Below are 490,159 nucleotides of genomic sequence, written 5' to 3'. Positions count from 1 at the left end.
ATAGTATGTCATCCAAAATTGTCCAAAAACGTCAAAGTATAGTATGTCGTCCAAATTGGGTCAAAAAAGTCATAGTATAGTATGTCGTCCAAAATCACCTAAAAACGTCATAGTATAGTATGTTGTCCAAAATCACCTAAAAACGTCATAGTATAGTATGTCGTCCAAAATCACCTAAAAACGTCATAGTATAGTATGTCGTCCAAAATCTGTCAAAAACGTCATAGTATAGTATGTCGTCCAAAATCTGTCAAAAAAGTCATAGTATAGTATGTCGTCCAAAATCACCTAAAAACATCATAGTATAGTATGTCATCCAAAATTGTCCAAAAACGTCAAAGTATAGTATGTCGTCCAAATTGGGTCAAAAAAGTCATAGTATATTATGTCGTCCAAAATCACCTAAAAATGTCATAGTAAAGTATGTCGTCCAAAATCTGTCAAAAACGTCATAGTATAGTATGTCGTCCAAATTGGGTCAAAAAAGTCATAGTATAGTATGTCGTCCAAAATCACCTAAAAACGTCATAGTATAGTATGTTGTCCAAAATCACCTAAAAACGTCATAGTATAGTATGTCGTCCAAAATCACCTAAAAACGTCATAGTATAGTATGTCGTCCAAAATCTGTCAAAAACGTCATAGTATAGTATGTCGTCCAAAATCTGTCAAAAAAGTCATAGTATAGTATGTCGTCCAAAATCACCTAAAAACATCATAGTATAGTATGTCATCCAAAATTGTCCAAAAACGTCAAAGTATAGTATGTCTTCCAAATTGGGTCAAAAAAGTCATAGTATATTATGTCGTCCAAAATCACCTAAAAATGTCATAGTAAAGTATGTCGTCCAAAATCTGTCAAAAACGTCATAGTATAGTATGTCGTCCAAAATCTGTCAAAAACGTCATAGTATAGTATGTCGTCCAAAATCACCTAAAAACATCATAGTATAGTATGTAATCCAAAATTGTCCAAAAAAGTCAAAGTATAGTATGTCGTACAAATTGGGTCAAAAAAGTCATAGTATAGTATGTCGTCCAAAATGACCTAAAAACATCATAGTATAGTATGTCGTCCAAAATCACCTAAAAACGTCATAGTATAGTATGTCGTCCAAAATCGGTCAAAAAAGTCATAGGATAGTATGTCGTCCAAAATCATTCAAAAAAGTCATAGTATAGTATGTCGTCCAAAATCACCTAAAAACGTCATAGTATAGTTTGTCGTCCAAAATCACCTAAAAACGTCATAGTATAGTATGTCGACCAAAATCACCTAAAAAAGTCATAGTATAGTATGTTGTCCAAAGTTGCTCCCGACACATGGATGTTGCTGTTGAGAGTGGGATTTGAACCCTTGCCCTGTGGGAAAGGTTGGCACTTCAGAAAGGTGAAATCATAGACTGCTAGGCCAAACTGTAGATATGTTCACATCACACTTTTAGATACACAACCACCAATATTGAACTCTAAAAAAAAACTTGTAATAAACAGCCCAGTGAAGTATTTTGTTCAAATTCAGCAAAAAACGTTATAGTATAGTATGTCGTCCAAAATCTGTCAAAAAAGTCATAGTATAGTATGTCGTCCTAAATCACCTAAAAACGTCATAGTATAGTACGTCGTCCAAAATCACCTAAAAACGTCATAGTATAGTATGTCGTCCAAAATCGGTCAAAAAAGTCATAGGATAGTATGTCGTCCAAAATCAGTCAAAAAAGTCATAGGATAGTATGTCGTCCAAAATCTGTCAAAAAAGTCATAGTATAGTATGTCGTCCAAAATCACCTAAAAATGTCATAGTATAGTACGTCGTCCAAAATCTGTCAAAAAAGTCATAGTATAGTATGTCGTCCAAAATCACCTAAAAACATCATAGTATAGTATGTCATCCAAAATTGTCCAAAAACGTCAAAGTATAGTATGTCGTCCAAATTGGGTCAAAACAGTCATAGTATAGTATGTCGTCCAAAATCTGTCAAAAAAGTCATAGTATAGTATGTCGTCCAAAATCACCTAAAAACATCATAGTATAGTATGTCATCCAAAATCACCTAAAAACGTCATAGTATAGTATGTCGTCCAAAATCTGTCAAATATGTCATAGTATAGTATGTCATCCAAAATCACCTAAAAAAGTCATAGAACAGTATGTCGTCCAAAATGGGTCAAAAAAGTCATAGTATAGTATGTTGTCCAAAGTTGCTCCCGACACATGGATGTTGCTGTTGAGAGTGGGATTTGAACCCTTGCCCTGTGGGAAAGGCTGGCACCTCAGAAAGGTGAAATCATAGACCGCTAGGCCAAACTGTAGAGATGTTCACATCACACTTTTAGATACACAACCACCAATATTGAACTCTAAAAAAAAACTTGTAATAAACAGCCCAGTGAAGTATTTTGTTCAAATTCAGCAAAAAACGTAATTGTATAGTATGTCGTCCAAAATCTGTCAAAAAAGTCATGGTATAGTATGTCGTCCAAAATCAGTCAAAAAAGTCATAGTATAGTATGTCGTCCAAAATCGGTCAAAAAAAACATAGTATAGTATGTCGTCCAAAATCACCTAAAAACATTATAGTATAGTATGTCATCCAAAATTGTCCAAAAACGTCAAAGTATAGTATGTCGTCCAAAATGGGTCAAAAAAGTCATAGTATAGTATGTCGTCCAAAATCACCTAAAAACGTCATAGTATAGTATGTCGTCCAAAATTGTCCAAAAACGTCAAAGTATAGTATGTCATCCAAATTGGGTCAAAAAAGTCATAGTATAGTATGTCGTCCAATATCACCTAAAAACGTCATAGTATAGTATGTCGTCCAAAATCTGTCAAAAAAGTCATAGTATAGTATGTCGTCCAAAATCACCTAAAAATGTCATAGTATAGTATGTCGTCCAAAATCACCTAAAAACGTCATAGTATAGTATGTCGTCCAAAATCTGTCAAAAAAGTCATAGTATAGTATGTTGTCCAAAATCACCTAAAAAAGTCATAGAATATTATGTCGTCCAAAATGGGTCAAAAAAGTCATAGTATAGTATGTCGTCCAAAATCACCTAAAAAAGTCATAGAATAGTATGTCGTCCAAATTGGGTCAAAAAAGTCATAGTATAGTATGTCGTCCAAAATCACCTAAAAACGTCATAGTATAGTATGTCGTCCAAAATCTGTCAAAATGTCATAGTATAGTATGTCGTCCAAAATCGGTCAAAAAAGTCATAGTATAGTATGTCGTCCAAAATCACCTAAAAACGTCATAGTATAGTATGTCGTGCAAAATGGGTCAAAAAAGTCATAGGATAGTATGTCGTCCAAAATGGGTCAAAAAAGTCATACTATAGTATGTCGTCCAAAATCGGTCAAAAAAGGCATAGTATAGTATGTCGTCCAAAATCACCTAAAAACATCATAGTATAGCATGTCGTCCAAAATCACCTAAAAACGTCATAGTATAGTATGTCATCCAAAATTTTCCAAAAACGTCAAAGTATAGTATGTCATCCAAATTGGGTCAAAAAAGTCATAGTATAGTATGTCGTCCAAAATTGGTCAAAAAAGTCATTGGATAGTATGTCGTCCAAAATCGGTCAAAAAAGTCATAGTATAGTATGTCGTCCAAAATCACCTAAAAACGTCATAGTATAGTATGTCATGCAAAATGGGTCAAAAGAGTCATAGGATAGTATGTCGTCCAAAATGGGTCAAAAAAGTCGTAGTACAGTATATCGTCCAAAATCTTCTAAAAACGTCATAGAATAGTATGACGTCCAAAATCGGTCAAAAGTCATAGGATAGTATGTCGTCCAAAATCACCTAAAAAAGTCATAGAATAGTATGTCGTCCAAAATGGGTCAAAAAAGTCATAGTATAGTATGTCATTCAAAATGGGTCAAAAAATTTATAGGATAGTATGTCGTCCACAATCACCTAAAAACGTCATAGTATAGTATGTCGTCCAAAATCTGTCAAAAAAGTCATAGTGTAGTATGTCATCCAAAATCAGTCAAAAAAGTCATACTATAGTATGTCGTCCAAAATCGGTCAAAAAAGTTATAGGATAGTATGTCGTCCAAAATCACCTAAAAAAGTCATAGTATAGTATGTCGTCCAAAATCTGTCAAAAAAGTCATAGTATAGTATGTCGTCCAAAATCAGTCAAAAAAAAGTCATAGTATAGTATGTCGTCCAAAATCGGTCAAAAAAGTCATAAAATCAGTCAAAAAAAGTCATAGTATAGTATGTCGTCCAAAATCAGTCAAAAAAGTCATAGTATAGTATGTCGTCCAAAATCGGTCAAAAAAGTCATAGTATAGTATGTCGTCCAAAATCAACTAAAAACGTTATAGTGTAGTATGTCATCCAAAATTGTCCTAAAAAGTCATAGTATAGTATGTCGTCCAAAATCACCCAAAAAAGTGATAGTATAGTATGTCGTGCAAAATCGGTCAAAAAAGTCATACTATAGTATGTCGTCCAAAATCAGTCAAAAAAGTCATAGTATAGTATGTCGTCCAAAATCCGTCAAAAAAAGTCATAGTATAGTATGTCGTCCAAAATCAGTCAAAAAAATCATAGTATAGTATGTCGTCCAAAATCGGTCAAAAAAGTCATACTATAGTATGTCGTCCAAAATCAGTCAAAAAAAGTCATAGTATAGTATGTCGTCCAAAATCAGTCAAAAAAGTAATAGTATAGTATGTCATCCAAAATCAGTCAAAAAAGTCATAGTATAGTATGTCGTCCAAAATCGGTCAAAAAAGTCATAGTATAGTATGTCGTCCAAAATCACCTAAAAACGTCATAGTATAGTATGTCGTGCAAAATGGGTCAAAAGAGTCATGGGATAGTATGTCGTCCAAAATGGGTCAAAAAAGTCGTAGTACAGTATATCGTCCAAAATCTTCTAAAAACGTCATAGAATAGTATGACGTCCAAAATCAGTCAAAAAAGTAATAGTATAGTATGTCGTCCAAAATCACCTAAAAAAGTCATAGTATAGTATGTCGTCCAAAATCCGTCAAAAAAAGTCATAGTATAGTATGTCGTCCAAAATCAGTCAAAAAAATCATAGTATAGTATGTCGTCCAAAATCGGTCAAAAAAGTCATACTATAGTATGTCGTCCAAAATCAGTCAAAAAAAGTCATAGTATAGTATGTCGTCCAAAATCAGTCAAAAAAGTAATAGTATAGTATGTCATCCAAAATCAGTCAAAAAAGTCATAGTATAGTATGTCGTCCAAAATCGGTCAAAAAAGTCATAGTATAGTATGTCGTCCAAAATCACCTAAAAACGTCATAGTATAGTATGTCGTGCAAAATGGGTCAAAAGAGTCATGGGATAGTATGTCGTCCAAAATGGGTCAAAAAAGTCGTAGTACAGTATATCGTCCAAAATCTTCTAAAAACGTCATAGAATAGTATGACGTCCAAAATCAGTCAAAAAAGTAATAGTATAGTATGTCGTCCAAAATCACCTAAAAAAGTCATAGAATAGTATGTCGTCCAAAATGGGTCAAAAAAGTCATAGTATAGTATGTCATTCAAAATGGGTCAAAAAATTCATAGGATAGTATGTCGTCCACAATCACCTAAAAACGTCATAGCATAGTATGTCGTCCAAAATCGGTCAAAAAAGTCATAGTATAGTATGTCGTCCAAAATCAACTAAAAACGTTATAGTGTAGTATGTCATCCAAAATTGTCCTAAAAAGTCATAGTATAGTATGTCGTCCAAAATCACCCAAAAAAGTGATAGTATAGTATGTCGTGCAAAATCGGTCAAAAAAGTCATACTATAGTATGTCGTCCAAAATCAGTCAAAAAAGTCATAGTATACTATGTCGTCCAAAATCAGTCAAAAAAAGTCATAATATAGTATGTCGTCCAAAATCAGTCAAAAAAGTCATAGTATAGTATGTCGTCCAAAATCGGTCAAAAAAGTCATACTATAGTATGTCGTCCAAAATCAGTCAAAAAAAGTCATAGTATAGTATGTCGTCCAAAATCAGTCAAAAAAGTAATAGTATAGTATGTCATCCAAAATCAGTCAAAAAAGTCATAGTATAGTATGTCGTCCAAAATCAGTCAAAAAAAGTCATAGTATAGTATGTCGTCCAAAATCACCCAAAAAAGTGTTTGTATAGTATGTCGTGCAAAATCGGTCAAAAAAGTCATAGGATAGTATGTCGTCCAAAATCAGTCAAAAAAAGTCATAGTATAGTATGTCGTCCAAAATCGGTCAAAAAAGTCATAGTATAGTATGTCGTCCTAAATCAGTCAAAAAAGTAATAGTATAGTATGTCGTCCAAAATCAGTCAAAAAAGTCATAGTATAGTATGTCGTCCAAAATCAGTCAAAAAAGTCATACTATAGTATGTCGTCCAAAATCAGTCAAAAAAAGTCATAGTATAGTATGTCGTCCAAAATCAGTCAAAAAAAGTCATAGTATAGTATGTCGTCCAAAATCAGTCAAAAAAGTCATAGTATAGTATGTCGTCCAAAATCGGTCAAAAAAGTCATAGTATAGTATGTCGTCCTAAATCAGTCAAAAAAGTAATAGTATAGTATGTCGTCCAAAATCAGTCAAAAAAGTCATAGTATAGTATGATGTCCAAAATCAGTCAAAAAAAGTCATAGTATAGTATGATGTCCAAAATCACCCAAAAAAGTGATAGTATAGTATGTCGTCCAAAATCACCCAAAAAAGTGATAGTATAGTATGTCGTGCAAAATCGGTCAAAAAAGTCATAGGATAGTATGTCGTCCAAAATCAGTCAAAAAAGTCATAGTATAGTATGTCGTCCAAAATCAACTAAAAACGTTATAGTGTAGTATGTCATCCAAAATTGTCCTAAAAAGTCATAGTATAGTATGTCGTCCAAAATCAGTCAAAAAAGTCATAGTATAGTATGTCGTCCAAAATCAGTCAAAAAAGTCATACTATAGTATGTCGTCCAAAATCAGTCAAAAAAAGTCATAGTATAGTATGTCGTCCAAAATCAGTCAAAAAAGTCATAGTATAGTTTGTCCTCCAAAATCGGTCAAAAAAGTCATAGTATAGTATGTCGTCCAAAATCAGTCAAAAAAGTAATAGTATAGTATGTCGTCCAAAATCAGTCAAAAAAGTCATAGTATAGTATGATGTCCAAAATCAGTCAAAAAAAGTCATAGTATAGTATGTCGTCCAAAATCAGTCAAAAAAAGTCATAGTATAGTATGTCGTCCAAAATCAGTCAAAAAAGTCATATTATAGTATGTCGTCCAAAATCAGTCAAAAAAGTCATACTATAGTATGTCGTCCAAAATCGGTCAAAAAAGTGATAGTATAGTATGTCGTGCAAAATCGGTCAAAAAAGTCATACTATAGTATGTCGTCCAAAATCAGTCAAAAAAAGTCATAGTATAGTATGTCGTCCAAAATCAGTCAAAAAAGTCATAGTATAGTATGTCGTCCAAAATCAGTCAAAAAGTCATAGTATAGTATGTCGTCCAAAATCAGTCAAAAAAAGTCATAGTATAGTATGTCGTCCAAAATCAGTCAAAAAAGTCATATTATAGTATGTCGTCCAAAATCAGTCAAAAAAGTCATACTATAGTATGTCGTCCAAAATCAGTCAAAAAAGTCATAGTATAGTATGTCGTCCAAAATCAGTCAAAAAAAGTCATAGTATAGTATGTCGTCCAAAATCAGTCAAAAAAGTCATAGTATAGTATGTCGTGCACAATCGGTCAAAAAAGTCATAGGATAGTATGTCGTCCAAAATCAGTCAAAAAAGTCATAGTATAGTATGTCGTCCAAAATCAACTAAAAACGTTATAGTGTAGTATGTCATCCAAAATTGTCCTAAAAAGTCATAGTATAGTATGTCGTCCAAAATCACCCAAAAAAGTGATAGTATAGTATGTCGTGCAAAATCGGTCAAAAAAGTCATACTATAGTATGTCGTCCAAAATCAGTCAAAAAAAGTCATAGTATAGTATGTCGTCCAAAATCAGTCAAAAAAGTCATAGTATAGTATGTCGTCCAAAATCAGTCAAAAAAAGTCATAGTATAGTATGTCGTCCAAAATCAGTCAAAAAAGTCATATTATAGTATGTCGTCCAAAATCGGTCAAAAAACATACACTATATACATTATTGTGTTTGAACAATTTTACAAGAATAGAATACAACCTAACCCACGTGTCAAATACATCCATAAATCAACATGATAGATTTAGGTTGTATTTTAACTATGGCCTAATGTTCTCATGCAGCCGTGAATGTATGATTTTTACTATAAAAGAAATGATGATAATGATAATGACTTGAGGTTTATTGCTTGATAAATGGATGTTGACATGCAGCCACCTGCTCACCATTTTGATTAATTTAGCAAAATAAATCATTCTCATAATTCCCACAACTCTCCTCCTCAGAGAGGATGATTAAATGCATGTGCGCAATGTCCTTTTGTACTGAATTGGAATATTTACTGAAATTAAATGTATACTAATCTCTCTGAGTGTTAATGTTTTCTCAGGAATTCACATACAACCTCTATTATTTTATGCATTAAAGTATTACAAAGTACTAACACATTAGTCATTAGAATATGATGAAGACAACACTGTAAAATACTGTATCAGAATACAGGAGGCTATTGATGACAGTGTCCATTAACAGTGAACTGATCTCAGTATATACACAGGATCAGTGTCACCACCATGAGGGAGAGAAAATAAAGAATGTTTGAAAAGTTATTTGATGAGCAGCAGAAATCAGATTCATTGATTATTTTTATAGCTCCTCCAGAGATTCACCACTTTGCAGCCGGTTTGTTTTCTGAGCAGTTTCACACAGCAGTAGCCGCAGGTCATAGATGGTACAGATGGAGGAAACAGCAAACTGGGCCAGGAAAGTGGACACGTGATCTCCCCCGTCTGCCTTGCTTAGGAATCACATCCCTCTGCCAGAGACCTATCAATTTCCATAGAATCCAAAAACGTCTATATCACATGTTTCTCTCAAGAAAGCTGCATGGACGTCTCCCAAGATTACCTCCCTCACCCTGTTTGTATTGTAATAAGTTCACTCTGAGACGTGTTTTCACGCACCATCGGATGTATTTTGGGAGCTTTCCCTGCAAACGTGAAGCCTTCAGTGAGAGCTGAGGGTTTTTATTTGAGGCCTGTCAGGATGAATGTTCTTGATTTAGTGTGGATCTCTCTGTGCAACCGGCGGTGAGGCTGTGGGAGGCTCTTTGTCCTTTGAGGCAGAGTTGGATGATGACGATGATGATGATGGATCGGGCAGATCTGACCTGAGCCGGCATGAGACTGGTGGGGTGTGTGAAAAGCGGTGGACAAATCTGTACTGCTGCTGCTCAACAAGACAATGCAATAAAATGCACACAATTTCTGCTCTGTTAGTTTGACTGATAGACATTGGCAGGGTGTTGGTGAGTGTGTGTCTGTGTGTATACTTATGTTTGTTACTTCTGGCATAAACACTGACCTTGTCAGGATCAGTAGTCATTTCTGAGGAACTGTTTAGGGATAAGATTTGAATGGTGGTTAAGTTAAGGCTAGTGTTAAGCATTTCTTGGTAATAGTTAAGGTTTGGCTGCCCAAATGATTCAGTGTGTCCTAAGAAGAATCTGCCACAAACCACAATCCTTGTCTGTGTGTGCGTGTACTTCAGGACCTTTTCTGGCATAAACATCAACTTTTTCAGGACCAGTTGTCCTAAAAGCCTAATTTCTGAGGTTAAAATGAGGATTAAGATGTGAATTCTGCTTAGTTTAAGGTTAGGTTGAGGCATTTATTGGTTTCAGTTAAGGTCAGGGATAAGACTTTCTTTTTTTTAGGCTGTCCTAATGAATGAAAGTCAATGCAGAGGCCTCACAAGAATAGCTGTGCCAGCCTGTGCGTGTTTGTGTGTAGCACTGTTAACGAGAAGAATCCATCTCAGACAAATTGCACGTCAGACTTTCCATACATTCACTTTCCTCCCTGTGTTCAGACAGCCTGTCACAGGCATGAACGGTGCTCCACTCTGAGAGCTGGCTGTCATTTGTAGATTTGCGGAAAACCTTTAGGCAAGAATATTTTGTTGCCCCATCACTTTTGAAATGGTGAGGTACGATGTTACGTCTGCCAGGAGTCAAGGTCAGGTTATGTGTGTGTGGTGGGAGGGAAAAAAATGATTATATGTACATATCCATGTATATATATATATATATATATATATACATACATATATATATATATATATATATATATACATATATATACACATGTATAAATATACATATATATAGGCAGGTATAATAAGATAGCGAGGATTTGAAATTTATTTCTAAAAACATATCTTAGAGACTCTAACATCTCACTAATGGTGAAAACCTTGCTCAACTAAAATCGAAGTTAAAGTAAATATTCCATAAGGTGTCATGAGCTTTAGATTCATGCATTCACTCGTCTTCTACCACTTTATCCTCCAGTTGAAATAGGCCTAATCTGCCCAAATCTGCATTTTTTTAGCCTATGGGAGGAAACCTGGGAGAATCCGGCGTGGACTACAAGTTCCTATATTTAATATGGTCATTTAAATTCCACCTTAAATGACAGTGGAGGACAGAAAAATATTTGAAGACAGAAGGATCAAAGGTGATGCAGCATGCAACTCTAAATTTAAACATAAATGGCTCCTCCTAATCATCAGAAATCAGCATGCATGATTTTGTGGGTTGAATAATCCTAGTCCCAGGTCAACTAGATGTCAGATGATATCAAATTTATATAAGTAATATAAATAAATACACTTGACCAACCATTTTGTAACAAAGCCTGACAGGTTTTATTTTTTTCTTCTCTCATAAATAACACTGAACAAGCATTGTACAGTGATAAATATCAATATTTATACACTGTAAAAGTCTCTCTATTACAAAATACAGTATATGTGTAATGCACTTGATACAGGAGGGGAAGTGTTGCATTTCATAGCACCGAACATGACCCTCCACGCCCGCCTTTTAAGTTTCTGATCTCACATTGTAAGAGGTCAGGTGTGCAGTTACATCCCAGATACAGGTCGCGTGTGGGTGTCTATGAAATATACTTCCCTTAGGAATCAGTTGTTGCATAACTAAATCTAAGTTAAATAGAGTCCACCAACAAAGAACCAAAAACCTTTGCTGTAAAACTTCCAGTTTGTTTTTGTTTTTCCTCAATATTCTGTCCATTTCAAAAACACCAGTTGAGAAGTTAAAATACAATATTATGAAGTGTGTGCACGGTGGCTCGTCAAGTTTCACAGAGCTCATTTTTGCATTAAACATGGCAAAATGTTCATTTCTTTCCCACATCTGAGCAGAACAGCTGCACGAGTCACACGCGAGACTTTAGTCCTCTGGTTTACCAATAACACATTTATGTCCACGCCTTTCAAAGTGAGACAAAGGGATGTCGTAAAACACGCTCTCCGCTCTTTTTTTAGGTTTTAACTTACAGTTCAGGTAAGTCGGTGGACAGACGCTCAATCGAGAAGATTTTCGTTTCACAGAGGAGTGAGAGAGCTGGTTTAAGAAAGTGCTGTTCTGATCAGAGATGTCGGGGTTTCTCTTCCACATCTTGGGCAACATAGAAATGTCCATCAGAGGCAGAAGGAGGCAAAAGGCAGGTTGAACACTGGAACATTAATATAGAAATGTTGATGATGGATCGACGAACACCTCAAATGTTTTCAAATCGCTCTTAAAATAGATATCAACTACCAAACACTTGGCTTAATTTTATCTTTTTTTGCTTTTGACTTTCAAGCATTATTGCTAAATTAGGACAGTAGGGGCCCTTTTGACTTTTAAACATTTAGTATTAACTCTAAAGTTTTTCAGATGAACTTCCAATACAATACTTTACAATATTAAAATGGAAATAAAAAGTTGTACAGGCTTTTTGAGGAAACGCGGGGACAACAAGGTGGAGAGCCCTTATTATTCCTCAGTCAGATTTCGAACGAGGAGCAGCATCACAATACTTCATGTAAAAATAAATAGTGTCACATTCATCACTCAAGTGTCCATGTTGTGTTTGATTGTCAGCTTCTGACACACATCTGTTCCATCTCCTGACCAAACAAACCCCCTCCTTTTTACAACAAATTTGTATGAAAATAATGTGAACTGTGCATACAGACCTACACAATGACAGCCGTGTTGATTAATTATCCTCAAAAGGTCATTTTTGACCATTATTGACAACATTAAGTGCTAAAATTTTAAGTCATGTCACACTTAACCTCAGATTTATCAAATTATGGCACATAAAGAATAACGGCCTCTTTTTTTCATCTAGCTTAACCGTCTATGTAAGTAAAATAAAATAAAAAAAAAACAGACTTCACTTGTGTTATTTTATAGAGCATTTCTGATAGTTTGGTTTCAGCACTCAAATACATGACATTCATGACACCTCATCACCCATGTATTGCACACCATTGTCAAAACGATAACCGTATGGAATAACAGTATGATATTAAATTAAAACAAATGGAAACCCAAATGAATCACAAACAAAAAAGGCAAAAGGAAAGCTCAACTCGTACTGAACGCAGTTTTCGTTCAGTACCGGTTCTTAGCTGCTCACGCTGCACTTCACTTCTCCTGAACTGAGTTCAGTGAAATCTGCTCTCCTCTCCAGCTGCTCCTCTCTAAACTGCAGAAGTGCTAAACGATCTGCAGGCAGACGAAGCCAAAATCCAGCTGATGTGGTCATAAGCAAGCAGAAATCACACGGTCAGAGCGACCGGTCAGTGTCGGCGCTTCTCCCTTCACTTAACAGGTCAAAAAAATAAGACACTTCAAAAAATATACTACACTGAAAAACGAAATCTTAAAAAATTATTAAATGCCCTTATTATTTGTCATAAATTAGCATTGGATCTTGACAAAAATCCTGAAATGATACAAAAACAGATGAAGTATGAGATAAAGGTGCATAGGTTGGCATTCTTTTGACACTGAAAACAGTCCCTTGGTTCTCTAGAAAGCTCCAGATTGCACATTCATAGTGTTCGCAGGCAGTTAACGCCGTGCTCATTTAGCTTTTTTTTTTTAATCACTCACTCATTCAGCAAATGCTGATATGACTAAACATAATTTTTTTTATTGACATCTCCTGTAACAGAGTTAATACCTTGACGAAAATAATAATCATACAAAAAAGAAAAAATCCCACACTGATAAACCTCAAACCTATTTTTCATCAGCACCTTTTCTTCAAAAAGGTGCATGGTCCCGCAAACAAAAAAAATGTACCGACTAGAGACGTTCACCGTCAGAGTTTCTCTGACCCAGGTGATGACATTAACCACACCGCCATCGGTGCACTTCTGTCACCGTCTAAACTCCAATAGTTTCCTATAGTTATACCAGTCTTGACAGCTCATCTACAGCAGAGGATGTGAAGTCAAACCACATTGATGCAGTTCGCGTTGCCAGCTGCTGCCCTCTTGCTGCAGTAGGTGAAGCTGCTGTGATTGGTGGACGACCCGTTCATGTGCGACGACTTCAGCTCCATCTGGCATGCTGCGATGGCGGCGTTGAGCTCAACCTGAGCCCGGTGCACGACGTAGAACATCAGGCCGATGCTGATGACAATCTGCACGACACAGAGGGATTCATGTCGTTTTGTTCAGTTAGTTATACAAGTGTTATTTATACAAGAACACACAATGACTGTATAGATCAGGGGTCTGCAACCTGTGGCTCTAGAGCAGAGGTGTCAAACGTACGGCCCACAGGCCAGAATGGCCCGCGAGAGGGTCCAATTCGGCCCAGCTGATCAATTTGTGGACTTTCTGGAACTGAAATACCTTTTTGAGCCATGATCTGTAAGTTGTATTGCACATGTGTAAATGGTCAAACTTGCATAATATTGTTGAAATTACATGAGAGCTATAGCTTTGTAGTTGTGTTTTTTTTTTCTGCCCTTCTTTCAAAGTGAACAAAGTGAATCAGGGCGATGCGTCACATCCAATGTCTGAAAACCAACCCAAACAAAAGTCGTTTGGATTCCTGTCCATATTTGGATCCACGTACTTACTCTAGGCAGTTTTTCTCAACTATGAACTACCGCTTTATTTATTTCAAAGTGGGTTACTTTTAATTTCATTCATTTTCCACAAACAATTGAAGGACTAGGTCTGCATAATTCAGTGTTTCATTTTTTTCTCTCTCCATTTTATAAAAGGCAAATGAAATGTCAACATATATATCTGTAATAAAAATGTTTTTATAAGTGATATTATCTTAATTTTATGTGTCAATGGGTTTTGCACAAGAAAGAAAGAGGACAGAAGAAGCAGCTTGCCACCAGGGGGCGACTCTATTGCTTGCCAAAAAGGATCTCCTTTAGAATAGAAGTCTTTAAGATAATGAGCCTCCTTTTCACTTGATTTATAATGTTATTAAACATTTTCCAAAAGAGTTAATGGTCTCCATCTCTAGTTTCAGCTCCTCTTCAATGGAACATGATGTCATTTATGTAAATTATGTTCCTATTTAGAGGAAAATAAATGATAAAGGGGGAGTGTTGCACTCAGAAGACTATGTCCACTTTTTATGCACAGTCTTTCATTACACATAAGCTGAGCAGCATATGTACAGCTCAGTGATTAAGATATAATGTTCTGCTGAAGCCGCACAAAAATGTAAAAAAAAAAACTACAATTTGCCATTATAGAGGAGTTATATGTCAGTGTACTAAGCTGGGATAGTTGGCAGGCAGACTCCAGGAAGATAGAGTTTCCTCAAGGTTAATTTTCCAAGAATGTGCAACAATTTCTTTACAGCAAGGCAAGACCGGAATAACTGGTGGTAAAAACTGGGTCTGTTTAGTTTTTAAAACCCTTTGACTTTACCAGTCAATATCAGCCCTATTTGTAATAGCTGCAAAATAAAACTAAAACAAAACTAAAACTAGTCATAAAGTCATTAGTTAGTCAGTCAGTTTTTAAGTAAATAAATAATCGACGTTTTCCTATTAGCAGCCAGTAAGCAAGGACGAGATGTGGCTGAAAACTGAGCAATTGACTCATAAAATAACACGTCAAGAAGATCAATGTCAAGAGAAATGGACTTTGTTTACATGTCAATGACCGGAGAACGACTGAATCACAGAGACAAATAATGTCTTACAGACAAAAGATAATCCAGATTTGTTGTTGTTCTATGTGTTTGTACATATAATGCAATAAATAAAGTACAAAAACACCCCAATATTCATTAATATTATTGGTATGTTTATCAGCTCCTCCGCCTCCTGCTGCACGAAACACTGATACACACTGGATGTTAAAGTGAACCTTGAGCTCTGTGAACTTTACACGGAAGCTTCATGAATACTTGTGTGTGTGTAAATGACACTGAGCAGGTGTTGGGGATGTTGTGGCAATCTAAAATGACCTTTGGAGCAAAACAGAATTCTGGGTATACTTTGCATATCTCTTTTACTTGACAGGTGTTTCTTTTCCACAGGGGACCCTTGGCTCATGAGGCTACAGCTTCACAACAGATTAGGAAAACGTAGAACCTTAATTACCAGTTCTTTTGGTATCTTTCTTTATTTTGTTACGTCTTGTTTTGCTGTGTACTTTTTTTTTTTTTATCCCTGTGTATTAGTAAAGGACTGTATCTCTGTAAATATAAAAGCTTTTATAAATGACTGTTTTAAATCAACATCAGTCCTTTTCATACATATAAAATATTCTTGAATTTTTCAATATACTTCATGCAAAATGGTTTGATTATTGCAGCCTGTATGTAAAGGATATCTTTTTTTGTAATGTCATATTTCCTAAAATACTCACGTTAACACACCTAGAGCACCAAAATGTCATAAAAATTAAGCTATAACATTTTTTTTATTTGTTTTTTTTTTTTAACACCAGTTCTCATCATACATATCAAACATCAATGAAGTATTTAACCCTTAAATTGCCAAGTTTTTGTAACGATGCATCAAAATGATGATTTTCAATGAGCACATTTTTGTGCATAAGGTGTGTTAGTGTGAGTGTTTTAGTTAACGTTGTTTACAATAGACTAAAAAATGTTAACAATATGCATGGAAATTTGTTTAAGATATTCTAGAAATGAAAAGCCAAAAACACAAAAATGTGCCTAGGTGTGTTTAAGGGTTGAGGAACAAGCAGACACTTTGTTCCTTTTGCACTCCATCACAGTTAAAGAGGCTTGACAGATGAGGAATTTACACCAGCAAACATCTCATCTCATTTTGAGGGTGTGACAGTGCAGCAGTGTCTGCTGTTAAACAAATACTGTGGCTGGACAAACGGGAACAGGTGTGTCACCAACTGTCCATGCAACACTAGTATTATTACTATACCAGTGTGTGGAAACCTATAGGTGCCGTATGCAAGAAAGTTATTATATTAAGTTATAAAACAATCATTATATGCAATCAGAGTTTAAGGAGACATAACATGTCAGGGGATACTTGAAGTCACTGTTACTCCATATTTTACATAATGGCAGCTTTAATGTACTGTCAACTCACCTGCAAGCTAAACACAAAGTAGCCGCTGATGCGCTGCTCAGCGATGACGTCCTCCATTGTGCGAAGTGTGGTGCCCAGGTAGGAATTGAGAAGCTGGGTGGGTAACAGACCCACAGAGGAGGCCACCAGGTAGTTTGGCAAGGACACATCTGTGATCTGGAAATGGAAGCAGGGATAAGAAACAGACTTTAAACTTAAATAAAGTTACTGAACTTGATTTAAGTGCTCTGATTTCTGGGATTTTTTTTTTAAGTACACAAACTAAATCTTCTATTCTATACATTTATATTTAGTATTAGAGTTAAAGTTCAGTATCTTATGTGTAATGTTATGTATACAGCAATGAATTTATTGTTTCCACAAAACTTGATTTAAGATTTTCATTCATGTACCACACATTACCTTTAAATAATAATAATAATAATTCAATATACGTACCTATTGAAACTATAGGTATGGAAGGTTTTTATATCAGGACGTTGATCACAAATAATTTAGCATTTAAATTGATTAAATTCCAAATCAAGCAAAACCACTGCTATAGACGTAAGTGATGTCACAGCAGCTTTTATTCCTCAGATACGTTGTGAATATATCCTGTGTGACAATATCAACTGTTTTCAAACATTTTTAACAACTCACAAACACAAGAAACAGCCATTTTAAGCCAAAAATAACAACAATCTGCAAAATCCTGCTTTGGCTGGTGAGGGGATTCTGAGCACCATCTGGACTGATTGCCTTGAATAACATCACACTTCCAGCTCAGTGTCTCAATTCATGTCTTGATGCTGCCGCCTAAATATAAAGTGCTAGCATCACTGTCACCCTTCAGCTGATGTGCATCTGTGCCGACCGTGTGACAATGTGACCTTGACACTGTGAAGTTACTGTGGCTGATCGCAGCGTGCCATGGACTGTGCTACGTTGCTGCAGGACACTGCCTCTGCCAAAATATCGTCAGGGCTATAAGACATTGTGTAAGATAGGGTCTCTTCACAGTGATAAGATCTAAACCCAGCCTATTGTTATACTTGACGAACGTTATTTCCTTTTTTATGTAGTTGCCCTTTCTCCTTGAAAGACTAGTCCTGATGTGTGAACAGCATGTGACAACACTGTCACAATGCCTTCAGCTAAATCTGTTGGCATGACATGCAGAAGAACAAGGAATGTATTCTCTTTCTGTCAACGTCATCCCCGAGTTGTGAAGCACATGTCCTCTGAAGTCTCGTCCCCTCCCTGGCATCTGGCATCTGACTCACACAAGAAGAGCTAGTTGCTGTTGGTATTTTTATAGCCACGTGGATGACTCCCTCTGAACATACTTACTTGTTTCTAAAAGCCTGTGTAAATATCAATTTATCAAAGATACATTTCTTGCATGTTTGTGTGGCAAAGAACTAGACAGATGAACATTTTGCAGCACTTCCTTTGTTCACTATATGTCACTGTCGCTATATAACAATATTGACATTAAGGTGTCTTAAAGTGAGGACTCTTATCAAAGCAAATGCATCACATTTGAAGCAGATCAGACTTCCCGTCGCTAGTGGGGGTGCTGTATTTTCATAACAACATAGAAGTCCCACTGAACATCCAACATGTTTGTAAAAGCATACGTAATAAAAAGATAATCTGTAAATTCAAGTGACAAAAACATCCCATTGCAGGTCCAATACTGTAGGCTTGTAGGACCAAGACTCTTGGAGTATTGTGCCTGCACAGTAGAAGCAACGCTGTACCAAACTTCACTGAGACACGCACAGGGTTGGTTCACCCTTTGCAATGACAGGTTATCTGTGTACACCTTCACAAACATTAAGTCCCCAACTGCTTTAGTTCATTATGATGGCAGAGTGATGGACTCAGTCCAGCAGTGATAACATTTCCACAGCTGTAATAAAATCCATGAAGATCTGAATATATTTGCTGCAACCTCAAAGGATTCACTAACAATTTTCCTGAGCTGTCCCATTGTTTTACCAACTGCTGCAGTCTCTGTGGCGCTTTAGGTTACCCGCTATAATGTAGCAACATCCACTTCAGCAGGAAAGGAGACGGGGGACACGGTGAAATGTAGCCTCACCCACAGAAAGTGCTTACCAAGGACAAAGCAGACAACACATAACTCCAGTGTGAGGCAGTACGGGTTTAGAATTACTCACCCATAGTTAGTTCTATTTTTTTATTGTTGGAAATGAGACCATAAAGATACAATATCACAGTATCAGCTAGGGGTGGAGTGGCTCAGTGGTTAAGACCGGTACCCTGTGTGCAAAAGACATCATGGTCGCAAGTTCGACTCCACCCCTGGCTGACTGTACTAAATTCCATTGTAAGTCGCTTTGGATAAAAGCGTCTGCTAAATGACATGTACCGGTAATAATATTCAAGGCAAGAAATTGAAGCACAAAAATGGAGATGTGTGTTAGGTCCTATCATTCTATTTGTCCCAGACAAAGACGTTTATTTATGTAAAACATCCTGCATGTGATATAACCTGAATCCAAATCAAACATTTAAGGCAGTGGTCGCAAACTCAAATGACCTGGGGGTCACTGACCGTCAAGTTTGGTCAGTAGGGGGCCAGTCAAGTGAAAAAATAAAAATGTAAGTATTAAAAGTATACTTAATAAAAGTATGGAACAATGAATAGTTCACAATATAAATGTATTCATGATGCAAAATGAGTCCATTAATAAAAAAATAAATCATGAATCAAACTTGATATAACTTGATATTAAGTCATATGAAATCGATTGGGGGTGAACAACATGTGGCCTGCGGGCCGCGAGATTGAGACCTCGTATTCAAGAGAACCTTAATTTCATTTTTTAACTCTTAATATTCGCACGATCCTAAAACACGATCCACGATCCTAAAACAAATATTGTTTAGTTTACTTTTAACTAACTTTCATTTTGTGCCAGGATTATATAATTGAAAATAAATTGCATATTTAATCAAAGGAAAGGTCTATCCTTTTAGTCCTATCCTTTTAGAATTTAGTTCTCATGTAATATTTTAATAAGTAGTAGTTAGTGGTGACTAGTGCATGTTCATGGGTCACAATATGAAGCTATTGACAGGCAAGGCATGTTTGGGGTTGAAAAGCACCTTTGTCATTGTGAGTGGAAACAAAACTTAGGCTAAGCTGACAAACAACAGCCTTTAATAGACTGGTTTTTCAAGCCAGTTGTGTCACCATGACCAGTTTCAGAGAACATTTTTAAAATACCGTCTCTGTTTGGTCATCTTACCTTAGGCATTACCACATAGTCCAGAGCTTCACATTTTGTTTCCTCCTTTCTGTTTCTTTACATGTTAACCATTTAATTAAAAATGATAAATATAGCAGAAGAATGTGCTGAAAAAATGTATTCTGTAATTTGCATTCATGGTTATCCTACTGTAATTATTGCTAAAAAAAGATACCTCGCTAGCATAACATGCGATTATTGCTATATTTTTCAATTAGAAACAAAAACTAACAGCTTTAAGAAGCCTGTGTATTCAATCCAGCTTTTATAACCTGTATTGCTTGATTTATTTATTTACAAGATTGACGAGGACTTCAATAACATTGCCTGACACACAGCAAACTCAACAGACCCAATAACCAGAAGTTACATCGTGCTGAGATGATGCGGTCCTGCTCGGGCATTGACAGGGGTGCCATTCACCCTGTTGTGAGTTGATAATTATCAAAATAAACTTGGTGACATTATTTGAAGGGTGAAATCCTACATTGTGTAAAATCTTGCTTCTTCGTGCACAGGCACAAGGATAATGAAATAAAAACTATTTACTGCCAGTAACTGTCAAAATTCCACAGCTCTAAAATGTCTTAGTAAATCAATCACCTCAGACAACTGGTCTGCAGCATGCAAATACTGTGCTTGTGAAGCATGAACTACTTTCAACTTCATTACTTAAGCCTTCTGGACATTTTCCTTCAAGACTAATTAAATATCTTCTCCTACATTACTTTTTATGAATGGAAAAGGGGTATAAAAAAGTGTCGCTATGGTTAAAAGGAGAGTCATTGTAATGCTTCATAAGATAATGGCTTCGCCTGCATTTTATTCAGTTGCTTTCTAGCATGTCAGGTTTGTTTAGAATTTGGTTGCTGCAAAATCAGATGTTTAATTAGGCTTGATTCCAACTAAGCTAGAATAAACCGAACTTTGTCCAGGTGTTAAATTCATCCTTGGGCACATTTCCATGATGGTTACATTGTAGTGATTTTTAGGTTTTGTAAGAAAGTTAAGGCCAGCCTCATGTGCAATTACTTTAAAGGGTGACATTTAAGTTATATTATTTTACAAGTGTACAATCACCTGATTGTTTGAATTGTTGTATTTCTCAAAGAATTAACCTTTTATATTTATATCAGGAGCCGGGTCAGCTCTACAAAAGCCGTCACTTTGGACCATCATGCATATATATACATGCATTTTCTCCATTCACGCTGTCCTTTCATTTCAATTTAGTGTAACTACTTTAAGGACACAGGCTAATATAAGACAATATGGACATATGACATATGGATAATTTAATCTGATTGTGACATTATGGTGGCAATTCAAGCTCTACGATGGTGATACTGTATAACACATGACTTTTCCAATTTTGAGTTATCAGTGAGTTGACAGTGAAGGGTAACTAATCAGCCATTATAAATTATTCATCCCACAAATGAAGGTCAAGGGCCTCAGGTTAAGTGTAGGAGTGCAGCTGAAAGCAAAAATACAGACACTGCTTTGCTTTAAACCAATCAGCCGCAGTATTAAAACTGGTTCTCAGTGTTTGAATGACATACATTTCAGAATGAAGTTTTTTTCAATAATATAACCAGCTACTTAAATTCACCAATGGTCTCAGATTTATTTATTTATTTATTTATTTATTTATTTATTTATTTATTTATTTATTTAACAAAAATGTTCACAATGAAGTCTTTCATTATTGATTCTAGTCTAGATTATGTTCACATCAAACGAAGATTTTTAGTTAAAAATAAATAAGAAGAAAATCAAGCAGGAAAATTGTGATCTTATAGTTCAAACTGATGTATAGTAATAATTGATGTCCTTCAGCAACATTATTTTCATAGCAGCATCTCAAAAGATTAATTAATTTCCTATCCCTGGGGACAAGCGGAGCAGGGATGATACAGGAAGTAATGACTGCAGACAAAGTTAGAGCTAACTTCCTCCATTTCGCACCAACATTGAGAAAACTATTTTCTTCAAAATAGTCAAATAGATCACAGGCTTTAGTCTACTGTCTATAGGTAATTTGTTGAACTATCCTGCTGTAGGTTTATGAGCTCTGTACTTGGCTGGTTCACTGGTGTGTGTGGATGAGTTTATGGCCGACCAAGGTCCACCTTCAGTGCAAATGAAAAACGTACAACTATGTTCTCATACTCACCGAGAAAACTGCATTTTGAAGCCCAAAGGGTATGGGGGTGAGTCTCGCTAAGGCCACAACTTTAAGTCCGCTTCCTCCTTCCACCACTCGTATGACAGCGCTGAGCTGTTCACTGTTCCCGACCTTATTCAGGACCCAGTTAGTCAAGAAGCGTTTGCACACCAGATGTGCCACAAAGGTCCCTATCAAAACTCCCACCATGACTATTCCCATGCCCAGCACAAAGCCATAGAGGTAGCCAGCTGCCACATTAAGAACAATATATCCCCATCCACAAGGGAATGACACAATAATCAAACCAACGATGAAGAGAAAGGCTCCAACGAGGCTGTCTAAGCTCTCCACCCAGAGCAGGAGGTCCTTGAGGTATTGGCGCACAAGGGCAACGGAGGAGAAGCACAAGGCAGTCAGGATGCAGGCCAGCAGGGCGCTTTTGAAGCAAAAGGTGGTGATGCAGCATGGATGCCTGAACTCTCCACTGGTGAAACCCGTCCCGACTGAGTCAATAATAACCTCAGGGTCGCCATCCGACTTTACTGTACCAGCCCCTCTCTCCTCAAAGGCGCTGCATATCAGTATGTCAATCTTGTCACAATCTTCTGTGGCACTTCTATGCAGCCAGCGGTTCAGCTGAATCTGTGCCTTGCCCACGGCATGCTTGACGAGCTTGGTGAACAGCTGCACAGTCGTGCCCCCTGACCCTGACATGTTGACCCACAAACAAGGTCTGGGGAGTGTCCGACCTGGAGACAGATGTGATGTCAGAGGTTTCAGACAGTCTTTACAGCCAGTGTATGTCCATGGTTCAGTTACTGGGTTTCAACAAACATAGGTCCTTAAAAACTTCAAAGAAGATGGCTTCTGAAATATCACCTCATTACCATGCAACTTCAGGAGCAACTATGTAGTGAGACATGAAGATGAAATCTGCCACTTTCCTTGGCCATTACATGAGCTGTCCAATTTATAAGTATTTATCTTGGGTACTCTAGCTGGGCAAAGTGCCAGTCCATTGTCTTGAAAGTGCCACATTTATAGTCTCCGTTTGGAAATCTTGCCATGGTGAAAGTTGTCCCCCCTCAGCTCAAGGATGGTGCAGAGTCAGTGGATGGAGGGAGCTGTCAGGACAACAGACAGACAAACTGTGAGACATCACCAATCAATCCAACATTAGGGCTGCAATATGTTTGAGAAATGGGAAATTTACCTCACAAAAGCTAGTTTATATACATACTACAAAGGCTACGTGAACTGTGATGTAATGTGTAGAAATGCATACTATGCCTTCTTCTAGTTGTGCTTGGCCAAGAATTTGTAATAGTTTCTTAATTTTCTTCAATTATAGCAGCCTAGCACTACTTAGAATGGAATATATATTGCAATTTGATTTAAATTATTATGTGTTATGTGTATTATTTAAATTTTTCAGATTTGTATGTCTACATTTCAACATTCCTCAAGGTGGTAGAAATATAGATATTTGAAACAATGTTATTACAATGGAAATAATGCATTTTATTTTATTATCAGTGTCCTCACATACTCACTGTCTGGGTGCAGAAAAACATCAACACAGTCTACTTAAGTAGTTGTTTGTTCATCGAAAGTAATTTAACCGCTGCTATATTAAACAACGTTAATCGCATGTTATCAATATATCGCATTGACTCAGCCCTAATCAAAGTTCTTTGGACTGTGACGTGATGCAGAAACGTCCACATTTATGACAGCATTAGTTTCCCTTCAGGCTAAAGGTAACCCACTAGCATAAATAATAGCAAGGCTAACTTACTCTGGCGGTTAGCTAACTAGCTCGCTCTGTGGATAAAGTCCTCTGCTGCACTTCAGAGTCCTAAAGCTCCAGCCTTATCAGCTCCTCTTCACCCAAACAACACAGCGACACACGGAGAAATGAGACGTGGACACGCAGTGTGGCGTTCCTCCGCTGACTGCTGGGTGATGCTGCTGATGCTGTGGTTTCTCTGCGTTGACGACTGCCTGTCTTCTGCTGCTGTCGGAGCTCGAGCTCTTTCATACCCACCACTGTTTGTGTCCCAGAATGCCAAGTAACCCCGGGCCACGTGACAGACCGTGGTGCCTCCTCCACCAATGAGAGCGCTCCCGGCAGTCACCGCGAGATTTTCACCACCACGGATTGTGTTTGTTTTGGATCAATTCTCTTGACACACGGTTCTGGGGTCTGACTGACACCTCGCTGCCACATAAGCAACTGTTACACAGCCATTAATCTTTTAGGTCTCATAAATGAATCAGGGACTTGATAATAAGTTTATGTAAAATGCTAAATGAATAGTGAGTAGAAGTGATGGGAGCTGACTATGCTGAAGTCAGCATTTTTGAGAAGGAAATATTTTACATCCTTGGGCTAAAAGTGGACAAACTACACTGAGTGTTGTGTTTTTTCTCAGAGACCCAGTCTTTTTTGTTTGTTTGTTTGTTTAGAAAAGTGTTGTACTTGTTGTATCTTTTATGTAACTAGTGTTGTAATGTAACAAAGTACAAATACTTTGTTACTGTACTTAAAATCACATATCTGTACTTGACTTTATTTGTATTTCTGGCAACTTTTACTCCACTACATTTCCTAAATAAATTGTGTACTTTTATTCCACTACATTTCCCCTAACTTTGCGTTAGTACCAAATGAAAACAGTAGAAGAAGCATTGGTAATAGTCTGTATTTATATAGAGCTTTTCTAGGCTTGATGAGCTGGTTTACACTACAATTTCCACCCATTCACACAGCTTTTATCACCCATTCACGCTGCAACATGGGGTTAAGTGTCTTGCTCATACTAATAATAATTAAATAAAACAATGACAATAGCATTAGAATTTACTGCCATTTACTGTAAGTCAGGAGCCAGATCTTTTCACCATGTAACTAAAATGTGTTAGTAAATCACTCACCCCAGACAATTGGTTCTGCAGTGTGCAAATACTGTGCTTGTGAAGCATGAACTACTTTCAACTTCATTACTTAAGCCTTCTGGACATTTTCCTTCAAGACTAATTTAATATCTTCTACTATATTACTTTTCATGAATGGAAAAATGGGTATAAAAAGTGTTGATATGGATAAAAGGAGAGTCATTGTAATGCTATATACTGTATATTTAATTTAATTTGGCAGAAATTGACAATAGAATTATTATACTTAATTAATACCAAGTAACCCTGGGCCACGTGATAGACCGTGGTGCCTCCTCCACCAATGAGAGCGTGTGCACAAGTGAAAAAACATTAAGTAGAAAAAACATATTGTTGGGTTGCTTACTGCATATTGTGTGGGCTCACCATTTGTTATCTGCAAAGTAAACACTATATAAAATATATACATGTATAAAATCCCATAAAAGTTAGTTGAGCTGGAGTATAAGTATAATCTTATTTCAATACTTAAGTACAACAATCTCAATATTGTAGGTTACAAAATAACAATACTTATGTTGTAAAAATGTAGTATAAATCCACAATGATGATGTTCTCACAGGACTCCACTAGATGGAGCTGTTACACAGGGCTCACAAGGAACCCTGGTAGATTGCTTATCTTTAAAGAACATAATTGAATTGAAATGAGAATTGAAAGTGTTCATTCTGGACAGTTGAAGTGCAGCAACAGGAGCTACAATGCTGATCATGTTTTACATTTAAAAAGCATTTCAATAACCAAAATAGAAATTCTTCAAGCTGAAAAAGATATAATGAATCACGATAAATAACAATAACGACTGAAGCTGCAAGCAGCATTGTGCAAGCTCTTGTAGCTGTTGCCCTGCCAGCAGGTGGCACTATGCCCATGAATCAGTTTTCATGTGCTGTTGTTTTCTGGCCGGGTCTCTTATCTCGCATTTGAAGTTTTGTGCAGATTGATAAATGTACAGCAAAGTTACAGGCCACGTCCTGTTATGTGGCAAATCAGCAGCTAAGTTAAAAATGGTTGACTTCCTGTTACGGTTTCATGTCAAATGGTCAAAATTCCAATGGTGGCCACGTCCTTTTGAACCTGCAAGACATTTGATAACTTTTCTGTCTAGAAAAAATGTTCAAATTCAACATGGTCGACTTCCTGTTGAGTTGACACCATGGCCCCAATGGACTTTTGTGTCCGTCTTGAGCTGTTACAGGTTTCCCACAAGTTTTGTGAAATTTGATTCAACTTAGTTTCGGCTTTGTCTTACCGGGTTTCACCTTTGGGGGTGCTACTGAGCCATGTTGCACCTCTTTTACATATTCCCCTTATTTTATTCCATTTTCGTCCCAGGTTTCTTCCATTTTCACCAAAGCTGAGTATCATAAATGTGATTCTTTGGGGAGAACTAGTTCCAGAAATTAATAGGTTACAGTCGAAAACCCTGATCTTTCATACATAATCTGCTTTAAAAATGTCCAATGATTTCGATCACATTCTTACACCTGTGGGTAAATGATATAGAAAGGACATTATGAATGACTTCTTTCTTTCAAGCTGAAATGATCTTTTATCAGCTCTTTCAAACTGTTCTGTTGTTTTGTGTGTGTTTGAGTTTTGTACATTATTAATTAAAGTGCTATACAAATAAAATATGTACAATTAGAGCTGCAACTAACGATTATTTTCATAATCGATTAATCTGTCGAATATTTTCTCGATTAATCATTTGGTCCTTAAAATATAAGAAAACCGTAAATGATGTTCTCAAATGTCTTGTTTTGTCCACAAACCAAACTGATTCACTTTTAATGATTTCTTTGTTATCCAGAGCAAAGAAATGAAGAAAATGGTCACATTTAAAAAGCTTAAACAATTGGAAATCTTGTTTTAATCATGAAAAAAGCTTTGAAGCGATTAATCGATTATCAAAATAGTTGTCGATTAATTTTGTAATCGATTAATCGATTGATTGTTTCAGCTCTACAAATAATAATTATTATTGTGTGTCATTTGTGTTGCTCATTTAACTGTCTTTTAAACTTGGACTCTAAGCAGTCAAGCGCTTGCATAACAGGAAGTGTAGTCATCTATTTGTCAAAATAAAAGCACGTAGATATGAAACGCGGCTGTATAAGTGAACCTTTGACTCCGAATTATGCGCAAAACATTGACGTCAAGTTTTAGTACTTGCAGGTCAAGCGTTGTATCTCTATCTATCTTTTATTGTCGTACCGAAGCGTTAATGGCGACATTGCGGAAGTGGCATGTTTTTTTATTGCGGGTGGTTTGACAGTAGCTCGGAGTCGCCGCGTCTGACCAGAGTCTGTGTTCACGTCTTCATAAGAGCGCACACATTCCGCCGCAGTTTGCTACTGGAGACACATTGTGGACGATGGATTGTTCAGAAGAGGTTCAGTGTGTGTGTGAGGAGCCCAGCACTCCACTGGAGATAAAGAAGGGGATGTCGATTTTCATTGATGTAAGTAAAACTATGCAAGAACAACATGAATGTAAATAGTCAACAGTAATGATGATGAACAGTGTCTCTTCTCATATTTGTTTCTGTAATACTTAGATGGAATATAGAATATAGATGGAATACCATCTATAACTGCAGAAACAATTCACACTGAAAAAAGATCTATGTTTATTATATTATTTTTTTATATGTAATGTGAGGTCTTTTTTTTGGATCAGGCAGAGAACACAGGGCTTCGTGTTTGATGGAATGAATGAATTTGACAAGCCTGACCTTTAATTTAGCTCCACAGTTTCAGAAGCTGCCCATCCATTTATATGTCAAACACCAAAACCCAATTCTCATGTTAATGAAAAACCAAAGGTTACTTTTTTTTTGATTAAAGTCGATGAGTATGATTCTTGTTGACCGTATAAACCAAATATGTTGTGCAAATTATACTGAGATGTGAATCTGCAAAGATAGAAGTTTGTAGTTAATTGAATGTGTTTTCTTTCTTTTACATGAGTACATCAGTATCAGCTCATTATATTCCCCTCAGCTCAACACTTCCCTCTGAAGAGCTTCTCCCTCCTCTGTGCTTTGTGCCTCTGCATCTGACACCTAATTGTATTCCCCACATTCCTGCACTCTTTCATGACATTCTCCTTTCCACGGTAAACCTGCTCGCTGCCTTTGGTTTGTCTAAGAGACACAGGAGTAGGATGCACACACACGGGAGGTGAGATTTATCCAAAGTGGGAAGTCGTATTATCCATCACATCATCGCTGATGTTCAACAGAAGCTTAACATCTTCAGACTGACAGGGAACGAAACAGTCTTCTTCAGAGGAGAGAGCTGCTTCACTCATGCTTGATTCAGTTATTTTATGACATCTGCTCTATATGAGTTACTGCCTCACTCTGCTGTGTCTTTATAACACACAGAAACACACAGACTTTCAACAGTCACTACTGGCACAGGCTTGTGTATGTGTTTTCTTAATCCTTTCAATGCTGCTGTGCCAGATTTGAGGAAAATTTACGTTGGTTTAATTAATTAATTTAACTATAAGTATTTTATTAATTGTGGATTATTGTTTTCTTGATTTAAATGTGGATCCTGAGAAGAGCAGCCATTGATTACTGTAATGGCTAAAGCAGGCGTCTGCAACCTCTAGAACAGGGATCTTAAACTAAAATTACCCGAGGGCCACATATATCGCAGTTACGATATTTGTCACAATATTTCATAGAATTTCAAAATAAAAGTGTTTGTTTTGGTATGGAATGAGAAAATAGTTTTAAGAAAATTATATTTATGATGCAAAATGACTCTGTAAATGTAAACATTATATAAAATAACGGACAGAGTTTGAAAACCTGTTATTCTGGAGCTGCAAAATCTATTTGACCTATTTATAAACATACATACATACATACATAAAACAGTGTTTAGATTTTATGTAGTTCATGCTTGAGAAAAGCCGTGTGTGTGTAGTGTGTGGACGCAAAGATGGACAGGACTCCAAATGTGCATTTCCTTCCGAAATTGGCGTAGACACAAGGATGTGACACATATTTTTAGAAGCCCAAAACACTTTTATTTCTCATCTTGAGAAATAGCTAAGAGGTGTCCACTTTGAAAGAAAACATTTAATACAATTTCAAAAGCTACAAAAGCTACAGGGAGCCACATGCTGCTCTAGAGCCACAGGTTGCAGATCCATGATTTATGTTAAATGTGGACCCTGAGAAAAGTAGCCATTAATTACTGTAATTAAACTAAGCTAAACTAAACAGAAACCGTGTTATCAGTGTGATGTGATATCTGATAAAGAATGTCACACACATACTGTAAGTTAAGACTAAGAGGAAGAATCACATTGTTAATTAATTTGCAAATTTAATGAATCCACTTATTTGATTATTTAAAACATAAAGAATAAAGAAAAAAAAGAAAAAATACTCCATATATTATCTCCAAGCCTCAGGATATCTCTTGAATTGTCTTAACCAAGAAATGTAGGTACCAAGTCAAGGAAATTTTAAATCACATTTGATTGATTTCCAAAGTATAGTTCCAATTGTAGATGAAACTAAACTGGGCATTTTTCATTTGGGATGATTGTTTTCACATCGCAATCACACTATTTTTCTGTTTCACGTCCCTTAATTCCTGTTTTGCATAGTGGCCTGATACCGATAAACAAATTTGTCTCTCGTATGGTAATTCACGGTGGATGAACGATGAGTGACAGGTAGAACAGTGATGGACAGAAAGCAGGTGTCTGTGGATGCTGGACAGCAGAAGGTGTGAACACAACTGATTAGCAGGAAATCTTGAAGGACTTATATAAGTCAGAGCGCAAACTGACAAGAACAAGAAGAATGTGGGTGTATTTTTTATTAATTTGCACCTACAGCACAGAGCCAAAACAATCCTGGCAGGCAAAATCCAGAGATTTTCTCTGGATTTCAAATTTAAATGTGCATCTTGCAGATAAAGGATTATACAGTCAGATTAAGCTTGTAAGTGTTTGTGCATAAATCATTATAACAATATGGGGAAATGAGCCTCATTTTTATACTTGATTTATAATGTCAGTAAAGATTGTTTTCTATGTTCTCAATCTCTATTGTCTTTCACTTTATTAACAAACATCTCTGTGCCACAGTGACAAGAACATTTAGTGCACACACAGCCTGTATATTGAACGTACACCGTCTGGTTTGAAAACTTAAGCCAAGGATATAGGATGGAAGTCTATGGGAAAATGATCCTACTTCTTACTTCTCACTTCTCACCAAAATCTATAGTTTCAGGGGTTTTTTCAAGAGCACAATTTTGTAAATCATGTTTCCATTTAGAGGGCAATAGAAAATAAAGTATGGCACATATGAGTGGACAGCAGGGATTGTCTGGTACGAGCCTGGTTGCAGGTGACGTCTGTGAACTTTCATTAACCCTTAGAACACAGAGCATTTAGGCTGCTTTTTTTTTTTGATTCATTACGTTTTAATACGTATATACAGAGGCTATAAGAATGTGCAGTATAGAGTGTTTTATATAATTTTTTTGGCTCTATTTTGTGACTTGTGCACAATTATTGCTACCTCATTTTTTTATTTTTATTTTTTTAAATAAGCAATTTAAAAGACGGAAAAATTCATTTTGTGAAACTTGAAGATGTGACATATAAACACACTCCCCAGGATGTCCATATAAAGAGTTGTGTATTAATGCCACAACACTATGGGTAGTTTACTATGGGTGCACCTGCTAATCTGTGCTGCGGGAGCACTAACCCTTAGTGCATGGGTGTTTACGTGGTAGTGTTTATAGGTCACATATTCAGGCTTTAAAAAATGTGGGGGGGGTTTATTATTATTTTTATTATCATTATTATTATTATTGAGTCAAAGTTATGATTCATTTTTTGTCACATTTTTAGTAGTGATATAAAGTAGCAATAATTGTGCAGAAGTCACAAAATTAGACCGTTTTTCTTTTCTTTTTGTTCATAAAAAACGAGCCAAGTGAACTTTGAACTGTGACGTATTTGCAAATTATACAAATTCAATCCAATTTTAAACATTTTGAGTACTTTTTGCTTAGGTGTGTTTAGTTATATATAGTTGGTGAACATGAAATTTTTCCATCAGATTGCCTATAGGTTGTGCTGGAAAAAAAGGATATAAGACACTCTGTATTGCACATTCTTATAGCCTCTGTATATACTGTACATTTTAACATGGAAAAAAGCAGCCGAAAGGCTCTGTGTTCTAAGAGTTAACACAGCACTGGCCAAATCATGTATCTTGAGGCTTTAAAATTCACTTTTTTATTGACCGGTTGCCTCTGGTTGTAAATACACTTTAAAATTCCCTACCTTGCTCAGTTCAAACGCGACACAAGGACAAAATGGTATTTTGAGTTTGCTGGCTGGAACCTTTCACAGCTCATGTGGTCACCGGCACTCAGCCTTTCATCTCCTCTGGACTGTGGGACAGCACTATCAATAATTTAACAACGCACTGTTTTTGAGAGTGTGATCAATGATCCCCACATGCACACACACACACACACACACACTTTGATGATGTGAGATCTTTGTTGACACACCTCTTTTTCCGCTTCTTGTCACAGATTTTACGCAGAGCCGATAAGAATGGTAAGTCTCAGACCTCCCAGCTCTGTCTGTCTGTCTGTCTTTGATATTACTTCAATCCCCACTTTGTTCATGTGTGTGTGTGAAATCAGATGTACTTTCTCAATGAAATTCTGACCATGAGTAGCTGCTGATACTCTTTCAGTTGCCATGGAAACAGGAAACTGACCATGCCACTGAGGCCGAGTATCAGAGCACTAATGAAGACAGATAGCAAGGATTTTTTTCATCAGTTAGACAGTTAGACACGTTTAACATGACAGTCCACACTTAATAAGTCAGAGGCGTGAAGCTGCAGTTTTAAGCACAGATTCTGCTCTCTTGTGTCAACGTCAAAGTTTATTTTGTAGAGAAGTAGAGACGGAGTGTCGTGTGAATTCAGGTTTCTGGCCACTTATCCCACTTCCCTCAACCAAATGAGTCTCTAATATAGCACAAATAAATACAATCTGAAATGAGAATAAATGATGTGGATGACACACAGGCCTTGCATTTAAATTTTCTGAGTCAGATTATAATCAAAATTCTTGTGATGAAAGTTCTGATGAATCACAAATATCACGCACCGTAGGGTTCTGTTTGTTCTAAAATCACTTTCCTTTGCCGACATATTTAATATTGCACAGACAGGGGGAGAGCGTATTAGCTCCAGGTTCAAGCCCACAGGATTCTTACTGTGAGGCGACAGCGATATCCACCGCACTTATCCACATTATCATCATTTAATATAAATGATTTAAAAATAGCCGCTCAGAATTCATTGTTCATCAGGTGTCTCATGCTGTGAGTGATTTGAGGTCCTGTCGTACAAAGACGTGCCGCATGTTTGCTCTTAGTGTTGTGCAAACATCAACACATACAAGGCAAATCTGTTCCAGGATTATTTCTGAGCTCATCGACTATGAGTCACCGTACGGCCGTTTTACGCTTGTGTGTGTGTGTGTGTGTGTTTGTGTGTGTTCGCCTTTTTACAGCCTTCAAAAGAGCCTCCATAGCTCACATCATCAGTGACATGCTGTCTGGGGATGTTTGCCTTCAGACACTGAATTGTTGACATGTTTTCCTGACTAACCCCTTGCATTTGAGTTTTATATGAGGAATGAAGTCAGTACAGGATCAACACTCATGTCCACATTTCTATAATAAACCTGTGCTTTTGATCTGGGCTGTTTCAGAAATTGCTCACTTGGCCTCAAAGTATGACACAGTCCGGACTGAGCTGCCCTGACAATCTATTGACATGTTGCATTTGTCCCCAGATGACGGGAAGCTTTCCTTTGACGAATTCAAAGCCTACTTCTCTGACGGAGTCTTGACAGCTGAGGAACTGAAGGAGCTCTTCCACACAATTGATACCCATAACACAGAGTAAGTCAATGACATGCTGTATCTATACGCCACCCTAACCCTAACCCGCCTTTCACCCGATATGTCAGCAGGGATAGGCTCCAGTAAGTGGTTCTTATGTACTAAATATGCTGATGGATATTTAAGAACCACGTAGGTATGGTGGTTCTTAAAGGATAATCGTAAATATGGTTCAAACACATTAATTGTTTAGAAACCTTGTGTTTTGCAAATTTGTGTACCTGTATATCCTTAAAGGAATACATCATCGATTTTCATTTAGCTTTGTATTACACTACATATTAGTAATACAAAGCTTAATGCAAATTGGTGAAGTATTCCTTTAACACAGTCCATAACATGTATGTATTTGAAGCTGTAGTGTGTAACGTTTGGTCATTTTTGTTATTTGGTTTTGTGAACAAAAACACTCACTCACTCATTTTCTACCGCTTAATCCTCCAATCCCAGCTGACATAGGGCAGAAGGCGGGGTACACCCTGCCTGGACAGGTCACCAGTCCTTCACAGGGACACATAGAGACAAACAACCATCCACTCTCACACCTACGGTCAATTTAGATGGTCCAATTTTACCTAATCCCCAAATTGGCATGTTTTTGGACTGTGGGACATGCAAACGCCATGCAGTGTCCATCATCTGAAAATAGGCTCTGTCAAGCAAAACTATCAGACCTGACTAAAGTGTGTGTATACAGCAGCAGTGCAGTAGAGGACGGCAGCAATGAGTGTTCTTCTCCTGTCAAACTGCTGAATGATGTTTTTTTGCAGTAAATTCAACTTCTAAAACTTTTTCGTTGACCTTTCTTTGTGTTTTCAGTCACACTTCCATCCTAATTGCGTCAGTCTGGCTTCACGATAATGTTGCTTTTGCCCATCGTCTGTTTGACAGAAAACAAATGACTTCCTGTGTGCAGTGTGTAAGCGTCGCCAGGCAACACAGCTCGTAGGCTTAATCAGCGTTGTGTGAACTCATTTGACAGTGCCTTCCGTGAATGTGACATACATTTATTTACATTTGACACTGCAGTTTGCAGTTTGTTTTTTTAAGAATCCTTTTGTTTGCGTGTTGCGCAGTGCACAGAATGTAATACGGAGCATCCTGAAGAAAGTGACATCTATAAATAAAATTATCATATATAAAATATTTAGAGGAAATGGAGTATTGTCCTAGTGATGACAGATGAGTGTATGAAGAGAAGCTCTCCAGGCTGGGTGGGTGTGTGATGTCCCTCTGCAGGACACTGGAGACTCCGTTTCAGTTCATGAGGCCAATATTACAACTCTGCACTACAGTAGTATTGCTCAAATGTGACTGCTCTCGTACACTTTTATTAAAATGACAATTTTTATTCAAATGTTTGGCTTAAATTACATTAAATCTGTTTGTTATTGTTTTATTATTATTACGAATTTAATTATCATCCATAATAATACTATTTGAGCCATGTTCATTCAACTATTCAGTATTATACCAGTTAATACATCATTTTATTCTATTAGCAATATTAGCAAAAGGGTTTTCCTCCATTCCATCCATTTTATCAATCAGCATCTAAATATGCCATGGGGCGATGGTAGCTCAGAGGGAGAGCGAGTTGTCTCTACTGGAAGGTTGTGGGTCTGATTCCCAGCTCTGCTAGTGTAGCAGCTTTAATTAAGATGGTCACTCTATGAATTAAACACACTAGGCTTTTCAGGAACCAGGATCTGGACTTGAATTGTCCTACAGGGGACAGTGAGTCTCACACACACTGTAGCAGGTCTCTCTGCATCCAGCACAACAGCTTTTCCAAGTTCTGCCCCTGAATGTAGAACGATGTCATTTGTGTGTCATCATGTGCTTCTTTAATTCAGTCCCCCCTGGCACAACAGGTGAAACGGAACTATCAAGATATTCTATTCTTTTATTTTTGTAACAACATATAGAAATTTTATACAAAATGTAAAATGGGTTTTTGGAATGTTCATGATATAATAATAATAATAAAAAAAATTGTACTAGTTGCACTAGTCTACAAGCCAATGTGTCCCTGGGCAAGACACTTAACTGCAAGTTGCTCTTGATGACAGTGTGTGAATGGGTATGAATGATGTGTGATAGAAAAATAGCAAAACTGATTGCAGACAGATTTCCAAATCCCTCCTCTCCCGATCCAAAGGCTCAGAATGTAGATGCACACACACACACACACAAATCAATGCTTTGTATTTAATGTGACTTAAATGCAAAGTCTTCCTTGGTCCGCTAACAATGTGCAGGTATAGATTTGTCCTCTTGTGCAGCAGCCTTGATCTGCGTGCAGCCTTTTAGACTCTCATCGATAGTTGATCCGGTGAAGTGCCGCACATGAAGGAGGCAGAGAGATAACTGTCGTGTCAGGAGAATAAACACTCACTGGCCAGACATACGGCAGGAAAATGGACAAGGAATTAAAGATGGATTTGATTAAATGGGTTTCATGGAAATAGTAATAAGTTGAAGTCGTGCATGGGCCTCAGGCTGAGTAATAAGTTAGAGGAGAATTTCTCTGTGGGAAAGTTTGAGCTTTTCTTGAACTTGTCTTCTCCACTTATGTAGTCTGTAACACTTTTGGCTATTAATATGTTCAAAATAAATAAATCAATAAAATCAAATTACTTTTCTTTATCTGAATCTCTCTCTGCGTCTTTTTCTTTTCCAGCAACCTGGACACGGATGAACTCTGTGGTGAGTTGAGTCTTCATCTTAATAAATTCCTCTTTTAATAAGTAGTAGTAACTAAATCCATGTTCTGCCGTTTGCTTGTTTTGTCTTTCTGCTGTAAAGAGTATTTCTCCCAGCACCTTGGTCAATATGAGAACGTCCTCGCTGCCTTAGAAGACCTGAATAAGTCCATACTGACAGCGATGGACAAAACAAAGAAGGTAAGATAAGACAAACAACCATTCACTCTCACAATCACAGCTACAGTCAATCTAGAGTGTCCAATTTGCCGAATCGATCATTATATCCAGCTTCTTTAAATGGTCATGATAATTTAACCTCACTGGATATTAAAAGGTTAAATTACATAAGATAAAAATGAACACACAGTAATAAGTAGTACTCTAAACTTTGGTTGCTGTGTGTGTGTGTTTGTTTATGTTGTCTTTTGTCCTTGTTTGTTGTGTTTTTATTACTTCACCCCACAGAGTGAGAGTGAAGTGTTGTTTTTAGTGGCTCTGTGTGTCTGTCTGTTTGTTTGTGCTTCTTGCACTTGCCAACATGACCGCCAGAGGCTTGTTACGTGAATGGGGTGAAGTCCGCCATCTCTGATTGCATTGTTTTTATAGTTTTTGACTTCCAAGTTTCTGTTGAAGGACAATAAAGCGTAAAAAAAAAAAAAAAATTAAAAGATTAAAACACAAACATGACCAAATATAATGTATTTATGTCAAATCTGGAGATTCAGAATGATAAAAGTTGACTTAAATCAAGCTACTGACTGTCAAACAATATATTCTCTGTCTGGAACTTTCACAATCCTGGTGCTCTAACTTTAAAGCTCTGTCCTATTGGACCACTTAGTCATCAGCTGCATGTGTATGTGTGCTTTGACTCAGGCAACACCCACTTTACTCTGTTTTCATTTAAAAATGCATCAATTCTGCTCCAGATATTCCTGCTCTCCACATTAGCCTGATGTTTAAAGACTCAGAAAGGTTTGAAGATGCATTTTGAATATTGTAGTCTGCAGTGTGCGAACTATACCGCGGCTTTCGGGGGGGCTCACGTATATTGAGGGGGTTGCAGGTCGGACACTTGCGCTTGTCAGAGTAGGGACTTGCGGCATAGATCCACCGGCTCTACTCACCTCAGCATGGCATGACACGGTTTAGGTTGCATCTCCACTACAAAAAAAGAACCTACTCAACTCAACACATCCATTATTACAAGCCTGTATGTCTACTTGCCTTAAGTCAGCACATATCACCACATATCCAACCTCCACACACACATCAAATCAGAATCAAATCAATCAAAAAACAATATTTTGCCAATATTTTAGAGACCCACCCAAAATCTCACAAATCATGTTTCCAGGGGAGCTCATGTCTCATTAAGGGGGGCTGAGACCCCCCCGTAGTTCGCACCATGGTAGTCTGACACATTTACCCCCATTCACATCCTGATTGATTTTAATCAGTATTATACTATTATTGGCTTTATTATTAGTCTGTTACAAGCCTGAAAACAAGTGGTGTGATGTTAAACCTGTCAACATGAAGGTGCTTGTGTTTCTGTCCATTTTGTATTACAGTATCGGTTTCCATCCCTGTGATCATCCTGTACATCGAACACACACAGCTCCACACAGCAAACACCACACTGGCATCTCATGTCGGGCCCATAATTATTATCATAAGCGATGTTTGATTTACTCACAGTGTGTGTGTGCTTACAACTCTCTCTCCCAGCATGCTCTTGTGCTGCCCAGCTGGCTTCCTCAGATCTCCTTTTAGTCACATTTCCATTACAGAGTGTACAGGGAGTGAGCCGATGCTTATTTATGCTACTAATGAACCGGCAATGCAAAAAATGGTATGTTCCTTTTGGGGGTTGTAGCCAACAGAGCAGATTGTGGCAGCATTGTGTGTAAAACAAAAAAAAAAAAAAAAAAAACCATGATGATGAGGAAAGGAGGTAAACAGACCGAGATGGAGGTAAATGATCAGAGGTGACAGAGGGGAGAAAAAAAAAAGGACTGAAGGCATAAATAATAAATAGAAAAGGAAAAAAGGCATAAGTGACACACGTCATGGCGCTGAAATCACCTGTAAGATCTGCACCGAAGCACAGACGTCGCATTGTGTCTCTTTTAGAAACAGAGTGGGAGTCAAACCTCTCATCTGTCAGTGGTTGGTTTTTATTAGCACAGAAACATTTTACGTTTGCCAACACACCTGAAAACTGCGGTGAGGAAGGGACGTGGCAACACAAATCCACGGAGAAAAACCAAAATCTAATTGTACCTCAGATCATTTACTTTTCTCAAAGATATATGAGAGCAGGAAGTGAGACGGCTCTCACAGCAAAAACAAAACAAGACAAATTCTTTTCTTTTTTTCTCTCTTTAACACTTTAACTCATTTGACAATAGTTTGACTTTATTTTCAAAACTTTTTTTGCCCACAGAATTATTTGGATGTGTTAACTCAGACATAATTTTGAGCTCAGCCTCCATAGTGGTTGTATACAGTCAAAATTGAACCACTACACACTGGTTTTAAGTTTTCCATTTAGTTTTAGAATGGACTGATGCACAAAACTGTATTTGAATCTGATCCTATCAAACAACCAAAACTGTACTCACAACTAGGCCGATTGTCTGCAGCGTACAGATACTGTACATATACGTATGTATACATCTACCTGGCTTTTCATTTTGTCCTCGTCTCCCATCCATTGTTGCTGTGCGGTGCATGTTTAAATATATACGTACGTGTGCATGCACAGCACTTTGCTGGTGTACCTGTCACCTGAGTGGTTGATTGTTTTCCTGTTTCAGTGATTTGTGGTACATATATTCTATGTTTTATACATAATAACTGCACTTTAAAACATGCACTTTATACAATATTTATTGTGACTGTTCAGCACTTGTCCCCATCTTAGATTGTATTGGTTGAATACAATTGATTCTTTTAAAAAGCTGCTAAAGACTCTTTATAAAGACTTTTATTCAAGCAGGCTTTTAATTAGACGAGGGTTTTTATGGCTTTGAGTTTCTGTTTTTGTGTCTATGTTTTTATCTAATAATTTAATTTATCTTTATTAATTCCCTTAGGGAAATTATTCTCTGCATTTGACCCATCCTAGAATTAGGAGCAGTCATTATGACAGAATTATGTCATTGTATTGTCTCTTTTAATATTTATTGTATTTATTTTGTTGTAAAGCACTTTTTTTATATCTGTGAAAGGTGCTATATAAATAAACTTTATTTACTTCCGAATAAACCTTAAATTCCAAATTGATACAGTGTATCAAGATGTAAATATTTGTGATGGAATACGATAACAGGAGTCACTGAAAAAAGCAACAACTTTTAAATCACATATACGACTCTGGACTGTGATTTTCACACTGTTGTCTCCCAGGAGTCTTTTTTCAAAGTGTTTACTCCCTGAAGCCTCAAATATAGTTTCCTCTTCTACAAAGCGAGTGTGAAAGCTTTCTGTGAGCCTGAATCATAGCACGGTGAAACAGAGCGAGAGAGAGAGAGAGAGAAGGGATGTATAACAATCATGTGCTTTTTTTCCTCTGATCACTAACAGATGCTGCTTTAGGCTCAGACTAAAGCGCAGTCGTCTCTGCTGAACCGAATTTATATTTGAGTGGGTGTTGTTTGGCTGTGGATGTGTGTGTGTGTGGGGGGGGGGGGAGACTATATGTGTCTTACGTGTCTGCTTTTTGAGGTGTTACTTTTTTTGGGAATGGTGGTTTATTACATGAAGAGCTGTGTGCCTCTAAATCACAGCCAGGCGTGTTTGTGTATTCGTGTTTGGTTGCGCTTATAGAAAGCTATTTACAGATTTCCGCTGTAAAACCTCCCTTCGATTTAATTCCACGTTTTTCCTGCTGCTGCAGGTCTCAGGTGTTTCTCAGCGGTCGGTCGTGTACTCCAAAACCTCAGTGGCTGCTGAATTAGGGCTCAGTATGTTTCTTTACAAATTACATGGTAACATTAAGACGGTCAGATTTAATTTTAATGAATGGAGATTTTAATGTGGATTAGCTGTGACCAAACAGATGCAACTGAACCACATCTGACAACAATAATAATAACAAAAATGTCAGAAAAAAAAACACCTTTCATTTTCTATTTTTTCATCTTTAAAAATTAATTGTTTAGTTCATAGGGAATTTTGATCAACATTGTTTAGGGTGGAGCTGACTTTTCCTTTAATTTTAACATGACTAGTATAAGCTGATTTTTCATTCACTCTGAACTGTATAGAATTACAATAAAATATTTATTTATCCATGTCTTACATTTTCTTTGTGCTCCTAAGTGAGTTTCTGTAAATAAAACATGATTTAAGCAGTAAAACTAAACCAAATTATCTGGAAAAAAAATAAGCATATTTTACAATGTTTACCGTTACTTGTGAAATATTAATTATAGCCACTTTAGTGTAATTTTCAGTGCCACAATCTGATTTGATACATTTGAATCTAGCCTTAAGCCACTTGCAGGTGGATTTAAGAAAGCATCTTTTGCAATATTGATGTTGGATTAAGGAATACTAAGGCATACTGTAATCTTCTAGCAAAGGTTGGGTATAGTTCTGAACAAAAGGCTTTTTAAGTGTGTGATGTGGGCAACAGTGTGAGGTCGGAGGCTGGTGCAGGAAAACTACAAGTCACTGTCTCTAACAAAAAATTGTTTGACCTTTTGTGCAACTGAAAATGAGAGATGAAAGGGGAAAAAACAGAAAAGAATCAGACAGAATTTAAACTGTTTTGGTGAGGTGGACACACACACACACACACACACACACACACACACAGGTGCACATCACAGGAGGTAATCCATGCTCAGAAGGTAGAGAGGAGACGACCTTTACCAGTTCTGTTGTGACTCACTCAGTTAATGTGCATGTGTGCGCGCGTGTGTGTGTGTGTGTGCGCTGTCACAACGTCAGAAGATCAAACAATCCTCAATAACAATTGGTCACAAAAAACAACAGAGGTTTCTAAGGCACTGCACACTGTTCGTTTTCAGTTAGTTTTGTCTCACATCTTGAAACAAGCTGTTCAGTCTCAGGTCAGCTGATGTTGAGACGACCAATGGGACAAACCGGGAACTAATTATCTGCTCTGTATTCTGCAGGAGTTCATCTCTCTAATGTGACGACATTTGCTCAATATTGTAATTAGCGTGTGTGTGTGTGTGTGCGTTTACGCTCCTATTCCTGCATTAGTCATTTTCTAATTTAACATGTAGCAGCGTTTCCATTTAAACGTCTTGCTTCTTGAGCACACAAACACATATATTGCTGAAAAAACTGTGGGAGCAGGTGCAATAGAAACTCTGTTGTTGCCGAGCATCACTCACGCCTCTTTGATTTGGATCTGAAACAACACACAGGCTTCCTGCACAGTCCAGTGTTATTCAAGTCTGATTTCAATCAGCTTTCCAAAAGAAAACAACAATAATTGTATTCTTCCCTCACAGCATGACAAAATAGGGCCTGGTTTGACAGAAACTGCCTCTTAGATTTAATATGCTGGTGAGTGTTTGCATTGCATTTTTTTTTTTAAATACTCTTCTAAAATGTAAAGTCAGAAATAAAAACTACACAAAATATTAATTAAAGCTGCACCATTCAATATTTCTGTTGTTACAATGGGTTAAAGGTCATGTGACTGTGGAGGATGATTGTTGTGGTGTTGAACCTGCAGTGTGTGATTTTTTTCATAACATTAACTCCTGCTACTCTGTGACCTGGATATACTATAATGAAATTAACATTATGCTGAACAATGCCAAACTGTAGCGCAAAAATACATAATACACCTGTACCCGCACAAGTGACTGAATTCTGCTGGATGCAAAGCGATATTCTGTATTATTAATCTGTGTCATGCCAAATGGCTTAGAACCACTCCACCTTGGGTCAGATAAAAGGATTCTCGTCTACTCGTCACATTTACTCCTGTGACGTTGGAGTCACAGATGCAACAGTCGGCACAACTCAACGACAGCAATAAAAACACATAGTTTGTTTTCTTCTTTCGCAGCAGAAAGGGAAGAACACCACAGTTGAAGCAGTGAAGTGGTGTCGAGAATTAATTGCCCACAAACAAAGAATGATTTGACACTTATTTGACCAAAAATCATTTAAAAATGTAATCTTGCCTTGTCTTGTCTTTCTTCACTTAGTTATACACAATGGGTTTGACAGCCCTGTCTTCATCTTGCTTCAGTCTTATGTAACCTTTTCTGAATGAATGTCGGCATCTTTAATTAACAATGGAAGGTCTGGACACTGAGTGACTCCTGACTGGCATGTGAAACATGTCACAGCTGTTCTTGTTCTCCCTCATTATTCCTCTTTCTCTAATTCCTCCTCCTCCTCCTCCTCCTCCCCGTGTTGATTGACAGGATTATCAGGAGTCCACCCACCTGGAGCAGTTTGTGACCCGCTTCCTGCTGAAGGAGACGACGAACCAGCTTCACTCACTGCAGAGCTCGCTCGAGTGTGCGATGGAGACCACAGCTGAGCAGACGCGCCAGGAGAAGTAAGAGCAAAGGCCTCTCACGTTGCTCACACACACACACACACACTTAAAACTAGGTTTTGAAACACAGATTAAACGTGTTGTACAGCGGCAGCCATAATTACAGCTCTCACAGCTGAAGTCTAATAATGTTGTCCAAACCTTGCACTCTAATTTACATCTCACATTTTAGACTTCAATGACGCTTCATTAAAGGTGCCATGCAACAGTTTCCTCCTGACCACCTGCTCCTCCTTTGTAGCCGGGCAAATATCTTACTTCATCTCTGCAGAGCTCCGTCCTCTGGGGAAATACGAGGAAGCAAATTAAAAAGGGATTTTTTTTATATGATGTTATTAAATAGCAGCACACTTGATGGTGGTTGAGTTAAGGATAAGTGACTGATATACAGTATGAGACTGTTGTGTGTCAACAGCACGGTATAGGATGGTATCTGTTGATGTCTTGTGATAATCCTGAATTGAAAAGAAACTTCAGCGAGGTGGAAGAAGCGCACTGCAAATACACCTAGGGACACACTAGAAGATTTTTTTTTGCCAGATTTAATCCACGATTCACAGTTGGGCAGAGTCTGCAGCAGTCAGCAGTAGTTGGGAACAGTCGGCATGGCTAGTTGGCACAGAAATAGGCAATTGTGTGAGGGAAACAATCAAACATGTTTGAATTTTTTTGAGCCGGCTCTGGACACAATCAGGTAGTGTGTACTGATTACAGAACCAACTGCAAACACATGTTGCCAACAGCCAACGAAAAAGAGTAGGTGGGACACAGGATATAGTGTCAGAAGACGACAGGAAGTAGCGGAAATATCAAAACAACGATGGTGTACAGCGAAGGAGGGAGAGGGCAACCCTTTAAACTGTCGCTCTCGTAGACATGGTGACTCTCGTGGGAGTTTGCGTGAGAGTGTGATGCATCATTAAATGTGTGATTCTCAGTCTTTCAGTCGTCATAAAAAATCTGCTGAAACCAGTCGGTTACTTTGTTCACTTTGTAGTCTTTTCAAAATCGGTAATGACTGTGAAAGTTGTGTAGTGCGTCCCCAGCTTCATGCAGCAGCACTTCTGCTGAAAATGCGTAGAAATGCTTGTGAAAAAAGAAGAAGATTCTACATCTTAAAATAAGCCTAAACATTCACACATTCACTGTGTCAATCACAGCTGCTGCTGTTTCCTTCACTGCACAGCTCCAATTAAATTCTTGGATTTAGTCCAGACAAGTAACATTACTCTCAAAGACAAATATAAACAGAAACAACATCCCAAATACATGTGAACTAAATGGAGTATGTGATTTTGAGACAAAGCACATATTTAGATTATAAATTACAGACTCAGACAACTAGCATTTGCGTCAGTGACCTTCACATACAGTACTCTTCCTGTCTTCCACCTCCCCGTGTTCCCTTCCTCTTCTCACCTCCCCTAAATGTCTATTTCTCTCCATTTCTCTCTCATGGCTTTTCAAAGTGCTACTGTCCCTCGCTCCCAGAGCAGCTCCATCTCCTCCAGCATCAAACTCTGACCCGCCACACTTGAGAAAGTCCCCGTGCTCCTGAATGCAATCACTCCATTCTGCCAAACATCTTGAGGCAGCATCTCCAGTGGCTTTAAATAGGTTTCTCTGGTCGAGATGTTGTATGTGAAGAGGCTGTTGCTCACAGAGCATGTACTAATACTTCAGCATCACACAGATACAAACAAATATTAATGTGCGGCGCTTTTTTATTTTTGTTTATCTGTTTTTATGTCTTAATGACTGTTTTTCCAGAAGGAAAGGACGTCTTTGCTTAATATAATAATGTCAGATGTTTTTGATACGTACATGACTCACTGGCAGACTGAGAGAAACCTGCCGCTGGTTCCTCCTCTTCCTCAACACTTAATGGTTTAATTAGACTGCATCATGTCTCAGATGTGGGAACAACTCTTATTTAAGATGTAAAGTGACCTTGAGTGTTTGAAAGGCACTTACAGATCAAATGTATTATTATTATTATTATTATTATTATTATTATTATTATTACTATTACAACAACTATATAAAATAGGTATTATATGACACATGAACAAACGGAAGTGTTGAATGTGGCAGAATGGGTAGATTAAAGGAATTTTGTTGAATATTCTGCAGTGAATTGCCTTTAACATAAGGTGAATGAATGAATGAACATTGCATATATTTTATATTCTATAGTTTGAACCGAAGGTTGCAAAACATGTATAAAGCATAAAGATGTAGGGACATGAGCAAAACATTTGCGGCTGTGTACAATTCTCAAGGTCTTTGAACGAGAGAGAGCGAGAGAGAGAGAGAGAGAGAGAGAGAGAGTGTGAAAGAGAGAGAGCAAATGTGCACAGAAGAGGAAACATGTCCCGGAGAGACCTGAGAAGGAGAACTCAAACAAACAGATATCAATAGATAAATAGATCATAAAAGTTACTTTAGTAGCCAAGTCATTATGCAAGTCAATGCAATAAAGCCTTTCTTAATGTAATGTTAATGTAAATAAATAAATCAATAATATTACCATACATATTATAACTCAGAAACAAATAAATAAATACCCAAATAAATTGCCCCAGGCAACTCAACTCAACTTTGATATACCAGCCTGTGATGATCTATCAACATATACGTGAAAATATAGTCCGAATAATTTATTTATATTTGAACTCAAAAAACAAGGTAAAAGATCATGTAAATGAGGTCCTATTGAGCTTAAATTCCAAAAGGAAAATGGTGTTAATGTGTTTGAATGAAGTTGGCATTAAAGGTGTAACACAGAATTGAGTAAAGTCAAACAACAGTCAAACCGGACGGGGTCCATTTTGACCCCAGGTGTGATTATGTGCTGCCATTAAAAAAATTCAAATGATTCAAAAACAACATCCTCGCTATGCTTCGACATATACTACTCTGTGATAAGTCAAATAGTCAAATAGCTTTAACATATTTTAACTCAAAAACAGGGTACACTTTTATGTAAACAAGGTCTATTGGCCCTTAATTGCTAAAGGAAGGGACACATTTGTGGTAAAGGAAGTGAGACTAAATGTGTAACAAAATTAATTGACAATTTATACTCTTTATCTATGCTTTAAATAATAATCAAACCAGGCGGGCATCATTTTTGCCCCCAGAGGACAAATGGGGTATGGCAATAGGGAGGACATTACGAGGGTTACTGTAAAAGTAATGTTTTTATCAAACGCACACACGTACAATACATGTGGACATTTGCCTGCACACACACACGCATCTCTGAGGGTTTTTTGTCAAATATGAGGCTGAAGAACTTGACAGGTGGAAGATAAACCTCAGGTGACGTCCTCCTGCGGCTGCAAAAATGTCCCTCACATCAGCGTCACTCTCGGACCCTCAGGGCATACACATGTAATGAAAGCAAAGGCAAACTTAGACTTGCTAAATTTATTCTCAGTCGCGAAAACATGTATTATTAAAAGCCAGCAGACAGCAGAGCCCAAATTCTGCCAAATATCTGTTGAATGAATGATGTGCACGTCACACAAACTGCAGGACACAAGGTCATTTAATGTCAGTTTTAGAGTCACACAGAACAAAAGTCAAATATTGTCGTGTCAGAATAATAAGTGTCCTGCTCTGACTGCAGACAGGGTCCACTGAAACCAGAGGTCCTGACCATCCAGTGGTCAGGCCGTCGCTCCAATCGGAGGCTTCAGAGGAACAGCAGTCTGTCTCCCAACAACCCGCTCCTTAGTCTCATCAACGCAGGTGAGTTTATACGTTATTTTAACATTTTTACTTTTTGTTCATGCTTTCACTCTTTAAATAAAAATGTTTCTGAGCTGCTTTTACACTGAATGATAACGTGGTGTTTTTACTACGTTTTAATTGAGTTTTACGGCCTCCACAGTCAGTGAGTCTCTGCAGGCCTGGGATCAGAGTGTGTAGGTTTTAAAGAGGGCATGAGTAGAGATATTAAAGTGTGTCTGGTGGTGATTTATTTCTGAAATAAATGTGGTTGAAAGCAACGTACACATTCACGCTGATCCCAGACGTCTGAAGCCAGAGTGTGACAGCTTTGTTGGAGATTCTTGAATTTCAGATTTTGGGTGAATAGTGTGCAAACTCAGTCATTGTGAGAATTGGTTATTCAAATATTATGGTTATTTTTTTCAAAATCAGTTGATCCACAAACTAAACAGTCTTTAACCCTTAGAACACAGAGCATTTTAGCTGCTTTTTTACATTACGTACAGTATATACATAGGCCATATAAATGTGTTATATATTGTCTTATATCCTTTTTTTCCAGCACAACCTATACATAAAAGTGTTTTGTTTTGACCAACTATATAAACACACCTGAGCAAAAAGTTCTCAAAATGAAAAAAAAGAAAAAAAAATGTGACTTATATCTTATATCACTAATAGAAATTTTATATAAAATGAATCATAACTTTGACTCAACAACACATAAGAAGACGAACAAAACACATTTCGTAAAGCCTGAATATGTGACCTATATACACACACCCCTAGGATGTCCATATAAGGTGTTGTGTATTACTCCCACGGCAATACACCAAGGGTGCGCCTGCGGCACAGATATGTGTCGCGTGAACACTAAGGGTTAAGCAAAGGTGGAAAAAATAAAGCAAAGGCAGGAAGGGAGGGTGACGGCAAAAACAGAACAAGTATCTTGAACACTTGTCTATCGTCACATTTCTTCCACTCACATCATCTTTGTTCTCCATCTTTCCCTCCTTATGAATCACCTCTCATCCCACTGACAATCCTCTGGAGAAATAAAGAAAAAAACAAAACAAGTACAGAGGGATTTGCTGCTCCTGCTCACACAGTCAATCCTCTAGCGCACCTACGTTGTGGCACCAGCGGCGGTTGCTAGGAGATGTGTGAAACAACAGCACAGCCTAGTCTAAAAACTTCGATTAGCGTCCTCAAAGCTTTTCCATTGATTTGCATGGCCATGGGCTGTATAAGATAAAAGGGAACCTTGAAACGCCTGCTGGAGGATTTGATTCAATATAGGTTTAAATGCAGTGGAAGTATGCGGCGTCTTTCATCCTGTCACCTTTGTTGTTCTCTCTTTTGGTCTCTTTCTCTCCCTGCCAGGTGTTTATGACGAGGACAACCAGTGGACAGTCCAGGTCAACAGATTGCAGAAGCTCATCGACCGTCTAGAACAGAAGGTGATGTCCTTCCCTCTGCGTTTACCTTAAACTGTAACCACTTTTTTTCTTTAGGTGAAAACCAATAAATATGGATATCTGTTCATGTTATTAATGTTATGTCAGATTTAACTACCAGACCACGGCTCCTCACTGCGCTGCACCCTCGCTCGCTCCCTCCCTCCTCTTCCTCCTCTCCTCCACTCAGCCCACGTCTTTGACATTTTTCAAAATCAGGAATGGGGCAGAGTTAGCTGCAGAAGAGGGGGTTTACTTGCACTTTCATCTTTCCCAGCTCCTCTCATCCATCCATCCATCCATCTTCTACCACTTTGCCCTCCACATGAGAGTCGCGGAGGTCGCTGGTGCCAATCCCAGCTGACATAGGGCAAAAGGTGGGGGTTATCACAGGTCTAAACAGTGTCAGCTGATTCAACACCTTCCCCCGTACATACAATACTCGTACAATAGTTATGGAGTAAAGTCAATAATAAAGTCTGGAAAGTCTGTTGCACAAACCCTGTAGTCGATGCCATATCTTCTGCTCATCAGAAGCTGCCAGCCTCATTCCCAGCTAACAAATTCTGGTTTACCAGAACGTTCTGGGAACGTTACCTTTTGGTTCCCTGAAGGTTCCCCCCCTAAGATCTCCTGTGGTTGATATGGAAAGTTCCTAACGTTAGGAGAACATCCCACATACAGCAGACTGAAAATAGGATTATAAACTGCTACAGTTCCAAATAAACAAAATATACATCATATATATTTGTGGTATCAAAAAAAATAAAAACATTGAAGGGACATTGTTTAACTGTTGTGATTCCTCATGTTCTACAGGAGATTCGTCTGGAGCCTGCAGAGGAGGAGGTCCTGGAGAGCAAATCCGTGAGTCCATTGACTTTCAGTACACTTTTCCACTGTTTTTGCATCAGTGACCACTTTTTGTCACCGTGTTCTTAAACGATGGAGCAGGACTGAAAAGGAGACCACGGTGATAATAAGCGCTCGCCTGTTGTCATAGCAACAGCTGTGCTGAAACTTGTTGGAAGAAACCCCCCCCCCTTTGCTTTCCTTGTCTTTAATCTTTCCGTTGTAATGCACTGTATTTATTTATATTTATAGTTAGACATTGAAATGATGCTCACAGTGAGCAGGCAGAGAAAAGTGAGGGGCGTGTGAGGTCGAGAGAGAGATTACTATTACTTTATTACCAGCGTCATCATTTCTGGATGATCCACAGCATCGTTGCTGTGTAACCACAGTAATAACAGGACAGCGCGTGGCGTCGTTCCACCTCAGTGTCCGCGGGCCGAAGCAAAGACGCACAGTTATGTCACTCATTGCTCGGCTGAGAAAGTGTCTGTAGCCGCTGTCGACGAGATCAGTGACACAGTCACTCACACGAGCATTTCTCCTCAGCTCCAGTGTCACACACAGACGCATGAGCAGGATGAGGAGCGTGTATTACTCACAGTGTTACCAGTATTATCACTGCATTAGAGACAGACGCTAAGACAGACCTTTTATGATCAATGCAACATGTGAAGTTTTCATTTGATTGATTGATAGATAGATATGTCGAAGCTCAGGTCATTTTGTGGCATAGTGGAGACATTTTATATGCAGTGACAGAGCTTTTCAAACAGTATCACATGGAGCGTCACATTCAAATTCAATCAGAGAATAACCAGACTCGTGTTTGTTGAGGACTACTGCTTGATTGTTGCTGCTTTAATAGGCCGTCGTGTTCCCATATAAATGACATTTTTCATTTAAATGGGAACTAGTTAGTTATCACTACTTATCAGTGAATATGGCTGAACTTGTGTGTATGAATATTAAATGCCGTCGCTCTCGTTTCATCAGTACTTCTACAGACAGCTCAGTGAGTGTGGGAATTAATCACTATGCAATCGCTTGCACTGTGTACAAATGAGTGAGAATGAATGAGCTGCTAAGAGAAAACCAGAGATGACCCAGTTTGTCTCTGTGTATGTGTGTGTGTATCGTTAGGCGTTATAGGATGTGACGACATTTTGGGAATGTTGGCTGGCCCTCACATTCTATCACACCCGTTTAGTTAAGACCTGGTTTTAAGTTTTATCTATAGCCCTGTTTCCACTAAGCGATCCAGTTCAGTTCTGCACAGCATGGTACACAATTGCGTGCGTTTCCACTGTCAAATGTTGAAAAGGCTCCAAATATAACCCTGCGTTTGGTTACCAAGCTCAGTCTGGAGCGAGACACAGTGCAGTCCCTTACTTTGTCGACAGAGAATCATCACTTATGTGCGACACGAAGGAAAAACAGTTTTCCAGTGACCTCATGTGATGTCTGTCGCCCATTGTGTTGCGATTCTACTGTTGCTCATCGAACTTTTAATGTTGTATGTATGTTTTATACTTGCTGTGTTTTATCTATGTGTTTTTTAGATATTCTATTTCAATGTGTTGTCTGCATTCTTGTCCTTTTCTCTTCCTCGGTCAATTATTCCTTGTTTCGCTTGTTTTAGGGTTTCAGGGTTTTACAACATCTGGCCAGAGACTACAGACGAAAATGTGCCCTTTGGCTAACTCTGGCATGTTTACACAAATGTTTTATTAATATGCACCGTCCTTGTAAAATAAATCAATAATAAACAGCCTAAGAAACAACACAGAATGCTGGATGTCCAACATCAATACTCTTTGTTTACCACGTCACCTCCTTCTTTATTTATTTATTTAATTTATTGGGCTGCACTATGTTTGACATTACACTATTTACATAGGACACAAACATAAGTACCCTGGGCCACACACCTCGCAGTGGAAACGCAAGTCAGATCAGGGTGAACCGTTCCAAACCGCACCATAGTGAACTGAACTGAAATGCATGGTGTCCTCACTGAGAGCTGTGCAAGAATGTGTGTTGTTCTTTACTTAGCCACTGAGACACGGAGGCCTGAGGCGTTTTATCAGTCACAGCACACACACATGCATCATCACCACACGCACACACACACACACACGCTGTGAACCTCAGGCCAAACTATTCACTTCCTGTACCCATCATACTCTCTGCCTCGGCAACAAACTCCCATCAGCCACGGGTAGATAAACATCGTCCTTCTCTGCCGTCAGGATTTTTACAGGTTGTCTCGTTCGTTGCCATCCACACCTTTAAACCCTTGCAGAAGCTGCTAACGCACAACAAATGGCCGCCTGGACATTCAGGGATGGAGATTATAAATGTTAGGAGATAGTGTTGTTGAGTTCTGCATTAGTTACCAGCTTTCTGGTAACGTGTTGAGCCAAACATTGAAACCCTGCAGAAAAAAAGAAGCTTTGTCAGACTCTCACTCCACCAGAAGCAAAATCTGACCCTGTGACTGGTGTGTGTGTGTGCGTGCGTGCATGCGTGCGTGTGTGTGTCCTTGCAGCACATCCTGATCGTCCAGAGGCAGCTCTCGGTGCTGGAGGAGGAGCTGGAGGAGTTTCGTTTGGCCCTCAGACAGTACATGGAGTGCGCCTGTGCCCAGACTGGATGTCTACAGTCAGTTCATATTTTCTACTCTGTCTCTGTTTTTATAGTATAGTTTATAGTAAGTCTTTACATTTACAGTGGCAGTGATTGCATGGTAATAGTGCGATATCATGGACAACATACTTTGGTAACACCGTCTTATTTTCAATGTAATATTTAGTTAAAAGCTTGGTAATAACAATGTAATACTGAGGTAACTCTAAACAGATCTCTTTTTTACCCCAATTTGTCATTATTACAGTAACAGTAATGCATTGAAAATAATGATTGTGGGACATACTGTACAGCAGGGATCAGCAAGAAAATGTGGCCGAGGGCCAATTCTTTTGTAATTGAATATTTGAGCCAAAACTTTGTATCTTCATCAGGCAAAGTGCCTCAAAACGTCTTCAGTCAGAAACAAAATGCTGCCTTAAGCTAACAATAATGTGGACGCTGTCTTTAATCAGTAGCTTGTACTGGTACTGTTAATATTTATAAAGAATTACTGCTTCTTCTTTGAGCCTAACATATGCAAGTGCATATGCAATGGACATTTACTCCCCAAAGCTGACTGTCTCCATGACAACAGCAGTGTTTTTGTTTCTATTTTTCAAACCAAACATTTGGTTCAAGTTAAATGTCAATTCTAGAAACAGAATCTATTTGAATCAGTTCAAATTTTTTCACAATAAAAGCTCTGAAGCTCTTTTTTGTGAAGATAAGGCAAATCATTTAAGATCAGATTAGTTAAATCATCTGCGGAGCCACATACTGATGCTGGTGGGCCACTTTTGGCCCACGGGCCACCAAATGCTGACCACTGCTGTACAGTAATGGAAGACGGATGTCCGCTTTACATTTTAAATTATATATAATAAAAATTAAACTTCAGAGAGTCATTGTAGATGTAGACCTTTGTCTAATGTATGTTAGAATGTTTGTTTTACTTTTATGGTATTTCAGACAAAAACAGTAGCTATTAAGTCTTTTTTAAACCCTACACGAGTCATTAGTGTCACATTAGCGTCAAAATAAAGGAAACTCACAGTTTTGCCCACAGCTCTCTCTAGATTTATTTGTTTCATTCCTGGCTGTCGTGCCTCACAGCAGTTCTGTGCTGTGCTCTTCTTTTTAAATATGAATTACTCTCTTCATCACACCCGCAGGGTCACTAAGTGGTTAATTTGTATCATAACCTCATTTAGAAAAATCCAGGACATAATTAAGAAAATTAAATTAAACATGACGAAACTTTAAAAATAGAATCAGAGCCCACGGTGTATAATGTCTTTGGAGTTTTGGGCCCCTTGTGTGAACACTATAATGGCCGTGTTCAGACTGTGGTACTGAGGTATCTGAGAACAACATGTCATGGCAGTCAATGAAAGAACTTCTGCACTTAAATCCTCTCCAACCTAAGAAGAAAGAATTGTCAGACGAATCACTGTGCAGCTGCCGTTTGCCGGCATTTTCTTGCTTTTTATGGTCATTTTTCCAACTGCTCGCTCATGTTAACTCACGTTCACAATTGAAATGAAACTAAAATCTGTGACAATATAATGTGATCATAATTTGAGGGTGAAGCCCTCGGGAAAATATTATTTTGCCACAGTGCCTGCACTCTGCGGGGTGTGGAGTGTGGAGAAGAGGCTGTGTTGGGGGGGACATGATGTTGCTGCTCACTAATTACCGGATGCATGACTTGTGTTCTCTCCCATTTTTTATTTATTTTTTTTGCATTTGACAGCGTCGCAGTTCAGCGGCTGGCGAATGAATCACGCTTCATTCTCTATGAATTCTGGGAGCACAACAACGTGTGGAAAAAGTAAGTATCTGCCATCACTATCGTATGCATCATGACTAACGCACCGAGACCCTCATTCACATAAACACCCAGAACACAAAGAAAGAGAGGGTCGACATCACGTTGTTTTTAGTTGCACTGCATCTGTTTCACTGATAGAATTGTAAATAGAGTTGTCTATCAATGTAACCTTTACACAGAAACTTAAGCTATAATACTGAAGAAAATGTTAAAACTATTGTATTTTGTGGCTGTAGTTGTGAAGTGGCATGTCTACTTTATTTCTTATACACTTAAAATGAATTAAATGTCTGTTGCTACGCATTGTCCTATTCATTTGATTTGACATTTGTGCATTTCTCTTAAAAATGAAAACTGCTGCTACGTTAAAACGTTTGTTGTACATAAACATGTCAATTTAAACCCATCATTTGAAATGTTTTAGTTCATTTTGTGACATTTAAACTTTCTTTGTACATAATACATCTAATAGGACATACAAACAGCAGTATAGGGCTATAGGGCATTCAAGTTTACTCAAGTCTTAAGTAATTAGTACTGAATATGCGAAACACCCATAAAAAAAGAGGTTAAAGAGTAAATCATATAAACTTATATACACATATTATTATAAATGAAATAGTTTTGACTGGGTTAAGTTTTGTAAACTCAAAGCGCAAGGTTCATTAAACTTAAATAAAGCAAAATTGTGATAACTTAAATCTAATGCAGTTCATCTAGTGCAGGAATAACATTTTGCTTTTCATCTGATCATTTCTCCCACTCAGTCACCTGCAGACCAACTACAGTAAAACCTTTCAGAGGGGCAACGTGGACTTTCTGGAAACTCCTGAGACCATAACTACCATGCTGGTTCCTGGTGAGAATGTTCATCATTGTTTTCAGTTTTCTGATCCTGAGATCTTTTGTCGCCAACAGTAAATAATTTCATCCAATACTTTGACACAAAATACAAAAGAGTCGGTGAGGAAAGAAAAACAATAAATTAAGGCTACCGTCAGATTATCTGACTGAAATGATTTTTTGATTTCAGCTATCAGATTTGTCAAATTTCGATTCAGATTTGTGTCACAGTTTTGTGTCACATCCAATATGTTGATGTGACATTAGTGAGAATGGTCGTATCATACAGATGAGCCGAGTTATTAAGCCTGTCCCACACTAGAGGATAATTGGCCAGATTTCAGTCCCGATCTGATGAATGTGAAGACCGTCTCCTGAGCCCAGTGGACGTAGAGAAAGAGGACAAACATGTGGATCTATGGCAACAGTATAATTGCTTGTTTAACTCACGCGAGTTTCTGTGAAAACTCAAATGTGTGGTCTTGACTGGATCGTCTAGTAGGGATTAAAAGAAATTATTATTGGTTACAAAGTTTGTTGTGTCTGTAGTCTGCCACTTTTTTAAAATCAAGTCAGATTTGAAGTCCTCCAGTGCCATGACTGTGAACTGGCCGATCTAAGCTGTGAAGAATCTGAATTGAATCAGAGGTTAACAATGTGGCTTCATTAGAAGAGTTATGTGGTTATTTTCTCGTGTGTCTCATCCACAGCCTCGTGGTGGGTCCTCAACAACAACTGAGAGGTCACGGGTCGTCACTGAAGAAGAGCAAACAGTCACCTCTTACCACGCCAGAGTCCTCAGTGACACACAAACACACACACACACGCACACACACACACACATTCAACACAACTCGTGAAGTCATGGTGATTAGTTTAGATTTTATGACCTCCAATGTTCCTTCGTAGTTCGGTGGTAGCCGTGTTTATTTACACTTTGACTCGACGAAGTTTAAAGCAATGACCTGATCGCTGACATCATCGCTGTGTTTGATGTGACATCATCGGAAAACTAGTGTGTGTGTGTGTGTGTGTGTGTGTGTGTGCGTCATAGGCAACCCTTAGGGACAAAAGTTTAGACTAAGGACCAGTTAATAGAGGTTTTGTCATCCTGGGGACAAAAGCTGTCTCCTCACTGAGATAAAAAAAAAAAAAAGATTTCTGTTTCTTTGGACAAGTCTTTCGGGAAATGACTGCAGGTCTGCGTAAAGTTCTCAAGGTGACCTGTGACATCATGTTAGCCTGTGTCTCCCCATAGCGTGTTTTAAATTTAGGGTTAGATGAGTAGTAGTTACAGTTGAGGTCAGAGCAAGTCTCTAAGAAATGAATGTAAGTCAAGTGTGTGTATGTGTGTGTGTGTGCGTGTGTGAGAGAGAGAATAAAGAGGAATAAAGGGATATAATTGTATCAGTTGTAGCTGCTCATTAAACCAATATTCTGTGTCAAATTGAGATAAAAATATGTTGGTCATAAATAAAGATAATATATTGTTGTGTATCCGTGTGTTTGACAGTGAATATAATCGCTCTGAATTTTGTAAAGATGTTTATTTATGTGGTTTCTCTGTGTCAGATTTGCAAATTCAAGATGACACATTCATTTAAATGTATAATGATAACAACAATGTAGGATTTCAACATTCAAATAATGTCTCCAAGACTATTTTGTTGGTACATTAATTTACAACAGGATGAACGGCATCACCTGCATAGACACTGTGGAATTTCTGGTTTTGAAAGAATGACAACATTCTACTTTACCTGGTCCTGTTACTGTTGGACTGGTAAGTGTCAATCGTTTGCTTGTCATCTATACTTGGATAGTTTGTTTTGCTGTGTGTCAGGTCGTGTTATTAAAGTGATCTCATTTGTAAAGAAAAGTGATTCAAATAACGTGCATACAATGAGCAACAGGTGATATAAACTGGGTTGAAAACACGAGCTACACAAACTAAAGTTTTGTTTCTCTCTTGTTGTTTTTCAGGGTTAGTTTTTATGACCAATATCTTGAAAAATAAAACAATGTTATCACATGTGTATAACATGGAGTAACATAGGCGACTGTACCAGGTCTGAAGACATGTTTAAATGTATGTTAGAAGTTGTGCTTCAAAGTTTGCCAGAATCATCGGCTTGTCAACAAATGAACGTTGCCACAACATGAATGGCTCCATTTACACTTCACAAGTTAGTAGATAGATAGTCATAGAAGTTGGACACCAGACAAGAGAATTCTTGTCTAAATATTCAGACATTTGAGAGGTTATTCCTATGCTACAAAAAATTACAACATAACATAAAGTGATACAACAACTAGAGGCAGTTAGTTTTGCATATTTGCAAACAATCACTGAAATCAACCAGCAAACTCAAAACATTCAACATTCAACAAACAAACATGAATCATCAAAATCATCAATCAACATTTAGAGAGAAACTACCAAAAAAGATCAAAAACATACCTGGTTAGATAATTGCCACTTGAAGGTCAGAGGTCAGTAGAGTTTCAGAGAAATTTGACTTATCTCCTATGTGCGTGTCATCCATCGTAGAGAGCTCACTGAATCCAAACAGGTCATAGTAGTAGAACCAGTTTCAGATTTGCTCCATGGATCATCTTATTTCTCCAGAGCCTTGTTTCCACACAGAACAAGTTGATCAGTTTACTTCACAATTTACTTTTTAGTTGATCAAAAAAACGTTCCTCATTTTCTTTCCTTACATCTCATATGCATTTCATTCCTCCTTCAAACCTCCTTTGTTAGTTTCCCCTCCTTTCAGCTCACAGGTGTGATGGATTTATTAGCTTCCTTCCCCAATCACTTCCTGCCCAGGTGGAAAAAAAAAACTGTTTCCTCATTTTCCTCTTTTTTAGCATATAGCACCATCTAGTGAACAAAGAACAGAAGTGAAAATGTACAAATATATAACAATGACTTTGAATTGGACAGGGAAAAAGCATGAGCAATAATATCACTTCCTCAATGAATGTATTCAGTTATTAATTATATTATTAACTAAAATAAAAACTGTGTGAATGTGGTTGAAACAGATTTGACTGACAGTGTTTCTGTAGTTTCCCCACGATGGGCTCAAACAGTGACCTTTGTCATATACTTTTGCTTCTTATCAGCTGTTAATTAAAGGCATAAAATGGCCCCAAAAATAACAGATCACAAACAAATCACTTTCCAAATGAGCTTCTCAAAAAGAGAAGTACGTACAAACACAGACATTTGTCTTGTAAAAATGTTGTTTGCTCTAAATGTGCTTTCTCATTAAAGATTATTGAGAAAAATTAAAGAATGAATGTAGAAATACTGATGACAGTTGGAGGTTCATATAATTCAAATTTGACATGTTGATTACAGGAAAAATAGGGAGTTAATATTCAGTGGACTAGTGTGACATTTTAACATAAGAAGAATCAAAATAATAGTCTTAAATAATTATTCCAACATTATTACAAAACAAATGTTCTTGATGAATTAAATAACATAATTATTTCATATGTACATAAAAAAACTTGAAAAAATAGTAAAGCACATTATTATTTCTTGATTACGATGTCAAATTATAGTTATTTAGAGGAAAAAAAAGTAGTTTTAGTGGTTGAATGTTTGATTCATTTCTGACTTCTCAGAAGAAGCCCAGTGAACCGGCTCAAATGTGGGTACAAAACGGTGAATTCAACTGATAACAGGCAACAAATAGACAGACACGGATACAGGCAGGTTTTTACATTTTATTGATAAATTATCATTTTTAAAAAGAACCATTCGTCATCGTATCCTTCCATCTCACACTACAAGTCCTCAAGTTTAACTTTGTACAAAGAGTTTTTTTGTTTTCTATTATTTTTCGTCATCATCATCATCATCATCATCATCATCATCATCAACATCATCACATTCAAAACAAGGTTAGAAGTTTGAACTGACTGTGCCCACCGGTAAAGGTCAAGAGACAGGATGCTAAGTTTAATGTATAGCAATGCTAGCTAGCACAAAGTTCACCAGAGGTCAAAAGGGCAGTGAGACAGGTCAGAGGAGAAGGACGATGAGGAGGAGGAAGAGGAGGGTTCACATTCTAATGCACAGGCAGAGAGAGCTAAGACATCATATTTCATCATATGCATCAACTACCTCACTGAACTGAAAAAAAACCCAAACAAACCACAACATGCAAACTTGAATCTCACTTTTTTCCACCAGTGAGACGGCAACACAACCACAGTGATGGAAGCAGAGGGATCCAGTCAGGAGGAGGATTCAGAAAAAGGAGAGTGTTGAGTGCTTTATGGAGTTAAAAGCTGCATTTCATAAACAAATAAACAAGCTCCTGTTGATCCGATGCTCTTTTTGACTAATACTGGGCAGCAACGTTGGCACACACAGGTATTTAAGGGCAATTTCTTTAAAAAAAAAAAAACAATAATAAAGAAGAAAAAAAAAATACTGATCGATTTAAGAGTTAAAAAATCATACAGCAATACTACGTCAGTGTACACAGGCGGTGTAAGTGGTTACATTACAGTATGAATACGTAGCTTTCAGTGGCTGGAGTTTCAACTAGCAGCAAAACGACGCATACAATTGCATATAAACCGTAAGTGCAATGGGCAAACTGTTCTTAGGAGGTTTTCTTATTTTGGTCTGCTCAGAAACAAAGGAAATCGAGTGAGTACCTTTAGGTCAGAGATCCGGAAAAACCAAATCCAGATCAGTTTGCTTCACGATCAAGTTACAATCAGCGTAGGAGAAGTTCTTGTTTCTGTATTTGGGAAGATTTCTGCAAAGCCAGGAAAATGGTTTGTGTCTCTGCGGACCGGTCGGAGGGTTGATCGACATCCAGCAGGTTTTGTTCAGCGAGTTCAAAAACATTCAAGAGACAAATACAACAGGATACATCTGTGATACATCCTCACACACACACACACACACATCTTCAACAGACGCTGCGTTTGTTTTACTCTGCTGAACATGACCGGTGTTTAATCTGAACAAGATGAAAAAACTAAAAGCTGAGGTTTGTTCTTCCAGCCGTGCCGAGCCATGCCGATCCGTGCCGAACCCTAGGCGAAGCTGTTCTCCGGGTAGCTCACTTTGATTGCTCCCCAGTAGCAGGCTCGTATCAGACAGATGAGGCCCAGCAAGTAGGCGAACGCCCAGGACACGTAAGTGGCGTTGTAACGACTGGCAAAGCTCCGAGTACCAACCTGTTAACACAGAAAAGACTATTGATTTCTTTTAAAATGATTGTATTCACATTCTTTGTCATGCAGAGTAAGGTGAACAGAAATGTCAAGTGTGCAATTTCAAAGGGATTTATTGGCAGACATCAAATATACTTCTTACATGTATATTTGCATAAGAGTATAATTCTTGTCGTCTTGTGCCATCATCTTTATACAGATAGCTAAGACCGTGTTTCTCTTATTCAAGTGGAAACTTACGACACAAACAAGGAAGCAAAGCATCCTTTCTGGTATGTAAAGGCCACCGTAGTTCCCTGAAGTGCTTAGGAAACAGAGGGGGGCGGGACAATCTACAATCTTTCGCTAATTCTTACACACTGGACCTTTAATACTTAAGTCTGTGCATATTTATTTTTTATTTAACCTTTATTTAACCAGGGAAAAAAAACATTGAGATTAAAAATAAAAGTGTGTCCTGGCAATCAACAACTGTTGTTTTCAAATGTTCCTTCTAATAATTAAATTATACAAAAAAAAGAAATCCCTCACTTAATGTTTGTCGTCATCAGAAATAACACGCTCAGTAAAACCTCTGTAAAATATGAATCAGTGTAATCCCATGAGATTATGGGGTGATTAGCTTCTAATATGATTAGAAGTTGTGAAAGTTTGAAAAACTGAACAATACTTGGTTTTTCGTACAAAAAGCAGTTATTGTTTACTGAACAGTTAAGAGGATTAATAGGCCAATGAAAATGTACTGTACTATTTTAACAATAAATGTATTCAATTAACACTTTTTTAATCTCTCTGCAACTGTGACTGTTTTGTCAATTGTTGTGCACATTACTATCATACATTTAAATACGATACAGCTAATTACTTCCAATTCATATTTGCAGATGTTTGGCAGCACGCAGACACACTTACTGTTAAGCCCACTCCGATGAAGATGCAGATCATTCCTATAGTTATATAAGCACAGCACCGTCTCCTGGGGAGCGCACTACCAACAGACGATCTGCAAGAAAACAACAAACAAATAACAACAAAAACAGTCAGTATATGAAGAGAGTTTTGGGACAAAACAGGCAAATGTAGTTTTAAATACCACAAGTCTGAGAGGAATGCTATTTAATATTATGTTTATATGGATGTGATTAGAGGGACTTAAAGATACAGTGAGTAAAATTTAGCAACATTTATTGGTGATTTTATTATATTTTATATTTCTGCTAAGTCTAAAGCTAAATTTTACACACTGAACTTGAACATGAATACAAAGGTATAGTGTTATTTATTCGATCCATAGTACACTTAATTCTGAGCCAGCACAGCGTTTTCAGTCCCACATGAACGAGTCACATGTGACACACACACACACACACACACACACACACACACACACACACACACACACACACACACACACACACACAGACACACACTTTTCTGCATCACTGTTACTTTTCTTTCCTCCCCCTCTCGGCTCCCGCATGCCTCTCATGTGATGGTACTCATTCTTCTGGAATGGCTGGTATTCAGATGGCTTAGAGGAGCCTGATCACCTGACCATCTTACCCACTCCTGCTTTTGTTCTCCTCAATGTTTACATGTGTTACACCTGATCACCTGACCAGAACTGTTTATCGGAGAGTTTCCTTTAGAAAAGGAGCAGCTGCACATTAAGGTTAAATATCATCACATGACAGAGATAGGATCTCAAACCTCCACTGTTAATGCTGAAGACAAGATTTTGAGTGTAATGTTCACCATCTATATTTTGTGGGTTTTTTAGCTTTTTTTTAACTTTCCTGCATGAGCTGCAGTTTGTTCTTCTGAGGCTGCTTCACCTGCTCAGATACTGTTCATAGCATCACTTTCAGACACACACTGTGCCCACCACTCGTGAAAACCAGTGACCCACCTGCCACATCACTATTACATGAAATGGGGCCAGGCTTTTATTCCTATGACACATCTAGATATTAGGGGCCCATTTTGTCTACAGACCAGCTCCTGACTTCACAGAATGTATCCATAACATAAGCAGACAAAAACCACAGAGCTGAGAGTTTAAATATTCACAACTATGACAAACTGTTTTCACAACATGTGAAAATGAAACTCAGCAATTACAAGTCCTTATGACTTACACCAAAGACAACAAGCCTGAAACAAATACACTTTTAAAATCAGGGATTAAAAGACCACATGTTTATGCTCATTTCACGCAATTTCACAACAATTATCACAACATCAACTTTCACATGGAAATAAATGGAAATCATCATGCATTTTGGTTTTGGTGATTTCATGCTTCAAACTGTAGATAGAAAAAAAGCCTACGGCAACAGAAAACAAGATTAAATAAACTTTTCCTGTCAGTGGTTAAGTGTAAGTAAGAGTAAAGTGTGTCCCTGTGTTAAATGACAATGAATGCACTCACATTTTTTTGCAGTGGGGACACTTGGCTAACGTGTTAAACCGAAGCTCCATCCACTGTGAGGAAACAGGAAAGAGAAGCCCCGTTAATGCACAGTATTTAAGACATACAGTGAGCACACATGAGCACAGAAATGCAGCCACACACTACAGACCCACCGTGCTACAAAAACAATCGACAGAGCACTTGTTGGTTTTACATAATCAGTTATGATTGTTGGCAAAACTATGTGGAAATCACTCCTCTAATGTTAGTCGTGGTTGTCATTGGACATTTATTTCATCAGGGTTCAATCCTTTACACGTCACAAAAATCAGCTCCATTCAAAGGTTCCACTGACACAAGTTATCATGCGACTTTTGACATCTGGCTTCAGTGAAGGAAAGGTAATTTAAAAATGACTTGTTTGTCCAAACATAGACTGCATATAAATGTATGTAAATCAAGTGAGAAGTAGACATTTTTCCATAGACTTCCATTCAAACTGAAATTTTATTTTGCACCCAGCAGAGTCGCCCCACTGTGGCCAACTGCTACTTCTATTCTACTTCCTGAACTTCACTTTTCAAACTGGAAGACAATGTCCAATTTTATACACAGTCTATGTTTTCCAAAGCATCAACAGCTGAACTAATTTTGCTTTAATTTAACCCAGTTTGACTGTAGTTCTCTTCAGAGCCAGATGTGTACAAAGTCATATTAGCACCAGTGTGATTAAATTAAATTAAAGATTAAATTGTTAGGCTGTCGTTAACGATGCCGCCAGTATGACCAGCTTTCTCGACCTGCTGTTCTGGTTCTGGTTGGGAGCCGTCGCTGGAGAGGCCAGTCATTGGCTGGGATGAGCTGGCGTCCTCAATGCCCTACAGACGTCGCAAGCAACAACGTGCACAGGGTAAGAGGTCAGTACCACATGTGAGTCGGTGTCACATACTCAGTATCTCAGGTTCTGTGTTTCCCTTTTTTTATTAAAAAGGTACAGTGTGTAAGATTAAGAAGCCATAATTTTAATTCAATGAAAACTGACAGCGGTTGTATTTTAATTTCTTTAAGGTGGGACTTCATGATATCTTATTATTATTATATACCGTGTCAGAAAGGAGGACAGGCAGCAAAATCATGCCAGCAACATGATGGAGGATTTCATTGAAACCGATCTTAGAACATGACACTGGCATATACTTGTTGTTGGGACTGACTTAAATGAGCTTTTCTTTGATACCAGCTCAGTGGATAGTGAAGCAAACTAATGGCGCTTTTCCACTTTACAGTTCTAGCATGACTCAGCATCAGGCACCTCGTTTTCCATTACTTAAGTACCTCCTCAACATGGACAGGGTCGTCATAGCACGGCTGCATGAAACTGCCGTCACTGCAGATTTTTATATGCATTTTATATGCAACACAAAGTGACTAGTGACTTGTAAAAGCAGTTGTTTTCGATACTGAATCATTAGAATCAGTTCATTAAAAAGATTAGTTCGAGATGAACGCCTGTTTTCAGGATTTTTCAGTCTTTTTAACTGATCTACAGTTCGGGATTGTTCAGTTTGATTCTTTTGTCGGACGTGGCGCTCATGACTCTTCCAGTGACGACACTCTCTGACCAATCAGTGGACGGCTGTCTGCTAACGTCACATTTAGCTCAGCTCAGCTCGCTTGGAACCTCGCCAGAGCAGGTACTATCAGTAATGGAAAAACAAGAAAAATTAGTGGAGCCAAGCCAAGTGTGCTGGAACTGGATAGTGGAAAGCATCATAAGACACATAACATCTCTGTACAAGTTAAAACACTCCAACAAATCCAAAAGTTTTCTATCACAACGCATCAACATGTGATATGACTTTCAAGATGATTTACATGCACATACCAACAGTAGCACAGTAACAATAATTTAGCCAGAAAAAAGCCTGTGCGAGAGGTTAAGGTGGACGTGTTGGTGGTTTTACACATACTAGGAAGGTGTTGCCACAGTGACCGCAGACCACCCTCATGCCCTGAGGTTGGATGGGCAGAGCGGGCTGAGCAGGTTGCTCCTCAGGGATCACCATCACCGGGCTCAGGTTAATGATGCGTCTGCTGTCAGATTCAACACAAAGCCAGGACATCTGGTTATAACTGTTTCTGATGACATCAAAATTATAGACAGACTGATTTGCCTCATAGAAGTTAACCAACATTTAGTCAGAGCTTAAACTTATATCATATGACTAGAACATATAACTAACTAACTAACTAAAGATATGCTTGCATTATGCAAATATGTTCATTATTAGTTTATTGTATGTCTTGTCTGTCACCTGCCAAAGTACTATGAACTTAAATAAGCAGCTTCTGCGAAATCCAGCATATTTACATGTGCAATGTACACTGATGTTCATTATTATGCTCATAAAAATCATAAATTAGTTGAGAGAGTAGACAGTAAGAGTAAAGTAAGAGGGTAAAACAGTCAGAACATTCTCTGCCTGTTGCCTACCAGTTTGGTCGAGGACATCCTATCCTCCGTGACGTGTCTTTACAGATTAGCAGGCAGTTACAGGGACACCTCACATACTTCTTCCCTGTTGGTGGATTCTTGATGGGCTGTAAGATTTGACACAGAATAAAAGTCAGCTCACAGGAAACTATCAGACCGAGACCTAACAGGGACGACTGAAGATGACGAGGACGTGCTTTACTTTCACCTTTCATCTTTAAAACTGCCATATTATGTCACAATGTCAGCTGTTCAGAGTAGGACACTGGAATAAAGTGTTTCCTTTAAAAATAATTGCCTGGAAGTAACATTTTAGTGCACTAACGTCAATGCAGGTTGCATTTTGTTCCAGTATAATCTGAGCTGCCTGGTAACAGCTGTCATCTGTGCAGTAATAGAATATTAAACGGCTACAGTGATGCATTAGCATCACAAATATCCATGAAGGTGACACTGGCATTTGATTCCACCTGTTCTCCTCCCTCCTCTGACAGCTCTTCAGATACTGAGGCTAAGACATTTGAAGTCATTTATCAGCTGACTAACAGTGACATGTGACTAATGTATACATGCATATGTGGATGGGCTTTAATTTAACACTGGGGAAATTTAATTTACTGACAAACCCTGTTGTGACATGAAATGGTGCAGCACAATGAAACAGAATTACACCCTCAGGCTACAGCTGCATGTGTTTTGAGATTGTCAGACAGATGAAGAGTAGGTTTAGTGCGACAGACAGAAGAGAGTTGACAGGTTGTTCAAATAATTCAAGACAGTACGTTTACATGCACAGTTTAAACTAAGACAGGCAGTCGGACAACGTGACAAATCCAAGTATACATGCGGAGGAGAAAAAACGATTTATTGGCCGTCTATGTCTGAGAGGATCAGTTTCCTGTTGACCTTTATGTCACAGAAAAAAAAACAGTGCATTTTTGGTGCATGCACAGAACGCCAAGTCTGACTCCAGTCCGACAGCGTACACAGAAGTAATCGGACTATAAATCGTATTATCCAGGTTTGTTAGTCCGACTAAGACTAGCTCGATTTTAGTCGGACTAAGGTGTTTACATGACATTAAGAAAACCAAATTATTGTCTTAGTTTGACTTAAAGGCGACATAGAATGCTTGTATCACACATATATGTTAGTTATGGAGGTCTACTTACATATATTAACTTGTTTTCATGATTAAAATCCTCCTAATCGCTGCAAACGAGCCGATCAAAATATCTCCTCACTGACGCTCTCGTCAGCCGCGCTGTTTCAGACCAAACAGTTGCTGTGATTGGCCAGCCAACGAGAGCTTTCCTACTGTCCTGTGATTGGCCAGGTACCTGGAAGTGACGTAATAGATAGGCCAGCTCTCAGATACACAGCTCCCCCTCTGGCACGGTGGATGCTCTGCATCTCAGCAGCTACAACGAGACTAGTTCTTCTTCTTCTTCTGCGGTTGAATGTACGCAACCGGATGTGCCCGGACTAGTGCCCGCACCGGGAGGCGCTACGGTGGTGAGGATTTCTGATGACGACATCAAATTAAGGAAGTGTCGATCCGCTTCGCAGAGCCCAGGAAAACAATACAACACTATTTTCTCAGCAGTGGCTGAACTGTTTGTTCTGAAACTTTAGGGTTTCATAAACGAGGTAATGACGCAGATACACACACAAACGCAGCGTTAATTGGAGCTTCCGGTCTATGTCACCTTCAAATCTGACTTTTTAACATTCACGTGAACACACCAGCATCTTCACTCAACTATGATGTCAACACCATCACTCATTCACCAGCTTCACTCACTGAAGCTTCATTGCAGACTGTGCACTTGACCACGTGCTGATGCAGCTTTCCTTCCAGGTTGATGAGCGACTCACAGACGCGGCAGTTGATGACAGGCACGCCGCCGGTGTCGGGGCTGGCGATCGCTGTGTAAGGAGGAGGTAGTTCAGCTGTGAGAAGGGAGGGAAAACAGATGAGACACAACAGTTAGCTGTCAGTACATGAACAAAAAGTCTCTGTTATGACTCATCCTATGATGTGTGGCCACTTCTGAAGATGTCTGACAACAACATGTAACCGAACCTTTAAATTAAAATAATAGAAATGAAATGTGCTCACAGAGCTAGAACATAATAAATCAGTGTCTGAACGGTTAACAGGATAGTTAATAAGTCTAATGATGCCAAGACAACTCATTAACTGTGTCATTACAGCCATGGGATTATATGAACACACAGCATGTACAGAATATGTTCAGAACTGCTTCATGTTATGGACGGACCTCATATTTTATAGACACTTAATAATATTATAAAGATAGTATTGATTTAAGTATCGTTGGGCAATAATTGAATGACAGTGTACAATATATCTATATAGCATACATTTGTCCAGTCATAATTTAACAGATCAATATAATGTTCATGTATTGTACAAACACACTTTGAATGAAATATATTATTATTATTATATGTATTTGTTGTTTTCTGCCTGTAAAAAATCCATAAATGAAATCAGCAGACTTTGTCTTGATAACCATCAATATCAACGTATTATTTTCATTCTTAAGTTGGCTTTCCTACATCTAATATTTCTTAAACTATCCAACAGTTACAGACCATTCAATGTCTGCTTTATTGACTCTAACTTATTCAATGTTCATTCCTTATCTAGAAACTCGGGAAATAACTTAAATTAACCTAGGTGCATTTACACTCCACAGGAATGTCAGTGCTCGGTCTCTAAAGATGGATTTCGGGCGTAACTCCTGATTATTATCCATGAGAACCCATGACAGCCTGCGCACGGCTCTGATTGGTCCACATGTGACTCTGTTTCTTCCGGAGCCTGAGCTCCAGTCTGCATGTTTAACAAACAAACAATGGTCCCTTTGAGACACAGCCACACAAAACTGTAACAAGAAGCTAAAAGAGCAGTAACTGCATTTGGAGTCCTCATCATCAACATATGTTAACAACTGGGATTTATTTTAGGTCATATAGACATAAATTGACACCATGGTATAAAGACAAAGTGATGAAATACTGCTCTCAGGTTCAGTATGTAGTGTTTGTCCACCATGAGGTGAGACGTGATCATTTGTCTCGCTGGAGGACATAAATCAAAGCATCTCTGCTAATGAGCAAATACCTGAGATTCTACTCAACTGGAATCAACAAAGACCCCTTACATTTAAGTCGTTCATTTAAGACTGGAACGACTTACATATATCTTAAAAAATAAAGGAGAATATGGGAGCCGCTTATGGACCTCTGACACCCATCTAACGTGGTTGGACATGCTTGAATTCATCTACAAAAGACATATGATTTGTAACCATGGCCAGATTTGATGTGATTTGATATTAAAAACAACATGTGTAATCAACTTCACACGACCTTTAGAGACTTTAGATTTTCTCTTAGTGTGTGAAAGAAGTACTGTGAAGTGAGTACAGCGGCTGCTCAAATGAACTCTGTACCGTTTAATCCCACATTAACCTGCTGTATTAGTCTACATTCCACATGATTCTCAGGGTTTTACTTCACAATAAATCCACAGGCTTCTCTACCACCACTACTACTACTACTACTACTGTATTCAAGCATACTTCAGATTATAAAACGGTTGTTGCAAGAAACTGGGTCGAGTTGCACAAATTGTCGCAGGAGATTTATCTTCAGCTGCCAAATGAATTTATGAATTTTGTCTCGCCTTTTACTTAAGATTTGTGATATAAAATGAATTAAGCTGCGATGCCAGAGCACACAGGGTGGCATCTTTAAGTATTCTGCTCCACCAACTGTTCAAACTTCCATAAGTATTTATCCATTATTTATAATGTTGTGTTTTTTTAATACTAAACTGATACAGAGTTTGTTTTAATGCTTTAATGATTTATCAGAGCTGCTAAATATTTTTTTCGTTGTTTTTTTCTTAAAGTTATACTTCACTGATTTGCATTTAGCTTTGTATTACTAGAATAGGGGTAGTATTTTTGAAAAATTGTGCTTCCCAACCTCAAGACAAACATGACTAGAGCTGCAACTAATTAATAATCAGTTAATCGAATAATCATTGCAGCCCTAAACATAGGGAAAAAAAAGGGGAAAAAAAAGGAAACTCTTTCTCTTACAAGTAAAAAGCTGGTTAATAATTTTATAAACAAAACCTCAAGAAATGTGTGAAACTAGAAATGTTACTTAAATCATTTTTCAAATCATCCTATGGCCCTTTTCCACTATGGTCCCAGCTCGCCTCGACACAGTGTGGCACGGTTTAGGTTTGTTTTCCACTACAAAAATAGTACCTACTCAACATGGGCGGAGTCATCACTGCACGGCTGCATGAAACTGCAGTGACTTTGTTTTACACGCTGTACACTGTTTTCCGATGCTTTATACTTAAAACCTGGTGTCACAGTGTGAACCATTCACCTTACAATGGCAAACATCTCCATTGTACTACTCTCAATCAGATTAACGGGACGAGCCACAACAGCTAAACTTGGCTCTGAGGTTCTGATACCAGTGACTCATCTGCTAGTGTGTTATTGTTATTGTCCTCTTTTACCTTCAATTCTTACACAAGAGGCAAAGATAAAAAGGAATTAAACAAAAGTGCTGCTCAGGGCTGAATAATTTATTTGTTTTCAAATGTTGACTGCAATTTCAAATTATGCACTTAGTAAAATGCAAGGGCTGGAAATGTAATCTTCCTATTTTTGATTGTTACAGCTGCAACAACTGATAACATTATTCACTTGGTAACATGCTACTTCATTACTTAAATAATTAACTGATTGACACCTAAAGTGGTTGAAGTGCTTTTTTTTCTATATAAATGAAATATGCATTTTATAAATGCTTATGCTCTATTAAGCTTTTTAATATTGAATAATTTGATGGGGTCACTGCAATCCTCTAAATGTCTCTCTATGATCAGAAACCACCTGTTTCTGCTGACTTCTCTCTCAGCTGTGTGCTCTACAGTCATCCTAACGTCGGAAACAGAATACAGCGGCTATAGGTTTCCACTCGCTGCCCTTGGAGGCAGAGGTAAGACGAGGAAACACTTTACTACAACCACCAGGCTGCACCACAACTCGCAGTAATACAGCCTGCCAAGCTGGTGCCATCACTGACTGAATGGATCTCACTTGTGGTGAAGAAGTGGAGAAGAGAGCAGAAGCAGCAGCAGACAACATGTAGTTCATTTTACTGCTGTGACAGTAACAGTAATATCAAAAACAGCATTGTAACTTACAGCCATCTCTGAAAAACTGAATAAAATGTGTATTTTTGAGGCATTTATTAATCACTGCCACACACAAGCTTCTGTTGCAGTCAGTGTACTCTGCCTTTCAAACACAAAGAATATCAAAACAAGTAGAAGTGGGGGGGGAATCCAAGAATGCTTTGATGCAGCCAAGGACACTGGTCTCTGCTTCCCACCAACAACACACTGCTGCACAGTGTAAGAAAACACAGCAAAACAGTGAATCAGAATCAAAATTCAGATACTTTAAGTATCAAGGAAACCAAAGAAGTCACTTCACAAACAGCAGCTTGAACTCAGATGCAAAATATTTAAATGTATGACACTATCTCTGCTTTGGCTCAAAATAAATAATAACAACTGTTATTATAGTTACAAGAACTGTTGTTGGTGTGAGCCCATAATAAAGAATAAATAATAAATGACAAAAACAGGCCCTCGGTGTATGAAGCTCAGTGTCAATGTTAACTCTAAATGCGAGTTGCTAAGAACAAGACATTAAACTAAAATCTGAATCTGATCTGGGTGTTTCTGGACTTTCCAGAAAAAAAAAAAAACAAGTTTCAAAGGTTAGTCTGGCAGTTTCATGAGCCAGTGTTTGTGGGATTTATAATCCTGTAATTTCCTGTGTCATTCAGCCCTGTGTGCACCACAGTACTCTAACCCACATTTTGCTCTTCACTGTGAAAACTCTGGCCATCTATCACCGTGTGCCTTCTCTTACAGTAGGCAGGGGATGATGGATGACTTCAGTTGTTGCAGTCATTGAAAAAAAAAAATCCATTTTACAATCTCGAAATTCACTTTCCATTACATTTTGGTCAAATACATTTCTGTAGAATCATAAAGAAGAAGAGCAGAACAGCATAAGGACTCTGATTTGATTTCTTTTGTACCCATAAGCTTATGGAAATATAGACATTTGACGACTTAATGTTACAAAAGTCACAAAAACAGTGTTTTGGGGCGGCGCTTAGCCAGAAGGTCAATGAGGGGGAGTGGAACTGTCTGTGGCATTTTGTGAAGATATAGCTGCTGTTCACGTCACTGGTGTGACAGTAACTCAGTGGTAGAGCAAGTTGTCTTTCAACTTGAAGGTTGTGGGTTCAATTCCAGGCTCCAATAGTCTACATGCCGATGTGTCCTTGGGTAAGACACTTAACCCCACTTTGCTGCTGTCGGCAGTGTGTGTGTGAATGAGTGAATTGCAAAACTGTAGTGTAGCAGCTTTGAGTGGTCATCGAGACCAGAAAAGTGCTATGTAAATACAGACCATTTAATCCACAATATTACTGCGATATATGAAAAAGATCTGCTTAAATTTATTACTATGGCTCAATAAGTAGCAGAAATCACTTTAACTTGCATTTTGGAAGTAAACAGGACATTTTAAAGAACTATCTGCAATGCAGTGAACATTTTAAAGAGCCTATAATGCTCCCCCTTGTGGCACTACATAATAAATCACTAGGGCTGTGTGTTGGTCAGTTTATCATCACTCTCCTTGTGAAATATTAACAATTTTCCCCATTCATATCTATCATGATTATGGAAATTAGCCATCACAGACTTAGTGTGAGTGTGTTTAATTGAGATTAAATCATATTTTGTGTCAGTTTACAGTCTCATAATCATGCAAATGAGCAAACTGACAGCAGCCATCAAACACGCAGGACATTATGTCAATCAAACCCTTTGATCCGGGCTTATCAATGAAGGGCAAATGTGGACATTTTTGATGATTTGCAGCTGGGACAAAAGACAGCCCAGGCCTGCATCTGCAGTGGGTCATTCCTCAACAACAGAAACACAGACACCACCACATCTCCATCATCTTCATCATCATTACCCAGTGAGGCCCTACTGAGGCTGAGCCACATCACGACTGTGGTGAACAGACCCAGAGAACACGAGGCTCCGCTGAGTCGTGATGTTTGATTTGTGCAGTAAAAAGCAGAGGCTGCTGTTGTTGTAGGCCCCTCGTCTCTAACCCACTGCTCCACTTCTCACAGAGTGGAGGCTCCACCTTCCTCCCTCTCTCTCTCTGCTGCTCTGCTTCACTTCTCACCGATGCCCTTGTTGCTTTTACTGCGCTTTTATTTACGCACTTGCACGAACCTGATACGCCCCAAAAATGATTCAGCATGCAGGCGGCGGGGCTCTTACTCTGACTCCGGCTCATGTCGTATGTGTGTGTGTTTACCTCGGGGACTTGAATCTTGCAGATACGGGGGAGCAGTGGGGGTCACATTCCCGGAGTTGGGGCCCGACAGCAGCGGGGACCGCTCGTCCATGCCGTCCGAGGCCATGTCGTCAGCCGTGAGCCGAGGGAGGTGACGGGCGGAGGCGGCGAGGAGGCTCCGGGCTGCGCCGACTGTTCTGCACTCAGCACCGGGCAGCGACCAGCGACTGTTTGTTGGTGCTGAGCTGCTCCGGTCCGGCAGCCTAGTGACGTCATAACATAGGGGGCGGGGCACCGCGTGGACCCCGCCCTTCTCTGACAGAGCCCGAGGCATAGGCGGTGCTTGTGTTTACAGATAAGGAGTTAAAAACTATGATGGTGATTTTTAATATCTGCTGCACTTTATTATCTTTTATGCAAATGTATTTACTGACAAACCGTTTTGTTTTTGTTTGTTTTGTAGTTGTTTTTGAATTCAACATACTAGGTGTATCTTGGTATATGTTATTATGTTAACTGGAGGAGGAATTTAATAACACTTATCCACTAATGTAATGTACTTACATGTATATAATTAATACATTTTGCAATATATTTTTCTTTAAGATAAGCGATAAGACATGATTTTTCACAATATTGTTATTCACATATTAAAGGTGTCTAAAATCTAATTTAAAAAAAGTCATGTCACTGGCTCACATGACATGGAAGATATTGATAGAAATTTGTATTTTTTTATCATTTTTATCAGTATTCATATAGAGAACAAAAAGTTAGTATTGCTATTATTATTATTATTATTATTATTATTATTATTATTATTATTATTAAAAGCAATGTGCCCTACTTTCATTCAGCATTTGTAAAAATCAGTGTGTCACATGAGATGGAAGCTATTGAAAACAATGCATTCATTGCCAATGCTACCTGCAATGAATTGCCGGTCGCTAAAATCCAAGCAGATCAAAGTTCACTCACTCACCTTCTACCACTTTGTCCTATGTCAGCTGAGATTGGCCCCTGTGTCACCCTCATGTGGAGCTCAAAGTTCAGTGAGACTCAAAAAGCTGCCATTTCCAGTCTTTGCCACTAGATGTCTGTGTAGGAATAATGTCATCCAGAACTGAGGGCTGTAAACATTTGGAAAGTTAGTACATGCCTGCTTCCCTGGGTTTGCACTGCAGCACACATTAATAGGATTATCTATCAAGAGCATGTTTCTAGTATTTTAAATAAATCTCTCCCACTGTGGTGCATGTAACTTATATTTTAACATAACACAAGACTAAAATGTTCATGTAATGAATTAAAACTAAATCTGAATCACTTTTAGAGGGCGATAAATAATCATCCTATACTCAAACTGCTTTTACTGTTGAATATTTTCATTAGCTCACACCAGTTTATAGAGGATGAGATGATTTATATACCAGTATACTCTGGATTATTTACTGTGTCAGAGTAACTTTTAAGTCTTTGTTTTAAGTCCTCATTAACGTCATCAAATGGGAATGAATCCGAGTTGTTTTTTTCCACAGTGAATGACATCTTCTGTGTAGTCCTGCCTTCTGTTTCAGTTTCTTTTCCGGACAAGTGTAAACCAGACTTCACAGCTAATATGCCTATTTTTCTGGCTCTTACGTCAGATATATTTCACAGCTGAGCCCAAACAATGACTCAGGCGTCTTCATCTAAATAGAACCGTTTACCCTTTGTTCCCTAAGAGCTTTGAATGTCATTATCTTTTAAAAATCAAGTTTTTTCCACTCACTATGTGATGTTTTTATGCTTTATGTACATGGGCCAGACATGACCGTGGAACAGGCCTGTTGGGTCTGGCACCGAGTAGTTCCTGGTCCACTGAAATTACAACACATTCACTTGTTTGTGCCAAAATATGTCTCCCATTCTTTGTTGCTTAGGTCAGGGAAAAGCCGCGGGTCATGCAAATCCATTCCTCGGTCAGACAAAAGACTTCTATAAGATAAACAGTTTTATTCTCTCCTAAAGCTTTAAGATTCATGCTGTTGTTCATTGACATAACATGTTTTTTATGAGTAGATCTGTAAACTGTTTCCATGCATGGGTTTGATTTTATAAGATTTTAAGGTTTAAAACTGTGCCAAATGCAGACCTGGTATTGGTTCTGTTAAGGACATTGTAAAATGGCTCATAAATTCCAGCAGAAAGACACCTCCTACTCCCCAAACCCCTGCATTCATTTAGGAACTGACTAGACCAATGGCTGCAAAATATCAACCTAACAAAAAAAAAAAGTATAGGAAATCCTGATCATAAGACTTTAATCCAAATTATAAGCAGACACATGTTGCAGTCACCATCCCTTACCAGCCATTAAATTCAATTTCCCTAATTTCCTCTGTAGACTCTGAGGGAAAATGCTCTCACTCTGCTGCAGTTAAATAGAGCTTCAGATTGCATGTAACAGGCTGCAGTGCACGACTCACTTTTTCCGACGACTTCATTCAGGCAGCACCAGCGTGTTGGAGGACTCCGTTTTCTTCGTCGCTGGGGTTTCTTTGAAAGGTAAAATAATCCCTGTACACCAGACAAATGAAGGATGATTTTACAGTGAGATTATTAAAGTAGTGTTTTCAATTAGATTTGAGTTGTTGCAGTTTAGAAATTGTGGATTACATGGTTTTGTTCAGTTATTTTCCAAGTGCTCTGTGCTGGCAGACTGTTGTGAGGACTCCCCGCAATCATAGAAAACAAATTAACAATGTAACTTTACTGCAAAATGAATGTCCTTAATGGAGAAATATGTTCTGTATTTACTATCTTAGTTGTTTTTAAAGACTGAGATATAATCTACACTTTTGCCCGTCATGTTTCAGGGTACATGTGTAAAGTCTTAGTGTTTTTCTTAATGTATAAACTACTTCAAATGTCCTCACCTTCCATCATCAATATTCTGCTAAGGGTCTTAAAACTGCATGTAATTATACATTTATTTAAAATGACTGGACACATTTCACTTTTTCTTCAAGACGTCGGATATAAATGCAGTGATTTCTGTTTTGTTTTGAAGACAGTTGTTACAGGAAAAACACCACAGTGGAAACTATGTGTGGGCATGTTCTGCACAGATTTCATGAATGTACTTGATGTCTCATTCAGGTTAGAGATGCTTCAGGGGGCAGACAGCAGGACTGTGCTCTGTCTGTCCTGCTACCTCCTCTTAGGGTTGTGCTTCCCAGCAGAGGGAGCAGGACCAACAGGTCCCACGCCTACTCTTCCTCCTGAAGAAGAGTCTGGAGAACCCGACTTTGAGGACTGGGAGTTGGGCTCTGGATCATCTCTTCTGCACCTGCTCCACAGTTTTCCTGCTGACAGCCCCTTCATAAAGGAGACCCAGGGAAAACCAGTTAACTGCACCCAGCGCTTCCGGCTTCCGACATCCTCTCCGGTCTGCTGGGAAAACATGGCCGATCCGGAGGAGTTTGCCAAGTGTCGTCTGCTTGTTCTGCAGAACAGGGCCGCGCTGCAAGCCGTGTCCTCCTCCAGTGGGGTGGAGGAAGGCGGGACCTCCTATGATCACCAAGCCAGAGAGGAAGTCCAGGGAGTCCGCTCAGATCACCAGAGTATGGAAGAAACTGTGCAGATCATGGAGGACGTGTTTGTCTCGCTGGAAGAGAAGAGGAAAGACGGCAAGGAGCAGGGAATGCTAACAAGGTAAGTTGTAGAAACCATGCAGTACTGACCTTTCAGGAAGGGGACAGGGTTTACATTTCATTGAAACAACTTAGCCTCATCAGAAGAACCTGCAATAGTATCAGTTGTTACAGCCAAAAATAGGCAAATGCACAGTAATACTTTCCCCACACCAATATTTTCAACAAAGTATACACATAATGTGCATGATAATGTTTAGCCTGTACTTGTTGGACATTTCCTGCAGATATAAGTGGTCTAAAATAGCATGTACAGTGGCTGTAGTACTTTTTTGCTGCATATTATACATTTCATTGACATTTTAAATCCATGTTTCAGAGAACATTACAGCAAACAGCTGTGAGCTCCACTGTACACAATGATAATGCCAGCTGTGTGTCTTGTCCTAAATTATTATTGGTGAGGTAATCAACTGGATCACTTGTTACTTGTTGGAACCACACATAAAAATGAATGACTGCCAGTGTGAAAACACTGTCCAGACCAACAGCTGAGTCATTTCCAATGTTTCCCAACAATCATGTTTTAGGACATCTGGCTGAGACAAGGCTCTGGCACTAACACAGTATTGTCATTTCTCTCTCCCTCTCTGTCTTTTTCTATTTATTTTTCCCTTTCAGCATGAAGGAGTATCTTTCCAACACAAGAAACACCATCAATTTCAGAGAGCATATGGCAAACCACCTGGAGAAGCAGTTTTCCACTTTAGAGAAGAATCTGCTAAATATGCAGCTCCGACTCAATAAACTCATCCAACAGTGACAACTTCATGGACCTGCTGCTTCTTTTCCTTCCTTTTTGAACTGTATTTCAATGCTAAATACATGCATGCATTCGCAGGATTATATACATCTGACATAGGATGATAAAACACACTCAGTATACACAACCCATGTCTTCACTACCATGCCAACAATAGTAAAAAGTGTAATCTGGAATTTGCAGAGATTAATAAACATCATATCACCAGGGAGTTTTGAGTTTTTGTTTTCATATTCACAAACATATGGTCATTTCATTGACAATGATAGGTTCTAAAGAAATATCAAAGGACAGAAGAGTAAAAAATTCTTTAACTTGTTTTATTTTGATATCAAATCTAAACACATTTTTGAACACATGAGGATTGACTCAAAAGGTAGTTTAGGTTGAATGTACATTTTAACATGAAAAGCTACAGTGTAGTTTAAACAACGTTCAAGTATTTATGATAATGGACTCAAAACCCAAACATGTAACTATTACTTTAAAACATGACCAGTATCATGCATGCCATTTAAATCATTAAAATCAGTGTTTGACAGCATTTCTGAAATAAGTGGTAAAACAAGGAAATCACTACTGAGACCTTTTTGCTCAATGACTTGTGTGGCATTAATTCTGGGTCATAAAGAATGAGGTGAAGGGAGTTCCAATTAGTTGGCAAAAAAATAAATAACCCTTTTTTTCCTCATACTTGATCATATATTAAAAAAAAAAATTGAGACACGGTCCCTGTAAAATATTCAAAGATAAAGAGGATTACATTGGATTTTTTTGATTAATCTAAGCCTGCTTCGTTTGGGCCCTTAGTACAAATTCAGCTTGCTGGTATCAGTCATTGATGGTAACGTTTCCAAGTTTCCTGCTACTGTCTGCATGACTTTTTTTAGTCCTGTGTGGTTGGACATCCTGTTCTTCATCCACTACAGCAGCTGAGTTCAGAGTGTCTCTTCTGCCAGTCACTTCATTGTCAGTGAATGGCAGAACTATACATTTGATTTGTCCAGATGTGAAAAGCATCCAGTGACTATTCTAAAAGTCGCCATCCTCTTCCTGCATTTGCTCCAGAGACCTGAGGTAATCTTGAGCCAAGATCTTCTTAGGCAGGATATCTACAAACAGAATATTAAAGATTTGTTGAGAGAGATGTAGTTAATGGCATCATGGAACTACCCCGAGTATTTCCAATATTTACTCTGCACACTGATATGAATCAAGTGGTCAACCCAAGCATTTGTGTGTTTCTACAGGACAGCATTATATTTCAATATGGTACTCTTGCAGTAACTTGTTGGGGAGGCCTACTGAACATGTATATTGAGATAAATAAAATTGCATATGAGTAAAATATTTGCCAGTATAATGTTATTGTTTTCAATAACTAATTGTGAGGGGTGTCTTTTATTCAGATGAGCACCTGTCCTCTGAAATATATGTGTACACCACTGGTCAAACACGTTTGTAAAATGCACTGTGGAGCTTGTCAAACCGTGTTTTACCAGTGTACAAATAATTTGTTACTGTACTTAAGTAAAAAATTCACGTATTTGTACTTTACTTTGTTATTTATATTTCTAGCAACTTTTACTTCACTATATTTCCTTTAAAAAGTGTATGTTTACTCAATTATATTTCCTCTAACTATCTTTAGTTAGTCAATACTACCAAATAAAATCAGAAAAAGTAAGAGTTGGTAATGGTCTGTATTTATATCAAGCTTCTCCTCTTAATGAGCTGCTTTACACTACAGATTTGCCATTCAACCATTCAACATGGGGTTATGTGTCTTGCTCAAGGACACATATAGACTAGCAAAGCCAGGAATTGAACCCACAACCTTGCTACCATGGCTCAATCCTAACTCCTTACTTTTCTAATACTTTTACTTCTAAAACTTAAGTACATTTTATATCAGAAATTACTTTTGATACTTAAGTACAGTAAATGTCATACACTGTATGTAAGACTTGTATTTAAGAAATATTATTAAAAAACTGACTTCAACTTCTACCAAAGTCATTTTCTGGTGGGATACTTGTACGTTTACACAAGTATCCCTTTAAGGTACTTTATACAAGACCTGTGACTTACCGGTTAGAAAGTGTAAAGTCTCGGTGTCCTCAACTGTGTCAGCTAGGTCGCTGTAGGACAAGGTTTTGGTTTCTTTCCCAGATCCGTTGTTGAATGAAGAAAGAGCCAAGTGCTGGACAAATAACTCCTTCAACAACAACAACAATAACAACAAAAGTCAGTGAAGGATAGAGTCAACTTTACTCAAAAACAAACGGGAGCCGCTGCTTGTGCTAACCACTGTTAGCAGCGGCAGCAGCAGGTGAGTGAAGTGGATAAGATAGCACACGACTTCATTTAGCATCTGACTGTTGTCGCTTACTGTCGCCTTGGTGGTGAGGAACAGCGCGTCCTGGTTGATACTGGAAACATCCGGAGAGCTCTTCATGATCAGCCTCACTCTGGAGACGGGCAGAGAGATCGTCTTTTTCAGGTCGTCTTTATTCTGAGACATTTTTAAGAGAACACGGCGCCACACTGTCCCGCAATTTCAAGTATTGTTTTGAACGCTGACGCTTTTTTTCTTCTCCTACTAGTTTCACAGTAATTACACGCTGTAAATAGGGTTTACTCCCACCTGCTGGAGCGGAGGCGAAAACAAATGGTTTTAGTCGGGTTGGATATTACTGATTTTTGTGTTTTATTTTGTAACTGTCTGCAGAAAGGCTTTACGTGTATATAATTCTATGTTTGTCACAATGTTAGTCAGATTAATAAAGCGTTAAGTGTACAGTTTTACTTTTCCAAAGCTATTACAGAACATTCAAAGGCATCAAAGTATGAAACAACATTTCTCAGCCCGTATTATTGATTTTTAATCCAGTAAAACAATCGAATGACATTGACTTTATGTGGTTTCTTTGACATTTTAATATGTCATATCAAGCATTTTCCCTTTACTATGACTTTTGTTTTCCCTGATAATAAATCACAGAATAAACATGTTTTATCTAAGGTCTCCTTTGGTCTTTCACCCATTGTTGTAAAATACATCGTTATAAATTAACTTATTACATTACATTACATGTAAGTGCTTCAAGTATGCCAAACTATAAAGGGCTACTCATAAGTGCAATGTAAAAATCACTCTTATGGACTAAAGCAGGGGTCTCCAGTCAGGGTCACAGAAGCTTCAAACTATTCCACAATATTCCATCATAATATCATATTATTTGTGACAGTATTTCACAATTAATTTAAAAGGTGCTTGTTTTGATATAAAACAATATATAATTTTCCATTAAAAACAGTCATGGTGCAAAATGAATCTATAAATGACAAAAACAGTTGACAAAAACAACTCTTTGTACCTTGATATTAAGTCACGGGCCACACGAAATCGATTTGGGTGCCAAATGTGGCCCACAGGCCCCCTTCCCTAAAGGTTGGCACTGTCATCCAGACCAGTGGTGGCGCTAGACTGAATGCACAAATCCTGACCAAAACAGAAGAGCATAACAAAGGAGTGTAATAGACTAGTGTAAAAGAAGCTGTAAGAATGCAGTTAAATAACAAACTGCAACCTAAATCAGATCACCCTATAGGCTTGAAAAAATGTGAATGACTAGGGGAACTCCATCTTAAAATATACCCAAACTTTCATACAAATCGTGACATTTATTAAAAGCTATAACAACTATACACTTCACCACTTGGTGGCGATAGTGCTCCGAATGGTGGCAATTCGCCATTAAACATGAAGAAGAAGCGGTGGCGCTCAGCAATGGCGGTGATCGAGTGACACATACAAACAATCCGCTGTAAAATTGAACGTTGGCGCGATTATCATGAATATCCTTATGTTATAGCAGCTGTCCTAAGTCTGTGTGTGGTATTAAGGACACTCGTGTCTCTGTGCTGGAGTCTGACACTGATGACGGACAAACGGTGAGCAGACTGAGCAGCTTCTTCTTCTCATTGTTGGAACACTGAAGTCGTTTCTTCGTAAAAAAGAAAGAAAAAGAAAAGAAAACCGGTGACGTTTTCTCAATAGCGACGATGCCGCTGGGTTTGAAACCGTGCTGCGCGGTTTGCAAGACGAACTCCTCGTCCATGTGGAAGAAAGGAAACCAGGGAGAGATTCTGTGTAATAACTGCACAGGGAAGAGCTGCAGCAGCGGCGGCGGTGTTGGTGTTGGCGGCGGCTGTGGTGCAGCTACAGCCGCTGCAGGACCCTCCATGTCCTCCAGCACTCAACCCAGCAATGGCGGAGCCAAACAGGTCAGTGTCTGTGCAGATGTGTCTGCAGCAGGAGCTGGTGGTGCTCAATTTAATTGCATTCAGACTTAATTATTGACTCATAGTCTGGCAAAAGTAAATATACTACACAATTAGTAGTGGGAATCATGGACTACATGACGATACGATACCAATAATATCACAATACACCGATTGTGTGATAATAAATATATTGCCAGACAATAATAAAGTGATAAATCAGGTCTAACTGTGAAAAGTTAAAAGTGTTGGATTTCTTAATTTATTAACAACAATATCAATAGTTGCCCTGGCTTAACGATTACACAGGGCTTTGGAATATAATGATGGAAAATGCAGTATTTTTCTGGAAAAGAAAATGATGAAATCACACGTAACTTGAACTTAATGCCTGACCTGTGTTGTTTTGTGTCTTTAGAGCAAGCAGGAGATCCACAGAAGGTCAGCACGCCTGAGAAGTACCAAGTACAAAGCTCCTGCATCTGAGAAGAAAGTGTCCACAAAAGGAAAAGGAAGACGACACATATTTAAACTCAAAAATGTAAGCTGGCTGTGGATTTGCGAAACAGAGTTCAGTATTTATGTTATTCTGTACTGTGAGTTTATGCATTTGATCATGATGTGTGTGTGTGTGTGTGGTTTTCAGCCAATCAAAGCACCAGAATCTGTGGCAACAATCATCACATCAGAATCTGTATTTCACAAGGTATGGTCTCAATTCTTACCAAACAAAAATTACCTTTTCATTAAAGTCATATTAATCCTTCAATCCTATGAGATGTATGAAAGAAAAGAGTCAGACCTGTAGTGTTTTGATTTTTTTCTTCTTCTACCAACAGGGTGTTTATTACCAGACAGGAGATGTCATCAAAGTAACGGATGAAGAGGATGGGAAGTCGTACTATGCTCAGATTCGAGGCTTTGTTCAGGACCAGTACTGTGAAAAGAGTGCAGCACTGACCTGGTTAATTCCCACCCAGGCCAGCCCAAAGGACCAGTTTGATCCTGGGACATACATTGTTGGTGAGCAACATGAACTAAAATCTGTGTTATATATTTTTTATGCCATTTTATTTGACTTTGTTAAGTACTGTGTGTTTGGTTCCAGGCCCAGAAGAGGACTTACCCAGAAAGATGGAGTACCTAGAGTTTGTGTGCCACGCCCCCTCTGAATATTTCAAGTCACGGAGCTCTCCGTTCCCCACCATCCCAGTCCGACCTGAAAAAGGCTACATCTGGACCCACATAGGACCAACGCCAGCCCTCACTGTCAAAGAGTCGACGGGTGGAAGCAGTTAGCAGAACTCTGAAACGGACTAACTCTGTTGCTCTCAAACAGACTTTTGTACATTTATGTAACATAAAAACAAAAATGGCTGTCGACCACAGCCATTTCCTCAGATTAAAGATGAGCTGCAGTTTGACACTGAAGAAACCCACGTTTCAGAAAAGTTGTTAACACAGCTGCAGTGTTGGATTATAAGTTTTGTATTTGTTAATAAACAAAAAACATCTTGTTTTGATGTTTTTTTTCTGTGATTGTATAAATATGATTTATTATTGAGTTATTATATAGGTGAGCCATAAATCTACACAATCTTCTGTTTCTCTTTTGTAGATTAAGCTCAAAATAGCTCAATTATGGTGACAATAAAATAATGTCACCAACGCAACAAAGAAGGAAACTGCTCATGCTGAATCACTCAAACTGTTAAAAAGCCTCTAGAAATACCTTCCCGTCCTGAGCAGTGCAGCACCCATGCCACACTGTGATGGAGCTGGTGATGACACTCTCCACTGCACACCTGTAGAAGTTGCTGAGAATTTTGGTTGACATGCTAAAAGTACAGTTTCTGCTGTGCCTTCTTCAGGAGTGTTGTCTGACCAGGTGAGATCTTCATTGATGTGGTTTCAGTCTGAGGAAAAACATGAGCAAAATTTAAAAAAAAAGACTAAAGGTTTGATTCATTTAGACAAATCAAACAAATTGAAATATTTTATTATGAATGAAAATAGAACTTTGCAAAATTGCCGGCAGAGAAAAAATTAATACACTCCATATGAACCCAAAAACGCTTATTATGTATATGAAATTTACAAAACTAAGCACATTTCCGCCACAATTTTGGATCGATTTAGTTAGTTTTATAAACACACAATTTTTGTAGTTGTTTTTTTTAACTCTAGTTCTTGTTTTTATTTCATTTAACGATATATGTTTTTTCAATTTTAGTTATTAGTTAGTTTTCATTAACTATAATAACCTTGGTGGGTTCCAGTGTCTCACTGATTTATATTAAGGTGTGGTGCTCCTTCATCCTCTTCCTAGGATCAATAATCATCTCCATGTTTGTCTCTGTATTTAAGGAGAGATTAATCTCCACTACCTCTCTTCTGTAAGATGTTTCCTCTCCAACTGTGACCAGTCCAATGACCTCCTTGACCCTTAAGTGAGTCTGATAGACTGAGCCTATGACCGGATAGATTTCAACGCCGACTTCAAGCTTCAAATCTTAGTTGTGACACTTCTTCCATTAGAGTACTTTAACAGTACACGCTAAACAAAACTGTTACTAAATTAAACAAAAATTGAGCTTTAAAAAAAAATCAACACAAAAAGTAATTCCAACAAAATATCACCCAACAGCAATAATAATATTTCGGCTCCTCACACTGTGTGAGCTCAGAAAGTAATAGTAAGTCTATACATGTTCAACAGGAAATAAAGCAAAAGAGGAAGTGTGCAGAGAGGAAGCCTCTTTCTCTCTCGCTCTCTGCCTATACACTCTTGGATAAACGCTGCCTCTGAGAAATTCCCTGTGTGCACAAATGAAGTTGTGATGTTCAGTGTTAGTGTTAGGTGTGGATGGACGTTGTGGATTGTTCATTGACAGAACAGAAACGATGGGAAAGTTACAGTCCAAACTTGGTGAGATTTCACATGAAATGAAATGCCTGAATTACTCTGATTTATCATCATATACAGTGCATACATCATACTTTACATGAACTTTTATTTTATTTTGTGCAGCTTTGAAGCGCAGACAAAGTCCTGAAGGTAAGACTTTCACAGACTCTGCATGCTTGTCTTACTTCCGACACGTGTTTCAACATTTGTGTTGTCTGTCATGTTGTGCAGGTGGGAGTCTGGCTTCCAGTGTGTTGACTGGTCAGAGGGAACTGGAGCACAGTCACAAAAGCAAAGTGACAGAGGTAAGAGAGTTTACTGTGATGAGATTTTTACAGGTTTGATGTCTGATTTATAATTCACTCTGCTCCAGTGACATAACCTCAACGTGTTTGTTTGTTTTTTTAATCTGGATCAATCCATATGTGCTAATGAAATGATGTTAAATAGATTACTATTAACTTAATAGTTGGAGGAGAGCATTCTGAAGAACAACAAGCAAAAACACAAAAGTTAGTGGCCTTTTGGTTTATTACAACAGCTTCATGTTTGCCCACATCACAGCCAAGACATGAAAGGTGTTTGGATGGAGTCGTGTATTTATTCTTCCGCCCTTCCTGCGCCGTCTCTATAAAGACAGTTCCAAGTCTGTGAAGTGCAGCTCAGCCACCCACTCCAAACAGCGAGGTCTTTATACAGGACTGCAGTGGGGAAAAAAGGAAAAACTCTCCACATCTGGTTCTGCTTTCCTCCTGCAGACAGACAGACAGAATGTCAGGGTGTGTGTGTGGGGTCAGTGGAGGGGAGGGCTGTGGAGTGTGGTGAAGGTCGGGCGTTAGATTGCGTAAATGGCATCACATGTTAGAGACCGTTCGAGTTAATGAAGTGCTCACATTTTAGAGCCTGGATTCTGAGGAACTGATGTAATCTGTGCGACCATATTGTGTGTGTAAAATAAAATTGACAGCTGTTTGTGTTTCCAAAGATCACAGTGTTTCTTCCTGGACTGGTAGTAAATTCACTTTTAGTGAAACATAATCAAACTGACAACATATTACTGTCGTCTTTGTCCGACTTGTTTGTCCGGTTGTGTTTATGACACGTTACAAGCAGAGAATACAGTGGAAAAAAAGATAGAATCTCATGCAAAGTTGTGGTGGAGTTGCTGTGCTTCTTAATTGTACTGTGTTTCCTGTGATTAGATTTTCCAGGCCGTGGTTGTTTGACTCTCCATGACGCTGCTGCCCGTAAATTCTGAAACGCACAGATGTTTACTCTCTGTTTCCATCCTTAGATCCAAGGCTTGCCCTTGAATTGATATTTAAGTTTCTCTCCAAACAGGGTTTTCCGTAAAAAAGCTGAAGCAGTAAAAATAGGAACAGTAAATGAAGTAAATAAATGTAAAAATGTATATACTAATGCAGTGATGTAGCCGTGACAGGGAGGATGACTTTTACTGTAAGAACATGGATGAAGTATAGTCGCTGTCAAGAGCAGGGTTTAAATCTCCACACGTCGGCTTCATATTGTCTCACATAATTATCCAGGAGGAGTGGTTGGTTTGTTGAATCCAACATTCAGTCCCAGTGAAGTCTTAACAGTGTAGCATGTCTACTGCTGATTGTTTATATTTAGTTCTTTGTTTGTTTTTGATGGTTTAAATCATGTTTATATGTTTGGATTTAGTTCTTCGTTTGTTATTGATGGTTTAAATCAATCCTACACATCAAGAATGGAGCGAGAAAACACGTTTTCCAGTTCCATCCTTTATCTGCAACTTTCTTGTTAGTGTATGCAGTTAGTGTAATACAAACAGTTGAATAGTTCTTTAAAATTGTGCTTTTCTGCTCCTCAAATGGCTCTCAAACACAATTTTCCATCTCAAATAATAAATCAGCGTACATGTATTGGAAGTTAATAATCTTTCACCAGTGATTGTTTAATAAGATTTCACGAATCACATCAAATCCTAACGACTTGATCCTTTTCTTTGTGAAATAAAGAACACTCATTAACGTTTTTGATTTTGACAATTCAGTGTCATTAGTGATGTGTTCTCTTTTCCCTCTTCTTTCTAATGTTTTTTCGTCTCTCCCCTTTCCTCTCAGAAATTAGGTGCAGGACTGAGGGGAATCAGTTCTGACTATATCTGCAACCTGCAGGGTGAGTCGAGTTATGTGCATCATACTGAAACTATATGAAGAATCCAGCTAATTGGGGTCTTAAAGGCAAACCGTCCATATTTGTCACGCAGCCCTAGCCATCTTTAAACTGTGGATGTCATTGTGTTATTCAGTGGTTTTGACGCCAAAGAAGACACCTGACAGGGACAAAAGCGTCCACCTCCAGGTCAATAAAGAGACAAAGAAGAAGAAAAGCAATGTGGGTGTGAGTTTTTGTCTTTGTGCCTCAATGTGATGTCATTTCCGTGGCAGAGCGCGTGTGTTTCTGACACTATATGTATGTACAGGACACACAGACGGACATGGTGCTGGAGGAGGACTCTCAGCAGGAGTGGACTTTCACACTCTACAATGTTGACAACCGCACCAAGGCCACAAAGAAGGTTGCTTTCTTTCTCATTTGTTGTGTTAAAGATTCATACTGTTCGTAGGGTCTCTGTGTGAATATGCAGCATGTGTGTGTGTGTGTGTTCTGCAGGACATGTCCAGTATGATGTATTCCATGTGTGAGGCCTTAGAGGCATCAGTGAAGCAGCCCTGCTTTGAACACACGCCCCTGAAGATCAAGTTAGCCGTATCTCCATCAACTTGCCCGAACAAGATTTCACAAACAGGTACAATGACATTTGTATTATAAACAAACCAAGACTGTTGAGGCAAAGTTATGATTTGATGCTTTTGTCGCTCTCCCGTTTAACAGCAGTCACAGAACAGAAGCAAGGTGGGTCTCAGGAGACAGGATGCCCAGTGAGGAAACTCTACTGTGTAGATGAAAACATAGAGCGCAGAAACCACTACCTGGATCTCGCTGGCATTGAGAACTACACCTCTAAATTTGACAACACAGGTATAGAAACTGAGAATTTGTTGTTATATTAAAGCGATAACAGCCCCCGTCTTATGGCAGAAAAGATGTTTCTGCCTCGAAATTTGCCTTTTTAATGAAAATTAAATTACTCTCAGTCACTTTGTCAGTTGAAAACTGCATTTTTTTTTTTTTACTGGTGCAACCAGTCAAATTAAGTATTTCACTTGACCCAAAATAATAATAAATAAATAAACTGACTCAGATTTCCCTAATGGTCTAGTGGTCAGGATTCGGCGCTCTCACTGCCGCGGCCTGGGTTCGATTCCCGGTCAGGGAACTTACTACAACCTATGGCCAAGTGGGAAATTTGGCTTGAGCTAGTTTGAGTCCCCACCAGGTCATAAAAGGGCTAGGGTACTGCTGAGCAATCTACCCAACCCCCATTGTTGCCTGGGTAATCTGCTGCTTCCTAATTCTAGTAAGGAGAAGGAATTTCCCCTGTGGGACTGATTTAATTTAGGACTAACTCTGTTTATTGCTCACGCAGTCTTTTGTACCTGTTGAAATGCAGTTTTCACTTGCAGAAAATTGATTTAACGTAAATGACATCATTTCACTAATGAGGGCTGTATTTGACAGATTATAGCTGTGTAGTGCTAGAAATGCGCCATTAATGGCCTTCCTCTATTTTTCCAGAGACACCTTGTCAGGAACCACAAGACCACATTTACTCTGCTCTTCAGCACCACACAATGGTAGGAAAGGAGCACTGCACCTTCTCTGAGTCTCCTGTAAATCCCCCTATCCTTCACCCCTCGAAAAATAAGCCCAGTTCAATGGGGAAAGACGGGAGCAAAGGAGAAGGGAAGTCCTGCAGGTGGCATAGCCAACATCATGCTTCATGGTGCCACCCTACCCAGTGTAACCCCCCAGCGCACAGTGTCCCCCACCGTACCCACAGCAAGAGGAATCGCTGCAGGCTACAAGATGCTCACACACCCCTCAGGCATCCTGGTTCCCAGAATCAACCCTGGGAGGATAGGAACATATTAAATAAAAATCCTGTGTCCTGTGGGGGCTCTCTGGCACAGCGACATGAGCATCATCATCACCATGAGCACCACCACCATCATCACCACCACCACCACCCTTCATAAATGCATTTCACTCACACACTGGACCCAGGTTCAGGTAAGAAACATCAAATGTGACTCAGTGATTTTCACTGCATAATAAAATCAGGCTTTTCACTTTTATCTTAAGCAAATCATTTTCTGTAGAGTCACATACACTACGTCCTGGAATGCCAATTCAGTGGAAAACATGTGTTCACTTTGTAGTTCATAACTGTAGCTCATGCAACCCCCTGTGTGTGGTGTCTCACAAAGAAGTGTTTTGAATAGTGACCCTCTACCAGCAGCTCTTCCTGTTTATCTCTATGGCAAGAGTTGCAAATAGACACCGTGCCCCACCAGAGGACGTGAGGCAGCTGTTTCTAAAAATAAACCCAACACACTTACCTACCACGAGACCCTCATGCCCTGCTCCTGCCTCAGCACAGTAATCCCTGTCACAGACAAATTCTCGACAGCCACACAGACTGCAACAAAGGACATCAACAAAGACAGAGCTGTGTGACAGCAGCTCCCACCGAGAGTCTTTGATCCATTTGGACGAACAAGCAAGGCGAAGAACCTGGAAACATGAAGTCGCTGCGATTCCTTGCAGCCGAGGGTTTCGTCCAGGGTGGTCCAGCTGCTCTGGAGAACCTCAACTGTTTGTCTTTTAATCTCTACCCACTCATCTTTAAGGCTTGCTGCCTGCACGAGCAGGCTGATCTGCTGCGTGCTCTGGTCCAAACATGGCCTCTCACTGAGCTCAACCTTCAGAGGCTCCTGGGAAAGACTGTGGACTGTCAGATGGACCTCACCTCACGCACTTGCCGTCTTTGTCTAGAGGCACTTCTGACCGCCTTAAAGGTAATTCTTGAGCTGGACATGAGTACATTTGCTCATGTATACATCAAACTCACATGTATCCGTGCATTTCTTCTTCCACTATGTATGGTAATGTTCTTTATCAGCTGGCTCAAACAAACCAGCATTACATTACATTTTCTGGCTTGGAGTAAATATAAATTGTGATACATTGATTTTTAAAAGATTTTACCATTTTCTCCTGTTTTCATAAGGATTATATCCTGTCACCACCAAGAACGTATGCCAAGTGCCTCCGTATGGTGGACCTCACTGGCCTTAAAGACATCAAGCACCAGGACTGCCCATGCCAGTCCACCCTGGGTCGATGGGCAAGAACACATCTCCTGTCCAAAATGTGTTATGAGACCATGGTGGCCATCCAAGACAGTGACGTCCCTCAATCTGCCTTTGAAATATCAATTGATGTCCTCATGAATGGGTTTGTCACAGGTCGCAACTATGACCTTGTGGTTCAGGCCTTCCTCCTCCGCCGCTACTGTCCACTGAAGCTTCATTTTGTCAGCTTCAGAGCCGATTCCCTCACTCTCAAGCAGCTTTTTTATGTCTTACGCCTAGCAGAACCTGAGTCCATCACAAAGCTAGAGGTGGTCCACAATGTTCCCCTGGAGGCCGTACACCTGGAGGTGCTGCTTTCCAGGGTGGAATTCACTAAACTGCAGTCTCTGACTCTGCCAGCTGGGTCGCTGGATGTCCGGAGGTTGGCTGCTGATGATGATGTCTTGGGCACCATCGGCAAACTGCTGGCACAGCTGAGCAGCCTGACAGAGCTCTACGTGGGATTCTCCACACTCACTGGACACCTGCGCAGACTGCTGAGGTGAGAAAATAGACAAATAGAGATAAACAAAGGAAATAACGTGTCCTTGTTTGTCTGTTTATTTACGTGAGTAAGAGACGACAGATGGCTCTGGTTTTAATCTTGGTATCAAAAGCTTTAATGTTGCTCATAATAATATTTAACCAGCATTAGAGCACAGCCCAGCTTTAAAGGATCTTGTATAAGAATGGGAGTTGATAACTGATGTGATGCCAGTGTGTGGCTACAGCTGAAGGTTAGACTTGTTTAAACTATAAAATCAAAATAATAGCGCAGTAGGTCCCAAAACAAAGACTGATTTTTGCCATTTATAATTGTCAACATTGGCCAGTTTTTTTTTTGTTTTGTTTTTAATAATCAGTCCAGTATCATTTAAGTTTATACATTTTGTTCTCATAAACTTGATAAGTTGGTGAAAACATAATTTTCATCCAAAATTTTGCTTGGAAAAGTCCAAGTCTTTATTTTTATTTAAAATATGTATGGGCACTGCAGGGTGTCATTTTGTTTTTTATTATTTGACTATTATATTTTATCCAATGGGTGGGGGGAAAAAATTAAATTGGCATCACATACTGGACATCAGCTGCCTGAATTCTAATGTTAAGTATCCTGGCTGACTAATACAAACTATGATACAGTACATTTGCCTGCTATTCACTAAATAAAAATGATTGTAGCCGAACATTATTTTCATCCCAAACTAATTAAATTTTTTTTTTTTAGTCATCTTAATACTCCCTTGCAGCGCTTAGAGTTGGCCAACTGCTGCCTGAACCGCTTGGATATGACCTACCTGGCCAACAGCCTACACAGTGAGTTCTTGATCCACCTGGACATCAGTGGACATGACATCTTCAGCTCGTTCTCCACTTATTTCCACAAACTGCTCAGACGTTGCTCGGGCTCATTGGCCAGCCTGACGATCGAGGAATGCAACATTGAGGATGAGCACATGGACGCCCTCACTGACGCCTTGTCTTGCTGTCAGGTGCTGGAAGAGCTCAAACTGCTGGGAAACCCTCTGACTGCTGCAGCGCTGCGAAGACTATGCTCCATGTTATCTGCTGCTTTTCCTAAGTTAATGTACATAGAGGTGCCGGTTCCTCGTGAGTGTTACCCGGAGGACGTTACGTATCCTCTGGATGAATCAGTCTTACTGCATTACAACAAGGAGTTGTTTCAGGAAGTCAGGGGCCAGTTGATGGGCATCCTGGAAAGAGGCGGTAGGGGGGACATAAAGGTCTGTACCCCACTCACAGGGGCTTTTGATCCAGACATAAATGAAACCAGCAATGAGCTGGGTATACTCATAGTTAAGTCTTTTAACAGTATCGTTGGAAACTTTATAGATACCATAAGTGAAGTGGACGACAGGAGATCACAGGCTCAGAAAGATAATTAAAAAGCTTTGCGTGCAATGATTGAGTGAATGGACAGAAAAGTGACATATTTATGCAGTCATACTGCCAGTACATCAGTCACGAGTGAATTAACTTAGTGAACTGAATGTTTGATGATAGATTAACACCATGCTGTGCTCATTACATGCATTTATCAACAGATACGCTTGTCAGTACTTCAGTGAAACTGACAAAAAGTAATTGGCCTCCATGTTTAACAGACTTCAGTTTGGATATTTGATTCAACTATGTATTTGAAATAATAAAACAAATGAAAATAGCATGGACGAAATTATGGTACTCTTAATATCGTATAGCACAACTATTAGCATCAATCACTGACAAGTGATATCTGTAACTCCCAGTGAGACGTCTGCATCTGCCAACAGATATGCATCTCTTCCTGAGCATAAGATCAGGCCTCATAGAGGATAATTTGAGAATAGTGTGATGTTTTTGACATTCTTGATTAGTTTCAGCTGCATGTTGTGGCTCATTATCATTATCCCATTGAAGGACCCTTGAATTACGACTGATCTTTCCACATCTGGGCAACATTTTTTGCTCCAGGATGCCTACATAGTCTCAAGATTTCATTTTTGCCCTGCACAGATTTGTGGCAGAGATAACAAAACAAAGAATTAAACTTTTTTATAAGCTGCAAGGGTATCAACAAATTTTTCCACATGTATACAAAGCTGAAACTGGTGACTATGGTAGATACAAGTTTCCAATATAAATATTTTATAACCTGTATCTATTGGATATGTTCTTTTGTCTATATTCTGAATTAAGTCTTGTATGACTGGATTTGTTAAGCTTTACATCACAAATTTACAATAGACAGATTTTTTTTTTTACACGTGATGGGTTATTTTGTCATGCCAATAAATTCTTTTAAAAACCACATTTAAAATTATTTGAAAATTAATATTTCTTTAATGAGTATAGTATATAGGTCACATTTCATTTTAAATACACCAGGGGACAACCATGCACTGACTGAAGAATTGGATTAACAGTGTTTATGAGGAACCATCTATTTCTTCATCCATTCTTCTTTTTCTTTCCGCTCATGAATCACTTCATTCAGATATGGTGTCAGGTAGGGGTGATCCTATGTGGAAAATGATTTGGGTCAGTTTGGAGTTTGGGACAACATGGTTAAAGTAAATACTCAATATCCTCCAATCTTTCTAGCTTCTACATTAGTATAAACGTTGACTGTGGTAAATTATTTCAAATGAATTACCTCTTCATATTTTGTCCACTGGTCTTTCGGGAGAATCTGTTGCTTCATGGTCAGATCCATTGCCCTCTTGATTCTGAACATCCTGTCATTATAAGCATTCTCTGGAAGCCTCCTCAGGGCCTCTAGCACATCTGAATCCTCCATTATTGTGTCATCACGCATTAAACCTGACACAGAAACACATGCAATGATCAGGATACAGGGTGCAAAGTAACAAATGTTTGTCCAGGACTAATACGTTGACATTAGAAGTCGTTAAAAGCAGTGACCTCTTAACGAGTAGCATTGGATGAATGGAGTATTTGTGCCCAACACATTGTTCTTTGTCCTTACCAATCTTGTTGAAGCCAGACAGGTTGTAGAACCATTTCCTGAATCCAACCATTAGCCGGCCTGTCGCCACTATGACCATAAAGAGAGACGAACAGACAGAGAAGATCAATAATAAGGGACAACAGCTATTTAACAATGATTCACATTTTCTGGTTTCCACTAATATTTGTGGTGAAAACTATGTAAATGTAATAATTTCTCAGGGTGCATTTAGTTAACATTCACCCGTTCTCAGGAGACTCGTGTTAGTTTCTCATGTCTGGAGTTTTTATTTTTCATTGTTAAACAAGAACAATATCTTTCAGGCAGATGCTCTGCTGTGAAGACCCCTAAAGGGAGAAGCCGAAAGAAGGAGAACAATATCTTTTCAATTATGTTTAGTTACATTCATTGACTTCTTGCCACACTCATGTCATAGAGGACAGCACCATAACAGCATATCAAATAAAATGGACTGTGTGCTTGAAGTTTAAATAATTGTTGAAAATGTTAAAGATACACTAAATACACAAGTTGGCTAAGTGTGAAACATTGCTCCAGTTTTTAGTTATTTTAATGTTAGTTATTCAGAAGTTGTAAACATTACTGACATCTTATGGTATCTTTTATTGACTGATTTTTATAATTTAGTGTTTACTGATTTAGTAATACTGACAGACAAAGTATTGTATGTATGTCAGTATTTTTTTGTACAAAATAAAAACAATCTCCCTGATTTCAGCCTCCTAAATGATTGTGTTCTAGTTTCTTTGACTCTCTGTGACACAGCTTAACAGAATGATTCAGTACAATTTAAGGACAAAAACCTCACAACATACAAATATTTAAATCATTTTAAGGACGACATATCGAATATATTGGTTGATTTAAAAAACAATGCTGAATGTTATATGTAGTTGTAGCTCTCTACCTGCAAAGTGAGATTAAGGTTACATGATAGCACAATGAAACAATGACTCTCAGCTTATGTTATCTGACCTAACACCGGTTACTGCACGGTAAACAGTAAATAACATGTCCATCGAGTAAATGTATGTTTAACTTCACCTCATAGCGAGGAGCTAACGATAGCAGACAATGAAGTATAGTTGTTATGACACGACCTTAGCACAACAAAAGCCGAATGCGACATATATTTAGTTAGCTTTTAAGGCATCTGATGTCGTGCTGTGTTTAAAACTAAATAATGTTTATATTACAGCGATGAACATTAGCTTTCGATCCCAGGCTAAAGTTAGCCGATAGACACCCTTAGCTTAGCATAGTACGGGGACACCAGAGGACACAGAGAAGTTACACGCGTCTAAAAGGAAATTCAGCCGGATTAAAGGAACACAAACACAGGATTTGATGCAGTACAAGACATTTTACACCGCCTCGCTATAAGACTATATATTTCATTTTGAGATGGAAATATCGGTAAAGGGCTATATTATTTTACCTGGTGCCCTCGACGCCATCTTTGATATTAAGGACAACTGCTGTGCATCATGGGTAAGACGTACGTACGAGGTCGTTGCGCAATTTGACGTTACATTTCCATCATAATTTTAACACGTTTTTGTTGATGATAGCACAGACAACAATGCCTCTCAAGCGCATGTTATCTAACCAGCACATCGATTACTGCAAGATAAATAGTAAATAACATGTCCATTTGAAATCGAGTAAATGTATCTTTAACTGCGTAATCAAGACAACTTCATCTCATAGCGAGGAGCTAATAATAGCAGACAATGAAGTATAGTTGCTATGACACGACCTTAGCCCAACAAGACATGGTGTCATGCGGTGTTTAAAATGGTATAATGTTTATTTCACAGCAATGGACATTAGCTATCGACCCTAGGGTCTACAGGGGAATTCAGCCGGAGTAAATGAACACAAACATAGTATTTGATGCAGTACAACTCGTTTCACACAGCATCGCTATAACACGCGCATTGAAGGTTTCATTTTTAGCTGGAAATATCAGTAAAGAGCGATATTATTTTACCTGGTGCCCTCGACGCCATCTTTAATATTAAGGACGGCCGCTGTGCATCATGGGTAAGGCGTACGAGGTCGTTGTGCACGTTACATTTCCTTCATCATTTAAACACGTTTTTGTTAATTATATACATTATACAACGTATGGACATGACAATGCCAAGAAATATATCCCTCAAGCACACGTGTTAAGCCTTTATAACGATTAATCGCCACGTTTGACGATCTGACATTACAAATATCTGTGACGTCATTCTTACTTGTCAAAATGACGTCACATTGAGATTTCAGTTTTTACTAGTCAGAATGAGGCCACTTTTGCCATCTAGGTGTATGAGGTTTGTCATTATAGATGTCTAAAAAGTCATTCTATCTGAAATTTAATTCAAGTTATCAGTAGTAGACAATATCCTATCTACGGATTAAATGTTAAAACCACTTGCCAAAAGCACAGCATAATCATCACAATAAATATGTAGACACCTTGCCAAAGACATTGTGTGTGTGTTTACATCAGACCCAAAATAAATGATAAACAGTATCTGGGTGCAATGCCACTGAATGTGCAGGTACAAGGTCTTTATAAAAACAATGTAATTGATCACATCAGAAAAATAATACAGCTAGTTTACAACTCCAAATATTATTTTCAATGAGAACTGAGCAATCACAAGGAGTATGTTGAAGGCACACAGGTTGTAGTACCATTTGCTGAATCCAACCATGAGCCTAGAAGGTATTTTTATACTATTTAGTCTAATTACACCTTTGTACTGTCAGGAGCACCTGTGACATAAACAATTTCTCCCTGGGGATTAATAAAGAATTTCTAATAAATGTATTAAACATCACAATTCTGTCTTTTGTTTTCACAAAAATTACAATTAAGATTTATCTATTTACAAAGAAAACTTTTTTATTTCAAAGTCAATCAATACTCTTTATTACATGTTGAATTACATTTATATCTGCATGTATCTAATATGGTATTTTGTTCTGTGTGCTGGTCCATTTTTATGTCTTCTCATGAGGAATCAAATTGTCTTTTGGAACAAATAAAAATCTTCCAGTGAGGCTGAAGCCAAGTCAGTGCAAAAAGTCTCATCTGGCAAGGAAACAAGACGGTCCAGAGAGATGTAGCTGGGAAGTGCTGGGTCATACTGAGCTTTTCCAAGGTACTCCAGGAACAGGTGGCGTTCTCTGATACGCAAGAACTTAGTATTGAAGACCTAGGAGAGGAAAAACGATCAGGGCATAGTTCTGAATGAACTAACACATACACAGTATACAAATATATATATATATATATATACACAACCAGCATTTTAACATACCTGTGGGAATTTGGTGATCAGATGGTGTGGCACCTTCATGGTGTTGTGGAGAAGGTCAAATATTTGTGTGAGCTTTCTTTTATTGGCAGTCAGCACTTTTGGCACGGCAATTACTATGTGCTGGATTTCATTTTCCTTGAAGCCAAGTTCTATTTTGCATACCTTGGTGAATCACGATAGACAGATATACACAAAAATTAAAATTTAAAAACAGCAAGTCAATCAAAAATGGATAACAATAATGATGTTTTTGTCATTTCAGTACCTTCAGATTTTCTTTAACAGGTTCCAAACTGCCGCACAGGAGTCTGGGTAGACGGGCTACAATGTTCCGGGTCTAGAAAGAGAAACAAAACAAGCTCAGATTTGCTGCTCTACTTTCTATCAACACATTATTATTACAACACACTGAGGTAATACTTGTAGAAAGACACTTACATTAGAAGCACTGAGTTGGAGTTGCTGCTGATAAAATCCCAGTCTGTTGTCCAGTCTCTTCACACTGAAGTTTAGTAGATATGGAGCTCTGGATACCATGGATGCAACAGTCTCAGAATTGAAGTTCTTTGACTTGAGATAGTTCACTCTTTACAAACAAAAACAGACCATTATGAACATAGTGTTGTAAAAGGACCAATGTCAGCAACAAAAATATATAAATATTTTGTGTGATTAGTATCAACAGGGCAAATTCAACCTGTCCCTTTCATGTCACCTGGCATGCAGGCTTTCCAAACTCTCAGTAAGAATGTAGGGGTTGTGTGTGATGATAAAGCCTAAGCGAGAGTCCTCCACCCCAATGTCTTTGAGAAACAGCAGCCTCGGGGCCACATCTGTCTTGTAGTCGAGCCTCAGCAGCATAGATCCCACGTTGGGCCTTTGTTCAAGTTTCCAAAGATTCACACCTGAAATTGTATGAAAATGGTGAATAATCAGAAAAATGCAGATGAACTGATAATTAATGACAACTGCTCTAGATAGGCTCCCAAACTGCTTAAATAAGCACAATACAAATGGTATTATTTACAAGTTGATTACCTAGTTGAACCAGATTGCTGAGTGTTTCAGACTTGTCAATGTAGTCTCTAAGAGATGTGGAGGCTGGGGGCATGGCTGCAGGTAGGGTTATACTGATAGCCTCTTCATCACTGATCTCCTCCAATGCAGGAAGTTCGTCTGTAGCATCCAAATCTGGTGAATGAAGGAAATAAAAATGGAAAAAATTCAACACACACAAGAAAAACTTGCACCGACACAGCTGCTCTGTGCTCCAAGAAGAATCAGTTTCTAGTCTACTATGATAAAATAAGGCATTCATCACATCCTTTACTCTGTTAATATACTTGTATGGTAATCAACAACAAACCAATATGTACCTAATGGCACCTGCCTTTCATTCACAGACACAGTATCTATGATAGGCAGGATTGGGCTCTCATATACAACAACATCAGTTCTTGATAACTCCTCTGTCAACTTGACTTCCTTGGTCTCTGTTGCCAAATGTTTGGCAAAGTCACTGAAACAGAACATGTGCTGCTTCCACTTCTGCATTGTTCTGTGAGTCCCTCTAAAAAATAACAATCCATTCTGGATTTTGGGGGCTGCATTTGTAATCGTCGCGTAGTGGCGAACTTGAGTGGAATACAGCAACGTAGCAGCCACCGTCTTGGAGCTAAGCTGACTCCTGCAGCTCAGACACAGCAGTGCATGGGATGAACTCATGGTGACCCTGCAGAGAAAAAGATGTCACATATAAAACATATGCATAAGGACATAATAAATATAAAGGGGAGACTAAAACAAAACACATTATTCTGTATAGTAAACACTGCAACAAAGACGTTTTAAGAGTTGGACAACATTATTTACAAATGTGTCAGATTTGTATTGTGAATTATGAATATGAGCTGCAGCAGGTGGTTCACGGTAAATAAGAGTGGTTTAAATGACAACTTCATAGTTTACTGGAACTGTATTGTGTATTATTTAGTGAGAGAAAATCTACTTCATGCTGTGGCACAGTGCACATAATGGCTAGTACAGTGAACTGATGTAGAACTGTAGTATTAAAATATGTTGGATAGTTTAGCAGTCCTCGTGTTAGATACCCGTTTGTTTTGTAAACCAGCAGAATATATGGTTGCATTTCAAGGAGACAGGCAGCTATGTACTATTTACTACTAGATGTTAGCAAGCTAGCATGGCAATCCGCTCTGTAAACCGTATAAAACATACACTGGAACAAATACAACAAATCGGACTGGATTGAGTTAATTTACAATTCCTTTTCACTCACAATTTGTGAACTGGAATGTGGTGACCCTTAACCAGATCCCATTACTAGCGGAGATGTTGCACAATGTCAACTGGTTTCACGTGTTCAGCAGGGGAAAGAATCTGCGGAAATGACATCTCATTTGGGATGTACCACTGTACTGTACTGTGAGAGGGGAGGTTCAACAAACACCCGAAGTGCAAGCACAGCGGGCGAAACATTTGAAAGCATCTTTTTTATCACAACAAATCATTTATATGAAGATGATTTTAAATACATTTCCAAACTTTACGATCTTCGTTTCGGTGAAAAGACGCAGGACGCGTAATTCACTGCTATCAACCCCCCCCCCCCCTCCAGCTCTGTGGTTCAGTCCATCGTCAATATTCTTTCGTATTGATCTCATAATTTGTGACTCTTTACAACATTTAAAACGTTTAGCTATTGCAGTAACAGCTATAAAAAAACAACGAGATGGCATCCATCGCTACTACACGAACACCGCGGAAGGAAAATACCAACTATAATTTACACTTCCGAATGATAAACGAGCAACAAGTGGAGGATATATGTCTTGATTTCTTCTATAAACCACACACTATCACTCTGCTGACAGTGACACTGCTCAGCTTGATGTACTTTGCTTTTACCAGGTAAACAACAATGTGAATATTGTTCTTATTTACTAAGTATTGTTTAGTATTAGTGTGGAAAACTCACTACCTGCCCGAAGTAACACAGGGTTCAGTGTTACACACAGTTTCCTTTATTAACATGTAATACGGTTTTCATTGACAGGGATGATGAGCACTCAGACAACAACCTCAGAGTTGGACTTTTAGTGGGAATCTCCTTCTTCTTAGTCATCAGTGTCCTGGCCTTTCCCAATGGTAAGATCCAGTCGTCTGAAACTATAAACTCACTGTAGCTCCACCATAAGTTGTGACTAGTTTAGTCTAGGGATGGGAAGATACCACCTTTTTTTTGTGTGTGTATCAACTGAAATTGATATTAGTCAGATACAGTCTTTTAGATCATCTATGAACTATGAAGCTGTATAAGACCTCCTGCATCTATTACAATTTAGCAAAGATAATCTGGTGGGAAAAACAGTGAGCTACAAGTGAAAGCTCGAGCAAGTCATAAGAGATGCAGGAGCTACTTTATTGCCATGAAATCTTTGTGTAACCACTGGCACATGGAGTAGTTGATTTCACGTCAGCATGTGTATGTTCATGTGTTGAGGAATGACAATGAAAATAGCAAGTATGTGGACTGAATACATCTTAGGAATTCTTATGATGTTACTTTCCTTATCAGGCCCTTTTACCAGGCCACATCCTGCAATATGGCGAATGGTGTTTGGTAAGTGTTTTTTTTGTACTATGGTTCTAATTCTAATATTTCTAATAAGACCCAGTTTTCATATGTACTCTTTCTTTCATTCTTTCTCTCGTCATGTTCAGGTCTCAGTGTGCTCTACTTCCTCTTCCTGGTTTTCATCATCTTCCTGAACTGGGACCAAGTGAAGACTCTCATGTACTGGCTGGACCCAGATCTGCGCTACGCTACACGGGAAGCAGATATCATGGTAAAGATTGTTTCAAACATAAAGCGAGTCCACTTTTTGACTTGTCTTCAAATACTGAAACAGCTTATTCCACATTCCACACTAAATCCATTTACTACATGAGAATGCAGGCTGTTAATTAGGGGTGGGTATCACAGAGCACCTCATGATGATCATGATACATACAGTATACATTTCAGTTTTAGGAAATAGTTTAAAAAGGAGACTCCTTTATTTGTTTTGGTGGCCATAGTGATTTAAAGATGTTTACTTTTCTTCTCTATTGTACAGGAGTATGCTGTAAATTGTACAGTGATAACATGGGAGCGCGTCCTGAGCCACTTTGACATCTTTGCATTCGGCCACTTTGCAGGCTGGACCATGAAGGCTCTGCTCATCCGTAGCTACGGCCTCTGTTGGACCATCAGTATCACCTGGGAACTAACGGAGGTAACGTCGGCCTTTAATCCACACACAGAGCCACTTAAACACATCCTCTCTGTAATCTGCAAGGGGATGCAAAACAAAGTAGGTAGGCATCGTGATCCAGCTCATACAACAGAATAACTCTGCTGTAGCTCAGTCTATGCAGGTTTGTTTTGTTTGGAGGAAATCCAACAACACGGTAGTATCAGCAGCAAGATAACAAGAGATGCTGCCTCGGTGGCTGACTGTGAGCTGTTGACTGGAGAAATCAGAACACAGTATTTAGCCTCACACCAGTGCTCAAAAACAAGGTGCAACCACCATTTAAATAACACACATGGTAAATTAACATTTTGTAGTTTTATTTTTTTTCCAGGAGCTTCTGACCAAATACAGTATGGATGGTATTTTTCATTGAAACTTCCCTCTTCACTGTGTCACAGCTGTTTTTTATGCACCTTCTGCCAAACTTTGCGGAGTGCTGGTGGGATCAGGTGATACTCGACATACTGTTGTGTAACGGGGGAGGAATCTGGCTGGGTATGACCATCTGCCGCTTTTTGGAGATGAGGACCTACTGTTGGGCCAGCATCAAGTCAGTGAAACCTTTTCTTTCTGTGTGCCTGTCTCTAATATGACGTGCATCAAATCCTTGAGAGATGTCTGTTTCATAAATGAGAAAATCCGGTGGCATAGGTGTGTTCAAACATTTCCAAACCTTTTATTCCTCCAAAACACAAAAGCTGTTGTTTTTAATCACATAGTAACAACAACATTGAGGAAAATTGATAGCAAAAGCAGGCAATTTAAAAAAGACTCTACCATGTACCGTTTAATTTAAGCTCTTTTACCTCAGGTTTAACTGATGTATCACTAGATTAAAAAAAAAAAAAAACTTGCTAAAGTGAGACTGCGTGTGTGCAGTATTTCTTCTGTATCCTTAAAGGTGCATATACGGTTTGTGTTCAGGGAAATCTACTCCACCACAGGGAAAATAAAGCGAGCCGTGCTCCAGTTCACCCCGGCGAGTTGGACCTATGTGCGTTGGTTCGACCCAAAGTCGTCCTTCCAGAGGCTGGCGGGCATCTATCTCTTCATGATCTTGTGGCAGGTAATGCTCTGACCTTGAGCCAAAGGTATTTTATCACAGTATCAGAGCATTCAGACATTTACCGGTGTGTCCGGTGTTTATCTTCACAGCTGACCGAGCTGAACACCTTCTTCCTCAAGCACATCTTCGTCTTCCAGGCCTCGCACCCTCTCAGCTGGTGTCGTATCCTTCTTTTTGGAGTCATCACTGCGCCTACTGTTCGGTAACTATTATCTCTTCAACATGTCGTCTTTACACACCAAGTATGAGCAACTTAAAAGGTGTCAAACATTCAGATTAACTATTTTCTTTAACATGTTTCAGGCAATACTATGCCTACCTGACAGACACTCAGTGTAAACGAGTGGGCACACAATGCTGGGTGTTTGGGTAAGTAGCTCCGTCACCTCTTTAGTGGCAACACTGTTTTTTTTTTGGGAGGAATCCTCTTTTTCTTTCAGCTTAAATCCACCTGTTTAATCCCAACACATTCTTTTTTATTATGTGCATTATTAAGCAACATCGACCCTTCACTGTACATCAGAGTGAAGATGATGATGATGATGATGATGATCATAGTCAAGAGAATATTATAGATTCCAATATGAACCAAATAAATGGACAGTGACTGAAGATGGACATTCTACCTTCATGACCTTCAGGAGGTTTTAATAAGACATTTACACACAACCTTTATTTATTCCCCATGAATCATTGATCTGTGACCCTTATTTAGAATGATACTGAGGGGAAAACAAGCAGTAACCACATAGGCTAAGAAAGACGTTAAAGGGCAAAAACCAAAAGATTATTATTTAGATTCTTGCTGTGTTGTTTATGTAATTTAAATTCATAACATTATGTGGGTACTGACCTCATCTCAAACGCAAAGCTGCTGATGCCCTCAGTCTGCTCTAGTTTCCATAGCAACAGGAAGGGCTCTGATTGAAATGCACAGACCGTCTCGTTGTGCGTCGTCTGCCCCTGCGGTGAAACCTGTCCCTCACTGAAGTCAAGCCTTTAATACAGAACACTTGCAGTGTCTGTGAGCTGTGATGAACATCTGTACGCAGGCTCTTTTGGGACTGAAATGATATTACCTAAAGTGGGAGGCGTAAATAAAGACACCAGTCTATATCCAACTATATCCATGTGTCTGTGGTGATGTGTTTCCCCCTCAGAGCCATTGCTTTCCTGGAGGCTCTTGTTTGTGTGAAATTTGGACACGACTTGTTCTCCAAGACGCAAATTCTCTATGTTTTCCTTTGGCTACTCTGTCTGGTAAGAACCTGTGTTTGTTTGTTCTTGTATGTGTATCTCTGTAAGGCCCAAAAACCATGTCGACCATAGGAAGTGAGGATATTTTGGGTGGTCCTCACAACTTCAAAGGGCTTTTGGGGGTTGAGGCCTTGTTTTAGGGTTGGGGTTAGAATTGGGTTAGGTTTATGGTTTGGCATTTAATTGTGACTACTGGTCCTGACCTTGTCTGGAGACCACAACCTGGTCTGAACCTCATTTCTGAGGAACTGGTTAGGTTGAGGGTTAAGATTGCGGTTATGGTTAAGGTAAGGGATAATGGATTGTTTCAGTTGTCCAAATGAATTGAGCTCAATGCAGTGTCCTATGAAGAATAGCTGCACAGAACCGTGTGTGTGTATATACTCGTATTTTTTATCTCCTAAGGACTTTTTCTGGCATATCTATGTAATCTATCTATTTATCTATCATTGTGATTATAGATATGTTTCACATAACTATAATTCTACCCACGTTATAAAGAAATTATCTCATTAGGAAAGACTTGGGGTTTGCAGCAAATCCAAGTGAGAAAACTCCAACATATGACACTTGTTTTTATTCTGCAAGTATTCATTTCTTTGCTTACCAGATATATTTCCTCACGCAGACCGCTGTGCTTCCTTTTCTTGTCTTGTTCAGGCACTCATCACACTTCTGTGTTTGTATGGCATGGTGTGGTATGAACAGAATAAAATGACGGTAAGACATTGCCTTGGTCCTTGAATGAATTTTGAATTCCTCAGAAACGACAAGACTGACTCTGAGCTTCCTTCTCTTCACAGAGCATTTCTGTGCAAAATGAGGACAGCGATGAATGCTGCGATTTTGACTCGTGTGGATTCATCACTGACAGTGTTGGAGGTCAGTCTTTGATCTAATCATGCAGATACGGTGACCACTTCACTAAACTCGAGTATGAATGTCTTACAAAATGTCTTCTTCATACTGTAGGTCAGAGGGAGACCCTGGGATGTTCACAACCTGCAAAACAGAAGAGAGCGTCTGGGAGGAACAGATTTGTGGATGGCCAAGAAAGAAAGAAAAGACTCTAAACAACTCTTAACACTTAAAGGATCCTCAAAGAAAGAGATGGACGTACTCTAGAAAGAAGCCAACCAAAGGAAAACTTTTATAAACTTATGATTAGGTGAGGGAAGAGTTGCAGACAAAATCATCTTGATGCACTTTTAAAGAACAAATCAATTAAATTTAGCAGCTTTCAGGCTTGAACTGAAAGTCTGGACAGTCTGTTTAGATACTTCAGAGGGAACACATGAGAAAGACTGCAGCGGTTTCTGCTGTGATTCTCCTGCCAGCTTTTTTAGCAATATCTCTGGTTAATGTCTGAGGGATGAGAAATTCTGGGCGAGTGTACTGCCTCCTGCATGCTCAAGCCAGCTGCCACCACCTCATCTGGATCCTCAGGAGATTCTCCAGCTGCTGTGGACACGTCAGCTCTGAGACACTGTTATGTGTGAACGGCCAAGACTAGAGATTGTCCAATTCACTGTATATTATACTATGACGTCCATGTCTGACAACAGCTTTAGATATTTATTAGGAATATGCACTGAACTTTGAAAGAATATGTTGCCTTACACTGACTTCTTGAGCATCACATTCCTCATATACAGTATATACAGTATATGTACTGTATGCTGCAGACACTTTGCACCTAATCAATTTTCTTGAACATCACTTTGAAATGCATTGAATAGCTTTAAAAGAAAAACTAAAAATCACAATAATTGTTCCATTTATTTATTTGGTGTTTGTTATTTGTCAATGTTGTTGCTTTGTTGTTGTTTGGCTTTTTTATAGGATTGCCAAAAGTGACCTAATTTTTACTGGCATATATATTGTATTTCCACTATCAAAACAGCATCTTTCTCTACTTTAAAATTAAACCAAGTCTCAGTTTACGCTTTTAATCGTATACATTTTTTTCATTGTAGTTGTTGGAACTGTTGAGTCAGTTATTTTTACATTTGTTCGAGATCAGGGAGAAAATCATTATATGCCAATTTGCTAGTGACAGAAAACTGTGACATTCAACAGCAAAGGACAATCACAGAGCCTGAGCAGGTCTGCATCGCCTGCATTGGCACTAGGGAAGTTTTCAGGTCCCTGTCACGATTACGTCACCGCCCATCCCGTCCCATCCTATTTTGAGTTGTTCCAGTGAGGAAACAGTTCCAAGTGACGTGCAGAAATAAAAGTCAAGAACTTTTTTTTAATAGTTTTATTGATGGTAATGACCAACGGTTTTTAATTATAATCACTCATCCAGTAATAATCATGGCTTTAAAATTAAACTGAGTTCCTCATCATCCAAAGTCACCCTCGTCCATTTAAACACGCAATAGAAAAATATATACTTAATACTTTGTACAATACTGGTTTTGGTCCAAACAAAAGTGGATCAGAAAAGCCAATATACCTTTAGTCATGAAAGGCTCTCCAATTTGCATTTAAGCTTCTTTTTAAATGGATTCGGGCAACTTTGAATATAGGAATTTACATAATAAATTCTAAAGACAAAAATGCTGAATGCAGAGTTGGAAACACAAAAAAAAATTCAACTTCACGGATTAAAAAAAAAAAAAATCACTATTTACAGGTTTTTATAATATTCAAAGGCCAATTAAGAGAGAAAGAGAGAGAGAGGTAAAGGGAGAGTAGAAGGACTCAGGAGGAGGGCGTGAACAAGAGTGAGAAAGAGAGACAAAAGGGCACAAAAAGCGGAGTAGGTGAGTGAAGCAGACAGTTTTAAGATTCAAACATGTAACAGAGTTTTGAAAGTATGCATTTACAAAATTGTTAAGGAGTTGAACAAGGGCATGAGCCTCCGGCCCGGTCCAGCCTCCGCAGTGCATGGATACGTTTTCCCCTCTCCTGAACCCAGTCCTCCCTTGTTTTTGTTTTTAAACATTCATTTGCTTGCTCGCCCGCGGCGAACTCAGACGTTCACGTTTCACACGCACGCCGACTCGCAAACTCAGCACGTACAAAGAGACCAAACACACCTCAAGTCTGTACATAAGGAGAAAGAAAAAAACCACAAGCACGCTGCATTCACCACAAAGATAACACGCTCATCCCTGTACATACAGCACATTGTGGCCACACCTCCAACCGCACCATTTTTTGTAAAGGAGCAGTCTTCTTAGTTTGAAGGATTGCCACTACAGGTTTACCACACAGCTCTCACTACCTCTCTGTATATCACAGCTCATAACCTCAACACCCATACTAATTAACAAGATTTTGTGTATATTCGCAACGTTTTAGATTTGCAGCTTTTGCCTTTGTAATTTTATTACAAAAAGTCATGCCTTTAAGTCTAGCAGACATTTGCCGGTGTTAAAAATAGGATAGGACCGTCTTGCTAGTTTTTCATGTCGAGCAGAGGAGTCCTCGCTTGATTGTTGTTTTTGAAGTCAGAGTCGTCGCCCGGTCAACAGTTTTTTTTCTCATGGCAAGTCCAATGGGATGGTCTCACATATAAACAGTTCTGGTCAACATGTGAAAGCTTCTGAATAATCAGCACTGCCTACAGCCTCGCCCATCCAACATGAGCACAAAATGGCCACAAGCCTCAGCCCTTTCTTCACATGCTTGGTAATTTCAGTGTTTCTCTAGATGAGACCTTCCAGGACTTGTTTCAGCCTTCAGTGGGTATGGATACAAGTCAAGTCAAAGTCGAGTCTGCTTTCTAGTTGAGCTTTACTTCCTGCGACGCACCGCTGTCTTGATCTTCCGCCCCGCAATTGGTTGCTGTCCAGCAGGAGACGCTGTGAAGGATTTAGCCGACCTGGAAAAGCAAAGGACTTGCCATTATTATCACAATCCACAGTCATCATACGCCGTCAAATATATCACATATTTCATACAAGTGGTATTTAAAAAGCCTGGACTGTGTCTTTGCTATGACTGGGACAGAATATGCATGCTATTCACAATAAACTCAAGGAGAGTAAAGGGTTGCAACATACCCAATATTAAATGCTGGGGCTTGTGAGAAGTTGAATCCAGGTGGTCCTGACTGTGGTGTCATAGAGGGGTTGGCGGTTGAAGGAGCAGGAGAAGCTGCTGAACCAACTCCAAAGGTGAAAACACCTGAGGTGTTGTTTGCAGCTCCAAATCCACCAGCTCCACCAAATTGAAAGCCTCCACCTTATTTAAAAAAACAACAATATAATTTGACCTACATGTGACACATACAAGTTCAGTGTCACTGACAAACTGTATTACAATAAATACAAAAAATGATTTGGGTAACCCACCTGGTGCAGAATTAGTAGCTGCACCAAACACAGGTGTGGAGTTGACCTGCTGTCCAAAGACAGGAGCAGCTTCAGGTTTGGCCCCAAAGGCAGGAGCCTGGGAGGGCGTGGCTGTGAAAGAGGAACCAAAGGCTGAGCCAAATGAGGGAGTCTGGTTGGCCCCAAAGCCACTGGCTGGAGTTGAGCCGAATCCAAAGGGAGAGGGAGCTGCAGAGGGAGCTGTTGGTTATAAAAAAAATATACATGATTGTATTTACTGAGAACATTTATCAAATAAATGATCACATTATAAAGTCCACATTTGAAATACAAACCTGAAGTTGGTGCAGCAGATGGTGCTGCTGCTCCGAAACTGAAGGATGAAGCAGCAGCAGCAGCAGCAGGAGGAGCAGCAGCAGTGGCAGAAGCACCAAAGATAAAGGGTTGAGCTGGAGCTGGAGCAGAATTCAGAGGAGCTGCAGATGGAGCAGATGGCTGGCTATCCTGGCTCTGCCCAAAGACAAAGGCGTTAGCTGGAGGAGCATCACCAGAGGTTGCAGCGGCAGGCTGACCAAACATGAAAGTGCTGGGAGCTGCAGAGGGAGCTGGAGCCTGGGTGGTACTGCTGCCAAACAGACTGGGAGCCGGGGTCGAGGATGTGGAGGTGGAGTTGGTGGTGTTGGCAGGGTTATTAGCCATGAAGGAAAAGGGTTGTTTTGGAGCAGGAGCACCAGCATCTGCTGTGAAGAACAAATACACCAAAGATTAAAATAAGTCATCAAAGGCAACTATGCATCATTTATGCAACATTTACAAAAAGCATATTATTCACAAATGAGATACCTGTAGCACTTTGTCCAAAGGAGAAGGGGGGCTTTGGAGCCTCAGCAGCAGGTGTTTCACTCTTATCTGCTGCCTTACCAAAGGGATAGGGAGGTGGAGGTTGTTGTGGTGGAGCACTGGGCTTGCTAAAGGAGAAGCCACCCGTAGTGGCTGGTGCTGGTGTAGCATCTGCATCCTTGTTAGCGACACCAAAAAGGAAGGCAGGTGGAGCTGAGGAGGCAGCACCTTCCTTATTTTCCTCTGACTTGCCAAAGGAAAATGTGGGAGCTGCTGGGTCTTTGTCTGTCTTTAAGGAACCAAATTTAAAGCCCCCTTGTGGCGCAGTGGTTGCCAAACTCGACTCACCCAGTCTCCCAAAAACAGACCCAGTGGTGGTGGTTGTGGCTGCAGTGGTACATGCTGATGTGGTGTCGTTTGATGATGCAGCATTGTCGCCCTTTCCAAGAGAGGACACAGGAGTAGTGAAACTAACCGAGGATGAGGTGGTGGTGTCTGATGTTTTCTCTTCAGGTTTAGACAGTCCAAAGGTGAAGCCACCCTTAGAGGCATTGCTTTCTGTGCTAGATGATCCACTTCCAAACACTGTACCATCACCAACTCCAAACTTAAACCCAGAGCCTGTGCCAGGTTGGTCTGACTTCTTGTCATCACTAGAGGTAGCCCCAAATTTAAAGCCCTCAGATGAGCTGTCAAATTTGAAACCTGATGAAGTAGTGTCTTTAGAAGTGGTTTCTGATGAGATTCCAAATTTGAATCCACCTGATGTTGAAAAGGATGATGATTCTGAAACGGAGCTTCCAAATTTGAAACCTCCAGATCCAGATTCTGAGGTACTGTCAGATATTCCAAACTTAAAACCTCCGGATCCAGATCCCGAGGTACTATCAGATGTGCCAAACTTAAACCCTCCAGAATTAGAGGTAGAAGAGCCAAATGTAGTGGAGCCTGAAGTCCCACCAGCTACAGAAAAAGAGAAAAGATTATGTTTGTTAAGTTCAGGTTACACTGAGTCCCTGATTATATTTTGCTAAAAGCAAATGCATCACATTAATGTTTCAATAACGCATAGAAATCAGAGTGTATTCAAATATTATGTATGATCAAACATTTGGAATTCAAAGAAGATTATGTAGTTGAAAATGTAAGTAATCCAATTTATGAAATTATTTCCTAATAACTTAGAAAAAACAAATAAGTATTTTATTTTTTTTACCTTTGGCCTCCACAGTAGCTCCAGGTTTGAGTGTCTGACAAGCAAGACACTGTACATCAGCAGCCTTATTTTGTACAAGACAGACATCACACTCCCAGGAACCCTCTGGTTTCTTGAACTTATCTCCAAATCCCAGCAGTGAAGCAGAGCCGAGTAAAGACGTGGATCCTAGTGAAGCTCCTGCAGAATCTCCCACACCCATTGAAGGTCCTGCTGATGCCCCTGCTCCCAGTGAAACTCCTGCTGAATCTCCTGCTCCCACTGAAGATCCTGCTGATGCTCCTGTGGTGTTAATGAGGAAAATGTTGTTAAACTAACAATTGCCTTTGAAAAGTAACTTTTACTTAAGGACAAAAAGGAAGGCTTTTTGTGAAAGACAATTCAAATTGTATAATCTCAATGATACCACAGTCATGCTTTTATTACCTGGTTTAGCAGTCATGCAGGCCACACACTTTGTATCCTCGGACTTGTTCATTATCATACACGTATCACATTCCCATGATCCCTCAGGTTTTTTGAACTTGTCTCCAAATCCAATGAACCCTGTAGACACAGGGGCTGTGGGAGTGGGTGTGGTCTTAACAGGTGAAAAGGCAGAAGGAAGAGTCAGTGAGGGTTTAAGTCCAGTCCCTGGTTTGGCCGTTTCACAGGCCACACACTTTACTGTATCAGGCTTGTTTTGAACAAGACATGTATCACAGTCCCAGGTTCCAGCAGATTTGGTTGTAGTGGTGATGGTGGTGGTGCTGCTGCTCTCTGGCCCAAGCCAGGTTGTAGTTGAAGGCTTACTGTTTATAGATTTTGATGAGGAGGAATTGGGCTGAGGAGCCATACAGCACACACACTTTGCATCTGATGGCTTGTTTTGTACTAAGCAGACACTACAGCTCCAGTTTAGTGGGGCTTTGAACATACTGCCAAACCCTGCTGAAGAAGAGAAGGTGGGGGTGGTTGTGGAGGTGGAGGCAGTGGACTGGGTAGGGGTCTGCTGAGGAGAGTTCTGTGGGCTTGGGGAAGGCTGAGCAACAGGGGAAGCAAAGCCTAGAGACAAAAAGAAAACAATAGTTAAGTCAAAGATTCAGCATGTAAAAAATAACAACAATTTCTTTAAGTCTTAGGCCACCACTAGCTTTACTTTTGGCAAGGTGACTGACTGAGAATTGGTCTCTGAGGGCTGTGGAAACATTTCAGGCTATATTCTATAAAGATGCTTTCTCAAATAAATATTTTAATTGTTTCTTCTTTTTTTTTTTTTTAATCAATTTAAGTCAAATCATTGTTTGGTGGGACCACTCTTTGCCTTCAAAACAGCAGCCATTTTCGGCATGCCAAGTAGGATCAACACAGGTGTTACAAGTTACATAAACTAAGAGATTAAAAGAGCCATAGTCTTGGCATGTAGAAGCTTTTTTGAAAGAAGTTTATTCAGACAAGGCAGTAAAATACAGGAAATATGTATTGAAATCAATCTAATAATGCCTTTTGCACAGCACTGAATGACCACACAAAAATGGTTGTGATACTAACCAGGTGCTTTGAGAAGATCCAGCACGCTGCCCTGCTTCAGGGCCTTAGCTGGTTTAAAGGGTCCTTCAAAATCATCTGTGCTTATGTTTGCTGCAGGTTTTACTGTAAAAAAAAATTGAAAACACAAAAATCAACATTTTTTACATTGAGAAATAAATTAGTATTAGAACAACTGTAATAAAACTTACCAGTTCCTGCTATAGGAGTGGCCAACTTTCCATTTGACATCAAGGAACCTAACTTTGCTACAGGTGCACTGAAAGTAAATCCTGCCTATAATGAAGAAAATATTACACTTTTAATCATTTCAATTAATTAACACAAACGAACCAATGATGTAAATATACAGAAATAATCATTTTACTTACTGAAGGGGAAAAGGAAGGTGGGCTAGCAGCAGTTGCTTTGACAATAGGGGAGGAAAACGTGAAAGGTACACATGGAGGTGTTGAAGCTATTGGGGGCTCCTGGGAAACAACAAAAAACAAAAATGAGCAAAATATTGTTTACCATTACAATTTGTAAGAATATAGTAAAAAAAGAATCAGTCTGAGAACAGACCTTATTTGTGAATGTTTTCTTAGCAGGACTAACGGTGGTGGCGTTGGAGGCAGTGGAGGTGGTGGCAGGGGGAAGAGGTGAGGAGAAGCTGAAGGTGGGCAAAGTGGAGGGGCTGATGGGAAGTGAAATGGCTGGAAGGTCAGGTACCTCAACCACCTAAGATCAGAGGACACAAAACATTTTGCTGTGAACAATACACGCCATTAAATCATTTTGCTCATTAGAGTATGCAAAAGCTTCAGTCTAAAAGTTAGAAAAGTAACTAAAAGTAGAAACTAACATTATTTCATCTATAGTTTTAGTTTCTCTTTGGGGTGGTTAGTTTTTTTTAGAAATATATAATCAGCCTTGTGGTTTTGGATTCAAACCCATACCTCATCCTCTTCAGGTCGTTTGCTTGAGGGTCGTGTACTGGTCCTCTCTCTCTTCATCTTGCCTCCTCCAGAGTAGACACTGCTGGCTGCAGGCGTGCTGGACATAGGATAGGCCAGGACACTAGTACCCATTGTGCTAGAAGGGGAATAAAAATATGAAAATATATCTCAATAAAGCCACTGTAAAATCAAACCAAGAAATGCAAGAAATGTTCCCTCATAACACTGTTGAACTGCACATAATAAGACAAGCACTAGAATTGTGTAAATTACACCTGATGTTCGAAAAATTGCATCTTACTGACACCAGGTCAGTCAACACTCTTCAAACATTACCTTTGAAATGCAGCTGGAGTTGTTTTAGGTAGTTGAGGTGATTGTCTTGTCAGCTGTGGGAATAATACAAAAGAATGTATGGTTAATAATGTATTAGATGTAACTTGGCTGTGTTTAATGGAGAGGAACAATGTCATGGTGTCCAGTAACTGCACTGTGTTGCTGACCATCTCTCTTGGGGTCCTGTCCAGACTTCTGCTCACTCCTCCTGGAGTCAAAGTAGGCCTGAAGGACACAGAGCGGTTTCCAGACACTGAGGCTGCAGAAGGAACCACCAGCTTCTGCACAGGTGGGAGGGTCGAATCCATCTGTATTATATTGAAGGGGGGGGGCAAAGAGCAAAGATGCTTTTTTTTAAAGTCACATTGTTGTTTTTTTTCCTAATATCAGGGTGCTTGTTAAAATTATCAATTATTTTATTATCTGACAACCTGTTCATGAATGAGAATGAAATAACAATGGCATTACACTTTAATTTTGGACAGGAGATACATAGTTTTATTAGTGATGCTGATCTTGATGTAAAGAAATTTAAGTTTGTTCACTATGGTTGGAATTGTTTTTTTTTATCTGTAAAACAACCTGCTGGAAAATCAGCTATTTTACAAACTCAAAGACACATCTACAGTGGGCACTCTCATTTTGGATGTGCAAGGTCAACACACCATTGTTGGCTTTTACAAACCAGCTGTCCCAGATGGGAATGCCTGACAGTTATTACTGAGGAAGTCCAGTCTGAATTTGGCACAATGCAATGGACCACATGACACACACAAACCTTACTAACTACTACAGTGTAGTTCAATATTCCTCACAAGGACTTGCATGTGCATACAAATACAAAAGGAAACGACACAAACACAGCAATGAGCAGCTGTGTCCCAGCTGTGGAGAATCCTGTTAACTACCGTACAGAAAACCAACAGGCAGTGTGACAGGAAGACAAATGACAACAAGTGCTGCCGAGTTTGTACAATGAAAGCCCTATTTCATTGACTTTACTGAGCCTCAGGACAAGCACCCCTACCACAGAATGCGTATGTGCATACAAGCTTAAAATCATAACTGGAACATATGGTATAAAGTTACTGTAAAAACAGTACAAAGTTTTTTAACAAACCAGTGTGAAGGAACAATTTTGTACTTACCCGTTTCCTTTTGGACTGGAAATGTGGTGTATCTAAATGTGTACCATCCATCAACTACAAAGAAAAGAAAAAAATACACGTAAAATAACAGGCCTTCTTAACAGAAAGCTTTTCTTTGATTTTGGAGTGTTACTTATTACATGTACCGTAAATTTCAGCCTATTGAGCGCACCTGACTATAAGCCGCACCAGCTAAATTTTAAAAGAAAATAAATTGTGTACATATATAGGCCGCACTTGAATATAAGCCGCAGGTTTTCATGTTGTAACCAGTAGCGGCGCTAGGACTCAATTTCTTATAAAAGGACTTTGTTAATGAATGCATTAACCTTATGAATGACGAGTGAGTGAGCGTGACTAGCACTGAATGATGCGTCCGGGAAAAGGGTAGCGGCTTATAGGCCACAATTTACGGTAGTGTTATGCTTACAACATATGAAGGATTATTAAAAAGACTTACTGGTGACATGGGAGATGAGGTTGTTGCTGGGATTCTCTTAGCATCCTATTAGATGAGAAAAAAAATAATTTGAGAAATATAAACATCAAGGAAAAGCTATTATATGAGATTAACAACTTTTCAGGTGTCAAAGCACTGATTTTTTTGTGCATGCGTGTACAAACTTACAGCCAGAGGGCTTGACATGCGCTCCAGAGACTGCAGGATGCGTCTGGCTGTGGCACTAGTCACTCCACAGGCCTGAGCTCCAGCAGGCTTTGCCTTGATCTGTCTCCTCACTGGGGCCTAGAGAGGAGATGAGTCGATTTAGTCTCCAATTTAAGTAATTATATTCAGTCACAATTGCCTTATTAAATCAGAAATTATGCATCATAAATTATAAGCTCGCCTATGATAAGATCAACGCCCAGAGCATTGAATGTACATTTAGACTTAATGCCTCTTGGTACAAATATATGTTTCCGACTAGCTCACCTGATATGGTGTTCCAGGGCGGGAGCGAGAGCTCCTGACTGCAGCTGCCCCACCATATGTGGTCTTCCCAGGGTAGAAGGGTGAATCTCCAAGATGGCTGGAGTTTAGCGCTGTGCTGTTTAATGTCGACTGCAAGAGAAAGCATTCAATTATATCAAGTGTAAGTGGAATCACTTACACTTGATATTAATCATGGCAAATTAATGGCATTTTTCAACCATAAAGTCATCTATAATATATTATAACAAATACACAGAGGGGGCTGTGTCAGAGTGCACAGCAGAGCAGTAATGTAGATGTTTAACAAGAAATTCCCAGATTATGCATATCACACAAAAAATATGTTTTAAGTTTAAAACATTTTGGCTTTTGTCAGTACAAAATGAGTACTAGATTGTGGGATTGACCTGACAGTTTGGTGATTTTATACTGATGGGAGTATCTGACCTCTCTGAATCAAACTATATATAATAAAAAGCCTTGTGGCACTGACCAGTGCTTTCAGCCAGGTCAAGTCAATTTTACTGATATAGCCCAACATTACAAACAGAACCTGCCTTGAAGGGCTTTACAGTCTGCAAAGCAAGTGACACCCTCTATCCTTAGACCCTCACATCATATTTTGTTTATTTTCTATTACACAGTAGCATACACATACTGACAAAAAGGCACCCAGATACTCACATTAGAAGATGTTCCAAAAACTGATAGGTTAAAAGCAGGCCTTTTCAGACTTGACTGGGAAGGCTGGGGCCCAGAGTTTGTCCTGTCCATCTCTGGGGACCAAAGCTGAGGAAGTGATGCCGTTTTAGAAGTGGGGACATCTGAAAAAGAGAAGATTAATCTCAGACCATTTTGCAGATTGATGGTGCTAGCCAACCCTTTAGAGAAATCAAGTCACTGCCACAAATCTCTTCCAACAGCACACAGCACATAATTGGTAAGATTAATAACATATTGCATAATGCTAAAATCAGCAGCTTGTCCGGGCTCTATAGTTGAATTTGTTATCAATGGGCTGCTATTAAATCTCAAACAATGCAAGAAAATTCTGTTCAAACAGATCATCCCTCAAGACATAATTTCATGCCATTCTGCAAAAAGGCAGCAATCCATGTGCTAAAGAAGATCATTTACAGACCCTAAACAGGTGAATTCACATCTACAATAAGCTGTACTAATCAGTGGGCGGAGTGATCTTTCATGAAAATGCTCTCCCCTCTATTCTGTCACTCTACCTTTATCAGAGGCACGGGAGGAGAAACCACTCGTGGTGGAGATGTTATCATCTTCATGCTGCGAGAGGTTGTCCTTGATTTCTTTGACCAAGGAGAAACCCGTAGAAAAAGGTCCAGGGGCTGAGGAGGTGGAGGGCTGAGAGAGGAGGCTACTGGAAGCCCCCAGATTTGGAGAAGAGGAATCCAGAGGGGGTAAATGAAGGTGGAATCGACTCAAAGGGGGCCTTGAAAGCACATACTCCTGAAAGTTCAGGGATGCACGGCTAGTTGAGGGTTCTGTTTAAGAGAGGGAAATTGAAAATGAGCATGGCAGTACAGAGGACAACATAAAACTGCTATTCTCATGTGATAGACCATTCAGGATAACTTTAGACCAAAATGAATAATATACCAGTGTTACTGGTGCTTGGTTCCGGGGATTCACGACCATCAAGGAGAGGAGGTCCCTCTTCACTACCATTAGCAGGGGAAAGAGGAGGTGGCGGTGGCAGCTGACAGTTCTGGTCTGCTTGTTGTGCAGCCCCCTCTCCTTCAGTAGCTTCTTCATTTTTGAAGTATTTCTGCAGCCAGGAGGGGACGATGCTCTTTACTGTGTCTGTCACCCGACTGATGATGCCTGTCTGCTGCTTATAAACACATGAAAAGGGGAAAGGAGGTAATGAAAATGACATGAGTAAGACTGAGGAAAAAGTCACAGATCAAGAACCATTAATGTAAGTCTTTTTGGACATGCATTTTTCTAGACCAGTGTTTCTCAATCCATGTTTTAGATGCTGCCCTGCACTAAGACACCTCATTCAATGGTCCATTAATCATGAAGCTGTTAATAACTGATTAATTTGAATCACTTTCACTTGAAAAAGCTGTTGTGTGCATGTATTTTTCATTATAGCAGGGACATTTAAATTTGTGTGTAGCATTTAATGGTGACAACATGATGTGATGTCCATTAGTAATGAAAGATGTGTACAAGGCTATTTAGTTGGGCAGTATATTCTTTTCAAAAGTTAATCAAATAGCGCTTTTCCACTATACGGTTCCAGCATACACAGTTTGGGTTCCTGGCATGTCGTTTTCCATTACTTCATAGTACCCGTTTAATGTGGATTGCACAGAAACTGCAGTGATGTCAATTTAACGCATCACAAACAAACTAGTGATGAGCAAAGTAGTTATTTTGGTGTGTAAAAGTACTGTGAAATACAATTTTGGTGAAATGGCCCAGCACTACCAGAATCTAAAGCTATAGCATGAATTACTTGATTAATTAAGTAAACACTGAATTTGAAAGCACTGAACAAGGCTGTGCAACTTCTGTTATTATACCTGTAATGTGTACACGTATACTCTGTATATGGATGTCTACAGATAAGGTACTGTTGCCCCATGTTTTTGTGGGAAGACACCATATGGAAAAGGAAAAATCATGTCCCCATTGCTTTCAACTACTGATAAGAGCCACACGTGTGGCTGGCTTTTTGTTTATCTTGAAGAGACACCTGTGGGCCCCCCTGCACTTTAATCTATGTGTAAGTACACAAACGAGTCAAGAATGTAGTAAAACCACTGGTTTACTTAACTTAAATGCTGCACTTGTATTCTGAACAGGGTCAAGTGACCATGTATTTTTATTTTTAATATTTTAATACTTAATAAGACTCAATAATTTTTGTTACAGGTGGAGACAAAGTAAGAGCTGGCAAAATACTCCCACTGTTAAGACATACAATTACTTTTGAGCGTGGGATCAAGAGACTCAGTGCAAAGACTACATGTCTTATCATGCTATGTCTGCTTTTAATCTAGGAGTTCTCTAAACCCATGCTATTGCAGAAAAGCTTGCGCAAATTTCAAGGACAACTGAACATAACAAAGACATTGTTGTTGTTTTATGAAACAGACTTCAATCGAAGTGATCAATTAAGTGAACCCATGAATGGATTTCAAAACCCTGTTTGCAGCAATAATGCTCGTCACAACCTTAGGATGTCTGGTGTTCATGCTTTTGTTGGGACTCCCAACAGGCGGATTGTCTATGTCTGAAGTAAATTCAAATTACTTAAATGTTCATTTTAATGTTTACAATTAACTCCTTAATTGTAGTTCTGGGCTACATTGCCCAGAACTACAAGTGGTAAAAAGCAGTCCTGATAGAATGCTGTAATAAATTGATTATTAAGTTTCCCCTTAGCCACCAGCCTCAAATGCATCAACAATGAATCCCGATATCATGATTCTTCCTCTGATAGTCGTGACAGTGTGTTTACATGCATGCTAAAAGCGAGATTTTAGTCCGACTAAGACAATAATTCAGTTTTCTTATTGTCACGTAAATATGTTAGCTCGAGCTAGTCTCAGTCAGACTGACCATAAGAACACAGCAACCACAAGAGCTATCCTTGATCAATTAACACAATTGTAGCACTATAGAGAGAGAGAGACAGCTTTGGATAAAAGTGTCTGCTAAATGACATGTAATGTAACAGCGCCACCTATGGAGGCAGTGTGTGGTGTACACAATAAATTGATCTTCTCCTTTGAATGTTTACACTCTGCAACTTGTCCAATTGTATGTCTTAGTCAGACTACGAACTTAGCTTGATTCAACTATGCATGTAAACATACCAAGTGTTGGCTTTGGTAATGCTGCTGTTCGTAAATATTTGAGGAAATCTTTAAATCCAATTTAAGCACTCAGTGCCTTCAAATTTGTCAAATCTGATTTGAATTACATTTCAAACCACCACAAAACGCAGTTTGAAACAGATGTAAAAAAAAAATTAGGTTTTTAAGTTTTATATTATTTTACCTAAAAGATCCAACTTCTAACATTTAGATATGCAGAAAAGGCTATTTTCCTCTCTAGCTGTCTGAGCAGGACGTGGTCTATTACAACATATCAGTATTTAATGCAATTTATATTATCCACAATGATGCCGAGAATCTGCACATTTTATAACACATTTGTCACACATCTGTCTGTGTAGTCACATAAACATTGGCAGGTTAGCCTTCATAAATAAACAATCTTGTTCATATAATCGGTTTTGTATGACATAAAGTCCGCTGTTATATCATGTGTGAATCGGTTTAATATGTGTATTAGTTTATGTCCAATCTACATTTAACTCAACTCATGCAACCATGTGGGTCCTCATCCAGCCAATGCTTCCTGCGCAATACCAACTGGCTGAGATTTGGCTAACGTTAGCGAACCTGACAAAACGTTACACAACACGTTATTCTAACGGACTCAAAATTTGATTGAATGCAAGTTAGTTAAATGCAGCTGTGGACAGCTAAGACCTGGACCCAAATGTTCATGTCACGACTTCTAGCGACGATGTGAAGCCCCCAAACTTTAACAGCGAAGACAACAATGCGTTGCTCGCAGGTGCTAGCCTGCTAGCTGGCATTAGCCTCGCTAGCTAACATGAATTCCACTTCCTAGCTTACTGCTAACTTCGCTAGCGACGCATTAATAGAACAATGACTTGTTTTACTTGCGTGTCATATCTCAAACCATATTCACACATTGATCTGATCAACGAATCTAAACGACTAACTATGTCATCATTTTAACTGTCAAGTTCGTCTGATTTTGCTAAACTATGAGCCTACTAGCTAGTTTACTAGCATTTCCCGGTTATGCTAGCAGCGCGTGGAGGCCACGAGCGCTAACGGCAGGCCTTCAAATGTCTCCAACAAAACAATATTACCAGCCGGAGAATTGTGCTACTGCAGTCACCGTACCGTTCTCGACACGGGCCTCTGGTGCGAACACTTTCACACAAATTACCTGTTTGCTCTTGGAGTAAGGTTTAGAAGCGATGTGATATCTCCTGCTTCTAATTTTCCCTCCACCCGTGGCCGCCATGGCTCTCTCGTTTAAGCGTCTATCGGTGTTTCGGCGCCGGATAGCTGTCATCCAACACAGGGGCCACGTACTGAAGCATCATGGGTAATGTAGTAACAGTAAGTGACAAAGAGCTTCGATCCGTTGCGTTTGTTTGTGCCTGTTAGAACGACAGGGCAAAGCAAAGCATGTCAGTTAGAATTTTAAAAAAAACGATTTTTTTGTTCATACACAAGTTTGCTGTCTACCGCCGAGTGTAGTTCTGTCAGGAGAGAGATCTTAAATTATTCAGCGTAAATAAAAATAAATGTTGTGAAATAATAGCCATTAAAATGGAATAAAAAAAATACAGACTTTTAATTATATCCCATTTAGCTAAGACATTTTCTTATTCGTCTTTATTGGAAGCACATATTTACTATTCATTTCAACATATATTAGTCATATCAGTATTTCTGCCGTTAAAAAGATGAGCCTATGTACTGTATGATCAGGGATCTGGTGCATTTTTTAAATTAAATGTTAGTTTAACTTCTAAAATTCTGATGCTTTTGACTGACTGACTGGTCTAAAGTGTGGGTGGGTGTGTGTGCAGTAGATTGAGACGACTCGTTTTGTAGTGGGTTGTTTCCTGGTTGTCATCTCTTTAACCGGGTCACATTTATTGTAGCAACGGCCCTTAGCAACCCACCAGTCTCATGGAGAATGTCCGCGCCCGTGTGTGAAGGAATGCCAGGCGTCAGAGAGAAACACGCCGAGAACAGGACACAGTGAAGTGTGATCAAAGCTGACATCGTCACATCGATGACTTTAATTTAATCCCGTTGCTTTGTGGTGAATATGGGATGCTGCAGTTCCACTGTGACAGCGGTCCGACCGCTGGTGGATGAAGATCAGGTAAGTCCACCTAACTACACCTAACTATAGTTAACTACAGTTTAAAATCTGGCATGTGACACTGTAAAGAGGTAAAAGTAATTGCTATAAATTATATATATATGATGCAGGTTCACCCCAAACATGGAACTGAATAATTTATAGGCTACCAATGAACTATGGGGATGAGACTGTCCAAAAATACATAAAACATTTAAAATGCAACAAAAAAAATTCAGATTCATATCGGTAACTGAAAAGGGATAAAATGAAAGTACAAGTAAAAGGAAAGCGTAAATTGAATTCATTTTGAATGTCATATTGTTAATTATTATATTGCAGAGTAGTTACCAGAAAATGTAGATGTTCAAGGCTGAGCTAATTTGATGAATAATTTAAATTTATATGGTGTTATTTTACTGCACGTAATCATATACTGAGGAATAAGACTGTTATATTTGTATAAAGCACAATAATGAATCATATTATAATGTATATCAGGTTATATATAAGGTTTAATACAATATATATTAGGTTTCAGAACCATAGATGGGGTGATTTGCAGTTACCTACCAGCAACATTATTGTACTTGACCTATTGTGTTCATGACAATGGGTCAACACACAAAATGTCATCATCACAACATGGTGTCCGTGATACCATGAACAGAACAAGTTTGTCACAAGTGTTTGTCTTAATTTTCTCTGCATTCATATTGTCTGTGTCTGCTCAGGATGAGACAGGAAGTAAACTGGGTAGTCGTGGAGACTCTGCCGTGTCAAAAGGCACCACGGACAGTGGGGTGGGGATGGAGAACAAGGAAATGCCCGTGTTACCTGGAGTGGTGCCCAGAATTCTCCCTCCTCTAACATTGGGTTGTGGTGGAGCAAGTGTGGCAGACAGAATTGCCCAAGATGGTGGTAAGTGATGTGTTTTAAACCAACATTTGAGAGGAAGAAGAAAAAAAAATCCTGTGCTGTGTTCATATTTTCATGTTTCATATGCACAGTGCATGAGCGTCAAAAGTCCAGTGAGATCCTGGAGGAACTCCTGAACCAAGGTATCATCTCAGAGGGAAAGAGCAGAGAAAGGAGCAACATGGCTGGAGAGGCCTACAACATCATGGTAGGTTACTTTGTACACACTGGTTAATATGGAACCAGACTGACAGGGGATCATCCTTTTATAACTGGAATTTCGTATAGAGGACTCACTCATCTTCTACCACATTATCCTCCACATGAGGGTCGCTGGGTTCCAATCTCAGCTGACATAGGGCAAAAGGCAGGGTACACCCTAGACAGGTTGCCAATCAATCACACGGTCACATAGAGACATACAACCATTCACTCTCACATTCACACCTATGGTCAATTTAGAGTGTTCAATCAATTTGGACTGTGGGAGGAAACCGGAGAACCTGGAGAAAACCAACACACACACAGGGAGAACACGCAAACTCCATGCAGAAAAGCCTTTGTTCCGACCGGGTCGTAAACCCGGGTCTTCTTCCTGCAAAGGCAAGGGTGTAAAGGAGACTATAATGTTATAATATTAATTGATGTCCTCTTGTTCTTTGTTGTAACAATGTATTATATTTCTCTGAAAGACATATATAAACAAGATCTATTTGTATTCACTGTTCATCATGTCATCATTTATTATTAATGTTTGAATTAACCATCATCCAAGCTACTTTTCAGGCTCTTTGATGACTGAGGGACTACACAATTACTAAAATAATGGCCACTTATGAATGCCTTAATAACACCCTACACAAGAATTTCTTTAATCTAAGAATACATTGAAATTAAGAAAAGAAACCTTGCTGCCAAGGCCTTTGTTTACACTGGTAAATTAGCTGTTGTTTACACTGCCTGCTGAGATTTACTTACATAACAATAATGACAATGGTAAGTAGTGGCCTTTGGTTGCCATGGTCACCTGAAAACTATAGCCTGGCTTCCTTATAGGTTCCTTTTCCAAACCAAAGACAGGACACATAATCTTTAAATCAGATTCAGATAGATAGGTAGGTAGGTAGGTAGGTAGATCGATGGATCAGAGTGGATGGTTTTAGTTTAAGCGCATTCATCTGTAATATGGAGATTGTTTGTCTTATGTCTCCCTCTGCTGTTTGGATGTGTGTGTGTGTGTGTGTGTGTGTGTGCGTGCGTGCGTGTGCGTGTCAGCTGGATGACAAGGATTTGGTCAGGCGAAGGCCTCCCTCCAGACTGGAGTCTCTGAAGGCAAAGAAGATGCAGAGTGTCCCCAGCAGAGAAGAGATTGATGAGAAGATAAGACTTGCTGAAGAGAGACGCAAGGTAGTGTGTGCATATGTGTGTGTGTCTGTTCTCTCTATGTTCCTCTAACAGTTAATCTACATTTTCTTATTTTGTCTTTGTCTTCTGTTTTTCTCCTGCTCCATCTAACTCTCTGTCAGTCAAGGGAAGACGAGCTCAAGACGCGTTTAAGGACTAAGTCGGCACGTGTCCGTGTCCGTGTCCCCGTCTCCAGTGCGACCAAGGACGAAGACACATCCGGCACTCCTGTGGAGGCATTTCAGTCACCCGTCACCTCTGACCCACCTCCACAGTTTCATAACCAGGGCGCATGCAGTTTGGCAGAGGGGAAAGAGTGTGTAAACGAGGCTAGACATGACAGCAGTGAGTGTGGAAAAGAAACGGGTAGAAAAGAGAATGGAAAAGGGGGAGAGAAGGAAGGAGAGAGTCGAGACAGCAGAGAGGAAGGTGCAGAGAGCCTGAGTGCTGGTGGGGAAGAGGAGGAGCTGAAGCAGGTGACAGAACTCCAGGAGATGAAGCTCCTCACTGTCTCAGGGGAGCTGGAGAGTGATTCTAGCTTTCAGCATGCAGAGGAGAAAATGGAGACATTTTAAATCATCACACAAATAAGCCATTAATCACAGAGCGAGGGAAAATAACAGGAAGCCAAAAATTATTACTTTTCTACTGAGAGGCCTGTTGTAACATAGATTCATATGTTGTTTATAGAGTTACTGACAAAGGTAATTAAGCTGTGACTGGTCACTTTAAATGAGGTAAATGTTAAGGAGAATTGTTATTGAATCATTTCCACTGCAGGGAAGCACACTGGCCTCAACTGTAGCCCAACAATAAGCACATGAGTGCTTTAAATGAGTGACTGAATTCATAAGATTTAATGCTCTTGCCAACACACCAAAAGGACTTGTTTTACACTGTATTTGTGGAGAAATTCTGTTGTTCGTTGTTCAGTCTAATTCAGCATGTAAAAGCTGAACCTTTATTATTTCTGTAAAACACAAGATGGCGCTGTTTCAGAGGGTAGAAGTTGTGCAGTCAGTGGCATGAGCGCCTGATCTTAAGGGACAGCTGATGTTAACATGGTTGGAAAGTGCCTTTACTTTAGGAAAATATGTGTAAAGTGATGTTGTTAACAATCAATAAAGTTCCATATTTTCCCCGTAAACGGTTTTCACTCAGGAATTCATCATGTAAAATTGTAAAAATTTTTACTTTTGTTGTTGTTTTTTCTAGAGATGGTGCTGTGGGGTTTTCAGCTGTTCCAACAACCTTAGACATTTAGCTTATGTCTGTCTGATAGGTGTGTGTGCTGCTAACAAGTCCAGAGCTAAAGTACAACACTCAAGCAAGTATGTTCAAGTAAACATGCAAACCATGCATAAAATTTAGTTTTAGTTAAAATAATGACACTTAACTCTTTAAGAGTACAATCCACTGATTATAACAGACATAGTTTTTCATTAGACCCCAGAATGACCTTTTTATATTTATATCAGGAGGATATTTTGTCTTTTACGATTGACCACATTGGACAAACTAAACATCTTTGGAGTAAATCAAGGTTGAGTAAATTTAAGGCTCTTACATATGCCATTTTTACATGTTTCTAAAGGTTAATGCATGGATAGAAAAGTCTAATTAAAGTTTTAAATGTGCCACTGACAGGATTTCAGACTCGTCAACAGGCTGCTCATGAGCAGGGACTACAGGGGGAATGCAACCTGACCAGGTCCCCATTGTAGAGCCTGGGAAACTCGATACTGACCCCCTTTCATGACTCGAGTCAGACTTTTACAGGCGTGTGCCCACATTAATAAAATAGTAAGTGAATAGAGACTCTGCAGAAAGACACTGTATCAGGTTGCATTTCATTGTAATCTGGATTTCTGCAATTTACTTTCAGGTTATATTTGGAGCCTTTTCATTAAGGAGTCTGGTTGCAGTATTTTTTTATTCGTAACCTTCAAAGATCATACGTGTGTGGGCATGAACAGGACAGGCATGATTGGTGCGGTTCGTCATATGACTCATAATCATGTTCCAACTGCAACTGTGTCAACTCATGCTACTTGCAGTGACAGGATAAATGTAGGACAGAGAGTGCACAGAAGCGGAGCCACCATGAATGATTAACAGCAGGTTTCTCTCTCACATTACCAGAGGTGAATTACTTATCCTGGCTGCTCAAAAGGAGATCCAGAGATCCAGTAATTTAGCTCAATGCACAGGAGGCCAAGCATCACTATAGTTCTCATACATGATCAGCAACTGGTTGAAATGACAAATGGCTGTTTTACTCTAAGGGTTACTTTTCTGAGTACTCTTTAAAATCTAATTATACTTTAATAAAGTATGTTTATTTGAAGTATTGTACTTACTATATTGAATGTACTATATTTTAAATCACACACTTTTACTGAGTAAAAACGAATTAATAAATGCAAGAGAAAAAAAACCTGCATATCCCAACTAGCAATAATCTATAAAGATGTTTATTTGATTGTTGTTGTTGTTGTTGGTGGTGGTGTTGTATAGTTTTACAGTACTCATTCTTTTTTTTCCTGAAGTCACTTGTTACAAAGCTTTTTGTTTAGTTTCTGATCAGCTGTTTCACTTTTAACAGTTTTTCTATAGACTAAAATCACCAGTAATGTGCTGTTAATACTCCACAGTACAATAAGATGTCTTTTATTTAATGTCCACCCAGTGTGAAGATGTTGTATTATTATTATTTTATCCCAGATTGCATTTTAAAGGGCCTAAACATGCACGTTTAGTGGTTCAATTAATGGGCGTGGCATAATATCATTGCTTGCCCCACCCACCTGAAACAACTTTTAGATTTGCTAATTTTTACTCTAAAGTTCAACAACTTTGATCTGGTCTGAGCAAATCTTCAGAGAGACAAGAGATTATTTTTTTTCAACGTGCAACTCCTAAAGGTCTCTGCTCCTCTTCAGTGGAGTCACATCCTGAGCCCTGACAGTGAATTAAACGTGATTGTAGTGGATACCTTTTTTTTTATTATTCTAACTCCTCCTCGTTGTGAGGGTAGCTCCAGTGTTTCACACTGTGCAGGCTTCCCAGCTGCTGGTGCGCGCACTGGTGGGCGGGCAGAGATGGACTGAAAACTTGGGTGGAGTTAGTCAGCAGCAGCGCTTTTAGGAATGGGTCCCTAAGCTATTTAGTTAGACAGTAGAGTTAAGCAAGAAGAGCTGGAAACACCTGATGATCTCTGTGGGACAAGCCGCTCCATAACTCTGCTCCTCACTGTCGGAAGTTATATCTACCTCCAGGCTTCAGTTTTGTTCAGTTTTTTGTTCGTTGATTTCTCTCCTGAAAACCAGAGCCAGCTGATCTCTTCTTCTCCTCTTCTTCATCCAAAGATTTATTGACAAGGAGTCCTTGCACTACTCTTTTTTTGTTTTGTTTTTAAATTTTATTGTCCATATTAATTGTATTTTTCTTGCACTAACGATGCACACCACACAAAAGGACACGACTTACACCAAGATTTTTGTTGGGGGTCTTCCCTACCACACCACGGACTCAAGTCTCAGGAAATATTTTGAGGTGTTTGGTGAGATTGAAGAGGCTGTGGTCATCACCGACAGACAGACGGGCAAGTCTCGGGGTTATGGATTCGTAAGTATCCCCTAATAACGCGTGAATTACGTGTGACTCTCAACCACATTCGCACACATTATGGAGAAACCATGGCACCACATGCGCCTGTCAGTGCTGCCGTGTTTCACAGCATCATGACCTGAACATATTTTCAGTCACGCGGTGTTTATGTTTTGATAAGAACACTGTGTTTAAATTTGTCATCGGCTTCTGTCGCAATATCGCGCCCGCCAACTTGTTGCGCACTGGTATGCGCCCTGCGCCCTGTGACTGCTGCCGCTGCTGCCCCTGACACCTTCCCCTGCAGAGTGACACATCTGCTGTGCACAGAAAAACCCTCACCACGATGTGTGCGCGAGTATATATACATATCAGAAATGTTTACAACGATGTGGAAATGATCTTTTCATACTCCGTCTCGTCATGAAAACCTGTCACCGGGCAAGAACTGTTTCAGACGCAGCTGTGGAGGCATGAAATCAGCAGCTTAGTTACCACTCTGTATCTATGTCCCTGTAAATGTGAGCTTTTTAACAGTTTACACTTAAATCAACAATTTACTGCTTTATAACTATCTTATCACGTGTCCACGTTGTGGCTATTTTTCATTAAACTTAAAAACGAATCACATGGACACTGTGGTAACATGGGAAAATAATCTTACATGAGAAGAAAGAAACATCAATGTCCAAATAAATCCAAAGTCCAATAGAACTGATTTTTGTTTTGTAGTTCATTGTACCAATCAATACAAACATTTCAGTCACAGTTGTCCTGGTAAAAAGAAAAGAAAAGTGTAAGGGCTTCTTTCCCCCATCCCTTCACTTTTCTTTTCACTGACATCAGGATACCTGTCACCTGTGCCCCTCACCACTCTGCCCCCAAACAGATGCAAAACAAACCAGCCATAATAATTCCATAACAAAAAAATAAAAACTCATTCAATGAAGAAATGTTTATTCAATATTCCAAAACAAAAGAATAGCTCCAACAGTCCATTATCTCTCCCCAGGGGCCAACAATACAGTAAACGAAGCCAGCAATTGCCAGGAGCCCTGAGTTGAGCAGGGGCACCCAAGGACAAATGATTACATCATGACATATTTCTGAAAACCCCCTTAAACCATTGTTACTTATAATAACAACATGGTTAGACACTCAACTATAGGCCCAGAGCCACTGGCTTGATACAGATTGAGTCAGACTTCCAGGTCCCTAAAGTTACTTAAAACTTGCATTGTTCCTCCTCCCCTAAAAAAAGAAAGAAAAACATTTGTCCTGTTGTTTCAGTGATTTCAGTTGCAGAAATGTGTGAAGCAGACACTGAACACTGAGATAAAGTTTGGTTGGAGTAACCGGAGCGATAAAGGAGCCATGTTTCATTCCGTCCGTCACCTCAGCCAGGGCTCCCTTTCACTGCTGATAGTTTCAACACATCCAAATGAGGGTGATAGATGTGTGTGTGTATGTGTGCTGCCAGCACTCATTGAAAACACATACACACAAAAACACAAACATTATTAAACATTATATTATGCTATTTTCATTGCTGCCATGGCAACCACTTGTTTCTTAGGTGTCTGTAAAATCACCCCTTCATACAGTATGTGCTTCTCTTTCTGTCAGGTAACAATGGCAGATCGCTCAGCTGCAGACCGGGCCTGCAAAGACCCCAACCCAATCATCGACGGCAGGAAGGCCAACGTCAACCTGGCTTACCTGGGGGCCAAGCCTCGGGTGATGCAGCAAGGTAAAGAAAGTCAAGAGATTAGAAATTATGTTTTCAGTCATAATTAAATTAGACAATTAGACAAAGGCAGATTCAAGATCAGATGGTTGTAATGGTACACGTACCACAGTTTGAGAACCATGGTTATATATATATATATAGTTAAGTGAAGTATACAGATTTGATTTTAATAGCTTTAATTTCCTATGTCTTGCAGGTTTTACATACGGTGTTCCCCAAATTCATCCTGCATTCATCCAAAGGCCTTATGGGTAAGAAGCGTTCAAATGTACAGGAGAGTGTGGAGCAGAAAGTGATCAACTCAAACATGCTCTAATTTATTAATTAATTGATTTATTTATTTATTAATTAATTCATGTATTTATTTATTGTGGTAACTGATACTTACATGTCATAATCTTTTGTCTTTACTTCTGTTTTTTTCTTCAAATGTCAATAACTGCTGATAATTAGAGGTGGACTGAAGTGAAAAAAAAAGAAAGAAAAAAAAGCCAGTCAAACTGCGCTTTCTAGGTTTGCCTGCTTGTGCGTGTGTGTGTGCGTACGTGTGTGCGTGTGTGCGTGTGTGAGTGGACAGTGATGGAAACTTCCAGCCTGACTCAATGTTATCTATCTTTCTCTGGTCCGACAGGCTCACTCTTGGTTAAGCTAACTGCGCTGGTTTGTGGAATAGTTCTGCAAACATAATCAGGATTTACCTGTAGACTCAAACACACACAAACAAGCTCTGAAAAATGGTGATTATAGATGCATGTACGTGGATTTCATTTGACTTTTTTTTTTTTTTTTTAATAGAACCTAGAGCTTTGTGTGCAGTTATGAAGTGGTGTTGTCAGCCAAACAGTGTGCTTTCTTACTTAAATGACAAAAAAAAAAAAAAAAATTGGATTGACTGGATTTTTGTGGGGTGTTCTTTTCTCCTGATTTGGTGCAGGTGTGATAACTTTGCCGCGACCGAGCAAAGTTCTTATTTATAGCAATGCTTTTAGCTTGTGGTTGACTTGTTTTGTTTAATGGGATGTGCTGTTTCATGTGTTTTATTGTTTTATCACTGTCTTGTTGGAGTGGGTGGTGCATTTCTTGTGTGGAATTAGTTTTTTGTTTGTTTGTTTGTTTGTTTGTTTGTTTGTTTCTTTCTTTCTTTCTTTCTTTCTTTCTTTCTTCACTCTCTTCACTCACCTCCTCATGCCTCACTGTAACAAAGCCCATCACTGCTTGTGTGCTTGCAGCATCTTTCTGGCAGTTTATTACATTAACACAACTTAGCAGAGACAAAATCACAATGTCTCGCTCTGTCAACTCAACACAACTCTCTCTCTCTCTTTGCTGTACCCCAAATATCAGATTATGAGATTATATAGACTCATCACATCTCATTAGTTATGTGTGCTTCATGGTGTGTTCTTGTATACGTATTAGGTCTGTTTCTGGCTTGACCTCTGACCTTGTCAGGACTAGTAGTCCTCAATGAGACCAAAACCTGGTCCCAATGAGGCAGAATTGAATTTCTAAGGAACTGGTTAAGTTTAGGGTTTAGATGTGAATTGTGGTTAGGGTTAAGGTTAGGGTTAGACATGAAGTGGTTTCGTGTGTGTGTATACATATGAATTTGCCCCTGTTGTGTTTGTGAGTTTGTGTTTGTGGCTTTGTCTGTCCACAGGCTCACTAATTTTCAGCTCAGCTCAGCGCACCAAAGTCTCCACTGTGACACAAACAAATGTCTGGATCTCTCTCTCTCTCTCTCTCTCTCTCTCTCTCTCTCTCTCTCCCTCTCTTTTTTTTCTCTCTCTTTCTCTCTCTCTTTCTCTCTTAGCAAGGTTTTCGTCACATGGGCTTGTGGTGTTAAGGAAAACAAGCGCACCCATTGTGCCACACAAAGCCCTGAATGCTGATGCTGCAGTCGCATGGAGCTGTTTGTGTGTGTATGTGTGTGGGGAGGGGTGTGTGTGTATACAGTATGTGTGTGTGTGTGTGTGTGTGTGTGTGTGTTGGAGGGTCCAGTGCAGAGCTTCCTGTAACTGTCATGTAAAAACAGAGAAGAAGCTGTTTAATCTGGGTCAGAGTCAGTGTTTCAGGGGCCAAATAAATGCCCATCATTTTCATGCTTATACATCAGACCGTCTTATGTAAAGCAGATATAAACCGGTCCTTTTATCTTCAGGAAATGGTGAAAATTATGCATTCAATTATACAGTATGGAGGTTATCCACTGACAAAAGAAATGACCAAGTACGATACACCTTTGAGGTGTGATTAGGTGACATGTCCAGATTTAAGTGTGAGAGGGGTGAAAAAAAATATATAGTTTGATTGACACAATGTGAAGTTAGTATCTTAGCAGAAAATTACTTTGGTAGAAGTTGAAGTCACTTTTTTATATTATTACTTAAGTAAAAGTCTTAAAGTGTATGACATTTACTGTACTGAAGTATCACAAGTCATTTTCTGATATAAAATGTACTTAGGTGTTAGAAGTAAAAGTATTAAAAAAAGTGAGGAGTTGCAGCGTGTGAACAGGTGAATGGCAAAGCTATAGTGTAAAGCAGCTCATCAAGACTAGAAAAGCTCTATATAAATACAGACCAACTCTTCTTCTTCTGATTTTGTTTGGTAGTAACGAGTAACAAAGATAGTTAGAGGATATGTAGTGGAGTAAAAGAAGACAGTTGCTAGAAATACAAATAACAAAGTTCAGATATACAAATTTTGTACTTATGTACAGTAACAACGTATTTGTACTTACATTACAACACTGCTTTTACATTACAGTAACAGTACAGTTGTTGTTGTCATAGATAAGCTTTCATATCTAATTATTTAGAAGGAGCCACACAAACTTTCTTTATCTTCTGTGTGGATGGTTACTCAGGTTCTGCAGCACTTTTAAACACTCATTTAACTTATTTAAACATTCATTTGTGACTGCGCCATGTTAATGAAAATCACAGGAATAACACTATCAAAGCAGGTATGTGCCGTCACACTTCACGCCACGTCACCCACATTAGATCCTGTCAGGGCCAGTGTGTGCACTTGTGTTCTCACCCTCAGTGGATGGCATGGGCCATGGAAGAGAGCCTTTTTTTAGCCGTGACCTTTAATGACCACTGGGTTACGTGCCATGAACATGACATTCCTGCAAAGACACACACCACAGATATCAACGTGGCTTCAGTTAATGACTCACATTTGTTGTTATATTTTTGATTTACTTTTTTTTAAGGAGAAGATGTTTTTTATATAGTGGACCACGTTGGATTGGTTGGTGTTAACTCTGTTTCCCATAGTCAAGCCCTCTTCCTATATGCTGTTTGTGTGTGTGTGTGCTTGAATGTGTATGTTGGCCTATATTACATTAGTGGTGGGAAATCGGAGGCAGGGAGAGGTTCAGGCAGGAGCTTGATTCCATGCTCACATACCACTGGAAGTCTTTTAAAAGATGTGATACAGTCAAAAGATAGTCAGTATCGGAGTGTTGCAGCCTCTACTGTCAATAATATACTGTACTATATAGCTGCTGAGGAAAAGTGCGTGTCTAAATGTTCAGAGGAGTGTTGATCAGTGGGATTCTGATCCAATGATCCAAGAAAAGTATAGAATTTAGGAGGGTTTATTGGCAGACATTGAATACACATACTCATATGCTTGTAAATGTGATAAAAATAGTTTGGTTTCCATATCCTTCCACTCGATGCATGTGCGACACTTTACAGCTAGCGCTGATGGGCTGCATCTCACGTACTGTACATCTGTTGTTCACACAGGGATTGTGTGTGTTTTACATGGATTTTGCTTTTGAAAATCATAAAAAATGTAAAATAATATTTTACATTTTGAAGCAGCTTTCTATGCAAACTAAGAAGAACAGGAGCTTAGGGTTTCCCAGAGAATATTCCCAAAAGAAGAGAAAATATCCAATGAGCAGCAGGTTTTTGGGCAAAATGCCTTGTAGAGGGCAGAGGGCAGAGAATGACCAGACTGGCTCAAGATGAAAGAAACTAAAGCAACTGTAACTAGCAAAACTACCTAAAATAACCACTTGTTACAACCAAGAAATGTAGAAGACCATCTCTGAACACACATCAGACCCTGAAGCAGAGAGTGTAGTTTTTCACCTCTTCAGAAGTGAATATGCAAATGATTTTTTGAAGAGGAAACAGACAGTAGTTATGTGTGGGAGTTGCTTCTTCTTCTTCAGTCAGTGTTAGAGATTGTATCCAGTCCTGGAAACCTGCCTCAACCTGCTGAGTTTCATTAGTGCGGCATTGAGTAGATTTTCAGTGTCACAAGATGATAAAGAAAAAAGTTGTTTTTGAGGATTTATAATTGTACTATTTGTACAAATGTACGTCTGTGTTTGTGTATGTTAGCCACACTAAATCTCGACACACCCTCTTTCTCATTTGACTTTATACTGTCCCTTTTCATCGTTGTGTCTCTTCAGTTGAATGATTGCAGTGTTGCTGTTGCTGTTGTTTTTGTAGTCAGTTTAGTCACAGTTATTTTATATTTCCTTTTACATATTTCTCTCTCTCTCTCTCTGATGTCTTGCTGTTGTTTCCTGTCTTTCTTTGATCCTACTGTTTTTGGTTGAGATGTGGATTGGATTGGATTGGATAGTGGAGTGCTGACAATAGGGTTGCCACGATAGATCCTGCCTTTCACTCTCACTTACATTATCTGCACCTTCCTCTATTTTCCCCCGACCCAAACTCCAAAAAGTGACCACCTGATGCTCATTTATGCAGAGTCATGCAGATTTAGATTGCTTTCTCTTCACATATTTTTTGAGACTGAGGGTCCAGGTATACTCAATCTCACATTCGATTTTTCACTAGGAGACCACCGTCGTTTGTATTTCCTTGTACTCCACGAGTGGTGAATGTTACATGATTGAGTACTGGTGGACCTCTGCACATAACCTCTAGCACGTTTCAAACTGGAGGGGTGCTTACATTTGTCCAGACAGGGTCTATGGAAAGGGGTGGATGACTAATTTTACATCATGTGGACCCCAGGGGCAACAAATATCAAATTGTTTCCCTTGACGCTTCTCACTCCCTATTTGATTTGACCTACAGTGAGACTGCGTTTGACATGACTTTGGGGGAGGGCCGTTTGTTTCAGGACATCAAAGACTTAAATTAACACCTGAAGCTTCTATGTTTTTCTTGAGAAGAGATTTGAGAGGATACATGACGCTTTTAATCAGTCATGTACACTTCAAAAGATCTCCTAATGCTCGCTGTCCAACTGTGTTTCCAGACCATGTCCCGTCAGAATAAGGCTATGTCATGGAGGGTAGAATGTGCTCATTGTTCATAATTGTTTATTTAATTGAAACATCCCTCTGGGTGAGGAGCCTAGTCCCGGCTCCACCCACTGCCTGCCCGGCTCTTTGTCCTAGTACTGAGGGGGGAAATGGCCAGCAGCGACCCCTTTTTGAAAACTGTCCAGCTGTCAAAGTGGCAGTGACATTTTCACAACGCTTCCCTCAGCTTATCCCCTCTCTCTCCGGCACCCACCCATCCCTCCCTCCCTCCCCCCCCTGCTTGCCCTCCAGCGCTATGGCACTGCAGCCAAATCCACATGGGACCCAATGACGAGCTGCAGGTTACAGATGCCAAACATTTTCTTTTCATCTCGCCCTCTCTCTGTACCTCAGACTCCACAACACAAAGTAGAGAACATTCACACTGCACTTTTCCTGTATGTGATCATACACATCAGCAGGGCAGCCATTTTGACAGGTCAAAGTAGGAAAATCACAGATGGTTTAAAAACCAAAATAATGATGGCCGAGTTCCTTTTAGCTTCCTCAGTTTCAGGGTGCATGCTGTATCATTGTCGCACCACCTCAATTTACTGAACAGAGACATTGTTAATGTTATCAGTAACATCTGTGCTTTTCCTGCCAAAACATGTCAAAATGGCCACCATGCTAACAGCTCATTAGCAGCCTGTGGATGTTAAACTTTCCTCACCTTCCAGTTCTCTATCTCCACAGAGAGATTTCTATTTTGGCAACCCTATATTGTTCTAATCCCTACTAGCAGGCATTTCTTGGTGTTTTTGACTGGTGGATTGGTCTGGGGCTGGGTGGTGGGAGGGCGCTTGGCCGCAGTGTGATGGAGTTGGGTTTTAGGGTGTTTTTTTTTGGCAGGGTGGGGTTCTTCTTCTTAGGTTTGGTGAATGATGGTGATAAAACAAATTAAACCCTGACATATGTGTTTGTCCCACAGCATCCCGGCTCACTACATGTACCCTCAGGCCTTTGTGCAGCCGAGTATGGTCATCCCTCACGTGCAGCCCACAGCCACTGCACCTGCCGCTGCCTCCTCCCCGTACATCGACTACACCGGTGCTGCTTACGCGCAATATTCGGCCGTGGCAGCCAGTGCTGCAGCTGCCGCTGCTGCCTATGAACAGTATCCCTATGCTGCATCCCCTGCAGCCGCAGGCTATGTGGCCACAGCAGGAGGATACGGCTATGCAGTCCAGCAGCCTTTAGCCACCGCCACACCGGGCTCTGCCGCCGCAGCAGCCGCAGCCTTCGGTCAGTACCAGCCTCAGCAGCTGCAAGCCGACCGTATGCAATAGCAGCCACTGCAACCACTGGACATGCAGCGAGAGGAGGCCCCACTGCAGCCACTGCCGGTGGCTCAGGAGAGGGAGCGCCGGAAGAGGAAGAGGGAGTAGCTTTAAGGGCGGATGTGCCAGCGACTCAGAGGCAGAGTTGCTTTAATAAAAGTGATGATGATGATGATGATGGTGATGATGGTGACGATAATGGAGGTAGTGATGATGATGGTGATAATGGTGAGGTGGGAACTTTTTACGATAATGTTCCAACTTGCTGTGCTTCAACCAAAAAAAATGAGAAAATGAAAAAAGTCTGCAGAACAAATAATGGAAAGTCATTTCCTATTATTTTTGTTGTTACAACTGTGGTTATTATTATTACTTTTATTATCATTGCAATTATCATTGTAGTAGAGTACTTATTTCTAGAGACGGAATGCAGGAACTAATCCCTGTGGTTGGTTATAGGTGTTAAACTAAGCCGTTTAAGTCCTATTGCTGTCTTTAACGTTAGTGTAGGAAACTGTTCTCTTTTTGGTTATTTGATGCCCTCTTAACATTTATATTTATTATTGTTATTAGTACACACTGAGGGCTCTTCCTGTTCTTTTTGTCTTTGCTTTTTTTTGGGAGTTAATATTTTCTGATAATCAGGGAAATGGAACTGTTTCCAACGTGTTATTATGTGACCTCTGTCAGGAAGTCCAAGAGTCGTAGCTTGTCGTATCACACATTTGAAGAACTATCTTTTTATCTTCCTGATGCTGAATGTCCCTTTTTTTTAACTCTGTGTCTTGACCTCTTGACCTATGCAAAGCAAACAAATCACCAGGAGACAAAAAAAACAAAAAAAGTGGACTTGGACTAATGGGGGACTTGGCAAACAAAACAAAGGCACTGACATGAGAGCGGAGGTTTGACAACGGCTTCAGACAATGAGAAACACCAAATCAGTTGCTTTTCCACATGTTTCACTCACACATGCATCCAGAGTTGCAAACATAGCAGTCAAAGACAAAGGCGACACAGTCGTGTTTCTCTCTGGCTCCGGGGATGGAGAGAAAGAAAAAGAGAGAGAAAGGAAGGGGGGGAGAGAGCAGCTGCTGGTGGGGGTGGACAGAGCCGCTCCAGCGCCACACAGACGGATCATTCTGGAAAGAACGCATCACTTGTGCTCGTTTGTTGAGCTGTCACATTTTAATCCCTGGCCAGGCCCATTTGGGAACCAACTTTACCCCCCCTCCACCCAACACTGAGCCCCGCAGCCATTCAGCCACGCAGCCGTGCCGCTGTCAGCACTTCCACCTCTGTGCTGCTGTAGCCCAGTGTCAGGTACACACTCACAAACACAAACACACACACACACACACACACACACACACACGTCTTCACTAAAAGCCACCCCAACAACTGGTCTGCCTCATGTGTGTCGAGAACACCAGGTGGGGTGGAGAGTGTTTACTCTTTGACATTACGTTGGTCTGTGTGCCTTTTACGTTTTTTCTGCTGTTTCAGAGGAAAAACTGAAAGAGATGAATCTACTATTTAAGATATTTATTTTTGAGGGTTGATGATGTTAACGCTCTGAGAGTAGAGACATAGTGGCGGTACTGTATTATTAATATTATTATGTACTCATCTCAAGGCATATATAAGTTATTGATTAGTTGTAGTAATGCCATCATTATTATTATTATTATTATAATTATTATAATTATTAACATACTCAACCAAAAAATGTTGATGTAGAACTTATTTAAAATACTGTTATGTGCACTGTACTTCTATTTTTTATCCTTTTTGATTCTTTAGAACATGACATTAAATATTAGCTTAATGCCTTTTGTATGGAAGAGCCTTATTTAAATGCAGGCCTGCATGCAGATCGACTCTGCCTCCTCTGTGTCTAGATAAAAAAGAAAAAAATAATAATAATCTTTGACAAAAACAAAGCGAAGATGCTGCTTTCTCCACTAGAATGTATAGTTATTGTCAAGGTTTGGGTAGCTGTGCTTCATTTGCTTAGTATTTATCAGATGGGCTATTTTACAAATGTGGGAATTTTTAATACTTGAACTATTTCTTACAAGGGAAATATGAAGATAAATGACAGATACACTTTTTAAGGAAGCTTTTCATTGTCACTGGATGAAGGCATGTAAAAGTGTTACTATTTAAATGCCAAGGTCTTGTTAATATTAAAACCTTTAATTCAGAATTTCAACACAATTTAGTCAAAATTGGAATAAAATGTTGGACATTGAAAGCAAACTGGGTGTCTTTTGTTTTGCACACATCTTTTCACTGTTGATCTTTATAAATATGATAACACTACATGTCTATATTCATGAGGTTTACGGAGTCATGTCGTTACAACCTTACAGGTGGCAAACACATCACACATGCCAGATGCTACAACGCTCCTCCTCCTCCTCTTTGTGAAGACATCTTTACACATCTTCTCACTTTACAGTCACACCCACTGAGAGTCTGTTAAGACAAAGTCTCTCAAGACTCGGAGCATCAATCATTCATCGTGTCTCTAATCAATAAGTCATGTCAAAATAAAAATAAAGCATTTGCTGCCTCTGGTCCGGCCTTCTTTTGCTCCCGGGATTATCTTTGGTCTATGCCGAAACATGAAACTGATGTGTGACCATGACACAGCATGCATGGATACAGCAAGTCATTCTGGGTAAATTCAGCAGCTGTCTGAACCTGTGACATGAGAAAACTAAATCTGACACTGTGACTATAAATATAACATTAAATGTTGTTTAATTCAACAGATTGATTTAAAAATAACAGTTTAAATCATTTAACTGAATACCTGGTGGATTCAGATAAGTAGATAAATGATTTATTAAAGGGACATGCCCCCAAGTTTCCACATCAAGATCCATGAAAGCGGTGATGTGACGCCTTCACAAAGGAATCAGGATGACCACAGCTTGTTTTGAGGACCACAAATGTATAAAATAAAGAGTAAAGGTGTGTGCTTTAATGCTCTGTCCAAGTGAGTCAGCGTTTGATTTCAAAGTACGCAGCAACAACATGTCTTTCTTTTTAAAGACATGGCTAACATGGCTTTGTTTCTTTAATCTTTTATTTCAATGGCTTTATTTCAATATTTTATTTATATCTAATTATTTCTTTCAATGTATTTGCCATGCATTAGCAACTGGCCAAATACTTTGATCCCAAAGTGGTTTTGACCCTTGACAAATAAATAACCCATCCTATCCTCAACCAATTTACCAAATGTATAGAAATTAAATTAACACCATGTGTTAATTTAATTTCTATACATTTGCAGATGTTTATAGCTAATTATGACATTTGCAGATGTTTATAGCTAATTATGACATTTGCAGATGTTTATAGCTAATTATGGGGGAATCTTTGTCCCATCGGTTACATTACATTAGCTAATTCAAAGTCAACCTTGTTGTTCTTCCTTTTGTTTATCACGACCCCAGGAGCTCACAGAGCAAATGATCACAGACACTGTAACAGTAATGTATTGAGTGCATTTTAATAACAATCTAGTGTTGACAAGGTCATCAAAGGCAGCAAGCATCTGGATAAAGGATCTGGCACAATCACTCAGGATTACGGAAGGAGGACACAAATGCAGCTTAACAAACAACAAAAGGGAAAATGTAAGTTTTTTTTTTTTTATCAATTTATAGAAATGTGTTCATCTTAAATCTCTTTATAAAAATTAGATGTTATTGAGTTGTTCATTTGCAGCTATACACAGTCTTGTATAAAGTACCTTAAAGGGATACTTGAGTAAAAGTAGAAATATCTCACCAGAAAATGACTTTAGAAGTAGAAGTTGAAGTCATCTTTTTATAATATTACTTAAGTAAAAGTCTTAAAGTAAATGAGTAATTTTCTGATATAAAATATACTTTTTTTTTTTAATTGGGTGAATGGGTGAAAACTGTAGTTTAAAGCATTTCATCAAGACTAGAAAAACTCTATACAGACCATTACCAACTCTTCTTCTTCTGATTTTATTTGGTAGTAACGAGTAACAAAGATAGTTAGAGGAAATGTAGTGGAGCAAAAGTAAAAGTTGCCCGAAATATAAATAACAAAGTAAAGTACAGATACGTGAATTTTGTACTTAGGAAAAGTAACAAAGTATTTGTACTTTGTTACATTACAACACTGAATAGGGTGACTCTTTAAACCACTTTTGGAAACATGGTCTCAGACACAGGACTGGACTGGACCCTGCACTGTAAATAGAGCAACAGTTCTCATGTTTAGGGCTAATTTGTAGTGGGGGAATTCCAGGTTGGTGGGCAAACTGTGGCCTGGTTTCTGTCCCGGGTCATCTTCCAAAAACTCAACAAATCCCACCTGTTCACAAATGCTTTTAATAACCAGATTCATTATGTCAAGTATTTCCATAGCTTGTTCTCTCCATTGTTTATTATTAGGGTCTGAGCGCGCGTGCACACACACACACACACACACACACACACCACTGTTATTGATTATGATGATGAGAATGCCATACTAATATGTTTATTTATTCTAGTATTGGACTAGTTATGTATATGTGGTCCATTGTATAAGAATTGGTGACATCTGATGGTGAGATGCTCATCCCTAATTTTATTGATGGCCAATAAAGCCAGCTACTTGTTACACACTGGACCTTTAAGTCCTCATTAGCTCTTTAATGTCACATTTAAATGATCTTTATGTTTTAGTGTGTATCATGTTTGTATTGTTAGAGGGTGCCTCAGTCTTAAAAGTGCAGGGGTAATATTATCTACTAACAGGTACAAATAAAGTGACTTGGTGATGATGATGATGATGGTGATGGTTTCTCCCCTGAGAGTGCAAGTCTGTTTACCTCAGAAGAGACTTCGCCACCATCAGTGCTCTTCTATTTTTAGCTGCGATTTCTGAGGCTGCCATGTTGGCTTCGAGGTAAATGTCCGTCCGCCTCTGAGCAGATACTGCGGCACTGAGTCACGTCACGGTCCTGATCTCTGCACGCCGTCCGGATCTCAGGTTTTCCGTGTTGCTTAATTAGGACATGTAGGAGGAAGAGTCCCGGTGCTGCAGCACAGGAGATCGGCCGGAGAGGAGCGCACAGCGGCGTCAGCTCACAGCCACAAATAACGTCTTTGGACATTGACAAACACAACAAAACATCCGCATTTACTGTGGACCAGGGGAGGGAGGTAAGTTATCTCTGCATTGATTACTTTAAAGTGAATGTCAGGTTTTGCTGAGTTGCTGGGAGGGGCCGTTTCTGCGCCAGAAATGTCCAAACAAAGTCATATTCTCATGCGTCCTGTCTTTGCGTCATGCCTTTTACTATTTGGCACATGATTGGCACAATGTGGGTGCGCGCTGTATTCATGTTAGATGTCCATTTTTTGTCATCACTTTTCGCCTGGAGTCATTATGTGCTTGGTTGCTCAGCATGAAGCATCAGATTTGTTCGGCGGTGAATTTCTGTCAGTGAGCCAGAGACATGTCTTGGAGTGTGATCATCTTCTGTCAGTGAGAGTCTGTGTGATGAGGAGACTCCTGCACTAAGACAATATGACATTCAAAGTGTATGTTCATGTTATAGATTAGAGATTATGGGCATTTGTTGAGTTTTGACATTGACAAAACATATTGTTTACCATATTTTCCACTGTGGTTATTGCTTTTAATGCCTTGTTTTTTTTTTACAGCTTGAGGTTTTAATGTATTCATTACTTTTTGTGGGGTTTATGGCAGGTGCAATTGTAGCAATAATAATTCTGTTATTTATGTGTCCTTCATATAGGTTGTGTGTTGTCTCTGTCATGCTGGGTATTGTTCTGCAGCTGTCACAACATCTCTTTTGCTAAACCTTTTAAGCCAACATGGACTGACATCAAAGAACCATGATGGATGTGGGTTTATTTGAATCAGAATAAAAAAAAAAAATCAACAACAGTTGACTCAATAAACTTTCCTTACATTATCTTATATTATAGTTCCTGAGTACAGCGCAGGACACCGTGAGGTCTGTATTTGACGTTCCACTTGGCCCATCACAGCAAACTCCAGTCTGTGGACTAATATAGCCCCAAAAGATCAGATACCAGGCCACAGAGTTCAGGAGACATAAGAACAACAGGGTAAAGTCCGGAAGGAGCGGCTGTTGGTCTGGGGGTCTTCATGCAGCAGATGCTGTGTCCCCACCTGTCTGAAAGAAAAGAAGCAGGAATGTGTTCGTATAGTGGAGTTTACATTAACAACTAACAGCGAAAAACAGCTGGATAACTATTGAAAGTTGAATAATACACACAGTGTATATCTGCTTTGCTTTATTGCTCCTGAACGTTTCTTTAGCGTGATGCAGGAAATCTATATGAATATAGTGATCTCCTTGGCAACATCTCAGCATTGGCGTGGATCTTGGCTACAATGTAGAAGCCAGCTGTTTCTGCCTCGTGGGTTTGTGGTTGAGCAAGACTGTGATTAAGTGTTTAGGAGCAAATACACTGGCAGATATGTGGCCTCAGTTTAATAGAAGGGATTTATAGCAGTAACAACAAGGCTGTAACAAATGATTCTGTTCATTATTTAATTAAAATGGCAATGATTCCCTCCAATCTCTCAGTTCGTCATTTTGCCAGAAAAAGTGTGAGCCTGATTAACGACAGGTTTTCAGTTCTGATCAAATTAAGTTTAAAATGTCTTTTAATAATATAAACTTGTCTGAGCCCATAGCCCAGAACAACCCCTCTCTATACTGAGAAGCGTTTTAGTATAGAGAGTTTATAAACTGTCAAGGACTATACATTTATAAAGTCCTTTAATCAACGTAAAGATGAAACTACTCAGTTAATGCACATGTGATAGGTAAATGTTTGTAAATTAGCAAGTCTAAAGATGTAAATGTTAATAATTGCTACATCTAGATGTCCCGCACTCTTTTAAACTTTAAAACAAGTGTCATTGTTGAGGTGAACAAACACCATCATTCATGACCTGTGACAATAGTGATACCAAGTCAACAAACACAACCCAAACAGAAATAGGCCTAAATCTCTTGCCTCGTAATCCACACAGATTTCCTGGAGTGAATGTGATCTTGTTGGTTTACATGTTGACTTGTTGCTCACATGTGGTCAGCAAACATCCAGCTCCCCAGTTTTTCGGTCTTTGCCGTACCAGCTGCTGTGACCCAGAAAGTGGAAATAGCAGCTGAGTTCTGCAACAGGCATCTGGCACTAGTGGGAGAACTCTCCGCAGATATGAGTCGATGACACCCTACTGGACATGGTTGCTGCTCATAGCACATAATTACAGAACATCATTTTCAAAGATTACAGACGGAGGACACAATCCTGTCTGCGCAGCGGGCTGCCTAGTCGAGACAGAACGTTCTAGTTTGTTGTTTTCCCTATGTCATTTTGTCAAGTAAATACAACAGTTTACAAGCCACATCATTGCTTCTGTGTGTTGGACACACAGATAGCAGGTGTCGGCTCAGGAAGTGCTTGTTACCTAGCAGTAGTTTGCGTAAACACGCACGTTGAATGGTTGATTGAATTCCACTCTGACTAATAAATATTGGAAGCAGGCCCGCGTTGTCTCATGATGATGCACATGGCTTGTCCGTGTTAAAGGCGGAGCTGTGAGTGTGGTTTTCTCTGTGCCGCTATCGGGAATTTATTTCTGTGGCATCAGGTTACAGGCCGGAGATTTGTTTCACATATCAAGTAAGCGAGGCTTGTTTGTACTCTGTGACGTCCACGTCAGCTTTATTACACGGATGTCATCAAACCGATGTTGGAGTCGGTGGTAGTGGCGAGCATTGTTGCCTTACAGCATGTGTCTTTTTTCCTCCCACAGTCCAAAAACAGGCAGGGGTTTAATGGACCCTCTAAACTGACCATAGGTGTGAGTGTTGTGGTTGTTTGCCCTGTGATGGACGGGCCACACTGTCCTGCATGTTTCAGATGTTGCCCTGCTCCAACACACCTGATGCAGATGAACAGCTCGTTACCAGGCTTCTGCAGAGCTTGTTGACCTGTTCATCTGAATCAGGTGTGTTGGAGCAGGGCAACATCTGAAACATGCAGGGCAGTGTTCCCTGAGGACCAGGGTTGGGAAACACTGCAGTAGACAATGTAATAAAAGATTACTTTACTGAGTAATGAGTGGGGTAAGAGATTACAATTTACAAAACTGTAACAATATTTCAATTTCTAAGCAAGGCAATGCTAATGCTAGATCACCATTTTTCTTCTTCTTTATGATCCATATGATCCATATGATCACATGATCACGGCAGGTGACATTGGAAAGAATATGCAAAAGAGATTGTGACATTTGGAATAGACTGGCATTAAAGTTGTAGCAGTTTGACAGCTAATATTTGTTTCAATGAGTTCCAAAAGAAAATTGTTTATTAAAAAGTAGCAATATTGTTATATAAAAAGTAACAGAATTTATTATTTTCCATAGTAAGTAACATTTAAAGTCAAATGAGCAATAGGTAACCTATTACAATCCCTGAGTAACATATACAGTATAATATATATTTCTAGTGTATACAGTACACTACTTAATGTGTAAAATCTGGTTTCATAGCATTTAAGTAAATGTAAGGAAACCATTCTCACCAGGTGTATGCTTGTAGAAAACTGCTTCCTCTTGTTTATGTCTCATCTACCGAGTCCGTAACATAAGTCAGTAAGTACTGTTTTTAATAAATTTGGGATTTGCACTCCAAGGGTGGATCTACCGGGGGTCAAACATTGAGACCAGTGCTCCTGTGACTCTAAGCCTGGTCAACCGTCTGGACCTCCTCTGAAACTGAAAATGACTGTTTTCAGGAAAGTGTGATGTTCAATACCCTAGAACGTTACACACTAAAACCCTGTTTGTTGTTTCTTAACATTGGAGTCTAGTTGGACCCCTCAGATTGCTAAGCCCTTACATAGGTCTGCTTTTTGTACTGCCTAAAATATAATATAATAATCGTAAAATGTCAAGAATGGATGCTGTTGTAATAGTGTTGAAGAATTTTGGGGGAAATATCTAATTGCAATTTATCTGATGCATGATGTGGTTTGAGTTGCAATTTTATTACAATAATAATAACTCAATAATAAGTCAAGCTTCAAATGAATATTCACTGTAGATTTAAAACAGATGAAGGTACATTACCTCACAACTCTATTAAAAACATTAACTGTACTATATTTTCATACCAGAAAGAAAAAGTAAAGATATCATCATGTATGAGTTACATAACAATTGAAAATAGAGAAATTAAATTGCAACCATTGCACCTGACATGGTCCAGTGATCAGAAAGTTGGATATTCTTTTGCTCCAGACACAGTCTTCTATCTTTTAGATTGATGGTGGTATGAGTAAGATCACAATGCTGTCTAAGACACAACTCTCTCATTTATTTTCTAGGTTTGTCACCATGGAAGGTTTAATCCAGCGTCTGGAGCGAGCCGTGACTCGCCTGGAGCAGATGTCCGTCACGAAGCAGCCATCCGGTGGCATGGCCAATGGGGACTGTGTCAACGGCATTGATGGAGGCAAGTCATAGCTTGAACTACATTGAGTTAAAAAGGCATTTAGACATGTAGCCAAGTTGTAATTTCCCTCTGTGCTCAAAGGCATGTCTCAGTGTGTGGAGGCGTTCGACAGACTCCTGAAGGGTCCGGTGTCAGACTACCTGAGCCACAGCCGAGCCGTAGGAAGAGAGGTGGAGAAACATGTGAGTCGTCCGTGTGTGTGCTACATACTCAGTGTGTGTAAAAGCTCTTATTCCGCAGAAAAATGATGAATCACTTGAAGACGCACACTTGTCCAGGCACAGATATACGAGCGTTAACAGCAGCTGCTGGAGACAGATGTCACCACAGCTGCTGTCGTAGTGAACTGCAGTTACAGTGCAGCAAGTCAGTCACTCTGCAGTCTCAACACCAACTGTTTCATCTTTAAATGAGGCACACGTTACACCAATTGTTATGCTTAGTCCCTCAATTTAAAGAAATATCAATATCTGCTTTATTAAAGTCTATCAATATCACTTTAATTCAAGGTTTTTCAAGTGTAGTTGTAAGAGGTAAAGACATATAGTGAGTGAGTGCTGACAGTGCCGTGGGAACCGTCATGGCTGCTTTTAGCCATTTAATGAAAGGGTCACCTAATAAAATGTATTCCTTTTAAAGTCAATCATTTTTTTAGAATGTGCTGTTTTATCTTGCTATATTAAAACAAAAAATGCTCACTTTACAGCTTTTGTGTGTGTGTGTGTGCCTGAAAAGATTCCTTGTCCTAAGCCAAGGATGGGAGTACGACTGAACTTTGACTTTACATTCATTTATCAAACTGCTTGTCGAGCACCTTTTCCTATTTGGTAATGACCCATATACTCCCCAAGGGACTGTGCTTTGTGGTAATAAAAGCGATGTTATGTCGTTGAAATAAATCCAAAACTGGAGAGAAAGTACAGAAAGTACTGTTCAAATGAAATTATCCTGCAACACAAAAAATGTTTTTAAATGATCCTGTATTTCCTGTATCTTCTCCACCTTGAGAGAAGATTTCTATGTCTGTGTCTCATCAGAGCCAGAGGTAGTTTCTCTAAGTTTGTAGAGCTCCTTTTATGGACAAAGCCTCCCTGGTGGTTCCCTCGGCCCACAACTGGAGGTCTCTCTCTCTCACACACACACCAATACACACAGACACACACGACACAGCTGGCGGGGACTAACCCTAACTTTCTGTGTGTGTGTGTTATGTATATTGGCTTTTTATATGTGCAGCACCGACAGATTTACTGGCTGAAGGCATGAGACTAAAAGAAACGAGAAGAAAACCATGCAGATCTTTTCTTCTCTATTCGTCACACTGCAACCTCACTATTATGCACAATATAAAATTCAAAAAATGTGTTCTTTTACATCTTCTACATCTAATCTATGTGACCTGTGTGACTCTTTGTGATCGAAAGGCAGAGATGGTGAACAACGCCCTGCAGACTCTAAGAAGTTTCCTGGAACTTACTGCGACACACCAACAACCTGCAAAGGTACAAAAGCAGAAAGTTACAAATAAACCTGTTATCTGTTTACTTTTTCATTTCCTGCAACTCATCAGCACCCATGTGCAGGGTTTTCTTCTTTTACGCCAGACTATTTGTCATGGGTCATGAAACTTCCTAAATGTGGCCCTGATTGTTGACTTTGACGACCAGATCTGTCACAGCTAAGCACCTGTGCTGAAATAACTACTTATAATGTAATTTGATTGGCTGACGCTCGAGCTAAGGCTTAGAAAATTGTACATTTCCCAAATTTTTGCTGCTTGCGAAGCGAGCGAAACAAAGCAACAGACCCACAATGCAGCTCGACGACACTTAATGCTGCTCCACTCAGAGTAAACGAGGAGTCCAGTGTGACACACCATAAGAGGATAAAACAATCGATGTTTGCGGCTCAAGGGTCCTAAAAGCCCACATCCGTGAGACTTGGCTATAATAGTGCTTAACCTGTAATTCCTAAACATCTCAAATGAGCTCAAAGCATGACGTAAAGATATCGAATTTAGGATAAAAACAATCTTGAAACCACTACTCTGGTCTAATGTTATTCCTCACAGCCTCTTGATTTGTTTCAGGTCCTCTTCAATAGAGCATGGTGTCAATTTTGTCAACGATATTCTCATTTAGAGGAAAATAGACAATAAAGCATAATACATATTGTATGTGTAGTCACCAGTGTGATTGACAGCTGGAATCATCCAGACAACAGTTTGAGTTATTCAGCAGAAATCAGGTTTGCCAGTCAGCGTCATTAACAATAGCACATCATCTGTTACTATTGGTTTCTTTAGTACACAACTGGGACTGATTGTATCATGTGACTTGACACCATCACTATGACTGGCTGCTGCTCGTGTTTCTGCTGACTAAGAAACAACTAAGCAAACAAAGCTTCGGCAGTTAGTAGTCATGGGTGAACTACAGAGCAATCTGATACATGTGACATACAAATACCACATGTGCCAAATGTTTCACACTTTAAACAGCAGCCCAACAATGAAATGAACACTGTCAGAGTGTCAGAGTGCGTCCTCACCTCCTGTGTTTCCCAGCGGGCCGAGCTGTTCACAGAGGGATTACTCTGCTCTTTGACTAAGAAAATGCTAATACAACACATTCCCAACATGACATGTTCATGTATAGAGAGCGAGGAAGAGAAAGAGAGGGGGAGAGAGAGAGAGAGAGAGAGAGAGCTGTGGTGTGTGCGTATGCTGTTGTATAACATTTTTAGGACCTTTCTCCTATAATCACTGACCTTGTCAGGACCAGTACACACACACACATACACTTCGGACACTGCATTTACAGCCTGTAACCAAAGCTTTATCCATAAACAGAACCAATGCTTAATCCTAACCTTAACCTAACCACACTTCAAATCTAAGCCATAAACCTAAGCAGTTCCTTTAGAAATGATGTTCTGCTTCATTAGGACCAGGTTTTGGTCTCCATGAGGACTGCTGGTCCTGACAAGGTCAGTATTTACACTAACACAGAGCTCACAAACGTCTGGCCTTTCTCTCCAGTGCAGCTCTGTTGTGCTCCCTGACTTTTTATGGGCATGTTCTATATTTAAGCCTGTTGTAATCCTGTGTGTGTGCGTGTGTGCGCGTGCATGTGTGTGGGTGTGTATTCAAAGGTTTGTGGATCTTTTTGAGTGTGTCCTGAGACCTGATGTCCACTACAATTTGAGTAAACATTATATTTTATTTTTACAATCTCTGAAATGTAATTCTAGTTTTTTATTCATATGTATAGATTAAATAATTTCCCTTCGCTGTCGTACATTGCACATGGCACGAGGAGTGTTTTGATTATTGATTGATTATTCAATTATTTTGAAATTGATAGATAGATAGATAGATAGATAGATAGATAGATAGATAGATAGATAGATAGATAGATAGATAGATAGATGTTTATTGGCTTCAAGTTGAATCAAGTTTTGTTTAGAGTTGAGTGTGTGAGTCAATTTTGTTTTGTTTTTGATTTTCCCAGTTATGGTAATCTTCATCTTTACCTCCCCCCTTTTCTGTGTGTGTGTGTGTGTGTGTCTGCACACTCTGACTCTGACATTGTTTACCATATTAGAAACCCTCCTGCAGCTGACATATTGTTGCCCTCCACGCTTTTACCTTTGATCCAGTGCTTGTACAGGAAGTCAAGGCCACGGAGACTCTGCTATTGTAACCCACTGAGCTCATTCACCGTCTATCAAACAACTGGAGCTGTCACTTTTGATCTTTTTTTATCGACTTGCTCTCTTTTTTTTATCTGTGTTCAACACGTCCACATCTCGTCCACATCTCTGGACACGTTTCAGAAATGGTCAAAGTTCCTCACTAACTTGGAAAACTGACTCTGAATTGAGGCCAACTCGGAATAATGCCAGGACGTCTCGGTTACTGACCATGTGGGAATATGTTTTCCTTTTTTTCCACTCAGCATCCTCGTCTTTCTTTGTCTTATCTGTCTGTTTCCTCTCTGTGCAGCTCAACTGAGTGAGGGGAAGTCTGACCGTGGCACTGACCCACAGAATATCAGTCATACTTTAAAATGGGAGCCATGAGGATATTGTTGTTCTACAAAGACAAAACTGTTTTGTTTGGGGAGAAGTGTTTACGTACACAGGTACAGGTATTTAGGATGGAGAATGCTGATGTAAATATCATGTGTTATGGCTTTCGCTACCGCAAATGCCTGCTACATTCTCACCCAGCACAGACAGTCTTTCACTTCTTGTCATATACACATACATAGACACAAACACACACACACACACACATATACTGCTTCAGAGACAGACATGAGCTGGATTAAGTTAGAATGAAAGCAGCTGGAGGAGCAAAGAAAGAGCCGTCTATCTCAGCTGATGGAGATCATGTGCGTCTGATTTGGGGAAGAATTTGTTGGGAAACAAGGAGAAAGATTATTTCTCTTCCTGTCGCTTCCTGCATACATTTGCAGAAACAAATATACATTTGGTTTTTCAATACAGTGTCACTCAAAAATCTACAGCTATGTCTATTATGCATAAAATACATACGAATGAAAACAGATGAGTGTATACAGTATACAGTATAGACTGACTGTAGCAAAACATTTAGATATGAACAAATGTGCATTAAAACAACCACCAAATGAGTTCACACAGTCCTCATTAAGCAGCTCCACACAGCTCTCTCTGTGTTTCTCAGTATAGTGGCGTTTAGATCTTATGTCACCCGGCGACATAACTGTGCTGCACACAGGAAGTGATTTGTTTGCAGCGGAAGGACACGGCATACAAAGAATGTCACATAGTCTCTGTTCACGAAGACCAAACAGAGGCAGAATATAACATTAACAACAGCAATTATTACCAAGAGTTACACACTGCAGCTTCAATTTAGCCGTTTTCATGTAAAATATATCAACAAGCTACAATAGCTACAATAGTACTGGAGCACTGTGGGCTCAAACCATCCATTTTAATAAAGAAACTATTTTGTCACAGCTCATTGCTCATAAATGTTTCACAAAGCGTGCTCTGCACTGCAGATCAAAACAGTAACGCTGTGGCAACACTTCTCCAATGAAACTGTGTTCCCAGATTTATGTGTGTGCAGGCTTATGTGTGAAAGGTAAACCGTAAACACTGAAAGAGCCGTATGCCTTACAAGGCCACAGGGATCTCCCCACGAGCGGAGGAATGTTTGAAGGGACGGTGTGATGGGAAAGGAGCTCCACTGAGGCTGAGATCTGGAAGTTGCAGTGGAAAAAGGCTCCAGCTAATAAAATTAGTTACTGTCCTGCAGACTAGTTTAGGATTTACTGGCTGGCACTGAGAGCAAGAAAGGTATGAGTGAGCAGAGGAAACCACACAAGGATTATATAATCACAAGTATCTGAAAGTACCATAATAATGATTCAGCATGTAAAAGAGGTTGTCTCGCAAGGATGGTTACAGCTCTCACACACACTTCATCTTTCACATCATCTCACTCTTGCATCCCTGTGTTTTGTCTCCTGCAGACAGAACTTCATGACCTGCTGAAGCCGATTTCAGATCACATCCAGGAGATTCAGAACTTCAGAGAAAGAAACCGCGGCTGCAGCCTCTTCAACCACCTGTCAGCCATCAGTGAGAGCATCCCCGCACTGGGCTGGGTCGCTGTGGTGAGGAATCTTACAGTGTTCATTTTTAAATGTTGTTTTGTATTTGTTTTCCCCATTCTTTTACTCTAATTATTTGTTATGCACGACAAGCCCAAAGCAAATTCCTTGTATGTAAATTGGAAGCAATTACATGGACATAAAACTAGCTCTGATTCTTATTCTGATAGATTCAGAATTAAACCATAACCTGTCAATAACCCACACAGGTTTTATCAAACACATCCATATTCAACCTTGATCTCCACTGTTAGCTTTTCATGACACATCTGCTGATAAACAGAAAAGTTGTGTGTGAGACACTTTTGATAAATAATAAACTCTTTCCTCTCTCAGTGTCAGAAGCCGGGCCCTTATGTGAAGGAAATGAACGATGCCGCCACCTTCTACACCAACAGAGTGCTGAAAGACTACAAGGAAATGTAAATACATCTGCATAGCTCTTCCCAATCCTTATCGAGCCTCACCACTCTGTATACACCTCTACAAACATTCTTGTGGGTAATATGTCATTTGTCATGTAATCACCTAAAGGTTCCACACTGGACCTTTAAGGGGAAAAAGTGCTTTGTGGACGTTGTTAACTGAAGAACGAGAGAGTCATGTATCTGTTATTCATGATCATACAGTCATTCATTCATACGGTCACATTAACATAGCTCACTTTATTGACATTGTTGATGCTTAACAAAACCTACTACCGCCTACTTTTTTTTTTTACTGCAGCCTTAATCTCTCTTCTTCCTGTTTTTATCTTAACATCATTTTGTTTTTTTTCCTCTCTTCCCGCCACCGCGAAATGCTCACCCAGTGACAGGCGCCATGTGGACTGGGTGCAGTCCTACTTGTCAATCTGGACTGAGATGCAGTCTTTCATCAAAGAGCACCACACCACTGGACTGGAGTGGTGCAAGACTGTAAGTTTGTAACATTTTTTTTTTTAAAAACTTATAATACTTTTGTTTTACAACTCAATGTACATCAGTAATCTACCACCCCATAACCACTCGTTTATTATTTTAACTGTCTTGTTATTTGGTTTCCAGTCACAGGCCTTGATATTTTTATATCAGAGCTCAAATGGACTCATTTTGTGTGGACTTCCATTTTTAGTTATGAAGCGACCGCTTACAAAAACCATTGCATAGAGCATGAATGAATGAATGAGTTTCTCCTCAGTGGCTGCACTCAGTGGTTCTCCACAGAGCTCACAAAACCTCTGTCACTCCCACACTCACTTCTGTTCATGGATGTTTCTACTCTCACACTCACCAGATCCCACAGATTAAGATGGCTCCAAAGAAAATCCCTCAAAGCACTTTTGACTTTCTTCTCTTGTCAGTAACGAGGGATTCTCGTCATCTTTATCTGCTTGAGGAAGTTTGGCTTTGTTGTGTCAAAACCCCCACGTGAAGCCAGAAGAGGACAGTTTGAGAAATTTGTTCTGCAGTCTTTGCATTTAAGGAGTAGTTCTTTGTTCACATCTGTGCAGGGCTGGTCCTACAGGGGGGCCTTTTAGTCTGAGCCCCAAAATATGGGGAGTCAGCTGAATAGTTGGTTAAAGTGTGTTCAGTGTGTGACATTTAAGATGTTCGGTTCAGTATGGTACATAAGTCTTTTTGCATTTCTATTAGGAATAGTACCAAAATAACTGTCCCTACCACAATGGAAACAAAACTTTAAGAGGGTTTATAGGCAGAAATGATATACAGTACCCATAGGTTTGTTAGTATAAGTATATAATCAACTGGAAAAGTCAATGACGTCGGGTGCAGGACTTCAGCTGGTAATGGAGTATCAGGTTAGTAACATTTGGGTGGATTGAACCTTTAAAACTTGTGACCCATTTAAAGTTTCAACCACGTCTTTACGTTAAAGTGTGACGACACTGTGAGGCTCCAAACTGGGCTGGGTTGAAATAATTTTTGCGATTTTTGTCGCCATGGTTACTCAAAACATCATACCATTCCCAATCAAAGTCTTGATACAGGATGTGTGGGGTTTGGAGTACTCCATTGACTTGCATTTCTAAGCAGGCACTCTAAATAAAAATGGTTTGTTTTTGTAGCCTTGTTTTACAGAGGCTGTCATCTTGCACCGCCATGTTATTACAGTCATACTCGAACCAGTTTGCAGACATCTTACCATCTGAGTGCTGTTAAAAGAATCACTTCCTTTGTGGAATGAGGGACTGTTGCCAGGATCTAAACACCAATTTATTGAGAAATCTGGTGGGAGTTGTGCAGAGCTGATCTGACAATGGTTTAAATGTAACAGACATTTGTTTATATGCTATAAGATGAGCTAACTGTCTCCTCTCTGTGCCTTAATTATTGCCAGTCGTAACAGTTGTACCAGCAACCTTTCCCAAAAAAATGTCAAACCGTTGAAACTTAACTGCAAATAATGTCGAACAACTGTGCTCACATGTGTGTTTTCTGCAAGCAGAAACTTGAGAGGCTGTGTGTGTGTCAGCTGTTGCCCCTGCTGTCAGATGACTGAGCTGAAGTGTGTGCAAGGACGGGAGTGTGTGGTGCTAACAGGTGGTCCTCAGGATTTACTTGAATGGAGGTTTTCTTCATAGTGGAACCCCGACAAAGGGCCTGTGTACACACGTAACCTAAACTGCAGGGCTGGTCACACTGCTACACAGCAGCCGTCATCTGCTGCTCACATAGGGGTTTAGTGACACCCTCACACTCACACTTAATTCATTATTTACATGAATTCTTCAGACAAGACCCTGCAGAAGACGTTAAATATTTCATGAAACGTTATCGACGTTACAAACTAAGGGGAGCTGGTTTAATGTCACATTTGATTACACAATTGATGTAGTTGAATGTAAAGGACCAGGTTTTAGTCTCCATGAGGACTACTGGTCCTGACAAGGTCAGTGTTTATGCCAGAAAAGGTCATACGAGGTGGCAAATACACGTCCATGCACACACACACCTGATTCAAATGATCAGCTCGTCATCTAGCTCTGCAAAAGTCTGCTAATTACCCTTTCATTTGAATCAGGTTTGTTGGAGCGGGCAACAACTAATACATGCAGGACAGTGGTGTCTGAGGACCAGGATGGGGAAACATTGCCCGAAACTTAACCATCACAACTCAATGCCTAACCTTAACCCTCAGAAATCCCTTAGTCTGTGACAGAACGTGAGAACCAGCCAAAATGTCCTCACTCTTTTAGGTTAATATGTTTTTTGGTCCACACAAAATGTGTGTGTGTGTGTGAGTGAGTGCAGCAGTCACAGCTGCAATCAATGACTGTTAATTTGTACTGTCCACATCTCATCAATTAAGAGAAAGTTGATGTTTTTGATTGTGTTCAGTGTGGACTATAGATATCTAAGTAGAGGATATGATGAACTTCATTAAAATGTACACTGTTCAGCAAAAACCTTCCAAACGTAGACATCAACAGGTACAATTAATCATCAAGTCAAGTTAAAACAAATATTAAGTAAAGCAGCAGTGGACTGTGGACAATTCTTACTTAGCCTAGGTTCAAATCCAGTGTGGTTATTATGTTAAAACGTGTATGTATGCAAAACGATTTCTGCAAATTCATTTGTTGAAGTGGTGCAGTCATGTGATATGTGTTATGTATTTACATTAAAAAAATAGTATTACAGTATTAATATGTGGTTCAGATATAAAGATGTTTTTTTTGTATGATCCTTGGTTATGTATTTGTGGACAATCACCCACCATGGTCTGTTCAAGGAGAATGCATAAATAGTGCAATACTCCCCCTGCTGGAACGAGTCATTACTACTTCTGCCACTCTTAAACCACCTGTAACATCAAATGTGTTTTTTTCATCCCCAGGGCCCCATCGCTCCTCCTTCTCTCTTTAATTCCTCCAAGACCCCCAGTGCTCCCCCTCCCCCTCCTCCTCCTCCTCCTCCTCCCCCCGGTCCACCTCCAGTCTTCACAGACGATGACTCCCAGCCTGAGGCGGCTCCACACTCTGCACTGTTTGCTCAGCTCAACCAGGGAATGGACATCACCAAAGGTGGGTTCACTCAAATGCCTGAAGAAGACCATGACGAAGAAATGTAGTAAATGTGCTTATGAAATCAATCAGTGCGCACTCACCTCCTCTCTATCTTCAGGTTTGAAGCATGTATCAGATGAGCAGAAGACCCATAAGAACGCAAACCTGCGCTCTCAAGCTGCACCGACCAAAACCCAAACCTCAGCGACTGCAAACTCCTCATCGAGAGCGGCTGCTCAGAAAAGACCTCCTCTACTGGAGCTGGAGGGGAAGAAATGGAGGGTGGTACGTGAAATGTTTGCACCGTCTTGCAGGGATTATTTCCAAATATCACTGGAATCAGCCGAATCACATTTAATGTATCATGGCGCAGATTATTGATGAAAACTGTTCCCGTGTTGTTGCAGGAAAACTTTGAGCAGAAACACGACCTGCTGATCGAGGAGACGGAACTAAAACAAGTGGTCTACGCCTTCAATTGTAATAACTCCACTTTGCAGATTAAGGGCAAAATTAACTCCATCATCATAGGTGAGCTGTCCACAAACAAGCAGACAAACAAACAAATGCTGTAGGGACGACATCACTGAATCGTTTTCACGTCTTCATTCTCTTTAGACAACTGTAAGAAGGTGGGTCTGGTTTTTGAGAATGTGGTTGGGATTGTGGAGGTCATCAACTCAAAGAGCGTACAGTTACAGGTGAGTAAAGCAGTAAAAACACAGAATGTAAGAGATGCAGTTTGAGGTTCAGGTGTAATGACCTACAACAAAGCCAAGTACTCGCTTAACTGTGATTGTGTGGTTCACTGTATTTATGTTTTTCTTATCTCACGTCCTTTATGTGACATTATAAATGGAAAATGTCGAATTTGTCCAGCAATAAAAGAAATCATGTCATATTTCACGTTTCTGCAATGATGCTAAAAAGCAAAGTATTCGCATATTGAATGAAAATGCAGATCCAAAAATTCCAGATGAATGTAAAAAAAAGTGCATTTAAAATTGAAAATGTTTCAAAACAGTTTCAAAATGTTAAAATGTTAAACGATGCACATCAAAGCTTTAAGCAACAGGGCCTCTAATTATTATAGTCAAGTAGGTCTTGATTTATGATTTTATTTTAATTGTTCTGTTTTATTTTTCCTGATTTTTATTTAAATAAATGCAATACATAAATTGTTTAGAAACTATTTATATATCTCCTTGCATTAGAGTATAGTCATTCATATTTTTGATCGTATTTCATGAGGTTATACTCCCATCTAGTTGTTCTAGTTTTAAATAAATATATCCATCTAGTTTTATATAACAGTAGATTGATTTATAAGGTAATATCACATGTCGATTTGGGAAAATCTGATATTTAACCACATCATTCAGCCCTACCATGTACTCTATGTGTCTTAGTCTGTGCAAAAACATTAGTGTCACCTTTGTTTCAGTGTCGATTGCACCACAGATACGTGTCACTGTTTGTGACTGATTTCTGTGTTGCAGGTGTTGGGAACAGTCCCCACGATCTCCATCAACAAGACAGAGGGCTGCCAGGTTTACCTGAGCAAAGACTCTCTGAGCTGTGACATCGTCAGTGCCAAGAGTTCTGAGATGAACATCATGATTCCAACAGACGATGGCGATTATGTAAGTGTCTGAGATTAGAAAGGAGGAAAGGGACTGTGCTTTTTCACATGTGCTTTTTTGTTCCTTCATCTTCTTGGTTGTTTTACAGAGGGAGTTTCCAGTACCAGAGCAGTTCAAGACCATTTGGGCCGGCTCCAAACTAGTGACAGAACCCACTGAGATTGCAGGCTGATTCAATGCTTCATCTTCACCAACATCACACTATTGATTATCACAAAAAACAAATTATAATATATCCATATATCTTTCCATCCATTCTATCTATTGAATAATACAGGTATAAAAGGGATTTTTGGTCTGGTTACTGTTATTATCATTTTTAAAGCTGATCCTTGACTCATCTGCCATTTTATTAGGTACAGCTGTTCAAATTCTTAATGCAAATATCTAGTCAGCCAATCCTATGGCAGTAACTCAGTGCATTGACCTTCAAACCAGGCATCAAGATTTGGCAAAAGGATGGTGTTAGTGACTTTGAAAGGGGTATGGTTGTTGATGCCAGACATTCTGGCTCTCTCATGCTCAACCATCTCTATGATTTACAGAATTAACCAAATATAAAGAGCACATTGCAGCCGTTCTCCGGGGCAAAAATGTGTTAATGCGACAATGACCACACTGGTTCCAGAGTATAATAAAAGCATTTATGTAAGAATGTATAACTGCTGAAATAAGAGCAATCTTCTTGTCAAAATATCATTGTCTTTCAACTTCTCTAAATACTCTTTATTACCATTATTATCACCGCACGTCAAACAGTTTAACCACAGCAGCAATACCATTATTCATCAAGAAAAAAAACATGCACATACATCTTTCAGTGGCCAAGCAGACAAGAAAAACTCAAGTTAATTATGGGACTATTCAATACTTTTCCATCTAATGATTTGTTTAGTTTTGTTAGGTGCATGGTCGTCATGTAAAATGGTTTCACTTTGTGAGCGAAATCTCTGCACCAGTGTTTAGTGTATTTTGCATTAATAACAAATGCTGTATGTCTTGTCAGCGCATGCCACATCCAACAATGAATGCAATGTTCTGCAGGAAGAAGAAGAAATCTACTGATCAAAATAATTAAGCAGGTACTTGGTGACTAATTTCCATTAGTTATTCATTATTGTCGCGTACCTTACAATACTGACAGTACTAGATAGACCTGCGCACCTCACTCTCGTTATTTCTTCGTACATTATTCTATTTTGTACTAGGATGTACTATGAAGCACCAGCATAGAAAAGCACTGTCCACCACCAATGATTTTCAAAGTGTTAAATTTACATGTACACAATTTAATGTAATCGTGTATCGTTTTTCAAATAAAATCAAAACTCTCACATTTGGTTTGCTTGTGTCGGTGAAACGAGTACTGCAATTTCTTCAACATCGCTCATATTATTTAAAAAATTTAATAAAATAAACACCTTCTAGATACTACTGGCCATAACTCAGGATTATGTTAAAATAGACTTCAGACCTTTTATAGCAGTCATTCTAGTCACTACATATGCAAGTACGAACAGGATGTAAACTGCAACTTGAGTGGTTTGCAGAGGCAAAAACTCTAGTCTAGTTTTTCAACTTTTCATAGCACAACTGCATCTTTATACAAATTTGATCCAGTAAATTGGCATTGGCCTAGAGCTAGGCGGAAGCCAGCATTCCCATCACAGTGTCTAAATGTTCTAGTTGCACAAACGAGGAGCACCTCCGACACAACATATTAATAAAGGATATAGTATCACAGAAAAACATTAACACTGGAAAAGAGGCAGGAGGACAAAGAGTTTGAGTATTTATGAAGCACAAAGTGGCTTATTGAAATCGATGCAGAAACAACAAAAGATTCCTGTTTTAACAGATTTTAAAAGGATAAAGTATTTTATGTAAAGTCTATTACAAAAAGTAGTGGTTAACTAGCCATGTTCAGCAAAACCCTTGGAGTTTAAAATGCTCCAATCAGTGTTTGATCACCACATTGCCCTGTGAATCTTGAGTAAAGAGCATTTCATCTTCCTCCTCCTCCTCCTCTTCCACCAAAGACTTATAAGCACCAGTTCTCACAGCCCCAGTGCTGTTGTTACTTTCTTTGAGTGGACTCCTGACTTGCAGACCTCTGTGTGCGATCACCCTGAATCCTTCAGAGTCCTGGGTGAACAGCATGTTCAGACTGTCCTCATCCATGCCTTTACTTTGCTGCTTCTGTGCTTGTTTTTTGAGAGGAGAGCGACTTGGTTTTGTCTTCTTAAAGTGTGACATGTCTCGCTCTTCTTTATCAGCTGTACACAGTTGGTCTTTGGTGTGTTTTCGAGGCGGTGTTTTTGGTTGTGTCCATTCATGATGTGAAAGAGGTTCATTAGTTGAGAATGATGAGAGCTTCTTTGGGGACTTAGAAAAGAAATATCCATTGTTTTCTTTGTCATTCTCAAATTGAGAAGAAGGAATATTTTTTGATGATTTTTGTGTGGAGGTTCTCCTGTTTATCTCCAACTCAAATCCAATGGACTCCTCGTTTTGTAGACTGCCCAGGAAAGCTGACTCATTAAATCCCTGATAAGTCTGGTATGGTTCACTGTCACAATATTGGCTGTAGGTGAACAGTGGATCCTGACTCCATGCTTGAGGAGGAGGCTGACTGTCATCTGCTAAAGAGGAAGTGTCTGCGAACCTTCTCTTACTCTGAGGTGGATATAACTCATCAGACTGCTCTTCATCAAAGTGGCAGAACATGTTTTGAGAGGGCATAACATTCTCTTCACCTGGCTCCTGTGAGACTGCCGACTCTGTTAGACTTTCACTTTTCCACTCCTGATCCACACCAGACTGAGAGTCAGGCTTTTCATGACATATTCCTCGTCTTCGTTTTATCCCTGATACAACAGGTGCAGTTGAGGGAGAAGGTGGGGAAGTCTGCCCTGGATCCATGTTAGGTACTTCAGAAGTGGACTTCTTACTGGGAACTTTTGGTAGAAGAAATAAGCATTTAGATGACAAAGAAAAAGAACAGCCTTCTGCAGCTTTACCGGTTTACCTGCTGATTGTTTTAGATTACAATAATAATCCTAAAACTCTATCATCACATCTTAATTGCAGCAGTTTTAGCTACTTACCTCTGGGTTGACGTGTGAAAAAGGCTGATATAGAGCTCTGTTTGGTTTTTGGCATTTCCATTTTGGTCTGGGTGAAATTGAGAGCCACAGCCAAGCTGTATCCACTACCTCCAGCAAACGGGTTCAGCATCTTAGAAATGGGACGAATGGGACGAGTGGGGCGTTTCTGAAAGACGTAGCAAATGAAATATGGCAGCATGAGAGGCTTTTACTGTAGCAGATGGAAGTATTATGAACATCAACCATGTGCAAGTTAATTAACTGCTATATTCAGGAGAAATGAAAAAGGCATTCAGCCAGAATTTAACGACATCTTCCACAATTACCTGTTTAGCTTTTCCTTTGAGCTGCACTGTATCCAGCCAAACACCACACTCCTCTTGCGCTTTAGTCTGCAGTGCGGGTCTAGACGTCTTCATTGTGGAGAGTGACGAGAAGATCTACAGTACATTAAGTGAAAGTTATACTTGTGAATATAATGAACTGGATAATCATCTGGAAACAACCATTTCAGGAGTCCTGAGGAGTAATATTCCTATTACTGAAATCCCATGAGCTGCCTGCCTTTTTGTTCTTCTGTTACACTGTCCTTACCACCATCACACCTCAGTGAAGTTCAATTTAGGTTAAATATTCAAAAGACATTCAGATTTTAGTAGTTAAATCATGGGGTTGGGTTTAGCTTACAGGCTGATGTCAGATATCTCTTGAGGAGGGGCATGTTGATATGCAGGTACTGTTTTCAAATGCTCTCACTGCAGAAACAGGTGACAGCAGATTCAAGTACAGATTTATTTCACTGTGACTCATGCATAGCAACATCAACCCACAAATGAACATGAATCTATGTGTGCTATCACTGTTTTTCCATTATTTCCCTCTCTCAGACACTCATAGTATTCATATCAATAACTGCAGGGAAACTTTGACACACATATGCAGTCTCTCTCTCTTTCTCAACAGTGTCAATGTCATGACACATACAGACACAAAATCAATGCCAAATCACACTATACTCCATATATTAATGACACATTTGGCATTAGATTGTAGCATATAGTCACATGACATGCAAGCTATTAACAATGATGTTTTCTTCTACTATTCAAACATTAAGTATTTCAAGACGTCTGTATAAAATCCATCCTAAAAATAAATTCAGTGAGGTCACTATAACATATAGCACACATAACACATAGCTCCCATGACAAGATTTGTGCTAGCTCTAGATTAGCCAACTTCACAAAAGCTTGGCTAATCTAACTCTATAATCACTCCAATATTTAGGTTTGCCATATAACACAGACTATCAATTGTATTTTGTTTAACTCACCTCAACCCCTTGCTGCTTTCAGCTCCCTCTGCGTTTACTTAAACGAATTTATTATTACGTATGTATCTTTTTGCTGTGGGATTCTTCCTCTTTCTCATTTGTTTGAGTCTGGCGCCCTCGATGACGGGCTGCCTTTGTTGTTTGACTGTGTGAGATGACGACGTGGGCAAACTTCAAAACACCAGCTGTATTGCAGCAGCTCAGTGAAAATGCAAAATTAAAATAGGCACAGTAAATAAACCCATTCTTTTTTATATCATAGTAACATTTTTTTAAAGTATTTAATTTTATTCAGGCATCATTGACACCTAATATTTTGACGTCGGCTGGTCCTGGCGTGAGGGTGTGTTTACATCGCGTCAGTTTGTCGAGAGGGTGAGTTTCTAAATTTCGCCTATTTAACCAAAGATTGGAATATTATACAAATGTTCGATCGAGAAGAGCGATGCTTTTATGACAGTAACGGTCATTAATACAAAGTCTATTGTTTAATACATTTGACACCCAGTGTTCGCTGATTATGGTCAGTCTAATAGGAAACGCTTAGCTCGGAGCTAGCTCGGTCAGCTAACTTCAGGCTAGCTTTGTTGTCCAAAATAGACCGATGTAAAGGGAAAGATGTATCTGTAATTCTCGACAGATCAAATCGTCATCGGATCTGTTGTATTTTTTACTTTTTATTGTGTGTTTCTAAATGGTCATTGCTTAGTTTCTGTTGATAGTTTGACGTCAATGAAAAGCCTCTTTTTGTCTGCGCTACTGTTGTGTACAACAACAACATAACAACACATACAATATTATTACAGATAGCCAACCGCGTTTACACTGACATCACCTGTACCACCTCTAATGTGAACAAACCAAAATGAGAACGAAATTGCAATCGATGATCAGTTTCACTATCCATTCTACCGACTCATGTCTGGTATATGATTTGTCAGAAAATAGCCACACTTTTTTTTAACTTCGACTTTGACTGTGTTTGATTTGATATAATAAAAATATAGTACAACATGTCGAGGATAAACACACGAAAGTTATAAAATAACTTTCCAGTGTGGTCTCCAAAAGGAAGACAGGATGACACGATACAGATGCTCATGCCTAAAGTTGTTGAGGAAGAAATTGTTTTAATGAGCACAATATACAAGATGTTAGTGGAGGGGTTACATCTCACCAGAGAGAAAAAAAGAATAACCTATGCTGAAAAGTAGTTGGAAACCATTGTTGGCTTTGCTATAAGTTATATTGACACTAATCACTTCTAATATGCTAAGATTACTATTGTAGAAACTGTATTTACTTTTAAAAACCCTATTTCTCTGTTGTCACTTTCATGTCTGAACTGTGCTAAGAAATCAGAATAGTCCAAGTGAAGGAAAAAAGTGTTTGATTGTACATTAACAGAATCAGCTGTGAAAAAAATCAAGTTTTTCAGTTAAGTGTTGCTTGGAGTCTTATGTCACAACATTTCATCATTTATTCAACTAATTGCAATATAAATGTCTCTGCAGATAAATTCTGATAAATCTGCATCATGTTCCATGGGATACCAGTTTCAGGGGGTGTAGGGGGAGGTAAGACATTCAACACAATCTAACATCTACAGTTTAGGTATTCAGACTGTCATCCATTCAATAGTAAATGTTTTTAAATGTAAATATTTCTTCCCTCAGCCCCGGCCAATAAACCTGAGTTGTATGAGGTAAATCATTTTTTAATACTTGTATCAAAGTTTGTTAGTTGAAATGCATAAACTGATTTAAATCAACATTCTGAATGTAAGCCAGAATAAGTCTTTAAACACAAATCATATCTTTTCAGGAGGTGAAGTTGTACAAAAATGCAAGAGAACGAGAAAAGTGAGTGCCAAATACATTTATACTGCCCAGTCTAATCTGAACACACTGCCTTTTTTTTTGCAACATGTCATTATTAACCTTCTTACCCGTAGGTATGATAACATGGCAGAGTTGTTTGCTGTTGTAAAGACCCTTCAGGCCCTGGAAAAGGCTTACATTAAAGACTGTGTCACACCTAATGAGTAAGCTATAGATAACTTTATCTGTTGTTGTTTTTCTAAAGACAGAATAGCTTCTCTGACTTTGATCAAATGTTTTTAATTAAGTGGAGGGTTTGTCTGTTTCAGATACACTGCTTCTTGTTCCAGACTTTTGGTTCAGTATAAAGCTGCTTTTAAACAGGTGCAGGCCTCTGACGTTGGCTCCATCGATGACTTCTGCAGGAAGTACAGAGTAAGTTCTGTGTAGGAGTGCACATTGATTTTGCTCCATGTCCCCAATATTATGAAATTGACTTTATTACTAATGATATTGTTATTTTGCTCTAGCTTGACTGTCCACTCGCCATGGAAAGGATCAAAGAGGATCGGCCAATCACCATCAAGGATGACAAGGGCAATCTGAACCGCTGCATTGCAGATATTGTTTCTGTACGTCGTCTGTTGCCTCTATCTAATTAATGAGACAGTTCAAGTTGGAGGTTTATATTGGACACGTGCCAGAATAAGAACTGCTGCAGTTGTATTTTTGCTTAAATATTGTAATGTGTTCAGTTTGCACAAGTGGTTTTGCCACATTTGGCTCATCATCTATTCAGTCATTGACAAATGTGAGTGTGTGTTGCCAGCTGTGTCCATTGCCAATTATAATCAGACAAAACTGATAAAACCAGTAGACAGGGAAAGTATAATACTAGCAAACACTGTGCAAAAAAAAAAAATGTTTGGGTTTTTTCTCATTGTGTTTCACATTCTCTTATGTTCTCTAATCCTTAGCTCTTCATCACTGTGATGGACAAACTGAGACTGGAAATCAGGGCCATGGATGAGGTAAAGGGAAAAAAAAATCAGTAGACACAGCATAGCAGTTACTTCAGCAGTTTTCTTGACACGTCCTATTCGTTGTCCAGATCCAGCCAGACCTGAGGGAGCTTATGGAGACCATGAACAGAATGAGCAACATGCCTCCAGATTCAGAGGCTAAGGACAAAGTCAGCCTCTGGTTAGTAACACTGTCAACCAGTGTTTATGTAGTAGTTATTCTTTGTTGATGATTACATATTACTGAACAGTTACCTTGTGTTTTCCGGAAGAGTTTTTTGTCATTGTCGTTTTTCGCTTTTCATATTTTCTCTTTAGGTTGACCACCCTCAGCAGCATGTCTGCCTCAGATGAACTGGATGATAATCAGGTGCGCCAGATGCTGTTTGACCTGGAGTCAGCCTACAATGCCTTCAACCGCTTCCTGCACTCCTCTTAAAACATCTCTCTGTCTCTGTGTCTGAAAGTCTGACTGTAATACCCACTAAGTTTAAAACAAACACTCTACTCTCTCCATATGATTTGTGGAAGGGAGAGTAATAATTTCAGGGGACAGACTTTCTCTCTACTGCTTCTCCAATCTTTTTTTTCTTTTTCTATCAACATTTGTTCCCTTTGTCCTTATTTATGTTATATAACCCTTATAAACTCCACCACCTCTAGAGTGTACTCCATTATCATTCTGCTTGCAGCCTGGCTCTGTCAGGGCTTTGAGAATCTCCATCAGCCTGTTTTCAAGACCAGATTAAACCACTGGCGGTTTATATGTGACTTTCACAAAACAGTTTACTCCCGGGTTTGTACTGTAATTTCAAAAGAGGTGTAATTTTACACTTGGGTTTTTTCAGAGCACCAATACAGAGGCAAGAATCAGTTATATATGACAAATTCTGCACAAAAAAAGGTTGCAACAGCCAAAAATATTTGTATTATCGGAAATAATATCTATTATTTTTTGGTACCCAAAATGTATCCACTATTTGACACCTGGGGACATTTTTTGTTCTGTGTATGATAATTGTTTTCTATGACACAAGTTTCTACTATGGAACAGTATATCTGAAAGTTCACTGACAAAAAGGAGCTGAATTATTTTTTGGGGACTCTTAAGATTATTAGACTACATTTCACATTAATCAGTATATTGAATAAATAGGTGGAAGGAAATGGTTTTGCTTATTTGTCTACACTTTGTCTCCTGTTAACATGCTAAATCTATATTTCACGTAGAAGTGAGGGTTTGGCCACATTAAATGGGCAAACTATAGGTCGATACATGCCCCCCTCATTTTGCGCACTAAATATGTTTCGGCCCTCAAAACTGTGAGGGAAACATTTATTAAGATTTATCATTGTAAATAATAGTTTTGATTTTTAAATACAAGCATGTAACATCTTTTTAGAAATAAATGTGAAAAGTCTACCTCTAAGTTTGTCTGTTCATTGTGTGAACAAGATCATATTTTGCCACTACAAAATCAAGGGGCACATGTACCTGGAATGTCTCCTCTAGCCTAAATGCTTTTCTGCTCATCTCTGACAAGGGGCCACCTGGGAAATCTCAGGTAGATCACATGCCTTAAGATCTGTAGTAGTGGGTGGAGCAGATACGCATCAGAGACTCATTGCATTTGCATTTAGATTTCTCTGACCAACTCCTGAAGTGGTTTTGCTGATCGGGTAACAGTGTCCTCAGTATATGTATTTATGTGTACTTATGCTTGTACTTACAAAAGAGGGTCCGTTGAGGAATGAATATTTAATAATTGAATCCATATGCAGCAAATGCGTCAGCGTGATACGTAGAGTGACGTACAACAACAACAACAAACAACGGCATCGAACGCAACAACGTAGCAGCTCGTTTTTTCACAGTTGGGGCCAGTTATATGGTACTATTCCTAATGGAAACCAAAAAACAATACAAAGGGAACTAAATCGTTCCACTCTGGGAAACACGCCACAAGGGGAGTTTGCCCTGGGCACCAAACAAGCTAGAACCGTCTCTGGAGCTGACAACGTGTCAGAAGTGGTGCCTCTGCCTCAAACAGCTACTTCAGAAAACCCGAGCTCTCACTATAATGTTTTTTTATGTACAGTCTATAGTCAAGCCACGTGATTTTGTACATAACATCCAGTGAGTTCGCTACTTTTCACATAACTTCCGCTTGTGTTTGTGCGGCGGCTTCTTTAAGAAGCAGGCCGCTGTGAAGTCGTTACCAAGACGACCAAAAAATGACAAAACTCCTCGGCTGGTGTGCGCGCAGCAGCAGCAGCAGCAGTGACCAAGAATCCAAACTTGCAGCGGAAAGTGACAGTGACCGCTTCATAAAAACACTACACATTCTCAAGAGTACGAGTTCAACGAGTTTAAATTCCAAAAACGAAACGGAGGGAGGAACAAAAGTCACCTGCTGCTTCTCAACTGACACTGACTCTAAACAACAACGCGACACGGCGAGCAAAACTGGACATTATCGTTGCAGTGGTGATTGTCATCACTCAGGAATAATCTTCACAGTATGTTACTGGTTGTTTCTGCATGAGAAGGCGAGGGAGCTGCTGAAAGATGAGTAAAAAATATGAATCGACAAACGTGTCTGAGATGGAGGAACATATTTCACAAAAGTATGAAATCAAGAGGAGACTTGGAAAGGGGGTGAGTGACTTTCTTTATTCTTCAAGTGTCATTATTTACAATACACACTGAAACACAAATTATAAGTTTAACTTTCATTTCAGTTTTTAAGTTTAGTTTCATTATGGTGAAACTAAACTTGCACAATCGCGTTTGCCACATTTTTAAGTCCCTGTGTACAGTCTGTAAAGACATTCCAGAAATGCTCCAGGCTTAAAATCCTAAGTGAAAACCCGTTTTGTAATGAAGGGCTTTACTTGCTTTGGCAGGACAGACTATTTTTCCTCCCTTTGCAGACCAGCTGATGTGTGATGATACTTGTTCCCTCTGGAGTCCAACCCCCTTTGTTTTTCTCAACACTGACAGTGCAGCTACTCCACAGGACTAAAAACAGCCTGGTGTCTTTCCACACAGTGTCCACAGAGACACTGAGGCTGCTCTGCCTTAAACGTCCAGGTGGTGACTGTCACATAGACCGTTCACATTGGTTAAGCAGACCTACTGTACCTGAGGGCAGTTGTGACTCAGGTTACACAGCTGTTTAACCTGTTTACTGTTGACTAATGGGGTGGTGGTGTCCTGATCTGTGACGCTTCAGACAACACCACACACACGAAACTGCAATAAAAAGTCATTTCTCTTGACTCTGATGCTCTGTTTAAAGGCTGCTTTAACTATGACTCAATAGCCTATTATGAGCTCCATTTCCTCATTGTAGTCAGAGCGGGAGACGTCATGTCCTTTCCTTTTCCTTTAACAGAATGTCAGTAGAGCTGCAACTAATGATTATTGTCATAATCAGTTAATCTGTTGATTATTTTCTAGATTAATCGAGTAATCGCTTGGTCCATAAAATATCAGAAAATGTTAAAAAATGTTGATCAGTGTTTGTCACACCTGGAAATTCTGATGTTCTCAAATGTCATGTATTGTACACAAACCAAAATGATTTGTTATATGGAGCAAAGAAACCAGAAAATATTCACATTCAAGAAGCTGAAACAATCAGAAATCTTGTTTTAATCATGAAAAAAAGCCTCAAACCAATTCATCCATTGTCCAATTAGTTGATCATTAATTTAGTAATCGATTAATAATCGATTCATCGAGTAATTGTTTCAGCTCTAATCAACAGTGACTTTTTAAAAGGAAAATACCAAAATGTTTTTTGGCACACTGCCTTTACAATATTCCTCTATGAGTATAGAATAATCAAATCAAATCAGTTTTGTTTGTATTGCACCAAGTCACAATAAACATTATCTAAAGGCATTGTACATACACCTTATAATGTCAGAAAGAAACCCAACAGTTCACACAATGCATTATGTGTCAGGAGGAAATCTGTAGTCTAGACCATCAGAAAAAGAAACCCAACAGCCTGCAGTTTTTAGGTTTATTTACAATTACTTTGGTATGTAGGAGCTGCTCAGATGCCGCTTTTAAAACAATGTCATCACGAAAGCAAGTCCCTAACTTTTATTTCCTTATCTGTCTCAGGCCTACGGCATTGTGTGGAAAGCAGTTGACCGACAGACCGGGGAGATTGTGGCTGTAAAAAAGATCTTTGACGCCTTCAGAAACAGAACAGATGCTCAGGTGTGTATTGGCTGACTGACAAAATAAAGTTACACTGTGACCTTTTCATCTTTGATCATGTTTGCGGTCTAAAAAAAAAACCAAAAAAATACACAAGTTCACCTTTCTCAATAGACAGACTTGAGTTAATGATTAAATGTGAAGTTCATATTCTCTCACTTTCTGTTTGTTTTGCAGCGGACGTTCAGGGAGATCATGTTCCTTCAGGTAACAGTGACAGCCGTGTTTCACTCCGATGCATGTTAGTCCCATCATTTCTGTCTTTCTCGAGCGTTTCAGTATCTACTAACTGTGTGTCTGAGAATGCTGCTTCTTACTCCTCTGTCACTGAGGGAACAACAGCAATTTGCCGTGAACCATGACCTTGAATGGTGCTACTGCTCCAATCAGCTGTTTTCAACCCTCAGTGAAACTCTAGTGCAGTGGTCATAGGCTGACTCTGTGCTTTACACAACCTTGTCATAATAAGTTCTTATGAAGGTCAGCCACAGTGTGCGTTCTGTCCCTAATGGTCTTTTTCTCCCTTATGCAGGAGTTTGGAGATCACCCCAACATTGTCAAACTTCTGAATGTCATCCGAGCACAGAATGATAAAGACATTTACCTCATTTTTGAATATATGGGTGAGTGCTGCTCGATTTGCCGAACTTTCACACACTGCTGGAACAAATGATCCGCGTCCATGGTGCAGGCTGCAGTGGTTCAGTTCCACTCAATACTATGTTACTGAAAAAGGTCAAGGAGTGCATGCATACTTGAGTACTTGAGGGATACTTGTGTAAAAGTACAAGTTTCTTACCAGAAAATGACTTTGGTAGAAGTTGAATTCACCGTTTATAATATTACTTAAGTAAAAGTCTTAAAGTATATGACATTTACTGTATTTAAGTATCAGAGTTAGGATTGAGCCATGGTGGCTCAGTGCCTGGGCGAGTTGTCTTTCAACTGGACAGTTGTGGGTTCAATTCCTGGCTCTGCTAGTCTATATGTGTTCTTGAGCAAGACACTGTTGCAGCGTGTGAATGGGTATGAAAGATGTGTGAATGGGTGAATGGCAAAACTGTAGTGTAAAGCAGCTCATCAAGACTTAAAGCTCTATATAAATACAGTCCATTACGAACTCTTCTTCTTCGGATTTGATTTGGTAGTAACGAGTAACAAGGATAGTTAGAAATGTAGTGGAGTAAAAGTAAAAGTTGCTTGAAATACAAATAACAAAGTAAAGTACAGATACGTGAATTTTGTACTAAAGTACAGTAACAAAGTATTTGTAGTGTGTGTGTACAACTGTGGTCAGAGAGGCTTCTGCTTCTCTTGGCTCTGTGCTCTGTTTTACTGCTGAGTCCACACACTGGCCTCCTCCTTTCTGCAGTCTAATCCATGGGTGTACAGCACCAGCATCACAGCACAGACCACCACTGTGACCCTCTAACACTGTGTTTTCTTACTGGAGATGAATTACAGTCCAGTCATTGTTTGACATGAATGTGGCAATAAAACCGGATCTCTGCTTTGATCCAGACTCAGACCTGCATGGAGTGATAAAAAAAGGCACCCTACTGAAGGACGTCCATAAACGATATGTGATGTACCAGCTCTTCAAAGCCATCAAATACATGCACTCAGGAAACGTTATCCACAGGGACCAAAAGGTTTGTCAGCGCCTTTTGTCAGACGAAGAGTAGTGATTAACAGATTTGGCATACAGTGTATATATATAAAAAGAATATTGTAAATATGATAGTTTTATCTTTTATTTCACTAGGAAGTAACACTGAGATTAAAATCTCTTTTACAAGTGAGACCCCAGCCAAGACAAGGTCAGTTAGTAGCATCATACATGCAACAAATTGCAATAGTACAGATGAAGACTATAGTGCAGGGCAGCGATTATAAGGCATTCTTTTACAATTAATTAAAGCAACTGCAACTACAGATAACCACTTGATTTATTCTACATATGCATATGTCATATATACAGCTAGAAGTAAGGCTATTAAATTCAAAATCCTGTGTTTACACTGTATAATTACATTAGATACAGTGCACTACTACCTACTTACAATGACCTTGGATAGATCAGTGGAAATCAAACCATTAACGTGCTCATGAAGAATGTCTCTCTTGTCTGTGTTTCCCACAGCCATCCAACGTGCTGCTGGACACCGACTGTGTCGCCAAGCTGTGCGATTTCGGCTTGGCCAGATCACTCAACCAGATCCAAGAGGACAGCGGGAATCCTGCGCTCACAGAGTATGTGGCGACGCGGTGGTACCGGGCTCCTGAGATCCTGCTGGGCTCCACAAGGTATTAACTGTGATTAAAGAAAAAACACGATGGTTTAAAGTTGCATTTTTTTCATCCAAACAACAGAATATGTATGTCAAATTTGTGTCACTCGACTGTAAAGGCAGTTCATCTTGTCCAAAGGTACACCAAAGGAGTAGACATGTGGAGCCTCGGCTGTATCCTCGGAGAGATGCTGCTTGGTAAAGCCTTGTTCCCCGGCACATCCACCATCAACCAGATAGAGAAGATCATGAGCGCCATACCACACCCCAGCCCAGAAGGTGACAAAAAAAACAACTCAAATTTAAAATATTTTATAGCTTAGCACTGTGCCTTTACTTTGGATTAATGACATGCTTTTCAATGTTCAGATATTCTTGCAATCAAGTCTGAATATGGATCCTCTGTCATCCAGAGAATGCTGCTGAAGTAAGGAAGGACTTTTATGTTGTGGCTAATCCTAATCCTAATAAAGCATATGTTGTTGTTTTTTTTGTTTAAATCGAAGTAACCAATAATAGCCATACGTCGTTGATTACGTGATACTGTATATATATGTGTGTAAATACATGACCTCAGTCTGACCTTGTCACTCCTGGTGCAAAAATGAGTTGAGCCAGTGACAAAAACAAATCTGTTCCCCTCCACTGGGATCGACTATTTTCAGAGACTGCAGGTAGAGGTAGAGCTCATTACTCGCTAACAATGCAGGAGCAGTGGTTATCATGCAGATGCAATTACACAGCAGTGACAAAGCAAAATCACGCACAAAGCAATGGCTTCTCAAACACATCACGTTGTGGTAAAGACTCAAGTTAATTTTTGTTGTAAAAGCGATATTTGAGTAAGTAGGGGGGAGTCAAATCATCTACTTGGACTTGCTTCCCGATTATGTATATACAGAAAGTGTATAAACTGCTAAATATGTATCTGTACTATCAAAGGAACCACATTATTTCTCATAACACTATGCTTCATACTAACTTTCAAACCTCACTTTTACTTCATGTTTCTTTTCCCATTATGTAATTGAAATCTCTCCTTTCCTCTCTTTGACAGACCTCAGGTGCCTCTCGAGGATCTTCTCCAGCCATCTGTGCCTCCTGACGCACTGGACCTACTGAAGGGTTTGCTAGTCTTCAACCCAGACAAGCGACTTACTGCTGAGCAAGCACTCCAACACCCATATGTAGCCAGGTATTGTGGAGCATACATTCAAACTGATTCATAGACAAGTTGCTATGGTCATGTTTTCTAGGATTTAGATGTCCCTTTGCACATTATAATAGTTAGAATCAATTTTCCTGCCAGTGATGGATCAAGATCAGAGATATCATCACATTTGTATTGTTGAGTTCCTTTTATTTGACTGTATTGTGCTTTTATTTATTTCTCTTTTCTGCCCTTGGAGGTTCCATAATCCAGCCAAGGAGCCATATCTTCACTATGATGTAGTGCTGCCAGTGGATGATGATGTGCAATTATCTGTGGTTCAGTACCGCAACAAACTTTATGAGGTACAGAATGTGTCACAAATGTTCAGAGAGGGAACCATTAACCTAATTTTTACACAATAGATCATTATGGCATATGGTTTCATCAGGGAGACACTGATTAAACATGGTACACTTTTCTCTCTTTTACTTGCAGATGATCCTGGAGAGGAGAACGAATCAGGGAAAGCTTAGACTGATCCCAGAGAAGGACAAAGACTGCATCAGCAGCAGGGAGAAGCCCAGTGTGAAGGATAAAGGAGAGACGGGCCCAATGACAGAGAATGACAATGGTGACAATGAGGGGAAACCACAGCATGGAAAGACTGAGGAGAAAAACCATGTGCCATTACAGACGAGTGTCACAAAACCTGAGCCTGTGAATGTGTCCACCCCGTCTGCTGTGGAGAAGACGAGTCCAGTAGTTAGCCCTGCTTTGAGAAAAACTACATATAATCCCATCACACATGCCCCAAGTATGTTTGAATGTATTTGTTCAGTTGCTTACAAATACAAAAGGCTTGATTTCATTAACCTGCCATAGATTCACACCATCACAGTCCAATATGAACAATGCAGCTATCTATGTCATTGTCATATGACATTTAACATAAATGTGTAATTTCCTCACATAGAAAACACAAACCTGTCTTCTTCTTTTTTCTTCAGACGAATTTGTGAGGAGTCCAGTTGTATCTCATTCCTATTGCCAGTCCACTGCAGCCAGCAGGAAACCTTCAGGACAGACGAGTAATGGAAATGCAACAACATCACCAACAGAGGGCGCCAATGCCAATACAGTAAGCACCAGACCACACTGGATGGATGGTTGGATGGATGGATGGATAGATAGATAGATAGATAGATAGATAGATAGATTATTAATATTGTTGATGATGTCTACTCTTGACCACTCTCTTCTTTCATCAGTCCATGGACCAGATTCTTCAGCGTGGTCGCTCAGCACCCACGGCTCATAACCGTTCTTTCTCCCTGACCCTAAGCCAGACGCAAAACAACCCGCTTGTACGCAAGGATGAGCCACCTCTTTCCTCTGGACTACATGTTACATCTGCCCGCCTGGTCAGTTTGCTGCATCTCAGGCCGCACGGAATACGAATCAGTGTCTAGATGCAATTTCAGGATATTTACACACATGATGAATACTGAATACTGAATGCATGAAAGTACTGTATACTGATGTATATAAAGAGTGCTGGCATTGAATGGCTGTCTAATTTTCTTTTTATGTGCATGCAGAACCAGCGGGCCAACCCTCAGGTTCGTGAGGCTCGTCCCCCACAGCGGTTCAGCAAGAAAGTATTTCAGAGTAACTGTAACGTGGCGGCTGCGGGTGATCCTCGAGCCAAACTTGGTAGTTATTCCCAGGCCTATGGTACAATCAATAAGACTGAACTGGACAATCTCTTGCGAAGTCGTCCTTGCAACCAGTAGCTGCTGTGATGTCAGTGGTTACACAGGACCCTGGTGGTTACTCATCTAAACACAACAATGTTTGTCTTGTGTTAGAAAGATAACTGAAAATAAGAAATATTGGAAAAATAAGAAAATACTAGGGCTATTAGGTCAAATAGGTCTGTGTACTGTGAAGAATATACCCATGGAAACATGGATGTCCATTCTCTGTCTGTGACAGTGAATAAATATTTGTACAATGCACTGTGACTTTCTGTTACGTTTATATACCTGCACTAGCACTTCATTGTAAATTACTTTTCTAGCTTTTATGATTATCGGTGCATCTAAGATCTACATCCGTAAAATAATGCAAGTAAATATCCATCTGTAGGGTTGGGTGTGTAATTCAGGACTTTTAACTGTACCAACTGAACTATAGTGGTAACCGGACGTTAGATCAGTCAGTGCCAAATTTGGTATCTGAAGGTGCCTTTAAGCAACAAGAGGATTTAGGACTTTGAGTGAGTCATGTTTGGGGATAGCTGGTTGGAAAGTTTTGGAAACTGATGTTTTGAAGTTTTTGTTATTAAATGTACTGAAAAAGAACTGATTTCAAAGTACACATATTTTATAATGTCAGCAGTACATATACTACATAGTTGTATGGTAGTTGTATGTGTTTTATCTTCTGCAGATGCAACATAGCGTAAAGATAAGCGCTGGGCAATATGATCAAAAACATTAAAATTATAAAGTAGTTGATAGTGTCGACACTGATAAGTATCGCAATGAAATTTAAGATAGGTAATGATTTATTTTTGCTCCTGAAAAATAAATCTTTATATATCTAATTTGTGAGGACTTGGAATAGTGGAATATCAGTGTAGGGCTAGCAGAAAGCTAGCTTCAAAGCGCAAACACAATCTATTCATTCTGATTTCAAATGAATCCAGTTTTTGATCCCAGTACCCCAGATGGATGTGTTAAATGTGCAACAAAGGGCATTCATTCATTGCCTATGGAAATGCGGGCAAATCCAAACCCTCTCATTTCATAAGTATGAAGTTATAATTGTGCCCTAAACTGTGTATTCTGGGGATTTTAACAGAGGACTGTAAACTCAACAAGGAAAATGACAAGTACTGCTTATTACAAGCAAAATACAACATAGACAGTTCCTGGTAATCTGTTAGTAGACGGTTTACAAGCCTGGCTATTCACATTGTCAAATACACAGATGCCTATTCTGGACTCTCTGATTACACCTGGATGTATTGCTCTGTCATGGTGGTTTGTATGAATGCCCTGCTATGGAGTCCTTCCCTGGCACCATAAATGTGTTTTTCGTTGTTTTCTTTTGTTACATGTGTATGTATATGTATAATTTGTCTTTCTTTTTGTGAGGTATAATATTTGAGAACTTAATAAATACATTTTGCAAGAAAATTATAATACTGAAAGTAATATTTTGCAATGTATTATTGCATTGAGGGGTTGGGTGATGATTGATGCAGTAGTGGCAGTTGTTTTTTTAGGCATCATTGGTTTTTATAAACTATAAACTTTTATTAAACAGAACGAGAAATCTAAGAGATAAAAGTACTCGGAAGTTTTTTTTATAGACTGCGCTGAAACATCTGACGCTGATTTTTTTTTCTGTAAAATGCCTGTGAGCATGCTGATTTGTAAGCACATTAACATCCGGTTTTCAAAATAAAGCTCGTATGAGCGCACCGTATCTCTGAATGCACGTTTAAAAGCACATTTTGAATGGGGAATACAACCGATTACATCCTGGTCAGACATTTTTGTTTTTTATTACATCCCAAGTTTGTTTGTTTTTTTGTTTTTGTTTTTGTTTTTGTGCGAGTACGGGACATTTTACTCGAAATTTCTCTTACACTGTACTGTCAAAAAAAGTTTGATATCCTGTACAATAGTAGATATCAATGTGCTGAACACAACTTTTTCATTCTTATTCAAAACTTTTAGAGAACTCTGAAACATTACTGCGAGTATTGTCATTATGTGTCCCATTCAAAAAGTGCTTTCAAACGTGCACTCTGGAGCTCGGTGGTTTATTTTGAAAACCAAATGTCGATGTCCTTACAAGTCAGCTTGACGTATTAGATCGCAGGCTTTTTTAGCATAAAAGCCTTTGTAAGGAGGGTGTTAAAATCAGTGTCAGATAGTTTGAACACGGAGAAACGAGTGTCGGATAGTTTTACCGCAGTCTTAATAGGATTAGATTAAATGCACTTTACACCCACGGATAAAAGACTATAGTCTCGTGGTCTTTCTGGATCTTTCTTTTCCACAAGAATTAATTTGCAGCGCCACTAAAAACAACTCTAAATAACCCTATTTAGTGGCCGTTATATATATTTTTTACTGCGTCACTATTTAAGTAAATTCTGTCATGTAACAGGAAATTCCCACACATCACATGACCGCGTCGTGCTGTGACGTCATCGGCCCATCATCTCCGTGTCAATTCACTTGTTCAGTTCTGATCCACCGGAGGAGGAGGAGGGATAACGCGTGCTGGCAGCTACCGTCTAATACGCTCATTAAAGGTAAGGCCGTGAGAGGAATGTGTATTATTTGACATGCGTTTTCTTCGTATCTGTTGTTATTATTGTCAGAATTTAATGTATTACGCTGCTGCTGCAGCTAACCAGCACCGCTTGCTAACGAGGACGTAAAGTCACAGCTGCTGGCGACAAAGCAGCTCTCGCTTTACGTTGGTAAATGATCAAAAACATGGTGCATTTGCAGGATTGAGCAAATCCACACACGTTAAGTTAAAAAATAAAAATGTTTGTCTGAAAAGCGCTGACAGCACTGTAAACGTGGGGGCGCGGCGTGTGGTCAGCGACATAAAAAAACGAAAAGGAAAAAAAACAAAAACAGCCCCCCTGTGTGGATCCATCATGGCGATGGATCTGTGTAGCTGTTCTGATTATCTTTCGCACAATTTACGTCATTTGATCAGTTTTTTGTCTGGCGTTGGTTGTTTTGACGGTCACATAATATGCGAGTCTCATATAATCGCAGTGTCGCATTTTTCTGCGCTGTACAGGCCCACACGGAGCTGCGCCACCTGCAGGTACACAGTGGAACTGAAACTTAAGTTTATTCTGTTTTTGTTTACTGTCATACGTTAATCACTAAAAATAAACACCACGTCAGTGTTTCCTATCTATAATTTGCTAATAAGTAATGCTAAATACACATATAATATACACTGCTTCCCAAATGAATTAGTACTTAAAAAAATATATATATATTCTAGAAATCTTTCAAAAACTTGTTTCGAATTTTTTTTATTATTTATTTGGCAAATAACAAACTGAATTCACATTTTTTTTTATATCCAAATTTGAGTTGGCTCACTGGGCTTCTCTGAGAAGTCAGAAACCATAACGTTCAAACACTAAAACAAACCTTTCTGTTCAGGAATGCAAGTAAATAACTGTAATTTGACATCTTAATCATCTTAATTCTTCTGGGGGTTTTTTGTAAAACAGTAAATTTGAATTGAACAATAATAATTATATTTTAGCATTACAAATATAATTTCGGGTAAAGAGCTTCTACATGCTGGTGTATTAACCATTACAGAAATATAAAAAAAAAATGATTTTGATAATTACTAATGCTGTTAATTTAGGGCAGCTGTAGCTTTTGATGGTGGTCTAATACATTTGTTAAGCACTGTATATTCTCTACTTGATTGTAATTATTATTTACATTTGTAGCATTTGTATTGGTCTATTACTGGTCAAAAATAACTAGATATCATAAAAAGAATAAAGTAGTATAATGTCCGATCAGACGGTACATTCTAGATGTCCTGTAAATACTTCACTACACATAGGTAAGGTGACATGCTGCAAAGAGAGACTTTTTCTAATTGCTTATTATCGCTTGGTGGCATTTGACTCACATCTGTATCAGTAGATAGTTTGTGATTTAGGTATCAAATGTGGAAAAACTAGCATTAAGCCATCCTTAGACTGAGAGTCTGGGTTGGTTTTATCATCATATTATCATAAACAAATATAACTGTTTGGTTTTGACCAGAAACCATCAGACAGCCTCTAAACCCAGATATGAAAATATACTTGTGTTTTTATCACAGTTTTGCCCATGCCCCATTTTTGAACTAGTACATATTGTGGTTGTCTCAGTGTAAGGCCATTACCTTGAATAATGCAAACATATTGAAATATACAGTCTTCAGCTACAAACTGTCCTTTGCTGTTTATAATCTAGATTCCCTTTTGCCCTTAATATTTATCAGTAGTACATGGTGTTATTGGTTGAAGGTCTGTATTTGCAGTGTAGTTACCTCGTGTTGAGTGAAGCTAAAGGAATTTATCCAAGCATGACTTATATTATCTCAGACAACAGCCTCTGTGTTGCTCCATTACAGATGCTAGTCAGAGAAGAATAGTTTGCTCTCCTTACAGTGCTGTTGTAAAATAAGTAACCACATATTTTTCTTTTTTATCAAGAAACAATAAGTGCAACTATCTGTCATGAGGTGAGGAGTCCACAGATTAGGAAGAGCCAAAACTGCTGCTGACAAGACCTGGCCTAATGACAGTATCTTGCCCTATTGCTGCATTGTCTGGTAGAAAGGCTGACAGTCTCACAGTGGGGTTTTATCTACCTTGTGGTCCACTTTCATAATAAGGCTCAAACCTAAATGTATCAGTTGTAATTTATATACTATTCATGCTAAGTTATAATTCAGGTATTTTGGTTGTTTCAGTGTGTGTGTGTGTGTGTGTGTGTGTGTGTGTAAGAAAACTTCTCACAAGATTAAAATTTGTGTTGTTGTTTTTTTTTTTTACTCATGTGACTGTGAAACTGCATTTTATTCATTAGTTTTTTATCGAATATTTCTTTAGAATTAGTTTATTTCATCCCACATCACAGACCACAACCTTTTTGTTTTGGCACCACATACTTTAACATGCTGCCCTCTGTGTAGGCCCCCTGCTGCTTTGTGTGACTGTGACTGTGTTATGTTAACTTGGTTGGCTGGTCCATTCAATCCCTCCCTTTAATCTAATTCTACCAGCAGTAGTTAGCAGAGTGGAGGGATACTAGCATTAGGTCTGGGTATAGAATGTCAATATTTCTTTGGTATCTTATACCTTAGGACTTCATCAGCAACAGTGAGCCAATAAGCATGCAGCATGCTCATTCCTCTAAGGAGATCTGTGTGAGTGTGTCTGTGTTGTGTTTTAAGAAGATGGTGCTCGTTTCATTGATGAAGGGGTATTGAGAAGATTTAGAGTAATATTACAAATTAATACAACAGCTGTACAGAATGTTGTTTAGTCTTTGACCACAGCTAATTTTACCACATTGTGTGATTTACTTTTTAGTTAAAACAAATGTCATTATTTTGTTATTGATAAAATATTGTTCAGAAAATTGGGATCGAAGTCCAGATATCAATACTGTAATGAAAATGTTTAATTTGGCACATCATTGGGCGTCTCTACTAAGAGGATTTGAAATCTTTCGCTTAATGCTTGTAATGCTGTACAGTTTCACCACTTCTCAGACTTCTCAGTTGTGTAGCTGAAACTATTGTGGTTGCTGAAAATTTCCCTGTGCATTTGAGATATTAATGTTTTGGGGTTTTTTTTGGGAGAAGACATTAACTTTTAATGCTCCTTAATGACAAATTTGCGTCTCTTTCTCCCAATTTTCTTTCTGAATTTTTTTTTTTCTCATTAGTTTCTGATTTTATGAAATCAAGTTCTCGCAGCTGCATATAACAGTTTATGTAAGACACAACAACACAATCTACCATCTGTACTTACCTTACTGTTGTGACTTCATGCACATTTCAAACATTAGCATCCCATGTTCTTGACTGTGTGGTGAGTTACTCTGGATTGTGTTGATAATCCATTAAATTTAGATAAAAAAAAAAAAAAAAGATCAGACGGACCAGTACAAATGCATTTAGGACTCATAAACACAGTCAGCATGAAGTCACTCATGTTACAGTCACAGTCCTGATTAATATGAGTTAGGAGTGAAACGTAATTCAGTAAGCATATTAAGTCTTTATTAAAATTATATTACCACTATCGTCCTACATAGTATACTGTATATTAACAAAAATGGCTTTGGAAATGTTTCTTTTACACTAAATATAATATAATAGAGCTGAAATGAGTTATCAGAATTGTGTAATCATCTATTATCATCGCATTCACTTGTTGTAACAACTTACAAAACCTTTTCTCAGACATTGTATGGACCAAATAATGAATAATTTCATGTTAAAAAAAACAATAGGCACATCAAGTGATAATAAAAGTAGATGTGGACCTCAAGTAATTGATTTACTTTGAGATTGCCACCGAAATGTCCTGCCCCTAACATGGATGACAAATCCATTGAAGTCCCAAGTTACTATCTTAAATGCTTCACATGGACAGGTTGTGGATCACATGCTCTGACTGCATGCATCATCATTACTTAAGGACATTGGAATTACTAAGTTGCATCTTAGAATTTTCCGCTTTCTATCACATGGTACCGGCATGGCACGACTGGGCCAAGGTTTTCTTGCTTTACCATTAGGTATAGTACCTGGTACCTGCTCTGGCGAGGTTCTAAGCGAGCTGAACCGATACTGTGCGTGACGTCAACAGACTGCCGTCCACTGATTGGTCAGAGTGTCGTCACTGGAAGAGTCATGAGCAAGATGTCCGACACAAGAATCAAAGCAAACAATGCCGAACTGTAGATCTATTAAAAAGACTTAAAAATTCTGAAAACTTGCGTTAATCTCCAACATTTAGCATGGAATTTTTAAAATCTCAATATTTAGGAGGAGTCTGGTGTATTTAGGGACAGCACTGCTGAAAGGCTGCGATCGTGAGCATCGAGCAGCATCATAGCCCCCGCCACTGTAATTTAGTTCAATGACTGTGTCAGATGGAGTCTGTGTTCCGGTCATGCTGGAAGCACTGAACTAATCTTTTTAATTAGCTGATTCTAATGATTCAGTACATTAAAAATAACTGCCTCACACAACCATTGCTGCAAGTGGCCGGGAGAGATTTGGCTCCTCGAATGATTAGTGGAACCTGTTACAATCTTCATAGTGACCTGTACTTGACTTTTTTGTCTGCTCTCTCTCGCTACCCTATTCTGGTGATGGACAGTCCGGGACCATGAGGACACGTGTCAGGATCAGGATGTCTGTTGTGTAATGCCCATTGTTTATTTTTTTGTGGGTGTGTGGGTGAAGAGGCATAGAGTGTGGCAATATCTGTGAGTTTGCACATGTCTGTGTGTGAGAGAGAGAGAGAGAGAGAGGGAAACATTATGAGGAGTGAGAGTGTTTGCACATTAGCTGTTTTAATAGCACACGTCTATGCACCACCATAAGGCCAGTCTGATTACCCAGCCCAGCTCTACTCTACCTTTCTGCTGGAGGATTTTATGATTTTACATGATGCCAGCACAGCATTATTACATTTTGTTTTGTGTAATACACACAACTGCCCGTTTGTTGAATTTAATAACTATTTTGATAGATACTAAAAACCAGTTTGGGTACACAATATACAGCCTAGAAGTGCGTCAGACTGAAATAATTACTAAGGTGTCGAGCAGTGGGCACTGTGAGTGCAGCTCAGCCTGCGTGCCCTATCTTCTCATGAGTGGAAGACAACAGTGATGATTGCTGTGACAGTGGAGGGCACAAACGTCTCCTCCTCAAGCCTGCCACACACAAAGGGATTTTCAAATCTGACTTGATTTTAAAAACATGGTGTGTTTTAATCCTGAGAAAGCACAGACCAAACAATCCAATCAAGACACGGGACCAAACACTTGGCTTTTAATCCAACAATTTCAGGGAGGAGGTTCCAGGGATTTGCAATCTCACAGAAACTTGTGTGATTTAACGTGACTTCAAAATTTCTGGTTCTACATCATACCTGGTTATGTAACAAACAACATGGTAGCTTGGCATCCATAGAAATAATAATATTATTTTAATAAAGAATTTATATGATAGCAGACAATTATCAACAATTCATCTGCAACTCATTTTCTCATTGTTTTTTGTTGACCACGTAAACTAATCTTTGCACCCCTACATTATAGATTGTAACAGAGATGGTATGGAAACCTGTTGACCAGGGTTGTTGTCCTGGTGGGGGGAGGGACACTGCAGTGATGGCCAGTGTGTCAGGTCTCCTACTGAACCTAAGCAGATTAATAATACATTTGGTTACCAAGGCACCACCTGCATCCATGGTAACACCGTCCACTGGATAGTGTTTCCTTCCCTTCTTTTATGTCACTCCATCCATCACAGCTTCATGTTTTCTGTTTACTTAATGCATGTGTGGGTCTGAGAGGTGGGTCTGACAGGTTCATGCTGATGTGAATGTTTAGGTTGGTCTTTACTAACAGCAGGTTCAATTTACTACAACCTTACTGCAGTGTAGGGATGGGCATTCGATTAAATTTTCTTAATCGATCGTTTGGGAGAATTAACAATCGATTTTCAATTAATCATTAATATTTTTATATTAAAAATCTCTATTTATACCTATATATAAAATGCAATGAAAACCTGCACCCGCCCGCCACCCGATCATCATTCATTGTAGTCGCAGTCTACCTACGTATTATTTATTTATTTGTTTATTTATTTCAACTGCAACCCACCAGCAATTCATCCAAATATTTTATTTCATGCGATCCACCCGCCCTGTGGATTATCCGTGGTGTCTGCGGTCACTCGGTGCGACTACACCGAGTGATGATTGGGTGGTGGGCGGATGCGGGTATCAATTGTTGAAAAAAACATTGCTTTGGGTGAATAGCAGGTGGATTATTGATATTTAGCAGCGGATGCCATTACAGCTCATCCGTGCATCTCTACTCAGGGGTCAGGGAGCTGTGTCTTAGCAGAGACCTGGGACTGGGATTCTGTGACTCCAGTGTTTGCGCTCCCCTCGTCCGTGTCAGACAATGCATGCTCCTCGTCTCCCCCAGCCTCTGGAATAGCCGCCCTACAGATCTCCACTGACTATGCAACATAACCTGCATTAGTTCATGTTGCATCGATTAAAAAACTAGCGTCATCGACGAAATTCTTAATGATCAATTAATCGATGGTCGATTTAATTATGTCCATCCCTACTGCAGTGTGACAAAATGACTGGAGGAGTCGTTTAAAACCTCAACCCAGGGGTTAATCAATGTTGATACAAAAGTATCTGTTCTTTGTGGGAACTGTATTTGCTGCCAGTGACACATTTAACTCGCTTCGTCAGTCAGTTGGGTTTTATTGTGGTTTTCAGAAGGGGCATGGACGGGCTGACGCAGCTGCGTAAATAGCTACACAACTGCAAATCATATCAAGTTGTAAATCAAATGAGGCTTATTTGTTTGTCATTGACTTTGCTCATAAGATTAATTGTAGTGCTTGTCTTTTCTCAGATTGTTCTTACAACAGGGTGAACCTTCTCCCGCACCATGTCCCAGGACAAGAGTGGATACCCTGGTATGGCTGAGACCAACCCACTTCATAACAATGTCTATGGACCACCTCAGCCAGCTTTTGGTATGCCCCCACCTAACTACAGCCAGGCTACAGGGGAAGCTTATCCGCCAGCAGCTGGCTACGGACAGCCAGGCTTCACCCAGGCAGGCCCAGGTTTTGTCCCTGGTCCTTACCCCCAGATGCCTTATCCTCAGATGCCCTACCCACAGGGACCCTACCCCCAAGGGCCTTATCAGGAAGGACACACACAGCCAGGCTTTCCTGGAGACCCCTCTGGTGAGCAGTTATTTCTTTGCCTTTCCTTTTTAGGTACCAGTTTGAGTGGGACTTTCACTGTAGTTAGTTTCATACATTAAAGGCTTGTTAAGGTGAAAGATTTTTAAGCACAATTTTATCTGGGTCAGCAAGAATACACTTTAGATTACATTTGACACAGCTGAATGGGCAATCAATGAGATGATCAATACCACACATAAAATGTGCTGACACCATAGCCTCCATTTGTTTAGTCAGGTTTTTTAACCTGTAATTGTCCTTTTATTTTTGTTCACCAGGACCTGCTGGCAGCCCTGGCTATCATGGCGATGGGCCTCCATCTTACTATGACAATGAGGAGTTCACCAACTCAGGCTTTGAAGATAAGACTATCCGACAAGCCTTCATTAGAAAAGTAGGTCTTTCACTAGTTATGTTTATTTACATGGACACAAGTGATCGGAATAAAAGCCTGATCAGAATAAAAATAGATTGAATAGATGAAACTGGTCTGATATAAAAGTAAATATGGTCTGTAATATGAAATCTGTTTCCCACTAGGTCTTCATGGTTCTCACGGTGCAGCTGCTGGTCACATTTTCTTTCGTTGCTGTCTTCACCTTTGTCGAGGATGCCAAGACCTTTGTGCGACACAACCCGTGGACATACTATGTGTCCTACGCAGTCTTCTTTGTGTCATTAATCGTCCTCAGTTGCTGTGGAGACTTCCGTCGCAAGCACCCCTGGAACTTGGTCGCACTGGTAAGACCTTGACTTAAGGGTACATTGTTGTAAAAAGTATTGTTTTCAGTAATAAACTGACCATGATGCAGTATGGCATCAGAGATGAAGTAAACGTCTGAAATCAAAATACTGGCTTCACTGATAACAATGGTACAGCCAGGGTATAAATATGTTTCAGTGTTTATAACAATATAAATGGGGGCATAGTTAGGTATGTGTATGAGTGTACCTTCTTATTTCCATCTTTTGGAAATGACTTGACAACTCCTGAAAGCCTTGAATCTGTGGAGGGGAGGTGAGGTCTCCCCTTTATTAACTTTTTTTTTAAATGCTAATGAGGCAGTTTTACCTATTGTATATACAGTGTCCTACAAACCCAAATAACAAACAAGTAGATTATCCATTTTAAAAGAAAGAAAAGAAAAACTGCATTGGAAAATGTTGTAAGGACCATGATTGAATCTACCCTAGCACATAAATACAACGTTTCCTGTGTGTTACAGTCCATCCTGACCCTGAGCCTCTCCTACATGGTGGGTATGATCGCCAGCTTCTACGACACAGAGACTGTCATCATGGCCGTGGGCATCACTGCAGTAGTCTGCTTCACTGTGGTCCTGTTTTCACTACAGGTCTGTGCACACAAACACACACACACACACACACACACATTCTCTGTTTTTTGTTATTTGATTTACAGGAGACGCTCAGCCCAGTCAAACACACACACACTTTAAGACCCTCTTTTATATCTGATCGTCATGACAAGTGGTTTGTGTGCTTTCCTCAGCCTTTTCTTAGTCTCCTCTTCTTCTTCTTTTGTTTCCCTAACAGAGCAAGTATGACTTCACTTCCTGCCGGGGTGTGCTGTTCGTGTGCCTGATTGTGCTGTTGCTCTTCTCCTTCCTTTGCATCTTCATTCGCCACAGGATTCTGCACATCGTCTATGCCTCACTGGGGGCTCTGCTCTTCACCTGCGTAAGTTTCTCACTCATAGTGTGACACTGAAAAGAAAGATTGCAAGTTAGTTATTTTTGGCACAGTAGACACTTATTTTTGGTAAGGAATTAAATCTACAGATTCTTAGGAAAGTAAAACTATAAAGTAAAACCAACTATAAATATGTCATGTCTTGATACACAAACTGCATTTTTAAATTCTAAATGACTAATTTCTCTCCTCAAATGATCTTAAAACTGCGTTCCACGACACAGAAAGAGTTTTATTTCAAGTTCTGAGCCAGCAGATCATTTCAATAGGACAGGCCAAGCACTGCTTTGTGCTGGGCTTAAATTACATTTCTATATTAAACCTATTTTTGTAAAAGGGAAATTCTCTACTCCAAGAAAATTAACAACAAAACCCAGCATGTGAAAGCTAGTGAGAGAAATGCAGGGTTCACAGCATGTTAAGGTAAGAAAGTAAATAGAGAAAATAATGGTTAAGTGCCGCCCCTAACACATTGGCTGAACTGCTTGTGCCACCAGGAGCATTTTGAGGTTAAGGGATATATCGGCATGTAAACCATCGGTATAGGTATGTATTTAATAATGCAGTAATGGTGGTTATAAAAAGGTTCAATCAATTAATATGACTCCATGGGTTTCTTGAATGCATCTTGAAGCCACTTCTCTAAGCTCATTACAACAGCTCAATTGTGATGAAATTGACCAGGGTCTTTGAATGCATCATGCTAGCTGTTCCTCTTACCTTAACATGCTGTGAACCCTGCATTTCTCTCACTAGCTCTCATGTGCTGGGGTTTGTTGTTATGAATTTCCCCATTACAAAATTAGGTAGAATGTAGAAATGTAATTTAAAGTCTGTTGCGTAGGCTGAAGCACTAATGTGTTTTTTTTACTCCCTCATAAAGACCACAGTGAAGTTAGTTTGAAGAAAGCAAACCGCTGCTTGATATGAAAGACTCAATGTGTGGATCAGCTAACTTGAATCTTCACATTCACTTGATAACTTCATGTTTGCTTGAAATGCCCAGTTTGACTTTCCAGTTGACAAGCCACTCTACCCCTGAGTTACAGTTGCCAAGCCACTCTACCCCTGAGTTGCCTCAATGTTCAATGTGCATTATGGTTTTCGCTTAACAGTATTTGTATATTTTTTTTAGATTTAAATGTAAAAATCCTTATTGAAATGACTCATTCATCCATCTTTGTTCTTTGTAGTTTTTGGCTGTTGACACTCAGCTTCTCCTTGGCAACAAGAAGCTGGCCCTGAGTCCAGAGGAGTACATCTTTGCTGCCCTCAACCTCTACACTGACATCATCAACATCTTCCTCTACATCCTTGCTATTGTAGGACGCTCCCGTGAATAACGTAGCACCTTTTAAATTCAACCGTGTAGAGTCCCGTTATTGTGAATTGTTACTAACGTGCCCTTTTATCTCTGACTCTTTTATTTTCCTCATTCACATTGGCCTTTTTTCAAAGACATGTTGAGCCTGTGGAGGAGATGCAGCTAAGAAAAACACTATTTATGAAGTTCAAGTCATAGCATTAATGACAGAGTGCAATGATCTGTCTTTTCTGCAAGTGTGACCACTCTGCTTGATCTAACTATCCTCTAACTCTTACTAACACAGATGATGTCTACATTAGTCCCACCCCCCCATCACTCAGTTTGGCATGGCACATATGGTATAATACATTATTGTACATTAATTATCCTATGAGTGCTTGGTATTCGGTGTGGCTGCAGAAATTAAACAGTAAAAGGGCAGGGAAAGCATCCATAACGCTTAATACTGATGCAAAACAGTCCTGTCTGAAGAATGGAAATGACATGGTAGAAATACCTCCTCCTTCAATATGTCTGTTTTCCCAAATGTATCTCTCGTTTTGACCCTTCTGGTGTAAAGTAACTGCATGACAACAATGGAACCACAACGTGAGGAATATCTCTAGCTTGCGTGTCACGACTGTAAATAGTAAGTGTAATAGATTGTGTGATGCCACACTGTGCTGCTTTTTTGGGAAACATGCTCTGATATTCTGAACCATGCTGATCCAGTAGAATAACTCAACAATTTCTTGAAACAGCATAAGAACGGTCTTCAACGTATATGACAGATGTGAACATAAATTAACACTATTAGATTAAATATTCTTATTAACTGTCTTTCCAAATATGACATTTTTGAGTTCTGAAAGCTAAGGTGTTCCCTTAACCTCTTTAGTTTTTTTGTTTGTGTGTGTGTTTGAAAACGCTTCACACCAATTTATCCTGTCTGGTTCATGTAAAGAGACATTTCAGTGTTTTGTTTTTTTTTCCTTTCAAATAATGTGAAGAATTTGAAGTAACTGAGGAATGTCTAAGTGATTCAGAACCTCTGAATTGTAAAACTGCTAATATGAAGTAGACTGACAAACTTAATGAAGTGATACTTTCTCTTTTTCTTTTTTTTGGCATAATACAACAGTCGGCATTTGTGAAGTTGCATTACCGCCTCCCTCAGGATTTAATCATACACTACCCTGAGCTTTCTGTGCTGCTCTTATGGCTGTGTTCTCGTCGCACTCCCGATTACCTCACTCCCTTGAGGAACTGATGAAGGAATGGTACTTTATATTTATTTTGACATAGATGGCAGGGTTGCTTTGAAGTTGCTATATAAGCTAATGTCAAGGAAAATAGAAACTTACAGACTTTTCCTTAAGTTTGTCGTGAAACACGCTGGTTGCATGATATACAAAGTGCAAAAGGAAAAAAGGAATCAATATGCACTGACAGCCAATCTGACAGACTCCGATTAAATTATATGGTTAATAAATGTAGAATTCTGTCATTTGTTTTGATTTTCCACCTCTTGCATGATCGTTCCTCCTTTTGCATGTGCTAATGATGCACATTGTACAGGTGTTCCAGACACTGTCGTTTGACTTTTTTTTTTAACTCTTTTTAACTCTCTGTTCTAACGTATGTGGATGTGTATATAAAACTCCTTAGTGATTTGATGTGTATAGATGACGTACATTTTGGGCGTTGTAGGACTGTTTGCATTGTATATTTGCATTAAATCAAAAGTGGAACCTTATTCCTCGGCACAGCTGCTTTTCATTAAAAGTGATACAATGTAAAGGTGTTGACTTTGTGTGATTGTACTTAAGTCATGTGGTCAACAGAAAAACAAGTTTTTAAATCCTGATCGTTTGTAATGCTTATTTTTGCTGAGGAAAAAAAACACTTTTGTTTTGAATTACTGGAGCCTGACAAACATCAAACACAGTAATCAGTGTGTGTATATATATATATATATATATATATATATATATATATAATTTTATACCCCAACATTTATTTGTAACTACTATTTTCTTGCTGTGGATTCGTCTCGCGCACACGTTCTTTTTGCCTTTACTCGGAGGAGGACGCGTCTCTGGCTCGACTCGTGGGAAAATGAGCAAACTGACAGGTTAGATACCATAATTTTTAGGTGAATGATGTGTCAATATTTGGCTATTCCAAAAATATTTAATTTAAACATAAGCTGTTGATAGCTACTTAAATGGTAGCATTTATATCATCTCTGTAGCATTAGCAGCTAATGCACATGAACAAAAATGAAGATTAAAAAAAAGACATAAAACGTGGTGAATATTTATAACACCGTTGTTAATTGCGTGGCAGGAAAGTATAACGACACTTCAAAAGTGTGATCAATAGTAAGCTAGCGTTAGCTGCATTTCAGCTCAGTTTGGCTAATGTTGACGAGAGGTGAATTTTAGAGCTTTAGAAACGACCGTTAACTCGCCCGTCTTCTGTCTGCGCCTTCAGCTGATATGGTTACCTCGTCAGTCACGTAGTAAAACTTTTACTAGTTTGCTTTTTACTAAAAGGCTAGGCATCTATAACACACCTGCCATTTCTCTTTTTTCTTCAACAACAGGACTCAACTTGGAGGACATGCTTAATGTTACTCCACTGGAAGGAGGTAAATTAACTGCTCAGGAAACTGACTTTTAGACGTTTCCAGTGAAACCAATGTATCTTTTTCATGTTTTTCTCAGTTGGACAAACACAGGAGCCTAACGTTGACCAGCTGCTTACTAAGCTAAGGAGGTTTCAGCAAGGTAAAGTCTGACTAATTTGGACTAATTTAATTGATTGTAAAGCAAATTAGGGATAGTTGTGCTTCAGAGTAAAGTCTATAATTTACTTTTCTTCTCATTAATTATAGATATAATTTTGTTGTGTAGTGTTTTAAAAAGCATATGCAGGTATGCGGTTAAAGCATGTACATATATAACAGCGCTATTTGTGGCCCTGTTACTGTATACGTTATCGTCGGTCTGATTGATACCCAAAGAGTAGAGGGGAAATCAGATAATTGTTGTGCCGTACTTCCGCTTTCGTGTTGCACTCGCGACGCTCCTTTGCGATACTTTGATTAATCGACGGTCAGGTTTTATATGTAATGGTTAGTTTATTATTGAACTATGGCGTTAAGGGACGAGTTTTCTAATGACTACGAATCATATAAATATATGTTATGTTCGAGATGCGTTGAATGTAACATGTTAATTGAGCCGGATCGGAATGTGAGAGTCACATCTTGACTTTGTCATCTTTGTGGAGCGTTACTTTCACTTCCGCTGTCGCGTGGACTGTTTTTTTCTCTCGGAAGTTCCGTCTAAAACACATTACAAACACTTTTGTGAGCGCGTGTCGGATGTCATAAGTCAATTAACGGTTTTTATTACAGCTACACATTAAAAATACTAAAGCAGGAAGAAATAAGTTTGATTTTAACATTTGCCAGCGTGCACCAATGACAAGGCAGTACGTGATGACGTTATGTTAATGAGCACACACTTTTTGTAAAGTTTATCAAAAAATAGCAGCGTACAGAACATACATCTTTATAAATGTACTCATCTAGGGACTAGATGTTAAGCAGGAACGCATTAAATTAAAGTTCAGCACCACACGAGGAAGTAAAACCGTGAGAGAGATAGCACTGTCTCTAGATTATAACCGATCTCTGGCCGTTTGAACGGCATCTTCAGTGAGGTACATCCTTACCTGTTACTCCTTCAGGGGAGTATCAGAAAATGATGAATGGGGAGAAATGAGATATGATTATTATCTCCGCTCTGTAGAGAACCGCAACACTCTATGGAGACCCTTCTGATAAGACATGTTTAAAAAATAAAACTAACTCTGTAAGTAATATTTATGTGATGCTATTTAAATCATATTTAAATTTGCAATAAAGTATCTGTGTTACTAGCAATAATCTCAACCATGTTCTCAATGTAAGTGTTCTGTTTTGACTAGATAAATGTTGCATTTGTTACTTCAATACTTAGTCTTTTAGTACAGAACATACATCTTTATAAATGTACTCATCTAGGGACTAGATGTTAAGCAGGAACGCATTAAATTAAAGTTCAGCACCACACGAGGAAGTAAAACCGTGAGAGAGATAGCACTGTCTCTAGATTATAACCGATCTCTGGCCGTTTAAACGGCATCTTCAGTGAGGTACATCCTTACCTGTTACTCCTTCAGGGGGGTATCAGAAAATGATGAATGGGGAGAAATGAGATATGATTATTATCTCCGCTCTGTAGAGAACCGCAACACTCTACAGAGACCCTTCTGATAAGACATGTTAAAAAAAACTAACTCTGTAAGTAATATTTATGTGATGCTATTTAAATCATATTTAAATTTGCAATGAAGTATCTGTGTTACTAGCAATAATCTCAACCATGTTCTCAATGTAAGTGTTCTGTTTTGACTAGATAAATGTTGCATTTGTTGCTTCAATACTTAGTCTTTTAGTGAGTCATATTTGAATTCCATTTTTGTTCTTAAAGATAAAAGAATACTGGAAGAGGAACTTGAGGAGGTCAAATCATTCAGTGACTCTCTGCGAAAAGAGTTGGCAAATTGTAAGATACAAACTCACTCAAACATTTTTGATGATTTCAGTCCATGTATTGTTTTTTACTGAGTTGTTTTGATGTTTTTACAGTACAAACTGAGGCTTACCAACTTGAGGGCATCCACATGGAAAGAGAAGGTAGTTGCTGATGAACAAATTGTACATGTTAAATAAACTGCTTACAGTCCACTACGTATTATGATTGTGTTTGTTTTGATGACCATGGGCAGTTAGTTTTAGTCACTTGTCCCTGTATCAGCTTTTGCAAACAAAAACATGAGTAAATATGAATAACCCAGTGACCACATGAATTCCTAATGTTTTATTCAGAGCTTTGCAGTAAGCTGCAGTTCCAGTTTGAAGATTTGGAGCAGGATTCTGCCAGGTGAGCTCCTCCACAGCAGCCACATCAGTGTGGCTCTGACCAACATGGTTCATCTCCACTTTCCTATGCAACCATGCGTTTATGATGTCTGACACTAGATGGCACTAAGTGTCAGATAAATAGATAGATGGATTTAAAATGGTGAAAGACCGTAATCACTGTGTGTGCCTTTTATAGGCAATTAAACCAGAGCAAGAAAAGTCAGGAAATGATGGAACAGTACAGATGTGAAATCCAGGAATTCAAGCTTAAACACCGGAAACAGAGGTGTCTTAATGGACAGTGCAATCATTTTGTTATCCTTAAAAATGTCACATTTATACTAAAGCCTTTATCCCCTGCAGAATGAAGTTTGAACAGCAACTTCATCAGCTGATAGAGCAGCATAAGAATCTGCACTCCATCTTTGTAAGTGTGTTTCATTTAATATAAAATAAACTGCTGCTTTTGCTTGTCATACATTTTCCCACTACTGAAAATGGTACCGTGACAATGTGACATGATGTTAATTTACTAATTCTTTTGATTACGTAGACTCCGGAAAGGCTCCCAATTGAAATCGAGACCGCTGAGAACAGAAAGCTTCAGCTGGTGTCCGCTGGTAAGTACCCACTCAATTACAACAACTTATCACACATTCTACTGTACGTACATGTGCGATCAAATAATTCCCATTTATGCATTTTTTCAATCATATATTGTTTTCCGTGTCTGGCCCTATTGATGTGGGCTTGTTCTGTGATTCTTGTAGAACAGCTGAAGTTGGCTCAGCTGTACGAGCTCAAGGAGGAGCTTGAAGACGTCGGGAAACAGAAGCAGTCAGGTACAGCAGCTGCAGATACTCCTCAGCAGTAAATCTACATATGCAGTACTTGTTTTGGACCATCAGGGGTTCAAGTCCCATGCTTTCCTCTCAGCTAGAAGCACTATGAACACTTTGAACCACCTTATTTTGTCAGGAGAAAGTCTTAAATCCTAGTTTTTGAATTCAGTAAAATAAGAACATGAATTAAAAGTAACCAAAATTTTACTCAGAACTTGCTGATGTATACCGTGGACATCAAACTTCAATGTTCTTTCTTGACCTCTCCAAATAAGCCACCTATTTCTGAGTGCTTGGCTGGTTTGATCCACTTGTTAGTTTGTTCATATTAACAGTTCTGTAAGGCATGCACTTTTTAAATGATCCAGTAGACTGTATTTATGAAACGTGAAATACTTAAATGCTTTTCTTTTTTTTTTCAAAATAAGTAAATATAGTCGTAGAATCCTGTTAATTTTCACATTATATTTTTACTGATATGATATAAATGTGTTCATATATTTAAAAATAGAGTTTATGTGTTTTGTAAATAGGGTCTTAGTTCATGGATCTTTAAGAACATACAAATACAGTGATCTAGTACAATATCCATAGCTACTTCATACATTTGACAGCCACAGTTGAGTTTTAAAGAGATTTAATAAAACACTTTTTGCAGTATTACATATACAATGTAATACTCTGAGGTTTTCTTTAAAAAAAAACAACAACAAAAGACAGCATGTTTACCCTGTACAACTGATTTCCCCCTAATTAATGGCAGTTACTTTTTACAGCCAAGACCACATGCTTGCGTTAATTAAAATAAAAAATAAAAAATTAGCATAAGGCACGTTGATAGTACAAGAAGAGTGGTCATAATCAAGTTAATTAAGAATATCAACAAGCTCTTATTTTACATAAATACTGTATGTACAATATCGTCTTGCATAGAAAAGAGTTAAACCCCTTAAGTGTTCTCCAAATTTTTTTTTGATTTACTTAAAAGCATAAAAAAATGGTCTGATGTCCTGTCTCACTGTCAGCGCAGGAACGGTACCATAAAACTAAATCTTTGGTGTAAAAGTGAAGACCAACAAAAGAGTTTGAAGTCCTTTACAGGGCGTAGTTCTCAGAAGTTGAAAGTCTTATGTAAGATGACATGGCCCTGTTCCAGTATGCAAATGTACCTGTATTGTCATTCCTCCTTTCCCTTAAGAGGTGATGACTAATTTAAAGGACCAGCAAGTAATAAAAAAGTGAGGCATGTTATTGAATGTTTCTTAAAAGTGCATTTTTACACTTTTTCAGGTCAGCTATAAATCATGAGTATTTACACTGGATAAGTGAAGGATCAGTGCTTTCCTTTTTACCCCTTACTACTTTGAGGCTTCCTCTCTGAAGGGTTACTTGACACTTTCAACCCTGAGAAGTGGGTCCACACCTTAATAGAAAGGTACATAATGCTCTCTTGAGAGGATAAAGTTCACCAGAGGCTCAACTTTCAATCAAAACTACTAACTGCTGCTGCTTCTGCATTAGATTCACACATTAGTAAACACATGCTCTCACTTTCGGATTAAGTATCATCATATTCACATATTTGCTTTCCACTCTGCATTATTAGTTGCCCTTTTCAGTTTTTGGCACACTGGGAATCCACTTCAGTCCAAATTTTACTTACACCAAAAAGACATATTCAACACTGCTACTATACTATACATGTGCAGCGAATTACTTTATTTTTTAAATTTGTTTGGTTTTTGTGTGAGTGCCGTGTCTGCTTTTCCATGGACCGTCTTTCCCTCTAATCACGTTCGTACAAGCTAATTTGTTGAAAAGCTGCCCTACCTTCTTTGGGTAGGTGAAACACCAGCCCATGTAGCCAGTGTGCAAGTGGGGACTCTCTTCTTTCTCACCATATACGGTAAAAGTTGTTTCCAGGTCTTGGCAAATGGGCACATTCCAAACTCAGTGACTTTTCTTTTATTTTCAATATGTTATACAGTCTTTTTTTTTTTTTTATACAGTCTTTTCAAGTTTTATTACTTGTTGTGAAAATCCAGGAGAGGCTGCAGTGTTGAGCCACAGAGGTACTTTGACAGTGTCGCTGGCATAAATGGACAATGAGTCTTTTGATCATCTTGCATAAATAGTTTCCATTTAAAAGGCCGCTCCTCCATCTTCCATTAACCCAGGCTATTCCCCATCTGTTAACAGAACAACAGGGATGACAGTGAATGAAACAGAGTATCAACAGGGAACAGGTTTAAGGACTGCTTTGCTTAGTGAAACTAACCAATATATGAGCAAACGTAAAGAAAAACTCAGGTTGGTTGTACTGACTCATGATAAAAAGGATTTTCGCCACTAAGCAAAAGGCTTGTCAAATAAAATCTATGCCTGCTTATGTCCATGATATCTAAAGCCTATATTAGCCATGTTATCTTGCTGCGAGACAGCATTTTTCCTGGCTGGAAAGTGACATCTGTAAACCACACACTCTCCCACACCAAAGTTCATATACAAAATCAGTGTTTTTTTCCTGTGTTTAACAGCTGCTGGTCTTTTGCTGCCTTCTATAGTAAATTAGTGTCACTGAGGTAAGTCTGAACAAAGGACTTCTAACACTGAGGTCACAAAATAAACGTAATCTCCAGTTCTTCATGGACTTATAGAAGCAACACAAAAGGCTGTCTAACAGTGAGAGAAAGTGGCAAACGTATTCTTAAGATATCATAGACTTAAAATTGTGTGGATCTAATATGGTGAGCCTTTTGTTAAGAGGCTAAAATCAGTTTTATTCTTGTGTCCTCGCTGGTAGCCATGATTTCAGGGAGGGCAAGTATCAGGTTTTATCCACACGGAAACAGAACTTTTCCCTGAAACTTACAATCTTTTTGTTCCTTAAACATTTTCTGTAAACACAGCATTGTTTCAAGAAATGTCATCATCCCTTACGAAACCCCCAAAAATGACTCTTAATGCTGTACTACATATACCAGGCCTGTATTTGATGCTGTAATGCTGCCACAGAAATACACCAATAATTGAGAAGACGTGGAGCATGTGCATAAATCTTCGAATAAGTTTGCATTAAAATGACAGCAACAGACTTATATAGTCTCTCGTTCTCAGGTGTACCGGCCATCAGCCTGCTTACCAATAACTACAGCACACTGATGGCCTGCCCAGTGACATCAGCACTGATTATGTGTCAGTACCTCAATAAAACCACACTTCAAAAAACCTGAAATATCCCTTTAAGCTCCATTTAAAGTGGTACAAGAATATCTGACAAAGATATGCTGTATGTAGATATAAAACATTGAACATTAGCTGGTCCACCAAAATTTATTTTCACAGCTTAAAAGCTGCCACTATGTCAAACATTCATTTGCTGTTTTTTGAGAATAAAAACTACTTTGAATTAAACAAAAATGTCTATAATTACATATAAAAACTAATTATAATAACTGAAATAATTACTCTTGATTCTAAACAAATCTGGCTCAGAACATGGCAAAAACATTTGTTCTCACATCTTAAATGTAATGTATACTCGACAAGTGTCCATGACTGTAATTGACTAGAATTTGGTCTATATTTTAAAAATCTGCCTTTACTATCTCTCGTCTACACAGCAAACATCATCCTTGAAGTGATAAACTACCTCAAAGCGGCTGTAGACCTTCTTCTCCTTCCTCAGACTCTCTATCCTCTTCAGGAGTCCCTCCCGCTCCTGGATGTTTCCTGTTGGTCGCAGAAATCGATTCTTCTTTATGGAGTTGTTTCTGTCCAGCCCCCTTTCCCCAGCGTCAACATCTCTGTCTGCTCCCGTTTCTTCCCGCTCTATTCGGTTTTTCTGGCTGTTGGCTGAGATCTGCTCCAGAATGACTTTGGTGTCATCTCGTAGGTTGCTATTGAACAAAACAGAGCTGCTCGGTGCCTGGTATCTGGATGACCCTGTCAATGTCTTGTGATTGGCTGTGGTCTGATCGGTATTAGTAGATCCTGTATCTTTAGCTGATGAACTCTGCTTTATGCTAGGCTCTTCTGCAATCTCTTTGACCACATTCATGCCCCTATCATCTCCTGAGTTTTTCTTCTCTTTATCCTTTGGCCCAAGGAATCCCTTTAGCCTCTGAGTCTGCTTCTTCAAGAAGTCGATTGTCTTACCCTCACCCTTGCTTTCTCCCAGTGTGTTGATGGATGTGCTTGATCCCATAACTTTTTGATGTCCTTCCCTAGAATCATCATGTAGGAGAGTTGAGGAGCTATAAGAGCGGCTCTTTTTCATTTCACTCTTCTCTGCGTCTGTAGCGTCTGTGGTCAGAATCTCCTCATCACAAGAGATGCGACGGGGATTCAGTCCTTTGAACTTCAGCTGATCCTTCTTGAAGAGCTTAGGTGAAGGAAGAGGCTTTAGAGACTTGAATATATCTTTCTTTTGGCCCTCTGTGGCATGCTCTTCTTTTTGAGGTTGAGATGTCTCTGAAGACTTCAGGAAGCTGATGGATGGCTTGGAGTGGAGAATTGGTGGTTTAGAGGAACCAACTGAGGGTCTGCGAGTTAGCTCTGCCAGTTTGGAGGAGATGTCTGTCTTCTTTAGTTCAGGTTCTGTTGACGTGACAGTGACAGTTGGGACTTTAGCAGTCATACTGATGAGAGGGGGTTTATCAGAAAGGTCTGGCTTTTTTTCAGCAGGTTCTGGGCCTTTTAGTGTTGACTCTGTCTCAATTTTAGAGGCTTTTCTCTTGGCCGCCAATTCTTTGAAATACTGCAGTCGATTAGCTGGGTCATTCATATTCAAAGATGTAGATGATGTTGTGACTTCAGATTTTTCAACACTTGTTGTTAATGTTGTTGTCTTTACTTCTTCGTTTGTTTTCTGCGGCCCCTCCTTTCTTTTAATTTCATCTCTCAATCTAATCTCCCTTTCCTCCTCAAGGCGCATTTTCTTTTGTTTTTCTTCTTTCTCTTTTTCTTCTTTCTCTTTCTCCTCCCTTTCTTTCTCTTTCTCTTTTTCCTCAGCTTTCCTCCTCCACTCAAAAGGCTCACGAGACAATGACCTCCTCTTTTCTAAGATCTGGGCAACGATTGAGGAAGTGCGCCCTGTATCTAACTCCTCATCTTCCTCTGTGGCAGTTCTCAAACCTAGGCTTCCACTGTGCATCTCTGCCTTGGAAGATGAGAATATAAGTGAAGAGCGGAGACGAGAGCTACGTTGAAGGAGTGGGTTTATACGTGAACGGAATGATTCATGTTTAGTCAAGAAGCGTTCTGGAGCCTCTGTCGTCTCCACATCTACACCCACCTCCTTTGTTGCACCTCTCTCTGAATCTCTCTCTCTTTCTTTTTCCCATTCCATTTCCCTCTCTTTTTTATCCAGCTTCAAGTCACTGACTGAGGGAAGCAGATCCTTGTTTGGGGCAGAGTCTTTGTTGCTGCTCTCCGGTAATTTGGGCTTTCCAAACCGGGGTCTCAAGATATCTGGTCTGGGCTTTGCAGGAACATTAGGCGGGTCTTTTGTTCCAAAGCGAGGACCTGAATTTTCAGCAGCTGTAGGCTGTTGAGCTGGTGCAGGATCTTCAAATGCATCAGGCCCTAAAGGCTGAGTCAGACCTTCCTCTCCACTGTCGTCATATGTGCTAAGATATGAGTGGATTCTCCAACTCCTTAGGCCTTGCCTGACACTTGCATCTTGTTCATGCTGTTGGTCAGATTGTTTGAGCAACTCTTTCTTCTCTGGTGGGTGCGGCTGGGTAGGTGAGCAGGCATAAGACTGACCTAATGTTGGCCTTTTATTGGAGGAACCTCCTCCATATCTCCCAGCTATTGGAGCTACTTGGTGTCCTTCAGGTCTACTCAAGTCTTCAGATGAGAAGTCTTGGCCGTAGATTCCAGGAGGAGGCTCCAGATCCGACCGATAACTGGAATCTGAATACTGGTCAATGGGGAGGTGTGGAGGACGACCTCGAAGTCTGTCGTAGTGTCCGTGGCCAGAACCTGGCCCGGGACCATCACTGTAGAAATGACTAGCTTGGGTCTGCTCCCTAGAAAGAAAAAAAACATGATCAGTAATTAAAATAGTTTTGGTAATTCAAATAGTTAAAGCATTAACAGGTTAACTACCTGTAAAAATCTGTCTCATCCAGATTATTCATGACTCTCTGCTTCATGTATTGCCTTGACGATGTGTAGTTTTCCTGGGTTCCCTCTGCATAGCTGTGTCTCTGGAAGCCACTAGTACTCATGTCCATCTGCCGGGACACTATGGATCGCCCCTGCTCCAGGAAGGACTGCTGCAGACGAAACTGTTGCTGGGAATACTTCCCAATAGTAATTCCTGCCCCAGGTTCAACTGTGTGACGATATGGGTCGTTCCTCCGGAAAGGAAGTGCAAGGTTGCGATCAGTTTCTCCGTAGGGGAAGGCAGAGGGAATCTCAGGCTGCCTTCGGTAACCTATGGGGTTACGCAAAGACTGGGTCCTCTTCAAACCAAACTGACCACCTAAATAAGAACTGGTGCTACTGGTATCAGAGAGAGCAAGTGTTGCATCTGACGGATCAATGACTAGAGGCTCTGACTGAGCATAGAGGATGCGGAACTCTTCATCGAAGGTGGTGACCAGCTCACCAAGGAAGAGGTGGGCAATGCAGCGGTGGATCTTCTCATAGGACCACATGAAACTAGAGAAATATGTTTTGTTAATGGGATGAATGACATAGTAATCATGGAAATTAAAGACACTTATAATTAGCACTGTTAAATGACTCACCTATAATTCCCACTGAGGACAGCCCTGCAGTCAGCCAATAGGAAACGATCTTTCAACTGTCCCTTGAATGATTTCCCATTCCGGCAGCTATAGGTTATTCCTGCCACAGTCCTGACACGCATCGTCTGTAAAAATGTAAATGTATCCATTTCATGGACACGTAAAAGCCTTTGTGAAAATGAAGTGTTCTAGAGGAAGTAAGTACATTAACAATAAATGTAGACTGATACCGGAGTTCTTGCCCACACATTTGGGTGAAGGTGCAAATGTAATGTAAAGGAAAACTCACGTGAATTAAGTCCAGGTTGACTTTAAAGTTCATGACCATCGACACAAAGTGATGGGCGTCCTGTTCGTCCAGTAGAATGTAAACAGGAACGTGTCGTCCTGCCGCTTCCAAGAGGTCAGCAAAAATGTCAACATCTGTGAACATGTCCATCACCACAGCAATAACCTGGAACAAAACAGAAAAGACCAATTTAGTATAACATGATCATCATTTCGTGGCCATGCCCTAGTGTCTGTTGGCTAACAGAATTGGAATTTGAAGGAACCTTTGTGGTGGCAGCTGTGTATTGACTTTATCAGCAAAACACCATTATGCTTTTAAAAAGCACGCTACAGTGCATGTTGATGATACATAATGGATGCAGGGTTCTTCTGAAAGAGTCTAAATTAAGTAGTATATTTATTTTAATAAATGTTATATTAAAAAAAACCTGACTCCTCCTAGAGTTACCTTCAGACAAGTTATAAAACTGAGTCAGTCAACAAACTGCATTTTTGTTCAAAGTAACTTCCGCCCTTGTAACTGATGAACAAAACCTATCCACAAAACATCAAACATCAAAGATTCACAACAGCCCAGTGTTTTTGTTCAAATTTCAGCAGCAAAAAAAACAACAGGCCTTTTTAAGGACTGTGAAACTGGTTATCTTACAGCTCATCTTTGCAGCAACACCCTACAGGTGCCCCAATACAGCATGGTGAGAAAAAAAGACAAACAACAAAATAAACTGGTTGGTTAGGGTTCATCCTACAGCAAACAAAACATTAAAGGAACACATTTTCAGACTTTAACCTAATTTGTGTTGGTTTGGGATTAACTGGACAGAAAGTGAAAACAAAAAAAAATCCAGTCATTCCTCTTGTAGTAAGGACACCACAACTGTGAGCAGCTGCTGAATGGGACAAAGGTTAGATTTGATTTAAGACTAAAACGACTCTTCTTTTTAAATGTAATATTGAATTTTTTCTGTTTTAAGCAATATAATGTAGATAAATCGCTATTGAATTCATGGTATAGTAAGATTAACGACTTGTATCTCTCAGAATCAGTCTGTCCTCCATAGACATGTTGTAACATTGAGACAGATATTATCTTCTAATTGAACAGATAGAAATAAAGTACAGGCCCACAGAACTAACAGGTTTGACTGCCTTTAAAGTTATACGTTTAAGTATTTTATTAATTTAGCAAAAAAGTCAGCCAAACGGCGGAGTAGTGGATAGCGCTGTTGCCTTTCTACAAAAAGACCCAAATTCATGACCTGGTAGGAACAAGGGTCTTTGTGCATGGAGTTTCCATGTTCTCCCTGTGTGTGTGCGACTGTAGGTGTGAATGTGAGAGTGAATGCTTGTTCGTCTCTGTGTATTTGCCCTGTGATTAACTCCGCCTTTCTGTGTTAGCTGGGATTGGTTCCAGTGACCTGTGACCCTCATGTTGAGGATAATGCGGTAGACAATAGATGGATAGATGGAAAGCAAAAACTCAGTCTGTGAAAGGGAGCAGTGGCAGAGCTGGCAGACGCAGATAAAAAGTCAGATTAAACTAACACTGAGATAGCATTTCCCACAAATGGACTAGGGAGCGTTTATCTCAACTTGTTGGTCTTTTTTCTTTCTGTTGTATGTATTTTTTTTATAGAAGAGATAACACTTGGTTTGTTACAGTACACACTGATGGGGTTACTCATGAGTAAGAAATGGAAATTTACAACATTGCGTTGCGTTTCCCACCTATCCATTTGAGTACACACGAGAAAGTACACATGCCTATTCACAGCATTCTACAGCATTAAGTAGGGCTCAGTGATTTGGGTAAACTATCTAACTGCAAGACAAGATGGATCATTACCAAAGGACTATATATATAAATGTGTATGTATGTATATATATATATATATCTATATATATGTATCTATATATATGTATATATATATATATATAAATATATATATATATATATATATATATATATATATATACATACATATGTATGTATGTATGTATGTGTGTATATATATATATATACATAAATATATGTATGGTGGTATATATACAACATATATATATATATACACAAATACATAGATATATATACACACAAATACATAGATATATATGTATATATATATATATACTCTAATGCAAGGATGAGAAGTTATAGATATGAATTATTTCTAACAAACATTCATAACACTAATAATTGGAATAGAACGATCAACTGAATAGCAGACGTTTCAAATTCCTAATCGCATTGTTTCAAACTGCAACTGTGATTTGACAGAGTACAAAACATATTGTATTTGTACATTTACAAACATGACTTGCGTTGATCTCATCTTCTGCCGCCATGTTTTTTTTATCAGGACTACCTTTTGAAAGCAAACAGGAAATGCAAGTCTAACACATCTCCCTCCCTTTTACTCACATGACGTGCATTCTTGATGAGTCTCCTGGCCTGCTCCTTGATGGACGGCATGTCTGGGTCAGAGGGGTTGACCAGAGTGGTGACTTCTGTCGGCCCAACGAAGCTGTGCTGTGGCAACGGCCAGCCCAGGTCCAGACCGGGGGCAGCCAGGTCGGACTGCATCGGCCAGTAGGTGTCAGATGAGCCATCAACCTCATGACCTCCCTCAAGATATGTCAACTCTGGAAGACCGGAGGCCTGACTGGGCACCTGGATTGTGGACTTGATGTGTTCAATTTCTGTCTGCGACAGGAAGCTGACCACATCTGCAGTCTGGAGGAACTCAAAGTAGCCCTGGTGTTTATGGGAGACACATTCACATTAATTACATCTTGAATTCAAATCAGAATACTTCACCACAGAAAACCGCAGTCTTACCTGAATGTCATTTTCTATGAGCGCATCAATAGCCAGACGGTACTCCTCACGGTAGTGCGGAGGCAGGTAGTTGGGATCAAGGGGGTTATCGCCAATGGACGAGCTCTGAGATCGGTGCGCCATGTTCAGCTGTGAGGGAGGAGGAGGAATTTGATTCTGTATAGAAAACACCAAAAAAGAAAGGTTTAATGCTTTTGTAGCTGCACTATACTGTATACTGCATACTGGACAATGCTAGGAACTGGCTGGTTTACCCATCCAAAATGTTATAGACACATTTTCTTTTGTCACAAGTCATATTTTTATATCTTTAAAAAGTGGTTTCCCACCCATATAAAAAGCTGCTGTAGACAACCCCCCTATCCTCCACTCATGATATACAATAGTCATCCATCCATTTTCTACTGCTTTATCCTCCATAGGAAGCCTGTGTCATAAATTTAACAAGCACACATTTTAAATGAACACGCCTCTACCAGCATCTGCTTACCCTCCAGCCAGGATTAATTTTTAACTTTTTCATTGTCATTAATATCATCCAAATATAAAGTAAGAAAATGATCACTTAAGTAAAAATAACTTACAATAGTGATACAATATATGGATGGTAATTGGACAGTATTAAAGAATACAATTTTCAATCTAATAAGTCGGATTTTTGTTGCTTATTGTGCATCTTCTATTTTATTTCTCCCGTTGCTTTCTGGTGTCACAGTGTGTATTAGACTGTAACGTAAAGTTAACTTCAGCTCTTATTTACGGCATCACACAATGAACTATCCTGTTTGTTGTAGAGACTAACTGAGAAATCTGTTGACAAAAGTAAGAACAAATAAAAACAACAGGATATGGAACATGCAGAGAGAGAGAGAGAAGAGAATGAAGAGAGCCAAGTGAAAGAAAAGGCATGTGTGAGTGAGAGGTGGGAACGGCACAAGGAGGTGTAACGACAGGTTCTTTCATATCTTAGATTGGGTAACTCCTCATTCTGGTGCGTCATGCTTCAAGTTGCTACTCAGGCCACATCACGAGCAAATCTGTGTGTGTGTGTGTTATAGCCAGCAAATGGATTTAGGAGAGTTCGATGAGTAAGCGGTTAGTTATGTCATGACATGAAAAGACTTAAACTTAAATCAAATCAGTGAAAGGACCATTGTTACACAACAGTTTGAAAATGTTTGATTACTCAGGTGAAAAGACGACGGCGAGAAGAGTTTGGATCAGATGTGGTACGACTTCTGTATACACATAATAATCTCACAACGCCATCTCTACTCAAGAGTCAAAGTCCCAGTCAGAGGAAGCAAAGACAACCATCTTTTACAAGCAGAAAATCACAAGAGGATTTTGACAGCTAGTTCATATAATTCTTATGATTAATTGATGAATATCAATTCATCTTTTGAGAACTGTGATATAAATATGAACAATTTTCCTCAGAAAAGCAGCAAATATTTTCTAAAGGAGATCTGTTCTTTTCAGTCGAATTTGTACTTAATGTTGATTCATCTTGAATAATAACAATGGCTGGTTCTGTGTACATGTTTGCCTTTCATTACTTGACATTTGTTAATTGTTGTGTGGCTAACCTGATACCAAGAGAGAAAGTAGATCTTGATGACATTTGAAATTTGGTTTGTTCATTCAGTGGTTCAGTTTCAACACCCGACACGTGTTATGTCTTATCAGAAATGTTACGACAGAGAACCACAGGACATATGTTCCTCACCTTCTCATAAGAGCCAATCATGTACTAAGCATTGTTGAACCGAAACAACTGCACATTTGGTGCTAGTCATTTTGCCTTTACAGTCGCAGCCTGTACCAAAGAAGACTTTTTGGAACATGAGCAACATTTTCCTGAGGAGTTTATGGTCTCAGCTGTTAGTTTCAATCTTGTAAATTATGCTCCATTTAGAGGAAAACAGATGATACAGCACAGCACACATGGGTGGACACCAGTGTGATTGACAGTATCATCCAATAGGAGTCCGAAGTCTGTGAATTTCCGTTTGCAAAAAACTGTCATGGCACCAGTCTCCAGGCTTCAAAACAAGTGTTCATTGTGCAACCAGGAGACTACATCCATATTTTTAATGTGCCATTGACCATTAAAAAACCTAGTTGTGGCTTTCGACCCATTCCCCCAACTTAATTAGTGTGATGAGATGCACATATAAGGTCTTTGGTGTTATGAGCCAACAAGGACAAGCTCTCATTGATATTTAATGTGGTCATGACAGCTGCATACTGTACTGTATGTTGGTCATCTGTTAGGTTAACAAGAGCTGGAACACGACCAAACGAACACACTCAACTTTTTACGCTGTACATCGCAGCATTTAGTGAAAACAGGAACGTGCCTCTGACCATGTAAATACATCACGATGAAAATCCTAGGAGCAGTGTTTGACTGACAGTCCGACTGCATAATCAAAGGGAGTGTAGCCCGGGGGCTCAGGGTAGGGTGAGTAGGGTGAGTACCTGTTTTAAAAATGCGTGTGACATATTTCCTGTACACTTTGGTAACAATTAGTGGTCTCACATGTGCCTAAGTCCTGACCTGCAATCATTGGGAGAACCTGGTTTACTTACAAGTGAGTCACAGCGCTGCCTCGCCTGCAGGGACACTGTTCTGTGGTGACTCATCTGCAGCATGGCAAAATGGCTGACATCCTGTTTCCCTACTCATTTCTAGCCTTTGCGGTGTGCTGTTCCTCTTCCAAAGTTCCGTGGTGGTCAGGGAGACGCACTGTGCTTGCGCCAAGTTTCTAAAAATCACAAATTCTTTGATACTTTTAGTTTTTGTTCCTTTAAAGAAATAGTCCTATGGAATTTACTAAAGTAGCCAAAGTGCACACAATGTCTGATCGTATAAGGGGAGGTTAAATTATTTTTATACAGTTTTATTGAGCTGTTCAGTATGCCGCAGGTTTTAACAGTTTCCAAAGTTGCCCTCTCTGACTGACAGACTCAATTTGTTCATATGTTTGGTTTTTCAAATTGAATATGAATGATGATTGTATTGCCTGTCTTTTATTTTATCCAACCTGTGGATACTTGGTGATGATTGTCTAGCATGTGTTGCTTTGTAAGTATTGTGTTATAATGTAGTAAATCTTTAGTTAAATATAAATAGTGGGTTGGTCGGCTCACGGTGGTGTGTTTTGCTTACATTCCTCTTTTTTCTTTCTTTTGTTGTAGGAAATGTGTGTCAGTCCTATATGCGTTTCCCTTTACCTCTACGTGAACACTGTAGACTGACAGGAAGAAGACTCAGGTACAAATGGACTAATTAACCCCAAGGTGAATATGAGCAACTGTAAGTGGGTGAATCAAGAGCACAGCAGCACTAAACAGAGCCCAGCGGCATCTGATTCACCCTCCTCACCCGTGGGCCTGAGCAGAATGAAGCAACAGAAGAATAGCTCGACGTTAGAGGCATGACAGACTTTCTCCTCCTCACCTGGCAGACTGGAAGGATATTCAAACAAACACCACTGCTTTGTTTGTTGTTATAGAAACCACAGCAAGAATCAAACTGTAGAAAATGACACATGATGATGGAGATTCACCACCCCCCCCCCCGTTCCTCCTTTCGTTATTAAACTGTTCCGTTGCCTACACACAGGGATCAGCCTGCCCTGAATGCACCGTAAACAAAGCCAGTTTGAAACACTAAACCACCACAGGCAGGCAGCTATTACAGGCAGATAAATTCAATATTGAGATGTGCTCGAATGTTTGCTCACTCAGCGTGTAAACGAGTTCATTCTCCGCATTCCTGCATGAAGACATGAAGACTTGACACGAGAAGAGCTGAGAGTGGGAGACAGTTCTGTCTCGACATGTGAATCAAGAGAAATTGACCCGAGGAGCAGCCAATTATTAAAGTCAAACTCCCAAAAAGAACAGTTTTCTCCACTCTGTCTCTGGCTTCTGCTCTGTCACGTGCATGTATGCAAGTATCCAAACACACCTCACTAAACAAACACTTAGATCAATGTGGCATACCTCCTCGCTCGATTCATTTTGTGTGATAATTCAGCGAGTGAGAAAAATACCTGAAAACAGGTTTGGAGGGAAGAGCCAGTAAGCCGCTGAAGCTCCTGTCAGGACCTTTCAGTGGTATTTTGTGTCAGATGAGCACACACACACACAACCATAGATAGATAAGAGCAAACACAGAGAAATGCTTGTGTCTCTGTTTATCATCACACCTCAGTGCGGACGTTGAATGCCACACAAAAGACAACTCAAGGTCAGCTGGATGTATACCACACTGTGACAACACACAGCAAGCGTGTGTCCTCCCTTTTTTTTATGAACTGTGCTTTTACACAGCAGCACTGCAAGAAAAACAGGTCCACTGAGGTCCTCTAAGTTTTTCCAAATGCCTTAATGTCTGCTGTGGTCATCTAGAGCGGAAAACCAGACAGTGTTCCTACATTATTAAAAGAAACAGTGCTCATATGTGAAATACAACACCTTCGACCCCTTGTAACATATACAACGCAAACAAACCTATGAATGGGATGCAGCCTTGGCTATAAGGCGAGTGTGAATAGAAGCCCACATGCAATGATGCACCATAAAAAAAAAGCTGGCACTGAAAACTTTCCCCCTCAAATTATAACCACATGCTTGGATTTTTCTGTGCAGTGACGCGTTGGAACAAATTTGGGCAAAGACTGTAAAAGTTAATTTTAAATCGGCTTGTTTCTTGCTTCCACTGACAGCGCACAATAAATGTTTATCAGAGCCTATAGGAGACCAATGTCCACAAGAGGATAGGATGAGTGGAGGTGGACTGGCTCAGCAAACACAGCTGTATGATTACAAGGTGAGAGACGTATATTATTGTACATTACCTCACCAAATATCTTTAAATTAGAGGGATCTCAAGTTGTGTCATACAAAGCATCCTGCAACCAGGCCTGTAAAAATGTCTGTGCCTTTTCAAGTGCAATTTAGCACCCAAGGCCCCTTCTTCAGTACAACCCAGACAAAGCCCTTCACTGTCTGCAGCCATGCCATTCTCCAAATGCTTGTTTTTCTCTCCCGTCAATGTCTTCAAAGGACTGGAAAGAGAGTGGCCCAGTTTGTCGCAGCCAGCCAACATGGAGCCTTCTGTGTGTTCAGGGCAGTTTCAACAACACTCATCGAGTTCTGCAATATAAAACTTTACCCTCTATTTAAAAGAAAGCTGCTGCTAAGAGAGAAACAAACCTGCATTTCATGAAATGGAGCAATACACAGGAAAGGCCAGCACATGATTAGAAGACAGTCACACAATCAAATAGACAGTAAAACAGATAAGTGCTTCTTCAGACAGATCTCAACAGAATAGCCTACATAGACAGAATGAAAAGGATTGGAATAGAATAGAATAGTGTTAGTGTAATGTTTGTATAGGTCAAGACAGAATAGCCTTTATGGATAACATTAAATGAAATAGAATAGACAAAGATATAGCTACAATAGAATGAAACAGACTAGCATAGAACTGGCTAGTGTAGAGTGTAGCAGAAGTTGTTAACAGGTCTTTGTCCCAGGTTGCATGTGGGCTGTCTTAATTTCCACTCCGTACCTCCTAACTTTGCTGCAGAACGTGTCTCGTCTCTTCTCTTCTCTTCTCTTTGTTGTTGTAGTTGTTTTTTAAATAAACCGTATCGAGAGAACCTCAGTGTCGCCTTCTGTGGTGAAACTGCCGCTGTGCGTCTCCTACATTCCTCTGACTGGATTTAAAAACTCCACTTCATAATAAAAAAAAAGTAAAAAGAACACTGTTGTGTGCAGCCTCCACTGCCGACAGCTGCAGCGGCACCAGCTCCTACTCCAGGCCCGGGCTGAGCGCTTCACACGGCGGTGAGGGAACCTCCGGAGCCGCCGCCTCTTCGGCACAGGGCAGCGCTGGTGAATGAGGAAGAGGAGCCTCTCTCTCGGTTAGGCAGGGCTTTCCCATCGGTGAGACTCCTCCCAAACCCAAGACCATTGGAAGTTCACTCCCAGTGGCATATTTCAAATGTGCTGGCCTGTAAGTCATGGCTGATAATTGGTGTTTTAGACTAAAACAGAAGAGTTAGAACTGATTCTTACTTCTTTTTGGCAGTTTTGGCCACTAAGACTTTAAAGGTGTGTCTTTCCACCAGTGAGCCTTTTGCATTTGTTTGGCTTTAAGATTAAAAGCATTTTTTTGCAGTGTTCTAATGTAACAAAATAAAACACTCACATATATGTACTTTGTTGTTTATATATCTAGCAACATTTACTTGTACTCCACTACATTTCCTAAATAAATTGTGTACTTTTACCCCACTACCAAATAAAATCAGGTGTCAACAACAGGTGTTGGTCGCAAACGAAAGACAGTTTTTGAGAACTTCCAAGAAAAGGCTGATGCAGAGCGACCCAAGACCAGAGTGAACATCGCTGCTGTGTTTGAACGGGGGAAACAACTGAAAGTCCAGAAAGGGCTGCAAAGTGATGACATGGTGGCGACAACTGTTTCCACTGGACAGGTAGGTTAACTTTATGTCTTTGTGATCTTTTGGTATCATCGCGTTGTCATTTGAAAAACGTAGCGTTACCAAAAAGTACTGAATTTTACCAATGCTGTGTGTTCACATTATCCAAAGGTTTCTAGCACTTAAAAATACGTAGAAATGTCTATTTATATTCAAGGTAATGAATGGATTGTTTCATTTTAGTTGCCTTTTAATGTCTTTACCCACCTCTGCCATACTTTACGGGCAAACCCCCTTGGAAATGTCAGGACAAAGAAGGAAATCTTGTTTTTTTTCTTTTGTTTTTTTTCAATTTTAATGTATGTATTTAGCACTAATGAATCATAAATACTCTTTGCTGTTTGCTGTGCACTCTACAGTCAAAGCTCTCCCCATAAACTGTAAATGCACAGGGGAACAATTCCCATGAAACTATGCTGCTGCTTAACCATCAAACTTTTAAGAGACACGTAGCAGCAAAGTTACATACTGTGCGTTTAAAGGTTAAAGCAGCACATTGCAGATTCCAGAGGCAATGGGGATTGGGGGCTCTACATAAAACCACAACATACTGTTGCCCATGCTGTTATCCAAAATCAACCCATTAAAAGTCTGAAAAATCGAATTTTCCGGGAGTTTTCCATCCAAATACGATATGTTTGTGTAAGACATGTTCACAATTGCAGGAGAATGACAGAAATCCAGAAAAGTGACTAAGGTGTTGCCCGGAGAGGTTAGACAAAACTTTGCATTCTCAGCTTAAGGTCTTAGGAAATTACCTGCTTTTCTTTACCTGTTGCAATGCTCCTGTCAACTTCTGTTCCCTCAAAGCTAAAATAGACACCTTTTTCTGTCATAAACTTGTCATTATATTGTTAAAGGTCCATAATAATGTGTTGTAATTTGGATGGTTTATTGTCAGGAATTTAACATACTTAAGGATATATGTATACTGCATGTTTGTATAAGTGCATAATTGCTTGAACATAAAAAAAAAAACATGTAGTTAATTTGGTTCTTTCATACTGATATACTTCAGGCAAAAACTAAGAAAAATAATCTTTTCTGATATGTGAAGGCCCTGTAGTTCCCTGATGCTCTTGGGAAAGGGAACAGTTACAGTTTACAGCCTCGCCATTAAATATCCCTCATGAGCTGTTCTTTTACTATGTCATTCTAATTGGCCATAAAAGATGGGATATTCACATTAAATGATGACTTAATTGAGGCACAAAAGAACTGCGTTAGGTCTATATTCCAAACAAAGAGAATAGCATTCGCCCTGTATTTATTGTGTTTTTCACATACGGGTGCTTATTATGACACAACAACACCAGCTCTGAAGAAAAGTCTCTGTGTCCTTTCTGGCATCTTTCCACTGCTGCATCTTTATGACACTGACCAAACAGGAACTGCAAGGGACAAGGTACAGAGGTGTTGTCTGTTGCTTCTTAGAAAACAGCTTGAAAATCAGTTGTATGGGTCATTAACCTGTACCTGAACCTCTGTCCTCGCACTATTTGGTGAGTGGGTAGAAAGACTGTGAGAAGTGCCTAACTTAATTATAGTGAGTGACTCAAACAGCCAGAATCAGGCCCAGCGAGTTCAAGAGTAATTCTGATGTGAAGGTCTCTTCACTCTTGTTCCCTGGAGGATCATCAGTTTAAAGCTCTCCTACACGATTGATAAACAACACAGTCACTTTTTAGTAGTGTGTACAAATTGTATATTTTATGCACTATTTCCCATGGTTCTCAAACTGTGGTACGTTTACCACCAGTGGTACACAAGCTTCCTCTGGTGGTCCTTGGAGGAAAATCAGAAATACTGTTCCACTGGTATGGAATTAGATTTGTGTCAATATTTTCAAACAACACTTTTAAAGAAACCAAACAACTCTTTATGAATTGAGAATACAAAAATGAACCACAATGAACTGGGAAGTAGTCACGGGCTGACTGACAAAATAATTGTTAGCAGCTGACGTTTAGATACTTACAATTATTTTGCCGGATAAATGTGTCTTTACCTCACACTTGGCTCTCTTTATTTATGTCATTAAATTGCATCATGGCTGCAGTGAGAAAAAGCTTAATGTAAAGGTTGTTACAGAGTCTGACATTACCCAATATGTTTATTTGTTTCCATTAATCAATACTTTTGTCTGCAGTGGCTCCTTTAAAACAAAACATTGTTTCTGTGCAGGTCGTGGCTCTGTCTGACACAATCAGTTACCCATTGTTTTTCCTTCACGACGGAACATTTTGTGCTGAATCAGCAGTCTCCACCAGTTTCTTATTCCGCTCAATGTCAATCCTCTGTAAAGCCTGCCTCTTTGCTCCAGGCTGCCCGGCTCAGTTCCTTCTCCTTTAATAAAGGCTGGATTTGGGAAGCCAATTGCTCCATGCAGATATGGTGCAGATAAGGGTCACCATTTTTTTTTCTGTATGTCTCCATGCATGTATTTAAACTGTTATTTATAAAGATTTACTCCCAAAAGATTATGGATAACTTGACTGAAATATGATTTTTAAAAAAAGGCTTCTTTCTACTCTATCTTTTTACTTTAGTTAATCTCAATCGGCATTCACTTGCGAACCAGCAAATCATAACACGGCTCAAGGTGTAGTACAGGGAAAAGTGTGTGTATTTGTGTGTTTGCACTTTATTTGGGTTGTCCTTTGTCCCAGAACGTTTCTATCAGACAGAACACACCTTGTTATATGGCCCTCTGATAACACACACACACACACGAGAATGACTGTGTTCAGTCCTGCTCCTCTGGGTGTGCCTCCTGTTTGAAGTCTGTGCTCAGTCTGCTCGAGCACCCATTTCATACTAAGTTGTTAGATAAATGCACGTACACACACACTTTAGGAGCCATATTTCTAAGGCCTCTCCGTGCTTGTTTACTCATCTTCTATTTATGCAAATGTGCAAACTCTCAGCGTGACACAGAGATATGAAACTGAGTGTTTGCATACAGGTGTGTGTGCGAGTCACAAGCAAAACAGCGGCGGCGTGGTGAAACTGAAATGACTTCTAGTGAAGTTTGAGTGCCAACCGGGAAAGTTTGCTGACATGAACATGCGTTGATAAATACTAGCATGTATACAGACGGTGAAACGCAGGGTGCGGCTGCTCCATGGAATGTGCTCAAGGCCTCTTACCACACCCAAACTCATTCTCCTTTCCTCTCCCCATTTCTTCACTCCCTCCTTCTTTCTCTCTCTCTCTCTCTCTGTCTTCCTGACTCAGCCTCTCTCTCCATGTCCTGGTACCTGGCAGCCATTGAACAGGTTTACAGGTCTGGGCAGAGAGTTCAGGCAGCAGCGAAATCCCGGCCTGCACTTCAGCATTCCCGTTTCAATGGACTCTGCTGCCCAAAGTGGATGTGTTTGAATTCAAACAAGCTTTAACAGCATGACTGTTAGTGTGTTGACAGTGCAGGTGCAGGTGAGCAGCTGCAGAGATATGTATGAACAGAGAGAGTGCACCAACGGCCTCCAGCCAAGCAGGATTCACCAAGTCTCTGCAACTGTGCTACAGGAATATAATGTTAGCACAGTTGTGCGAGGAGATATATTTGCTAAGGTTGTGTTTTGAAGGTGGTGTTGCACTTAACAAAACTGTTGTTCAGAAGCTCCCAACAATTAGTCATCTAACCCCTTACCCTACAAAGTCCATAGTCAAACCATTTGGTGACTCTTTCTTATATGCAACGTTACAAGAAACATTAATATATATATATATTTAATATAATATATACTTTGTTCCATTTATCTTTTTTTTTTTTTTTTTTGCTTTATTACTTTTATTGTTTTCAGTGATATTTATTGCACTTTTTGGACATTTCTCATAAACTTGAAATGTGATTGGGATTGTTTTAAGTTAAGTTTGTTTGTGTTTGTGTCCTAGTTTTAGGCTAATATGAATAGGCTAAAATGACTTACTTTTTTATCATCATGAAGACTTTGATGTTCCCAAAGGTTCCTTTATTTTTAGCTTTTGTTTACCTAATTTTAACAGAATAGTGTGAGGCAATATTTGAATTTTAAATTCTGCCTCCAAAATATAATTTGAACAAACATGACCACTGATTTACATATCATATATTTATGCTTTGTCATGTTGTTATAAATATGAAAAATAAATGAAAATTTAATTTTGTGTAGTTTAGTTTTTAAAGATGAGTAACACACAAATGAGATTGCAGCACTTTAATTCTGCAACAAAATCAATTTAAAAAAAGGCTGAGGAGTTTTCCTCAGTTGTATGTCAGTGAAAGCTTTTCATTTGCATCTTAACACTTTATGGATATTTAATCCACTTGAGCACACTTGATGCATATTTATTACCGATGTGTTTTTTGTTCCTAAGTAGATATAATCGTGCTTTTCTTTGAACCATAGAAATTAGTTTCAACACTGAAGAAAGGCAGCACAAAGAAACTACTCTTGACTGATCTCTTTTTTTCTGTCTTTCTTTCTTTCTTCTCTCTCTCTCTCTCTCTGTCTGGATCCTGCATTGCTGCGGCCCTGTGAGTTTTCCCAGCATGCTTTTCTCACAGTGTAATGTCACACCTGAGTATAAGGTGACTCTTTGCAGCTTTGGGTTTTGAGGTCATCTTTACACCTCTCTGCTGCAAGGACAGACAGAGAGAGAGACAGAGAGACAGAGAGCGCTAATTTAAGACTGTACAGTAGTGGGATGGCTTTTAAATGTGATACTGTGTGTTTTTGTGGAGTATGTGTGTACACAGGGCCTAATATTTCATCTTACGTTTCTGCAGCCTGCATTGTGCACAGTGGCGAGTGTGTGTGTGTGTGTGAGAGAGAGATTACACAATGTTATAATGATTAACAGTTTAATCAGGAACTTTCAAGTATTTCCAAATTAGATTTATCTTATGAGCATATCTCTGTCTGTCTGTCTTCCTGTGTGTATGTGTGTGTGTGTACTGTATATAAGAGAGAGCAATTTCATAATTGTTATTATGTTGGTAAGAGAGTAACACTTAATCAATCACTGTCAAGTGTTTTGTTAGTGTGTGGTTGCGTGTGTGTCCTGGACCAGTAGTCCTTTTTGAGACCAAAACCTGACCCTAACGACACAGGACCACATCTCTGAGGAACTGGCTAAAGTTTGGACTAAGATGTGAATTGTGGTTAAGTTAAGGCTAGGGTCAAGCATGAAGAGGTTATGGATAATAATGTCCAAATGTAGAGCAAATGCAGGGTCCTATTTCAAAGAGAAACCACTGTAACCTTTGATACCATGTGTGGTGTTCGACTCGGAGCATTGCAGTAAGTTTTAATAAAGGGTGGAGCCTTTTTATGAGCCATGAACAGCTCCCGAAGAAGGAAAGTCCCCATAGTGAGTGAAAGGTTTGTGATTTGCAGCGTCACTGCATACCTGTGACAGGTGTAGCCATCCTACATCTATTATTACCACTCGTGAAATGACAGTAATGATTATACATGAATCTGAGTAAGCAAGGGTCTGATTCTGAAAACCAACATGACTACATGTTGCTGCTGGCATGTGTTATCGTTTCTGTTCCTCTAATTGATTTTGAAACTATTTTATGATAACATGAAAGCTTTGGCTTTGACTTGAACATGGCTTTATATTTAGAACTTTTTTTCCCTCTCAATGTTCCTTACAAGATGTTCAGCTTAAAAATGACAGTCATTGTGAAGGCTTGGTCTTCACCTGTGGACTTTGTTGTAAACCAAACAGAACGGATGTGAACAAGAGTCCTGCCTCTTTTAAGATGTTTCAATGTCAGTGACGTGTTTGAGGTTGAAGGATCCTCCAGATTAAAACAGGTTTAGGGGTAAAAAGCACTTAAGAAAACATAAAGAACAGATGGAAGATAGTGTCACTCCCCCTTCAAAGTGGAAAGATGACCCGGATTAGTGTTTGCACCAACAACTCTTGCTATTTTGTTTGTTTGTCTGAGAATGACAGGTACAGATGAGGAGAGCACACAGCAATGCACTGATGGATATCTGTCACCAAACAGGTTAAAAGAAAAAGACAATAGTATGATAGCCATCACATCTTTGTAAAAAAATAGTGTAATTTAACCCAACATCCCTGCAGTGAATCCCAATTGTCACTTATGTTCAGATTTATTGCTCTGGAGAGGCTTTGATTCAACAAAACATCCCACCATGTTGTTGTATGTAAAGCTAATGAACATGTGTCTTGATTATTGTTCTCTTTATGTTATAATCACAGGGACTCTATTAATGAACCATAACATTTATTATGTGATAAGAATTTTATTATTATTGCATGAAAACTTGATTAGTGGAAGAGAGAGAGTTTTGAATTTTGTACTCATCAACAGACTGCTTCACTGTTAGGTCTGTGGCAAGCAGCTGTCTAATGCTGCCCCCTACTGGTGTACAGTGTAATCAGCTGCACTTGCATCATACTTTAATGAATGAAAACAAAAAATGTATGGTTCTTATTGAAAATGAAAGAAAGAAATTATGCATTAAATGGACACGTGTTATTACTGTGAAAGCTGGGGGAAACTGGGGAAGAAATTAAGAAAAGCTGTTTGGAGAAAGAATAAAGTAATTTGACATAGTCCATCAGCGCAAATTAGAAAAACAAACACACACAAAGATTAGAAAATAAATGGTTTCACATTTGCAGAGGTTGAAATGATCTAGGTTTATATAAAGACATAGATATAAATATATCATTTTGTGGCAGACTTTTTTGTAATCTACATTTTTGGATGTAATTCCAAAATTCCCTGCAGCCAAGAACAATAATAATAAAAAAAAGACTTGTTTGTGACCGAACACGAGCTTCAGGTTACATTTGTTTTCAGTGATGTTTTGTCAGCTGACGTACAGCTGGACTTGATTAGATGGAAAACGAAACTGGGAATCAGCAGGAATTTAAGTTTCGTTTTCCCCGAACAGAAACAAAACAGAGGATATAAACAGAGACGCAACGCGACGAGAGTACACAAACATTAGCGTCTCTGATCATCAACACCTGACCATCGACCATGGACAAATCCACAGGTAACACATTATTAATAATACATTATTGCTTTATAGTTAGCAAAAACGCCTTTATCTTTGAATTAATTACACATTTTGGTTTGTGTGTTATTATCATCAATATTATTATTATTATTATTATTACAGTCTGTTATTTTTTTGACTTGTGCAGAGTGGGCTCCTTCTTTATGGCTGGACATATTTGATGAGTTGGTGTATGATGACAATGAGCTGGACAATGAAGACCAGTGGACTCTCACCTTCAACTACAGCCAGACAGACAAACTCACTGCAAAGGAACGGAGGGATGGTTGGAAAATCACCTGTCAACATGTCAATGGAAGGTATGCATCTTCTTTTTTTTATACTCTTTCTCAAGGTAACTGACTATGACATTTATTAGATATTATTAGTAATAATGGTTTAGTACAAATGAGAGTTGAAAAATGTATTATAAAATGGAGCTAACGTTTTATTTGTTTTTAAACTGTGGTGTGTTGTGCTTGCCCACACTCATTAATGTTGCGATGTAGTGTAACATAGCAGGTTATTTATTTATTAAACCAGGGGGAAAAAACACATTAAGATTATTAAAATCTTAATGTGGCCAAGACAGACAGCAGCACAGTTACAAAGTAAAAGGTGACAGACAGTCAGCAGCCATACATACTATAAAAACATAAAGTAATCAAAATTTCCAGAATCATAATCAAATAAAAATACACATACATCAGAGAGAACATATACTGTGGAGTTATCCATTATCCAGACTTTACACAGTGTGCAGCATTTTAGTGGCATCTAGTGGTGATGTTGTAGATTACAACCAGTTCACAAAGTTACAGTAGGTCATCCACAACTGGAATGCTGGTTTATAATTTCACACGTTTCATTTGAAAACCATTGCTTGGTAGACGGGGAGACTGACTATGAACCGTATTCTTATTTCCCTCCAGATTCCAGTGCAGCTCCTGCTCCAGGACCTGGTCCTCAGCAAGGGTGGTGGTGGTGTTCCGCTACCGGTTGCGAGGTGGCCGAGGGACAGTGATCATGCGGCCTTTCCGTCAAATGTGTCGCCAGTGCGACAGCGATCGCTTTAATCTCCCTGGTTTCTCAGACAATGCTGTTGAAGAGAGTTTGTTAAGGCTGTTTTCCAAAATCTTGAAAAATTGCTACGGGGTTGAAGAAGATAGTGATGATAATTCAGAAAAAAACTCTAACAAATACACATCCAAACCACATGAGGTATCACTGTGTGAAGCCTGCAGTCAGGGCATCTGCAAGCAGGTCGAGGAGTGTGTTTGAGAGAGTTTTTCTTTATTGTCTGTTATTTTCTTTCTTGTTTCTTTCTTATTTCTTTCATTTTCTTTCATTTTCTTTCATTTTAATGTAGTCATATATGATCTGAAAACATATTTTGTCAGCAGTTCAAAGTTCTTTATCCTATATGTTATTTTGTTGTTTTGAATCTTTCTAATTATGTTCATTAATAAAATGTGTTTTGTTAAAAGAGTGGCTGTTAATAGTGTTATTAACCAAGTGGTCTCCATACTATCAATTTAATGATTACATTATCAAATCCATGTACTCATATTTTAGTCCTTGCTTATGTGGGAGACAGATTTATCTGTTTGAATAATTTACATTAATAGAATGATCTACACCATGGCCAGCTGCAAGAGTAAAATATTGGTTATGTTTTATAATTTTCGTAAACTACTAATATAGGTTTCTGTCAAGACTTTAACTGGTTAATAAACTTTATTTAAATAGCACTTTTCTGAGCAATGTTACAACACAGTTGAAGTAGATTAAAACTACACAGCCACACTCAAAATAAGAGATAATTCAAAAAATACAAACCAGTCGGTTTTTATTTGCCTGTGAATTCTTAGTTGACAGAAACACTGATATAATATGACAGACAAGATGATGGCAGTAATGCAACATCATGGATGCAAGCTGCCAGTTCTTCTATCAAAGACTTCTAGCAGGCTGTACACTTAAGAGGTGCAATGCTGCCCTCCACTGTTGGAAGTTCCCAATCACATTGCAACATTCAATTGCCATTAAATCCAATAGAAGAAGAAAATACAAAGGATTTCACAGCACTTTGAATCCCCTCATCAAATGAGAGTTTTCACAGATATCTCCTACATTTCTTGCTGCCTGTGTGAGATTTCCAGACAGAGGTGCATTAACAGAGGTAACTGTATTTGGGGCACTATGTTAAATGACCTTAGACTTTTCATCAATGAATTTAAGAAAGTTCTGAGACATTCAGTTTGCTAGGACAGAGCTGTAGAAGGTGTGTTGCCCATAGTATTTGGAAAGGTTCTGTTAGTGAGGTACAAATGAAGAGTGTCTAGTGTTGAGCCTTTGATTCCTACCCAAGATTCAAGGCAGAGGATGCAGTGGCCAATCATGTCAAATGCAGAACTTAGATTTAAGAGACTTAGAATTGAGGGGTTACTTCTCTGTAAGGAGCAGGTAGAAGCTTGTTAGTGACTCTGACAACTGCTGCGTCAGTGCCATGATGAGCTCTAAAACTACACTGGAATGTTTTAAAAGCATTGTAATAATAATGAATTGAGCACATAACATTTTTGATAAAAAGGGTAATTTGGAGATTGGCCTGGAATTATTCAGGGGGAATTTTAGGGGTCGTTCCAGTTGCAGGTTCTTAAGTAAACTTTCTGGGAAATTGCCTCTCTCTAGAGCTATATTTAAAACATGATGAATTACAGGGCAGATGGTGGGAAACACTTTTTTGAGGAGTTTAGAAGAGATGATATCAAGAGCACAGGGGGAGGGGTTTATGAGGCAGACTGCCTTCTCAAGCTCATAAGGAAACTGGGTCAAAGAGACCAAGTGAAGAATACAATGTGGATGTGGTTGGATACAAATAACAAAATAACAAAGGAATTTTTCAGGAGCCTCAGCTTCAGGAAAGAAAGGAGAGAGACCACACAGCAGAAATCATTTCAAACTGAATTTTTGGATTGATTATGACTGTTTTTTTTATATATAATTTCTGATAATTAAGTGGATCAAGCATCTTTGATTGCATTCTGATGAGAGTGACTAGTGAGCATATACTTTTTGAGAACTGTATTTGATATTTCAGATTTATTGGCCACCCACTGCCTTTCATGCTTACATGTTAAGTATTTTCTCTTAATGTTACTTTCACACAGTTAACATGATCCAAATAACCTTCACTTACTTACTCATATTCATATTCTAATAATCCACAATGTCATGTGACCCACTGTCTCCAAACCAATGACAAATAGTATTTACTACCTCAGACCACTGTGGAGTACTAAAGAATAATGAAGAATAAGCCTTTTATATGTACTTTAGGCAAGGGCCTTGCTGTGCCAATCTCAGCTGACATAGGGCAAAAGGTGGGGCAAACCCTGGACAGGTCACCACAGGGACACATAGAGACAACCATTCTCACACTCACACCTATCGTCAATTTTAATTCCCACATTGCATGCCCACACTATTAAGAAATATGATTTTTGTTTTGTCCATATTGCCCAGCCCTGGATTGTATATAACAAGTTGATGGAGACTTCTGGATGAGACCAACCCAACCGTGAAAATATATTGAATAGCCACCAGGGGGCGACTCAGCTGGTTGAACTCTGTTTTAATGGAAGTCTATGGGAAAATTAGCTTACTTAGCCAATCTAGTGCAAGCGACATTAGTGACATGGAATATATTAACATTCAAATCCCCGTGTAAAAATAAAGTTGATTTATATGGTATATTGTTCAACTGAATTTATTTATTCTCGACCTTTTTGGGTTTTCTAGATGTCCCTGAGTGAACGCAGACAACCGACCAATCAGGTGACAGCCCTCCGTGTGACAGTTGGTGGTACGCATGCGTAGAACTCTTTTCTTTTTGGCAGCAACAACAACACTCAGAGAACAGGAGAGAAGTCTCGCCCCTCCACTCTCAGCAGCAGCGGCAGTAGCAGCGATAGCAGCGGCAGCAGCAGCAGCAGCATCACCGGCTCCGGGTGGCAGAAAGGAGGATGGTCCAGCAGAAAAGCAATCTAGGGTGCGAATGACAGTGATACGCTAATGGCGTATGATTTCCGTTGGTTAACGAACGTGCAACTGGCAACCAAGTATATCGACCGTGTAAGTAAAACGGTGTTGTCGTCCTGCTGTAGGTAGTTGATGCTAACAGAAAGCGCTAACATAAACCTCAGAGGGACAGTCCGCTAGCTCCGGTAACCACAGACAGAAGGCTGGCTCTCTTTGGGTGTGTGTTACCGTTTTCACCTCACCGCCGTTACGGCCGTACAGAAGCTTGTTCTTGGACAATGAACACCAAACAGTCGCTTTCTGGTCGGTGTCAGTGATTCACGTAGACTGACAGCTTGTTGAACAAAGGAGCTTTAACCGTGGGGCCGCGTGGACAGAACCACGCAGAGAGAGAAGTGGGCTGCTGTTTGTGTTTGTGCTTTATTTCATGCTGCTGACACATTTCTTCTCCCAGGGATAACCACACGAGGTCTGACCTGAATTTTGCTGTTACACGGTCACTCAGCTCATTATCGTAAATGCCGGAGTGGTTTTGAAGTTGCACCGTGTTTCATTCTGAAGCTCTTGACTTTTACTCTTTCATAGAAAGTTCTAATGTTTCTTCTGATAACCTCTCCCGGGCCTCGACTCGAGCAGAAGCAGCAGCAGCAATGAGATCCACCCATGATTTGGTTAAGCTGTTTTGAGTTAATGTGTATCAGCTGACATCAAGTTTGGATGACAGCAGTGTCAGTAAGCTGCTAATGTTTGTTTAAAGACATTTTGCAGTGTGAGTAGCAAAGTGGTGACGGTCTATTTGACTTTTAAGCTTTTGGCAGTGAGGGATAAATGCTGTTATCTTGTTTCGTGTTTAGGGTTTGGCTGAATATAGCTAGATTGTAAACATCTTATCAGATAGACCGTCTTTCTGTCAGACAGACAGACATGCTTTATTGAGCCCAAAACTGGGGAATTCAAACTGAGAAAATTGGGTCAATTGAATTGACTGAGGTTGCATTATAACTTGCTCTTTGTAGCTTTTTGTAATAATTTGCCTTGCTTTCCAGAGGCAGCTGTCTTGTTCTGCCATGATCCTACTGCAGCCCAAACAGTCAAACCAGCATGAGCATGTGTTTACTTAATTTCAGGAACGTACATTTCACCATAGTTCCCTGAAGCACATGGGGAAGAGAGGGGTGAACACAGGAGTCCACTGTTGTTGTAATTGGCTCTTGCACCATTAGAGATCACTAATTCTTGCACACTGGACCTTTAAGCATTTTACATCTTCTTCTCCTTCTAATAATAATAATGATCATTTCTGATAGGCTGCGCACTTACAGAGAGAGCTGAAGTGCTATGTTGTTTAGGTTTCTTTCCGTAAAGTCTGCCATCAATAAAAACTACTCTCTTGTGTTAAAGCAGCACAGTATCATATGACTATTTTTTCATATCAGAAATTTTTTCTTGTGTCTGGCATTTATCAGGTAAATAATCAACTGTACAAAATATAAAATATGAGACAAAATTCATTAAATGTAAAAAGGAGTAAAATATAAGACACCTTCCCAAAGGACAACAGATGTCTGACGATGGGTTATTGGCCTTATAGTAGTCAAGTTGAGTACACCAGTTCAATCTAGTGACTTTGTATCTAAGTGAAGTATTTAAAAAGTTTTAAAACTGGCTCAACCCTAGTCCAGACTTACTGTTATTCAGTATGAGAAACAGTGACTGGCAGAGATACACAGAGGAGTGAAGTGAACTGGAAGTAAACCAGTGGGCACAAAACAGAGCCAAGCAGACAGACTGACCTATTAACTATCATAAATCCACATCATCACCAACCACTCATCCGGATACACACACTTTCTCTCACTATGGCGTACATCACAGGAGCAGAACCTACAGCATATTGGCATTATGTGTCAGATGTGGCAGCTTCTGTGTGACCCGTATGTCTCCCTCTGTCAGTGTGTGTTTTCCCTGTCTGTCACTGCATGGAAATGGGAGGTAGATGAGAGGAGCCAGCCAGCCGCGCTATTCAAATGTTCCAGAGCTCAGCCAGCCTCTGGCCAACTGTAGCTGGGCTAAAAGGGGCTCTTTGTGAGGGCCAGACAGATGGCCATAGAATGAAGACTGTAATGATACTCTCAGCGGCCCAATACACACACACAGTCACATGCACAGACTCCACTCATTATAGGTTGTAATGGTGTCTGCTTGTGTGTGTTTAAAGACAGGGCAAACTACACGTGTTTGTGTATGTGAAAGAGAAGGACAGAAGGAAATGTGGCGGAACACATTGTTAAAGATGGAGATTATTAACAAAATGTGGCAGAAGAGAAGGTGACGGTTTAGTTTGTGTCACAAATATTTCTTTTTGCTGCACAGATTATGTTGCTTTATGCATTATGTTCCATGACATAATGGAGTTTATAATTCAGAGGCAGATGGGGAAGGTAATGAAAAGATCATAATAATAACTTATGATTCTGCCGCCAGTTTATAAGCTGTTGCCACGTGGGTTCACTTGGCTACATCAGTCACAACTGTGTTTCTTTGGTTTAGCACATAAGAAGCAATGGAAAACTGGTTTTGACCCAGTGTGTCAGTGCTGCTTGGTTTCACACTCCAAAACTCATATGTACAGTGTTATGTAGAGGAACATATTAACACTTTGATACCGTATGTCTAAACTCTTCACAAATGAAATCTAACTGAACTCGCAATGTCCACTGAGGTAATATAGACTGTGTCTTTCATCAACTGACTGATAAATCGATGGCTTGGATATCATCAGGTTTCCTCTGTGGTCTCTGTGCTCTTTATAATTATCGCTCTATCTTTCTCTCTTCTTTCTTCTGTCGCTCTGTTTTCCCTTCCATTTCTGGTAAGATAACGTACTTGCTGCAGCACATCAACTGATCGATGGATGGACTGATTGATTGAGCCGCTCTCTCCCTGTCTCACTCCTACCATCTCGTATACCCCTTTAGCTCCCATCCTCTCTCCAATCTCTCCTTTTTCATACTCAAATACGCCTTACCCCCGCACACATAATTATTTTCTCTTATGTCCCTCCTTTCTATCATTTTCCTCCAATAAATCTTGCTCTGTCTCCCTCTTCTTGCAGGGAAGGATAACACTGAACCATGTTGCTCTAAGTTGTGACCTGTGGTGAACGGGGGAGGAGGAAGAGGAGGAGGGAGGTGTAGGCAGGCAGGCAGGCAGAGGGGCATCTGCCACAGCTCCCTTGAGGTGGCATATTGCAAGCTTGGGCGATGGGCAACACAGCCACCAAGTTCCGCAAGGCCCTGGTGAGCGGCGACGAGGCCCTTGCCTGGCAGCTCTACGAGGGCAACCCTCAGTTCAGGGAGGGCCTCGACCCAAATGCATCGTACGGGGAGCAGTACCAGCACAACACAGCTCTGCACTACGTCTGCCGCCATGCCATGACGCGTCTACTAAGGTAAAACTCATGTTTTCTCTTATGCTTAATTTTGTTTGTTAATTTAATGTCATTAATTTCGAGGTTAGGCTTCATAGTAATAGCAGTTATCTAACATAGTTACGTAAGCAGTGAGTCAAAACAAAATTGAATAATACTTACTCAGCTGCAATTGTTCTGTAAATGTCACAACTTTCGTAAATGTGTTTTACCTCAATTTACCTTTTACACTGGCGTACATAATGTATAGTCACTGATGTCACTTAAACTGATGTTAAAGTGCATTAGCAACGAGGTGTAACTACACCATCACTGTAGACTGATTTTTATATTTCTAATCAGGGTTACCTTGAACTAGGCTTTAGAATTCAAACTTGTGATGTTGAGAAAGATCTGGGCATCAATGTATTCTTTGAACCAGAGGGTCTGATGTTAGACTGTTGCCTTGCACTCTGGGATTCATATTCACACACACACCACCAGCATGTTCATCTTTCAATGTCATAAAATAATCTATAAATGACGCTGAGTCGAACAAGACGTATAACAAAGGGGTCAATCTAAAAAGCATATGCAGAGCAACACATCAGTGTGTCATTTCACCCCCTGCAGGGATAATTAAGCTGCTGGCCATGACGAAGACAGCTGATTCAGTGACTCAATTCAATAGCCGTCCTCGCCTCCTCCTCCTTCTCCTTATCTTCGCTCTTGCCCTTTCTTTCCATGATTACAGAAGGGGGTGGGTCAGAGGAAGCTGTTTGAAAAGGCCAGTCAATTATCTGTACATCTGCATGTGTGCACACATGCGTGTGTTCTGAGCGGGAAACTGTGACTCCACATGTGCTTAATTTGTCCAAGTCTCAGAACATAACAGTGAATCAATCGCTGTGCTATTTGTGTCCCTTCCCACTAACCTATAATGGGCCAGAGACGTGCTGAACGCAGCTTTCAGCTCCTGACAAGTATCATAGGAAATGTTTCTTTGTTCCAACTGCTCAGCTGGACACAGGCAAGCAGAGAGACGACAAAGAAATCTCAGACAAAATAAAGAGTCATGCAGGACGAGCGTGGGCTGGTGGATGCAGTCTGTTTTTCAGATTATTTTTAACATGTATCCGCTGCATGTTTACATTCTCTACTAGATGCTTCTTCGTTTGAATTGGCTTGTATTCCCATGAGATGTGCAAAGTGGGAAATGACAAGTGGACCTATTATTGGAAAAAGGGGTGTAGTTGAGGAAGTGTAGCCTTTCCCCTATAACATCTGATTACTTGGTATTGCAGATGTGTAAATAACAACTCTGGACTAAACAATGATTTTTTTTTCTGTTTTAAGAGGCAAAGATATGCAAATGTATTTATCGACATACCACAACTTCCCCTTTTTGTTATGCATAGGTCCTGTGTGTTTCTCCTCTGACTTTTCCTGCCATTGTAATGTCATTGTACTGACTGAACGATGCCTGACTGTTGCAGCAATATGACAGCCCCCCACCTGTTGATTCTTGTAGACTGATATTAGGGCCATTCATACTGAACATGGGGCTTTCTGTGTGTTGATTTGTTCTCAAGTGATTATTGCTGTGTGAGTGAATTAGCAGTGGCTTGTGGCTGGCCGGATAAGAAGGTCATAAGTGTAAGAGCAGGAGCAGCAGTATAAGAAAAGGCTGAGGGGCTGCTCGATCAGGAGACAGACGGACACTGTTTGTGTCACTAGTGGCTGCTTCTGCTTTGTCTTAATTGCAGAGAGCTGGGAGGGTGAAGTTTTACAACATTTCTTATGGATTCAACCAAAGAAAATTCAATGAAAGCTGTTCATTTTAAAATGTTTTTCATGATAAATTTTTCTGTGACGGTCTTTGTTTATTTCATTTGCAAAAAGAAATAACTTTTTCTCTGCATGTGTGCAAAGGCAAGAAGATGGAAAAGTGAGCTTTTAGGATGAAAATTAGAGAAAGAGAAAGGGACGTTTCTAACATGAAGAAAAAACTCAAAGATACAGGAGTGGGTGGAACTAAATAAAAGTGGAAACCTAATTAGTAAATTGAGGTTTTGACAGACAAAGAGCAGAAAGAGGAAAAAGAAAAACAATTTACTGAACAGATCTGCAACCACAGCTGTGCTCCCAGTGCAACTGGCACATCCATCACCATCTGTGTGTGTTTGTGTTCACATCCGCCAGTCGGTATGTCCATTATCTCAGAGATGTTAAACAGAAATAGTCAATATCTCCTCACTCTGTCTTTCCTCCTACCCACAAACACTCTTCTTATTACCATACTCCATCTATCTCTGTTAAAGTGAGCTTTACTTTTCTCCTGCTTCCCTTTCATCATTCAATTCAAAGTTTATTTCTATCTCACTTGTAAACCTTTTTGGTTATTTTGTTTTATATATATATATATATATATATATATACTGTATATATATATACCTTTTTTTTTTGTTTGTTTATTTTTGCCTGTATGTGTAGGTCCTTCCTGTTCAGCAAAGAGGGGAACCCCAACAAGCGTAATGTGCACAATGAGACGTGCCTCCATGTGTTGTGCCAAGGCCCGCAGATCCTACTGCTGCCAGAGGGAGCGCTGTTTCCGCGACTGGCCCGACCTCAGAGAGATGAGCAGCGCCGTGCAGACTGTCTCCAGGTAGCGTCAGCAAAGACAAACCCACATACTTGCATGTTTGCGAAGAATAACACAGGTTTTTTTTCTAAATTGGCTTACAGGGGCGCTGCACTTTCTTTTTTTTATGTGTGCCCTCTTACCAAAATGCAGATTGAGGGTTGGATTCTATTCATTGCTGCTTTACACTTCGGGATGGGTACCAAAACACACACACACACATTCGCCGTCACATATTCGATGACCCTACATATACCTTGTCGGCTGCCAACGGCCTCACAACCAATTCAGCACGTTGAATCGGTGCTGTCATTTGTCGAAGAGAGAAAGAGATCACTGTCATTTAGCTCCTGCCAACCAAATCACCAGAAGGGGGCACACACCCAGAGCCTCATGTATGATCCCTCTTATCATAAGTTGTAGCATATAGATGTGAATACAACTTGACATGGTCATCTGGAGCGCACATGTAATGACCCAGGGACAAAATAAACAAGCACTGCAGTCTATATTTGCTGCCATCAAATAGGTCTTCTGGTTTCCTTTTTCAGTGACAAATGCAGACTATTGCTGCCTGCAGCTATCCACACAGAAACAGAACAAAACATAAACTATGTTTTCCTTTTGTTTTATAAAAAGTTTCATTTCAGGAAATGTCTTCATCCACAGGAAACCCCCCCCCCCCAAAATGACTCAAACACTGTACTACATATGCCGGGCCTGTAAGTGGCACTGTAACGCTGGTACACTAAAAATGGAGAAGAAAAGAAAGAAAAATTATAAAGCAAACAGACCAAACAACAGTGTTGGCAACTTGGTGACTTTTGTCGTTATATTTAGCGACATTTCAGACCCCCATTGAATTTTCTTCAAAAAAGCGACTAGCGACAAATCCAGGGACTTTCTGGCATCACCATAATTACTTTCCGAGAAGAGAATCGCCAGTTCTGCCACATGAGTGAGCTTCATCAAGCTCTATTTACTGGGGGCAGAGAGTCAGTCTAACTGTAGACGGAGAGAGAGAGAGAGAGACAACCACTGTGACCACACAGACAAGAACGAGCTGTGGATGTGCAGTACAGCTGACCGTGTGTGCAGAACAATCACTAATCTGTGTTGTTCATTCAAGTGTGTGTTTTCTCCTCCCCTCATTTTACGATTCAGTTTCACTGTTTATCTTCAACACTTAATTTTTTCTTCACTCCTGTGCCTGAACTTGCCGAGGACAGGACGTGGTCTAGCAATATCTGAGCCCTTTTCAGTCTGGCCCCAGTTACTTTTCATCGAAAGTCAAGGGCCAAGATAGGGACAGTGAATTCCAGCGCAAGAGAGGGAGAGGTGGGACTATGACATTATATTTTCCCAAAGTAGCTTATTCGTTGTCTACACGGAAACGCAAGGGCAGTGTTTTGAGTTTTTCCCAAAACACTGTCCCAAAATACTGTTTCCATGTAGATGAAATGCCAATACGATAAAAAACCTATACGGATTTACCTACATTCGTCTCTTGGTGGACAGGCCCCAAGTTCCCCAACACCAGTCTGAGGCAGCATCACGATTGAAGGTCTTTCTTTGCTGTCAGCCAACCATCAGGCGGTGAATCCCAGGCCTTAGCTTATTAAGCGTATTTGTGGGTTTCCTTCTGCCAGATGATCTTAAGCTGGACTGGGGCCAGGCTGGAGAGAGGCCAGTATGAGAAGGCCAACGTCAATGCCACCGACAACCACAACAGCACCTGTCTGCACTACGCTGCTGCTGCAGGCATGAAGAGCTGTGTGGAGGTGAGAGGAAGTGCTCTAAAATTTAAACTGGCATTACATTTTGCTAACAATTTGTGTGCAGCAGATTTGACTGTGTTCATTAAGATTTGATTTGGCAAAGATCATTGAAATAAGTAGGCTGTGTCAGTTTTTGATTGGGAAGAAAATACACTTCTTGAATTAAAATGCACTTTTCTTGAAATCCATCTTTTCATCACTGCCCATTTCCCTTTCTCCAATGTTTTTGTTTTCCATTGTAATATCTTAATATTTTCTTTTTTCTTGGCCTTTCTCACCATTTTTCCTGTCTCATGTCTTTTGTTCTCTCCTTACCCCTTCCTCCTCCTTCCCTCTAGCTGCTAATCCAGAGTGAGGCGGACCTTTTTGTGGAGGATGAGGATAAGCTGACGCCATGTGACCATGCCGAGCGGCATCACCACACTGAGCTGGCCCTCAGCCTGGAGTCGCAGATGGTTTTTTCCTCCTCTTCGTCTCAGCAGTCAAACTCAGACTCACATGGTGAAACCAACCTTCTGCAATACAAGGAGGTGAGACCATAGTCTGGGGTTTTCCTGCTGGCCTAACTTTTATAGATAATGTGTTATTTTTCTGTTTTGTAGAATCCAAGTTAAAGTTTGTACAATGCAAGATTGTACTATAATAAATTATTTGAAGTTTCCAATTTCAAATAAAATTAAAAAAAATCAATTCAATTTCAATTCAGGGCAAATAGAGGACTTGTCAGTAAACACAATACAAGTCTCCTATATTCTGGGGCTTTAGTGAAAGTAATGACATGATTCTGCAAAATCAACTATAAAGCAAATTAGAAAAAAACTGGCTCTACTGCTAACACTCGTTCTGCATTATCTTACTCATTCAGCTTTTGCTGAGTTCAGCCAAGTGATGCCAAGCAATAAATTAACACAAGTCACTGCTGCTTGAGTCATGTTTGAGCTCTACGGGTCTGTTAATTCTTTGCATTTACCATCTAACACTCACTCTCAGATGTTACCAAATTGTCAAAGTCTTGTTTCGACAGTCGTTCGTCTTCAAAAGTCAACACTTAGGTCATACGGAAACAGGTTTAGGTGAATAATACGCACACTTTTTTTGTAGGAGAGGCTTTCTGTCCACACGGAGACGGCGTTTTAGGACCTGAAATAGTATTTTTTGAAAACGCCTAACAGAGTGGGAAAATCTCAAAATGCCAGCCTCACTTTTCAGTGTATACGTCAAATACGCTACGATGACATCATATCCTGCAGCTCTCTCTTGCGCTGTCATTCATTGTCTTGGGTTTGGAGATTGTTTTACCAACTACTGTCAATTTAAAGTAACTAAAGTCAGCCTGAAAAGACGCTAGATATGATTAGAACACGTCCTGTCTTTAGAGATTTCACACACAGGGGTTGAATCGTAAAATGATGAGAGGAGAAAACAAAACCTATTTTTATGCGAATAAACAAAACGGATCAGTGATTACGTGCGTGTGTGTCTGACTCCACCCGCAGTAAATACAGTTAGTTGGATCTCAATAGTGCGGCAGAATTGTATTAAACCTAAAAGTATTTAGGTTTATGAGAGAAAGTGGGTAGATTTGTCACTAGTCCTTACACAGGATCTATTTGAGTGCACACACCTTGGGTCACACCTTTTTCTCATGATGTTAGTTGAGCAAAGTCAAACAGTGGCTGCTGCCAAATGATACTGGCCTAATCTTTCATCCTGCAGACAAATTTATGCTAATACTTAATCTCTTGTTGACACTACAAACCTTCTCCCCACACTCACTGACTGTAATCCCAGTCCTTTTCATCTCTCACATGACCACTTACACTACCTAAACACCAAGCAGATCACAATTTCATATTTTGTCTTCTGGTTGTGGTATACCTTATTTTTGTCTCATTAAGTTCCCTCTGACATAGTTCTTCTCTTCTGTCCTTCCAGCCATATGAAGGACTAAAGCTTCAGGACCTGCGCAGACTGAAGGACATGCTGATTGTGGAGACGGCAGATATGCTGCAAGCCCCGCTTTTCACTGCTGAGGCACTGCTCCGAGCACATGGTGTGTTTTGTGTTGTGTGTGACATTCACACCACTGCAATGTGATTGCAACATTTATGAAAATACAGAAGTAAAACACATTTTTTTTCCTGTCTCTAAACTTGTGTGTAACCTGGTCTGTCTGTCTGTTTGTCTGTCAGACTGGGACAGAGAAAAGCTTCTGGAGGCCTGGATGTCAGACGCCGAGAATTGCTGTCAGCGCTCAGGTGTGGCCATGCCCACCCCACCACCCAGCGGCTACAATGCCTGGGACACCCTACCCTCACCCCGCACTCCTAGGACCCCGCGTTCACCTCTGACACTCACTCTCACCTCTCCCACCGACAGCTGTCTCACTCCTGGAGAAGACAGCCTCGCTACGGTGAGACACAGGAACTTTAAATAGAACAAAATGTTTTGTCGCTAGAGATTGTGGGACAGGTGGTGGTGAAACTAGTACACGAAAGCATACAAGTTGTATCTCTTTCTAAATGTGATGTGGGAGACGTGTTAATATGAGTGAATGGACAGACTTCTAGCATCTTTGATTGTAGTTAAACATTTGACAGAATGTAGAGTGTCTAACTTGTTTATCTACAGTAAGTTAATGTCTAATCTAACTCGGGCAAAGGTGGTCATTTATCCTGCTGTCTGTTTCTGCTGTTTAGGCAGGTCATTTGGTTCTTCTCATTTGTCTGGCTTCTAATTGTGTGTCATCCTCTGGTTCCTTCAACCAGAGGATTTTTGGTGCATTTTAGTTGTTCTTCACAAATGAAGAACAACTTTCCTTTTTGGTATGGGAAGATCACTGTAGTTCCTTGATGTGTTTGGGAAAGGGAGGATTAAGTGGACTAGTCTTCAGTTTGTTTGGAAACATGTATTCCAGCAATATACACAATGACATAGTGTCCTCCCCCTGAATATAATGAATGTGATGACGGGGCACAAAGAATTGAATCTTAATTAAATGGAATGTATAACAATTGTATAGGTGCTGTTATGCAGGGTAAATGGAGTAAATGATGTCATTGTTCTCTCTTGTCTCCTTGCAGTGTGGTATTTGTCTCTGCTCCATCTCTGTCTTTGAGGACCCAGTGGACATGTCCTGTGGCCATGAGTTCTGCAGAGCCTGCTGGGAGGGGTAGGGGCTTGTACCTTTTTATGTCTTAAAATGTGTCTGCTACCCCTTTAGTTGTGTATAATTTTGTCACACGTGTGTCTTTTTCTAAGGTTCCTCAATGTCAAGATTCAGGAGGGTGAAGCACACAATATTTTCTGCCCTGCATACGAGTGTTATCAGTTGGTTCCTGTGCATGTGATAGAGAGTGTGGTTTCCAGAGAGATGGACCAGCGCTACCTGCAATTTGACATTAAGGTAGAAAGTCAGCACTCATACAAGAGCTTGTCTGTTACTTTTTTCCCAGTGGAGTTTTTGTTTCTGCATCTTTGCCTGTTTTCTACCCCCTTGCTTCATATTATTATTACATTGTGTTTGTTTCTTCCTTTTTTAAAATTTGATTTGCCCAATCACTTCTGCTCTTTATGCTCCCTGTGATCCAGCCTTTTGTCCCCTTTCTCTTCTTTTGTCAGTCATTTGTGTCCTCACTTGCTCTCCCATCGCTCTTTTGTTCCAGGCTTTTGTGGAGAACAATCCTGCCATCCGCTGGTGTCCCGCAGCACGCTGTGAGCGGGCAGTGCGGCTTACCCGGCCAGGCCCTGGAGACAGTGACCCACACGGCTTCCCCCTGCTGCCATCCCCAGCCGTCGATTGTGGCAAGGGCCACCTCTTCTGCTGGTATGCTTCATAGTTTAATGCCTGTACAAACATGTTTGCATAAAAACAATAACAGTGATATAAAAAAACTAGTCGTAATTCTTTCTTTTTAAAGCATAAGTCATTGCAAGTCACACACTTAGTCCTTTGTTTGCTTTTATAATGGACTCAACACTCCTGAAACAAGAGGCCACTGTGCTCAACATGACAATTGCCGTTTGTAATCTTTATAGGTATCTTGAAAGGAAAGTTGTGGTACTCAGTCTTCATGTTATTTATTTTACAACACTCCGCTCTCTGTTTATAACACTTGTGGTTTACAGGGAGTGCCTTGGTGAGGCCCATGAGCCATGTGACTGTCATATGTGGAGGAACTGGCTCCAGAAAGTCACAGAGATGAAGCCGGAGGAGTGTAAGTCTGTCCCTTTTTTTTTTATTGTTTTTGTTTCCAGGAATTTTCACTGTTACTCTGGATGTGCATCTCAGCAAACCAGCACAACAATGAGGCAGTTAACAGCAGCTGTCAGGACAGTCTTCCAGGATGTGTCTGATTTATTTTTAAACAAAGTGACAGGTGTTCAGGTTGATGACATTTGCCAAATGAGAGCATGTGTTTGCCAGAGGGTGTATCTGCAAGGCAGGTGTTGGCCAACTGATATGTAGTTTCACTGTGTGTGTGTGTGTGTGTGTGTGTGTTTTATCTACAGTGGCAGGTGTGAGCGAGGCCTATGAGGATGCTGCTAACTGTCTGTGGCTGTTGACCAACTCCAAACCATGTGCCAACTGCAAGTCTCCCATTCAGAAGAATGAGGGCTGCAATCATATGCAGTGTGCCAAGGTGTGTATATATATATATATGTTCACAAAGCTTTTTACTGAAGGTCCAATGTGTAAGATGTCGTGTCATCTACTGGTGAGACTGTAGGTTTAGAGAATCGGAGAACTGTGTTGTTAAATGTGTTGAATTTTAGTTGCAAATACTAAAATCCTATCCCCTCCCTCTCTCTCCCTCTCTCTGTAGTGCAAATATGACTTCTGTTGGATTTGTCTGGAGGAGTGGAAGAAGCACAGCTCATCAACTGGAGGCTACTATCGCTGTACTCGCTATGAAGTCATCCAACAGCTGGAGGAGCAGTCCAAGGAGATGACTGTAGAGGTACAACACCCACACTTAGTTGATACTGTGAAGCTCTTTTTTATGTTAATATTTTGTGTAATATATGTTTCCTCTTTATGTTTCAATAGTTTATATGCCTAAGATTATTCAATATACTTACACACACACTGATGTATTATGTGACTTTTGTTACAGGCAGAAAAGAAGCACAAAAGTTTTCAGGAGCTAAATCGTTTCATGCACTATTACTCTCGCTTCAAGAACCATGAGCATAGTTATAAGGTAATGTCGCCTCAATAAACAAGTTCATAACATATTAGAGCTGACTTTAATTTCTTAAATACTTGTGAATTCATACCTTTTCTCTCGTCTTTTGTCATTAGTTGGAGCAGAAGCTGCTGAAAACGGCTAAAGAGAAGATGGAGCAGCTGAGCAAAGCTTTCATCAGCCGTACGTTGCTCTTACACCGACTTCCTGTCGTTGGCAGGAGCCGTGTCAGAAAAGTCTTCAAATGTTTGTCAATATTGTGTATACATGAAAATGATTGATATGTTTTATCATAAAAAGCAATCATCACGCTGTCCATGTTAATTGCTACAAAGAAGTGGGGGATTATTTTATTTCTGTTCATAAATGTTATTTATACATTCTTCTCATCCTCTGAAATAAACCCAATCTTTATGCTGCATCTGTGTTTTTCCACTGCAGGTGAAGGGACTCCTCCAGACACACGGTTTATTGAGGACGGTGTGTGTGAGCTGCTGAAGACGCGGCGCGTGCTGAAGTGCTCTTACCCATATGGTTTCTTCCTACAGCAAGGCAGCACCCAGAAAGAGATATTTGAGCTCATGCAGGTAATCTGATAATGACAGTGTCTGGCGTTTACACATCCAGTACAAGAACAAGATGGACAACATTAAACCCCCTCCAGCGATTATGAAAGACTTCTGTTAACTGGACTTTGCTGATATTACAGTGATGTATCATAGTTTTATGGAAAATGTGTAAAATGTCTATGTTTTTAAATATAAACAAATGTCAATTGAGCTCACACAACTCTGTTTATACTGTCAGTTACATAGGACTCTCTTAATGTATTCCTCAGTGTAGCACTGTTTAAAACATGAGTCGCCTGGTGACATTGTGCTAGTATAAACACAACATGTCCATGAAAGGTTTAAGAAATTAATTCTACTGCTAAAAAAAACAGAAACACAGTACCGCCCACCAGTGTATAAACAAAAAAGCTCCCTCAGTCAAGTCTGATAGTTGTGCTTGACACAGCAGAGCCCAGAGCAGAATAATAACTACATTTCAGCATTGAACGGGCCCTCACACATCCAATTTGGAACGTCAGAGTATAGCAAATGTTCATGTAAATTAAACGATGTTTGTTACTCAAGGCGTGCTTCCTGTCGCCAGTAGGTGGTGAAACGATTTGCCCTGAAAACAAAAGATGAAAAACAGAATGGGCAGAAGCCTGCTGCCATTCCTGCAAACATGCTTTGCTTAAATGAGTATTCTTCAGACGTTTTTCAACATAGCCATTTCTGATGTCTTAACATTGCTGCGTGGAAGTTGAAAGTCAAGCCCTTTGCTCTTTGTTTTTATTCTGTGTTTTCTATTCTCAGACCAAACAACTATCACTTGCAAAATTGCAATGATAAATTTTTAATTTTCTAATTAACAACTGTGTTTGTTTTTTCAATTTTCAATCTTTTTGAACGTCATACATTTTTTTTCTGATCAACAGTTATAATTAATAGTGTTTTTTTTTTTTTATCTCCTTCAGACTGATCTGGAGATGGTGGTGGAAGATCTGGCGCAGAAGGTGAACCGGCCATATCTGAGGACGCCGTGCCACAAGATAATCAGCGCAGCCCGGCTAGTGCAACAGAAGAGGCAGGAGTTCCTGGCGTCCGTGGCTCGTGGCGTGGCCCCCAACGATTCTCCTGAGCTTCCCCGCAGAAAGTACGAATAAACACATTCACCATTAACTTAGCAAAGAAAAAAACAACACATTTTGAGGAATTGGCTGCCTTGAAAAAACACTGACGGACATTCAGGAGATGGTACTGGAAAATCTTTTGTTTTATCTTTCAGCTACCCTGGAGGATCATGGGACTGGGAGTACCTTGGTTTTGCAACTCCTGAGGTAAGTGAATGTCATACTCTCACATCTAACACCAGCAATCTAGCTTTTTTTGTTCTGCTGACGTTTCTTGCCAAGATAATGCCACTTTCTAAAAATTGTGCTGGTACAGTCAGTGGCCTACTTCTGAATGAGGTCATTACTGCACGGCTGCGGCTGTAGCTGATTTAGTGCACCTGTGTTTTTTTTTGTTTTAAGATGGGGAGTCGTCACTCTGTACTGGGACCTGATCAAAGAGAGAGACCGTCACAGGTAATGCACCATCGCCACCTGACACGTTATGCAATAGATTTGTAACTCTGCTGCTTAGAGTTGGTTTCGCAATGACCCAGTCTGAAATGCTCTCCTCCAGGATTATGCTGACATTCAGTACCGCCGTAGACACAGGCCACGGCGCAGAGGAGAAATGCTGAGTCTGCTCAACCTTAGAAGCAACAGCAACACACCAGAGACCAGCAGGAGGAGCGACAGCACAGGTGTGCAAAACATGTTTCATACCTCCATATAAAGAACTATTTTTACAAAAGGGATTACCTAAAGGGACTGAAGGTGCATATACTATATACAGGTTTACTGTATGGTACTATTTATACATGTACAACAAGTCATTTTTAAACACTGCAGCAATACTAACGATGCATCCCAGTCCAACTCCATTCCCTGCCTCGTTTGTAAATTTTGACAGCCAGCTAATGGGATTTTACTTTATTGCTTCATGAATCAGATCTTTCAAAGCCCAGAGGCATTGATGACTGGGATCAACTGGCGTCCGAGCCACACAAAGCTGCACTTGTTTTAATGCAAGGTTTTCTTTTTTCTTCTTCCAGAAGGTTCAGAGAGGAGCGAAGGCCGCAGGAGAGTGCTGGGCTCGCTGGATGAAGATGACCCAAACATCCTTCTGGCCATCCAGCTGTCACTCCAAGATTCCCGCAGGGAGCGAGGCCTGGAGGTAGGGAAAGAGGGGAGAGCGGAGCTGGAGCGTGGACTGGACAGGGAGCCTGGTCCAGCAGGAGACCTTGGTGAGGTGGTGTTTCACTCCCTCAACGCAGATGCTCCTCCAGGAGCCAGAGGCTCGTCCTTCCCCGCTTCTCTCCTGGATCCTCCTCGCCCCCCTAACAGGACAGACTCCACCTCCCAGGCTCTCACCTCTAACCCACTCCCCCTCCCTCCCCCACCCCCCTCTCTCAGTGCGGAGCTGCTGGAGTTGGGAGATAGCCTTATGAACCTAGGTAACATAACCACTCCATACGACCTAAACCCGCACACCCAGGAACAACTGTGCTCACACTACACGTACTGCCACAGTCCTCTCACTGCTGACCCTGCGTACAGCGACCGCAGCCATAGACAAGATCAGAATGCAGCGCTCGACCACATCACCATCATAGATCCTCATTATGACGGCAAAGAGCAGAGTTATTGCCACTCTAGCAGTTATTTGGTGGAAGAACACACTTCCTCCAGCATACTAGATCATATCCCAAACCCCACACAAAGCCACACCCTTCCTTGTACTTATGACCTGGAAAATGCGGCCACATATGATGGCAATCAAAAACCAGACGGCTGCCAAGAACACAGGGGCTCTTACACTCAGGAGTGTCCCGCTGCCTACGCTCTTGAACGCCTTCCCAAAACAGACCCTCAGCCCCCTGCCCAGTTGTGCCTCCCGTCTACAGAGCTTGAGCCGGATCTACTGCTTTCACCGGTGATCCCCCCAGGGGGCCCTTTAACACCCAGCGACCCACAAAGTCTGGACGCCCTTGACCCCACAGCCAGTGCCCAGCTGCTGGACAACATCATGGCCTGGTTCAACAACAACATCAACCCACAGAACAACCCACAGAGCCTGGCCCTCATCCCCTCCCCGCCCACCACAGAAACTGAGTCCTCCCCCGACACACACACCGAGACTGAGAGCCAGGCCTCCAGGGCCGTGACCCCCGCCCCGTTCTGGCAGCCCCTGGAGGGTGAGCCAGATGTGGACACGGAATCAGTAAGTCCCTGTTCAGGTGCTGCCGGCGTGGACGGCCCGAAGACACCGAGACCCAGCACTCTGGAGCTGGAAAACAGAGAGGCTGGCAAGGAGAGTGTGGATGGAGGGTGTGTGGCAGACCTGTCGCTGGACGAAGCGCACACACACCCTTGCTCGCATTCCCAACATGGGAACAGCCCCACACACACTGCCCTTGCCACAGAGACAGACTTAGACCATGTTCCTCAGCTGGAGGTGGACCAATCACCTGAGGAGTGGGAGGAGCAAGTACACCTGGTGTGATGGAGTCATATTTTGAGAGAGAGAGAGAGAGAGAGAGAGAGAGAGAGAGATGGAAGAGTGGAAAAAAGTGAAGCACTAATGGAAACGTGTAATGGTCAATGACACTTCAGTGAAAAACAAAGGTTTTAGTGGGTTCAGCGTTCACTGTATGTATTATATTGTATGTAGAGAGGACAAACGCCTTGCAGACTGTCCAGTAAAGATGATGTCATACTTAAGTTTATTATTTTTATTTAAAGTGCTATTCTTAAAAAAAAGAAGAAAAAAAAGAAACTAATGAGTGTTCATCAATGGAAAGCTACTGATATCACCACCACATAAATGCTGCACATGTTTTTCTTATTTTTCTATTGTATTTAATTTATTTTCCTGCCTCCTGTGTGTTTTGTTTTCTCTGTTTGGGGTGAAGTTTTGGTGCTGCTGAAATCCAAACTTGCCTTGCATACTCACACACACACACACACACACACACACACACACACACACACACACACACACACGTGTACGCACGCACACACACACTGACCCAACCACGAGCTTTTGCAGAGCTCCAAGAGCCAAATATGATAAGTGTAAGCTTGGAGCTTGTTAGCGTACTGTACAATCAGAGGGCCTAATTCAGATTTTTGGACCTCCGTGCACACTGTGCCTGCTTCAAGAGAGCCAACACACACCTGAACGTTCCTTTTCATTAGGCAAGGTTGTCTGAGTTTTGTGGTAATTCCGTCTCAATCTACAGAAGATAAATGGTTTTCTGCAAAGAGATCAGCCTCTGCTACAGTAGGAATTCAGTGTTTGGCTCAAAGGCACTTCAGCATCACAGGTGCTTGTATTCAGAGTGGATTGGTCCCTTTTTTTGTTGGTTGTTTTTTAAACTGCTCACTGCACCATCACTGCACCATCCTGCTACTCGTTCAGAGTACATCGGAAGGAGATTTTACATCCAATGTGTTTCTGAAATATTTTGTTTATGTTCACCATGGCTCAGTTTTCACAACTGTTTTAAATTAGCAGAAGACTTTATGAATTGAATAAAATGTTTACACACTTAAACAATGAAAACAACTCTCTATCCTGAGGCAACTGAATAGCATTACCTGGAAGGGATTACGCTGATCCTCAATCTGAGCTGACGCAGGTCAACTACTGTAAAAGAAAAATCATTTTTATACCTTTTGTTGTTCTGATCATATCTATTCCACCACTGATGCTAGGACACTGTGCAGTTGTTAATGACTTGGATAAAGTTGGGTTTTTATTGTCATTTGTCAATTTTCTCAGTCTAGAGATTAATTTTTTCCTTTTTTTTAATCAACAGTTTTTGTTTATTTGTTTGTATTTATTAGTTGCATTACTTTTTAAAACCAGCTTAATAATTTTAGCAATGAAAGTTAATGGAGAACAAACCACTCTGGCTGTTGCCATAATACACTGAGGCTCTTGATGCACTTGTTCTTTCAGTCCAGGTTTATCTTCACTCAACTTCATTGACACAGAATACAGGTCCATGTTTTACCTGATCAATCAGCCTCATATCAGTTCCCGATCAATTATTCATACGTTGCGTTTCTATTTTTTTTAATTAACAGCCACTTTATCTGGATGTTGCCCAAGTCTGGTCACCTTTTGTTTTCGTTTTTGAAATGTGACTCGGACTCCTGAAGCGTATCCGTAATCATTTACAGAAGAGTTGATTGAGTGCTTGATGCTTGTTTGAAGTGAACTACTACGACGACACCTTTCCCCTCTCTGTGTTGAACATTAGGCTGTGAATGTGCTGAACAGGTTTTGGGTTCTGATGGAGACATTTCATGAAGCCTGCTGAGAGGCGAGTGTCTCAGACTTTGTTCACTGCTTCATGAACAGGACGACTTTAGCGTTGCATGGTGTAAGAGTGGAAATACAGAGTCTGGGGTCTTTTTATTTGCATAAGCATGCCGTTAAGAGCATTGCACTAATCCAGTGCTGTCAGGCCAGATAGAGAATTATTATTATTTTAATCATGTTTTTATTTTATTTTTTGTTTCACGGCGTCAGGGAATGGTCCTGTGCCATTTTGTACTCCATATATAATATTTATATTTTAACTATCCCTCAAAACAGCAACAGCAGAATAAAAAAAAAGAAAAAAATGAAATAAAATTGCACTCTCATTGATAATACTTGATACATTCCCAGTCGATCCATGAGAGAGGTTTGATGTGTGGCCAAAACTGTAAAAGTGTCAGTGCAAAGTTTACTCTCAATAAAAAGAACTGAAAGTGTCGCTACACATTTTGTGTAATTTGCTCTGTGGCAGCAGTTTCACTTCAACTGCAATCTGCTTCAAGCTGAAGTTGGCCGCTTTCATGGTTTCTTCTCCTTGATCCATGCGATCACTGAAGTATTTTATACTCCATATTGAGTCTATCGTACAGTCTACAATCAAGTAAAATAATTCAACATTCTGTGCATAAATATAATACCGTAGATTTACTCAGTTGATTCCAAGTTTTTAAAGGGATTTTCAGGAACAAGACAAAACTTAATCATTTATTTCATATTGAACTACTGATTGCCAGTACTTTCCTTAAGTAGTGAAACTGAATGAATTAAAAATGTAGACATGTCAGTCTCTACTACTGGAAAGGGAACTGAACCAATCAATGTCATATCAATCAAACATCTCTGTAAAAGATTAACACATAAATTAACAACTCCATTAAATGTTTTTTCCTCCAAATCTACAACTACAGCCTGATTCAAGCTCCTGAAATTGTGGACATGCATTTATTATTATTTTTTTTTTTCCATTTGGAGTGATCAAATTATTTCCATGAACACACCAAACAATTTTATACAGTACAGTATATTCATACTGAAGAACTATTCAAAATTGTGTCAAACTGTTTTTTATTTGTCATGGAAACTTTTAACAATATACATTTAGAAAAGCAACAGCAGAATTGAATAAAAATAAATTGACTTTTGTTGTCCAAATAATAAAAGCACTATATATTAAATAATGATGTATTTACATAATGTCACTGCATAAAGATATGTAAACACACCTGAATTGTCTCCCCACAAAAGTTTGAAAATATGTTTTAATATTAAGTATTTAGTATTTAGTGCTTCATTAAAGATACTTAGATATTGTTTTAGTATTATGTGCAGTAACTTAACTAATTTGCACATGACAGTGTCATTTCTGTTTGTTTTTATTATGATTAAATGAAAGTGGTTTTTTGTACTTTCTGTGTTAAAATTGATTTTTATTTCTTTGACATCTGGGGGAGAGAAGTGACAGACAAGGTGGCAACAAGGTACACTAATATAGATTTGGAAATTAGTTTAAGCAGAACTTAAATGAAAATAACACGTTTTTTGTGTTTATTTATTAGTAGTACAATTTGATCCACACTCCACACCAGATGGTGGCAGTAATCCACCAAATCGCCATAAAACATCAGAGAAAAAGAAGGAGAAGAGGTGACAGTCCCTGCCGCCACCGCTGGGCGGCGATGTGGTTACGTGAGTAATCGAGAAATCCATGGCAGTGTCGCTGTATTAATCTGACGTGACGTCATACGAGGGCGACCGAGACGTGAGTTATACGACAGCGGCCTGTACAGTTTTAATCAAGCGTCGTATCGTTTGTGTGCGGTGGAGGATTCTGTGTTTAATTCCTCGCCATCATGAAACTAGTCAGGTACGTGGACGTGAACAAAGTCGATGTGTGTTACTCTGTGGTGAAAGATGCTGAAATTACGTTGGTGGAGGCGGATGGATGTAGATGTTACCGGGGACGATGCCATTGAGGCGGGAAGCTCAATGAATGGAGGCGGATCGGTGCTGTAATCGCCCTGAAACAAACGTTCACACCAACACGGCGTTTTTTTTAAAGTTAATTTTGATAATTATGGCGCCGGAATAACAGTTGTTATGCCTGCTGACTGGCTTTTGACGTGTAAAGCATACGCATATATAAAATAGAGGCTCCGCTTCGCCATGTTTGCCTTTTGTTTTGGTGCAGTTAGCTCGACTGCTAGTAGCTAACACCGGTGTTCTGTCGAGTTTTGATGCTCTTTCGAAAAAAAAATGCTACTTTGCGGCTTCCCAGCTCAGGTGCAAGTCTCACCGTGTTATGACATCTTAATTTGTGCGTTTTAATAAAGGTATAAAGTAAGAAGTGTAAGTGTTTTGATAACTTGACTCGGCTATTGTATCTCTTCTCTACCCCACCTTTCTCTCGCCCCGATTTTCCCTTTCACCCTAACCAGTCGAGGCAGATGGCCGCACATTTTGAGTCTGGTTCTCACAGGTTTTTCTGTTAAAAGGGATTTTTTTTTTTCTCTCCATTAATGCCTAGTGCTTGCTTGTTGTGTAAATTGTTGGGTTTCTCTTCTCTATAATATTGTTATGGATTTTGCCTGACTAAGTATGTACAGTGCCTTGAGATAATGTATGTTGTGATTTGGTGCTATTCAAATAAAGTATCATTGTTTTGATTAAATATTTCAGGGGGAGCAAATCTCCATAAGCCAATATCACCAATCAAATATTGCTTCTTCTCACTCCATGAACACTGAGAGTATGGGGAGTGTGTTTTCATACTCTATTATACCTTGGACAACTTCAGATCACATCTTCTCATTGTGAATATTAATCCTGTCCATTATCTTCCGTTCTCCAGGTTTTTGATGAAACTCAGCCATGAGACGGCTACCATTGAACTGAAGAATGGCACCCAGGTTCATGGCACCATCACAGGTGAGAGTCAGCTGGTGTAATGTAGGGATGCACGATATGCTTTTTTTCACCTCCAATATTTAAAGGTTTAGAATTGCTCATTTATTTAATAAGTGTGCACCAGTACAGCAATCCTAAACAATAGCTTCACAAGCTTGATATACATTCAAAGTAAACAGTCAGTTCTTTGTTGGTGGTTTAGTTTAGTACAAAAATGATTTTAACATCCAACACAAAAGCAGCTGATTAAACCAATAGGTTCTAGATAGAAGTCCTTCGTTACCAACAATATGCATTGTATGTGCAACGCAGCCTAGACTACACACTCTTATGTTCTCCATCGCCTTTCGCATGTTGCTGGAGTTGTCCCTCAGAATCACATGGACTTTGCTCAAAGGAACTTGACACTTGTCAAACATTTCCATTAGGTTAGCTGCAATCGCATCAGTGGTGTGTGACAGACGAAAGTCTGTTGTGTTTAACATTGCGCTGTGTCTGTGTGGCACGTAACACTCATCCAGCCAGTGAGCTGTTAAACTTAAAAGTGACACAGGGGATACATCAGAGCTCCAGATACCTATAGTGAAACTCGCCACATTTACTGCACAGGTATTGCAAATAGCTGTCGAGTTTGTTGGCTGAGGTAGTGTGAAAAATTTCAAAATAATTTATCCTTTTGCTCACTTTCATTTTGAAAACAATGGGTTAGGGTTAGTGTGGGCTTAGTGTGTAAACAACGTGGGCTTCCGCACAGCGTGTTGCTTGCATACGACATCAATCGCACAGCATAGAATTAGACTGAATAGATCGGCCGCATTGTACCCGATCTAGAATTTTCTTCAATATCGGGACCGATGCCTGATACAAATATCGAATCGGTGTATCCCTAGTGTAATGTACCGATGTGTATCGAGATTATTTCCATACAAACTGCTGTTACAGATTTGTTCAGTCCTGTTAAAGCATAACGACACAGCTCATCGGCTTGTTCTTTAAACAGTGTTTGAAGTCACATTTAATGCAAACTGGTCTACAGTTTAATAAATACAAGCACTCCGATATTCAAGTTGTTTTAAGATGCGTGTGTGTGATACTACAACACATCAGACAGCACCTTTACTGCTCTGACTTACTTCTCTCCCTGCTAGTGGTTTCCTGCTATTTTTGTTTTTTCTTGTTTTCATACAAATCTGAACAATATGCTTTAAGAGTAACATAATTTAGAGAAAATGAGATGCAGTCCAATTATTTATGAGGGATGGAAATAACAAAAATCAACAGAGGTTCCAATCGTTCTCAGTAGGTATTATGCAATTATTGGTCAGAGTGCCGCTACAGGAAGAGACGTCCGACACTGAAATCAAACCAAACTATTTATAAATCCTAAACACGTGGGTTAATCACCTAAAACTACCAGGAGTCAGGTGTATTTAGCGACAGCACTGCTGATCGCGAGCTGCTTCACAGACCCTGCCACTGTATTTCAGTCTAGTGACTCGACTGTACCTCACAGCACATTAATGCATCACAGTCATAAGCATAGAATGAAGGTGAAATTAAATGGAAACAATGTGTCCCCAGACATTAGTGTTGTGGCATCTACAAGATGAAAACCTGGTGCTAACATTACTCCCACTGTTAAGTGAAAGTTAAGAGTTTCATGAACATCAGCAGATTTATCTTTAACAGTTTGCCAGCACCCTTCTCTACTTATAAACACAGGTACAGTATTAACATTATCTCCCTCCCTGTTGGTTATCTAACCAGTGAAGTACTGTCACCATATAGTGTGCGTGTGCATGAAGGTGTGTGTCACGGCACAGGGCACAGTATACTCACAAGAGTAGACCACAATACCAACACATTAGCCTATGACTTTTTCTTGTTTAGAATACTTTACAGAAGAATAAATGTATATAAGAATATTTTTTTTTATTACTATTTTTTTAAAGCCAACCCATAAAATGGTGGTGCTGAAGGCAACGCTTTAAGTATTTGTTAAATATTACCTAAGTCTTGTGCTAGTGCACCTGAATGAAAAAGTTAGTCACACCAGTGCTAAGCTGGTCTGGGGCCCTGGTTATTTCAAATGAAGCAGGACATTTGCTGGTTGTGGAAGTGTGGATTCTCCAGAGTTTCTCCTGCTGTGTTCTCATGATCTCACTTGGATATTAACCCACAGTACCAGGGAACTGTTGGGACCAGGGAACTGTTGGGACCAGGGAACTGTTGGGACCATCTCACGAGACTGTCCAGAGCTATGTTTGCATGTTATTGCTTGTCTGAAAACAGTTGTAGTGTTCTTTATAACTAATACAGTGTATCTGATGTGCAAATTAAAAGTGGAACCACACATTTTCAGTTGTGATAAGTTGAATGGCCGTGCAAGTTTTCTTTAGACTTTGTGGCAAGACATTTTATACGTGCTGAAACAGTCAGGTCATTTACGATTGGAAAAATTGTGACTAAGCAAGGGAAATGCTTAATAGATGTATTTCCCTAGTGTCAGCATGTGTTTAAAGATGTTGCAAATAAACTATTCAAATAAGCAAATGCAAACTTAACAAACAGGGTCGTCCTCAAATCTTCAACTCGTCCAAGTCCTTCACAATTTTGTGTTATTTATTCAAGTCAGTGTGCAAGAACAAAACATACAATGAAGTGTTTTCACATTAATGCTGTTTCTCTGTTCTGTAGATCTGCCAGTGGTTCATCTTTGTTTACATTCTGATTTAGGTGTCGATGTGAGCATGAACACTCACCTGAAGGCGGTGAAAATGACCCTGAAAAACAGAGAGCCCACCCAGCTGGAGTCACTTAGTATCCGTGGCAACAACATTCGCTACTTCATCCTGCCCGACAGCCTCCCACTTGACACTTTGCTGGTTGACATCGAGCCAAAGATCAAGTCCAAGAAGAGGGAAGCAGGTAAGAATGGAATTCGAGACCAATGCTGACAAAGATATGATGATTGTGATTTTGATAAATGTGCTGACTGTTTCTGGTGTCTCTTCTCAGTTGCTGGAAGAGGACGAGGCAGAGGAAGAGGCCGTGGTAGAGGAAGAGGACGAGGCAGAGGTGGTCCAAGAAGATGAACACCGGGCCTTCTCTTGTCTTATTGCCTCATTTTTGACTTGGTTGTTTTTTGTTGTTTTGTTTTTTTCCTCAGACAGAAGCTTTGTTTTCCTACTGTTTTCATAACATGACTTAATAAAGTGTCTTTGAATAGAAACGACTTCCCATTTGAAATGCTGTATAAATCAGAACAACGCAGTTGGCTAACCCAAGATCTCAGTCTGTGCTAACTAGATGTTTCTCTTCTGGGGTGTGGTGAAATTTCCTGTTAGACGACACTCGGGATCAAGTGGAATGTTCTTTTTGGCAGTTTTTAAAGACGTTAACACTTGTGCCCTCACTTGTGACCACAAGTTTCACGTAGGAACCATCAGTACATTCCTGTTAACAGACTAATGGACTAGTTTTAAATACCTTAACGCATAACTAGGCCGCATTACTTTGTCATTCAATTAGTCAATATTTGATGAAATGGTTGTATTTGAACAAGACCTGCATCCCCTTCATAGTTTCGAATTGTATTGCAACTCAATACACACACAACTCTTGACTGGTTCTGAGTGCAACTTGTATGTAAGCAAACATCCATATGTAGTCTATATGCTGACAAACAGAAATAGAATAAAAACAGACTGTATCTGGATGTCTTTGTCACAAACAAAAACTTTTAAGGGGAAGACCATCTCATCCTGTGCTGGTCTACTGGAAAACAGGCATGTTTACAGTAGTTTAAGAGAAATTTCAAATTAAATGTCCCATATTTGCACTTGGAGAAAATGTCAACTTTGAGATGCAAAAAAACAAAATATTCCATGTTAAAAGTCCCATATTCGCACCTTTTTATTGGAAGTCATACTCCAACAGTATCTATGATACTGAGATGTAATAAAGACATAACTTCCCATAAGTTCTGTACAAAATTGACTAGGTTGTGTTCAGTACATTTAAAGCACTATTCGACCGGGATTAGTTTTGCATGTTATTTTACCACAGGACATCTGTAACCGGGATAAGAAGGCTAAATAAAAATCGTTTTCTCGTCAACTGATAAACGCACCACCGTCACCTCGCGTCGCCATGTATTACCGCGCTGCTTCCTGATATCGCGAGACTGCGGGCGCTTGCACATCAATGGCATCATTACGTAAACGCCTCATTGAGCAGGTTGGTCCATTGCTGCGTTACGTCGATTAATCAAAATCAGTTAAATGTAAACGTTAGTGCTCTTAATTCAGAAAACCCTCATGTCACATCTACATTTCAGGATCTGGTTATTATAGACACAGATTAAATGTTAAATATAAATATTTCTAAATGTATCATCACAGTAACAGTGTTACACACATTAGTAGCTGTAAACACTCAGCATTAGAAAAATACATACGTTGGTTTGGTGCTTACTTATATCCTAAACATAAGGAGTAAACATTTATAATCATCACTTTAAAAGTGACATAGTTGTTTTTGGTGCCTATTTGTTTCCCAGATATATTAGTGTGTGTGTGTGTGTGTGTGTGTGAATGGGTGAATGGGTGAATAAGAGGCATTAACTTAAAGCACTTTGTAGAAAGGCGCTTTATGAAGTTCAGTCCATTTCCTTTTATTAGTTTACCGGCACATCTGTTACATCCAATATGGCGGCGACGTCAGCGCTCAGTGCGGCGTCTACGTATATAAGTCTACGAATGACATGACACAGCGCCGACAGAAACTACCAGGAAGTCCTGGACAAGTGCATTCGAGCGCCCTCATGCTTGAAAACAATGGGACGGATTATGTGTTCACATATTTACTGCTGGTCTGTAAATCATGGAAAGTTCTGTTGTAGCGAACTCAAATAACATGTGCTCTTGTCTGTCTTCATGACGCAGCACAGGCCTCTTTCTTTTGCCTTCCGGCTCTCTGTCCGAAGTCACGTGACTAGACACTATGGAAACCAAGTGGGCGAGTCTGTTGCGGGTTTTTGTCCTGCATTTAAACTGACGCTGGGTCTTCGAAGAGGAAACCCCGGCCCTGTCCTTTGGACATTACCGTCCCTGTTAACGCGTTTTGCGGACAGGACACTGCGGTCACACAACTGTGACAGGGCCGTAAAGAAACGTGTAATGATGTCCTCAGCGGACGGAGAGCGCTTCATGTATTTCGCCTTTGGAAGTAATTTGTTAAAGGAGAGACTGAAGCTGGAGAACCAGTCTGCGATATTTCACACAATAGGTCGATTGAAGGTAACATTTGTTTGTATACACATATATATTCTTGATACATATCGCTGTCATTGGGGTTTGTTAACATATAACCAAAAGCTGCTCATACCGTCTGTACGTGCACATACTCGTCTTCAAGTTCACATCTAACAGGTTGGACCCGAAAAGGCACCAATAATACACATCAATAGACTTTGTCACACAAGCGAAACAGGGACATCCTTTATAGCACAACATCACTTTCTATCACTAAGATGAGCATTTTCTACGAAGCACAAGAGGTCTCAAACTCGCGGTCTGCAGGCCATATGCGGCCCCCTACTCAAGTTAATGTGGCCCACCACTTAATATCAAATATCAAGTTATAATTACTTATTTATGTGTGTTTTTTGTAATATATTAGTTTTGCATCATACAAACCTTTTATATTGTAATTCAGCCCATAGCAACGGAGAAGCTTTTATTTTGAAATGCTGCAAAAACACCACTGAAAAGTTGCTTTTTTCCAAAAATGTTAGATTTTGGCCCCTATATTGGCTACACTAGATACTCATTGGCCACCAGTTTGTTTTAGTTTGACAAAACTAAAAGACGATATGATACTAGCAGTTGTTAAAGGATAACTTGGGGATTATTTATCCTGGGCCTTATTTTTCCATGATTTTTGTGTTAATCATTGATAGGGACATCGTGGCCAGTGGAGAAGGCCAGAGTTAGACAGCATGTCACTCCCTCAATTCTCAAGCCGACACCTATATTCAGCCGTCTAATGACCTTTAACCTATTACATTAGTGTAAGGAAGACACAAGCCCCTTCTCTGGAACAATCCGCTCTCTGTTCCATCATTATTTATGTTTTGGGTTGCACCACCAGGCTCTGATTGGCTCCTTACAGGCAAAGAATGAACACAACAGCTTACTTTTGGCGCCAACCTTGGAATAGCACAGTCTGTGCAATAATCTCCTCTTAACAACTGGATTTCAATCAGTAAAGGCTTTATGTATATTAAATAATATTATATTATATAATTTTAGTAATGCCCTGTTTGACTTGTGCAGGATTATAAATTAAACTTTGGCCTGTGGGAGAAATATGTGGACAGCGGTTGGCATGGTGGAGTGGCCACCATTGAGTTCTGTCCAGCCGCAGAAGTGTGGGGGGTGATCTGGGCTTTGAACAACAAACACCTCACAACCCTGGACATGTGAGACACGCACGCACACACATACACACACCAAAACACAGCAGAGATTGAATCAGTGAATGTTAATATTCATAAGTAAAGCTCATGCTGCCTGTTTGTTGCTTTGAGTCCTCAGGCAGGAAGGCGTGAACCTGGGGATTTATTCACCTCTGGAGGTTTCGGTGGAGACTGACAAAGGACTCATCCTCTGCAGGACCTATCAGATGAACAACTTCCATGCCTGTCCTCCCTCTCCTCAGTACAAAAAGGTGTGTGTGTACACAAAACACACATACACTCGGCATTTAAACCACATTATGCAACAATTACAAATGTCTTCACCTCATGAAGATACTAACATCCCACTCTGGGTTTTGTGTTAGGTGGTGTGTCTTGGTGCTGAGCAGAACGGCCTCCCAGTCGAGTACAGGAAGTGCCTGGAAGTCATTGAAACCAATAACTACAGTGGTCCCTCACTCCTCGATAAAATCACAACTATCAAGTAGTTTAAAAGTGTATTCTTTGACTTGGGGGGGGGGGGGGATCCCTTTAGTAGATGCTCTGACAATAGATAACAATAAAGGACACAGAAGAGCTAATGATGATCAGGTGGGCAACTTAGCAGCGTTCAACTACATTCTAATAACTGCAAGACAAAGAATCAGGAAAAATCAGTAGGCATTATTGCTTGTTTTTTTAGTTTTAACTGCTTTGAGTTGTCAATTTAAATTATTGTAACATTTAGTATTTTATCTCAGAATTGTTACAATGAAGGAGCTAAATGTTTGAAATCACATGACGCAGTGAAGCATTTCTGTATTCCTCAAGTGAACATTAAACAGATGAAGAATACTAAAACGCATCTGGTCAGTCTCTTATTTCACTGTCTTTAAAAGCCCTCTGTTCCTGCTGATGAAGACATTTTAAAGTGGCCCAATAGGTTTGGAACACTTCTTCAAGACTAACTGGTTACACATGAGAGAAACGGCTTCATTAAAAATATTTTTATTACAAACTGAAAATAATCAACAGGTGGATTATGGGAAGGAAACATGTTTATTTATTTATTTATTTATTTTACAACACAACTGTCTTGGATAGAATGAAAATCCCAACAAGTTTGATCCTCTAGTACTTATAGAAAAATAATGGAATAAAAAATTATGGTACAAAAAAAAAGAATCACTTCACTCAACATCATGGTTTGTTTTGTTGAATTTAAAGTTTAAAGCTGTCGTCAGTGAAATTATTTCTATCGATGATCAGTTTAAGAGCTCTAACAATAAACTTTTTGAATATTCCACAACAATTCATCCAATCCGGGGCCAGAACTTCACAGCGAGACTGTCTTCTCCGCTCATAAGGTCAGGCAGGTTTCCGGTTAATAAATCCCTTCCGATCAAACGCGTTGTGAGGTGAGGGGAGGAGGAATGCTAACAGCAGCTTATATCACTGACAGCAGCTTTAAATTTCCACAATGTTGCAAATGTGTAGACTCCACAGTGGCTCAAATAAAAATATTTGACAGTAAAACAGTGGATCAGGCAAGTAACATCTGCAACGTTAAATAATAACCAAGTGCTCATTATCCCAAGGAACCTAGCAAATCCATATACGGTGGGAAACTGGTGAAAAAACAACACTCCCCTTTTTTTAACGGTCTAAATATAGAGAGGGAACTGGTGTAAACAAACATACTGACACACGTGAATGAGGAAAAAATAATGAGGTCATGCACATGAATGAAATAGGTCCAAATATGTAACAAAAGGCAAAAAAAAGAAAGTTATAATCCAACTCTATATAGTGAAAAGCAGAGAAGAAAATTAAATCACCATTCAGTACAAAGGGGTTTTAAATAAAAAGGGTGCAACAAACGCAGCTTCCAGGCACAAATCAGTGCTTATATTGAAGTCAGTAGGTTGAATAATATATTGTGATCAGATAAATGCTAAGGCAGCACAGCAGTCTGCACCATAATACATCTGTATCTTCTTTGTGTTTATACATCTTGTGTTTTATATATATTAGCAAGTATCACAACATGGCTCTGCGGTTTTATGTAAAATTAGGGCATTAGCCATTAACAACATACTGAAGTCAAATGAAGCACTATTATGAAGACTACATAAAAACAAAAAGAAGACTTGCCCCCAGGTAATTGTGTCTGTTGGGAAATACTCTCTTCCACAACATAAACTTTTGACTGTCAACACAAAAAGGCCATCGTTTAAGTATCTAGGTTTCAATCTTGTTTTCAATCGGCGAGATCTGCATCGGAATTATATTTCCTAACTCATTCCATCTGCTCCACTTTGTCGGTGAGTTGCTCACTCACACTTTCAGCCATAGGTTCAGGTGCTTCTTCACTCTTTTCCAGCTGCACTGTGGCATCGACAGGCGGCTGCTGCTGCTGCTCTGTGAGCTCTGCAGGCTGCAGTTGTGGGATCAGGAGATTGTGCTTAAGTTTGCTCATTTCGTTCATACTGAAGCCGAGGAGAACTTTCGACCTGTACCTCTTGAGGCTTTTCATGCACTTGTTGCGCCTCCTGGTAAAGTGGGTTTGCAAATCTGTTTTGGTCAAATTCAGCCTCTTGCACAGTTTTTCAATCTCAGGTTTGCTTGCGTACGGGTTCCGGTTGAAGTATTTAGAAATAAAATCTCTGCGCTCATCAATGCCACGCAGCTCGGCTCGTGTGGGCTCTAAAGCTAGCTTCACTACAGGGTTGACCAGAACTTCGGGCTTCGGTGGCGGATTCAACTTTTCCTGTTCTTGCTTCCTGCGCATGACTGCTTCGCGTTCTCGTTCTCGTTTGTTGTCCTCAATGACTTTTCTCAGTGCAGTCTCCAGCCTCTTCTTCGACTGAATTTCTTCTTCCGATTCTTGAGCTTTGGGTGCGGGCTGAATTGCACGGACTGGAGTTAAAGACTGTTTCAGGGTCATCCCCTGTGGTACTTGGACAAAATAGAGTCCGGATGGTTGAATGAGCTGCTGAGCTGGTTTTGGAGGCTGCTGAGCTGGCGCTGGTGCTGCCACAGGAGGTTTGGGTGGCGGCTGTGGTGGTTTTGGTGAACAGCGGCATCGCTGAATGTGGAGCATTACAGCCTGCTGGGTGACCTTTCCTGTGTACACTCCATTACAATATATGCACTTGAAAGCCTCCGTCCTGAGGATGGCATGAATGGTGGGTGCTACAAAGTGTTTCTGTCTCAAATGCTGAAGGTGCGTGGACTCATTCTGAAACCTTTCATCACAGAAAGGGCAGTACGCACCGTTGAGTTTTACAGGTGCCGGACAGATTTCTTGCTGGTTGCTTGGCTTTACTTTGAAGTAGATCAGATCGAGTGAACGTGTAACCAGGGCAAGATTGACCTCAGTGTCTCCGAGCACCTCTTTTGGTGCAGTAGTTTGGACATCAAAGTGAGGGAATAAAATTCCACCAGAACCTTTTGAGTAGACCCTGTACTTCTGCCTTAGGAAATCACAGTTTGCCTTGTTTGAGGGACTGTGCTGCCTTACATGTTCAACTAACTGTTTGATTGAAAAGAACAATGCTGAGCAGTTCAAGCAACTCAGGCCATGCAGCAAGTGTTGGAAGACGCTTTTTTCTGACAGGAGAGTTTTGCATGCTAGACATTTGACCGTTTTGTCTGGCATTTTCTTCAAGAATGATGCCCGTGCTGCCACACTTTCTGACGTGGATGTAGCGGATTTTGTCTGATGGACAACCTCTGTATGTATGTCAAACACATTGGAAGGGAAAAGTTCATTGCAGAGAGGACAGGTAATCCATTTCTTCGTTTGTGGTATGGAGCTTTTCTTTTGCTCCACAGCTTTGAGAGGGGTACCTGTGCTCTGAGAGGTAGGTGCTGCTACTTGCATTGGAGCAAACGTGTATGTGGGCATGCCGTTCACCCTGTTGCCAGTTGGAATCAAGTGATTCAGCAGAGACTGTGAAGTCAGCATGGTACCTTGTAGGGGGACTTGGTGTGTTATATTTTGTGTGACCATAGCAGGATTTGGTACAGCCACAGTTCCAGCTGCCACGCTGGCCTGTATCCCTGATGGTACAAGGAGTTGCTGTGCTTGTGGGGTCTGTTGTGATTGAAGTGTAGCAGGAGCCAGAGCCAGTGATGCCTGATTCAGAGACACATTCGACCCAGTGGGAAGTTGGACTATAGATGTTCCTTGGGATAAAGTACTTCGCAGCGCTATGGTGGCACCAGGCTGGAGCAAACCTTTAGCCTCAGCACTAGCCAGCTGTACTAGCGCTGATGCTTGAGGGGGCAGAAAAGCTTGGTTGGTACCAGGGGCACATATCAGAGTAGCACTGTTTGTAGCTCCTTGTAATTGCTGTAAAGCCACCACCGTCCCAGTAGCTTGGCCATTGTTGGGTATCACCAAAGGCTTACCGTTGATTATCTGAGCGTGCTGTGGTTTCGGAGCAATACTTGGGAATGTCACAAACAAACCGTTTCCATTAGGTGTTGGTTTGATGGTGTAGTTCTTGTTCTCGTGAATCAGGCCCTGCACCTGTGTGCTGACTGTATAGTGGGATGGCTCAACCAGCATGTGATGCAACATTTGGTCCAGATTTCCTATGTTTAGCTTACACACTTTGCAGCAGTAGACCTTTGCAGTTGTAGCTCCTTGATGAGTTAATCTGTAACCTATAAACTGTTCTGCCAAACTGTTCAGGTGCTTGAGAATAATGTGCTTCTTCATTGCAAAGATAGAAGAGTTTGGTAATCCACATCTTCGACACTGATACCTCTCATTTCCACGATGGGTGGGTAACGATGTATCCCGTGGTATTTGTACATGGGTGTTGGATTTGGAATGAAAGAGCAGCATGTGCTTCCTGACAACCTTTGGGTGGCCGACAAAAAGGCACTCAGCACAGACCGTCAGGGCACAGTAAGCCTGAACATATCTATGGCAGCGAGAGTTGTGATTCCTGAAGTTGTAGATGTTTTGTGAAGAGTACTTGCACATGCTGCAGCACAGAGCCCGGGACCGATAAGGCCACTGAACAAGGGAAAAGAGAGAAACAGTCAATCAAGTTCAAATACATCAATGTCAATTTTTCACCAACACTAATATTTTAAGCAATATGAAATTACAACTCCATTAACAGATCAGGCTATATTTATTAAATAATTACTTTAATAGTCACATAATCTTTTTTGTTGATTAACAAAAGTTCTCCACAAAAGCAAAGTATCATATTTACCCTTTTCTGCCTTTTCTGCCTTCTTGTGTCATATCCATTTGTAAAATCAAACCACTCGGTTTCCTGAAAGGCTTTATCTTTATCTTCTTCATCCTCGTCATTTTTATCGAGATCCTGGACAAAAAAAACACACACACAATATAAAACATGTACATTGAAGTTCCTGCATACAAATAAGGATTAGCAGTGACTACCAGTAGATATTTATAGACAACAGAACTCTGAATACAGCGTTACTCACCTTCAGCAGCTTTTGACAATCTTCCAGACCAAACTCACTAAGGACATTTTTCACCGCCTTGCGTGCCTTTCTGATCTTCTCAACATTTCCCACCGGGAGTTGATACATGATACCTCACGGGCCTGATGAAATGGAACAGAGTACACAAATATGAAGTTGTGAGAAATACAGTACAATTCAATTTATTATTCACATATTTGGAGCACATGTGAGCATGTTTGCATCTACAGGTGCAGGAAGAGAGCAGAAATAAAGAACTATAATTAGAAAATGGCAGTATATTTAACAAACGAATCATCTACTGAAGGTAAGAAAACCCCCCAGTATTAACTGCTTTACGAGTGCCATTTCATAAAACCATACTGCTAACAAAAGGACCAAATAAATCATGGAGGGCATTCAACAATAAGTAGTAAACTAATACTACTTCTCCCCTTTAGGGGTCGCCACAATAGGCCATCTGCCTCCATCTTGTCCTCTTCTGTTGCACCAACTGTCATGTCCTCCTTCACAATCACAACACCCACAAACCTCTGGTCTTTTTTCCTCTTTCCCGGCAACTCCATCTCCACCATCCTTTGTCCAATATAATCTCTCTCCCTCCTCTGCATGAAACTAAACCCTCTCCACCTTGATTCTCTTACTTTATTTCCAACCCATTCGACCTGAGCGGTCCCTCGAATGTGCTCATTTCTAATCCTGTCACTGCAGCATAAAGATTAGCCTACCTGGAACAGGGATGGGGCAATATTATATGATGTTATCGTGCATCATGATAAAAAGCTCACAGCAAATTGATTGTGGTGAATTAGAAAATGCTGTTGAGCTCATTAATAATCAGTCCTGATGACTCATTTTGAAGACCAACAAAAAGTGGTACTTCTTCAGTCATTTCCCAACTGTAGGGGGACCACAAGAGCAAATCCTACATTGGGTTATTTTTAAAATGTTCACAAAATAAATATGCATCCTTAGTTACATGTTTTGGTAACATTGTAATTTGCAAGCAACATTGTAACAGTATGTAATATGATTATGAAACTGAAATTTGTAATACTTTCTGGTAACGTGAGTAATGTCTTTGCCTATTATTATCATTGTTATTATTATTAATTATCATAATCATACATGACATTAGTCGTGATGTCTTTGGTTTATTTAGGATAACTATGACAGGAAATGCTCATATTGTCCCATGCCTACATTTAAACAAATAAAAAAAAAAAGAAAAGTAAAATGTATTATTATGAATGAAGTAAATAAATATGCTGCAGGATTCGGATTTGCATCTCTTACGCCTCCCAATAAAATAATAATGTTTTAACATCAAGGTGATAATAAAACCATAAAGTTTCTGATTTCACACTCTTCTGACTCTACATTCGTTAGTATCATTTTACTGTTGGATAACATATGAACTACATGTTTTTAGAAAGTGAAGTGAAGTAAAAACAGGTTCAAAGTAGCACATGTTGTGTATTGACATAGTTATAATCAAGCTAACACTGCTCTGTGTGCGCTGCCCATCAAAACAGCCGCTTCTCCATCACAGTGTAGAGCCGGGTCTCTGCGCCGCCGCCGCCTCCTTCATAAGGATGCACCCCCCCCCACCCCTCACACACACACGCACACACACACAAACACACGCGCGCACGCGCTTACCTCGTCTTATTCTCCGTTGATAATTACGGTGCAACCTCCGGCGGAGCTAACGTTCTCCTCTTCACCAGCCCGCAACTGTGTGTGTGTCTGTGTGTGCTGACAAGCTGCGTCCGTTGCTAACGCTGCGCACACGAGCTCATCCACGCAGCATCCTCTGCCCACGTACACCGCGTGCGTGAGGAACAATACTAAAGGTGATGTTTGCGAACCCCCCTGCGAAGATAAGTTAATGTCCGTCCAGCTTTTGTCCCTTTCTTCCTCTATTGAGGAAAAAAAAGAAATATGGCGCTTAAGTTCAGGATCTGACGTATTCGTCTTCATTTGCATACAGCACACACTGACCAATGGGAAGCCTCTCACCCTAAAAAACTCTATAACTTTTTATACTTGTACCACAGCTGTCAGCCGCTGTCCTGCGTGTCCAGGTGATAGAACTCATCACGCACTTTCAGATTCACATGTAATAAGACACTTGTTGATTGGATTTTTGGATTGTTCAACACATAGCTAGGCTAGGGGGCGTGGCCACTGCAACCCCCACTGGAAGTCACGTGACGCATACTGGGGCTAGCCAATGAGCTGTCGAGGAAATGAGCTAAATGGGTGGGCCTTCTGCTGTGATGTCATATCATGCCATTTTTCAGCCAATTACATCCAACCACCATTTTGATTAGAGAGGCAGTGATGTTGATAGGTTAGACATAGTTGGCCTAGCATTGCAGAGTGTGCCTCTACTTTATATAAATATGTTTTACGATAACAACAAACCAAAATGGCTAACTACCACTGCACAGCCATTTATAGTATTAGCGAAACTAAATCGCAATTGGTCATACTCGGTTACCATCAGTTTGAACGGTAAGTCAACTCAAGATTTCACTTAATTAATTAACTTTCCTACCAAACAAATCGCTGCCATGTTTCCTCTTGCATACGTAGAGCGAAGCCCAGTGTAACACCTGTCAGAAACAGCTTGCGTTACAATTTACTGACCTACGTCAATTTGTTTGGAGATAGGTCAACAATTTATCAATTAAGCCTCAAGGTGATGTTAGCCTTCTTTAAAATCATAGTTGAGAGGGACTAGTTATTTAGAGGCCCTTGCGTAGTGAGTGCACTGTTTTTGTTTGGTTTTTATCAAGAATTCAAATTCAGTTCCTGGTGGCACAGATTTTATCCCATATATTTGACTGTCGAGAATGTCAAAATCAAAATTATACAGTATGAAGGAATCTGGTGTTTGGAGCGATGCAACAACATAATTACAAAGGTCAGATAATTATAGCATTGTGCTGTCTGGTGAGGCAATGGAAACCAGGCTGAGTCAAGAGAGGAATGGCAGCATTAAGTGACGGTTATGGTGAAGCCGATTGCACTGCAACATTTCCAAGGCAGCACAGCTGCATCCTACAGGTAATAATGTTCAAGGACAACTGAGTTAGATTACATCATCTCTGAACTTGCCCAGTAGTGACTAAGAGGTTTTTTTTTACAGTGAGGTTCCCTCTTGTCAAACTAGTAAGCAATTAAAGCAATCAGAGAAACTCCAATCACAATTAACAACACAGCGTGTGTTCATGCTCACAGTGACAGTGAAGTGAGGCTGTAAATCAGCAACTCCTCAGTCATCTAATTGCAACTCATTCACTTATGTTTTGTTTGTGTAAAAGCTGCAGTTTGAAGTGTATGCTTTGTTGCTGTACTACATTGTATTACCACTACTGTCAAATACACCAATGGCTATTTCTTCTGCTAAAACTAAAGTACACAAATGTGACTGGAATTATCTTGAAGCAGTGATTCACCCTCCCATACAAACACCCAGGAAATGTTTCTGTAGCACTAACAACAATTGGCACTGAAAATATATTAGTCCCAATACTAAATCCCACTTAATGAAGGGTTAGACCACAGTCTTATCGGGAGCGACTCAAAGTGCACAAACAAATGAGAGATGAGTGTCTCATTCAGGGACCTGCTGACTGAACACATTAAGGTAAATTCCTCTTTTATTTGCTGCAGTTAAACATTAGTGTTACAGGGTTGTTTTTGAATACTGCAATGCTTAGATAAGCCTGAACTCATTCATAATAAACTATAACTGAAGTGTTTAGACCCTGCCTTTTGTCCTGTGTCATTGCCCTGTGGTGTTGGCTCCAACGACCCCTAATGTGGAGGCTAAAGCAGTAGACAATTAATAAATGAAGTGCATATATTTTATTTGAGGTCGTAGCCAATGAGCATGTCCATTTTCATAACAACACTGCAGCAGATTTTATATGAAAGTGATTTGGACAATTAGAATTGACATGCCTCAAAAGCAAGTTGAACAAATAGAATAAAAAGTGTATATCAATCAAAACAGAATCCCTGGTGTAAACAAAATAATTTGTCAATCCATTAGTATAAAATGATTCCCACAGCTTTTTAAAAATCACATTCCAGGTGCATCTTCCTTAATGTGTCCCCATGGTATCTTGCCTTCTTTGTCACAGCCAAGCACAACATTTTGTCTTGAGTTGTAGAAACTGACTTATTTATGAGGTGTAAAGTGAGAGACATGAAGAGCACACATGCAGTAGCCCATTTTCAGGGGTAAAAATAAATAAATACATTTCCACCCTTGAACAGAGCATTCTCAGTGACCCATGTTGATTTACCATTTGATGTATTCATACAAAGTTTCAAGGGCATTTTATTCTCATTTTTCAAGGATTTCCGAGGGTACACTGAAAAAAAGCAGAGCTACGGATCAGCCAGGCTCATTCATTTGCTAGAGGAAGTAGATCATTTTAAATGGAAATGGGTATCCAAGTTAAGGGGATACATAAATAAGATCACCTAATTTTAATGACTAGACTAGTCAAAGATTGAGAACATGTGCATAAAATAGCAATTTTTGCTCATCACAGCAGGACATGGGTGAGGTCAAGGAAATGTTGAAAGAATGTAGGTTAAGTGATACTGAAACAAGTCTGAGTTGGTAGAGCTGTGTTTCCATCATGGTACAGTACGTTTTGGAACAGTAAAGCCTTCAGTCAGGCTTGCGTTTCAACTGAGAACCTTTAAGGGGGGGGGGGGGGGGGTGCTGTGTTTGATGGCCACGTCACGTATGTAACGTGACGTTGTACCGGTGCACCAACAACAAAGGGGGACATTCAGTAGCTTGTTTTTTTCCGCTCGGTTTGTGGCCATTTGTTTCAACAAGACGTCAAGCTTTGTATAAGAATAGATCGCTGAAACAACAGACACCTTTCTGTCGCCCAATCAGCTGACTGGCATGGGTCTAGCTCCACCCAAACCGTACCATTACTCTGGTAGGGTTACCAAAACATGCAACAGTCGGAGCTGGTTATTTTGGTACTATTGCCAATGGAAACGCAAAAAAAAATAAAATACATACATACATACCGTACCAAACCTTACCACACGCCATAGCTATGTTTTGGCAACAGAAGTAACACACTGGAGCTACAACATATCGTTTTTATCCACGTGTTTACGACTCTTGCCTCCAACACCAAAGATTACACAGACACACTAAATGATTTCAGTCAGAAATGTATTAAATTAATCACTTTCATTACTTTAACAAGCACAATTTACAGTCAAAACAGGCTATGGTCCATTAGTGCCTTAGACGAGCATGTCATTAATACATTAGTAATTTTTAACACAAGGGCAGGATTCTTTAAAAATTGCAGTTACGTCAGGTCACCTTTAATATCATTAGACATGAGATTTAGCTGTACACATGACTGCGATTTATGTCCCTCATAAAATTGGGAAAAGTCTAACATGTGTTCAATCATTTGTACAACTATTGTCTTTCATGTTGCAGGTATAATCTTTAAAGCCTATACCTGCAACCTGCAGGTCATAATATGTTCGAGCACACATAAGAAAAAAAATATCCTTTGCTGGTTTTTCAGATCCTGGGTGAAGGACCAATCCCTTGGCAAGAGACACTGATATGAAGAGCTAAAAAGGGCTGCACTGGTAAATGTCACAGTATTTCTTTAACCTACAAAAGACTTTGTGCATGAAAAACCAGATGAACCTCTGTTTCAATTAGAGGCAAGGAGTGCATTTGGGTGTATGCAGCTTCTCTGTGTTCAAACTCTAACTCAGTGTTAAGAGAATCTCCCACTGCAATCCTTCAAGCCTTTAGAATAAAGGGAAACCACTGAGGTCACAAATGGCAATCACAGCACACTTATATCCATGTAGCTAAAAAAAAACAAAAAAACAAAAAACGTTGATATTTTATCAGGAAAACACTGTTAGATGGGCCACAGCATAATACCTGGGCTAAACACACAAATATGGGGCTTTAAATATCCCCAGTAATATCTGAATCCAATAAATAAAAATGCATTGAGGTGAACTGCAATAAAAAAAAGGTTACATAATTGTCATAATTTAATTTAAACTCTGCAAAGTGAGGGGTCTGGAACACAGAATCCACACAAGGCATTGATTCTCTCTTCAAAAATCATCTACAGACAAAAACAAAAAAAGTATGTGTTGAACAGATACAGGATTTACACGACTGTCAAAAGGTACTTAAAGAACAGGATTTAAATCAATTGTACAATTTGTAAACGGGATTATTTTATGTAGGAAACAAAACCACCCCAATACGTTGAGGCGGGGTCCCATCTCCATAGAGTCGTCCATTTTGTTGCATAATGTCATTTGGGCATGGGCTAGAGTTCTTTGAGCCGACAGGTTTTGAAACCAGAGGGAGGAGTGAAAAAGATTTTCTTCCAGATAACATTTTTAAAATGGAGTTACTGAACAACCATTTGTAGAAGTAAAAAATCTAATTCCTTGAAGAAATAATGGGACACATAATTTTCCATGGTGGCTGGAATGTAGCCCCTGGTCATAAATACGACGCGGACCCTTCTGCTCGCATGGTCGAAGGACAGGCTAAGAAGGATCTGTGCAATATCTTATGGAACAGGGGAAGAGGGCAGTTTACGCACTGTACTGGACCATGGAGAAATTCTTCATGGCACTGTCCAGTGCCACACCGGCCTCCTGCATTTCGTACCTGTGAACAACACCAAACATCAGAATCAGTTCTCTGCAAAAGACACTGTAAAAGACACAGAAAGTGATGGACCTTCACAATCTAAATTGCTCTGTACTCACCAGTCAGAGGTGGACACAGTGTAGTAAACCGGCAACTGTGGAGAGCCAGAGAGGAAGGTGCACTCCTCCAGGTTACATGCTCCCATATTGGAGAAGAGAAGCCAGTCTCCCACACTCAGCTCAGGCAAAAGGCAGCGCTCCACCACCTGGTCCAAGTCGTCCAGTGACGGGCCCCAAAGGCTGCTGGGATACACCGTCTCTTCAGAACACAGCACATGCTGAAAAGAGAAGACAGTGCCATCAAAGTATGCAACAGTAAGAAAAAGAAGTAATTGATCTTCCCATGTCTCAGGCACGGCTCAACTCCGGCCGTTTTATTTTGCTTTTCCATTAGTGATAGTACCAGGTACTTTTTTTAGTACCTGCTCTGGCGAGGTTCCAAGCGAGCTAGCCGATACTGAATGTGACAGTGTTGTCACTGGAAGAGTCATGAGCGCGATGTCTGACATAAGAATCAACTGAACAATGTCGAATTGTAGATCAGTTAAATAGACTTAAAAATCCAGAAACATGCATTAATCTTAACGACCGCACTGCCGAAGGTGGTGATCTCGAGCAACATCACAACCACCTCCCGCCGTATTTCCATCACAGCAGTTTCATGTGGCTGTGCTATGATGATTGCGCCCACGTTGAGGAGGTCAAGTAGAGCCGAGCCATGCCGTAACTGTATAGTGGGAAAGCTGTATTATAATGTCGACATTAGCTTCGAATGAAAAAAACCCAGATTCATTGTAGGCTGTGTGTATTAGCACAGTTGATTTGCAAACAATCTGCTTCTGCTTCTATAAATCAACATGAACCAATTTCAGCTGCTATCAAATGTCCCATTCTAACCGACTGGGGCCTACTGCTTACCAACCTTGTGCAGTGATGGGGCAGCGATGGAGTTTCCCAGAAGCTTGCGGCTGAATGGACCATAAACACCCTCATTCATGTAGTACAGGAACTCTGTATCCTCATTGTTCTCACCTGTAAACAAGTGGGTAACCAGGTCACAAATGAAGATAATATCCATGAAATAAGGTCTCAAGAGTGAGACTTGACCTGAAATGGATTAGTTGTGATTATGCAACAGCCACGTGTAACAAATACGACACCACAAATTATTCTGTCCTTTCCACATCATAAAAACACACATTTACAGCCAGGGTTGAGACACAAAAGGTAATACAGTCAGTTTTAAAAAATTCAACTCACCTTGAGCTAGACTGTCCCAGTGATGCGTCACCACCTTTTTGCCAATCACACTGACAGCTAGGCTGAATGCTGAAGCCACATAGAAGTTGCCAGGCTGAGCCAACACTTGCACACCTGACAGTGGAGGAAAGTATGCATCCAGCAGGGGCCTGACTGCAGACTCCACCTACACAAACAATGTAAGCAAACATAAATACAAAAATATATAAGCAAATATGATAAAAGAACTGTAGTTTTAGGCATAACACTCTTTTACAGCTAGATATTCATTTTCTATTTTGTTAAGAATAATATTTACTGGGTTTTTGAATGTCCCCACTGTTTACAACTTACCTGTTTGAGCTGAAACTCCGAGCCAGTAAATCCACCACCAATGTCCAAGATGTTCAAGTTAAAGCCAAGGTCCAGCTGAACAAAAAACAAACAACTACTTATAAACCTTGATTAAAAAAAGTCTAAGAGAGTCAAAGACACTGAGGTTGCAGTAAATGAGCTTTTACTGATTAAAAAATTGTTTTAAACAGAAAGAACTTACCCCCATGTCAAACACACAGCGAGCATTTGACAGCGCATGGGTGTAAGCCTGTTGTAAATCCTGACAGGAGCTGGGAATGTGAAAGGTCACCCCCACCACCTGGACTCCCTGCTCCTTGGCTGCCTCCAGCAGATGGCGACAGCTCTTCAGAGAGGAGCCAAAGGCCATGCTGGTCTCAGCTGCATGGGCCTCAGTGGTCAACTGCAGCAGCAACCTTAAAATCAAAACATGGACAAATGGCCTGTTTATTTTCAGTGCAAGTAAAGAAATAATGCACTAAAATAATTTTGCAGAAATGCATGAAGGTTATGATTATGGACAAAAGTTTGCAGTCTAATATTGATCACCTACTTTGCACCAGGGTGCAGACGGGAAATCTTGGATAACTCTGCCTCATTTTCACACACAAGATACAGGATGTTGTTCTTGGCAGCATGTTTGATGTGGGCCACCTGCTTGCAAACTCCTGACAGAATGATATTTTCTGGTAGTACTCCATGCTCCAGAGCCAGGTTCATTTCAGCCTGGGAAACAGAGAACGTATTATAAGATAAATGGATGCAACAAAGTCTGAATGCCCCATCAACACAGTCACACCAGCTGACCAGTAATCAAGTGAGTGCTCGTAATGTAATTGTCTTGAAATGTCAGTAGCTGTCGAAAGAGGATGAAGCACCAAGCATTAAAATTAATTGCCTGAAATTTACCTTGTTGGTCTGAAATTTACCTTGTTGGTGCAAACGAAACCCAAGCCTAAGGACGCCAGCACCTGGAAGACAGCAGGGCTGCTGTTGGACTTGACTGGGTAGTAGGGCTGCAGCTGTGGCACAATGCTCTGCCAGCAGGCATGCTGTCGCATCAGTGCACCAAGGTCACCCACTACAAATGCACTTTTCTCCACCTGTTAGCACAAGAGGGGTAGAAGGATACAATGATTAAACAAAGCAACAGGTCAAACTAACGAAGGAAAATAAATCAAAACTATTGCATCTTAAATAAGTACTAAAGATGTCATGATGTTTCAGAAATGTTTAGAAGGAAATATAATGGGAAATGTGCTCAATGCAAGCCATGAAAACGCCTTCAAGCTGAACTGACCAATGCCTGCTCCCAGATGTGTCCGTCAATAACATCTTCAAGGGTCACTCCTCCCTCCAGAAGTTCAATGATGTAGTTGGGTTTGTCAGCAAATCCTTTCATCTCAACCGTATTCCGCTAATCCGACAATCATAAAGAACTGTTATACAAGTCAAGGGGTCACGACTGAGCCAATGGGGTCCTACTGGTATGCAACAAACTGTAAGATAGAAAGAGGGAAGAAAATGCATACTACTTAATATCATCACAATAAAAATTATTTACATTAGTTTAACTAAAATTAAATCACAGACATCACACCTTTTTCAAAACATGTGTAAAAACTAAACAAAAAACAAGCAACAGTTACAAAGACCAGCCACCCCATTGTGCCAATATACAAATGTATATTGATTTCTAAACTCAGTACAAAGTTTACTCATAATGGTTTACCAAAATCCACCGAGAGCACAATGATCCTGGACTTTGTTACGTATGAGTTTGTGTCGGTATGCGACCGAGCATGTACAAAGCATGACACTGTGTGTGTGTGTGTGTTTACAGCAGACACTGAGTCACTCACATGGACAAGTCAGGAGATGGACCTGTCCCGCTATCAGCTAGGATCCCAAGGTGGCTCAGCGTTGAAGTCAAACTGCTCCCGGTAAAGAGCGGCCCCTAGGCCTTCTGGGTAGCGCTCATACACCTGTGCAGAGACAGGGGAGCCCTGAGGGACAAACACACAAATATTAGGCCTCAGCACAGGTATCAATAAGAAAGGAAAACATGCACTGAGCCAATTAATTTTCAGAGAAGTGGCCCATATGGCCACAATAAAATCAGTTTACTAGAGAGTGAAAGTTGAATAGATAAACCGACTGTGGTTATGAACATGAACATGATACAATTTTAGAAACCATGTTTCTTATGTAAAAGTACACCTCTACAGAGGAAACAATATTTTTTACTGTAACATTCATTTTACATTGCTGTAGGGCTGCAACTAACAATTATTTTCATAATCAATTAATCAGTCGATTTACTTGTCCACAAAGTTCCAGAAAATGATGATCAGTTGACCAAACCTGGAAATGGTGAATGTTTTGTCCACAAACCAAAATTATTCAGTTTTAATTACTTATTTGTTATATGGAGCAAAGGAAGCAGAACATATTCACGTTTAAGAAGCTTAAAAATCAGTTTATTTAAAAACAACAACACTCAAACCGATTAATCGACTAACAGAAGACCCTTCACTAAATAATCATTGCAGCCCTACGTTGCTGTAGATTTCCTCGCCCAGGAAACATTCAATAATATTATTTGTGACTTGTGCGTTTCTAATCACCACTGCTTCCCGGTACTATGCGGTAACAGTCTAAATACAGCATGCGCATGCGCGGTAATGGTGCCAATAGAATCAACTATATGCGAGACACGTTATAATTCCACTGTGTCAACGTCAACTTTGACAAATTAATAATAACATGTGTAATAACAAGAGTAAGTTACGCTGTTCTGAAAACAACAAACGTCACAGCGATTAAACGTTGCTGCTTCTAATGTTGAGCTGTGGCTACGTTCACACAGCACGTCGACACAAGAAGCTCATGTCAGCGCTGTATTTTTAAAATAACACCCAAACAAACCTCGACACTGATACAACACACAATTATAAACCAAACCAGGCCAATGACAACGCGACACAATCTCACTACAGTCTGAATTCTAACAGAGAGACGCGTGCAATAACATCACAATGAATCGGTCTGTCATGTGTGGCAAGAAGGCAGAAAGAGCAGCCCGCCATGTTACGTCCGCCTGCTCACATTCACACAAGTCAAGTGGAGTGTTTCGCTGTACTTACGTGAGATAACGGCCAGAATGTTTTGGAAAATCGTCTTCTCTTTTTCGGCGGAATTTTTAAAGAGTAGTGGGCACATCGATAAAAGAAAGAAAGAGGACTGTTTCGGCCATATGTCGAAGATAAGGGACGAACGTCGGTGGGTTAACGTCTTCTCTCGCAGTCGCAGGGTAGATCGCTACTGGAAGACAGAGCACGGGAAGTGGAGTGGTAGTCAACGGCCCCTAAAGGGGCGGGACTCAATGTTCAGTTCCACCAATCGCCTCTGTGCGTTTCTGAACACATTACCATATATGTATTTCCGAACAGCACTCGCCGCAAAAGATCAGTGATGTTTGTTCACGTTACGTAATCATGAATTTTCCGTAGATGGTCTCGCCTTTCAGTCAATCGGTCCTCATGACCTCTTCAGCGCTTGTTTTTGTGTCACATAAACTTCCGCAAAATCACTCACTATTTATAAAAAGAATTTGTCACTGATTCGAAATTGAAATCTTGGCATGAAGGGACTTTTAAAAACTTAAATTAAAGAAACAAAGTTGATTGATTTAACTATAAAACGGCTTCAGGAAAGTTAAATAACATTAGACAGCTGTTTGAAAGTATAATATGAATTAATTGCAATGTATGCTTCCTACAAAAGGACATAAATGTTGCACAGCAATAAAAAATATTTGCTTTTATCAATGACTTTGATAAATGCAAAAAATGTCACATAGAAACAGGCTGAAAATCAAAATGACACCCTTAATTTAATTGTTCTGTCCAAAAACATTCGCAACATTCACAACAGGTGAATCATTCAGTAGATTTTAACTAATTGATGTTGATAAAATAATCAATAAATTGTTGCAGCCCTGATCGTAGAATTGATCTTTGCTCAAAATATTATTATTATACAATCAACTTACATATAATCATTGATCATCACAACTGCACATGGAACTGCACATGGAGATCATTAAACATTACACTTTTTACACGAAGGTGTGGCTGAAACTTTGTTCCCCTGTCTGAAAGCCTCATGGTAACCTTTTGCTTTGTTTGTTTAGCTGTTGATGCTCTTTCTTTGTGTTCATTTACCAATGTGTTGCATAAGCGATGCAAAAATAATGTGTCTGTGTATTTAGTCTATTTAAAACTTAGTTTAAAACATATTTTGTGGCAGCATAATATTAGCTTTGTTATCATGACTGATTGGTAGCTTTTACGTTTGAAATTAAAATGTCATTAACATTAGAATGTATTATTATTTCAGTCATTCATTTTTTAATATTGTATAAAAAGTTAATTTCTACAACCACCATGTGGTACATCACAGCAAGAAGGAACTCTGTTGAAGTTGTTAGTAATGACAATGCAAAAGGTTAGTTAAAGTAAATTAGAGGACAAAGTGAACATGATTTCTGGCTCCACCTGTCTGTCATACCTTGAGGACATTTGTAGAATTCTTGCTGCAAAATGCAACATGAATGTTTTTTTCCACATTCATGTACCTCAAGAGATTTATGTGCTCATCTGTATGCCATAAGTGCAACCGACAAAAAAATAGGACACAAAAAAACACAAATTGTTTCACTTTCACTACATTGTTGTTGTTTGTGTCTGATGGAATGTCAAGATTAAAGAGTTTAACATTTTGTAGATTAGACCTTGAGACTTGGTCACACCCAACCACAGCCCACATGTTGATGTTTTTATGCAATCAAGTTCACTTGGAAGGAATTAATTTTAGCAAAATTTCTTTCATTAGACATGGTAGTCAGGAGTTTGGCACAGATTTGAAAAACCTCCGCCTGCAGCCACCTTAGTCGTATGACTTGTGTTGCTGTTACTGGTGCATTTCATCTGTGTATGTCTGTAGCCGTCTCCCTGTCTTATAGCTTTTATCTTTGTTTTATGACTGTCGCTCTTAAGGACACTATGTTCACAAAACTACATGGTCTTGAAAACACCCGCAGCAATCTGATACTAATGTGTGTCTCCCCCTAACTGGGTTAAATGTTTTAGCGTTCAATCTGTACCTTATTCAAACCCTGAAGTACATACCACAGGAAATCAAATTGGGCCAGAAGCTAAACAGGGGCCATAAATAACTCTAAATCTTTTTGAGACAAGTGGGTCAGTCAAGTTATTAAAGTAATGTTGTGCACTGTAACAACATCAGTGTTAGATACAAGATAAAATCAAAGGCAAAAATTGTAGACACTTGACAATAAAAACAAGGTGTGCAAAAAAGTACAATCAAGTTTGTTATCTTTATGTATGAGTTCAGTTTAAATTGAATTGGACAGTGACAGCAACAACTTTTAAAATTATAGTTTTGATTATTATTTTTAAAAAGGTATAATCCTGCGTTGTAAAAGTATATCGTGCTTCAATGTTCACATCATTTTCCATGACCAAAAGAGATTTTGTTTGTGCTTCAGCTCCACTGAGTTTGGTTAAAACTATTCACTGTCTTCAGGGAAGGAAATTAAATAAGCATCCATAGATAAACAATCATCAGCATAAATAATCAAAAAAGAACACTTGAGTGGCTTAATTGTTAGATATCAATGTTAGAATGTCAGAGGATTCGCTGAGAAGGAAATGTGTTCACTCAGATATTTACAAGGTAATTAAGAAACCGTGTGTTAAATAACTTTAAAAAACACAACTATAAAATGTCTGATATGTACAATTTATCTTTTTATCATAATAATGGGGATAGCACAGGTGTTATTGACAAGTAATTACAATGAAATTAAAGAAATAAATAGTTTTTAATGACAACATCATTATCCAAGACGTTTGTGAAAAGAAAATATCATAGGTGTTAATGCATGTGAGGTGTTTACATGAGAAATTAAACTTGTGATAATATTAAATAACTGTTAAATACTTATATCACCAGTGTTCTAAAAAAAAGGATTTTGCTTTGGGCTTTGAAATTTGCCAATCTAAACTGAATCAACAACATGAAGGCATGAACATCGAATAGGACAGGAATGGTTGAAAAAGTGCAACAGCAGTTATTGATACCGGTAACAAATAACAATGACATCTTACCATTAGAGGGCGATATTGAGAGAGAGAGAGAGAGAGAGAGAGAGAGAAAGAGAGAGAGAGAGAGAGAGAGAGAGAGAGAGAGCCGGACTGTGAAAACAAGAAGTTGTTGACAATTGCATTCAATTGAATGTAGAGAATAAATGTAGAAAAACTAAAAAGAAAAGTCACCCAAAAAAATCAGGTCTAATAAAATGTATTTTTTAAGAAATTCTATATGTATTTTTATGTTGGGAGATAAAACATTATTTAATTATTTTAAGTTAATTAAATTCAGTATGCAGTATGCAGTAATGGATGGGTTAATCCTATACTGTTGTTTTGTTACTTTTTGCATTTACTTAAATAAATAGCTCCTACCACTGACCGCCACAGCTTCATATCATGATGTTTTACTATTTTACTTCATTTAATTCAGCTAAGACACTTAGCTACATTTAGCCATAAGAACCAAACTAACTTCCATGAGTACTGCAAAACCACATGGTAGCAAAGTCTGAAATCAAAAGTGCGTCATCAGATTAAAATCTGCTCAAAGATTGTAGGTCATCCAGATGAAAATGTTATGAATCATCCTATCACAATAACTTGTTGAGGTTGGCTTCCACAGTTTAATAAAGTTAGACCAGTTAATCTGGAAACTAAATATGGAACTTAAAGGAGCCTTAAACACCATCTTCTGCTAATCTTATAATGTGTGTATTTATGTCTGTGGTTCTTTGGTGATTATAATGTTTAATGTATTTTTTTCTGTCCCATATATATTTGCAAACAAAGCTGCAGTGATACAAGACACATTTCAGACATGTTCTGACAATAAAGTATTATATCGTAAGAGCATTGATTTTTCAGTCTTTCATTGTTTATACATATGCATAAATATATATATACATATATACAGTATATATGTATACAGAAGTGGGATGTAATGAATGACATTTACTTTTTAAAGTAATTTTCATAATTGTAATTTTTAATTTTACTTTTACTTAAGAATGTTTTTTGGAAGTTGTGTACCTTGCTACATCTGTTACTGAGTAAGAAAGGCCTAAATAAAAAACATTTTTTAAATCACACACTGGAAACTTTGGCAAGGACAGATGAATGATTAGGACAGGTGAATGAATGATGAGGACAGGCAAATGAATGATGACAGGTGAATGAATGACGAGGACAGGGGAATGATGAGGACAGGTGAATGATAAGGACAGGTGAACTGGTGTTAATTAAGGTTGACCCATCTTGACTGATACATTACAGTCTGTGTTTTTTTTGTCAGCACTTTGATTTGTAAAGATTTTTACTAATTAAAACAGTTAATGTGAGATTTGTGTCCCCTTGTCCTTTTTGCACGACACAAGAAAGAACCCCAACCTTGTTAAAAGCGTAACTAAGTGACTATTACACATTTTTAGACCAGTACTTTTACTTGTACTTAAGTACAGTTATATCATTTATTAATTCATATTTTAAGTACAGTGTATGATTTGATGTCGCAGTTGGCAAAATGTATGTATGGACATTTTCATTAAACCAGTTTTTCCTTGGGTAGACAATATGAAAATAGAGCAATATACTCTCTAAACATGACCGTTTAACACCTTTGCTGTCCAGGTGTAGCAGCTGTTTAAATCTACCGCTGAACAAAATATATTTGAGTTTGTTTGTTTTGTTTTGGTTGTTCTTTTTGGGTTGATACTGAGACACTGAAAGTACCGACACGTTTTTCAGACACGTGAAGGCAGCACAGTTCGCAGCAGAGGAAGCGCATGCGCAGTACATCTCATCTGATCAGCTGACTGAGTGAGAGAAAGCTGTGTCGAAGGAGCTTCGGGCGACAACCTGCCGTTATCTGCGCTATGTAAGCGAAGCTGCGAACACTTTGCTGAATAAAAACCGTGTGGACCAAACACCGAAGCCGCCAAATTTATCGGTGAGTGTGAAAAACAGTCCAAGTAATGAAGTCGTGACGGCGCGAGACTGCGATGATAACAAGCTCGTGTCACAGCTGCAAGCTAACGCTGAATTTAACCATGTATTAGCCATGTTTATGCTGTTGTCTTTGGCTGCTTTTGATTGGAGGAGGCTCTACACGTGTCACCTGAGCAGCAGCAGTTCATGTGATGTCTTCTACAACACAGACACTGATCATATGACACAATCAGCAGACATGTCTGTCCTTTTTTCTGATGCAATCAGCTTTGTTTTGCTCATTTATTTAGCCACACTGTGGGAAATGTGAGGAAGTCCTCAAATCTGAGGCAAAATGGAAGTCAAAAGAGGAAGATTATTAATGTGACTCTGATTCACACAGGGATAAATGCATGTGTAATGGTGGAACATTGCTACTTATTATAATTAATCAACACTCAAGTTACGAGCATGCAGTTGAAAATATTATCGTTGCAGCATAACAATCTGAGGTGAAGGTCAACCCTAAAGCTTTATCCAAAAGTGAATTAGTCAAAGTTAAATTTTTTCCTTTATTTTAAAGTATATTATGTAAGAATTTGTGACACCTAATAGTAAGATAGCAGATTCTTACAAACAGATGGCTGCTCCCTTTTATACAAATAAAAGGCTTATACAAAGCCAAAGGCTTTGGAAACCAAACAATTTTCTTTTAAATTGTTTCCTCATTTTACCTTTGGGACCAGAATACAGGAGTGAAATCTGGTTTCAGTTTTAATCTTTTATTTTAAATTTATACACCCTTCAAACATTACTATTCGCCTTGATTTTTACTGTAAAGTCGCACAGATTTAGTCTCCATTGTCTGATATATTGCTTGTTTTGGTAATACTTTGACATCTGTGTTATCACTATATATGAAATGTCAACATTGTGACAGAAAAATCAGTGGATAACCTGGTTAGCGATAACACTCTGTCAAGAATCACTATTGTTCCAACTTAAATGGCTCACTAATCATGTACAAAGATAGAGTAAGGAATACCTGGTCAAGCACTTTAACTCTTGGTCATAATGGATGAATACACCCAGAAATATGAGGTCAGAGTCAGTGGTTGGGCAGACGTCACATCAGAGGTTTAAAAGTTATTTCACTCTATTCTCTTACTTGCAGCAGAGTCCCAGTGGACAAACCTCCTGCCAGCAGCCATGACAGAATTCTGGTTGATCTCTGCTCCGGGGGAGAAGACGTGTCAGCAGACCTGGGACAAACTGATGGTCGCCACCTCACGCACCAACAACCTCTCGACCAACAACAAGTTCAACATTCCCGACCTCAAGGTGAAACATAGCAGTCATGTGAAGCAGTGGCCACTGGAGTGGACTGTCAGTACGTTTACATGCACAGTTTGATCAACCTAAGGCCGTAGTCTGACTAAGACAGGCAACTTGTCGAGTATGTGTACATGCGGAGGAGAAACTAGATTTCTTTGCCGTGTACGCCTGACTCCGCCTCCACATGTGGTTGCTCTGTTGTCCGAAGAAAGATGCAGCTGCCGTATGATTTTGGCAACAGAACTGCAGTTAATTTATCATCTCCTTCTACTTCTGGGTCAAAGAGCGGGTGGAAATGTTGGTTAATGCGTGGAACGCCAAGTCTGACTCCAGTCTGACTAAGTGTATACATGCAGGATTAATCAGACTATGAATTGCATTATCCAGGTATGTTAGTTGGACTAAAATTAGCTCGATTTTAGTCGGACTAACTTATTTGACGTTAATAAAACTGAATTATTGTCTTTGTCCGACTGTACTTGCATGTAAAAAGCATTGAGTGAAGGGCTATGATGGAGCATTTTGTTATATTTATTTTCTCTGTGTCTTATCAGGTTGGAACCCTTGACGTCTTAGTGGGTCTGTCAGATGAGTTGGCTAAACTGGACACTTTTGTAGAAAGGTAAACTTTGCTTTTCCTAAGGTTGATTTGTACAGGATTGTTTCATAGAGAATTTAATAATAAATTAATCAATTGATAATTTATATTATTTATTTATTTATTTCATGCACAAATAGAAGAAAAACCTTAATAAAAATCTAAATGTGGTAGAAACCTGTCAAGGTTAATATGAAAACCACACAATGAACATATACACTAGGTAAATGAACTGCATTCAGAAAAATAGCATGATTGAATAATTAAAAGTTAATTCTGAGTTTGAAAAATTATTTCCTGATGTTGTGACCAATATTGTACATAAACAATAGTTTTATATACTAGTGCATTTTCTTGTTCCCTTTTGTGCAGACAATGACAGAAAATAATCTATTAAATGTAAATTTTGATTCCACAATCTCACCAGGATATAAATGTTTTTGACAACTTAAGCACACTGCTGATCCTTCATGTTGGTCTCTAAACTTTTTTACTCGTCGTGTTTTGTCATCATCAGTGTGGTGAAGAAGGTTGCTCAGTACATGGCTGATGTTCTGGAGGACAGCAGAGATAAAGTCCAGGAGAACCTGCTGGCTAATGGAGGTAAATACATTAATGTTCTCACGACACATGCATTCTAAAAGTCTTGATTATGTGATGTGATGATTAATGCAGGTGGCTTTAATTTTGGTTTTTTACTCTTTCACAGTTGACCTGGTCACCTATATCACCAGATTTCAGTGGGACATGGCTAAGTATCCAATCAAACAGTCTCTGAAAAACATCTCTGAGATCATCTCCAAGGTAAATCAACATTAAACATACATTTTCTGTTTGGAACAGAAACAAACAAGCCGCGCTTATGTCTAACGGCAAACATCTTCTCCTGCTTGGTTTCTAGCAAGTTACTCAGATAGACAATGATCTGAAGGCTCGAGCTTCAGCCTATAACAACCTGAAGGGAAATCTGCAGAATCTGGAGAGGAAGAATGCGTGAGTAAACAATATAGATGTCCTTTTCTACTTCTGTTCTGTCACCAAATCGCTATAAATGTGATATTATTCTGATTAGTGTTTATCTAAAGACAAACACTGAAGAGCTTTCTACTTGAATAACACTCAAGTTTGCGTTTTCCTGTTAGTTTGGCATCACAGACATGAGCAGTACAATGAAAATTATATGTTTTTCCCTGTGTCAGCAGGAATTAAACTACATTGTTGCCTGACTAATGGGACTGTCTGACCCAATTTTTCAAGACTTTGGATACTAGTTATTCTATCAAAATTTAGATATTTTGCAGCCTTGTTTAGATACTGGCAGAGGTTAATTAGAGACATCATCTGTAGGTGTGAATGTGATCCATATGACTATATTTTATTTATATTTTTATAAATAATATTGGTGTGTTAGTTCTGTTTTCAATTAATGCTTTCTTCTTAATGATTGTGGAAGAGATATACCCTAAATACTGATTCATCTGGATTCCACTATAGGGTTAGACTAAAGATAGATGTTTATGTTTATTTTTTATTTTCAACCTTTGAATTTGAACCGCACAACCACCCAAAGTGGCAGGTGACTACAGTAAAGGTGGTGGAGGTCAAATGTACTCTATATACAGGTGTTTACTCTAACCCTGTTTACATATACGCGCCATCTCGCGTCTCCTTCTTTTACACAGTGAATATATGTGTGTGTGTGTGTGTGTGTGTGTACTGTTCCAAACAAATGTGTACAAATATGACCACTAAAGTGCACTGGGCATGTGCATGCCAGCATAAACAGGAAGTTGATTCTCTCCTCTGCAGTTGTTTGCTTCGTTTCAGAGAGTATTTACTAAGGAGAAACAACACTGTTGAAAAGTAAGAACAAGGGGTGTAAATGTTCAGGACTGACTCCAGCGTCCATGTGACTCTCTAAAGATAAATGGTACAGAAATGAGATGGGTTAAGGGATAGATGTATGCTGCATTGTGTATTTGGAGCATCTGTAGCTGTGGTGAGAAAGCTGAATGTTGAATTGTCTGTGTGTTGACATGTGTTGTCCTTTAGGGGGAGCTTGTTGACCAGGAGTCTGGCCGACATAGTGAAGAAAGAGGACTTTGTGCTGGACTCAGAGTATCTGATTACCATGCTGGTAGTCGTCTCAAAGTGAGTACAAGTTGTATACTGACCAGTTTATATGGTTAAATAATTAACTTTTTATAAATTATTCAAATGTACACTTTTAATAATGTGCATTACAGGGAATCAAACTGAATATATTTTAGACGTAGATAAAAGGTCAAATTGCATGCATGCAACAGAAGATGGTATTTGCTTTTTTGTTGTGTTGGTCCTGATCAGTCTTTTTAATTTTTTTCCCTCTGCACCAGGACAAACTATGCTGACTGGCAGAAGATATATGAAACACTGGCTGAAATGGTCGTGCCACGCTCCACTAAGTAAGCATATTTAGAGTCAGCTCAGTTCATCTTTTGCCAAATGTATGAATGTATATAGTTTGTCTTGTAAATTGATTAACATACAGTGTGCCAGAAGTAGCCACATTCCAACCATCTCTCAATATTTAGTCTCTAATTTCTAATTTTGTATCAATTTTCTTCTATGATATATGCAGAGGTTTGCGCATATTTTTGGGTTTCTATGTGAGTATCAGAATAAATTGTCCTCGTGCCCTGAGAGAAATTATTAAAAAAGAAAAACAAAGAGGAGAAATACAAACTGTGTCACTTTTAAAGTCACAGTTTGTATGTCCTCAGATCAGACTGTTATCTTCCTCTTCTTCCTCTGTTCCTCAGTTCCTTTAGCTTTGATTAAAATTGGAAACATTTCACGGTTGACCTGCAAGAAGCAATTGACTCGTATTAGAATAGAAAACCTTATGTGGTTGACCTGTAGAAAGGGATTGACCTTTTGCTAAGACGATCTGTGTGATTTGTGATGTCAGTTGTGGGCTTTTGGATTGACATTTCTCAGTATGATGTCGTAACCTAGCAACCTGTATTTCCACAACAGATATGGGGAATCGGGGATCTTCTAATGATTTTGGATTTTGTTTTGTTTAATTTTAAGCTGGCCACGCAGCGAGGGAGTGGCTCGCACTGCTGCCGTACAGCAAAAACTGTGACACTATCTTTTTTTAAGCACACCTATTCAGTTAACTGCACAAGTAACAATAGAATGATACAGATTCTTTTTTGCTTTCAAAAGCCCCCTCCCAAACATAATGGCAGAGTATAATTAACGTGGCAATCTAAATGGATATATTTATCTGTTGAAGTTGCTAACGATGTACAGAATTAGAAAAAAGCACATTCGAGGGACAGCTCATGTTGAATGGTTAGGAGGTAAAATTGAGATGGTTTGGTCACATACAGAGGAGGGACAGTGATGATATTGGACAAAGGATGTTGAAGATGGAAAGAGGAAGGTTCATGGTTCACTTTTTCAGTCTACTCTAAAGAGTTGTAATTGAGACTGGGACAAATGAGTTCTTTAACTGATTAGTTTTGCGGCACTGAACTCTGTATTGTCTGCCTGACGCTAACCGCTCACATTGACTGTGCACAACATGAGAGGGACAGCAGAGGATTCTCCGTACATGTTAACGTACACACTGGTCAAAGACAGAATGATTATAATGATCTGTCTAATGACCAACTTCATGAGTTTGGATATGGGAAAACACTGAAAAGTTCCCAAAATCAGGCTGATATTCCTTACCATATTTTCATAATGTGTTATGGATAGACATTGTAGGTTTGCAGTCTTTAGTGTGTGATGTGCTGCTGATGTGTGTGTTCCAGCTCTCATGCTGCCCTCTTGTCTTGTGTCCTCTCCTCCAGGCTGCTGTTTGAAGACAACGAAAGTGGTCTGTTCAGCGTCACCCTCTTCAGGAAGGCTGTAGATGACTTCAAACACAAGGCCAGGGAAAACAAGTAATTTTCTCAATTTCACCTTTATAATAAGAGTAATGGGCTGGTCAGTGGGAGTGGATTTAATGACGTACAAATCTAAAGATATTTGTTTCAAATTTAAACATTTTTATATTGCTGTCTTCTGTGATTCATTCATTTGTTATTATCCTTTGATAAATCATCCACAGATTAACAGCAGCGAGGATAGGCTTGGTTGAAGTATGCTACCTATTTGGAAACACTCTATGTGCTAAAAAAAGACCTTGATTCTATAATAAACACAGTTTAGTCAGCACTCAACAGTCTCTCCAATTAGCACGTCTAAAAATATGGCTTCACGACACAGGGGCCACGCCCCCACAGTCTCAGAGCAGAGAATGAAGCTGAATTTCTCATGATTTAAAACCTCATTTTTAAACACTTTGCAACATTCTTAATCACTCAAATTTGGTAAGGTGATTGCTAACACATTTTCATGTGGGCTGACATAGTCAGAAGTAATATTTGTGTCACCTTTCAGGGACTTTAACGTTAGGGTAACAGGCAAGAAAATGCATTATGCCAATGATGTTTCCTCAATAAACAGTTTTGTGTGTGTGTGTGTGCGCGCGCACGCGTGTGTGTTAGCTGACACCTGACTGCCAGCTCTCTGCTGTGTGTCCTGACCCAGGTTTACAGTGCGTGACTTCCAGTACAATGAGGAGGAGATGAAGGCAGACAAAGAAGAGATGACACGTTTGTCCACTGACAAGAAGAAGCAGTTTGTACGTCTCCTCTTTTCTTCATACATACATACATACATACATACATACATACATATATATATATATATATATATATATATGTGTGTGTGTATGTATGTATGTATATATATATATATATATATACATATGTATCTATATATGTATCTATGTATGTGTGTATATATGTGTATGTATACATATATACATATATATATTTATAGAAAAATTAATATTTATAAATATACATACATGTATTTGTTAAAAAATGTATATATGTATATATACAGTATATATATATATATATATATATATATACATATAGTCACCATAGGTCAGCAACGCACGTCATAATAAATACAATATGAATACACAGAGGGGTGCTGCTTATTTAAGAGTGCAAACCTGTGCTAAGGCCATTACGTTTCTGTATCTGCATCATTACCAAAATCTATTAATTCCCTTCTGGCTCCATAATCATTATTTCCAGAAAATGTTAATCAATATCTGTTTACTTTTTGAGTTGTGCTGCTCACAGACAGTCATGCAAAGATGGGTAAAAAAAGCAATACCTCTGTGGTGGAGGTAATGATGTCTAAAACCGTAATCATTTTAGCAAATCATTACTTTGTTTACCAGTAAATGATGTGTTTTTGTTCAGCTTCAGCTTATTAAGAGGCATATTGAAATGTTGCTGTGTTTGTAGGGGCCCTTGGTGAGATGGCTGAAAGTGAATTTCAGTGAAGCCTTCATCGCGTGGATTCACATTAAAGCTCTGCGTGTGTTTGTGGAGTCGGTGTTGAGGTGAGAAAGTTCACTTCACAGATGTGCTTTTCCTTCCGTACGCTGGTCACAGCAAGTTGACGACTGCATTCATTTGTGCGTCCACGGACGTAAGATTTGCGTCATGTCCTTCATGTGGAAAACCGAAGAGAGGCAGCACTGACGGACTCCATTCATGTTTCATAGATATGGGCTGCCGGTCAACTTCCAGGCCATGCTGCTTCAGCCCAACAAGAAGAACATGAAGAAGCTGAGGGAGGTGCTGTATGACCTCTACAAACATCTGGACAGCAGTGCTGCCATCATTGATGTGAGTCAAAGTAAAAAGAGTAACATTCGAGTAAAAAGAGGTTTGTAGGAAGATGCTTTGAGATCATCTGGCAGTTCAGAGTTAATGACATCTGATTGTTGATTCAAGATGAAGGAACCATCATGTTGAACTGACATCATACTTTTTTGTTGAATTGTTGTGCATTTTTGATAGTTTTCAGGTTTACCACGTATCCTTAAAAAGGTCTTTAAAGAAATATAATTCATTACTCTTGAAAATAACAACACATGGGAAGAATTTTATATATTTTCCTGATTTTGTAAAATAATTAAAATAATTAAAAATAATTTGCTGCATATGAGACACCATAAGGACATCATTCACCAAAGTTTGTTTTGCACTGTCACCATGGTAACTGCAGCATTGGTGGGTATTAAAAGCAAATGTGGTGTCAGTTATGGCTGCACTCACTGCTCAACTCTCAACTGGTAACATGGCATCATCTGTGAAGCCACTTGTTGTACCCCTTGGTGCTCTCGTTACCATGGCTACAGTACATGACAGTCCAAAACAAACTTTAGTGAATTACATCTGTGCAACGTTCGCTACAGTTTGCCATCTGAAATACAGTTTCCCTCATAAATTGTGTGTCTTTTCTGTTGTATCTCCAGGCCTCGATGGACATCCCAGGTCTGAATTTGAGTCAGCAGGAGTATTACCCTTATGTTTACTACAAGATCGACTGCAACCTGCTGGACTTCAAAGTCTAGCCACATTGCCATCATGTGTTCTGTTCTGTTTTGATGTATTCCTTCCTCCATTCCTTTACTTGCCTTCCAGTGCTTTTCTTCTTTTCCCTCCTCTGTTCCTGGTACATTCCTGGGTCGTAACTTTCATAGTTCATTAGGAATCAGAGGACCGATTGGTGTTTATTTACATAAGCTGGTCTCCAATCATCACTTCTGTTTTAATATACTTGAACATGGGCCCTGTCCTCCTGTGGTCAGTGAGTACCCACCAAATCACCAAGCACATGAAAATACTTCATTTTTATTTATTTTCATCCAACTTTACTTGTATCACATGAAAAATACAAATGTGGGGAAAACCTGGGGTGAAAAAAACATGTATGTTAAATATAGTATTTATTTAAAGACTCTAAAACTCAGTGAATGTGATTTTGTTTGTTGAATTTTTGAAGGTGACGTGTTTTTAGCTCCGTGTAAGGAATGTCTGGTTACAAGTTGATGTTGACCATCGTCTCTCCCTCTCAAACTATTAGTCCTGTGAAATATGGAAATGGTTTTACAGTATGAAGAAGCAATACGTTTGCTGCTCGTTCTCCCTCTTGATTTCTGTATGTAGAACATTTTAAGAGTAATTATGATGAACATATGCGCAAATACTGTGACATCAGTATAACTGAAAAATGAACCACATATTTAAAATAAATGTGAGAATAAAAACTTTACGTGAAAGATACTTGGCTTCGGCTCACTTTGCTGTTTATGCTCACCGCCCTCTTTATTAGATAGAGCTTTTCAATGACAGCTACTCAATGTTTTTAGACATGGACAAGACAATCTGCCGAAGTTCAAACGTTGTTAGTGCTGACTGTTTCAGAAACTGCTGAGCTGCTGGGTTTACTCACAACTATCTCTAGAGTTTGAGCAGCAGTTGCCGGGGAAAAATGCCTTGTTGATGCCACAGGTCAGAGGAAACAGAAACCCAAATAACCACTCTTTACAACCAAGGTATGTAGAAGACTCTGAACGCACAGCACTTTGAGGCTTGAGGCAAATAGACCACAAGATGTTTTATTAAAGGTCCAGTATATTAGATTTAGGTTAAATTATCTTCATTCATTGAAATTATGTTTTTTTGTTTTTTTTAACTGTACAGTCACCATTGTATGAATTTTTGTTTTTCATTACCTCGGAATGAGCCTTTATTTGGAGTCAGCTATAAGGAGGCTGCCATTTTGGACCGCCATGTTTTGAGTTTTGATGCTAACTGAAGCTCATGTGTAACTCTGGGGGAGGTTTTATTCATGCACTTCTGTCATTGTTTTTACAGTAAATCAGTTTTACATGAACGTGTTTTATGGAACTCTTGCTAGGCTGTTTGTGTGTGCAAATACTGTTCGGAGCTAAAAAATGACTAGCCGGAGATGCGCTTTGATGGCCTGTCGCCGAGGCCTATACACTTTCACTGCGATTATATGTCCATGATATGTCACACGCATTTATTAAATATAATAGTCATACTGTGGGAAGTCCGGGTGTATAATAATAATCCGGATGTGTGAGGGACAGCACAGTTTTGTATTTGTATTTGAACAGGAAATGTGCAAATTCATGAATTTTAAGTGGACAGATTTATTTTATATTATCATAATTCGTTGTTTTTTTTACTCTTCATGATGACCGGTGAGGCCGACATCCCTGATGACACAGCAACACCACTTTCAGTTCCGACCTCCGACTTGTGACGCAAATGGAACGCAGCATGAGTTTTACACACACTGGCCCTTTAAAGTGCAGAAAACAGCAACACATACTCATAATGTACTCAATAATGTGTGAGTGACTGTGATTGTGGTGGATATTTGCATGATTATGATGATGATGATGATGATGGTGGTGGTGTAGTGGAAATGCTGACAGCGGCTGTAGTTGATTTTCTCCACAGCCAATCAGCAGTCAGACTGGATGCAGCTTTAACCCCCCACCCCCACTCCCCTGGATGACGCAGGTAGCCGTGGTATGTGTTCATGCTGCTGCTTAACTGATGTCTGTGGACGGCAGCGTCAAGCATCAGCAGCAGTATCAGCAGCAGCAGCTGATGATGATGATGGAGACAGAGACGAGGATGGAGCTGCTACAGTAGAGAAGAAGAAGGATGATGGTGGTGATGATGATGCTGCAGATGATGCTGCAGCTGCCGTGGTGAGAGACCACAGGTGGAGGAGTCGTGTTTCACTACGTGTCCGCTGCGGCGTCACCTGCCGTGGATGATTTTTCTCATGGGTTGCGGAGGGAGTCGGGCGGACGTGATCGTCGAGCCGAGGTATCATGAAAGCTGGACCAGGGAGACGGAATCGACGTGGCTCACCAACACGGACGTGGAGACGCCTCTGCCAGTGGCCAACAGTAAGAAGTGTCGTATGGATCACATTACAGACAAAAATACAGCCTCTGTTGCTCTGTAACATGACGAAATGACACATTACAGTGTCCAGTGAAAGATAATTATTAATCTAAAAGACTAACCTGTTGTCTAATCCCAGTGTTGTGCCATTACTCTCCTTTGTTGTCTTCACACTGAATGAAGCCAGGACAATAATCTATTTTTTATTTTTTATTACCCTATCAAACATACCCTCACGAGTCACCTGTTCAACTTCAACTGCTGACCCAGCATGCAACAGCGTAGAGGATGACACTGCATGGCCACAACAGACACATAGAGGATCCAACCATAGTCCAAAGATAGACAGGCAACAGTGACTCCAATAACCACTTACTACAACACTCTGAACCTTGAATCAACTGCAGGAGACCACTCTGTCTGCCACTCCAGCCACTTTATTACTGTAGGTGTCCTTTGTACCTAATGCAGTGGCCAGCGTGTTAAAGTGTTGCAGAAATAGGAGTGAAAATAGCCTGAAATATTATCGTGTGCACAAAACATCCTTAAAAAGTGGGCACCAATATGTAAAGATTTGGACATACATGCAATACAGAGCACATCGAGATCAGTCGAACAGATTCTAATCTAAAGTCCTCACTGATGTCCACAGGTAAAGCTCTGGAGTCCAGTCTGAGAGAGAAGAGGACGGTGACCACAGGCACTCAGTGTGGGAAGCAAAGCCTCACCTCCACCGGCTCCAACCACCAGAGGAGGTCCAGACGCTCGCTGACTGATGTAGGTCTCACATCTGGTAGAGGTAGACTGATTATTGGTTGGGCTGAGTAATATTTGCCCATTTTTAATAATCAGAATTGACTCATTATTATAAATCAATGGGCTTATGTTGATGTGTTCCATGTATTTAATATTTAGTTTATATATTATTTTTATTGAATGTTGCTCTCCAGTGCAGACCTGAAGTGTAGATTTGAGAGGCGGATTATAAATGTTGTTCAAAAACTGGTCACTGAAGTTAAGAAATGTTTGTATATTTGTTTTTTGAGAGAAAAATAAATCAGCATCGTCCATCAGTTTTTGAATGTCACTCCAATCTTGGACTGTTCCTGTGACATTCTACTTGGCGCAATCATTTACAAACGGTGAACCCAAAACATGAATTCTCCTTTCTGTCTCTGTCCTAAATGCTGTGGGATACACATGCAAGTCTGTGGAATACGTTTGCCGAGAATAATCACTTTTTAAATGCTGTCAAAGACAGTACATCTGCGTCATACTGCCGGGTTAAGAGTAGAAATAGTGCGTAATACATTGTAGTGCATCCAAAAACTGGAATACAAGCTGCTGTGTGGGTGAGAATGTGTTATTCTATATTCAGCAATAATGATTCATCTAACCAATTAGAAGATTAACAGAAGAAGACATATATTGGTTTGGTCATGTGAAAAAAGAGATGTTTTCCATTGTTGCAAATTATTGACAATTGATGATTTCATCCTCAATGATTGAGGATGAAATCATTAGGAGTGGTTTTATGTGCATGGATAATGTAAATGTACATTAAATCCAATGTCATCATTTTTTGAATATCTCTGTTCAAAAGTTTTATAGATAGTTGTACCATACTTGTGTTGCTTTAAGTGCAAAGAGTGAACACTGAGTAAGTAATTAGTTTAATATATTCTGAAGCATTTTCTTCCAACCATCTGTTTGACTAACTTTTTTATCTCAAGAGCAAAGAAACTGATTGAACTCAGTGTTCAGAATGCAAATGTATGTGTTTTATCTGGAATGTACCGCACTAAACATTTTGTGGATTCAGTTCGGGATCTATTATAAATCGTTTTTTTTTTAAAAAGTAATCAGAAATACAAGCGTCTCAGAAACAAAGCCTGCTGTGTTTCATTTATTTAACCCTCCACTTCAGGGCCGTGACTCAGGTCTGAGTCGACCAACTTCACCCACTCACTCTCCGCGTCCAAAGTGGTGACATTTAAACGATGTGACCTTCAAAATCATTCATCATTATTTTTGTGTTGTTGTTGTCGTTTACAGCAAACAGCTCGTGACACCAAAAGGCGGGCATCAAAAGAGGCCGGCGTTCCAACGCCTAAGGACGGCCCGTCGGTCAACATCAGCGGCGGTGAAGACGCTGAAGCGGGCAAAGTGTGTGACGAAAGATGAGGAAAAGCCAAGAACCTGTGAAGCAGAAGATGGCCAATGCTGTTAGCAATTCACCACAAGATGGGGCAGTGACTTAAAGACGTGTGTGGATGACATTTGTGTGTGATTCTTGGCTGTCGATCTCGGTGATTTACAAGCACCTGCGTACGTCTCCATCCAAAGATCTCGGGATGCTGCATCCTCGCTGTGCCATTGTAAATGCTTGCATGAAGCCGGGAGTGGCTCACGGTCTGTGTTCACACTCTCCACCATGCTTGTGTCCCACGCTTGCGGTGCTGGTCGGGAATGTGTCACTGTGTAACGCCAGTTTGTGAGAAAGTCACACTGGACGGTTCCATATGCATATGATAATCACAGTCGACACATCTCAGTGGGGCCTTCCTTAAGAGTTAGCTTCGGTTCTTTGTGCTTTTGTGTACTTTTCTTTGTTGTGAATGTGGGGAGTCGACGAGAATGGTGTTTCACCTCGGTCAATGCTGTAGATGATTTTCATTTAGTGTAACCTGAAGTGCTGTTTAGAAACGGAGATTTGGAGGTTGGAAAGCTTGAAGGCTTAAGACTCTTTTTTACAACCCCGTTGCAAGATAAAGAAACAAACACACCCGCATGTGCCTACAAAATCATTTACATTTGAAGTGCTCCTGTGTTCACTCTGAGAGTTTATTTTTTAACATTGTTGAATGTTGTATTTTCCAGTTCTCTAACATCTTTTTTTCTTTTTAAATATGTATGTTGAATGACTGTGTGAGTTATTATTTACCACAGTGTACTTTCAATGAGTGTCATTTGTGTGGCTTATACTGATCTGCATGTATAAATCAAACAAAATGATGACAATAGTCTCTGCACAAATATTATCAGAGGAAAAGTTTGGAAAATAAACAATGGTCAACAGCAGATGGTGCTGTTGATCAGCTGTGTCTTACTAACTGAAAACTCCCAGGACAACAACTATTTATTTTCATAATAGCTCTCTCTTCATTTCTGCTCTGCTGGAAGGATTAATTAAAGTCAATCTTTTGGTCTTGTCTAATTTTAAGATCTAATGCTTGTGATTACTGTTGCTTCACTAAGATAATGAAAGGCCAACTTTGTTTAGTTTTTTTAAATGTCAAACCAAATTTTGAATTAAACATACATGATTTCTGTTTGTATCACGTAGTGAAAGCAACGCAAAGTGAATTTCTCATTTGCTATAGCCAAAGGTTATTTAGAATCAACTATGGATGTGTTAACATATAGCTAAGCACATTAAAGTTGTTGTTTTTTCCCCCAATTTTCCTCTTTCAAACACATGATTATTGTAATTTAGTTTATTTGCTTATGGTAATCATCTTAAAAGGCCCTATGAAAAAAAAGAAAAAAAAAGTATGTATATAAGACTAAACATGAAATGGCAAAAAATAGACTATTTTTTCCATGAAATAAAACACATCACCCAACATTACCACTGTGAATTTGAATCCTTGTTTAATGATTTGATTGCAATTGTTGTCAGTGTAATATGAGCTCGAATTCTGAGCTGCAGCCCGTCTCTAATCTGTAATCTGACTAATCTGTTCAATATATGCAGGGACAGGACAGACAGCAGATGGAGCTCTAGTAAAGGAAATGTGTTTAGCTACAGAGAAAAAGAATCAAACATCTTTAATTATTACATTTTTCTTTTTTTTACAAATAGTGAGAATAAACATTTAACATTTAATGATGAGCAGTTCAGGTTTCAGTTGTAAAAGTTTGTTAAATAAATTTGATAAATAAGAATTAACAATGGATGAGTAAAGCAATAAAAGTATATAATAATAATCTAACAAAATACAATAACTGTACTACTATTACTACTATGATACTTAGAAATCAGTGTAGTCAAAGTCAACTTTATTGTCAGTTCAGTCACATGTACAAGACAAATGAAGGTGTAGTCAACAACAAACAAACAAACAAACAAACAAACAAACAACACAACAGGTAAATACAAGAATAACATTAAAGTATAAAAATACCTACTGGTCGATATAAGATAAAACATTTTATTTATATAAATACATAAATGTAATGTATTAAATAACAACTAACTACTAACAAAACCAACTAAAACGAATCATATTAAATCAAAACTTTTGGGTCAAAAAACTAATTTTTATTGACTTTGCAGCTCTGTATTGACGTATACAGTATTTTTCAAGTTTCGAGGAACACAAAATTCGTAATTGCGATACATATTTATAAATAATCATTACATAACAATTGTGTTCTTTTCTTTTCTATTATATTGTTTTGTTCGATGGACCTTGAACTGCACACCTGAAGCTCGTTGGCGTTGATTATCCTGGATGAAAAGCGTGTGAACCGGCGGACACTGGGACCACGCGGAGCAGACTCACAGCGCTCAGTCGCTGTTAACCGTTGTTGCTCCTCGCTCTCACAGAAAACACTGAAGACACAGAACCGCGGAGCATCAAGGAGACGCCACGGTGTCAGGTTAAAACCGTCCACAGACTACTCAATTCTGTCGTGTTTCCTACAAGGTATGCGGGTATAACAGTGTGAGGATGGCAAAGCGACCCGGGACTGAGGACGGGATGCGGACTTCACCTTCCATTCTCCGGGATTTCGTCGTCGATTTGAACATGGATTGCAGTGGGGGTGACGGAGCCGCGGAGGACGTCTCCCTGGAAGAAATCTTGACTCTGTACAGCCAGCCGATAAACGAGGAGCAGGCGTGGGCAGTATGTTATCAGTGCTGTCGGACACTGGCGCAGACACACCGGAGGAAAAACTCAAAATATGCCGGCGCTTGTGTGCGGAGGATTGAAGGACCCGGGGACGTGAGGATCAGGAGGGACGGGACTGTAGGACTGCGCTTTGATGAGAGCACAGGTAAAACGGCCTGGTCCTCACAGAGACGCGTGTCTGTCTCTGGTAAACACGACACCATGTCCTCAGGCTGTCATTTACCAGGGGTTTTTCCTTCGCGTCACTTACAGGCCAAGCGAGTGGAGCATCCTCACAAAGAGGCCATATTGTTGTGGCTTTCTGCTTCCAGCCATGTGGTGATCTTGTTTACAGATGTCTGGTGCGGTCGCTGCTAATGCATCATAAATTAATAATCGCCTTCCTCTAAGGGCTCCAGAAACACTAAAGCTGTGAATATGTTTAATCGACCAGTCGAAAAGCAAATGAATCGCCAAACCGCCCTTACTATGCGATGGGATTTGTTTTCTTTGCTCCTCTACGACGGTAAATTGATTTATTTGCCTCCATCACGCTGAGGTTTGAATTATAGGCTAAACAGCCAATATATCAACTGAGTAAATAGAGATGCACGATATTGGACTTTCTGCCGATATCTGATATGCCGATATATTGGGATGATACTGATGTTTTTCTCTGCGCCCAACTGTAGTGATATAGATATAGATATTATACATTGAGAAAAATAAATTAATGTAAACAAGCAATGGTTGTCAAGGAGGTAGCAGCCTGTTGAACCTACTGTTTAGGGCTGAACAATTAATCGAAATTTTATTGAAACCACAATACGGCCTTATGCGATTCTCAACTATTTTGATTTTTCATTATTAAAATACGTTTTTTGTTTTTTCAGCTTCTTAAATGTAAATACTTTCTGGTTCTTCACTCCATGTAACAAAATAGACTTAATTGATTATGAAAATAATTATTAGCTGGGCAGCCGTCCCTGTTCACATTATCACTCTAAAAAATATGGTTTAAAATATTTTTTAATAGACTTGTATACATAAACAGGCTGTACTTCATTCCCCCAATTAGTACGTATTTGAAGAATTAGCCCAATGTTAGAAAAAGGTGCATATTTTCAATACATTTTCCAAAGTGAGAAACTTAAAATCCTCAAAAAGATTATTATAAATCTTAAGGACCCGAGATGTTGCCTCCCCCTTATGGCACTTTAAAATAAACCACTTCTACTTTATGTCGGCGAGCTAGCAAACATTTTCAAATGACCAACATGAAATGTTATGATTTTGCCCACTTGGTTATCGTGATAACAGGAATTCACCGTGATCGGCTTTTTTCTAGAAACTATTACCGCCATGCAGTAATGGCACTATTGCATGCTGGGCTTGTTCCCTAGGTTACTTAGGGTGTATGTTTGAAATGATGCTCCTCCAGTGTCTGTTAGCTTCAGTAAACAATGAACCATGTGATGCAGAGCACCTTGAGTGAGGCTATTATCAAGACTGCAGTGAAACTACACACCAAATACAGATTACACATTGTGAGTAAAAGCTCCATTATATGAGTCATGTATATACGGCACAGGTGAATAGGCATTCAGTGATTCCGTAGTTCTGAGCAGGATGTTTGATACATGAGACACTTGTACCTGAGGCACATGTGAAAAACGAGGAAGTGCAAATAGTTTGAATGAATACAGTACAGTCAAAGGTCAAAATTATTAACCTGCATGTATTTTGCACAAAGTTTGTGTTTCACATTTGTATCAGAGCTTAAATAATTTTACTACATTAACTTATCAGTCAACTTATCAACTACTGGAAATATTTCAAGATCAATTTTCATCATTTACTTATTTACTATTACTAGTTTTTCACTTGTAATGTCGTTGTCCTGTTGATGATGTCACATACTGCCATTCCTTTTATCTTGCATTATTTCAAGCTGAAAGCAGTCAAAATTCTCTGGATTTCACAGCCTACCTGGAAGATCTGGTATACAATACTCTACAGACTCCGATCTGGAAACCAAAATAGAACTCTGTGATGGATATCCGGTAATCATCTTCAAACATGATGATTAGAGAATCATCAAAGATGATTATTACATGTTCACCAGGTCACGTGTGAAGAGCCTCGTACCTTTCAATTTGCATTCCATGAATGTCTGTGAGCTAAAGTTGGGTGTGGGGAAAATGATGTGCGTCTGTCAACAAAGCAACTGAGTTAATGTCCTCGCCGTCTCCTGGGAAACTGTTAGCCACACTTGAGCATATAAACACACTCTGTCAGCACTGCTGAGCGTTGCTGTGTGACCAAAAATAGGGAGAAAAAAAACTGATGTGACTGCAGATGAGATTAGAGATTATGGCCGGAATCCTTTGCTGTCCACCTAGATTTGTTGAGGTAATTTTGGGACAGCTTGACCCTCTCCTGGTTCTTATTAAGCCTCCAGGAGTGCAGTCGACAGTTGTATAAAAGCAATGCTCACGTATCCTACGTATGGCCTTTATTTTGTGTGAGTCAGGAAAAAGGTGTCATGGGTTGGCCAGTATTCAGACCACAACACTGCGCTCCACAGCATCTCTGGCTCACATTGCGTTGTGTAAAGACCTTGTTTATAGCCATCTCGGTAAACAAGGACGAGTTTATCATCGTGATTTATTGCCGAGAGAATCCTACTAATGAGCAGCATAGAGCTCAAGCCAAGTCTTGTTTAAGACTTGATTCTAAATTGAACTGATTTTGTGACCTGATCTGCAGTCGGGTTAGTCCATGTGTTGAATCTGAATGATGCAGCCAGATGAAGCTCGTTTACCCCAATGATTCATGCCTGTGCTTTTTTTTTTTGGGTTTTGTTTCCTTCTTGACGATTTTGATGCAAAAAGTATTTTAAATGAAATCATATTCATACACTTAAATTGGTTAATTAGCTCCTTGAGTGGTGTAAGGATGTATCCTCTTCGTTTAATTGATAAAAGATTTGCCACTTTTACTTATTAGAAGTCTGCAAAACTGACCCAGATATGCTCTGTGTGAGAGACGAGGACCTTTGCAAAGCTGCCTCTGCTTTGCTGACAGAAACAGAGGACCTAGTGTTTCCCAGTTGACTGTTGGTAGAAGACTGTTTTTCCTCTGTTTCTGTGACTTGTACTTCATGAAAACAAGCACCTCCTGTCAGTGTGTCTTTTTATAAATGGCAGACCACATCGGTGTGTCTCTTATTTATTTAGGATGACCTCATCTGTCATACTGTGGACTTGTGTGAAGGTCTGTAGTTATACAGCTCTGCTTGTACTTTCACCCCTCAATGTTGCCGTACCTTTGACGGTTGGCTTTTGTTCATATCAGTATTGCTCATAAACACTTGCCGTGTCAAATAAAAATAGAACTAGTTGCTTATCATTTATTCACTCAGTTTCAACCATCATCTGCAGAGCTGTGATCATGTACGCATGAGAAGTTCAATATTTCATCTTCTGTTTACTGTGAGCGTTCTCTGTCTATTCATTCTTGTGCAATATATTATATGCACATGCGTGAATAATTCATAGGGTGTGTTTGCCCTTTTTGATTGACTGGAACAAATAAGTACTTGCCCAACTAATAACCATCTTCAGTGTTAATAAGTGTGAATAACACTCTCCTCTCTGTTCTCTCATTGCAGATAAATACAAACCGGCTCCCACGTCATTAGAGGTGAGTTTTTTTCCATGCTGGAAAATGACTGTTGCCTCAGTTGGTTTTCTATTAACTCAGATCCAGCAGCAACACCCAAGACGGAAAACACTGGTTTAAAAAAAAAAAAAAAAAAAAAAAATACTTCATTAATTCAAGTAATTTATTTAGGAAAGTTAATGCATGTATTGAATGCATTTAAGTTTAAATTTTCTAAAATACACAAACGCAACAAGAGTAAACCAATCTACATGAACAGATGTGCACTCAAAGATGGGTAAGGCTAAAGGGCAAGTGCATCATCAAGTGAACTGACCATTTCTCAAACTGTTACTGTTCAACAGCTCGATGGCTTCCAGAATAAACCCAGACTTCTTCAGTTTTGTTTTACACACAGGCAGTGTAAATCACTCTGCTGATGGTAACAGATGTAACTCTGGTTATTTATAATCTTATCTTTTGGGTCTTTAGTTGTCTGATTTATTTTTTTTCCCACTCCACAAGTGTAAAGCATTATTTCTCACATAAACTGAGGCTAAATAGTTTAACAGTTATCACCGCTTGCTCACCATTGATGCTATAGGTGAGCAATAAGACTGGTGTGGCCTTGAGGAAAACATTTTCAATGCAAGGGAGTCAAGTTCCAAGATGTACTCTATCCTAGACCTGGCAAACAAATTAAAGAAGTCTATATTTAACATGAACGACCACAGTTTTAACTCTTTCAAAGAGATCATTGCTTGTATACCGGGACTAAGGGTTAGGGATGTAAAGCGTACAATCGAGGGTGTCTTTTTAAAGTTGCACATTTTATGTACATAAACAATATTCAGTTAATCTTAATAATAATAATAATAATAATAATAATAATAATAATAATAATAATAATAATATATTCAAATTTTAAACGTTGTACATTAGCAGCTAATAGAAATGAGGCTCTTGCTTGAAAAAGCCGCTTGTGTTACCTTGTCGTTGGGTGCGGCTGCAGAGAAACTCTCTGACACAGATGTTTGTGGGATACACGGATATAATCTGACTGACCTTAGGAAAAGTTGTGCGTTTGCTGTCCACCAGTCATTTGAAAAGTTGTGATCCACAAGCAGTAGTGTCACGGCTCTAACTGCAGTCTCCTCTGCCTGAGTGGCAGCACTGTGTCCCGGCACAGTTGCAGCTCAGACGATGCTTCAACCTTTTAACTCCAAGTATTACCTGCGTTAGTGCTTTGGGTTGATGTTGTACCCTCTGCTGGTATAAGTCGTAACTATATGGTATGTGGAGTCAAAGAAAAGAAATGGACGTTGTTGGCTTGAGAAAAAGATTCTTAATTCATAAACGGGTAATCACTAACATCTCACAAGCATGGGAAGATTTACAGCAGTAATATAGCCACATTTCAATATTGTATGCCAAATTAAGAAGGCTTAAAATTCAACAAAGTCAAGATGCACACAAAATACACTTTGAGAATTTTGATCACATCTCCACTATAGGTTGAGCCCAGTTGCTCTCGCTCTCATGGCGTCCTTTAATGTGCTTTTCTTTGAAGCTTGAGCCCTGACCTGTGAGACACTAAACCGTGGGAGTGAGCTTTGTACGCATGGCACTCTCTACTTTTGTTCTGTGGTTTGTTGTGTGAGCTGCACCCTAATGCAGGAGAGCACTTAAAAGAATGCATGTCTTTGTTGTTCCGCTCTTTTTCATGTGTGGTTTTTTTTTTTTTTTTTTCTCCCTCTTTTTAATCATTCTACACTGAAACATAAGTACTAGAAACATGTGAAGGTTATATATGTGGCCAGTGTGTGTTTAGTCTAGCAAGGTGCATTGTGTAATCAAGGGAGGAGAAGTTTCTGCTGTGTACACAGGCTAATTACACACAGTCCCGTCAGCTCCAGTCGGATCTTCCCTCATGTTTGTTAGCGTGGTTCATGTGATCTCAGACATGCATGTGTCTGCATGACTGAGTAGGAATTGGAATTCCTCCATCAGCTGACATTTGGATAATGAACAAAATCTCATGGCTGATCTGTGACCTCTCAGCCTGCCGCTGCTCTCCAGTGAATCTTAACTGAGAAAATATAAAATGAATCTGCTCTCTTCTTCGTCATTCAACACCATATTTTGCTCATAGTATTTTTTTTTTTGTTTTCTGCTGTAGTTTTACTGGATTTCTCATCACATAGTGACGTGTATTGTGGTGCTGCTCCTGAGCAGGGTGTGTTTGGCCTTGTTGGTGTTCTTCTTGGCTAATGGTTTGTGCATCGGCATAACAGACGCCCTACAGGAAAGACCCATGTGGCTAAACCTTGAGCACAGCCCTTGTTTGTTTGTTTTTTGAGTAATCTTGCTGATCGCAGTCAAACCACAATGAAAACATGACTTCCTTGTTGGAGGTAATGACTCGTCACCTGTGTGAGCTCTCTGTTTGAGAGTTTGTGAGATTTTTGCCTGGCTTTTAACAACTTTGTGATGTTGATGTCAACATTGTGATGTTGAAATGGCTTGTTGCAGGGGGATTGGGGGCCGTCTTCCCTCCCCCTACTGTCTTTTAGTGGAAAACCAGCCTTGCAAGATCAGAGCCACCAGCTTGAAATCGGAGGGCTCGTGCCATCTCGGGTCTTGTGAGGAACACGATTTGCTTTACGGCACTGCACGCAGATGTTCATCATGGCAGCGCTGGTGGAAAAAGAAGCAGAGAAAACTGTTGTCGGAGGAAATGACTGTCTGACCGAGTGAGGGGCCACACACGTGTAAACATCGGAGCAGCTTTTTCCAGAATTTTTCAATTTATTATTATTTTTTTAATCCAGAAAACTACTGCTCACTGGATATAGTGTCTTTTCCGGACCATTCTCTGTAAACCCTAGAGATGTTTGTATGTGGAAAATCCAAATAAATGAGCAGCTTCTGAAATACTCAGACCAATATTTGTGCCCTAATCTAATGCTTGGTTTGAACCTAACCAGGTCATCTTGAACCATGTCTACATGCCTACAATGAATGAAGTTGCTGCCACGTGATTGGCTGATTGGACGTTGGCTTTAACGAGCAGTCGGTCGCTTAACAGGTGTACCTGGCTAAGCAAGTGCATATTTGTATATATTTGGCTCAAACAAAGTGCGGAGGTTGTGAGTGTGTTTGGCCTGAATGCCAATCATGCCATCACCCTTTAACAGTAATGTGATGTCATCAGTTTGCTCTCGACTGACACTATCATGTCAACTCTGATTTGGAGAAGATGGAAAATTAATATTTTAATGTAGTTATGGACTGATTTTCTTTGAGGGGTCAGCTGTCAGGGTTCAGTGACACCTAATTTGATTTCCTATATGTACCAGTGAACTCTGTTACTCTCTGTTTTTAGTGTTATCAATCATGACATTGACAGGTTTACTTAAAAACACCAATACAGCTTGTTCTACGATCTCTGTTCATATTTTGGCTCGTATGGACATTTTCACAGCAACTTCAAAGCCAAATGAATGGAGTTTTAGTAGTCTAAACTATTTGAGTTGGTATTTATTTATATCCTTGACTGATTGGGGGGGGGAACCTCAGTCATCTATATCTGAGAGAGTAAATGTTGTTTGTGTGTGTGTATGCCAAACATATAAAGCTATCTAGTCTTAAAACCACAGACATTTTAGAGTACATGGTTGTCATAAAATGGTGAATGTGATATTTATGTCATAGCTATATGACATACAAATCCTCAATTATGCCTCAAATGTATTAGAAGGGGCTAGATTAGATTTTTGATGAGTGTTTTTGTCATATTAACTTGGCACATACAATTAATACTCATTATTTTATGTACATAATTCTTACCTACAGCTCTCAGGTTGATGGTTAGGAAAGATGGCATGAAATTTCATCCTTGGTGACAGCCCTTTCCAGTATAAGTGACTTCAAGCCTTCAAACTTGACAATCTTTGACCAAATATTGACTATGAAGACATGAAAGAGCAGCCTTATGTTCTATGTTCTGCCTGTTTTCTTTTGCTCCATATGACAAAGAAATAATTAAAACTAAATCATTTTGGTTTGTGGGCAAAACGAGACCTTTGAGAACATCATCATTTCCAGGTTTCAAAAACACTGATCAACAATTTATGGACCATATGTTTACTTGATTAATCCAGAAAATAATCATTAGTTACAGCCTTAGTTCTGCCCCAAGAATAGAAAGAATAGTGACGCTGCAGACTGTAAATGACAAAACATCAACTCCGGCAGTGGAAAAACCTCCTAGATTTAGCTCTGGTTATGTAACCGTCTGTAGTGGTGGCTTTGCTCTACTACAGAAGCAGACCGCTTATCTGTCTGCTTTGTGAACTCGGATGTCCACAGTGATGCCTCGGGTCACAATTGCTGACTAGAGTATGAACTTGTTTAATTCATAGCCAAATATTATGTCAGACCAGTTGAAATGTTCAGCATGAACAGGCTTCTGCACTGAACTGTGACCCCAATTAGAACTTTTTATACTTGATACTTATTCTCATTATCTTATCTTCTTTTCTCCATGTCCTGATGGTTGTTTTAGACATAAATGGCGTTTCTCCATTTTGATGTGTACACATTTTTTAATCTACCATTGAAGTTTTGCTATCTATTGGTTGGTTTGGGCTTATTGGGAAACTAGCTTTGCTATGATGAAGATATGACCTCACCACATCCGTTCCTTCAGGAGTTTGTTGTTCATGAGTAAAAAAAATAGTTTTCATATTCATCTCAATGATGACACCAGTCTTCACTGGAGATTCTCTAGTAATGAAACAAGTCATTGTTGGAAAACCACATGATATCATGCATCAGAGTAGTGTGAGAGGGAGCGAGAGAGAGGCTGGAGTTAAAGACTGAATGGAAAGGTTCACATTTGTGAGGATGCTCAAAGAGGTTTTTTCTGCTTCAAGCCAAACTCCATTGATTGACTTTGAAAAAGTCCAGAACTCGGCTGCCAGGTTTTGAACTAGAATGTAGAAACATGATCACATCCAGCTGGTTTACCCTTATTTATTCTTCAACCCACTTCAGCACTGAAGCTCAGTTTCTCAGCATTTCCTTTTGACACCCTCATGACTCTTCCCTCTGCATTTCCTATGAAGCATTTGAAAATGTGCGTGTTCTCGTGACTACCTGTGGTTCGCCAAGTCTGCCACCGATGGAATCATGTGTTTTTTTTTATTTTCCTCTGACTGTGGCGAGCTCCCACCTTCTCCTCAGTGGACTTCTATTTTAGTTAGTGGTTCAGCCAGGACCTGAAGCCCAGCAGTGGGTTTTCTGCACGTCATGACCAACTGTGTATCCACAAACTGGTTCCCTCGCCTCCTTCATCCTTTACAAATTACTTTGAGTCACAAGTCTTTGTATGAGATTATGATGCATAATTAAATTGAACAGTTTTTCCTCCTCCCTGTTTTAGACGCCTATTCCTCATACCTTCTGTTTAAACGCTCCAAAAGTTTTCTTTCTGTGATAGAAGGAACTGCATGAAGCAACACAGCTGTTGAGATGCTGTGGTTTATCCAGTTTTTACTGTGTATTTGGCAAAATATATTATAATTTATGCTCCAGAGTGTTGGACATTGTATTTGAGTCATGTAATCAATAATACAACTGATGTGCAAAGTAACTAATATTATATAAAGAGTATTTTCCGTACATAATTCAAACAATGAATAAGACCCTATGGTACTGTCTGTCACTCCGACATGCTGTACCATACCATCTGCATGCATTGTAGTGCATGCCGTCCTATAGATGGATTATCAGCTTACATAATAAGACGTTAAGGAAAAGAATATTTATTTTAGCCCTGGCACAGGATTATCAACTGCACACAGATGATGTTGATAAATGTTAGCAGCGTAACATAACACAATTGATCTTTGCTCAGAAAGAGTAGGATCTATAGAGTGTTAAGAAATTCTGGATGCTTTTAAACACCGATGGGAAGGTGTCGTAATATATATTTAACTTATAATTGATCTTAAATGTGTCCTGTTGACACTCTCTGTCCTTTCTCTTTTGTACAACACGCCCAGGCTCCAAATACAAGCACAACCATGCCAAGCAATACCAGCTTCACCCACATCATGTTGTTTTTGGTTGCCTCCCTTTTTTAGTTCTCCATTCCTTTCTGTATCGGAACGTACAGTACACTAAATGAGTCATGGTATGCTGCCGTTTATTGCATTACCTCCACCAAAAGCTTTGAGGTGTAGCTCCTCCTACATGTAGCCCTGCTGTATTGTCATGTCGTGCACTGAAAACACTGCGCTGTCACTTATCATTACAAGACCTTTAAACCTGACTATTGCCTAGGTTCTCAAACTGTGGTATGTGTACTGAGGCCAAAACAACCTAACCTTAACTAAAATCTAACACAATATCATACGTGAGTCATAATATTATAATTACTTAAAATAGCTGTGTATTTTGTAGTATATTACACAACGTGACAAAGCGAACATACTGAAGGAAGAATTCAGCCTATAGTTACCTCAGGATTGACCTCCCAAGAACATTCAAGTAGCGCTACAATTGATTAACAATTTCTTCTTTTGAGGTTTGAAAGGAGATCACTTTTTTTTTTTTTTTTTTTTATTAACATTTTATGTTCTAGAATAATAATTAGATTAACCATTAGATTAATAAAATAAGTGTTGTGTAGCTCTACTTTTGAGTCAGCGGTGTGGTAACATTTTTTTCATTTGTCTGTCCAGGAGATGTCCATTGTGCTGTGTGCATATTTATTTTTTTTGAGAGAGAGCAATGATCAGATTGAGTCAGGAGAGGACACATCGGTTGCAAAGCCAACTGGATGTGCTGCTGTGAAAGAGCACCTTTGTCTCGTAGTAGTCCAGTGGAACTTTGAGACATTAGGATGAGCTGGAGGAGGCTGCGATAAAAGACGTCATACCCTGCTGCTGATTAATGAGGGAAATTGTTTATTACATTAATAAAATCATCCTTGTTTGGAGGAATGCTGGGACCTTATTTTGGGGACATGGTGAACCGTCTTCCTGTCTATTTAGTTGAATTAACTTTACTGTAAAAAAAAGAGTTGTTTATCCAACTTGTTCGGGGGTTGCAATGAAATTAAGTTTGTTCTATGATGATGTGCCAGTGCACAGTCAATTATAGATCAGCAGGAGCTGAGAACACGTACATAAATGACATTCCCTCTCCACGGGCCAAAACATTTTATTTGCAGTCGACTTCAGATGAACCATAGCTACAATATATTAAAAACCTTTCATATCAAGCTTAAGAAAAATAAAAGTTCTATGTTGAATGAAATATCTGAATCCAGTAAAATACACAGATAACTGTTTTAAATTGTCACTCCTCCTTTTGTACCTCATGTGTCTTACACATGAAATAAACACTACAGAAAATGTGCAACATCGCATTTGTCGTTTGTCCCCCACAGGTTATCGACTCACTGGGTGTTATGATCTACAAAGCTCTGGACTATGGTCTCAAAGAAAACGAGGAGCGTGAACTCAGCCCGCCGCTCGAGCACCTGATCGACATGATGACCAACCATAATAAAAGTGAGAGCGACCCCTGTCCCGACGAGGGCTACGAGGCTACTGAAGAAGAGGATGAGTGTGAGGAGGAGGAGGAAGAGGAGCTTGTATCTGCCACCACCAACTGCACGGTCGCCAGAATACGCAACTATCGGGATCTTATCCTGGTAGGTTGTTTTGTGAAATATGTGTAAGGATCTGTATTTTTTTGTCTTTCCCCACATTCTCACATCATGTCTGTCAACAAAGCGGTCTGTCCATATGTCATTATCGCTCCAGCTCTAAACTAATTCCCCAGATGGAGGCCGCCAGGCCGCTAATTCCCCAAGAAACTTCAGAAAAAGGGACTAGTAATTATAGCTGTGTAAACACACTGCTATTTGGGGAATAGGCTTAGAAACTTTCACAGCCTGTTCCCTCCATATAATAAACCTGTTCTAGAGCATAAATATACATGTTTGGTGTGTTTGCTCCCAGTGCCGATCCGGTCTGGCCTGGCTCTTAATTCCCCTAGCAATGTTTCCACTAACTTTAAACTGTAATATGTTGGTGTGACGTGGATGGATTAGACCACAACACTTTCTTGAGCGACCTCTTTCCCTGCTGATCTGTCAGGCCTGGTAGGTTGGCTCGGTTGAGACGTGAAGCAGACCAGTGTTGACAGGAATTGCTGGTGAAGAATGTCACTAAGACAGGAATAGTTAGTAAATGTGCTGAATCATTCTGTAGTTAAAGGAAGTGAAATGAGACAGGTGCATACGATTCCAACATCCTTCTATCAGTACTGTCAAACTTTTTAGTTTTGGTTTGGATTATCGTCAACACTTTTAGTCGTTGACTGCCCACCAAATGTAATTTGTCAGTTTGACACCCCTTGTTGCCTACCTTCACTTTTGCCTCCCTTTCTTATAATAAATATTTTATGGTTAGTGACGATCACAGTTTTTAGTAGAAACAGTGGAAACCACAGATTCAGCGATACTTAAACCCTAAATACCCCTACTACTCGGGTGTTATTTTACCTGTATATTTCCCCTGTAGTGACAAGAAAGACGACACTTTTACCGAGTCAGACATTCCTGTGACTTGCCAAGCCCATCAGGTGAACACAAAAATATGCCATTCATCTGGTTTATTCCTTTTGTTTTCGCTGGAGATAATTTGACAGGCCATCCATTATGTTGGCAGTCAGTTTTACTGTCATTACAAACAGTCAAACCACAAGGGTCAGATTGGAAGATGCTGCGACTGGACAATCAGGTTCACACAACGAAACCTAGAGGCATTCGTTCAAGAGTGAAGACTTTGTTGTTTTCCCCTAGTGACACCATGAAGTGACCTTTTTTAGTTTTCAGTCAGATGTTTTCCCCAGTTAAATAGATACTGATGATTAAAAAAAAAAAAGATTAGGTGTGGTCATTCACATTGTAGGAGCAACTGATTTAAAAGCAATGGTGCAATATGTTACTGGCCTTATTCATACTTTCACTAATATTTTCCTGATGCTACCTTGAATATCTGCTGTTATTAGAAATCTGTCATTGGGCTTTAAAGATTTATCACTTCCATGTAACTAACAAGTCGGATATACACACTGAATCTGTATGGAATGCAATATTATCGTGTTGGTACATACTGTACGTAATTGGTGGTTTGGTATAACATTTTAAGTCATTGATTTTATTGTATGGAATGGAATATGCAAAAAAGGAACCGTTACCAAAATGTAAAGGTGATAAAATGGCTCTTTTTCTTCACAGCTATGTTCTTCCCACCTGCCGAGCCCTTCAGACGCTCCCAGTCATTACCAGGCTGTGTGCCGCGCTCTCTATGCCGAGTCCAGGGAACTGTGCACCTTTCTGGAAAAGATCAAGAGTGCTAAGGAGGTAAATGAGTCTAGAAACTGCAAGTTATCGATAAATATTGTGTGGCAGTCCTGGAAAAAGCCATTAGCCATGGACGACGTAAACTGCAACCTCCTCTCACCCCGGTGAAATCAAAACACATGGGAAAAATGTGAGAAAGTACCAAACTCTCTTGTCCTGTGGATTTACCACTCTTCTTTGATACATAGATTTACTGTGTAGCATTTTAATTGGTTGAATCGGGATCTGTTATGCCAATAACACTTCTGTTGCTGGGAAGAGACAATGCTGACTAGAGCAGTGCCCAGAAGTTGTACAACAACAACAAAACAGCCTACAAAGCTGCAATGAGCCAAGGAGCCGGGACCGTGGAGGTGCCCTTGTCTGACCCTTAGTCCAGGACATTTGACGATCTTTGGCTGCGGTTACCGTGCGTCTGTATGCACGTGATCTGGCGCCAGTATGGTAGTTAACTGGCACGATTGATTAATGGAATATGATTAGTTAGAAATTCTCTATAAAGCCTTTCAGACTATAAACCAACTGTGTTGGAACTGGCTTATTTTATTTCTGATCATAAAAGTAAATGATAAAATAACCTTCACAGATTGTGCAGTAAAACATCAAAAATGACGACATGAGCTAACCCAGATATTACACCTTTTTATAGAGAACAAACTGTATGGATGGAAAAATGCAGTATTGAGCTTGTGGGAAAACGTACGCTTTACCTCACTCTTGCAGGCAAAATGGACATCAAATGAAATTCTTGTGCAACCACTAATCAGCTTCTGTTTGCGCTGATTGAATTGCAGTTTAGTGAAAATGCGACCGCATGACATTCTATGGCTTATCAGTCTGCGTAGGATTACTTCACAGTATGTGTACACTGGCTGTGACTTCATGCAGATGTTCTTATGTAATATATTATTGAATTAAAGAGTAACACTATTACAGCTTATGGAGGGGAATGCCGGGCTGTGGGGGCCCCTCTGTACTTCCTGTAGCACTGAGTGTTACTGAATAACTGCTAATTGGTTACCATGTTCACTATCCCACATCAGACATACCTACATAGTAAGATGGTCAATAAGCTTCTCGCAGTCAGATTTATATGTGGATTCCCCATTTGTGTCCCCTTTAATACTGTAAAACACTGAAACTCCTGAGAGTTTATGTGAAAGAAAAGTTTGATTTTTATTTCTTTAAAAAGAAGAGAGAACAAACTTTTAAGGTGAAGGCAATGCTACTCTGTATATGTATTAAACAAGATATTAGCAGAAAAAAGGTTTTTCATCAGAGACACAGGTGTTGGTGAATAGATGAGGAAAAACAGCAGCTGCCACTCTCCGTCAAGGACAGCTTTTCTTTCTTTTTTGGCTTTTTAATCTCATACATTACATTTTATCCAATCTCTCTGAACTGAAAAAAAAAACCTTTTAAGTAGGGGTGGGTCAATGGTTGGGCCATATATCGATATTTTAATTAACAAATGAAGGAGCTCTAAAGTAAACTGTCCCTGACAGTTTCACTCGCCGGGCATCACCACTTGGGCAGAAGTTACCTGGACAAAGTGGGAGTTTACACCAGGATAATGGTGGAGAAAGCTATGTTAAGAGATGCTCCATCCATGTTTAATACATGGACTTTATGCACTTTGTTCTCTATGTTTTTGAATAAATAGAGAAATACTGCTATTTTAACTTTTAATAACGTTTTGTTTCCTTCTGACAGATATTGCGATGTATCGCTATATGATTGTCTTGCAAAATGTGGAATTGTTGTATTGCGATATTATTGGTATCGTGGACCATGTTTTGTGTATCATATCGTGTTTTCAGTTACCATGTGATTCCCACCCCTACTTATGATATGAAGAAGAGGTTGACTGAGAGGAAGAACACAGTTTTTGCAGTTATAGATGCAGTCTGTGTGACCACTCTCCTCCTTCAGCACACATTAATAATAATGCGTGTTTAAAATACACACAGCAGATTACTTGTCTCCATGTCAAGGTTTGCTGCATGTATTTGACTGTAAAAGGATGCATGTATCCAATACAGCACCGAAGAGGGTGACTTTGTTTCTGAAACAGTCACACCGATCTGTGAGTAATCAGCTTGTGCTGCTAGGATTCAGCAAACACGGGTTAACTGCAGTCATTAGTCGGCCAATAACTTATTGTTTTCCCCCTCTGATGCAGTTCTTTGAATGGATCACTGCTACAAAAGTGTATGTCATTATGATCCTCAGTCAAGGACAGAGGCCTCATGTCTTTGGCTTGTCCATCTCTTTCCTGTAAACGCAATATCTCAAGAAAGCCTTGAGGGGAATTTAATCTAATATTTGTATGAATGAACAGTTGGACTGAGAGATGAACAGAGTAGGTTTTGGTTTTGTTCACTGTGACAAATCACTTAAGAAACAAAAACTTGTGACTGCGATGTCTCACAAACAGCACTTTGGGAATCCTTTTAAATTTGGCACAAATGTTCACCAAGTGTTATATAAGTCTGGAAATTGTGTTGACTAAAATTGTATTGAATACCTTTTTTTTGTGCTCAGAACCTTCGGCGAATGGAAGGTGGGACTCGGGATGACCCCGTCAAAGACCTCGATGAGCTGCAAAATGCAGATTGGGTGAGAAGAATGTCAACAACCACTATGTTAAAGCTAACATTAAAAATATTATATATTCCACTTATTCAGAGTGCTCTATGTCATTTTTATAATCCCACTAGGCACGGTTCTGGGTGCAGGTGATGCGAGATCTTCGACACGGTGTGAAGTTGAAGAAGGTTCAGGAACGTCAGTACAACCCACTGCCCATTGAATACCAGCTCACACCCTACGAAATGCTGATGGACGACATCCGCTCCAAGCGATACAAGCTGCGGAAAGTCATGGTGTGGAATTAATTATCCCTCTCAGACTAACCATGAGCATTCATTCTTTTCTTTTTTTTAGCTACTTCCTCTGATCATAACCATCCTGATTGTCTCCAAAATCCATGTGTATTTTTAAAAAAATCATAAACCTTATCAAATGTCATTCCAGGTGAATGGGGACATCCCTCCAAGGTTAAAGAAGAGCGCACATGAAGTCATTCTGGAATTCATCCGGTCACGACCTCCTCTCAACTCGGTGAGTAATGCACAACATGCTGCCAGGGAATTATCAGAAGATTTTCCGTTTGTACACTCATGTTAGTTCAATTAAATTTTTTATAAAGTACCTGCAGTTTGGCAGCTTTGAGAATGACTGTGACGGTCATTATCCTCATTAAATAATCTTTGAAAATAGTTTGTGTGTGTGTGTGCGTGTGTTTTGAGCTGACTTCTGTGGTGGTTGTGACAGGCCGCGGCCCGGAAACTGAAGCCTCACCCTGCCCGACCGAGGAGCCTCCATGAGCGACTTCTTGAGGGCATTAAAGCTGAGAGGAAGCTGAGGCCGGTGTCACCGGACATGATTCGCAGAAACCGTCTAGGTGAGACAAGGACACAGTACTAGTATACAAAAATAATAATTATAATAATTATTATAAATAATAATAAATCTGTATAATGTTAAATACAAACTGGTGTTAAAATGAAAAACAAACAAAACATTTACATGTCTAAACCCTTCTTCTCTTTGTTAAAGCAACCAAACTTAACCTTTTAATCCATCTCAAGAAATGCTTTAGTTGTGCGGCTGTTAACTTACTACACTTTATGAACCTCCACACAGGGTGAAAACCATTAAGCAGGACTTAACCATTCTTAAGTGCATCCATCATGATTACTCTAACAGCTTTCTTCATACATTGATCCGTTCACTTCATCAGAAATGTCACCGTGTTTGAACAAGGATGACTTTGGCTGCAGTTGTGAGCCTTCGGTTGTTTGCTATACTTGTTTGCTGCTAAAATATCTGCTGTGCTTACTGGCAAATGTCCCTCGGGACGCCTGATTCCCCTGGTTTAACCTTAACTGTTAATTAGTTAATATAATACTGTTATGTAATGCTGCATGTACTTTTCAGTACATGGTTCAAACTATGTAAGACTTTAATCAGATAAAAACAGCACTCATTTAATCAGTCGGTACCATACAGTACATGCACAGGGTGTCTTTTGTTGACGGACTAAGGAGGTGAATATGCAGCAGTTGTTGAATAACCATACATACATTCAGTATAGTGACCAGTGGCGGTTGCTGCTCTGTGATACAGGGGAAGCTCATTTCTGGCACAGTTATTTATACAACAGCCAATCTGATGTCAATTAAAAATGAGTGAATGAACAAATGGAACAAGAAAACACCATGATCATGTCAATCCGAAACAAAGAAATGCTATGACAGTGTTTTATTTACAGTGTATAATATGTACAGCCGGTTGCTATTTTCTACAAAGCTGTTTCTACTTAAGCTTCCTGTTTTTGCCACAGTGTCTCGCTCACCACAATAAAAACAAAATCTGTTCGACTGGTTTTAATGCGGCGTGCTGCTGCGGGAATGTACAAGAAGAAAATCACGTCAGGTGACAAAACGTTTTGTAATGAAATGTAAACACAACAGTAAATATTTAACCATTTATTCGACATTTTCGATGGAGCAGAGATTCACTTGCTGTCAAAGAGCAATCGCCTCTGATAGTGACATGCATAATACGTAATAGCAGCCTGGTTGGTTCTCTGAACCTCTTTTGTGGAAAAACTTGTGAAATCTTCTATTTAAAAACTTGAATAACTTAACCATTCATTTGTTCCATCTCATGGAATTTTCTTCTTTCTGCTTCCATTTTTTTTGTACATTGGTTTATCGGTTAGTCATGAGGCCTCTAAGCACGTCTTACAGTTTTGACTTGTCAGGTAAAGTTAAACATCACCTGTTGTGCTCCTATTGTTAATCCTTGTGTTTTCATTCCAGGCTATTTTTAGCGTTAGGCACTTGCTCCTCCCTGATTTAAACACACACACCCCTTGTGTTTTATTTTGTGACTACTCTCACTTAGTGGATGTTATGCACAAAACCCTCTCTACCCAAAGTAAGGAAGGGATGGCACAGTAAAATTGAATGTAAGACAGTGTGGAATTGGGTATCATAAGGTGTCAGGCTCTGCCTCAAGGCAAAACCTAATCTCCCTCAAACGAGTGATGCCTTTATTTTGAGTGGTTTAAATTTAACTGTGTTATAACAGCTGCTCACAGTGCTGATTCTGTGATTGTGAAGTGATGAAGCCGAACTGTTGATCCAGTCTGCCCTGCTTGTCACCCTAATCTGCTCTCACTGTAGAATATGGGCATTACGTAACACAGATACCATCAGCCCTCTACAGCACAGATAAAACATTGAATGGCCGATGATCGTCTCGATGTAGCTCTGTAGGTCACGGAACAACTGTAATCTAGATGGACATGGAGGAATAATATTTTTTTCCTTTTTTTTTTTTTTTGTACTGTGGCTCATCAACTTCCCCTGCTCCCCTGGCACTTGACCCCCTGCAGCTGTGCACAAACTAAGCATTCATGTGTCAACCAGTACGTTTCCATGTGCATCAAACCACTTCATTGGACTACTATCCTTGTCCCAGGACAATATATATACACGGAAACGCTGGCTATATTCCCTTCAGCTTGTTGACATTATTGTTGCATGATGTTTGCCGATTACATCACAGACCAACACAACGTAAAGAGATGTTGAGTTGGTACCATGTGAATGGCCATTCTGAGGTTTTCTATCATGCATCAACTTTAAAATGTTAAATTCACTCACTGGTCTTGATTTTGCTGTTTTTACCGGCTTCCTCTAATATTTGTGGACATGAACCTTGCAACAAGCACAGAACACCTAGGCCAGTTTGGGGCTGACATGCAGTCGTAATTTGACTTGCATCAGATTATGTTAATCCATATTATATTTGGTATGATTTCAGTTGGCACACTTCCATTTTTCAAGCATCATGTAAACGTACTCAGTGTTGTCTCTCAGTTCACACCTGCTTTGACAGATGCTTGTTGCCGTCATTCCCTCCTTGTGGTACCAGTTTGGTGTGAAGGGATTCAATTATGAATGTTGCGTAGTCCCGCTGAAGGCTGTATTCTCCTCACTTTTCTCCAGGTGCAGGAAAAAGCATCAGCACCCCACAAGACTTGTTCCGAAGCTCAGGTAAAATGCAAATGAAGCATGGTTCAAAAGCAAACAGTGGTATAATCTGTTTTGTAGCGAGTTTGCTTTGCTTCGTTTAGTTGAAATGATAGAGACCTGAGTTGAAGTTCAGCATGCGCTGTGTGTGTATTGACTGTGTGTGGTATCATGAGTTTACACAGGAGGCATGGCTGTCAGCTGTTCAGATGAGGAAACTGGCTTTTGCATGAAAGCAAAATCATATTTAGGTTTGTCAGATATTATGATTCTCTCATCTTGACAAACTGTCCTGTCTTTGACCCACAGACACTCCCGATGCACCCAGGAAGTTAACTGTCAGCACCCAGTCTCTGGCTGCTGGCATCTACACGGGACCCAGTCAAGGTGCAGGGCAGCAGCTAGGCCAAAGGAAGAGGCTGCTCAAAGCACCTGCTCTGGCTGAGATGGACAGCTCTGAATCTGAAGTAAGATGTTGGCTATTTTCATAAGATAATAAGACCCCACTAAAGTTTTACATTCGGCTTACTGTCCCAACCACAATTATGAAAATATAAAAAGTAATATTTACAACTTGCATGATCAGCTTCCATGTCCAAACGTGTACATGAAAGGTGTTGCAGTTCTTTCAGCTGGCTTTTAAAATATATTGCTTTAGTTATCCAAAAGCTGACCAGCGTGTTAATATTAAAGAGGGTAAATTGGACTGAATTTAATTTTGGTATAATATAAGTACTTTTGAATCTGAATGTGTGATCTTTTGGCTAACAGGAAGAGTCCAGTAAGAGCAGCTCCAGTATGTCCACATCTTTGAGGGACGACACGTCACCCGAGTCTGCAACAGGGAAGAAGGGTAGGAGGGTCACCTTGCCTATACTCTTAACACTTTTTTTGGCTCTTAAGTCATCTTTTCATGTTATTTTTTTTTTTTTATTTGTCTCATGTCTCCAGTTCGTCCAAAGTTCCTGCCCATCTCTGCCGCCCCACAGACAGACAAGCATCAGTCTCCACAGAGGCGACACTCCATCGAGAAGGAGACCCCCACCAGTGTGCGTCCTTTTGTTCCTGCATCCAGACAGAGCTCCAAGTCTTTGGTATGTTAACTATTGGAACAATTCCTTATGGCATTGGAGTTAAGTTAGAAAACTAAGATGGTATATTACACTCTTTAAGTATAACCAAATGTAAAGCAGGAGTTTATACATAAGCAGGGACATGCATTATAATTTCAAGGAATGGAGCCTCTACATCTACCAACAAAACTGAATACATTTCTGTTGACATCGCTCCCGTCCTGTGACTGGCCATTTGTTTGGCATGAGGTCACCAGTTCTCTGAGTAGCTCTGTGCTGGTCGTATGATACTAGTAAGGTTGATGCATGTAATTGAAACCACAGGACAGGCCGCTGTGCAAAGACTGTTTAGATGGAATTGGTTCTTTCTTACCACACGCTAGCAGAGGCCCAGTGCCAACTTACAACCAGCTGAAAGTGGTCACAAAAGGACAGTTCTCATGGACATTCACTTGTTTCACATTACACAGAAAACAGTATCTCCTACCAAAGATAACATTCAGTTGTCTAGCCAAGTATTTTAAAGGAACTAAAGTATGAAAAATTGTCAAACATTTATCATAGGAATCAAGTTTTGAAAAAAAAAATGATTGTCTTTTACCAGAACTATCTCTATTTCCTTGTTTTCTGTTTTGTGATGTGCATCAGTCTCACCAGTGCTGTACCAGGTGTTGAGTTAGTTCATGTATAACAGTCAACAGATCTTTGTTGCAGTTCCCCCTCACCTTGTGGCACACATGCACATCTTATTAATGTGTGTTTACACTGCTCGAACATCTTCTGTGCTTTAAGAACGTCATTTTTCTGTTTTGTGTAATGCTGCAGTTAATGGCGGATCCTAATGTTAATGTTAGTTCCTCTATAAAAACAAAAATGTGTCGAGAGAAACCGGATCATGTCAGATGACCTTTCAATCATGACACTCCCTGGTACTTAATGATGCATGAAATGAATCAAAAGTTAAATAACAGTATGAGCTCATGCCGGGAGATGGAGGTTATGAAATCATGTGATTTGAGACTCCTTTAAGAAACCACAGGAAACCTCTGTGGTCGTCTTCATGGGGTTTTTATAACATGTCACTTTGCACACGTGATGATGTGACTGACATCAGTTCTTATATGAAATGCAATGGAGCCTGCTGTATGTAATTAGCTTGTGGAAATATCCTGCCTCTATTTGAATGTCCTGCTTCTGTGTGTGCTGGTCAGGTGAAAGCTGCCAGTGGTGCTCAGGGAACGGTACGTGACTGTTACTGGAAATAATCCAATTCTACCATCAACTCTTCACACTACTGTGTTAGGAAGCTATGCAGAACCCAGTGTACCCATAATTCAACAGGCGTGTCTTGGATGAGTGTGACCATGTCAATATTGTCATAACGAGGAGATCTGTGGCATAGTGGAAAACACTCTTAGTTGGGGTAAAAAAAAAAATAATCCCAAGCAATTTTTCAACTTCAAGACAAAATATTTATAGAGTTTTCTGACTTTGTCACAAATCTCCAGCTTGAAACATGTTGGGGGTCCACTCGATTGATAGAAATTCAGTTGTAATGAAAATATGGTTGTTTGTAAATTGAGTAAAGCTGTGGACCACCAACATGAAGGGTGTGTTACATCACTGGGATGCTGATTGTTGTCACTGTCTTGTTGTCATTGGAGGCATCCATTTATGTGGATGACTGTTCTCACCCTCTTCTCACCCTCTCACTGCACGTGTTGATGTTTTTAGTTCCATGCTGAGAGCTTGAGTGTTTGTGTCTTGTGGGGTTCAGGCTTGACTGTTTTTGCTCGCTCTACCTGCACTCACACGGTGTCGGTGTCTGTGGCAGCAGCTGCCATTGTTTCACACTGTTTGGCATCATCTGTGTTCTGATCTGTGAATGACGAGGGCTTTTTGCTCATCCGATGAATCGTTTTTTTTTTTCCAGGAGGAGTTCTGCTACCCAGTGGAGTGTCTGGCTCTGACGGTGGAGGAGGTGATGCACATCAGACAGGTCTTGGTCAAGGCTGAGCTGGAGAAGTTTCAGCAGTACAAAGACATCTACAGTGCCCTCAAGAAAGGAAAAGTAGGAAAAAAAACTACCAGTGATGTTTATTCAGTGAAGCTTTCGGATTTTTAGTGTATCTTACTTTGGTCTACTTTTATCTCTAGCTTTGCTTTTCGTGTCGAACAAAGAGGTTCTCCTTCTTTACTTGGTCATACACCTGCCAATTCTGCAAAAGGTAATTTTTTTTCTTCCCTTAACTCATCAGCTAAAGTAGAGCATCTGTCCAGTAATGCCTAACTTTAATGGTTAACTTTTGTCTTTCCCAGGCCTGTGTGTTCCCAGTGCACTAGAAAGGTAGGACACGCATAAAACCTCATTCTGTAAAAATGTGAAGAAAAAAAAAAAGGGTAGACTCCGATCTAGTAATACTGAATAGGTGACACTCATCATTTTGTCTTTGTTCTTCAGATGCGGCTGCCATCTAAGCCTTATTGCACCTTACCCATCTACTCTTTGGGCCCCAGTGCTATGCCAAAAGAAGAGGCAAGTGGAGCATCTGCCGCAGCAGAGTCCGACAAGCACCCGTTTGGGTCAGAACACAACCGACACAGCCTACGCCGGAGCGTAAAGAAGTATGTTACCATAGACGTGTGGCCCAAATGTCCTGCTTTTGTGGATTGGTAGTAAATTTCTTCTCTCCGTCCTCAGGTTGTCCAAGCATGGTGGTAGTAGTAGCAGCAGCAAAGATGGCTGGACACAGGATGAACTGGAGCTGCCCAAGGAGCTGACGGAGGACTGGGCCACTATGGAGGTGTGTATAGACTGCAAAAAGTTCATCACAGAGATCATCTCCTCCAGCAGGCGCAGCCTGTGCGGGGCCAGCAAGCGAGCCCGTCTCAATCGCAATCGCAAAACCCAGTCCTTCTACATGTCCTCGTCTAAATCGATCAACTTCCGGCCCCTGGAACGTTCCATCAAAGAGGTGTAGAAAGAGGGACTGACCTGTGCACTTTTGTTATGCTGAGCATATTTGTTGAACGAAGAAAATGCCCCCTCTTACCACAGTTATTTTTTTATTTTAATTTTTTTTTGTATATAGTAATTTTCAAAAAAACAAAGCCAGTCTGTCCCACCCCAAAGGTAGAAAAGGTTCGTACACCTTAACTGTCTCAGGAAAAGTTGGCACGCTATGATTGTTCATTCAGTCGCTGCCAGACAAAGTAGAGCCATGTTTCAGTGATATTTCAGGCCACCGTGGATAAAGCGAACCTGACGAGCTGCCGATGTTGAATCAGGTAAGAGAATGCATATTGGACACGAGAGCAGGATCAAACGTTGCAGACAAATAAAAGTTTCACTGAATTTGTGTAAATAATATCAAGGCCCAACCCCAATCTTAGTCATCAATACGTTTTCCAGTTCCTGTTTACTTTGCACACTCAGGAAGAACAACCGATTGTCTTTTTTGACAGAAATGCACTGTAGATGCTCTCGTCAGGTCTGCTGAGGTCGACCTCAGCCACTTTTCTGCTCCCTCCTTTATTCTTCCAGCAACAGTTATGCCAAATAATATACCATTCACTTTGTTATATGAAAAGCATAGTCATTTTTATCACGCAACATGTTGCAGGGCGAGAATAGTCAGGAAAACATTTTCTGGGTGGGACTTAGCTTTTAGTTAACATATAGTTAACATATAGTATATTCAGTTCTGTGCCTGGTGCCAAAATGTTAAAAATGTTTTTAGTAATGTTGGACCTATTGTACATATGTGTTACCCAATAAACCCAATGGAGGACATGCTGGGGTATTCAAGGTTTGTTTTATTTGCCCCTCCTTGTTCCGAGCTGCGCAGTAGAAGCACAGAAATGTGGGTTGTGAATGTGTACATGCTGTAGATTAATTAATTGTCCCAAATTTAATATAAAAAAACAAAACTTAACTAAGCAGAAGTATAATTTTACAATATTTTAAGGTTTCTGACTCTTGGGGTTTATTTTTGGAATGTCTTTCTCTGACCTTTTTTTATTATTAGTGTTATTTGTTTCAATGTAATAGATTTTATTTCTGTTGTATAGTTTATAAACTCAGTGTTAAGCTACTCCTCTAAATCGCATATAGCACTTTCATTGGACCAATTTATTGTTTATGATCTGTTTTTGTCTTAATGATATTAATAATTATTAAAATCTTTGTTTTGTTACCTCTCGGGGGTCAGTAGTGCCGTTTTACCAGGGTTTCTCATGAATGAAGATGTGTGTGAATGTTTGCAGTTGATTGTTTTGTTTCTGAGGAAGTGGCTAAAACAAACGCTGACTTGATTGTATGGACTTTTTAAGTGTATAACTGTCATTGAATAGGCTTTATGAACATAGTCAAACGTGCATATATAGGACACATAATGCGTAAACATCTTTGTGTTTATAGGGTTCTGTGACAGTTATTACAAAATGAACATAGTCTAAACCAGTCTGTCAAACGATGCCATGTTCCAATGAAATAGGTCATTTGTACCAGTTTTGATTTTGAAAATCTGTACGGAATGTGTGCATGCTGTTGCTGTACTGTGATCTATCTGTTTTTATCTAAGAAATAATAATAAAACCATGATTCTTATGATCGATTTCAGTTATTCGACCACAGGAAGTCGTTCCACTCGGCAGAGGAGAAGTAAAGGGAAATATTTCTGTTGTCCCTCCTCCATCATCCTGCTGTTGTAGGGACATCTTGTGGTAGAGCATGTGTATTGCAGACATTTTAAAGCACACCTCAGCATTGATGCATTTTAATCGCTAATAGTTAATAAAACAAGTAACTATTGTAGAAATTATGATTGTAAGAGACTTTTTTTTTTTTTTTTTGGAACCTCCCACCACTTAGCAGGATGACGTGCTCTCCATTAGGCAAAGGTGATTTAGGTTCCGGTTAATGGGTTGTTGCTCAATCAGGAGGAGAAGCATACAGTTTTATGAACGTATATAATGGTTTATTATATTATATTTTGACTGAATAATTGTTTTGTTTTGATTTGTTTAAAGGAATACTTCACCGATTTGCATAGTATTTTTGAACATTGTGCTTCACAACCTCAGTTTCCCCTGAGTTGAGAAATATCTTCATTCTTTTCTTTGTTACGTGCCCACCAGTGACACTTGGTCACCTGGTCCGAGGCTTGAAACTGCAACGCTAATTCTGCACTTTTTAGACTCACTCGTAGGGGGACAGGGCCTCATTTTCAGAATGTAAGTGTCACTGCTGGGCACGTAACAAAGAAAAGAATGAAGATATTTCTCAACTCGGCTCTAAGTTTTTACAGAATAACTTGTAAAATAAATGTTACTGTTTCTACATGCATAATTAGGTTGAGATGGGTACATGGGTAAATGTACTGAACTAGATAGATAGATAGATAGATAGATAGATAGATAGATAGATCAGTACATATGAGGGACTTGGGGAGGGTTGGTTTACACTTGGCAGTAATGATTTCCCAGTTAAACTTTATGTATAAAAAGAAGTAAAAATGTAAATACTGGAAAAGCCTGTTATTCAGCAGTGGTGAATATTGGTTATGCTGATGCCTGCATGTTAATTTGGTGTGTGTGTGTGTGTGTGTAAGGTCTCGCACAGTTTTGGCTGGCAATGCTGCCTCTTGATAGGTTAGTAACAGACACTGAAAATAACCTGCCGGGCTGCAGCTTCCCTCAAGAGTGACTCTCACACACTGGTTTCTATGTACAGACGGATAGCAAACATGGCCAATTTAAAAAAAAAAATAGAAAGTCTGAATAGACTTGTGTATTCAGCAGCAGCTCAGTCAAAGTTTGAACAGAATGTTCTTGAATGCTGACCTGTGTAACCGACAGGAACACATGATATGTGACTCAGCTGATGGTCAGTTTGTTGTTCACATTGAACACGTGTGTGTGATCGGCCAATGGGGGAAGCGACATAACTCTGTAATGAAATTCCCTTTAGGGTGCGGTTTCAATGTTTTTCCGCTAATGAGCTGAGATTAAAACGATAAGCGTGAAATCGGATCCTAGATTTCTTTACCTAATGTTGGCTTCATTGCAGGGCTGCAAACAAATCCACCCTTGACAGAACACACACACGCACACAAACACTGTCCATCCTGTGTGTGTGTGTTGTATGTTGGGCGTGTAACTACATATTAAGGCAACATGTGGAGCTCCAACATGGATTGCTTCCACTTTGTGTGAAGAGAACATGGACTAAAGGGTCAAGAGGTCGACACTTGTCAGTCTTCCTGTAACATAAACCCTTGTGTCACTTTGTCTTCGATAAACTGTTTTGACGTTCAATCATAATAACTATGATATGACACCGGAGTTATATATAATGCAGTATTTCTGTGGATGCTGCTCTGGTCCTTAATGATGAATGGGGAACAAATGTGTGTCACCTGATAGCTGGTGAACATGTTTCCATGTCCGTGTTAACTGCCTTTCCGTGTGTTACATGTGTCTCAGCCAGTCTGCAGACAAATGGGGAACTTTTAAAATCATAGTTCAACTTGGGACCACCAACCAAAACACACACACACTGTACGGGTTGTTCTTTTATTGTTCTTTCATATTAAAAGCAATACAGGATTTTCTTTGTTTTTCATCACCATCAATCAAGAAATGATAGATTTGACAGAAAAAGGATTATGTAAGTGACAGCAGTACATTGTGGATCTGCAGCAATCTGAAATAGATGGGACTCATTGGACAGATGTGTGCCACACATGATCTTTTTGGGTTTCAATGGAAAACGTCACTTAGGCCAGAGACTGGTCAAACACTTAATTTATACTCCCTAACGTCCAAAACATTGGCCGTTAACAAACAGCTACATGTGGTATCTTCTCATGCTGTCCTGCTGTTTCCTCATGAGTGTAAGAATGATTTCAGGTCATTAAATGTGTGAAAGAGTGAAACAGTGTAGGCTGCAAACCTTGAAAATTCTCCCCAAAACCCTTTCTTAACACTCAACTGCGGCATTGTCACAAGTCCTCACATCAACACTGCTGCCTGTGAAGCCATTTTCGTGATATCCACATGATGAAAAGGCCGGTGATGTGGAGCTTTTCTTGCTTTGTTGGGGGTTGTTGGCTAACCCAAATCGTCATTTCAGTAGACTCTGATACACTGATGTACTTTGTCATTGGAGCTTGACCATTTTGTGTCACAGCTCACCGTTAAATGCTGTCTTAGAACCATGTGGGTCACGAAGGAATGTGTTTTCTACAAAGTGCAACTGCATCAGCCATCTTATCGGCCATTTTTTAACACAGGTGAAGCAACAATCTTCATGTTTTTAGTTTTTATATAAAAGTCATATGGTGTGCACACATGTCTAGGGAATAAAAACATTAATAGTGTAAAGTGTCCAAACAGCTGCTTGTCGTGCAAGCACAACTGCCCCTTGTCATGTCTGGGGTTCATTTCCACCTCAGATGCCTGAGGACATGGCATCTCTGCACATCAGCTGAGCTTATCCTCTGACTGACATGGAATTCAACTTGGCATAACAAACTGCCAAGTCTGAGCCGTGTGATGGAATGCAGTCAGTTTTGAAACGGGTTCCCCATTTGTACACTCGGAGGCTGATTAACCACGGCAAAGGAGAGATGAAGCGCAGCGTGACGTGGGTCATGGTGGGTTGGGTCTGTTGGAAACACAGACCAGCGGCAGAGAGCCGTGGTCAAACAGCTTGTATGGCAAAGAGCCCTTTGAGGTCCAAATGTCAGTCTTTGGGTCATAACACTCGAAGCAGTCCGAGTCCTCGATGACATCGTGGCTGTTGAGGATGCGTCCACCGGTGACGTAGAGCTTGTTGTTAATCACGGTGGCGCTGTGGTGCATCCTGCGCACCTTTAGATTCTCACACTTAACAAACTTGTTGGCTTTGGTGTCATAGGCTATCATTCGCCGGGTGTACCCTGGAAATTACAATGTAGGTCTGGTTATGTATGTATGTATGTATGTTTCTTATTGGCAAAATAACAACAAAGCAACATCATCACAATTGATATTGACTCTGCTGGGGCACCAGAAGAAAATACTCCCCCAACAAATGCACCTTTTACATATTGCTGGTTTAAGGTTTTCATGTGTTCACGTGTCCTCCTGCATCATTTAAAGATTAGCATTCATTGTAAACATGTCCGCTGCAAAACTCTAGAAACACTCGGGGACAACTTGTTTGTTTTGTCGGGGGAAAAATCTGAACTCACCTCCTATGATGTAGATCTTATCCTCTATGACAGCAGCAGGGGCACAAACATTTTTCACTGTCCTCGTCTCTAGCCTCGACCACAAATTGCGGGAGATGTGATACACCTGTTGACAGGTGACAAACACCAACCGTCAAGCCTGTTTTCTACACCATTGGAGAACTTCAAGAACTCTCTCCACACATACAGTACTAACAGGATGGGTCTTATCTACCTGTATCAGTCTGACTGGATTCTGCATGGCATCCTCGCCTCCAAAAACGTAGATCCTCTGATCACTTGCTGCAACAGCCGGATGCAGCACCGCCGTGGGCATCGGTGCCATGTCCTCCCATTGATTAAACATACTGTTATACCTTTCTACGGACTGAGAGATTTGCTTGTCTACCCCGATGCCTCCCAACACAAATATAAAGTGCAGGTAGGACACACTCTGGTGGGCATATCGTGGCTCTGACATGGGCTCAGCAGTTCTCCACTGGTTGGTTTTGAGGGAGAGAGTGTAAACTGTGGCACTGACTGAGCTGTCACCTGATGTGATGCACAGGCTGAGCCCGCCGAGCACATAGAGGATGCTGTGAATACACACATACGCAGCTTTGTAGAGCCGCAGAGGGAGTTTGGCCAACCATTGCCAACGCTGAGTGCGTTCATCATAAAGCAGAGCTTCTCTTGATGTTTGTTCATTGTTCTTGCGTCCTCCCACCACCACCAGTGTTTCTCTGCAGGTGTACCGGCGCGGTGTGGTCCAAAGTGGCTTGAGCTCACGACCACACTTATTGCTGACTGTGAGCATGAGGCGACGCACTGAATCGATGATCTCAGTGCACAGTGTGGACGACTGCACCAGAGGGTCGTTTGCAATAAACTGGAAGAGGTAAGTCGGATGGATGTAGCGAAGCCGGACTTTCTTGAAGAGGTCATGGATTGCTCCACGTCGTGAGAACGGATCGTGGTGGATCCAGGCCAGCAGGGTCTCAAACACTTGCTCCTCCTCGGCACACAGGCGGTCATCTTCTAGGTAACACATGAGCTCGGGGAGAGACAACTCACAGAAGTCCTCCGAGGCAGCAACGTCAGAGAAACACCTCACAGCCATCTCCTTCGCTCTCTCCCTCAAACTCTCACAGTGCAGGATCTCAGAGAGCCGGATCATGCTCAGACAGTTTTCTGGACTCAACTGGTCCTGGAGAAACAACGAGCAGGCCTCAAAGAGGCCTCCATAGTGAAGCATGGAGGCGGCCTGCATGAGCGGGAGCACAATCTCCATGGTGATAGTGATGCAGCCTGTGTAGACATAGTCCACAATGCTACTGATGACAGTGGAAGAGATTCCCTTCAGATTCACACGGGCCTGACTGCTCTCCAGAAAGTTGCTGCAGAACATGGCCCGGAAGTACGGGCTGCTGGACACCAGGACGTTCCTGTGGCAGGGGAACTCGCGGTGCTCCGCGCAGAGCAGGACGTCCGTCAGTATGCGCTCCTGCCGGAGGACGTTGAGCTGGGTCAGCAGGTGGGAGGGAAGTTCGGAGTCTTTGAAAGAGAAAACCCCACACGATGTGGAGGCCATTCTGTGCAAAGCAGAAAACGAGGGAAGGTGAGGAGACTCCAGGAAGAGTGCAATGAAACACTTTTATCTGGTATATTTGGCTCTGCCCTCAGAATAACTATGTGGATCCCTGTCATCATTTATTTGCTTACGTGTAAACTCTTCCATCACATGCAGGGCGGCTGACTCACACATTTCTTTTTTATGAACTCTTAAATTATCTTTGTGCATCAATGTAGCATTAGAGCACATGTCTGTTATAAAGCTGTGCTGTGTCAAGACACCATCTCTTTGTCTCTTCTTTTTTCTGGTTCTGTTACTATTATTTATATATTATTTATATTATACTATTACTTTCCCCTCTCTGAGTTACAGTCTGTCTAAATGCTGCTGTTTAAAGAGATGGAATCCCATTGGGCTTCTAATCACTCCCAGGACAGCTCCTGATTTACTCTCACTTATGAACCCAGCATGTGTGATATATTTGGACCTCTAATTGTTATTGTACACAGTGATTTGCCAAATTGTGTGAGTGACATTTGTCCACACTATTTTCTCTCAGAGCTTTCACTAGGACCACGTGTTTCTTACAATAAACGGCATCATTACTGATTTATTTGGAATCAGTTAAAATAGAGTATTTAAAAAACAAAAAAACAATGGCATCATTAAACATTATCTAGACAGCTAGATTAGTGGCACAATATTAAATGATGATGATGACACTACAATCTACATATACGTCTCTACATGTATTACTTATTTTATATCAATGTTAATGTTCTTAGACTTTATAGTAATTGTTTTAAATTGTATGCCTTCTTTTATTTATCTTTTTATATTGACTGGATATTGTGTTTTATTTATTTTACAGTGTACAAAGTTGTTTGTTATTATAGTAATCATTTTTATTGTAATGCTGTCTCTTGTAAAAACTCAACAAGACTTCACACATTTTTTTCTCCAAAATATAATATCGATGTTAAAGTCAAATGACTCACATCAGCATCATCTGTGACTGGATGAATCCTTACCTCATGCCCTCAGAGAGTAAACAATATCCAGAATCTCTTGACAGCCTCTTTTAAAACAATATCAGTTCCACCTGCAAAATAAATCAAATCGTATTCCAGAGAGAAATTGGGTTCTGTTTTCAGGGAACGACAAGCAGCATGACCCACAGCAACAACAAGGCTCTCCAGTTAGGCACTGCGGCGCTCGCCATGAGGCTGCTGTGTACATTCCTGCAACTAAGAATAGTATCCTGGGCCACTCTGACTCCAGCCAGGCCTCTCATGTGACACAGAACTGTTTGGTACCCAGTTGCCAGCTTAACAGATTTACCAGGGTTGGGTGGAGAGAGTGTTTATAAGAGCCATGGGAGAGAGAACCATCGTGGGGGACCGGAGTCAACCACTGAGGACACCCAGGCTGCGCCTTAATCAAAGTGGCCCTGAACCACTAACCCTCGCCTGGCTTCCTGTACAGTTTCAGTGTCCCACCTCCCCTCCATCATGTGTGTAACCCAAGATGAAGGTAAATTTAGAGCGGTGCTGATGGGCCATCTTGATCAGGGGAAACAGCTGATTTGGGCTCAAGGTGTGGTGGTGAGCTACCAGTCACCTGTGTGAGGCGCCAGTTCGTTTGTGGCATTGTGTGTGTGGCACATTGCAAAAATGACACCAATATAACTACTTTATTTTATTGTTAATGTTATTCACTAGTCATATCTTGTCTTACCTCATCCTTTTAGCTTTGTGGTTAATTTATAAACAATATGCTTTAAGGCCCAGTGTCAGCTGAGAGTGGCACAGCACCCCCCTGCGACCCTCACGTGGAGGATAAAGCGGTAGAAGACGGATGGATGGATGGAATATGCTTTAAGAGTCTGGTCTTATTTCATATGAAGACTGGTGGTAACATAAGTTAAAATATGATATTGTGAAAATATGAAAATTATTATTATTATGATAAATATCAAATGTAAACATATAAATCTATTTTAATAATGTTAAAAAGATATGTTGTTTGACATGTTTTCTAACGTTACTGAAGTTCTAGATGTTTTATTTTATCTTCACAATTAAGCTGTGACATGACTTTGCTTTTTCCTCTTTTCTATACAAATGAAATGTTAATATAATACAGAATTTTAAAAGAATGTCATTCATTAAATTCTTCTTATCTCTTCTCACTATTAATTCACGAAAAATTATTGATCACGTTTATATGACAACCTGATTTTTGTTGTTGTTGTTGTTGTATTTGCATTAATAGAGGTTGTGCACACACCCATTATAGTTTCAGTTGTAGACCACATTTTGGGAAAGTAAATAAAGTTACTTAAGGAAGAGATACTTACCTCACTATTATCAGGGCAAAGGGTAATATTGGGATGTCTCTAACAGGCTTAGTCTGTTGATGACTGATTATGGAATATGTCTGTTGTTCTCAGACATGGTCCTCTAGTCAGCCAGTGTACAAGTGAGGGGGAGAGACAAAAAACCTCAGTGTGGGAAAGTATTTTTTTTAGTATTTTTAGTACGTGTGTGTGTGTGTATTATCAACTGCTTCTTTCATGGTTGCAGCTCCCAAGGCAGTGAAATGAATTAATGTCCTGTTTGTTCAGTGTTCAATGTCATGTACAGTATATAAGAAGGTGAGCTGTCAGCAACTCAACTCAGACATCATGACATGTGAGCATGTGCAGCTTTGGTGGACTTTGATAGTCACACAGTGAAATTCTATACCAAGCGACAGCCGTCAGCTCAACAGGTCAGAGTGTACACTGCAGACTCAGACACAGAACTAACCATATCTGAAAAGCTGACCAAAAAAGACAACAACAGTAGACTTTGACAAATCACTTCCTGTGTGCAGTTGAAGTTTGTGGACGTTTTTGCTCCAAATGAGGACAGGAAAGTTGCCTGTGTTAACGGAGTTGTTGTCATAGTTAGATCTACGTCCTTGCATGCAGAGATGTCCTTTACTACGCGCACATAACATAGTTTACACACTGTTGACAAAACTCAGGGGGAATGCAAAATATTTCCACATCGGTGATTTCAGAGAAGCTGAAGGGGGTTTGAGTTTAGTCAACGTGTTGCCCAAATCAGCAGTTGCCATGGTTACTATTAGTTGGCAGCAGTGCCAGGTTAGCGGGAGAATGTATAACATGTAGTCGTGCTACGATGGGTAAATCCTTGATTTCACCTTTGCTTTCGAGACGAGATTGTGACGTCGCTTCGATCTATATTGATTTACAATCGAGATTGTGACACCGCTATTGTTTATTTGTTAAAGTTACACAGTGCAGTTTTACTGCAAGGGCCTTGCTTTACAGGGGCCGTCATCTTGCGCAATCAAGTTTCTGCAGCAGCCAAAATGAAGTAATAAAAGAAGAATGACTTTCTGGTATGCAAAGACCACTGTAATTTGCTGACAGAATTGAAAGAGAGGAATAAGTGGAGGAGTCCTTTGTTACAATCTGAATTAGATGTAATTAATGCTTACACACTGAACTTTGCATTCAAACTGCAGGGAATTATAATAATGGTGGCTTACTTCTGGTACTTCGAGGATTCCCAGCAGCTCAGTTTTTCCAGGGGCCCCTCACAAAGTTAATCCGTCCATGAACTTAACATCACCTGACAATTCTCTCAGTAGTCTGTGAATGCAGCTGCATTTTCTTTTCTTTTTCTTTTTTTTTTATTATGTGATATTACAATTAACTGGACACTTGACACCTCTGATAACCAATCACCTCTCATTTGTCACGAGTTTCATTCACATCCACTGACACGCCTCGGCAGGAAGTGACGACTGTGACCACGAGCGTGACGAACGGCTTGTTCGAAAATACAACAAGGAAGTGACAGTTAATTGTGAAAGACAATAAACGGCGGATAAAAACTGTCTCCATACCGGGGGTCCCTTCGCTCGCTTGTCGGTTGTCGGGGGAGGGTTAAGTCGGCGTGGACTTGCCCGGGAGCCCGTTTGTGCTCGTTACAAGGATTTCTGCTTGTAGCCAGCTAGCTAGCTAGCGATGAACACGGACGTGGAATTTCACATCAGGCAGAACTATCCTTGGAACAAGCTCCCCGCTAACGTCAAACAGGTACTGGACACTGAGGTTTTTATCAGGTCAGGGATGAAGGGGGGGTTTGGATTTAGTGTATGCGCGTGCATGTGTGTGTGTGTGTATGTGTATGTATGTATGTGTGTGTGTGTGTGTGCGCGCGCGCCTGTCAATGTCACCGCGCTCGCTCCCTCTTTTCCTCTGCAGCGGTGACCATCACTGTTTTACCCTCAGGCTTCAACACACTCTCATCACATGACACAAAGCGAGCCGAGTCACATTGACTTATATTTCTCTGTGCCACAATCCAAAGCAGTTTGTATTGTAATATTATAGGATAAGTGATTATTTGTTTGCTCTGTGACTCTCTCTCTCTCTCTTTTTTAACCCCCCCCCCCAAATTACTTCATTGTTGAAATGTTATAATTGAAGATGTGTGTTTTTTGTTTATTCACTGTTTATTATTATGCGTGAGCTACTGGATACTGGAATTTTGCCAAGAGGATAAATAACCTACATACCTACACACCTGTCTAACTACTCATCTACTTACAGATAAACCTACCCACCTAACTACTCACTTACCTACCTTTGTACCTATCTGCCCATTTACACATCTACCTATGATGGATGCACAATGTATAGAAAATGTATAGTCATGAAGAAATTAGCATGCATGCACTAAAATATCACAAAGACTGCTCAAACCTTATCATAAAGGTAGATGAATGTTATAAGGCAGGCAATAAAATGATCAATAAAACTATGCTACTGTATGGAATGGAAATAATGCATTTTTTGTCAGTGTCTGCATTGCTTACTCTGTCTGGTGTCTGTCAGCAGCACTCGGTATACTTCAATATTAGTTTATTTATCACAAGTCACATTGTCATCACAGTAGTCAACAGTTTTTTTCTACACACACAGCCACCCACCACCACCTAAGTCTTCTCTACTCTACTGTACTGTACTCTGCTTTACTGTTTGTGCTGAGACCTTCACATTAAACCACCAGAAAGGGGGGGTAATATTGGAAGAATCCTTACGGAACAATAGAGGAGGAATCATTCTTTAGCAATTGACAGACATGCAGTAAATGTCATGAGCACAGATTAAAGTTGCAAAACAGATTTACAGTCTATGACACCATTATCGATTGTTAACATTGATCTTTATTTTAGTAGCTGGTTAATGGTCTATATTTACATAGTACTTTTCTAGTCTTGATGACCACTCAAAGCTGCATTACACTACAGTTTTGCCACTCACATTTTCATACACATTCAGTCACACATTCATACAGCATATTTATATGCAGCTCTTTTTTTTCTATCACACATTCATACATATTCACACGCTGCCAGCACAGGCGTCAGGAGCAACGTGAGATTAAGTGTCTTGCCCAAGGACACATGTAGACTAGCTGAGCTGGGAAGATGACTCACTCTACCACTGATCCACTGCCGCCTCGTAGATGTCACCTTATTGCAATTATACCTGTGCGCTGGATGTTTTTCCGCTTGGCAGTGTCAAAAAATCCAGCGCTTGTTTTGACATTAATAGTCTGCTTAGATCCATCATCCTGGTTTAAACTTGGTGAAAAGGAGGGTGGGTTGGACAGGTGCATACAATGTTTTTCTGTTGTTGTTCAAGCTGCATGTACAGTATTCCCATGTGTCAGTTGTCTCAAGCTGTTCCTCTGTGTGTCAACTAGTTTGAGATAATGTAACTGAAATTTAAATCAGAATGTCTTCATTATCATTGCACATTTACTCTGAATGCAATTTCATTTTTCCTCATTGATACCCTTTCTGATACTTTGGAATTGATATTTTTCTGCCAATCCTAATCCGTCCATCCATCCATCCATTGTCTACCGCTTATCGGCTGCTGGAGCTAATCCCAGTTGACATAGGGCATATGGCAGGGAACACCTTGGACAAGTCACCAGTCCATCACGGGGCCAATCATAGACACATATCAATTTTTACAATACACCTTCAATTTAGAGTGTTCAATCAACCATTGCATGTTATTGGACTGTGGGAGGAAACCGGAGTACCCGGAGAAAACCCATGCACACATGGGGAGAACATGACGGGGACGTGAATCAGCAACCTTCTTGGTGTGAGGCAACAGTGCTAGCCACGTGCGCCACTGTGTGGACCCCAATCATAATCACTGTTGTTTTTCCTTAAATTTGTTTCCTCAACTTGATAAGCTACATTGTGAGAATATTGTTGCTGATATTGATCCAACATGTCTGACTCATGTGTGTCTCAAATTACTATGCATTAAATCTGGACCAGGTCATATTCAAGCATGGAAAATCACTTCACATTGCAGACAGTGTGTGAGGAAAATGAGATGTGAAGGGGGTCAAAGTATTTTTCTTTTGCATTCTACCAAGTAAATTCAGCCACTGTCTTATCTGTGTTTTTGTGTGTTTTTTTTCCTGCAGAGTTTGGGGAACTCTCAGCGAGAGTATGAGAAGCATGTGCAGCTCTATAGCATCCGCAACCAGCTGCGATTCCGCAATAACCTAGGTAGGCTTTAAGTTTGACCCTCACACTAGTGGGAAACATGCACCTATGCACATATAATAATCATACAGTTTGAACTATTTTTGGTGCATGTATAAACTAGCAGCATAATGTGAAATTTATTTTCAAGGTCATGTTGTAAACACATATTATATCACAGGTACATCAGTCATGACTCTTCTCTTAGCCCATTTGTATGTGCATGAGTTCCTGTTACAGAGTGATTGATATTGACAATATCCTTAAGCATATCTGTCTTCAAAGATTGAGGAACTGATTATATTACAGTCAAGTAAGAAGTCCATCTACAAATGTCTCTAAATAGATACGCAATAGTATAAACTTTATCCAATCATTTGTATTATATTCTGGTGTGTCCGTCTGGAGTTTGTTGCCAATCAATATTCCTTTTTTAACTTGGATTGATCTGGTGTAGATGGATTCTCAGTCACCCTGGGCTTTGACCTGACCACTGTGTGTGTTTTCTGATCAGTGCGGCATGTGAGGAAGGACGAGCGCAAGTATTATGAGGAGCTTCTAAAGTACAGCCGGGACCACCTGATGCTGTACCCGTACCACCTGTCTGACATCATGGTCAAAGGCCTGCGAGTCACTCCCTTCTCATATTACATAGGAATCATGGAGGTAAGAAGCTGCATTGCTGCATTGCAGGAGACGATAGGGACTATGTTTAATGTAGCTTATCATAATCTCAGTAAGTAGGCTGTCACACAACTGAACATCTATCCTTGTGCACACATTGTGTGAATACCCTTGCTGTTGCCTTTTCTCTGACAGTAACACAGGTGATTTCACAATGTCATTTGCGCTTTCAGAACAATGAGGTGGGTAAGCTCAAAGGGACCAGGCAGAGATTCTTGTTGCGCAGCAGCAGAGATTTTGTAATTGCTTTGGAAACAGTCTCTGTTAATTTAAACTGAACAATGCCCCCAGCTTTGAACATTCTTGGAAAAGCATCCGATGCTGCCTTGTGCTGTATGTTCTTCTTTACACTAACAATAGCAATATACCACGTTATGACATTCTACAACATATCTGCTAAAAGGTTTCATTCATCTGGTACAGCTGTACCATTGTCTACCCAAAGCTATACAATTGTGCATTAAATAGAGGAGAAATCTGTCTTCCTCACCAGTTTGCCTGAGTTAGTCATACACTTTAATTACATGTCATTTAGAGGGACGGTTTTATAACAATGGCTCATTGTGCATTACACTCTATTCAGTTAGTTCATGAAATGTTCTGTTGCTATGGAAGAGCATGCAGTCTAATGTTCATAATGTTACAACTTCCCACATTGATGTCCTGGCATCAGTCAGGCACTAGGTGTCAGTCAGTGTCTGCTGAAGCCTCATTCATCAGCTCAGGGAGACACAGAATATGATCCAGGTTTAAACACATCAAGAGGAAACATAATACTGTTTGCTCTGCAGTCAGTTTGGAGTGAATATCAGTGTTCCCTTTAAAAGGTCATTCATACTACAAATACTGTCAAATACCTATAATTTATTTATTATTTGTATTTGTTCTGTTACACATGATGAGGATGCTGATGAGACATATTTATTGTGTTTTTCTCTACAAATCAAAATTAATTTGTTTGGCACCAACTCACAGTGCTTCACATTAAAACACTGCGCCAACCCCCCCACACACACACATACATCCATAAATACACATGTCATAATTTCACAATCTTGTGTGTGTGTGTGTGTTTCCACATTTGATTGTGCCACTTCCCATTTCATCAGAACAGATGTCTTTTGTTGATTGACCTCACTTACAAACACAACTAAAACCACTTTGTAATATTTTATCCTGAGCTCATGCAGGTTGTACCCACTTTTCCCCTGCATGCCATTCCAAATTTGACTGAGCTTAAAATGTGACGTCAAATTGCCAGAGGCTATGTCATCTTCCAATAATCCGGTTTAAGCACTTAATGAAAATGGGGAGAAGAAATTAACATGGCTGCTCAGATCTGCTAATCCTGTTATTAATCATAGAAAGGGGGAAGGGAACATTTAGTTTAATTCTTCTCTTCTTGTCTCCTTTCTGTTTTCGCACCTCCAGGATATTATGAACAGTGAGAAGAGTTACGACTCCTTGCCCAACTTCACTGCCGCAGACTGTAAGTGCCCCCACCCTCTCCATTTTTTCCCCCTTACTGGTGACTTCTGTGCAATTCTCAACTCTGAAACTTTCCATCTGTGTCTCTATTTACCACATATTTTACTAGCACTTCTTGATTTTAAGTGTCAGCGATCAAGGAGTTAAAACATTCACTATGAGAAGAGTCGTTGGGTCTAAATCGTGGTCAGGAGATCGATAGATGGACAATTATACTTAGTTATTTTAATTCCAGCTAAGATTGGTTAGTCTCTTCTACTTTGGATCTACTGTGTTTTACATCACTGTAAACTCAGAAAAAGGTGTAAAGATGTCACCTTCAGGAAATTATAACTGTAAATGTATTTTATTTACATTTGGTCAACCAAATGATTCACAAGGAAAATATTTAGCTTTTTAATTGATATTTTTTTCTCTCTCAAATTTTTTTAAAACCTAATCCTAGTTATCTTAAATAACAAAGAAATCATGCTATAGTTTTTCATATCTCTGAGATCAACTTAATTAATAAATAAAAGCAAAGAAAAACTGGACAGTTTGTTATTAATTCCATAGGTAAATATTGCTTCTCAAAGAATGAGATGTAAGTTAGGTGTGAGAGCAGTTTCAGTGTTGGTTAACTTTCTAGTGTCAAGTGAAACGGGCTTTGCCATGAGACACTGCAGCATGGAGGTGCTGTTCTGCCAGGACACAGAAACAGAAGGTTGTCAGCAGGCTGATGGAGCCGTGCTCAGGGGAGCCGCTCGTTCCTCTCATCTCCCCGGGGGAGCTTTGGAAGTGTCAAGCAGAAGTGGGTGGTTGGAGAAGCAGTAAAAATGTGTGTGTGAGAGAGTATTGAGTGGGTGGATGTTTGTGTGTTATGTCTGTGTCTTGTTGAAACAGCAGGATGTGGGTACAGGATTCTGCTGTTTTAGGAGGCTGAAATAAGAATGTCCCTTGCTGGTCCCTGCCTGCACTGGCAGTCATCCCAGCACATTTTTCCAGGCCTGTGCAGCACAGGCAAGAGGAGGTGGCAAGGGTGGATTTGCATAACTCTGCACTATACTGACTGTTATATGACCCAGGGTTTTCTCAGATTCACAGTGTTAACTAAATTTGAGGTCATGTAGTGTTTACATGTGCACTTATTATAAGAGATCCCTTGTATGTACCATGGCAGATAGATAAGCGTTGTAGTGTTAGTGTGTTGAGATGGTGTGCAGATCGTATTTGTGTGGGGACACACACACAGAATGTTGATGAGTCACTATTATGGCTAAGGTCCTATGTTTGTTGAAATAACTTTCCAATATGAAGTTGGAAATGGTCGCATTCACAAACTTTACTTCTTGATGTAATTTTTTTTCTTAAGCCTCTGAGGCTTTAACTGAAAAAAAAAAAATCCACTGACAATTTTGTAGCTGTGCAGTAGCAGCCAAATGTGTTTGCTGTAGGGTGAATGTGCAGCCAGTACATCATCATAGCCACTGAGTTTTTTTTACCGACTTACTCGGTAGACTCATTGTCGCATTGCTCACAGGTCTGCGGCTGCTTGGCATTGGGAGAAACCAGTACATTGACCTGATGAACCAGTGCAGGTCGTCTAAAGTAAGTATTACATTTTCTATAATAGAAAATGTGCAAATTTCCCTTTGGAGTGTCGTCTTTAATATTAAATATTGGCTTGATAGTAATTCTAACGACAAACTCACAGTGATTAACATCAAGCATTATGAAGGTTACTAATCATTATCACCGTCATTTCATAACTTTGGTGACCTGAGTTGTATTTGTGTTTGTTGTTGTCAGAAATTCTTCCGCAGGAAATCGGCACGGGATCTGCTACCAGCGAAACCAGTAGAGATCTCTGTGGAGCCATGGTGGGTAGCTCAGACTGGCTACATCACTGAGGATGATATCAGGGTGAGATGAGAACGGCATCAGTTTAATTTATGTGTTTAGATATGATATTTGCAGGAAAAACACATTTTCTTTGGAAACTAAGTCTGTGGGACACGTCAGATTTACTTAAATTTAGCTATTATAACTGATGTTGTTTATATCTATAATCTATCTATAAACTGATGAATAGAATAAAATGTCTAGGCGTGATTTTTAATCTAAATTTCTTTTCAAATGTGCTTGTTATGCTCCCCAATTGACACCTGTTGATCCCTTGATCCTGCATGTTGCATGTGGAGATCTCACCTGCCAAGTTCCCAGACATTTATTCATATGTAAATCTGCTCCACTGCCACTGTTGTTCACCGGAGATGAATTTCGACATCCATAGAAACGGACTCACGTCTTGCACAGGTTTACCTAAATGTTGTCACATTCGTGTGTGTAATTACAGATCTGTTCTCCAGCTGAGAAGAAATCTATTGATAAGATGATAGATTCTGGTCCTCAGCTGGCTGGTTCAACTGAGTACAATGTCGTCTTAAGTAAGTATCTCTCACATTTTGGTATGATATGTACAGTTCTTAAAAATACAATGACTGACTATTTTACATTTTAGATTATTATTATTCTAAGATGTTGAAAAGTATCACAGGGAAATAGCAGGGATTTTGGCAAGCATCTCGCTCTTTCTTCCCTCTCCATCCTGAGTGATCTGACCACATGCAGACAGATGTTAAGTTCAGCTCTGATGGCACCCAATGCCTCCTGTGTTTGCTGAATGTGTCCTCAGATACGGTCACAAAAACCAGTTTCCTCTGTCATGCCACATGCTCCTCAAGTAGGATTAAAGCCTGCTCGCTTATCTTACATTTTTATACTCTTCTCACAGCCGCAGTACATGATTTAGTTCATTCTAGCGGTTATGATCTTATTTCATGTTGCAGTGGTGTAGCTTTGATTCACCCACAACATTATTTCTGTCTGTCTCTACCTGTCAATGGCACTGAAACATACACGCATACTCAAAGTGATACTAGACAGACACATCTGTACAGTTACACACATATACTTTTGTTCTTGCAAGCAGAAATGAAGTTGGTGTGTATTTGCAAACAGTGACATCTGGTCATGTGTGGTCAAAGGAGATGCATGCAGGACACATTTTATTGGTGTGTGATCAGCTCTACTTAAGGGTGTCCACGTTTGACTGGGTCTTTCAGGAAAAATGCTAATTCCAGGTCTAAACATGGCCCATGTTTCTCTCTCTGTCTTGCTCTCCCCAAAGTAATATTTCCAGGGTTGCCAGTTTTCCAGTCCATCACAGGGCCACAAACAACCATTCACTCCCACCTACGGTCTATTAAGAGTGTCCAATTCACCTAATCCCCAAATCTGCATGTTTTTGGACTGCGGGAGGAAACCGTAGAACCCATAGATAACCCACTTACACATGGGAGAACATACAAATTCCATGGAGAAAGGCCTTTGCTTTGACAGGGTCACAAATCCAGGTCTTCTTGCTGCAAAGGCATGAGTGCTAACCGCTACACCAACTGTGTGGCCCTACTTTACATAGAACATTTCAGCACAAAATGCCTCCATTTACACTCCCCTAAGAGAATTGCTTTGCATTTCCTATGCCCACCTCAAGCAATATGACTTATTTTTTTTAATAATTCATGAGCACAGCAAAAATGATAGCTTTACAGCAGACAATGATGTTGTAAAAGACATTGCTCCACTGTCCTCCATTTTCCTAATTTGATCTGGCCCACTGTCTTGTTGAATTTATGTCCCACACATACGTTTGATTCAGCTGGAAAAACAAACGAAACAAGCTGCCTCCATATGGTTTCCATAAGAATATATTTGCATTAAAAACATAGAAATTAGGATGACGGCATCTTAAAATAATTGGTACAGCACTAGCCACAGCGTTATCATGTCAAACATGTCACTTCACCATTTTTCCAGTGATGTCAGAAGTTTTTTTCTGCTGACATTTGAACATGGAGGCAGGTACTGGGGTTGCAGTTTAAGGTCTCGCATCGATGTGTTGCTGTGAATTTAAAAGACATAGCACAGCGACTAAAGTTGTGTCCATGCAGTTTAGATGTTAATTAGAGAGGAGTCTGACAGCCGTGAGCCTCTGCCACTGGAGTGCTGGGGAATAAGCGGGAATACAATTAAATACCAGAGGTGCAGGGTGATTTGAATACAAGTAGCTGTTTAAATGAGATTTTGCATTTCCCACTGCCCTTGAAAGCACAATTCTCTATTTTGCTCAGAAGCAGTTCAGTTTACACAGTCTATGTTTTATAGATGTGAATGAGGAGAACTACAGTTATGTTAACAACGTCATTCTACACTTGTGCTTTTATTACAGGCTTGTACAACCGAGGCTTCATTTACTTGGATGTTCCCATATCTGATGACAGCTGCATCTCCGGTATATGACCCTGTCTGTGTGTGTGTGTATGTGTGTAAACATCCTGTTATTATCCTCACTAAGCAATTACTGTGACTCTGTATGTAATTAAAATGCAACGGCAGGAACATAAGCGAGCCTTGCGCTTAATGGACTTGCCTTGCAGTGTCTAATAGTATCACTACAGACATGCACAGTACTTAAAAACAGTTCAACAGAAAAATAAAAGTGTAATTTCGGATGTTTGGATGTTAATTACTGTTTGTGTTTTTCAGTGCCCCCGCTGGAAGGCTTTGTTATGAACCGTGTCCAGGGTGATTACTTTGAAACGCTTCTCTATAAAATCTTTGTGTCCATTGATGAGCAGACAAATGTAGCAGAGGTGAGCTTTAGAGAGTTTATTGCTGTGCTCATTGGAAGTGATATGACTCCCTGTGTGTCTGATCAACTTTTCAACCCTTTTTTTACCCACCCTCCTGTTCCTTTCTTCCTCTGCGACTCTCAGCTGGCGAATGTGCTGGAGATTGACCTGGACTTAGTGAAGGTATGAATCTACTTGCTTGTTGCCAAATATGGAAGTTTATTTATGTAATGCTAATTACCTTCACTAATGCACTAACTGAAGACTAGAGGAATGGTTGACCTGAAAAACGTGAAGCCCAGTGTTACAATTGTCACTTACAAAATGCTGTAGTCATTATTTTTATTCTACTCAGGCTTTAAAAATGTTTTCCACAGTGTAGAAGTGAGTATATATACCAGTGTGTGACGACTATGTGAGGAAGAGGAGGATGATGAGAGAACAAATTATTATCTTATTGAGAATAAATCTGCCTCCTGTGAAAAGTCCATAGCAGACTTTCCTCGACCTATTAACACCACTGTATTTTAACCTTGGTGATAATGGTGTTACTTCAAGAGCTCAATATTTTCTCAGGTCGCACTTGGTATAAAAGGTTTGAGAATCACTGCTCTAGGAAGTTCAAATCAAAATGAAAGCAAATTGGTCAGAAAAGTAGGCAAATTTTGTTGCCCACACACAGTTTCAGATTAGATCCATTATTATTCTCTACAACTTAATCAGTGGGCTGCGCAGCAGCATTCCAGTTGATCTGATGCCCGAGTTTGAACAGTTTCCTATTCGCTCTGTGTCAAACACAGAGCCAGATTCCCTTTCAGTATCAGGACCTTCAGTGGAATGGGCTGAACTCCCCTGTCCCTCAGTCTCTTTTCATTATTGCTACTAAAAAGCAACTCCTCATAGAAGTGATTTAAGGCAGCAGTGGCAGCTGTTCTCCAGGAGAATCCCTCTAACTTCAGAGATGATTGAGACACCTGAGAGTTACCCTTTGTGTCAAATCTTCTGCATCTTGACTTGAGTTTTCTATTCCACTTTTGAGACAGTCAGTGGAATTGTAATTGTAGATGCTGTGGATCATGAAGTGAATATAACCTTAAGGTGAATTCAGGCAGAGCATCGTGTCCATCAAATCGCTTACAATTATTTAACCACACAACCATCACTTGGCCTTTACATATGCGCGGATAGTTATTTTTGTCTGTGGCTGTTTATCGCAGTGTGAAATATTGCCAAGAAATAGTTTGACACTTAAAAGTATAACTTCATGCAAGTGCTAGTTGAGGATTAGAGGTCTATGATATATGACTGACTCTGAATACCTGACCATTGGATCAAATGCCCTATTTTCTTTATTTTTATTTAAAGAATGCAGTGTCCATGTACTGTCGCCTCGGCTTTGCTGTCAAGAAAGGTCAGGGTTTCAGCTCTGACCTGCTCCACCCAACCTGGAAGAACGCTCCTTCGGTCAACAGACTCAAGTATGTGCATCCTTACATTATTTTCTTATAACAAGCCTCTAGCAACAAGATGCCATAATTCTCCCATAACAAGTTTCACAAGAATGGGTTTACTTTTGGAATAGAAAGATTTCAACCAACTCTACTGATATCATTACTTTTTCTTATGATCTGTCTTGTGCGTTAGGAGCACCATGGACCCTCAGAAGATGCTGCTGTCCTGGGAGCAGGGCAGTCCGGTTATGGAGGGAGGCTCCTCTGCCACTGACACTGATACCACCAGTCTGGAAGACCAAGGTCTTGGCACATACACACACACACACGCACTCCTCCAAGCATGTATGCTAATAAGTGCTAAGTGATTGTTAAGAAAGCTTTGTCATGTCTCTGTAAGTCATTTTCACATTGTTAGGTGTTAGTTTGAATTAATTTTTTGGTTTAATTTAGATTTTGTCCTGGATGTTAATCCAATATTTTGAAAATGTGTTAGATTTAATTGATTTAGGAAAACTCATTTAATTTTTCAGAAAATCCTGAGCTTATGTTCCCAAGTTCAGAAAGATGACAGTCGTGCTGCTGCTGCTGTTGTGGGTCTACATGCATTTATATTACTGCACATATATAAAGCTGTTGTTCTGTGTCTCTGTAGCTGACACAGCCAGCGTTAGCAGCCTGAGCATCCCAGCTGCACCCACCAAGAGGATTGCCTTTCTCTTTGACTCAACCCTTACAGCCTTTCTCATGATGGGCAACCTGTCTCCGGTTAGTGGATGGATGTGAACTTGCACTTGAACGAATGTTCACGTCTTTTGATTCAATATTTAAAGGCTCACAACAAACATAATTTTAATTGAAGGGTCGAGTACAATGCTGTGTGCAGCTTTTAATATTGATTCTGTGTTTGTCTTTGTATTAGAACCTGAAAAGTCATGCGGTCACCATGTTTGAGGTGGGTAAGCTGTCTGATGAGACTCTCGACAGCTTCCTGGCTGAGTTGGAGAAGGTGAGACAACACTTGGAACACAATAAATAAAAATTTATTAGTTTGGGTTTTTTGAGCTTTGTAGTTATGCCTTTATTCAAATCCTTTCTTGTGAAATTTGCAAATAGCAAATTTGATTTATTAAATAATTTATAGCCTGGTATATACAGTACATACTCACATGAGTATGACATACATGCACACAAAGTCTTGATAAATACACTCACACTTTACATTTTTCTGTTTCCAGGTAGAGAGCACAGCAGAAGGCGAAGCCCAGCGTTACTTTGACCACGCTCTGACCCTGAAAAACACCATCCTCTTCCTGCGCTACAACAAAGAACTTACTCAGGACCAGGGACATGACATCCCAAATATAGGTATCTATCTACTCTGTTATTACACCCTCTGTTACATTACTTTATGCATAACCATTCGCAAGTCCCAAAACATCATGCACACACATATATATGTGCTTGCTGTCATGCCTGTATTGTAAGTAAGCTAGAGTACATGATGCTGAGGATAACTTTCAGCTAATTTTCTTGAACAATACTTTGAACTATCAGTTCTGTGTTACAGCAGCAAATGGCTGGAATCTTAATGATTCCAATGTAACAACCAAAACTTGTTCTTTTATGTTGTGGATCAGGCTGGAAACAAAAAAAAAAGGTGCATATGTTTTAGCTGCTTTTGGCAAACTATATCTCAGTGTCAGCTGTATTTCCTCTGTGTCTGGTTACATTTAGTCCCGGCTATGGTTCTTTTTGCAGAGGCATAGAATGAGTCAATAGTGGTGCTGTATTGTTCAGAAAAAGCAGCAGAGACCGAGTTCTCTAGTGACAACAAGGCGAATTTCTGAGTCTCCATGTAGCTACCATGGTGCCACCAGATGCTGTTTGTTTGCTTTGGCATCTTGCCTCCTCTCTGATTATCTTATCTCTCAGTCCTCCTCAGCTGCTGCTTCTGCCGAGGAGTGAGCACAGAGAGCCTGCAGGCTGAAGCTAATGGTGCAAGAGTCTAGTGATGATTACTCATTTAAGAACATCTATCTGGCCAGCGGAAATAAATTGTTTAAATACTCGACAAACTGTTTTAGATTATTGTTAGAAAATCGAAAGGTTGAGCCAGAGTAAGTCTTATTATAGTGATAAAAATAACCATTCAGGTCTCCCTCTTTCTTTTGAAGGTATTAAAAAACATAATGTTAAAGTAATAGTCATTAAGTTAATGCAGTCATTGACAGGGAAACAGGGACAGGAAACAGATGGGAATAACGGAGCACCATGTGCTATTACATAAGAAAGGTACTTTTTCATACCACTATGTCATAGAAGACAGAATATCATAAACTTCATCTTAGCAGATTACTAATCAATTACCAAAATACGTGCCAAGTATTTTGGTAGTTGATTAATCATTTGAGGGTATTTTACAGGTTTATTTCAGCTTTACTATGAAAAAGAAACCAGAAAAACTGAGTGTCTTTGGTTTGTTGACAAAACAAGACATTTGATGACATTAGTCATTTCGGACCAAAAAAAGGAATCAGTTTGTCAGGATGTGCAGCCCTGTACTACAGACATACACATGATGGTTTTCAGCCTATTCTGTATTGTAGGTGTGACTCTCCATGTTCCCCGCTCTCCACTAGGTTTCCCCTTGGACATGTTGCGGTGTGAAAGCTTGCTGGGCCTGGACCAGGCAACCTGCAGCCGTGTCCTCAACAAAAACTACAAGCTGCTGGTGTCGATGGCGCCGCTCAGCAATGAGATCAGACCCATCAGCAGCTGCACGCCACAGGTATGATGACACCTGCATCGAGGGAGAACAAAGGCGACACTGGCTGTGTGACTTACTGCAATACTGATGTGTGTTTGTGTTATCGCCCACAGTTAAATGCATTTGTGCTTGTGGGTTACATGTGGTTGTGTTTGCCCCCATCGCTCTGTGTACACATTTGAGTGTTCAGAGTGATTTGTGACTCTGTGTGTGTGTGTGCGTGTGTATTCTTTGTGATCGCTCTGTCTGCAGTTGCCCCAACAACAATATACTACACAAAGAGAGAGGGAGGAGAGGGAGAGAAGAGGTGAGGCTCATGAGTAATTCCTCTGCCTGGCCAGATGCCAGATTTCTAACCGAGCGCTGAGAGACGGAGGGAAAGAAGTTTAAACTCTTAAACGCTTACACTGCTGTGACTTAGAACAGTGTCAATAAGTGTTTTCTGCTCATATCGCTTAAAACAAGCTCTGCATACAATACAATGATTCCCCCCTTTTGTTGTATTATTCCTTTGAAATATGTGAAAAATGACAGGAAATTGTCTGCCTGATGAGGTGTACGTTTAAAACACATGTATCCGTTCTACTCCACTACACCCGTGTGAGTACGCGTGTTTGTTTGTTTGTATTTCCCCCGCAGCACATTGGCCCAGCCATCCCCGAGGTGAGCTCCATCTGGTTCAAGCTGTACTTGTACCACGTGACCAGCCAAGGCCCGCCGTCTCTGCTCCTCTCCAAAGGCTCCAGACTCCGTAAACTGCCAGACACATTCCAGGTTAGCTTGAACTAATAACGAATGAATTAATTTGAATGAATAATTAAGACGTATGCTGTTTCAGATAAAAGCTAAAGAAAGCTATTATGTCACATAAGAAAAGGAATGTATGGAATAGTTTTTCCATCATCTTTGCCCTTCATTTCCTGTCCTTAAGAATTCTGTCCTTGCTGTTTCACTTGAAAGAACAGATAATGGGAACAATACAAGTAAAATTGAAGGCTTTCTTGTGTTGCCTTCATTTCTCAACAAAGCTGCAGGTTCATCAGAGTGCACCTCATTTTCCTCCTCCAAGGCTTCCCAACTGTCTTGGGATTTTTAAAATCTATCCTGGGAATAATAGACACACATGGAACAAAGGAGAATTTTATGTAGCAAATTCCCAGGGTGGATTTGGTAATATCATGAATATTGGTCATTTTATGAACCAAAGCACATTTTCTTCTTATTATTTGAAACATTATTTCTCCTTCACATTGACCTTTAATTATACAGAAAATTAGATTCTTTTCACCACTCTCTCAAAGCACATAGAAGCTATTGAGTTGCTCAGTTGACTCACCTGTTGTGGAGTGAAAACCTTCATTCTATTTTTATCGTGTAGTGTTTGCTTTAGCCGGAAGCTGACGTATCACTTTGAGCAGAGTAGTGATGTTTACACATGTTCTCTTTTGCCTCCTTAATGTAACGTTTGAAATAAAAACTGCAGGAGGTTCTGCTCCCATGGTGGTTTCACTTATTCCCAGCTCGGGAAGAATTTCTTTGTTTAATCATTTTTATTTCTTTGTCGCAGGCCTACGAAAGGTTGCTGATCACTTCCTGGGGTCATGACCCCGGAGTCGTCCCTGCATCTAATGTGCTTACCATGCTCAACGATGCGCTCACACACTCTGCTGTCCTCATCCAGGTGAACACACACACATACACTTTGTGAACCTTTTGAGGTGTTTTCAAGTTTCAATGTGAACATTTATATCTCACATTGTGCATTTCCTCATGTTGTTTATTCCATATTTGATTGTAAGTATACCATATGAAGTGTGTGTGTGTGTGTGTGTGTGTGTAAAATCCTTAGGGTCATGGTGTGCATGGCCATGGAGAGACAGTCCACATTCCTTTTCCCTTCGATGAGGAGGATCTGAAGGGAGGTAAGATGCGCTCAGCTCTGTGAATGAAGCTTTAAGACCTGTCTGTTTATTGATGACATTATACTTCCATGCTAATAAAAGCTGACTCTAAATTAAAGAATAATTAAGTGACATAAATTACTGGTAAAGTGGCATCTGGTTTGATCTTCTGCTGGTGTAGCCCAGCTGTCTTCTGTGTCCCTCGGCTGTCGTGAGAGGTTATTTGAGTAACTGTTCCTCTCCTTCACTTCAAATCAGTGGACCCTTCTCTATAAACTGTAGAGATGATTGTACTTGTTCGATTGGGCGTTTATTTTGATGCTCGTTTTGCAGGTCATCTTGACCATGTCTACATGCCTGTATTCATTGAGCTAGATTAGATATTTGCAAAAACAAGCCGTTGAACAGGTCCAGAGCAGAGAGTGCTATTTTTGTTGGTGAGTGCTTTGGCCTGTGTGGAGTTCAAGACTTCATTTTTAAACATCCTTCAACGTTGCTTCTGTTGTCTGTCTCTTCTTCCTGTGCAGATTTCTCTTATTCCAACATGTGCGTGCACAAATCGCTGCAGAAGCTGAAGGAACATGTGGACCTGGAGCACCAGTGCGGCTACATCACCATGCTCAATTCCAACAATAAGCACCGGCGAAGGGCCAGTGACAGTACTGAGTGCAGAGGTGAGCGGAACTAACAACATTTTTTTTGACTGTGTTTGCTGCATTTATAAAGAATGATGTATAGTGGAATTAGTAACAATATCCTTGCCTCTGGTGGCCAATGGCGCTGATGGTGCAAATTAGATTGTTGTTTGTCTGCATAATTGTGTCCCTTACTGTGATAGCCTTTGCTAATGGACATGGATTGAACAGTCTTAGCCTGGGGACTTTACCTGAAGATTTACAGATTTAATCTTTTTAATTTACGTGAAATGTATGTTCATACATACACAAGACACTGCGGGGATTTGATTAAACAGCGTTATGATGAAATACTGCAGTGATGCAGGAATTCAACACCTCAAAATCTTCAGACAAGACTCCGAATTTGCAAAAATAATTACTTGTACCATTTACAAATTAAATCACAATATAGGTCAAAAGTAATTTCAGTATAACCTTTTTGACCATATTTGTTCATTTAATTGTTTTCTTTCTTCTAGGAGACACTCATCTGGGCGGAGGCCTGGACACTAATGGCAGCACTGAGTCTTTTGAACTTGTGACAGAGGAGAACAACGGGGAAGGCAAAGGAAAAACAGACGGTAGGTTACCTTTGTGGTTAATGAAGACCGTAGAGGGTAAAGTGTAATATGTAGCAAAGGTTTTAATTGTAAACAGTGTGTCTCGTTTTTTTAATCCGTTTGCTCTCTTGCTCTTGTTTGTCAGCCCTCTTCTCTGAAGACGAGTGGGTCCCTCTTGAGCTGTGCTTCGGCATGCCTCTCTTTAGCTCCGAGCTCAACCGCAAAGTGTGTCGGAAAATCGCCTCGCACAAACTCTGCAGCAATGAAAGGTGAAAGAGAAAAGAAAAGAAAACACACCCAGCATTGTCATGAAACGTAACTTTTATCTGAAACACTGAGAAGTGTAAAGTGAGAAAAGAAGAAGCATTGCAGTGGTGCTAGACTTTGTTGTTCTTTCAGCCTTCAAGAACTACTTCACTCGAGCCGAAAACTATCGCTGAAGGTGTTGAGCTTTGTTCAGTCATTCCAGGTAACAACACTCTGCTGTCTCATGTTTCCTATTGAGAATACACACCAACCAGACAAAACCCAGCGCCTGTATAAATAACTAGGAGCCAGATATTTAATTACACACATAGAGTCTGTTTGACTGATTATTTGTTGGTTTAATTTGGTTTTACATCAATGCCTTTGGTTTAATGGGCATACAATTTTGTTTTGAATCGGTATTAGTTAATTAAACACACAAAAGGGACAGGTGATCGAGAGACAAAAGAGGACAAACTCTAATTTACAAGAGCAGAAATAAAAAAAAAAAACAAGGAACAAAACTAGAACAACAACATTAAAGAAAACAGCAAAAACAGACAATAGAGAACATGGAGTCATTAAAACCAGGTTTTAGAATTTTCAGCTTCTTAAATGTGAATATTTTTTTGTTTTCTTTGCTTCATATAACAACAAAATCATTTAAGGTTTGAGGTTTGGGAAGGTTTTGGGAGGTTTGGGAAAATAATCGACAGATTAATTGATCAAGAAAAATAATAGTTTATACTCACGCAAGGCACCACGGCCAGGACAAGCAGCCAGAGAGGCATTTATGGTTGGCACGTGATGTGTGTTAATATGATCCACACCCCTGGGCACCATACAAGGAAATTGCATGGATAAAATCAGCAAGATAATGTCTGCCAGGGCATATAGTGGTTACACTAGAATAATGTAATGTAATAAACCAGTGTTTTTCCAGACATTATAACCTTTTATTTACACATTTGAGTTTTGTTTTCACACCTCACTCATCTATTAAAGTACATTAGATTGATAAAGGAGATGTGTGATAGATGTGGGACGTGTTTTAAATCTAACTTCTTCCCTGTGTTGCTCTGTATTTATGCTGCAAAATCTCCTCTACAAGAGTCACAAGATCATATCTGTGGTGATTTAGTTGCTTAAAAAACATGTCTGCTTGGCTAGTTTTCTCCTAAACTCCTCCACTGACCACAGAGTTTTTGCATAGTTAGAAAAAAACTGCTGTGACATCTTTCGGAGCCCTCGTGCTGGACACACTGTGGTGAGTTCAGTCTTTACCCATAGACTGAGAGAGGAGAGAAAACGTTAAATACACAGTTGGAAATAAAGAAAGAAAAACTAATTATATACTTTCAGTTTTAGAAATCTAATGCCAAATGACCACAGGCTCTACAATAACTCCAACAGGAACCATTTTACTCAGCCTTTCCTGGCTGTTTCATGGTCACTGGCCCTCATATCCTCTCTCCCTGTCCCTGATCTCCCTGCTGATCTGTAATCTTTGCCCTGTGATGGCAGGACGGCCTCCTGCCCGCTGATATGGACAGCGGCGTGTCGAACCCTCTCAGTCAGCCCCCGGCCGAAGCTGGCGTCCCCCTGCCCGCCCTAAATCTCCTCTTCAAGGACGGACTCCTGAAGGAGTGGAGCGGGCGGGCACCACCCGCTCTGGACATCTCGTCTCTGCAGAAGGACCAGCCCACATAGAGCGGCTCCCGCGGGCGAACCTGCCGGATGTGGTCGCGAGAGGGAATCTCCTTCAAAATGGACCGCCCCGTTTTCAGCGTCACATTTCTCACTGAGGAAAATCAAGGTCCGACTCTGCATTTTCATACACGATCACAAGGAAAACACTTGTTTGTAAACTCCGTCCTTCTGTCCTCCAGTATCCCGTCATGGGAAATGAGTTTTGCCAGCACTTTGTCATTTACCACCTGTATGAGGAATCATTCTCACCAACACTAGTTACAAGTCCCCGTCTCCCTCTGTGACTCCTCATGTTCGTAGGCAGTGTTATGTGTTGGAGTGGTGCTATTATCACAGTCTATAACAGTGATGCAAGTAAACGGCATAAGACCTGGAGGACCATGCAACTGGAAACACAAATACTGTTCTCCACTGACCCCCCTCCACACACACCTCCCATCCTTTAATCATGGATGTTTTGTGATCTTTGAGAGCCCAGTGTAAAGTGGTATTGTATAGATGTTCTAAAACTGACCCACATAATAAACAAAGTGTTTGACTGACTTCTTCAGGAATCATTTGACAATATGCACATTTAAGATCCAAGTCTTGGGACTTGACCGACGACAGTGAAAGTCTTCAGTCAGACTCCCCTGCTGCCACCGTGTTGTCTCATGTTTAGTGATCTGATGCATGACACTGTTGCACAACTTGTACCGTTTAAAAAAACAAAAACAAAAAACATACTCTCTTAATATGTAATCAAAAATGGGCATTTTTTTAATTTGCACTGTGCAGTATTTCACCAAACCTGTGGATGAAGTGATGTAATTTATTTTCCTTTTTTTTGAATGTTGGATCCCCTGTAGTAGCGCACATGATTTTAGAGGACGTGTTTCAGGTCAGAGCAGATCAATTTAAAATGTTTATTTTATGCTTTATCTTTTTTTCTCAGTGCAAGAAAACACCAAAGACCATTCTTTTCCCCGTTAAAAAATAGCTTTTTTTCTTCTGTTCCTTTTTTGTTGCCTTATTACAAGCGGCCAATCAAAAAACCACAAGGTCTTCAATCAAATCGTCTGATTTAATTTCTTTGTTTTTGAACATAATATTTGTTCAAATTATTAATGTGCGTTGAGTCTGTGAAGCCAGTATTGGGTCACAAACTCAGCTGGAGAATTTGACAAGGATGACATAGTGTATCAGTCTGGTTTGTGTGCTTGAACCAGGCCTGTTGCTTGCTAGTAGCTCTCCCTGGATGCTCTCTGGTTTGTGTGCAGTGCAGTGCACAACACTCTTCTTGTCCAACCCACCACTCTCTCCAAGGGATTCTATGTACACCATGTTAGTGAAAAATGGGCTTTTTACTTGAGAGAGGAGGAGGAGGCAACTTCACTGCAAAGGCTTGCACAGACCCGAGGGATGGAAATGCAAATGCTTTGCCCAGCTTCTCGGAGATGTGATGGCCCCGAAATCTGTCTGAAGTCTGTCAGGAATTGTCAGTGGTGCTTCAAAAAGTACCGAGTACATTTTAATTCAGAGTGGTGGTAGGGCCTATTTTGCTGAGTTTTTATTTTTATTTTCATTTTAAGAATCTGCCCTGTGCAGTTGTTGACCCACTTGTGGTTGTCGTTTCTAATAATGTGTTTCTGAAATAGAGAAGAGAAAAAAAAAAGAGACTAAACATGAGGTCCTGTTGAAGCATGATGACTGTGTAGAAACTGTTGAGTGTGCGTGTTGTGTATGCGCGCGTATTGTGCACCTCACTCTTGGTGTGTCTTCATACACGTCTACCTTTTACAATTCAAGCCCCCCTCTCCCCTCCCTCCCAATCCTGCCTGGTTGTTACTTGGTTGCAGTTATTTGGTCAGTCCAAATATCTCCCATGTTCTCCCAGGTAGACTCCCACCAGAGTATTAAAAAAAAAAGAAATGCTAGTTTTATATGTTAGTCTATATTTTAGGAGATCTTAGTTGTAGCTTGTTTAATGGGAAAATGAATATCACTAAGTTAATGATAATCCTCTTGTAATTAAATGGTTTAAAAAAAGAAAAGAAAGAAAGTGACATTCCGTCAACATAACCCTCCTCTTCCATTGTTGCGCCATCACCTCTCTGTTCCGCATTCATGTTATTATTATTATTATTATTGTTATCACAACAACAAATAAATATGTAAAAAGTATATGAAAAATATAAATAAATATGTAATAAAAACAAACTCTTTTTTCCTCCATGAAAATGTCTCCCTATCTTCTCTATCGCTGATTCAAGTTCCTGTACACGGGCTCTGGATCGCAGCCAATTACTTCACATCGACATTAGGCCATGAGATGTTTTCCGTGCCAGGTGGAGCAGATGGCGTGCAACATTCAGCTCTGAGGGTGCTCTCCCCGTCTGCCCTCTCCGTCTGCCTCCACTTTTACCTATAGTAGATTTTAAGCGCCGCTGAGCTGAGATGCGACGTCTGATCTACTAGTGTGAAGCCTTTTAGAAGCTGTGACAAAGCCCACGTTTTTGGGAGGAGGATTAAGTTGTCAGTCTGTGACTGGTCGCGCCCCCACCTGACAGGTGGAGCCCTGCCTAATTGTGAACGTCTCCCATGCCTCCGTGCTCCGGTAATTTCCCATGCAGCATTACAAATTACTCCATGTCATGGGGGGGACATTAGGGGCATAAAGTGGGTCACACCACCTGAGAATAAGAAGTAGTCAAATGAGCTGCATGTCATCATTCCAGCGGTTCATTTATTTCCTGACACCTTCACCCATACACTGATATGACACCCAGCACTGCTCGGTGAAGGTGTAATACTCATCCTGCAGATTTGGTATTGGTGACTCCCATCATTAGCATTGTCAGACTGCTGTATGGCCTCAGGTTGAAATAACTATGAATAGAAGGCAGAAAAAAAAAAAAAAAAAAAAAAAAAAGCGACTCACACTCAGTAATTGCATTAACTTGAGCCAAAGCTGATGAAAGGCCAGTGAATAGTAAAATGACATCAGCCGCTTGCATGTTGCAGTCTGTCACTTCATTGTCTTTGCAACATTTTCAGTGAAAGTTGAAACCAATTTTGTTGTGGAATTGGCTCGACTAACTTTTTGACAAAAGTGTTTGATTGATTTGTTTGATTTCATCTCCAGATGAGTTGAATTGATGTTTTGTTTGACAAATTGCAATTAAAAAAGAAATAGGTTTGTGACCCGGTCGGAACAAGGGTCTTTCTACAGTCCAAAAAATTGGAAACTCTTAATTGACTGTAGGTGTGAGAGTGGATGGTTGTTGGTCTTTATGTGGCCCTGTGATGGACTGGCGACCTGTCCAGGATATGACCCTGCCTTTTACCCTATGTCAGCTGTGATTGCCCCCCTCATGTGGAGGATAAAGTGGTAGAAGATGGAAGTTACAATTCTGACCACCTGACGGCGCTACATTAAAAATCAAGACTGTCCGTGCAAACCTTCCAATCCATTTAAGTCCGCAGACGTCTCCTGCTGTTGAAAATCATTTTCACTGGTTTGGTCTCTAAAGTGACTGTAGGGATGAGTGTGAGAGAGATTAGATGGTTGTTTCTCTACCTGTGGTGGACTGGTGACTATGTTCGGTGTGATTGGCACCAGTGACCTTCATGTGGAGGATGAAGTGGTCAAAGATAGATGGATGGTCTTGGTGCATAGCTTTTAAAATATAAACAGCTGTTCATTACATTATCACACTTGTAAAATGAGTTCACACCATGCTAATTTAGTTTTTGTTTTTTTTCAGTGGAGTGGTTTTTAGAGCTCAGGTTGCCCAGCAACATTCCTGCAACACTGTGATTGTAAAGTGAGACCACTGGTTGGAGTATGACTGAAAACCCAAAGAAGCAGCCATGAAAAGTTTCAGAAGTGAATTCTACTCAAAAAAAACCCAGTCATTCAGCATTTTGATGGGATTATTTCACTCCTTGTCCCCACCTGCCCCTGCACTGATGCTGATGCTGCTGCTGCATACACAGACACATGCTCCCTCAGTCAGGACTTCATGACAGAGCCCATGTTTTGATGCAGCTTTAAACTCTATGACCCAGATTGAATCATACTCACCAGGACAAACATTCAATCTGGATCAGTCTCTTAATCAACCACAGGACTCCTATACCCGATCTACTGCGTCCTCAGCAGAGGCTGTCCTGCCCTTTAATGGACATGAAAGCCACTGCTTCAGGTGAGACACGTCCTCTATCCGATGGACTGTACTGTATTGTGTATGACTTTGCAGTTGTTTTCAGTTGTCTCCCTTGTGGACACCGGCTCACTTTCAGGGTCAAACTCCAGCTGCAATAACAAGGTTTGGTCTGTGTCTCTTCTCCACAGACATCTGAACTGTACGCTCACATCCCTCAGCATCTCTGACTCCCCCTCACTCACAACCACAACATTTGCAGGACAAGTGTGTCCACACTGGGGCAGCTGCAGTGTGCCATTTTTGGAGGCATACTAAATGCATCCCTCCATCGCCTGTGGAGACATAGTTGTTAGAAAATAGCTCCATAACTGAGAGCGAGTCTGGGCAGGCCACAAGCCACTGCTAAACATAATGAAGACATTACAGTCCCACCACAGACCAGGGAGGGAGCAAACGACTGCACAGCTTTAGTTCAATCAAGGACAGACAGGTGGTTAAAACTGTAAAAAAAACACATAAAGCACAGATGCTGGAGCCTTCGCAGTCGTCCACACCATTATGTGACACATTCACATGTAAATCCAGAATGCAGCTTTGTTGCTTTGGACAACAACAATATGACTATAAAAATGAAAAATAACACAGTAAATAAACCTTCCAACAGTCAGACAGAGGCTTTACTCTCCACATGGTGCAAAACACACGCTTCAGATTTTTTTAAAATACACTGCTTTTATTTGACCACCTGTCATAAAAACAAGAAAATCTTATTGTTATTAAAGAGCAAATTTGAGCTGGATCACTACGAAAACTATTCTGTTCAGGAATGCAAGTAAATTGCTATAATTTGACATCTTACTCAAGATATATTAATGTTTTTTTTTTTTTACAATTTCTTCAAGTCTTTTTGTAAAACAGTACATTTGAAAATGTATGGTTAACAAAAATAATTATATTTTAGCATTTAAATTATAATTTCAGTTAAAGAGCTTCTACATACTGATGTATTAAGCATAACAGAAACAAAAAAAGATATTTTACCAATGACCAATGCTGTCAATGTAGGGCAGCTATAAATAGATAGATAGATAGATACATGTAATATGAATAAATAGGTTCTAAACATGGATAGATAGATAGATAGATAGATAAATAGGTTCTAAACAATGATAGATAGATGGATAGATAGATAGATAGATAGATAGATAGATAGATAGATAGATAGATAGGTTCTAAACAATGATAGATAGATAGATGGATAGATAGATAAATAGGTTCTAAACAATAATAGATAGATAGATAGATATATATATAGAGATAGATAGATAGATAGATAGATAGATAGATAGATAGATAGGTTCTAAACAATGATAGATGGATAGATGGATAGATAGATAAATAGGTTCTAAACAATAATAGATAGATATATATATAGATAGATAGATAGATAGATAGATAGATAGATAGATAGATAGATAGATAGATATAAACAATAATAAAGGTGCGGCGGTGTAAATGACGCACACTTTCTCTTTAAAAGCGCAGCAGTGTTTGGTTGGATGCTGAGCCACAGACCCTCCTTCCGTCGATCGGCGCTGTGCTTCACTGTTCGCAGTGGATCTGTGAGTGTGTGAGTGTGTGAGTAGTTGACTAGTTGATCTACGGCGGAGACAAACACGGATGCTGATCACACCACGTGTGGGAGACTGGAGTTTGTTCTTATTTCACCTAAAACCCGGGACTACCGCGGAACTTTACGCAGAGGAACGTGTCTGATCCTGTGAGGCGACACCTGAGGGAAACGGGGCTGAATATTAATCCAGTTTGTTTGTAATCTCCTCCTCGTGCCCACTTGTTGATGGAGCACCAGCGGAAACATCAGCGGGATATTCGTGTGCGTAATTTGGATGAGAGTCCATTCCGCGACGCGGCGAAATCAGACGCTCTGAGCTGTGCGGTTTCCCTGCAGATGGTGGTCATGTTTGGCGCACGGTAACAAGTGTTTGCACATTTAACTGTCGGGGCTGCGTCCAGGTGAGCAGCGGCATGGGGAACCAGATGGACAAGCTGTCACATTTAAGTTACGCAGAAGTTCCCACGATGGACCCGAACGGCGTGGACGCGGAGGACGGACCGCGGATCGGCGTCTCTTACATCTTCTCGAACGACGACGACGAGCTGGAGGAAGGCTGCGCGAGCGACGGCACGGTGAAAGACCCGAACCAGGAAGAGAAACAATACGACCAGCGCGACGAGGTGTCGTGCGCCGTCTACCACAAGGAGGAGTGCATTTACGAGAAGAGCGTGAAGTCTGCCAACCTGGAGGTTTACTCCCCGGAGAACCTGCTCAACAAATGTAAGGCGGGAGACCTGGTGGAGTTCGTGGCGACGGGACAGTTCCCGCACTGGGCCGTGTACGTGGGAGACTTCCAGGTGGTGCACCTGCACAGAGCAGAGGTGAAGAACAGTTTCCTGACTGATGCGAGTCAAGGGAGGAGGTGCCGGGTTGTGAACGACTTGTACAGATTTAAGGCTCTCGGTGCGGACATGGTGGTGCAGAACGCGATGGAGCAGGTGGGTTTAAAGGAGCGAGAGCTGAGCTGGAGGAACTCGGAGTGCTTCGCCGCCTGGTGCAGGTTCGGCAAGAGGGAGTTCAAAATGGGCGGGGAGATACGGATAGGCAAACAGCCGTACAGGTTGAAAATATGCATATCAGACAAACACTCACACGTGTTGGAGTTTCAGAGTTTGGAGGACATGGTCATGGAGAAGAGGAGGAACGATCACCTGGGCAGGAGAGCGGTGCTGCAGGAGCTGGCCACTCATTTCAACAGCGTGGAGGAGACGAGAAGGGAGCCAGGTCCTGAATGATGCCAGTCCCCCCATTTACCCTTTAGCCTTTACCAAACACAGTCTGTGCCACTCTGCTCCAACCCACTCCTTCAGGTGTAGTTTTAAAGGTCCATTATGTAACATGCTGTGAGAAATTCTATTTACTATCCATACATTTGTTTGCATATGCATAGAATGGCTTTAAAATAACAATAATAAAATGGTTCCATAGCCTTGAAATAAGGTTGTTTTGTATTTTATAGCCTAAAATAGAGAAACCAACCAGAGTGTGTGTTTGGCATTTTCAATCAAAAGTTTAGGATGATATCCTTTTTGGTTTGTAAAGACCACCGTAGTTCCCTGAAGCTCTTGGGAAAGGGTGGGGCTTGTGGATGAGTCCAAACTGCAGTCTGACTAGCTTTGTTTACATGTGCAAAATGTCTCCGTTATGATTGGATTCTACGATGCCAACGTTTACATGGTGCACCCATGTACCCATTAAGTGCACGTCTGCTCGTCCTCCTGCTGTCTGCTTATCCGTCTCATTCTCCCTCTCATCGGCGTCTGTGACTTTCTTTTCTGTTAATTCTTCTTTTTTTGAATGAAAATACAGCAGTAACAAAACCAGGAAGTCGTGACCGGATCGGCTGTTTATATGAACGCAGATCGGCACATGCCACCTGTATCAGATCATATTTTTATTCCGATGACTTGTGTCCGTGTAAACATAGCTACAGCTTCTGTTAGAAGTCACTCATTCTTACACACTGGACCTTTAATTAAAACAATATGTGTATATATGTATTCTTGTTTTTTTTTTAAGTTTAATCATGGCTGTCTTTGAGTTCATCTTAATGCTGTTGCCTTAAAAAGATAGTTTAGTCGTTGTTTTGTAAGTGAGGTACTTATGTGTCGTCAGTTGTCAGATCTCCATCAGCCTGTTTTTAGGCACCGTTTTATATGATATGTAAAAGTTGGTATATTAATTAAATAATTCGCCCTGTTAAAACATTAAGTTATATTTAGAATAATTGTCAGCCGTTTACCATATTTTCTCAGTGTATTCCTCGTGCCGTTATGCCACAGCACATTAGTTGTTTGGGTTGCACTTTTCAGGCTGTTTGACAGTGTGGTAAACTGCTAAAAATATTGACAATGTAGTGAACGATTGCGAGGCAGGACGCGGAATGCTGTATGTGACACACTAACTCTGCATAAGTACCTCACACAGTTCACCCCCCACCTCTAAACACTCAAACTATCCCTTTAAAGCCACCTTGACGCAGAATGGCGTTTATAACGATGATGAATTCCTTTATCTGGGAGAAGAAGAACAAGACGTTTTTGTCTCCAGCAGCATCTTCCTCACACAATGTATAATCTTAAAGCTTCACTTGTACATCTGTCCATCCGTCAGAGCGATGTTTGTGTTTTGTTTTAAATTCATATTGTGTCCTGTTACCTGATCCATGTGAAGTTTATAGTTTCATCCCTCGGCTCAACCACACACACACACACACACACAGAGATGTCAGAGCTGTTGAATACAAGACGGATTCTCCTTAGCTTTAAGGGGAAATCCTCACACCAGCACATGTGAAGACTCTGCTTTGTGTTTCTCCGCTCACAGTACGTGTGAATGTACCCAGAGTTCAAGTAAACCATAAATCACTCACTCACGTCTTCTTTGCTACGAGTCATGTTTGTGTTGTTATTCACTGACAAGTGTCTTGTCTATTTAAACAAGGACAACTTTATTAGACGTGACGTCATTCGCCGGGTTTGAAATTTTGATTTGTTTACCTGACATTTCGAAAGTTGGTATTAGTTTGTACGTGCTCTGTTGTAATTTTAAGTTTATATTGTTTTTCAAACACAGACACAATCACCACGCCGACACATTTTTGCTTTCAGGAGCATGTTTAGCAAAATTAGCTCTGCGTCTTTGTGTATTAATCATCTACTAAATGTTTTATAGATCAGTTATTAATCATTGATTGCTTCATGAAAGTGACCGAGGATGTGGACAACAGTCAATTTATTAAACAATTTATTATTCATTATTCATCATTCCTGAGTTTTGATGCTGCTACTGCTTGATTTATGGTTTTATTTTAGGACTCTTTGTTAACATTAAGGTTTAGTTGTGACGTTTCTGTCCTTGAAAAGTTGACAATTATGGTGTTAACATGGCAACCCGGTCCTGCGGGGGCTAATCTGTTGACGACGTGTGACACGTGCTTCCTCATTAATCAACTGTCTGAGGGCAGCACCGTGACGAGCAGGGTGAAAGAGCGGGACGATTCCTGCAGCCAAACAAAACAACACTCCAAGTAGCAACATGCCCAAAAGTTGTACAGATCACAAAATCAATGCTCGACAACCGTTTACATCACAACTACAGCAAACCTGTGCTGCACTCTCAGACCATCTGTGCAGCACTCGAGCCTTAAACTACACCGGGAAACAAACAGCAGGTGGCAAACCGATCATTCAATCGTTAAACAAGATTTGTTGTTTTCGCAGATGAATTTCACTGCATGGTCTTTGTAGTTCGCTTCCAGACAGTGAACCAAAAAATAAAAAAAAGAAATGAGCAGGGAAAACATTGCTTTTACAGACTCGGTGTGAAGAGTGTAGTATTGGAATTTAAAACCTTTCAATCAAGTTTCCCCTGCTTTCATATCGTAACTGTGTTGGACTTGTTAGTGACAGTTGTGTGATGCCATGTTTTCACACAGGTTGATCTGATGTTCATGGACACAGTAGAGCCTCCACCTGTCCTGCGAACATTAGACATTTTACAAGGCAGGCCATTTTATTAGGTACAAAAGACAGCTAATGAAGTGGCGCCTACTGCTTCTAGAGACTGTCCTCTGCATATCCTGGTAGTAACAAGTGGTTGTTTGAGTTAAACATGCCTTTCTATCATTTTTGTTTCCAGACTATTCTCTGTGAAGCCTGGAGATGGATGTGCTCATAAAAACTCCACTAGATCAGCAACAGAAATACTGAGCAGTTCTCCATTCCACATGCCTGATGCACTGAGTTACTGCCACGTGATTGGCTGATTTGAGAACAAGCGGTTGCAAAAAAGCAAAAAAGTAAAGAGAAAGTAGGTAAATAAAGGTAATGTGAGTGTTTATTCAGATATGGAGAGCAGCTGTGCAGATGTTACTGAAGGGGTTTCATAAATAAATGTATAGATGTATAGTGGTGTTTTGGTGGTTTAACAGCATTTCAAAAGAAATGTATTTATAGTAAGTGTTGAGGCCGGTGCCGTGTTTGAGTTTGTTAGCACATGACCTCGTCAGACTGTTTTACTTAAAGGCTGGAAGACGTGAAATCATCACAAATATGACACAAACACACACAGGACAACATAATTCAGAACAAATGACCCCCCTGCACCCCCCCCCCCCCCCCCCAGAATACGTCATTCATGTGTTTACATGCTTACACACAACACTATCCTATGACCAGCTGCTGTCTACACTCACACTTTGTTTTGCTGTTTTCTTGACAGAACCGGGAGCAGCTTTTTACGACGCAAGGACAAACAGAAATACACACAGTTGTCAAATGTCACCTGAAAACATATTGTGCAGACAGGCCTGCCTGTGTGTGTGTGTGTGTGTGTGTGTGTGTGTGTTCCTGGTATTCCTTGTGTTGTGGGGACCTAACTCTGGTTGTTACACAGTCACATTATGGGGACTTGTCTTCCTTATGGGGACAAAAATTAAGGGTGCATAATGTAAAGGACTACATTTTAAGGTGAAGACAGTTAGGCTGAGGTCAGGGTTAGGATTAGGCCAATAGGAGTTATGGTTACAGTCAGGAAATTAATTTAAGTCAATGCTTTGAAGTCATGGATACCAGTGTCTGTGTGTGCTTTTTTTTTAACTTTTGGTCTCATTCTGTGTTTGTTTTTTAAAATTCATTTGTGAAACACCTATAATGACATGTATGTCATAGAACAGGGGTGTCAAACATACGGCCCGGGGGCCAGAGGGTCCAATCCGGCCCACAGGATGAATTTGTTAAAATTTCACACTACGATTACAATCTAAACGTAATGTCAAATGCAATATTTTTCACTTCCAGATACCTGTGACTAAATGTTTGTGCCCTTATAGATCCAGTGTGCTGTGTAAATAGCAAATTTAGGCATGATATTGTTGAAATTGCACTAATATTTCTCAAGAATTTTTTTTCTTGTTGTTCATAGGTTATTATGCTGGTTTCATTATGCTATTTTACTGGCCCACTTGAGATCAAATTGTGCTGTATGTAGCCCCTGAACAAAAATGAGTTTGACACCCCTGTCATAGAAGGTATACGTCCGAAACGACCGTAACTTCCTCTAAACTTGCTGAGACACGAGAACCGTGCAGATAATCGTAAAAATAATCGATAATGAGAACGTGCAAGCGACGCCTGTGGATTGAGCTGCACGCCCTCCAAATGAACGCCACTTATTTTGTTGTGTTTTTATACCGACCGTTCCTCCTGCTGCACTAAACAGACAAAGTGCTCCACAGTCTGTCTGCTCTCACAGTGAAGCAGCAGTCATCCAGCATTAACTGTGTGCCAGAACCATCCTCTTGATGGGAGGTGAAAGCTTGGACATAGCAGATGCAACCCAATTATAATCAACTGTCAGCGCTCGCCTACAGGAGCCTCGGCCTGCTGCTGCTGCAGCTACTGCGTAGGTTTTTGTTTCCATCGGATTCTGATGAATTTGATTAGGCGTTGAGTTGTGTTGTAAGATAGATTTGAATTTGTTGTCCCGCTGTGTCTGAAACATAAAAAACGCCAAAGGTTTTCAATTCGTAGTCATTTGTCGCCAGTGCGGTTTAACAAGCTGTGTCTTTATTATTCCATGAATAATAGTGGGGAAACCATGTTGTCGTACATGCAGATCAGTGGAGGCACTTTATCACGTGGGGGTTTTCTCATTCTCTCATTGATAGAGAGAATAAATATGGCTTCAGAAACTTTTTTCCCAGTTTGTTACCAATCATTATGTGAGACTTTAACATATCAGAGAACACTGAGATTGTCATAAACTACATTTATTTGTGTCATTTGGTGAATGCAGCTGCTGACCATTGTTGACCATTGTTGATGCATTCAAATCATAAGGTCCACATCAGGAAATCAAAGGAAATGTTACCATTGCAGAAAAGTGTCCACTGTGATCCAAGCACCATAGGGAGACATAAACTAATTGTATATTTAACCATGTAGTTATGTCATTTAAACAACCATCTATTATTATAATAGCTTATGTTAGCCATCATACACTAATGTTCATTATCAGTGGCAGTGAAATACCTGAGTGAAGTTTTATTGCTCGACAAATTACCCTTTGATTTTGACCTTTCCAATATTACCTTTTTATCTCTTATATGATCACCCCCCCCCCCCACACACACACACACACACTTGTTCCCATGTCTAATTAATGGGTCCACTGCCTAAATGTTTTGCCCACAACGTTGCCTGAAGCTTTGGTCTTTTCTGTGAGATTCATGGTTGAGTGGCACAGCTCAGTGGCAAAATGAGCTGAAGAGGAGGCAGGTGGCATGATTGTCTGTCCAGGCTTTGTTGATGTCTGCTGTTGTCCCGGTTGTCCCTTCCAATGGCGCCATTTGCTGACTCTGGCTCTTTAAACCTGTCATTTTGACATGATGCTGTGGTGGGGGGTATAGGAGGGAGGAAATCAAACAACTAAATGCATATTTAAAGATGATTTTAGCCAGCGGCTATATGCATTGGAGTTATGTCTCAAACACATATTTTATTCATTCAACATCATATTTATTCATGTTCCGGAACATTTGACATGAAAGTTTTGATACTGCCAAAAAACAAATTTAGAAAGCTGAAAGCTGAAAGATTATGAAAGCTGTTCCGCTCCTCGTGATGCAACATTAAGCAGCTAAATTGAAGGAGACAAGGACAGAGCATTCTCGTGTAAACGGCTGTACATACAGATCTGAGAGGGAAGAACACAGCAACAAGTCACATTAGTATGAAGGGATCGTATGTTTTCAGATACCTAAACTTTATTAATTCAGCCGGCACCTCCCATCTAAACATCTGGGTAGTCCCACCTAATAATACTGTAATAATTATCCAGCTTATTTATGGTTTAATGACTTTGAATGAGCCCTACCTTTATAGTTCCTTATATCTATATTATCAGTAAACATTTTCCTGAGCAGTTAATGGTCTCAGTCGCTGGTTTCAGGTCTTCCTCAGTGGCAAATGATGTTCATTTTTGAAAATGATGTTTGGGGAGAATAGATGATAAAGTATAGAACATATAAGTGGTTGCAGGTGACATTGAAAATGGTATCGTTGAGGTATTATAACGGGGGGGTCAGAACACCTTGGCCTAATCATGGTCAATGCTGTATTATGAATTTTATGTACGCAAGGACTAGGCCTTGTTTTCTATGTGCACAGATGTCTTTGTCTTTGTCCTCCAAGGCTCACAGCTGTTGTGCTTTCTGAAATAACAAGCCTTTTTTTAAGACTCTTCAATGGCTATTTAAAGTAAAAGACAGCTTTTAAAACCATGACAATACACCGATAGAAGGCACTTCATCATTTACTGTATCCTCCCCTTTAACAAACAATTAACGGGAACTTTTAAGAGACTGCCCGAGCACTTGCTTGTGCTGATTGTGCTGCACCACCAATTTTCACATTAGTCATGAAAGCATGGGAAACGTTGTAATTACTGTCATTTGCCTGCCCACAGTTATGTTTTTAAAACAGATGGTAATTTTCTGAGTTGACGTCATCATATCCCCCATGTTTACTGTACACCTCAGCTATTTGCACAAATAACATTGCATATCCGTTAATATTATTAGATTATGGGATTGACTAAGCTCAAAGAGACATTGTTTTCAGTGCTGTTTAATTGGATTGGAAGTGTACACGTTGCTAACAGGCTTTAATGGCACATTTGCCTGAGCCTCGTATAAAGCTGAACATATTGGTCGTATAATTTCGACGGTGAACTGAGTGTAGTCCATGGGTGGATTGTAGAGTGACAGCTCCTGCTGCACAGCGCTCAGGGCACATGCCATCTGTCTGAAGATTTGAGGACCGACGTGTTGCTCCAAATGCACGTCACTCAGTGCGTTTCCATGCATAGTTAAGTCCAGCTCCGCTAAACTCAAATGGACTACTGCCCTTGTCCAAAAATACACCTACACCAGCAGGGAATCGACTTATTGATTGAAGTGTGCCCCTGAGAAACGTCTTCTTTCAGCTCGTTAGTATTTGGCATTATTCCACGTCTTCCTACCATCCATCAACTTACAAATTCTTTAGATCATACATTCGTCAGTCCAAAAACACGTATCAGACTGATTTTCTTCTGTGTATTAGCTTCTTCTTTTATGTCTCGGTATCAGATGGCGGTGGGAGCTGTGGTGCACGTGTAGAATTAGAATTAGTCATTTTTGCTCACACACACACACACACACACACACACACACACACCAACTAGTGATAGTGAAGTCGATCTCTGCATTTAACCCATCCTTATTACACAGCAGTAGTGAACACACACACAAGCGCAATGCACAAGCAGTGGGCAGCACTTATCTGCCTCTGGGGAGCAATAGGAGATTGGGTGCCTTGCTCAGGGGCACCCTAGCCCTTGGTCCAGCAGCAAACATCTGGTTATGTGGCCAAATCCTTTCCTCTTGGCCATGGGCCCAGGCCATACACATACAAAAGTAGTTTGACTATCAGATGCATTATAAGTCTGTTTTTAGTTGGACAAACACAATAATTAGTTTTCTCTAATGTTCATGTAAACATAACGAGCGTCATTTTCAATGTGAGGCAGGGTTATGCAGCACCTCAGTCACAGCCAGTCATGGTTTGTTTTTTGAATTAGTAGATGAGGTGAGTGCAGAAAAGAAAAGGACTGGTGGTGAGAAGCAAATGGTGAATTTGAATCTTTATAATCAGCTGAGACTATAACCCCCCCACCCCCCGTGCCTTCATCAGGTCCAGGAAGGCGTCAGACTTCGCCTTCTTCCACAGCGTTAAAGGCTCTGCCTTACCTGTCTGTACAGAGAGAGGCCATTTGTTCAGACTGAGTGTCAGTACACTGCACTTCCTTTGCTAATTATTCCATAGGTGGTCGAGGTGCTGTCACTAACAGCTTTGCCAGAAGAGACACCTGACTCCTCTACAAAAATCAGCGGTGTTTTCACTGCAGCGAGGTCAGTCCTGTGTGTTATGTGACACATTAGTATTCAGGATTTTTTTTTTCTCCTGTTTTAACCAATTAGCTCACTCTCCCTGAACCTCTGGTCATGTCTGGGGACTGCATTAGAATAAATGAGCATCCACACATTAATTGCTGCTTAATTGCAGACATTTCTGACTATTAAATGCTATGAATGAGACAAGTGGTGTCACAGCTGGCTGGACTTACGTCTCTGGTGATAATGAGTGAACTCCGACTTCCATTATGGGTCAAGTTCTGCATATGATTTGGGTTATTTAACTTTAAAGTAACTCTTGACAAAATAATGACGTTAGATGAGGATATATAACGTGGTCACTTCTGGTAAAAAAAACCTTGGAGAGAGTTATTATCGAAACCTGCAGTTTTTTCCTCTGTATTCATATTTTATTTTCTCACCATCAAGGTGCATTTCCTGCTTTGGTTTCTCACTGCACCCTGGGAAAACCAGTGGTTGGGTAGGGAAGGATTATATGGAGCGTTCTCACATCCATTGCCTTTGTTTGCAAAATAATCATAAAGGTGTTTCAGGTTGCCTTCACCATATTAACGTCAACAAGATAAAGCCGAAATATACAGTAAAGGTGAGTAAATATTAATATTCACCAATAAGAAACTACAGCGACTCAAAGATGTTCAGTTTTGCATTACATTGCAGCATTTATATTTTTGTATCGTCACTGAATGAGACTGTGGTCTGATTGTCATTATTCCCGAAAGCAGACCGAGTCAACAGTGAGGTCGAGGGAGAGATTCACAAAGACACATTTACACCTCTGGAGGTCGTCATGACGTCCAGGACGTGCACTGAAGCTGCTGCCAGGCAGGAGCGTAGACCCGGTCACACCATAATCACCCGAGGCTGATATAATGAGGAAATGAGTCTGAACAATCATACTCGACCTTAACAAACTCTCAGTATCTTCAGGGAAATGTTAATATTCATATTTGATGAACGGAAATTCTAAGATAAAATGAACGATGAGACACTACAGTTCACATTTCTATTACTTTACTACTGGACGTGTATTTAATTTAATGAAATGACAAACGCAGCCCGAGCAAACGTGTACTGACTATTTGATATTATTATTATTATCATTATTATTATGATCTATTATTGTTAATTTAGAAGCACCGTGTTCCCTGCAAATCATTTCATTAACTGAACAAAACACAAGTAATAATCTCATGCATTTACCAGAGGAGGTACCTTTACCTCTGTGTGTGTGTGTGTAAGCCGAGAATAATGAATTTGGACTCATGGAGTGCATTTTCATCACTCTCTGCCTGGTAGGTCGACCGAAACGGAGGAAATTCCAGGTCTTCCAAAAGCTTGATTACAATAATAACAGCGGCGCAGAAAACAAAGGTTCAAGTCAGATACATGTGGAGTGTGAGGCTCAAGAGCTTTTCTCTGATTAGCACAAGGGTGTTTTAGCAGCATGTAATATCAGGGGGAATGTTAATAACGTCGCGAAGAGTAATGCGGTGTTACAAGTCAAAAAAAAAAAAGCTGTACTTATTTAGTTTGTTTATTATCGGCTTGCAGTGTAAGACCCTGACATTATAGATTATTATTACAGATATTTAAGTGACATAATGAGGCATTTCGCCGTAGAGGAGGGTAGAAGTTTCCATGCTGCTTTTTTTCTCTGAAACACATTAGTCAAGTCATATCTACTTCAAAAAAAACAAAAGGGAACTTGTGTCGTTATTGACGCAGACACTACTCAGCATTGTGTTTACTGTCCTCACACGTGACATGACACGACACGACAGCCTCGTAGGGTTTTTCTGATTCGATTCCGCATGTACAGTATGTGTGTAAACTGAAAACAAACCTCACATCACCGCGCTTTAACCCATCAACTGCCCCGTTGGTGACGACCGAGTGGAGGTCCTCAGGTCGAAGTCATCTGTCAAACTGGCGAGGTATCTGGCTGACTGCACTGAGGTAATTGGTGGCAGAGCCGCCTCCTTGGAGAGGCCTGACAAAAATCTTGTGCCATGTGTCAGGAAAGTTCGTTTGGGGAGCACGGGCTGTTGTTCCTCAGATGGCTCCCCATGATTGGAAGCAAACAGACAAGCCGAATTGCGGCAGCACAGACACAATCAGACACAGCAGCACTTAGAGACGCTTAACCCCTCTCGCTCCTGATGATATAACACCTCCTGCAAGAACCCTTTTTCTCTGCCACACTAGAAAGGTCCACAGATGGTATGTAAATCGTGGGGATATTGAAGATGTTTAAAGAAAGGTCCGGGCTGCGGGTTTTAACGCCGTTAGAGGTGGATTGAAATGTGACATGCTTGTGTCTTAGAAATCCCCCCGTAGAGATGTTTGCGCTCCAGGCTAGGGATAGTTTCCCATCACATTTCAAGGCCAATTCTGCAGTTGCCAGGATACAGACCTTCATATGAGGACGAGTTCCAGTTAGGCTTTATGACAGCTGAGCCAGGTTGTGAAAATCAGGGAGGTACTTAACATCTCCCTTCAAAATGTCTTGTTTCAACTTGTTTTTGCTCCCTTTCGTCCGTTTTCTCGCCAGTCATGGAGATATACCCCAAAGTAATTAACAGATATGGTAAGATAAGCGATACACACTCACCCACCACTTTATTAGCTACACCTGTTCAACTGCTTTTATTGTGATAATGCAAATATGCAATAAGACACATATCTAATCAGCCATTCACATATTTAGGCATGTACTGATATTGGTCAAGACAACCTGCTGAAGTTCTGACAGGTCATCAGAATGTGGAAGAAAGCTTTAAGTCAGGGTTTCTCAGGGTTATTATCAGTTAACAGGCTTTTGCAGAATTTGACGACATGCTGACCGTTTGAATCAGGCGTGTGTTGGAGCAGTGAAACGTAGAAAAACATCCAGGACCAGGACTGAGAATGTATGTGACTTTGAACACAGCATGGCTGTTGCCGGATAGACTGGACTGGTCTGAGTATTTCAGTAAGAGCTGATCTACTCGGAGTTTCCTGCGCAGCCATCCTTCGTGTTTACAGAGAATGGTCAGAAAAATAGAAAATACAAATTGAGCGGCACTTCTCTGTGCAAAAATGCCTTGTTGATGCCAGAGGAGGATGATAGAAAGGCAACTGTAAGTCAAATAACCACTCACAACCAAGGTATGTAAAATCTCTGAATGCACAACGTGTCTTAATACTGAAGCAGATGGACTACAGCAGTAGAAAACCACGCCAGATGCTGCTTGTGACACTTTACTGGGTCTTCTGTCTACCTAAGAAAGTGGTTTGTTAGTGTATTTAATTGAAGGTTTGTATGATTATATATAGGACACAATGTATATGGTAGGTTTCCTTTTCAGAAGTCATCATTTGACTTTCCTGATCATCGTTTCTCCACCGGTCTCTGCTCAGTTAGTTCACTCTATTCCTTATTCATTTTTCCTCATGACTTTAACCCGGCTCATCTGCATATTTGATTGAAAGGGCCACAGAGACAAAGACAAACAATAACATCAGGTGGGTTTGTATCCTGTGGAGAACTTCCTTAGCTCTGCTGTCGACAGATGCACAACAAGCTTTCTTCTCTTTTGACTTGTATTGCAAATAAGAAGCCTATCCCAGGTTTTTTTTTGTTGAATTTCCTCAGCAGGCAGGTGCTTGCACTGCAAGATGAGGATGGCACTCAAGGCCCCTGAGCAGCTGTGTGAGATGGCTCAGAAGAGGAGTGGCCTTCAGACAAGTGCAAGCAATGGAGGGCTTGAGGGATTTGGAATCTCAGAGGTAGACTGTCTGTCTGGCTGGTCAAAACTTCAATGGCCACATGCAGCTCTCTCAACACGCCATCTGAGCCCCCTTGTTTGGTTCAGGGGAGAGTGATTGTTGGGTTGAGAGGAACAAAGATCAGAGACGCAGGGGGATGCAAGCAGAGAAATGGACAAAAACATGCAATGCCGGTTATAAGGATGGCAATTAAAGCGGCAACCCGCTGTAACAGTCAAGTCAATTTGATTTAATTTTAGAGAGCATTTATCCAACATCATTCATGCTCAGGGTGCACAGGGGACTGTGCTGCTTTGAACTAAATGATAATGGAAAGGAGAAAATCTTAAATAGAAGTTGGGTTGGTGAAAAGACAAAGAGAAGGCTTTCCATAAAGGTGGGATTAGAGGAAGGTCGGGGAGTCACAGTTCCTCAGCCAGTGCCTGACAGACGGATCAACACCTTGCACACATGTGGCCCACACATGGTGACCATTGGGACAGGTGTGATTAGAAGGAAGCATGTGGCTCTATTGTCACCTTCAAGGCAACATTACTTCCACACCAGGGGAGGAAGGTTTGTGAGGCAGTTCTTCCCTTTGTTTAAAAAAGTACAACACTTGGTTAAGTTTTTGATAATCAGCTGCATGATGTTTGCTCTCATCATGAAAGTCACACTCATTTTGCAGTCACTTCTCATTTTCTTTCCTGCTTCCATTTGCAAGTTTGCCCCAGAAAGTCATTAACCTGGACCTTAAGGGAACAGACGGAGAGACAGAAATCACACATCCAAATTTCGTATGTAGATGCCTTAACCTTTGAGTTTCCGAGCACTGTGCAGTCCAAGCCTCGAGAGAGGAAGAGCACTTAGATAATGGCTTTGTAAGCTTTGTGACATACTGCGATGCTCTCCGGTGTAAATGTAATTATGGGCTGACAGTGGGTAGAGGACCTCACAAAAGCCCAATAATCAGAAGCGGGTGATCAGAGTATGTAGCTCATGACCAGGAGAGGCAGTGATGCCGAAAGGTAATTAAAGTCACCCACAGAGAAGAAGCCATGCACGCTGCACTCCCAGCTTGCTACAACACACCTTCTTGACTTCTCACTGTTCTGTTATTCTCTCACTCTCCTCTTTCTTGTTTTTCATTTTCTCTCACCTAGTGCTGGTTTTCTCTCGCGCTCTCAACCCTCGGCTGTCTTCCCCGAAACCCCTGCCTTGCATTCCTCCTCTCCTGTCTGTCATTCCTCAAGTACTGTGAGTGTTCTTTTCTTCTCCCCATCCATCACCTGTCGAATCGTGAACACAGTCTAGTCGTAGAGTGCAAAAGTAGTGTTTGAACACAGCATGCTTCCACTCTTGTTGCACACACACACATACAGTGTATGACCACTGCAAAATGGAGTGTTACGCTGATATCACACTACAGATGTGGCAGTAGTGTTGCATTTGTATTGTCTTGTATCTTTGCAGGTATAATGTAATGACTTATCTACATATGTTCAAATGTGTGACCAATTTATAAAATGAGGGGTGTGTGTTTAATATTAGTTACCATGTGTGCAGTAGAGCGTGAGCTCCAACTAATCCTGTGTGCTATGCTAAGGAGCTAGAGATTACCCTCTTCCACTGCTCAGTCACTGCTCCCCTGTTCATAACCCCAGAGAAATCGGAGAGAAAATTAAGGGCTGGGGAAGAGTAGTGGTGTTGGTGAATTCATATATTTTTTCTCATATTTGACACGGTTAAGGCTTCATCAGTGTTTGGTTTGCATTGTGCCGAATGAAAGGAAGTTTTCACAGTTTACTTTCATTCAAAACAAGCACCAAGAATGAGTGTGTGATTAATCCACTATTGAGACCTCTGAGGGTCAATGAAGTCCACTTTAATTAGACTTAACACACTTGGTGTCATAGGTATGAGAACATGAAGTGTGCCTAGTGATTTACTTAATATAGGAACTGTTCATTAATTCTTTCATTCATTCATTTTCAACTGCTTTATTCTCTTGAGGGTTGTTGGAGGGACTGTGGGGGGCAAAATTCTCCATTCCTGCAGTCTACGTGTAGAATATAATCACCTATGATTGATGTTTTTATACAGCTATGTATAAAATGGCGCGAAAGACACTGATGTGTGAAAATAAAAAATGTTGATACTAACAGCAACAAGATACTGAACATAGTGAAGCATCAGGCAGCTGAGGAGTTGTAACAGCTATTATTTGATTTATTTATTTTTACTGTTCTATTTTCTTTTGTTATTTTGTTCAGCATCTTTGCCGTTACTGTACATGTGTTACTCTTTTTTTATATCTCTGAAAAGCCCAGCGAGAGTTGCAACTAGCAAATTGCTACACACTCTTTGTAAATAGATATAATAAATAAAGATTTATCAATTGATTGATTTATTGATTGATTGAGTGTCCTGAAAAGCATTATATTATTATCATTATGAATATTATTAGCTTTATTCAGGTGTTTCCACACTAAAGTTTATGTTGCTTGTTGACTGCTGGATGTTGTATAAGCATCAAAGTAAGTAAGTATGTTCGATGGTTGTTGAGAAATAAATAAAGATATTATGATAAAGATATAAATAAAAATATTTTCACGTCCCCTTTAAGTTAACTTCCTATTAGTTTTTCATACTATTTTTTTTATGTTGTTTTTCCTGTTTTATTTTGAAACTCGCACCTCATGTCTCGTTTCAGATGTATTCACTTCCTGTCCCCGTGTTTTCAGACTATATGATTACCTGCACCTGTCCCGATGTGTAATACCTGCTTCTAAATGTCTCAGTTTCGTGTTTTCCGTTCCTTCTCTGCCACTTTGTCCTCACGTTTCTTTAGCATACTAGCATAGTGTTACTTTGGAGTTATGTAGATGTATTATTTATATCTTTTTTTTTTTTTTTACCTTACGTTTACGTTAGCCTTCGTGTTTTGTACGTCTGACAGATTGGGCAAGGATTAATGCTGTTACTGTGCACGACTGTGAATTGTATCTGTCTTTCACCCCACGTACAATGGTTCCTACATACTCGACATCTTATCCACGCTACAGGTGAGTAGCAAGTTGGCTAATGTTTTTTTTTTATACAAAGAATAAGAAGAAAGCCCTGGGGCCTGATGAGCTGCAGCCATCATCATCATTGTATACTCATTTATTTGACACAGTCTTGGGTTGAAGAGCAAATCCTCTCACACTCTAGTCTCTGTTTAATTTCAGCTAATGTGTTTGGCTAGTGCACTATTTTCAGTTAGAGAAACTGCTGACCTATCATTTTAGAGCTGAGGCGTTACATTAAGCATCTTAAATTAGACAGAAATACGAATGTCAGGTCTATTTCCAAATTATTTAGCATTAAAATGCCATCACGCTGTTGTGATTGGTTGTTTTCAAACTGCAAAGTGGCTTTTGTTTGTCAATAACATGTCCCTGATGAACTGACTCAAGTGGAAAAACAAATGACATTAGACCTGATGCTTCACCTGCCCTTGTTGTCCATGTGTTGCTTTAATATAGTATATATTTTTTCTTCTTTGTCTTCCCTTTGCATTTACTCTTAAAGGGTCAAACTACTGCTGCCATTCGTCCCAGAGGAATCACACCACCACAATCTATGGAATTCTTCATAACTGATATGGTTAAAAACAGGTACTGTTGCTTCATTTCTTTGTACTGATGTTTTGGATCTGCGTAATGGGCCTGGCTTGCCTAGCTCTCCTGTCAACTCCACATTTTTCCACAAATGGTTAAAGATTAAAATGGAGTCTGCATTGCTCCTGTATCATCTCTACTTGATGCCCCAAAATGTCACAAAACACAATTCTTCAACTGGAGAGAACATTCTGAGAGTGTAAGAACCTAAAGTGTTGGTACATTTCCCATTTCATCTCATCTCACAAAACTAACAATTGCTTAAAAAAACAACCCTGAATCTGATTATTTCTTTACTTACATCCTCAGAAAATGTAATCAAATTCTGTTTAGTGATATTGCTCACAGACCAAACAAATTACCAAACTTGGTTGACAACATGGGAAAACCATCTGTTTTGGCTTCTTATTTATTTTTATTCCCTTTATAATAAACACATGGTTGGACCGAATGATTTATTATAACTTCAGTTCACAGGCATCGGTCTACAGCAGAGAGATTGGTGTTCAAACATGAGGGTCAGTGAGGGAGAAGTAAAAGGTTGGCAATGCACCATTTGAACAAAGCAGCCCTAGAAACACAAGATAATGTGCCCCCTGAAGCACGAGAGACATGAATGAGAGGGAAGACAAAAATACTATTGTGCTTCAGGTGATGGCTACAGCATTTCTAATTTAGTGTCTTAATTGTGTCAAAAACATGTTTGATATTCAAAATGTCAACAGTTTAGGTACAGTTTTTAGTACTTTTTTTTTTTTAAACAATACAAATGTGGAAAACATGGTTTTACAGTACAGCATTGATAAGGCACACTTAAGACTGTTTCCCTTGTGTGGATATTTTTGCAGTAGATTCAGTCTGATTAAAGTTCTGACAAGATGGTTTATTTGGGCTTTACTTGTGATGATCTGCATGCTGGTGTGTGCTGGAATGATGACTCTGACCTCATTACTGTATGGGGGTATAGAATTTAAAATTCAGAGGATTCAGAATGGTATTTCAAGGTCTTCTTGGCTTTTATGGAATATTTCAGAAAATGCTGTGGTACTTGCCTTTGTCTTCATACATCGTAGCCATGAGCCTGTGATGTCACCTCCAGCCCATAAAGTCGATGGTGGAATAATGTATCTCTCGCAGAAATTTTTTTTTCTTTTTAAATGGATGAAATTACATGCGGCCTATTCCTATTCTCTGCTCTGCTTGAGAGATGAATGGATATAATGAGTTAATGTAGGATGTTGACCAAAGATAACTTCATTGATACAGAGCAGGTATTTGTTGCAGGAATGTTGGAGTTCAAATTCAGCCATCTTTTTTATATATATATATGTATATGTGTGTGTGTGTGTGTGTGTGTGTGTGTGTGTGTGTGTGTGTATGTATGTATGTATGTATGTATGTATGTATGTATATGCATGTATATGTGTATATATATACTGTATGTATGTGTGTGTGTATATATGTGTATATACAGTATGTGTATATGTGTGTGTATATATATGTATATGTATGTGTGTGTATATATGTGTATATATGTATATGTATATATGTATGTGTGTGTATATATATACACACACACACACACACACACACACACACACACACACACACACATACATACAGTATATGTATGTATGTGTGTGTATATATGTGTATATATGTATATGTATATATGTATATATGTATGTGTGTGTATATATATACACACACACACACACACACACACACACACACACACATACATACAGTATATGTATGTATATGTTCCTGTCAAGGACATTTAACCACTTGCAATTCAGCATTCCTGAAAACTATAAATGTACTACATCTGACTGCAGTTCTTCAAGGCTAAAGTGAAGAACTGTTTTATGTGTCTGAACTGAGGCAAAAACTGCCTAATTGTTTCTGTGGATGGATGATATTTTACAACCAAACAATTACAACAATATCAGAGAATCTACAACCCAAGGATGAGGTTGTTTGTATAAAGTTTGTATAGGACATATTCTCCTATTCAATGACCAAATAGTGTATCTTGCCAGATGCATTTATTTTATTCAGAGAAACACAAGCATATGGAGAGGGAAAAAAATAATCACTGAATCCCACACTGTTGACCGATAACCTCAGGTCCATCTGCCCCTTGTGAGAAAGGACCGTTTAATTGGAGAAATAACTTAATCTAATGGATGAAAGCACTGCCCTCTTCTGGACATGTGTTGCCATATCATCATCCATCAGGAGTCTGACATTAGCCACAGGTGCTAATCCATGAAACACAAAACTCAGCCCCAAGCATTGTTTGATAGGTTTTATTTCTAGGATTAAACATGAATGCTTGGTCTCCGTACCAGAGAAATATAATCTAACGGCAAATTGTTATACAGTTGCAGAGCCTCGGGGCTCTTTATAAAAGTGGATTCTTGCTGTAAATTAATTAGCACAAGCTTATTTATCAGTAGTAGGTCACAAAACAGTTGGTAGGAAAAGAAAAAAAAAAACTTAAATCGCTTGATTTATTTTTGTGCTCTAATTCATTCAAGTCGTGATAAACAAACCCTGTAAAGCAGAGGACCTGCAGGGCTGTGCCATTAAATCTCAACAATGTTTTTGTTTCCCTTTAGTCTGAATAGGAAATAGTCACGATGATAACACAGAGCCCGTGGGAGCCACTTTGCTTGAAATAACCTCATCAGACAAATGCGCCCCCATTCCCCTCCTGTTGGTGTTTAAAAAGGCTGTTGACCCAGACAACACTCAACACACTTCCCATTTACCTCCAGCAGTGGCTCATGCTGTCAGAGAAACATGAAACATGATGCTATTCCATTTTCATTTTGCAAACTCTGTCTATAGAGGGCTTGCAAATGCCTTTGCCTGGTGTCATGTGCTGATTAATGTGCTGATTATTTCATCCATTGAAGATATGAGAACATTTTTTTTTCTGTAGCCCATCAGTGCTGTTTGTTTTTTTCACGTCTGTGCAAGTACATGGATGACAAAACGCCTTCCTAACTATAAATATAAAACATAATTGACTGGTTTACAGATCACGCTGCAGAAGGAACTGCAGCAACGTGAAAACATAGGAAGTCAATAACAGAAATATGAGGAAGTTCCTTAAATATATGAATGTATTGGGTAATAACTCAAAATGTGATGAACCAATTATGGAAATAATTGTGGATAAAACATTTTTAACCAAATAATTTAAACCTTAATTTTATAGCATAGAACTTTTAATAACCTCAACATGTTCAGCAAATTAACAATGGATCTGTTATGTAATAGAATAAAGCACAATGCTTTTAGATTAGTGAGAACAGCATTTAAAGCATGAGGATTCTTCCTCATCAATTTTCCACTCAGTTTGATTTTATTGTTTTAAATGTTCTTGATGTCAAATATTTTTAAGTTGCAAGTATTCTTTTAGAAAATAGTCTCTCAGAGTTGCAGCATATGAGGACACATAACTGAGTTACAGACACTAAGTTGCAGCTTTCCATTTATCCACCAGATGGCAGTGGAGATAACAAAATAACTCATTTCAAATGAATCTCAGGTAGGCCTCTGTGAATCCTAACAGTAGAAAATACCAAACTTATTGCACACAATCTCCTAACTGAACTATGATGAACACAATACCTCTGATTCCCCCACCAATGTTGTATTATTAAATAAATGTGGTCATTCCTTGTTTCCATTGCAGCAGTTTAAGCCCGGATGTGTTAGAAAGTTACAGCAAGAAGCACCAAACCAAGCATTATCACAGAGTGGGGATTGTAAGCAGGTGTCTAAGCTGTCAAATCTCACATCTGCTTCTTCACTTCCCTGTTCGGTGTATGTGCACCTTTCACAAACGTTCAAATTACTCAGTGGTATCTATTCAGTAGGTGGCTTTGGTAGCACACGCTGCCACTTCTGTTTTTTCACTAAGGATCAAGGAAATTCCTGATGACGGTGCAGTGTGTGTGGCATCCACCGTGTCATGAGGAAGTTGTGAGTGTTGTTTTTGTGGGGCTGGGAAACTAATGATCCCGATTTACAAGGAATAAAATGTTTACACTTGTGGGCAAGAGACTCACAGGATGAGCTCACACAGAAAAACCACACGGTACACTGGAGCTTATTTCTTAACAAGTAACCTCATTTTACTCAACTATCAAACTTGATCACACTTGACGACAAACTTGACCCTGGAGGAAACGGAGTTGGACGAGAACACAACACCACTATCACTTCATGATATAAGCAGCAGTCTGCTTGGCCTCGTGTAGCTTGTCACAATGGCTGTAAACGGCAAGCAAGAAGTAACAAGAAACCACCACCTTTTTTAAGCTCACAGAATAAAATTTAATAGCTAGTTATGTCAGACTCTTAGTTTTTAAAGTGTAACAATGTCCAGTGTGTAACATTTAGCAGGGTTTATTGCCAGAAATTTAACCTACTACTCATAATTATGTTTGTGCCATTGTATGGTCACCTTTTAGAATAAAAAATTACTTTTATTAACGTTAAAATAAGCCTTTTTTACTGAATATGTTCTTTAGGCAAGGACCTTGCGTTACAAAGGCCGCTGTCTTGCAAATCCATGTTTGTGCAACAGCCCAAATGGTCAAACCAGACAGAGCATGTGTTTGCATTTTGAAACCGAAGCTTACTATGCAAATGAAGAACAACATCCATGCTGACACATGAAGGCCACTGTAGTTCCCCGACATACTTGGGAAAGGGAGGGGTTCTCCATTTTTTACAAGCTGCAGTCTCACCATGAGATGCAGCTAAATTTTACACCCTAGACCTTTTAAGGATGGGTGGATTTTAGAATTTAAATTGGGCCCTCTTTTCCTCTATTTTACATTGTCTTTCCTGGACCAGTTAAACTACATGCATGCTAGCTTCTCATTCTCATTCAAGCTGTCATTTAACTATGGCTGAATATTTACTCAGCATTAAATCTTCTGACCTTCTTCTAAACCGATTAAGCTAAAGTTAACTGGAGACTCTGAAATTGACAATAGAAGTGAATTAATGCAATGTGAGATCTGTTTTTGTCTGTGAGGCTCTGTGATTGGCCGCTGACCTGTTCACTGTGTACTCTCAACAAATGTAAGCTGGGGTCAGCTCCCCTCAAAGGATTAGCAGATCAGATAATGGGTGGATGGACCCTAATGTATAATGAGAAAGGTCTTCACTCGTATAACGCAACACAACTCTGTTTACCACACACACGCCCATTAGGCCTTACTTAATACTTAATATCTGACTCATTATTTGCCTACTTGATGGGGCCCTGTTGTCCTCCCCGACTCTGACATGTTAGGCAATCATCAGTTTGGCAGCTACAGAGGCACCCCAGCTTCCCTGTTGATACTTAATCTGACACTCATGCTCTATTTCTCAGATACACATGCAGGCAGGTATGTGCATGTACACACACACACACACACAATGCTTACGCAAGCTCTGGCCAGCCATGCCTAGGCTGGTATGTAAACATGCCAAGCACTTGTATGACAAAGTGGGAATAGTAGTGGAGCCAGGGTTCCATGATGGGACCTTGTGTCACTTGTGATGCTTCTGAAACCGAAAAGAACAGTATGTTCCCCCTTGTGTATTCCGGGAAAAGACCCTGACCCATTATTAACATTTGTGTGTTTTGAGGAGTTAAATGTTGCGTTACACAAAGGTCAGAGAAGAGTAAATGGTTTGAGGCAGCGATGGAGAGAGAGAGAGGTTTTTTGTTTCCGCTTGCAAAGATGAAATGAAAGCACTGAAGAAAATGAGAAAATGATGAGGAGCAGTGTGGGTCGAATTCTTGCAGGGAAGCCTTCCAGGCATGCAGTCGAGCTGTATAATGTGCAGGTGTTCGCAAGACTTTGTGTTTGTGTGTTACTGAGAGTAAAAGCAAGAGGGAGGCAGAGGAAGACGAGCAGCAGTAATGACTTAAAAAAATCTGTATGAAAATGAAAAAATGTGAACTTTATTCAACACGCATATTTCAAATATACAGTACATATTTACATCCTTTATACAATGATTATAACTCTTGTGTGTCACCTGTGTGGACCAAAAAAAAAAGCCGCTAGGTTCTGTCACATATACATAATTCACAGTGCAATATTAAGTTTGTGCACCCATGTCCATTCACTGTACATGCCACATGAACGTGTGACTCTAAATGTGTGAGCCGAACAAACAAATCCTGAACCTCTTAAATTACTTTTCTTCGAGAAGCGGTCCAAACTATCACAAGTCTGTTCCCCTCTGTTTTCTCAGATGAGTGAAAATAATGAACTAACAGCAACAATATGTTATGTCTACCATTTGACTGTATCAAACTGAAATAGCTGGCTGCAGACTTGCAGTAGCCTGTAAGGCTCGATGTCCCTGAAACGCTGCATCCGCCTGTCACAGTCCAGGATGACACGTGGTACATCATGTCACTAACTATGATTACTAGTCTCCATGAATCCATGGCTTTCAACTACAAAAATAAAAAAGGAGGGGGAAAAAAAAAATATATAAACAGTACCATTAAAGAGGTGAAAGCGTCAGAACAGACTTTTCCTGTCAAGGTCAGGACCGTTCACTGCAGACACACTCAAGTGCTGAGTCATCGTCAGACAACCAACATCAAACATCGCCTGACAGTGACTGATTCAGATCCACTCAATTTATGAAACAGTGATACGGGTACAACATTTAGCACAGCTCGGCTTTGTTAAAGCAACACAATGTTCCAACAGAAATGAACAGAACAGCTCCAAACGCTCAAATGTGAGAGCCTTCATTTTCGGTAATGCTTTTTTTTTTTTCGGATTTCATGGATTTTTCCTTTTAAAGTATACAAGTATTGTTGCACTAAACTAAATGTTTTTTACATTAGAGGGCAGTTCCACTTGAATTCTTTGCATTTTCCCTTTGCCCTTGTCTATTTTAAATTGCCTCCAGGCTTAAGTGAGATCAAACTGTCTCCTGCCTCTGTTGTAGCTGACACAGGAGACGGTCTTTAAAAAAAAAAAAAAAAAACCCAAAACAGAGTTGCTCCCAGTATTTTTTTTTCTTTTTCTTTTTTTTTTTTTTAAACTAGAAGCATTAGTGTTGAGCTTAGCAGTGTCTAATTGCTCCCACAGCTTTCCAGCAAAAATGATCACAGTCAAATTTGTACAGTCTGACCCTGTTAATAGACACCTCCTGTTCGGAAGAAACTTTTGCATTAACTATTCATTATGCAGCGAGCTTTTAAAAATAGTGAAATATTTAATTTTAACTGTTGGCCTGGTGTCACTAGTAAGTGTGAGTGTGTGTGCGTGTGGGACAAAGTCACTCTACACCAGCAACACCCTGCCTTTCTTCTGTGCTTGGTGTGAGATTTGTAAAATCTCTTCCATTTTGATGAAAGGTTGCCAGATTGGCAGTGAGACACTTGTGGATTCCTGCTGAGTGTGACACATCAGTCCTCTGCTAAAGCGTCTTTCTCACTCTGTCACTGCTTTGCTGCAAGATGTCAAGCTTGTTCTCGGCCCTCCTCGTGCCGGTCGGTGAGTCAGCCGTGGAGCCTCAAGTCTGGTCGGAGAGTGAGAGGAACAACATCCAGATCTGCTTACCTCCCTTTCAGGCTTAATCCAATGCATTCTGCAGCTTTATGAGTCCAAGCATTGGTGACCACTGTTTGCCAGGAATGACATTTCTGTGATTCTTTCATAGTAGCCCATGGAGATTATTTTGTGAACATAATCTGGCAAGTTTTGAGTCCTTATTTCTTGTAGCACCAAATAATCTCAAAAACACACATGTATAGAAACACAATGAGGTGATCATTGTGAGCAATGCCCTTAGCAAGTAACACAAATACAACAACAAAATACAGTACAGTGTGTTTTTGTAGAAAGCTAGAGGATGTATATACACACAACCGAAGACAAATGACTCTAAAAAGTGCCAATGTAAAAAAAAAAAAATCCCTCATAGCAATGTTTGTTTTGGTCCCTCAGCCTGATTTAGCTTAATAAAGTTCGTCAGCAGAACAGATTATCGTCCTCTTCCACGTCAAAGGATGGCACCATCTGTTCTGCTGAGCTGACTTCCTGTTCACCCAGAGTCACTTCCTGTGATAACGGTGGCTGATGGAACCATGGATGAGCTAGCAGCTCATTCGCCGTGAGTCTCTCCCATGGTTCTTTCCGCAGAAGGCTCTGGAGCAGACACTTGGCCTTGGGCGACAAGCCTTCTGGCAAACAGCACTGGCCTCTGCGGATTTTGGTAAACAGCGTGGCTGGGTCTGGGTCGTGGAAGGGGTAACGACCAACCAGCATGGTGTAAAGCATGACGCCCATGCTCCACATGTCGGCCATCTTCCCAGAATATGGCGCAGATCCGCTGAGGATCTCTGGGCTGACGTAAGCAGGACATCCGTGGGTGTCTGACATGGAGTCATTGTTTGGGTCTTCCAGGACGCGACAATCCTCCAGGCTTTCTAGTCTCACCTGTGTCCTGTGATGAAAACGTCAAAAATAAGGTCAGGACATTTCCTGTGGCATTTCAGAAGATGTTGTAACATGTTTAGCCGAGTTTTCCGTTTGCTTTCTGTCCAATTACAACACATACCCTTGAGCCTCAGACCCAATTTGACACAATAGCGGCTTTGACTTTGAGCTTTAGTCGAGCTGTAAATTAGGATGGTGCAGAGAGAGGGAGAGATGCCATGACAATGACATCATCTGTTATCTTGTGCAGAAAGTAACTTTACACATAACAGTGAAACCTAAGAACACGATGTTCATAACTCCCCTTACAAATGTGCGTTTCGCCGAACGTTGAATGTCATGTTGTTAAAAATACTGTTCTCCGAGTTCCCATGCATGATAGCTTTTAAAGTACAAGACACTCTGTGTGCGCGCGTGTGTACTTCGAACAGTAACTTTGTTTAACACTGTCAAACATTTCAGAGATCTGTTACATGTAAGTCACAGATTGCATCATGGAAAAACAAGCGTTGTCGCTCGTTCATCCTTAAACTGTGGACAGACGGATGGGGACACACACAAACCAGTGAACTTACTATGACCTAAATGCACAACAGGGAGACCCGTCTGAGAAGCACATTCCCAATAACTTCCCGACACATGTTCACATAAACACACATAAATATACACGACTCCAGCGCAACCCATCCTCCTCTTCTCACACGCACAATACTAAATTTAGCCATGCCGTTGACAGGATGTACACTTAGTTCAATGCTGGTTCAGTGAAGTTTGTGAGAGTATATTTGTTATCACTGAAAACACTTGAATAATGGGACAGCTAAAAATATTAGATGTAGGGACACATTTCCTATAGCAACAGATGAGCAATGTTGTATAGTTAAAATTGCTCGTGTCTCCTGAGATTCAGTGACACACAGAGTGAGTCAGATACACAAACACACACATACAGAAGTGTGCTATTTTATCACACAATCATGGGGGGGGTTAACTCTGTAAGACACACACTTGTCAAGACAGCGGCTAGAGAGAGAAATACACAGCCAGACCAAGATAGAGAGACTGATATTTAAACACTGAGATAGTGAAGGAGCTAAGTCAGGAGAGGTGAAAGAGAGATGAAGACAGAAAAGGAAACAGAACAGAGAGAGTTGGAGGGGTGGAGAGAATGACTCATCCTTCTGTTGAGAGTACATATCTTTTCTACTCCTCCTCTCTCGCTCTCCCTCTTCCTTGAGCCAAGGCTATCTGCACCTGGGTCCCACACTCACGGCGCCAGCCATCCCATAATTACCCTCAAATGGCTGTTGCCACATCAGTGACGCACAGGAAGGCTGGCCTGGCAGTGAAACTCTGCATGCCTCTAAGTGCTAGTCACCTTTTCTAAACTGGCTTTTTCAACTGCACTGTGAGTGAGTGTGTGTGTGTGTGTGTGTGTGTGTGAATAGAAACTACAGCATTTGTCAAATTGTCGCGAGTGTCTTTTCCAGTCGGAGCGCTGCATTGTTGGCAGAGATGTTGCATCACAGTGGTACATGTTGGTGTTTGAAAGATTGACTTAATTGTGAGTTTGGAAGAATGTGACTGAATTAATGAAGTCATGCACAATCGCTGCATCTCAAGGAGACGTATACATTATTATGTTGATGTGAGTCAAAAGACTGTGTGCGATTGGATGGCAGCAGCAATCTCAGTGCGCACAACACATTTTTTTGGGGGGGGGGGGAGTCAAAGTCCATGATGTCATGCAGCCATTTGATGTTATCCTCCAAATCTGCGGCTTTGTCCTTTTCTAGTCGTGCTGCAGTTTGTCTCAAGCCAAAGCGTGATTTTTTTTCTTTGGAAAAAAAGAAGTGTGTGTGTGGTTTTTTGTTGTTTTTAAAGATGTCATTCCACATCCCCTGGCTCTAGTGGGTCTTGCATGTCAGTCTAACAGCATTAATATTTCAATGCTGTATCTCTGCTAACAAAATACTGAATTACAGCCATTCAAGCTTGCAATGGACCACAGCTTTACAGCTCATATGTGTAATCATTACACATATGAGCATGCATACGACCAACACACACAAAGTGAGTTATGCAGCCCCCCCCCCACACACACACATACAGCTCCTCTCTGCACATATACACTGTGACTCATCGCTCTGCAGCTGTATAGCTATCGGAGGGACACAACCAACTTCAGCTTCTCTCGTTGGCTGTCTGCACTCATTCATCTAGCGTGACCCTGAAAAACCAGAGGTCATGGCTGGAGAATGTTACTGTTGAAAAATCTGCACGAAGAGAAGAGGCCTTTGGAAAGCCGGGGGTGGGGTGGGATCATTGGACACTTACAGGAAAGATAGTGACGCAAGGGCAAAGAGGCGACAAATAGTTTTGTAAGCAGGGGTTTGTGTGTCTTCCTGAGAAAATGCACTAACTCAGAGATACACACAAGGCATGTTTGTGTGTGTGTGTGCATGGGGGGGGGAAGTGTGGGAGGAAGTTCAAAGACTAGTCTTTTGATCATCTCCTTCATGCTTAAAAGTGAATGAATCCTTGATGAAAGCGTCACTTATTCCACTGCATAAGTATGTTTATGAATTAATAATGAGTAATACGTATATTCGGAGAAATATGTCCACAGAAGGGGATGATTGTCTCATTCACCGGCCTTGTCTCGCAGCTTTGCCAAACTACCACCCACTACATTCACACACGCAGGCATGCAAAACAAACCCTACAACACACAACACACACACGTATAAAGAGACACATCCAGAGTGAGAAAGGGAGACAGACAGAGAGGGTGAAAATCTGGGAAGCTATGCAGTCTGCCTCCACAAGTACAGAACCTCCTACTCTCTCTGTGCCCACAAGAGTATCTGCACACATGGCTAGTGTGTATCAGCTGCTGCCATGTTTGCTCTGTTCTTGGCACATCCCACTACTCTGCATGTATTCAAGTCTGACAGCATCCAAATAAAGTTGACTGGTAATATTGGAGCCGGATGAGATATTATTTGAATGAGTGCGACACTAAACTAAAAGTGGTGAGACACTTTTCAGATACCGGGGTGGCATGTATCTGTGATCTCACCTTTTCTCATCAGCAAAGACAAACTTGCGCAGCTTGAGGTCGCCCAGCACGATCCCAGCCTGGTGACAGTGCGCCACAGCCAGGGCCACCTGACGGAAGAGTCTGCAGGCGTGCTCCTCGTCAAGCCTGCGACAGCTCTTCACCAAAGTGTGCATGTCCCCAAAGTCTTTGTCTAGGAACACGTAGGCCTTGCATTCACCAAGGATGATGTCCCTGATGCCTGCCACATTCTTGTGGGCAGGAAGGATCCCGTAGGCTCTGATCTTTTCCTGATATACCCCCATATCAAAGACCTGGGGGAGAAAGATGGGAGGGAGAGGAAGGAAGGCGTTTAGTGACCATGAGGAGGAGGGGGGAAGAATGAGAGTGGAGGAGAGGTCGGTCACTATGTTCTTTTAATGAGCAGCCGAGGTAAAACCTTGCAAATCTGTCATCCAGTTAATAAAAAAAGAGTGTAGCGAGATCTGTTTTGATTCCTGCTTAGTATACTGCTTCTGCAGGGACATGGTAAATGAATCACCAAAGCACCAAGCGATTAACTTTATTAATCAGTGGAGTCAAACGCCTGCAGGTCTATCCTGCAGAATAAATACACGGATTACAGTGCGGCTCCCTCGTGATTGTTTTCCTTTGCCTTCCATTTTTGCATGTTTGTGTGTCACGCTGTGGCGTATTGTAGTGACGCGTATGCAAATAAGCCGATTTGACAGACTCGGAGTGACACAGTGCCAGGGAAAAGGTGGACCTCAGTGTTTCCACACCACAGTACAGGTAACATACATAACGTATAGTCCTGGTCTATAATAACAGCTGAAAATAAGCACAGAGCCTTAAATGGTAAATCAAGAAGAAACAACATGACTATTACGCAAATTGTGACACATTTCGCGTGAGCATGACATTTGGTAAAAAGACGGCTAAATACTGATGACATGTCAGACAGGCTGTTGAGCAACGCGGTGTCTTAAAACACCATTCATTCAAAGATATTGCACAACCAGAGGGACTGCACATACATACCTTGCACAGCAGCTCATCGCCGGTGTCTGTGTTCATCGCGCTGTGCATGCTCTCCCGGTCCAACAGAGGCAGAAGCAGAAACGGTCCTATCCGGGACGGTCCCTGGTGGGTCGCCGAGAGAGGGGTTGCGACGGGGCTGACCGGGGAACCGGGAGAGGTGCCGAGGAGTCCCTGCGTGTCCGCCTCCGCGCTCAGCCTGGCGCACTTCGCCGGCGGCTGATCATCCGAGTCGAGCCGCTTGTGCGCGACTCTCACGGTGGTGCGGGTGCAAGGTGCCGGACTGCCCCACTGCAAGTTCATCCTGATGGACCGATTCACCATGAAGGCAACAGACGACAGCGTAGCGTCTTTCAGGATAGTGTATTTAAATGGAATTACGCACAGTGCGCACCGATATTCCCCCGCGAGAAACTCATTGTTGTTGAGATGGAAATGAAAGTTCACTCACGGCGACTGTTCGTAATAATCCAACCGGCGTCCCGTTTTAAAGAGTGAATGTCCGTGGCTCTGAGGTCTGTGTAATTTTGGTGAGAAAATCCTGACTCCCCAGAGACCTGACTGAGAGAGACAGAGAGGGAGAGAGATAGAGAAGGGGCATGAGGGAGGGAGAGAGAGAGAGACAGACGGACAGACGGAGAGAGAAAAAGAGAGTGCCTCACTCACAGAGAGCCAGAGAGTGAGTGAGCTCCGGTGATGTTGAGCTGAAACGCAGTCCAGCCTCCTGGTGACACAACCATTGAGCAATCTTGTAACGGCACCGTCTTGAGCTTAGCTGGTCTCTGATGAAACTGTCTGCTGTATCACACTACCTTTCACACAAGGCTGCACAAGCACATGCTCCACACTTTAATGTCATCGAGTCTGTGGTGCAATGGTGAAGTCTAAGTTCCTGATTTGAAATGAAGAAATTATCACTTATCAAGACCGACTCTTAGACAATAATTAACACACTTTAAAACTTGCACGTGTGACTCAGCTGCAGGTCTTATTGCCATTTATTACCAGTTGCAACAAAATATTCTGAACAAATGTTTTCGGTCTTGTTTCGGCCAATGCAGCGACGCTTCAGTGTATAAGCCTCTAGCTTTAACATCACCATGATATTTTCCCATGCTGGGCCTGTTTGTTATGTGGATATGACTCACCCTATAAAGACTTATTGGTGCTGGGCTATAAGTGTTCACATAAAATATGCCAGTGCAGCCCTGTAAACAACAGCAGCTGGCTCTGAAGTTAAGAGCTACACATATACCCAAATTATGCACAACAGCAACGTGATCTGGTGCGTTCTGTTAAAATTGTGCAATATTCTTGAAAAACATATAATCAGTGAACTATGGACCATTACTTCAAGATGTAAGGACCAGAAATTGAAGGGTGAAGTACAATATATATATATATATATATATATATATAGTACAAAGACGCTTTCTTTCAGTGCTGATGATCTGAGGTCATGAGGTAATTAAACGTGTTTGTTTAATTTGTGTGTTTGTCAGGGTGTGTAGATACACATGACCATGTGGTTGTTGCACAATAGTTCTCTTTTTTCTTCTTTGCCGTGCTTTAGGTTGAACCAGAACAGTGACAGCAGTGTAGAGACTTTAGTGAGTGTTCACTAAAACATGGAGCACCAGCTGGCCTGTGTGTCTGTGAATGCACCATCAGCCCCTCAAACAGAAGCGTGTAATCATTCCAAATCATTTCTTTCTCACATTTCCACCACAGTTCCCTCCAACAGACGTTACTCGCCTGCCCAGGTCTCCGCATCTGCCCTCAGAAAAATCTCACACGAACCTGTCTCTGCATCTGCAGGCTGATGAACATTAGATTCCATTGAAATGATGTTATTTTTCGGCCTCACATTTTTTCTTTGTGCAAAATAATAATAATAATAATAATAATAATAATAATAATAACTTAGATTTATAAAGCGCCTTTCACAAAACCCAAGGTCGCTGTACAGTTGAGAACAGATCAGAAAAAGAAAACCAGAAAACACAAACTCTAACCAACAATCGGGGGGCAAAAACTTGCTGGAACAAGTGTCGCTTCAACAGTGATTTGAATGTTTCCAGAGTTGGTGGCGTGTGCAGTGCGAGTCCTACGGATAAGGTGATTCACCACCTGATTGATGCGTGTGTGTCACTGTGAGCAAGTGTGTTTGTCATGCCGTCAAGCAGGCATGGGAACAGGTTTCCTCTGTCACAGCGGTCTCCCTGGCTGTTTTGATTAAGTTACAAAAGCAGTGTGAGTAGTCACTGTGGGAATGAGTGGAAGTAGTACAATTGGCCCAAAGGTTTATTGATAATAGACAATAGTCTGGATCTGGTGTGCCAGTACTTTAAAGTGATGATGTTTGTTTGTAGCTTCTCTCTATGACGCAGTGTTTAGGTGTGTCCAAGTGCCAACTTTGTTTTACGTCACCCAGAAGAATCTGAGCTCCTGTTTTGAATTCTTGAGACTTGTAAATTGGCTGAAAACTTGTTTTCGGTTCACCTGCAACCAGGTGCCTATTGGACGACACCCATAGTCAGTCACACTGGTAATCATCGTATTCACTTTTAAGTGGGACACGTGATCTATGAAATCAACAATTATGTTTCTATTGAAAAATAGCAATTGAGATTTTTTGAAACCAGTGGAGTAGACCCCTGGTGGCTATTCAAAATGCCCACATGTTGGCTTCAGGAACTTTTTATACATGGTCTTTGGGAATATCCCCAAAAAAGAGACTTTTTCCTGTTTAATTTGTCTCACTGTAACTGAAGTTTTGTGCTGGAATCATTACACAAGCTAACACCACGCTTCTTGTTGCGTTTTGCTTGGTAATACACTTGTGGGAGATGGTTTATATAGCTGGACTTTGGTGTGTACCTCATGAGTTACGTGGGTGTGTGTTATGTGTGTGTGTGTGTGTGTGTGTGTATATATACACTGCCTGCCTGTGTAGGAGTGTGATTGCATGATCTCCACACCAAGGAGCTAGAGGAGAAAACGGTATTTAGGGCACGCTCTCCCTTGTTATAATTAGCTGAGTCACTCACCACTGGCAGCAGTAAAGAGAGGCTGGGAATTGATCTACTCTGAGAATAGAATAGTTTAATTTGCTCTGGCTGACAGCCAGCCATCACCGTGAATTATTCTTCAATTGAGCTTCTCAGGCACATGTGTATGCACACACACACACACACACACAAGTGGACGGAAGAAATGGACAGAACTTAAATGATATCATGCCACGGCTGCACACTAGCTGAGGCATTTGCTCACAGATGTACTGTTGTGTGAATGAAGAAATGAACCCAACAATTAACACATCACTGTGGAACTTTCCACAAAAAATACCTGGCTTCTCCCTGGACAGTAAACGCTTCAATCTTGGCAGCACTAGTGCAACCCTACACTCACTTTAACTCTCTATAATGAGCCGGTCTTTCTCACCACAGACATTTTGACTTGTTACAATAAACAAATGAATACCTCACATATCTTTTTCAAAGGAAAGGTGTGTGGCAGCAGAATTACTTGAAATGGCAATGGTGCTTTTACGGGAACACGTGTCAGTTCATGTCATGAAGGACGCATGGGGAAAACCAAAAAAACTCTCCATTATTTTGTCATTGTGAACTTGTTTTGGCCCAGAAATAGTTTAAGTTTAAACCAGAAGTAGTTATGCTAATATACTGAATATGACATTTTGTTTTCTTATCATTTTTCATCAAGCCTGAGATGTGAGAACACTTGCTAACTGCTTTCAATTACAGCCTGTGCAATATGACACAGTGTCAGTGACCGATGCTTCACTTCATGTAAAACAATTTAAACTATGACAAGAATTGTGATTATACTTATTCTTGAGAATCTTGTTGAGTTAGAATTAAGTACAATTACTGTGTGCAACAATAGGTCATTACCTTCCTGGTTCCACTGTTACTTTGATACTTATTTTCTTTACAAAAAATGTTTTTACAATAGCCCTCATATCTTTGGACAGAAGACAATGTGCTATGAAAGCTATGTCAGAGTGAGGGAGATTTAAGTTGGTCAGTGGATATTGAATTATAGGTCTGCAATAAAAATGATCACATTTCTATTCAGGGAGTACATTCTGCCTTTTGGAAAAGAAAAAGGTTTTATGAAACTTTTACAAGAATGCATCTGGTCTACTGTATATCATGATATAATCTAGACTCTGTGAGCTCAAATATTAAGGTCTCATCCAAAATGAGTCCGTCGTGAGCTATAACCATCTTTTACTGAATATTTTCACAACCTCGACTGACCTCGAGGACAATCAGTCAAACCAGGAGCAGGGATGGGGGATTGTTTCATGTGGATGGACTCCAGACTGCCGTCTGGCCAAAAAATGCTGCCTTCCTTTGCTAGTTATCCCAATATGTCCATCACGGGTTCTTTGATCTGCTCTCCTCAGTTAGTGTGGTTAGGCTGGACACACTGTGTCTTTGGCAACAAAGATATTTGTGCAATTCAAACCCCAGTTTAAGTAAAAGACATTCTTCCTGACACCTGCACATTCATACCCACTGAATTTGTTCTCACACAGGGGAATTGTCATGTGTACACACACTCAGCATAAAGACTTCCCCTAAGGTCTTCTGAGAAGTTGTAAAGCTTTGGGCTGCCGACAAAAAAAAAAATCTAATTTCTGCAGTGTGTTTACAAGAAGTCTGCTTCCTTAGAACTTGTGGCTGTTTCACAAACATAGCTCTAATCCTCACTTCATACGTAAACACCCCAAAAATAGAACATGCTGATTTCAAGACATTTATTATATGGGCTTCTTTTTAACTTTAGTGTTTTTAGGGTAGAATATTGCCAACAGGATCTCCCGCTGTGTTCCGCTCAGTTGAGATTTGGAAACTATGGAGAGAATAATTCACATTTTCATATTCATCAATGGCTTCTATTTTTTCCAATTTGACATAACTCCTTGTTACCTACTCACACAGACTAACTGAACACCACATTACACTGCTTCATGTCCTGAAAAGGCAATTATAATAACATGACTCATTACACACTAAATGAAGTATCAGGAAGGGAATTTCTTCTTTATTTTCTCTGTAGTCCAACATGGGAACAACCTTAGACTGTACATAAAAATAGACTTAGTTTCAAAACGAGCTCTAGCTGTGAAGCCTTGAGATTGACCGGCCCACACCCTAGACACCATGTCAGTTTTAGCAACCAGAAGTGGGTACATGATGTACACAATTAACATAACATTAACATGTTCTATTGAAAACATTATAAACCAAGTGAGAAGAAGGTGAATTCTCCCATAAAATGAATGTCTTTTTGCAAACATCATTCTGGCTCACTGCTACGTCCATTGTACTCCCTGGGCTTCACTTTAAAAACAGTAAGACTGTAAGTAAGATTTTTGTATAACACAAATATTGACACCAGCTGGACACTGGGATTAACCTTATATGAGACTATCATAATATCAGCTTTACCCAGTATCATGCTGTACTGCCCCAGAATAAGGAAATGTACATTTCTTGATTAAACTCAAAGTGAAACTGTGCAGTAATCCTCTCTTTGTGCAATAACACCATATTCACGGGAAAGGTCATCACATATTATCGAGTGCTCCTCTCAAAACTTCATCAGCAGGATTTCACTTAAAAACTTCAGCTCACTTCCCCTCAAATACGAAGTACACAATTTCATAACTCCATCTTAAGCAGTCTCCCCTCACCACATGATTTCACTGAAATAGCCAGCCACATACTCTTTGCTCCTCTCCAGGGTGACTCAAGGGGTTTCCTGTTGCTAATGGGAAGTGGATGGCAATCGTGTGTTTGTGTGTGTGTGTTTGTGTGTGTGTGTGCGCGTGTGCGTGCACGTTATAGCCACAATACGCGCGTCACCACCATACTGTCACCGACCCATCACTGCGATTACACAAGCTGCCTCAGACCCGGGCCTGGTCCATGATGTCACCCTCAGTGGAAGGAGAAAACACTGATTGAGAAAAGAAGAAGTGAATGTCATTGATGGCTCTGCTGAGAGAAAACAAACAGAGTCTGGTTATTATTCTGTATCAGGAAAAAATCATTAACACTTCCCCTGTTAGAGGTTTATGTCTTAACATGCTAACCTTTCCTAATCAGCCATAAACCCAAAGTACACAAGTGAAGTCAATGGGAAAGTAGTTCATTTTGCAAGTATTTCTCCTCTTCTCACACAATCTCACCAAGGTGTGACTTGCTTTGATTTATTTTGTCAGTTCACTGAAAAGTTATTATAGTACAACCAGTGCCTCAGAGGATGGCACATAAAGCTGTCATCCAACATTCATCTCTTCTGCGTTACCTAATGAAAGATAAACTACTGCTGCTGTTCAAAGAGGCATCTGCTTTTAACTTGGCTTCCCTTATTTATATTCTCAGGTGAGCAGATCCTCAGTTTTATCTTTATTTCTATAACCAAGGACACAGTGCACCCCTCCAGCCAAAACACAAGAGGTTGGATCGTTAATGACTTTTCTGGTGAGCGAGTGGAGTGAGCTGGATAGACGGAGTAAGAACTGTTATTTGTTTTCAATCCCATCTACAAATCCCATAACACCCATCGTTTTTCCAAAGTGACTCTCCCAGCACTGAATTTATCAAAGTGTGTGAACATGAGCGGGAGAGAAGAGCTTAGCGTTTGGAAAAAGCAATTAATTGCAGGATAATACCCCATGAAACAGGATTTCAATGACTGTTAGTGCTGCTTTGCTCCGAAAGAAGATTTATTCTCGTAATCCCGTGATGAAAGGGATGGCCAATTATTTCCCATGCTTCAGAACACACTGCCTGAACCAGTGCGAGGCCAGAAGGAATGATGGAAACAAGGAGCAGGAGGAGAAGACAACAACGTGTTTGTGTATATACTGTACATGTACACACTTACCGTTCAGCGAGCAACAACAACCTGTCACTCTTTATAAATTACCTCCTTGCAAGCTTTTAATGATATGATTGCACTACAACTCATGGGAGGAAGATGAAAGACGCACGCAGCGTCATTAACTGCAGACTCCATGGTTTCTGAAAATTAGGCCCCGCATTTCTTGGCATTTCATCAGTTCTGAAGGATGCTGAAAATGTGGGTTAACATTTATGTAGTTTGTTTCAACAGCAGAATGTCATCATAAAGGAGTACACACGATGATACCGAAACAGGCACGAAGAACTTTCAAAGGAATTCATTCGTTCATAGACATTTGTTCCTGATGGTACAACCTTCTCATTAATGGCTGATAGAATAGAATAAATTCATATTGAGACTGAAAAGTCAACCTGAAAATGATCATTTGGATATTAGATTAGATGGATAAATACATTTCACAAGATATCTTTAGTTGGAGAATGTATAGTATATGATTGGCCATTAAAGACGTTCCCACTCGCACCCCTGATGGATAACTGATCTCCTACTAACACCCACAAGAAACGAAAACTAAATGACAATTTGACAGTTTGTTATATACATTATCCTGAGAAAAGCAAGTTGGGACCTCCGCTTGAATGTCGACTCTTGACGCACACCTTCACTCATAAATTGCAGGAATTTGCAGGTCTTACAGGACTCTCCCGCTCATGCATGGGTTGCATTTTGTTTTTCTGGAGTGGTGAAATGTGCCAAAAACAGTGTGATGAAATGATTTCATACTGCAAATTCAAATGTGCATGTTGCAAGCAGGACCAACAGTAAAGAAGCCAGCAATGGAAAAAGACTCATGGTTGATTTTGTTTATATATATATATATATATATATATATATATATATATATATATATATATATATATATATGTGTGTATTTTTTTTAACATTGCCTTAATAACGTCATAGGAGGGATTAACTGGGTTTTCTACCACTTGGATTCAGTAGTAAAAAAAAAACATGAAGTGGCCATTAAACAAAAGTCGGCTCCAGTTCCCATCAATGTGTGCTTCCTGTTTTTGCTAAGCAACACTATCAGTTCAACACCAGATAAGGTGGGCAAGGTGCATGAGAACTGATCCCAGTCTGAATAATATCTGTTTAATAATCCAAGCATGGGCCACTTTCCGATATTAACTGGCAGCTGAAAGTCGGCGATCCTTATGTTCCTCATCAGCACATAAACCTTGTTGACAGAAAGAAGGGTGGAAGATCATTGTCATGCATAATGTTGTTGAATGATGATTCATTGCACCAGATTTAATCCAGTCAATCAAACCTGCAGGAAATAGGTTTTGTCTTCAATGCGGCACATTTAAGTTCACACTGAGTCAGTGCAACAGGATCACTAATGGTGTGTGACAGCCAAGTGTACAGCATGTCCTGCAGCGGGCTGTTCAGGGATAGACGGCTGCACTGGCTTCAGGCACCTCGTCCAGCATTATGGGTGCTGTTGATGTGTTTTGTCCACAGGTAGAGCGTGTGTGTGTGTGTGTGTGTGTGTGTTGATGTATAAGAGCTGGTGCCAACAAAAGGTTTGTGTTTGTGTGTCTAGGGTGTGGGCGGAGGTAATTAAGGTGTCAGGAAACATGCATTTTTAATCCTTACATGACGTAATAATAGAGAGGCAGCGTGATCTGTCATGCCTGCATGCTTTAACAGCCCTGGTCTGTGTGTGTGTGTGTGTGTGTGTGAGGGAGAGCGAGAGGTTCCAATGGGATTTAGTGCAGCTTGGTCTTTTATGTGTATTGTTTGTCTGTGACTGCTTCTTTTTGAGGCTCAAAACCTGTGTCAAGCTGGTGAGAGTAAACAAAAAAACAAAGCCTATATGACCTATTTCAGCATATGTGTGCTACACAGTATGTGTCCCATTTCTGGTTGTATCTGGTTTTTGTTTCACAAGGCCATTTTTGCCATTCACGACACAACAAAGGCATGCTGTAAGGGACACTCAGGAAGTGTAGTCGTGACAGGGCCCTGACACAAATGGGGACATAAATTTGTGGCTTGGTGAGCTGTGGATAAGTCCATGAATGTTTGTGCTGCAGTGGTGAGACAGGGCTTACTCTAGGTGTTAGGTATGTTACCAGGCTGTGAATCAGTGTTTGGTGTTGGTTTCCCTCAGTGTTATTTAAATTTTCCCTCGTGGTTAAATTGTGAGCGGGGTTATGTTGATCTGGTTGTTTTAATCCAGGTTGAGCGGTGGCATGATAACCAATGTTACAGGAGACTTCTGAAGGCTTAGGGAAAGTTGTTTTCACAGCTAATAAAAGTAAGCCAAAAATAACCCATGGGTAACAATCAGCTTCTGAATTACTTTCATATTAAAGCAAAGGTGCTTTTCCCCAACCGTACATACTTCATTAACTTCAAGTTCTATGTAACGGAAAAATCTGTATATTTATTTTGCAAATATGAAGTTTCTCCACCTACGAAGGAGTATCGGGGCCAAACTGAAGAAATGTTTCATCTTCTGAGAATAAAGTCGTAGTTATTATTCAAGCAAAATCTCAGATGATAAGCTGCGACCTGCGTCAAGATGAGAAACGCGAAATACAGTTTATTTTGGTCACATCCGCACCACATTATCTTTTGCATCAAGACTAGTGATTGTGCAAGTCTGTTTACCGGAATCAGAATCAGAATCAGAAGAGCTTTATTGCCAAGTATGATTTGCACATACAAGGAATTTGTTCTGGTGTCATTGGTGCATAACAAGCATACAACATTTTCAAAAAGTTAAGTGAAACAAAGAAAGAAGAAAGAATCACACAGACTTGGAGAAATGGCTGCTAGTGGTCGACTGCAGGCTATCACTGTTTACATCTGCGTTCTGTTGCTATTTATTAATAATAATAATAATAATAATAATAATAATAATAATAATAATAATAATAATAATAATACATTAGATACTGATAAAAAACAATCATATTATGACTATTCTTGTAAAATGTAGTTTTTTTAATATTATAACTTTATTCCCATACTACTACAACTTTATTCTTGAAACTGCCTTTAAATTCGCATATCAGCTATGTAGCCTTTACATCTCCCTATCTAATGCTCTGTGGCAGCAATGAAAGTGGTTTATATAAAGGTCCTGTAAACTGCATTGAAAAGATTAAAAAAAGGGCCTCCCGTGGCCAGGTGGAAAGGGAACTTGGCTTGTAACCGGAAGGTCGCCGGTTCAAGTCCCCACCAGGTCAAAAGGGCTGGGGTACCCCTGAGCAAGGTACCCAACCCCCATTGCTCCCCGGGCGCTACTCAGTGTGGCAGCCCACTGCTCCTAATTCTAGGATGGGTCAAATGCAGAGAAAACATTTCCCTAAGGGGATTAATAAAGTATAAAAAAAAATAAGGGAAATGATTTACAGAAGGTAAATCATGAAGGTCATCCCTCATTGTTCACTTCTTGTCCCATAATCCTGTGCAGTAGTTAGGGGTCATTGCACTCAATAAATTCAGGAGCGCTGCAAGAAATCCTGAAGTGTTTTTCCACCCTGAGGCATGTTCCATTTTACCGTAGTGAGCTTCTTTGACGTGTTATTATGCTTTACCGCGCCTGGCTATGCATCTGAGAGAACTGCTAAAACCTGCATGGAGTCTTGCCTGGAAAAGATGGGTGTAGTATTCTTGGTGTGGGGGGAGAGAGAGAGAGGGAGGAGGGAGGCGGGAGCTGCTCTCAGTGGGTACATTTTACACCTCACTAGTAGCTGAGATTCAGCCCAACAATTTGTGTAGGAAATTGTGATATACTGTATGTTTGAGAAAATGAATGGCTCCAAACAACACACAAAACATTTCCAGCAGCTTTCTATGGCTCGGGGGTCTACAGTTGGTTTTCTTCTAATGTCATAACTGTATGCAAAACATTTACCTACAGTCTTCACATGCCAGCAGCAGTGGCTGTTTCACTTCTACAAAACGTCTCCCGATGACTTTTCATTGAACATATATGCCATTTTGAGACGAGGCGCCCGATTGATCTGATGGCAGATAATCAATGACGATGAGAGATATGATAGAAAACAGTTCAGACAGATTTTCCTGTCCTGTTCGTGACAAGCGGCTAGACTTAACACGTCACAGATTTCAGGATATCATCTGTTGTGTCATCTGCTCACAGCTAGCTATGAAGGGATACTATACAGTGAGAGGGAAATGAACACAACACAAATCAAAACAGGTTTTGGGCCCACTTATACATGTTGCAGTCCAAAGAGAGAGAGAGAAAAAAAAGTGTTCTTTTGTTGGCAGAGAAGGAATGCCGCCACAAAATCACTGAGAAGAAAACCATAAAGCAGAAGAGCCTTCAGATTCAGCTTATGGTGCGCCACACTGACACAGAAACAACACAACGCTAACGTTAAAAATACTTTTCTTGTTACCAAAATTGTGTGAGACGCAAATAGATTACAATCATTTATCTGTTTGCATCTCACAACAGTGGCACTGCGTCATTGCTTCAAATATGAGGGAATTTATGCTATGTATCCCTTAATCTTCTTCCACATCACACAAGACTAAACATCCATCATTTTAGACTAACACTATTTATTATATTAGCACTTAGCCTTAAAAATAAACACTGGCTTTCACACTAGATGAAGTGTTCCCATAGACTATATGTAAAAAAAAATAATAATAATAATTAAAAGAAAATGCAGTGTTCTGGTTTCCTCCTGAAGCCAACCAGGACATAAAAATATGTTCAATAGCTACATCTTAAAAAATAACTCAATTTGAATGGAAGTCTATGGGAAAATGAGCCTATTTCTCACATAATTTTTAATGTCAGTTTATGGTCTTAATCACTAGTCATGTCTTCTTCAATAGCACATAATGTTGATTTTGTAATGTAGAGCAAAATAAATAAATCAAGCACAACACATATGCGTGGATGACGGCATGATTGACAGCTGGTATTGTCCAATAGGTGCGTGTGCTTGCAGGTGACATCTGGGAATTGTTTGCAAAACATCAACATGGCACTGGTCAAATCGTGAATCTCGAGGCTTCAAAAGGGGGGAGTTCAGATTTCTGTGGGTGACATCATGACTGGATGCCCCTTGGGTGTTTCCAGGCATCAGGGTTTTCAGCCAATCAGAAGAAACTGGAGGTTTAAGGAGGCCCCTCGTAGAAGCACATAATAACACCTGTTTTAGGAAGAGGCTCAAATGAGGTTTGGCATAAATCAAAGTGGATTTTTTGTTTACACCATGAATCATTAGAAGTTAATTCATTTGAGTTTCAGATAAAAACACAAAAGCAGCATGATGATCCATGTAAAATAGTTAAATTGCCTCCGAAAGCCTTGACACAGTCCAGATAATGATGATGTTCCTCAGCTCATTTTGAGCCATGTCATGTAAACCTGTGTTTTACATTGAGACTAAACAATGGACTGTTTACCCTGATTGCTAGGAGATTTCACACCAATGAAAAGGAAAACATCTGGGTCCCAACAGAAGACTATAAACACATAATATGAATCCTTGGAGAAGGAGATCCGTTCATTAACAAACGACCGGACTGTCTGTTTATTGGAAAGTGGCCAACACTATGACAGCCATGAGGTTTATACGCTGAGCAGGTTCACGGTCCAAAGGTTGGGTTCAGAGGCATGGAGGCTCTGAGCAGACGGTAAAGGATCAGAGCAGATTCCCCAATGCAAGTGAGTAAGACTGTACATGCATTATGTTTGACCTCTTAGGTTAGTGATAAACCTATTAATGAGAAGTTTTCCATCGGAGGATCATGTGTGTGTGCAGCCATAAGAGAGGAGGAAGTATATCAGCATGTAAAGTAGACATAAGAGGGGGAGGTTTGGTGTAGATACAGTGTGTGTCTGTGTGTGTGATTCCCCTGTGGGCAAACACTGTCTGTGTTTGACAGTGAAACAATACACTTCTCTGATTATCATCACACACACACACACACACACACACACACGTAGTTAGGACACTCATAGACATAATGCATTCCCTAATCCCTTACCCTAACTTTAACCATCACCATTAAATACCTAACCCTTACTCTGAACCTAACCTAATTCTAACGTGACCATAAACCAAGTCTTAACTCCAACCAAAAGGTCCTTACAAAGCCAAAATGTCCCCATAAAGATAGTTTTGAATCAAAAATATGTCCTCACAGCCTACTACAGACATGTAAACACACAGACGCACACACACACAGACTTGAGTTCTTCTAATACAAGCCAGATGTCACCTGGAACAGAGTTATCCTCCTAATTTTCAGGAGTAAATCTTTTTTGCCAGTGGAAAGGGAAACTGCCGGATTGCGAAACAACAACATGCTTTACACATGAGAATACAAGAAAAGATATGAAAGACAATCTCGCCTCTAAAATACTCATGATTACAGAATCAGCCTGACAGTAAAACAAGACCACCGGGATCGCTCATGTTGCCTCCACCAGCTTTGCTCACCAGACACTTTGTGAGCGTTTTGACTCATCCTGTCCTGAATGACTGCAACCTTACAATATATCCTTTCTTATAACCCTTTTAAGCACAGTATTACAGCTGCTAGTTCCTCATACAGGGTTGCTACTGTACATTCAGAAGGCAAAGCATGGTGGTTTTATTTATAGAGCACTTCTCTAACACAAAGGCAGATTCAAGGTTCTGTTCAGAAACATTTAAAAACGGCACACATGATCAGACATTTTACTGGTGAGTTAAAACGCGCCGTAAAGCTCTGCATATGCTTGCAGTTGCAGGTTTGTGTGTGACAAGGATTTTCATATGACATGTTTTCAGAATTTGTCTGATTAACACATACAGTTGCATGGGTTCTACTGTATTTTGGAAAATAATTAAAAAAATATGGATCCACTTTCTCTAAATAGACCGTTTAAAAGATGATTTTACTAAAATATATGATCATCTGCCTATATTTCTTTGCCTGTTCAGACCTTTTTACGGAAGTTACTGCAATGCCAGATCTCAGCAGTCAAATCTGTGACCATAGCATTTTTAATAATGACAGGGAGGATGGCCAAAATGTAACTTAGTAAATAAATGCTTCATGTCGTCATGGCGTCACACAAATTGGACACTCTAAATCAGGACTATTCAATTACAAACTCAGTTAAGCCGCATTTTCAAACCAAGAAAATCGAGCTGGGCGAGACATTTTCAGCCACCCGTAAGCAACAGGTGATGATTTTACATTTTAAAACCAGCGCAAATATGTAAGGTACATCAAAATGTGCATTTAAAAAATAATAAAAGAACTAGTAATAAAAATATTTTGGTCATACCTGTTCATAAAATCAAAAAGGTGCACAATACTAGCAACAGCATTGGTTTTCTCTTTAAAAGAAGATAAACATATATGGTCATATACCACCCACAAACATCGCATAAAAAACTAACACTGTTATCAAACCAATCAGACTGTGTAGAATTATTATGTTGGAATCTTTGAGGGACAGTGAAAAGTGTTTCTGTAGTTATTCCTTTAGTTATTTCTGGTGGAACCACAGGCTGGGCAACTAAGAAGTTGGTTATGGGCCACATGTGGCCCACGGGTCACCATTTCAATAGACTGGCTCTAAGTGTGAGAGTGGATGTTTATTTGTCTCTATGTGTCCCTGTGATGGACTGCTGACCTGTATAGGGTGTACCCCGCCTTTCGCCCCATGTCAGCTGAGATTGGCACCAGTGCGACCCTCATGTGGAGGATAAAGTGGTAGAAGATGCATGGATGTCGTCATGGTAAAAACTGGCAGAGCCTGGAGGAAAAACCTCATGTCCCCCCAGGGACTCCCTGTGCACAGGAGGAAAGACACTGTATCCTGTATTTGGGATTAATCTATCCAGATGTACCCCATGTATCCTGTCCAACCCAAACTATTGCTCTCACAAAGCAAGCAGCAGGATACTCACTGTATACTTCTTAGTCGGGATATTTGCCAGTGTCCGTCCTCACCCCATCTGTCTGTCTGTCTGGTTATCATCATCCTTCTGTCTGCTTCTTGCATTTATTCCATTTCCTCCCATCTCTCTTCCTTTCTTCAGCTCATTCCGTAAAGGGCATTTGGCAAAGCATTAAGCTCTGGGGATGTTTACATCACTGGAAGACTGATGGGATGTAATGAAACAATCTAACCTTGAGTCGAAAGAACATGTTCTAAGAGGCCGTGGATCAAAATCCCCAAATCCCCTCAGAGTCAGGGGCATATACTGTTACATTATTAAGGAGACGATACAAGCAAGAATGAAGTAATGGCTGAAGTTTATCAAGATAAAATGTTGTGCAGATTTTGCCTGTAAAAATCTGAATTCTCTAACCTAAATTCTCTCGCTGGCTATGTAGTGGAGGCTCTGTTGTACGCAAAAATAATAAAAGTTAGACAAAAGAATTGTGGATGCCTGTAGGCTGTACATTGAGGAGTGACACAAAAAAACCATCATTGTTTCATGAGCACTGGAGCATATTTCAATGTTGACAACATCTCGAATGCATCTTCAGTAGTTATCTTTCGGCAACCAGACATGCTTGAGTTAGGTTTGAAAATGCTTCACCTCACAGCGAGCACATCGTCACTGGCTGCGTCGGTCAAATCTCATTCCACACATTTTATACAGTGATAAACTAGAAACACAAGCAGGGGAACTACTGTAAATATGCTTTATATATCTACACAACTTTGACAAGAGCAAATCTGTTATTATCGATGGGACGGACACAGTTTATACAAATGCAACAGGAATGACTTTTCAAAAGAAATGAAAGAAAGCACTCTGATAGCAGTGTGGACACAGTGAGCTGCAGCAGTAACTCTGAATATCAGTTGTTTAATGGGACATACCGGTGCTTTCCAATCAGCATCTCGCCTGTTGTATACAGCACAGCATTCCACGCCTAATATAGATGGAAGTTGTCAGAAAAAAACGTTTTGCAGTGACACATTTATCAAGATAAAGTATCTGAGAGTGAAGGAGGAACATGTGACCCCAGAGCTGAGCACATTGTCTGAGCTGGAGTAAGACTGAAAACTGACATTTTTTAAATTTAATCTCTATGCTGCACAGCATGTGTTTTAATTAAAAAGAAAGAAAGATGTAATTATGGGTTGGTTTGAGTTTAGCTTTAGTGGAAATTATGTGCATTTTATGTGCAGAGTTTTATGACTGAGATTTGTTTGAACTATAAAAGCCAAAAAAGGGAGTAATTTTACTTGACAGTGTAATGAAGCGTCAGAAAATCAAACACTCCTACAGTCAATACACTAAGTAGAATTTTTTTAGTAATTTTTTCATGGGCAGTAAATATCATTCAGTTTGAAGTAACCAACCACACAGAGTTACCTTGTGATGAGCGATGGTGATTTAAACATGTCTGTTTTCACAGACACTGCAAAATGAATATGAATGAAAGGAAAAACCGCCTGAACCTGAAACATGCTCATTAAGGGGGGAAAAAATCCCTCGCTCCCCACACAGTGTGTGTGGTCTGGGGCATGAATCAAACGAAACAAAAAAGAAAAAACAAGGAAATTTTTACATTTCAAATTTACTGCATTTCAAATAACCCACTGTCTGTGGCACATGCCTTGTTCTGGGTTGGCAGACAAAGGATTGCACAGGGCGAGATGACTCGAGTGACAAAGGGATGGTTAGGAATTTGCTCTGCTTGGAAACCAGTAAGCGAGAGAAAAAAGAGATTTGCCACAGCCAATTATGACTTGACCTTGTGTTTCAGTGCTGGACCGAGATACATGTGAGACATTATTAGCATCATGTATGTGGAATAAGTGAAAATGTGTGTAACGCCCTGAGATGAGCTGCACGCAAAAAGAAAAAGGCCCTCATCAATCAAACGTGTGAACACCAGAAAAGTGGGCGTATTCTAATTTCCACGCAAAGATTTGCATTTATCCATATGGACATTACTGTAGTCAGATTCTGTGGCGGTGCTTTCTCAAAATGTCCCTATTGGTAAACAACATCCAAGATCTACATAGGCTAACAAGACACAACATTAACACAAATGACAGGCTGACAGATTAGTGCAATAACCTCATCAAAAACGAGATTTGAGGACAAACGTCAACACTGACATTGCCCACATCTTCCATAAATATAATGCATAAAATGTAATTCTGAAAAACTAAAGTGCTCAAATGTAATAGGCTTTAAATCTAAAATAATAGGCCTACATGAAAGATTGCACAAATTTGAAAAAAGCATTTTCAAATCGTGATCTGAATCAAAGTAAACCTCGGTCTGAACCAAACTGGTAGTTTTAACCTGGAATTTATCAAGTTAAAGGAATACTTCCCCGATTTGCATTTAGCTTTGTATTACTAGAATAGGTGTAGTATTTTGGAAGAATTGTGCTTCCCAACCTCAGTTTCCCCTGAGTTGAGAAGTATCTTCATTCTTTTCATTGTTACGCGCCCACCAGTGACACTTGGTCCTGTTAGCGTAACTGTTAGCAAAGATGGCGGACACTGTTTACATTCTGGGAATGAGGTATAAAAAGTGCGGAATTAGCGTTGCAGTTTCAAGGCTCGGACCAAGTGTCACTGGTGGGCACATAACAAAAAATGAATGAACATAGTTCTCAAACTGCGGTTAGGAAGCACAATTTCAAAAATACTACCCCTATTCTAGTAATACAAAGCTAAATGCAAATCAGTGAAGTACTCCTTTAACTTTACGTTAGCATGCCAAACACCAATGTAATCTCATTGTAAGTAGGTTAGCGTCGGCTAGCATTAGCTATGTAATAGTGATATATTAGCAAATATGCGGCATCTTCCTGATGTTTCGGGATTTCACTGGAGGGACCAGCTCTGACCTGACGTAAGCAAAGATAACGATAGAAATTGAAAGAACGATGTACACAATCGCAGCACATGTGCACACGCAACATACAAAACAACCCCTCACTTCATTGCAATGTCAAAACCCACGTTTGAATAATGATAGGTTCAAGCTGTTCAGTAGGTTTAGCGTGTTTCTGCACAATGGCTGTGAGGCCCAGTGATGTTTACAAATGAGAGAGAGCATTCATTCCACAGATTACACATATTACAACTGTGTAGACAAAAGACATAAATCACCCAAAAATGATGTTTTCCCTCATAACCACATTAGGTTTTATGTCGTGCAAAAACGGGCAGAGTGAACAGCCGAGGAAACTTTGTACTGCGTTTAAAACCACAGTCTATAATTATGTTTCAAAAACACCATTGCTCATTTCTGCAATTATTCCCTCTCAAAGACATCCATATTTGTCACCACACGACCATAATTGTGGACGGCTATGATAAAACGGGATGACTTTCCAAAAGCATTAGAGTGAGCAATAGGAGAACCATCAAATGGATGACTGACAAACGCCCTGAATATGGCCGGAGCAGACATCTGTGTGTCACTATAAGGGAAAGTGTTCACATATGGTACTGTGTGCTTAGTGACTGTATCAGCAATCTCGGTACCAGGCACTGGCTGGTGTTTGTGTGGTCAGTAAACACATGATTCCCCATGGCTAAACATCACTGTTGCAATGGCTCAAGAGGAAAATGTCACCACTTGACACAGATCCCAAGTCACCTTGCCCTCAACAACATTTCCACACCTAAAGGAAAAAAACGGAGAAAAAAAAAAAGGTGTTTCCCAACATGCCCACAAATACAGGTACACTATCTGTCATTAGAATTGTGGTGAAATCCCTCTCTCTGTTGCCCTGTCAGTAAACACTGGTGTACCAGGAAAGCTGAGAGGATATTACCCCTATACACACCCACCCTCACACACACACACACACACACACTTACGTTTGTCCATAGTTCATTGTCAGCGTTTGTGCTGATAGGTTTACCTTGTTATCAAAACATCTGTGTCATCATTGTATTTGTGTCTTGACACAGGTGTTCCACTTTCCCATTAGCTGTGGTTTCATGCAGGTTACAATCATGCCAATGCAGAATTACATAGCCAACTTTTACAGTGTGTGTGTTTGATGGATGTCATTTTGTTCAATAGGTAAAATCTTTCACTTTGTACGAGACTGACTGAAGCTGTAGGCACCCGTGGCTTCCCGAGGTTATGGTTATGCAGGAATGCACGCAGATGTACAGGCTCTCACAAGTAGCACTGACACCTACTATATGCGAGGCACTCATTGCAAAACCATATGACCTTTTCCAAATTTCCCCAAAAAGCCCAGGTAGTCTGGCATTGTAGGCTATGATTAAGACATTATATGGTTCTGCACATGATTCACAACTCCACACCCCAGTGTATCTCAGTGAGGTGTTTTTGAAAAGCCTGCTGCAACTATTTGTGACCTTTATCAGCTTGTTGCTCGGCATCAAACATAAAATTGTGCAAGCCCCAGAGACTCAACTCAGATGGCATTGGTGGAAAATGGAAAAGGGAAAAACATGTGAAAAACCTTCGCAAAACACAACTACCCCCCTCCCCCCTCCCCCTCTTTCTTCTTTCTTAGAATGTTGCTATTTGCTTTGGGCAAATGGGCTGCAGTTGCACAACTGTGCAGTCATCAGCAGATTAAAACTTCTCTCTCACACACAAACACGCGCGCATGCATGTTTGTATTTCACGATTGTTTTTTCCATTCACTTGCTTTTAACAGACCCTTAAATTAGAAACACCTTGTTTTACTGCAGTGAACCGCCACACACACACACGCACACACACACACACACACACACACACACACACACACACACCGATCCCATTCCCATACCTGTAGTGGAATCTAATACAAGACGAACCTTAGTTTCATAAGAAAGCCCTACTTACTGGCCCCCAAAGCTTATGAAATTGTATTATGGCTTCAGATGTGTTATGTATCTTAGCTTTGTTTGTATCTTACTTCACAGGAGTCTCCCCTGAAGGATAAGCTGCTTTTAGCTCTTGTTATTCAGTCTGAAAAATGCATCTGGTCTAGATTGGCTCCATCAGGTGGGCTTTCCTCTATCCAGTGGCTTAATGATGGGTGGTGGTCCTCTGTTCCATATTTACTGTAATACCCAGGCTTCAGACTCATGGAGCTGATCTTAGCTGATGCTTCAGGGGAGATGCCCCTCCTGATATACATTGGATTACTAAGCAATAAATGAAAGAAGTGAAGGTTCTTTCATCGTCCCTTGGAAAGTCCAGACTCAAGTCACGAGGCCTAATATGTCTACAAAGACGGGACCCCACATACAGTGACTTTAAATGTCATGACGATCAGATAAATGGAAATGGAAATACATTTTAGAGAGGAAGTCCAGAAATAGTATAAATCAATTTCACTGGAAATCCCCTGTGGATAGTTCTCTTTGTAAGTTGGGTTCATAAAAAGTACGCTCATGCTTTCAGTTTCAAATTGTGGTGTCTTTTATTTTTCTAATTCCATTCCTTTAATTAATGAATACGGAATGTCCAACAAAAACAACAATCCTTGATAAACCCTTAAGGTATATCTTTAAACGTGTGTGTGTGATCATTAGATATTTCAAACTCGCCCCTGTATCCACCCTTCCATCCTTCATGCACAGTCCTGTCCTTGGCCAGATTAGACAGTTTTCCACCCCAGGGCTTGGCCATATGTGAGTGTTGGCTCAGTCCCTCATGTGAAGGTCAGTCCTGACGAGACATGTGAGACCCAGATTGTCACCCCTGGGGTTGGAAAGCAGGACTAATTGACTTTAAACCATGCAACATGACACACATCATGATGCAGTGACTGCACCACTGAGGGACAAAAGACAATTAGCGAGGAACGTGGTCATCCAGAACAACTTCCTCTGCTTGAGACTGGACTTCAGATGAGATTCAGTTGTGATAAAACACTGGTTGAAAGCACAAATATAAGTTGGAACGGATAACTGCCAAACGTCCCTTCTCAACATGAAAGACATGAAAAAAATAGTTTGACATTTGACATTTCTAAAGTGTTGGTTGTACGAGCACACAGACCACTTGCTCTTAGTGATAATATGGCTGCCTCAACCCAACTCAGTATTTTCCAGCTGTACACTGCTTACCTTCATGCATCTATGTCCAAAGAGGAAACCAGTCATTTTACAGCACGACACACAGAAGTGGTCAAACCACTGCTGGCTCCATAACGGAAAAACAGAGCAATATTTCTCTGTTCTTGTGGAGTATGTACAGGCCTGATGAAGCTGCGAACATACTCTTAGGATAGTGCAGACTTAGCCATGCATCGACTTTATTGGATTTGGCTTTCATTAAGTGGCTGAAATCCACTTTTCTTGTGTTCCTGCTGGCAGCCGTGTTATTACAAAGATGGAGTGTCCGGGACCCAGGCTGGTTCAGGGAAACAACAGCATGCTTGGCAGCACACTCCGTGAAAGTCAGTGTTGATAATGTGTCAGTAGTACAACCTAAACTATCTCCTTAATATGACTCCCATTTGTTCTTTGGAATACTTGTTCCTATCTGAGGGATGTTGGTCCTAAAATGAGATGTGGTCCTGCACATTGCTAATGTCAGTTCTGGGCACTGTTATTTTACAGTTATCAATATACACATCGGAGGCAGGTGCACAGTATATAAATCCAATCTGCTCATTACAAACATAGATGGTCTGCCGAAGGATTCATGTCCTTTTGCAGGAGAGAGCTGTTTCCTGTTAGCTGGGAAATGCACCATTATAATAGCTTTTTGCCAACGTAAGTGCACCTGGCTTTTAAAGGGAATGGGAGGTGGCACTTTCATGTTACTTACTAAAACCGAGGTGTAAAATGAAGTTTTCTTTCTGTGAGAGGTTGTTTGCCAGACTAATGGTTTACTGAGCTCGACCAGTTTATGCTTGGCTGCACTAATCAGCTGCTGGCTGTACTCAGTGGTTTCATATTTATCATGCAAACACAGGAGAGCTGCCTTGGTATAATTATGCACACAAATAAAATTGGTTTGAAGGAAGTAGCTGCAAGTCAATAATAAAGCAAACCAAAAATGTTCTTAAAGTGTGTTACATATGTTTTTTGTTGGTTTATGACCAAACTGAAGTGTTACTAGCCCACACATGCAAAATTGCACTCCTATTGAGCTCATTTCAATCAGGCAACCTCAGATTTGTGAAATCCTCACATAATCCTTCTTGCTCAGCCTCCACTCCACTTCCGATACTGCTTTCATTCCTGTTAGGCCATGTAGGGACAAATCATTGTGGGGAGGCGACTCCATAAACGGTGTTTAACGTGGTGTTTGATGAGACGTCCAGGGTTACCCGTTGATGGAGGCGAGCCAAGGGGAAGTGTTGTGCAATCAATGGGCTCAGTTAATTACAATAGATCAAACAGAAGCACCATAGCAACCCTGCCACATTTTCCAAAACAAAAGCCTGTGAGGCATTCAGCAGGCGCGGTGGCTGTGACATGCTGTTACGCATGGCTGACACAGGGACGATTAGCAGTGGTCCACTGTTTATTTCAAGGGGATGGTTGCACAGTGTGCATACTGTGATTGTTAGGACAGTCGACAGCATACATGGACCAAGCTATGTAATATTTGTTTTAACTGAATACTATATGTATACACAAGTATATATGTATATATATATAGACCGTATATTAGCCAAAACGTCTCCAAAAATCTTCTGTACTACTAGTTAGCCACTGTGATGTCCTTTGTTTTTTTACATACAGTTATTGTGTGTATTTGTCAGTAATGGATCACAACTACTCACTGCTGTTGGCTGTGCATGAAGCATGAATGACACTATAGCTGCGTTTCAAGTAGTCAAGGCTGCATCCTCCAAGTGTGCAATCGTCGTCCCGGTGACGCCAAAAACCGCCACAGCACCGCGGCGTAGGCTTTCCCAATTGTCGCACGATTCGTCTGCTCCTTCACATGCAGGTGTTTGCCTGCATGTGAACCTGTCAACTGTTTTGAAAGATTTTTTAATATATTTTTTTGTAAACCAGACATCAACATGACACAAGTCAGTGTTTTTGTTTTGTACATTGAACATGACTTGCAGACTTGGTGGAGCCTGGAGAGGAAGACAATTGCAAAACAATAATGAATAAATCCACTCACTTAACACACTGTTTATTTTTGTCAACATGTCTTTATCTAAGTACTTACTTTCAGTGTTTTTGCCAAAGCCAATTATGACTTGACCTTGTGTTTCATCGCTGGAACGAGATAATCCCTCATTAATCAAACATGCGTACACCAGAAATGTGGGCGTACCATCATTATCATTTAATTTATCACTATGGACATTGGTGTAGTGTACAGTCAGGCTTGGTGGAGCCTGAAGACAAATGCAAAAAAAAGAAAAAAAAGAAAAAAACTCTAAAATAATAATAAAAAAGAAGAAGAAATAATTATGATATAATTAGATAATATTAGCTTTTTTTATTATATAGGACGCAGCCCCTAACATGCTAAATTGAGATGATGGCCATAGTTAACAATTTCCTTGCTAAATACACTGTTAGATAAAAACGTTTTGACCCCAATAAACGAAGTACTTACTTTCAATGTTTTTTATAGTTGTAAGTTTTATACTGTATACACACAAAACAAAAAGAATAGTTTGGGTCGACTATGCAAAACACACTCACATAAATGTATTCATCTCAAACTTTGTGAACATTAGTCCTCAGTCGTGACAGAGACAGACACCCATGCTGTCAGTCTATCAGTTAGCAGCAGGCACCGTCAACAGGCCACCATTGATGAAGGTCTGTCTGCTTCAGACACCAGCTCTGTTCTAGTAAACTCATTCAAATTTGGCTCTCACATCTACATCACGAGCCAAACTCGAGAGCAAAATGTTAAGTTTATATAAAACTTTGAGTCGCCTCGTAACTTTGTCTCTATCCCTTTCTGTGTCTCTGACCCTGCCGTGCTCCTGTTTATTTACTCCTTCTCTCTCTCAGTCCTGCTCACCCATCCTCACCCGTCCTCCTGCCTCTACTTGTCTCAAATTCATGTCAAATTCCCCAGTGTACTTGTTATGTTTGTTTCTAATGCAGAACCTACGAAATTACAAGTGTCCTATTCTTGGATGCCTTCTATCAGTTCTCATTCATGTGTCAGAGGGCAGCGCTCGGACAGTAAAGTAACTCCATCTGTGTGTGTGTGTGTGAAGGCAGGTCAGTCATGAGAGCGGAGAGCCCACATTCCTCTGTGCAGTACTAAATCCTCACGGGATAGACCACATTAGTGGACTAGTTGTTCCCAGGCTGTCTCCTAGCCACTGCGACAGTGCAAGCGTACGTGTGCTCTCGTGTGCATGTCGTCGAGAGTCATCGCATGTCCTTGTGTGGCTGTTTGCGAGAGTCTGTGTGCCGTTTTGTGATGCTCCTGTTACACGCTGTGTTTGTGTAGTTTCAAAACACAGGTCCCACTGCCATAGTGGCTTTTCTGCCTGTGTTTTGATGTGCTGTGTGGGACTCACTATAATGGAGCACGGAGGGGTCAGTAAAGTATACAAGTAGAAGAGACGTACTCGAGGGACTAGCCGTCTTTACGGATTCTTCTCAACCTTGGAGAAATTGTACATGCATTCACACACACACACACACAGACACACACACACACGCTCTCTCCTCACCATGCTGCCATATACTAAAGTGTCCCTGAGAGACACTTAACACATCACTCAGCGACCCTGTGTTCCAGACATAGCTTTGACCCCCTGCTGTTGACCCGAGCCGGTCCTGACAGCTTCTCCTGTCACATTCTGTCTTTGGTTTCACTTTATTTTTCAGCTGGAGGAGAGGACGGCGAGAGGAGGAGGGGGGAGGGGGGGGGGATGATGAGGGGACACACTCTGTTCTGATTTTTCAAAATGTGGAAGGAGAATGCTGTCTTTGTTGTGCAAGAAGAGATGGCTGATCATTTTTTTTTCCCCCTCCACTTCTCATGACCAGAGTGCACATTTCGTCACTTCTTCAAATTCTTGTAAATCGTTACGTACCTGAGACATGGAGACGGCTTTTGTTTGTGGAGAGAAATACTTCTTTCATGTTGTAATGTGTGTCTTTGAGGACTGGGACATTTAAATGAAGAGTCACCACCGGGCCGTAGCACTATCTGTTAAATAAATGCACATTTAAGGAGCATGTGGCAAAAATATTGCTCTCTCTGCAGCAATATTGGCAACATATACGTTCACTTACTCATGTTCTACTGCTTTATCCTCCAATAAATATGTCAATAATTATATTAACCTGTGACCACAGTTCAGAAATAAGAATGAAAGAAATGTAATGGACTGTAGCAGCGACAAGGCTGATGGACTGTAGGTTATGGCTGATAGCAGAGTGTTATACTAGGAAGTGATTGGCTAACTGTAAACAGAAGACTGAAATTGGTCAATATGCAATTCTTACAATGACCCAGTGATTCCAGGGCTCTGTGTGATGAGAGTTAAGGGAGAGAAAAAACAAGACCGACAGACGTATCAGTGAACCGACTCTGACGCTGAGTTCCCATGCCGGCCTGAGCCAAAGCCTTTTTCACTGATCACATATCAGTTCTGTCTGATAAGCATCTTGCGCAATACGTAGATGCAACTCACATGCAGACACGCAGCGCACACACACACTTTGCCTCTCTCCTTCCCACTCCTTTTGAAAGCAGATGATTTCGAAATCATTAACAATATAGCCATGGGGTGGGATAGAGTGGCAGGTAGAGTATGAAGCCAAACCTGGATATCAGGTTGAACACATGACACACACACACACACACACACGCACATTTGCACAGGTCTGAGAAAAATTCAGTAAACATGATTTAATACGTATGTAATGCTCTTTAACTGGAATGTGACCTTAAACCTTAACCTTTTAAACACTGTAATACAAACAAGTGAATGAACAACCTTTTGTATATTTGGCCTTTCTCGGGTGTTTTGTGCGCATGAGGAAGTATGACCATACATCAGAATTAGTCTGTGGAGAGCACACACACTCGCACACCTGGCTTCTCACTTCCTTTTTTTTGTCTATGCGAACAATGATTGATGCAGCGTGGGGATATCCAAGCAAAGCCACAATCAGGCACTGGAAAAATAAATAAGAAGTCACTATCTCTTTCATCGCAATTGGGTGAAATATTGTAGCAAAGCACCGTGTTGAAACATACCAACATAGAGCAGATTTAAAAATATTGCACGCTTGTTAAAAGCAGAGGCATCTCTTCATTTAGCTTTGCACCTGTGATCCTGGACAGATTCAGCACTGCCCTTGACGACACATATGCTGCATTTCCTGCTGGTGCATGAATCAGAAATGGGAGCAGGAGCAGTTACTGTACACACGTTGGCAGCTTGAGGTCTCCTCTTTCACTAATGGGAAACACGTGACTGGAAGCACATACACAGTATATTCTGCAGATACACATGAAAATGCGTTCAAACACACATTATGTTATGAAAATGTATGTATACTGGATTCTGAAGATGCTTTCTTTTTTGTTTTTAATAAATGTGTATTAACTAAAAGAATACATAAGTACTTAGGTGAATTTTTCTCTTAGCATTTTTATTAAAATTGTGACTTTGCCTTTTTAGGATCTTATGGCATCTCTGGATGAATGAATCTCTGGATTCTTATACTTCTTATACATACAGTATAACTAATGCACATTTAAAGGGGAGTGGTTTAGGGATTACCTAAACTTAAACCATGTATTGTAACTTAAAAAATGACATATTTTAATTGTCTTTCATATCTATAGAGGTCTCCTTTGTTTTCTATTTCCTTTCTTTTCCTACCCCAGGGCAGTAACATATACTTGTTTCTATTTTTCCAATTTACTATTCCTCCATAATGGAGTTTCCATTGTCATTTTTTTCCTCTTCTGGATAATTGTGAAAATCAAAACATTGCACTGTTAAATTAAATTAAATTCACTGGGAGCTGTCAGAGCAACATGTGGACCTCTTGCAACACACATGCCATTCTAGGGCACAGGAGGCACACTATGCACATTCGCTCACACATGTAACTGTGTTTGCTGGTGTGAAATCCAGAGAACGTGGCGGGGTTCAGAGTTCTCAGAACACCAGAAACACACAGCGGGTCTACCAGAGGAATCAGAGTGTGAAAGCACGCATAGACACACGCAAACATACACATGGAACGGCGCGGTTGTTAGTGAGTCAGTGTGTGAGTCACACTCCCGCTATGCTGCCTCTCGATTTTATAACAGCCGCCAGCACGGCACTGTATTTAATATTCCAAAGCGCTGCACACATGCACATACTGCATATCCACTTATGTATATACTGTACCTCCACACACGTGTTCCAGCACTGTGTTTCCACTGAGTGAGGAGTTCCACTGGCACACAAACAAACAACACACTTGCCTCTTCTCCTTCATTCAAACACAGAGGCACACTCGTCATTGGGAATGACTGCAGATGAGTCAGAGGGGGAGGGGAGGGAATCCTTACTGCTTTGTGTGCCAGATCCAAGAAGAGCCAACCATTACGTTCCTGCACCATAGAAACTGATTCCATTAGACTTGACCTATGAATCACTCCCATGTACCTTTTTTGTTTTTTTTTGCGAGCTTTAGGAGTAAAATATGAACAGGTGTGTATGTTAAACGTCAAGTCAAGACAAAGCTCTGAATCTGTGTCAGACTCTCAGGTGGAATGTTAGATCCTCACCTGTTTCACGGTGCTACACTGGCAGAGCAGATCCAGAACTTTGGCTATTCCAGGCCCTCGGACCGTAAAAGCCAAGTATTGATCGAAACAGGGAGTGAACCACTTTGCAAACCAGACATGGCCCAGTCACTTTTTGTGTGGACATTGTTTACGAAAACTGCATTGTCATGAAGGTGCCGACCGAAAAAACGATTCAGCCATAAAGTCAAGTATTAAAAGCCGAGAACAGATGACGACGCAGATGTTTTTGTCTCACAGTTCAAAAGTCAGTTTTTGTGATTTACTCTGCTAGATGATAAGAGGCAATGCAACACACACACACACACATTAACTTCCATTCATTTGGACAGTCTAAACAAAGCATTATCCATAAAATTAACCATAACCAGTTAATGCTTAACTACAATTCAAATCTTGGCCCTAAACTTAACTAGTTCCTCAAAAATAAGGTTATTCTTCATTAGGACCAGGTTGTGGTCTCCATGAGGACCCTGACAAGCTCAGTGTTTATGCCAGAAAAAGGTCCTAAAAAGGTAACAAATATGAGCACATACTCTCTGGTACACAGGTTGAAAAGGAACAAAATGTCTTCATGTATATCAGTTTCCCAAATGATGCAGTACAGGTAAGAAAACTTTTAAACATCACCCTCTGGTGGTGGCCTAAAGAAAGTGAACAATCCTGTGTGGCTTAACCATTCAAAGAAAAGTTCTGTTTTTATGTGGATGTGGCGCAGCAGTTGTGCTCCAGGGAAAGGTACTGGATATAAAAGCATATGCGTGAAGGGGAGTTGAATTTGAAAGTGCAACTGTCCCTCTTCCCCCATTCTTCTCATTCTCTTGACATCTGGTTCCTTGCATGGATATCCCTGTTTGTTTTTCATTCTTTGCTTTTTAACAGTCAGTGAGTCATAACCGCCTCTCGTCTTCCTTTATCTCTTTGACTATTGGCTAACAAAATGGCTGGCCTTTCTTCTTTTTTTGGTACCGCTTTCATGTTGTATTGTTTTTGCTTCTTTTGGAACTCTTTCCTTTCCACCGATCATGGCCCGTTCTTCTACTCTATGATCAGGGAGTGGAGCCTTTAGGTTTATCTGCAATTGGAAAAGCTCTGTGACTCACGATCACACAAACATACACTTTATAGGCGATGACTCACTGGAGCACAGGCCACTCAGACACACGGTGCACTTAAATCAAACTGGTATGTGAGTGTGTGTTGGTTTGTGTTTGCGTACACGTCAACCTTTACATGCAGAAAGGTAAAATCACCTATGCAGCTTTTATCTTCATCAGTAAGATTAGTGTCAGTGTTGCTATAAGAGAGGCAGCTCTCATATCCGCTGTATTATCAAAACCAACTTGATGGTTACACAATGGCTCCATGATTTATACACATGTAAATGTGCATCTAACTGCAGTCTGTTTGTTGAGCTGATAATGGTCTTGACCTGTAATATATACAATGTGTGCCTGTGTGTGTGTGTGTGTGTGTGTGTGTGTCTGCCATGTCCAGGGGCAGGAAAGTATTCGTGAAAACATGGGCACAGTGGAGGAATGATAAACGTGTCGAGTGACTCATGCAAGACAGAGATAGGAGCCATCAGCTGCCTGTGGCAGCAGCCTCCACAGTGACAGACAACACATTCTGTAACACACATGCACACAATTGGGTCTTATAATGTGCGATGTGAATATACAGGAGCATTTCTTCAGGCTGCGATACACACAGTCAACATTATGCAAAATGTCCTTGACGTTTGCATGTCTGTGGAAAGGATGAGTCACTTTCGGTTGCTGTCGCCATGTAACTACCATCGCTTAGACTGATTCACACTATGAACCGTTTCTAAAATAACAATCAACGCTCTCTGCAGGCCTATTTATGCAAAGTGACCGAGGGTACACCATGTACGTATTAGTACAGAGCAGCGAATCATTGCAACATCATGGAAAATAACAAACTCATTTTTATTTATAAAGACGTGACACCACATATTGCACATCTTCGCATTGTGTGCAATATAAAAATATACAGAAGCAAAAAAAACCAAACTAATATTAGTCAAGAAGAACAAGCTCGCTTACAAAGCACAGCACAACAGTAAAGCACCACTTAAATACTGCTCAGATCACCTGTAACAGAGGGGATTTTGGCAATGACATTGCTTTTCTTTTACAAAAACAGAAACAAACAAAGGGATAATACATCTGGTAGAGCAGGTCGAGTATGGGGTTCAATCTCTCGCTGTAGATGCACTGTGTGAATGGCAAAACAGAAGACTAGAAAAGCACGATTATAAATACAGATCATTTTCACTGTTTTTTTTTAATTTAATCTTCTTCATCTGTGTCCTCCTCCTCCTCGTCCTCCTCCTCAGACTCATCTCCGTCGTCGTTGTCCTCCTCTTCACCTCTCGTCTGCTGACTGTAAGCTCTTTGTTGCTGTGACAACACATAAACTGTCACTGTACAACTAAAACACACAGCAGGCAGTCATTAATCACATTTTGGTGATTCTGAAAAATTTACGCTTCACTCGGGGGGGGATTGTGGTTCAGAAACGAGGCAAAACGGATAAAATTCCTCTAGTTACTTTTATTATTTTCACTTGATATAATATTATATGGACATAAATATGCCTAACACTGAAGGACCATTTTATCTGGTTGGCATCGGGATTTTCAGTCCCCCTTTTCTACCCTGTGACCCTGACGCCAAGTGTGTTTTTGTTTAGCAGTGACTGCAGTTTTTCAGAGATGATATCAAACCTAAGAAAGAATGGTCGCAATGTGACCCACGCTGCTTTTGAGGCGCAATCTGATGACAGGTGTAAACAGCAGTCTGCCTCTGTGCGCTAACTTTGGGACCTTTTCTAGATGGAAGATAGAAAATAAGAAAACACACCCAGTGTGAAGCCAAAAACTTCTCATCAGCAAGAGAAGCTGCTAGACTAGCTGTCCATACATGTCACAAATGCAGTGTGGTACTGCAGTAGTTGTTTCAAATGCTGGGGTGATACTGTGAACGTATGAGGAAATGTGTGATGGGTCTGATGTCATGCATTATGTTACTGGCACGCTATGACATGAGGAAATTGTAACTGAAAGATGGCTGGGATGATGCCACACATGAACCCTGGCAGAACTGATAAGCCTTGCTGTTATCGAGCACTAGTCACTTCTGGTATGAGGAAATCTACCGAGTTCAGTTTTTTTTATTTGATTTCATCATAACACTGAAACTCGGAACTGTCACAGTCAGTCCCATTACAGACTCGTGATCTTCTGAGGGAAATTCTAGTTTTTCTATCAGGTGTTTGGTGTCTTTGCACTGTCTGCATCTTACCTGTAAAGTCCCTGAAGTACTCAGAAAGGAGCCGGTCCGATCGAGGGAGGTTTTAGAATTAGCTCGTACTATGTCTAAGCGTGACTGGTAGTCAGGGGGATGCAGCGAACTCCTGAACACCTGCCAAAGACAGTGGGAGGTGCTAGACTTTTCCAGAAATACAGAGGAATATGAGCAATGCCTACACGCATTATGGGTCATCATAATGTAGGCACTGATTCTTTTTAAATCAAATGTGTGATAAAAAACACTCATATAAACGGAGCAGTGTGATACAAAAGTGATGTCATGGCTTACAAATCAAATGCTACAAATAAGAGTGGACATTCTCGGAACATGAGTTGTGTCATAATAACAATATTTGTAATTGCAATGATTGGTTTTGATTGTCATTCATCCCAAAACACAAAGTTTGGAGATATTAGGCTGTTTTTCGACTCTTTCAAGTAAGGGTTACTGTTTCAGCAGGAAAACAAAAACACAAAAAGGAATTAACTCAAGCAGTTAATTGGCTGTCACTGAGTTTTTGTGGCATGTAAACAAAACAGCTTGTGGTATGCCTCTGGGAGCACAAGAAGCTTCGATTTAATCCACACCAATGGTTATCACTTCGCCACAGTAAAATCCGCAAAGGCTCTTGATCAGGATTATCTTCATGCCTGTCATTTTCAGATGATTCAATCTCCCCTGCTTTGTACTGTGACTCACTGAAAAACAGCCTCGGCCGGGTGAGGAGTTTCGCTTCAATATGAATGGAAGGGAGATGATTCAGTGCAAAACACACAGATGAGATGGCGAGGGGTGGAGGGAAAATAGCACACGGGCATCTGCAAAGAGCAGCTTCACTTACTGAATATTACCGAGCCTTTGTTTTTACACGACAGCTCCTAAAATAGTTTGTCAAACCCCTCAAACAAAGCTGTGAACACAAGACGGTAGCTGGTATGACGCATAGTCACCACTGCAGGTTAATTCAACGTTACGACATCGCTCGAAGGGTGTGGTCTATTAAGTACATATGAGCAATAGGTTGATGAGTAATAGGTGAGACTGTGATAACTTATATAAATATAACCTAGAGGTCAATCGAGTACAACACCTGCATTGTGTAATCATCAGCTCTTTTCCCTGAGTACACGGACACATTTAAATACACATCCTTTTTCTCAATAATTGCACCTCAGTATCTCCTGCACACAAACATGCATGCTGGAAAACAACAGGGCATGGTGCATTTGGAGCAGAACCTACCTCGAGGTCCTCCTCCTCATCCACACTTTGAATGCTCTGATGGGCCATGGTGTACAACTCCAAGGCCTTCGCATGGAATGACATCTCCACTGTCACAAACTCACCGAATATTTTCTGTAAGGTGGCAAAAAAAAAAAGTACACATATTTCAATTCTGAAAAGCCTTGGACACTCAATTAATTTGGCGAGAAGTTCAGCGTGTGGGTAGTAATTTGAGGCGGTGAGCTCAGCTCAGCACAGCAGACCTTGATGTCCCGGATTTTCTGTTTCTCAAACTCATCTATGGTCTCCTCCAGCTGCCTGGTTGTCCGTGTGGCATCCATTGTGGCTCTCTGAAGCTCACTTTCAGCCTGGTGGCAAAACAAGAGGAAGTACTACATACTTCAAAACACATGGTGCTATTACAACAGGCTTCAGGCATCAAAGGCAAATGGCAACAGCATTCCTTTGTACTTGTTGATTTCATTAACGGGGAAATTAGATCTTGATGCGTGAAGTAATATGTATTTGGCAGTGTCACTAATGGGAAGCACCTGAAACCAGTATTGTCCAAAAATATTGCCGTACCATTAGTTTTACACCTGCAACACTCACTGACAAAAGCCCATCTGATATTGATATGATAAAATGCTCATTCCACAGGAAGGGAAAGCAATATTTTCTGCAATCATGTCTTACACAAACAGGCAATTTAACACAGAAACTTTACACACACACACACACACACACACACATAGAGAAACAGGAGTTCCAAAGAGATGTGGTTGGTTTCTACTTTGTTTTACTAAAGGTGTGTAGAACTGGTCCGGTGATGACTGAACATGTTTCTCCTGGAGAATCTGCAGTGTGATTGTGGGTTTGTGAGTCAGTTATAAGTCCACTCCCCTTATGTAATTATAACGAGTAAGTTGGGAGTTGTGCTTCTACTTCAATGTAATTTATGTGTCATCTTTGGGGGTAATTCAGCGGCAGTGTTGAGATACGGGGATTATGGGACACACCTGAGACTGGAGGCTTGGTCAAGGAAACATGGAAATACAGTGGAAAAAAACCAAAAGTGGTGTCCTTGTGAAGATATGGAGAGTAATCATTTTAAAACTCAATGAGATTAAACCTTTTTATATGTTTATCTTCCTGTTCAAACTAGTAGTCACATGCACTAAAATTTCTACGAGAACACGGAGGAGAAGGATACAATAATCTGCCTGTCTGAGGGGTTTCTTTGTCTGGTCCTCTCAAGCTGAGCCATCTGTTTAGCTTCTCTGTCTCTGGCACTTTGTGTCGTCTTCAGATCGTCCTGCATGGATGTACAAGCACACAAGGACACAGCAGCCATTACCAAAGTTAGCATCGATAGTGATTCAGATACCAAGGATATGATCTAACGAGTACTTGCTCCGCCTCAGTGTTTCTCAATCCAGTCCTCAAGCGCACGCTTTTTATGTTCTCTTTACTCAGTAACAGTTAGCAATGTTAAGCAAATTGGTTGAGTGACTAAATGTGTGGTTTTGTCTTTGATGAGAAATTAAAAATTAACCAGCCAGGTATAATTTCTTTTTGGCAAACACAATCTCTCTGTTCATCAAATGACTAATCACAATTATTCTCAAAGCAGAGTGATTCATTTAGCATCTGACGGCAAACAAGCCTATTTATATATTTTTGCACCTACTCAGGCAAATCAATGTATAGCCAGTAGAATTTGCCATTTCTCTGGTGTATACACTGTATTTTCACCTTCTTATCATCCTCTGTACATTATCAGTGTATTGCAATGCATATATTTTACATTCACATACCCTTACCAATATGTAATATTACTATTTATTGTAATTATTTGGTCCATATCTTGGCTGGAGTGACTGTAATGAAACCAAATCTGCCCCTGGGATCAATTAAGTATTTCTGAGTCTGAGAACATAACACTAAAACTGCACCACTGTGTGATTAAGAGTATATTTGTTTTCATCCTGGTCAAGAAAATGACACCATGAAGGGAAGAGGCTGGCTGTGGCATAAAAAAAACATAGTTTGTGAGGCATTAAGATATTATCATTAAATCAATACTGCACCCATGTGGCCATGCGGCAGTACTGACAGAAACTGAGACATTTATGATCCAAACTATTTCTTTATCATTTCACAGTGATATAATACTCCATTACTCAAGATCAAGATAAATATTGAAATTTGTCTTGGACAGCAGAGCCACTTCAGGAGATTATTCGATTTAAAAACAACATAAGTGAATGATAAGAATCGAACACTCCTGAGTTTCCTGAGTGTAATGAGTGTATTTAAGGATTTGTAAAACATAAAACCAGGGATCTTAACAACAAATAGATGAGATTAAAAAGAACATATTAAAGAATATTAAAACCTATGAATACCCCTAAAAACTGCAAAATAATCTTTGGGAGCTAACAGTCTTAGAGCAGGTTGTTTAGTAAGAAATGTGATAGAAGATGGGAGAAAGGAGAGCTTGTACTGATTGGATTTGTGTCTGATCGATCTATGCACTTTTACCTTCGAGAGAAGGTATATCAATACGGGATTTGTCATTCAGAAAGTACAGCTTTCTCATAGACCGAGTTTAGTGCTTTCAGTTCCTTGTTTCCAATAACCTTTGAAGCTATTGAAACCTGTCTTTCAATCTGTCTTTGATTTACTCTGAATTGTGAGGAGAACCAAACTACGCTGCCATCCCATATTTTCTAATGCTTTTCCAACACTGCACTATAGAAGGTATAAATTCTTGGTCGACTGAAGCCCTTTTTTTCTGATGAATAACTAGACCATAATGATTTTGGAAAGCATTTGCATTCTCATTTTGTGTTCATATAAAATGTAATGTCATAATTACCCTTTTACGTTTCACAACGTCACCATAACTTTTTAATGGCTCTATGACTTTGGCTTCGAGTCTTTCCACCTGCAAAGTAAACGGGTCCACATTAGGTTATGTCTTACTTCACACATTTAGGCTGTGGCTTTAAACGTATCATTTATGTTTTACCTCAGCTTGGCGGTAGTCTTGAATCTTGGCCAGGTGGTCAGCATACTGCTTCATACCCCTCTTTAGATTTGGCGTTTCTGTGTCGGCATACAAGCCGATCTCACGAACCAGGAGGTCAGCCTTGTCCCGCAGCCTGGCTGTTTTACGAACATAGCCAGCAAAAAGCTGGCACATCTCTCCAAAATGTTTTTCTACATTGGTGACGCTCTCCTGGATCCTTCTTGTCTGGTTGTCCCTGGAGACAGTGAAGGAATCCCAGCAGTAATTATGGTGGACAATACAATGTAATGTACAATATTATCAGGATTGTGATACAAAAAGCACCTATAATAAGTTAATTGTAGTAACTTTACCTTATGTGGCGCAATATTTGTTAAAGCCAGATTAATTATTGTCTTAATCTACACACATTATTCTACAGACTGAAGAGAACATCTTTGATTCTCACAGACAGATTTTCACACAGTAATCATTTTAAATATGTTTACTGTGTGATGTACAAATGAAAATGAGAATAATGATATAAACATTACCATTCCCTCTGATTTCACAAATCATATTGCAATCGCAATTCCAAAATAATTGCAATTAGATATTTATTCAAAATAGTTCAAGCCTACTATTAACTACTAACCAGTTGTTCATCTGTTTGTGCTCATGTTCTGACATCTTGGGACAAATGAAAACAATAAGATATGAGTATGAATCATCTGCCATCACAAATAACCAAAACAACGTTCTTATTTCATAATTGTCAGGCAATCGTAATAATAACGTTTATGTAAGAGACAGTTTTGACAAAAGGACGCACATTAGAGGATAACACGTTTACAGATATTATTGTGAGCAAAGCCAGAAAAGCAGCTAAATCAGCTAGTTGACCTACATTTATCTATTTTGAATGTACAGATCACACTCGATCCTCGCTGCTCTTGCTATGTTCGTTTTTATAACGGGTACAAAACACGGCTCCACTGGCTTTAACTGACATTAACACATGCTCATGTTTGACTCGTTACCTCGCTCTTGCATCAGGTGTCCGACTCATCTTCGCAGAGATTAACTAAATGAAATTGCGGCAGCGCACGACTACGTTTGTCCCTGTTTCACGCTAACTCACTATGCTAAAAGGCTAGCACGCCAGTCTGCCGTTTCCATGGATTCTCCCTCCTCCTCGCCTCCTCCCTCTGCGCTTCCGCTTCAGCAATGCCTTCTGGGAAATTGAGTCGTTAAGCCCTCAGTTTACTTTTCTGGCGTGACAGTAAATAGCCTTCTCTCAGAGATGGCAGTATCGTTTGATGACAGGAAACAGCCGACGGTAAGGCTGTATCATTTGTTTACACAGTTTTGCTCAAACGTTGTGTTATTGTTCCTGATTACTTTAGAAGAAATATACACGTAAAAGGAAACAAAGTACAGACTTGTAGAACATCGAGTTAACCATTTAGTTTTTCACTGAAAACCTAGAGACAAAATCCTGAGACAACCTACTTTGTCTCCAGTTTTTGATTAATCAATTAAACCAGAACTTTCCACGTTTTAGAAATGTAAGGTCCCGAAAAAGTAAGGAAGTTTGCAGACAACAATGAAATTGAAATAATCATGATCACAAAATTCATTAACATCATTTGTGATTACCATTTTGGCACCAGCGACACTCATATGGAGAATAAAGAATAAATAAGTAAAATTAACATTTGAAGTAAAGACCATTGCTTTCATCTTGTACAATCTTGGATTCTGACACTTATTGTTCTCATACTTGATTTGATTTGTCTTATCTCACTGACAAAATACAATATAAACCACCGATGAAATCTTTATGTTAGTACTGCTTAATACTTAGTATTTTGTTGCATACTATTAGAGATATTTACCTTGTTAGCGAAATGAGGAAGTAAATACCGCTGCTGGATGAATCCAAATATTTGGCTTTGGTCTGGCTATTGCTTTTCTAATTCCCCAAAGAGATCAAGGTACATTGCCTACATTGCAACAAAGATGCCTGCAAAGAGTCACAGCTTCACTGTTTATGAACTGGTGCCAAGAGCAGACTCTGTGATCAGTGGAATGAATGGAGGCCTCATTGTAATTCCCTCCTCTGTGTTTGGGAATGCATGAATGTCACCAGCTGCCGCGTCTGCTCCTCTGTGGAAAATGTCCAAAAACCTTAATTATCACGCTTAATCATCCATGGGATTGAAGCAGGGGAGATCCCACTGTAACAGATTGGCAATGTAAAACATGGCCATTGCATCTGTGTGTCTGGAATCCCAAGAGGATCTGTTTAATACTTTTTTGCCACAGCTGATGCAGGTATGGATTAATTGTTCGGAAAATAATTTTATAGGAAGACTGAGTTCAAGTAGCCACCTTTAGTGTAATTGTTGTTTATTAGGCTGTCATTCATTTCCTGGAAAACTCTTTAAATGTACTACTTTATCATATACACAAAAAAACAAACTTGGATTAATAACCTTTAAAACATTGTACTGTACATATATAAAACAAATGATAGCACTTTTATATTGTCTATTATATTGTATATTATTATATTGTCCTTGTCTATAACTTTAATCGTCTGTGTGTGTAAGTGTGTCTATGTCTAATTATGTTGTGTACATGGTTGTAAATATAAATGTTTAATTGCGGAGGTCACTGGACGATGACGCTGTAATAGTATCTTGATTCTTGAGAGTGATGAAATATTATTTTCGTGTGATTGCATGACTCAACCACATGATGGCGATCCACTTCCATTCATCAATATGCCAAAATTGGTAGCGTTACTTTGCCTGGTTACTGGTAGATGTTTGTGAAGTCTTCCCTCATACATACATAGGAGGAATATTTCACTTCCAGGTGCCTGTCCTTGCAAGTTCAATCATGATAAGTTTATTTTACGTGAGACTTCGTAGCTCGAATCTAAGATTTGTAGTCCATAAAAATGACGTCCTGGAGGATCTTTGTGTGGTGAGAATGCTGAGTTGTTTACACTGGCTACTCCTAAATATATTCATGAATGGTGGCATCCTTTTCGGCTGTGCATCTTAAAAACAGATGGTGTTGTTTTCCAAGTTTCATTTAGCAAGAAGAGAGCAGCACCAGTACCAGCAGCACCAGTCCTCTCTGTCTCATTCATGCTTCTTCATGTCTCTCTCTCTCTCGCTTGCTGCTGCTGTCCCGCTGTGCCCTCTCGCTCAGTCCTCAGGTTCTTCTGTCTTTCGTCTTTCCTGAATCTTGTCCTCTGCAGCTCCACACTAGGACAGTGGGGAGATGTGTGGCCTGCTGGACAGATTGGGAGTGACATATGTCATACATGGGGGGGGGGACTTAGTGGGGGCAACCACGTCTGTTTCCCACAGAATCCTTGTGTCTTCAGGTGCAAGTCCTGGTGTGAACACTCCAGACCTGAGGCTGTCCTCCCACATGGAGAAACACACACACACAGCTTCAGATTCCCTGTTATTAACAGTGGGAGTCTGGGGTCTGTGGGAGGTGTTTGCATGTTTGTGTGTGTGTGAGTGAGTGAGCGAGTGTTTGGGGAGGCTGAGGATTATGAACAGTGTGATATCTTGTTTGCCACTCGGTGCATAAAATGAAATTACAAGCCAAAAGTCGATATGTCATCATGCTGATTTTGGCTAACTCCGCTCTCCTTCCTTTAACAGCTACATGCCTCTGATTTGGCAGAGCGACACAACATTGCTCAGTTGCAGGAATTAACCCTGAAGTATCCAGTGGGAAATATCTCCTCTCTCTCTTTCTCTGTGTGTGATTCAAACTCAATTTTCAGTGCTCTAACTTTAAACTAGTCCGCAAATAATAATAATCCAAAGCTTTCAGATGCAATTAAATGCTCCTCTGGAGAGTATCAAAACAATAATAACACAAAAGACAAAAGTCCTGATCAGTTCGGCTTTTATGTTCAACCAAACATGAAATGAAATTCACCTCTCTACTGTAGAGGTGAGCAAGATATATCGTCTGACGTAATATCGCAATTGTTGTTTTAAATATATGCAAACAGACATGATCTAGTATTTAAATGACTTTGCATAAACCACTGAAACTAAAAGTAAAACTCCACACATTCCCTGAACGCGTGCAGCAGAAGCCAAACCTGCTGCAGCAAGTATCCTCGCTAGTGTCCTCCTCATCCTCGACACCAGCCCCCGCAAGAATTCTCTTGAAATTGTTTTGTTATTTGCTTTTGCTTGCACAGTTCACCTTTACAGTAGAGCATCTGGAAGGTCACCCACAGTTCGATATTTCTTCACTGTAGTTCACTCCTTACATTTTTTTACTTGAGTGCTAAAGTTTAAAGCAAATATGAGTTGTTTTCCTCAAACATTGTGTCCATTGGTATAATCTGTAAGCAACAATTTGTGGCTTAAACAGTTCGTAATTGACTAGTTATCGTCAAAATCGAACAACCTGGTGATTTTGTGCATAAATGACATTTTCTGCAAATACATATTCCACCATTTCAAGTTCTGTGGATGCTCTGCCAACCTTGATCAAAAGTCTTTTCACTGCAGTTAAGCGGGTGTTTGAAGGGCAAGCCAACACAGACACGGTCCAATGCTTTTATTGACCCAGTGAAAAACCTCTGCGTGTCTCCAGGGGTTTGGATCTCAGGTTAGAGTCTTTGTTGTCTGCGTTTATTAGTGTCTCCTTTTGCCATCTCTCTCTTTCTCCCCATATATCACCCGTACTCTTCCTCAGACACCTCCTTTTTCTAAATCCCTCACTCCCTGCCTGCTGCTCTTTCTCCCCCAGGAGCTGGTGAAGAAAATGTCACCAGATCAAATTAGTGGAAGCCTCCAACACTGCCTGTCTGCCTCTGTCTGTCTCTTCCATCGAGTGATAACGTCACTCACCGAAGTTTCTCGAAGTTTATTTGTGTCCAAACTTTATCTTCCCCAGGTATGACACTCTGGTGGGGAAGTGAATTTTGTTGAGGTATAGTTTAAAAAGTACATTGTGTAACTCTCACTGCAGTAAATATGGTTTATATGTTATATAATATTATTATATTATTATTATTATGTTATATAATTTTGAATTATGTGCTTTAATTTTCTTCTTTTTAAATTTCCTGCCATTTATGCATAAATGCTGATATATTCAAAACATAATTCTAACTAAGTACTCCCAAGTAGGGCTGAACAATTAATCCAAATTTTATCTATGCGGACGACATCCACTGTACTCCTTGTGTCGGTCCCAAGCTCAGATGAATGAGTGGGTTGTGTCAGGAAGGGGCAGCCGGTGTAAGAATCTCTGCCAAATCAAGTGTGCGGATGATGTGCTGTGGCAACCTCTGGAGAGGGAGAAGCTGAGAGCAAAATAAAAAAGAGTCTGAGTCATCGGTCACTGGTGTCACATCCCCTATGCACATGTGTTAGCATTTTATTTGTCTGTCAAAAGAAGTCATTCACATTATTGGATGCACTTGGGTCACCTCACTACAACTTCCATGATCCCGCCGTTACTGTGCAAACAATTGAGATACTCAGAAAATGAGTATCTCAATTGTTTTGTATATATATATATATATTTTTATCATTCAATAGTATAAACTTGACATTGACAATGTTCACCTTGAATATGAAGGTGGAGCTATGTTAGCTTAGGTTAAAATAAAGACACAAATGACCTGTTAGGGTGAGAAAGTGACAACTGGTGGTTTTATTTGGTAAATTGTGCCAAGAGGTCACTGAGACAACAACTAGCCTGGCATGAAATACAAAAAATCTATCTACAACTTTTTATCCTCCAGTTACAGCAACAACAATGTGTTGATGGAGGTATATACTGAGCTATTTTAAATAGCTGGTAGCTTCAACGTCTTAGTTAATGTATAGAATGATAAGAATTCAACTTACATTTAGTTTTTTCCAGATGCTTTCTTTAAAAATACATGATTCATACGTCACCATCATGATCTCATTGACTCTGCATTCCGAGAAGAAGCCTTGAACTCACACCCAGTTCTTTTTTTGCAGTGTCACCAACGCCACATCACTTATTCATAGCACATTTCATATTCATAGCCTTCTTTACTTTGGTGAGGCGCATCGGACATAGTGATCTCGCTCAGTCTGGCATTATTATTTACCTTAATGCATTACAGTTGAAGGAGAGGGAGTGTTGCCAGACCGCCATCTTTGCAAACAGATGCCTTTAATGCATGTTAACCTTGGTGGCCATAAAAGGGTTCACGTTATTCCTCTTAAACCAAACACTGTCTATCAGAGTCCATCGGGGGTGAAACTGGAGCACTTCCAGGACTCCTCACATGCCCGCCGCAAAAAGGCCTTAATTGAAAATGACTTCAGACTATTGAAAAAGAGGGAGAGGCTTGGTTGAGTGCACATTACTGGGTGTATTTAATAATGTGAAAGGGTGGGGAAAAGATTGTTTGTGTGGTCCATTTTTATTCCTCTGCACCAGCAACAGCTGCGGCCAAAGGCATTATGTGCTGCGGCGGGTTGTCCGTCTGACAAATCGTTTTGTCCGTCCTAATTCTGTGAAGGTGATATCTCAGGAACATGTTGGGAGAACGTCTTCAAATTTGGCACAGATGTAGTCAGACTCACTGATGAACTGATCAGATTTAGATTGTCACTGGGACCGTTTAAACGTGTCCATCATCCGTGTAATACTTTTTATTCAATTCCTTCATTATGTGTGTCTGGAGTGGACTGACGTGGGCATTAACATACATCTATTGTTCCAACTAAAATACATTTTTGATTGGTCAATTATTTCTATGTCGTAACGATGCTTCTTGGCAAAAAGGCCAATGAGGCCCCCGTTTGTTAAAAGTCTTGTTATTTCAGATTTGAGTCGTCCAATCCAATAAATGACACCAGACAAGAGTCAATAGCGAGATTTGACTAGTTTTTCATGGTCACAACCCACATACTCAACTCTGCTGCTCAACCCACAAATGCATTTTCCTTACAAATGTGGCACTATTTAAAATAGAAAATAAACAAGCTTTCCAACAGAACAAGGTTTATTGCCAAGACGCATTGTTACAACAGAGAAATGATCGGCCGAACACAAATGTCCTTACTTTTTGTGCCAGGTCAATATGGTAACTGAACTAAAGCTAACCGTCACAACATTGAAGTAAAGTAGTGCAAAGAAAAATGCAGTGAAATCGAAAGGATCACACAGAAGTCCATTTCCACGGTGCTCCATCACATCCAGATGAAAGTGGCCACCGTCCTGCTGCCATCAATATGCAAATGTTAAAAATGGCCCTTGAGTGTGGGGAGCAGTTCCCTCAAGTGCATTCATTACCCGGCGTTAGCATAATTGATTCCCAGTCCTGCCATAAAACTGGTCACTCCCCGCGCCGCTCACTCTGGAGGATCCTCTGGGGACGTCACGGGCTAACTTCAATCATAAATCATTAAAGGACACCACCAGCCAATGGACTGTGCCAGTGCCCAAGAGACCTGCGAGCAGCGAACAGTAATACTGTCAATGACGTCTTAATCATCGCTGTGACATATAAAGGTGCCTAAAGGCCGACATATCCTACATGCCACCTCTCTGTCCTCATTTCTTAACTCGGTGTCATAAAAATGCATGCGTGGCCTTTATATACAACATGTATTTTAGCATAGCATATGTCAGGGATTGAGTTTTTGGATTTTATTATTTATTATTTATGGATAATTAATTTTGTGGGTTTATAAAATCCCATGAATTATCTATAAAGGTAGCAGCTTATGACAACATATTTTATTGAGCATATGGGTTCATTCTTGTTCTTTCGACGCCACAATCTAAGAAATTTGAGTGTGTGAGGACTTTGCTAAAGAAAAATGGTAGAACCGATGAGTATTCAGTGCAGTGTACCCCAGTCATGAGTTACTTTGGTAATTAAATGAACATCAGGGCTGCAGAGTAGTTACTGCAGAAGTCATGATCGCTATTAGCTGCAGCCGTATTTCTCTCAGCAGCATCCCCATTCAGAGCAGGTGTGTGGCTTATTAAGGCTCCTATTAGAGAAAGAGAGTCTGCGTGGTAAAACATTTATTTTTTTCCCACTCACTCGATCCATCCAACCCTCCCTCCATCTGTCCATCCATCCAAACCCCGTCTTTACAGTCTAATTAAATTCATCAGGTTGTGCAGCGAAGGTTCCCAGCAGCTCAGAGAGGCAGGAAGAGAGTGAAAGGGACAGAGACGCAGAGACACAGAGACACAGAGCGGGGAGTGAGGGGGGAAAAACAGCCGCACGTTCATGATGTATTGCCACCTAGCAAAATAAAACATATTCATAAAGAATATTCATTACCTCCACCAGCCATCCCACAGATGGCTGGAAAATTGGCTTTGTGTTGAGATGTGGATTCAGGCATGCATATTAATGGAAGACAGATGTAAACGCATATTCAGATTCTTTGGCTTTTCTTTTTTGTCATAGGCAAAATGATAATGCATTCACCCAGGAGAGGCTGCATCCAGGAAGCAATTCACCTCAAATGTGGTGGGGGTGGTATTGTTTTTGTTTTTGTCAGACTGGCAGTGTGTTTGTGTGTGTGTGTGTGTGTGTGTGTGTGAGAGTGTGAGTGGGTATACACTTGTATTTGTTGCCTCTTTTGGACCCTTCTTTGGCATGAACAGTGTCCTTGTCAGGTTAAGGTTATGGTTAGGCTTTCACTGGTGATGGTTAACCTTTAGTGCTCACGTGGCACAGATCTGAACACCCTTGGTAAATTGTCGTGGGAATAATACACAATTCCTTACATGGACATCTTTGGTCTTTACAAAATACATTTTGTGTAAGTGTTGTTGAGTCAAAGTTATGATTTATTTTAAATTGCAGATTTTTTTTTTTTAAATTAGCGATAATTGTGCAGAGGTCACAAAATAGACTGTTTTTCTTTTATTGATGTTCCTAAAAATGAGCCAAGCGAACGTTGGACTGAAACGATTAAAAAAATAAAAGAATTAGTACTTTTTGCTCAGGTGTGTTTATGTAGTTGGTGAAAATGAAAAACAATATTTTTCATCAGATTGCATATAGGTTGTGCTGGGTAAAAAGGATATAAGACACTCTATACTGCACATTCTTATAGCCTCTGTATACGTTTTAACATGGTAATGGAAAAAAGCAGCCTAAATGCTCTGGTTTCTAAGGGTTAAGGTTAGGGATAATGCTTTGTTTAGGTTTTCCATATGAATGGAAATCAATGCAGTGTCCTAAAAAGAATACCATGGTCAAACCGATGTGTGTGTGTGGGGGAAACTGCGATCTGGTGTGTACATATGTGCCAGTTTAGGTTTTTACAAAGAAGTGAATATTTGAATAAGAAACACTTCATTTCTGACTGAGATTATTCCCAAATCGTTGTCATTGGACTTTTACTCTGAGATTATCTTTAGTGCCCTCTCTTTAAACCCCGTCTGCAGTTGCTGGCCCGTTGCCATCACCTTTCTATTGCTCATATTGCTACCACTAGAGGGCAGTAGCACTCTCTCAGCCTCCTTCAAGGCCACAGAGCAAAAACTATTCCATCTTAGCCAAGATGACTGCATTAATTAGATACTGGACATGTGTAAAAGTCCAGTCTTTAATTATACACTACAGCAGAGTACAGACTCTGTCATCGTGCTTAATGTTGGGACAGTCAGAAGAACTGCTATGACTGCAGGTTCTTCAACTAAAGACATCCCGAAAGACTGAAAGGTGATTTTAATAACTTTTTAATGCAGGCGTATTTTCATCATTTTTATTACATCACTATAATAGAGAACTTTGTCACCGGGCATGAAACCATTCCTCTAACTGCCTCTATAGCCAACCTACATTCATCTCCTGGATCTCATCTCCATGTTACAGCCTATATATGTCACAGTGAGAATAGAGGAGGTTTTTTTTTTTTAAACAGAAATGGCCTCATAAATCCTCAGTCATGTAACTGCACACTGCTCAATTGGAATAAAAACCTTCTTTGTGTAAGTGTACGCCAATATGGAAAATTAAAGTCAGTTAATAAAAAGCAGCGCTAAATCAATGGGAGCCATAAAAGATACGGGGCGATATTAAAATGTGGGTTGCATGCGGGGCAATAGTGGCATTAACATGCTGGGCCTGAATTATCATGTTAATTTAATATCCAGTCTTCAAATGAAGCAGAAAGCCCAATAAAGGTCAATTAAGCAACTAGCCTCCGATCTCCATTTAGAGTTTTATGGCCTCATCTAAATCATGGACTGATGCATCCAAGGGGCCCACTGGCTGCCAAAGACCTCTGGGACCCACAGAGGGTACAAGCTTTTAAGATCTAAGTACATGAAGCTGGTCAGTTTGCACTGGGACAGCTCTGTGACTGTAGCCCATAATAACCGTACTTTGAATTATAGATGATATTCTTGCTGCACACAAGAACGTGTACAACGTTTTTGTGCGTGCAGCTGTCGCCATCAAGGCTACGATGCCTCCAACGTGAAGTGCGGAGGCCAACGTGGATTTTAAATGAGGCTGGTGCATGTTTTTGGTCGTAGAGAGCAACATAAAGTAGGTGCACAGTCAGCACCATAGCCTGGTGAACGCACAATTATTGTTTTTTAAAATACAATTGCAATTTGATTTGAAACAATACAATGAGTAAAGGCTAACTTCCATGTCTTCTATGCAAATTACAAAATGTAACTCCCTCTCCCTCTCTCTTTTCATATACATATATATATATATATATACATATCACATTTGAAAATTCATGGATAACAATAATTATATCTTAGCATTAAAAATATAATTCCGGTTAAAGAGCTTCTACATACTGGTGTATTAACCATTACAGAAACGTAAAAAAGTACATTTTATGTAATTACCAATGCTGTTAACTTCGGGCATAACATTAGATGTATTTATTTTGCATCATAAACATGTTTTTCATTGTGAAGTACACATCATTCCATATCAAAACAAACACTTTGGCGTTGAAATTCTGTGAAATATCATCATGAATGTCTAAATTGTGCTATCACATTATTATTTAAAGCTCATATTGTTCGCTCGTGACTGAACACTTGTTTTATTTCCCCTCTTTTTTTCTCTAGACGACCCCCTCATGACCAGATTAGACGCTTATTGCCCCGCAGGTCATTTGACTTTGACGCCTCTGATCTTGTAAGTATATAAACTGACTTTATGTCTAAGCTGTGTAGAGGCATTTCATTTCTGTTGTTTGAAAAATAGCCTCTAACTTGTGCTAATCCTTAAGGTTTCTTACATTATATTAATGTCTCTTGTGGATAAACCCCTCATGGTTTTTTTAAGGGATATAATTATTGATTAAGTCAACCTTCTGACCAGAAAACCCTGCTTGTGTGTCAAACGTTCAGCTGAAATAATGACAGCTCACCGTCCCTCCGCACTGTTAAGTGTGGTCATTGGAGTTTAAAATTGATGTCCACTGACATGATAGTGAATGAACAGTCAAAGGAATGATGAATGATTCTCATGCAAGCGCGGACGCATCGACCACTTATTGACGTCGCCCTAGAAGACTGCTGCATTGACGCGGCTTTACGGAGATCCATGGCCTCATAAATAAATCACTCTGAGCGAGGTAGAACTACTCTTCCAAGGTTCACAGCCAATAAACAAGAGAAGTAGCACTGGGCCTAAACAAAAAATTAGGCCCAGAAGAATATTTATGTGCTGTCAAGTTTCAACATTCTGCCAGATATGATCGAAGTGAGGTTGTAAGATATTATCAGTACTGTAATGTAACAAAGTACAAATACTTTGTACTCAAGTACAGAATTTATGTGTCTGTACTTTACTTTGTTGTTTATATTTCTAGCCCCTTTTACTTTTACTCTAACTATCTTTGTTACTCGTTACTACCAAACAAAATCAGAAGACAAAGAGTTGGCATTATGGTCTGTATTTATATAGAGCTTTTCTAGTCTTGATGAGCTGCTTTACAATTCAGTTTTCACCCATTCACACATCGTTCATAGCCATTCACATGCTGCAACATGGGGTTAAATGTCTTGCTCAAGGTCACATATAGATGAGCATTGAACCCAAAACCTTCCAGTTGAAAGACAACTCGCCCCTACCACTGAGTCACCATGGCCCAATCCTAACTCCTCACTTTTACTTCTAAAATTGAAGTACATTTTATATCAGAAAAATGACTTTTAATACTGAAGTACAGAAAATGTCATATACTTTAAGACTTTCACTAAATAATATTATAAAAAGTGACTTCAACTTCACATTTTCTGGTGAGGTACCTGTACATTTACTCAAGTGTCCCTTTAAGGTACTTTATACAAGACTGGATATTATCCATAATACTATATGAAATTGTCCCTCTGAATGTGCCTCCTGAGTTCTTTACTGTAAAAACTGTGACGCGGTAAGAGCCCGCAATTTGATTGATATTATTTACTATTGTTATATGATTATTGATATCAGATTTCACAAATCCACGACTGTAACACGCCATCTTAGCATGTAACAGCTGTTTGTGATGCACACATGGCTCGTGCATCTTTAAATACACTCTCTGTCTGTAAAACTCCGCCATGCAAAATTCATAGTATGCAACAATTCTGCTAAATGTTATGGTGGGAAGTGAGTATCCTTGCTTCGTTCCACATGCCACACATCTGGATAGTGTCTGGGCACATTACATGAGTGAATGGGTTAGCGACCCAGATTCTTTAATGAGATTTTAGCTGCACTTTTTTTCCACTGACAATTACATACACGTTAAATCATACATGATGTGAAGTAACAGTTCAGATGGATTGCTGCGGTTTGATGACATTTTCTCCAGTTTGCATGACAGTGCAGTGAAACACCGCGGCCCCTGCCTGAACGATTAAAGTCCTGCTCTCTCTTAAGCATGTTTCTGTATTAATTAGGGGGAAAATAGTCTTGGGCCTTTGTTTACCACAAGAAATAAGATATCAGATATTCTAGCATGCCCAGAGAACACACACACAGCCTGTGCTGTCTGAACACGCCTGTGAAGCCGTGCTGTGCTGAAGGCAATCTGTCTCTCCCACCCATAACGACCATCTGTCATTAGTGCAGATCAATGGAGATGATAGATGGGGCGGACTTGCTGTGCTGACAGAAGCACTGAGACAGGAGTCCAGGGCCGACCGTGGTGATGGTGCGTGGTTCTGACCCAGCAGGCAAAAGCCCTGATGTTAATTTTGTACCCATGCTGAGGTTTGGTTAATATGAGCAGATTTTGGATGATCTAGAAAGCTACTGACTGCCATGTGGAGATTCAGATACATTTTAGTCACTCGTGTGAGTGTTACATTATGTTTTAGAGCTCTCAACCATGTGTCTTTACGTCTGTGCCAGGACTGTTTTAAATTCTCTCAGAATAACCGATTTCCCTCAGCATCCGATCCGGTTATTCCGAGCATGTCGTATGGAGTCGTCTGGAGATGAGTTGGCAGTTAAATGTGCAGAGAATGGACGTTTTACACATCTTAAACCATGACATCCCAATAACCAGCACAAACCAGTCTGCATCCACCGGGTGGAATCAAGATGACTAGAAATGATTTGATGAAGCCCATTTCATGCTTTTGAGATTGGAAAGTCCTGGGCCTGTTCAAATCCCTGGGGTTTCAGACGAGAGCATTAGAGGATTTTCAACACAAGTCATTCTTAACACAGTGGAGTAGACAAAATGAGGGTCTTTTCTCCAATTTTAGGGACCAAAATTGAATTGTGATGTAACTGCAGCTCCCCTGTGGGATTTATCCTTCATCTGTGCTCCCTCACCACCATGAATTCACTTTCTTTTGTCAGCTTATGCTGTAATATTGAGCTGTGTGTGACTGCATAGTCTTTGTTTTGATATTGTGATACAAGACATTGAATTAAAGTGTGAACAAAACACATTTGCTGTATTAAAAGGAATAGAAAAACAGGAATATATATCTATATATGTATATATATATATATATATATTTATATATATATATATATATATATACATATATAGATATATACATAAACCACGTCTGATTACTTCCCCTCATGCAGATTACTCTAATAAAAGAGTCATACAATAGCACAGAACCCACACAGACGGTGAACTAGTAGGACCTCATCCAAACACACACACACTCTCCTCTCCTATACACCCGGGCAGTGGGGATTGGTTCGGAAAAACAGCACCTGCTCCTCCATTTGAAAACTATTTAGGGAGGCATCAAACTCTATCAGGGCAGGTCTGATTGCGGTCGCCTCTTCACAGTCCTCCAATCACTCAGTGAGTCAATTAGCCCCCTGCCCCTCCACACACACTCTCAGACAGACACACAGACACACACACACACACAGTATACACAACGGACTCTCATTCTCCTCCACCCGCTGTGGATTCAGCCAGGGGAATGAGAGTCCATCGGCGGCCTCCCAACAACACCTGAGGCCCCACCACCCAGCCCCGGCACCCCTCCCTCCTACGACAGTCAGCTAATAGCGGTGCTCCAAGGGCACCCGAACCACAATGGCATTCAATTCACCCCCATTGTACCCCTTTTACCAAACATCAGCAGATGATAGAAAGAGAAAGGGCTTGAAACAGCGAGGGAAAGTATGAAATAAGCGATGCAACAACAGGGGCCGTGCGTGCACTCACCTCTGTGATCATTTACTTAGTTCGGCGAATTGAGAATGTGATTGTACTCTCGACTGTGCATGTGGTGGTGTTGGTCCTTGTCTTTGCAAGTATCGGGGGGGGGGGGGGGGGTGTTTGCATGCTCGCAGGTGCGCTTCCCTTTGCATCCACCGTCACCTGTTTGTATGTGTGTTGAGCCTCTGTTTCATCGAGTCATTGGGTTAGCGGGCAGTGCTCTCTCCCAATCGCTTATTTATTCAGGGCCTTTTGAAATAATCGAGTTGACACATCTGTCAGATGGTGAGAGGAGGAATGCTAAAAGGTCACCGGGTGAGGTACCAGCTGCTCCCACACCAAACCTTTCCTGCCTCCAAATAGCACAGTCATTACACCACAACAGATGGGACTCTTGCCTTTCATTTCTGCCTCACGCACAAGTGTACACACAAATGTGGCAAACAGCCATCACACTTATCCGCACGCGCACGCGCATGCACAGAGGTGCAGTCACACCAGACACTTGTCACCGACAAGACGGGCAAACAGGCAGAGACATGTGCCACGCACACACACTCGCTCTCACCTATCCACGTCTGATTTCCATGTACAGGGTCAGTATCAGCTGTCTGCAGAGAACGTCAGTCCCTCATCGTCGGACCACAACAAAAGGACAAGAGGGGCGAGAGATTTTCTTTGTGCACGTTTCCTCTGCTTGTATCGTTCAGCCTCCTCTATTTTTTTTGTCTCTGAGCATTTGTTTAACGATAGAACTGAACAATTTAGCCACCGGGAGAGTGATGTATAATTCAGACCTGGTGAAATGTGATACAACACAATCTTTAATGGACTTATATCATGGGCCAGTTTTGTTGTGTGCAAAAAGTGCTTGGCATGGTGAAACCCAAAGAAAACCTCGAGGCCTTGCTTGAAGTGGTGCCTTTGATGGAGCTCTGTAGATTCAAGTTTGCCTGAATAGGATTTTTTTTTTTCTGATGACTGAATAAGAAAAAATCCATTTCCTTCCCCGAGCAGTGGAGGCATACTATTTCAGAGCTGCTTCTTCAAATACACTTCAAAGGTCATTGATTACCCAATCCAGCTGATGTCAATGTATCTAGTGTGTACATCATCAGATCTTATTGAACACTTTGATATTGTTTGCTCTTTCAATTTGGAATGAGCGTCGCGAGAGGGCCTTTCTGCTACTTTACAAACGGCAAGTCTTCTTCAGAAATATGTAATTGTGCCGCAGCAAACCTTGTAGTCGTCTGTTGTATTTGCCAGCTTTACTATTGTTCCAGTTAATGAGCTTAAAGGAACCCAGGGCTATGCTGCAGAGAGCGGGGCTACAATAATGTGCTACAGTACAATGCAAAGCTTGCTCTATGCAAATGTGTTGAAGCAAAGAGTAAGGAAAGTCATGTAGAATTCATTAGTAATTAATGATTACGCTATGTATAGTGTACAAAAACAGCACCAAAGGCACGTTAAGGATAAGTCTGTTTCGCTTTGTTAGCTTTCATATGAGGCTGAAATATATTATGTGTTTCTTAAATTCAGTTATATTCTATGAGATGACCACGGAATGTATCCCCTACATAGACGTGCAGTCCACAGTGTGCGGTCAGCTACACAGTAGTGGCCAATAAGACGCATTAAAAGAGCAATTATTCAATAAATGCACAGTTAGTATATACAGCAGCTATTGATCTTTACAGTCTGCTAAATGGAAAATGTTATTGTTATTTAGATGTGTGTCCTGCAGCGGGTTGAAAGATTACACTTCCCCCTCCACTTTGTTTGTGCACACCTTGGTGTAGTAAAATGTGGAAACCTCTCAGGCTGGACATCTACGACGCCGTTAACGGAGCGTAATGCATATTTTATCACTGACATTTATGGGCTTATCTGTAAAATGGAAGTAGCAGGTATACAAGGAATGTCCTGTTCTACTCTTAATGCCTGTCACATCAGCAGTCTGCACTGTGATGCACAACACTTTTATCCTCACGCCAATACGTCATGAATCGTAGTTTTGAAATCAGTTTCAACATCAGTTTGTAGCTCCTTGCAGAGCTGTGATATGCTTATTTCCTGGTTAGTATTAGTAGTGGTAATAATATTGCAAATAATAATGAATTCTGCAACATTTGAATATTGTATGTTGTTAACCAGGGTCACACGGTGGTGGTCCCCGTGTGTACGATCTTCTTCGGTTTCCTCCCACAGTCCAAAAACATGCAGATTTGGGAATAATGTGGCCCTGTGATGGACTGTCCAGGGTGTAGCCCGCCTGTGACCCTCATGTGGGGGATAAAGTGGTAGAAAATGGATGGATGGATTATACACAAATTAAAATCTAAGCCTCTAATGCCGAGTTAAACGTGGCTTAATGATATCAAACAAACATTGGCAGGCCAACAATGACAGACGTGACAGTGAGTAACTCTTATCTGTTGTTTTCGTCGCTGCAAAGTTCTTACGTCGCGCCCATATGTGACCCATTAACATGACTATCACAAACACTCACGGTGAGAGACTTCATCGCATACTCACTGATGCCTTCAAGCTCTTCTCTGTCCACACACACCAAGCTGAGCTGCATGTGTCAGGACGACTCTCTGTGTGTGTGTGTGTGTGTGTGTGTGTCTGTGGAGAGAGGAACACTGTAATAACCAAATGTGATTTGACAGATGACAGCGTGCTACTCGTGTATGTGTGTGTGTGTGTGTGCACTGTTTGCTCTTCTGTCTTAATGGGCAGCTGCCATTATTAATAACTATTAATCTTAAAGTCAGTGTATTAGGATTTCCATTTGCCTCCTGTGTGTGTGTGTTTGTATGTACATTTACATACTATATGTGTACACTGATGTGATTGATGTTCCTAACCCCCCCCCCCCCCCCCCAAGCACCCTGTCAGATTTAATGCCCCTTACTCCCTTTGGCCCTGGCCCCCTTAAGCACAGTAAGCATAAAGCAGTTGATTCTCTTTATGACTCCTTCACTCCTTTGGTGGATTTACTGTCGTTGTTATGTATTAGCTGGTAGTGGAATGTGGTGGGTGATAATGTTGGACACGCAGGTCACAGGGAAGGAAAAATGCTTCACTGATTCCAGTTAAGCTGGCAGCTTTAATGCAATCAACAGAGAAGTGGACGGGATTCGATTAAAACTTGTTCTTTGTGGAATTTGTTTTTTGTGGTTGAAGCTATGATGACACATTTAAAAAGAGCCTCAATGATAATGGATTCTTTTGAATTAGGGAGTGTAGTTGGCTTCACTTGGGTATTTGACGGAAGTATCCACCTAACACATTTAAGTTTCATAATTGTCATGGGTGTGTATGTTCCTTAACCTTTAGTGCTCCACGTGGCACACTGTCGGTAAATAATACACAACTCCATATATGGACATCCTGTGTGTGTGTGTGTGTGTGTGTGTGTTTATAGGTTACATCTTCAGGTTTTCTTGTGTTGTTGAGTAAAAGTTAAGATTAATTTCAAATCGCATATTTTAGTAGTGAGAATTGTGCAAAAGTCACACATATAACATAGTAATGGAAAATAGGAGCTTATTTACTCTGTGTTCTAAGGGTTAAAGGTCCAGCATGTAACATTAAGGAGGATTTAGTTGCAGGAATTTAATTTACCCCACCAAGCTTTGTACTTGTATAGGCAAGGACCTTACTTTAACAATTTGAAAGCAGGTGCTAACTATGCAAATGAGAACTACTCTGGTATGCAAAGGCCACCCTGGTTCCTTGACACGCCTCGGACAGGGAGTGAGTGTCCTTTGAGTCTCTCTGAGATGTCACTAATTCTTACACACTGGGCTGTTCCACCATTGTCTTGTCTGCAGCAAAAGTAGCTGTAGACAGCAGCTTTTTTTTTTAGCTTAGCTTAGCATAAAGACTGAGAACAGAAGGACGCAGTAAAAGCCTGACTCTGTCTGAGGGAAAAATCTGGCTGCATGTGTTACTTCTTGTCAATCCATAAATAAAAATTTGAACTGCAGCTGAGAATCTGTCAGCACAGAGGCCAGAAATAACTGGTCCTGGCTAAGAAAATGTCTAGGACATTGAACTATTATTTGAACACTTTTAACACTTTGTACGGCTCAGTCAGATGGATAAAACGTCGTTTCTGTGCCATGAGGAAATGGCACATAAACAAACCAATTTCACAATTCCCTTTAACAAAGGGTTAAAAGCAATCTTTGTTGTTGCGGCGACTTTTTCTTTTTGAAATGTTTTGGCATGCTCCACTAGTTTTCGTCAAAAGACATTCTGGGAAATACAGGAACTTATGAAATCAAAGTGGATGAGACAGGTTGAGGGGAAAATTGTTTGCAAACACTTCACACATCTCAAAACACCTCTCAGAGTGCACAACACAAATGGATACATAATAAAAATAATTCTCTCTACGTGCGCAAATTCATGCTGTCGGGAAATGCTAATGGGGCAGAAAGATTAGAGCCGTAAAGGATGACGCTTACATTTATTTTTAAAATGAAGGTGAGCCGTTTAAATGCCATAAATGCTTTGATATATAATAGACACACACACACACATCAGTGAATAAGCAGAGGCATAAACATCTCGGAGAGGGCACACTGTTGTGCTGCTGCTCCTCAATCGTTACTCCTTTTTATTTTAAGATAATTATCTTTCCATTGTTTTGTTGCGTCAGATAAAGTCTCCTCTAACCTGATTACTTCTGCGCTTTAAGGGATTTAAACCGTTGAGCTCTGGGACGAGTTGTGAGGCAATTAGGTCTGAAGGATGTTGTTATTGGCGATCACTCAGTCTCGCTCTGATATACTATGACAGATATTAAAGAGCATGATGCCTTCAGCATTGTGTGTTGATCAGCGCTGCTTAAAGTTTTTGTGCTGCAGTCTTTAGTCTGTCACCGCTTGGCCTGCACGTACGTGCCGACATTTTAAATGTCTAAAGGATATTCAAAATGTCTCTCTATAATGCTCTCTATCATGCTCATCTCTTGTAGGTCTGTCAATACTGTTCTGCTCACCCTTTCTTTCTCCCTGTCCATCTGTAAGTCAAGACTGTGGCAATAATCCTCTCTAATAGCAGATGACAGCTCCACATAACTCCTGACATTAGCTTTTAGCCATCACGTCGCAACGGCAGATTTGTCGGCCAGTCACAGTAACAGTGATGGTCTCCTTTGCTCTCCGTCTGTCTGTCTGCCTGTCTGCCTGTCTGCCTGTCTGCCTGTCTATCTTTCTCTCTTCTGACCAGAGAGAGATCTGTGGATCTACTTATTACAGTACGGACCATGGTGCTTCATAACACTCTGCTTCCTATCACACAAATCTTTGAGAAACCCTTGACTTAAGTTGTCTTTGCATGACAGTTTTAAACATAAAATGAGAGATGTGGTTACATTGCAAACAAAAAAGCAGGTGTTGGATACTTTTGAGAGGTTTTCAACTGGGATGTGGGAATGAAACCTTATTAGTTGAAAACCTATACGTCTTGGAGTGGAATATTGCTTATTTTATGTGGTTTAATTAGAGAACACATTTACATGTGAAATAAAAACAGTTTATAATCTTTTGTTTTAGAGAAGAAACAGCTACACCAAACTGTGGACATGTGTTAAGTGCATTGACTGTCCAACGTTCAGGAGTGAGGCTCTGATTCAATGACCTGTTAAAGTTGAAGAAATAATTCATTACAGATTCATTTACTTCAATCCAAGCAACTTTTTAGTGTTAATTAACACTCTGAAGGAAATAAATTCCCCGGATCACCTGCAAACACGCGTTAATTGAAAGTAACTGTCTTGCAGAGTATGTCCGGTGATCCTGAGGCTTAGTGGTGCATTTAGATCTGTCAGTGAAGCTCCAACTGGGGGATGAGGCATGTGGGAAGACATAGTGGGGTGTGTGTGTGTGTGTGTGTGTGTGTGTGGGGGGGGGGGGGTTGCCATATGGCTGCTGACAAGGAGAGGGGGCAAAGCTGACAGGGCCTAGGGAACAGAGATGGCAGGCGGGAGGAAAGAGGAAATCACGATGGAAGGACAACATGCTCCCCTTCTGCCGAGGCAGAAAGCAGCAGCGACCTGTGTGTGTATGCTCGCTCGCGTGTGTGTCTGTGTGTGTGTGTGTGTGTGTGCCATTGACTGACAATGCTGCTGATTGAATCCAACGTGGAGTCCTGTGTCCTGACAGCGCTGATGCCACAAGTCTGGACATGGCCCGGAGTGTGTGAGTGACTGAGATGCAGAGAAAGCAGAGAGAAGAGTATTATCTGTTTCAGTCTCGGTGTGCGTTTGTGTGTGTGTGTGTGTGTGTGTGTGTGTGTGTGTGTGTGTGTGAGAGAGAGAGAGAGTATGTGTGCGCACATGTACAAGTGTGTAAAAGTGTTATTGTATGTGTGGCCCAGCGTGGGTGTCAGCCAGTCAGCCAGTCAGGGTCCTGGGTGTGCCTGAGGAGTCTCTGTACCAGCTGGGTAAGCCAGGTGCTTGGTTGCCCCCTCACGCCCCCTGGCCCTCCCATTACTGCTGCCCTCCAGGTCCACTCAGTCAACTGCCACTTGCTACCAGATCAATATTAGCTCACACCAAGAGGACATGTCATTCCGCCACTGAGGGGTCAGACAACCAATTGTTAGGCAGCATCAGGTACAAACCAGGTTGGGGAAACGATTGTGTATCAGAATGTGTCACATTTCTCTGCTGCACGAGACTTGTGCATGTTAAAGAATGAACAAAGGCAAGTTTAATTGTAGAAATTACATTTTATGCAGACGTAAAACTGCAGTGTTACAGTGCACTAGTAAAGCAAAGAGGGTTGTGTCCAAGTGTGCATGAAAAGTTCAATTTATAAGGTACCCAGTCAATGCTCCCTCAGTCAGGTCTGATAGTTTTGCTGGACAGAGCCAGTTTTCAGATGGACAATTCCTGTTACGTTGTTTCTGTTCTGTTGTTGCATTCTTTATTTTTGTGAAAGCTTCACTGTCTTTCAACCAGAGAGAAAAGTGATGTCCTTTCTGGTTTGACACAATGTGACAGTTAGTGCTTCACACAGGTGCAGACACCGACAAGTGCAGCATTGCATTCATTGATTAGCAAACCCACAGCAGCCAAATATGCATAATCCATAGTAATAACGACGGTACCATCTAACTGAGAGCATCTTGGCTGCAGAAACACTTTTGCTGACAAAGCTCCAAGGACACAGATGAGTTGAATGCTGAATGTGCACATCACCACTGCTCGCCTTTTGTACATGAGCATTAATTCCAGCACCAACATTGTTTTCATTTCTGCTTAAGTAGTGGCACAAAAGTGATAAGTAGGTAATGACATCTAATTAGCGATGTCCCAAAAACATATCAACAACAATCAACCGCGTTCCATAATGTCTCTGAACATCTGCGTGGATGCTGAGCATTTCATCAGTGCATTTTGAATGATGGCCTGTTTTAATGCGGCATCAAACTCCTAATAGCTGCTTTGTACCTTTTCACGTGCTGGTTCACTTTAGAGCCACCTAATTCAAAACAAGGATTCTCAATTATGCAACGTCCCATTTACATATGCTAATTAGGACCATATTAATTATCTTGAAATTGGGTAATTAGACAATCTCAATTAAGGCATTGTTCATTACACTAAATGCACAGGAAAGGTGTTTGAAGTTTTTTCCCCCCACGCCTTAATGCTTGCATGTCTCTCTGTGTGTGTGTGAGAGAGTGTGTGTGTGTGTGTGTGTGTGGTGTGTGTGTGTGTGTGTGTTACAACTGGGCTGCCTGCCACATCTGAATCAAGCCTCGGCGGTGTATTTAATAATTTAAGCATCCCATCTCATACAAGGGATGCACCCACAGCTTTCATCGTTACCAAGCATATGGTTCTGTAATGAACCTGCTTGCTTGTAAAATAGTGTTGCCAGTACAGAGGAGAACAGAAGCGACAACAGCCAGCCCTTTTTTTTCTTTTTAGCCACTCGAGGTAGCGACAGTGGCAGCAGCGGCCAATGCATTATACAGTACGAGCTTGTTGCTAAGACGGTGCTGGAAAGGCCAAACATTAGGAGAAATATTGAGAGTGACATAAGATGTCAAAGGCATCATTTTCAGCCCCAAAACAAACTGTTTACCTGCGGGAAAAGGAGAATGAAATGCTCTAAAGTGACTCACAGCTGCGATGTGCATGCACAGCCAAACGAAACGCGTTATCACGCTGTTTCACCATTGACTTCCTTTGTAAACTTCATGATGCTCTTTAATTCCATCACTTTGGACTGTATGGGATTAGAGTTGCGTTGTTTGAGATGCCCCGCGTGTCGAGAAGCAATGGGGGGAATCTGAATCCAGCTCGAGATCTGAGAGTGCTCACTTCCTGGTACAGAGCCTGAGGCATTTTGGGATGCGAGGTGTCTCTCTCTCCCCTTCTTCCTCCTCTCTCGTCTCTCTCTCCTTCGTGTGTGCGTACGTTTTAGTCTCAGGCGCCGAGAGGCGGGGAGATATCATCCTCGGGGTGCTGAGGAAAGATGATGAATGTTGTTCTGCCCTTCAACTGTTCTTGAATTGAAACTTACCCATGCTATCACTTTATGACAGAGCGAGACGTTGTCATCCAGTGATTCACATTAACACATGTTATACAAGGTCAAAGGCTTAAATACAGCAGCCTTTTATTCCCTTATGCAGTGTGTGTGTACAGATAGAATAATGATTTTAAAATAGCAAGCGTTGACTGACTGTCAGGGTTGTTATTACATCACAGCATCTCACATTTTTCCCTCTCCAACACGCTGGGAGTTAAAACGATGTGATGAGCAAAACGTGCATGTCACATTTGGCACAAATCATCTCTGCACACTGACTGTTGACATGAAGATAACAGTCAGTGTTCGTTTGAACCTGTGTCCTGCCGAGAGTCTTGACGTTTTTTGCCCCAATGTCACAACAGCCACTTAAGTAGCCCTCTGACATTTGGTCCAAGTGCCCCTTGTCCGTCCAAATGTCCCTCTGAACAGCCAGAGTGCTCTTCAGGTCGTCCCAGATGTTCCCATGTTTAGCACAAGAGATACTCCGCTCTCCCCTCTTTAGATTTTTAAGAAAGTGGGGTCCTTCTGCTTTCTGGCATCCTGCCATTTGAACAGCTTATTTATGTGTCATTTACATTATCCAAATTTGTGTGTGTGTGTGTGTGTGTGTGTGGTCATGTTTGGCAATTCATGTCGCCATACATGTTTGGTTTAAAGATAGAATGGCAACTGCATATAAAGGCTGATTTACTGCTGTAGTTCCTCATAAAATGTGCTGTTTTGTAACCATAGACTCTCAGGATCCATATTAAGTTTAACGGCTCAGTCAATAATTGCTGCCACAACTTTTACAGATATTTTTTTTTTCAGAATAATAATAATATAACAAAAAAAATACATTGACAAGTGAGCACACTGCCAAGTCACACTTGTAGAAAATCAATTTCAATACCCCAATAACCAACTGTCAGCAAGATTACAACAGGTTTTGGGTGAGTGGAGGCGGAGAGCCTTTGTCCTCATGATTGATCTGATTTCTCTATTCCACTAGGGGGAGCTGTGGTATATACCATCAGAGGGCTCATATTTGGCATGAGTGCCAGAGAAATGTCATAACATTATACGCGAACTCATGAAATAACATAACATAACATAACATAACATAACATAACATAACATTGTGAGATTCACTTTTGAAGATAATAAGTTTAAAGTACACTGTGTTTATCTTACATAAAGTAAATAGTGAAGGACACAGCTCAGGCTGTGTTGTTTTTCTGTGCAGAAATCTTTTCTTTCTTTTTCCTGTCCTGTAATTGCTGTTTCTGTACAGCCGTCCAGTGAGGACACACCACTGTTTACCTCTTGATCCATGGACTTAACAATAGCAGAGGGGAAAAGATGGAGAAAGAGAACTCGGCGGTAACATTTGTCAGTGGCAGTCTGTCGTTCGCCTGATTGACTTCATGGAGAAAAACGCCGAGACTTCACAGGAGCGATGCTTGAGTGCCTCTGATCGTCATTTTCCACTGCCCCGTTATTTTTCCTTTTCTCCCTGCCTCCCTCGCTTTCTCTCTGCCTATCTTGTCTCTCTCGTTCTATTGGACTCCCATCTTTCCATCACTCTAACCTTTCATTATGACAAGACAAAGCTTTAATCTCTCACGAGCCATTTCCCCTTGTGACAGGCAGAGAAAGCATTGACGGCCATGACGCGCGCACGCACACACACACACGCCTATATGCACACACAGGAGGTGTGTTCATCTGATGCAGGTATGCCCACGATGAATCAAGGCAAAGTGACACTTTGCGACAAAGGAAGAAATAGAGAGAGGACAGGAGCGATAAAGAGAAGGTGGCTACAAAGACATACGCAGCACTCAAGAAACCACAGCTACTTTTGTTTTGTGTTTTCATTGAAAAAAACAAAACAATTTAAAACTCCTTTATTCTACCTCATTATTCTGTCCCTTGTCTCTCCCAAAACACAACAGTCGTATGAGGAGCACGAGCGAGGAAAAAAAGGCAGAAAAAGACGGGCGCGGGTGTTGACGTGAACGACGAAGCCGTTTATTCACTGTGGCCTTTTTTCGAGACATCAAAGTCCCGGCGGATACTTAAACTGGTTAAGTTCAAAGTCTGTTAACAGCAGTGTGATCTGTCGGTGTACGGAGGATACATGTGCGTGTACATCAAACATCAAACAATAAGCGGTCATCCAAACATTGTGTGTGTCTCCCCCCCCCCCCCTTACTTTGCATAGCGGCCTAGCCACACTTCATAGGGACTTCATAATCACACCCCCTGCTGAGGTGACAGCCTGATTGGATATCTGAGGGAGGCACACGCATGAATTTACATACTAATTGACAAATATGTCCCCCCCTCCCCCCACGCATGCACACACACACACACACACACACACACTATTTTTTCTTTTGTCTCTTCCCCTGCCATTCAATAAATGAATGTCATGCCTGCATGGTGCACAGTGATTTGGCTCCTCTGTGTAACTGTGCACTATAAATCAAGCATCCTTCTGTGATCCGACTCCTGCTTCAAAGTATTTATCGATGCAAACGAGACCCATGTATGACGAGGGAAGAATTTCGAGAGAAGATATGCGGCTGAATGTTTGAGGGTCGTTATCAGAGCAAGGCCTCGTTGAATTTGAGTGAAAGGAAAGGATGGATGAGAGACATGCAAACAGTGTGATTTGAGAGGAAGAGGAAGGGGGGGAAAAACAAAGCTTTTTTATTGTGATGAGCTAAGAGATAAAAGTAAAGAAAACGCTGGGAATGTATGCAGTTGGCAAAACAAGCCACTCCTGAGAGTTGACACTACAGACGCCGCAGAGCTGCAGCAACTCAAGCAGATGTCTACATCGTAATTCTCCTACACCAGCGGAGGGATGCACAGGGAGCATGCATTACATTACAGCTGTGCAAAAATGCACAGCTCTGTCTCTTAACTGTGACCCACACTCGTGCGCAATCACAAGACAAGTTGTCTACATTGCCTCTTCACTCGTCCTCCAAACACACACGTTTTCCTTACACACATCCATAGACTCTGCTGGTTGCAACAAGAGCTCATTTGAATGGAAGTCTATGGGGAAAATGTGTCTATTTTTATTTGATTTATAACGTCAGTTTACATTTTCCTGAAGCGTTAATGGTCTCAATTTAGATTAAATGAGTGTGATAATAATAATAATAATATTACGTTCTATTTGTGAGCGCCTTTCTGACATGATGAGAAGATAAATCCAACACACAGAAGTTAAGACAAATTAAAAAAGTTATAGGTAAAAAGTTAAGATGAAATAAAATGGACAAGATCAACACAGTAGATGGAGGTTAAAAATTAATAAGAATAAGAATTTAAAATGCAGAATACTGAAAAAGTAGGCTGAGGTGAATCTGAAAAAGTTTGTTTTTAGTACGGAGGTAGACTGGTGTTATCTTTCTACTGTAACCTGGTAGCATGAAGGGGACGCTTCTGAATGTCCATTTGCAAACACTTTTAGAGTCTAATTCTTCTGTGTGACATCACGGCCGCGTTTTTTTAATCCCGTTGCTATAGAGCTGCCTGTTCACATTAACCTGAGCTGAGCGAAGAGCTCATGGCATCAACTGACCCGATGGTTCATACAAAACATCCTACAGTGTGATACAAGCAGGATGTTGCAGCGTCTTCGGAGCCCGTCGTGTCATGAAATGAAGACGCTGAATGGCGTAGAGAGGGGAGCGAAGGAAAGCGGGGGAGAGGGAGCTTGAGAGTGCAATATAGGGGAGATTTAATTATTTTTAACCAGAGGCAGTTGGATTAAAAAAAAAGGCTGCAGACTTAATGACTTAATTTAGACATTTAATTAGTTGAGCACATATCTCTCTGGCTTCTGCACTGTGTAATCTGTGATGGAGTTGGGTGTGAATGGCGTCAGACCTGTCTCTCTCTCGCTCTCTCCCTCTCCCTCTCCCACTCTTTGCCTGTCTCTCTCTTCATTTTTCTTTTCCTTTATCTCCCTCTGTCTCTCTCTTCTTGGACCACATAAATAATTCCCATTGCCTCCCTGGGCATGCACGGAGCAATAGAAATGAAATATGTATGGATACACGCCATGGTGCTTTTGAAAAGAACTATTTCAAAGGTAGTGAGGTCTGCTGAAATCTTCATGAGTGCCTCCTCTCTCTCTCTCTCTCTCTCGCTCTCTCTCTCTCCCTCTCCCCCTCTCCCCCTCTCCCCCTCCTTTCTCCCCGCCAGACAGAATGGATTCTTTGCATGGCTGCATCGGCTCTGCAGCCCCAATAAATAAACTGCAAAGAAACATTAGAGTGTGCTCCCAAAGATTCAAATGCATTTCCAGTTATGAGGAGAAATAAATACTCTGAAAGCCGCACCTGCGTACATGATAATAAATATCACATGGTCCAGTATTTCAGACGAGCGTGACACAGGGCAGACCTTCAGTGCATAAAAACAGAAAGTATAAAAATGTCAAGCGCAACTGTTGCAGCAGAAAAATAACAGAAAATAAAAAAAAATAGGAGAATGTACGGAGAACAACAGAGGAAAGCACACGAGGATACAGAGCCTGAGACCTTAACATTAAGTCTTAGGAACTCTTTTAAGTGCAAAGACATTTTACACTTTAGTATTTCATTTCATTTGTCAGTATTAAAACAATGCATCAGACGCCCTCTCATAGTTCCTTTTAAAATTGAACTTCATTGTCACCCATTGTTGTGATTTCCCAATAATCTAAAGATAAGTACAGTTTTCCTGTGCAATGTAATGTAAAATTAGAAATAATAGTTGCTCCTCTGTTGACTACTAAAAGTGGTTTAGAGAAACTGGATAACTGTTAAGAACCTTTTTGTTTGTCCATTTAAATTGCCCTCATAAATATAGATGATATGAATATTTATCACGAGGACTAGAATTGATGGAGGAATCCACCAGTAAGTCTCATGTGATAATGGAATTGAAATAATAATATATATATTTTTTTAAATTTCATTCTCCACATTCTCATCCTTTAACACAGGGGTGTCAAACGTAAGGCCCATGGGCCAGAACAGGCCCACCAGTGGGTCCAATCCGGCCCGCAGGATGAATTTGTTGAAGTTTTCACATAATAATGTGAAATACTATATTTTTCAGTTCTAGATACGTGTGGCTAAATGTTTGTGCCCTTGTAGATCTACTGTGATCTGTAAGTGCAATTTCAACAATATTATGCTTAAGTTTACCATTTAATGGTATTTATCTCAAGAAATTTGAGGTTGCTCGTAATTTGTTTTCTAAAGAGAGACTTTATTAAATGTAAAACAAAGGAAAACACTTTGAGTTATTGTTGTATGCTATTATTTGACGGCTCCGGCCCATTTGAGGTCAAATTGTGCTGTATGTGGCGGCTGAACTAAAAATGAGTTTGACACCCCTGCAATTCCCCTGCAACCTACAATTCCTTCATACGAAGCCGCTCTGTACTCAGTACCTCATCTCCCCGCACTAACCCCCTCTCTCCTCATGTACCTCCTACTCTTCCTTCCTCTTCCTTCAGTCTCCGGGGAGTGACAAGAACTGGCGTGAACCTCCGTGTCACCTCCCCCGCTGGCTTTTTTTTTTTTTTTTACAGCCTTGTTATTTATTTTCTTCGGTTTATCGCAAAAGGTAGAGGAATGTTTTATTGAATAGGACACTTCATAATGGGATCAAAAAAAAATGTCGCATGATGGCGTGGTAGTTTCTTTCTGTTCTGTCGCAGAGTGCCGCGTCCTTGAACCTCAAAAGAAAAGGAGGACGGAGAGAAAGCGACAGATGTAAACATACTGATTCTGTTTTTTCCCACTGTACAAATGCCTTCGTCTGACAGCAAAATGTCTCCTTTTAAGCTAAAAAAAAATTGCGAGCATATGGTATAATTCAAAAGGTATTTTTCCTGTGCAGATAGCAGGCTGGAAGATGGGGATGGATTGGGTGAGCTTGTGTTGCTGGTGTTTGGTGTGTGAAGAGAATGCTAAACACTCCTTGGGTCATCGGGGGGGGGCGGCAAAAGCATGTTGAATTTTAATGGTGGCCTCCGACTTGGCTGCAGGTAATGCTGCAGGGGGCCAACATCCTATCCACACTGCTGAGAGGGAACATGAAGCCTGTGTGTGTGTGTGTGTGTGTGTGTGTGTGTGTGTGTGGGTGTGTGTGTAAGCGCTCAGCTCCCAAGAATAAAAAAAATATTGTTATTGTTATTATATTGTTATCAACTCCTTGTTTTGTTGTGTTGTATTGCACTCTCAAGTAACATTTACATTTACATTTACATGCACAATTTAATCGAGCTAAGGCGATAGTCTGACTAAGAGAGACAATCGGACAACTTGCAGAATCCGAGCATCTCCACGCAGAAGAGAAAATCGATTTATTGGCCGTGTACGTCTGACTCCACCTCCATAGGTGGCGCTGTATCTCTCCGTTTTGACCTTTACGTCATAGAAAAACAAACAGTGAATGGCCAGATGGATCGTGCTGTGGTTCTGTATGTTTCGTACCTGCTGTACATGTGATACAAATGAGATGGAGCATGGATGGCTGCTGTATGATTTCCAGGAAACAGTGCTGCAGTTTCCCTTCTACGTCCGGGTCAAAGACCAGGGAGGAAACTTTAGTGCTTGCACAGAACGCTTAGTCCGACTCCAGTCCGACTAAGTGCATACATGCACTATACATTACATGAGTAATCGGACTATGAATCGCATTATCCAGGTATGTTAGTCCGACTAAGACTAGCTCGATTTTAGTCGGACTAATGTGTTTAAATGACATTAAGAAAAACGAATTATTGTCTACTTTTAACATGCATGTAAATGAGTGTATCTTATAGTAGATGCCAGTAGCTGCCACAGAGCCATCATTGCTATCATTGTTTAAATGAGGACAGAATTCAAGATGTGTTGATAAAACAAAATAATAAACATTTGATTAAATGTGTTATAGATGCTATCATACAAATTGTTTGAATTCTTAATGAATCCCTTATAAAAATTTCTTAATCACTTGTTGCTAATTAGTTGTGTGGCATCTCCTGTAGAGTTTTGGTTCACCTTAGGAGCAGTGGTTCATTTTTATTCTCTTAAAGGTGTTCTATATTAATGACCGTTGGACCAAAAGGCCAAATTAGTTTCTTCTAAGAATGATTAGGATCCCTAAAGGGCCACTTCAGCAATTTACTGTTGCAGATAGTGCCAAAGGACTCACAGGAGACTTACTATTGAATAGTCAAAATCAATGCAGCAGAGGTGAAGTTATTCTGACTTTCAGTCCCTAATTTGTGTCATGGCCGAAGAAACCTGGATCCTTTCATTTCCATATAGTGTCTTTAATTAGGGGTGGCTCTGCCGGGTAAACACCCACATCTTTCAAGCTCTAATCCACCAATTAAATCTTAAGCTGAGCTCATGTCGATTTAACCCGATATGGCTGAGGCTGTTTTATTTGACGTTAAGCTTCTTCTTTAAACTTTAAACTCTGATTTGCACAGGCTTAAAAGTAGGTGAAGGCAGCTCAACTGATTTTCGTATGCAAACAGCAAAATGGATTTGATTTATCAATTTCATAGACCATTTATGGCACATCAACATCCATGGTTGCATTATTTTTTCACTAATTAAAATGAAATTTTATTCCCTCTAGATCTATCAAACAGCCGAGTTTGACTGGTATCTGATCTGCTCGGCCCCCGACTTACAAACATTCTACTGTTTTTTGTGTCTGTACAGACACGGCAAACCATCACAAGCCGCGAGACGACTCTGATGAGTCCTGCAGTCTTGAATACCACCCTGAACTGCAATTGTTTGAAGAAACCCAAACTCACTCCTGAAGTTTTATTGCTCGCATTCCCACATGACAACAATCTGCTGAAGATATTTCTTTTTGCTGAGGTATTTTCAAGAAAATGAAATCAGCAATGGCAGAAATGAGTCTTTCAGAGGTTGCACCGTGGCGGCGCTTTTTGGAAATAAGGCTCTTTGTTGATGGCTCCCCATGTAGTATGACTACTGTCATTTCAGCAGATAGATTGTTTTCATTAGTACAAACCATAGATATTTTTTTTTTCCCAGGTCCCAGAGTCTTCAAATATAACTACCCCACTTTTATTAAGTCCTATCAGGATATTTAGGACACATCCTAGTCTAAATGACGTTTACTGCAGCCCAGTTCTACAAGGCACAGTACAGTGGATGATAATAAAAAGTTTTCCCTTTTCGCAGTGTTGAATTGTTCAATCGATATACCTTACCCAACTTTTCAAACTGTATTTCTAGCTCGCCCATCATTCCTCCCTATAGACAAAATCTCTCTCCACTCTCCAACTTTCAATCCACACTTTACCTGCCTCCCTGCACAAAAACCTGAATTAATCTTCCCCTCATCTCTCTCTGTGTGTGTGTGTGTGTGTGTGTGTGTGTGTGTGTGTGTGTGTGTGTGTGTGTGTGTGTGTGTGTGTGTGTGTGTGTGTGTGTGTGTGTGTGTGTGTGTGTGTGTGTGTGTGTGTGTGTGTGTGTGTGTGTGTGTGTGTGTGTGTGTGTGTCCTACGCGTGAGTGTACTTTCACATTTGTATCGAGCAGCTCCCGGGGGGGTTTTGTGTATACGCGTGTGCGCGTGTGCGCGTGTTCGCGTGTGCGTCTCCTCCTCTCCACATTAGGAATTCACCAGCTCGACATGATACTGTTCCCCTGCCTGGAGCTCCGTGGCTCCAGGAGGGGGTTTGTGTTTGCATAGCAGAGGCTGCGCTCTCACTCATGTAGACCCCCACGGGGACTTTTCTTTGACACTCTCAGACCTTTGAACTCGCTGTGACATCAAGCGTCAGGTCACTTGTGTACAACCTTGGCACAAAGAGAACTCGCACTAATTGGCCCACATGCACCTGAGAGACAATTGGGACATCAAAGTGCTTCACCGCCCAGTTTGATAACAGCTTTGATGGGGTGACTTTGAGGCTGTAGATATGTGTTTACCCACTGATGAGTGGCTACACGTACGCTGTTCACTGTGCTTTGCTGTGCTCTTGATGAGAAATTACTTAGTTTGTCTCTGTCAAATTGTAATAAATCCTACTTTACTCATCCTCCTTGAATGTTTGCAATAAAGCGTCAGGAATACAACATTGGTACAACATTGTCCACATAACTGCAAACTTCTGTTTTCCATTTCTATTATGTGATAACAATGTCTAAAGGTTTTAATCCTTAGTGTTCAGATCTGTGCTGCAGGTGCACCCTTGGTAAATTTGTTCATAGGTCACATATTCAGGCTTAAAAAAAAAAAAATCACTTTTTTCGTCTTCTTATTTGTTGTTGGTTCAAAGTTAAATTTTTAGTAGTCATATAAAGTCGCAATAATTGTGCAGAAATCACCAAATTGACAAACTTTGAACTGTGACATATTTCCAAATTTCACAAATTCAATCGGATTTTTAACCTTTTCAGTACTTTTTCCTCCTGTGTTTTTATATAGTTGGTGAAAATACTTAAAAAATCAGATTGTCTAGGTTGTGCTGAAAATAAGCATATAAGACACTCTATATTGCACATTCTTATACCCTCTGTATATACTGTACGTTCAAACATAGATGGAAAAAAATGGTTAAATATGCAACACAACAATGATGTGTAAACAAACGCAAAAAAAATGAAAAATGGGTGAAAAATCCGTTTCGCTCAGAGCGTCGAGTAGCCTTGGATCTTATTTTGCCTTTCAGACTTATGGATGTCCGCTGTGTCTTTGTGTGACCCTTCATCTCCTGGAAGTAGGACAGGTGGCGAGTACTGGAGGGCCTGGAGGGCCCTGTCAACCCCATACAGTCCAGCAGCTGATCACAGAGAGAGAGAAGGAGAGTGAGAGGACGGGTGGAGGTGGAGACAAAAGAGTTCACAGAATAGAAAGTAAGGAGTGGAAAAGTGAAAGATGTGGAGAGAAACAAACAGCACCATGCCCATGTCCAAGTCCGAACGAGCTCTACCTGCTGTCATAGCTTCAACAGGAGGCTACTTCCCCTCTTGATTTCAACAGGCGTAGCAAAGCGATTGGTTTCGCTCCAGTATAATGGCCAGCTATGAATGCTGAGTGTGACTGCGGGGGACCATTAGGACCACAATGGCCAACAAGACACTAAGCACTCCCCAGAGGTCTAAGAGGCCCTTTCATGCCTGTCCTGGGGCTGGGAGGGTGGCTCAGAGCTGGTGGCCAGCTGGTTCTTTGGCCCTCATGCAGCCCAATGACATCAGCGTTCCCCGGGCTCGCTTTGAGCTGTGGGCCATGAGGAGACACGGGGGTAGAAGGGCTGTGGGCACACGCTCACACAGACGCACAGTGGCAGCTGTTTTTAGCATTAACCAGATCAGTGTGAGATGGTCCTGATGCTGCAGCCCCTACTGTCAAGGAAGGAAGGAAGGAAGGAAGGAAGGAAAGCAAGAAGAAAGAATGATTAGTTGCATATGAAGTTGACATATTTTCATGTCTCCTTCCCATAGACCATATTTAAAAATTGATGTTTGCTGATGAGCTAACCAGAAAGTAAGAATATACTAAAGCTGGTTGCATAAAAAACTCATATTTTATGAAATTGTAGGAGTAAATGGTTTCATCAGCCAGTTTCAGCTCCTCTTCAATACCACAATGTCGTGTTTGTAAATTTCGAAGAAAATAGACGATGAAACACGCCCCCATATGAGCGGACACCAGTGTGACTGACAGCTGACATCATCCAGTAGTAAGCCAGGTTACAGGGAACGTCTGTGAAATTCAGCTGCAAAACTTCAACATGGCACCGGTCAAATCTGGTAAACATTTGCTCCTGTCCTTTAGTTTAGATTCATTTCTTAATTAAAAAAAAAAAAAAAAAAAAAAAGACATTGGTTCAACATCTGCAAGAATAGGAACATAAAAATGCACAGATTCAAAACAAAAAGTGACTTTTAATAGAAATTGAATGCTGGTCCACTGGTTATCTTTACGACACCATATGGGGAGTAATGTTCACGATGCAAATGTTGTCACTCCCAGTTCAAGCCTTTTTGGAAAGATGCCCTGACTGTTGTGTCTTCCTCCCTCTCCGCTCCTAAATAGCCTGTTACTGCAGGCGGAAAACTTGTTTTGTCGACCGCCTGTTTGAAAGGCACCCGTAATAAAAGGCTTTTCTCTCTTTGCCAGGCGGTGGCAATTTCATAGTCTTTTCAGAGCTGAAAGAAGGGCGAGAGAAAGAAAAACTTTCACTAATTGATGTGGTAGCAGAAATTCAGCCACCATTTCAGTCAGCCACCATGAAAAGCCTATTAAGGAATGTTTTGTCAATTGCTTCTGCTCACATCTATGCGCCGTGGCTCTTTTTAGAGGAACTCATTTGTGTGTTATTTATTTCCTCTGCTGGCATGTTTTGCTGGCACTGCACACAATGACAAATTAAAGCTTTAGTTTCATGGCAATGACATGGAAGGTCTCAAGCTTTAATGTGGTTCTTTGAAAGGACGCCAGGAAAGTCAACACTTGATAGCTCGTCCTTGCTTCGCCGGCTCAATTTGGTGTCAGCGCATTAAAACATCTTTGGAGTTCTGACTGCAATCAAGGTTTTTGCAGGACTAATTAGAAAATGTAATGATTCAAAAACAGAAGCGGAGTGATCTGACTCAGACAGCCAGCACAGTGCAATCCATTTGTGCTTGCAATCAGGTCTAAATAAAACTAGTAATCTGTAAAAGAAATTCAAATATTCTAAAGTAAGATAAATAAAGCGATGCACATCTGAATGTGTGAATAACACTGCATAGAAACAGAACACTGTGTTTTACACAATGTCTTTTCATACAAGTGCATGTGACAAGTTGCCTCATTTTTGCCCATTCACATGCAAATCTGGTTGAAGGAAGAAAGAAGTTGTCAAAAAACGTGTCTCTGGTGTTTCGGCTCTGACTAAGCACAGTGGAGATCAGCAGTTTACTTGAAATACTATCTCATTCATCAGGCTCAGACTTGTCAGAATTAAACTTGATGATATATCTTCAGTTTCTACAACTGCTGCATCCTGACAAGTATTACTTAACCCCGGCATTCTGTTGGAAAGAGCGTTTGGATTTTCCTTTTGAGCCTGCCTTTTTGCTTTTGTCTCTCCATCCTCCTTAAAATACCTCCCATACATATTTTCCTTGCAACACAAATGATACCATTGCTCCTCTTAGACATTAAAAAATGGTTTTGAAGGTGTTGAATATGCAAAATGGCTGCACACCTCACTGTGTTTTTGGGGGTAACTTTGGTTGAATTGCACTTGTGATGGCGACGTTTAATCAAAAGATTTCCACGCTTTCAGTCTGCATGTCAGAGAAAGCCTCAACAGAGAGAACCATCTCAGAGCGGTCAGCTAATGTCAAGGTACATCAATTTTATGAACTGTCACCCCACACACACACACACACACACCCTCAACTTTGCTGCAACTCATGCGTTAAATGGCTCTTATAGACAGAAGAGAAGCCTTTGTGCAAAAAGAAATGGAAGGGAGCGAATGAGGTTAAGATGACTCCTTTGAGGTGCATCAGCCTACATCTGTTTGTCCTGTCTCTCTATTTCTCTCACTTCTCTTCATCTCCTCTTAAAAACACAGCATGGGAGGGGAATTTATTTTCATATCACACTATGGAAACGACTCTATTTATAGTTGCTTTTATAAGACAGTTGTCGCGGTTGCTCTCTTTTCTTCAAAACTATCTGAGGCGTATTCGTGTTACACTGACTCCTAAGTGATGACAGAAAGATGAACAAAAAAAACCACATTGAGACATGTGGCCAATTATTTCTACATGTTTATATTTTATGTGTAAAATATGGCGCCACCATGAGGCTGCTGAAAAGGGAATATTTTCCTTTTTCTTTTCATTAGAAACAGGTCGAACAGAGAGGAGGCTGTAGTGACAGATGTTCAGCTCAGCTAAACAGGGGCTGCAGTAACACACGCCTGCAAAGACACACACTGTATAAACACACAAGGGTTTCAAAGCCTACACACACACACACACACACACACATACTGTACATACATGAAGGAACACAACCCTCATACACAAAAAAACACACACACTGCACCCTGAACAATCCCCCAGTTTACCCTCTCCCACTATACCCACATATACACACAACATGCTCACACAAACAAACACACACACACACAAGAAAATTACTTTGAACTTGGTGTCAGGGCGACTTCAATGCAGCGGGGAGCAAGAAGGGTCACGAATCTCTTTGAGAGGTGAGATGAGGTCCAGCTTCTCCTCTGCTGTCCGTCTCCACGCTGATGTGCTGATGACTGACGGCGGTGTCACGGTCAGTGGTGCACGTTAGAGCGTCGGCAGTCCACCATAAGGCTCTCTTTGTGATGGGGCCAAACTGTAGATCGGTTAAAAAGACTTAAAAATCCTGAAAACATGCGTTAAACATGGGTAAATCTCAATATTTAACAGAGGTGTTTGGTGGTGGAAAAGCAGCAATTCTTCATCTGTGGTGTAAGCTTCCACTTCAGAATGAGCTGCTAGAAACATAGCGGTACAAAATAGCACTTTGCTTATGTATAAAAAGCTTGTTCTAAGGCTTCTAAAGCAAATTATTGTACATTTTAAATATATACACTCAATACAAAACATAATTATAGGTAGTATTTTGAATATATGCCACTAGCACCCTGCTACTCACACACTGGACCTTTAAATCTCTGTCCGATGTCATAATGAAATGATTTCTGAGCTTAATACGCTTGAATTTAATGCCGTGGTACTATAGAAGTCATTCTGTAATATTACACCTCCTAATGAGCAAAGATGCCACGTCCTCATGCGGTGATGACACAGTAATGGGAGTTTTTTTTCAAGACCTGACTATAAATTTACAAAGATTTTTAATTAAAGCACCATCATAAACAAAAACACAATTAAATAAATGAGGACTTAATTGATTTTGAGTATGAGAAGTTCGGGGGTTTCATTCCAGGCTTGGTTAGTAGGACTGGCGGCGCCGCCAAGATGTTTAATCATGTCAAATAAATTGCGGCAGACAAGCCTGTATCTAATCTATTAATAGGCCCACATCATTACATTGTGATTTGCATCTGGAAAGGATCCAACTGTGGATGAACTCCTCTTGATCTGAGGGGGAAATTCTGTGTGAAAGCCTTATCTTGTGCAGTGTAGTTTTGTATCACCTGCCACGGGATGGGAAAAGTGATTTAGAGAGAAAAGAGCAAAAGAAATAACAGACTTTTCCCTAATGCATTGTCTATTTTAAGAGTGGCGTTAAAACGAAACCCACTTTGTGTCTGCAGAACTGTGAGCATGCAAACAACTGATTTCACAGCACAATGTTGTCGAATAAAAACACAAGGCGGAAGATTAGCGGGGCAAAACAAAGGGTGCGCCAATGAGAAGTGAGCATGTGTTCGTTGGTAACCCCTTAAACACACACACACATGCACACACTGATTAATTTTATTCTTGATTCATTGTGAGGCATCCTTCTGCTAATTAGCTTAGGCATGGTTTTGCATATTGTATTTATTTAATGTCTTCATGGGCTGCACCAGTAGAAGGTGTTATTTTGTTATTTGGAATGAGAGAGGGGCCATTTCTTGACATGGTTTACACACAAAGGAGTGGATATACTGGGGCTGATTGCTGTTACTATGCAAACGCTAACCTAACAACAACGTGTAACAGATCATGTTTACAGTTCTTCTCTTTCATGTTCAGATTAATTTCAACTAGGACATAGTTTTTTTTTTTTTTTAGTTTGTTAAAATCAGTATTATTGTAAAGACAAGAAATGGCGTGATTCTTTGAAACCGTATGAATTCTGAACAGCATCAGAAGAAGACGGAGCATTTTTTTGTTGTGGATATGGAAAATCGTTCCTTGAAAGTTATCACTTTCTGGTTGAAGTTGAGAGTTTTGCAGAATCAAGCAAAGACACTTTGAAGTGATTGGGCATCCAGCTGAGTGTGGTCGAAAAACACACTCTATATGTATTGAGTCTTAAAGTGGGGAACAACTCTTGTGCTGTTCTCTTTCCTCTCAGATTGCAAAGTCTAGACACAGAATCCCTGTCCGGGTCTTTACGTTGCATCTGTGTGTACTTGTGTTTGCTTGTGTGTATATTTTTGGTTTTCACCCGTGTGTGTTAGCAGGATTGTGGACTTTTAGGCCACGTCCAGACGGAAACGGCACGGAGCGTAAACGATCTTTTTCTCTGCCGTTTTCAAAACGTTCCCCCCGTAGAGACGGCATCGTTTCAGGAAATATCTCCGTCCACGTTACACCAAAAAACAGAGAAGAAGACGTCGTAAACATCGAGAGAGAGCCGGGAATATGACGTCATCGCTTTCCCTAACCCTAACCCGCCACGAAAGTGTGCGTATTCACCTAAACTAATGTGCATAGATGTTCATCAACGTCTACATAATGAGGACATTGAGTCGTCTCTGTGCAACATCAACGTTTCCAGCCATGCTCACATCCGACTGCAAGCAAGCAACAGATGGGACGTCGTGGTGCTGTGGCAGATTTGGTCCGGCCATGTTTGCTCGGAAGTAATTGTGTTTTAACCTGGAGAGAAACTGAATATTACAGCCACGCAGGCAAACAAATTATAGTCACCTCACTGGCCGGCAGATGACTTTATTTGTCTCGTGTCCAGATGGAGTTTGAGGAGAATAAATTGGCCGGTGATGCTGCACTTGTGCATGTATGTGCCTGTGCGTCCGAGACTGTTTGCTTGTCCGTCTGTTTGTCCATCGTTCTACTTTCCTCTACCTGTTTACATCCTTCAGCAGATGCTCGTCTGCCTCCTCATACATCAGCCTGTCTGTTTTTTGTATCGCAGCAGATGTTTCAGTGCGGCGGGTCTTTATAGCAGAAAACGCAGCGCGGGGAACAAAGAAACTGTTCAAGGGGATTAGAGCGTCCACCTATTCACCTTCGCTTTGTGTCACAGATTGTGTTTTGACGCAAAACACAGCCCTGAGGGACAGGAATACGTACTGAAGATTTGTATGGTTTCATGATAAGTGTTCATTAGCGTGAACTTGAACAAAAAAAACCTGCCACGCCGATCGCTCTACAAATTAAGTCACTTTTTTTTCTACTTCACATCATCTCCTCGATTTTCTCCACTCGCTGTTTATATAAAACATTCTTGAATGAAGCGTTCATTCACTGTCAGCTCCTGCGCCATGTGCCAACTGTGTGCATTAGAAAATCCCCTGCAATCTTTGTTTTGGCTAGTGTACGGCGGCAAGTGATTACCCAGAGTGCTTTGGGAAGTTAATGTTCATGGTCTGCACAGCGGGGGAGCTTAGGAGTGATGACAGAGGAAGTGCCTGAGGGTGAGCATCTCTTCGCTGCCATCTCACTTTCACTGTTTCTGACAACACGTTTACCCCAACAGATGGCTCCAGTGCTCACACAGAGACACTGTGAGGCTCTGAGGAGCTGTGTGGGCTGACATAAGAAAAACCATATCAGCCACAATCAGAAAAGCAACTCGTGTGAGTTCATTTAAGATTGACGTAAAGGTTCAGTCTGCTTATTTTTTTTCGAAGTAAAAGTCATTTTCTTTACTTTTTACAATGAAATAATGTTATTGGAATGGACTGTATCAGCCTGTTTTGAAGGTAAAAGTGCATAGATCATTAGGTATGGGAAGAATGATATAAAAGATGACTCGACGGCAGCTTGGTCCCAAACTGAAACTCATTCAGTCAATGATCCTTGAAGTGTTCAGCTTGAAATATCAAAGTAGACTTTGGCTTTACCACTGAAATGACTGTACAGCTTAGCAGGATGGAACATTGCAATGTTGAGCAGCAACACACGCTGGATTAATCCAATACAGCACCTTCTACAGTCACATGTGTCAATCACTGTTGGACGATGAAGAAGCGACTGGCTGAACTCTTCTCTGATGCCATGAGACTATATTATTATATATTGTTAAATTAGTAAGGAGGCGATCAATGATGTTGAAATCCATCAAATTGAAGTTATTACTAAAAAGCATCTTTGTGAGAGAAACTGCGATCACACAAGGTGACAGATTTCAGTGGTATGGCTGATTGAGTGTGTGTGTCTGTGTGTGTGTGTGTGTGTGTGTGTGTGGGCAGCAGCGAGGTGAATGTCGCACCCATCAAAGTGCACAGGTAATGATGCACTGTAGCAAGCATCGCTACAAGGCGATAACCTGGCTGTCCACTTACCTGCCCACACACACACAGAATCCCTCGGGCTGCTTTTCACACGGCATCCTTTCACAGGGTCCAGTGGAGCGTGCTGGTGTGACTTTTCTCTCAGGTTCTGCTGACAGACTACGCTGTTGCAGAGACAAAGTAAGAAAAAGAGAGGGTGATGTTAAAGGTTAGGGCTGCACGTGTATGAGCTTTGGCAGAAAAATAATCGCCCATTGGCATTTAAAGTACTTCCAACTTCCGTCATCCAACCTCCTTTTTATATAAAGTAGAAGGTTTTACTATTAAAACGGTACTAAATTCTTGACTGAGTTTACTTGATATACATACTCATTTTCATGCATGTTAAACGTCTGATGTTAGTCAGTAATTAGGCAATAATTCGTTTTTTCTTAATATCATGTAAGAACGTTAGTCTGGCTAAAATATAGCTAGTCTTAGTCGGACTAACATACCTGGATAATGCAATTCATAGTCTGATTATTCTTGCATGTATATGTTTAGTTGGACTGGAGTCGCATCAAAATCTCCTCTCTGGTCTTTGACCCAAAAGTAGTAGGAGACGACGTATAAACTGCAGAATTGTTGCTGGAAATCATACGGCAGCGGCGTCTTTCTTCAGTCATGCTCCATCGAATTTGTCTCATGATTAATATGTACAGCAGGTACGAGACATACAGAACCACAGCACGTTCACTGTTTGTTTTTCTGTGACGTAAAAGTCAACAGGAAGCTGATTCAATACGCACTAGCTTATAGAGGGACACACAAGCGCCACCTACGGAGGCGGAGTCAGACGTACACGGCCAATAAACCAATTTCATCAGATAATGACACTTTTTTCAGTTGAATTGTGTTGAAATGCCGTTATATAAACATTTGTATGTATATAAACGTACATACAAACACAAACAAACATTATTCTGAGTTTGCAGATACTAAAATATTAGCATCCCCCCCATCATCACAAAACAGTCAAGGAGGCTACAGTATGTGCAAGTTGAATTAATACATTTTGATACAAATTCTATTACTTCAGACTGAAATCAGTTTTCCTTGAATAGACAAAAAAAATAAGAAAGAAAAGAAAAGAAAGGAGTGTGACGTACAACACAGCAAGTGAACATTTGTACTGAATTACTTCTTTAATCCTACTCCAATCTCCTGTGCCCTCACGCTGTGCCTGGCTATCAGAGGGTCAGAGGGACCTCGACTTATCAGGCCTTTTATTCTCATGATTATTACCTTCTGTGGGTGAATTATTCACATGTGCATGGTTATCTACGCAGTGGGGCTGCTTTACCTTGTACCTGTAGGGTACACATAAAAAAACAGATTCATTGAGCTGCAGGTGAAGTGATTTTATTGACGGTGATTTATTGTTTTTTTCCCCTGCAGTTTAGTTTCATGTTTTTCTAAATACATGCTTTTAAGATAATGTACGAGAAAATATGTGTTTGCGCTGATAAATATCGCAGTATTTCTGTATATTTCTGTATAAGTGCCTGGCGGTTTTCATTTCAACAATAAGGCAGTTTTGTTTTTTTTTATACTGTGGTCAAATTCATGTTGTATTTGCCTCCTGATTTCTGCTTCCAGCATAACTAAGTGGGGCTCTGTGTTGGTTAACTGGGCTGAAAACATTCCCTATTAAGGTAAACAAGATTGTACTTTCTCCTATCTCCCGTATGCCTCTGCCCCTAAACAAATTAAGACGCTCATTTGCATAAGCGAGATGGATGAGATAGGAGGAAAATACTTTTCTCTCTGGAAACACAGTGCACTGTGAGATGGAGTAGGAATCTCAGATGAGATGTCGCAGCCTATTAGAGTGGCCATGCTTCATCGTTTTTCATACGGCGCATTGGCGTAATAACTTTTAAATGTTGAGAGCATTTGATTAAATGAGATATAAAGAGGCAGATTGTGTATGTACAATGTTGTGTGTGTATGAGTGTTATTTAAGAGTGCATTTTTCATTATAGATTGCTCCCCCTTTGCTGCTAAATGAAAAATTTTTGACTATTGTACTAATTGCATGTATATGATTTTGTTTTAGCTTTAACACCGAGCGTATCTCTGACGTCACGTTTGCACAAGTGCGCTTTGCAGCACCGTAGTTCTCGAATCAGCGTCTTTGTCACCAGAGTGGAGAGAGTTGCAAAAACTCCCGTACATAGTTTCCATTTTTTGGCCTGTTTTTGGACATTTGAGCCAAAGACTCAACTAAATGTTATTTTAAATGTGTGTCATACTGTTCAAATTTCAAAAATTGTTCAAAAATGTTCGTGTACAACAGTGCACAGTGTTTTTTCGAAATAAAACTTTTAGTTATACTTCAATTTAAATTGTGAATGCACCATTTTAACAAGCAGTAAATTGTAAATAACTGCCAGAGATTTAAAGTAATTCTGGAAAAATGGGCAAAAGCACTTACTCACAGGACAATTTTCTGGCCATTTTATGGATAAATAATAATAACAAAGAAAATATTTTTGCTACATTGCACATTACCAGTGCTGTTTATTGACAAAAAAAAACAACAACATTAAAAAAACATGACAAACATCCAACAATTGACTCTCTCTCTGCTTCTCCTCTGTCCTCAACAAACCTGTCCTGTGAACAGAGTAGCCAGACACAGTGAGGTTTGTTTGTGTACTAAAAACAACACCACAGTTTACTACAATCGGACGCCGTTTATGATCTGGGGCACCTAGGGCGCACTGTGGGTGCTCCCACCCTGCGGTGAAATTGCTGTCAATACTTTCCCCCCCTCTTCCTTCTAGTGTTGGCGGGCTCTGATAATTTGGCTGGCTCTGTCCGCTCTACGCCCCTCCCCTACTGAGAGGAGCGCCACGATACATTCACAACTCTACATTTACTACCCTCGGCTCTCCGGCGCGCTTGTTGTTTTCTCTATAGTGTGCAGGTCCTTCTATAGCTATCGCTGTCTTTCATTTCTGTGTTTAGCACTCGCTCCAGGTTGGTCTCGGATGCACAAAAAAAAAAACCCACAGAAATCCTGGAGCAAATTGCTTTTAAGGTTCAACAGCTTGCTTAAGTTTGCAATCAAATCAGACGGAAGTGTTGTTATATATAAATATATATATATATATATATATACATACACACATATATATATACTGTGGTTACAGTCTTTATTACTGTGGAATTGTAGGTGCTACTTTCCTGCAGACGGCTCTGACGGACGTTAATATAATGAAGGAAAACAAACGTTGAAACATTTCAGTCAAATCAATGTTTAGACAACAACAATATGTCCGGCTCGTTGGAATTTCCATACAATGCGCCGCCCCTCCCGAAGAGGCAATTAATTTGCGGCGAACTCCGTTGCAGCAACCTGTGGCTTTGACGTGTGTGAGTGAAACGGCACTCATTGACTCAGACCATTAGTGAGATAATGTAGACACTTTCCAAAGGGAGCGCGCGAAAGATAGAGAGGCGAAGAGAATGACATAGTCACCCCTCAGGAGAATCTAGAAGTGGTGCCATGAATAATGCAGGGCTGCTTAATTTAGGGCCAAACTTTAAATAGCATTAAAACACGGTAGACGCCGATGAAAATCCAGTTTGCTGCAGTATTCGATTTTGTGAATAGCATCTAAGGCAGTACAGTTACTGCAATATCCTGATAATGTGATAATATAGCAGAATAGTTTCAAATCTCTCTTTTTTTTGACAACACATAACAGAGGTTTGTTTTTCACGTTCACCAGTGTATAAAGAGTTGCTTTTTGTCAGTTTTCTTTTGTATAAAATACAGTGCAAAACATTATTGCAGCACTTCAGCATTAAAAGCACTTGCCCAATTCTTTACTCGTGTATTTTCTATTATTATTATTATTATTATTTAAGCAGGTTATGGTAACGTTTGGCCCTGGAGGCTGTATGCAGCATTCAGACACTAAAATATGACACGCGGTGCGTCAGGGAGCTGATTGCAGTCTGTTCAGCCTACCTTCACCCATCCTGTGCTCCTCTCCTGCATGGTAATGAGGCGTTGAATGGCAGCATGTCCACAGGCGTGGGGGAAAGCGTACGCACCATGCAGCTGTGGACGCCTACGCGCGACACACGTGCGTTTCTTCCCAGTCCTCGGGCTCCCACCTGAGGGCCTGGTACTAAAATAGTAGAGGGGTGAACGTGGGTAGAGATTCTGATATCATATGTTTGGCGGTGGGAAGGAAGAGGGGGAACACAAAGGAGGACGGTGTGTTGTTGTCATCCTTCTGTTTGTATTAAGTAACGAAACCGCAGATTTGCTATACTCTGTTTGTAGAGAGTGCACAGCTACTGCATTATGCATGTTTGTGTGTATAGAAATATGAGGAGGGTGGATATCACGCTACGAAACCTCCGTGAGACAGTGTGGTGTTATTTACCTCACACTTGATCCAATTAAAATGATGGATGCTGTCAGAACTTTGATTGAATTCCGAGGCAAGAAGACGAGCACCTGAAGAGTGGAGGAAAAGTTACACTTCTTTACCTTGCTGTCATTTATCACCACATCAATTTATTTCATTATCAAAGTGACATGGTGCTCTTTGTTCACCCCCCCCCTACACACACACACACTGGTGGTCTTCCTTTAAGATAGTCACAAATATTGAGACAACCTGTGCTATACTGTCGTTGTTCTGCCACAAACTATGAATCCTATCACTATATCACTCTACTTTAGTATTTGTGTGGTGTGTAATTGAATTGCCCTGCACACAGACCTCCCGACCTGTGCCGTGAAACCGCTTCAGATGGTCCAGGACGCGGCGGAGCGCCTGGTCTTCAAACAGCCCAAAAGGGCACATGTCACCCGTCGGTTCATTGAGCTCCACTGGCTACCCTTAGTCAGTCACTGATGCCAGCCTACAAAGTGCTCCATGGGTCTGCTCCCACCTACCTAAATGCTCTCATAAAGGCTCATCTTACCCCTCGACTACTCCGTTGATTAAAGGATTGTCGTCAAGACAATCCAGACTCTTACAGTATAAATCATTTGATTATATCACGATCACACAGACTTAAAGCAGCACACGAAGCTGCAGAAAAATCACGTCCAGCACCAGAACAGTTGGTGTCCACCTGGGATGTACTGTATACGCTCGCCACTCCTCCTTTCACTCTACTCTACTTAAGTCTGCAACTCAGGAAACCCATCTGTTAATGTCCGGATATTGTTTGCAGATAACACAGCTTTCATCAGCCTCATCCTCGACAGTGACAAAGACAGGCGGTGGAACAGCTGGTTCTTCCGGTGCAACCGTTGTCCCCCACGCTTGGTGTTTGTCAGCTTGTGGTTGTCTTCCGGTTTTTTGGGGAACCACAATCTCCAAGGACCTGGTGTGGTCCAAGTCCACTCAGGAACTGCTGATTCAGTTCTGCTACAGCTACAGTCTTCACCGCTGAGCTCTGCACATCCATCAGTCTGGTTCGGCCAATAAACAAATGAGTCATTAAGGAACGAGAGTCCGATTCCTTGTGTATAGTTTGGATTTATTTTACTGATGATGTGATAGTTAGGATGCGGGATGTGACCATATTAGAGAGAGACCAATTCAATTCAATTCAACTCAGTTCAATGCATTTTAACTCAATTATTACAGTTCATTTCAATTGTGATGGCAAGTAAACCCAGAAATGTGGTTTAAAAACTTGAAACCTGAGAGTTACTTTTACTAATTAACAATCTTGACAGTGAAATAACTTTACTTTGTGTTTGCTCCATTCATAAAGCGTTCTAACACCAGTCTAATACCGTAGAAAACAAAGCAAGACAAAACTATCCCATCAAAACTCAGAAGTGACAAAATTCAATGCTATGTGTTCATTGCTGTGTTTTCTGTGCAATGACAATAATAATAATAAATGGATTCTATGTTTATCCTGCGAGTAAAGAGGGACAGACCAGCTGAAGATGAACCAGTGTAGATGTATGACTGCGTGTTGTTATTTTTCAAAGAGCATTGACATAAAACCTAATGACTCTCTTCTTCACTGCAACAGAGTGGCGGCGACTGAAAATCAAAGGAACAGATGGAAACTTAGGTCGTTCTACAATGAATACATCGATAACAGTGCGGTGTGACAAACCATGAGAAAAGATCTCCTTACTGGAACTCTTTTAAGGTAAATATTGCATCAAAAGTGTCACCTATCGTACAGCAAACCTCTCAGGAGTCGTCATCTTTGATACACAGCTTTTCTGTCTCCCAGTGATGCGTTAAAAACACAGGGATCTCAAAGAGATTTATTTTCCCCATGCTGTGAAGCAGATCGTCTGAAATGCTTTAGAAAATTGCTTCTATTCCCCCCTTAGTGGAAAATGTGGAAAAGACTGTATACAGCTTAGCTGCCTTTGAAAATGTATCCCCTGCAGGCCTTTTGGCCACTCCTAAATCCCCTAATTACTCTCATTGTTTGTGTTGGCATTAATATTTCATAACGATGTTTCAATATTTATTCATCTTTTCTTTTTGGTTGCCACACAGATAACCGTCTGGCTAACTCCCTCGTATCATACATTTTAATGTACCGAGTGATCGCGTCCCGCGAGAAGCACGTGTGACTTTTTCCTCACCGTCCTCCCTCCGTATGACAAGCGTCTTCATTAATAAAACATATTGGCCGCCTCTGCCAAGAATCACTCTCTTTCAATACATATAGTCGTTGAATAAGGGGGGCTTTAAAAAGCTGTAATTTATTTAAATAAAAGTGACAGGCGTCGTCCAGCGCTGCGATCAAAGCATCTGGAACAGTACATTTTCCCCGTGTGCTGATTTAAAACAATCAGCAAGTACATGTATTATTATTTTTGGTACATTTCTGTGCCTCATGGTGAACACAGAAGAAAAGAGAAAATGAAATGGCCACCTGCTTTAAATATGAAGTTATTGTGCAGATCCCTCAATAAATAGTGAAACCATGATCCCTCATTCAGGAGTTGAAAGCCGTGCTCTGAAAATGTCATCAAAGTAAAACTAGGAAAGCGTTACTTGATGAAAAACTGCCCTGTGTTATTCCAGTGCACTGTCATCAGACATTAAAGGTTATCTTTACGTTGTCACGTGCTTCGTATTTTCATTTACAGCAGATTTTTCCCCTCGTTCCACTCGTTTGCTGAGCCGAACTGTGGCAGCGCCTCTTGTCTCTGGGCAAAACGGGTAGATTCAAACAGGGCAGAATCACTGCTCAAAATTAAATGAAGTTACATAATAGTAACACAATAGTTTAATGTCCTGAATCTGAATTTCTGTGTGATTTTATTCAAATTTTTTAATGTGCGATTTCGGTGTTTCCTCCATATCTTACCTTCCCGTTCATCATTTCTCTCTCTTTTTTTCTGATTTGTTGTTCCTACTATCACAGGAGTTGTTGTTTTCTGTAAAACACACCTGGTTGTTATTAAAAAATGACTGCTCCCAGTGGCTGAGGTACACAGAACACAAACACAAAGACAGAACTTGTAACAGAACATAACCGCGCACACGCCTAAATATTTCAACTCAGCCCTTCCTCCATGGATCACGGGGAACTGAATTTTTCATACTTACACAAAAGCCTATACACAGTAATGTCTCACATAGGTTTACATGCAAAGAGAGCAAAACGGTAAAGCCTGCCCCACACTTGAGGATCTTCAAATCTGACTTGATTTTAAAAATGTGAGCGACCACGGACACAAAAAAAACCGTTGTAACTGATTTTCAGGACCACACACTTCACGTGATTTTAGAACGACTTTAGAATATAAGCAGACATGGAGGCGGCCCGTCAGTCGATAGCTGTTGTGTGTGCGAGAAACGCAAATAAAAGTGGGATGAAATCATGGCTGAGAAGACGGAATCAATTTGGCTTGCACAAGTTACGGTTCTAAACAAAAGTGTGCAACAACCGTTTCCCGGTTAACTCGCTCTCATTGGTTATTGCGGGGTTCTGCTCACGCCGTAAAATATCAGACATGTTTAATACGTACGATTGAAAATCGGGAAGACGTCCGATGAATCGTGTCTGTTAATCCCTCACGCTACAGGATAATTTGGCTGGATAATCTGTTCTAATCAGTCTAAAATCAGTTTACACCCACAATTATCAGAAGGGCCGGATCGGGACTGAAATCTGGCCAGTTTTCCTCTTAATTGACTTAAATCATATTCCAAAACCTTTCCTATAGTAAGACATATTATGTTACCCCAGAAAGTTTGGATTTTTGGGGGGCATGTGCAGAAGATATGGCATTGTTCCTGTGATTTGAATAATTTGCTGAAGAATCGGATCGAAGTTTTTCCAACCAAATACTTTCCACTTCTTTGAACTTGCAGATGAAAGTTGGCCAATAGCTACTTTCCTCACTGAGGAGTTGTCAACACTGTGTCCGCCATTGTCGCGTTGACTTTGTCTGACACAAGACACTGGTAAAAACGAAAAGCTGTGTCGTGTTTGAACTCAACATTCACTGTGATTCCATTGGCTAGCGTCGGCCGGAACTTTTGCATCATGCAATTTGACCGGCGGACGTTGGAGTTGACTTTTCGGAAAGTTGAATATTTCGCCGCCATTTGCAACGCGAACAAAGCACGAAGCATTGGATCCATGATGCAGTTCGACGACGTACAGTATGTGTGTATCCAGTGTAACTGTCTCGCTCCAGTAAACATTTCAAATATGATTGAAGTGCATTCACGTTTTTTCTATTGCGAGACTCAACTGAACAGTTTAAGTTTAAATAATGAAAATCAGATAAATTAGGTCTCAATAGGTAAGGAAAAATACCTGGCCTTTCTAAATGAATGGTTGTCACCTTCACACAAAAACCTACTTCTTTTTTTTCCACCTCATAATGACAGGTCTGTTATTAAGAGCTAATCATTTCTTAATACCTGCACTCTTATAATGCAGCTTGTGACACAAATGGTCACTCTCTTGATACAGTAATAATTACTGAGGTACTGGGAAAAACTAGGAGATTGATTTTAAATGATGTTTGGCTCCTATTTGGTTTAAAAGGAGCTCAATCTTCATGTCCATAACATGTGTAGGGAGCATTTGTCCAAGTGTATAGAAACTATAGTGTGTGAGCAAGGTGAGCAGGAGAACTTTGAACAGTCTCAGAGAAGGTCAGAGCCGCAAAGGTCGAAGATATAGCTTCATCCCTCTGTCTCCTCTAAATAATCAGCGGGTTCTTTTGTGTCTTTTCTTGACTTTCTATTCATTCTCCTATTCATTTTTTTTAAGGAGAAAAGGAATACATTTGTAGATAAATGTGACATTTATTCACAAAGAATAAATCTTTTTGGAGAGGCTCTTCAGCAAATAAGTAGCACAAATACTATGTGTTTGTTAAAAGCAACACAAAGCAGCGGACAGGGACTGTGTGAATATGGAAAACTGGGGACGGAAGGTATCATATCATATAACGAGCGCATAGGACCTTTCACCACTGCTAATACAATGGAATTGATGATTTAAAGCAGCTGTAGATTAACAGTGCTATAACGAGAGCAATCTAATTGAACATAAATGGGTAACGTTGTCCTGTGTGAAGCTTATAGGCTAAATGGTTTATTTATTACAAACATGTAGACAGAGTAGGATATTGTCCTTGAGGTTAAATAAGAAGTTTGTGGGGTCACATTTTAAACAGGATGTGCCGTCTTCCAAATGTACAAAGAAAATAAATATTAAAAAAAAGGGCCGACAATCTTTTATTCTATGTGAGTCCATAATTAACCCCGAGTTCAGACAAATCAAACTGAGAGCCAGTGGGAAAAAGGACATTAATATTTCAATTTTTCTCTTATTAATTTAATCACATTTCATATGCTGATTTGAATTGGCCACGCTTCTCCACTCAGAGTTGACTCTAATCCCAATCTAATTACTAATTATACGGTTGGAGGTTGATTGGCCCAATCCTCCCAGCCAAGGCCAATTTGACTCCCTCTGATGTTGAGCACCTTTCATGTGCAGTGTGTCCCAGGTTTTGAGGACAAAGTGTGTGTGTGTGTGTGTGTGTGTGTGTGTACATGCCTATGTTTTAATCTTTTAGTGTTATGCAGTCAATAAGAAATGAAAATGTTTCCCCACTTTTTTTTCAGCTGAGTAAAACAAGTCATTTTTTAAAGTAAAACTTTACCACCTAAATTATAAAGTAAGCCAGCTAGTAATTAATGTAGGGTTACTACATTATAATAGAAAAGTGGTGGGAACAGGGAGTGAAACCATGTTATAAGCTGATAATAATGATAATGAACGTTGAATTAAATGGCATACATTCAAATGCACACACACATGGTGTGCGTTGGGTATAAACCAGGGCCTTTAATCCTCAAGAAGCCTGTTAAAGTTTGTGTTTACCAACCAAATGTCCTCACAAATATAGGTTTGCTTGACATTTGGTCCTCACGGCCTACTAAAGACATGTACACACACACTGCCACGTCTTAAGAATTACCGGCAGAATAAAGATGAATAAAAAAAGGCAGCTGCATATACAGTTGCAACATAAACTCTGTGGTAGCTGCAGCTGGGAAACAGAACAAAACGTTGCCTGGCAACGCAGTAGTTATTGATGCTCTCATCTGTATTGTACAGTGACCTGTAATAGAATAGTCCTTTGTTGCATGTCACTCTGTGAGTTTTGTGTCCACTGCGTTTTGTTTCGCATTCACCGTCATTCATCCTCAAAGTATAACCGGTCCAGGATCCTGTGTCACTATCGTCAGCCACCGTCCATCGGAGTTAAAAATATTTTCCCCACTTGAAGCATAATTTCCCTAAATATTAGGCATGACCCATGAAAGAACAATTACACTTTTGTTAGTTAGCGGACGGACACGGGACTTTATTTCACTCTTTTTTTGTGACAGTGTGAGATTCTTTTTCTGTGAATAGCTCAAGAAAGAATGCAGTGAGCATGATGCCAAAGTCAGATTTTGCTGTGTTTTCCCTCGTGTCTCCACCTTTCACACAACTAGTACATTTATGTTTGAGTACCGAGAGGAAATGGTGGAAGATAATGCATTCACACTTTCAGCAGGAGTCCACTCTGTCGACGCAACCTCTAATAAAGGTTTTATACTTGTGTTTGAGTGTATATGACTCTGTGTGTGTGTGTGTGTGTGGCTGTAACTGCCCATAGCTCATAGCAGCATTGGCAGTGTGTGTGTGTGTGTGTGTGTGTGGGTGTGCGTGTGTATTTGGAAATGTCATCTCAATTAGTCGCCGAGCCCCGAGTCGTGAGAGCTCTGACAGGGAAGTAATGAATGGCATCACACTGGGACTAAAATATACCACAGCCACTGCAAGTGATGACCAGAATATTTTATTTCCCCTTAACAACTTCCCACTAGTGACCGTGTGCAGGACAGAATGATAACCGTGTGGGTGGTTACCGTGCGTGTCACTGAGAAACAGAAAAGCAGTTGCATAAAGCATACATTATATGGCAGACATCATCTTTCGCCGGCGCTATAGTTGTCAGTTTCCTCTCCAGTCTTAGCGGCTTTTGTGATTTAGTCCTCAGTTTTTTTTTCATTATTTACAGCGATTATCACTGTTTTTATTTTAGGGAGACTTCACATACATGCGTCGTCGGACCATGGCGTCGACGTATCCTCATTCCCACTGGATGATGGTATAGATTTAAGGCTGCTGTAATGAGTCAATTAGACTCTCGTGTAATTGAAGTCTTTTATTTATCTCCGCCATTACAAAGGCCACATCTGAAGACGGAGAACATGGACGTTCGGCGAGTCACATTAGAATGTAATGGACTGGGGAATAAAGTAAACAAATGAATTATCGTCACAGCTGTGCCGTTTTAGTCCAAGGGTGAGCAAGAAAAACACAGTTGCCATCGCCTCTGTATTAAAAATAATGGAGTCTTTCTGGTTAACATGGCAATGTTTTTGAGTTTGAGAAATCACTTAAACCCCTTGTGCATCGACGTGTCCTGATCCTTAATCCTCTGCATCTCTAACTATAGTGGCGGTGGCGTCTCTGTGTGGAGCAAATAGGTTACCAGAGGAAACTGTCAGTAGTGATGCTCTGATGGAGGTTTCCAACAGAGTCATGGTCTTGTTAATGACTGAACCTCACAATGAGACTGATTTAAATGCACCAATCAACCCCTGTCGGAACAACAACCCTGATTATTAAGTATCTCTATATCACTAGCACTGATTGAAGACATTCTATCATTAATCATTCAAATAATCTTAGCTCAGGGATACATTTTTTTTTTAATCTTGAAAGTTTGGTTCATTACCATTTGGTGATCAGGTTAAAGCAGGAGACACCGTGACCTTGGGTGCAGTTACCAAACAAAAGACATTTTTTTGGATTTAGATTTTTATTTTTATTTTTTTTATGTAGCTGAGCTGCAGTCTAGTTATGTTTGTGTTCTCTTTGTGTTGTTATTTTGAAAGAGACTTTGATTTGATAAAAGGAACTGGCGAGAGAAGCGTGATCAGCGTATTGAACGCTTGAAATGATGGAGCTCAAATATGATAAACAATTGTTTAAACTCAGTTTTGATTTATTTTAAAAGGACATAGAAAGGTACATTTTTCAATTTCACCAATGTTATATGACATTACTGAGCACAAGTCTCAGCCCACTATTACATGGAAAGCAATAATGACCATACAGTTAAATTATTTCAGGAGCACAACCAGAAATTATGGGGAAATATTCAGGAAACAATAGCTTCTACAGGTTAAAATGTCAAGTATTTTGCGTGACCTACCTACACATTTACACTACATTTTTTTTTATTATTATTTTTTAAACTCTGGAGTGGAATCCAAATGAATGTTATTGATAAAACCTGTGTTTGTCCTCCAAATATTTGCTGTGAAAAAGGTCTGCTATGCCAAGTTTATTCAAGACATGCCTGAGCATGACATACATTTTATTTATTTTTTAAATAAATCTATGTAACCTGGTGTTATCCAGTCGATGGCCACAAATAGGGATACAGCCATACAGTCATTAAATTTTAATTTCCATTATTCACAAAACCCATGTCTAAAAATATGGATGGGAATCGGTCAGTATCTCTATCAGATAATAATGTAAAATGCTTCCTGTATATACTGCATGCTTCACTATACAGAGACTGTAAAACTGTTAATAAAAATCAGCAAAACCCATTTTAGCTGAGTCATGCTTGGGCTGTTTACTTCTTCTTTTTGGGAGAACAATATTTGTTACACAGTCGGAGAATTGTGTCTTTGAAATAACTCGTACATCTTCATAAATTCATAAATGGTCTATAAATGTCATAGAAGACTGTATCGGAATAATATCGCTATCGGTAGATACTTGAGTTTTGATATCGGTGTCGGACATAAAAACAGTGTATGGTAACCACCTACTTGTGACTTTAATTCATATATAAGTCCAGAGAGTGTTTTTATTCCCCCAGCTTTGGTACAGCCAATAAAAAAAACAAAACTGAATTGCTATCTGTTTATCACCAATTCCTCCTGAGGTTGTGCTCTGCTCCTTCATACAGCGCTGGTCCCAGCAAAACTGATCTGACATCTCTAAATTGCACGGTGATGAAACCATATCACAGTGTTCAGATTTCAATTCCACACCATGGGGAAATATTGTTTCAAGCCATTACTCTTCATCAAGGGGACGTCATACCCACTCTGTGCTGCTATTGTCCTCCGTGGCCCACGTCTTCAGCTGTGCCCCTGAGACGACGGCATTCGTGACGCTGAACTCCGACCACGCGTCCACAGAGGGCCTCGGATCGATGAGTGAAACACTTAAATGACACTTGCATGGAGATGTCATCATTATTTGTTTCCAGCATCAGATGCTGTTCACTTGATGAGACGATCATTTGCCGAAACGATGTGGCTCACGAAGACTTATTAAAAAAGCGGGAGTGTCATGATTCACTTGCATACTGTGATGTTCCCCCATTGTTTGTGTTGAATATGCTCAGCTGCAGTATGACTGGCACAACACCAATGATCCGTGGCCGCTCCCCATTCATCTTCGCCGCTTGCGCTGTATACGGAACGCCACAAATTACAGCCCTGGTGGATTCACGCTGCTCTAATCCTCAGCAAAACCGCGAGGGGTTATGTGGGGAACCCCGCCAGTTACCTCGGGGGACAAATGATCTCGACGACCTACCCCTACTAACCCCACTGCTCGCATCGCAACGGGAAAAGATCTATTCCTGCTTATTATTACTTGCACCTCCCACCAGCAGCACAGAAGATGAATCATACCTGTCAATCCTTATCCTTGGCGCAGGGAGGCCATGTTTGTTTATATTGATTGGCAGCATATGTGGCACAGCTGTTGCTGAAGGAGGCTGGTGCTGGCGGAGGTTTGTTTATGCTTTCCCTTGGCAACAGTACAGTTGGCAAGCAAGACTGCAAGCAGTATGCACTTGACTAATCAATACAAACAATGAAGCAGCAAATCAAGAATAATGTTGGAGCAGACAGAACGAGGGAGAGGATAAAGCTTCAGATTATTTGGGGCTCAGGAATGATATTGTTTATGGATTTTGTAAACTGTGTTTTCCCTCTTTGTGTTTCATTTCCACCAGTGACTGTCAGACACTTTTTTCTACACCAGAAATCAGAAATATATTTGTTTTCCCTTGTATTTCTCCCAAACGGTAACACCAGAACTTGGATGCAGGTCATGTTTACCTGCTATCATTTCAATTCATCAAATGTGGTCATGGAATTTAATTTGGACTCACTGTAATTTGGGGATGAAAATACCCTACAATTTGCATCGGTACAAGAGTAAGATAGAATGTCTTGGTTCCCCACAAATTGAAACCCAGAATCACGTGAGTGTGTGAAATCACAAGTGCGTGTGTAGGAAGTAGGGCAAATTACTCAAGGTGCAGCATCTGGCAATGATTAGTGGCCATTAATTGGTGTTAAGTGGTGCTACTAGTGTTTACAGAATCGAAGGATAATTAGCTGGGGGTCAACTTGGGGGCTGGAATTAACATGTCAGAATTCTGCAGCTGTCTCATGACAACTAGGTGAGGTAGTGGTGGGGTGGACCAGATTCTGTTGGCAGGGGGAGCGGCAGCATCGTGTGGCCTGTTGTGGTGTAACGTCATTGCTTTAATATTATCACATGTTTGCGCAAGAGAAAGCATTCATGTGTAAGTGTGTGTTCCTGTGTGCATCGCTACATGAGTCAAAGTGACGAAAATTAAGCACCTCAAGAAAAGCTCTTAGCAGGACTTGGACTTGACTTGCCAGGGTAAACACTGAAAAGAAATATTCCAGCCAGTCTGCAGTGTGTCCATGGGGGACCAAGTAGAGATCCAGCTGCAGCACCTGCACAAACAGTAAAAACTAAGTGCGGGCAGCCGCTACACACAGCTGGGGACACGGGCAAGCACACTGCTGTGTACAATAGAGTAGAGGAACAAAAGTAGAAGCTGCTGTCTGACTGGAGTATGTTGGGGGGAAAGACAGTGGACAGTATCCAAGGTTTCTCTAACTGTGAATATCATTATTTTTGAAAGTGTGAAATGTTTTTCAGATTTACCGGTCGATCTACTTTCAAACCCTCACCTTTGGGTAATGAGCAAAAGAACGAGATCACGAATACAGGCGGCCGGAATCTGAAATCCTCCGCAGGATGGCCGGGGCTCAGCCTTAGCGATAGGGTGAGGAGCTCGGACATCTGGGAGGGACTCAGAGTAGAACCGCTGCTCCTCCATGTCGAGAGGAGCCAGCTGAGGTGGTTCGAGAGGGCGGTCTGGGCTTCCTTGCTAAAGCTGATGTGACCTGGACCCGGAAAAACGGAAGACAACAGAACAGTACATATCATAACATAAAATTGCAAAGGGGACATGACTGTGCACTTGGTTTACATTCAGTACACACAGGGAGCACCTAGAGAAACAAAACACACAAACACTGGGAAAGGCCTTGTTTGCTCTCACAGCAGCCTCCGTTCTTCTTGGCATGGACTCACGAGACGTTGGAAACCCCTTTGAGATTCAGACCACTGTTAATACACTGAACACATAATCATGTTCATGAAACCAGATTGTGATGACTTGCTTTTTATCATGATGGAGGAAGCCATGACAACATGTTTCCAAGGTTTTATACAATAGCTACGCACATAAACATGTGTAGTTGACAGGTCCTTCATACAGTGTTCAGAGTGAATGGGATATTATGTTTCATGTCCAAGGTTCTTGCATTGCTGTGTTTATTGTATTGTTTATTTCTCATCTATTTCTCCTAAACTTAACTGCCATTCTTGTCAAGTCTTGTCCAACTGCTGCACATCACATCACAAAGGGACTTCTGGTGTGATGGCCCTGACACATCAGAACCCTCCTAACACACGAGAGGAGAACTCTCAGCCATCAGAGCTGCTATGCTCTGATAGAGGATAATGACTGAAGCAAAACGGGACTAAATCCATTGTATGATAACTTATCTCGCTAAGTCTTTGGGACTGTTTTTCTTTCCTTATACGAAGCCTTGCGCTTCATAAACCCCAAATTCATTTTACTCTGTATCTGTGGTGATACAGTTTCCCTGTCAATGAGAGGGAACTCTGGTGCTGGGAGATAGGGGCGGGGCGGGGGGGGGAGAGAAATCAACGCACACCACAGGCAGGGAAACTGAGATAAGAATATTAAACAGGAGAAAGAATTGTGTCTTCTCCTCCAAACCAATAAGATGCCCGAGGTTGCAAATGAAAAGGAAACACTCAACTTCTGTCACTAGGAATTTGTATGACCGAATTTAGAGGGAAGAGAGTGTTTCGGTGTGTTTATGCAAATGAGCATGTGTGTGTCGACGCACGGTAATTGAAAATTGACCTGTGACGTGCGGTTTTATGGCCTACTCTAATTCTGTTTGTGGCTGTCCCACATGAAAGCTGACACTCCATGAATGTGTTATTAAATCACTTAAAGTCAGTTTACTGTTCATATCAAGAGCTGTTTTTTTTTTTCTGTATGAAAAACAATGGCAATATTTCAATAGTGACAAAAAAAGTTGAATCAATCAAAACAGATGCATATATACAATACATGACTACATGAACACAAAAGGAATTCAGTCTCTCTCTACTGTTACGTATGGAGGCTTAAAGCCACGTTAAAAATGTACAACTGTATATTAACAAGGTGGTTTTATGTCTGTTATTGTCCTATTTATGTGAAGGCATTTTGCTGATTGTAGATCACTGCCTTTTTTTAAATGAAGCATTTGAAGTTATGCATGGAAATATAGAAGGAAAACGGCACTGTTTACAACTCACATTCAGTCAGAAAATTAATCAGCCCCCCTGATGATGCCTGCAAATTGCCCAAGATTATGTCGAGACGTCTTCATTGCCGCATGTAGGAGGAGGCGACGGCAGCAGAGCTGCCATTTAGCTTGCCAGTGGCCCCGGGCGATCCTTCTTCTCTAGCATTCTTTTTAATGTGCGGCAATTAAAGGCCATCTAGAGTGGAAAAGATGGAGTGTGAGAGCGAGGAATAAAGAAAAATGTGACTGAGTGTAAAGTAGTGTTTATAAAGAGGCAGGAGGGAGACGCAGAAAACACATACAAAGGGATATCAGAAATAAGACCATGATGTTAACCGTCTCTGTGGTGCGGTCACTTAACGCAGTAGCCATTTCCTCAGCTGCATTTCTTTTGAAATAAGGAAGTGTTTTGGTGACAAACGGAGGTGGCGGTGAGCGCATTTCTCCGACGTTATCTATACCACTTTTTAATTGACGCGCCGAGTCCCAACACGGCAACTGTTCAGCAGGCAAATCCACTCCGCTCACTTTTCATTCACATTAGCAGTTGATGTCAATGTGACAGACACAGCGTGTTGGTTTGTTTCGCTCAACAGGAGAAATTAATCACAGTGTAGTGTAACAGGAGAACGTTGCATTAACCACTCTCTCGTGCTGCTTTTGATGGCCATATCAAGACAACATTTTCAGACCGTTTGTTCTCACTCAACTGTCATTGGCAGCGCTGAGGCTCATATGCATTTATATAGTATTACTGTGAATATTGCTGTGTTGTAAAATGATTTATTGTTATTCTCTTCTTTCACTCGCGGGTTTGTTACACCATGAGCGGCAACTCAACTCAGTGCTGGGGAAAATCTTCTGTTTGCTCAATGTAATCCTCAACAACATCCAACTGCTATGGCTAGTTTTTGGCACTTTTTCTTTGGGCTACAGTATAGGGAAAAACAGCAGTGTTTTTTCATGCTTTATTCGCTTAAGCAAAGCTTGTCTTTTTTGTGTGATAAAAAGCTACACATTGTGGAAATGCAAGGCATACCGCTGGGTGGAAAACGAGGCTTTAGTTCCATCAGTCCCATTATATACATAGATATATAAAGTATATCTATATATATTTCCAGCATGTTCTGTAAAAGTCCAGGAGTCCAAGTAAAGGTGCGTGTACTTTAGTGTAATTTGAGTGTCGCACTTCGGAAAACCATTTATCTGAATATGCCAAAGAACTTCCTCCTTTCTGGACAAAAATTCCATTCACTTGCCATTCAAATGCTTCCCCCCAAATGGCAGTGTTAAAGTGCTCACTGTCACTGGCAATTTCGTGTGAAGTAAAGCACAATGCGGGCACGTTATAAGCAGATTACATCTATTAGTTACTGCTGTGCTGCATGCAAATGGAATGCCCATGGGAGAGCAGAAAATCATTTTAAACTTCAATAAGTTACAAGCGGTGGCAAGTCTACCCATAATTTGCACAAAGCCCCAGGCAGCAATGAGGCTGAATGCAATTAGGGGGTGAAATAAAATTCCACACCGTAAACAAAGAAAAAATGTAAAATAGACTGAAAGAGAAATGAGCATCGTGGAGTGAGATTACCTCGTCTTTGATGATGTGGGCTGTTGCTTCCTTTAATTGTCACATCATAATGCTTCTGTTTTCAGCAAGGGTAACTGTGCCATTTGTTGTACCCTGACAAAGGAAGAATGACTTAAGGCCAACGTGTCAGACTAATATGACTTTTTAATTAAGAGATCATATGTCTTTGTCACTTGGAATAATCACGCGTTTCATTTTTAGGACGATGCAAGCGTGCAGACAGCACGAGTGCACTAGGTCTTTGTGAGGATCTGGGATCACACAGTGGCGGATGAAGTATGCAAATCATTTAAGGGAACGTAGGAATGCAACATCGGTTACATGTACAATTCTGCATTTTTCTACAGTAAAAGAATATTATAAGTAGCAAAGTCATTAAAAGGACTATACATGTGTATGTAACTGATGCTCAATTTTTCTTATTGTTTCAGACTGTGCTACTTCTACTGCTTATGCTGACACTTAAATCAGAATCACAAATACTTTATTGATCCCAAAGGAGATTTTGTTAAAGCTGTGCCCACAAAATAGTTTCAGATGTGAATTCTACTGCCCATCCGCCCCTGCACACAAACGCTCCTTCAGTCATGTCCAATACAACAAAATCACCAAAAGTTAAAATACATATTATTTATATACTACATATATTGTAGATGCCTCTGTTCCCTTTCCTTTGAAGTGAGAGTTTCTGTTAATATATTTATAATGATGTATTCTTCAAGTCATTTTACTCAAGTGGTGTATTCATTAGTATAAGCTACTGTAAATATACTTTTCACCACTGATCATTTGTGCATCATTTAAGGAAGAGTTGCCCTAAAGTAACACTGGTCATTTTCCTAATTCATAAGAACAACCAGTTATACTATCCTTTTTTCATTTTTTATTATTTTTTCAAATGCAATGCAGTGAATTCAATCTAATTCTGCAGATGTTGTGAGACCCAGGATTCATTCATTCATACCACTCACCCTCCATGTGAGGGTCTCAGGTGTCAATCTCAAATGACATACTTTAGGTGGAAAACCGGGTTACATCCTGGATAGTCCATCACAGAGTCAACATACAGAGACAAACAACTACTCACTCTCACACCTATGGTCATTTTGAAGGCTTCAATAACCTCTGCATGTCCATGCAGAAAGGGCCTTTGTTCGGGTCGCGAACCCGGCTCTTTTTTTTGCTCGGAAAGGATGTTTGTGTTTACTCACAGTGGGAGTGTCCCGACTATCAACTCTCATCATGTGCTCCGACTGTGTGTATTGTATTTAAACAGTCCCGCCTTTGCTTTTGTGCTATTGGCTCTCGCGACACATACTCGTACCTGATTGGATGGGAGCTCTGTCCGTCATTTACGTTGCCGTAAAAACCAGGAAGTATCCGTGGACAGAAGTGGTGTGTTGGCATTCTGGACAGTTTGAGATCAAAGTGCAATAAATTCCGTCGCTGCAGTCTCTCCGTGTGTTCACAGACATCAGCCGGACCGTGCGTTATGCAGTGGCGTCTCCGTTAAACGACACAGTCTGAGGATAAACAGTGTAAGTATCGTTGTGAATACACTCACTGAAGGCTGCCTCCACTGATTTACATCCACACTGTTTGTTTTACGGTTTGTTGAGTTGCTCCAAGGCTAATTTTGTAGCTTAGTTGTCGCAGTGATTTCTGTGGAGTTTAGTGTTTTTCTGCAGAGACAGACAAGTACATTGTGTCTCGGGGGACACAGGACAAGACATTTACTGCGGTCATGCTATGTGACACTCGTTTCTCCGTGGCCAAACTATCAAACTGTCTGCTGAATTTGAACGCCCTCCTTACAAAGGCTTTTACGGTAAAAAAAAATCGGTTAGACTACATTTTCATTGTCCACCAATTACAGACGACAAAACAACACTGATTGCACCAAAAACAAGACCTAAAACCTCAAAAAGCACATTAAAAAAAAGTTTAAATCACAAAATTACTTTTGTTGAATTAAGAATGCTGATGGCGTGTGGGACAAATGATTCTTTTTTTTTTTTTTTTTTAAAAAGCCTGTGATCCAATGACTCAAAATGAAACACTGAGAGCACCAAAGCACATCTTTGAATTGGGAAAATAATGAAAATCCTCACAGATATAAGTTGCAGAGCAACTGTATAAAGAGAAAAAGTTCTCAATAAGAATGAAAAAGTTGTGTTCAGCACATTGATATCTACTAGCATGCTGGACATCAGACATTTCTACAGTACACTTTTAGAGATATTTCAAGTCAAAAGTCAAATTTTTGCACTTTTTAATTATAGAAGTTAACAACTTTGTACGGAAGAGGATTAGGATTAGTAATTTTGAGATGTAATAAAACAAAAAACTTCCATAAATTCTGACCAGGATTGACTAGGCTGTGTTCAGGACATCTATGACTACTACCATACTGTAAATCAGACATTTGTACAGTATAGTTTGAGATATTTCAAGTTAAAATAAAATCTGTTTAGTGTGCACACAATATGAAATTTCTGATAGATAATGTGAAGCTTATACAAAGAGGTCACAGAAACAAAACATGTCCACATCATCATCACCTCACATTATGGTTGCAGTGGAAACTCACATGTCCTTTTTTCTAAATATGGGTCCTTCAAAAATGGGAAGAGTGACACATACAAACCTTGTGCAAAAGCAGACATTTAGTTTTTCCTGTTTTGCTTGTTGTAAATTACGTCATTGACATCAAGTCTCGTAACCTTCCAGTTCATGCATGTGAGCTTCACCGATGTTCATCATCTCGTGGAATCTTTTAGACTTCCAGTATCTTGAAACTCTTTGATTCCAGTCATCCGTGAGACGTGAAAAAGGTAAATATAGAACTTAAAACTTCAAATTTTAAAAACTGTACAGTAAAAATGTCTGATTTGCAGTATGGCAGTAGTCATAGATGTTGTGAAATGTTTTTGTGAAAAATGTGTTTTTAATACATCTCAAAGTTAATGTTTCGATTCAAAAGTGCAAATATTGGACTTTTAATTTGAAATTTCTCTAAAACTATACAGTAAAAATGTCTGATATCCAGTGCACAGTAGATATTAATGTGCTGAACACAACATTTTCAACATTATTAGGTCTCTAAATCATAGCTGCGAGAATTTTCATTAATTTTCCCATTCAAAAAATGTGCTTTCAAACGTGCACTCAGGGAAACGCTGCTCTCTCAGTGTTTTATTTTGTAAACCCAATGTCCATGTTCTTCCAAATCAGCTTGATGTCTTGGATCACAGGTGTGAACGGTAAGTAAAAGCCTTTGTAAGGTAATTCAGTGTCAGATAGCATGGCCAGAAATCTGTTAGCATGTGAGGGGTAAAGACCGGAGTCGACAAGTGTGTGAGGGTAACAGACCCGACCCAACCTCAGTCACAGTCATGTAGTCTGTGATCCCCAACAGACGCAGTCGTTAAATGTGTGATCGTCTTTCAGTCGTCATGAAAAAAAATTGGTCGGTTAGTGTGTACTAAATTTTGAGTACTCTTAAATTGAGTTCCGTCACACAATGGTAACAGATAGATGGTGAGTGGTCTGTATTTATATGGCACTCAAAGCTGCTTTACACTACACTTTTACCATTCACACTCATTCACTTACACGTTCGTAAAGCGCCTTGTCTAGGCAAACTACACAACACAAGTCCCCAGAGCCCATATATATATATATATAAACAGATATTGTTCACTTAGGAGAAACTGGAGCCAGAGATTGTTTGAGGTTTTTCTTAATACAAAAGAACAAAACCATTAAACAGCAGTCAAAATAGTTGCTATTTTTTCTTTTTTTGATTGACTGTGCCTTTAAAGTCCAAATGAGCACTTTTCTAAACCAGTTTTATAAGTAAGTGATCATTATAAATCGTAAGAAATATCTGCTGAAAACTTGCATCAGTCTACATTAACTTTTAGCAATGTTCAACTGAAGTGGCACCTGAGTATATTTGTACCCAGAATTACTATATACTTGTGTTTTCTGTATTATCTGCATCTGTATCTAGTATTTTCTGGGATATAACAGAACATAGCACTTTTCTACCACTTACAGTAAATATCATTAAAAATGTCATATTTGTTAAGCCTTGTTTTGTTCAGTGAAATAAGATTACGGTTAACACTGTTAATGAGTAGAATGTATCATTATTCTTCATCATTATACACCGGCATCTGTGATGGGAAATTTTTACCAACAATGCACTTGCACATAATGCTTACAGTACATTTTTTTGTAATAGTCAGCAAACATCCTCGCAATTTATTCTCCACAGCTGGAAATTCAAAATATACTTTTACACATCTGCAGACACCTCTGAGAGGAATGACTGCACTGCAGGCGATGATAGAGGCTTCAAATGAAAGAAAGTCTATGATATTGTGATGTTGAGACACAGCTCTAAGAGCCTACTGTGTCCAACTATAAACATTACATGAGGACAATTTCCTCATTTCCCTTTGTCCTCCTCTCACTACCTTTAATTTGCTGACTGTGGTTAACAGCTGCTGGAGAACAATAGCCGTGCATACATCCTCCTCCTCCTCCTCTGCTGGCACCGAAATTGTTTGAAATGCAGGTGAAAACCGTGTTTTTATTTGAAGGTAAAAATCTTGGTCTCCCAAGGCAGCGGTGCTCTCCCATGAGAAGCACAGACAGTCAGCCACGCTCTATGAACATGCTAATTCAGTCTCTTTCCTCTATTCCCTGGCTGCACCTCCAGACTCTCCACCGCTCTTGTTCTTCGTGGATGCACACAGATACTTTCCTCCTTTCATATTCACTTTTCCCCAGTGCACATCTGCTCACACATACACCTTCCCCCCCCCCCTTCCCTCTTATGATAATCAGCATATTGCCAGGGTGTAGTTAATATGTTGCATTATTTGTCTAAACAAATGGTGAACATGTTTGAGAATTCACCAGCACCAGAAAGCACTGACCTGCTCCTCGAACCACAGCTGCTGTTTCTGCTATTTTAGACAAAAATCAACACTACTGAAGAAGCTTTTTGGATGGAATTTGAAAGCAGAATGAGGAAGAAACATATTCTCTTACACAAGCCCAGATACACAATTTGTTTAGTTATATGTGTAGTTAGGATATTTATATTATTACGTTCCTCTTAATGTCTTCCTGGTGTGCTGTCAGTATATCCAAAGAGATAGAGAGAGAGCTTGTGGTGTGAAGGGGAATGGGTTTAGATTAAATGAGATGGATAGGAAGTGCGCACACTGTGAATGTAACACACATCCAAGGTGGTGAGAATTCATTTAATTATGTCGAGCAGATGTATGTGAAAGATAAACCATCTGCCTGATCAAAACTGACTATCTTCCCTCCATATTATATGATTGTGTGTTAACGCGAGTCTTCCCTTCAGGTTTGTCACGTTTTGTCAAGCTACAGTAACGGGAATAGAACCGTACTCCATTTAACTAAACGATTAGGTGGAGCACAGAGGCCCAGCTGTGAAGTTCTCTCACACTGAAGGTTGTTTTTCTGCTCACGTTCTTTTTCAGGCTGAGCAGCAAACATGGGGAAGAAAGATGCCAGCGCAACCAGATTACCAGTCGATCAGTACAGAAAACAGATTGGTGAGTCTCCCGTCATCTTGGTGCTGATATTTCAGTTTATTTATCAATATCGGATTAGATCGAGTAATCGCGTTAGTATCGTCTGTGCTGTGTACTATATTTCATGTTGACTTTGTTTTATTATTTCATAGAAATAAGCTAATAAAAAAATAGAAACTAATAAATGTGTCTTTTATTAGACCATAGAGGAGAACAAATGTTCAATTCACGAGCAGACATACAAATCGAATCGTTCACTTTTCTTCTTATGCTTGAAAAGGAGTGAGAGGAAGTCATGTCACCCCTTCTCCTTGAAACATGAATTAAATAATCAACACGACTTCCTGTTGACGTCCTGCTACATTTCATCACATCATTTGTATTTGGGTACCTGGTCGACGTGCGGAGGGCGGCCGGGCCGGGGTCACCGCACCACGTTAGAGGGGTGGAGGTTCTGAGTGTGGCAGTGAAAGGCTTGTTGATTCTTTTATACACACAACTATACATACATGTACACACGGTAGAAAATGTAATTATGACATAGAAGGAAATGAATTAATCAATGCACTGAAGCGTTATACATGATATATACGCGTTTCAGTTAACAGTCCTGTTGCGGTTTCACATCCTCAAAACCTCAGACTGCCCAGCAGCTCAACACTGACCATAAACACAACGTCTTGCTGAAATAAAAACGTTCGACATGCTCTTCAGGGAATGACATATAAAGAGGAAGCAGCATTTATGGTCAGTTTTTATGGACAAGGAATTCTTGGTTTAAAGAACTTCCCCTTTTGATACCATGTCAGAAACTATTTTGTCAAAGTTTAATACCACACTCTAATACTGCGTTACTTTGTTTTTCCATTCTCCCCCCCTTACATCATAAAGGCTTAACTAAAGCAATATGGTAGGTATCAATCAAAACTTTAGTCCCCGTTAGCATGCCAGCTGTGGTTACTTGAGGAGCACACTCGTATCATGTGTTTTTGTTTTTGTTATACTCTTATGGAGCAAAAACCACAAGGTTGCCAGTGGCAAAGCTGGGTAATTATGAGCAGATAGGAATGACGTAAATCCAAAGGGAAGCTCTGTTTTCCTCATAGGGCTGAAGTTTTTACTTCATTTTCCAAGAATTTTTAATATTATACAAATGTGATCTGGGTACGTTATCTTTATAGATACAAAGAAAATCACATTATTCCTATTTTCAGATCAGAGGCAGAATATGATTTTTTTTTTTACACAAAATGCTCTGGAATTGTCCTTGATAAATGGGTATTCTTACCAGGAATAGCCAAGAAGTAGAGCATGAGTTCATTCATGCCCAGGGCAAAAAATACCAGCTACAGAGATGAGCTGAGGAGAGTGACGCAATCCGGAATACAAAGTCACAAAACTAATAGGATACCTTAGGTTTCAAAGGATAGTTGTCCATCCACGGTGACTCCTCATCCTTCCATCAGAGATGGTTCTACTACATTTCACTTTAGATCTCATGGCATTCAAGGAAAACGAGTAAAAGAGAGAGAGTCATTTATGGCCAGATTGAAATCAACTTTAGAATTCATATTTTAGCTTTTTATTTTTTAGCCACACATTTGATAATAACTAAGATCTTAGAAGAAGACTAAGGCGACTCTGGGGCCCCTGGTGTTCGATGAGTATGGTGCACAAACATCATGGGAACACCTTGCTCCCCCTCTACCTCCCGCTGGTCTAACTGCAGAGCACTTTCAGTGTGAAAAGCATCACTACAGGAAGTCATTCATGCTAGCTGTCATGACCATACAATAGCTTTTCTTTACAAAGGGCAAAGACTGCTCACCTGGACTTTTTATGCCTCTTTTATAGGCAAACGCTGTAACCACAAGCATGATGTTTTCAGGTTGTCTGTCTGTCCCTTTCACATGTCCTGACATAGATTTATTCATCTGTTCCACTCACATAAAGAGAATATCTTTGGTACAAAGATTAGACTGAATATTGATTTCAGTGGTCGATGGCTAAGGTCACTGTGACTCCAGAACACAGTGTTTGGATATAATGCAATTACTCCTGTGCTTGTTATGGCAGAATACAATAAATGTATTAAAGTCCATCAAAGTCTTCACATGTATCTTTGTACTGAGAAACATGGATTGTGAAATTCAGCTTGCAACTAAATGGCAGAGACAACAACAAGGCTTTAAATGTAGTAATGAATGATAGGTCACATATAGTCTTATATAGCAGGCCCAGTTATTTAAACATACATTTGTCATATAGTTAATACAATATTAAAGTATAGTGATATAATGCTATATATGACCACCTCTGTATTGTAAGTACATAGAAAAGCTTCACGTTTCTATTTTCGGCTTCTTTGTTCGTTCATTTGCTCCATAAATCCACGCCACCTGCTGAAGGCTGTGTCAATCATGCTATTGTTGTGGTCCACTTCTCCCAGTGGAGAGCTGTTTGTTGGCCCCAGGTGATTCACGTCCTCCGATTATCTCAGGTTTTATATTTCCCAATAGTGTGTTAGTCTTAACAAGGCTCCTGAGTTGGTCTCTTAACATAACAATTCTCTGTTCGTGCGTGCTTTTGAAACCTTCCTCTCTTTATGTATGTGATTACAATATTTTTCTTTCTCAGACACATGATAGCCTGTTGAAGACGTCAGTTCGGTTTACTCTGGCAGCATACGTGGCTCTCATAAAGCAGTTGGGCAATTGCATATTTTCTGAGGAATATGTTTGTGTTTAGCTTGAAAATTTCTCCCAGGACACACCTCGTTGTGCTTCTTATATTTTGTGTACGGACTTTTCACTTTAGTGGCTCTTGTTATATCTTTGAATATAAATATTTCTTATAAGTTCTTTAAACAGCTTCCATGTCAAATGACTCTTAATCGATGCCAAATGAACACGACACACCTCTTAGTATCTGGCATTAGTGAGTCTTATTTAGAGCTGAAACGATTCATCGATTACTAAATTAATCGACAACTATGTTGATAATCGATTAATCGGTTTGAAGATTTCCGATCGTTTAAGCTTCTTAAATGTGAGTATTTTCTTCATTCTTTGCTCTGGAGAACAAAGAAATCATTCAACGTTCATCATTTTGGTTTGTGGACAAAACAAGACATATAAGAACATCATCATTTCCAGGTTTGACAAACACGATCAACATTTTTTACGGTTTTCTGATATTTTATGGACCAAACAATTAATCGATTATTTGAGAAAACAATCGGCAGATTAATCGATTATGAAAATAATCGTTAGTTGCAGCTCTAGTCTTATTTTTTTTGGATGAATAGATATATTTTTTATAGGAATACATATTCAGAACTTGCAAATGTTGTGACCAACTGAATCCAGTGCCAAATGATGTGAATAACCCAGACTTTTATTTACAAGAGACACAATTCCATAATTCTAATTCCCTTAAATTCTCATATGGCGTGTTTTGCTTTCACCAAATATTCAGCAGAAGAGTTAAGGACACCTTCGTTCCCCTTCACCCCCTATTTTTTCCAACCCCTTTTAATTTCTACCACTTTCCTGTTTATGAAGAAGACCGAACAATGTCGGTACACCACTGTTGAACAGCAAAAGTGAGACACAGATGGGACAAAAGTAGTGTAGGGGACTAAAATGGTCAACCATTGCATGGGGCTACATCTTCTGAGACATGGAATGGGCCACACTTTGTAATATGAAACTGTATTAGGGTGACATATTCAAGGCACATCAGAAGTTGGTTGTTGAGCTTGGTCATCGTCTCTTTTGGTGTGCCTTTGTCTTCTTACTTGGTCAGCAAGGGGCCACTGGTGACTTCTTTTTATTGGGCCCTACACTATACTATGCCTTCAAAAAGTAGTGGGATTGCAAGTGGTCACAGGCTGTAAAATATTAAACTATTATTAAGATAAAACACTTGCAATTTCAAGAACAAAACATATCAAAATGAATTTAATTTGATTTTTGGAAAGCACCACTTTACTGATGATTTCACCTCCATAAATTGGAATAGTATGGTGTCAGAGACGGCAAAAATACCTTAAATCAAAATCACATTGTCCGTGTTTGCCACCAGGCAGAGGCCGCACAAATAAAGTTCCTAACAGACAGATCAAGTTACTGGAATTTGAATTGAATTGAACTCAACTGAATACTTGGCCTTTCCTCTCTTCCACTGACATGATGAAGAGGACAAGGCGTGAATTTCTCCCATGTGTCTGGCATCCGCCCTCCATTTCCCCAGCCATGCATTCTGGAAGATCCCAGCGATCTGCACCATGTGGTCATTTGACTATTTGGCAGCCATTAACACATGGACATGGAAGCGAGGCCAGGCATGGAGGACAGCCAGAGTGACTGTCATTGCAGTGTCTGAATTATCCCTGCTCTCAGAGAGTGATAGAAGGTGGACTGTCTGTCCAACTCACACCATCACACTGCATGTACTGCATATGCAGGACAGCTCGACCCTGACACAAACACACAGCGACTTCCTTCCCACGGGCATGTTAGTGCTTCTCTTGACACTTGCACTGTGCTTGTTTTTCATAGTTTTGTCTTCACTGGCTGGAGATTATGTCGACTAAGCATCATGGTTGCATTAGAAAAAAGCAATATAACTCAAATTAGACACTTCAGATTAAGAATGTATTGTTTTATTCCCGGTATGGGGTCACGTACTGTGTCTGCATCAGACAGAAAAGCACTAGCATCAAATTTTTGCAAATTAAAGCTCTCACCTTTCCTTTTTAACATCACAACACATATTAATCAAAAAGCCAAATTGTCATTGAAACTATAATCATCTTGTTGTTGATGTTGAATATAACGGTGTTTTGAAAATGTTCCTAACTGAGACTTCTAACAGGAGACTGGGTATGTTTTTCCAAATTTTAAGTAAGACATTAGATGAGCTCACTAAAAATAAATCCAAAAGCAAAAAAAAAAAACAGGGTAAGCTAACAGGGGAATTGGTTGATCTTCCATCCTGTGTTATTTGTCTGCACTCCTTCTGTCTTTTTAGCCTGACACGGTTGAATTTAATGGATTAATCCGCCCACCTCACGTCGGCTTTATCTTCACTGATGTGTTCAATGTTTGTTTAAAAAAAAAAAAAAAAAAAAAAAAGGCCCAGAATGTTAGTGTAAACATACATTATATAAATACTATGGTATACATCTACATGGCACACATACAGTATATACTGTACTACTCTTCATTCAGACACGCTACGATAGTTTGAGATGTCGACCTCACTGCCAGCGTCATTTTAATGGCCCCCAATTGTGTGACACACAAATCACATGCCTTTCCACCCTCCTTCAATCACATATGGCTAATTTTAGCTCGTACCCCCTGCCTCCCGTGTCGTGCTGAGCAGAACAATACCTCGAGATAAAAACTGACTTCTCCTGTCTTAAACGGACTTCGGGTGCAGTGACACAATGACGACAAATTATGAAACGCGTTTATTTTTTGGTGAATCTACAGTAAGTGAGGCGAGGGACTCTTTCTCTTGTCCTCTTAAGATAAAATCAGGGATGACGTCAGTGAAAGGCACTCTCAGGGAAGCCTCTCAGCATGCACTCTAGGCCACCTTGCGAGGGGCTAATGTTCCACTGAGATGCAGTATTGTTGCAGCTGTGCTAAAGGACAGTGATGCCTTTTCAGTGTGGCAGGCAGAAGCGGAGAGGCAGGGAAGGCCAGCGTGTAGCCCACTGCAGATAGATAATTGGTGACAGAAAGTGTCTACAGCAGGGGAACATCGCTGAAGAATAGTGAGTGTTCATATTCCCAACGTACCATCACCGGGTGTGTGTTGGGGCTCCATGATGTATCGGAAATTTACTGCAATTGCTATATACATGCGTCGCAAATGACTACTTGAAGTGTTTCCCCTACATTCCCTCAGTGCAGTGCGTCCCTGCCCCTTCATTTAAATCAATAGGCTCAGAGTTTTCTCTACCATTCATTTGGAGCAGCACACTCGCACACAGCGAGCGGAGGACGAGTCTCGGGTGGAGTGAAAGTCAGTAGATGGAACTGCGCTTTAATTACGCCCCAAATCTACAGGTAGACACACTTTAACAACTTAAAAAAAGCTGTTTGTAATTGCACTGCTGCTCATCCTGCCTCCGTAGCTGCTCAACATGTTTTAATGCAAATGTAGGAGATCCTCCGTATGTCGTCTCCGTAATGGTTTGGTGTCCAAGTAAATAAAAATGTGAACCTACAATGACTCCAGACATCATTTGGCATTTAGTTACACTCAAAGCAAAGCTGCATGACCATACAAATATATGCAACTGTATCTATAATTCATCTTAAATACTTATTTTATTATTTAATCCATATATGTACAGTATATGTTTGAAAATGTGTTTATTTTCATACATTCGTCATTATTCATTATTGCGAGGGATATCGTCTTTGCAACATGTAACGTTGTTATTGCAAATCACATGGTTTCCTTTTCCGATACAACAACGGGAAGTCGGAAGACTCTCTCAATGTCGATAACCTCCTGCAGCATCATGTCAAATGTTGCGTCCAAGTTCAAATATTTGAACTTGAGCAGCTGAAGTGACTGACATCGATTTCACAGGAGTAGCATCACAGCGACTGAAGCGAAATTTGCATGTACTCGATTCACTGCACCGACTTTGCATGTCCTCAAATATGTGCAAAAGAACTCGTCGCGTTTGTCGCTAACACACTATAAGAAGTATGTTGTTGTACAACATTACCTTCTCTTACCCATCCATCCATTCTGAAACTGCAACCTTGAATCTCTCTGCAGGAAGCTAGAAAACCTGCAGGAAAAAGCTTTGCACACGTGGAGCCAATGCAAAGTTCACATCGATTCGAAACCCCTCTTGTTGTGAGGCACCCACTGCCAATCATCACAATTTGTGGCATTTCTGCTCCGTATAAACACTTATACTCATGCTTGGTGCAGTTATTCTGATTTTGCTGCAGTATTGATGCGGCTGTTGTAGCTGAACTGGGTTTTTTGTAGCTGAACTGGGAGTATTGAACAGGTTAAAGATGTGTGCAGTCTTTGCACATAATTGTAACTGTATATATACATCATACAGCATACCAATACTATATTTAAATGTCCAGATATTTTAACTGTTGGCAGATTTGTTAGCTCCCTGTGTTGTTCTGTATCAGCAGTGACATGTTTCAACAATTCTCTGTGGACAATTCTCTGAGATGAGGAAGACGAGATGATTCCCAGTCATTTTAATACGTCGCAATCATTGTGTTCTTCGTGTTTGTTTTTCTTGTAGTGTTTTCAACTTTCTGCATCATCACACGATCACAACCAGCCAGTTTTGCAGTCTAAAAGTCCTACCAGTTTTCCCTGTGAATGAAGAGCAACCTGAGGTGCCCTCCAATCAAATTTCCACCTCTCCAATTTCTGACAAGTTGAGGAGATATCCAGTGGCCCTCCTAATGAATTCCCACTAGCTCTCTGTCTGCTCCTGGCAACATGCTCCCCATTTCTATTATCCATCCTGTGAGTCAGAGGGCGGAGGAGGAGGAGGAGGAGGAGGAGGAGGAGGAGGAGGAGAAGAAGTCTGTGACCAGGAGGGATGGAAAAAGAGATAGGAACTGAGAGAAAGAGAAGGGAGAGTCAGATAGTTGGAAATGAGGAAAGTGTGTGTGGAATCCTGCTCTTTGGGTTTGTTTTCAAGAACACAATGTACACACGACTCGTTACTTCATTACCCTATCGCACGCCTTTTCTCGCCGACAACTACAAATTCCTTTGAGTGGACCTTGAGTGGCTTGGTGTCTGTCAGTCTATTTTCCCTCACTCTCAATGGCTGAATCTCAACCCATGATCACGTCTGATTTAACCCTGAAATAAAGGCCCAAGGTTTACTTTCCGTAGGTTCTCTCGAAGATACTGTAGAACAGGGTTAGGGTTAGGTGTTGTTGCTCTTCTTATTTGGAGCACATATTTGGAGTATATGCTAAACTGAGGAAGACTGCTATTGACGCTGAGCTTTGAAATTGCTGCCGAACCTCAAAAAACAACAACAAAGCTGGTTTCAAAGAGTCCTTTAAAAATCCACTGATATTTGTCATCCAATTACTTCTCTCTTTCAGGTAAACAGGATTACAAAAAGACAAAGTCAGTCTTAAAGGCCACGCGACTGAAAGCTGAAGCGAAGAAGAATTCCTCTGGATTCAGGGTGAGACTTTCTGTTTCATATTAGCGATGTCTGCTATCTGCATGTCGTCTTCTGTTTCTGCCTGCCTGTCCATCTGCTTGTCTGTCTCTCTGCCAACCACCTTCTTTCCATTTGTCTGTCTCCGTCTCCCTGCTTAAGAGTGTGTCTCACTAGATCACTCGCTGGGAATGTAACGGCACGTATCCACCTGGAATTATATGCCGTTGCCTTCTGCCGTCTCTGTCTGTTGAAGGGAAAAAGTGCTGAAAAGAAGGATCTGTGTAGAATAAAGTCCTCAACATTAACACGCAGTATCTACAAAAAGAATAAGACACAACGTCACAGCTTTTTAACGCGGGAAGGAGTCCAATTTTCCGAATACCTTGGCGGTTAAGAGAGCATCTGGGAGGGCCAACGAGGAAAGAGAACGGGAGAAATAGGAAATTGAAAAAGTCAAGAAAGGAAGAAACAGATAGGAGGTTAGAAAGTGATAAGACAGAATTGAGTAATGTGAAATTAAAGGGAGGAGAGGGCGTTGCAAGGGCAAAAAAATGTATCTCTCTGTGTTGCTTTGTCACAGTGTGGTGATTAGGAGCTGTTGTGCAGGCAAAGATGAATGACGCCACGTTTATCACTCTGGCTGCTTTTCCTCACTCATTTGACTCACCGATTTAAAAAAAGCACTTTTAGTATTTCAATATCTCTTTGCATATAGTATGTTTTTGCCAATAACAGAGCGTGTGAAACTACAATCTTAGTTTTTCCAAATACCTCGGTATTGTCAGCCAGTTTGTTTTCCTTTGCCACGTTCAGAGTGGGTTCTGTCGTCAAGAGCCTTCACTTCATCATAAAGCTGCAGTTGCTGCGTCGTACACAGACCTGAACCAGTCATAGTGAGGATTCGACACTGGGTGAAATGGTCAGGTTTTAAAATATGCATCTCTTAGACATGCAAGGCCTCATTAAGCATGTCTTTAATCCAATTAGATTAGTCCATATCTTGAAATATTGATATTGCCCATGAATAATTCATTTTTTTTTTTCCACGTCCAAGAGGAGGGGGATTTTCAGAGGTTGGATTAAAAATACCTCTGGGACAAGAATATTAAACTGACTAAGACCCTTTGGCCTCGCGTTTGATTGAAATTCAGCCCAGATGTAATGGATATTTGGTCACGCTTGCTTTACCGTCGAGTCCTCTTTGGTATTGTATGAAGTTGTGATTTTCACACAGCTCTGTGATGACAGTAGAGAAACTCCCCCCCCACTCCCACCGCCCCCATCTCTGCGCCTTTGGTTCATGCCAGTGATTTCTGTCCTCTCCTCTCCTCTCCTCTCCTCTCCTCTCCTCTCCTCTCCATCGCCTCCGTCGCCTCCCCGGTTGGGAGGATGGTGTCAGGTGCAGCTGGTCTCTCAGAAGGGCCAGCAGACATGCGGGCACAGAGATTCGGGGCAGCTGCCAGGTCAGGCTGTCTCGGGGCTGTCCTAGTAGCAGGCCAGTCTGGAGAAGCTGGCAGAGCACAGGAGGGAAAGACTGGGAAAAGAGAGAACTTCTGTTTCAACAACAGTGGAACACAAGTTGTCTGAGTCGCACAAAAGGAGGCTGACCTGACGAGAGTCGAGTTGCATGTCTTTATACACATGTTGGGTCGTGGTGTTTTTATAGGAGTAGCGCTGGCTGAAGCTGCAGCTCGTGTAAACAGTACATGGTGGATAACACGCGGTCACAACAGCAGAGATTAGGAAAGTGGCAGTATGTCTCGCCACAGTTTCTCTTCGTGTTTCTCGGGGAAGAAGCACCTTTTAAAGTAGCTCCAGCACACTAGCAGGCAGCACAGGAAACAAGCCTGCTGTCTTGTCTAATTGGCACACTAGCCTTCTGTTCAGTTCTGCACTGTTTTCCCTCAGTCTTTAGCCGCTGAGCCCAGAAAGTTGGGAAAAATTTGCTTATGGAATTAGCAGAGGATGGAGGCTACCAGCTGTTATTTGTGAAATCATGATGTATGGCAAGTAAGACTAGAACAGAATGATAAACATGTTTACTCTTTTTATGATTTCACCCAATAATGTGCTAGTGCATACACATGTGTGTTGTGTCAAAAGCTGCAGGTTTCATCTTGAAGGAGCAATTCAGAGTCATTATTATTCTGCTAAATAAAGTAAAAAAAGTCAAGTGTAAACTGTGCTGGGTTATTATTAGAGCAGCTGGAGCATCAGCCTCTAATTAAAGCAGATTCTGGATCTTTTATCTGTGCTGGCCATTAGGCTTTTACGACGCCCATTCACACTTTTTAGTTGGCGAGCAGCGTTGTCAGCTAACACACGGGAATTTGTGGATTTAATGGCCTTTCATGCCATTTAATTAACAATAAGCTTTATGAAAAGAGTTGAGTCGATGATGGCGGTGATAAGGCTTTTCATGTTCCGAGGCATTATTTTTTTAAGTGTCCCTAAAGCGAGCAAAAAAAGACAGGGCTGTAAAAAAAAAAAAAAAAAAAAGGATCTTATTTATACAAAAGGCTTAAGATTATCAGCAGAAATTAAGTGGTTGTAATTTATGGCTGATAGGTAAATTCGGTATCAGCAGCGATGGCGACTTAGATATGTGCAAAACAGCTTATTTTAATTATTCATTTCTTTTTTCGTTTTGTTAAAAGCAGTGCAGAAGATGGTTTCATGGCATCAGGTTGCCCAAACCAATGTTTATTGAACCAGTCGTGATATAAAACCTAATGGATTCGTCTTCTTTGTCACCGTGTTGTGTACAGATGAGACATTGTTTACCGTTCGCAGCACAAACGCACCACGAGTATCACGTGTCCGCCTCACGAGCACAGCACAGACACACTGAATCTCTCCTGCCGAGAGCACGTATAGGCGCATACAGCCTGACGCACACGCGTGTGTACTGTATGTGCATTTGCGCACAAACTGTTGAGTCTTCACTTGTCGCCAGGGTGACGGAGACCCATCGCCCCCCTGCGTGCTGCGTGTCTGCAGCTGCTGTGCTGAGGAGTGCTCGGGGAGAGAGACATGATGAAGATGATGATGATGATGCGCCTGGGCTCCATCCAGGGGTCTCCATCAGAATGTTGGCAGAGAGCCTGTGTGTTTGTCTCCGAGAGAGAGTGTGCGTAAATGTGTTTTTTGAGACGAGGCGAGAGTCAACACAGTGGGCCACTCTCCTCGAAAACAATGATCTCAATCAAGTGCAGGTGCTGTCTACCACTCGAGTGTTTTCACCAAATCTCCTCCAGCTTGTTTTCATAGACGAGTCAGTGTAACCAGCTGTTCTCTCTCTCTCTGAAACCTGAAGCCAAGAAAGTGGGGGGGAAAAGACCTGCATTGTAATTTTGTGCATCCTTGTGTCTCAGCAGCTTATTCAACAAAACAGTTTCCCATGTCAGAGGCACACAACGTTTTCTCGGTGATATTGTTGACAGAATTACAAACACTCCTCTTTGTCATGTTTTTTTTTTTTTTTTTCAAAGCTTGCGAGAGAACACAATAAAAGCGGAAAACAATCAAGGCTCCATGATTTGATAACAATTCTCTTTTTCTCCGAGGCCCAGTCAAAATAGAAAAGTAAATCAAGCGTTTGGAGCCTGGCGGTTAATATATGAAACTAAAGTGCATGAAATTTAAAAGTTTTCCAATTAAGAAGGGACTTTAAGCTGTTTGGAGGCTGTCGGGATGTAGATAATTGTGAGCTGAGGCTAATGAAGACCAATGCTGCTGATGACTAGGCACTACAACATGTATACACATAGCTGTGGATGCTGTGATGCTGTTTAATTGTCACCACCAACCCCCCCCCCACCCTTTCAGCAGACTGAAATTATTATTAGGTCCCCACCATCCCACATTTATGCGAAGCCTTATCTCTGACTTGTTTTCGCTGTGGTTCTAGCTCCTGTTTTTAATTCCGTCTTTTTCTCTCTGCAGTTTGGCCAGTGGGTTGAATTTCAGTCCTCTGTCTGTGAATGCCTGCTACTCCTCTCTCTCTCTCTCTCTTTTTCTGTTTGTTATTGTCCTCCCTGTGACCTTGGATCACCTGAGTCCATCACTCATGAAGGCACAGAGCAATAAGACATTAGTGGTTATTAATTTATAAATAAACAAAGACTTTATATTCAAGAGACAAGAGAAACTGCATGTTGAGGATGTCTGTTTATGGGACTAACATTGTGTGTTTTAAAATCCCTCGTCATGCCACCTGTATTGTTGTGGCCCACTTTGCATGCTAAAACTTATTTCCACGTTCATATCAATTTTTATTTTCGGAATAACCTCCAATCAGACTGTACTTTGCACTCTTTTAAAGCCCTCCAAGCTCTCCAAGTGTTGATTAGAAAGTTTGCCGCTAATGAGTTCTCTTGATAAAGAGCAACTGGCATTGTTCAATACTCTGAGTGGCCCTAATGAAACTCCAGCTGATGAAGATTGTAATCGTGTGAGCACCACATAATGAACAAGCGCTCCAAATTCCCATTTTCAAGTTGAACGCCGCTCCTCTGGAAAGCCTCAATTTGTTTGACGATTAGCCAATAGAAGAGCTGAAAAAATAGGCCATTTTGTTGACAAAAGTTTCATTTGCCAGTAAAATGTCAGGGGACAGATTGCAGATAGAACAGATGATTGTAGTACAGTCGTTTACTGCTTGATTTCTCGAATAAGATTCTGTTCACTTTGTAAAGTCTTTTTTTTTTTCTTTTTCTCTGATGCACTTCCACTTTTATTCTTTAGTGCATGTGAATGTCTTTGCATCAAAAGAAAAAGAAAAAAATTGGACATCCTTCACAAGTACGCAGTGCAGAGACATTCAGGGATAAGGTAAACTGTCTTATCCCTGAATGTCTTCACCTATGTTTGCTCATCTTCTGCCAAACTGTGCTCACAGTGTCCTCTGCTGGACAGCTTCAAACTGGCTGTTGCACTTCAAGGCTGTACCTTAACAAGCTTTGTATGAGAACAGACTGCAGACTTTGAAGAAACACACGACGCAATTAGCTGACTGTCGTGGGTCGAGCTCCACCTGTACCGTACTGTACCCTTACAGTGGTACCCCAAGGGAAAGGTACAGAAATGGAACTGTAGGGGCCGGTTATTTCGGTAATATTCCTAATGGAAACGCAAAAAAAATAGGTACCGTACCAAACCATTAGAACTCGTATGGGTTTTTAATGTCTGAGTTTGAATTATCACCTACAACTGTACTGTACACTTGTACTGTGTGATCATATTAAACAAAGAGTCTATTAAAGAAACTACTATGAAGTACATTTTTAATGTACATATTAATATTTTTAATAATGCCCCAGGTTAGAGACTTCCAAGTTTTGTACAATTTGCAGCATTAGTTCTGGGGATAACTGCTTTATATCCAACATTGGTATGGAAAATTAATATTTCTAGATCAGTCAATATCGAATTTAAATGGAAGTCACGTCGACTCAAGACCTTGTGAATTGGAATTAAATGAATGCAGGAAATCTGTAGTGATACCCAGCCCTAGTAAATGTAGTAAATGACACTGCATTATTTTATTTTATTTTTTTTGGGGGATAAAATATGCGGATCTGAATAATTTCATGAGGTAACATTTGAATTTATTGCCACACAAGTTTGGGTAAAATTAAAATATGCATCTGTTTTCCTGTTTTGACTCTTACTGTGAATAGCAAATCAAAGTCTTTGTAGCTGTGGGGAAATACTGGTATGTGATCAGGACTAGACTGATAGCTTATTTATACGCGAAAAATGTGCAAAATGTTTTGACAGACTTTACTGATATAATCGAGGATTAGATTAACTGATATCTTAATGCAATAATCCAAGAAATACAATTGCATAATAAAGTCACAGATTTATACGATGAAGTTTTCCCACCACCACATACGACACATACGTCAAACAGATGTCTTTAATCTCTCTTGTTGTCTTAATATAATAATTATAATACATTATTTGACATTCCGACGACCCATCCCAGTGTGCTGCAACATGACAGTGAAGCACGTTAATATGACTCAAAACAAGATTTTATTTTTTAAATATACACATTTAAACAAGATGGAACCTTAGGTGGCAGGTTTGTAAATATGTTTTAGTAAAACATTGATGTAATATGTTTTTCTTTTCCTTTCTTAGGATGCATTCCTTGTCGTTGCTGCAATCCTGTTGTTTGTGCTCTGCGTCTATGCGTTTTTCTACCTCAACCTGAGCACAGAGATTGACCTGGACGTGGATTTGGATTAATAAGCGGTGGACTTTGTCCTGACGGTCACAAATTGTGCTCGGTCTGTAAGCGGTGACAATTCTCTGTCAACAAGTTCCTGGCCATTTTTGAGATTTGATATTTTATTTTCTACAGGGTGAATATGCAATTCAACTGTAATCAGTACAGTACTGGCAGTAATAACCTACGTCAAATCCATAAATTGTATTTAAGTGTTCCTGAAAATCCTTGATTCCCTTTCCTTTGACCTCGTGATTTATGATAAAATCTATATTCTGAAACAAAACTGCGCCTGAGTCTTCCAAGCCGTACAGTTGAGCGCAAACTCTTTTAATCATATTCCGCGGAGTCACGTCCCACTGTTTTCTCCACTAATAGAAAAATGCAAATCTCCCGCTGCACCTCTCGTCACATCAGGACAAACACTTGCCTCACATTCCGGTGCACAAACGTCTCCTCCAGGATAGCAGGAGATCACAAAGTGTGAGATTAGAATCCACAAAGCCCTTGTTCTGATTGAACATGTGTGCAGAATACAGAACCACACATTGTACCTGCAGCACATACATGCAGCACTTAGACGTCCGCAGGATTAGCATCACAAATAGGCTGCTGTACTTTCATTTGAATGGAAATTACAGACGTGAACGGCACACGCTCCTCATAAAGGACATCTGGGTGATTTTTTTAAATGCGCGTGTTGTTGTTTCTTCACGTGCTTCTCTGTGGAAATGAATATGAAGGGTTTTCAGTGTGTATTTTTCCCTCTGTATAAAGTCAAGGTCTTTTTTATTGAAGCCACTTACCATTTGGAAATTATAATTTCATTGTGTTACCGCTCCCCGTGTTTGTCAGCACACATCGGCCATGATTAGCAGTAGCAGTGCTGTTGTCCAAAAGGCGATTGATGCATTGGTTTGGAAATCACTCTTTTTATATTCATGTAATGCATAAAAGACCAATATGAAATACACAAGAGGCTTTGTGACTTCTTTCATTCCCAACATGTTTTGTCCCCCCCCCCCCCCCCGTGCACCGATTCTAAAAGAGCGAGAGAGAGAAAAACGTCTTATGTCTGTGACTGATTGTGTTGTGTGTCTCAAAATGTGAGAGAGATTTTGAGCTCTCTTTGAGTTTCTGCCTTTTCTTCCATTTTCTCCCATGACCTTGTAACCTCTAGTAAAAGACTACATGTCAAAGAAGCCATTATGATAAGCATGCACCCGTACCCTTGGTGGCTTTTATCAGGCCTTTGGTACATCCAGACCCCCCCCCCCCCCCCCCCCCCATGTGTAACAATAGACAGCCCTTCCTCATAGACCTTCATACATGACACCTGTTATCTAAAAGGTCACCATTACCAAATAGAAGGTCTCTTACATCAGCACAGAGGAAAGGATCTTGCAGCAGAGCCTATTTGTTCAGACACATTTCATAGTTTTCTTTTGTCATGAGTATTTGGTCACTGTGTGACGTACTATTCCATAATATTCCTGTATTTCAATTCTAACATTTTTTTTGTTTGTTTTTCTTCTTTAATCAAGATGACGTGTGGAATATGGATAATGTTAAAACAATAAAGAACGTTTTGTGTTTTACTTTGAACAAATGAATGAATCTGGACCCTTTCATTTTCTTCTTGGAAATATAGCAGAGAGCTCAGCGTTAATATTAAACCATATGAGAGAAAGGATTGTATTTAAACACTGCGACACCTTGACATGAATGTGAAGTACTAGTCATGTTTTATTCTTCTTCATTCCGGAAGGTTTACATTTAGCTGTTAAATGCAGGTGTAGTCATTACATTCAGCCTTAAAAGTTAATGAATAAAAAAAATCCCAGTGTCGATTTACTTTTATGGGCTAAAAGCTTGCCATTATTCCTCTTAGATCGTTTTATTTCAAAGCTATAAACAACGGTGTTCTATCAGTAATGGGTTATTAAATTGTATTGACTTCACTGGTCTTCATGTCGTGCCACGGCCTTTCTTTAATGGAAGCAGATCTGCATGTGTGTGTGTTAGTGTGTTAGTGAATGAGCTCAAGTGAACCTGGATTTCCTCGGTGAGACGCTACACGAGGTCAGGCGCGACAGTAGTTTGGAGATTCCGAATCCGCACGGCGGCATTAACCCAACGCAATGACAAAAGGACACAAGTGTGACGTCAGTACACGTGTCATGTGACATATCTGCTAATTGACTTCTGTTTGCAGGAAGTTACACAGAGGAAATTAATCAAGCAGTGGCGGCGGTGGCATCGGCAGTGTATGAGCATTTAGTGCGACCTTAACAGCTTTCCACAGAAGTTGAACGCACTGAGGCTTTACCTACCATCCTGTGACAAATGAGCTCGACGCTTCGCACCCAAATCCCACTCATTAGTCATTTGAGGTATGTCACCAAGAATAATTATACTCACCCCAAAACATGTACGCGCACACACCAACACACACACACACACACATAGCAAAACAGACGTACACAATGTGTAATGTTGCTGCACTTTCCCACACTCTAGGCACCAGGACATATTCTCATACATATAAGACTGTTAACCGAGACATGAATCATAATTATGACTCTTGGTAAACCCGACACTGCACTTTTGAAGCTTGCTGGGTTTGGCTGGCACAGTGTTTGCGTTTGGTATGAACAAACACGTGCATTTTGTCACATTCTCCGTCTCCGGCATGATGTCATGAGAACATGCAGGCACACTGACCCCAGTGTGCTTCGTTTCTAAGATGGCGTTTGCCCCTGTTATGCTGCAGTTTGTGTGTGTGTGTGTGTGTGTGGATTTTCAATATTCAGAACCGTGCCTCTGGCCACGCTCCAGTGGAGTGCTCAGTCTCTCTGACGGACCGGTGAGATGAGAGGAGGGTCAGTCCCACCAGGAGCTCATTTAGTCCCTATTCCTATCACACACACACACACACGGTCCCACTGCAAGTCACTTTGACAGCGAGGTTCACGGCTCCTGCTGTCTCACACACATACACATGCACACAAACACACACTGCTGTGCTCCCATTAGGGAGATGTGGTGAGAAGACAGGAGTGATGATGCATGTCACATAGTAGGCCTACGACTGCGAGTCTCACCCCTCCCTGTTCCCTTGCTTCTCTCTCTCTCTCTCATTGATTTGCTACTTTACCGCACGTCGTCCTCCGCCTGTTTCTGTTTAAATATTAAAATATGTGGATTTCTATCACATCCTGGTCTTTAGTGTACACATCCAGAGGGACAGGCTTACAATAGCTTACATTTATAGCTTTATATCCAGTGTGTGTGGTGTGATGTTTATTTTGACCCACAGACGCTAAAGGAGTTTGTAAGCATTGAGTGTCATTATATTGTTTTTTTTTAATAATAATACAAACGTGACCTACGAATGTACCCAACAAGAAAAGCTGTCAGGAAGCTGCGGACTTAATGTGAAAAACAAGCATGACCACTTCAATGCTGAACCTGACAGTAATACTTGGGATGTTTCATTCTTGGCTGAACCATGTTACCTCGGTGTCTGATATGAATGCATTAGCCGGATTGTGCTGTGCGGCAGATTAGAAAATTCCCCGTGCTTTGTGAGGTGTGTGGTAATGCCAGACTTAGTGGATTCTACTGCGAGTCACATCCTCCCATCGTCTTCTTAATCCCTGATGCGCTGCCTAATGACACAGAGACAGAAGAACTCAGTGGGGGAGCAGAGGGAGGCAGCAAGGGCAGGGGGAGAAAGTGACAGGAAAGTTTGTGAGTGCGTGAAACGACTCCGACGTCTTGGGGTGATTAAAAAGTGCGACTTATTCCCGCTGACGGCAAAGACATCGCTGATCTGTCTCTACACTTTTACAGTATTAATGATTTGAAAGAGTGTGTGTGTGTGTGTGTGTGTGTGTGTGTGTGTGTGTGTGTGTGTGTGTGTGTGTGTGTTCACAATTGCTGCATACATAATCAGTGTCATAAGCAAATAGAGCAGGTGCTCAACAGGTGTGCTCTCTGATGCCAATCCCTCTCCATTTGCTTGTCTGTCCCTCCATGTTTGCACATGCTTGTTGTGTTCTTCATAGAGGAACACCTGGGCTTTGCTGCACCTGGGCTTGTTGCCCAGTCCTCTGTCTAACACCACACACACACACACACACACACACACTGGAACAGAGCCAGTTCCTGTTACTGGCTGAAGCAGGAAGCAGCAGCTGACATCCTATCCTTCAGTTCCCAGGAGACTCGACACCCTGAGTAAACCATCCGACTCTGAACCGCTCGAGACTGACACAGCTGAGAGTCTGGCCACTTAAATGGAAAGTAGAGCACTGAGGAATCCGTTAGCACATCAGGCTAATAACTTGTGCACACAACTACTGTATTCACGGCGGCTGACTGACTGTCTTCGGGAATCACTTGTATTGCCTTTTCAAGGGTGGTGTATCACGCCAACACAAGCTTGTTTTCAGTAAATGAGCATCAATGGCAGATGCCAGCATATCTTTCCGAGCAGCACAGATTACGTATTTCAAACCATTACTATATTTTTTTTTTTCTAAAGCTGCAGTGCGTAATCTTTGGTGTTGATGTTATTATTGTGCCTCTGTTTGGTTTGTCCATCTGAAAATAGGCTCTGTCAAGCAATACTA

General features: G+C 40.1%; 36 protein-coding genes, 1 long non-coding RNA gene and 3 other non-coding genes across 61 annotated transcripts; 26 read left to right on the top strand and 14 right to left on the bottom strand.

Annotated features, from left to right (window-relative positions):
• Nucleotides 1–10,820: 10,820 nt before the first annotated feature.
• On the bottom strand, nt 10,821–24,050 carry tmem64 (transmembrane protein 64). Its single transcript, XM_058619570.1, has 4 exons — nt 23,799–24,050; nt 22,007–23,124; nt 16,568–16,723; nt 10,821–13,648 (listed from the first exon to the last, which is right to left on the bottom strand). Exons 2-4 carry the CDS (start codon nt 22,712–22,714, stop codon nt 13,457–13,459), a joined length of 1,056 nt encoding a protein of 351 aa, XP_058475553.1. The 5' UTR covers nt 22,715–23,124; nt 23,799–24,050; the 3' UTR covers nt 10,821–13,456.
• A 3,205-nt stretch (nt 24,051–27,255) lies between these two features.
• On the top strand, nt 27,256–55,060 carry necab1 (N-terminal EF-hand calcium binding protein 1). The gene is made up of 13 exons (XM_058618528.1): nt 27,256–27,422; nt 31,552–31,576; nt 32,833–32,941; nt 35,625–35,650; nt 35,750–35,847; nt 42,075–42,211; nt 45,846–45,967; nt 47,333–47,409; nt 48,226–48,273; nt 50,810–50,922; nt 52,643–52,720; nt 53,488–53,579; nt 54,274–55,060. The coding sequence occupies exons 1-13, from the start codon at nt 27,336–27,338 to the stop codon at nt 54,300–54,302; spliced, it is 1,041 nt and encodes a 346-aa protein (XP_058474511.1). The 5' UTR covers nt 27,256–27,335; the 3' UTR covers nt 54,303–55,060.
• A 2,234-nt stretch (nt 55,061–57,294) lies between these two features.
• On the bottom strand, nt 57,295–71,414 carry pip4p2 (phosphatidylinositol-4,5-bisphosphate 4-phosphatase 2). 2 transcript variants are annotated; one of them, XM_058620013.1, is made up of 8 exons: nt 71,169–71,414; nt 65,489–65,637; nt 63,685–63,791; nt 63,161–63,284; nt 61,991–62,068; nt 61,209–61,261; nt 59,690–59,780; nt 57,295–58,780 (listed from the first exon to the last, which is right to left on the bottom strand). In XM_058620013.1, exons 1-8 carry the CDS (start codon nt 71,272–71,274, stop codon nt 58,637–58,639), a joined length of 852 nt encoding a protein of 283 aa, XP_058475996.1. In that variant the 5' UTR covers nt 71,275–71,414; the 3' UTR covers nt 57,295–58,636. The 2 variants fall into 2 exon arrangements, with proteins under 2 accessions (XP_058475996.1, XP_058475997.1); XM_058620014.1 differs by lacking the exon at nt 61,991–62,068.
• Nucleotides 71,415–73,432: 2,018 nt separating this feature from the next.
• On the top strand, nt 73,433–75,611 carry si:ch211-57n23.1 (uncharacterized). The gene is made up of 3 exons (XM_058618436.1): nt 73,433–73,694; nt 74,289–74,843; nt 75,464–75,611. The coding sequence occupies exons 2-3, from the start codon at nt 74,296–74,298 to the stop codon at nt 75,603–75,605; spliced, it is 690 nt and encodes a 229-aa protein (XP_058474419.1). The 5' UTR covers nt 73,433–73,694; nt 74,289–74,295; the 3' UTR covers nt 75,606–75,611.
• Nucleotides 75,612–75,911: 300 nt separating this feature from the next.
• chrac1 (chromatin accessibility complex subunit 1) lies at nt 75,912–78,217 on the bottom strand. The gene is made up of 3 exons (XM_058618437.1): nt 77,998–78,217; nt 77,697–77,823; nt 75,912–76,717 (listed from the first exon to the last, which is right to left on the bottom strand). Exons 1-3 carry the CDS (start codon nt 78,127–78,129, stop codon nt 76,638–76,640), a joined length of 339 nt encoding a protein of 112 aa, XP_058474420.1. The 5' UTR covers nt 78,130–78,217; the 3' UTR covers nt 75,912–76,637.
• Nucleotides 78,218–79,357: 1,140 nt separating this feature from the next.
• On the top strand, nt 79,358–81,415 carry gatad1 (GATA zinc finger domain containing 1). The gene is made up of 5 exons (XM_058619323.1): nt 79,358–79,895; nt 80,311–80,433; nt 80,539–80,598; nt 80,732–80,915; nt 81,001–81,415. Exons 1-5 carry the CDS (start codon nt 79,674–79,676, stop codon nt 81,189–81,191), a joined length of 780 nt encoding a protein of 259 aa, XP_058475306.1. The 5' UTR covers nt 79,358–79,673; the 3' UTR covers nt 81,192–81,415.
• A 1,323-nt stretch (nt 81,416–82,738) lies between these two features.
• LOC131447774 (protein naked cuticle homolog 2) lies at nt 82,739–86,955 on the top strand. Its single transcript, XM_058619810.1, has 9 exons — nt 82,739–82,821; nt 82,924–82,950; nt 83,032–83,105; nt 84,909–84,963; nt 85,097–85,182; nt 85,271–85,366; nt 85,462–85,597; nt 85,684–85,830; nt 86,488–86,955. Exons 1-9 carry the CDS (start codon nt 82,797–82,799, stop codon nt 86,946–86,948), a joined length of 1,107 nt encoding a protein of 368 aa, XP_058475793.1. The 5' UTR covers nt 82,739–82,796; the 3' UTR covers nt 86,949–86,955.
• Nucleotides 86,057–86,128, top strand: trnae-cuc (transfer RNA glutamic acid (anticodon CUC)). Its single transcript has one exon. It is a non-coding gene; the product is annotated as a tRNA-Glu (tRNA).
• A 22-nt stretch (nt 86,956–86,977) lies between the features above and the next one.
• Nucleotides 86,978–90,766, top strand: lrrc14b (leucine rich repeat containing 14B). The gene is made up of 3 exons (XM_058619809.1): nt 86,978–87,770; nt 87,983–88,608; nt 89,335–90,766. The coding sequence occupies exons 1-3, from the start codon at nt 87,495–87,497 to the stop codon at nt 90,011–90,013; spliced, it is 1,581 nt and encodes a 526-aa protein (XP_058475792.1). The 5' UTR covers nt 86,978–87,494; the 3' UTR covers nt 90,014–90,766.
• A 161-nt stretch (nt 90,767–90,927) lies between these two features.
• Nucleotides 90,928–93,626, bottom strand: LOC131447775 (cytochrome b-c1 complex subunit 7). Of its 2 annotated transcripts, none has more exons than XM_058619812.1 (4): nt 93,593–93,626; nt 91,597–91,665; nt 91,264–91,430; nt 90,928–91,128 (listed from the first exon to the last, which is right to left on the bottom strand). In XM_058619812.1, the coding sequence occupies exons 1-4, from the start codon at nt 93,609–93,611 to the stop codon at nt 91,051–91,053; spliced, it is 333 nt and encodes a 110-aa protein (XP_058475795.1). In that variant the 5' UTR covers nt 93,612–93,626; the 3' UTR covers nt 90,928–91,050. The 2 variants fall into 2 exon arrangements, with proteins under 2 accessions (XP_058475795.1, XP_058475794.1); XM_058619811.1 differs by lacking the exon at nt 93,593–93,626 and adding an exon at nt 93,038–93,124.
• An 886-nt stretch (nt 93,627–94,512) lies between these two features.
• On the bottom strand, nt 94,513–97,325 carry mterf3 (mitochondrial transcription termination factor 3). Its single transcript, XM_058619299.1, has 8 exons — nt 97,219–97,325; nt 96,296–96,651; nt 95,958–96,110; nt 95,635–95,824; nt 95,358–95,505; nt 95,185–95,256; nt 94,920–95,081; nt 94,513–94,814 (listed from the first exon to the last, which is right to left on the bottom strand). Exons 2-8 carry the CDS (start codon nt 96,642–96,644, stop codon nt 94,620–94,622), a joined length of 1,269 nt encoding a protein of 422 aa, XP_058475282.1. The 5' UTR covers nt 96,645–96,651; nt 97,219–97,325; the 3' UTR covers nt 94,513–94,619.
• Nucleotides 97,326–97,592: 267 nt separating this feature from the next.
• On the top strand, nt 97,593–103,722 carry ptdss1b (phosphatidylserine synthase 1b). Its single transcript, XM_058618767.1, has 13 exons — nt 97,593–97,850; nt 97,996–98,087; nt 98,518–98,562; nt 98,664–98,788; nt 99,059–99,217; nt 99,637–99,788; nt 100,163–100,304; nt 100,394–100,506; nt 100,608–100,673; nt 101,465–101,564; nt 102,222–102,281; nt 102,365–102,443; nt 102,534–103,722. Exons 1-13 carry the CDS (start codon nt 97,672–97,674, stop codon nt 102,632–102,634), a joined length of 1,413 nt encoding a protein of 470 aa, XP_058474750.1. The 5' UTR covers nt 97,593–97,671; the 3' UTR covers nt 102,635–103,722.
• Nucleotides 103,723–103,845: 123 nt separating this feature from the next.
• On the bottom strand, nt 103,846–117,965 carry nup153 (nucleoporin 153). Of its 4 annotated transcripts, none has more exons than XM_058618763.1 (22): nt 117,824–117,965; nt 114,416–114,650; nt 114,025–114,300; nt 113,471–113,610; nt 112,787–112,915; nt 112,481–112,597; nt 112,313–112,357; nt 111,853–111,906; nt 110,872–111,012; nt 110,705–110,757; nt 110,369–110,504; nt 109,995–110,150; nt 109,802–109,900; nt 109,622–109,706; nt 109,434–109,535; nt 108,330–108,947; nt 107,904–108,185; nt 106,691–107,650; nt 106,183–106,587; nt 105,869–106,087; nt 105,578–105,758; nt 103,846–105,396 (listed from the first exon to the last, which is right to left on the bottom strand). In XM_058618763.1, exons 1-22 carry the CDS (start codon nt 117,950–117,952, stop codon nt 105,309–105,311), a joined length of 4,650 nt encoding a protein of 1,549 aa, XP_058474746.1. In that variant the 5' UTR covers nt 117,953–117,965; the 3' UTR covers nt 103,846–105,308. The 4 variants fall into 4 exon arrangements, with proteins under 4 accessions (XP_058474746.1, XP_058474748.1, XP_058474747.1 ...); XM_058618765.1 differs by having other exon boundaries at nt 106,183–106,584; XM_058618764.1 differs by having other exon boundaries at nt 114,416–114,647.
• A 544-nt stretch (nt 117,966–118,509) lies between these two features.
• On the top strand, nt 118,510–122,204 carry stmnd1 (stathmin domain containing 1). Its single transcript, XM_058619460.1, has 5 exons — nt 118,510–118,777; nt 119,491–119,677; nt 119,767–119,882; nt 120,950–121,081; nt 121,201–122,204. The coding sequence occupies exons 1-5, from the start codon at nt 118,721–118,723 to the stop codon at nt 121,651–121,653; spliced, it is 945 nt and encodes a 314-aa protein (XP_058475443.1). The 5' UTR covers nt 118,510–118,720; the 3' UTR covers nt 121,654–122,204.
• A 1,964-nt stretch (nt 122,205–124,168) lies between these two features.
• Nucleotides 124,169–135,290, top strand: rbm24a (RNA binding motif protein 24a). Its single transcript, XM_058619737.1, has 4 exons — nt 124,169–124,705; nt 126,314–126,437; nt 126,634–126,688; nt 132,680–135,290. The coding sequence occupies exons 1-4, from the start codon at nt 124,538–124,540 to the stop codon at nt 133,035–133,037; spliced, it is 705 nt and encodes a 234-aa protein (XP_058475720.1). The 5' UTR covers nt 124,169–124,537; the 3' UTR covers nt 133,038–135,290.
• A 1,139-nt stretch (nt 135,291–136,429) lies between these two features.
• cap2 (cyclase associated actin cytoskeleton regulatory protein 2) lies at nt 136,430–155,250 on the top strand. Of its 5 annotated transcripts, none has more exons than XM_058618935.1 (14): nt 136,431–136,681; nt 138,079–138,229; nt 142,466–142,593; nt 142,675–142,775; nt 144,018–144,095; nt 148,122–148,265; nt 148,599–148,684; nt 149,074–149,179; nt 152,103–152,289; nt 152,390–152,556; nt 152,679–152,802; nt 152,890–152,972; nt 153,771–153,914; nt 154,003–155,250. In XM_058618935.1, the coding sequence occupies exons 3-14, from the start codon at nt 142,476–142,478 to the stop codon at nt 154,084–154,086; spliced, it is 1,422 nt and encodes a 473-aa protein (XP_058474918.1). In that variant the 5' UTR covers nt 136,431–136,681; nt 138,079–138,229; nt 142,466–142,475; the 3' UTR covers nt 154,087–155,250. The 5 variants fall into 5 exon arrangements, with proteins under 5 accessions (XP_058474916.1, XP_058474918.1, XP_058474921.1 ...); XM_058618938.1 differs by having other exon boundaries at nt 137,999–138,229; XM_058618936.1 differs by having other exon boundaries at nt 137,939–138,229.
• Nucleotides 155,251–155,469: 219 nt separating this feature from the next.
• Nucleotides 155,470–158,534, bottom strand: LOC131447276 (aurora kinase A and ninein-interacting protein). The gene is made up of 4 exons (XM_058618939.1): nt 158,355–158,534; nt 157,348–157,461; nt 157,022–157,187; nt 155,470–156,871 (listed from the first exon to the last, which is right to left on the bottom strand). Exons 2-4 carry the CDS (start codon nt 157,438–157,440, stop codon nt 155,871–155,873), a joined length of 1,260 nt encoding a protein of 419 aa, XP_058474922.1. The 5' UTR covers nt 157,441–157,461; nt 158,355–158,534; the 3' UTR covers nt 155,470–155,870.
• Nucleotides 158,535–158,609: 75 nt separating this feature from the next.
• Nucleotides 158,610–162,619, top strand: vps28 (VPS28 subunit of ESCRT-I). The gene is made up of 10 exons (XM_058618940.1): nt 158,610–158,729; nt 159,869–159,931; nt 160,031–160,059; nt 160,179–160,216; nt 160,309–160,398; nt 160,504–160,609; nt 160,705–160,806; nt 161,152–161,205; nt 161,286–161,377; nt 161,515–162,619. The coding sequence occupies exons 2-10, from the start codon at nt 159,892–159,894 to the stop codon at nt 161,633–161,635; spliced, it is 672 nt and encodes a 223-aa protein (XP_058474923.1). The 5' UTR covers nt 158,610–158,729; nt 159,869–159,891; the 3' UTR covers nt 161,636–162,619.
• A 779-nt stretch (nt 162,620–163,398) lies between these two features.
• Nucleotides 163,399–171,007, top strand: mapk15 (mitogen-activated protein kinase 15). Its single transcript, XM_058618512.1, has 14 exons — nt 163,399–163,855; nt 165,335–165,433; nt 165,611–165,640; nt 165,966–166,056; nt 166,955–167,085; nt 167,577–167,740; nt 167,864–168,003; nt 168,094–168,151; nt 168,782–168,919; nt 169,134–169,239; nt 169,373–169,691; nt 169,885–170,015; nt 170,146–170,298; nt 170,476–171,007. The coding sequence occupies exons 1-14, from the start codon at nt 163,766–163,768 to the stop codon at nt 170,668–170,670; spliced, it is 1,845 nt and encodes a 614-aa protein (XP_058474495.1). The 5' UTR covers nt 163,399–163,765; the 3' UTR covers nt 170,671–171,007.
• A 1,889-nt stretch (nt 171,008–172,896) lies between these two features.
• Nucleotides 172,897–185,294, top strand: grinaa (glutamate receptor, ionotropic, N-methyl D-aspartate-associated protein 1a (glutamate binding)). The gene is made up of 7 exons (XM_058619909.1): nt 172,897–173,210; nt 180,136–180,475; nt 180,754–180,869; nt 181,016–181,216; nt 181,702–181,830; nt 182,033–182,176; nt 183,382–185,294. The coding sequence occupies exons 2-7, from the start codon at nt 180,172–180,174 to the stop codon at nt 183,529–183,531; spliced, it is 1,044 nt and encodes a 347-aa protein (XP_058475892.1). The 5' UTR covers nt 172,897–173,210; nt 180,136–180,171; the 3' UTR covers nt 183,532–185,294.
• Nucleotides 185,295–185,498: 204 nt separating this feature from the next.
• Nucleotides 185,499–202,999, top strand: si:ch211-199g17.9 (uncharacterized protein LOC108180085 homolog). 4 transcript variants are annotated; one of them, XM_058618729.1, is made up of 11 exons: nt 185,512–185,628; nt 186,103–186,147; nt 186,224–186,286; nt 188,039–188,113; nt 188,197–188,244; nt 188,437–188,491; nt 188,669–188,758; nt 188,836–188,899; nt 189,026–189,092; nt 189,243–189,314; nt 202,410–202,999. In XM_058618729.1, the coding sequence occupies exons 1-11, from the start codon at nt 185,613–185,615 to the stop codon at nt 202,502–202,504; spliced, it is 690 nt and encodes a 229-aa protein (XP_058474712.1). In that variant the 5' UTR covers nt 185,512–185,612; the 3' UTR covers nt 202,505–202,999. The 4 variants fall into 4 exon arrangements, with proteins under 4 accessions (XP_058474715.1, XP_058474712.1, XP_058474714.1 ...); XM_058618731.1 differs by lacking the exon at nt 185,512–185,628 and adding an exon at nt 185,710–186,006; XM_058618730.1 differs by lacking the exon at nt 185,512–185,628 and adding an exon at nt 185,710–186,015.
• LOC131448004 (U8 small nucleolar RNA) lies at nt 187,216–187,348 on the top strand. Its single transcript, XR_009234134.1, has one exon. It is a non-coding gene; the product is annotated as a U8 small nucleolar RNA (small nucleolar RNA).
• On the top strand, nt 187,690–187,822 carry LOC131448002 (U8 small nucleolar RNA). The gene has a single exon (XR_009234132.1). It is a non-coding gene; the product is annotated as a U8 small nucleolar RNA (small nucleolar RNA).
• fam83hb (family with sequence similarity 83 member Hb) lies at nt 189,935–204,918 on the bottom strand. Of its 2 annotated transcripts, XM_058618727.1 has the most exons (8): nt 204,796–204,918; nt 199,206–199,361; nt 198,789–199,121; nt 196,365–196,529; nt 196,076–196,200; nt 195,429–195,986; nt 192,967–195,349; nt 189,935–191,503 (listed from the first exon to the last, which is right to left on the bottom strand). In XM_058618727.1, exons 2-8 carry the CDS (start codon nt 199,326–199,328, stop codon nt 191,483–191,485), a joined length of 3,708 nt encoding a protein of 1,235 aa, XP_058474710.1. In that variant the 5' UTR covers nt 199,329–199,361; nt 204,796–204,918; the 3' UTR covers nt 189,935–191,482. The 2 variants fall into 2 exon arrangements, with proteins under 2 accessions (XP_058474710.1, XP_058474711.1); XM_058618728.1 differs by lacking the exon at nt 204,796–204,918 and having other exon boundaries at nt 199,206–199,519.
• Nucleotides 204,919–205,051: 133 nt separating this feature from the next.
• On the top strand, nt 205,052–214,252 carry LOC131447184 (receptor-transporting protein 3-like). 2 transcript variants are annotated; one of them, XM_058618734.1, is made up of 5 exons: nt 205,052–205,172; nt 205,541–205,726; nt 212,659–212,763; nt 212,915–213,086; nt 213,699–214,252. In XM_058618734.1, exons 3-5 carry the CDS (start codon nt 212,748–212,750, stop codon nt 214,045–214,047), a joined length of 537 nt encoding a protein of 178 aa, XP_058474717.1. In that variant the 5' UTR covers nt 205,052–205,172; nt 205,541–205,726; nt 212,659–212,747; the 3' UTR covers nt 214,048–214,252. The 2 variants fall into 2 exon arrangements, with proteins under 2 accessions (XP_058474717.1, XP_058474718.1); XM_058618735.1 differs by having other exon boundaries at nt 205,089–205,242.
• Nucleotides 214,253–216,662: 2,410 nt separating this feature from the next.
• Nucleotides 216,663–236,822, top strand: LOC131447523 (ankyrin repeat and IBR domain-containing protein 1-like). 3 transcript variants are annotated; one of them, XM_058619348.1, is made up of 21 exons: nt 216,663–216,903; nt 219,926–220,261; nt 222,713–222,884; nt 224,510–224,641; nt 224,977–225,168; nt 226,574–226,691; nt 226,831–227,051; nt 227,722–227,810; nt 227,900–228,044; nt 228,304–228,464; nt 228,767–228,855; nt 229,151–229,281; nt 229,465–229,599; nt 229,756–229,842; nt 229,944–230,073; nt 230,269–230,414; nt 231,353–231,531; nt 231,664–231,715; nt 231,911–231,964; nt 232,065–232,188; nt 232,540–236,822. In XM_058619348.1, exons 2-21 carry the CDS (start codon nt 220,074–220,076, stop codon nt 233,988–233,990), a joined length of 3,996 nt encoding a protein of 1,331 aa, XP_058475331.1. In that variant the 5' UTR covers nt 216,663–216,903; nt 219,926–220,073; the 3' UTR covers nt 233,991–236,822. The 3 variants fall into 3 exon arrangements, with proteins under 3 accessions (XP_058475331.1, XP_058475333.1, XP_058475332.1); XM_058619350.1 differs by having other exon boundaries at nt 229,944–230,010; nt 232,540–236,820; XM_058619349.1 differs by having other exon boundaries at nt 216,664–216,820.
• A 712-nt stretch (nt 236,823–237,534) lies between these two features.
• snrpd1 (small nuclear ribonucleoprotein D1 polypeptide) lies at nt 237,535–241,956 on the top strand. Its single transcript, XM_058619049.1, has 4 exons — nt 237,535–237,681; nt 238,666–238,742; nt 241,458–241,649; nt 241,740–241,956. The coding sequence occupies exons 1-4, from the start codon at nt 237,668–237,670 to the stop codon at nt 241,814–241,816; spliced, it is 360 nt and encodes a 119-aa protein (XP_058475032.1). The 5' UTR covers nt 237,535–237,667; the 3' UTR covers nt 241,817–241,956.
• A 1,528-nt stretch (nt 241,957–243,484) lies between these two features.
• On the top strand, nt 243,485–246,042 carry LOC131447327 (gamma-glutamylcyclotransferase-like). The gene is made up of 4 exons (XM_058619048.1): nt 243,485–244,021; nt 245,060–245,205; nt 245,321–245,453; nt 245,568–246,042. The coding sequence occupies exons 1-4, from the start codon at nt 243,659–243,661 to the stop codon at nt 245,688–245,690; spliced, it is 765 nt and encodes a 254-aa protein (XP_058475031.1). The 5' UTR covers nt 243,485–243,658; the 3' UTR covers nt 245,691–246,042.
• A 131-nt stretch (nt 246,043–246,173) lies between these two features.
• Nucleotides 246,174–252,591, bottom strand: adnp2b (ADNP homeobox 2b). Its single transcript, XM_058619047.1, has 4 exons — nt 252,322–252,591; nt 250,660–250,781; nt 250,419–250,532; nt 246,174–250,213 (listed from the first exon to the last, which is right to left on the bottom strand). Exons 2-4 carry the CDS (start codon nt 250,765–250,767, stop codon nt 247,481–247,483), a joined length of 2,955 nt encoding a protein of 984 aa, XP_058475030.1. The 5' UTR covers nt 250,768–250,781; nt 252,322–252,591; the 3' UTR covers nt 246,174–247,480.
• Nucleotides 252,592–255,866: 3,275 nt separating this feature from the next.
• Nucleotides 255,867–262,353, bottom strand: azin1b (antizyme inhibitor 1b). Its single transcript, XM_058619470.1, has 11 exons — nt 262,161–262,353; nt 260,877–261,020; nt 260,315–260,513; nt 259,944–260,117; nt 259,568–259,740; nt 259,217–259,430; nt 259,015–259,089; nt 258,682–258,847; nt 258,344–258,453; nt 257,482–257,699; nt 255,867–257,380 (listed from the first exon to the last, which is right to left on the bottom strand). The coding sequence occupies exons 3-11, from the start codon at nt 260,414–260,416 to the stop codon at nt 257,305–257,307; spliced, it is 1,308 nt and encodes a 435-aa protein (XP_058475453.1). The 5' UTR covers nt 260,417–260,513; nt 260,877–261,020; nt 262,161–262,353; the 3' UTR covers nt 255,867–257,304.
• A 4,627-nt stretch (nt 262,354–266,980) lies between these two features.
• Nucleotides 266,981–276,245, top strand: atp6v1c1b (ATPase H+ transporting V1 subunit C1b). 2 transcript variants are annotated; one of them, XM_058620089.1, is made up of 13 exons: nt 266,981–267,138; nt 268,291–268,457; nt 269,006–269,073; nt 269,567–269,652; nt 269,759–269,853; nt 269,951–270,042; nt 271,102–271,200; nt 271,425–271,493; nt 272,898–272,990; nt 273,640–273,733; nt 274,416–274,513; nt 274,679–274,802; nt 275,435–276,245. In XM_058620089.1, the coding sequence occupies exons 2-13, from the start codon at nt 268,326–268,328 to the stop codon at nt 275,531–275,533; spliced, it is 1,149 nt and encodes a 382-aa protein (XP_058476072.1). In that variant the 5' UTR covers nt 266,981–267,138; nt 268,291–268,325; the 3' UTR covers nt 275,534–276,245. The 2 variants fall into 2 exon arrangements, with proteins under 2 accessions (XP_058476072.1, XP_058476073.1); XM_058620090.1 differs by having other exon boundaries at nt 266,995–267,138; nt 268,294–268,457.
• Nucleotides 276,246–277,512: 1,267 nt separating this feature from the next.
• On the top strand, nt 277,513–281,544 carry si:ch211-215i13.3 (brain and acute leukemia cytoplasmic protein). Its single transcript, XM_058619407.1, has 3 exons — nt 277,513–277,915; nt 278,566–278,690; nt 279,969–281,544. Exons 1-3 carry the CDS (start codon nt 277,777–277,779, stop codon nt 280,095–280,097), a joined length of 393 nt encoding a protein of 130 aa, XP_058475390.1. The 5' UTR covers nt 277,513–277,776; the 3' UTR covers nt 280,098–281,544.
• A 940-nt stretch (nt 281,545–282,484) lies between these two features.
• On the top strand, nt 282,485–306,776 carry spire1a (spire-type actin nucleation factor 1a). Of its 4 annotated transcripts, XM_058619499.1 has the most exons (18): nt 282,485–282,977; nt 286,485–286,516; nt 293,934–294,200; nt 295,794–295,919; nt 298,464–298,538; nt 298,640–298,804; nt 298,956–299,042; nt 299,256–299,385; nt 302,003–302,050; nt 302,336–302,493; nt 302,798–302,879; nt 302,978–303,120; nt 304,311–304,340; nt 305,033–305,170; nt 305,257–305,327; nt 305,419–305,446; nt 305,561–305,724; nt 305,801–306,776. In XM_058619499.1, exons 1-18 carry the CDS (start codon nt 282,650–282,652, stop codon nt 306,078–306,080), a joined length of 2,352 nt encoding a protein of 783 aa, XP_058475482.1. In that variant the 5' UTR covers nt 282,485–282,649; the 3' UTR covers nt 306,081–306,776. The 4 variants fall into 4 exon arrangements, with proteins under 4 accessions (XP_058475482.1, XP_058475484.1, XP_058475483.1 ...); XM_058619501.1 differs by lacking the exon at nt 302,003–302,050; XM_058619500.1 differs by lacking the exon at nt 304,311–304,340 and having other exon boundaries at nt 282,486–282,977.
• A 3,761-nt stretch (nt 306,777–310,537) lies between these two features.
• klhl38a (kelch-like family member 38a) lies at nt 310,538–314,537 on the bottom strand. Its single transcript, XM_058619365.1, has 4 exons — nt 313,920–314,537; nt 311,551–312,907; nt 311,337–311,442; nt 310,538–311,042 (listed from the first exon to the last, which is right to left on the bottom strand). The coding sequence occupies exons 1-4, from the start codon at nt 313,922–313,924 to the stop codon at nt 310,753–310,755; spliced, it is 1,758 nt and encodes a 585-aa protein (XP_058475348.1). The 5' UTR covers nt 313,925–314,537; the 3' UTR covers nt 310,538–310,752.
• Nucleotides 314,538–316,693: 2,156 nt separating this feature from the next.
• On the top strand, nt 316,694–337,864 carry fam91a1 (family with sequence similarity 91 member A1). The gene is made up of 24 exons (XM_058619562.1): nt 316,694–317,002; nt 319,425–319,509; nt 320,000–320,151; nt 321,601–321,658; nt 323,177–323,244; nt 323,446–323,559; nt 323,993–324,083; nt 325,928–325,990; nt 326,245–326,351; nt 326,475–326,513; nt 327,696–327,808; nt 327,975–328,084; nt 328,437–328,549; nt 328,704–328,790; nt 329,020–329,149; nt 330,424–330,572; nt 331,191–331,325; nt 332,119–332,232; nt 332,401–332,473; nt 332,980–333,126; nt 333,609–333,710; nt 333,835–333,958; nt 334,089–334,158; nt 335,460–337,864. The coding sequence occupies exons 1-24, from the start codon at nt 316,931–316,933 to the stop codon at nt 335,643–335,645; spliced, it is 2,502 nt and encodes an 833-aa protein (XP_058475545.1). The 5' UTR covers nt 316,694–316,930; the 3' UTR covers nt 335,646–337,864.
• A 3,484-nt stretch (nt 337,865–341,348) lies between these two features.
• Nucleotides 341,349–344,307, top strand: lratd2a (LRAT domain containing 2a). Its single transcript, XM_058619189.1, has one exon. The coding sequence runs from the start codon at nt 341,840–341,842 to the stop codon at nt 342,662–342,664; it is 825 nt and encodes a 274-aa protein (XP_058475172.1). The 5' UTR covers nt 341,349–341,839; the 3' UTR covers nt 342,665–344,307.
• Nucleotides 344,308–357,444: 13,137 nt separating this feature from the next.
• On the top strand, nt 357,445–486,147 carry triqk (triple QxxK/R motif containing). 2 transcript variants are annotated; one of them, XM_058618650.1, is made up of 6 exons: nt 357,445–357,722; nt 358,231–358,316; nt 417,245–417,314; nt 471,034–471,108; nt 479,220–479,305; nt 485,435–486,147. In XM_058618650.1, exons 4-6 carry the CDS (start codon nt 471,048–471,050, stop codon nt 485,540–485,542), a joined length of 255 nt encoding a protein of 84 aa, XP_058474633.1. In that variant the 5' UTR covers nt 357,445–357,722; nt 358,231–358,316; nt 417,245–417,314; nt 471,034–471,047; the 3' UTR covers nt 485,543–486,147. The 2 variants fall into 2 exon arrangements, with proteins under 2 accessions (XP_058474633.1, XP_058474632.1); XM_058618649.1 differs by lacking the exons at nt 357,445–357,722; nt 358,231–358,316; nt 417,245–417,314 and adding an exon at nt 466,862–467,043.
• On the bottom strand, nt 364,281–371,699 carry trib1 (tribbles pseudokinase 1). The gene is made up of 3 exons (XM_058618647.1): nt 370,911–371,699; nt 369,891–370,183; nt 364,281–366,815 (listed from the first exon to the last, which is right to left on the bottom strand). Exons 1-3 carry the CDS (start codon nt 371,229–371,231, stop codon nt 366,341–366,343), a joined length of 1,089 nt encoding a protein of 362 aa, XP_058474630.1. The 5' UTR covers nt 371,232–371,699; the 3' UTR covers nt 364,281–366,340.
• LOC131447148 (uncharacterized) lies at nt 393,882–398,235 on the bottom strand. Its single transcript, XR_009234002.1, has 3 exons — nt 398,154–398,235; nt 395,832–395,947; nt 393,882–394,035 (listed from the first exon to the last, which is right to left on the bottom strand). It is a non-coding gene; the product is annotated as an uncharacterized LOC131447148 (long non-coding RNA).
• cibar1 (CBY1 interacting BAR domain containing 1) lies at nt 400,488–407,204 on the bottom strand. Its single transcript, XM_058618651.1, has 9 exons — nt 407,170–407,204; nt 406,151–406,385; nt 405,998–406,066; nt 404,330–404,431; nt 404,118–404,141; nt 403,380–403,508; nt 403,135–403,248; nt 401,884–402,003; nt 400,488–400,980 (listed from the first exon to the last, which is right to left on the bottom strand). The coding sequence occupies exons 1-9, from the start codon at nt 407,196–407,198 to the stop codon at nt 400,870–400,872; spliced, it is 933 nt and encodes a 310-aa protein (XP_058474634.1). The 5' UTR covers nt 407,199–407,204; the 3' UTR covers nt 400,488–400,869.
• Nucleotides 486,148–490,159: the final 4,012 nt, after the last annotated feature.

Source organism: Solea solea, chromosome 20, assembly GCF_958295425.1.
Source record: "Solea solea chromosome 20, fSolSol10.1, whole genome shotgun sequence".
NCBI classification, from domain to species: Eukaryota; Metazoa; Chordata; class Actinopteri; order Pleuronectiformes; family Soleidae; genus Solea; species Solea solea.
This window is presented reverse-complemented; position numbering and strand designations above follow the sequence as displayed.

Bases quoted from the DNA above. Each gene is read 5' to 3' on its own strand.
- LOC131447774 (XM_058619810.1), top strand. From the start codon at position 82,797: ATGGGAAAGTTACAGTCCAAACTTG. The intron at 83,106-84,908 runs GTAAGAGAGTTT...CTTTCCTCTCAG, and splicing joins ACAAAAGCAAAGTGACAGAG to AAATTAGGTGCAGGACTGAG. The intron at 85,367-85,461 runs GTTGCTTTCTTT...TGTGTTCTGCAG, and splicing joins GCACCAAGGCCACAAAGAAG to GACATGTCCAGTATGATGTA.
- si:ch211-215i13.3 (XM_058619407.1), top strand. From the start codon at position 277,777: ATGATTTTTCTCATGGGTTGCGGAGGGAGTCGGGCGGACGTGATCGTC. The intron at 277,916-278,565 runs GTAAGAAGTGTC...TGATGTCCACAG, and splicing joins GCCTCTGCCAGTGGCCAACA to GTAAAGCTCTGGAGTCCAGT. The intron at 278,691-279,968 runs GTAGGTCTCACA...TGTCGTTTACAG, and splicing joins CCAGACGCTCGCTGACTGAT to CAAACAGCTCGTGACACCAA.
- fam83hb (XM_058618727.1), bottom strand. From the start codon at position 199,328: ATGGCGCACCGATCTCAGAGCTCGTCCATTGGCGATAACCCCCTTGAT. The intron at 196,530-198,788 runs GTGAGTAAAAGG...GTTTTGTTCCAG, and splicing joins TCATCAAGAATGCACGTCAT to GTTATTGCTGTGGTGATGGA. The intron at 196,201-196,364 runs GTGAGTTTTCCT...ACATTTTTACAG, and splicing joins TCAACCTGGACTTAATTCAC to ACGATGCGTGTCAGGACTGT.
- lrrc14b (XM_058619809.1), top strand. From the start codon at position 87,495: ATGAAGTCGCTGCGATTCCTTGCAGCCGAGGGTTTCGTCCAGGGTGGT. The intron at 87,771-87,982 runs GTAATTCTTGAG...TGTTTTCATAAG, and splicing joins CACTTCTGACCGCCTTAAAG to GATTATATCCTGTCACCACC. The intron at 88,609-89,334 runs GTGAGAAAATAG...TTTTTTTTTTAG, and splicing joins CACCTGCGCAGACTGCTGAG to TCATCTTAATACTCCCTTGC.
- rbm24a (XM_058619737.1), top strand. From the start codon at position 124,538: ATGCACACCACACAAAAGGACACGACTTACACCAAGATTTTTGTTGGG. The intron at 124,706-126,313 runs GTAAGTATCCCC...TCTTTCTGTCAG, and splicing joins AGTCTCGGGGTTATGGATTC to GTAACAATGGCAGATCGCTC. The intron at 126,689-132,679 runs GTAAGAAGCGTT...TTTGTCCCACAG, and splicing joins TTCATCCAAAGGCCTTATGG to CATCCCGGCTCACTACATGT.
- LOC131447327 (XM_058619048.1), top strand. From the start codon at position 243,659: ATGACGCAGCACAGGCCTCTTTCTTTTGCCTTCCGGCTCTCTGTCCGA. The intron at 244,022-245,059 runs GTAACATTTGTT...TGACTTGTGCAG, and splicing joins ACACAATAGGTCGATTGAAG to GATTATAAATTAAACTTTGG. The intron at 245,454-245,567 runs GTGTGTGTGTAC...GTTTTGTGTTAG, and splicing joins CCTCTCCTCAGTACAAAAAG to GTGGTGTGTCTTGGTGCTGA.
- atp6v1c1b (XM_058620089.1), top strand. From the start codon at position 268,326: ATGACAGAATTCTGGTTGATCTCTGCTCCGGGGGAGAAGACGTGTCAG. The intron at 271,201-271,424 runs GTGAGTACAAGT...CCTCTGCACCAG, and splicing joins ATGCTGGTAGTCGTCTCAAA to GACAAACTATGCTGACTGGC. The intron at 274,803-275,434 runs GTGAGTCAAAGT...TTGTATCTCCAG, and splicing joins GCAGTGCTGCCATCATTGAT to GCCTCGATGGACATCCCAGG.
- azin1b (XM_058619470.1), bottom strand. From the start codon at position 260,416: ATGAAAGGATTTGCTGACAAACCCAACTACATCATTGAACTTCTGGAG. The intron at 260,118-260,314 runs GTCAGTTCAGCT...TTGTGCTAACAG, and splicing joins ACATCTGGGAGCAGGCATTG to GTGGAGAAAAGTGCATTTGT. The intron at 258,848-259,014 runs GTAAGTTGTAAA...TTGTTTGTGTAG, and splicing joins CGGAGTTTCAGCTCAAACAG to GTGGAGTCTGCAGTCAGGCC.
- LOC131447184 (XM_058618734.1), top strand. The intron at 213,087-213,698 runs GTATGCATCTTC...ATTTCCCTCCAG, and splicing joins TGTCAACATGTCAATGGAAG to ATTCCAGTGCAGCTCCTGCT.
- trib1 (XM_058618647.1), bottom strand. From the start codon at position 371,231: ATGGTGAATCGGTCCATCAGGATGAACTTGCAGTGGGGCAGTCCGGCA. The intron at 370,184-370,910 runs GTATGTATGTGC...TTTCTCCCCCAG, and splicing joins GCGATGAGCTGCTGTGCAAG to GTCTTTGATATGGGGGTATA. The intron at 366,816-369,890 runs GTGAGATCACAG...TTTTCATCACAG, and splicing joins GTCTTTGCTGATGAGAAAAG to GACACAGGTGAGACTAGAAA.
- LOC131447276 (XM_058618939.1), bottom strand. From the start codon at position 157,440: ATGAAGACGTCTAGACCCGCACTGCAGACTAAAGCGCAAGAGGAGTGT. The intron at 157,188-157,347 runs GTAATTGTGGAA...TACGTCTTTCAG, and splicing joins TCAAAGGAAAAGCTAAACAG to AAACGCCCCACTCGTCCCAT. The intron at 156,872-157,021 runs GTAAGTAGCTAA...TTCTACCAAAAG, and splicing joins TTTCACACGTCAACCCAGAG to TTCCCAGTAAGAAGTCCACT.
- triqk (XM_058618650.1), top strand. From the start codon at position 471,048: ATGGGGAAGAAAGATGCCAGCGCAACCAGATTACCAGTCGATCAGTAC. The intron at 471,109-479,219 runs GTGAGTCTCCCG...TCTCTCTTTCAG, and splicing joins TCAGTACAGAAAACAGATTG to GTAAACAGGATTACAAAAAG. The intron at 479,306-485,434 runs GTGAGACTTTCT...TTCCTTTCTTAG, and splicing joins AGAATTCCTCTGGATTCAGG to GATGCATTCCTTGTCGTTGC.
- vps28 (XM_058618940.1), top strand. From the start codon at position 159,892: ATGTTCCATGGGATACCAGTTTCAGGGGGTGTAGGGGGAG. The intron at 160,217-160,308 runs GTGAGTGCCAAA...TCTTACCCGTAG, and splicing joins AATGCAAGAGAACGAGAAAA to GTATGATAACATGGCAGAGT. The intron at 160,807-161,151 runs GTACGTCGTCTG...TCTAATCCTTAG, and splicing joins GCATTGCAGATATTGTTTCT to CTCTTCATCACTGTGATGGA.
- si:ch211-199g17.9 (XM_058618729.1), top strand. The intron at 186,287-188,038 runs GTAAAGTCTGAC...TTGTTCTTAAAG, and splicing joins GCTAAGGAGGTTTCAGCAAG to ATAAAAGAATACTGGAAGAG. The intron at 188,759-188,835 runs GTGTCTTAATGG...TATCCCCTGCAG, and splicing joins CTTAAACACCGGAAACAGAG to AATGAAGTTTGAACAGCAAC.
- mapk15 (XM_058618512.1), top strand. From the start codon at position 163,766: ATGAGTAAAAAATATGAATCGACAAACGTGTCTGAGATGGAGGAACAT. The intron at 163,856-165,334 runs GTGAGTGACTTT...TATCTGTCTCAG, and splicing joins AGAGGAGACTTGGAAAGGGG to GCCTACGGCATTGTGTGGAA. The intron at 170,299-170,475 runs GTCAGTTTGCTG...ATGTGCATGCAG, and splicing joins ATGTTACATCTGCCCGCCTG to AACCAGCGGGCCAACCCTCA.
- cap2 (XM_058618933.1), top strand. The intron at 149,180-152,102 runs GTAAGTTTGTAA...TTTCATCCCCAG, and splicing joins GACTGGAGTGGTGCAAGACT to GGCCCCATCGCTCCTCCTTC. The intron at 152,290-152,389 runs GTGGGTTCACTC...CTCTATCTTCAG, and splicing joins GGGAATGGACATCACCAAAG to GTTTGAAGCATGTATCAGAT.
- snrpd1 (XM_058619049.1), top strand. The intron at 238,743-241,457 runs GTGAGAGTCAGC...ATTCTGATTTAG, and splicing joins GGTTCATGGCACCATCACAG to GTGTCGATGTGAGCATGAAC. The intron at 241,650-241,739 runs GTAAGAATGGAA...GTCTCTTCTCAG, and splicing joins GTCCAAGAAGAGGGAAGCAG to TTGCTGGAAGAGGACGAGGC.
- gatad1 (XM_058619323.1), top strand. From the start codon at position 79,674: ATGCCGCTGGGTTTGAAACCGTGCTGCGCGGTTTGCAAGACGAACTCC. The intron at 80,434-80,538 runs GTAAGCTGGCTG...TGTGGTTTTCAG, and splicing joins ACATATTTAAACTCAAAAAT to CCAATCAAAGCACCAGAATC. The intron at 80,916-81,000 runs GTGAGCAACATG...GTTTGGTTCCAG, and splicing joins TCCTGGGACATACATTGTTG to GCCCAGAAGAGGACTTACCC.
- spire1a (XM_058619499.1), top strand. From the start codon at position 282,650: ATGGCAAAGCGACCCGGGACTGAGGACGGGATGCGGACTTCACCTTCC. The intron at 304,341-305,032 runs GTACGTGACTGT...TTTTTTTTCCAG, and splicing joins CCAGTGGTGCTCAGGGAACG to GAGGAGTTCTGCTACCCAGT. The intron at 305,725-305,800 runs GTATGTTACCAT...CTCCGTCCTCAG, and splicing joins CTACGCCGGAGCGTAAAGAA to GTTGTCCAAGCATGGTGGTA.
- pip4p2 (XM_058620013.1), bottom strand. From the start codon at position 71,274: ATGGCCTCGGACGGCATGGACGAGCGGTCCCCGCTGCTGTCGGGCCCC. The intron at 62,069-63,160 runs GTATGTGTAAAA...CGACGTCTGTAG, and splicing joins ACTGTGGCAACACCTTCCTA to GGCATTGAGGACGCCAGCTC. The intron at 59,781-61,208 runs GTGAGTGCATTC...GTTTTCTTGCAG, and splicing joins TGTCCCCACTGCAAAAAAAT to ATCGTCTGTTGGTAGTGCGC.
- mterf3 (XM_058619299.1), bottom strand. From the start codon at position 96,644: ATGAGTTCATCCCATGCACTGCTGTGTCTGAGCTGCAGGAGTCAGCTT. The intron at 96,111-96,295 runs GTACATATTGGT...TTCATTCACCAG, and splicing joins TGAAAGGCAGGTGCCATTAG to ATTTGGATGCTACAGACGAA. The intron at 95,825-95,957 runs GTAATCAACTTG...ATACAATTTCAG, and splicing joins CAGCAATCTGGTTCAACTAG to GTGTGAATCTTTGGAAACTT.
- stmnd1 (XM_058619460.1), top strand. From the start codon at position 118,721: ATGGGATGCTGCAGTTCCACTGTGACAGCGGTCCGACCGCTGGTGGAT. The intron at 119,883-120,949 runs GTAGGTTACTTT...TGTGCGTGTCAG, and splicing joins GAGAGGCCTACAACATCATG to CTGGATGACAAGGATTTGGT. The intron at 121,082-121,200 runs GTAGTGTGTGCA...ACTCTCTGTCAG, and splicing joins TTGCTGAAGAGAGACGCAAG to TCAAGGGAAGACGAGCTCAA.
- ptdss1b (XM_058618767.1), top strand. From the start codon at position 97,672: ATGGCATCCATCGCTACTACACGAACACCGCGGAAGGAAAATACCAAC. The intron at 100,305-100,393 runs GTAATGCTCTGA...TTATCTTCACAG, and splicing joins TCTTCATGATCTTGTGGCAG to CTGACCGAGCTGAACACCTT. The intron at 100,674-101,464 runs GTAAGTAGCTCC...TTTCCCCCTCAG, and splicing joins ACACAATGCTGGGTGTTTGG to AGCCATTGCTTTCCTGGAGG.
- chrac1 (XM_058618437.1), bottom strand. From the start codon at position 78,129: ATGTCTCAGAATAAAGACGACCTGAAAAAGACGATCTCTCTGCCCGTC. The intron at 77,824-77,997 runs GTAAGCGACAAC...TTGTTGTTGAAG, and splicing joins TCCTCACCACCAAGGCGACA to GAGTTATTTGTCCAGCACTT. The intron at 76,718-77,696 runs GTAAGTCACAGG...TTCTGTTTGTAG, and splicing joins GACTTTACACTTTCTAACCG to ATATCCTGCCTAAGAAGATC.
- tmem64 (XM_058619570.1), bottom strand. From the start codon at position 22,714: ATGTCAGGGTCAGGGGGCACGACTGTGCAGCTGTTCACCAAGCTCGTC. The intron at 16,724-22,006 runs GTGAGTATGAGA...TTCCATTTCCAG, and splicing joins TTCAAAATGCAGTTTTCTCG to ATCACAGATGTGTCCTTGCC. The intron at 13,649-16,567 runs GTGAGTTGACAG...TGTGTCGTGCAG, and splicing joins ACTTTGTGTTTAGCTTGCAG to ATTGTCATCAGCATCGGCCT.
- nup153 (XM_058618763.1), bottom strand. From the start codon at position 117,952: ATGACAGCTATCCGGCGCCGAAACACCGATAGACGCTTAAACGAGAGA. The intron at 112,916-113,470 runs GTGAGTATCTGG...TTTCTCTTGCAG, and splicing joins TTTTTGGAACATCTTCTAAT to TCGACATTAAACAGCACAGC. The intron at 105,759-105,868 runs GTGGGTTACCCA...TTTTTAAATAAG, and splicing joins AGCTACTAATTCTGCACCAG to GTGGAGGCTTTCAATTTGGT.
- si:ch211-57n23.1 (XM_058618436.1), top strand. From the start codon at position 74,296: ATGCTTCAGGGGGCAGACAGCAGGACTGTGCTCTGTCTGTCCTGCTAC. The intron at 74,844-75,463 runs GTAAGTTGTAGA...TTTCCCTTTCAG, and splicing joins GAGCAGGGAATGCTAACAAG to CATGAAGGAGTATCTTTCCA.
- klhl38a (XM_058619365.1), bottom strand. The intron at 311,443-311,550 runs GTAGATAAGACC...ACCTGTCAACAG, and splicing joins ATCCAGTCAGACTGATACAG to GTGTATCACATCTCCCGCAA. The intron at 311,043-311,336 runs GTGAGTTCAGAT...TGTAATTTCCAG, and splicing joins TAAGATCTACATCATAGGAG to GGTACACCCGGCGAATGATA.
- grinaa (XM_058619909.1), top strand. From the start codon at position 180,172: ATGTCCCAGGACAAGAGTGGATACCCTGGTATGGCTGAGACCAACCCA. The intron at 180,476-180,753 runs GTGAGCAGTTAT...TTTGTTCACCAG, and splicing joins CTTTCCTGGAGACCCCTCTG to GACCTGCTGGCAGCCCTGGC. The intron at 181,831-182,032 runs GTCTGTGCACAC...TTTCCCTAACAG, and splicing joins TGGTCCTGTTTTCACTACAG to AGCAAGTATGACTTCACTTC.
- LOC131447775 (XM_058619812.1), bottom strand. The intron at 91,431-91,596 runs GTAAGGACAAAG...TTTCTGTGTCAG, and splicing joins GTCTGGCTTCAACAAGATTG to GTTTAATGCGTGATGACACA. The intron at 91,129-91,263 runs GTAATTCATTTG...TTTTCCACATAG, and splicing joins AGTGGACAAAATATGAAGAG to GATCACCCCTACCTGACACC.
- fam91a1 (XM_058619562.1), top strand. From the start codon at position 316,931: ATGAACACGGACGTGGAATTTCACATCAGGCAGAACTATCCTTGGAAC. The intron at 319,510-319,999 runs GTAGGCTTTAAG...TTTTCTGATCAG, and splicing joins GCGATTCCGCAATAACCTAG to TGCGGCATGTGAGGAAGGAC. The intron at 328,550-328,703 runs GTTAGTGGATGG...TCTTTGTATTAG, and splicing joins TGATGGGCAACCTGTCTCCG to AACCTGAAAAGTCATGCGGT.
- cibar1 (XM_058618651.1), bottom strand. From the start codon at position 407,198: ATGAGTCGGACACCTGATGCAAGAGCGAG. The intron at 403,509-404,117 runs GTATCTCAACAC...TGAAGTATGTAG, and splicing joins AGGTGTGTCCCATAATCCCC to TACTTCCTCTTGTTTTGCCA. The intron at 403,249-403,379 runs GTCTGCTGTGCT...GCCACCTTACAG, and splicing joins AGAAAATCCGGGACATCAAG to AAAATATTCGGTGAGTTTGT.
- lratd2a (XM_058619189.1), top strand. From the start codon at position 341,840: ATGGGGAACCAGATGGACAAGCTGTCACATTTAAGTTACGCAGAAGTT.
- adnp2b (XM_058619047.1), bottom strand. From the start codon at position 250,767: ATGTATCAACTCCCGGTGGGAAATGTTGAGAAGATCAGAAAGGCACGC. The intron at 250,533-250,659 runs GTGAGTAACGCT...TTTTTTGTCCAG, and splicing joins ATTGTCAAAAGCTGCTGAAG to GATCTCGATAAAAATGACGA. The intron at 250,214-250,418 runs GTAAATATGATA...TCCCTTGTTCAG, and splicing joins GGCAGAAAAGGCAGAAAAGG to TGGCCTTATCGGTCCCGGGC.
- necab1 (XM_058618528.1), top strand. From the start codon at position 27,336: ATGGATTGTTCAGAAGAGGTTCAGTGTGTGTGTGAGGAGCCCAGCACT. The intron at 47,410-48,225 runs GTGATGTCCTTC...CATGTTCTACAG, and splicing joins TCGACCGTCTAGAACAGAAG to GAGATTCGTCTGGAGCCTGC. The intron at 50,923-52,642 runs GTCAGTTCATAT...TGCATTTGACAG, and splicing joins GCCCAGACTGGATGTCTACA to CGTCGCAGTTCAGCGGCTGG.
- LOC131447523 (XM_058619348.1), top strand. From the start codon at position 220,074: ATGGGCAACACAGCCACCAAGTTCCGCAAGGCCCTGGTGAGCGGCGAC. The intron at 231,716-231,910 runs GTAAGTGAATGT...TTTTGTTTTAAG, and splicing joins TTGGTTTTGCAACTCCTGAG to ATGGGGAGTCGTCACTCTGT. The intron at 231,965-232,064 runs GTAATGCACCAT...GCTCTCCTCCAG, and splicing joins AAAGAGAGAGACCGTCACAG to GATTATGCTGACATTCAGTA.